The 576,716-nt window shown below is 39.8% G+C and overlaps 3 protein-coding genes, 2 long non-coding RNA genes, 1 other non-coding gene and 4 pseudogenes across 46 annotated transcripts; 2 read left to right on the plus strand and 8 right to left on the minus strand.

Moving 5' to 3' along the window:
* Positions 1-17,506: 17,506 nt before the first annotated feature.
* On the minus strand, positions 17,507-18,681 carry LOC147823457 (protein transport protein Sec61 subunit beta pseudogene; annotated as a pseudogene).
* Positions 18,682-29,059: 10,378 nt separating this feature from the next.
* On the plus strand, positions 29,060-428,206 carry Pcca (propionyl-CoA carboxylase subunit alpha). 19 transcript variants are annotated; one of them, XR_015443859.1, is made up of 26 exons: positions 29,065-29,222; positions 43,423-43,500; positions 53,624-53,671; positions 53,783-53,851; positions 99,741-99,854; positions 101,719-101,772; positions 161,776-161,907; positions 180,017-180,053; positions 199,844-199,922; positions 205,352-205,454; positions 214,577-214,671; positions 218,692-218,842; positions 239,939-240,082; positions 241,363-241,437; positions 245,787-245,855; positions 247,636-247,711; positions 251,636-251,722; positions 268,623-268,733; positions 276,682-276,784; positions 296,072-296,162; positions 306,334-306,436; positions 342,402-342,500; positions 361,629-361,682; positions 413,211-413,351; positions 425,027-425,104; positions 427,924-428,206. XR_015443859.1 is itself a non-coding variant. In XM_021239371.2 (25 exons), exons 1-25 carry the CDS (start codon positions 29,118-29,120, stop codon positions 427,990-427,992), a joined length of 2,274 nt encoding a protein of 757 aa, XP_021095030.1. In that variant the 5' UTR covers positions 29,066-29,117; the 3' UTR covers positions 427,993-428,206. The 19 variants fall into 19 exon arrangements, 17 of the variants coding, with proteins under 17 accessions (XP_087049328.1, XP_021095037.1, XP_021095030.1 ...); XM_021239371.2 differs by lacking the exon at positions 296,072-296,162 and having other exon boundaries at positions 29,066-29,222; XM_021239372.2 differs by lacking the exons at positions 296,072-296,162; positions 425,027-425,104 and having other exon boundaries at positions 29,066-29,222.
* On the minus strand, positions 66,712-66,812 carry LOC147823458 (U6 spliceosomal RNA; annotated as a pseudogene).
* LOC106010573 (uncharacterized) lies at positions 99,853-131,384 on the minus strand. Of its 2 annotated transcripts, XR_015443862.1 has the most exons (4): positions 128,158-131,384; positions 107,734-109,472; positions 102,638-102,716; positions 99,853-100,116 (listed from the first exon to the last, which is right to left on the minus strand). It is a non-coding gene; the product is annotated as an uncharacterized LOC106010573 (long non-coding RNA). The 2 variants fall into 2 exon arrangements; XR_015443863.1 differs by lacking the exon at positions 102,638-102,716.
* On the minus strand, positions 239,002-239,078 carry Trnat-agu (transfer RNA threonine (anticodon AGU)). The gene has a single exon. It is a non-coding gene; the product is annotated as a tRNA-Thr (tRNA).
* Positions 299,854-301,193, minus strand: LOC101711100 (biorientation of chromosomes in cell division protein 1 pseudogene; annotated as a pseudogene).
* LOC147823460 (uncharacterized) lies at positions 306,443-342,281 on the plus strand. The gene is made up of 2 exons (XR_015443864.1): positions 306,443-312,578; positions 316,448-342,281. It is a non-coding gene; the product is annotated as an uncharacterized LOC147823460 (long non-coding RNA).
* Positions 428,096-463,525, minus strand: Ggact (gamma-glutamylamine cyclotransferase). 17 transcript variants are annotated; one of them, XM_087193214.1, is made up of 4 exons: positions 439,534-441,826; positions 436,268-436,323; positions 432,919-433,040; positions 428,096-430,379 (listed from the first exon to the last, which is right to left on the minus strand). In XM_087193214.1, exon 4 carries the CDS (start codon positions 430,366-430,368, stop codon positions 429,919-429,921), a length of 450 nt encoding a protein of 149 aa, XP_087049340.1. In that variant the 5' UTR covers positions 430,369-430,379; positions 432,919-433,040; positions 436,268-436,323; positions 439,534-441,826; the 3' UTR covers positions 428,096-429,918. The 17 variants fall into 17 exon arrangements, with proteins under 17 accessions (XP_087049340.1, XP_087049336.1, XP_021095042.1 ...); XM_087193210.1 differs by lacking the exon at positions 432,919-433,040 and adding an exon at positions 438,370-438,574 and having other exon boundaries at positions 439,534-441,821; XM_021239383.2 differs by lacking the exons at positions 432,919-433,040; positions 439,534-441,826 and adding an exon at positions 463,472-463,525.
* Positions 463,526-468,179: 4,654 nt separating this feature from the next.
* Positions 468,180-472,230, minus strand: LOC101706316 (MICOS complex subunit MIC27 pseudogene; annotated as a pseudogene).
* A 6,575-nt stretch (positions 472,231-478,805) lies between these two features.
* Positions 478,806-531,543, minus strand: Tmtc4 (transmembrane O-mannosyltransferase targeting cadherins 4). 6 transcript variants are annotated; one of them, XM_021239300.2, is made up of 19 exons: positions 531,526-531,543; positions 526,522-526,737; positions 522,525-522,640; positions 521,138-521,354; positions 515,933-516,020; positions 504,218-504,318; positions 501,357-501,449; positions 500,962-501,126; positions 499,810-500,012; positions 498,394-498,565; positions 498,180-498,311; positions 496,432-496,470; positions 493,141-493,220; positions 492,863-492,970; positions 492,609-492,750; positions 487,977-488,091; positions 486,884-486,996; positions 481,511-481,580; positions 478,806-480,181 (listed from the first exon to the last, which is right to left on the minus strand). In XM_021239300.2, exons 2-19 carry the CDS (start codon positions 526,681-526,683, stop codon positions 480,033-480,035), a joined length of 2,265 nt encoding a protein of 754 aa, XP_021094959.1. In that variant the 5' UTR covers positions 526,684-526,737; positions 531,526-531,543; the 3' UTR covers positions 478,806-480,032. The 6 variants fall into 6 exon arrangements, with proteins under 6 accessions (XP_021094959.1, XP_004858648.1, XP_021094957.1 ...); XM_004858591.3 differs by lacking the exon at positions 531,526-531,543 and adding an exon at positions 531,291-531,436; XM_021239298.2 differs by lacking the exon at positions 531,526-531,543 and adding an exon at positions 530,176-530,357.
* Between the last annotated feature and the right edge of the window lie 45,173 nt (positions 531,544-576,716).

Here is a 576,716-nt window from a genome sequence, read left to right on the forward strand (position 1 = left end):
GAAGGAAACAATCTCAAACTTTCTTTCCAGAATAAAAACATTGCTCTCCTCTGGTTGTAGAGAACCAAGTCAGAAAGAGAGGGTAGGATGAAGTGAGCAGCATGAGGGCATAGAGAATGATGCTTCCCCTGGCACTTAAAAAATTATATATGGAGGTATTGTTCCTCAAATATGTTTTAAAAAGTTAAATATTATTATATATTTATTTGTTCTAATATTTATGCAAATATAAGCAGATGTGACTATATAATTTGTGCTTCTCTTTCTCATATAAAAAGTATATACTGTTCAGAATCTTGCCTTTTTGCTTTATTATGGTAATATAATAAATTAATTAAATTATAAATAATAATTACAGTAATATGTACATGACATAAAATTTATCTTCTTTTTTTGTGGTACTGGGGATTGAGCCTTTGCACTGAACTACGTCACTAGCCCTTTTTTATTTTTTATTTTGAGATAGGTTCTCCTAAATTCCTAAGTTGTGCAGGCTGGGCTCCAGCTTGGGCTCCTCCTGCCTCAGTCTCCTAATATGCTGGGATTATAGTCATGTGCCACTATTCCCAGGAAAATTTTGTAATTTAACTGAGGAATGCAATTGTTGGATCATATGGTAATTTTGTTTCTCTTTTTGAGGAACTGCCAGGCTGTTTTTCACACTGGCAGCACTACTGTATATTCCCATGAGCAATGCACCTTTTTCCCAAAACTGTCCATCTTTTTATGTTTTTTAAAATTATATTCTAATGGGTATGAAGTAGTATCTCATTGTGGTTTTGATTTGCAGTTCTCTAATGATGCTGAGCATCATCTTATATTCTTATTGGCCATCTGTATTTCTTCTTTGAAGAAATGTGTACACATGTTCTTTGCTAATTTAACTGAGTAGATTTTTTTTGTTGTAGAGTTGTAAGAATTTTTATAAACTCTAGATACTAACCCCATATCAGATATATGATGTCCAAATATTTTATATTCATTCTGTGGATTGTCTTTTTGCTCTTTTTTTTAAAATGAATTTTATTGGTACATTTTAGGTATACAATATAATGACATTCATCATTGGAAATTGGCACCTTTACATAATCTCTCTTGCTTCTTTTTTTTTTCCCCATTCCCCTGCCCTCCCTTCAACCCTTCCATCCCTCCCTATTTACAAAGACTTTGTTTCCATTTTTTCATTTTCTCATATTGATTCCATTTCCTTCTTTCCTTTCCCCTACCCCTCCCATGTCCCCTTCCCCTTTGCCCCTTTTCTTCCTATTTCACATTGTCTATTATCTATTATACATTGTGATCCTTATTTACACTTCCAGTTTCTCACACTAGAGAAACTATTTGGTATTTACACATGTGTCTTATTTATTTCACTTAAGAGTATCATCTCAGTGTGCATCCATTTAGCTATAAATGTCTCTAATTTCTCATTTTTTATGGCAGAATAATACTCCATTTTATAAAAAAACCCTACATTTTCTTTATCCAGTCTCCAGTTGATGGGCAATTGGGCTGCTTCCAAGTTTTAGCTATTACAGATTGTGCTGTTATGAACATGGGTGCACATATATCACTGTGGTATGATTCTTTTAATTCTTTTAAAAGGATACCCAGCAGGGGAATAGCTGGGTCAAATGGGACTTCCAGTCCTAGTTCTTTGAGGTATCTCCATACTGATTTCCACAGTGCTTGCAGCAGTCTACACTCCCACCAGCAGTGGAGCAGGGTTCCTCTTTCCCCACAGCCCCGCCAGCATTTGTTATTGGTTGATGTCATGATAGCAGCCATTCTTTCTGGGCTGAGGTGGAATCTCAGTGTTATTTTCATTTGCATCTTTTGAATGACCAGTGATGTTGAACATTTTTTCGTATGTTTATTTGCTATTTCTACTTCTTTGTGTGAGAAATGTCTGTTCATTTTAGATGCTAATTTTTGGATTAGGCCTTTAAATTTGGGAGGTCTGATTTTTTTAAGTTCTTTATAGATTCTAGATAGTAGAACTTTATCTGAGGAATAGCAGGTGAAAATTTTTTCCCACATTGTGGGTTGTCTCTTCACACTGTTGGTGGTTTTCGCTCTCTTGATAGTGTATTTTAAAGCACACAAGTTTTAATTATGTAGTCCTGTTTGGTTTTTTTTGTTGTTGTTACCTATACTTTTGGTACCATTTTCAAGAAATCATTGCCATACCTAATGCCATGAAGACTTTTTCTGAAATATGGGCTGCTGCCCTGTGGAGTAGGGAACAATGGCTGTCACATCAAAGACAAAATTTACCTCCCTCTTCCCTGAATGTAGAAAGTATTTGAATAGACTCTAAATTTATAAAGTAATTTCTTCAGGTTGTTTTCGCTGGTTCATTGGTTGTTTAAATGGAAGGATGGACTTTTGGAGCTTCCTGAATGGACGGATTCCTAGAAATGCTTTTTTTTCCTCCCCACTATTAGAGATTAAACCCAGAGGTGCTTTACCTCTGGGCTACATCTCTCCCCTCTTTTTTGAGTCAGAGTCTTGCTAAGTTGCATAGGCAGGACTTGAAACTTGAGAGCCTCCTTTCTCAACCTCCTTCAGGGCTGGCATTACAGGCACGTGCCAACACCCCCAGCTTTATTTATCCTGTATGTATTCTGTCATATGGCTATGCCATGGTTTATTCAACCTATCATGGATTTTATCCAATTTTCAATTGTATCAAACAATGATACAGAGAAGGAAGATGTCATCATAGAATCTGGCAACAACATATCAGTCTCTCCAGGACCTGGACTTTCAATACCTGGAAAACAACAGTTTAGCAAGGGGAGGGGAAGGAAAGCTCCAGGAATTAAAGAGGTGACAGGAAAACTAGAAATCACAGAGAAACTGAAGATAGTGTAGGGAAAAGAAAGAAGCAGTTTGGCTCCTAGGCAGGGGGACCTGTCTCGACAAACACAAGGTAATCCCAGAGAGGGTAGAAACCCAGGGAAAAACAACAGAGGAGGCCAGCACACTAGCCTCAAGAAAAGCTCACAGCTATTGTAAACTGCAAAAACAGTGTGGGGTTTTACTTTGAAAGTAACTCCTTCCACCCAGCAGGCTAGAGATGGGAAAGAAATCCACTTCAGTGCCTGTCATATTTGAGAGTGATTAATCAGGTGTGATTTTGGGAAGGGTTTTAATTGTTTAACACTGAGCTGCCCTGAGAATCAGGAGCCACAGAACACAGACACTTCAGGGTTTCTGGGGTGACCCTCCCACGGTGAGTGGGTGGAAGATAACCACAAGAGACTGCCACAGAGTTGGTGTAGGCTAGATATAGACCCCCTAAGAAGTTTAAGCAGCAGCAAGCTCAGCCCAGGAAGAGCGTGGTATTGCCATCCTGTGTGGTAAGAAGCCAGGCTGATTGCATGTGGTTTTCAGAGGGGCCTGGATCTGAAGTGCTGGCATTAAGTCCATGTCTTTCACTCTGTACTGAAATAAAATAATATCAAAAATAAAATAATATCAAAGACCTAGATATTAAAATAGAAACACTTAATCTGCTGGAAGATAAAATAGGTAAAACTCTTGAGGACAAAGGCATATGTAAGGCCTTTCTTTTTTGGTACCAGGAATTGAACTCGGGTCCTTCTGCTTGTGAGGCAGGCAGTGGAACCACTGAGCTAAATCCCCAGTCCTGGAGGGCCTTTCTGAATAGAACCTCAATTACGTAAGAAATTATACAAAGAACCAACAAATGGGATTATACCAAATTAAAAAGCTGCAGAGCAAAGGAAACAACCCAACAGAGTGAAGAGACAACCTACAGAATGGGAAAAAATTTTTTTCAGCTACTCTGGACAGTAGACAAATATTTAGAATATATAAAGAACTGAAAAAAAAAAAAAATAGACTCGGGCCGGGGATTTAGTTCAGTGGTTCCGGCGCTTGCCTCACAAGCGCAAGATCTTGATCTCAAGATCAATCCCTGGTACCAAAAAAAAAAATAGACTCCCAAATTAAAAGACTCAGTAAAAAAAATGGGCACCTTTAGCCAGGCATGGTGGCACATGCCTATAATCCCAGCACTTGGGAGGCTGAGTCAAGAGGTTCTCCATGGATTTGAGGCCAGCTTGGGTTACATAGTGAGTTCAAGGACAGCTTGAACTACATAGAGAGACCCTGCCTCAAAAAATCAAAAGCAAAAACAAAAACAAAAACAAAAGGGTCATTGAAATGAATAGATACTTCTCAGAAGAAGTAGATATAGTCTATAACTACATGAATAAATATTCAGCATCTCTGGCCATTAAAGAAATAAAAATTAAGACATTGAGATTTCATCTAATTTCAGAAAGAGTAGTCATCATGAAAAAATCAAATAATAGGGCCAGGGATATAACTCAGTGGTACAGTGCCTGCCTGGCGAGTGTGAGGCTCTGAGTTTGATTCCTGGTACAAGAAAGAAAAAAAAGAAAAGAAAAGAAAGGGAAGAGAAGGGAAGGGAAGGACAAATAATAAGAAGTGCTGGTAAGGCAATGGGAAAAAAGGAACCCTTGTACATTGCTGGTGGGAATGTAAACCAGTATAACCAGTATAACCATGGAAGTCATCATGGAGATTCCTCAGAAAACTAAAAATAGAAATTCCATTTGACCTAGCTATTTCCCAAAAAATTAGACATCACATTTCAGTTATACATGCAAAGCCATGTTGATAGCAGCACAACTCATAATAGCTAAATCATGGAATTGGTCTATGTATCCATCAATAGATGAATGGATAAAGAAAATGTGGCATTTATACACAATGGAGTACTACTGTGGCATAAAGGATAGATTTGAGTCATTTGTAGGGAAATAGATGCACCTTCAGACCATAATGTTAAGTGAAATAAATCACACATACAGCTTAAATATCACATGGTTTCTCTTTTTTTTTTTTTTTTTTTTTTTTTTGGTACCGGGGATTGAACTCAGGACCTTGCGCTTGCGAGGCAGGCCACAGAACCACTGAGCTAAATCTCTGGCCCGACATGGTTTCTCTTATATGAGAAACTCAAAGTATAATTTAAAAAGCCAAATAAAAGATAATAGGAAACAGGGAGATAGATCTTTTGCAAATGGGAAGTAGACCAGCTGAAGGGGATGGGGGAAGAAGAGAAGAGGAAGTAAAAAGAATTAAGATGTATTATGTGCTTGTACCAGCTCCACAAAATGAATGTAATGGTTATATGCTAGAAACTAATAAAAACAAAAAATGTTTAAAAGTGATACAATGAGGTTTTGTGTATATATACATTTCTATATCGTGTGTACATGAACATAGTAGTTACATAGTATATCCATAGGACTCAATTCTAAAAGTAGAAGTGCTGTATCAGGGTAAATACATTTGCAGATTTAGTAAATGTTGCTCAAAGACCATCCATAGTAGTTGTACCATGAAAATACCACCAGTGACATATAAAAGTGCCCGTTTTCTCAATGTTTCAATTAAAAAGTTTCAAATTTAAACTCTTCAAATTTTGCCAATTTGGGAGGTGAGAAAAGGCATCTCAGTGTAATTTTAATTTGCATCTTTCTTATAATAAAGTATCATTTCACATGTTGAAGAGAGTTCTTCAAAAAAATTTGAAAGGACACAGTGAACACAAATCAACCGACCTTCTAATTATATCCCTTGATTCTTGCTTGTTCAGTGTAGTGGTTGTAGTGCTAATTGTGGAAACCATCACTGGGAGTGGAAATTTGTTGCTTCATAGTCCAAGACAAAGCAAGAGGTGAGGAAAAAAGAGAACCAATCGACAGGGTGGTGTAAGGGAGACTGTTTTTAAGCTCAGAGTAATATTGCAGAATGTATTTGAGAGTGCTATAGAACTTGAATTGGATGGTGTTTCAGTTTCCCTATTTGAAATTTTCTTTCATAAATTAATTTTAGTTGTATAGTATATACTTTGGGGGTATAAACTGACTTTTCCATTTATGAATACAATATACAATAAATCAGGCTTATGAACACATCACCTCAAAGACTTCCCTTTTTAATTTTTTAATTTAGAAAAATTCTAATTTTTGTATGTTTGATACGTAATAATTGTGATCATCTTGGTGAATTAGTACATATACCTACTGCATCTTGATCAGTTTTACCTCTTTTCCCCACCTTTTCTCTTCTTTCCCAGATCTGCTTTCAAGGCTTACCTTTGGTTGTGGTGTGAATATTTGCAGTTTACTCTCAGCAACTGAAATGTATACTACATTATTATGTACTATATCCACCATGCTGTAAAATATATCTCAAAGAATAAAACCCTTATTCTTCTTGTCTAAATGAGGCTGTGGACTCCAATCCTTTTAGTGGCTTTTAGGGAAGGCTCAGTGTAATTATTCTTGGGTATAAGTTAAAGTACTTTTTTGTGGTACCTGGGACTGAACCCAGGGCCTGAACCCAGGGCCTTGTACATGCTAGACAAGCACTCTACCACTGAGTAATATCCCCAGCCCCAGTTATGGAATTTTTTCATCTTGCAAAACTGAAATTTTATATTCATTAAATGAAAACTCCCTAATTCCGCTTCCTAGACCCTGGCAACCACCATTCTACTTTTCGCTTCTATGAATTTGACTATTTTAGATTCTCTATATAAGTAAGATCATACAGTAATCTTTTTGACTGGCATACTTAACCTAGTACAACATCCTTAAGATATATCTATATTGTGGCATATGACAGGATTTCCTTTTTTTTAAAAAGACCAAATAATTTTCCATTGAATGTGGTGTACCACATTTTGTTTTTCCATGTGTCCACTGATAGACACTTGAATTGCTTCTACCTCTTAGCTATCGTGAATGCTGTTATAAACATGGGTATGCATCTTTGAGATCAGTTCTTTTTGGTATATATCCAGGAGTGGATTGTTAGACCATAGGAGATAATTCTATTTTTAATATTTTGTTTTGCTTTGTTTTTTGATAATGGGGATGGAACTTGGGACCTTGTGCTTTGAGGCAGGTGACAGAACCACTGAGGTAAATCCCTGGCCCTATTTTTAATATTTTGAGGAACTCCCATACTGTTTTCCATATCTGCCTTACCATTGTACATCCTCATCAACAAGACCTTAAGGGTTCTGGTTTCTCCACAGCCTTGCCAGTACTTGCTATTTTCTATTATTTTGATCATAGCAATTCTAATGAATGTGAACTGATATTTCATTGTGGTTCAGATTTGAATTTTTTTTTTTTTTTTTGGTACCGGGGATCGAACTTGGGTCCTTGCGCTTGCGCAGCAGGTGGCAAAACCACTGAGCTAAATCCCCAGCCCAAGATTTGAATTTTTCTAACGATACAAAGAGTATATTTTCATAAACTTGTTGGTCATTTGAATATCATGCTCAGAAAATTGTATATTCCAATTCTTTGCCCATTTTTGTTTTTGAGTTGTAAGAGTAGTTCTTTATATATTCTGGATATTAGCCCCTTCTCAGAAACATGACTGGAAAATATTTTTTCATTCTGTAGGTTGCTGATCACTCTGTTGTGTCCTTTGGCATACAGAAGTTTTAACGTTTGATGCAGTTTTACTTGTCTCATTTTGTTTTTGCTGCTATACTTTTGGTTTTATATCCATGGGGTCATTGCCAACTCCAATGTCAGGAAGCTGTTCTGTGTTTTTCCTAGGAATTTTATAGTTTTAGGTCTTATGTTTTGGTCTTTAAAGCATTTGTGTTGGAAACATCATTTTTTGCCCTTCATTTTTGCTGTCACTGAATTCTTTTTTCTTTCATCAATTTAAAACAGCCATTTCATTGTCTCTGACTTCTCTAATTTCTTTTAAAAAGTTAACTTTCAAACTTATATTACAAACAGTATATAAGTTTTGCCTTCATCTTCTCTCCTTTTCTCCCCTCCTCTCTCCTACCCTGGGGATTGAGTATGGCATATATCTTTCTAAGATTTTTCTCTTCATATTTGGTTTTCTTCAGTCTTATTATCATATGCCTATGTGTCGTTTTCTCTGTCTCTATCTTGTTTGAAATTTGTAGAGCATCTTGAGTGTGGTTTAACAGCCATTCATCAATTTTGGAAAATTTATATCTATTATTTCTTCCTATCTTGCTTTTTTTGGGGCAGGAGGATCAAACCAAGGGCCTTGGACATGCTAAGTTAGTGTTCTACCACTGAGTTAGACTCCCCACCCCCTTATTGCTTCTCTTCCATTCTTTCTTTCTGCTTCTTTAGCTCCAATTGCATAAACATGTTCCAAATATTATTTGTAAAAAATCTATTTTATTTCAGGCCAGGCATGGTGGTGTATGCTTTTTTTGTTTTGTTTTGTTTTTTTGGTACCAGGGATTGAACTCGGGCCCTTGCGCTTGCGAGGCAAGCAGCGGAACCACTGAGCTAAATCCCTGGTCTTGGTGTATTCTTTTAATCAGGATTTGGGAAGCTGAGGTGGGAGGATCACTGTGAGTACCAGGTGAGCCTGGGCTACTTAGTGCTTTCAAAGCCAGCCTGAACCATACATTGAGACCCTGTCTAAAAAAGCTGAAAAAAATTTATTTCAATTAGCACATGTTTGCAATATTCCAGTTTACAGTCATCTTGGGGAGTGGATACATCTACATAATACAGCTCAAGCCTCTTTTCTTTTTTCTTTTTTGTTTTTTTGTGGTACTTTTTGTCAAACTCAGGACCTTGTGAAGCAGGCACGGTGCCAGTGGGTTAAATCCCTGCCCCTCAAGTCTCTTTTCCATAATACTCTTATGTTCTTTTCTGTATTTCTATCCTCTTTGTTTTTTGGGGTTTTTTTTGTACTTTCTGTGCCTTGATTTGGTTGCTTTATTCTGACCTGCTTACCAAGTCATTAATTCTGTGTTCTCTTATGTGTGGTCTAGTATTAAATACATCAATTAAATTATTTCAGATATAATCACTTTCTGTTTTAGAATTTTTATTTGCTTTTATAAAATATATGGATTCTTGCTCTTTGATGCAATACAGCAACTTTTTTATCTGTTCTCTGGAACATGATCCATAGGTGTTTTAAAGTTCTTATCTGGTAATTCAGAATCTAATCTATCCATAGCTCTTTAGTTTCTATTGTCTGTTTTATTCCTCTTGCTCTTTGAGCATTTGGTTTTGTTTTATTAGCTTTTTATTTTTATTTTTTAGTGGTGCTGGGGATCAAGCCCAGGGTCTCACACATGCTATGCAAGTGCTATTCCACTGAGTTCTTAGCATGTTTTATTGGAACTACACACTCTGGATGACAAATCATGCTTTTCTCCTGCCCCAATAGATGGATAAAACATGAGTACATCACTTGGATCCTCTTTTGCTTCCATTCTTTAATTGTTAGGTCGTGCCTATATTTTTTGCTTGTCAGTGCTTTCACACTATTTGTTTTAGGTTTGATTTTTCCAGAAGTAGATCTTGATTTGGGTGAGATGATTAAATAAGAAAGTGCTTCATAGATAAACCAGTGAGAGAGTAGTAGAAGCAGGATTTGGAAGAGGGAGAGCCAAAGATGGGCATAACACAGATGAAGACCCAAACTCAGTCTCATCTCTGGAATCCTCTGGAATATCAGCTACTGCCTTAAGGTTTGTCTCACTTGAGGCAGAGGAGTTAGGGTTTTTTATCCTGACACCAGTACGTTGTCACTGGCTATGGTTTATCCCAGAGAATGTTGAACTTACAGGTACTTCTGGCTCTTCTGCTTAAAGCAAGTACAGTGCCCAAGTGCATCCTCCAAAGCCTTGTCTTCTCAATGTTTTGTTCATTATCATACTCTTGGGAAGACTTCTTAGGCCCACTTATTTTCTCTTCATCCCCTCTAAAATTTTATTACCACAAATATTCTGTATATGTTTTTATGAACTATATTTTATTGTGCTTTAGATAAGAGTAAAATCTTAGCTAAGTGTGGTGGTGCACTCCTGCAGTCTCAGCACTTGTAGAAGCTGAGGTAGGAGGATCATAAATTTGAGCCCAGACTGGGCAATTTGTAACTTAGGCCCTGTTCCAAAACAAAAAAAATTTTTTTTTTGGTACCAGGGATCGAACTCGGGACCTTCCACTTGCAAGGCAGGTGCCAGAACCACTTAGCTAAATACCTGGCCCTAATATAAAATTTTTTTTAAGAGGCTGGAGGTGTAGGTGTAGCTAATGCTGTGGGTTCAATCCCTTATACCACCAAAAACAAAAAACAAAAACCCCCCACAAAACTTATCACCAAGAACCAATTATTGTTCCTCTTAAGAATGTATTTTCTAAAGTTATACATAGATATATTTGTTGTTTTGTGGAAAGGGTTGTCCAGTTAAAGTTATTTGATCATGGCCAGAAGCAGAAGGCTCCCATTTCTCTCTGTTTACAGCCTAGAATGGAGAATATTTCGCAAGTATCAGCAAATAGAGGAAATAGATTCTGAATTCTTAAACTATCTGAAATTATCATGAATAATAAACTTCTTTAAATATCCATTTAAAGGACATTATCTATGCATTTTGATGGCCCACTTCTCATATTGCAGATCTCTGCTTTTCTGTTGGATGACACTCAGCAGCAGCATTCACCATAGATTTTGATCACACCTCCTCCCTCTCCCTCTCTCTCTCTCTCTCTCTCTCTCTCTCTCTCTCTCTCTCTCTCTGTACCAGGGATCGAACTCAGGACCTTGCACTTTGCACTTGCGAGTCAGGCGGCAGAACCACTGAGCTAAATCCCCAGCAACACCTATTTCTTTTTGTTTGTTTGTTTGTTTTTTGGTACCGGGGATTGAACTCAGGTCCTTAGGGGATCGAACTCAGGTCCTTACGCTTGCGCTTGCGTAGCAGGCATTAAAACCACTGAGCTAAATCCCCAGGCCAACACCTATTTCTTATAAATTGGTTTTTTCTTGTAAATTAGATACAAGCTTGATCATATTCAGGTTAAAGGGAGCAAGATTACTTCATAGGCAGTGTAGTATTTTTCCATCAGGAGGCCTATGCTGTTTGGTTGTCTATGATGTTAGCAGTGGTAGTTGATCATTATCTATATTTAATTCATTATAAGTTACAAAATAATGACATCCAATAATTCCTTTCCATGTGTAAGTGGAAGATATCTATCTATCTGTCTGTCTATCTATGGGCTGAGGCAGGAAGATGGCATGTTTGAACCCAGCTCAAACAATTTAATGACTTATGGAGAATAAAAAAATAAAAGAAGGGCTGGGATGTAGCTCAGTGTAAAGGCCCTGGGTTTACATCCCCAGTGTAGGTGCAGGGGATAGGGGTGTGGTTCCCTAGCATGCTTCAATAGTGAGCATTTTGAAAAAGTTGTCACTAATTTTTCAATCCATTGTTATAAGCTTTACTGATGCTCAAGTGATTCCATATTTAATCAGTGAAGTCCTAATCTAGGTGGCTCCTAAATCCTTTTGACACATTCCTAGTGATTTTTGATAGCTTATTTGTTTTCTGGTAGGATAAAATAGTCCAGATTCATTTTGTATGTTTCTTGCTCCAGAGCTGGAGCATTTCTTCAAGGCCCTCTAATTTTTTTTAATTGAAAGTTATAATTAGAGACAACAAGGGTGTATGAGGGAGGCATCACTTTACCCTCTTAGGCTATCTAGCTGGGTTTAAGAATTAATTTGGCATGAGATAGACCAGTAGCTAGGATACATGTTCAGTGTATACAAAATCCTGAGTTTAATCCCTAGAACCACAGAGTGAAAAGGAAAGATAGACTAGTAGGACAAAAGTGTACAAATTTATTTACTATAAGATTTGTGTAATATGAGAGCTCTCCTAAGAAAATGACCTAAGGACCTGTCAAGACCTAAATACTTTTATAATAAGTTGAATAAAGAGAGGTGGTTTATGGAAAAGCAGCTACAATATATGGGGAAGCTAAAGAAGGGTGAGAATTATTTTAATAAGGTGTATTTGTACAGAATGCTCTCAATCTCCTGACCTTGGCAGTAAGAATTTTCTTTTATCCTGCTATAGGCTCCCTTGGCTCTACTGTTCTGCTTACTATCTTGTTAATTTCTTCTTTTTTATTATTATCTGCTTCTTTCATTGCTTTTTCTTTTCTTTTTCTAGCTTTTTGAATTGAATGCTTAAATGAGTATCAAAATTGTGCTTTTATTGATACACTTAATGCTATACATTTTCCTCTAGTATGTGCTTTATGTGGATCCCATAGATTGTGATGTCATTATTTTACTCTTTTCAGGAAATTCCATAGTGTTCTTTTTTTTTTCACTTTCCCTTTGACTAATAAATTCTTTAATAGTGTATTTTCCAATTTTCAAGACATTTATTTTTTCTGACTATTTCTTTTTCCCTCCCAGTACTGGAGCTTGAGCCCAGGGCCTTCACATGGAGCTCCTTCCCAGCCTTTAAAACTTTTTAAAAATTTTGTGACAGGATCTTACTAAGTCACTAAGTTTCCCATGCTGGGTTTGAACTTGTAATTCTCCTGCCTCAGCCTCCCAGATTGCTTGGATTACAGGCATGTGCTACCGCATCTTTGTTTTTTAATTGTTAAATTCTAGTTATATTGCAGATGGTCCAAAAATTCTATGTGTACTATTTCTGTTTGGTAATAGTCATCCTAACAGGTGCAATGTGATATCTCATTGTTATTTTATTTTATTTTTTGGTACCGGGGATAGAACTCGGGACCTTGTGCTTGCAAGGCAGGCACTGGAACCGCTGAGCTAAATCCCCGGCCCCTTTATTGTTATTTAATATGTATTTCCCTGATTATTAAATAGAGAACCTGTTTATGTACTTACTGAATATTTGTGTGTCTTTGGAGAAGTATCTATCCCAGTCACTTGCCTAGATTTCAAATTGAATGATTTAGCTTTTGCCCCCTTTTTGCTATTGAGTTGTATGAGTTCCTTATGCATTTTGGATATTAACTCCTTATCAGATAGATGGTTTGCAATACAGTGGTATCTCAGTTCATGAAACTTTCATTTATAAACAGTTTGGTTCACAAACAGAATCATTTGGCAAAATTTTATTTTTGTTTTCAAACTCTGCATTGGGTGACAAACATGACTACAACCGTCTTTCCCACACAAACACAAATGTGACCATCTTTGCCAAAATAATAGAACAAATGATTTTGTGAACCAAGTTACCACTATACTTCCTACCACTCTGTGAATTGTCTTTTCATTTTATTGATTATCTACTTTGTTGCCTACTGCTCTGTGACCACATTATCTGCAAGCCCCCCTCCTCCCCACCTTGTAGTGCTGGGGATCAAACCCAGGACCTTGTGCATTCTAGGCAATGGCTCTACTGTGGAGCTACACTGGGGACCTCAGTTCTTCTAAGTCTCTTTCCTAATTCACTTTTGGCCTTGAACTTGTGAGCCTCCTGACCATTGTCCCAAATGGCTGGGGTTACAGGCAAGATTTAAAATTTTTTCCCACATGAAAGTAAGCCTGAGTAGTTGTGCCTCACTGCTTCTTCTACTTGCTTCTCACCACCCCCGACCCTCCACAACAAGACAAATTTACTTCACCATGAGGCTTAGAGAGTGTATAAACTTTGCAGCTGACTTGTACTGGGTTAGACTGCAACAGAGGGATCAGTGGCATTGACCCACTTGGACAGCCAGTGATGAGTCAGCAAGACAGCCTGGTCTGTGTGGTAGCATTTCAGGATTTGATGGTGGTAATAGATTTCTTTAGTTTGGGAAGACCAAGGGAAATTTTTGTGCAGCAGTTGCCATCCTTTTATCTTGTTTGCCTTCTTGTTTTTTTGGTCCTGGGGGTCAAACTCAGGACCTCAAGCTTGCCAGGCAGTCGCTGTGTCGTTGAGCTACATCCCTGGCCCTACCATCCTTTCATCTTGAACCTGAAGTTTAGTATTTTCCTGTAAAATCCAGGAATTCATAAGTTAGGTTGTCCCATTCCTAAAGACTTCTTCTTTTTTTTTTTTTTTTTTTTTTTTTGGTACCGGGGATCGAACTCGGGTCCTTGCGCCTGCGCAGCAGGCAGTGAAACCACTGAACTAAATCCCCGGCCCCCTAAAGACTTCTTTTGGGGGTTAAAGAATCTCATTTGGTATCAGATTAGTGTCCTCAGATAACTCTGTCAGGAGATGTTTCTGTACCGCATTCTTTGAATCTCTCACGTTTCGCAGCAGAGATGTTAGGGAAAACATTGATCCAGGAATGAGACTCTCAGTTCAAGTTCATGGGCAGCAGCAGTTAGATCTGCACAGAAAACATGAAACAGCTCCTTCAGGAACCTCTCCTCCTCTGCTTTTCAGGAGAAAGTCTTTGAAAATATGTGTGACCCTGCAAAGGTTCATCTGAATCTCCTGTAGAGATGGTCTCTACATTATTATATATCTTCCAAACATACTTGATTATTAAATACTTGCCTGGAGTATTTAATATTCTGAAATGTGAACTGTTTTGATGTCATCAGCTACCAAGAAAAATATGACCTTATCCAGGGCCCAAATGACTTCCTTGGGATTAAAGAGGACTTCACAGTATCTATTCCTGGTATGATAAGCACATTTGTAATACCTAGCACTTGAGACTGTGTTCCATGCTAAAAGCAAATATCTAGGGAGCTTCCTGCACTTGGTTTCTTTCAGATGCATCAACAAAGTGGCAGCAACCAAACACCGGATAAAAGGTGTTATTAGTCGGTTCTTTTTTTTTGGTACCAGGTATCGAACTCAGGTCCTTGCTCATGTGCAGCAGGCAGCGAAACCACTGAGCTAAATCCCCGGCCCTATTAGTTGGTTCTTAATAGCATCTTCAAAAGAAATGTAGCGGCAAATTCTCATAGTTTCTCTTTTGAAATTGTTTCTCTCCACTGTTACAGAGGGCAACAGAAGTTCATCTCTGCAGTAATGGTGTTTAACCATTTTCACTGATGAAACTTTACCATGTGACTTTAAATCTGAAACTTCACAGTGGGGAAGAAAAGGCCCCACTTTTAAGAAAGGCTTCACAGAGTGCTTCACATTAACAAGACCCTCAGCTTCTGAGCATATGGCCAAAAAATTCATCTTCTGATGTGGTTGTAGACATATTTTGATTCCTATTGCCCAGGAATACTTTCTTACTGACAGTATCCTCCTGACCCATGAACAGATGAATGAATGAATGAATGCACCCATCCAACATACAGATTGCTCAGTTCCTTTGTCATGAAAGTGAATGATAGGGGCTGGGGATTTAGCTCAGAGGTGCTACCACCTACCTTGCAAATTCAAGGTCCCAAGTTCAGTCCCCCATACCAAAAAAAAGGTGAATGACGATCTCATCATGTACTTTGGTTTTGTAATCAAATTCAAAGTGGTGTTACATCTTCTTGTGGCTGTAGATTTCACCACTGTAACAAAGCTGCAAATGAAGATATTTCTTTACTCAGATTGGCTGCATTCCAAGTAGCTGGTCTGCCACCACCAACTAGTGAAATCCAAAGCAGTGGTTGTTGTAGCCATTGACACTCTTAAGACAAAATGCAGCTAGACCCATATCAGCAATTTTCATAGCTCTTGGATACCAGTAGGCAGTTGTCTCTGGCAAAGAAGGCCCAAATGCCACAGAGGGTGCAATGCAGCTACCAGTTCTGTGGGTGTGGAGAGGCAAGTGCTGGGACTGTTGGATTGATTGATTGATTAATTGATTGTGGTACTGGGGATTGAACACAGGGCCTTGTGCATGCTAGGAAAACACTGTACCACTGAGCTACACTGACAAGCCTCACTGTCTATTTTATTTTATTTTGTGGGGATTGAACTCAGGACCTTACACTTGCAAGGCAGGCACAGTGCCACTGAGCTAAATCCCTGGCCCCTCACTGTTTATTTTTAATACAAGCCTCTCTCCCTTTTCTTAGATAAATGATAACAAACTACACATTTTTCTATATCTTGATTATTTTCTTATAACAAAAATGTATTTCCTGGCAATCACTCCACACTTGTATATAGATATTTTCCTCTTTTTTTTTTGCCAATGATACTAAGGATTGAATCCATGGCCTTCGTACTGAGCTATATCCCCAGCTTTTTTATTTTTAGACAGAGTCTTGCTAAGTTGCTAGGTCACCCAGGCTAGCCTGGAACTTGTGATCCTTGCTTAGCCTGCCAGAGTCACAGGCTGGTGGCACCTTCCTTCCTTTTTATAGGTATGTAACAGTGGTGGTGAACCAAGGGCACACATGTCACTGTGTTTTTCTTTTAAGACAAGAGATGTTAATGTATGAGTTCGTTTTTTTCTAAACTAAAACGTCAGTATTTAGGCTTAATTGCAGTGTTCTCACTTTACAATAAATAAGTGGGTTTTGGGTTGTAGTTAGTTTGGTATCTCTAAAAGTTTTGACATCACTGGTATGTAGCTTTCCATGGTGTGTATGTTCTTTAAGAGGGAAGAGGGGAGAAAGAATTTTTACTATGACAAACTTTATTTAGACATTCACCATATATTTTAATCATATCTTAGGTTTTGCAGCAGGATTTTAAAAGGCATTTAACTGTTCAAAGAATATTTTTTCATAAACAGGCTTAACTGTGTAAGAAGGATGTCTTAAAATTGCTTTCTAATTTACATATATCATCATTTTGTGATTTTTGATGGACAATTAGGCACTTCAGAGGTCTCTCACTTTCTCTTCAGGAATTCTGGCTTGGAGTCTCAAGGTCCCAGAGTGTTCTACCTGTGAGCAATTTCTGAAATTTCCTAGGGACTAACAGCAGCTGAATGCTTACACTGGTATAGCAAAATGAGCTAAATGACAGCAAAAACTTTTACTTTGGGTTGGATTATATCAACTGAATGCTAGTACCTCACTGTGATTACAAAGGTCTTTAATTTTCAAACAAAATTTTATTTATTAAATCCAATTTATCAAATGAATTCTTACCAAACAGGTTTGGAAATAAAAGATAAATGGATTGAAAGCCACGGTGTGCACTCAGAGAGTGGGAGAAAGAAGAGGCAAAATATTATCTATGGTTTTAGAGACAAAGAACAGAATGAGCAAATATTTCACCCAAGATGTCTGCTTTCTGACTTCTTTGACTATTCTCCTGTACCACCTGCCTCTGAACAGAGATCTGCCTGATGGGAGTCACAGGCACTCTCCGTAAAAGCCACAAAATACCCAAAATGACAATCACCAGGACAGAAATATCTTGAAGAAAACAAGCCGAGGCCAATTACAGGATCTTGGATCTGAATGACTACATGGTAGGATGAGTAACTGTCAATCCAAAAAAAGAACACAATCTCCACAAGGCAAATTTTCTATGTATTTACTTGCAGGTCTAAAGGCAGAGAGACTAGGGCCCTAATAGGGAAGTACTGGCAATCAGACTCAGTATAAATGAATTAAAAAGTCTATTAGTTATAGAAAAAAACCAGATTCTTCAAAATCAATTCTTGTTAAGTTCCCTGTAAAAAAATAAGCTTACAGAAAATTTCTTTCTCATGAAGAGAAAATTCACTATACTTTTGGTCCAAGATATGTTGGGTTTTTTTCTTCTTCAGATGACGGATGTAGCCAAATCTACGAATGGGTGTACTTGCCCCAAAGGTGCAACATAAATACAGAAGCGATGAACAGAAGACTCATAACCAATACTGGAACAGGGCCAACTTTGAGCCCCGGTGAATCTTCCGTGTAAAATCGCCACATGCCCCCAGTACCTGCTGAGGTTGTGCGGCCCGCGCTTCTTGTTCCACAGCTGCTATTTTTCCTTTGCCGGACAGTGGATCCCGCCACCTGGGCGGCAACTGCTTTGCTGGGAGAACGCCCCGAGGAGCCCACGTTAGTGCCACTGGGAGTTGGACCAGTTATGCTGGAGGACGGAGAATTGTGAAAAAATGAAGCAGAACACTGAAAGGTTGCCGGGCAAGGGAAGGACCGGAGCCTAGGGAGGGGAGAAAGAATCTTTATAATCAGGAAAGATTCAAAGCACGGTAAAACTTCTCGAAGAAGAGATCTTCTATTTTACCTATACTGTGGGTAACTTGGAGGTCCCAGAAGAGGTTGAGATGCAAGTACCAGCATAAATGACTAGATAATATTAACACAAGATGGCCACTGGCCCTACTGAATAAACCTTTGTTCTTTGAGGTGAAGAGGAACTAGAAGGATCTGAGGAAAGAACAAAGTTGTTTTCTTTTCCCTATATTTTCTTGTTTTTCTTTTTTGTTAAACTTTCTTGTTTTCTGTTCTCTCTATTATTCCAAGCCTGGAGTTTCCCAGGGGACAGCTTTCATGCACAGGAGGGGGCTGTAATATGGTATCAGAGAAGACCTGCTTTTTTGCCTTTGTGAGACATCTTTCCTGATGGTGGTTCTTTCTCTGATTCCTTGTGGAATTATCTCATTGAGCAGATCAGGAGTGTCCTTCAGAAATTTCTAAATTGATTAAAAATAAAATAATTTAACTCAGAATTCCTATTATACACAAGATCCTCAAGTTCATCCTCTAGGCTCGTTCTCATCTCAGGTCATGCTCAGCAATATTGCTCTATTAAGCTTACTAAAGACAGTATTTCAATAAATGCCGCATAATAGCATAGTTAGCAATATAAACATATGCAAAAATCTTCAGTATAGTGAGTTAAACAGGAATTAGGGAAAGAAGAATGGAGAAGTTGTCTGTTCTTCTGTTCCTCTCTACCAGTCCCCTTCCTCACTTCTCAAAGAGAAGAATTGTTGGCATGATTGGTTTACTCATTTTACCTAGTCATATAGAAGATGAAACCATATGCTTTAAAAGATTATGCACAGGGCCGGGGATTTAGCTCAGTGGTTCCGCCGCCTGCCTCGCAAGCAGAAGGACCCAAGTTCGATCGCCGGTACCAAAAAAAAAAAAAAAAAGATTATGCACAAAGGCCATATCCACAAAAATTTAAACAGTTCTAAAAAATCACAAAAGTAAGATTGAACAAAAAGAGAAACAAAAAGAGAATCCCCTGTTCTGGAATAGGAAAAATCAACATTATAAATTGCTGCAGGATCTGCACAGTTTAGGGTCTGAAACTTAGGAAAGCAGTGGGAGATGAAGAAAATTGAAGAATAACAAGAAAGAAAGATACATACCAAGATTAAGCTTGAAAGCTGGATCCAGGTAGAACCATAGCCTGATGAGCTCATGGCCACCTGAAGTCCAGTGCTCTTTATTTATAGTGTAGAAAGGTGGGGTAACTCGTGACATGTGGCTCATGTGGCCTAGGCTGAATGCAGCGTGATTGTCTTGTGATTGGGGCATGGTCAGAAAGGGAACAAGGATACACAATGTATGGCTGGGGATTTAGCTCAGTGGTTCTGCTGCCTGCCTTGTAAGCACAAGGTCCTGAGTTCAATCCCCGGTACAAAAAAAAAAAAAAGAACACATGATACACAATGTAACTGTCTTCTGGGGCTGTGGCATCCAGAATCTATAATCTTAGTCAAACAGTCAAACAGACTATCTAGTCTATGGAGGAGAAAGGGAGTAGGGATTAGATGAAAGGCCATCTTAAGGCTCGGTGTGCGGCAATAAATTTATCAAGTCATCAGGTATTTCATGGGTAATATAAAAATTTAATCCCAGTAAAAATGCCAGCATAGTTTTTTTCTGGAACTCAATCTTAGGCTTCACATGGAAAAATAAATAAGCTAGAATACATGTGAACATACTCAAAAGCAAGAACAATAATAAAGGGGGACTGGCTTTGACACATATTAAAGATTATAAAAGATTTAACACAATATGGTATTGGCCTCCTGGGTAGACTGACAAACCAATGGAAAATTCCGTGACATAAGGAAATTTAGCATATAACAAGCCAGGTATTGTAGTACACGTGTATAATCTCAGCACTCTGAGAGGCTGATGCAAGAGGACTGCAAGTTTGAGTCTTGCCTGGGAAATTTAGCAATATTCTCTCAAAAAAATTTAGAAATTTAAGCCAGATATGGTGGTGCATGCCTATAATCCCAGCAATTGGGATGCTGAGGCAGGAGGATTGCCAGGAGTTCAAGGCCAGTCTAGGCTACATAGTGAGTTCAAGATCAACCTGAAATACATAGCAAGACCCTGTCTCAAAAAAAAAAAAAAGAAAAGAAAAGAAAAAGAAATTTAGCATAGGATAAAAGTGATACCTTTAATCGTTAAGAAAAGATTAACTTTTATTTTGAGACAGGTTCTCACTATGTTGTCCAGGTCGGTCTCAAACTCCTGGGCTCAAGTAATCTTTCAGCCTCAGCCTCCTGAGTAGCTGGGATTACTGATGTGTACCACTGTGCCCTGCTAAGATTAACCTTTATTTATTATTTTTTTTGGTACCAGGGATCCAACTTGGGACCTTGTGCACTTATGAGGCAGGCGGTGGTGGAATCACTGAGCTAAATCCCCAGCAGATTAACCTTTAAGAGCTTTCGCATAACTGAAGAGTCATTGAAAAAATATGTTTGGGTTTATATTCCTTACTTTACATTGGCATATACTCTAAGTGGATCAGTTATTGCAATGTAAAAAAAAAATAATAACATAGATTCCTTAAGAAAACTTGTGATATTCTTTATACTTTGGACATAGGGAAAGCCTTCCTAATTATAACTCTAATTCCAGAAGCCATAAAAATCAATAAACTCAAAAAAAAAAAGATCAATAAACTCAAATCTTTCTGTAAATCTATATATGTGCACACACATACACAGTATGTATGTGTATATGTATGAGTGTGTATCTTTTTGCTTGGCAAAGACATAAGTACAAAGGGCAAATGAAAAATTGAGAGAAAATATTTGCAGTTTAAATTACGCAAAATAGCTAATTTCCATTATAGATTTTTAAAAAGCATGTTGATATATGCTACACCATGTGTAGCTTCAAAAACTTCACAAAACTTCAAAAACATGTTGAGTGAAAGAAGTCAGTCATGAAAGACCACATATGATATAGTAATAGTACAGGAAGCACAATGGGAGCTGGAAACCCCTCCCCTCCACCAACTTGAGTTTGGGCAACACCCCAGAGCCAATCCTCCCTCTGTTGTTCTAAGAGAGGTTAAAAAATAAAATAACATAGATCCCCCCCAAATCTCTAAAGCTCTAGGCTGGAACACATGCAAGTTCCATCTCCTGGCCTGACCTTCAATAACCTTTTCCCACTCAAACCTTATTAAAGGTTCATAAATGTAGACTGCATCTCATACATATAATTTAATCAGAGTAAATTCTGGGACACACATGCTGTTAGTGCCATGGAGATGACTCAGTACCCTATCAATCATTCCTGTCGATCTTACCTAGAGACCCAACAAAAAGCACCTGGGCTGGTGTATACTTCCATTAAAATCCTAAAAGCCTGATTTATCTATGTGCTGTGCTTTCTACTTTCCATCTTCCTAGCACCAATTTTCTGTTCATGCTCTTTTTTTTTTTTTTTTGGTACCTGGGATAGAACTTGGGTCCTTATACTTGTGAGGCAGACGGTGGAACCACTGGGCTAAATCCCCAGCCCTTTTTTTTGTTGTTTTGTTTTAAAGATAGGGCCTTGCTGTGCAGTACAGGCTAGTCTTGAACTCATTATGGAGTCCAGGCTGGCCTCAAATTTGTGGCAATCCTCCTGCCTCAGCTTCCTACGCACTGGGATTACAGGCATGCACCACCATCCCTGGATTCATGCTGTATTTTTTCTTTTTCTTTCTTTCTTTCTTTTTTTTTTTTGGTACCAGGGATCCAACTTGGGTCCTTGCATTTGCGCACCAGGTGGCAAAACCACTGAGCTAAATCCCTGGCCTCATGCTGTATTTTTGTTGGCATGAATCTGCTCATTGCACATCTTCCCGTGATCTTCAATAAATGTAGATGCTTTTCTTTTATCATTGGATGTATGTTTGCAATTCTTTGCTTGTGGTACATAAAGGCCTAAAATCTATCTCCTAAATCCATCCCATGATATCAGTACCAGAAAATGTCCAGAATAGACAGTCCTTAGAGCTAGCATTGATTAGTGGTTGCCTATGGTTGAGTAGTATGGAGGTACAAGCCAGGAAGGGGGATGACTGCTCATAGGAATGCGTTTTCTTTTTTCAGGTGTTAAAAAAACTTCTAAAATTAAAAGGATCGTTGCACAACTCTATAATATGTTGAACATCATTGACCTGTATACTTTAAATGGGTGAACTTTAGCATGTACAAATCATATCTTAATAAAGGTACTTAAATGAAAAAAGATAGAAACCCAGTAGGAAAATGGCCCAATGTAAAGACGAAGTTCACAGAAGAGGTGAGGCAAATAAATGCAAAACATTTGGAAAAATACTCAGTATCATTCCGTATAATACTTTGCTGGGTGTGGTGGCTCATGCCTGTAGTCCCAGCACTTGGGGGGCTGAGGCAGGAGAATCACCATGATTTTGAGGCCAGCCTGTGCTGCATAGTGAATTCAAGCCAGCCTGAATTACATAACGAGACCCTGTCTCAAAAAACCAAGAAACAAAACACAAAAAAATTCTTTATAGGGCTGGGGATTTAGCTCAGTGGTTCTGCTGCCTGCCTCGCAAGCACAAGGTCCTGAGTTTGATCCTGGTACTGCAAACAAAACAAAACAAAAACAAAAACAAAGTCCTTATAATACAAATACAAATGAAAATAAATTGAAATACTATTCTTGAATAGGAGACTACTTGAACAAGGCACATCCACAAACATATTTACACACAGACAAACATACTCATGTATATACTATATGCTTATTTTTGTGAATAAGTAGGAGAGCATACAAGTGGTCATGGGAGTGCATGGGAGAATAGGTATAAGAAATACAGGTGGGAACAAGAACTGACAATCTGTTTTATGTAGTTTTTACTTTTAAACACAAAGTATTTCCATATTCAAAATTAAGTCAAATAGGAAAAAATAAAATTGAATACAGAAACAATTGACACAAACAGAAACAACTAAATATAATACCTACCCACACAGAAGAAATAATTAAAATAATTTTGGAACATAGAACATGATAACATTTTCCCAGACATACTTTAAAAGGCTAAATAAAACTGTATAAATATTATGAACTGCATTCAAAAAGTTATTATTAATAATATTGCTGGTCTTGTACTTAATTTTTTTTTTTGCTTTCTGACTATGACATTGCACTTAATTTTTTTTTTTGGTACCGGGGATCGAACTCAGGTCCTTCTGCTTATGAGGCAGGTGGTGGAACCACTGAGCTAAATCCCTGGCCCCTGCACTTAATTTTTTAACCGATAACAAAAACATAAAAGTTAGACATATTAATGGGATAATATGTAATGTCTGAGGTGCCGGAGATTTAGCTCAGTGTCACTGTGCCTGCCTTGCAAGCTCAAGATCATGAGTTTAATCCCTGGTACGAGAAAAAAAAAAAAGTAATGTTTGATACAATAAATTGTGTAATATTGTTGGTCTTGCACTTTTGAAATCATTCTTTGAATATTATGAAATAAATAAGGAAACATTAATGTTATTACCTATGGAACTATCAATATAAACTTGCTTTATATAAATATATACATATTCTAGTTCAGCAAACATTTACTGTGTATGTACTATATTTGTCAAGCATAGGAGACACAACAATGAATAATAAAGATCTAGTAGTCTCTACCATGGGGAAGCTGTTTTCTTCATGTAGTTTCTGCTTCTGGAAGATTCCTAAGAATTCTGTGTTGAAGTTTTTGATGGAAACATTTTTCTGATTCAAGAGTGGCTTGTTTCTCCTTTATTGAGGAAAAAGGATGCAACACTCTAGACCGGTGATGGTGAGTGAGACAAGTGGCCAAACTGTAACCTAGAACCCACTTATTTATTGCAAAATGTGAATACTGCAGTTAAACCTGAATACTGAGGTTTTAGTTTAGAAAAAACAACTCATACATTAACATCTTTTGTCTTAAAAGAAAAATAACATGTGTGCTATGGATTTGCCACCACTGCCCTAGACAGTTTAACTGCTGTGTTGTTAACCATTACCTGTAAGATCCTTTCCATGGTGGGGAGGAGTCTTTTTCTGATGTCCCTTTCAGAAGATGAGTCCCCTGGATTTCAAATCATGAATGGGTTGTTTCTGAAGGATGCTTTAGTCCAGCTACTTATATCTGCTAATAAAACTGAGTATATAATTCTACTTGTGTGAAGTATAGAGTGACATCAAATGCATGGAGACAGAAGATAGCATAGTGGTTGCCAGGGGCTGGAAGGAGGGAGAAAACAGGAAGGTAGGGTCTAATGGGTAGAGTTTCAGTTTTGCAAGATGAGCCCCTCCTAGGGCTGGGGATTTAGCTCAGTGGTTTCACTGCCTGCTGTGCAAGTGCAAGGACCCGAGTTCGATCCCCCGTACCAAAAAAAAAAAAAAAAGATGAGCACCTCCTGGAGATAGATGGTGGTGACAGTGGTGCTGTAGTGTGAATGTATCTAATGTTACAGAACTGTATATTTAAAAATGACTAAACTGGACATGTTGGCACATGCTTGTAATCCCAGCACTTTGGGAAGCTGGGTCAAGAGAATCCAAGTTTGAGTCCTTCCTGGACAACTTAGTGAGACCCTGTCTAAAAAAAGGGAGGGGTAGGGCTATAACTTAGTGCAAAGGCCCTTGGTTCAATCCCCAGTTAAAAAAATAAAAAAAATTAAAATGCCACATTTATGTTATGTATATTTTACCATAAATTTAAAAATTCTCAGTGTATCCTATGAGGTGTTTACATATTTGACTATATCCACCAAAGTCTGTAATTGGAGGCAACATTCCAAGACTAGGTGCCTAGCTATCAGCAACTAGATTGAGAGTCAGTGGTTTAAATATCAGTCTGAAAACCTAAGAACCAGGAGCACTGGTGTCCAAGACAGAGGGCGTAGCTCAAGCAAAGAGAGTGAATTCACTTTTCCTCCACATTTTTGTCCTAGTCAGGCCCTCATTGAATTGGATAATCCTGCCTTCCCTGGTGAGAGTGATCTTAGTTTACTGATTGAAATGCTAACCTCTTCTGGAAACACCCTCACAGACACCTCCAGATTTAATGTTTTACTAGCTATCTGGCCATCCCTTACTTATCCTAGTCAAGTTAACACATAAAATTAATCATCACAGTTTCCACCTGTACTTTTCTAGTGCAAAATCTAATTTAACAAAGTCTTCCTAGATTTGTCAATTGAAAGGAGCACCCAAGTATATAAGTGATCACATTTAGTGCTCAGATCTTGTTTTCTAAATACCATTCATTACTAAGAGGACACAGGACTCTTGAGAAATATCTGATTCCAGCTTCAGAGCACTAAAACATACAAGGTGAGCCTGGTTCAAAAGCTTTCAAAGACTAAGGGAGCAGGGCTGGGGATTTAGCTCAGTGGTTCCGCCTCTGGCCTCGCAAGCGCAAAGACCCGACTTCGATCCCCAGTACCAAAAAAAAAAGAGATTCACCCTGTAGGTTACTTAGCAATCACAACAGGGAAAGCTTATCTTGAAGTAGAGAGATCTAGCAGTTACCACTTTATCTAGTTGGCCAAATGTAGCAGTGGACAAGCTGACATTGTATTTTTCTATATGTGATACAGTGTGCATACACTGTCACACCTGAGACATCCTTGTCACAATAACTAACATGAATTTAAGCAAGCCTTACATGCTTAAATTTCAGTTTATTGCAGGGTTTCTCATCTCAGTATTTTGGGCCAGAGAATTCTATGTTGATGTTCACCGTATTGTGCACTGTAGGAAGTTTATAGGCATCTGTAGGCTCTGTCCACTAGATGCTAGTGGCACCTCCTCTCCTGTTCCATTCTAACAACTTAAAGTGTCTCCAAACCTTTAAGTATCCTCCAGGGGCAAGATCTATTTTGGTTGAGTTCACAGATTTATAGAAAATATAGAGCATAGAATAAAAAGTTAAATAGCACCGTGAAGAAATAATTAGACAAATCTAGAATGTGAGACATTTTACAAGACAACTAGCCAGGGTTGGGACTGTTACAGATTTAAAGAAAATAAAGAGATGTTATAACTTAATGCAATGCAAGAATCCTGTTTAGATCCTGGTTAAGAGCAAAACAGCTATCAAAGACATTCTGGGATAATTGGAGAAAATTGAATGTGGACCAAATATTAGATGGTGTTATGACTTGTATCTAGAATGTCCCCCCAAAGCCTCATGAACTCATGGGTGGGGCTTTTCAGAGTTGGCTGGATCTAGGGTGTGAGATACTGAGATTAAGGATGTGTGGTACTAAATTATCCCACTAATTGGAATTAGCATAGTTCTGAGTGTGGGTAATGGAGACCCCACCCTGGGTGTTAATAAATGTATAGCCTGGATGGACTATAAAGGGAGAGAAGGAAGGCAGGCTTGTTGTTGCTGCTGTCTTCTGCCTGCCTTGTCATGGACTGTTTCTCCTCTGTCATGCCCCTCTGCCATACCACACTGCCTTGGAGCCAGCTGACTATGGACTGAAACCTGTACACACTGTGAACTGAAATAAACCTTTCCTCCTTTAACTTGTGTGTTGGGCATTTTGTCTCAGCAAAGAGAACAGTAACTCAATACAGACTTTGGAACCAGGAAGGTCATTGCTGTGACATTATCTGGTCATGTGGATCAGGAGCCTTTGGAATTGATTTCCAGGAAAAGTTTGGAAAGTTTTGGAGATGCCTACTGAAGAAGGAGCTCTGGAATGCTGTAAACTGAACTTGATGGGAGATTCTGGTTAGAGCTCAGAAAACCAGAATGCTGATAGAAATGCATCCAGTTAGATTTAAATTTTTGGTTTTTTTAGGTTTTTTTGGTACTGGGGATCGAACTCAGGACCTTGCGCTTGCAAGGCAGGTGCCGGAACCACTGAACTAAATCCCTGGCTAAAAATACATCCAGTTAAATACCAGGCTCAGGAGTTTTCAGTTAGGAAGAAGGACTGCATTGGCTTTTGGACTCCAGATCATGTGTGTTATGAAACTGTGCCATGGACTCTTTTCAGAGGACCAAAAAAAGAGGAATTAAAATGGTTGCCTAAAGCATTGACAAGTGCAAAGTTGGAGTCTGACTGATAGGGGGAAGCCAAGTGTATCTGGCTGCCAAATGGGACTGTTAGAAAGCACCTTACAGAGGGGTCAGTGAGAAATAGTTGCCTCATCTAGTGGTGGATCAAGGTTGCAAAACAGAGTGGAGATTGAGGACAAGCTGAGAACTTTCAAGAAACTTTGCTACATATTTTACAGTGGCTTCTAAATCTCTTGTAGATTCCCCCTTTTTTTCCTTATATTCTTTTATTGGTACATTTTAGGTATACAATACATTTACATTTATCATTGGCTGTTTGTACCTGTACGTGTTGTGTCTTGGTTCTAATTTTTTTCCCCATTACCTGTGTGCCCTTCACACCCTCCTCCCTTAGATTCCCTGTTTGGTTAACTGTAGCCTGGAGCCATAAAGGGAAGGTAATGTTTCCCAGCTGAGCACATCTAATCTGCACTTATTTCCACTCAGAGCCACAGGTATGTAGTTCAAAGTTCAGGGTCTCCAGGTGGAACACAGCCTTGGTCTCTGTAGTGGATAATGCTGTTCATGATTCCATAATTCACAATTCCCTCTGCTCTATAACCAATGGAGTATCTTTTTTTTTTTTTGGTACTGGGGATCGAACTTGGGTCCTGAGCTTACACAGCAGGCGGTGAAACCACTGAGCTAAATCCCCAGCCCTATAACCAATGAACAATGGTAGAGTAGAAACAGAATAACTAATAAGATACAAAAGATGAAGAAAGCTGGCATTTGATTTCTCAAGAGCAACCTAGAAGCAGGAACAAGTTGTAACACTCTTTCAAAACACTGAGACACGGCTTCTACTTCTGGCTATTGTAGGGTACCTGGTCCCGGACTACTTCTCCCACTATGAATAAATAGAAAATTGGACAAAGTACATGGAACAATTATTTTAAGACATTGTTAACAGGAAGTAGGCTTTGGAGATAATAATCATCTCAAAACTGAGACACAGCTCAGACAAGGCATAACTTTCTGGTTCAAAGTGTCATTTATATTCCCTTGAAAACACTGTATTAGAATTATAGGCTATGTTAGCAATAGAGACATTAATATTGAAAGTGGTGATTTTATTGTGTTCTTCATGGGGCTCCTATCTTGTGGGTTAACAGGGCTTCTCCAGCACCCACCAACAAATTTTTATTTAGGAAAAAGAGGACACGAAGGTGGGGACACCCCATGCCTTTTAATGGCACAGTCGTCATGTCCCTAGTTACATGGCCAGATCTTGTGGGAAGGGAGGGAGGCTGGGTATCGCACTTTTGGGTGGGTGGCCATTCCCAGTTATAAGTCAGAAGTTCTCTTGTTAAAGGAACAAGTGGAGAATAGAGATTGTGAGACAGGTATCTTTTGTTACAAGCACCTTTCATGAAGGAAACATCAATAAGAAAAATAGGACCAAAAGAGAACCAACCTAAAGAGTAAAAAATGGGGTAGGCGAGAAAGAATGAAAAAGAAAAGCAGTTTTCCTCGATAGGAAATGAATTCAGCCTTAGGTACAAAACTGAGAAATCTGTGAAACTGATAATCCTTTCCATTTGTCATTTGTTTCTACTTATATTTTAAAATTCTATTAAATGTCACTTCTTAGATAACTTCATTTTGTTTATAGCTCTTTTGGCATGTACCATGCTATAACTTCCTCTAGGTCACTTCTGGGTTTGTAATTCAAGTTGACTCTAGGAGAGGCAAATAGTTAAGAGCTTGACTCTGATGTGTTTATTAGGGCTGCAGTTTGGTTGCTAAGTGGTAGCTGGGCTGGTACCGAGTCTTCCTAGGCCGGTAGCCCCAACTCTAGCGGGTCCTGCAGCCTTTCCTCTCCTGGGTCGGCTCGGTACAGTGGCCTCCTAGGCTCCCGGGACTGCGCGCCGCCCGTCTGCTCCTTCCGGGTCCTAGCGCCCTATGCTCCGCAGAGCCTCTGAGGGGCCCACGCGGTTCCACCGGACCACCTCCTTCCCCGCCCGCGTGGCAGGGGGCGGGGGGGGGGGGGTAAGGTCCCTAGCTCTTGATTGGCTGGAGCACAGGCGCTCCCCTTCTCCGCCCCCTTCGGCGAGGTGAGAGGTCAACGCTGCGCCGGTCGACCGGGGCGACAATGGCGGGGCTCTGGGCAGGCATCGTAGCCTTGGTCGCGGCCGGACGCCGCGGGCGGCAGCCTCCGCAACAGCTGATGCGGAGCGCGGCGCTGTGGACCCTGAAGGTGAGGAGCGCCGGGGCTCTCCGGGCCAGGACTTCAGTGGGCTTCCAGCCTCCCCCTCTCCACGGCCGCTGCCAGAGTGCGCCGGCCTGTCCCGCTTCCCAGTGGTTCCAAGAGCGACAGACGCGGCCCCTCTTGCCGGTACCCCTGGCCTGGATTGGGCCCGGGTGCGTTCTGCGCTCACTAATTCTCCATCCGGGAGTCTGCGCCAGAGAGGGCTGGGACCATGTCCCTCCTTGCCACCGGGGTTACTTCCGCGGATCCTGGAGGGCAGTGGCTTAAGGTAGTGAGTGGCCCACGCATGCAAGCACAAGTGGGTTTTCTGCAGTCCTTCAACACCTGATGGTTGTGGCGCAGTACCTGTGCACTGCCCGTGGCTAGATTCTAGTACCTTGCGGTATTGTACTTCCTTTGAGGCATTCCAAGATGTGTTTTAGAATCCTAACAGTTACTGTATTCTTTTGCCCCTTCCCAGCTTTGAAGAGACGCTGTGAATAGCTATTCAAGTAGAGTTAGGGTTATGAGTTTATCTTAAAGTATTATTCAATGTCAGAATCGCTGATAGATTTTACATGTGAGTTGAAAGCCGGCTTAGATTGTATGACTTCATAGTGTACTATGTGTGAAATGCATCCTGTGAGTTTATTTTTCCTTTCTGGGTAGTGGTTAGCCTGATTTGAAACACATTTCACCACTGTTCAGGTCAACATTTTAAGGGGTCCTATTGGCAGCTTGACCTACAGGTTGTTGTGTTTGTACCTCCTCATTCGTTTTCCCATTCATGTGGAATCTTATAAATCTCCCAGCATAGACTACCTGACCTATTTTAATAAGAAATTTAGAATTGGAAGACATTTTGAGATGGTCCTATCTTTAACTTTTTTGGGAGGGTGCTGGGGATGGAAGCCAAGGCCTCATGCATGTCTACCACTGAGCTATACCTGCAGACCCCAGGAGAAGGCAGTTGAGGCCTAAGTGGGCAGTGTGAGAGCTGGAGGTAATCATGCACCTGTATTTGCTTAGTGTCAGCTTCAGAATGCCCGCTCACACTGTTCTTTCTGTTGCCAAGCCAGTTTTTGTTCTTTTATCTTTATAATTCTGTTGTCTTTTAATCATTGTTGACCACATCAGTTGGAGTTGTAAGATAGGTGTTTATACCTGAGGCAGTATGTCCAAAGTCTATATTTTGGAGTCATATTTGTTAGACTTTGTATATTGGGTCACTTTGTTGGGCCTCAGCTTCTTACTAGCTATTATTTCTTAACAAATTTTATTGACTGCATCCTGTGGTCTAGCTATAGAGAATGAACATGATTTCTGGTCTCTTCAATATTTTAGTCTATTAATAGTGAGAGAGAAATAAGTGTAAAAATGCTAATGGGAAGAGATGCTAGTACTGTGGAGGGATTTGAGCAGGTCAAGACTATTTTTTTTTTTTTTCGGTACCAGGGATTGAACTCAGGACTTTGTGCTTGCCAGGCAGGTGCAGTGCCGCTGAGCCACATCCCCGGCCCTGGTCAAAAGTATTTTGAGCTCTGTTCCCTAGGTAACTGTTCTTGTGCTTTACTTAAATTTAATTTATTCAGTCCTCGCAATAGCGATAAGAAATCAAGGCACAAAGTATTATGTGACTTGTTCAAAACTATAGAGCTTTGGCAGACCTAGGATTTAGAACTCAAGAAGTAGTTCTTTTTTTTTTTTGGTTTTTTTTTTTGTACCAGGGATTGAACTCGGGACCTTTCGCTTTCGAGGCAGGCGGTGGAACCACTGAGCTAAATCCCTGGCCCTCAAGCAGTGGTTCTTATTGCTCTTTTTTTTTTGGTAGTACTGGGACTAAAACACTGGGACTGTATGTGCTACGCAAGTGCTCTACTTGAAGTACACCTCCAGACCCTAGAGAACTAGTGGTTTTAATTATACTATACTACCTAAGTTAAGGGAGTATTTCCTTTGGGAGTAAAAATTCCAACAAGATTTGAAGAATTAAGTGACCCTTTCTCTAGGCAAAGAGAAGTGATGGCTGTTATGAGAGAACAGCACATGCAAGAGTCCCATGGCCAGAGGGAAAGCAGGTTAGAAGACGTGAGAAAAGCCTACTGAAGCTCTGGTACAGAGACTATCAGTGGTGACAAACCTATGACATGCATGTTGTTTTTCTTTTTTAAACTAAAACCTTAGTATTCAGGTTTAACTGCAGTGTTGGCACTTTGCCATAAATAAGTGGTTTTTGGGTTGCAGTCTGGTTGCTCGTCTCTAAGAAGTTCGCCATCACCGGACTAGTTGATACTGGAGGTGGGCAGAGATTAGACTGTGGTGGGCTTTACTGATCCTGTTAGGAGGTTTGGTGTTTTCCTTAGAGCACTGGAAGTATTGGTGCTGGAGGTAGGAGGGACGACTCTGACGTTTTAAATTGGAGAGGCTAAGAGAGGAAGTTGTTACTGTTTTTATTGTTGTACACTTGTGCACTTACTGTGTAATATATAAACTTTTATGTTTCTATCTGGTTTCTTCCTTTTAATGTGTTTGGAGAGACTCCATCTTGCCTATTTGACACAATAAGTGCTGAATGTGTGACAGTAGAGTAGTATTATGTTTGTGCCCACAAAGAATTCCTCCTTGAAGTGGGAAGCATCTCTGAAGTTCACTGTCGCTCCTAGGGGAACTTGAGCTGCTTCTTAGCTTCTCTCCATGCTCCCCTTCTATGAGCTTGAAATGTGCTCTGCTGAATCTGTCTGAAGCAGAACCTTTTGAAGATTTTAACCCCTTTCATCCCTTTCTCCACTTTGCAAACCTGTTTGTTAGTTGTTGTGGAAGGCAGACAGCTAACTCTAGACTACTGTAGAGAATTCAGCCTCTTCTTAGTCAGTTGACAGAGTTTGTTTATTTTTAGGATATATGTAGTATTTGCCTTTTAGTCTTTACTTGTTTTATACATCAGCTTTGAAAATATATTTTATTTAAATAGCTAGTTTCTTCTAACTACATTCAGTGGCTAGGGGATGTTGGTTTTATGGTAATTGCTACAATTTATTGAACTTTTATATGCCATATATGGCTTTCACGTTATCTTTTATCCATGTAACAACTAAGGTCAAAATCCCAATTTTACAGAAGAGGAAACAGAGTTCAGCAGTTAAGTAATGTGAGAGCACAATTGCCCGAGGTAGAATGTGAACTTTGGATAGTGTATTTCCAAAGCCTTGTTTTTCCAGTTATACATTGTTTCTGATTTGATTAACAGTCTCATTGTGTGGTGTGTTCACACAGTTTGAAGCCTTAAGCTATAGGTTCCTTAACATTCATGGTTAGCTTGTAATCTGTAAACATGGAAAAGAATGTTTAAGCATGTCTCAGTGCTTTAGAAATGCCCAGATGAAAATCTTTCTAATATGTTGAGAAATTTTTGACAAATCACTTGGAAAAAAACCAAACAGATTTCTAGGGTTATTACATAAATCAGTTTCTGGTGTGGTAAAATATTTATAGATAACTATATATAAATGGAGGTATATCTTAGTAGGAGAGCACCTGTGTTTCTACTTTTCTGGATTTCATTCGGTTCTTTTTTTTATTCGTAAATTCTTTTATTGGTACATTTTAGGTGTACAATATAAAATCAGGACTTTTCTTTTTTTGTGTGTGTGTGTGGTATTGGGGATTGAACTCACGACCTTGTGCTTTCATTTTGTTTTTAAAGAGGTTCAGCATAGGGGTAAAAATTGTAATATCCCTTTTCTGAATAAGGGGTTGGTTGATCAAGAGAGTGAAGGAAATGGAGTTGTTGAAATGATTCCAGAATGTGGCTAAGTGGGAAAACATAGATGCGCATGTGGTATTTGAACAGAAAACTGATTCAGACTAGGATTCCAGACTAAAGGAAGGCCAAGGCAGAAGCTAAGAGATTGGTTGCATTTGGTATAATTAGGAGGGATGTGGCCAGTGTGGTTGGAGTGAAGAGTGTGAGAAGGGTGCTGAGAGATGAGGCAGGACAGAGTCGTGTGGGTACTTGTACCCAGAGCTTATCTAATCGCGGAAGTCCAGTTGTCTGGTTTGAAGCAATTGAGTTTATGTTTTGTGTGTTAAATGTCTTCGTAGAGGTGAAGAGAGTGGAGTCAGGGAGACTGTTCGGGAGGCTGTTGAAGGAGTCCAAGCTATGAATGATGGCACTTCATGATAGGGTGGTAGCATTGGACATAAAAAGAATATATTATATGAGTTCATTTATATGAGATCTCCAGAATAGACAGATACATAGAGACAAAAAGATTAGTGGGTGCTGGAGACTGGGAGGAGAGAGGATGGGTGTCTATTAAGTTATGGGGTTTCTTTCTGGGGTGATTAAAAATGTTCTAGAATCAGTACTGGTGATAGATAGTTCCATACCTTGAGTTGTAGATGTATTTTAAAGGAGTAAATTTTATTAAAAAATGACTCAAGTAATTTTCCTAAGTTCCTGAGTATGGCAGCATCTTAGAGATAGGGAAGAGCTGAGGCTTGGGAGAGGAGATCAAGATAATAGTTACAAAAAGGGACTGTTTTAATTGCATTATGAGACAGAGGGTTGGTTGGTGTTGTTGTTTGTGTGGTCATGTAATGGGTGCAGAGAAGAGAAAATGAGAAACCATCATTCTAAGGTTAATAGAAGATTCTGGAGTTGTTAAAAATGCAGAGGAGGTGAAAAGCTGTCTTCATATGCATTATCTCATTAAATCATCAAACTATCTTCAAATGATTCACATTTTTAGGGCTGCGGTATAGAGCAGTTGAGTAATTTGTCCAAGTTCACATGATTAAGTGGTCCATTTAGGATTCACACTCGTATTTGTCATCAATACCTTTATCACACTTTAATAAACAGAGTAAGAGGGAGAAGGGACACATTTTTTCTTCCTTCTCTTTCTTCCTCCTTTCCTTCCTTTCACTGGGGATTGCATCCAAGGCCTTGGGCATGCTAGGCAAGCATTCTACCTCTGAGCTACATCCCTAGGCATTTTAATTTTTTTTTTTTTTTTTTTTTTGGTACCGGGGATTGAACTCAGGACCTTGCACTTGTGAGGCAGGCGCTGGAACCACTGAGGTAAATCCCCGACCCTCATTTTAATTTTTTTGAGACAGGGTCTCACTAAGTTGCCCAGTCTGATCTTGAATTTATTACCCTCCTGCCTCAGCATTCCAAACAGTTGGGATTACATGAGAATGACATTATACATGGCTAGAAAGGGCATATTTCTATCTTTTGGGCACAAAAAGTAGTTCAGTGTCTGTAGAAGTTATGGAAAAAAGGGAAGCATTAAGCCATATTGCTGTCCCGGTTTAATAGTAAGGAACTTTAGTTCATTAGGATAAACAAATCTTGTGTTAGCACTGTATGGGATAGAATATACTATATAAAGCAACTAGCAGTGTAAGAAATAACTTGTTACTTGTTTTACAAAAAATGTGGAGATAGTCCCCTTATAGTTGGGTGCTATCCACCTGGTACTTTGTGGGAGATAAGGCTGCATAAAAACAGTTCCATGAAGGTGGGTGGTCTGTTCCTTGGATTAAAAGCATCACCAGGGCTTTTGTGCAGGTGGTGGTCAAAAAGAGGGAAGAAAACAGGATAGGGCAGGGGAGAAAGGTAAGCTATTGAGCAGTTCTGGTCCTACCTCCTGGGTGCCTAGAGCAGTGTTCTCAAAGTTCGGCACCCTAGCCAGCAGCAACAGCACTGCCTGGGAGTGTGGGAGAGGCTTGCGCAGCAGCACACCCAGATCTGTCAGGTACAGCAGGTGTGTGTGAGAGGAACTCAGCAGTCTCTTAACGAGTCCTTCGGGTGATCTGATGCAGAGTGAAGTTTGAGACCTACTGCATAGGTCAGTGCCATCCAGTAGAAATAATGTATGAGGTGAGCTCAAAGGTAATATTTTTCAGCATTCATCATATTAACTAACAGTCAAAAGAGATGACATTAATATTAATAATATGTTGTCTTTAACCTAATTCATTCAAAATTTTATTTTAACATGTAAATGTAAACATTTTCTAATGAATCTTTCACATTTTTTTGGTCTGTCAAAGGAAGAAAACAATAATTTAAAGATCTTAATTGATTTTTTGATTTTTAGAACTGGGAAGCATTTTATTCCATAAAATAGAATAAATGTTTCCATTAATAGACAAGACTTTGATTTTAGAGACAGAAAAGGGGTGAGTAAAACACAAGCAAGAAATGAAAAATGAATCAGTCCTTTGAAAGTTGCTTTCCTTGTAAGGTGGAGACAGGGAGACAGATAATGGAAAAATACACAACTGATTGGTTAACCTCAGGTCACATCAGGTTATCTTTCTTGGGGATTAAGTCCAGAGAACGTCATTATTATGCCATTTAAAACTGGCCTATGTGGGCTGGGGATTTAGGTCAGTGGCTCTGTGCAAGGTCCTGAGTTCGATTGCCAGTTCCAAAACAAAACAAAACAAAAAACTGGCCTGTTTGGGAATTGCTGGTTATCTCTTTGATGCTAATTTCCAGGAAGGTTGGATAAACAGCTTAGTTGTAACTTAGATCTTGAACTTGAGCTTGAGTGACTTTAAGCCTTTCCATTGGGGCTTAGTTGAGGAGCTTAGTCTGAAACACTGGCCACTTGTGACTTCTATGTAGCAGGTACTGAGTCTTCAAAATCAGGTGTATCATTTACGCTTAGAGCATATCTGAATTTGGTCTGTTGGGAATTAGGCTGCAGGTGGACAAGCAGTACTGGGAGTATCAACTGTGCTACTGAATCGGCTCTGCCATGACCAGGGAGACTGACCCTCTGAACCTGGTGCTAGTCCTTGGCTCTGGGCCGGTGGGGTCAGCCTCCAGCCCTGAGGAAGATCTTCTGTGTGAGTAAGGGAAGTGGCTTCACCAAGGGGCAGGGGTGATCCATGAATCCTGGATTCTGACCTGGGGAAGCCACACTGCTAGGCGGGGAGGGTCTGTGTGAAGCATGGTGGGAGTGGTGTAGTTTTCCAGCTGGCCTCGTTTCCTTAGTATGGAGGCATGAGCCCAATCCCTCCCAAGTAATAGGTATTCATCTTAGATCTGGGCACAGTGAAGGCTGCTGAGTTCCCAAAGACTAAGCAGTCAAGCCCTGAAAGAAAACCTGTACTCAGATGGCAAGTCCTTGGAAGGTCACTCTCTGGTCTGTTAAAGTGCTGAAATCAAGACTCATCTGATGCTTCTGAGTTGTGGGTCATGAAACATGAATGAGAGGAACTTCCTTTGCCTGCAGATTTATTTGTGTAGTTTGAGAGGCATGAAGAGGCTTCTTAAGCAGAACTTAAAAAGTACAGCAAAAAGAGTGGCAGCCCTTAAGAGAGAGGCACATAGTGGTCTGGAGTTGGGGTTTTTATGTGGTCTTAGGCATATCCTCAAGATGGGGGATCTAAACTAGGTTTACTGGCCCACACCTGTAATCCCAGCACACCGGGAGGCTGAGGCAGGAGCATTGCAAATTCTGGATAGGGTCAGAGGAAGTCCCCCAAAGTGGAGACTCACTCCATCAATGGAGCAGCTTGCAGGTTTGCTGACTTCCATGACAGAAAAAAAATTTTCAGAAGGTGTCAGTAAAAGGCATAAAGAACAAAAAGCACAAACCTGAGAATAGAGTTCCTTGCAAATTTAGAGATGATGCATTAACATATGTTTGTTTATTTTGACAAGATCATTTTATGGTTCCATTAACCCACAGTTTTGAGGCCATTTCTTCTTTGAACCTGTCAGAATTGTTTTAATAATGTTCACCTTCATGCCGCTGTGGATACATTGGGAGTTTTGGTTTTGGTAGAATTAATGTTTAAGTTTTTCGCCAATGGCTTTCCTAGTTTTGTCTGTAGCGAGGCCCCATCTTGAATGTGAAAGTGGAATGTGCTATTTAATCATATAAAAACACATTTGTTTTCCTGCTTGCACTGGCTAGAAGACATGCATTCAGTTTATCTAAAAGCTCTGCTATTTCCTCCCTTTCTTTTTGGCTAATAGTTACTGTATACTGAATAGAATATACGCAAGATTGTGCTAGGGACTTTATAATTCTCACTTAATCTTTATAGCAGCATTATGACCTAGATAAGTACTGTTATTATCCCCAGTTTGCAGATGAGGAAATTTCCCACGTACCTAGGAAATGCCAGGGTCAAGACTGGTCAGATCGGAGTGGAACAGATTAGAAGATGCAGAAACAACTCTAGACACACTCAGTCACCTCATCTTCGACAAAGGAGCCAAACACCCTCACTGGAGGAAAGACAGCCTCTTTAATAAATGGTGCTGGAAAAATTGGGTTTCAACTTGCCAAAGATTAAAACTAGATCTATATCTCTCACCATGCACTAAACTAAAATCAAAATGGATTAAAGACCTAAATATTACAACAGAAATGTTGAACTGGCTGGAACAGAGGTTAGGTGGAACTCTTGAAGACACTGGTGTAGGAAAAGATTTTATGAACAAAACCTCAGTTGCCTGTGAACTAGCACAAACAATCCACAAGTGGGATCTCTTACTAAAAAGCTTCTGCACAGCAAGAGAAACCACCAACAGTGTGAAGAGACAACCCACAATGTGGGAAAAAATTTTTTACCTGCTGTTCCTCAGACAAAAGTCTATCTAGAATCTATAAAGAACTTAAAAAAATCAGACCTCCCAAATTTAAAGACCTAATCCAAAAATGGGCATCTGAAATGAACAGACATTTCTCAAAGAAGTAGAAACAGCAAATAAACATATGAAAAAATGTTCAACATCACTGGTCATTCGAGAGATGCGGATGAAAACAATGCTAAGATTCCACCTCACCCCAGAAAGAATGGCTGCTATCAAGAAATCAACCAATAACAAATGTTGGTGGGTTGTGGGGAGAAAGGAACCCTTCTCCATTGTTGGTGGGAGTGCAGACTGGTGCAACCACTGTGGAAATCAGTATGGAGATACCTCAAAGAACTAGGGCTAGAGGTCCCATTTGACCCAGCTATTCCCCTGCTGGGTATCTTCCCCAAAGAATTAAAAGAATCATACCACAGTGATATATGTGCACCCATGTTTATAGCAGCACAATTCATGATAGCTAAAACTTGGAAGCAACCCGTTTGCCCATCAACTGGAGACTGGATAAAGAAAATGTGTTTTTTTTAGAAAATGGAGTATTACTCAGCCATAAAGAACAAGAAGTTAGAGATATTTATAGCTAAATGGATGCACATTGAGGCGATGCTCTTAAGTGAAATAAATAGGGCACACGTGTAAATACTGAATAGTTTCTCTGGTGTGAGAAACTGAAAATGTAAATAAGGATCACAAGGTAGAATAGATAATGTGAAATAGGAAAAAAAGATGCAAAGGGGAAGTGGAAGTGGAAGGGGTAGGGGAAAAGAAAGAAGGGAATGGAATTAACAAGAGAAAAAAAATGGAAACAAAGTCTTTGTAGGTAGGGAGTGGTGGAGGGGTTGAAGAGAGGGCAGGTAAATGAGGAAAAAATAAGAACCAAGATGGATTATGTGAAGGTGCAAATTCCCAATGATGAATGTCATTATATTGTACACCTAAAATGTACCAAAAAAACCACCTCTGGTCAGTTTGGATCTCTGTCAGTGCCAGGTCTCTTAATGACTGAGTTATTTACTCTGATGATAACTTCTGAAAGTTCTGGTATAATTTTAAGAAAGGAGAAAGCTGAGTGCTTATATTTAGTTTTTGTGTGATACTTTACTTTTTTTCACACTTTATTATTTGTAAAGACTCATTTGATCCTTTTTTTTCCCCCCGGATCCGGAGGGTTTTATTATTTTTCCCATATAAATTACACAAGAACTTTATAAAATGGTACACAGAAAACACCTTATAAGTGTATAATTTAAACCTTCCCCTCATCTGATCCTTTTAACAAGTCTGTTGGAAAGCTGGGAGGTGTCACTACCTACATTTTTTAGATGGAAACTGGGTGGGACCCAGAGAAATGATTTGCTATGAAGTAGTAGAAGTAAGAGTTGGCCCAGGTCTTGTGACTCTTAAGTGTCAAACCATTTCTTATGGGCCATACTATCAGCAGGCAGTTCTTTTAAAAGTGTGGAAAATATCCAAATAGTCTTTCTTCCTGAGTAAGGGAACCTGACGGCAGTACGTTACTGGGAAGTAGTTTTGCATACTTTGACCTTTCTCCTTTTGGCTGTGATAGGCTTAACATTTGTTGTAAATGGAAATGATTATAGTTTTTCCTCAGAACTTTTGAGGCTAGGAAGATTCTTAAAAGCACTTTGGACTCAGCTTATAACCAGTTTGTTAATATGCTTAAAACAACAATGTAAAATTCTGTAAGAGTCCAAATTATTTAACTTGTTCCTTGCATTTAAAAAAGAAGTTTTATCTTGTGGGTTTTCAAAAGTTGTCTTATTTCTGACCTGGATTTTTTGCTTTTAAACTTCCATGCAGGTCTGCCAAAGTAGAGAAATAAGGCTTTATAAGAGGACTGCCTCCAAGCCAGTTAGGACTTACAGTGGTGAGACAGGAGATTAGAGTGTGGCAAAGCTGGCTGGGGAAGGAGGCCTGGCCTGTTAATTACAAGATCTCGGATACATGTGCAGAACAGTTCCCAAAGCCCAGTGGGTTGACTTCTCAAGAGAACTCCAGCAGGTTTTCAAGGGGATGGCCTAGGTCTCACCTCAGACTGAGGCGTGGGATCCCAGCACCCCCTCTCAGCACCCAGAAGTAGAAGTTCTCCTGGGTTTCCTTGAAATTTGGACAGTATAAAAGAAAGTCAGCCATGAGGAGCTGGTGCTGTCCTAATTTTTCACATTTCCCAGATGCAGCGTGTACTTTTATCTATGCTCTTATTACCCTCTTTATCTCTACTCGGCCCAAGCTTGCTCTGCAGAGCCAGTTTCTCCCCCATTCTTCACTTTTGCTTTCTTGAATAAACTGTGCCACTGCTCTTTGCTCATTTCATTCAATTCTTTGTTCGAGATGAGAAGAACCTGGAGTCTAACTCCAGAGGGAGAGGTGAGCGACCCTGAACCCAGTAATGTTTAGTTGGCCAATGACTTTTTAGAAGCAGGCTACCAATAACAGTGGGAAAGATTCAACCTTTTTTTTTTTTTTCCCTTGGCTAGTTGTTCTGCTTTTATGGTTCTGTCTGCTGTAATGATTTCTACTTCTAGTTACTGGCTAACTAGAGACATCTAAACTTTTAAAATCAGATGAGTATTTTTTGTTTTTCTTGCTGTACATGCATGCCAGGCAAGCACTCTGACACTGAGCTCCATCTGCCCGTATACTTTTTTTTTTTCTTTTGGTAATGGTGGCAAAATATAGCATGTTAGATATTCAGAGCCAGATATTTTTAAATAGTAATAAAATAATTAAAAAACCCACATTGCTCAGTTAGACATAGTGGTCCATCATCTATGTTGCCCAGATGTAACTTGAAATGGACATGACTTAGTTTTAACTGTGTGGTGTAGATGTTTTTAGGCTGTTTTTACATTCATAATTTTCTGAAAGTGAATATAGTGTACATTGATTCAGCTAATCTAAACATTCCTCAGAGTGTGGCTACTTAGAAATTTTGGAATCATCTTAGGACTGAGATTCTCTGGGCCAGGTTTGGCTTAGTCCCTTTTTTCATGATCCCAGCTAATGAGCTATAGAACTAACTAATCTATACAACCTGGGATGTTTATTTTGAAAGCTGGATAGAAACCGAATGCCTAATTCATAGTTGTTAAGGTTGATGTTACAACTGTTTCTGCATTTTTTATTTTTTATTTTTTTGTGGTACCAGGGATCGAACCCGGGTCCTTGCGCTTTCGAGGCAGGTGGTGGAACCACTGAGGTAAATCCCTGGCCCTTTTTTTCTTTCTTTTTGTGCATTTTGTTCTTTGTTGAATCTCAGTAGGTCAGCGGTGAGACCAGTGTTGTCATCGTTTTCTTGGACCCCTTATTCAATTCGTATGAACTTCAGTGTTTTTCAGTAAAGCATCCGAGGCTCTCGTGTACATGTACTGAGCTCTTGGATTTTGAACAGTTGTGGTCAAGGCCAGTAAGGGGCTTTAGAGGAAAGTCATCTGAGGTTTCATGTTCCAGCAGGGAGTAGAGGGGTTCAGGGGGGTTGCTCAGGTTATAGTTACACTCTTTATTTGATAGTGATTAAAGGTAGCTTTTTTTTTTTCCTTTTTCAAACAGCACTGGAGTTTGAACCCGAGCCCTGTGTATTGAGCTACATCCCCAGCCCATTTCTTATTTTTTCTTTTGAGACAGGGCCTCCTAAGTCACTTAGTTGCCCAGGTTGGGCTCGAACTTGTGATCCTTTGTCTCAGCATCCCAGAGTGTTGGGATTAAAGTCATGTGCACCTCACCTGGCTATGGTTAAGTCTTGTGATCATTAAAACCTATCCCTAGACAGCATGGGGGCGCACACCTGTAATCCTAGCACTTGGGAGGCTGAGGCAGGAGGATTGTCATGAGTTCAAAGGCCACCCTGAACTACATAGTGAGACCCTGTCTCAAAAAACAAAATACCCCCCCCCCCCAACAAATATCTATCCCTGTGACCTTTGAAAAACTAGGGCCTTGGGACTCAATTTTCTCATATAATTGAGATTAATAGTCTTTTTTTTTTTTTTTTTTTTTTTTGGGGTACTGGGGATCAAACTCGTGTCCATTGCGCTTGCGCAGCAGGTGGCGAAACCACTGAGCTAAATCCCCGGCCCAAGATTAATACTCTCGAACTCACAGAGATGTGAGATATTGAAATATGAGACATGGAATATGTGAGATATTCTTGGTCTTTAATAGGAACACAGTAAAGTTAATTTTCTTCATTAGCTCAGTGGTTCCGCCACCTGCCTCGCAAGCGCAAGGACCCGAGTTTGATCCCTGGTAACAAAAAAAAAAGAAAAAGTTGATTTTCTTCCCATTCTCAGTTTATTGTTTTACTTGCAGTGTAAAGGCTTTATTTTATAAAAGATATCTTTCATGTCTGTTACCTTCATTTTTGTATAGAGATTACATTTTGCAATTTGAGGCTTAATTGCTTACATCTTTTGAATTCATTTTAAAATGTTGTGATAAAAACATTGTTTCTTTTTTTTTGGTGCTGGGGATCAAACTCAGGACCTTGTGCTTTCAAGGCAGGTGGGGTGCCACTGAGCTAAATCCGTGGCTCCTGTCTGTTTCTTGTTTGAGTAATTATCCTCCTAGAAACTTCAAAGGGAGTTCTGTATTTGTTGCTTTTTGCTAGTTTTTAAAAATTTTCCTTCATTCTTGAGTCTAGCTTTACCAGTGACTACTGGATAAATTGTTTTCTTAAACCTTGGTTATAATTTTTATAAACATTTTCTTTCTTTCTTTTGTTCCCTCCATGGTATTGGGGATTGAATCCAGGACCTTGCATTGAGTTATGTCCCTAGCCATTTTCAGTTTTTATTTTGAGACAGGGTCTCACTAAGTTGCTAAGTTGCTCACACTGGGCTTGAACTTGTGGTCCTCCTGACTCAGCCTCCCAGAGTGTTGGGGTTATAGGCATGAATCACTATCCCCTACCGATTAGTCATTTTGTTAATGTTTTGAAGTGTTAAGACATACTTTCTCCACATTTATGATAAATTAGGAATAAACTTGATTATTTTGCATTTTTATCAAGCAAATTACTTTTGTGCCCCCCCAAAAATCATGCTGAAGACATTGCAAATAAAACACATTTTTATTATTTTGTGAACTGAAGCTCCTTCAAGGCAAGATTCTTCTTGTTTTGTATTTGATGAAGTTCTTTGTGGTAGGTGACATTTCTGACCATGCTCTATCAGTCTCATGTTCATAAAGAACTTTCTTTAGGTATGCTTGGGCCATTGGTTGTTTTGTTTTTTTTTTGTATTTTTCCTGGAGATTGTTCTGATGCTGTTGGTATTTCTTATGTGCCAAGAGGGTGAGTCTGCAGTTACAATTTCCCTTCCATAATTATGGTATGTTGCTTAGAACCACATATAGTGACTGATAAAACATTTTACCTGGAAGCAAACTGGAAGAAGTACCCTGAAAAAAATTTTTTATTTTTTTTGGTACCAGTGATCAAACTCAGGACCTTGCATTTGCGAGGCAGGCATGGCTCCACTGAGCTAAATCCCGGGCCTTGAAAAAATATTTTAAATCCACTTAAGCATTTATTTCACTTTCTTTTTCTTTTTTTTTTTATAGCATGGTCCACAATATTCAAGACAGTGCTCAATTGTGTCCCGTACTCTCAGTTCAGTGGGATATAATCCAAATGAAAAAGTAAGTATTTAAAAAAATACTCTCAATGGCTAGGTTATAATGATAAAACTTTCTTGTTTCTACACTGTGTGCAGTGGTCAGATTAAATTTTATTAATGCTGTGTAATTATTACTCTAGCATCGTAACTTTTCATATTCAATCTTTGCTCCATTTTGCATTGTCAGCCACAACCTAGCCTTTTAATTTTGTATTTATATCTATACCAAAAATTGAATACATTTAATGTTTCCCTTTTAGCAGAATAACTAGTATAACATTCATTCTTAAACACTAGGCAGATTCTGGAAGGTTTTGATTAAACTATTGATTTTTTGTTTTATTTAATATTAATCATTTGGATTTAAGGCAATAATGCATGTTGAAAATTTCTGGGCAAAGGAATTTCAGCTAAATCTTGATACATGAGAGTGCTTGTGTGCAGTTATATCACATTTCATCAATCCCAAAAGGGACTAGAAGTGGAGATCAGAAATAAAACATGGTATACTTGTAATGTCAGCATCAGAGAGGTCAGGGAAGAGTTTTGGTTAAGAAGAGACTGTTCAGCATGATTGTTATGAAAGTATAACCGGTAAGAGTTATTATTTGAGAAAGATTCATCTGAGATACCTTCTAAACCATCAGCTGAAGTGCATAAAACATGTTCCAGATTCTTCTGAATATGGAGGTTTAGAGAAAGAAAATCTACATTTATGCAGCCCTACAGAAATAATGTGAGATACAATGGCAGAGCACATATAAATTCAAAATTTTCTAATAGCCGTATTAAAAAAGTAAAAATAAACAGGTAACATTAATTTTTTTTTTTTTTTTGGTACTGGGGATTGAACTTGTCTTCGCACTTGTGCAGCAGGTGGCGAAACCACTAAGCTAAATCCCCAGCCCTCATTAATTTTAATAATATATTTAACTTAACACTTAAAATGTTTTTTTGATATACAACCAGTATAAGTATTGAGACACTTAGATCTTTTTTTTGAGACAGAGTCTCGCTATATAGCCCAGGCTGGCCTTGAACTCACTGTGTAACCCAGGCTGGCCTTGCACTTGCAGCAGTTCTCCTGCCTCAGCTTCCTAAGGGTAGAATTCCACCATGCCTGGGTTAGATTTTGTATTTTTGAATTAAGTCTTCTGAATCCAATGTATCTTTCATATTTTCTGGATCGACTTAGTTTGACTAGCCACAATTGAAATGCTCAGTATCCTCATGTGGTTAGTAGCTACTATCTTGGATAGTGCAGGTTTAGATGGATTAGCTATGAGTGAAATTTGCTGTTATGAAATCTATAATTTATAAACCACCAGAGGCAGTGTACTTTGAAATTCTTTTGTATATATGTTGGTACAGCTTGTATCGTGCTATAATCTAGAGGTAACCAGCGATCCTAATTAGGAACACTCATTTAAAAGAGGCCACAGTCTGTAGGAGGGACTATTACAAGTGGTTCAGTCACCTTTCTCCCTGTAATCACTGGTAGCCTTCCTCATTATAATTTGTGTTACAAAGGGGGTCTCATTGATAAAATTAGTAATATTCAAGATATGTGTATTGTCTGTTTTAGAGAACTTTTCAGATTTTGTGGAACAATACAACAATATTTGACCTTTTGTTCTTATTTTTATTTTTTATGTTTTTGGGGTTTTTTTTTGGTACTGGGGATCGAACTTGGGTCCTTGCTCTTGTGAGGCAGGCGGCGGAACCATTGAACTAAATCCCTGGCCCCTTATTTTTATTTACTTTTTGGTACCGGGGATCGAACTCGGAACCTTGTGCTTGCGAGGCAGGCACCAGAACCACTGAGCTAAATCCCTGCCCTGGAGCAGGTTTTAATATTCTTGTGCTTGCTGACAGAGTTTGGTTTGGGACTTAATTTTTTGCTGTAATCTCATAGTGAGGTTTCAGAAACAGCTGACTCACCTCCCATGTTGATGATCACTGCTGATCATTAAAAACTAAATGAATAAATATGCTTAGCTGCCTTGGTTTGGGACATTTAGAGATAGGAGAACCCTTGGATCCAGTAAGAGGGACTTACTTTGTTGCAAATATCTGAAACCAAACCTGTTTCCAGCTATCTTTGCCATCCGCCTTGTGGTGGACTTGCCTAAGGTAATTGTGGAGAAGTTGGATGGCTTTCCCAGTCAGTGATGGATGTTTTTTCTTACTTATTGATTAGCATGATCAGATCAAGTTGGTGGCCTCACCCTTTCCTTGATGGTGTTTAATTGAACTTTCTCCTTCCAGGGACACATTCTGTCTTGAAGCAAGCTATTCATCAAATACTGATCTGTTTTGTTTATGGTTATAGTCTGAAGTGTGACTTGACCTGCTCTTTGGCAATATGTATTTGGTATATAAATTGCTTCTCACCTGAACTTGTCATTGACCTTTCACATTTTATTAGTAATTTGTATCAAGTCACTGAAACAGGTGAAACTTAATCATTACCAATTTGAATTTAATGGTAATTTAGTTGAAACAATACCAATTTCATTGGACCTGAAGGTAGTGTGAGCCAGTACTACATATACTGCAGTATGGTTTTCATAATAATAATTTTAGGTGGCATTAATCATATACTGTTTGAAATTTACATCATTACTGCTTTGGTTATATTAAGTCATGGTATGCTCTGATGTGACTATCTGGGTGTGAACTTAGGCTTTACCACTAGTTAACTTTGTAAGTGACTTAGGTAAGTGAATGGGCCTCACCAATCCTGTTTGCCCATATGTAAAATGAGATATTATTAGAATTGACTTTTTAGACTATTATGAGTATAAATAAATATTGTCTAATAGATGGGTTAGTGTACAGAAAGGATTTGTTGCAGTGGATAGTATAGAGAAAGCATGTGCCCTAAGTATCAGCTGCTTAATATTATGCTTAACTCATTTTGCGCATTTGGACACTTAGGCTCAAAATCCCTTGATCGTAAGTGTAAGCTGGATGCAGTCTCAAGCCTGACCTTCTCTAGGACTGATGGACTTGCCCATTGTGATGTGCCCCTTCTTTGTTCAGTAAGTGACTCAGAATCTGGAGTTCTGCTGTTACGCCTCTACCAAGTACCCAGTGGATTGTGCCAACTCAGTCCTGTTGGTCTCTGGGTGGACTGAAGTGCCAGCTATGATTTTAGACCCCAGCAGTGAGGATCTAACCCTACACAGTGAAAAGAAGGAAAGAGAGAACATAGAGAATGGATTTTTAAAAAATAACTTAAAAAAATATACTGAGGAAACTTTGTATCCCTGAGACCATCATTAGCATAGTTACAGAGCCCCTGCTTTTGACGCCCCCACCCCCATCTCTTCTCATACCTGAGAGCCCTTCTGTCTTCAAGGATTCAGGCTTCTGATTTATAATTGTGGTTTCATTTTTTATTCCCTTTAGTGTGCCTTACTTACAGTTGTCTACTTATAGCATAAAGTCCTAGTTCCGTGTCATTTAAGTCTTTCCATCATCAGGGCTTTTTGTCCCATAGCTTTGTTTATTATTATAACTGCCATACATATTGGCTGATTGAGCCACATTAAAAATTCCTGGTATTTTTTGGTGCTACCCTTTTCTTTTAATGTTGCTGCCTTTTCACATCCAGTTCACACTTTCCTTTCTCTGTATCCAGCATTCTGGACACAGCTTTAGTACAACCCTTAACACAATTTGTTATGATTATGCTACATTGTCCACTTGATAGTTACCCATAATTGTTGATGCAGATGGGAAGTTTTAAAGTTGGTTTAACTGATCTGTGTTTATATTCTTTGTTATGCTTAGCTTATCTGGAAGAATATGCAAGAGATTGTTAACTGTGGTTGCCTTTTGGGCAGGCACTGAGTGTCATTTTAATACTTTTAAAATTCTTAGCTCTGTATGTCTGTGCTTTATTTAAAAGAAAGTTTTATGTCTAGAAGATTACTTGAGGATTGAGGGTATAGCTCAGTAGTTGGGTGCTGGGCTGGCATGTGTTGCCCTGGGTTCAATCCCAGCACTGCCCACCCCAAAGATTAATTGACATGAGCTTTATTGCCTTTATCCACTAATTAGTACAATATAAATAGCTCTGAACAGAGATCTATTGGGTATAAATATTTGTTTTGATACAGATTTTTTTCTAGTTAAGCAGATAGGGGCATACTCCTACATTCCTGACAGTAGTCTGGCATGTGGCCCAACAGGGTGACAGTAGCTATAGCTAATATATAACTGTATTGCATGCTGGACACTATTTAGAACAATGTAAGAGTGTTAACTCATACCAATCTCACAACCTCTTGTAGCAGATGCTCTTATTACCCTTTTATTATCAGGAAATGAGGGCCAAGAAAGACTCAGAAGAATATGTGGGAGTGTTAGGGTTCCATCCTGAGCAGTTTGGCCTTTGGAACAGAAAGTAGAATGGGATTCTTACTTAATCCTTATAATTTCATCATAATTTGTTATACATATTTTCTCTAACAGTTGCTTAATATATAACTTCTAGCAATGCTGTTTGTGGTGCTTTTATCAGATATAGTTTGTCAAACACTTCATAAAAGCTCAACATTTTACCAGGTGTGGTGGTGCACACCTGTAATCTAGTACTTGGGAGGCTGAGGCAGGAGGATTGCTTCTAGTTTAAGGCCAGCCTGGGCTACATAGTGACTTGAAGCCCAGTCTGGGATACATAGTGGGCCCCTGTCTCAAAAAAGCAGAAAACAGGGCTGGGGATTTAGCTCAGTGGTTCTGGCGCCTGCCTCACAAGCACAAGGTCCCAAGTTCGAACCTCAGTACCAAAAAAAAAACCAGAAACCCAAAACACAACAACAAAAAACTACAATTTTAAATGCAGTTCAAGAAAGTATAAGGACTTTATTATTAGCCTGTTGAGCATGACACTGGGTCCAGTGGACCCATCCCTTACTTTTCTACTGTAAATTCGTACTTTAGTGTAATAGTGGCTGCAGTCTTTTCCCTGAAGGATACAGCAAGCAATCTTTGTGTTTACCCACTTGATATGATGAACGGCAAGGTGTGTACATGTGTGCAAAAGCGGCAAAATGAGATTTTTACCCATGGTATGCTCTAACTGGTTTTGTATAAGAGTACCTGAGCATCATGGAGAGTCCTTTAGAGCAAACCACCCAAGGATATGTTAAAAAAAGTTTTCTTTTGATTTTTCTGGTAGAAGTAGCCCAGTTTAGTACAATGGCATGTGAAAAACCAGATTTGCAAGTTTTGGAGGAGGTCAAAAGTGAATAATCAGATTATTCATGCATGGATGATAAAGATGATCCATTCTGGTAAAATACATGTTTTCATAGCAGAAGAGTGGTGTGGGTGGATGATGATGATGATGATGATGATGATGATGATGATGACTTTGACATTGACCATGTGAGCCATAGTTTCTGTGACAGTGAAATGAAGCATGAATTGACTGATACAGACATGGGAAATGCAGACCTTCTTGATTCAGATGACAAAGCAAACAGCAATGTGAATACATATTTGACTAGTTGAAATGTTGCAAAATGGCCACCAACCAAATGAAATTATCCATTGTTAGAATCAGGTCTGAGAAGACAGTGAGGTCTTGGCAGGGATAAAATGTATTGGACAGAATGCCAGCACTGCCATTCAATGTTAGAAATTGTAACAGATGAAATGCTACAAGATGCTGTGAAATACACAAAGGCTGAAATGCAAAAAAAATCCTGTATCCAACAGTAGCTGTATTAACAAATGTGTTTATTATGACACCTCACTAGCTGAACTGAAAGCATTCGTAGGTCTGCTGTGCTTAGCAAGGATTTCTCATGGTAATTGCAGAAATGTAAAGGACTTATGGAAAAGCAATGGATCAAAATATGGCATAAAAACTTATGCCCTTGTAGATGCAAAGACTTATTATGCTTTCACTTTAGACTTTTATCCTGGAAATCAGCCAGCAGGTCTTTATTCGTATAGTAATAAACCCAATGATGTTGTGAACAGACTTGTTGCTCCCATTTCCTAAACTAATCAGAGTGTGACATTTGACAATTGGTTTACCAGTTTCTAATTGATGTTACATTTGCTAACAGCACAAGTTGACCAGCGCAGGAACTGTATGCACCATCATTTGGCAGAAATTCTAAATGAAATGTTGTAATTTCAAAACAATCTTTGGATTTCAGAAAGGTTTACATTGGCCTCATGTATGGCAAAGAAAAACAAACTGGTACTGCTAATGTCAACATTGCACCATAATGGAAATACTGATAGGCAAACCTTGACAAAATGGAAGCCTGAGATGGAAACTTTCTGCGACAAAACTAAAGGTGGAGTATTTGTTGTTGATGAATTATGCAGCAACTATGATGTCACTCGAAACATAAAGCATTGGCCAATGGTTGTGTTTTACTTGATCCTAAACCTGTGTGGCATAAATAGTTTGATAATAACAAATGCAAATATCATGGGGAAATTTTCTTACATGATTGGTACTGGAACTCATGAGTTCATTTACATCAGAGGAGAAACAAAATGTTTTTCCTTGGGGAACTATGCAAAAGAATTGTGGAGCACACTGGTGATAGGTGAACAGGCATTCACAGCATCACAAAAATTTACTACAACAACAGGAAAACCAGAAAGATGGCAACTGTGCCCTACAAGAAAGGACAGGAGAACAAAACATACATGCTGTCAGTGTAAGTGATACTTGTGTATGGAGCATCCAGTTGTCACATGTGAAGACTGCCTTGGGTGTGACAATTGAAGAAAAGATTATTTCTGTGGTAGACTTTTGTTTGTGTTTAATTGTAGTTCACATAGGTTTTTCTTTCTTTCTTTCTTTTTTTTTTTTTTGGTACTGAGGATTGAATTCAGGACCCTGTGCTTCTGAGGCAGGCACCGGAACCACTGAGCTAAACCCCCGGCCCTATTTCTGATGCTATCTTTTAGGTTTTGTAAGCAAGAAAACAGCTGATGTAAAAATGTTGATATCTATTCTGAGCACTCATTACATATTTGATATTTTATTTTATTGATATCTTATTTCCCTGTTAAGTTCATGTTATACAGTATAGTAGGAAGCTCTTCCAGAACAGAAAGAGAAGAGAGGTGACAAGACCTGCCACATTCAAAAAAAGCTAAGTACATGTGCTGTCAGTATAAGTGAGATATATTCATGGAACATGCAGTTGTCATGTGTGAAGACTGCTTTGGGTGTGACAATTCTTATTTTTGTTGTAGAGTTCCATTGGTATTTTCATTGTAGTTCATATAGGAATTTATTTTTGTAAGCGAGTACACAGCTGATGTGAAAATACAATATCTATTCTAAATGCACAATACATATTAAGAATTTAATACTTTATTTTATTGATATTTTATGTTCCTGTTGCATACACACTGTATAATAAGAAACTTCTGATAAAACAGCAAGACAACTGAGATGTCAAGTATATCCTACAAGGGCCAGGGATTTAGCTCAGTGATTCCACCGCCTGCCTCTCAAGCACAAGGTCCTGAGTTTGATCCCCAGTACCAAACCAAACCAAACCAAACCACAACAAAAAATAAGTATGTCCTACAAAAAGACCAGGAAAGCAAAATACATATGCCGTCAGTGTAAGCAATACATGTGAATGGAACATGCTGTTGTCATGTGTGGAGCCTGCCTTAGGTGTGATAATTGAAGTAAAGATTATTATTATTATTATTATTATTTTATTTTAGTTCTTTTATTGGTACATTTTAGGTATACAATTTGTTTACATTTATCATTGAGTATTTGTACCTATACATGATATATCTTGGTTCTTATTTTTTCCCCATTACCTGTGTGCCCTTCACCCCCTCCACCCTTCCCTATTTACATAGACATCTCCATTTTTTTTCTTTTCTCATAGTTTTTCTTTTCTCTCTTTTCCTTTCCCCTTCCCCTCCCTTCACCCCTTCGTCTTTGGACCTTTTTTTTGTATTTCAAATTATCAATTATTTATTTTAATCATTTTAACCCTTGTTTACACTATCAGTTTCTCACACTAGAGAAACTATTTGTTATTTACACATGTGTGTCCTATTTATTTCACTTAAAAGAGTATGGCCTCGATATGCATCCATTTAGCTATAAATGACTCTAGTTTTACATTCTTTATGGCTGAGTAGTACTCCGTTTTATAAAAAACCCACATTTTCTTTATCCAGTTTCCAGTTGATGGGCACTTGGGCTGCTTCCAAGCTTTAGCTATTACAAACTGTGCTGCTATAAACATGGGTGCACATATATCACTGTGGTATGATTCTTTTAATTCTTTTGGGAAGATCCCCAGCAGGGAAATAGCTGGGTCAAATGAGACTTCCAGTCCTAGTTCTTTGAGGTATCTCCATACTGATTTCCACAATGGTTGTACCAGTCTGCACTTCCACCAGCAATGGAGAAGGGTTCCTTTCTCCCCAAGATTATTTTTTTGTAAAGTGCTGTTGGTATTTTCACTGTAGTTCATATAAGAATTATTTGTGTTGTTCTTTTTTAGACTTTGTATACCAAAAAACAGTTGATGTTGAAAATTTTGATGCTTTTTTATAAACATTGAATAAATATTAAAAATTCAGTACTTTATTTTTATGATTTTTTTCTAAGTACTTATTGTTTAATATAATAAAACTCAAAATTAAAATTAATAATTCATCAACAGAAATATTCTAAAGAATAAACATGGGAATAGACCCATGTTTATGTGCCCTTATGACAAAGTTGGTGTTATGTTCTGTGGGTTAGGATATGCTTTCTGTTTAACAAGTATTTTCCTTGACTATTTGGATACAGAAAGGTAGACGTTTTCAGTCTCAGGGCTGAGGTGCCTGTAGATTATTTTAAGGGCCCATATGATCAAGCCTCTGAATGGATTAGGAGTTCACCAATTTTTAAGGCAGAGGCTGGTCTCAGGTCGGAGGAATAAGCCATGTGTGATGCAAATGTTAAACCAAGACTTGGAAAACCTTTTCCAATTCTGAGATTCTGGAATCTCAGGTGAAACTCTGCCTTGAGTTATATGAGTATTTTCATAAAGATCATACATAATTTTAACTTTTTTTTTAGAAATATAACTAAAACTTTTTTATAGTTAACTATACTTTATAATGCATCACCAATCCAGAAAAATTATGTACTTATATGCATTTCATCCAAATTACTTATAATTGTATAGGTGATGTGTGTGTGTGTATGTGTGTTTGTGGGTATGATTGTATGTTTTATAAAAGGGCTCAGCCTACAAAATTTTAGAATTGGAAAAAACCCCACTAAATCTCTTCCATTAGAAGTGCTGTATCTTTATATGTGGAAATCAAGACTTACAGAGATTGATTTGTTTAAAGTTAAATAAATGGGTCAATAATGGAACAGTTGGGCTTGGGATTTAGATTTCTAGACACACACTGGGTGCAACTACTGTTACTTAACCTCAGATGCTTCAAAATTTGATGGTTATTCAAATTTGACACTGTGGAAATGGGATAACCTGCTTGATCTGGACATCTCTGAATATAAAGGCACAGTTGATGTCTGTTCAGAGGTATGGAAGATTTGTGTAACCCAACAAAGACACATATACATTATACTTATTGGTCTATTTTTAGAAACACTTCAGGACACTTAGGATTTCCCAGAATTTAGAAAATAAGTTGTCAAGCAATTTTGCTTTTCTTTTCTTTCTTTAATGAGACAGGGTCCCACTGTATAACCCAGGCTGGTTCTGAACCCACAAACCTCCTGCCTCAGTCTCCTGAGTGGTGGAATACATGCATGTGCCACCACTCCTGGCCTGTTAAGCATTGTCTGGAGTTTTTTAGTGTTCTGGAATATTATTAGAAAATTTGCTTTTGTCAATAGAATTTATAGATACTCCTTAAATGCACTTATGATTACATTAACCTGGTCAACTGAGGCTTTAATAAAGTAATTGTAGGGCCAGATACTACCAAGAGGGTTTAGTTGCTTCCTGGTTATAATGAAAATATTAATTATAACATTTAATATTACTTTAGGAAGAAAATGTTTTTTAGGATCATATCCATTGTTAATTGTGATAAAACTTGCTGTTTTCTGGTTGCCAAGTAAGAGTAATGATTTCTAATTTTTTTTCTCCATTCAGACTTTTGATAAAATTCTTATTGCTAATAGAGGAGAAATTGCATGTAGGGTAAGTAGAATTTGAATCTTACTGCCAGTTTTACTCTATGAAATTTATTATTATTAAATCTCTTTAGGTATGAAATGGTGTTAACAGATAATGTTAATATATTTTAAATAGATTATTAAAACTTGCAAGAAGATGGGGATTAAGACGGTTGCCATCCACAGTGATGTTGATGCTAGTTCTGTAAGTATGTTTTTATTTAGTCTAAATAAAGACTCAATTTTGGGTCAGACAGAACAAAAATGAAATATTTATTTTTTACTTGGCCTGCAAAAGGCATATTCAATTTTTTAAACTATTTAATTGTTCACTTTTTATTAAGCTAAACAAAAGTATCAGCATGTCTCTATAAGTGTCTTAAGTATTTTTTTTTTCAAAGCTTTAAAAACTTTAGAGTAAACTAAAACATTGCCAGATTGGTTGTTGGTGAGCAAGTAGATTTAAGCAAAGCATGAGAAAATTGAATTCAAAGATTAATGAAATGTTTACACAATGCTCCCTTATGAGAGCTCTTTTCCCCAGCATAACTGCACTATCACTAAGGGAATGCTATAATTGTTTAACCTTTCCTAAATACATTAATGTGTTAAGCTGAAAGTTTGATAAATGAGAGATAGGCTGATGCTAATTGGACATGAACAAAAGAAGGTATAGCATAAAGCAGTGAATGATAAATAATTTTATTTGGCATTTTTAACACAGCAGGTTTTTTTTTTTTTTAGCAAAAATGAACTATGATTGAGTAGAAAAAATCCCTTGGGAAAAGAATGTAAATTATTGGAACCTTATGGAATGAAATATAAGTAGTTGTACTCTAAGTTACTGTTTTTTCATTCTTTCACACTACTTTTGATAGCTGGACATACTGGTAATATCAGCTTTTATGGAATAATAACTTAATATAAAGAGTTTTCAATTTGTGATCTTCAAATTTTGTTTTATTTAGAATTATGTCATTTTTCTGTTATTGTAACTTCCTTTTAAAAATAACAAAATGTAAACAGTTGCAAGCTAATTTTCTGTAAATGTGAAGTATACAATTTATTTGACAAGTGCATTTAAAATATTAGTCTTTTACCAAAAAGCAGTTAAATTTGTTTTGGTATGTACTATTTAATTTTTTTAAACATTGATTCTGGCGTCTTTGATAAAATTTAACTATGATGGTTTTAGTACTAATTTATATTCTTCACAGGGTACTTTTGATTGGTGAACCAAAGCATTTATCAACTTCAAATTCCTCTAGTGAAAAGTTTTTTAAAAGTCACCATGAATCTAATAATAGACTTAAAATTCATGCGTCTCATATATATATATATATATTCTCATTTTCATTGTATTAGCTCATAAAATATTTTTACCCATGAATAAATTGAGAGGGAAAAAATCTGAATTGTGGACAATCATTATTTTTATGTGAAGTCTAATAATAATCTTTCACTTATTTTTTTTTCCATATTTGTAAACTTTTTTTTCCCATATTAAAGTATAGCTCCCTAAGCTGTGTTCTCTTGGAGGTGACTCTTGGTATGGATAGTCAAAAGTCATTTATATTTCTGGTTTTTTTCCCCTGTGTACTTATATATTAGTATTGGTATTATAGAGTAATCCATTTATATAAGGTGTTGCCCTGAATAGTTCGGGTAACTTATCTATTTTTATATGTCTAGCTTTGTAGTCTGTGTTAGGGATAGTCACTTTCTAGATTGCAAAAACTAGTTTCAAAAGAATTACTGTAAGTTTCACATCTTTCTCATTCATACCTTTCCCAAAGCAGATTTGGTAAGTTTATTTTTTAAAGACTTTTAGCCATTTCAGACTGAAAGTTATAGTGAATGTATTAGAGATTATAATGTATAATTTAGAATATGATTAGCCAGGTCTCATAATGGAAGCATTTCATTCTTAGTCAGAACTCAATAGTAGGGCCAAAGTGATGATAGGTATCTGATTTCTGCTTCAGTAACAAGACTTAAAAAATGAATTTCCCTAATAGCATTTTTTGCTTCCTCAACACATGATCACAGAGATTTTTAGGTTATCTAAAGCAGCTTTATAATATCAATATGAAGAAATCATGCTATTCAGATGTATTATTATTGTCTGAATGTTTGTCTTTAAGAGGTGAACATTTTAAATGTAGTTTGAAGTTAAAAAAAAAAACCCTTGCATGCTTTATGTTAATTCTGTGAGTTGAAATGTAAATATTATTATAATTGGAAAATACTGTAATAATTGACTGTGACAGTTATTTATGTTAAAAACAAGTAAATTTTAGTTAATCAGGGAAAATGTTTAACAGTTACTACACAGTAAGTCATACAAACAAGGAAAGCCAGTGGTAAACAATTGAAGTTTAAGGGAAAAGAGTTGGCCGGTAAAGATGATGATGTAGCTCTGTTCTGTCAGTCCCCTTCCCTCAGTATATTCTTCAGAACAGTTGTTAGCATTCTTGGCTCTTCTCTTCTATATGAATTTTAGGATGAACTTGGAAAATTAGCTGTGTACCTCCATCCAACTCCCCCAACTTTTAGTTATTATGAACAAACCTTCCATAAACTTACTATACAAGTCTTTTTGTGAGCATACATTTTCATTTCTCTGGGTAAATACCTAGGAGGGAATTTCTGAGTCATTTTGTAGTTGTGGGGTTGGCACCTTTTTCTGTTTAGATAGTGAATATATTTCTGTCTGGAGTGTAAATATATTTTAGACTTTGCAGGCATTCATGTTGTCTGCTGCTGCTGCTGCTGCTGCTGCTGCTCCTGCTGCTCTTGCCCTTCCTCCTCCTCCTCCTCTTCTTGTTTCTCCACCATCTTCTCAACCCTTTAAAAATGTAAAAACTACTGTTAGCTTGAGGGCTGTACAAAATAGTCCTTGGATCAACTGTGGCCTGATTTGGGTGGGCATTATTATTCTGGACTTTGAAATAAATAAATGCATACCTAACTTTCTAACAAACTCTGTAACAGTTTTGTAGTACCCCATTATACTCCCAGCAAAGTGTTTGAAAGTTTAGGTTGCTGTGTTGTGTGCTTGTCAGCACTTGGTAGTATAGCTTCTTTTGATTTTTGCTATTTTAGTGCCTGTGAAGTGTTATGTCATTGTGATTTGTTTAGATTTTCTTGATGAATATTGATTTTGGATACCTTTTCATATTTTTTTGCCATTCATTTATATCCATTTTGAAGTGTTTATTCAAGTGTTTTTTTGTGAAAAAAATTAGAAGAGTAGTACAATAAATACCAGTATACCTTTCACCAGGATTAATAAGTCATTAACATTTTGGCATGTTTGCTTTTTATATCGGTATCATATATATATATTTATAATATATAAATATACATATTTATATTATAAAAATATATATAACACACATCAATATCATGTCTTTTTTCCTTCCTTTGCTTTTATAAGTTGAAAATAAGTTATAGATATTGTGACATTTCACCCCTAAATACTTCAGTATTGATCTCCCAGGAATAAAGGTGTTTCCTACTTACCTATAATATCTTATAAAACCTAAGGAAATATATACGTATCATATTCAAGTTTCCACAATCGCCCCTAAATAACTCTTACATTATTTTTCTTTTATCAAAGTTCACGAATTGTATCTGGCTATTAGGGTTTACTCTCTTAATCTGAAATGATGTTCTTCTCTCTCCTTTTTAAATTGGATTTTCATCCTCTTGATGTTTTGAGGACTCCAGCATAGTTGTCTTATACATATTCTGGATTATCTGATGATTTCCTCATGAATAGATTTGGGTTAAGTACTTTTTGACTAGGATTCTCCTTACTTCTTCGTGTATCATATCAAGAGGTTCCTATGTTGGGTGTTGGATTGGGTGTGCTAAGTTTTTTTTTCTCTTTCTTTGGTACCAGGAATCGAACTCAGGGCCTTGAGCTTGCTATGCAGTGGCTGCACTGCTGAGCAATGTCTCTGGCCCTGGTTATGCTAGGTTTGATCATTTGGTTTTATCAGATTTTTTCATGATAATGGTGTATTTTTCCTTTTTATTTAGTCATTTCTAAGGTGAATCTTTGAGTCTTACATTTTTGTATTAATGAAAATTGCCTGACTTGATGATTACTTTGGTTGCATTTATCTTCTTTGCTGTCAGTTGAGAAATCTGTTTTCAGCTCCATTTTGAATCTGCCTGTATGTTTTATGTATTTTCTTAAGTATTTTGAATTCTTTCACCTTGTACTCATTTTTAGTATACTTTTTCTTTGAAATTTTTAAAAAATTTTTTGGTACTGAGAATCGAACTTGGGACCTTGCGCTTTTAAGGCAGGTGGCAGAGCCACTGAACTAAATCCTCGGCCCTTAGTATACTTATTTAAAGACTCTAGTACTGTATATCTTTATCTTAGTTTGAGTTCCTAGGTGTCTGGTTCTACTCTTGACTTTTCTGCATGATGGATTGTTTCTTTGTATTTTTAGATTTTGACTAGTGACCTTCTATTTGATATTTCTTGTTGAGTTTCAAGATGGTTAGGTTGCAAAAATGGCTTGATTGCATGAGTGTTGTATTTGCTCTCTCAGGGTTTCCAGGGTATGGCTGATCTGGGACTTAACTTTTATATTTCTTGGTATCCATTGTTTGGTTTTGGTATCAGAGTGATCCTGGCCTCATAAAGTACCTGAATTATGAGGATAATGAGAAGAGCAAAATGAAAATACACATACAGACACCCACTTACCCTTACCTGTTGAATGTACCTGTGGTTTCTGATCTCCAGAGGAGACTTTATTCTTACTTTGGACCACAGAGATACTGGTAAAAATTACTTGTCTTTTCACTGTGTAGTAGGTTGATTCCTTGGGTCCTGTCCTTCACTGAGAATAATGTGATGCCCTTACTTCAAATATCCTGGCCTTGTATAGGAAGTTTTCCTTTAAATTTTCAGCTCACACAGGGTCTGACTCCTTTCTCAGAGTTGGAACTCAGTTCTCTAGGTAATTGAGATTCTCACTCTCCAAGATTAACTGGTATCTGCTCTTGTGGTTGGAATCTGGTTTTTAGCTTTCTCTTTGTTTTCTATCCCTGGACATTGTAGTTTCTTGTCAGCCAAGCTATACATTTAAAGGATGTTTCTTATATTTAGGATTTTAGGTGTTTCTGGGGAGGATTGACAGGTAGTCTAGTTGGCTTATTGTTGAAATATCTTAGAATAGTATGACCTCTTATTCTTTGTTGGGGAAGTTCTCTTACTTTATTTGCAAGATAAAGACTGACCTAGTGCAGCCTTGAAATCAGGCTTTCCCCAGTAAAACTGTTCATAGGCAGTTATGAGAGTAGAGGAACCATATCTAGGGGCTGAGGCCAGAGGCCAGCAGTGTGAAGTCCTCCAGTGGGAAATGGTCAGGGCAGGAAAAAGCAAATGAGAGCTAAGCCTCTTATTAAGTCACAAGTTGTTTTTTATGTTTCATTTTCCAGGCTCTCGGAAAACATACTCATTATTCTTTGAAAAGATTTGTGGATAATGGTTTATGAAGGCAGTCCTAGAGTAACACAGTATTTAACTGAGATTTTGATTAAGATTGCATTGTCTATCGGTCAGTTTGGGGAGTATAGCCATCTCAACATTTAAAAAATTTTCTTATCTGTGAACGTGTGATATCTTTCCTTATTTATATTATTTTAATTTCTTTCAACAGTGTTTTTAGTTTTGAGAATATATTTTCCACTTTGTTTTATTCATTTATAAGTACAGTATTCTTTTTTGATGCTATTATAAGTAATTTTCTTAATTTCCATTTTTGTTAATTGGAAATGTACAGAAATAGTTGTTTTCTGTGTAATGATTTTATATCCTCCTACTTTGCTGAACTTGTTTGCTCTAATAATTTTTAGTAGAGTCTGTATGATTCTCTACAAGATCATGTCCTGTATGAAAAAAGATAGTTTTACTTGTTTCTATTTGTATAATTTTTACTTCATGTTCTTGCCTAATTTTCCTGGCTTTAACTTCCTATGAAGAATCAAAGCGACATGAGCAGACATCCTTGTCTTATTCCTCATTTTAGGGGCCAAGCATTCACTATTTCATTATTAAGTTTGATTTACACCCTAGGATTTTTATTGACAGGTAGAGGAAATTTCTTTCTATTCCCATATTGAGTGGCTTTTATCATCAGCCAGTGGTAGAGTTTTTCAAATACTTTTTTTTTTTTTGGTATCTGCTGAGATCATATGTTTTTTGTCTTTTATTTTTCTGATATAATGTATTATAGTAATTGATTTTTGGGTATTAAATCAATCTTGCATTCTTGGGATATTCTATTTGGTTATGTTGTTTCTGGATTCAGTTTGCTAGTATTTTGTTGAGTTTGTGTCTTTTTTTTTGTATTAGGGTTTAAACTCAGGGCTTTTTCATTGAGCTGTAACTTTGGCCCTTAAAAATGTAAAAAAAAAAATTCTATTTGGACACAGGGTCTTACGAAGTCACTGAGTTGCCAGGCTATGCTTGAACTTGATCCTCCTGCCTCAGTCTCAGAGTGCTGGGATTATAGATCCGTGCCACCATGCCTTGCTTTTGTGTCCATATTTCTGAGACATACTGGTCTGTAGATTTCTATTCTTGTGATATCATTGTTTAGTTTTGGTGTTAGGGTGATCCTGGCCTCATAAGTTGGAAAGTTTTTTCTGCTCTTCTCTTTTGGGAAAGCATTTGTGAACTATTGATCTCCTTTTTAAAAGTTTGGTAGAATTTACCAGTGAAGCCATCTGGGTCTGGGCTTCTCTGCGTATAGTTTTTTGGTTACTAATACTCTCTTCTCGTTATAGATTTACTCAGATTTTTTTCTTTCCTCTGTAGTCAGTGTTTGTAGTTTGCATGTAAGAGTTTATCTGCTTCATCTAATTTATATAGTTTATTGATATAATGGTATTTACAATATTTCTCTGTCTTTTTTTTTTTTTTTTGGTACTGGGGATTGAACTGGGGTACTTGCGCTTCTTGTCATTTTTATTCCCATAAAATAGGTAGTAATGTCTCCTTCTTAGTTCCTGAGTTTAGACATTTGAGTATATTTTTGGTTGTCTTTAGGCTTCTGTAATGTAATACCATACACTGGGCAGCTTATAATCAATAGAAATTTGTTTCTTATTGTTCTGGAGGCTGGGAAGTTAAGATAAGGGCACCATCAGATTTGGTCTCTGGTGAGGGTTCCCTTTCTTGTTCATAGATGAAAATTTCTAGCTGTGTCCTCACAGGGTGGAAGGGGTGAGGACCTGTCTTAGTTACTTTTCTCTTTGCTGAGACAAAATACCTAACACTCAGTTAAAGGAGGAAAAATTCATTTATCTCACAGTTTGTATAAGCTTCAGTTTGTAGTTGGCTGGCTCCAGGGCAGAGTGGGGACATTAAGGAACATGGTAGAGGAGAAACAGTTCATGGAAGGCAGGAAGGAAACAAAGCAGTGAAGTAGCAAGCAGCGAGATGATAGCAGCCCCTCTTTCTGTCCTTTATATTCTATCCAGGCTACCTGCCCTTAGGGTGGGTAGCACTCACATCCAGGGTGGGGCTTCCTATTATTCACACCCAGAGCTAAGCTAAACCAAACAGTGGACTAATTCAGTAATCATACACCCTTAATCCCATCATCACACTCTAGAACCAGCCACCTGTGAAAAGCCCCACCTATGACTACATGAGGCTTTGTATGGACATCTAGACACAAGCCATAACAGGACCTCTCTGGCTTCTCTTTTATATGGTCACTAACATCATTAATGAGAGCTCTTTCACTACTATTTAATAGCATTCTTAGAAGTTCTAGATGGTATACGTAGACAAGAGCTATAAAGTGGTAAACAGCAAAAACAAAATGTATTGTTGAATTTTTAGTTGTACAATGAACTAAATAATTATTTAGAAACAATAAGAAGAATCTCTTTGATGGCTAAAAAATAATAAAGAAATCTGGGCTGGGCATTAGCTCAATGGTAGAGCTCTTGGCTAGCAAGCACAAAGCCCTGGTTTGGATTCCTAGTACCACAAAAGAAACAGAAAACAAAAACAAAAACAACTTATGAAAACAAAGACAAAAACCTTAGCTTTCATATGTATATATCATAACAAGGTAGAAAATAGAACTTAAAAAAATAAACTTAGTGTGGTGGCTTATACTTGTAATCCCAGCATTTTGGGATTACAGCAGGAGGATGAATTGCAAATTAGAGCCTAGCCTAGGCAATTTAATGAGACTTTGTCTCAAAATAAAAATATAAAAGTAGGCTGGAATGTAGTTCAGTGTGATGGCCCTGGATTTAGTTCCTAGTACTGCTCTTCTGTGTACATGCACACACATACACATACACAAATACACGCAAGTACGTACATACCTTATGGAAGCAATGAAAATGATAACACAGTGTGATGTGAATTTTTTTTCTGGATTTTTGTGTTGTTTTTTCTTTTTGAGATATATTCTTGCTATGTAGTTCAGGCTAAGCTTGAATTCACTGTAATCCAGGCTATCTTTGACCTCATAGTGATCCTCATGCCCTAGCCTCCTAAGTGCTGGCATTACACGTATCTTTCACCACACCCAGCAGTGTGATGTGAGTTTAAAATGAAATTTTTAGGATTTACCTGAGGACTTTCTGTTTTATATAGGGAAACTGAGTATCTTAAGTATTAGTTATTCCTAAAATAATCTGTACATTTTTCTATCAAACCCTAATAAATATAATAACATAATTTTTTGAAATTTACATGAGTAAATATCCAAGAGTTGTCTAGAAAATTCTGAGGAAAATTGATGGGAAGTATACTAATGTATTAAAATACATTAAGTGGAAAGAAATTAGGATTCATAGGTTTTAGGCAGAGAATTAATGTGGAGGATTTCTTGGCTTGCTAAAGAGGATCTTAATATGTTGTCTTATGTCTTAGTACTTTTCTTGTTGCTGAGACAAAATACCTGATACCCACAAGTTAAAGGAGGAAAGGTTTATTTTGGCTTACAGTTTGTAGAGGTTTCAGTCCATAGTTGGCTGGGTGCAAGACAGGGTGGCAGGCAGAGAGGAGAGCAGAGGCAAAACAGTACCGTGGCATGGCAGGCAGAAGGCAGCAGCAGCAAGCAGCCTGCCTGCCTTTCTTTTTATCCCATCCAGGCTACCACCTAGAACTATGCTAATTTCAATCAGTGGACTAATTTAGTACCACATACCCTTAATCCTGGTATCACTTGCCCTAGAATTTAGAAGGCAGGCAAGGAGCATTCTAGGGTTGCCTACTTCTATTTTTTTGTGAGTTTAGGTAGCTTTAAAGAAGATAAGAAATAGAAGGAGAGATGTCTAATGGCTTTAGTGACTAGGAGTTTCTAAATGGGCAGGGGAATTCTAATCCATTATTTTGGTAAATAGTAGGAACAAAGAGTGAGAATTTAGAGATTCTTGTACCTGTGCTCCTCAAAATGTACTTAGGTAACATTCATTCACTGATGTATATTTTAACTAAAATGACTAGAATATTTCTCTCCCAAAAAGTAAAATATTACTTAGAGCAAACTGCTAAGGGTTTTTTTTTTTTTAACGAAACTTAATAAAGTTAAATGAAAAGGGTAGGAAGCCTTCATTTCAAATGAGGAAAATCTATACTCCTAAGCTGAATTTACCAATATTTCTTTTTGCTTTGTTTGCATATAGTCATATTGAATTTAAATGAGAAATTTCTGATATTTACCATATTGAAACAACCTAAAATCAGGAAAGCATTTACTGTGATTCAAATCTTACCCGGGCAGCCTGCTATTTAAAGTATGATTCCTGGTGTATACTGGCGTCTCAGCCTTAGGATTCCATAATGAGATTGAGTGGGGTATCCTGTGAGCACTTGGGGATGATTGGCAGTGAGGTGAGGGCAGTCATCACTTTTCATGCCTACCCTTGGTAATGTTTCCCTGCTGTCTGGGGAGGGACTGAGAACAAATAGGACTTCATGGTGTCTTAAGTAATTAGTGTATGTTGGTTCCAGCTGAACAAACTGGAGGGTAATGATCAGGTAAATGGAGATGGAATAAATTAATATGGGCTAAGGTCTAAGAGACCTTAGGGAAAAGTTAACTAAAATTTTATGGGATTATTAGAATATCCTTACATCTTTTCATATTTATTTATGTCTTTGATATGTACATATTTATATCATTATTAGCCCATCTTCAGTTTTATTCTAGATGTACACAGTAATTAAAGCAATTTAAATGTAAAAGCCTCAAACTGTGTTTTCTCTTTTATGTAATTTTAGGAAATTCTTCAACTCTTTTTGGTTGGAAAGGAGTTAAAGAGTTTTCAAAAATTTTAAAAATCTCATAAAATTTGTTAATGGACTTATTTGTAGCTGGTACTATCATTAATCCCCAAGTAGGAACAAATGACTAAGGTCAGGCTTATAAAACTTTTTTTAGCAGTGTTACCTGAGCAATATCAGATGGTCTTTTATTATATATGTGTGTGTATGTGTATTTATAGCAGGGGATTACTCTTTTCTTTTCTTACTCTTTTTTCCCCCTCCCCAATACTGGGGATTTAACCCAGGCTCTTTAGACTGAGCTACATCCCCAGTGCTTTTTATTTTTTGAGACAGGTTCTCACTAAGTTGTCCACACTGTGGTTGAACTTGTGATCCACCTGCCTTAGCCTCCCAGATTGCTAGGATTACAGGCGTATACCACCACGCCTGGCTTAAGAAAGTTAAGTCAACTTTCCTAGTAGAGGATATGTTAAGATTATGGCTGTCAAGGACTGTGTTTTCCAGTGGTCTAAATTAGCTCAGAAAGGGGCTGGGGATTTAGCTCAGTGGTTCTGCCATCTGCCCCGCAAGTGCAAGGACCCGGGTTCGATCACTGGTACCCCCCCCAATTAAAATCAGAAATATTTCTAAACATTTAGATTGCAATAGAAAATTTGTAGGGTTCTTTATTTAGCGAAAAATTTTTATAATTGTCATTTTCAACATGAACTTTTCTTATCAAAAAGTCCCATGGCAAAGCCTCTGAATAGTGACTATATTACTGCATTTAATGGGAAAGAAGAAATTGGTTGCATTAGTGTGGTTTTGGATCTTGAAGTTCTGATGATTAAATAATCAAAGGGTTTTTAAATGGCATGCTTTCTTTAAAACTTGCTATTGCTCACTTTTCTTGTAAAATGTAGCTTTCAGTAACCTTTTTAGATCACAAATACAATGTTTCTATGCAAGTGTGAAACATTAGAAAAAAGAACAGATCAGAAGAGGAAAGCATTTAAGATGTCTGGACATTTTTCTTTTGCTGTTACTGTCTTTGGAAAACCTTTTGCAGAAACATTATACTCTGTCAATTTTAAATGTTTTGATTATCTTTGACTTGGCTAAATTACTTTTCCTGCATTTTTGGGTAAAATAGGATAAGATTCCTGGTAGGAATTTGTTCACATTAATATGGCTCATCAGGGACATTATATTTAATTGGAGATCCTGCAGAATAGTAGCAGGAGGCTGAAGAGAATTATTTAGCATTAGCAATGGCTCGTCTGGGAGTTGTGCACTAATCAAGACACCGGAGTGTTAGTGGTGGGGATGATGGGAATTATGACGATTATGACATGTAAGCATGTCTGCATGTGAACTGGACAGGCAATGAGTTAATCAAGAAGTATATTAAATGGCTCCCATGCTGATTCATTATTATCTACCATAGTGCCTGTCAGGTTGTGTATTTAAAAAATACAATTATTGCTGAATCCAGTATATATATGAGCTGAATTCAGCCATCTTCTTTGCTTCTCAATAAAAATAATCTCAAATTGCCTTATACATATAAAAGTAGAAAATTTTGTCTGTTATGTTCATTCTGTGATTTCTATTTTAAAGTACACTGTCCTTTATTAAATCCTGGTAGAGTAAACCTCTGTTTTTGGATTTATTTAAAAATTTACTTCCTTTGCCCTTTCATATATTTATTGTAAATACTCCCGTGCTTATTTTCTGCTGCATGAGGGATTTGGGTTTAAAAATAAAATTTGTGTATCTTTGTTTTTCAAGTTGAAAAAGTGCAGCATTTCAGAAAGAAATTAATATTTAGCATACAAAGCTACAGAAAAAAAATTACTCTTTTCCACCATCAAAATGCTCTCAAATCAGGTGGGGATGGAAGTCTCCTTTGCTGTAGTGGGTGGTCTCTTTGTGCTAGGTAGACCCATTCTGGGCCCAGCATGGTTAGAGCCATCTGTCATGAAACTATCAGTTAGAAATGCAAGAAATGTACATATTTTGGGGTAAATTGAACTAATAAATTGAGTTCCTTTTGGAAAATAAATTGAAATGCAGCATAAATCCATCAGCAAACTGGGTTACGTCTGTAGACAAATTTATGGAGTTACTGCAGAGATGAACACACACTTTTTAAGAAATTATAAACACTGCCAAATTTAATAAAACTTTCTACTGAACTGTGACCTTCATGTATTAACTTAATTAAAGCAGTATAATGGATAATACTCAAAGTGTTAACCCGTGGGTGGTTGTTATTGAAATCCATTATCTGCGAAGTCAGTATTAGTGGTCAGCAGCAGCAGAAGTAAAACTTGCAACCAAGGCCCTCCCTTGGGAGCTGTGAGCTCAGCAGGTTAAGCTGTCAAAACCCAGCAAAGCTTCTTAAAAGACTGATAGTTTTAAGTCTCTTGGAGTTAAAGGTAAACCAATCATTCCAGTCAGGAAGGACTAGGACTTTATTAGTCAGGCAGAAATGACATTTGGATAGAAAACAGAAAAAGATTTGTATCACTCTTCATGTATGAGTTATTGTTTATTTGTATGTTCATGTACCTTGGTATTTAGTAAAACCACCACCTTCCCCCTCCCATCAAACCCAGGGTTTCCAGGCATACACTATTGCTGAGGCTACACCTCAGGTGTAAATTCTTTTAATCTGTAGAAAGTGATTTGTGAACTTCTTTATAAAATGGATGAGGTTGTCCCAAGATCTGAATATTTTTGTTAATAAGAACTTTGTTCTTTAACTTGGAATACATTTTTTTTCAGTTCTTAAAAAAAACTTAATGAATTTTCATATCATCCTTGCACAGGGCCATACTAATTTCTCTGTATCATTCCAGTTGTTGAAATCAGTCAGCCAGTTAATCTGTCTATGGTACTGGGGATTGAACCCAAGGCCTAGAAAGTGCTAGGCAAGTGTTCTACCATTGAGATCGACCCCATCCTTGTATGTGTCCAATTTTATTAAAATCTTAACCTAAGAATAAAACAAATAAGCATAGTGCTGCATTCCTGTAATATTAACAGTCTAGGAGGCTGAGGTAGGAGGATCATAAGTTCAAGCATAGCCTGGACAACTTAGTGATTTAGCAAGACTCTGTTTCAAAGAAAACAAGCAAAGCAAAACAGTGAAATGTGAATATATTTTTATTTATTTAAAAAATTCTGGTGAACTTAAATGACAGTTTTCAGGGACTTATATATTTCATTGTTGTTAGTAACTGGTGGTATAAAAACTTACCTAATCATGGATTTTTCTCTAAGGATCTCTCTGTCTGTCTGTCTATCTATCTATCTGGTACCAGGAATCAAAAGTCAGGCTCTTCCACCTGCCTTGCAAGCGCAAGTTCCTGAGTTCGATCCCTGGTACCTGCCCCCCCTCAAAAAAGTCAGGCCCTTGCACTTGCCAGGTAGACGCTGCACCATTGCGCTACATCCCTGGCCCTCCAAGCATCTATTTAAAAAGAATTGAAGGTTGGGCCGGGGATTTAGCTCAGAGGTTCCGCCACCTGCCTCACAAGCGCAAGGTCCCGAGTTCAATCCCCAGTACCCAAAACAAAACAAAACAAAATAAAGATTGAAAATATTATTTTATTGAAAAAGTTTATATTTGATGAAATATTTGGAAATACAGCTTAACTTTATTCTGATATTCCTATATTTATATGGCCATAACTCAGCTCATGCCTTTTACAGTCTCTTTAAGACTTCTTAGTGGAGGCAGAGGATGTGATCATTCTAGGTAATATTTGTCATTTATTGAGTGACCACAATAATATCACTTAATTTGAGAATGGGTGTGCACACGAAAGCACATAATTATGTAAGGAGACCATGGTCACAATGCTAAACTGAAAAATTGGGGCTTCTAGATATGAAATGAGTTGTCAAAGATCATTTATTAAATCAGTGGTGGAGCTACTTTGGAATTGCCCTTGAGCTGCATTCTTTCTTTTTAAATTTAATTTTATTGGTATGTTTTAGGTATACAATATAATGACATTCATCATTGGAAATTTGCACCTTTACATAATCTCTCTTGCTTCTTTTTTTTTTTTTTTGGTACTGGGGATCAAACTTGGGACCTTACGCTTTCAAGGCAGGCAGCAGAACCACTGAGCTAAATCCCCGGCCCCTTTCTTGCTTCTTATTTTTTCCCCATTCCCCTGCCCTCCCTTCAACCCCTCCATCCCTCCCTATTTACAAAGATTTTGTTTCCGTTTTTTCATTTTCTCATATTAATTCCATTCCCTCTTTCCTTTTCCCTACCACTTCTACTTTCCCTTCCCCTTTGCCCCTTTTCTTCCTATTTCACATTATCTATTATACCTTTTAGTCCTTATTTACACTTTCAATTTCTCACGCTAGAGAAACTATTTGGTATTTATACATGTGTCCTATTTATTTCACTTAAGAGTATCATCTCAATGTGCATCCACTTAGCTATAAATATCTCTAATTTCTCATTTTTTTAATGGCTGAGTAGTACTGCATTTTATTAAAAAAACACATTTTCTCTCTTTTTTTTTTTTGGTACTGGGGATTGAACTTGGGTCCTTGCGCTTGCAAGGCAGGCGGCGGAACCACTGAGCTAAATCCTCGGCCCTAAAAAACCACATTTTCTTTATGCAGTCTCCAGTTGATGGGCAATTGGGCTGTTTCCAAGTTTTAGCTATTACAAACTGTGCTGGTATGAACATGGGTGCACATATATTGCTGTGGTATCATTCTTTTAATTCTTTGGGGAAGATACCCAGCAGGGCAATAGCTGGGTCAAATGGGACTTCCAGTCCTAGTTCTTTGAGGTATCTCCATACTGATTTCCACAGTGGTTGCACCAGTCTACACTCCTACCAGCAGTGGAGCAGGGTTCCTCTTTCCCCATAGCCCTGCCAGCATTTGTTATTGGTTGATTTCATGATAGCAGCCATTCTTTCTGGAGTGAGGTGGAATCTCAATGTTGTTTTCATCTGCATCTCTCCAATGACAAGTGATGTTGAATATTTTTTCATATGTTTATTTGCTATTTCTACTTCTTTGAGCAATGTCTGTTCATTTCAAATGCCCATTTTTCGATTGGGTCTTTAAATTTGGGAGGTCTGATTTTTTTAAGTTCTTTATAGATTCTAGATAGTAGAACTTTGTCTGAGGAAGAGCAGGTGAAGATTTTTTTCCACATTGTGGGTTGTCTCTTCACACTGCTGGTGGTTTCTCTTGCTGTGCAGAAGCTTTTTAGTAAGAAGAGATCCCACTTGTTGATTGTTTGTGCTAGTTCATGGGCAACTGAGGTTTTGTTCATAAAATCTTTTCCTACATCACTATCTTCAAGAGTTCCACCTAACCTCTGTTCCAGCTGGTTCAGCGTTTCTGTGTTAATATTTAGATCTTTAATCCATTTTGATTTTAGTTTAGTGCATGGTAAGAAATATAGATCTAATTTTAATCTTTGGCAAGTTTAAACCCAATTTTTCCAGCACCATTTATTAAAGAGGCTATCTTTCGTCTAGTGAGGGTGTTTGGCTCCTTTGTCGAAGATGAGGTGGCTGAGTGTCTGGAGTTGTTTCTGCATCTTCTAATCTGTTTCACTGGTCCTCAGGTCTGTTGCTTTTCAAGTACCATGCTGTTTTTATCACAGTAGCTTTGTAGTATAGTTGCAGGTTGGGGCTTGTGATACCCCCTGCCATGTCTCTGTTACCTGGAATTGCTTTTGCTATTCTGGGTCTCTTCTTGTTCCAGGTGAATTTTTGGATTGCTTTTTCAAGGTCTGTTGTGAAGTATGGTAATGGGATTTCAACTGGGATTGCATTGAATCTATATAGCAGTTTTGGAAGTATGGTCATTTTCACTGTGTTGATCCTTCCCGGCCAGGAGCAGGGGATGTCTTTCCATTTTCTGATATCATCTTCAATCTCCCTTTTCAGAGTGCTATAGTTTTCAGAGAAGAGGTCTTTGATTTCTTTTGTTAGGTTAATTCTTAGGTATTTCAGTTTTTTGGATACTATTATGAAAGGAATTTTTTGCCCTATTTCTCTCTCAGTGAGTCTGTTGTTTGTGTAGACGAAAGCTATTGATTTTAGTGTGTTGACCTTATATCCAGCTACTTTTCTGAATTTGGTTCTTAAGTCTAGAAGACTTGGTGGCATTCTTGGGGTCTTCTATATAGAGTATCATGTCATCTGCAAATAATGACAATTTGACTTCTTCATTTCCTATCTTTATTCCTTTTATTTCTTTCTCTTGTCTAATTGCTGTGGCTAATGTTTCCAGAACTATATTGAACAGGAGTGGTGATAGTGTTCTTGATTTTAGTGTGAAGGATTTCAGTTTTTGAACATGTAGTATGATATTGGCTGTTGGTTTTTCATAGATAGCTTTTATCAGATTGAGGTAGAGACCGTCTATTCCAATTTTTTATAGGGTTTGTATCATAAATGTGTGTTGGATTTTGTCAGATGCTTTTTCTGCATCCATTGAGATGATCATATGGTTTTTGTCCTTGGCTCTATTGATATAGTGCATTACATTAATTGATTTCTGTATATTGAACCATTCCTGCATCCCTGGGATGAATCCCACTTGGTCAGGGTATATGATGTTCTTGATGATATTCTGCATTCTATTTGTCAGTATCTTATTAAGGATTTTTGCGTCTATGTTCATTAGTGAGATTGGCCAATAGTTCTCTTTTTCTATTAGGTCTTTCTCTGCTTTGGGGATCAAGGTGATGCTTGCTTCCAGGAATGAATTTGGGAGTATTGCTTCCCTTTCAATTTCATTGAAGAGTTTAAAGAGTAGTGGCAGTAGTTCTTCTCTAAATGTCTTGTTCAATGTAGCAGTGAAGCTGTCAGGACCTAGGCTTTTCTTAGTTGATAAGTTTTTAATTACGTTTTCAATTTCATTGATTGATATTGGGTTGTTTAGAATTTTTAGGTCTTCTTCGTTCAACTTTGGTAATTCATACTTATCTAGGAATCTGTCCAGTTCTTCTGTGTTTTCCATCTTATTGGGGTACAGTTTCTCAAAGTAGGCATTGATGATCCTCTGGATTTCTGCTGGATCTGTTGTTATTTCATCCTTTTCATTCCTAATTGCATGGATTTGGGCCTTTTCTTTCCTTTTCCTGATAAGGTTGGGTAAGTGTTTATCAATTTTGTTTATTCTTTTGAAGAACCAATTCTTGGCTTCATTGATTTTTTTTGTATCGTTCTCTTAGTCTCCATTGCATTGATTTCTGCTCTGATCTTTATAATTTCCTCCCTTATATGAGCTTTGGGTTTGTCCTGGTCTTCTTTTTCCATAAGCTTGAGGTTCAGCATCAGGTTGTTTAATTGAGCTCCCTCTGTTTTCCTAATATGTGTATTCAGTGCTATGACTTTCCCTCGTAAGACTGTTTTCATTGTGACCCATAGATTCTGATATGCTGTATTATCATTTAATTGAAGGAACTGTCTGATTTCTTCTTTAATTTCCTCTGTGACCCATTGGTTCTTCAGAATTGTGTTGTTCAATTTTCATGTGTTGTGTTTATGAAATTTTTGTGGTTTCTTTTGCTATTGATCTCCACTTTCATTGTACTATGGTCTGATAATTTACAGGGGAAAAATTCAATTCCTTTGCATTTGCTTAAGTATGCTCTGTGAGTGAGTATGTGGTCTATTTTGGAGAACTACCTGTGTGCAGCTGAAAAGGATGTGTATTCTGATTTTGTGGGATGGAATACTCTGTAAACATCTGTTAAGTTCATTTGTTTAAGAGTTTGATTGAATTCTAGTATTTTGTTGCTTTTTTTTTTGTCTAGTTGATCTATGTATTTGTGACAGTGGGGTATTGAGGTCCCCCACTAGTATTGTGTTAGTGCTTATATAATTTTTCATGTCTGTTAGTATTTATTTTATATCGTTGGGCACACTATTGTTTGGCGCACATATATTTATGATTGTTTTATCTTCCTCTTGGATTGTTCCCTTTACAAGGATGTAGTGTCTTTTTTTGTCTCTCTTAATCAGTGTTGGTTTGAAATGCACTTGATCTGCAAGAGGATAGCTACTCCTGCTTTTTTTCGGGTTCCTGTTGCATGGAGTATTGTTTTCCACCCCTTAACTTTCAGTCTGAGTTTCTTTTTGAATTAAGTGTATTTCTTGTATGCAGCATATTGTTGGATTTTGCTTCTGGACCCATTCTGCCAGTCTATTTCTTTTGATTGGTGAATTGAGACCATTAACATTGATGGTTATAACTGATACATATTGACTTAGCATTGTCATGACTTTTTCTCTCTGTTGGATTCTCCCCCTTTGTGTTTAATTTCTTGTCCTGCCAATGGGTTCATTCTGCTTGGCTTCCAGGGGTTATGATCCTCGTTGTCTTTTCTTAGGATATTGTGTAAAATTTTTTGGAGTGCTGGTTTGGTATTCATGAAGTTCCTAAGGTGCTCTTTGTCGTGAAAGTACTTAATTTATCCATCAATTTTGAAAGATAATTTTGCAGGGTACGTCAATCTGGGTTGGCGGCTGTTTTCCTTTGGGCTTGAAATATATCATTCTAAGCTCTTCTTGCCTTGATGGTTTGCTTTGAGAAGTCTGCTGTGATTTTGATGGGCTTTCCTTTGTATGTGATATGTTTCTTTTCTCTAAGTGCTTGTAGAATTTTGTTCTTCTGTTGAGTTTCTTGAATCTTAACTAAGTTATTACATGCCTATGTGTAGATTTTTTTTTATCAAGGCTAATTGTTGTCCTGTATGCCTCACTTATCAATATGTCAAGTTCTTTTCCTTTACTTGGGAAGTTTTCTGCCATCACTTCTGTGAACAGTTTTTTTTTTTTTATGTCATCTGCACTCTCTCCTGTTTCTTCATTGACTCTGATCAATCTTATATTATTCTTCTTTGCATCATCTAGCAGCTGCTAGATTGATTTCTCTTGGTCCCTTACTATTTTAAAGAAAGTTTTCTTTTCCTGGTCACTAATTGGAATCTTATCTTCTATATCTGAAATTCTGTCCTCACATTGGTTCATTCTGCTGTGTAAACTTTCAGTGGAGTTTTTAATCTCCTGGAAATCTGTTTGCATCTGTTTTATGGATTCCATTTGTTTCCTATGTTGGGATTCCATCATGTTCCTCAGCTTCTCTATTGTTTTATCTGTGTCCTCTCTAGATTTATTAATCATGTCTTGCACTATGGGCACAATCTCTGATGTTATCTGAGAACTTATTTCTGATTTCTTTTTTTCCAGATCCTCTTTTGTTACCAGTTCAGGGAGTGCCATGTGGTTGAGTATCAGAGTGTTCCATCTTGTTTCCCTTTGGAGTGTTGTAGGTGATCTGGATGTTTGCTTTTGAGGCTTGTTTACATGTCTTCTCGTTTCTGTGGGGGCAGGGGGAGGGGGTGATGCTGCTGACGCCTGTGTAGCTCACCTCCTGGGTGCTGGGAGTGGTGGTATGGCGGCCCAGAAGCCTCTTCCTCTGCGCTGGGAGTGGTGGCCCGGATTGACCTGCATTCTTTGTGTTGTGGCATATTGCCTTCTGTTCTAAAAATAAGGAAAAGTCCTTTTCTCCCCCAAAAGAAGTGAAGTTTATTTGAGTTTTTATTAGTGGTTCTTGTGGGCCAGGTGCTGTGGTAGAAACTGAAATTAGAAATGTGACCAGGATTGATAGTATTTTTGCTCACATGCACTTACAGTCCAGTGGTAGAGCAGATACAGAATAAGAAAACACTTAAGTAATTATAAATTGTGGTAAGTGTTATAAGAGAAACAAGTTGTTAAAAGAGAATCATGGGGTCTCTTTATTAACAAGATGGTCAACCAGATTCTCTCTGAGGGTCTAAAATGTTAGCTGACACTGATGGACAAGAGTCAGCCAACCACTAGGCAGATAGGATAGCATGTGGAAAGGCCCTGAGCCAATTCAATTTGTTTTTATCCTCAATTCTCCACTAAAAGAGTTCATATAAAGATTCCTAGTACCTTTCTCATGCTGAATCCAATGGGGATTTTTCAGTGTTCTTCTATTTGACTTTTCAGGAGTATTTGACATTGTTGATTACCCTTCTTTAAATACTGTTTTAGTTGTTTTTTTTTTTTTTTTTGTACCAGGGATCAAACTCGGATCCTTGTGCTTGTACAGCAGGCAGTGAAACCACTGAGCTAAATCCCTGGCCCCTGTCTTAGTTATTTTATTGTTGCTGAGGCAAAATATCTGACACCCAGAGTTAAAGGAGGGAAGATTTATTGTAGCTCACAGTTTGTAGAGGTTTTAGTTCATAGTTGACTGGGTCCAAGGACTGGTGGCATGGCAGAGTGGCATCGCAGAACAGGCAGGCAGAAGGCAGCAAGCATCAAGGAACAAGCAACAAGCATCTCTTTTTCTGTCTCATATTTTATCCAGGCTATCCACCTTAGGGTGTGTAGCACTCACACCTTTAATCCTAGCATCCTACCACAAATCAATCCCAGCATCACATCCTTGATCCCAGCATCACACACCCTAGATCCAGCCACCTCCGAAACATCCCAGTTATGAGCATATGAGGCTTTTGGGGGTATCTAAATACAAGCCATAACACTGTCATCCTCTGGCTTCTGTGACATCTTAATCTAATGTGTTTTCTGCTTCTTTGTCTCCTCTGTATAGCAGTGATGCAAGGCTTCATCTTTAGCCAGGCATGGTAGTGCACCCCTGTAATCCCAGCACTCGGGAGGCTGAGGCAGGATCATCATGAGTTAGAGGCCAGCCTGGGCTACATAGTGAGTTCAAGGACAGCCTGAAATACACAGCAAGACCCTGTCACCAAAAAAAAAAAAAAAAAAAAAAAAAAAATCAAGGCTTCATCCTTATGGTTTCTCCTTCACTCTCTCCTGGAAAGATCTCATTCTTTTTCATTTGTATTTCTGTGGTTTTAAAAAACTTTAGACTCTAATTTTACTCCCTGCCTCTCTAACATCTCACCCAAACCAAGAAAACAAGACGAAACACCCAAACAAATCAAACCAAATCAAATCATCACCCAAACCAAATAAAAACTATCTCAAACTCAACATGACCCAAACTAAGCTTTCATCCTTTTATGTTCGTTGTGTCTGAGTCCTATGTCAGAAGCAAAAAAAAAAAGGGATTTATCTTTATCACTACTCTTTCTTTGATTTCTCATTTCTAATTCATGAACAAGTACTTATCCTGAATGATTTTAGAATTGTCTCTTTGTTTAGTTATTGCTTCCTTAGTGAGTTCTTTTGTTAAACTACATTTACTAGTGGATCTTTTCTATTAGATCCTAATAGGATTTCTCCCAGGAATGAAGGTATGGCAGCTGAATAAAAGCCTCCCAAATGTATCTGGTTCCTAGTCTCTGAGACCTGTGACTATTACCTTATACCAGTGATGGCAAACGTTTTAGAGCTTTCAGTGATAACAGCTGGCTGCGACATGCATGCCGTAGATTCTCCAGCGCTGCCTTATGCTATAGCATAGAGACTGCAGTGTGATTTAGTTAAGGATCTTGAGATGAGGAGACTGACTTTGATTATCTGATGGTCTGATGTGATCGCAAGCATCCTTCTAAGAAGGAGGTAGGAGATGAGAGTAGGAGGAGGAGGGATGAAGACAGAAACAAGAGGTTGCAGTGATGTGAGGGAGGAGCCATGAGCTGAATGATACAGGCCTTCTAGAAGCTGAAAAGCTCGTCTCATGCCTTTGGAGGGGGCAGCCTTGATTTTGGTGCCATAAAACTCATTTCCTACTTCTCTTGTCTAGAACTGTTAAGTTTGTCTTGTTTTAATCCACTTATTTTGCAGTAATTTGTTACAGCAACAGGAGGAAATAAATACAGGAGCAATGGTTAGACATCAGAAAATCTATCCAAGTTTCAACTATACTAACATATTAAAGGAGAAAATCTATGTGACTTGTCTCAGTATATGCGTAAAAATCTCATGAAGAAAAACTAACTTGCTTGAAAATCTTTTTTTTTTTGTATTAAATTCTTTTATTGGTACATTGTAGGTATACAACACAATTACATTTCTCATTGGGAATTGTACCTTTACATAATGCATCTTGGTTCTTACTTTTTCCCCATTCCTAGCCCTCCCTTCACGCCCTCCACCCTTCCCTATTTACAAAGACTTTATTTCCATCTTTTCCATTTCTCACCATTTTTCCTTTCCCTTCTTTCCTTTCCTCTGCCCCTCCCACTACCCTTACCCCTTTGGACCTTTTCTTCCTATTTTACATTATCGATCATTCATTCTAATCATTGGTACATTTTAGGTATACAATATAATGACATTCATCATTGCAAATTTGCACCTCTACATAGTCTCTCTTGGTTCTTATTTTTCACCCTTCTCCAGCCCTCCCATCAACCCCTCCAGTCTTCCCTATTTACAAAGATTTTGTTCCTATTTTTCCATTTTCTCATATTAATCCCATTCCCTTCTATCCTTTCCCCTAGCCCTCCCACTTCCTTCCCCTTTGCCCCTTTTCTTCCTATTTCACATGACCTATTATACATTTAGTCCTTATTTACACTTTCAGTTTCTCACACCAGAGAAACTATTCGGTATTTACACATGTGTGTCCTATTGATTTCACTTAAGAGTATCGCCTCAATGTGCATCCACTTAGCTATAAATGTCTCTAATTTCTCATTTTTTATGGCTGAGTAGTACTCCATTTTATTAAAAAACTACATTTTCTTTATCCAGTCTCCAGTTGATGGGCATTTGGGCTGTTTCCAAGTTTTAGCTATTATAAACTGTGCTGCTATGAACATGGGTGCACATATATCACTGTGGTATGATTCTTTTAATTCTTTGGGGAAGATCTCCAGCAGTTGAATAGTGGGGTCAAGTGGGACTTCCAGTCCTAGTTCTTTGAGGTATCTCCATACTGATTTCCACGGTGCTTGCACCAGTCTACACTCCCACCAGCAGTGGAGCAGGGTTCCTCTTTCCCCACAGCCCCACCAGCATTTGTTATTGGTTGATTTCATGATAGCAGCCATTCTTTCTGGAGTGAAGTGGAATCTCAGCGTTGTTTTCATTTGCATCTCTCGAGTGACCAGTGATGTTAAACATTTTTTCATGTATTTATTTGTTATTTCTATGTCTTTATCTGAGAAATGTCTATTCATTTCAGCTGCCCATTTTTCGATTGGGTCTTTAGATTTGGGAGGTCTGATCTTTTTAAGTTCTTTATAGATTCGAGATAGTAGACCTTTGTCTGAGGAAGAGCAGGTGAAGATTTTTTTCCACATTGTGGGTTGTCTCTTCACACTGCTGGTGGTTTCTCTTGCTGTGGAGAAGCTTTTTAATAAGAAGAGATTCCATTTGTTGATTGTTTGTGCTAGTTCACGGGCAACTGAGGTTTTGTTCATAAAATCTTTTCCTACACCGATGTCTTCAAGGGTTGTACCTAACCTCTGTTCCAACTGGTTCAGAGTTTCTATTTTAATATTTAGATCTTTAATCCATTTTGATTTTAGTTTAGTGCATGGTGAGAGATACAGGTCTAGTTTGAATCTTTGGCAAGTTGAAGCCCAACTTTTCTAGCACCATTTATTAAAGAGGCTATCTTTCCTCCAGTGAGGGTGTTTGGCTCCTTTATCGAAGATGAGGTGGCTGAGTGTGTCTGGCATTGTTTCTGCATCTTCTAATCTGTTCCACTGGTTCTCAGGTCTGTTTCTTTGCCAGTACCATGCTGTTTTTATCACAGTAGCTTTGTAGTATAGTTGCAGGTTGGGGCTTGTGATACCCCCTGCCATGTCTCTGTTACCTAGAATTGCTTTTGCTATTCTGGGTCTCTTCTTGTTCCAAGTGAATTTTTGGATTGTTTTCTTGAGGTCTATGAAGTATGCTGCTGGGATCTCAATTGGAATTGCATTAAATCTATATAGCAGTTTTGGAAGTATGGCCATTTTCACTATATTAATCCTTCCTACCCAGGAGCAGGGGATGTCTGTCCATTTTCTGATAGCATCTTCAATCTCTCTTGTCAGAGTGCCATAGTTTTCAGAGAAGAGGTCTTTGATATCTTTTGTTAGGATGATTCCTAGGTATTTCAGTTTTTTGGATGCTATTGTGAAAGGAATTATTTGTCCTATTTCTCTCTCAGTGAGTCTGTCATTTGTGTAGAGGAAAGCTATTGATTTTTGTGTGTTGACCTTGTAACGAGCTACTTGACTGAATTTGGTTATTAAGTCTAGAAGACTTTTGGTGGAGTTCTTGGGGTCTTCTATATAGAGTATCATGTCATCTGCAAATAATGACAATTTGACTTCTTCCTTACCTATCTTTATTCCTTTTATTTCTTTCTCTTGTCTAATTGCCATGGCTAATGTTTCCAGAACTATATTGAACAAGAGTGGTGATAGTGGACATCCTTGTCTTGTTCCTGATTTTAGTGTGAAGGATTTCAGTTTTTGACTATTTAGTATGATATTGGCTGTTGGTTTTTCATAGATGGCTTCTATCAGTTTGAGGTAGAGAGCATCTATTCCAGTTTTTTGTAGGGTTTTTATCATAAATGCATGTTGGATTTTGTCAAATGCTTTTTCTGCATCTATGGAGATAATCATATGGTTTTTGTCCTTGGCTCTATCGATATAGTGTCTTACATTGATTGATTTTCGTATATTGAACCATCCCTGCATCCCTGGGATGAATCCCACTTGATCAGGGTGTGTGATCTTCTTGATGATCTTTTGCATTCTGTTTGCCATTATGTTATTAAGGATTTTTGCATCTCTGTTCATTACTGAGATTGGCGTATAGTTCTCTTTTTCGGTTGGGTCTTTCTCTGCTTTGGGGATCAAGGTGATGCTTGGTTCCAGGAATGAATTTGGGAGTATTGCTTCCCTTTCAATTTCACTGAAGAGTTGAAACAGTAGTGGCAGCAGTTCCTCTCTAAATGTCTTGTGGAATTCAGCAGTGAAGCCATCAGGGCCCGGGGTTTTCTTAGTTGATAAGTTTTTAGTTACATTTTCAATTTCATTGGTTGATTTTGGGTTGTTCAGAATTTTTAGGTCTTCTTCGTTCAACTTGGGTAATTCATATGTATCTAGGAATCTGTCCATTTCTTCTGTGTTGTCCATCTTATTGGCGTATAGGTTCTGGAAGTAGGTACTGAAGATCCTCTGGATTTCTGCTGGGTCTGTTGTAATTTCACCCTTTTCATTCCTAATTGCATGGATTTGGGCCTTTTCTTTCCTTTTTCTGACAAGGTTCGCTAAAGGTTTGTCAATTTTGTTGATTCTTTCGAAGAACCAACTCTTGCCTTCATTGATTTTTTTGTATCATTCTCTTAGTCTCCATTGCATTGATTTCTCCTCTGACCTTTATAATTTCCTCCCTTGTATGAGCTTTGGGGTTGTCCTCTTCTTTTTCTAGAAGCTTGAGGTTCAGCATCAGGTTGTTTAATTGGGCTCATTCTAATAATTTCCTAATATGCATATTTGCTGCTCTGAATTTCCCTCGTAAGACTGCTTTTATTGTGTCCCATAGATTCCATTATGTTGTATTGTCATTGTCATTTAATTGAAGGAACTGTCTGATTTCTTCTTTAATTTCCTCTGTGACCCATTGGTTATTCAGAAGTGTGTTGTTCAATTTCCATGTGTTTATGAAATTTTTTGAGTTTCTTTTGCTGTGGATCTCCAATTTCATCGCACTATGGTCTGATAATGTACAGGGAATAACTTCAATTCCTTTGCACTTACTTAACCATGTTCCATGAGCAAGTATGTCGTCTATTTTGGAGAATGATCTGTGTGCAGCTGAAAAGAATGTGTAATTCTGATTTTGTGGGGTGGAAGACTCTGTAAACATCTGTTAAGTTCATTTGTTCAAGAGTTCGATTGAGTTCTAATATTTCTTTACTTATTTTTAGTCTAGTTGATCTATCTATTTGTGACAGTGGGGTGTTGAGGTCCCCCACTACAATTGTATTAGTGCATATATGACTTTTCATGTCCGTTAGTATTTGTTTTCTATAGTTGGGTGCACTGGTGTTTGGTGCATAGATTTTTATGATTGTCATCTCTTCCTGTTACATTCTTCCCTTTACAAGGATGTAGTGTCCTTCTTTGTCTCTCCTCATCAGTGTTGGTTTGAAATCTACTTGATCTGCCAAGAGGATAGCTACTCTTGCTTTTTTTCATGTTCCTGTCGCATGGAGTATTGTTTTCCACCCTTTAACTTTCAGTCTGTGAGTTTCCTTTTGAATTAAGTGTGTTTCTTGTATGCAGCATATTGTTGGATTTTGCTTCTTGACCCATTCTGCCAGTCTATTTCTTTTGATTGGTGAATTGAGACCATTAACGTTGATGGTTATAACTGCAACGTATTGACTTGTCATTGCCATGACTTTTTGTTTTTGTTGGGTTCTCCCCCTTTACATTTAATTTCTTGTCATGCCAGATGAGTTCATTCTGCTTTGCTTCCTGGGCTTGTGATCTTCAATGTCTGTTCCTAGGATATTGTGTAAAATTCTTTGGAGTGCTGGTTTGATATTCACGAAGTTCCTAGGGTGCTCTTTGTCATGAAAGTATCTTATTTCTCCATCCATTTTGAAAGATAGTTTTGCAGGGTACATCAATCTGGGTTGGAGGCTCTTTTAGGGCTTGGAATATGTCACTCCAAGCTCTTCTTGCCTTGATGGTTTGTGTTGAGAAGTCTGCTGTGATTCTGATGGGCTTTCCTTTGTGTGTGATTTGTTTCTTTTCTCTGACTGCTTGGAGAACTTTGTTCTTCTGTTGTGTCTCTGGAGTCTTAACAATTATATGCCTGTGTGTCGATTTTTTTTGATCAAGCCTGTTTGGAGTCCTATATGCCTCATTTATCTGTATGTCAAGCTCTTTTCCCCTGCTTGGGAAGTTTTCTGCCATTATTTCGGTGAAGAGATTTTTTATGTCATCTCCACTCTCTCCTGTTTCTTCATTGAGCCCAATCAGTCTTATGTTATTCTTTTTTGCATCATCTAGCAGCTGCTGGATTGATTTCTCATGTTCCCTTATAATTTCGAAGCAATTTTTCTTTTCCTGGTCACTAATTGCAATCTTATCTTCTATATCTGAAATTCTGTGCTCACATTGGCTCATTCTGGTGTGTAGACTTTCAATGGAGTTTTTCATGTCCTGGTAATCTATTTGCATCTGTTTTATGGATTCCATTTGTTTCTTATATTGGGATTCCATCATGTTCCTGAGTTCCTCTCTAGATTTATTAATCATGTCTTGCACTAGGGGCACAATTTCTCCTGTTATCTGAGAAATTATTTCTGATTTCATTTTTTCCAGATTCCGTTTTGTTGCCAGTTCAGTGGGTCCAGGTGGTTGAGCATCAGAGTGTTCCATCTCATTTCCCTTTGTGGTTGCTGTAGGTGATCTGGAAGTCTGGTTTTGAGACTTATTTACGCGTTTTCTCATTTCGATTGGGCCAGGGGACTGTTAGCGCCTGCATGGATTACCTCCTCTGAGCTGGGTGAGGTGGGCCAGGGGCCGGGAGCAGTGGTAGGGATGGTGACCCAAAATCCCTTTCCTGTGAGCTGGGAGGAGCGGGAGGGATGGTGGCCTGGAAACCCCTTCCTCTGGACCAGGAGCAGTGGGATGGCGGCTCAGAAGCCCCTCCCTCTGGGCCGGGAGCAGTGGGAGGGATGGTGGCCTGGAAGCCCCTTCCTCTGGGCCAGGAGCAGCGGGAAAGAAGGTGACCCAAAAGCCCTTTCCTCTGGGCTGGGAGCAGCGGGATACATGGTGACCGGGAAGCCCCATCCTCTGGACCAGGAGCAGTGGGACAATGGTTCAGAAGCCCCTACCTCTGGGCCGGGAACAGCGGGACTCAGTACCTTGGTCTGGTGGTCTGGTGTCCTCTGTGTCTTTGTAGTGTGGAACCAGGTGGCTGCCTGTCTGCAGGGGGGTGATTCGGTGTCTTCCGCTTGACTCAGGACCTCGGTAGGGCATGCACAGACCTTCCCGTGTGCAGGGGGCTGATTTGGCGTGTTCTGTGCAATTCAGGACCTCGGTAGGGCGTGCACAGACCTGCCTGTCTGCAGCGGGCTGATTCGGTGTGTTCTGTGCAACTCAGGATCTCGGTAGGGCATGGGCAGATCTGCCTGTCTGCAGTGGGGTGATTTGGTGCCTTCTGTGCGACTCAGGACCTCGGTCGCTTGAAAATCTTTGTCAGATCGTTTGATGAAATCAGTCTCACCTGCATTTTATCTGATGTAAAGTACTATTTAAGTTACTGAAATTTTGATGGCTTTCATAGCATTAGATTTTTAAATGTTTTGGAATTTTCTTCTGTTGACTCTTTTTTTATTTTATGTTTTTTTTTGGTTTTTTGGCACCAGGAATCGAACTCCGGTCTTTGTGCTTACGGGGCAGCTGCAGGTGGTGGAACCACTGAGCTAAATCCCCAGCCCTGTAGGCTCTTTTTTAAAGTGAGAGTTTAAAATGTTTATTTCTCTGATTGACTTTCTCTTCATCCTTCACCATTTCCCTACCCCTTGCCTATTCTTCCCCTTCCTCTCTCTTTCCTGAGTTTTGTCTCAACTCTGTCACCTCCGTCACCTCCTACTTCCAAACCAAATCAAACTAATGAAAAAAATCCCACCTAATCCTTTGTGACTAGCACTTTTATGGCTGCCTCTACATGGTGTTTGGATTCCTCATCCATATCCATGTTTTAGCATCATGATGCAGACACATAGCAGATCAGTCCCAAGAAGCTAGTTCAGATTTTGACCCTGAAGCTGTAGGAACCGCAGCCAGATACTGTTTGGTGGCTGCTTCATGACTGGGGCAGCTATACCTATGCCTGATTTTAACCAGTGACCTGAGAATTTTTTGCTAGTCTCCTGCAGAACATTCTTAATGATCTGTTCTTTGCATCTGGCACTTCCTTTTCCTGGGAGAACAAGAATATATTTAACCTTGTTTATGGTTATGTATTTTTTGGCTGTTTTGAGTTCATAGAATATTTATTGTTTATTTCTGCTTGTCAGTCTTCCTGATTTTCTCCTGTGGATTTTATTGTGATTGCTTACATTTGAAGCATAAAGAGCTTTTGAAGTATGCACACATTCTGCCATCCTTTTTTGGGGGGATGGGACTAAATTTAAGTTTACAAAGACCAGAGAAAAATAGTTAGCTCCAAAAATTATATGTTTGCTCAATTTCATACCTCAGTTTCTCTAAGTGACACTCTTGGTATCTGACTTGTTTGTTATGTGATTAGGTCCAAGGTAGGTTGGGATCTAATTTATACACCACCACTCAGCATGTCCAAGGATTGTTTTACCACCTTTGACCTCTGCTATGGCCAGTCATCCACCTGGTTTAGGGCAGCCTCCTCCAAGTTGGAGTAGCAAAGGGAGAAGTCTTTGGAAGATACAAGGCTGTATGAAGAATGGCTTTGGTGGGGTTATGTTTGATTAGTTCATCTGAATTGGACCCTGTACTAAAGAAGAGAAGTTCTACCTCGGATGAATCAGATACCGATTCACTGTGGCCACCTCCAGTTGTTCATTTATTCACTAAGTGAACTGCAGAGCATTCTCTGGATGGTGAGGAGGTGTGGTGTGTCCAGTGGAGAGTTTGTACATTTTCTAACTGCATATAAATAGTATTTGAAAAAGTCTTACTTGTAAACAGCTGAGTATTTAGTTACTTCCAAGTCTTCCCGTGAATTAGTCATAGATTAGTTTCCAAGCCTGTACTATATTTCCCAAATGGATATTAGATATTTTAGTAGAGAGGCCTTTATAATTAAATCTATCCAAGTGTCTTCCGTGTACTATTCTAATTAAGCGTTATAGATCCCAAGGCTGCACTGATGCAGCTCAGCTAGGATGTTCTATGTGTGATAGGGGAGTTCAGTTTTTAAACTACACAAACTTATTTGTGAAGCTTTTATGTGACAATGGCCCCTAGCTTCCATGGTTCAGGTTTCAAGTTTTCGACTCTACAGTGTTGCAAAAGCAATACACATTCAGTAAAAACCATACTTGGAATTTTGAATTTTGATTTTTTTCTCAGCCTAATGATTTGTGGTACAATCTCTTGTTATACTGGACAGTGACAGGAGCTGTAGCGTGCAGTCACAAGGGGAAATAACTGGCACTCTACAGTGTACCGTGTTGCTAAGCTCGGCTGTTTTGTTGGTTATGTGTTCTCTGAAAGCCTGTTTTCAAGGGTTAGACCCTAACTTGGTACTCTTAGAACGTGGTGGAAATTTTAAAAGCTGAGGCCTAGTGAGTGGTTTTCCTGTCACTGGGGATGTGTCCTTGAAGGGGATAATGGGACCCTAGCCCCTTCTCTTTCTTCCTCTTTTGGTTCCAGCTATGAAGTGAACAGTGTGCTCCTGAACAGTCTGCTCCACTACCAGCCCTACCACGATGTACTGTGCTCTCACAGGCCCAGCAAAGGGCCGGTTGGTCATAGACTGAAACCTCAAAAGTGTAAGCCAAAATAAACCTTTTCCTCTTCTTCTTCTGTTTTTCTTGGTACCAGGGATTGAATTTGGGACCTTGTGCTTGTGGGGCAGGTGGTGGAACCACTGAGCTAAATTCCCGGCTCAGCTTTTTCTTCTTATAAGTTGATTTATTGCAAGTATTTGTTACAGTAACTGAAAACTGGCTAGCACAGGTATATTAAAAGTACTTTCTATGACATTCTCAAATTACAGTGGGTTTATTGGAGTAATCCTCTTGTATATATCAGTAATTTTTCCTTTCAATAAGAGATGTTTCCATATATTAATTTGTTTTTCATTAAAAAGGATTAATTTATTTTCAGTTGTGGTAAAATAGACATAACATGAAATTTATCCTTTTAACCATCCTAAATTTTTGTGGCATTAAGTATATTCACATTGTTTTGGAAGATGAAAAAATTTCTGGAGATGATGGTGGTAGTGATTTGACATATCAATTTTAAGATAATATGCTTTATTTTTGTAGTGTTTTAAAGTGTTCAAAAAGTTCTGTCTGTCCATAATGATATTTTATTAGCTTTCATTGTATGGGATTTTACAGTCCCAGATACTCGACTTTTATTGTTTTTTTTTCGTGGTACCAGGGATCGAACTCAGGACCTTGTGCTTGTGAGGCAGGCACAGTGCCACTGAGCTAAATCCCTGGCCCCAATACTCAACTTTTAAAAAACATAAATGAGTGCCTATGATACTCAAGAGTCCTGTGTCTTTTTTTTTTTTTCTCAGAGTGGGGATTGAACTCCAGGGACATTTTACCACTGAGCTACATCCCTAGGCCTTTTAAATTTTTTAAAAATTTGAGTTAAATGCTTGCTAAGTTACTCAGGCATACCTCAAACTTGTGATGAACTTGCAGTCCTCCTGCCTCAGGTTCCCAAGTAGCTGAGATTACAGGCCTTCATTAACATACCTGGCAAGTGTCCTGTATCTTTTGAACTGGGTAAGTATACCCTCATATGACTTTCAGTTCAAAGAGAGAAGCAAATGTTTTAAATTAAGTTGTGATATGTAAAGTAATGGAAAATTATATCATGTACTGTAAATGTGGGACAGGAGAAACTGAGCCTGTCTGGGGTGAGTTCAGGGTCAGGATCAGGGAAAGTTTTCTTGAGGAAGTAGTGTTTAAGCAGAGACCTGAAAGATGTTAGGAGTAGGTGAAAGGTGGGGCTGGGAGAAGAAAGTACTAAGATAGAAGAGAGCTTGATAATTTTGAGAAAATTAAGTAGAATCAATATACTCTTAACCCAGAAGTCCACAGTATTATTTTGGTATCCACCTATGTCTAGATAGTGTTCTTTTTAAAAATTTGGTTTAAGAAATTATCTGACAACAAAATGGACTTTTTTCTTTTGTACACACCTGTGAATTGTAAGACATGGATAGATTGGTGTCATTACTGGCATAGTTGGGATGCAGAACAGTTCCATCAGCCCCCAGAGTCCCTTGTCTGTCCTTTTGTAGTCACCTGTTTCCCCAGCCTATCACTGGCAGCCACCAATGTGTCTCCTTATGTAGTGTTGCCATTCCCACACAGTGTGTAACTTTTTGAGACTGGCTACTATCACTAACTATAACTTTTGTGAGTTACCCTAATTGTTGTTTTAGTACCAATAGTTTGTTCTTTTTTAAAAAAATGATTACTGGGTAGTCTTGCATTGTGTGATTGTACAGTTTGTTTATCACTTTAGCCACTGAAGGACATTTTGCATTGTTTCTAGCTTATGACAGTTATGAATAGAGTTGTGTTAAACATTTATGTATAAGTTTTTGTATAAATTTAGATTTCTATTTGTCTAGGATAAGTAGGGGATTTCTGGGTCATATGATATTTGTTTAATTTTATGAGAAATTGCCAGACTTTTCCAGAGTTGCTGTATGATTCTGCATCCCAACCAGTAATGCATGAGAATTTAGTGGGTTTTGTGTCTCCATCATTTAATATTGTCAGTATTTTAAATTTTAGCCATTTTACTAGGTGTGGAGCAGTCTCTCATTGTATTAAACTTTCATTTCCCTAGTGGCTGATAATGTTGAGCATCTTATATAGGCATTTGCCATCCTTAGATCCCTTTCAGTGAAGTCCCTATTCAAGATTTCCCTGTGTTCTACATTTTTGTCCTGGTATTGACTTTAGAGAGTTCTTTATATATTATGGATGCAAATCCTTTGTTGATATATCATTTGGAAATATTTTCTTCCTGTCAGTGGTTTGTTTTTTTCTTAACAATGTCTACTGCAGCTCAGAAGTTTTGAATTTTGATATAGTCAATTCAGCACCCCTCCCATCTTTTGTACTTTTGGTGGTGTATCTAAGAACTCTGCCTAATTCCATGCCATGAAAATTTTCATCTAAGAATTTTTTCTGAGGACATTTAGATATGTTATCCATTTGAATTAATTTTATGTGAGATTGGAAGTTATTATGGTTTAGCTATAGAATGTTTCCCAGCGTCTTAGGTGTTCAGAGATGGGGCTTTTAGGTGATTGGATTATAGGGTGCTGTAGTCATCAATGGATCAGTCTGTTGATGAGTTTGTAACTAGATATCCATGCTGTCAGGAGGTGGGACTTCCTCCTGGTTGGAAGCAGTGTGTCTTTGCCTTTGGAGGGTGCGTACCCTGCTCTTGCCTTTTCTCTCTGCTTTCTCATGCCATGTGGTGAGCATCTCTCCTCTGCCCTTACACTGCAATGTTTCTGCCTTGGAGCCTGCTGTGATCTTGCTAAACTCATTAGCTCTGGGAATATTTCTATAAATTCATTGAGATTATCTGTGTATACATGCATATTGTCCATGAGCAGGGACAGTTTTGGTTCCTTTACAATCTATAAGCCTTTTATTTCTTTTTCTTTCCTTATTGCTGAGGCTAGGAATTCCAGTATGATGTAGAATAAAAATGGTGATAGTGTATGTTCTTGTCCAATTGCCAATCTTAGTGGAAAGCATTCAGTCATTCAGAATTAAGCACTGTATAGTATTACCTGTAGGATTTTTCATTTTTTGCTTTTTTGTAGATGGCCATTATCAGGTTGAAAAAAATTCTTTCTACTCCTTATTTGCCAAGACTTTTAAATCATGAATGGATGTTGAATTGTGTCTTATGCTTTTTTTTCTGAATAAATTGTATGAACTTGTATTTTTTCTTTTGACTATAACATGTTATTTCATACAGGGCTGAAATTTTTAATATGCAACCAGTTGTGGATTCTGAGGATAACCCTTGCTTGTTTGTATAGAAATGTTTTACCTCTTTAAATGTTTGGCAGACTTCTCAGTGAAAGGACTGGGCCTGGAGATTTCTTCTTCAGAAGGTTTTAAGCTGTGGATTAAATTTCTTTAGAAGTTGTAGGAGTATCAGTTTATCTATTTTTCTTGAGTATAGTCTCTCAAATATGTTTGTTGAAAAGTACAGATCTTAATATTAGTGGAGTTTTTAATGTATGTAGATATCTGAGATCTTAGTTATCTTGCTCTGCTGTACACTTTGTGTCTATATCTGTGCATTGATAGTTCCAAGAGAGAAGGAAAAGCAATGAGAATTTATTCATTGTGTTGAGAAGCTGTACATTACTGTGTCACAATACTGGAGATAATTTATAAGGAGAAAAGGTTTATTTTGACTCACTATTTCTGAGGTTTCAGTCCATGGTTGCTTGACCCTGTCACATTGGGCCCATGGTAGCACAGTATATCATGGCAGGAATGCGTGGCAGAGGAGGTCTGTTTGGGGGTGTCTGGGAAGTGAAAGAGAGAGACAAGAAGGGGTCGGGCCTTTAGTAACTTTTTCAAGGGCCCTAGGCCCTACCTCTTACATTTTCCACAACTTCCCAAATACTGCCAATCTATATTTAACACATGTACATTGGGGGATATTATGGTTTAGATCTACAGTATTCCTCCAAAGCCTCATGTGTTCATAGGTTGGGCTTTTGCAAAATGATTAGCTTATGGGGGCATTATACTTATGGGTGGATTAATCTACTAATCAAACCATAACTGAATGTGCTATTAGTAGATGGGGCCTGGTCAGAAGAGGTGGTTCACTGGGGGAGTGACCATTAAGGGTATATTTCCCTCCCTGCTCCTCCCTTTGTTCTGTGTTTCCTGGCTGCCATGATGTGAGCAGCTTTTTGCCTACCATGCCCCTCTGCCATGCCATTGCTATCTTGGAGCCAGACAGCCATATACTAAAACTGTGAGCAAAAATAAACCTTTCCTTTAAGTTGTGGGTGTTGGGTATTGTGTCTCAGCAATAAGGAAAGTGACTAAGGTAGATTTTGGGGTCAGATAAGCTTTTACTCAGATTTCAAAGGAAGGCCTTACAGGCCAGGCACTGTGCTCTTGAGAGGGCAGTATGTGAAGCTGTGAGAATGAAGCTGATAGTGCATTGGAGACCCCAGGTAGTTGAAGCCAGGAATGTGGAACATCTGAGAAAAGCCACAGACAGTGAGCAAAGTCACCCCAAGAGAAAGGCCATGAGGGCTACAACCAGCAATACCATAGGGGTGAGGCTGCCCAAGCTGTTTGGAACCCATATCTCCCCACAGTTTGCCCATGGTGTTGGACATAGAGCTATAGAATTTACTGTTTGCTGTGCTGGGTTTTGGTCTTGCTTTGGTTCCATTCCTTTTTATCACCCTATTTTTCCCTTTTGGAATAGGAATGTTTACCCTGTGCCATTGTATGTCAGCAGTGTTTTAATTTTCATTTTGATTTTTACAGGTGCTCTAAGCTAAGAGTTTGCCTTGAGGTTCAGAGGAGACTTTTGACTTGGACTTTTCAGCAGTGCTGGAACTGTTAAGACTTGGGTGACTCTTACAGATGGACTAAAGGCATCTCTTAGAGATGGAATGAGTCTTTTGGGGGACAGTGTGAAATATGGCTTAGATCTCTTGTGTCCCCCTCAAAGCCTCATATGTTCAGAGGTTGGGCTTTTAGGAGTTGATTGGATCATGGGGCACTATGCTCATTAGTGGATTAATCCACTGATGAATCCATAGCTGAATGTGCTGTTAGGAGGTGGGGCCTGGTTGGAAGAGGTGATTCACTAGGTGTGTGACCTGGAAGCGTGTATCTGCCTCCCCAGCTCCTCTCTTCACTCTATTTTCTGGCTACTATGATACAAGCAGCTATTTGTTTGTCATTCCCCTCTGCCATGCCACTTCTGCCAGCTGCCTACAGACTGAAACTGTGAGCCAGAATAAACATCTCCTTAAGTTGTGGGTGTCAGGTATGTGTCTCAGTGATGCGGAAAATAACTGTGATGGGACATTTTAAGATCCAAACTCTAGCACTTACCTACTTTGGACTACAGTTTCATTACCTAGAGATGCTTGTTCCTCTGTCATTGTTTTGGCTACTGTAAGAACTTCATTCTTCCACTGCTGCCACAGCCACATAATTACTTGGGCTTCAGGGCATGAAAGAATAGAGTAAAAGAAAGATACAATTTGAGATGAGATATCCATAGTGCTAAAAGCTCCCTGTTTTGCTTCTTGAGTTAAAAATACAGGGCTTCTGGAATTCTCTCTGTCAGTGCCCCAGTATCTACTTTGGGTTTCAGGTTTTGTAGAGTAGGCTGAGGGATTGTGAGTAAAAAGAAAATAGTAAAACTTACCACTGGTTTATAGTAATTTGAATTTTATTTTTTGATTTGCTTACTATTGTTTACTTCTACACACCCACAAATACTTGCTTCATGTATTCTGTTCAGGTTTCATAGCTGGATTCAGTGGGATAATCAGGGTAGTGTTCTTATTCCATCTAAACTGGAATTACCTGGTTTTTTTTTTTTTTTTTTTTTGTGGTACTGGGAATCGAACTCGGGTCCTTCTGCTTTCAAGGCAGGCGGCGGAACCACTGAGCTAAATCTCCAGTCCCCCCAATGGTTTTTTTGGAGACAAGTTCTCACTATCTAGTTCAGTCTGGTCTTGAACTTACTATATAGCCCAGGTTGGCCTTGAACTCCTGGTGACCCTCAGCCTTAGCCTCCTGAGTCCTGGGATTACAGCCATGTACCACCATGTCCAGCCAGTGGTGTTTCTTGAAAGTCACTCAAAAACAAATGTGAAGGGCTGGGGGTTTAGCTCAGTGGCACCACGCCTGACTTGCAAGCACAAGGTCCTGAATTCGATCCCCAGTACTTCCAAAAAAAAAAAAAATGTGAAAAGGAATTGGATGTAGTGATTCCTGTGTATTATGCTATATAACCTATATTATGGCTGTGTTAAGGGGAACATTTAGTTAGATAACAGAGGAAAATAAAAGAGGTTTTCATTATTGATAACATTACTTCTTAAGTTTACTTCACTGACTTCCCAGTTAAAAAGTCTAAACTCTTTATGATGGCATTCTGGATCCTTTCTGATCTAGTCTCTTCTAATCTTTTCTATTTTTTCCTACCATTCTTTTGCTTTAGCTCTGCCTCATATATCTTATTTTTAGGTCATCCCACAGAGCTTTAAATAGATTTGTGTGATGGCTTAGATCTAAAATTTAGTCCACAGGTCTCATGTGTTCAGAGTTGCAGCTTTTGGAAGGTGACTTGATCATGGGGGCATTATACTCAACAGGGGACTAATGCATTAAATGAGTTCATAGCCGAATGCAATGTTAGGAGGTGGAGTCTGGTTGGAGGAGGTGGGTCACTGGGAGCATGATTTGGAAGGAAGCATTCTTCACGCCCACTCCTTTCTCTCGCTCTGATTCTCTTGTTTTCTCTCTGCTTCCTGGCTCTTATGGGTTGAGTAGTTTTCCTCTGCCATACCCTCCTATGGCTCTGATTCTGTCTTGGAGCTTGCTGAACGTGGACTGGAGGCTCTGAAACCTTGAGTCAAAATAAACCTTACCTTAGGTTGTGTGGGTGTCAAGTAGCTTGTCCCAGTGATGGGAAAATGACTAATACAATTGGGACCTTTCATATTTCCCTAATTTTGAATGTACTCTTTCTTTGTTGGTTCTTTTTTTCCATTAAAGTTTTATACTTTAATAACAAATTCTTTGTGAAATTGTTTCCTGTATTAGCCACTTGAGTATTTTCTGTTTATTACTGTTGGTTGCAAGTCTGAATTTCCAGGCTGAATTTCTGGAGGGGAGAAATCAGAGATTTATTATCTTTTTATATCTGCTATACCAGAATATCTGTGATAATTTTTTTCCCCCAATACTGGGGATCAGACTCAAGACCTTGCACTTGCAAGTCAGGCGTGGTGCCACAGAGCTAAATCCCCGGCCCTGTGATAAATTTTTGAATGAATCAGAGAAGGGGGAAAGGGAAAGAAAGTATTTAGGGTAGAATGTAGAATAGTTGAATTAGAAGAGAGAGTGGAAGGCAGAGATAAATACTGTATAAATGGAATTAGAAACTAATGTTTTAGGTAAAATTGTTTGATTTCTTTGAATTTTGAAAATAGTACTTGGATATTTATTTTTCTGATGTTTTCATTATTTATAGTTTTTATTTTGGTGAGGCAGCTTTTTCGTTAGTCTTTTCCTATCTTTTTTTCTTTTTTTTTTTTTGCAGCTAACAGTAGAACTTTATTATCTTAGAGTTCTGTAGTCTAGAAGTCCAAGATTGAGTTATCAGAAAGTTGTTAGCAAGTTGAGAACCCTGAGGAAGAATCTGTTCCACACCTTCCCCATAGCTTGAAGTGGTTTGCTGGCAATCTGTGGCATTCTGTGGATTATAGGTGCATCATCTCAATCTCTACCTTCATCCTAATGTGGCTTCCTTCCTTGCATACACCCCCGTGTCCAGATTTTTCCTTTTTGTAATGACACTGGTTATACGGGATTACAGATCACTCTACTCACCTCATTTTACTTACCTAATTACATCTGTACTGACCCTATTCTTTAACTTTTCATTTTATTAGTACACATTTGCAGTACATGGCATTTACATTTACCTTTGGGAGTAGGTGCATGTACGTAACACAGCTTGATTTCTTTTTAATCCCCTTCCCTCCTCCCTCTCTCCCTCCCTCCTCTAAATCCCCTTTCCCTATTTTCGTGCTTTTCCTTCTCCTCCCCCTCTCCCTTTTCCCCCTTCTTATTTTTAGTTCATGTTCATGATATATAATGTTCACATTCATTGTGTGTATTTGGTACATATAAGTGACACATCTTAAATCTTTTTACTTCCCCTTCACCTCCCCCTCTCCTCCCGCCTTCATTTTTCTGGACTCCTTTTCATTAGGAAAAGATCTAGCTCCTTGTTTCCTTCTATCAATCCTTTATTGTACTCTTCATTTGTACTTTACTATAATCAAATGAGAGGTACCATATGGTATTTAAGCTTGTATGTCTGATTTATTTCATTCAATGAAATTAAACAAACAATACAAAGAACAATACAATGAATCAAAGAGCTGGTTCTTTGAAAAAATAAACAAAATAGACAAACCCTTAGCCAAACCTACCAAAAGAAAGAAAAGACATCAATACAGCATGAAAAAGGGAAAAATCACAACAGACACAGGCAAAATCAAGAAAATAGTAATTGCCATGAAAATTTGTATTCCAATAAATTGGAAAATCTTGAAGAAATGGACAGAGTCCTAGACTCATCTGAATTACCAAAACTAAACCAAGAAGACATAAAGATATTGAACAACCTAATAACAAGCAGTGAAACTGTGGCAGTAATAAAAAATCCTATCAACTAAAAAAAGTCCGGAACCTGATGGATTCACTACTAAATTTTACAAAGGCTTTAAGGACGATGTGTCACCAATATACCTCAAACTAGTCAATGAAATTGAAAGGGGATGAGTGGTTCCAGACTCATTTATGGAAGCTGGTATCACTCTGATCTCCAAACCAGACAAAGATCCAACTAAAAAAAGAAAACTTCACTAGTTTTTTCTAGTCAGAGAGCCAGCTGCCATCTCTAATAAGGTAGGGTTTTTCTACCTTGTGTTGTCCAGATGTTCCTTTTAATTTGAATACAGTTATTTACTCTTTTACACAAAGGAGCATGCTGACAGCTACACCAAGTGTTCTTTCCTAAGCCAGTAGACATTTAGATTTGGAGAAAAGTTAGATTTTGAAATAAGGACAAGCAGCCTGTAGTCCTTTATTAAACAATTTACTTTCTTTCCCTTTGCCCCTTGCTGCTGCCAGATAGGATATCTTTTTACTCCTCTCTTCACTACTCTCTATCACAAATCTGTTTCTAAAAAGTAAAGGACTAATTCCTCCTGAAATCTCTGCAAGGTGGAATGAGCTTTCCTACAGAGGAGAGGATATGCTTTTGTCCTTTGGTAGAGCTGGGAAGTGTCTGTCGTGAAGTCAGTGTGTGCTTGGTCCTTCCTCTGATGCTGGCCAGCTGATGACCAGTGCATCGGTCTCCCTGGAAGAGGCAGTGCCATAGAAGGAAGGTCCTACTCTACTTAGCAAGTAGCTTCATCTCTCCTGGTTCCTGTATGTGTTTTCTCATGTTGGCACTCTTACGCTCCACCTTACATGAGGCTTTTATTCCAAGGAAGGTAAGAAATGAAGCATCTTTCTTTGTCTCAGCCCGGTGCCTTTGCTCTGTTTTTCTGAGTATGTTCTCATTGTTCTCTAGGCCACGTCCCCAAGGAGGACATTGTTCTTGCTAGCTGGGGCAAGTCATGGAGCTGCTGATGAGTTCAATGAATGGCTCATTCACCCAGCACATTGATGGTGAACCTTTTAGAGCTTTCCATGATGCAAACAGCCCACTGTGGCTCACGTGCTGTAGGTTTGCCACCACTGACCTAGTGTCTTTATTGAAGTAATTAATTATTAGGCTTGAGACAGAAATCAAAATTATTTTTGGAGCTCCTTCAAAGTACTCAGCCTGTCCTCGGTTATAGATGAATATTATTTTTTGGGGAGATGGAGAGAAGGAAGAGTATTTTTGAAGAGAAATTAAAAACACTTACAGGTACTTTTGATGTCTTCAGGTTTCACCTCCTTAGTCATTGAGAACGTGCTAAAGGATACTTCTTGGACTCCTTAACTGTGTTTGATGCTTGCCTTCAAAGTCAGGGAGCTATCTGTAGACTGCCAGAAACTTTCAAATTTCAAACTTTCAAATCTTTCAATATTGTCTGAAACTTCCTGGTGAGAAACTAACCAGCCATAGACTGAAAATCCAGGGTTGTCCTTCCTGTCAGGAACTCAGCAGCAGTATTGTGCAATAATGAGCAATGGGATCTGAGGTTATTAAAGCAGCTTTTAGAGTTACTAGGAATGCTGTGGTATCACATACCCATTTTTATGCTGTATGAGTCTCTCACTAAGGATTTATTGATATTTTTCATGATAGTCCTAAAAATTTTAAATTTTTTAAAAAAAATTACATTATTGTTTACAACTCTTGGTTTATAAATGAAAGTAAAAGTCTATATGATGCCTGTCCTGCATTAAGAAATGCAGAATTCGCCCGCCTCACAAGCGCAAGGTCCCAAGTTCGATCTCTGGTACCAGAAAAAGAAATGCAGAATTTTAAAAGGTCCTGACTTCTAATTTATGCTAGTGAGATGAGTCAGGCTTCATCTTTCTATGCCAACTTCCCAGGGAAAATAAAAAGTTAGAAATAAAACAAAACAAAACAACAGGAAAAGAAAGCCAGAATTTCGATGGAAAATGGGAAATTCTCTTGGGATCCTGAAACTACTGTCCTAGAAACAATGACAAATTTCTGAAAGAGACAGCTGGTGGGATCATTCACTGGGAAACTTCAAATCCGCCAAGTTCATTACTTGGGAAGTAATAGGCTGATAGAAGTAATTTTCCTCTAAAGAATAAAAAATTGATATGAATTTGTACATGCTTGAGGAGAAACTAACAATCTGGTTTCAGATCTCTTAGTTTTTTGAGAATGTAAATGTTCATGAAGACTGCTGTACTTGTTATTAATGCTTTAAATTTTTCTTTTTGAAACAGCAAATCCTACTGATTATCTGTTAAAGTTATTACTATTAAAATGTATAAAAAGGAATTTATATTTTTGAAGATGTTGAAAATTTTAAAACATGATAACATCTAGTGAGCTTAGACAATGTTGTCTTTCTTTAGAACACCATTTGTGCTGCTTCTATACAGTGTATTTTGTATAGGCCAAAGAAAGCACTTCATACATTTGGTACAATGATATCAACTGAAAATGAGTTTCAATTCTTTTTTTTTTTTTTTGAGACAGTCCAGGTTGTCAAAAAATTTTTTAAATTGTCCTCTTCAGGTTGCTTCATAAATTTCTCCTTGAGAACTAAGGTGGCTGAGGATTGTGCTTTTCTCTTTGAGGGACCTCTCCCAGCATAGTGAGTTCTGATCTTAGCTAGACTGTGGGCTTGTTCAGATGTGAATACACCGTTCCCTCAAGTAATAATACTGGTTTCTGAACAATGGAAGTAAAGAACAAGTCTTGGACCTGGGATTTAGCTCAGTGGTTTTGCCACCTGCTGTGCAGGCGCAAGGACCCGAGCTTGATCGCTGGTACCAAAAAAGAACAAAGTCCTCTGCAGAAGCAATTTGTGTTTTGCCCTTCTTTGTAAAGTCCTTATGTAGTTTTGGTCTGCTTGTGATATATACTTTGTTTGAATGTTTCTCATAACATTATTAAACATTTGATATGTTAGGCTCTGGGCTAGTTCTTGGTTTATCAAGAGTTTGTGATAATGTAGGAAAAATGTCTATTATGAGAATTAAAAAACTAAACACTGAAAAATTATGTATACAGTATCACTATGAAAGAGTAGACTGGAATTTAAAAATCCAAAATAGGGCCAGGGATGTAGCTGGGCTGGGAATTTAGCTCAGTGGCACCATTTCTGCCTCACAAGCGCAAGGTCCTGAGTTGGATCCCCAGTACAAAAAAACCCAAAAGAGCCAAAATACTATTAGGATTCCTTCTTCTTTTTTCACTTGTTGATGCATGTTCATTATAGAAAATTTGGACCTATAAACACATTCATATGCATATGTGTATGTTTAATTTCTTTCCTTCATACAACTGTCAGTTGCCACATCTCCAAGATTGAGGTCTTCAGTGGGTTATAGATTTTTACTTTAAAGATAAGACTTAATGCTGCAGCCAGGTGTGATGGTCCATGCCTGTAATCCCAGCACTCGGGAGGCTGAGGCAGGAGGATTGCTGTGAGTTCGAGATAAGACTGGGCTACATAGTGAGTTTAAGGCCAGCCTAAACCATATAGTGAGACCCTGCCTCAAAAAAAAAAAGACTTAATGTTGCAACTTTTAAAAAACTTACAGTGGCTTTAGCCTTTAATAATGAATGGTACTATTTCAATTGTCATTCCAATATATCTATGAGTTAATGAGTTTTAGTACATAATACTGTAATGAGATTTAAATGAAAACTAATGTCGAGTTTCTTTGTCCATTAATCTGTTGATGAGCATATAGACTGTTTTCAATATTTAGCTGTTATAAATTGTGCTGCCATAAACATAGGTATGCGTGAATCTCTGAAATATCATGTCTTTCATTCTTCTGGAAAGATACCTAGAAGGAGAATAGCTGTGCCAAATGGGATTTTCTAGTTTTAGTTTTTTGAGGAATCTTCATATGGATTTCCATAGTGGTCGTACTAGTTTACATTCCCACCAACAATGTAAAAAGCTGCCCCACATCTCACCAGTCTTTTTTTTTCAATTCATTAAGTTTATTGGTACATTTTAGGTATACAATACAGTTACATTAATCACTGGGATCTTGTACCTTTACATGATCTATCTTTGTTCTTATTTTTGTCCCCATTCCCCTGCCCTCCCTTCACCCCCTTCCATCCCTCCTTATTTACGAAGATTTCCGTTTTTTCCTTTTCTCATATCTTTTCCTTTCTCTTCTTTCTATCCCCCTACCCCTCTCACTTCCCCTTCCCCTTCCCCTTTGCACCTGTTCTTCCTCTTTCACATTACATATTATACATTTTGATCCTCATTTACACTTTCACACCAGAGAAACTATTGGGTATTTACATGCGTGTCCTATTTATTTCTTAAATTTTTGTTTGTTTGTTTGTTTTGGTACCGGGGATCGAACTCAGGTCCTTGCGTTTGCTGGACAGGCGGTGGAACCACTGAGCTAAATCCCCGGCAATGTGTCCTATTTATTTCACTTAAGAGTATAGCCTCAATGTGCATCCATTTAGCTCACCAGTCTTTTTTTTGGTACTGGGGATCGAACTTGGGACCTTGTACTTGTGAGGCAGGCAGTGGAACCACTGAGCTAAATCCCTGGCCTAGCTCACCAGTCTTTATTATTTGATTTCTTGATGATAGACATTCTTTTTGGGGTAAGATGGAATCTCATTGTTATTTTAATTTGCATTTCTCTAATGACTAGCGATATAACTTGAATCATTTGTGGGAAAATGGATACACCTTGAGACCATAGTGTTAAGTGAAATGAATCAGAAACACAAGCTTAAATATAACATGATTTCTCTTATTTGAGAAACACAAAATATAAATAAAGAGCAAAATAGAAGTAGGGATATGCTCTCAAATGGGAAGTGGATCAAGAGATGAGGGAAGGGAAAGGGGATGAGAAAAGATCTTTTAGTAATAAAATCATTATGTACTGTGAACATGATGTGCTGATAAAAGAAATTTAACACTCTTGTCTTCTGGAACCTTATGACCTGGTGGAGGAGAGTGTATAAATTGTAGCATAGTCTGTAAAGCAGTTAAAATGAAATTGCTGGATAGAATGTGATTAAATGCCAAAATTTGTGCTACATTCCAATGGAGTTCAGCTTAAAGGAGATTAATCCAAATCTGAAATACTTGGGAAAGTCCCACTGGTATAACTTAATCTTAGTAATAGGTAGCATTGAGGCAAATACAATAAATAAAAGTGTGGACTTAAAGACTTTATCCTTATCTAGCAAAGAGTTCTTTTAAAAGAATTATTAAGTATTGAATTTCTTACAGAAAAAAAAAAGCACAACCATAACAGCAACAACAAAATAGAAAATAACAGCATCTGAAATGGGCATCGGGCCCTAGAGGAGGGGCCATTCTGGTCTGAGGGCCGAAGAGAAACTTCAGGTTGAGAATAAGCCAGGCAAAGATAACTAGGAGGAGAGAGCCTTGCTTTAAACAGGAATATTTGAAAGCCCTTTTGCAAGCATGGCTGCCTTTCCTTGCAATTTATATTGTTAAAGGAATTATAGAGTGTTTGTATTTGAGTATTTTATATTAAGATATTGATTTGTAAATCCCTTAGGAAGGTATCTTTTACCTTCAATATACAATGTAGTTTTTTACCTAAATTTGAAAATAATTGAAAAATTTTGAGTTTTCTAAAATACTATTTTTTTAGATCTTGTTTAAAACAAAGTTGTTTTAAAACATTAATCCAGAACTAAAGACTATAATTTAGAAATACTCAAAAGTATTTGGCACCTATGAATTTTTTTTTTTTCTGGTGGAGGATTAGGTCATAAATGTTCAGGTGTATATTTGTGCTTCAGTTTTATACATTTGCCTCATAAAATAATTATCTGATTGTGTGTTCCTTAAATTGGAAAACCGTTAAGAAAAGCCAGTTCAGAAATGCATTATTTTAAAAGAATAGATTTCTTTTAGAATTAAACAATTTACTCTTATCAGTAAAATGCCTATCTAGCCTCTCATTAGCAAAAATAGATTTAAAACATTGTAGAGAAAGTAGTCTTAAAAATAAGGTACACATGACTGAATTCTGAATAGAACTTAATACACGTATCAGTTCTTTTAGGAATAAATGTAAAACAGACAAAGATCAAATGTGAGAATATTTAAATGGTTCTCAAGATTTTCTGGTTCATGTGTTGTGATATTGAACTCTTTAGTCCTAGGCTTTAATTTGTGCCTGGTGCTGACCTGATGCTGTGCAGGGACACTCATTGCATTTCTCCATTCAGTCCCTCTAATTATCCCAACTTCCTGGGGAGCTTGCTTAGAACTGGGCATGAGAGCTTGTTATTAAAATATTGGGCTACCCTGGCTATATGTGACAAGGTAGTTTTTGATATCAGATTTATGCATAGATGAACAGAATAGGAACATAAAATTGTTAGGTCTGATTTTCTTTAAATAGGTAGTGGGTATTATAAAAATATTTGTTTAGGTGAGGATTAGGTTCGTAATAAATGAAATCATGGGTAATATGTTCCTGAGCCTTTTTGTTGTATTGCTAGTTTTTAGTGGATATTCAGAAAGGAATCTGACTCTGCAAGTGATATGTGAAACAATTAGATTTGCAATTTTGTGTATATTTGTGGATGATGGTAATTGTTTTTGTTAAGAGCATCTGTTAATATAGGGATTTGTCTCTTCAGGTTCACGTGAAAATGGCGGATGAGGCTGTCTGTGTTGGCCCAGCTCCCACCAGTAAAAGCTACCTCAACATGGATGCCATCATGGAAGCCATTAAGAAAACCAGGGCCCAAGCTGTGAGTCTGAATGAACCTATCTACGCAGCTGTTTCATATGTAGTGAGCAGGAAGCTAGAGTTTGTATTAAAAAAAAAAATAAGAGAGAACGATTGAAAATGCTGTTGCAGTTAGTTCATGTCACATGAGTTAAATGTGGCCGAATTCGCTACTGGAAATCAAAGGCTTTGTAGCATCTGGCAGTGTTGGTCGCTGATCCTGCAGGTGGCTGCTGGATTCAGCTTTCACACCAGGGAGCAGTTTCAGTTCATTTCCAAATTTGCTAGGAAAAAAGAAATTCCAATTAGTTTTGAGTATTAACCCTTTCAGGGTAATAAGAACATTAAAAACAACAACAATAAAAAAACCCTCAGGATCCAAAAGACCCTGTTTTAATTCCATTTTAAACATTTAAAAATTATATGTACCCAGTTATATTTCCAGAAATAAAAACTATGCATTTAGTAATTATTTGAGTTAATAGTGTCAATAAAATTCCCATAGCTTATATCGATAAATCAATTATTCATTTATTTAAATTTGGTTTGAGTAAAGTAGAATCCAAGGAAAAACGGGTTTCTGATATCAGATATAGCAGAGTTTTAAAAAATACCAGAGAAATAATTACATATAATATTAAAAACTATCCAGAGTTATCTCTGAAACTGAATGGAAGCAACCAGCACTGGCACTTAGTTTGGAATTCTTCAGTTAGTACTCACATTTCTCTGAAAGAAATGGTTTAGATACATGTTTAAATAAAGGTACATGTTTAAATGAATTTGAATTCATGAACCTTTATTATTAGATACTTACAGTTTATTAGCACAGTTAATGAAAGTAGAACTCAACCTTTTAACTATAGCTTGTCAATATAACTTTTAGTTGAATGTTTATATAAAATGAAATTTGTAGAATGAAACTTTTTTTCTGATGCAGCAGTTTAAATTATTCTCTACCATGTGCAGAAAGCTCAGTTCAGCATTAAAAATCTCTGATATGGGGCTGGGGATTTAGCTCAGTGGTTTCACTGCCTGCTGTGCACGTGCAAGGACCCGAGTTCGCTCCCCGGTACAAAAAAAAAAATCTCTGATATGGAGCTGTTTTTAGGTTATGATATTGGCTCCTTCAGAAATTTGATTTTCCTGTTAGCATAATTGCTTTACTAGAAATTTGTTCAGTACTGATATTGGAGTGGATAAATTTTATGTTTGACCCATGTGATGGGTAGAAAAATTACTTGATTAGAATGGGATGGTAGAATTTAGATCGTAGTAATGTGGCTTGTGGGAGAGGGTAGCATAAAGTAGTTGTGAATGGCTAAATTTGGAGTGAGGAGAGGAAAAATAGATATTAGAAAAAAGTTCAAGAGTACAGTACAAGGTAAAACCAAATCTCTGTTTTAGTTTGGATTGATAGAGATCTGAGCTTGTTGGCTAGTGGGACGCCATCAGGAATAAAATGTGTTAGTTCACTTAGTACTTGGATTTGGAAAATAGCAGTTCTAGGTATTTTTAAAAAAGAGGAATTCTGAAGTTTTCACCCATTTTGCCAAATGTTACTGTAAAAATTCTTTTATGTATCAGCCATTGTGAAATTCCCCAAACTTGGCCAAGCCTTAGAAGAAGTAGGGGGATTTTGTATTAAATCATGTAAACAAATGGAACAGGGCAAGCAGATATGTAGATATATGCCCCTGATAGCCAGGACAGAGGAGACATTTTATTCTGCACCCAGAAATATGAGTCAGACCTGTCAGTATGTGAAAGAGAAGTAGATTTATTCAAGGGCACTTGAGGAAAAAAACCACATGAATGCACCCTATATGTTGCTTATTTAGGTTTTTCAATATGTAAAAGAGCTTTTGTTTTTTTTAATTTCTAAGGTACATCCAGGTTATGGATTCCTTTCAGAAAACAAAGAATTTGCCAGGTGTTTGGTAAGTTTGTAATGAACCAGAAAATGTTGATTTATATTTCAGAAAGTAGTATAATGGCATGGCTATTGTAAATGGGGGTACTGTTGAATTATAATGTTCTAATCAAGCCACATATTCTTCGAAAATTGTGAAAAGTGAAGATTTTTTATTCTGGAACCCAAGTCTTGATTTGAAGTATAATTATAAAAATGGAAAATTTATAAAATTGCCATTATGTCTAGTCTATTACATAGTGCATAGTCTTTGATTTTTAAAATTAAAAAACCAGATTTTAAAATATAAATATGTCAGAGAAGTCAGTGACTTACAGTGATTTAGTTATGCCATTAGCATGAAATATGAAGTCAGAAATAAAGATTCTATTTTTTCCCTTGTATCGCAAATTGTGGCATTTAAGATCAAATCTTACTGCCTCCTCTGTTTTAGCAAGAAAAATGTTTTTAATGATCTGGCTGTTCTAATATTACCATCTAATTAGATAAATTAACCTGTATTTGCTATTAAAATGATTTTCTAAGTGTATTTATAACCACATTCAAGGTGATATCTAAACCTTAGTTTTCAGGTATATGATTTTGATTATGAATTTTTTTGTGATTAAATCAATTGTGCCAGATATTATCTTAATTTATTATTTAAATATGTTATATTCCCTCCTTTGGTAACTTGTATTTTGTTCTCTGGATTCAAAATTATTTATAAATGTTTTCTAGATGAGATTTCCACTTAAAAATCTCTAATATAGAATAATTATTAAGATCATAGAGTTCTAGCTTAAAATTGACCATATTAACCAGCTTTATCAATTAAAAAGTAAGGCCTAAAGAGGTATCTGGAGTTGAGAAGTCCAAATATCCAGATTTACCGGTTTGATGAGGTATATTCCAGTTTTTCTTGTGTATACATTGTTCTTTTTTATCTTCCTTGGGATTCTGGCTGAAATTCTGTCATAAAAATGATTCGAATATAATACTTATTTAAATATATTTTAAAAAATATATACTAATGTATAATACCAAAAAAAAAATGTGCTGCAGAAGTGAGCACTATAGCCTACTTTTTTTTTTTTTTTTTTGGTACTGGGGATCAAACTCAGGACCTTGTGCTTGCAAGGCAAGGCGGTTGCACCACTGAGTTAAACCCCTGGCCCTAGTCTACTTTTTGTAAATAAGGTTTTATTGAAACAGAGCCATGTCCATTGATGTGTATGTTGTCTGTGGGAGCTTTTGCCCTGTAACTATGAAATTGAGTAGTTGTGATAGACACTGACGTGCCAAACCTAAAACACGTATGCTACATAGACCTTTATAAAAAAAGTTTGGTAATTCTTGGTATAGATGAGTATCCAAGTCCCAGGAAATTTCAATGACATAGCTAGTATATTCATTCATATATATATTCAATAATTTAAAGAAGCCTCATCGACACTTATGCCCAAGGGATTTGAGGATATAAAAATGAATTGTATATGAGTCTTGCCCTAGAGGAGGGCAGTCATATTGTGGAAAGTAAGGAAGTGATTTCAGTTCAGGGAAGAAAATATTGTCAGAGAAGATCAATTCTTTACAAATTAAGAAAAGGTAAATGATTTCCATTTGGGTTTTTACATTAGAGAATGGAGTGTAGGTTGTATGGCCGCTTTCATTTCTCTCCAGTTTTCTTTCTCTTGTTACCTCCTCCATTCACCTTTTTCAGTGCTGTGCCTCTGCAAGCCTGACTTCATGGGGGCTCTTTCCAGGGACAGGCTTTTCTTCACTTTCCTCCCTGGGTAGGCACACCTGTCTTTTCTTGACTTATTCCCAGCTATCTACCCTTAAAGGCACAGCTCATGTATTAGCTCTGTTGGGGGAGTTTTTCATACCTTTCTTGTGAGATGTAATATTTTTCCTTTGACTTCAAGAGCAATTTAAAAAATTTGTTATTTGGTACAACATAGTCCATATGTTATACCATACTATGTTAAAACTGTCCATATTATGTTACAATTGTTTCTGTAATTTATAAGAGCCTTGGCTTTATCAGTCTTTGTTTCCACATTGTCATTTAGCCAGTGATCTCTACACAGTAAGCTCCATAAGTATTTGTGGAAGATTCAATAAGTGCTAGTAGATTAAGAATTTGAAAGCCTTCAACTTGTAAGAAAACTTTTTTCCTGTTGCAAGACTGAATTATAACTAGAAGCCAGTAGTGCTCTGTTTGCTCGCTATGAAAATACAATACAGCTTCTGATCAAGTAGCCCTCCTCCACTTTTGTGTGTATCAGGGCTAGATTCTTATTTGGGATATAATTTCCCTGGCATTAAATATTTTCCTATCAGAGTATACCATTTATGATGCTGTTTCTAGACTCTCTGGTCCTGGCTGGTCATTTCCACAAAAATAACAAATGAAGTTGCACACAGATTTCATTATGCCTTATAAACATTGTTTGTGTGACTAGTGACCAACTATGATGGTTTCTATTCTAACCTGGGTAGATTGCCATATTGGCTGTAACTTTGGTTGGGGCTCACAAGAGATTTAAAAGTTTTCTCTGTTTTTGTAGTTTGATACTGTTGAGCTCATTTACCGTAATATTATATCTTATGTTTGAAATTTAATCAAATATGGATTTTTTCATTTGTGATTATATTTACTTTATTGTCATACAAAGGTTAGTGTAGTTTTTTTTTTTTTTTTTTGGTACGGGGGATTGAACTCGGGTTCTTGCGCTTGCGAGGCAGGTGGCGGAACCACTGAGCTAAATCCCTGGCCCTGCACATGATTTTTAAAAATCACGTCTTTTGTTATTGGTTAAATAATTTATGGGAAAAGCAAAGCTGCAAATAACTCTCATGAAGAATAGCAATTTTTAATGTGTTGAGCAAACATTGTATTTTCAAACTGTTTCCTCTTTGGACTTCTGTTATTCTGAAGAGCAAAGGACCAACAATGGGAGGATGTAAGGATTGTTAGGATTAAGAAAAAAAATTTTCAGAGCAAAGCACTCTTTCAAAGCAAAACTCCCACCCTCTGGTAAGAATGGATATTGGTTTAGAGAGATTTCATAGTCCTCCTACTGCTCTTGTGTAGTTTTAAAAAAAATCATGTATCATTTTAGCCCAACACAGCATTGCTATATTTATAAACCTTATAAGACTTTTATATATTAGATTTAATAATTGATGTATTTGGTGTATTTAAAGCATACATGTACATGTATATGGATAGTTTTAGGATATTCAGAATTGAAGGTGTAGAAAAGGAAATGTGGCAAGCAGTTGAAGTTTGACTATCGTACTCTTTTCATTGTCTTTTCTCAGAGAGCTTTTAGCTAGATAAAGAATGTAACTATTATAGAAACAATAACGAGGTATAAATTTTTCGATCCAGTGGATTAACTAAAATATGTTTAAATAGTTATGATGACCAGTCTGGGCAAGGGTACAGGCTTTTGTTCTGGGGGGTATAAATTGTTTCCATCCCTGAAATTTGCTAGTACCTGTAAAATTTAAGACATATAAATGTATGTTCAAGTAAAATATATATTATTCGGCTCAGAAATGCCTCTTTTAAGAATATTACTTGAAAAGATATATTTGAATAAAGTTTATTGTAAATTTTTAAAATATATATAATAGCAAAATTTGGAAATGGCTCAAAAGTTTCTCATCTGGAAAATGAGAATGACAGCTACCCTGTGGGGTTGTTGTAAAGATTAGAAATAACATATATGAAGAACCTAGCCGAAAGTCTGGCATTGGTGGGCAAAATTACCTTAATATTCTTTTAATATATGGGGAGGAGCTACCAAATAGTATTTAGGAGAATGAGAGAGTTAAAATTGGTGTTTTTGAGAAATTAATCTGGTAGTTTTCAGATTGTTAATGAAAGTTATCATTAATCTGATAGTTTCCATTTCATGGCACTGAAGTTGTAGACACAAATGATCTCAATTAATTGAGTCAGACAAGGAAGTTGAATAGTATGAACTTTATTTCTGGTGCTGGGAATTGAGCCTGGAGCCTCACACATGCTAGGCAAGTGCTCTGTTACTGAAGTACACTCCTAACTCTTTTTTTTCTTAGTTTTGTTTCAGGGTCTCCCTGAGTTGCCCAGGCTAGACTCAAACTCATGACCCTCCTGAGTAGCTGGGATTATAGGCATGTGCCACCACGCTCAGCTATTATTCTCTCTTAATAGAAATATTTGAACAATATGATTCTTTTTCTGAAACTTGGACTAGGTTCAACTTTTAGAGTGTTTGTTGAGGAATTTGAAGACAGTGTAGAGGATCGTGTGCTCTGAGTTTCTGAGGGAGGAAAATCTTCCTCTATTTTTAAGTCTTTTAAGGATAAGATCAGTCAAATACATTTGGGGCTGTGGAGTTTTTCAGGTGTGTTTTCAATAGGAAAGTTGATGTGATTTTATAGGGCTGGGCTTTCTTTGGTTTCTCTTCAGATTATATAAATTGTTGATCTTTTATAAGGCTGGGTTTGTTCCCCTTTTGGTTGAGGTTAAACAGTTTTCAAGTTACATTCTCTAATCACCATCTTCTGTGTAAAGTTATATGCATTTCCCTGCATATATTATAAAATCCATGAAAAGAATGTCATAATTTTTTCTTTAACCATGTTTGAAAATGAGTTAGGGCATCTCTTTCATGAATGACTTAGATATTCAGTTGATATTGACTCATTCTTGTCTTTTAAAAAAATGTTTTAGCTAGGGATGATGATATATACTTGTAATCCCAGCACTCAGGAGGCTGAGGCAGGAGGATCAATCACCTAAGCTCAAGGCCAGCCTGGGGTACATAGTAAGGCCAGCCTGAATTGCAGAGTGAGACCCTATTTTCAAAAAACAAAACAAAACAAAATATTTTTTGTTATACATGTATTTTTCAAAATGTGGTAAAACCTAAAGAAAAAAAACCTATCCTTTTGCCACCCCCCCATCTATTTATTTAAATTGACAGGTGAAATTGTATGTATACTGTACTACATGATATTTTCAAATATACATATATATGTATATATATTTTGGAATGGTTAAATCTAGGTAATAAACATATGCATTACCTCACAGTTACCTTTTTTTCTTTTTTTGCCATGAGAATACTTAACATCTACTTTTAGCATTTTAAAAGATATATCATTAACTGTAGTCACCATGGTACACAGTAGATCTTTTGAGTTTTCATTATTTCTGAGAGTGTAGCTCAGTGGCACGACTTTTATTCACTCTGTTAAATAACCATCACCATCCTTTATCTTCAGAACTTTTTCAGCACCCCAAACCAAAACTCTGCCTTTTAAACCCTAAACCCCCATTTCCCACCCATCTCCATCACCTGGTGAGGTCTGTTCTACTCACTGTGTGAGAATTTGCCTAGTTGTGGTACCTCCTCTAAATGGAATTACCCAGTATTTGTTTCTTTGTGTCTAGCTTGTTTCACAGGATTTCCTTCCTTTTTAAAGGCTGAATAATAATCTGTATTCTAGCTATAGCACGTTTTGTTTCTCCACCATGTGTTGATGGACCATAAGTTGTTTTCTATTGGCTATTGTGAATGATGCTGCTGTGAACCAGTACTTCTGGCTGCATCAGTTTTTATTCCCACTGTTCTGTGTCTTTATTTGTTTGGTTTTACCACTAAATCATACCTATCTTTAATACAAGGACTAGGTAATTATTAACTCATTGGCTATATAAGTGCAACTTATATAGCGTCAGAGGTTTAATGTAAGAATATCTTCCTAACCAATATATGACTGCTCGTTAATCTAATATTGCTGTTACTGAGACCCACTGCAGACTTGTAGGACCCCTGGCACCGTTGATGATGGACATTCATTACTATTTATCCCCTAACATTTTAAAAATAACATTTCAGATATATAGAAAAACTTGAAGAATTATACTATAAATGCCAGTATACCTACCATTTAGATTCTATGATTAATATTTTGGTATATTTACTTTTAATATATTTGCCTTTTCCTGTGTTCATCTCTCAGTCCACCTCATTTTATACATTAAAGTAAGTTGTAGATAATAGTCCATTTCAGTCCTCTGCACTTCAGTATGGATGAGTTCAATATTTGTGTGCAGTTCATTTTTGATTAAAAACCTTTAATGAAATATAATTGTTATTCAATAACACATGCACAGATAGCAAAAACTTATTGTAGACTTAATGTATACCCCTGAACTCATAGTCATAATCAGGATAAAAACCATACCATCAACTCCAAAGATTTCTAGGTGCTTCTTTGCTGCTCTTTTCCTGGCCTTTTCCCATGCCTTCCTCTTCCTCCCTGGGTAATGCTAGATCTGCTTTATGGTACTGTAAGTTGTTTTGTCTTTATTATAATTGCATATAATTAGAATCATACAGGATGTGCTCTTTTTGGGATGGGCTCTTTTTTACTCAGCAAACTGCTTTGTAAATTTGTTTGTTTTAAAATTGAGCTATGTTGTGTCAGTCCATTCCATTTTATTGCCAAGTAATATGGTATTTCATTGTGTGGACATGTTGTAATTTTATTTATATCCATTTATCCATCAGAGGACAGCTGTGTGGTTTCAACTAAAGGTGTAAGGGAATTCTTTGGAATTTCCCCGGATTTGTTTAACAAATAATCTCTTCTCGTTGACTAGATAATCCAAATATATTTGTCAGTTTTTCCTGTCATCAGCATTTCTCAATGATTTGTCTCAGATAATATATGTAGATTTTGATTGTCACCCAATTTCTATGCAAGTCAAGGCTGAAGTCATGTTTTTTAACTCTTGGGTCTCTCAAGAAGCTTTCAGTGTGTGCTTGTTAATGCTCTGTTTGATGAGAGAAGTTGTTGAAGTAAAATTTGAAATTCTAGAAAGAAATGTAGAAAAACATTTTGAGAAGCATCCCTATGCTTTATGTTAAAATGCTGTGGGTTTTTTGTTTGTTTGTTTGTATTTATTGGTACCAGAGATCAAACTTGAGCTTGAGCTTGCCAGGCAATAAAATGCTGTTGTTGTTTTCTTTAAACTTACAGTAATTTTAAAATTTATTTTTATTTATTTATTTGTATATGACCTCTAAACTTACATTTTTTGTTGTTCTATTGATTAGTTTGAGGATTTTGTTGGATTAAATGAAGTAACATTAATTATTACTGTTACATATGGTTACTGATTCTTATTGCCCCAAAATTCATTCTAAAATTAAACTTTTAAGTGCATGCTTTCTAAAACAGGCAAACATGGGGCTGGGGATTTAGTTCAGTGGTTCCACTGCCTGCCTTGCAAGCACAAGGTCTTGAGTTCAATCCCTGTACCCCCCCCCCCCCCCAAAAACCAGGCAGGAATAATGAGATGACTGCTGGGGCTTTGTTTTTGGACTGGACTTTATCTGAGAATGTTACAGAAGTTCTGAAGCACCCTATTGACACAGTATGACACACACTAATGTGTGGCAAGTGTGTGTGTGGAAGAGAGAGACAGAGAGAGACAGAGAGAACACTTCCCAACATATGAGTATCTGTCTGTAGCCTGCATGTTTACACAGGTGTGTGTTCCTCCCTTTTTTTCCCAGATCTTCACATGCTAGTTAGTTGAATGCAAATGTTAAGAGAAATAACATATCACATGACAAAAATAGGGGCTGGGGATTTAGCTGAGTGGTTCTGCCACCTGCCTCGAAAGCACAAGGACCCAAGTTCAATCCCCGGTACCTAAAAAAAAAAAAAAAAAAAAGTATAAGCATATGACAAAAATAATGTGTTACATTTCTTAACTGTACTGATTTACTTGTAAAACATTAAAACATTTGATTATTATTGACAGCCCTTATATATACCATTGCTGATTAGAATGCCATTGTTTAGAGAAACATTGAATGTGAACACCAGCGTTCATGGGCCGGGGTTGTAGCTCAGTGGCACAGTGCCTACCTAGCAAGCATGAGGTTCTGGATTCGATCCCTGGTACCAAAAAAACAAAAAACAAAAAACCAACCCAGAGTTCATTATGTTTATATAATATGTAAATAAATGACAGTATATTTTACAGTGTAGTATAGGTTAGCTCAATGTTTGATATTATTAATTGCATAATGGCTTATTTAGAAGGCTAAGTTGGTTATGGTTCTAAAATAATTGCTGAACCTGGGTGCTTGATATCTGGAGACCCGTTATACTATTCTCTCCATGGGATGCCAGATTGTCACAGAACACAGGATTTCATGGTAAATTGATTGCTTAAGAGAGTACAGTGAGCCCTTGATTTAAGAACTCGATTGGTTCCTGAGGGCTGGTTGTAACTCAAGTTGGTTATACTGTCAATACAGCTGATATCTGGATGTTTACCTGAGTACATGCTGTAGATAACAAGAGGCAGCTGAATCTTCCATTAACCTAATTAACCCAAGTCGTTTGTATGTCAGGCTGGTTGTAACTTGAGGGTCCACTATATATTAAACCCAGAGACATTCAATCTCTCTTTCACTTACAGTATCAGTGCATTTTAGTCATTGTCTTTGAAATGTTCCCTGTTATCAAAGATGTCTACTTTTACTTTTCTTTTTTCTTTTTCTATTTTCTTGGGCAGGAGAAAGAACAGTGTTTTATCTTTGTTTTATTATTAGTAGAATAGATAACAAAGTTTGTTATCTTAAAATTTCTTCCATGTCTCTTGGTTTATCATATATTGACTCGAGCATTGTCAGTATAAAAAGAGTCAGCAGGCTGGGTGTGGTGGCACATGCCTGTAATCTCAGCACTTGAAGGCTGAGGCAGGAGGATTGCTTCGAGTTTGAGGCTATTTTAGGCAGCATAGTGAGTTCAGAACCAGGCTGGACTACATAATGAGACCCTGTGTCAAAAAAACAAAAACAACCCCAGGTCTGGGGATTTAGCTCAGTGATAGAACTATTATCTAGCAAGCATGAGGAGCCTGGGTTCCAGCCCCAACACCAAAAAATTAAAAAAACAAAAACAAAAACCAACCAACCAAACAAAAAGTCAGTAAAGAGTACTCTTCCCATGTATGTGAGCTGGCTCTTAAGTAGCCAGGAAATATACAAAGGAAACTCCCACCTGGGTGATGTGAGTTACTAGTAACAAACAAACACAAACCCCCAAACACCCTGTTATTTAAAAAATTTAATTTAGAGCAATAAGAGGTAATTTTCATAATCCCAGTATCATATTAAACATTAAAATCTTTATGCTGTTCATCCCTTGATGGTAAACTACTTAAGCTATTTCTCAAAAAGCTTATACCGTGCCATGTTGTTATGATATGTGATTGGATTAAAGGGGAGAAAGAAAATTATAATTATCTCCAAGACGAATTAGTTGCCATAAAAGCAGTCATATTTTGATTCATTTGCTTATTGTTTATAATATAAATTGAGAAATTAGATCTTTATTTTTTCATAGTTCCCTGCCCTCATAGGATAATCTTAACGTCTGACAGAGTTTGGGAAAAATGATGTTATACAATAGAATGAGCAGCTTCCACTGATGGAATCTATCTATGTACGGATTATTTTTTGCCAGGAACCTAAATGAGAGGACTTGAGTTTACTTAACAAAGGGTAAGCATCTATGTAGATTGCTTTCAGAGAGATAACAAAAATTGAACAGAGACCATTATTATTTTTTGTGGTGCTAGGGATTGAACCCAGGGTCTTGTACATTGTAGGCAGGTGTTCTAACACTGAACTACACCCTCAGCCCAGAGACTATTATTTGATTTACCTAAGACTTTCAACATACTTCCTGGTGTGAGTGTGAAGTAGAAAAATACTATGTGTTGATGTCAAACCCTGGGTGGGACTGAGTGTGCACTGGATGCCAAACATCCTGCTAGGCCTAGAAAGGTTTCCAGATCGGGCAAATTTTGAACAAACCTACCCCGTGGACTCTGGATTTGTTGAACTGGAACAGCACATGAGACAAAGCACAGTTATTAATCACACAGCAGAAGGATAAATGAAAGCCTAGGATCCACTGAGAGCTGGTCTTCTGAGGCTCAGGAAAGCTGCTCAGGGAGGATGGAGTCTCCATACAGGAGGAGCCTCAAAATTCCCCACTCTGGGTTATACCCAGGGGTCCAGTTGGTTCCCTGGGCTAAAGTATTGTAGACATCCTGTTCTAGGCAGGACAGGGACAGAGAACAAACTGCTTCAGACAGTGCTTTCTTATTTCAGGGTGTTCTGTTCTTGTTATATTCTTCTAGATGGGCAAGAGGGAGAGGGCTGGGTCAGCCACAGCCACCCAGGGACCTGTCCTAAGGTGAGAAGGTGCCAGGTACTGCTCTAGACACCAAATATATCTAGACACCGAATACATTCAGTGACGAAGAGACAAAGTTTGAATGTTCATGGAGTTCTTTCCTAGTACAGGAAGTCAATAATGAGTTAAAGTCAGACCATGATGGATGCTATAAAGAAAATAGAAGTGAGTAATGCACTAGAGTAGTGGATGGTGTACCTTTTAGAGCTTTCGATGATAATCAGCTGGCTGTGGCAACGGTGCCATAGGTTTGCCACCACTGCACTAGAGCATTGGCTCCCAGTGTATTTTGGGGAACCTGGGGGCCCTTAGGGTCCTTTCAGACTCTGAAATGAAAACTGATTTTCATAACAGCCTCCCATCCTCTCAGGATTGTGCAGCTGAGTTTTCCAGCAGCTACATGATATATATTATCATAACAGACTGAATGCAGAAACCAGTTAGGAGAACCCAGCTATCTTCTATTAAGCTAGATGTTAAAGAGATTTGCAAAAGTGTAAAACATTTCCACTCTTGCTAATGAATGTGTCATAAAAATGTTCTTGTTAACATTACATAGGCTATCCTTTTAAAAGAATTAAATAGTTTTTCTTAATTTTAATAGTATATCAATACAACATACATGGCAATCTGAAGTTCTTTGAGATTGTCAATTTTTAAAACTTAATTGTAAAGTGACTCTGAGGTCCAAAAGTTTGATAAACACTGTCCTAGGGGGTTATTGGGTGGCCACTTCAGACCTTGTGGTGAAGAAAACTTTTTCTGAGAAGTCAACGTGTAAGCCGAGAGCTGATGGGAGAAGAGAACATTCTAGACAGAAGCCAGCTTTCTCTGCCGACTCTTCACCAGCCCCTTCCACATTCTTATCCTTACTGACACATCAAGTCAAGGAACTTGGCTTAGTTCCTCTCTGATAAACTGTTGCTTACCACTTCACTTACTAGCCACCAGTAATTTGTTACCTTTTAATGAAATTGTTTATATACATTTCCAAACATGAGACAAACTTTTGGAAGAAGGTTCAGCTCTTTGCTGTTCACACCAAACTAATTTAAAATGTATTTTAAAACCTTAAATGTTGGTCAAATCTATATTTCCTATTAAATTAATTTCTTCTGCATGAAAAAAAAATCACATTGGATTTTTATACATGACTTTTAGTATTAGGATTTTGTGTTCCCCTCATCATTCTTAAAGGTAAATTTGGGGCCGGAGATTTAGCTCAGTGGTTTCGCCACCTGCTGCGCAAGCGCAAGGACCTGAGTTCGATCCCCGGTACCAAAAAAAAAAAAAAAAAAAGGTAAATTTGTTTCTGCAATCTTTATGCTTTGGGGCTTTAATTTGGGGTATATTTATTAATGTATGTAGACTCTGGTTTTTGTTATCATTCCTGATATTTTTGTCTTTATCATACCTTTTAAAAGCAGTAGCAATTTAAAAAGTGAATTGTGGAGAAAGACAAAAAGGAAACAATGGGTTTATGTAAAGTAAGAGTAGAAGCAAAACAAAAGTGTGTGTGGCCACAATATGAATGGATGAGCAAATTGTTAACTTTTTTTTTTTTTTTGAGCACTCTGTGCCAGCACTATTCCAAGCACTCAGCATGTACTAACTCATTTGCTTCTCATAACAGTCCTGTGGCTGGACCTATTATCTTCTCTTTACAGGTAAAGAAGCTGAAATTACTCAAGGTCACACAGCTGTTAATGCCAACCATCATTCATGGTCATAAACATTAGACTGTACTATAGTTACTTGTGGAGAACAGATTGTACAGCTTGTGTGCCAAAACGAAGCCTTAAAATGTTTCCGGCTTTCTTTTCTCACTTATCATTATCTTTCCCCTATAAGACTGCAATTCATTCAGCCTCTTGCTGTCTTTACCTTGTAGAATACTTCTGAGTCCTGAAGGGACTTACAAAGAGCACTGTATAAAAGTTCCAGTTTCCTCCCCGAAGCTAGAAATGGGAGAAAGAAGCAGAAGAGATAAGAAAACAAGCACATAGAAGAAGAAAGCAATGGTGGAAAACAGGAATGGTGTTCTGTGGCAGTCCTACTGGGAACCAGGACTGCACATATGGGGAAGCTGCATATCTGTAGTGCCTTGGGTGTAGGGAACAGCAGTAACAGAATGCTGGTCATAACAGCACTTGGTGGAGATTAGAAACAGCAGTAAGGGATGATGAGTTGTAGTAGGTCTCTGGGAAATAAGAGGTAGATGATGAAACTGTTTTTGTGGTGCCAGAAAGTAAGCGGTAATGCAGAAATACAGGTCCTAGAGAAAGTAGACAAATGTTGTCCTCTGGGGAAATTACCCGGAGAGGGGTAAAAGAAAGTCAAAGCTCCTGAGCTCCTGATGTATATGTGCTTGTGGAGAAGAGAAGAGGTGGTGTTGAATGGGTCTTTGATAGGGGAAGAGTGAGGTTTTGGGTTTTAGCAAACTAATGATTCTCATTTGCAGGATTGTCAAATACTATATTTAGAGTAGTTTCTCATGTGATTAAAAAATCTGTATGAATAATATGGCATCATCTCTAATTTATAGGTGATGAAATAGTATTTAGAGAGGTTGCTGCGACACCTGCCTCGCAAGTGCAAGGGCCTGAGTTCGATTCCTGGTACCAAAAAAAAAATTTAGAGAGGTAAATTGATTTTTTGTTTTGTTTTGTTTTTTTGGTACCGGGGATCGAACTCGGGTCCTTGCGCTTGTGAGGCAAGCAACGGAACCACTGAGCTAAATCCTCAGCCCAGGTAAATTGATTTTTTAAAAACATGTAGAGGAGGGGGCTGGGGATTTAGCTCAGTGGTTCCCACACCTGCCTTGCAAGCACAAGGTCCCAAGTTTAATCCCCCAGTACGAAACAAAAACATGTAGGGGAGGGCTGGGGATTTAGCTTAGTGGTTCCGGTGCCTGCCTCGAAAGCGCAAGGACCCGAGTTTGATCCCTGGTACAAAAACAAAAAACAAAAAGCAAAAAAAACATGTAGGGGATCAACATGCCAGAATTTTAAAAAATAGGAAATAACCAAGTTTTTAATGTTTTAGTGTATAATATTTGTTGTGATTATGAAAGCTTTAAGAATATAGTATGCTTCTTCACTATGTCATCAGAGATAAAAACAAGCTAATATGATTGCTTGGTTGTATTTCTAGTACTCAAAAAATGACAGTCATATAACAACATAAATGATATCTTTATCCTTTTACTCTTTTGTTACATTTATTTTGAAATCTTTACTAATTTTTTATTATGAAATTTATTTACTTTGATTTTTTTGAGACAGAGCCTCCCTGTGTAGTCCAGGCTGGCCTTGAGCTTGGCGGTGATCCTTCTGGCTCGGCAGGAGTGCTGGGATTATAAGGATGTGCCACCATGCCCAGCATATTAAAATAATTTATTAAAGTTAATACTAAGTATCTGTTCATATTTGATTTTAGATTTTTTCACTGGAAGTTGCAAATTATATTATGGCATAGTTTATCATTTAATATTGTGTGCGCCAATAAATGAGTGTCTGCTTGAGGCTCTATGCTTTATTTTGATATCTGAATCACTGGTTTATATAACTTAGAATTTTTTTGACCAGTCGAAACTTTTCAGAATCTTGCCATGTCCCTGTGGGTGTTAGAACCCTAAAATTAGGGTTTCTTGATTGAGTTAATGAATACACTGGTACAAGAGTAGTTTGTTAATTTTTTTTTACAACTAGAGATCCTGTTTGCACTCTTAGGAAATAATGGCAACTTTCACAAATCTTTTTTTTTTTTTTTGGTACTGGGGATCGAACTCAGGCCCTTGCCCTTGCGAGGCAGGTGCCAGAACCAGAGCTAAATTCCCAGCCCCTACTTTCACAAATCTTAACCAGAGCTGACCATGTATAAGCTAGTATTTCTCTATGGTACTTTTAGTTAATGAAGTGCAAAAATTTCATACTTGTTTTAGCTTTCCATCTATGAGATATTAAGAGTAGTGGCCAGGTTGCTTTGTTACTGTTTTGCAGCTAACTTTAATTGATGTTGAATTGTGGCTTTCCCTGCACACAGGGTAAGTAAAAAGATTGCAGGCATCTAGTGAACATTTTCTCTTTAATGTGCTCATTAGTGTTGGCAAGTCCAGGTTTCAGCACATGTCAGTAATTTACATTTCATTGTGGAGAGGCTACCCTTGTTCCAGAGTTGCTTCTAAGCCTGATGAATATATATTGGGAATAAACAGAGTAGAAGAATTGAAAGCCAAATACCCTGCCAGGCCTTTCAGTTAGTTCTGAAGCTTCCAGTGGATCTCTGATTAGCAATGCATGAAGCCGGATGAAAATGCAAAGATGAGGCCTACAAAAGTTGTCACAGGTAGGCTCTTCCCTTAAATCCTTTTGGAACTACCTTTGCATTTCATTTACCCTACATACTTTTTTCATGGCAAGCTTTCTGTTAAAGTGAAAATACTCTGTTAGACCTAGGAAGTGAATGGCGCAGGATCCACCTTGTTTCTTTCCTCATCTAGCTTTTGAGGCAAATGTGATTGTTAGGCAGTGAGCCTTTGAGCAAAGGACTTGACTCCCAGGGGTCAAATGCTGGTGCTTGGGATCTTGGTTGTGATTCCTTCTGGAGTTCAGTTTTCCCTCTTTCCCTGATTGGTGCCCATTTGTCTGGCTTTGAAAGCTTGCCTAGATCAGTAAGGGGCACTGGTGAGGCTGTGGCCAGTGTTGCTGGACACAGGGAAGGGACTCTTATCAACGTTGTCTTTGAAGCCATGTTTGAGAAATTCCTTTCTTTTTGTAACAAAACTTGATGTGATGAAACTTTTTTTTTTTTTGGGTACCGGAGATCGAACTCAGGTCTTTGTGCTTGCATAGCAGGCGGCAAAACCACTGAGCTAAATCCCTGGCCCGTAATGAAACATTTTTGAAATGGAGGATTTTCTCTCAAGTCACTTCATAGAAGGAGTAGCATTAGAAAACACTAATCTAGATCTCTTTAGAAGAAAATGTTATAATTCTTTATACATGTTGTTTATTTACATTATTTATTTACATGAATGTAAAATACATATTTACATTAATGTAAAAAAGTAAGTTTTAATATTGCCAGCTATGTGTGTATGATTCTTTATGTTTCTGTCTATTGTGTTTGTGATGCTAGCCAAAACATTCAATATAAGTTAAAGTTTTAAAAAGCTGGGCATGGTGACACAATCTCGGAGGCTGAGGCAAGAGGATTACAAATTCAGGACCAGCCTGGGCAGTTCAGTGACTTAGTAAGACCTTGTTTCAAAGTAAAACATTTTTTAAAGTAAGCGCAGGGTTGTAGCTCAGTGTGAAGGCCCTGGGTTCAATCCACAGCATTGCACCCCCCCCAAAAGAATAAAACATTTGTTCCTCATTCATGTTAGGATGCAAAGTGAATGAGCTTATGACTCATGTTCTTGAAAAATGTATGTATTCAAGTCAGATTATTTTTATTTTATGATAAATCCAGTTAGATACTTCGATCATTTAAATATGAAGATGGGAGCACAGTTTATTAGGTTTTTATATTGGCTTTTCAAATATTAGAGTTTTAATAGAGGAGCAATATAGAGCAATTTGGTTTTGCGAAAGTTTTTCTATGTATGAAGATACAAATACAAATATTGAGAGTATTTGTTCAATAATGTTCTGATCAGTGTTCGTGGCCTTTGTGAAACTATTAACGGTAAATTTGACTTCTAGGTGACTATTTGAAACTGTTCCTTTTGGATGATTGCCAGATAAAAGCTCCATGGAATTAAGTTCTGGAAAATCACGTGCAAAGTTGCAGGGATATTGGTGATTTTGAGTATTTAATTGTCCAAACTGTCATCTGTGTATCTTCTGTCTGCATTGGGTTAAAAAAAATTAAAAACTTTTTTAGCCAGTTAGAATTAAAGGTGACATCTGCTTTTAATTGGTGTTTTATTTTCTTCCAAGTCAGTAAAAATTCAGTAAGAGGTGAATTATCAAATTTTGCAATGCTGAGCAACTTGTCAAGTGACAGTAAGCACTACTGTGAGCAGTTGTACAGATGAGAAGTGTTAAAATACTGATTAATCTTCCAGAGCTCTGATTGTAGCTTTAGAAGGGTAAAGCTTACATAACCACTGCCAGCTCTCTAGTGTCAGAATAGTGTTCATTTGTTAATTTTGTAGACTTTTTCCCATTATTGGCAAATTGCCTCTCATATGAGCATTTAACTAATTTTAGTGATACTTGGTCTAGGAGACCTAGGTCACATAAGGCTGTGTATAATTCATTTTTTTTTTTTTGATACTGGGGATCGAACTTGGGTCCTTGTGCTTTCACAGCAGGCGGTGAAACCACTGAGCTAAATCCCTGGCCCCTAGGCTATGTATAATTCTGTTTCTTGCATCTTTTATTTAGTAAATATATTAGCTAAATTCTTTTTTATAAAAAAATTGAAAAAGTCTGAAAAAGAACTTGAAGTTATTCACATATGCATGTTCTTTCTGTGTTGAGAAGAGGGTATTTGAATGTTGGCCAGGGAAGGCTTGTATGGCCCCCTGTTGGACAGGAAAATTGATTATTTCTGTTTTTACCATTTATAAGACATTTTAAGATATAAAACATAAGAATGAAGAAATTAGTTCCTTCAAGCAGAGCATGCAAAAGTGACTCGACTTCAAATAGTCTCAGATCCGAAAAAGACTAACAAAAATATTTGTACTGATCACATTTTAATTTTCTAGCTACTGAAAACTAAAATATGGCACTAAGTAGTCTCCTTATATAGAGTATGTCTTTGAAAATTCACCTGTGCAGGAGGCATAACTATCTCTGTTAATTGTTTATATGAACGTGGAATTCCTTTTTCCTGTTTGAGTGGTTTTGTACATTTGAGGTAGAATTTTGTTTTAAAAGATGGTTAAGATTTATAGCAACATTTCTGAGATTAGTTTTTCTTATTACCAGCCTTCAGTTTAATTCAAGTTTTCTTTTTTGCCTTCCACTTGTGAATACCTGATAAATATGTGATGTAGTAATGTATTTTTGCTACCAGAAGTTATTAGGTTACTTAATTTGATTCGCTAAATCTTGTCCTGAATGGATTTTGTTTTAGTGAAAAAAGTAGAAATGGTGTTTGGGCAAATGAGCTCATGAAATACAGTTGATAAGTTGCATCTTAAAACTGAGGGTCAAGTTTTGCAATTCTTAAACATTTATAGAATATAATTGAAAAATAGAAAATTTAGGTCTTTGTAAACTATACAAAACATTTTTATAGTCATTTTTATGGCTGATAACTTCAAGGTTCATTGCCCTTGTACATTTTTCAAATTATTTGCTTCTCAATACATAAGGCTTTAATTTACCCCCCACTGATAAGCCCCAAATGTGTTTTTAGGAATTTTGAGGGTAGACTGCTGTAGTGCTTCACCTTTCATCGCTGATTCAAAATCTCTTAAGAAGCTCCACTTTTGGAAGCATGGGATGTTCACACAGATTTCCTGAAGCAAATACTAAGATTTAAAAAAAAAAATTTCAGTTATGGAATTACTGTTTACTCTAAATATGTTTATTCTTTGAGTATTAAAAAAAATTTTTTTGGAGGTTTTTTTGTTTTGTTTTGTTTTGTTTTTTTGTGACAGGATCTTGCTGTGTTGTTCAGGCTGGCCTTGAACTCACTATGTAGCCCAGGCTGGCCTCAAATTTGTGGCAATCCTTCTGCCTCAGCCTCCTGAGTGCTGGGATTACAGGTGTGTGCCGCCATCCCCGGACTGAGTTTTGTTTTAATGCTTGTTTATTTAAAAATTGTAGACACAAGATAGCTACTTTTTTGTTAATTTAAATTTGTCTTTATTTAGCTCAGTGGTTTCACCACCTGCTATGCAAGTGCAAGGACCTGAGTTCGATCCCCGGTACCAAAAAAAAAAATAAATAAATAAATAAATTTGTCTTTGTGTGAATGATCTTTTTTTATCTTAAATTTTATGGAATAATAATAAAGTTAAATATTTGTTCCTTGAAGTACCCTAATGCAATCATTATTGCATTGGTAAGTAGTTTTGATCTAATATGTAAATATAATTTATATACTTATATATAATAATAAATATACATTCTCTTAAAGTGCTCAAAGTGCCTTTCATGCCAGCCTTTCATACTCTTGTGTTCCCTCTAGGCCCCCAGTGTTGGAGACTGAGCCCAGGGCCTTTGCACTGAGCTACATCCCAGGTTTTTTAAAAATTTTGAGACAGGATCTCACCGAGTTGATATATTACCAACTTGGAATCAATCCTCCTGCCTCAGCTGCTAGTGTGCTGGGATTACATACATGTGCCACCACCTGACTGTTTTCTGTGTTCTTAAAGCATAAGAAAAACAGATGTTGAAAAATCTGCATTTTGCTAGAAAGAAGACTAAAATGCACATCTAATAGTTTGGGGGTAATATTCTGTCACCTTTTGGGGCTTAGCTGCTCTCATGACCTTTTAGGGAAACGAGGCTACAGCAGACTGGTTTGCTAGTCATTTCTGTGTTTTCAGCTCAGTTTGGTCAGAAATACTTCACTTACTACTTATCCCCCTGCATGTATTTGCCTCTTTGCTGGTGGTGCATTACCATGCCTTCTTTGTATAGGATCCATTACCCTGTTAACAGTAGATTGGATTAGGGGTTCATGCTGGACCCTGGCAGTCATCTTTTGAAGAGTCACTGGCCCACAGGGTGTGTGTGGAGTGGGGAGAGCGAGGGTTATGGATGACACTGGGATGACAGAGAAGGTTGTGATATTTGAGCTAATAACTGATGGATGAGAGGTAGCAGCGACTGTGCAGGCGTAAATGCTCTGAGGCAGGAATGAGAGCAGCATGGTGGAAGAGAGAAAGGAGCTGGTGTTATGAATGAGGAGGCTTTTGGTTTGGGTGAGGTTGGGCAGGAAGGGAGCTCGGGGCAGGCCAGTTAGGTCCTCTGTGAGAAGCTGGGAGTTCAGTTCAGCTGCATCAGGGAGCTGCTGGGGAGTTTGAAGCATGTAGTAATGTATGTGATGATGTACTTCTTTCTTTCTTTTTTTGCTGTGCTAGAGATGGAACCCAGGGCCTTGTACATACTAGGTGTGTGCTCTGCCACCTGGGTAAACTGCCCCCGCCCCCCCATGTGACATAATTCTATGTTACTGTAACAGTACCTATCCAGACTGAAGAATTATGTGATTAAACTACATCGATAAGGAAGAATACTGTAGAAGTTAAACCTTTATTTGCACCTGTCTGTACCTGTCCTCATTCCTTTACTTTTCTATCCTTAGGATTGAATCTTTCTGAAAACAAAGCTATCTTCTAATTTGTACTTTGCAAGCCCTACCCTTGATTGTGAGGGTCAGTTAAATACCATGATCCAAGATTCTTCTTGTCACATTGGTTTATTTTCCCAAGTCTAGATTATTTAGTTTTGAAAAGAAAATACCCCAGGAAAACCTTAGGAACCATGGATCCTTCCAAGTCCTGAGAATAAGGTGTGTGTTACTTTATAGTCATTCTGATGCCTGATAAGTTTGGAGAAACAGGGAAAATGTGGTATTCCAGTGTGAGGTGGCCACTCTGAATCCTATCTCATCTGGTATCTTCCCCCTCCCCCGTGCTAGTTACTGATAGGCATCTCTAACTTCTGTCTGGCAGGTGATGCTTATATCACACAAAGTGCCTAAATGAATTCTTGTTTGCACACTCATATTCCAGTGGACAGTCTGCTTCCCAGCACCCTTTATATCACAGGTGATCTGTTGCAGCCTGTCATGACCATTTTATAATCCCAGATTCAATTATTGAATCGGGATCAATCATACTTAAGCCAGTTTGAGCCAGTGAAACATGCTGAATGACTTGTTTGGGATTCCTGAGAAAGAAACTTCATTATTATTGAGAGAGGTATTGGAAGCCAGGGACCCTTGTTCTCCCTCCTTTTGGGAATGAAAAGGCTCGATTGCTGCTGGCAGTGACATTGTGACTGTGAGGACAGCTGGCCCAAGGATAAGGCCAACAACATACATAATAGCAGTTCTGAGAGAATGGTGGAGAAATCCAGAATTGAGAGATAATTTTTTTTTTTGGTCCTGGGGATCGAACTTGGGTCCTTGCGCTTGCGAGGCAGGTGGCAGAACCACTGAGCTAAATCCTCAGGCCAATTTTTCTTTTTTTTGAGACGGGATCTCACTATGTAGTTCAAGGTGGCCTTGAACTCATTATATTATAGTCCAGGCTGGCCTCGAACTTGTGATCCTCCTGGCTCAGCCTCCCGAGTGCTGAGATTATGGGCATGCACCACCACACCCAGTGGGGAGATAAATTTTTAGAGGAATTTATATTTAAAAATGTTTATGTGTGGAGAGGAGAGGAAAGAAGAGATATTTAATTGGTTAAACAGCATCTTATTTTTTATCAGATGTTTCCTGAACTGTTTTCGTATACCTTTGGACTGGACACTGAGACACTTGGTTAAAAAATAAAGCAGGGGAGTGGGGCCGAGTGGTTGCAGGCTGACCGGGACCTGGTTCTTCCGGCTTGCTCCACCAGCTTGAGACCATGACAGGGTGAGAAGGACCACCCCTCCCCCCAGCACGCCCACCAGCCGACAGCTTGGCCGAGCGGGCACCTCCAACAACAGGTCCCCCCCCCCCCCCCCGCGCCTCTGGCCTTTTGGCTGTGCAGGTACTTGGTTCCACACTGCAGAGGCACAGGGGAACATAAAAGCCATTGTCCTGAGCTGCAGAAGTGAACAACAGAGAGAGGGCCTCTCTCAGGCTCCCTGATGAACACAAGCCCACTGGAAAAATGAAGAGAATCTCTGCAATAAAGGCACACTAGACTACGGTGCTTGTTAAATTGGAGGGATCATCAGCTCCCATCAGAACCTGGACTTTCTTCAGGGGAAAGGCAGCTGAAACCTGCAGTAGAACCTTCCATAGTGCAACCCTGAAGGAGGACAGGGAGTTCAACTTGGGACTTGCAGCCAGAAATCTGCCTGAATCTCATGGGTCTGGGACTAGCTTACTAAGACTAAGACTCATTGACTTATAATTGCACACTGCTGCCCATGTTATCTGCTGTGACAGCAGAGACATACCCTGAAGGAGGCCCTTCATTTTTAAAGGTGATAGATTAGTAACTACCACAAATTGTCATTCTCTAAGATGTATTTGATGCTATGGTGTTGCTGATGTATCAGTTGGGCTAAGGTGTTGTGATTGATCTAAGCAGTTGTCCTCCCTGGTATAATGAAAATGAGATAGCCTCAGAGCCATTGGAGACTCAAAACCTAAAGACCAGCTATATCTGGAAGATAGCTCTGAGAAGCAATCATTCCATAAGGTTTCTAAATACATCAACAAAGATACTTAGAATAAGCAACTTCAAAATATCAACCCAGGAACTAAACCAAGGACAGTACCAAAAACAAAAATGAGAAGACATTTAAGCAAGTCACAAACTCAGACTTCCACCCCTCAAAAGGCAAATTCTGGGGGAAATGAGGTGGAAAAGTCTGATAATCAACCACCACCCTGAACTGTTAGCACCCGAAGTAACAAAACAGATGAATGAGGCTCTAGAAAAATTTAAAGCAGAAATAATCTCCCAGATAACTACAGAGATGGTGAGCAGAGTGAAAGACATGATTAGAGGCTCTAGAACAGAAACTGATAAAAAAATAGATGAGCTCAGAGACATGTTGGGAGCCATGAATGCCCAGGATAAGAAAGAAATGGAAACCATGATCGCCCAGTATAAGAAAGAAATGGAATCCATGAAACAGATTCAAACAGATATTCAGGACATTAAAAACTCCATTGAAAGCATGCAGAGCAGATTAAGAGAATCTGAAGGTAGAATATCAGATATAGAAGACAGGATTGTGGTAAAGGACTATGAAAACAGAGATTTCTTCAAAATAGTAAGGCACCATGAGAAATCAATTCAGCAGCTGTTAGATGATGCAAATAAAAATAACATAAGACTGATAGGAGTCCACCAAAAAACAGGAGAAAGTACAATTGATGTAAAAAAAACTGTTCACAGAAGTAATAGTAGAAAACTTCCCAGACAGAGGTGGAGAATTGGATATACAGATAAGTGAGGCATATAGAACTCCACCTAGCCACGATCAAAAAAACATCTACACCTAGACATATAATAGTCAAGATCCCATAAACCCAACAGAAGAACAAAATCCTACAGGGAGTTAGAGAAAATAAACAAATCACCTATAAAGGAAAGCCCATCAGAATCACAACAGACTTCTCAACACAAACCCTCAAATCAAGGAGAACCTGGAGTCAAGTATTTTGAGCCCTAAAAGAAAATAACTTCCAACCTAGACTGTTGTATCCTGCAAAGTTATCTTTCAAAATCGATGGGGAAAGTAGATACTTCCGTGACAAAGAACACCTGAGAAATTTCATGAACACCAAACCAGCACTCCAAACAATTCTAAGCAATATCCTAGAAAAAGGCAATGAAGGTCACAACTCCATGAAGCTCAACAGAGAGAAGCCACCAGGCAAGGTAAGACACTAAAGGAAAATGGGGAAAAAGAAGTAAGAGCCAACAACAGAAAAACATCATGACAATGATGAGTCAGTATCTATCAATTATAACTCTCAATGTTAATGGCCTCAATTCACCAATCAAAAGAAGTAGACTGACAGAATGGATTAAGAACCAAAATCCAGAAATATGCTGGAGAAACACACCTAACTCAAAAAGAAATTCATAGACTGAAAGTAAAAGGATGGAAAATGGCTCTCCACGTGACAGGAACCCAGAAAAAAGCAGGGGTAGCAATCTTATTTGCAAAGTAGATTTCAAACCAAAGCTAATTAAGAGAGACAAAGATAGTCACTACATCCTTGTGAAGGGAGCAATCCAAGAGGAAGAGATGACAATCCTAAATATATATGCACCAAATATGAATGCCTCCAACTATACAAAACAAATATTAATGGACATGAAAAACCCAATAAGCACTAATACAATTGTAGTGGGGGACCTCGATACCCCACTATCACAAATAGACAGATCATCTAGACAAAAAGTTAAGGAAATTCTAGAACTGAACCAAGCTATTGAACAAATAGACTTAATAGATATTTACAGAGTGTTCCACCCTCAAAAATCAGAATACACATTCTTTTCAGCAGCACACGGGTCATTCTCCAAAATAGACTACATGCTAGCTCATAGGACATGTCTAAGTCAATGTAAAAGAATCGAAATTACCCCCTGTATATTATCAGACCATAGTGCAATAAAATTGGAGATCAATAACATGAGAAACTGCAAAACTCCCACAAACATGTGGAAATTGAATAACACCCTCCTGAACAACCAATGGGTCACAGAGGAAATTAAAGAAGAAATTAAGACAGTTTCTACAAGTAAATGATAATGCCAGTACAACATACAGGAATCTGGGACACAATGAAAGCAGTTCTACGTGGAAAATTCTTAGCAGTGAATGCCCATATTAGGAAAACAGAGAGAACTCAGACAAATAACCTAATGCAGCACCTCAGACTCCTAGAAAAAGAAGAGAATAACAAACCCAAAGCTTGCACAAGACAGCAGATTATAAAGATCAGAGCAGAAATGAATGCAATGGAGACTAAGAGAATGACACAAAAAATTAATGAATCAAAGAGTTGGTTTTTTGAAAGAATAAATAAAATTGATAAACCTTTAGCCAACCTTATCAAAAAAAAGAAAGAAAAGGCTGAAATCCATGCAATTAAGAATGAAAAAGGGAAGTCACAACAGACCCAGCAGAAATCCAGAGGATCATCAATACGTACTTTGCGAACCTGTACTCTAATAAAATGGAAAACACAGAAGAAATGGACAGATTCCTAGATACATACGAATTGCCAAAGTTGAATGAAGAAGATATAGAAATTCCAAACAGCCCAATAACAATGAGTGAAATTGAAAATGTAATAAAAAATTTACCAACAAAAAAAAGCCCAGGTCCTGATGGCTTCACTGCAGAATTCTACAAGACATTTAAAGAAGAACTAACGCCATTACTTTTTAAACTCATCAAGGAAATTGAAAGGGAAGCAAGGCTTCCAAATTCATTCCTGGAAACAAGTGTTACTTTGATTCCAAAACCAAGGAAAGACTCAACCCAAAAAGAGAACTACAGGCCAATCTCCCTAATGAACATAGATGCAAAAATCCTCAACAAGATACTGGCAAACAGAATACAGAGGGTCATCAAAAAGATCATACACCCTGACCAAGTCGGATTTATCCCAGGGATGCAAGGATGGTTCAGTATTTGTAAATCAATAAACATAATACACTATATTAACAGAGTCCAGGACAGAAAAACATGTGATCATCTCAATAGATGCAGAAAAGGCATTTGACAAAATCCAACACCCATTCATGATAAAAACGCTGCAGAAAATTGGAATAAAAGGTCTTTATCTCAACCTGATTAAGGCTATCTATGAAAAGCCAACAGCCAACATCATACTAAATGGTCAAAAACTGAAAACTTTCATGCTAAAATCAGGAACAAGACAAGGATGCCCACTATCACCACTCCTGTTCAATATAGTTCTGGAAACATTAGCCACAGCAATTAGAAAAGAGAAAGAAAAAAAGGAATAAAGATAGGAAAGGAAGAAGTGAAACTGTCATTATTTGCTGATGATATGATACTTTACATAGAAGACCCAAAAACTCTACCAAAAGACTTCTAGACTTAATTGACAGATTCAGTAGAGTAGCTGGATATAAGGTCAACACTCAAAAAACAATAGCCTTCTTATACACAAATAGCAGACTCAGTGGGAGAGAAATTAGGGGAACAATTCCTTTTACAATAACATCCAAAAAAATGAAATATCTAGGAATCAATCTAACAAAGGAAGCAAAAGACCTCTACACTGAAAACTACAGCATTCTGAAAAAGGAGATTGAGGAGTGTAGGGAACAGGGAAAGGGGACATTACTAGAACCTCTGCAGTAAGTCGTAGTCTCCTGTGAGCCACGGCAGCACAAGGCAAATTACAAGAAAGGTAGAAAAATGAGACTTTGAGAAGAAGCTGAGCTTTGGGTCTGATCAGTGCTGCTCTGATCAGTGCTGCTCTGGGTGGCAAAGAGGAAAACCCCCCAGCTTACTGCACCTTTTATTCAGTACATCGGGAGAAACAAATGTAACAAATGACTTGCAGAGAGTTCAGTACATCGGAATAAACAAGATGTAACAATCCAAGACAATGAGGAACTGAGAAGATGAAGATTTTGTTCCTCCCAGGATGTCTTCAACTGGTGGATTCTTGTCCTGGAGAATCACAGCATCACTGGATCATTGAGGTCCCAGTTGTGACTGGAGGCCAAAATGGAATTAGGTCTCAAAATGCCATAGCTGGCCTGTAGGCAGGAGAACTAGGCCTAATCAAATGGTTTTCCCCTAAAATTATGTAGCATTGCTCCCGACATATCTCCCTTTCTTTTTGTTTTATGTGAGGGTGTTTTGTTTTTTTTTGTACCAGGGATTTAACTCGGGTCCTTGCACTTGCAAGGCAGGCAGCGGAACCACTGAGCTAAATCCCCAGCCCTTGTGAGGATGTTTTTAGGAAAAGTGAGCACACCCAACAATGGCTTGTCCTTATATATTGTGAGGATCTATAGTGTGTTTGACTGGCTTAGCTGTCTATAGTAAGCATAATTTCTCTTAATTGGGGCTGTAAAAGGATTAAAAATTAACAATTTTTTAAACATTGTTGGCTAAAATATTTAAAACTTTTGTTGAACTCAAATAAATATTGTCTTCAGTTACACTTTTCTACTGGGTATTTAAGACCAAGTTACGCAGCGACCTATGTTAAATAAAATCAACCTCTTGTTATCTAACAAGGTCAATTGAGTCTCCTTAAGCACTGTCTTGGAACCATGCATAGAGCCTCTTAGCTCCTCTGTCAGTGTCAGCCATCAGGATATGTCACGGCCTTGCTTGACCATGTTGCTTCCTGTGAAAGCATGGGAGATATTTTTCCTCCAGGTGACATTACTTTGGCACACTTTTTGTTGTATCTTTACTGTTTTATAGTTCAGCAACCTCCCTGCTCAGGACGTTGGGTGACTCACCAAAAATGCAGGATCTTGGAGATGGTTCCCTCATGACCCGGATCTTTTTGCTGTTGTTGTTGACCTTGGAGTGTTGTGCCCAGATCGCGAAGTCCCCAAAGACCACCAAGGAGCTGATTCCGATGTAAACACCCGAGGGTCGTTTACTCAAGCTCGAGCAGGGGCACTGAACCATCACTGACGCAGCGGATCAGGATTGAGAGCCCCGAATTCCAAATCAGCAGGGTTTTTATTGTGGCTACCGCAAGGTTTGGGGATGTTCCATTTAGCAGTTACATGATTGGTTGATATTTAGCAAGCATGGGGGGTTGAGGGGTGGCTACATGTAGAGTTTATGGGAAAAAGGAACAATCAGCACATTGACAGAATGTTCTATAGGTAATGGGCCTGGGAGCATCTGTTTTCTGGGCAGACAGAGGATTGAGTTAGGAGCTTTGTCTTTTTTTTATCTGTTGTCCCACAGCAAGGACATTTTATCATTATTTTATGGGCACAAAGGAGACTAGGGGAATAGTTGACTTTAGTGAAGTGGAATTTATGTCAAGGCCACTTCACTGTCTTATTTTAAGATGGAGTCAAACTTTAAAATGGAGTTAGTTAGGTCTCACAGGAGGACCAGGGCCAAAATACTGGCTGCCTTCTTAGCCCAGATACCTGTTCAGTTTTGGTCTCTAAACTTTGGTTGTTGAACACCCAGAAGAGAAGATCAATAACATTAGCATTGTAAGAGGAGTAGTGAACTCAACTATTATAATTTTACCTGGACATTAAGCATTTTGGAATAAAAATATAGTTAAAAACTGTTATAATTGCCAATCATGTTTGCTCTTGTGGTTGAATCCCTAAGTAGCTATCTTTTTACAGGATGTCATCTAAGGAAAATAAATCAGCCTACAAGTGTGCTTATTATCATAGCTGGCTGGAGCGTAAGAGAAGGGCAGATATCTAAATCAAAAGGTTATTACCATAAACAGTATGTTGGAAGACCCATACAATTAGAGGGCATGAATACATTTTGTACACCAGAAAAGGAGCAGTAATAAATATCACAGTTATATAAAACCTTATGTTCTTCAATGTAGTTTGTTACCCAAATCATCTTTCTAATAACTCTTTTGTTTATGCCACAGAAATTAATCTTTTGAAGATGACCAATGTAGACATATCACAATAACATTTTTAGAACTTAACCAATATAAACATTTTATAATAACATATTTAGAACTTAAACTTCAATGATAACCAATGTAATCAATTTATAATAACAGTGAGATAATATTTATTGCAGTGTGTCTCCCATAAGATTATGAAAATTACTAGGGGGTCCCTTTAGTGAATTAAGACCAGAATAATTATTTTCTGGGCGGCCGCTTCTTTATTCACCAAAGGGAGTACCCATGATCTCTATATACTTTGACAAATAAATTTCGATGGCACTTTGATCAGTTAGCAACCTGGGGGAAGAAGGGCATGCCTTTAATTTAATAATATCTGTAAGCCAACCCAATAATAGGTGAATATCTTTTAAGGAAAAAAAATTTTTTTTTTCAAAAGGTGAAAAGGAAAAGAGAAAAAAAAATTGAGCTCAACTGTACAAGCAGAGAGACAACAGACAAACATAAGACAATTTATAAAACTAGAGTGCATTCAAATATATTTGACCAAATTGAATTATAATATCCCTTTTATGATTTTTAGATTTATAATTATATATAAGACTGGTCAAAAACTTTTGTAGTCAATTAACAGATCTCTTGAGATTAGAATCAGAAGGAATGCAAGTGCTTTTATACCTGTAAATGTAAAAAGAACATTTTGAAGTAGTTCCCCCCTCCTTTTTTTTTTTTTTTTTTTTTTTACCATAACTCTATATTTCTTCCTCTGGGGGCATCATCTCAGTCCTGGACCCCACCGTGGATTTGTTAGTCGTCACTGGTGAGGTGTGTCGCTCAGGTGCAGCTGGCTCATCGCTCTCAGCGGGGGTGCTATCCCTGGTCTCTGAGATGTTGGTGGTTCTACCAGCATGACCCATGATTGCACGTTCCAGGAGGGCAGCCACAAGGTTTCATCCTTATCTGTCAGGACACAGGCAAAATCTCTCCCCCAAGTTATTAAGGCAGGAGCAATTTTTTGACATATAGCCTTTTGTAATCTTAAAAACAAGTTTAATAATTTAGGCTCCAGGGCTGGGGATTTAGCTCAGTGGTTCTGCTGACTGCCTTGCAAGCACAAGGACCTGAGTTTGATCCCCAGTACCAAAAAAAAAAAAAAAAAATTTAGGTTCCAAGGTAGGGCAGACCATATAGCTCCTTCCAGTCTTTGAGTCAACCAAATGGCATAAGAGGAATCACTTAAAATATTAAGAGGTTGGAGAGAGAAGTTTTCAATCACAAATATAATTGCTAGCAACTCTAACCTCTGAGCAGAAAGACTGGGTGTAGGCAACACATAGCTAAAGGAAGAGCTCCAAATTGCTGCTTGGCCCTTAGAGGAGCCATCGGTGAAATACGTTGAGGTACCTTGCAATGGCTGAAATTGGGTAATCTTGGGGAGAATAAACTCGTGTCGCGAAAAAAGCTGAAACAGAGGATCACTAGGGTAATGATTATCTATCTGTTCAATGAAATCTGCAAAGGCTACTTGCCAATATAAAGCAGTTTTTAGCAGCATCTGCATTAGATCCTTATCAACTGGGATAATGATGAAATGAGGGTCAGCACCAAATAACTGTCAGGTTTTATTATGTCTCAAGAAAACTATTTTTGCAGTTTTCTCTAGATATAATTGTAGAGATTTCACTAAGTGCTTAGACAAAAACCACCATTCCATGGGAAAGACCTGTTTTTCATACCATTGTCCTATTAAACCTGTAGGTGAATGAGGGGTGCTAAGTACCAACAAATGAACTGGGTAGTTAAAGTTGATAAGAAAAACCTGCCAGTTATATATTCTTTGTTCTATTAATTGTAACTCCTTTTGTGCCTCTGGAGTTAATCTTTGAGGGGAATTAAGATCAGAATCTCCCTGTGATATTTCATATAAATTCAGCAATTGACAAGTTGCTATCCCTATTTTAGGCCTAATCCAATAAAAGGCAAATTGAGGTTGGTCAGTCAGCCCCAAAGAAATGTTGAAAAAGCAGTCTTCTAAATCTGTAAGTGGCCGGGGATTTAGCTCAGTGGTTTCGCCACCTGCTTTGCAGGTGCAAGGACCCGAGTTCGATCCCTGGTACCAAAAAAAGAAAAAGAAAGAAAAACACACTAAATCTACAAGTGGCCACTTCTGGGGAATTGCCACTGGGTTTGGTAAGCCAGGTTGCAATGCCTTCATGGGAATGAGGCTGGCATTAACTGTCCATAAGTCTTGAGACCAATGCCATTTCCCTGACCTTTTTGGAATAATAAAAAGGGGTGTGTTCCAAGGGCTCATGGATGGTTTTAAATGCCCTTTGTTAAGTTGTTCTAAGATAGGTTGCTCTAAAACAGTTAGTTTCTCCTGTGGTAGGGGCTACTGATCAACCCAAATGGGGTCATTCAATTTCCATTGTAAAGGCAGAGCTGCCTTGGGCAGAGAAACTTCAATAGCCCCAACTAAAAATTTTTTACCATATCCAATTCCAAGATGATTATTTTTCTGTTGCTGTTCTATAGACTGCATTCCACTCTGAAGTTGCTTGCCTAATACTATTTCTGGTTCATATCCCATTTTAGACAACATGTGTTGACCCAGTGAGGTTTCAGGGGACAAAGCAGTCACTACGACTCTCCATTCTTCCAATAAATCTCTGCCCCATAAATTTACAGGTATGGGAGCTATGTAAGGACAAATATGTCTCAATTGACCATTAGGCCCTTCATGAGGCAGGGGAATGGAGCTTTGCAAAACTTGGTGGGGGGGGGCCAAGGCCTACCAGAGATGTTTTAGTTGGTTTTTTCCCCCAAGATGATGGCCAGAAACATGTGCCAATTACAGACACATCCGTGCCTGTGTCTACCAATCCTGTAAAGAATTTGCCATTCAGTTTAATTTTGCACATGGGCTGGTTTTTGGAAATCTCTTGAGGAATTTCTGGCTGAGGATCTTCTCAGGAATTTTTAAAGCTAACATTATTTAATTTTGGTTTAGGCAAAAGTAATAATTGTGCAATATAATCTCCTTGTTCTATTACCCAAAGTCCTGTGGAGCTAACAGGAACACACAATTCAGAGGTACAATCAGAATCAACAATAGCCGGAATAACAGTAATGCCTTTCAAAGTTAGAGAGAATTTTCCAAGTATCAAACCAATAGTTCTGGGGGGTAGGGGTCCATGAATTCCTGTGGAGACAGACACTGGAGTCTCACCTCCCAGCAGGTGAACTCTCTGAGCAGCAGGAAGATCTATTGCTGAGCTCCCAAGTGTTCCCCTGACGAGGGAAGAAATGTCCCTCCGGACACCCATGCCATCTGATTTTATACTTGTGCATGGGTCTGAACTAGGTACCGCTGACTTAGGGGGACTGGAGCCCTCTGGGCCTGATCTCCTATAGTTTCCTGGGCCCAATTTCCCGGGAGCAGTGTGCCATACTTACCATATTTGGAGTGGCAGGCTTTAGCCCAGTGAATGCCTTTTCAACAGCGAAGGCAAGGGCCAAGTGATAACTTATTTTCTTTGGATGCCTGACCTAGAGGCTCTGGGTCAGCTTGTAAAGCCACTTTCATTTTGCAGTTTTTTCTGAGATGCCACGATTTTCCTTAATTAAAACATTTTAAATCACTGTGTGTACCGCGTAAATGTGGGAGATGGCTTGAGGTATCACAGCCGAATTGTATAAAGGAGACCCAATATTTTGGCATGCCTTAATATATGCTCCAACATTTTTAGAGGAGCGAACAGGATTTATTGCCTGTTTGCAATCCATATTGGCATTTTCATAGGCTAGATGTAAAATCAGGATGTCTGCTGCCTGGGAATTAGAAATCTGTCTCCTAATAGTTTGTTGTAATCTTGCTACAAATTCTGTGTAAGTTTCCAATGGCCCTTGCATGATTTGAGTAAAAGATTTTGTCGGCGCACCATCAACTGGCACAGAAGCCCAAGCCCTCCGCAGGAGGTCCTCTAGCTGGTGAAAGAGTAACGCTGGGCAACAGGCCTGCCTGCTTAAATCCGAAGTCACCTGTGCCCGATAACATATCAATAGTAACTTCTCTCAACTGAGCATCTCCTTGAGCATTTTTATGAGCCTCTTCCCCGATTAAAGAACGCAGTTCCACCTCAAAGTGGAGATACTGAGCAGGGGACCTGCACGTTTTCGCAAGGTGAAAAATGTCATGTGGAACCAGAGAATAAGTCTGAAGTACATTGTGCAACAAACCCACTGTATAGGGGCTTTGGACGCCATTAGTTAGCACGCTCTGCCTAGGGTCCTTTAGGATGTTAAAATCAAATGAGGCATGAACATACATGTCCACCTCTGAGTTGTCAGGATCAGGCAAAATTGAGATAGGAAAGCACAAAGGGTCTCCCACCACCTTGCTTGATGTCACAGCCTTTTGCAGGGTACAGTGATAGGGAGTGGTCCCAGAAGTGGGCTTCACAAGAGGGGCAGCTAGACCTTTGCAAGATGGCTGAGGGGCTAGAGAGTTAGGGCCTTCCTCAGTGTGCTGTGGTGGTAGAGCAGAAGCCGCAGTAAGATGAAAGCACACAGGGGAAGAAGCCGAACAAGAGGAAGCCTGGACAGAAGGGTCGGTGCGGGGAGGGGTAGCCGAGGTCTCCTGAACTGACTGAATTTGAGAGCAGAGTGGACTAAGGCCCAAGTGGGGAGCGTTTGGCAGGGAGAGACGATCACCCCTTTGTCAGGCCTCACGGAGAACGGTACCTACACATTCCCATGCTATTAAGTTCTCCTTCCTGGGGAAGAGATGGGACATGCATTTGTATGTCTTTTATTTTATTTTATTTTTGGTACCGGGGTTCGAACTCGGGATTTGTATGTCTTTTAACAAATCTATCACAGCATCCTTAGGTACTGAATACATAGCTTGCTTTAACAGCGACTTAAGTAATTTGGCAAAGTTACACTGCTCTGATGACAGAGAATGACCCATATTTGTAACTCAGCAAAGATAGAAAATTACCCCCAGCTGGACACACTTACTGCCAGTGTCCCTCGTCCGAGTCGGGAAATCGTCCTGGGAGATCCGTGTGCTGTGTCTCTTTTACTCCGAGTTTGTCTCACAGGCGAGTTCACCCCTGGATCCAGTTCACATCCAAGTTGGGCGCCAAATGTAGGGAACAGGGAAAGGGGACATTACTAGAACCTCTGCAGTAAGTCCTAGTCTCCTGTAAGCCATGGCAGCACAGGCGAATTACAAGAAAGGTAGAAAAATGAGACTTTGAGAAGAAGCTGAGCTTTGGGTCTGATCAGTGCTGCTCTGGGCGGCAAAGACAAAAACCCCCAGCTTACTGCACCTTTTATTCAGTATATCGGGAGAAACAAATGTAATAAATGACTTGCAGAGAGTTCAGTACATCGGAATAAACAAGATGTAACAATCCAAGAACAAAGAGGAACTGAGAAGATGAAGATTTTGTTCCTCCCAGGATGTCTTCAGCTGGTGTAATCTTGTCCTGGAGAATCACAGCATCACTGGATCATTGAGGTCCCAGTTGTGACTGGAGGCCAAAATGGAATTAGGTCTCAAAATGTCATAGCTGGCCTGTAGGCAGGAGAACTAGGCCTAATCAAATGGTTTTCCCCTAAAATTATGTAGCATTGCTCCCGACAGAGGAGGATATAAGAAAATGGAAAGACATCCCTTGTTCCTGGGTAGGAAGAACCAATATAGTGAAAATGGCCATACTTCCAAAACTACTATATAGATTCAATGCAATGCCGATTGGAATTCCAACAATATACTTCGCAGAACTAAAGAAAACAATTCAAAAATTCATTTGGAACCAGAAGAGACCTAGAATAGCAAAAGCAATTCTGGGTAACAGAGACATGGCTGGGGGTATCACAATACCCAATTTGAAGCTATACTACAAAGCTACTGTTATAAAAACAGCATAGTACTGGCAAAGAAACAGACCTGAGGTTCAGTGGAATAGATTAGAAGACACAGAAACAACTTCAGACATACTCAGCCACCTCATCTTTGACAAAGGAGCCAACCATCCTCATTGGAGGAAAGATAGCCTATTTAATAAATGGTGTTGGAAAAACTGGATTTCAACCTGCCAGAGGTTAAAACTAGACTCATATCTATCACCATGCACTAAACTAAGATTGAAGTGGATTAAAGATCTAAATATTAAGACAGAAACACTAAACTTGCTGGAAGATAAGTTAGGTAGAAATCTTGAAGATATTGGCATAGGAAAAGACTTTATGAACAAAACCTCAATAGCACGGGAACTAGCAGAAAGAATCAACAACTGGGATTTCATCTTATTAAAAAGCTTCTGCACTGCAAGAGAAACCACCAACAGCGCTAAGAGACAACCTACAATGTGGGAAAAAAATTTTGGCAGCTATAACTCAGACAAAGGGCTACTATCTAGAATATATAAAGAACTGAAAAAAATCAGATCCCCCCCAAATTCAAAGACCCAATTCAAAAATGGGCATCTGAAATGAACAGACATTTCTCAGACAAAGAAGTAGAAATAGCAGATAAACATATGAAAAAATGTTCAACATCACTGGTCATTCGAGAGATGCAGATGAAAACAACATTGAGATTCCACTTCACCCCAGAAAGACTGGCTGCTATCAAGAAATCAACCAATAACAAATGCTGGCGGGGGTGTGGAGAGAAAGGAACCCTTCTCCATTGTGGATGGGAGTGCAGACTGGTGCGACCACTGTGGAAATCAATGTGGCGATACCTCAAAGAACTAGGGCTGGAGGTCCCATTTGACCCAGCTATTCCCCTGCTGGTTTTCCCAGAAGAATTAAAAGAATCATACCACAGAGATATATGTGCACCTATGTTTATAGTGGCACAGTTTGTAATAGCTAAAGCTTGGAAACAGCCCAAGTGCCCATCAACTGGAAACTGGATAAAGAAGATGTGGTTTTTTAATAAAATGGGGTATTATGCAGCCATAAAGAACGAGAAACTAGAGTCATTTATAGCTAAATGGATGCATATTGAGGCCATACTCTTAAGTGAAATAAATAGGACATACCGAACAGTTTCTCTAGTGTGAGAAACTGAAAGTGTAAATAAGGATTAAAAAGATCAATAACCAATAATTGATACTTTGAAATAGGAAAAGGTCCAAAGGGGTAGGGATGGTGGGAGGAGATGGGGAAAGGAAAGAATGGAAAGGAAAAATTATGAGAAAAGAAAAAAAAAAAAAAGGAAATGAAGTCTATGTAAGTAGGGAAGGGTGGAGGGGTGAAGGGCCCACAGGTAATGGGGAAAAAAATAAGAACCAAGATACATCATGTACAGGTACAAGCACCCAATGATAAATATAAACGTATTGTATACCTAAAATGTACCAATAAAAGAATTTAAGCAAAAAATAAAATACAGGGATTATCAGAAGTACCCCCAAACTTTGGGACTTAATGCATTAGTAAAGAAAGAAATATCCAGCTATAACATGGATTAAAAAAAAAAAAGCAGGACACAGAATGTACCTTTCTAGGAAACATTTATGGGTATTAGTTTTTGTTTCTTGTGTATTGGCTTCTTTGCATTGAATCTAAAGTGTAAGAGAACACAGAGTTACTAATGTTTAGTTAAAAATTTTAGAAAGACAATGCTTTTACAGCATGTTACCCATTGGTTCTTGTGGAGCCAATGTCAGGACAGTGAGGTAACCTTTAACAGTGTTGCTAGGCAACTAGAATTATCTTTATGTAACAGGAGGGTTTTGAAGAATCCAGTAGCGAGAGAGGATAGGTGGGTTTGAAGTATGTGATAGAGACAGTGGCTAAGCAGCTGTAGGACTCACTTATCTCTGTGTTTATGCCTCGTTCTGTGAGCTCCTTCTGCAACCCTCCCACCTTTCACTTCTGTGGCTTTTGTGGCCCTGTGGAACATGTTGGCTCTGTAGCACTCAAGCGTACTTGTTACAGGCCTGGGATCCTGCAAAGAGGAAGGTGTCCATCTGTCTCTCTGTCCCTGTTCTTCATTTCTAGCAAAGGGACTTGAGTTGCTCTAGTGCGATCACCTGCCTTTTGCTACCATCACCTATGTTCAAGGAGCGAGATCACATCATCCAGAGGGGCTGCATTCAGAGGAGTCTGTGACTGTGTTAGGGGAAAGGATAGCTCAGTAAAGTCTTGAGCTGGCTGCCTCTTCTGCATAATGTCTCTGTGCCACATAACCACCTGTAGGACAGCAATCAAAGGAGTCTAATGTAGGTGCTGCATGAAGTTAGTGGTTAGCTCAACTAGGTTAAGAATTGGGTATAGCCGAAGAGAAAATTGTAAGACTTCAAATAAGAAGTTTGTGTGTTTGAAAGAATTAGTAAGGCAGAATATTTTATATTTAATCAGTGTTGGTTTCCTCCCTAGGAATTTATACTTAAGAAATTCTGTGCCTTTCTGAAGCAAAGTTTCTTTTTTTTTTTTTGTATTAAATTCTTTTATTGGCACATTGTAGCTATACAACACAATTACATTTCTCATTGGGAATTGTACCTTTACATAATGCATCTTGGTTCTTATTTTTTCCCCATTCCTAGCCCTCCCTTCACACCCTCCACCCTTCCCTATTTACAAAGACTTTATTTCCATTTTTTCCATTTCTCACCATTTTTCCTTTCCCTTCTTTCCTTTCCTCTGCCCCTCCCACTACCCCTAGCCCTTTGGACCTTTTCTTCCTATTTTACATTATCGATCATTCATTCTAATCATTGGTACATTTTAGGTATACAATATAATGACATTCATCATTGGAAATTTGCACCTGTACATAGTCTCTCTTGGTTCTTATTTTTCACCCTTGCCCAGCCCTCCCTTCAACCCCTCCAGTCCTCCCTATTTACAAAGATTTTGTTCCTATTTTTCCATTTTCTCATATTAATCCCATTCCCTTCTATCCTTTCCCCTAGCCCTCCCACTTCCTTCTCCTTTGCCCCTTTTCTTCCTATTTCACATGACCTATTATACATTTAGTCCTTATTTACACTTTCAGTTTCTCACATCAGAGAAACTATTCGGTATTTACACATGTGTGTCCTATTGATTTCACTTAAGAGTATCGCCTCAATGTGCATCCACTTAGCTATAAATGTCTCTAATTTCTCATTTTTTATGGCTGAGTAGTACTCCATTTTATTAAAAAACTACATTTTCTTTATCCAGTCTCCAGTTGATGGGCATTTGGGCTGTTTCCAAGTTTTAGCTATCACAAACTGTGTTGCTGTGAACATGGGCTCACATATATCACTGTGGTATGATTCTTTTAATTCTTTGGGGAAGATCCCCAGCAGTGGAATAGCGGGGTCAAATGGAACTTCCAGTCCTAGTTCTTTGAGGTATCTCCATACTGATTTCCACAGTGCTTGCACCAGTCTACACTCCCACCAGCAGTGGAGCAGGGTTCCTCTTTCCCCACAGCCCCACCAGCATTTGTTATTGGTTGATTTCATGATAGCAGCCATTCTTTCTGGAGTGAAGTGGAATCTCAGCATTGTTTTCATTTGCATCTCTCGAGTGACCAGTGATGTTGAACATTTTTTCATGTATTTATTGGCTATTTCTACTTCCTTGTCTGAGAAATGTCTGTTCATTTCAGCTGCCCATCTTTCGACTGTGTCTTTAAATTTGGGAGGTCTGATCTTTTTAAGTTCTTTATAGATTCGAGATAGTAGACCTTTGTCTGAGGAAGAGCAGGTGAAGATTTTTTCCCACATTGTGGGTTGTCTCTTCACACTGCTGGTGGTTTCTCTTGCTGTGCAGAAGCCTTTTAATAAGAAGAGATCCCATTTGTTGATTGTTTGTGCTAGTTCACGGGCAACTGAGGTTTTGTTCATAAAATCTTTTCCTACACCGATGTCTTCGAGGGTTGTACCTAACCTCTGTTCCAACTGGTTCAGAGTTTCTATTTTAATATTTAGATCTTTAATCCATTTTGATTTTAGTTTAGTGCATGGTGAGAGATAGAGGTCTAGTTTGTATCTTTGGCAAGTTGAAGCCCAATTTTTCCAGCACCATTTATTAAAGAGGCTATCTTTCCTCCAGTGAGGGTGTTTGGCTCCTTTATCGAAGATGAGATGGCTGAGTGTGTCTGGCGTTGTTTCTGCATCTTCTAATCTGTTCCACTGGTTCTCAGGTCTGTTTCTTTGCCAGTACCATGCTGTTTTTATCACAGTAGCTTTGTAGTATAGTTGCAGGTTGGGGCTTGTGATACTCCCTGCCATGTCTCTGTTACCTAGAATTGCTTTTGCTATTCTGGGTCTCTTCTTGTTCCAAGTGAATTTTTGGATTGTTTTCTTGAGGTCTATGAAGTATGCTGCTGGGATCTCAATTGGAATTGCATTAAATCTATATAGCAGTTTTGGAAGTATGGCCATTTTCACTATATTAATCCTTCCTACCCAGGAGTAGGGGATGTCTGTCCATTTTCTGATAACATCTTCAATCTCTCTTTTCAGAGTGCCATAGTTTTCAGAGAAGAGGTCTTTGATATCTTTTGTTAGGATGATTCCTAGGTATTTCAGTTTTTTGGTTGCTGTTGTGAAAGGAATTATTTGTCCTATTTCTCTCTCAGTGAGTCTGTCATTTGTGTAGAGGAAAGCTATTGATTTTTGTGTGTTGACCTTGTAAGCAGCTACTTGACTGAATTTGGTTATTAAGTCTAGAAGACTTTTGGTGGAGTTCTTGGTGTCTTCTATATAGAGTATCATGTCATCTGCAAATAATGACAATTTGACTTCTTCCTTACCTATCTTTATTCCTTTTATTTCTTTCTCTTGTCTAATTGCCATGGCTAATGTTTCCAGAACTATATTGAATAAGAGTGGTGATAGTGGACATCCTTGTCTTGTTCCTGATTTTAGTGTGAAGGATTTCAGTTTTTGACCATTTAGTATGATATTGGCTGTTGGTTTTTCATAGATGGCTTCTATCAGTTTGAGGTGGAGACCATCTATTCCAATATTTTGTAGGGTTTTCATCATAAATGCATGTTGGATTTTGTCAAATGCTTTTTCTGCATCTATGGTGATAATCATATGGTTTTTGTCCTTGGCTCTATTGATATAGTGTATTACATTGATTGATTTTTGTATATTGAACCATCCCTGCATCCCTGGGATAAATCCCACTTGATCAGGGTGTATGATCTTCTTGATGATCTTCTGCATTCTGTTTGCCATTATCTTATTAAGGATTTTTGCATCTCTGTTCATTACTGAGATTGGCCTATAGTTCTCTTTTTCAGTTGGGTCTTTCTCTGCTTTGGGGATCAAGGTGATGCTTGGTTCCAGGAATGAATTTGGGAGTATTGCTTCCCTTTCAATTTCATTGAAGAGTTGAAACAGTAGTGGCAGTAGTTCCTCTCTAAATGTCTTGTAGAATTCAGCAGTGAAGCCATCAGGCCCTGGGCTTTTCTTAGTTGATAAGTTTTTAATTAAATTTTCAGTATCATTGGTTGCTGTTGGGTTGTTCAGAATTTTTAGGTCTTCTTCGTTCAACTTTGGTAATTCATATGTATCTAGGAATCTGTCCATTTCTTCTGTGTTGTCCATCTTATTGGCGTATAGGTGCTGGAAGGAGGTATTGATGATCCTCTGGATTTCTGCTGGGTCTGTTGTAATTTCACCCTTTTCATTCCTAATTGCATGGATTTGGGCCTTTTCTTTCCTTTTTCTGACAAGGTTCGCTAAAGGTTTGTCAATTTTGTTGATTCTTTCGAAGAACCAACTCTTGCCTTCATTGATTTTTTTGTATCATTCTCTTAGTCTCCATTGCATTGATTTCTCCTCTGACCTTTATAATTTCCTCCCTTGTATGAGCTTTGGGGTTGTCCTGCTCTTCTTTTTCTAGAAGCTTGAGGTTCAGCATCAGGTTGTTTAATTGGGCTCATTCTAATAATTTCCTAATATGCATATTTGCTGCTCTGAATTTCCCTCGTAAGACTGCTTTTATTGTGTCCCATAGATTCCATTATGTTGTATTGTCATTGTCATTTAATTGAAGGAACTGTCTGATTTCTTCTTTAGTTTCCTCTGTGACCCATTGGTTATTCAGAAGTGTGTTGTTCAATTTCCATGTGTTTATGAAATTTTTTGAGTTTCTTTTGCTATGGATCTCCAATTTCATCGCACTATGGTCTGATAATATACAGGGGCTAACTTCAATTCCTTTGCACTTACTTAAACATGTCCTGTGTGTGAGTATGTGGTCTATTTTGGAGAATGACCCATGTGCAGCTGAGAAGAATGTATATTCTGATTTTGTGGGGTGGAAGACTGTATAAACATCTGTTAAGTTCATTTGTTCAAGAGTTCAATTGAGTTCTATTTCATTATTTATTTTTAGTCTAGTTGATCTATCTGTTTGTGACAGTGGGGTGTTGAGGTCCCCCACTACAATTGTATTAGTGCATATATGACTTTTCATGTCCGTTAGTATTTGTTTTCTATAGTTGGGTGCGCTAGTGTTTGGTGCATAGATATTTATTATTGTCATCTCTTCCTCTTGGATTCTTCCCTTTACAAGGATGTAGTGTTTTTCTTCATCTGTCTTAATCAGTGTTGGTTTGAAATCTACTTGATCTGCCAGGAGGATAGCTACTCCTACTTTTTTTCATGTTCCTGTCACATGGAGTATTGTTTTCCACCCTTTATGAAGCAAAGTTTTTTAATTGCGATGTGCCAGAGTTATAAAATAACAGAGAACAGGAGAGAATCATGGACTTGTTGAGCAGGAAAACCTTGGAAGTTGCTGAATTTGTTACGTGTGTGTGTGTGTGCATACACACACACACACACACACACTCGCACACACACACCCCATAGCAGATCCTGGTGAATACAAAGATGAAAGCTGTTCTTTACCCTGAGGAAGTTTATAGGAGAAAATAAAATAGGGAGGAGTTTGTCTTAAAGCAAGGTCATAGATGGCTGTGTGAGGAAGTCACACAGGGACACAGTGAATAGTTTTAACTGGGAGAAGTAATTAGAAAGTTTTCTTGAAGGAGGGGCATTAGAGCTGTATGAAGTGAAGATAGGTCACATTTAGATAGAGCGGATGTAAATGAGGAGGAAAATGGGCATGGGAAGAAGGAGAGGACATTCGGTGGAGGGTGGGGTGGTTTGAGCAGTGATGTGGGAGTGGCAAAACCAAAACAAAGCCTTTTTTTGAGTAGTGTGGTGGGTTTTGGTGGACCTGCAAGCATGCTGGGAAAATAAAGATGGCACAGGGCTCTATAAAGTGGGCTTAAATGAGATCAGACCCTTCAAGCTTTTCAGAAAACCTATATGAGCGTTGCACTCACTTCATGTGGTCAATGTATTTGAGGTCTGCTTTTCCTGCCATTTTCCTCAATTGAGTAAATGGCAAGAAAGTTGTTATCATCTTTGCCCATTTTTTCCAGGTAGACACATTTAATTAAATTTCTTGGCTCCACTTTCAAAGTGCATTTAGAATCTTACCATTTCTTCCCCCTACCAGTACTAGCAGTCACCAGCTATGTCATGTGTATCATCACATTGGCTTCTTACTTGGTCACCAAGCATCTATCCTCTCAAAGCACGGTCAGAGTGATCTGGCAACATGTAAGTCTGATAGAATATTTCTCTGCTGAAAAACAAAGCTAAAATACTTGCAACAGCTTCCTATTACATTCAAAGAAAGAGCCAAAGTCCTGCAAGGCTCCCTACATTCCCTCCTCTCACCTGCTTTGTTCCTCTACTCATTGTGTTATAGCAGTCTTTTTGGAGGTCAGGCAAGCTTTCAGCCTCAGCACCTGTTTACCTGCTAGTTTCTTTGCCTGGATCAGTGTGTCTCAGATACACACAGCTCATTCTCCTCACCTTCTTTAGGTAGTTATCTATTCATTGTGGTTTTTCAAAAGGGAACCTATCCTGATTATCCTATTTAAAATTACTAGTTGTCATACTTCCATCACCTTACACTCCCAATTTATTTTTCTGTATAGCAATTGTTGCTGCCAAATATGTTTTTTATTTACTTTGTCTTTCTCTTCCTCTGGAGATTTTCTCTTTTTATTAGTGCTGTTGTCTCTTTTGATCAGTGCTGTTTCCTCAGTGTCTGGAATTTCTATTTCCTTAATGAACAAGTAAATGAATAATAGGTAGATTATCTAGCTTTATTTTAGCTCACTCGTGGGACATATTTAATACCCTAAATTATCTCTTAAGCAGGCAGACATTTGTAAATAGAGAAATCACGCCTGAGGCATCTCAGCATGTTGGCTGTCCAACTGTTGCTTATCCTTATAATGACTGGACTCTTAAACCTTTTTTTTTTTGGTACTGGGAATCAAACTTGGGTCCTTGCACTTGTGAAGCAGGTGGCGAAACCACTGAGCTAAATCCCCAGCCCTGGACTCTTAAACTTTTATCATATGGGCCACTGTCTGGAAAACTTTGTAAAGGGCCAGATGAAAAAATATTATAGGTATTGCTAACTATTCATTTCTTTTCTAACTCTGTGGTTGTTACATGAATGCAACCCTAGCCTATTGGTACATGAATAGATGTGGCTGTATCCCAATATAACTTTATTTGTGGAGACCAAAATTGGAACTCAGTATAACTTTCTAGTATGTTATGAAATGTTGTTGTGCTTTTAGCTTTTTTCAACTATGTAAAAATTGAAAATCTTTCTTCACTCACTGACTTCAGAAATGTGAGCTGGGCAGGATATGGGCCAGGGGCCATAATATACTAGTAATATGCTAATAATGTCACATAGGCCATTTGTCTTATTCAGCCTTTATTAACATATTTACCTGTTTTCTGCAGTGAAATAGAACATGTATACAGAAAAACCACAAAATATAAATGTATAGCTTAACAGATTATTGTGAACACCCACATAATATTGCCTACATCAAGAAACAGGATAAGGGGCTGAGGATATAGCTCAATGGTGATGTGCTTGTCCGGCAGGCTCTCAGCTCTGAGGTCAATCTCCAGTCCTGCAAGCAAGCAAGCAAAAAAAACAAACAAAAGCACTCATGCACTCTTTGTATGCTCCTTGGAAATGGTCTCCGCCCTCCTCAACTAGGGAGCCAATATCTGACTTTGATGGGAATCATCTCCTTGCTTCTCTTTTCACTTTTATAGGCTTAATATGCATGCTATAATTCAATACTTTGGTTTTCCTTTTTTTTTTTAATGGGGATTGAACCCAGGGCCTTCACATTAAGGTGCATTTTTTTTTTTGAGATAGAGTCTCACTAAGTTGTCCAAGATGGGCTCAAACTTGTGACCCACCCTTGAGTGGGGTCCCGTTATATTGCCCAAGTTGGTCTCTAGCTCCTGGGGCAATCGGCTTGCCTCAGCCTCCTGAGTAACTGAGACTACAAGTGTGTGTCACTGTGCCTGGTTGCTTATGCTTTGAAATTCATATAAATAATAGTCATATACTTAAATGTTTTTGGCCTTTCACTCAACATTCTGTTAATGAGGTTCATTCAAAGATTTCCATTCATTACACTAATATTGTCTTGTTGAGATACACCACATTAATTTATCTAGTCTACTATTGATGGACATTGGGTTTTCTATTTGTCTGTTATAAACAATGCTTCTATCAACATATTCTTGTTTTTTTCAAATTTCCTGGTGTGCATTTGCACACATTTCTGCTACAGGGTATGTAGAATTTGAACCAATGGTTGTGGGAGTTGTCCTTTGAAGAAGTCTCTTATGTTCAGAATGCAACTCATTATCTTTGTTAGGAAAGCTACTTTTTAATTGAAGTAAGGATTTCAATTAAGTGTTTTGGTCTGAACCTGTTATAAATAATCTTTGACTACTTCCTAATTTATTCATTCTCCCTAAATGTATTGGCAGGTACACTATTTGTAGTGTAGTAGCTTTCCTCTCTTCTCTTTTTACTGAATTCCCATTGTAATTATGTTACTTACACATTTGTTCCCATTCACCTCACCTGGTCTGGTGATCCCTGTGTCTCACCCTCTGCTTGGAGCCACCTCAGTACTGTTGATACTGCTGTCAGACTCATCCTCCTCAAGTACTTCAGAATTTCTAAGGGCTCAGCATTTTCCAGAGAGCCTGCCTCCCCCGTGCAGCGTTTTTGATAATTTGAGTTGTCTATTTTCCAACACCATCTTTCTGCCTCTTCTCCCTATGCTAGGATACTTGGCTTCAGTATTGTGGTAAATATTTTTAATTCTGACTGTGCTTTATCTTTCCGACTCTTCTTCCTCCTCACCGCCCCCCCACTCCCTGCCCCCTGTTTCCACTCTCCCCCTGCTCCCCTTTCCTTCCTCTCCTCCTTCCCTTCTCCCCTTAGCCTTTTACTCTCTTTGCCCCTTCCTCCTCTCACTTCTCTTTGTACTGTGGGTTGAACCCTCACACTGAGATATATCCGTAGCACTTTTTAAAAAACATCTTATTTTGAGACAAGGTCTTGCTAAGTTGCCAAATTGCCTACACTCCTTCAGAATTGCCATCCTCCTTCCTAACCCTCCCAGGATGCTGGGATTGCAGGTGGGCTCCACTCTTCACTATCTTCCTTCTTCTGAGAAGTGTTTTACTCTTTTTAGAAGAAGGGCTTTTACTTCTGCTTTAGCCAAATGGTTGAAGAGAGAGCAAGTATGAAGACAAGCAGGGTTTTATTTAGGCTGAGAGGAAGGTTTACGGCCTTTAGGATTGGTCTGGTTTAGTTGAGGAGGCAGCAGGGTACCAGTCTCAGGAATTAGGCTCCTGGAATGCAGTAAAAGTATACCTAGGAAGGAGAGCAAGGAGTCCTTACCTTTGGTGTGCTAACCACTGTGTAATTGCAACTCCTAAATTCTTTCACAGTTAGGTACCAAGTTACCATAGGTCACTTCTGTCCTATGTGTTAATTCATATAATTCTTGTAGATAAAGCAACAGAGGCATAAAGAAATAAGTATCTTATGGAATTGGAATTCAGGCAGGTTCTACAATCCCTGCTCTTAAACATTAAATTCTACTACCTCTAATCCCTGACTTTCTGGTATATAAGAATGTAATTAAAAATTCTGTCCAAGAATTGTTTTGTAAAATTCCAGTGGCACTTGAGGTGGGCATAACTTCCAAAAGTTAGATAAGAGGTGTTGATGGGGACAGAGATGTAGCTCAGTGGCACCACTCCTGCCTCACAAGCGCAAGGTCTTGAGTTCTATCCCCAGAACCAAAAAAAAAAAAAAAAACCTACTGAGCAAGACCATGTCAAAGTAATTATAAATAATTCATAAATGCTAAAAAAAGAGGTATCAGTGACTTAGATCTTAGATCTTTGAATATTTTGCTAATATTAATCTTTATGCTTACTGGTAGTTGATATAAATGAAGTTTAGCCTATTATATATGATGTGAGTTTCCGTTATCACTTAAAAGCCTGGACTTAAGAAAGGGAGAAGATTGTTATTTTCAAGTCTTATTTAACTAGAAGGTTAGAATGTCACTGGTTGTAATTTTTGAGAAAGACTGAAATCTAAGATAATCTGAGTATGCTAAATTGTAACATCATTTAATGTGAAAGCAAGGGATAAGTAGTCTGACGCAGAGGGGAGGGAATTTGCAGCTTTGTCTTTTGTTATTTATGTAGTTGATTATTGGAATACTGTCACTTGGTACATAAGAGTTATCTTTGCAGTGCACTTCATTTGAGTTGGCTGACAACTGGTATGCAGCTTTGCTGTATTCCAGTTACTATTATTAGTTTCCTAGAATATTTTGTGATTCCCTTGATGCAGTACTAATACTTTATTGTGATTTTAATAGCTTCTTCTACTTTTGTCATCCTGGTCATTTTGTTAATGGAGTGAGGGCAGAGGTGCATCTCTTTCTTGTCTGTCATTGAATTTTTAGGATCAGCACAGTTTGTTGAATGAACAAATGATGATTTCAACTATTAAGTAGACCTTGAAGAAATGCAAAATTTTGATCTGGTTGTTGTAAGGTTTAAGAAAAAGGGGGGAGATTTACAGGTGAGCACTGGTCAGAACCTTTTCCAAATCCTAGTCTGCCCCCCCACCCCCCACCCCCCGGCCAATGCTGCTGCTTCTTTGAGGCCTTCTGTAATTACCCTTTTGGACTCTGTAGACTGTCAGATTTTTGCCTCTCTCATGTATTGACTGCCCTCTGCCATGTGTTATTTTTATTGCTTGGTATGTATGTTAATGTTTGTTCTACTATGCTGTAGACTCTTGTATGCAAATCTGTGTCCAGACCAGCGTACTGCAGAGTGAAAAGGGATGCTAACTAGGAGGGATGTGGGGGAAACAGGTGTGTCCTAGGCTGTGCCTGGACATCAGCTCACTTCCCAGTAATCAGCCTGTGGCCTTTGACTTGTTGCATAAGCACTGACTGCCTGTGCCCCTTTCCAAGCAGGTGAGATGGGCCTGAGAAATGAGATGTGAAGTGTTACACAAAAGTAAGATTTACTGTGTAATTCTAGAATAAATTAATGACTTTCTAGTTTTGAAAATAAACTAGAATCTGATGACTGAAACGTTAATTTATACAAAATGGTTTTTAAGATAAAGTCTTACTATAGTCCCTTATAAATAGTGGTAAATAAATGAGTAAATTTTGTATTACATTCCTTTTTTCTTCCTCTAATTGAGAAAAAAAATGTTTCCTATCTACAGATAAATCTTAACCCGAATCATTCTTCTACATCTTTATGTCACTTACTCCATTGTATCACAGATTTTAGCCAGAGTAAAGAGCGAAGGTATCCAGTAGTGGATTTAGAGTCCTGCTGAGTGTGTGGAATTAGTAAACAGTTGCTTAATCATGATCTCTCCTAGTTTAGAATTCAAATAAAACTTTATAATGCAGGCCTATACTATAGCATAGCAATTAAATATGCTAACAAAATAGAATATTTCAACTGTAGGTAGAACATGCTTTATTCAAATCATATGACTCATATTTTCATCCTGTGGTGGGATCAGAAACTCGATGTATTTCAGAAAGTAGAAAGTTAGCCACTTAACAGTTTTCCCTGAGCGTCACTCGACAGCGGGTTTTTTCACGTACTGACTTTCCCCTGTTGCTCGGGCGGCTGTCATTTCAGCTAGTCGATTCTTGTATTGAGTAACTTTGATAAAATTGTTTTTTATTTCCTGTTATCTTATAAAATTAATGGAAAAAATGCAAATTTTTGGTCATCCTGTATTTAAATAATTGGATTGGTAAGTGGTTTAGCAAAGTATATGGAAGAATACTGGCTTGTAGTAAATTTTAAAGAGATTCACACATATTTTCAAAGGAAAAAGATAAAGCACACAATTCTGAGAATATCCTAGACCAGTTTAAAAGTGGTAAAATTGGCCGGGGATTTAACCCAGTGGTTTCACCGTCTGCTGCGCAAGCTCAAGGACCCGAGTTTGATCCCTGGTACCAAAAAAAAAAAAAAAAGTTGTAAAATTAAATTGGATATCTGATGTCCGGACCACACAGAAGGGCTCTCTCCTGTCCCGAGTGTCACAGTTTCGTGTTCCTCACTGGGAGCAGCTCTGTGAGTGTCGATGTGCTGTGAGGGACGGCAAGACGTCCAGCTGCAGCCCCTCACACTATCAAATCCTCTTTTTTTCCTGCCTAAACTGTAACATTGCTTATCTAAATTCATAGTTATCATAATTTATATCCCAAAATTGAACTGGGAGAATATTGTTTTGCAATGAAAAAGTAAATTAATTTCAGTATTTATGAAGCAATTAAAATAATTGAATTGAGATATGAAAACAGCTCATTTTTAACATTCAAATTTTGGAAATGTAAAATAAGAGTATTTTGTATGAAGTATAAAAGGAATCATCCCTGTGACTAGTTTGCCTATGAGGTCCTTAGCAATACACACCCAAATTAAATGTGAAGCTTCTTACCTTCTTACCTCATTCTCTCAAAAGATACACCTAAGAGAAAAAGTTTAAAGTTTTTATTTTAATTTGAGCATCATCACTGTTACAAAGTAAAAATAAACATAACTTCTTAAAATGTAGTTAGCTGAGTAATATATTTAACAATTTCATTTAAGGAAATTTAGTTTTAATTTAACTCATTAATACTTGAGATGGTATTTTCTGTAATAATCTAATATTAAGACTAGAATCCATATATATATATGAAGGAGGCTAAAATTCACTCCAAAGCCTGATGTTTTTTGCTAACTCCAGTTTTCTCAGTGTCATTGCTAAACAAGTTATTGAGTTTTCTCTGGCTATCTTCTCTATTCCTTTTCTTTGATTATTGCCAGTGCAACCAGTCTAGGATTTTACATGATAAAGGAGATCTGTGGAACTAATCCTAGAAACCTCTTTCTGTTTTCTCACGTAACACCTCCAGGCACAGAGAGGACAAAATGCTTCATTTGCATTTTTAAACATTAGGAACTTAGAATGAGTCTTTCAGCTGGAAATGTTATTGCATCTACATCTTCCGAAGAGAAAAAAGGTTAACAACCCACTCAGGTTTATGTTAACTTATCTCTTTTTAGTATCTCCATCTACACAAAGAATGTAGAATGTTGAAGCTTAACTGCCAGTCTCTTTCTTCTTTATAGTCAGTGAGTCTCTGGAAGTAGATATCAGTGTGGACTACGGGAAATAAAAAAGGGAATCTTATATGCACAAAAGAAATGGTAAACACCAACAAACTTTAATCTTCTAAGAATAGAACATTCCAAAATTAATGGAGTACGCAGTAATTTGAATTTTTACAAGTAAAACATTTCTCTCATAAGTTTGAAAAGTTTACCCACAAAGTACAAAAATACTCAAGACATTTACTGTTTGTTGCAACCCCCCCTTCATTGAACCCAGGGCTTTGAGCGTGATAGACAAGTGCTATAGCACTGAGCTACTACACCTTCAGTCCTAGGTGCATTTTTATTAAAGTAGTAAGTACAAAGAACCTCTTGTTTGCCCTGAGTATCTCTCAGAAAAAAAGAACATTTAATGAAATAAATTGAATAATGTTTTCACCTAATGTTAGATGAAAAATAGAAATGAAAATAGTTCCACTGCCAAATACTACAGTATTCTATTGCTAAAATACTCACTCCTCACTTGTGTGTGGAAACAAGGTTTATTTTTAACTGTATTCCTTAAAATATACTTAGTGAGAAGACCTGACTTCTGTCAGTAAAGTTGGCACTATTCTCTTTCCTTAACTGAATACTATACATGGGTATCATCTGGCAATAACATTATTACTTAAGTACTTTGTGCCAAATAGACATTTAATACAGTATATACATTAGGCTAAATGAAATCCAGATCATTGAAAGAAAAATTGAAAAAAACCCAAGTTCCTTTGGTTAAACTAGGTCACAGAATACACGGTGTACCATAAATTAAGTACACCTTGTGGGTAAGTCATTAGATTTTATTTGAACTTGCACTTAGCATCAGTATCATTAGTATGTATATGTTTTTGTTTAGAATTTTAAAATAGATCTTTGCCCCATTCTGTTCATCTCCCACAACAAATTCTTTTGTTGTTGTTGTTGTTAAATTCTTTTATTGGTACATTTTAGGTATGGAACACAATTACATTTCTCATTGGGAATTGTACCTTTACATAATGCATCTTGGTTCTTATTTTTTCCCCATTAACAAATTCTTTTATGTCCTTATCCTAAATGAATCACATACATTGTGGTTTTGTTTTGTTTTGTGGTATTGGTGGTATTACTACTGAGCTATTTCCCAGCCTATAAATTGGATTCTTAATTTACTGTGAGCTGACTAGCAGTTAAAGAAAATGGCTTTATTGAATGTTGGGGTTTGGAGGCTGAGGGCATCATATTCTAGATTGTTCTCTTTCTGCTTTCATGGATGCCCCACAGTCAGTGTTGGGGAGAATTAGTTGGGATTTATATTTCAGTCTTCTCCAGTCATGCACTTTGTGCAGACTTATGACCTCCAGGACAATATTGTATGGTAGTTGTAGAGTTTGTGCTTCTGTGCTAGACTTGTATTTGCTTATGAGCACAATCACTACACTAGGAATGTTTCTATCTTCTGTGTGATTAAATGTTCTCCTTATCTGTTATTTTTAATGATTACTATTAAAGGTACACTGAGTTCAGTTTAAAAGCCAACAGATTTCAACACATATATCATAAGCCAGGAAGAGGGACCTTCCTTCTTTTACAACATTGACTCTTTGGAGCCCAGGTGTTAATGTGCCTAAAATTCCTCCCTGACACTTAATTAAATTGTACATTTGTTTTTAATTTGAAAAAAATAGGTAAAAGGCCAATTAATATTTGATAGTATCAGAAGTGACCTTTTGGAAACATAAACTATTTACATTCAATAAGAAATCTATTTACAGATTGTCTGCCACATTTACAAGACAGTGCAATACACTGTAACCAAAAATTTAATGAAATACGGTTTCTGGCACTGTGTACAAAGTATGTCAGAGTTTGACTTGTGCAACTAAGTAGAGGTGGTAAGAGGCAAAGGAAGAAAAGGAAGGAGGATGAATTTTGCCCCATTCATTCATCTCTCTGCTCCTGATTGGGCAGCATCCAGCACTTTATAGAATCTGTCTCTGTTATGGCTGTGTCTAGATGTCCCCCAAAAGCCTCATTCGGTCATAGGTGGGGCTTTTTCAGGGGTGGCTAGATCTAGAGTGTGTGATGCTGGGACTGATTCATGGGGCAATGCTAGGCTTAAGGGCACTAGAATTAAGGGTGTGAGCGCTACCTGCTCTAAGTAGCCTGAATAAAGAGCTCTAGTTCCCTTGTTGCTTTGCTGCCTTCTGCCCACCTCTGTGATGCCACCCTGGATTGGAACCAGCTGATTATGAACTGAAACCTGTACAAACTGTGAGGGAAATAGATCTTCCCCATTTAACTTTGGGTGTCAATATTTTGTCTCAGCAATGAGAGAAAAGTAAGTAAGACAGACTCCATGCCGCTGGCACAGGTGGCTTGCTTTCCATTGCTCAGAGAATGCAGCCCCAGCTCAGATGGAATTTCAGCAACACTCATGGCATCAGGACAGTGCTTTCTTTGCAAACACTAGAAAGATGGAATCCCCTGTTTTTATAAAGTATTATAGGGTAAACAAACTTCCTATTGTTATCCAAACAGACATTTGAATTTGATCTTCCTGAGTGAGTGACCCATCTCAGCACCCCCCACCCGCCTTGGGGCTCAAACTCAGGGCCTCACACTTTCTAGGTCAGTGATGGCGAACCTTTTAGAGACTGAGAGCCAAACTGCAACCCTAAACCCACTTGTTTATTGTGAAGTATCAACACTGCAATTAAACCTGAATATTGAGGTTTTAGTTTAGAAAAAACAACTCATACATTAATATCTTTTTCTTAAAAGAAAAACACAGTAACATGTGTGCCATAGGTTTGCCACCACTGTTCTAGATTGTTCTGCTACCTTAGCTAATCCATTTCAGTCTCAACCTTCCCTTTCTCTCTGTGTCTCTATTACTTTAGCTTTTATAGTAAGCATTTCCTTGCATTTAGAAATATCTTTATTGTCTAAATGTACATGCTTAGACACTGATTTGTCTTTTCTATTTCTTTTAAATTTTTTATTTTAACTTTCTCTTTTTAAATTTAAATTTCTCTTAGTCTGTAGGTTCTCTTGCTTACAGTTTATTTGTTGAAGAACAGAGCCCTTTGACCTGTACAGATTTTGCCCAGTCTTGACTAAGCTGATTGTGTAATGATGCAGTCCTTTGCGTCAGTCAGTATGATTTCCATCCATTGAATTTCAAGCAAATTGGCACATAGATTCAGAGATAGGATCTGACTCAGTTTTGAATTCTTTGACTAAGACTATGTAGGAGGCACATAAATGTTTTGTTCTTTTTAAAAGCTAAGCCGTCCTTGGTACTTAATGCCCACATCTAGTAGTTCCTTGGATTGCACAATTTTGATATCTTTTTTTTTATATTAGTTAATTGGGATAGATAGAGTCTTTTCCAGTCATATAGTGTTTGGTTTCCTAGTGGTACAATTTCATATAGGAAAATAAAGATAATGAATGGTTAATTCTTTTTTTTTTTGGTACTGGGAATCGAACTCAGGACCTTGTGCTTTCGAGACAGGCACCAGAACCACTGAGCTAAATCCCCAGCCCGAATGGTTAATTCTTCACATTTATTTAGTAGTTTTGAGGTAATAAATTGGTTTCTTACCTGCAAAGTTAACCAGTTTTTTTTTTAACAATACCATCATGAAATCATAAATTTAAACATACTTTGTAGGCTTAAATCTGTTGGAATTATTCATGAAACTCAAGTTGACTGTCTTTGGGCAGTGTGGCCCATGGTGGCCTATAGGGCTTTTTGACTTGACCTCCCATGCTTTTAGAGCTTCTTTGCTACCTGTCTGACAAGATGTTCTAGACTCATGCTTTACATTTGTTGCTCAGGGCCTTTAATCAGTCAAAGTTGCCTAGGTTTCTTTTCTTTTGTCTTAATTTCTTTTTCTTTTTCTTTTTTTTTTTTGGTACTGGGGATCAAACTCGGGTCCTTGCGCTTGCGGAGCAGGCGGCGAAACAAACCACTGAGCTAAACCCCCTGGCCCTGTCTTAATTTCTTTTAATAATTGGAGACCACCACTGGGGTGCTGAACATGCTCTTTGCCACTTACTAGTTACTCTTTCTAGACCTTTTAAGTTGACAGTGCTAAGAAATGTGCATTAACAGGTTTTTGTGTATTTTATGTAATATAATGTGTTATATTAACTATATTACAGTAATAGAATGTATAGTGTATCTGTGTTTATTTACATATTTATATATGTAGTACTGGGGATTGATTCCAGGGCCTTCACCCTGAGCTGCATCTTCAGTCTTTTTGTTGTTTTGTTTTGTTTTTTGAGACAGGGTCTCAGTAAATTGCTAAGTTGCCCAGCCTAGGTTTGAACTTGAAATCCTCCTGCGTTAGCCTCTGAGAATGCTGGGATTACAAGCATGTGCCATCATATCTGGCTTGATATATTTAATATATAAATGTGTTTAGATATAATCCAACCCCAATATATTGGATATGTATGTGAAACAAATTTAATATGTAATGTGGATATTGTATATTAATAAAACAGACATAACAGTTTTCTAATATGTAGATTTACATAATACAAAAGTATAATTAACTGTGAGATGAAATATATTTTGTGTTAAGTGATACATTCAATTAAAATTCAAGATTGCAAAACTTTACTTATTTTCTAATTTTTTCCATAACTTCATTCAATCATATTTAGAATTCTGACTTTCAAAGATGGGGGAAATGACAAAATTAGAATATCTCAAGGGGGGCTGGGGATTTAGCTCAGTGGTTCCGCTGCCTGTCTTGCAAGCGCAAGGTCCTGAGAGCTATCCTCAGTACCAAAAAAAAAAAGAATATCTCAGGGGCCAGAGGTTTAGCTCAGTGGTGCCAGCACCTGCCTGGCAAGCACAAGGTCCTGAGTTCAATCCCCAGTGCCTCAGAAAAAAAGATGGATCTCTAGAATATCTCATAATTGTCTTACAGTATAGATAGTACAGTCTCAGGAACACAGTATTAATACTACTACCAGTATGGTTTCTAAAAACATTTTTGAAGCTTATGTACATTATCCCTCCCTTCTTTCCCTGCTTAAAAAAAGTAATTGTAATGTATATTGTCAGAAAATTTACCCACTATATGCTATATTTCCTCTTTCACCTTCATTTTCTTTTAGTTCTAAAAGTAGCTACTGGTTCTTTATGTTGATGTCTGTAGTCATTTTTGTTTCCTAATGCTCTTTCTCTACTATAAGAGGGGGAAAACATTTTCTGTGAAGAGCCAGTTAATGAATATTTTTGGTTTTTCAGGCCTTATGTTCTCTGTTGCATATACTCAGTCTTATTTATTATTGTTGTGGGGTTTTGTTTGTTTGTTTTGTTTTTTGAGACACGATGTTGTTATGTAGGTCAGGCTATCTTGAACTCACTATGCAGTCCTGGTTAGCTCGAACTCATGTGCTGGGAGTACAGGCATGTGGCATCACGCCTGGCTTGTTGTTTGGAGTGCTGGGGATCAAAACCAGATGCATAATAGTCAAGTGCTGTACTACTGAATTACACCCACAGCCTTCAGTCTCTTTTTTGTAGTGAGAAAGCAACCAGAGACAATATGTAAAATAATGAGCATGGGTGTGCTGTTTCAATTTCATATAATTTTTATATGTCATGATTTAGTATTCTTTAATTTTCCCACTCAAACAGTAAAAACTCTGAAATTTCTTTTTATATTTTGTGCTGTAGAGAAACAGGAAATGGACAAAATTTGGCCCACAGACTATAGTTTGCAAACTTCTACAGTATTGATTCCTTGGAAAGAACTTATGAACTTTTCCATGTTGGCATATTTTCTCTGCCCTTTGTACTTGGACATTTGTTTTGTTGAATTTAAAGTTTCTTGGTTCCAGGTTTTGTTGTTGTTTGTAAATTTTTTTGGTTCTGGGAATTGAAGCCAGGGGCTTGTGCATGTTAGGCAAATGCTGTACCACAGAGCTTCATTGTCAACTCCATGAGAAATGTAATAATTATGTAGTGCAAACATGTACTAATAGAAAATAAAAATTGAAAAAAAATTCTTGGTGCATATTTTCTTTACTTAAGTATTTTACTCAACAAAGTACAGTGTTCCATTTTCTTTTGACAGAACTTGGGCTATCAGTCTGATGATAATTTAATTATTTGCTCCGTACAAGTTAAATAACTTTTTAATTTTTTTTTCTTCATAATTATTAGATTGTATTTTGGTGTTGGTCATTTTGAGTTGAATTTCTCAGGTATGGTGTAATGTGCTCATTTGATATGAACTTTCTTTTTTTATTTCAAGACAGTTTTCTTGTTATAGTTTTTTGAGTTTTTTTGGCTTTGGTTTTCTTCAAGGACTCCTATTAACCATACGTTGGATGTTCTTTGTTTCTTCTCAATATTTGTCATTTTCTCTTGCATCTTTTAAATTCATTTATTAAATTAAATTAAAAATATTTTCCTTTTACTTTCTTGTTAGGCATGATGTTTTCTTTATTCACTTTAATTTTCCTTATAGTTTAATCTTCACTTCTGAAATGGTTTTCCTTTTCACTTCCAATTGTATTCTGAATTCTGTACCTTGATTTTGAGCTTTTCTAATTCTAGACTTAGACTATTTCTTTTTTTCCTTGTGGTACTGAGGATCGAACCCAGTACCTTCATGTTGAGCTATATCCCCAGCCCTTTTTATTATGAGACAAAGTCTCACTAAGTCTATGAGGCGGCTGGGCTTAAACTTGTAATTCACTTGCCTCAGCCTCCCAGAATGTTGGCATAGAGGTGTGCAATCCCATGCCCAGCTCTGTTTCATATAATTAAAAATGTCTTGGGCCAGGGATTTAGCTCAGTGGTTTCACTGCCTGCTGTGCAAGCACAAGGACCCGAGTTTGATCCCCAGTACCAAAAAAAAAAAACCATGAAAAACTGACAGGGGGCTGGGGATTTAGCTCAGTGGTTTGGCTGCCTGCTGTGCAAGCGCAAGGACTTGAGTTCAATCCCTGGTACCAAAAAAAAAAAAATGTCTTTTAGCTTGCTTTAAAGTAGTAGATAATAGTTTTGATCCTTTGTGTTAGTTTGTCTTTTCTTATGCTTTTTGTCTCCTCCATGGATGTTACTCTGTTTTTAGTTTTTCTTATCATAACTTTGCACTTTTATTTTGATATTTCAATACTTTGAAACTTTGATACTTTTAATTTTATGTGTGAAATTAGTTTTCCTCTACATTGCTTATTAAAGACCTATGGACTTATAGAAAAATCAATGGCATATGCTCAAAAATTCAAATACTAGAACAGAGACAGTAGCAATACTTGAGGTCTTTTTCTAAAAATTTTATATGTATATTTTAGATATAGATAATGATCATGTTCATCATAGGGAATTTGTACCTGTAGATGATGTATCTTGATTCCCCAATCTTCCTGTTCTTCTTTTTTTGTGTGTGTGCCAGTTTCAAACTCAGGACCTTGTGCTTTTGATACAGGCACCGGAACCACTGAGCTAAATCCCCAGTCCCCGTTATTCTTTTTGATGCTCATATTAACATTACAATATTTGGTAGGTATTTCCTTCTATATGCAATACTGTTTCCCCCTTCCCTCCACGTTTTATTTTTAGTGCTAGGAATTGAACAAAGGGCCTTTAGGCAAGCACTCTACCATTGAGCCATACTCCCAGATCTGACTTAAGCCATTTTAAGGTTTTGAAACCTTTCTTGCTCATTCAGTTTATCTCTTGTGCTAACTTCCTGCACCAATTCTGGAAATTGGCATTTTCTACTGGAAAATTTTTTTTTGCTTTTCTTTATTAACAGAGACTAGCGTGGAAAACCAAAAATTTGGTACTTGGGCAGTTTAGCATGGCTGTCTTTGTTGTCTGACCTTGATTTTATAATTATCCAAGTAGTGACTTTTGGTGAGCCTACTATGTTTGCATTTAAAAATATCTGAATTTGTAGTAGAACAATTTTCTAATTTGTAGTATTTCTAAGAATGAAATATGTATCATTCGTTTTAATTTTCACAGATGATAATTTCAATCCTTCATTCCCAACATGAAGTCTGTGATAAAGTAAATTTCATTATTTCCCTAACATAACTGCCCAGACCTCTGATATTTTTCCAATTCATCTTTCAAAAATTTTCCATAAACATTAAAAAAATCACCAAATTTAGGAAATGGATGGATCATGAAGCAGTGATTTGTTTTTTCATAGTTGTTCCTGGAAATCACAATTATTTTCCAGTAATGATGAAAAAAAATCTCTACTTTTTTCCTGACCATAAGACATTTATCTGTATTCATTTATTCCACTCATGATAAATTTAAAAGGACCTTAAAAAGCACATTTTTAGAAATAAATCTTATCACCACAATGCATAACAAAAGATAGTTAACAAAAGAATATCAGAAGGTTACTACTGGTGGATCTGGCCTCAGGTTCTACATCACACCCCTGACTCTGGTCAAGAACTCAGAAGTTTTGAAATATGCTCTGTCACTTTGTGAGTACCATATTGTCTTATCCTTTCCTCCTTTCTTTTTTCTTTTTGGTTACAGAATTATGAGAGTCAAGAGTGTAGGATGCTGCTTTCTCACTTTGCTTTAATTGCATATAAAAGCCAACTTAGGGAGCACTTCCAAACATATTGATAAAAAATTAGTTCACTGGGGTATTTGAGCAGTTATCCAGCATACCACTGGCTGTTTTTCTTTTGTGTTTGATGGGACAAAGAATACTCATTAAGTACTTGATGTGAGCATTTTTCTGGACAATTTTGTTTTTTGGGGTGAGTAATTTTCCTCAAATTAGAATTCATGATAAAAGTCTGGTTGATCAGTGGCCCAGGCTGTTAGGCTCCTATTTAATCAGAAGTTTTACTCTGTAATCATAATGTATTTTGGATGTTCTCATTTATATTATCTCTTCATCTCTTTGTGTAGGTATTCTGATTGCTTGATTATATCCACCTGGCATAGTGGTTTTCAAAAAGAATTTATAATAAAATTCTTCAATCTTAGCAGGTAAAATGAGAATATGGAAAGACAATTGATAATTGAAGCATGATTATTTCCTCTTGCCTTTACATGGTGTTTAGTGATTTGTAGGTTTGGGATAAAGAGAAATGAATATGATTTTTGTCCTGATCTAGAATGGTTTATCCAGCCAGAGACAGATTACAGGGAAGTTTGTTGCTGTTTTCTTCTCACACAATATAGCTCTACTTTTTATGGGTTTTGTGTTTTTGTGGTTTTACATGAGATTTTTTTTCATAAAAATGAGGTTCTGTTAAAAGTAGTTACAAACATTTGATAGAGTGGTACTTTCTGAACATCTGTTATGATTGAAGAGGTTTTTGTATCTGGAATTCTGTAATTTGTAACTGATGATTGTAAGATATATTTAAGTTGTTATAATACATATTGGAGTTCTGTGCACCTAGATGTGTTATTGTTCTCTTTTTATCTGGACTTTTGGATAACAGACAAAACCATAGTTTTGGTAATAAGCTTGGTGCTTTACATTGCTATAGATGGAATTCAGAACATGTTACCCCAAAATATGGCAACTTGGCATATTGACTATTAGAAGCTGAAGCAATTTTATAAAGCAGAAGAAGCAGGAAGATCTCCCTTGACTTTCCACCCACCATTCTACCATGAAACAGGCCATAAAACCTAGGAAGGATCTTCTGACTCTTCTGTGAAACAGGTTATAAGATGCTCATGTGAGAGGTGTCTTCTGTATACCTGGAAGAGAGGGGCATCTTTGTCTCCAAAGACAAAGAGACACAGAGAGCAACCCAAGCAAACAGGCGTTTTAAGGCTTTTCTCAGCTATATTTGTACCTTTGCCCTTTGATTGACCATTCTTCACCACACCTGTATAAAAACCTTCAAGATTAACTGTTTCTTTGGGTCTTCATTTCCTTATGAAGATTTGTGTGTCATGTAAAGATTATAGTAAATAAATCTGTGTGGTTTTCTCTTGTTAATCCTCCTGGCCCCTGCCCCATGAACTCAGGCTCTCCACAGTGAGCTACATCTTCAGCCCTTCTTTTTACTTTGAGACAGGATCTTGCTAAGTCTCTAAATTACATAGGCTGGGATTTTGTGATCCTCCCGGAGTACTGGGATTGCAAGTGAACACCATTTGTGAGCCACAAATTTTCTTTTAACTTTTAAAAATTTTATTGGTACATGTTTACAGTTCATGCAGTTTATAGTCATCTTGGGAAGTGAGTACATGTACATATTATAGCTTGTTTCTTTTTTTAAAATACCCTTCTCTTTCCTGCCCCTTCTCTCCCTCTAATTCCTCTATCCTGATTTTCATTCTTGTTGGTATTATTAAATTTATCTCATGTTATGGCATATAATGTTTACATTCAGTGAGGCTATTAGGTTGAGCCATAAATGTAGAAGAGTGGAAGGAAAGATAGTTTTCCTACTTTACATTATTTATTTAATCCTTTAATCAAACTTGGAAGACAACTGTTATCTTCATGGTGACTCAATGAAACAGACTCAAAATCTACAATTTTTCTTTCCTCTGTCTTGTTTTTGGGCAAGTGTATTCTGGGGTTCAAAGACACTGGCTTTTCTACACATTTTCTTTGAATGATTTCTTTCACAAATTTTAATTCCCTGCTGTATTTTATGACTTTAACAATTCATATCTCAGCCTGGACTTGTTTCACAACCTCTATATCTCCTAAACATGGGTGCTCAACAATCTCGCAGGCATCTCAATACAGCAAGTACAAAGTTGAAGTAATTTAATCTTCCAGATATTGATCTCTTTGCATATGCCTTTTGTTAATCCCTGTTCTACTACTTCGTGCATTGGGTAAGTTTAATTCTGGGAGGGCAGTCCAAACAACACACTCCTGGAGCACAAAGTTCCTTCCTCATTCTAAGGTACTTTACAAACAGTAGTGCCTGCCAATAGAATAGGTGATGTACAGATGTGCAACTTATTGTTTATGCCAAACCTGACTGAAGGTTTTAGGAGAATCAGTAGTTGGGCACCTTACTCTGATGGTGTTCAGCATATACAGGTGCTTTTTTCCTTTTTCTGTTTAGCTTTAGGTCTTTATCTAGTGACCTCATCCTTCCAGCAAACTCCTCCTTACTTTTCCAGACCATGCTCCTGGGTAGAGCTAACTGTAGTGTATTTTGTTGTCCCTAGTCATAATTTCCCTCATTAGCATTTTGGGGTGGAACTGTTTATTGTCAGGGAAGTAAGGGGGCTTGTACAGAATAGCATTTTTTTAAAAATTGAAACCATACTCTATCTGGTTAAGTTCCCACTGTATCCTTGACTCTTTTGTCAGAATGACATGTACAGGATGTTAACATTCTCCTTTTTGTTTGATTCTCCAAGTTATCAAGGATTTGTTCATGTTGCCTTGAATTTGTTGATATCTGGGGGCTTTCATCCATGTCACTTCCATAGCTCAAAGCCTGGCATAAAGTTGACATTCAATAAATGTGGATGTTTGTGCTATACTGCGCATTGTAATGCAAAGTATCAAGGGCACAAAGATATATAAGGCAGTTTAAGGATGAACTTAATGTTTTGATTGGGTGGCAGAATATGGTAAATAAATATAACATAAAGATTGCTTTCCTGAAGAATATTGTCACAATCAAGCAGTAGTTCTTCATTATTTTCAGTTATTTTTCATATGACTATGTGCACATGTACTGTGTGCAATACAGCCTTATGTACATTATTTTAGTGTGTTGGCTCAGGTGCTTACTTCTAAGGCATTTTTGTTACAAAATACAATAATTATCCATATGAAGTTATAAATATGTAATTATATGTAAACGTATGAGTTTTCTTTTTATAAAATCATAACTTCATATTGTGCTATGTAATGCTTTTGTTATAAATTTCAGCTTGTTTTTCTCCACAGGCAGAAGAAGATGTCACCTTCATTGGACCTGACACACATGCTATTCAAGCCATGGGTGACAAGATTGAAAGCAAATTATTGGCCAAGAAAGCGAAGGTTAACACAATCCCTGGCTTTGATGGGGTAGTAAAGGTGAGAACTATTTTACTCTGATCCTTATAGTACAATGTCCTCAAGTCAAACATTTTGTGACAAGTGTAGAGAAAATGTAATTATTGCTTTTTGGAATACACATGAGGCAAAAATGAAAATCGTATTGTTTACACTTGGATTATTTTGAAGGGCATAAACTAAGAAGAGTGTAAAAACCACTTAAGCATTACATTTAATGAATCAGTATTAACTCAGACTTTTCATAGGAAAAAACGTGGCAATTGAAGATGTGCTGTAGTGATTGGGGTTGCGGCTCAGCAGTAGTATACTTGCCTAGCATTTGTGGGGTCCTGGGTTCAATCCCCAGCACTGCAGGGAGCAGGGGGAGTCAAATCTCTGGATTTAACTTAAATATTTTATATATTTTGATGTGCTGCATTTACTCGGGCCTTTCTCCAAATGTATAAAATGTGAATTGTAACCCTATTGCAGAAGTGGCACGGCTACAGGTGACTAGATCCCAAACACTGAATAAGTAGCTTTGTAGCTGGGAACTTCTGAGGAGGAAACACAGAAATTGGAGTGTGTGATCTGCCATGCCCCTAGGAAAAATTACTCATTTTTTTCTAGTGAGAAGCAGGTCCCTGTGTAGGCTTTCACCTTCATGATTTGAGTTGGCCTGCAAGAACTCTTCATCTTTGTGTTTCTTTTTATTCCTTTTGGTATTTTGTGCTGGATAGATTTTAATTGTGGAGGATCATTTGATTCATTACAGGAGAGCTAGAAAGCTCAGCCCCTGTTTAATGAGCATCCTCAGCCGCTTGCCCATATTTACGTGTACACTCAGCTCTCCCTAGCTCCAGATTCTGCATCCATTGATTCAACCAACTGTGGACTAAAAATATTTGGGGGAAAAAAGTGCATCTGTTTGGAACATGTACAGACTTTTTCTTTTATTTCCTAAACAATGCATATAACAACTATTTACATAATATTTAGTTGGTTTGGGTTTTCTTTTTTTTTTTTTTTTTTTGGTACCAGGGATCAAACTCGGGACCTTGCACTTGCCAGGCAGGCACTGGAACCACTGAGCTAAATCCCCGGCATAGTTTGTTTGGGTTTTATAAGTAACCATGAGATGATTTAAAGTGTATGAAGGAGACAGTCTGTATATAAATGCTACTATTTTATACAAGGGACTTGAGCATCCTTGGGTTTTTGTATTGCTGAGGGGTCTAGAACCAATCCTCTGTGGATGCTGAGGGACAGCGATATTTGCCTCAGTCTGTTTTCATCCATTTTGTTTCTTTTCTCTTGTCTCAAGGAAGAGGAGGTGTTCTACATGCTCTATAAAGCCAGTTCCTCCTCTGTGCTCCAGATGTGTTCATTCTAGGCATCACAGGCTGCAGTTTTTCCTGAGTATCTTTTCTTTTTTTCCTCTACCTTAAAATTCTCATCTTTTTGTTCCTTTCTAAGTCCCATCACTATTAAAAATGCTCAGCAGGGCCGGGGATTTAGCTCAGTGGGTTCCGGCACCTGCATTGCAAGTGCAAGGTCCCAAGTTCAATCCCCGGCACCAAAAAAACCAAATAAACCAACAAAAATGCTCAGTCAGCAGATGTATTGATCACTTGGCTGAGTGGGAAGGATGTTGTGATAAGTAAGATACACATGATTAGTGGGAAAGACAACACATTTCTCTGATAAAACTCAACGATGACCCTCATCACTCCACAGCTGCCACCTTCTTTCTCACTTCCCTTTCATAATTAAACATTTTAGAAGGCTTGTTCCTTACTTTCACTTTGTCTTGCCAAAGCTACCAGCAAAATCTTCCTTTTGCTAAATCCAATATGTAATTTTAAGTCTTGATCTTATTTCAATCTCTTACAGGCATTGGAGTTCCTGGTCACTTCCTTCTTGTTAAAATACTATTTCTAATGTATTGCTCAGTTCTATTTAAATTTTTCTTCCTTTCTTGAATGCTCTGTTGTAGTTTTCTTGCTGATTTTCCGTTCTATCTTTGTACCTTAAATCTTAGTTTTGTCTTGGATTCTGAGGAGGATACTTTCTGTTCTTATTTGTACATATTTTCCCTGAGCAATCTTATTTCATGGCATCAGTTTCCCTCATCTTTTCTTTCAATCTCAAATGTGTGTGTGTGTGTGTGTGTGTGTGTGTATATATATGTATATATATATGTATATATGTATATATATGTATATATGTGTGTGTGTATATATATATAATGTATATATGTATATATATGTATATATGTGTGTGTGTGTGTGTGTGTGTATATATATATATATATATATGTATTCATCTGCCTCTCTGTATTCCAGATATCTCTTCTGAACTTCAGAACTGCATATCTAGTTCCTTCTTAAGCAACTCTTAATATTCGATGTTCCAAGGCACCTAAAAGTAAGGTTAAAAGCTGAACTCATCATCTTTGTCTCTAAGCCAGGATTTAGTATTTTGGCCCAGGTGTGCTTGTTTTTACTGGCTTTTTAAAGAATACAATGTGTTCATTCCTTTACATATTGTCTCTAGATATGTTTCTACATAGTGGCTAAGCTGAGTGTGACAAAGACCATATGTCTCACAAAGCCTAAAATTGTTCCTGTTTGGTCCATTAAGAAAAAAAAAATATCCTGACCGTGCTATAAACTTCTTCTTTTTCTATTCTACCTGGGAAAATGGTGGCATTTTCTACACTGTTTCTCAAGCTAGAAACCTGAAGTCATTCTTGATTAATACAATAGAAAACTCACTTTAATAGTTTTCAGATCCATGTAATTTTTTCTTTCTCCAAGTTAACTCCAAATTCCAGGTACAATCACCTAGTCTGGGTTACTTGATCAGGCTTTAATTGGTGTTTTTGTAGCCTTTCTGGCTCCCATCCAATTAATTCTCAACACTTCAGCTTGAGTGATCTTTCAGAAATTCAGAACTGATTGTATGTTTGCCTTTAGTAACTCTTGAATGGCCAGTTATTTAACTCTTTTAAATAGCTGGCCATTGCTTTCACCTCCCAACTGATGTGTGGGCCTCCCGTTTGCATTATATATATCATGTATTATATGTATACTTGACACCTTTCCAGTTCTTGAAACTTCTGTAGTTAACTCTGTCATATATATATATATGTATGTATTTTCATTCTGGGGCCGGGGATTTAGCTCAGTGGTTTCGCCGCCTGCTGCGCAAGCTCAAGGACCCGAGTTCGATCCCTGGTACCAAAAAACAAAACAAAACAAAAACCTAAATATATATATTCATTCTGCTTCTGCATTAATTTCTGAGTGTTTTCTTCTCATGGTTTAGGTCTTAGATTTAACAGAATCTCATCACACAGGCATTCCTTGACTGTGCAGGGTAGATTGCCCTCTGCTGTATTTTCCTTTAGTACCCTAAACTTACCAGTTTTAAATCATTCATTTATCTACTCAATAAATATTTACCAAGTATGCATTATTTGTCTGACAGTACTTGCGGTGCTGAGGGTATTAGTAGTGAGTAAGAGACTGAAACAAGTTTTCCTGCTCTCATGGAGCTTACACTATAGAGGGGGGAAATGACCAATAACCATCTAATAAAACATGTAACAGTTGCTATGGTGGAACATAAAAGACAGGGAATTGCCAAAGGGAATGCTGGAGGTTGGGGCTATGTTCACTTTTAAATAGCTTTAGCAAACTAAGGAGGTTCAGAGTAGGTCATGTGGCTACAAGGGAGAAGAGCAAAGCAGCTTGGCAGTGCGAAGAACAAAGGCAGAGTTGTTGGGCCTGAAACATACCTAATATTGAACAAATGATGAAGAAACTTCTGATGAGAGTGGAGTGATCAAGGGAGAGACAGATTAGAGGGATGAGGTAATAGAGGTAAGAGGAACTGTAGGGAGCGCAGAGTTTGGAGGATTGGATCAGTCATTTTAATGATGTTAAGTATCTCTTCCCATTAGGTTGTAAGCTCCTGGATGGCAGGGATTGTACTCTGTTTATTCTTGTATCACTTGGACACAGTGCCTAGCATGCAGTCAGTGTTCACTAAATATTTGTTGAATGAATGATATTCTAGGAGATGAATTTTATGCACTCATTTTATATATGTTGTCTGTTTAGTACATATTTATTAGGTATGTTTATTAGACACAACAAAAGAAACCAAAAACCAAGAAGAAAAACAAAACAGACAACAGAAACAGATCTACAGATGGAGTTGGTTGTGAAACTCACAGATGGTCTGAAAAAAAAATTGTGATTACTAATTTAAAGAAATTTGAGGAAAATATGGAAAGAATAGATAAATATAATGAATTTCATAAAATTTAGGTCTGTAAAAATTATGTAACTGCAAATACAAAAGATGGACCTTAGATAGGTTTAACAGTAAACTAAGCAGAATATAGGATCCATGGTATAGTATGCATTAATATTTCATTCCTTTTTATGGCTGAGTAATATTCTATTATATGAATTTACTGCTTTAATAAATTCATCAGTTTCTGGACATTTGTGTTATTTCCACTTTTGGCTATTATGATTAGTGCTGCTATGAACATTTGTGTACAAGTATTTATTCATCTGGATACTTGTTTTTAAGTTCTGGTGGATATATGCCTGGGAGTGGAAAGCTAGGTCATATGGTAATTCTGTGTTCAGCTTTCGGAGGACTTAGCAGGCATCCAAACCTTTGTATATCCCTCCTCCTCCTTTGTAATCCCCTGCCTTCAGTTTGAATACTGCCTACAACCGGCTTCCCTAACTAATAGAATGTGATAAAGGTGATGGCCTGCTGCTGAGGTAGGTTACATTCAATGGCAACGGTGAAAGATGTCACTGTATTCAATTACATTACGTGGCAAAGTGATCTGGTGTCCCTCCTGTAATTCTCATTTTGTACGACTCCATGTTGCAGACTAGAGAATAAGATTCTTGTCGCTGACTTGATGAACTGCATGCCAAATTGAGGAAGCCCACGTTGCACTGAACTATGTGTGGCTCCTCCAGACCTCAGGGAGGGTAATTGCCATCTAGGAGCCAGGAAAAAACTGGGGCTGTCAGTCGTAAGCAACCAGGAAATGCGTAAACTTTTCCAGCCACCTAAATGCACTTGGCAGCAGATTTCTCCTCTGATGAGCCTCCCAGGAAAATGCAGTGTGGCCCACTCCCTGAACACATTTGTGCAGAGCTCTGTGCAGTGTGCTGGCTTTGCTTCGCTAGTCCTTTAGCTGTTGGATGTCAGTTCCTTCTTGCTGCCTTTTCCTTGCTTTTTTCATTCAGTACAAGGGGTTGAACCTAGGGCTGCATTCCCAGCTCTTCTTCTAATTTTTAATTTTGAAACAGGGTCTAAGTCACTGAAATTGCCCAGGCTGGGCTTGAACTTGGAATTCTCCTGCCTCCCAGGGTGCTGAGACATAGGGATGTGCCACCACACCTGGCTCCTCACCTTCTTGTTTGGATGTGTTGTAAGTTTGTGTGTAGGTTTGCGTGGGTCATTATGAGCTGTGATCTAGCAGGCCTGACTACCTCTTTCAGTGTATTTGTAATTTCTTTCCGGCAAAGAATTTAGCCTTTTCGAAGTCTCCAGTTTGGGCTTTAGTCACAGGGTACTGATGAGTCAAGATTTGAAATAATTCTGGCTCAAGGATAAGTAGCAGAGACCTCAGAGGTCCAAGGAAGAGACTGTCAGGAGAGCATGTGATGTGGCAACTCTATTTACACAGTAGATTTTTTTTTTTTTTAAGGCATAATGTTTTGTAGTAAGAAGGGATTGTTTCTTCACTAAAGGTCCAAAGGTAACAGTTGTGGGCAGGGACATGGGAATGTGAGAGGTACTATTGACACCTAGAAGTTTGTTGACTCTGAGAAGAAAGTGGCTGTGTATCAATGGAAGGAATTAAGGTTAATATTGTACCATCTTATCAATAAAATTTTACACATTTATTCATTAATAATTAGTGAATAACAGTGTCCGGGATATACCCTGCCTGGCAAGCACAAGGTCCTGAGTTTGATCCCTGGTACTGGGGGTGGAGGGCATTCATAGGAGTTGAAATGTTAAAGAGGAAATAGGTACTTGATTCTCTGTTGAACATTCCTTGCTACAGTTTTTTTCTTTAATTCTTCTAGGTGATACAGAACAATTATTTTTCCAATGTCATTTCTGTTTATAACATCTGCAGGTGTGTTTATCAAAAAAGGTGTTTAATTTCTGAAGTGGAAGTATTCAGTTTTATCTGTAAGGCCACCAGATTATTCTGGGTCTTACTTGACTTTTGTCTTTAGGCTCTTTCAAAATGAATAGTATGGAGTTGAAAATCTGACCATATGGTTCTTTCTCAACTAGTTTTTGCTTGTTTATAAAATTTTCTATTTCTGGCTTGGAGCTGTTCAGAAAGAGTGAGGAGGAAGCTGGAATTACAGTGACTCCAAGGTTCCCTCCTGAGTGCAGCCTGCAGGTGGTGGCAAGCCTATCCTAAAAGACCCATGGGGTTATCCTTGCTTACTGGCACATCTGGATTAGAGTTACCTACTTTTCACAGGAATAATATTTTTTTAAAAATTCTTTTATTGGGGCCAGGGATTTAGCTCAGTGGTTTCGCTGCCTGCTGTGCAAGCGCAAGGACCCAAGTTCTATCCCTGGTACCAAAAAAAAAAAATTCTTTTATTGGTACATTTTAGTTATACAGTACATTTACATTTATCACTGGGTGCTTGTACCTGTACATGATGTATCTTGGTTCTTATTTTTTTCCCCATTACCTGTGCACCCTTCACCTCCTCCACCTTTCCCTATTTACATAGATTTCACTTCCATTTTTTTTCTTTTCTCATAATTTTTCCTTTCCTTTCTTTTCACAGGAATAATATTGATGGTGGCCTCCAAAAGATCTTATCCAACATTTTCAGTTTTTCTGAACCTTTCAGGTTACCTATGTTATTTGGGGTTAATTCACCCTTAGGGTCTTTGTTCCACTTTTCATCTAATATCTTCTCTCTGAGGTTCTTACCAGCAAAAGGAACCAGATAATACAAATCTTGGGACTCTGTTTATCTTATGTAGGCTTTGGAAGTCATTAGCAATGCTTTTCAGTTCAGACTGAGACTTTGGCTTTAATTCAGTCGTAAGGGACTTGCCCTGTTCTTTCAAGGGTTTAATTTTAAAAGGTGAGATTGCATTGCAGGTTTCTGACCAGGTAGAAGGAAAGAGGAGCACATCGGAGAAAGAAAGAGCAAGGCATGGGAAATGGAGAAGAGTAGACCAGAGAAGGATGATAGGATAAATATTATTAGGCTCTAGAAACTTTTAAGTTTTTGAATTTTCATTTTACTTTTCTTACGCTTTTCATGTTCCCTATGAACTTTATATTCTCTGTGAATTTTGTAAGGGAATGATTATTGAATCTGCTTCCTCATTTGAATGAAGGAAATGCAGAACACTGTATATTTGAGATTTGGTTTCCTTTTTTTTTTGCTCTAAAGTTCCTTTTCAAGTGAACCATTCATTTCGAAAGTTTCCAGAAGAATCTACTATAATTTGAAACTATTCGTGGTGAAATGATGCTGTTTAGAAAGATACAAACATGAGTTGGAATTAAAGGTTTAACATATTTAAGGGACAGAAGTCTGGCTTAGACCACCGACCTAGCCTAAGATAAACCCACGAGAATCTCACAATGGCATATCAAATATGTTGTTTGTGTTTCTCCTATTGTGGGCTCTCAACCCAATGGTTGGCTATGTATAATTACAAACCTGACAATATGCCATGTCTTACTAGTTTAAGATTTGGAGAGATCTCTCCCAGATCCAAATTTCCATAAACAAAATAAGTCAAGACAGAGGAAATGCTCAGGGTTCCTGGGTTAGTTTTCTTCTGTTTGGATGTGAGTTTAATGAAACCTGAACTTGTCTCCTGGAAGTAGCATGAAGATGGATTTAAAGGACCTATGCCTGTACTCTTCTGTTTGAACTTTGGCTTATGATTTAGAATAAAAAGTAAATAAAATAAATGCAGAGAGCATTTTGTTAGTAATAAGGAAGGTTTCCTCTAATAATAAGCTTTTTCCAATCTGATCAGAAAATCAAAGGATTTCTCATTCCTGTTGTTCTTGAAAAGTAATTGGAGCTCTATCCTGTGTGAGGCTCACCTTCCCACTGTGGCAGGAAGGACCCTGAGTGGAGGCCTCAGTGGGCATCAGCGGAACATGGATATTGCCCTGGGCCATTAGTGGGCCTTGAACAGCTCAGTGAAAATCACAAGATTTCTTCAGTGTAATGGTGTCTTGTACTGCACTGGGTAATAGACTTGGTATTGTTTGTTCAACAGATTATTTTGATTGTCTTTGTATGGAGGCTAACTTTGAATTTGCAACCTTTGTTCTACTGAATTTGGTGAATACTTTTTCTACTTGAAAAAGTAGAAGAAACGAAATCCCAGCTGGGCATGTAGCTCAGTGGTGCCCTTCCTGCCTGGCAAGCACAAGGTCCTGAGTTCGATCCAGGACCAAAAAGAAAGAAAAAGAAAGGAAGGAAGGAAGGAAGGAAATCCTCATCTTTTCAGTTTATTTCCTTCCTTGTACACATTAGATGTAATGTTCTATTATATTCTCAATTAATGATAGATTATCATTATCTGTGTTAACTGTAACCATGGTACATAGCTTTTAATAGCTGTTGCCTGAATTAATTTGTTAAGCCACAATTGAACCTGCAGGGTCCAGTTTTCAGATAAACATTTAAAAATTATTTTAAAGAAGTATCCTTTTGTATCTATGGGAAATCTCTCTAATATTAGTCTTATTTCTAGTTTGCTTTTACTTGTGATACAAGAGGCTATATATTTTTTTCTTTTAAATTTTGTTATGTAGATTTCTTGTGTAGTAAATCCTCATTCATTTGGAACTACACTACTTTTCACATTTTATAGTTTAGATTTATTGGATAGAAGAATGTGTTTGAGAGTGTCTGTGCAGAATGTCACTCCTGCACCCAGTGCTGAGTATTGAACCCAGGACATCATGCATGTTAGATGAGAGCTTTACCACTGAGCTGTACTCCCTGGCTCACATAGAGGTTTGTCCATGCAGATAAATAGTGCAAATTTTTGGGCTGCTTTATGGTGTTAACAGTTTGCACTGGCAGAACACATGTATTACTTTTTTTTTTTTTTGGTACTGGGGATCGAACTCAGGTCCTTGCGCTTGCGCAGCAGGCGGCATGTATTACTTTTAATATAGATAACTCTTATTTTAATTCATAGAATAGAATTCTTTACAATTAGCCTGCAATATTTTTAAGACTAAATTCTTTGTGTGTGTGTGACTGTATTCTACTTTTTTTCCCCCAAGTGATTTTTACCATCAACCTGAGTAAATTAGTGAGTTTTCAACTTGTTTCATTTCTCTTTAAAACTTTTGGTTCTTTCTTATTTGAGTGCTTAGGATGTTTTATGGAGATGGTTTACACGCACTCTTATTTTTATTTTTTATGGTGCTAGACATTGAACGTAGGACCTCACACTTTCTAGGTAAGCACTCTACCTACATCCCTAGGGCAACCCTACTCTTCAAACATTGTGTGTAGTGCTGAAGTGGTCTTCTGGAACTGTTTCATGGCCTATTTTTCAGTTCTTGGATCATCCTTTTAATCAGAGAGAAACTAACGTTTTAAAATGTAACTCTTAAGTAGTCCTTTTGCATCAAGTATTTAACAAGTTTAGATTTATTCAACATATTAGTGACTTGATCACAAGACCTTAAGAATAGAGTGAAGAGTATGCAGGTGAATGAATATGTTGGAAGACAGAAATTAGAATCCCAGCTTACTTAGCTGAGGATAGCATGCCACAACTTGATTTCAAAGAGCTTAAAGTTCCCTTAGGGAGAGCTGCAAGTCTCAAATAATTTAATACATTTTAATAATGCTAAGCTTAGGGTGCTTGGAGCTCATATAGGAGGCACAGTAAACCTAGCTTTATAATGTCATGGTGGATTTTCCAGTGGACTTGATAGCTAAGTTATATCTGAAGTAATAGTGACTTAGCTAAAAAGCAAGAGTTATGGTGGCATACAGCTGTTTTCAGTGGGAAATATCTAATTCCAAAACCTTGGAGCTAAGAGGCCATTGGAGCTCTAGAAAACCGCATAAAGGGTGACAGTAATAGGACTATAGTAATAGGAAACTAGACAGCTAATTGCAGCTAATTTTGAGGCTGTTATTGCGAGCCTTGGGAGTCCCTGAATAGTTTCATGTGGAAGAGTTAACTTGATAGAATTGTGAAATTAAAAAAGTCATTTTGGTTTGCTGTGTGAAATATGGATTAAAACATAATGAAACTCAAGGTTGGTATATAACATAGGTTCCTCTTTCTTTAGTCCAGGTATGGTATGACAGGAGCCTAAAATAAATTATGAGGATGCAGCAAAATACATGCATTTAGAAAGATGGTGGGTGTTGAATTTACAGAATGATGTGATCCATTTGATGTTAGGTGTGAAGTAGGGGGAGGAATCGCCAATGACTGTATTGCTAAGGTTGTGTCAAAATTCACTTATATTTGCTGTGCTGTTTTTACAACTGAACAAATGTGTACGAAAGTTTAGAAAGTACACTTGGACTTTAATATCCTTGGATTCAGTATCCTCAGATTCAATCAAAATGAAATCGAAAATATTTGGAAAAAATTATGTCTGTACTGAATATAAAGAGATCTTCTTTTTTTCTTGTTATTCTTTAATCAATACAGTATAACAACTATTTGTATAGCATTTACATTGTATTAGGTATTTTAAGAAGTGTAGAGATGGCTTGAAGTATATGAGAAGATGTGCATAGGTTATATGCAAATACTGTGTGATTTTCTATAAGAAACTTGAGCATCCATGGATTTTTGGTATCTGTATGGGGTCTTGGATCCACCTCCATGGATACCAAGGGATAAGTATATTAAAACAGGAAGTATTTTGCTTCTCTTAGAGTACCTGGAAAACTCAATCAGCTGGAAGCCATTTCTGAGCTCAAGATTGTTGATAAGTTTTACGGAGTAGTTGAGAATGACTTTTTGTGTATAGATACAACTCTTACTCATGGTGTCTTGAAAACCTCCCCCCCATACACAAATAATGGCTGATCCTATTCTAGGAACCCATTGAGGAAAGTAAACTCCCGAATGAATGAGAAGCAGGATTCTCATTCAGAGAATAGAGAATTAAAGGTTAGCAATTAGTCTGTAGCAAGCAAGAATGAATCGTAGCCTGGACCATGGGTGAGTTAGTCAGTTTGACACTAACATCTCTGTAAAAATATATTGGATGTCTAACACCTGGGGAGAATGGTTATGTTGGCTGTCCTTCACTGTGGTTGTTTCCTTGCTCACCAGTAAGTCACAGATGATTTGATCCAGTGCATTCTAAGAGATGAAGTGCCTAGTTCTATAGTATTGTAGTTCCAGTATTAGTTCTATGGTATAAAAGTCCAAGGGATGGGTAATGACACAGGTTGTACCAGCTAAGTCCAGGCAAAGAGGGAACAAATTTGTAGCTTGGGATGGCAGACTGTCCATATTATTACAGATCGCTAGCCTTAATTGTATGCACACTGTGGGCCAGGTCCTATTCTGGTGTTTCAACCTTAACTTCTACCTCATCTTCTCAGTAATACATGCTGTAGATACTCTTATTGTGTCCATTTTATGGAGAGGAAACTGAATTCCAGAGAGGCACACTAATCATTTGATGAGAGTCACAGAATGCAAACCTTTTGGCCCCAAAGTATAAATAATATAAAGAACAAATAAAAGAAAGATAATAGGAAACAGGGAGATAGATCTTTTCCCAAAGGAGAGGGGACCAAAAGATGCAGGGAAGGAGGAGGGAGGGGATGAAAAAAGAATGAAGATGTTTATGTACATGTTAACCCATGATGAATGTGATCATTATGTACAGCAAACGTGTACTAACAAAAATAACAGCATGAAATAGTTTAATGTCTGAAAATTTAAATAAATTTGCTTTTTTTGTTCTTTTTTGGGGGGCTATACTAAAGATTGAACCCAAGGCCTTTGCACTGAGCCACAATTCCCAACCCTTTTTTATTTTTTATTTTGGGATGGGGTCTCACTAAGTTTCCCAAGTTGCCCAAGATGGACTTGAACTCTCAATCCTCCTGCCTCAGCCTCCTAGAGTGTTGGGATTTCAGAAGTGCACCACCAAAACCAGCTTTATTACTGTTTAACATAACTTTAACCTATAGCCCTTCCATTTGAAAACTTACTGCCATGTGAAATTTAATTTTTTAAATTTAGTGAAAAACTTTACTTAAAATTACAAATAGGGATGGGTATGTAGCTCAGTGTTAGAATGCTTGCCTAGTGTGTGTGTGTGTGTGTGTGTGTGTGTGTGTGTGTGTGTGTGTATGAAAGGACTTCAAACTATGAAGTTGAAAACTATGTTTCAAACTTTGGAAGTTTTATAATACTTTGAAAAAATGTGCTCGACTAAGAAACCAAGGTAAATAGTGGACTTGGTTTTGCCTAATGTCAGCAATATTTTGTTGAGTGTACTTTGCTTTAAACTCAAACCACATTGCAGCCTGACTTGGAACCACTGCGATACTTTCTTGCTCTCTGTCACTTAGGTCAATTGGTGTAGGCCACCATACACTTTGGATATAAGTTTTCTTGCTTATAAAATTGATGTTCTGGAGATGAGTACTTCTGTTGGCATTTATGAGAGAGTATCTTATCATAGCAGACTTATTTTTATGGAAGCTGATGGATAGATGCTTATTGAACAAATAATGTGTTGATCATATATACCAGTTTGTTTAGCTCTAGGGATCCAGTGTAGAGCAAGACAGAGCTAGTCCTTTCCCTTTCGGAGATGAAGTGTGGCGGGGCTGTCATAATTGAAGGGCGGGGTACAATGTGATCACACAGCAGTGGTGCATAAGCTGGATACGGAGGCCTGGAAAGGCTTTCCCAAAGAAACAGCTTTCAGATGAAACTAAAAGTATGTCCTGTCTGAATCCAATACAAATAGTCATTTCTTTCTCACCTGGATTACTCTTTCCCACCCATACTCCTTAGATCCCTCTCATCATGTCCCTTTCTTCATTTGTTTGCTCCTTCATTTGCCAAATCTACACTGTTCCTTGGATGCTTTCTACATGCCAGATGCTCTTCTATGCATTTGGAACCATCTATCTCACTGAACCACCTATGGACATGGATTTCTGCCCTTAGGGAGCTTACATTTTAATGGGATGGAGAGATGGACAAGGTAGACTGTATCCATAATAAATAAGGAATGATATGCCAAGTTCTTCAAAATGCAGCCAGAGCGAGGCCCTTCATTGCTTTGCTCTTAAGCTGAAGTTCACTCTAATGTGACTTGTTGAGACACCAGCCATTTATTTTTCACCATCGTTTTCATGTATTAGGCCTCTTTTCAAAGTCACTATGCCTGAGAAGATGTCCAGGAAACTCTGAATTTGAGATTCTTTGTTGTCCCATGTTCTCTTTACCACTTCTATGTAACCTGCATTGCTAACATCATTTCTTAGCTGCTCTGTAATAATGTTTGAGGTCTTTCTTTTCCATAACCCTGCACATTACATGACAGCTAGGAGAGTGTCTTCTTACCCCTGCCCCTGCCCCTTGTGTCTTCAGGACCCAGTACATCACCTGTCTTAGTATGAGTTGGTTTGATGAAGGAGAAAGAGTTCCTGACTGAGCTGACCAGGCACTCTTCCATGGAAAGACCAGGAAGGGAGCCTGGGATTTGGGATTTGGGATTAGGTAGAAAGGGACTGGGGCTCAGGATAGTGGAGTAGGCAGGAGGAATTAAAACCAAGTTTGAACTGGAAATCATAAAAAATTTAAATGAATTTCAAGAATATAGTTTTTAAAAATAATCACTTATTAAATTTTGAAAATACCTTCAATAATGGGTGACTTAGTTTTTAAACTATAAAAGTAGTATGAACTATGAAATTATGGTTCTTATGGTATACAACATGTTCCTGAGGATATGCAATGCTAAGTAAAAGTTCCCCTTCTCCAGCTCAACTGAACTCTTCCCTTTGCTTCCCTTCTTCCTTTTCTTTACCTCCCTCCCTTTTTTTGTTACTAGGGATTGAACCATTTTATTTTGAGTCAGAGTCTTGCTACGTTTCCTGGGCTGACTTCAAACTTGCCAGCCTCTTGCCTCAGCCTCCCGATTTATTAGCTGGGATTACAGATGTGCCCTACTATGCCCATCTCTCTTCTCCTCAACTCTTAAATCTTACATTTGAGCAGTAATTTCAGCTTTTTGTATCTGTTCATACATGCATTTATTTAGAAGTATATTGCTATCTTAATACGAATAAGGGTACATTATGTACACTATCACTTGCTTTTTCTTCCCCAAGTTTATTAAATATGTCTTGCATATCTTTTTCTTTTGGTACCGGGGATCGAACTCTGGTCCTTGTGCTTGCGAGGCAGGTGGCGGAACCACTGAGGTAAATCCCCAGCCCAGTCTTGCATATCTTTTGAGTGTAAGAGTTTTACTCTCTTAGAGATGACAGGAAATTAGGAGGTAGATTTGTAGAGATGGAAAAGGGATCAGGAGAATAGGGAGGAAGAGAAGAGTAATGGGATTCAAAATGATCAAGATATATTAAATGTGTATACCATTTTCCCCAAACAGGCCTCAACATTCAGTATTACTAAGGTGCAGGAAGGCAGGCAGGAAGGAAAGAAGGATGGATGAATGGATGGATTATCATTTTAAAATGGAACTCCAGTTCACTCCCCACCCCTTCGATACAACCAAGGCCTTTGGGATTCTGGACCCTTCTGAAAGGCCAGGCTGGAACATGGCCCTGCCCCCTGCTTTTAGTCATCCTGCCCTGTTCTGCCATTTCCTTAGTGTGTTTCAGATTTAGTCTTGAGGACCTTCTTGTTTCTGGAGCATATTATATTCCTTCTTAATTAGGCTTTTTGTACATGTTGTTTTTCCTTCTCCCTAATCTTTGCAGGGTAGTGAGCTACTTTTATCTGCAGGTTTCAAATTTTACTTCAGAAGGGCCCTTTCTTAATAGCCTGTCTAAAATAGTGTCCTCTTATTCTCTGCCGTAGTACTCTTTGTTTCCATTGTAACATTTCTTGTAGTTCTCAACTGATTTGTTTACTTGATTTTTTATTTCTCTTATTAGCCTGTAATAAGCTCCCCAATACCAGAAACTTTATTTCATGTACTGTTACTGGGTAAATATTTTTGGAATTAGTGTAGAAGTGGATGAATAAGAACATAAGGATCATCCTTACAGTTTTAAAGGGCATGTAATATTCCATTTTTATCATTGTACTATTTGTGGTACTAGTCTCCTATCGAAGGCCTATTAAGTTGCTTCTTTTTCTTATCAAGACACCAACATACTGAAAATAATACATTTCTGTATATGTCTCTCTAGTGCATGCGTGTGTGAATATCTGTAGGATAACTTCCTAAGAGGGAAACTGCTGAGTCAGGAGACACACATCCTCAGACTATTTTTGAAACTGTTGTACCATTTTCTATGACACCAAATGTGAGAAGTGCTTATTTACTTTTAAGTCTCCACTCTTGGCCATTATCAAACGTTAATTTGCTAGGTAAAAATGAGCTTTCATTGACTTAATCTACCATTTCTGTAATTATGACTAAGATTGAACATATTTCATATGTTATCCTTTTGGACTTTTTATTTGAACTTAACCATTTGCCCATTTTTCTGGATGATTCAACAATCAACAATCTTTTTTTTTTAGTTCTTTGAAAGTTTTATTAATTTTTTGTAACCTTACTTGGGTTTTATAGTTATCATATGTCATTACCATTGACTTTGGAGCTATATGGGAGTTTTTATCTTTTCAGAAGTAATTTTATGTAGCCCAGTAGTAAAATAAATGTGCTGAAAGACCATATTGCAGCTGAGTGTTTTTAGTAGTTTATTTGTGAAACCAGTAATAGAATTTCTAGTGTTTAGTACATAATAGGTCTTCATTAAAGTTTTGCGGGGGGATAAATGAGTGACAAGTGAAAGTTAATTTTTAAGTTTATTTCAGAATTGATTAATAGAATCAAATAGAATTTGATTTTCATAGTAAGAAAACTTAAGCATACTGATTAGTTAAAAGATAAGATTGTTTTGTGGCAGGTATCTAACAAAAATCCTGGATTTGTGGCAGTTACAAGAGTTTTTAGAAGTTGTGCTATGTTTACATATAATTTTCTTTATATGCACATGACACATCTGTAATATGTATATGTATAAATAAATGGCAAAATCTAGCTAATGAATTTTCCGAATTCTTTAAAACTTGCCCGTTAGTTCTCTCAAAGTAACATTTCTCTGGGATTATCTTTGACAAATATACTCTTGCACGTTTGAAAGAAATGTTAGAAGTTTCCTTCTAGGCTTATTATAATCCAGTCCTGGGCAGCCATCACTCTTCCTGCATTTTGTTCAAGAGGCCCTAATTGTTCGCATTTGGCAGGTTTAACACTTCCTGACAGAGAGGCTATTAAAGGCAAGTATTCTCCAATAACTGTCACTGGCTGGAACAAAGAACCTTCCAACTCAATGTGTGGAAACCACTAACATTCTTAAATGACCCTTTTCATGGATTTTTATCCTTTTAAGCTAAAATTTGGAGAATGTAGGGTCAGTGAAAACAGCAAGGTGTAAAAAAGCAGTAAACCTTGATTTTTGGGGGCTGTTGGCTGGGAGGTATAGATTTATCTCTGACTTGAAAACAATTGTTATTTGGAAAATCTCATTAGCAGATGTGACTGCTTGGAGTAAAAAAAGACTTAAAACTGATGTCGCTTTCAGGACTGCTTTGAACTTAACAAGCACCTATTTGTGGAGCAGACTGGCTAATGAAAGGAAATTAAATTTTTCTGACAACTTCCCCTGCCAACCTCCTTATTCAGGGGATGTTATTAGGTACTGAAGACTTTCAAGGAAGATTTTTTTTTATTAGACATAAACCAACCAGTTATAAACATCTTCTACCTCTGATTTAGGGGAGGATTCTCACATGGTTGCTCTATATTTTAAGTGTATTAACTTAAAAGCTTGAAAATAACAGGCTTCACTTCACTATTTTAAAGTTTTTTAAAAGTCTAGGCATACTTACCAGCTGGTGGTTTCAAAACACTATTGATAGTTTATTTTTTCTGTTACTCAATTAAAAAAAGTAGAATTGAAAAGGAGCTTGGAGCTCAGTATTGTCTTCATTGTTGTATGGGAAATGTGTCGTGAGTATTCTTTGCAGGGTGTTAGGTAAGAGTTAATGATCAATGAATGACCTAGATTCAAGGGAAGTTTTTGCCTCCTCAGCTACTTAGAGATACAAGTGGCTTTAGCTGATAGTTAGCAGTAACTAATCCTTATATCAGTAAACTTTTCCTTTGTACCAAACTGTTTGGGAAGGTATTTTGTTTTCTCCCGTGGAGTTTTGTAGGTTTTTCTTCTCTGGGGAGGAGGGGTATTGAATTTAAGGTCTTTATTTATGTAGCAAGCTACAACTATAAAGATGAACTGGGTACCCGAAAAAGAGATGAAATAAAAAGTAAGACACAAAAGGTAAAGGAAATTATCATAACGAATTTTAAAAATTTGATAATTCCTAAAGATATTGGAAATTTATTTTTTTATTTCTGAAGATTGATCAAGCTCCTCCCAAACAATAGAGAATCAACTCCCCCTGCTGACAGAATCTAGGAAAACATGATCTATAAATATTAGAAACAAGCTGGCTGTAGACAAGCTTTAATGATCTGATTTATGATTCAGTATTGATTGTAAACATTCAAATTCTGCCATTAAATTCCAGCAACTACACCAGATCATTGGCAACTCTGCTAGTGCTTCCTGCCAGCTCATTTCAAACCCCTTTGAGTTTCTTAATATAATAATGATGAGGTAGAATTTACATTCCACTTATGGTATTAATTTTACATTTCTCTGAATGAAAAGGGTTAGAAGGCTGTAAAATTGAACATTAAATGAATCAGAGGAGACAGTAGTGCAATATATGACTGCCCTAAAGACATTGTGCAATGCCTCATGGGATTAATGTTGAGTCTCATTTCCTGCTGTTACAGGATGCTGATGAAGCCGTCAGAATTGCGAGGGAAATTGGTAAGTTCTTAAATTAACTTTGGTAGGGTTTCTGTGTCTTTCAGCAAATTCAGTTAAGTAAAGATATAATAAGGAGGTCCCATACAGCAAGCAATATTTTAGTAGTTTTAGGTTTCTGATTACTTGTTGCTCCAAAGAATTTATCAGTTGAATTACTATATCCTATTACTAAAGTGGACTATAGAGAGTAATTAGACCTCTTTTGTAAGGTGAATTCGCTGGCTAATTAAAAGAAGGAATTGTCTTAAAAATCCTTAAATTGGATTTAATGTAAATTCCTGTGTAAGCAGTTGAATATAGTTTATAAGTTAAATTCATATATGATTAAAGTGACAAGATTCTTCAAATTTTGCCTTGTACAAAAATATTAAATATTAAATATTAAAATGTATCTTGCTAAGAAAAATAGAATGTGGGAAATTAGAAATAAATATTCTAAATGGAGTAAAAGGTAAATTGGAGGCCATTTTAATGACTGTTGTACTTTTTAATTAAAAATATTTGTGGTGCTCATGAGAGCAACTGTATTTTCAGTATCTGCTAATTGAGAAAACATGTATGGGCATTCTATTATCATGGTTAACAAAGCTGTTAAAAACTTTACAGTTTTATTAACTGAATATTTGTTTACGTTTGAAAGAAATGTGTAGACAGGTGAGCGAAATTAGCCAATGTTTATAGGGATTCATAGCCATCTTTAAAACATCCTACAATTCCCATGTCCAAATTTTTCAGCATCCACACTAACATTTCTTGTAGTCTTGTAGTCCTAATTATTTAGAAAAATCATCTGCAGTTGGAGAATAGGTGATTTGACAAAATTTGTGTAGCTGTGATATGTAGAAATATTGGCCTGAAAGTGATCAGTTGCATTAATAAGTACATTCTTTGCAAATTAGAACAGGCTAGTATAACAGTTCTTTAGTGATTTAAAATGTTACTTGGTTGTTGGATTGTTCTTTTTAGTCCGGTTTGGCTAAATTATTTCAACTTTGTTTATTATTACTTTGCAAAAACTCCCTGGGTTTAATACTAGGCCATAGAAAAATCTTACTTTATTTGTCTACAATATGTCTTAGTTAATCATTTCTTCAGAATTGTCAACCTTTTCAAAAAGAATTTCAGTATTTCACAGTAAGATTTGCCAGATTGCTAAATAAATCAAAAGTTTGAAATCTAGCATTTTTCATTGCTAAGAGGTATGTAACATATCTCTTGGCTTTTGAGGAGACTTTCCTAAAATAGTTTAGTTTTATTCTATTATACAAAGTTAAAAACTCCTCATTCTAGTCACCTACCTAATAGGACATAATACTATTTATCATAATAATATCTATATAAAAACAATATTTAGGGGGCCAGGGATTTAGCTCAGTTTTTCCGGTGCCTGCCTCGCACAAGGTCCTGAGTTCAATCCCTGGTACCAAAAAAAACCCCCCAAAAAAACCAAACCAATATTTGGAGGATCTTAGGAAAACAACAAAGGGTTAGAAGAAAATTCTAGAGTTACATTGTTGTGTCAAATTTGAATTATGAATCATCAGCTTGTGAGCATTTCCTTTGAATAAATGATAGTCTGCAGATTGATTTGCTTGCTTTTATGTTTTTCTTCCACCATTTTTAAAACCTGTGACTTTTAAGATAAATAGCTAATCAGGATGGCTTCTCTCTGATCAATTCTCATTACTCTGCTGTCTTTCTTCCACATTTTAATGCTGGGCTTTCCTTCTTTTTCAGTTCTTTTCCTGCTGATGTCCCTTAAATTCAATCTTAATTTATTTTCTTTATACTTGGGTATGTCCTCAAAATTCCGTTTTTCTTTTTTCATATTTTTCCCTTATTAATTCCTTCTCATTTATGAATTAATGATCACAGTCATAACTACTAAGTATAAATGTGCTAATGTTTTGCTTCTACTGAAAGAAAGGGAGGCCATAAAATTTGAGATGAAAGAAAACATAGTAAAGAACCAGGGTCATCAGCTTTTATAAAGCTTTTAGAATTTCCCTGAGAATCCATTCTCAATCACCACAGAAACCTCCCATCAAAGGTACTCTCAATAGTACTTTTCCTTCAAGTACTGGCTTCTAAATGAAATTAATTGCATATTATTAAAGTTTCTTGGTTTTGTGTTGTACGGTCATTGGTCATTCATTAATTATTTTGCTACTTTTATTGGATATATCATATCTTAACTGCATTATGATTATGATGGACCATTTTAAGTTCATCTAAGAGGTAAACCAATATTGATTCTATGGGAAAATATGTTCCTCATTCTAACCAACTGAATTATAATAAAATCTTCAAAGCTATCCATTTGTAAGTATGTGTCATACCTTTCCTAGATTTCTTTTACTTTTTTTTGTGTTACATGGTAAAAATGAAATTGATCCTGTCTTATGTGGGGCCCTCTTTCCAGTCTGTACTTTTCTGGAAACAGAAATCTTTGCTGCTAAAGTTGGAAACTGTTTTTAGCATTGATTTTTTTAGGTGCCTTTTACATAATAGCAGCCCATATTTATAGAATATCTTTTCCATGAGTCAGACACTTTGGCAATATTATTTCTAATGCTCATTCTTGTGTTTAATAATTTTCATTTACATTTATAGGAACTGAAGGATTAGAAATGTTAAGTAATTTGCTCAAGGTCACTGAGCTACTGGTTTAAATTTAGATTTCTTTGGCTCTTAACACCATGGATCTTTCATTATACTTTGGCTAAACTAATGAGATTTCAGGATGAGAGCTAAAATTTGAGTCATTGTTTTGTGTAAAAAACTATAAGGTACTTAGGCATTTTATATGTGGATTTAAAGAAGCAGGCAGCCTCTGATCATTGATGGGGTGAGAGACAGTTAAGACTTAATATGTTACTGGGCTGGGGATTTAGCTCAGTGGTTTCGCTGCTGGCTGCGCAAGCCCAAGGACCCGAGTTCGATCTCCTGTACCAAAAAAAAAAAAAAAGACTTAATATGTTACTTAATGTATTTGTTTTTTGGACTCCCTTGTCTGCCTTGTTTGCACTGCTGAATTTTTTCCTTTGACCTCTAAGTTTAGAGAAATAGGGCTATTGACACCCAGTTTATCTGTACCCCAGTTGAGAACAACAGTAATAGGTGATCTTTTTTTTTTTTTCCAGTACTGGGGATCAACCTCAGGTCTTTGTGCTTGGGGGTGGGGGGCAGGTGGCAGAGCCACTGAGCTAAGTCCCGGGCCCGGGCCCAGTACTAGGTGATCTTTTTAGTGGACCAGAGGTCCTTAATATAATCTTTTACTCTTGAGAGGAAAAAAAATTATAAATGTAAACCTGTCTTTTAACAACTTCCAGGCCATTCTTATTATGTTTCTTTGCCTATCTTTAGCACAATCACAAATCATGCTCAATTAAAAAAATTCTGATCGTGAAGTCTGCCGTCCTGCAAACCCGCTTCTACAGTTTCCACAGTGAATGTTTCCCCAGTTACTTAGGCCAAAATCCAGGATCCATCCTGGAAGCTGTCCCACGTTCATTACTCACTATCTTTGGTACCACCACTCCTCCAAAATACTGTTGTCTTTTGCAAGGACTGTAACAATAGTTTCTTGACCTCTTTGTAAAAGCAAGTCACAGTCATTATTCATATAGCAGTGTGATATTTTAAAATGTAAAAGAGCAAGGAGACAGCTCATCCTATCCCGCCCCATCCCTGTTTTAAATCCTCTAATGACTTTCTGTTGCTCTTAGATAAAACACAATTCCTTGCTCTGACAACAAATCATATGTAATTTTGTGCCTGCTTTTCTCTTCGATCTTATTTTACCCTATTCCTTTTTCTTGCCTACTGTACTTTAGTCATGTTGGTTTAATTGAATACATCGACTTTCAGAGCCTTAGGGCTTTTGAGGGGTTTTGGGGGGAAGAGTCAGGACAGAGGGGAACTGGAAGACTCTTGCTTAGTCCTTGTATCTTTGCTTAAATATTATGTCTTCAGGAGAAGATGCTCTACTCAGTCTGTCGTATAACCATAACTTTCTGAGTGGTACTCATAACTTGCCAATAATTTACTTGTTCATTGATTTTTCCCCCCTCAGTATTTTATTTTGGAAAATTTAAGTCATAATGGCATTTTGAAAGAACTTTATGGTATACACCTATACATGGTCAGCACCAAGGCTCCATTATTAACCTTTTCTAGATTATCACTTATCTATGCATATATTAACTCATCTTATTTTTGCTGTATTTTAAAGTAAATTGCATATACTGATACATATTCCACTAAACACTTAACCTAGGACTGGGCATGCACAAGGCTCTGGCTTCCATCCCCAGCATGGGGGAGGGGGAGGTACTCCAACATACATGTTATTAATTGAATTAAGTATTTGCATACAGTTTTGTTTTAGTACAAACTTTGCATGCAGTAATATGAGCAGAACTTGCCTATATTTGTTGATTTTGATATATGCATTCATCTCTGTAACTCCAAACTCCACTGAGATGCTGGGCATCACTATCACTCCCAAGAGCTCTCTCATGTTCCATCCATTCGCACTCCGTAGTCCTGGAGGCAACCTGTTCTGAATTTTTATTCTAAAGATTAGATTTTTAAAAATTGAGATAAAATTTAAATACTGTGAAATCAGCCTTTCAAAGTACACAGCTCATTGTTTTTTAATTTATTCACAAAGTTATGTAGCTGACACGACTGTCTAACTTAAGAACATCTTCATTACTCCTCAAAGAAACTTGATACCTAGGGCCAGGGATTTAGTTCAGTGGTTCCAGAACCTGCCTCGCAAGCACAAAGTCCCGAGTTCGATCCCTGGTACCAAAAAAAAAAAAGAAAAAAGAAACTTGATACCCAGTAGTATTTAGTCTTCATTTTCCTCCTGGTTCCTAACAGCCACTAATTTACTTTCTGTCCTTATGGATATATTATAGATATTTCATATAAGTGGAATCATGTAATACATGAACTTTGTGTCTGTTTAGTTTACTTAAAAGTGTTTTCAGGATTCATCCATTTTTTACCATATATCAAAATTTCATTCCTTTTTATGGTTGAATAATATTCTATTGTGTTCATATGCCACATTTTGTTATTGTTCATCTGTTGATGAATGTTTGGGTTGTTTCTACCTCCAACTATTGTAAATAGTGTAGCTATGAGCATGTGTGTGTATTTTTATTTGCATATCTGTTTTCAATTATTTTGATTTATATAAGCTAGGGGTAGAATTGCTGGGCTATATGGTAACTTTTTTGAGGAGCTTTTAACTCCTCTCCATGGTCACTATATCATTTAGATTTCTACCAGGAACATATTCAGTTCTCAATTTCTTGCCAACACTTGTTTTTTTTTTTTTAATTCTTTCTCTCCATGTAGTCCAGGCTGTCCTTGAACTCACTATGTAGCCTAGGCTGGCATTGAACTCATGGTGATCCTCCTACCTCAGACTCCTGAGTGCTAGGATTATAGGCATGTGCCACCATGCCTGGCTTTGTTATTTTTTAATTATTGCCATCCTAGTGTATGTGAATATCTTATGGCAGAGATTGGCAGAATGTATTAAGAAACATAGTCCAACTATATGCTATCTATAAGAAACTCATTTCAGTTCTAAAACTTTTTAGAGGATGAAAGTAAAAGGATAGAAAAAGATAGCTCATGAGAACAGTATCCAAAAGAGAGCTGGAATGGTGGTAGTAATATCAGACAAAATAGACTTTGAGTGTGAAACTATTTTTTTTTTTAAAGTCAGGGTCTCACTCTGTAATTCAGGCTGGACTTGAACTCACTGTGTAGCCCAGGCTGGCCTGGAATTTGTGGCAATCCACCTGCCTCAGCCTCCTGAGTGCTGGGATTACAGGCATGTGCCACCATGCTTGGTCAGAAACTATTTTTTAAAAAATTAATTTTATTGTTACATTTTAGATATACAGTATAATGCCATTTGTCACTGGAAATTTGCACCTTTACATAATCTCTCTTGGTTCTTATTTTTTCCCCATTCCCCTGCCCTCCAACCCCTCCATCCCTCCATATTTACAAAGACTTTGTTTCCATTTTTTCATTTTCTCATATTAATTCCATTCCCTTCTTTCCTTTCCCCTACCCCTCCCACTTCCCCTTCCCCTTTGCCCCTTTTCTTCCTATTTCATGTTATCTATTGTACCTTTTAGTCCTTATTTACACTTTCAGTTTCTCACACTAGAGAAACTATTCGGTATTTAAACATGTATGTTCTATTTATTTCACTTAAGAGAATTGCCTCAGTGTGTATCCATTTAGCTATAAATGTCTAATTTCTCATTTTTTATGGCTGAGTAGCCTCTCAGAAAACTATTATAAGAGACTGACAAGGTATTTATATGTTGATTAGCAATTATAAATGTGTACACCAAAATATAGATTCCCCCAAAGATAAAAACAGACACTGACAGAACTGAAGGGAGAGAGAGAGAGTTCTATATTAATAGTTGGAGACTTTAATACTACCTTGTAAGTATAGACAGACTAAACAAAAGCTTGTTAAGGGACTAGAGGACTTGAACAACATTGTAAAGCAACTAGACCTTGATGTGTATAGAATGTTCTAACCAATAACAGTAGAATGCACTTTTTCCTCAAGTAACTATTAAAAAAAGTGAGTGGTGATTGAATTAAAAAGAATTATTGAAAGGAAAACAACCAAATGTGAGCAATTTGTTTTGATGGATGGCTGTTCTCTTAAAATAGTGTGGGAGTCTCTGCAGTAAATGAATTCTATTTATCCCAACCCCCCAATTACTGGGGATTAAACCCAGGACCTTCACACTGAGCTATATCCTCAGTCCTTTAAAATTTAAAAAAAAAATTTTTGAGACAGAATCTTCCTAAGTATAATTATAATTTATAACTTCTTAACAAATGTATACCCTGTTCATTTATTTGCCAATTTGGTCCTTGGTAGAAGATAGAGTTAATATCCAAAGAGATTTAGTAAAAAGTGCCTTAAAAAAAGTTATGTTGAAAATTGTACTAAAAATATTCTCTGTGGAACTCATTATAGAATGAGATGTTGGGGGCTGGAGGTGGAGCTCAGTGGTAGAGCATGTATTTAGCATATGTGAGATTCTGGGTTCAATCCACAGCACCAAAAAAAAAAAATTAAAAAGTGCGATACTTATATTGAAGTAATATGGTCATTTGAGGTTAGAATGATGTTCCCTGGGAGATGGAGACATGTGCCTTGTAGGTTCTTTAATTTTTTCTTTCCCATCAATATATGGTGTTACAGCTTGTATCTGGATGTTCCAGCTCATAGACTTATAGGGGGGATTTTTGGAGGTGGCCAGATTTAGAGTATGTGAATATGGATTAAGGGCACGTGATAACTAAATTAGCCCACTGATTGGTTTATCATAGTTCTGGATGTGGCTAATGGGAAGGCCCACCCTGAGTGTATGTGGCATCAATCAATATGCTTGTAGCTTAGCTGGGATAAAAGGGAAAAGGAGGCTCGCTACTTGCTGCTTACTGCTTTTCTGCCTCCTACCTGTCTTGCCATGGACTGTTTCTCCTCTGCCATGCTACCCTGCCGTGGAGCCAGCTGACTGTGGACTAAAACCTCTTCAAATAAACCTTTCCTCTTTTAACTTTGGGTGTCAGGCATTTTGTTTTAGCAATGAGAAAGTAACTAAGACATATGGGAACTTACAATTTTATTTCCCAATTTACACATTAAGGCTTAAGCATAATTTTACATGATCTCATGTTTTACTGTTGTATTTGCTCCACTGCCTCTCTTTTTGTTTCAGTCCTTCATATTCTTTTCTCTTGTTTTATTGTTGTGCATTCTTGTATATCTTTTCTTTTTTCTATTACTTGATTGAAAAAAACCATGTATACCATCCAAACAATTGGAAACACACTGCAATGTGAAAAAACATTGGTAGGTTTGGAAACTTCCTGTCTGTGAATGCCTTCAGCTCTATCTGTACACTGATTTCTGATACATGGAACAGAGTTGAGGATCTGTTATTTACCTGAGCAGGGGAAAACAGGCCAACAAAGTCATTTACTTCTACCAAAGTGATTTACTTCTACCAAATCATTAGTGTTATGGGTTGGTATATTTTAACTTATAATACATATTTATTATATTTTTATATGTATAATATTGATTTATTCGTATTTAAATTTAATATATTTGTTATATTTACTATTGTCAAATTAATAGATTATAAAATTAAATACATTATATTAAGTAATATATGGTATATTACTAGAACATGTTTATAAATTTGTACTTCATTAGTAATATATATATTTGATAAATGAAACCACAAATATGTAGTTATATATTTATGTACTTAAAAGGTTGGCGGTTGGCTGAGGCAGGACAAAATGCTCTGTGCTCACTTCACACCTTTTCATTCTCCAGTGGGAAAAACTCACTCAGAATTACCTTTTTGGAGGGAGAGTAGTAGTAGAAATGTTGGGCCGGGGATTTAGCTCAGTGGTGCCACACCTTCCTCGTAAGCACAGGGTCCTGAGTTCAATCCCCAATACCAAAAAAAAAAGAGAAGGAAATGTGGATAATTCACAGTTGAACTGCACCATATACATGTTTACTGTTTGTGAGGTAATTAGAAATCCCAATTACTATTGATACAAATGTGCATCACCTCAGTCTGAATTGTGCCAAGCTAAATGATACACTTTATATGTAACTAAACTAACTATATCTAATTTGTAAGACAACAGTAAAATCAGTCAAAAATTATGATTAAATAATACAAAACAAATAAATGCATTAATAATGAAATTCATATCTATAATTTGTTTGAATTTAAATTATTTTCTTGTTTATACCCACAATAGGCACTTTTCAGTGTGGCCACATGGTATGTTGCATCCAAATTTTCCAGTAGATTCTGAGTTAGATTTTTTTGAACAAATCTAGTAATGTGCTAATTCTTATTTGAGTCTGTGCAGTTATCATTAGTTCATCAGAGCTTGGGCCGAGGATGTAGCTCAGTGGCACCACGTCTGCCTGGCAAGTGCAGTCTGGAGTTTGATCTCCAGTACTGAAAAAAAAAAGAACTCAAGGGCACCCCATTTTTATTGCCCTTTCCTTGTGATGTTAAATAACAAAATATTTACTTTAGGATACATTTTCTCTTCCCACTGGATAGTCACAGAGTAAGAGAAGATTTTTCTTTGCTGTACTTATGTTGGGACGAAAGTGATGGATAATTTAACCATCTGCAATGTAACTGATCACAGACAGGAAGTAGAGAAGTTTCAGTTTTGGTAATAAGCAATGAGGCTTGCTTTCATGATTTGCACGTCATTGTATTTCATAATGTGGTTCTGTAGATCATCGTCATCACTTCCTAGAGATTTCTTGAATTCAGCCATTTGCTCTGCTACTGTCTTTGTTTAAACCAACGCCATCTCTTGCTTACACCACTGGAACAGCTTTCCCAATGTGCTCCTCCATTGTAGTTTAGAATGCCTTGAGGACATACAGACTCTGGAGGTTTATTGGCAAAATACTTCCTAACACCTTTGGGGAGTGAGGGAAACTGGACTGAGGGAGAAGTTGAATTGGGGTGAGATTCTTTGTCAACAAAGACCTCAACTAACCCTACAGAGAAATCTTGGATATTGGCTAATCATAATTGCTATCTCCCCTCACCCCAACTACTTAAAGCACACTTTGTCCCATCGTCATCCTTGCCACTTGTTGAGCAGTTCTGGAAGTCCTCTTTTGTGAATGTCTTTAGTTATACTGTCCTGGCTGCCTCAATGTCCTGAATTGATTCAAAACATTTACCTTTCACCGTCATTTTGACTTTGGGGAAGGGCCAGAAGTATTTAAAACATACAGTTATTTTCAGTCATTCTGTATATACCTGTATCAGTTAACTACTGGATATGGCCTGTCCCTAGGATGGGGCAAGACCTTAGTCAGAAAGCTGAGGACAAGTCATCTGTCAGTTGCTAGTACTTCCAGCAGTTTGGGGGGAAGTTCTAAACTAGAGATTTGGGTGGATAACCTTATTTTACAATTTTGATATTTTTTATGAGTTCTCATTTCTGTTTTCAGATTTGCATTATGATTTTTGACTCATTCGGTGAAAGATTGGAAAACAACTGAAAAATTCAAGATTTTGTTATAATATTGATGTCTAACTTAATTGCTTTGTGATCAATGAATATATCTTTTTAGAATTTTTCAGATTTGATGAAAATCTCTTTGGGCCATTCACTCTAAATATATATTCCATATTTCCTGAAAATATTACATATCCTCTAATTACTATATGCCATATTTTATAGGTGATCCAATAAATCAAGCCTACCTGTTAGGATATTCAAATCATCTAGTTGTTTTGGATATTCACTTTTGAAAAAGTAGATTTCCTAATTTTTCTTGCCTATCAGAATTTGCCTTTCTTATATCAATAGGTATATTATAGCATGATGTGTATCTTCTTGGCTAATTTTAATTTATATCAAAATGTTCTAATTTTTTATTTTGCTTTCAAGTCTGACTTTAAGTGATATTAATATGCCTAAACAAGGTTTATTTGGTCTTATCCTTGTATATTTTTCCATCTTTCCCATGTGCTAGTGAACTGCTGTTTTTTTATATGCCTCTTATAGGTATATGGACTGGATTTTTATTTCTTTAGACTAGTAGTGCCTGTCTTTTTAACTGGATAATTGAGTCTATTTACTTACTACATAGTCTACTATAATTTTATTTACTTATATTTTTAATTTTTTGTTTGTCCTATTGTTGGGATTTTATTTTCTCTCTGTTCTTGACTTCTTTCTGATGATGCTTTAAAAAAAAATCTTTCTTGTTCTAATTCCATTCTTCCCTCTATCCTTTTTCACTATGATGGAAATTTTATCTTCTATTTCTATTCTTTCAATGTTTGCTGAAAGATACTCCTTCAGGTGTCTTTCATCCTTGACAGTGTTTGATGCTGCCCATGTTTTACGTTTCGGCCATTCTAATAGACATATGTGTTTTAATTTGCAATTCTCTGATGACATATGATGTACATTCAGTTTTTTGTTATTTGCCATCCATATATCATCTCTTTCTTTTCCTTCTTTCCTTCCTTCCACTAGGTATTGAACCTAGGGCCATGATTATGCTAGCTAGGCAAGTGCTCTACCACTGAACCACATTGTCCCAATTTTTTTTTTGAGATATAGTTTTACTAAATTGCCTGGGGCAGGGTTGAATTTTTAATCCTCCTGCCTCAGTGTCTTGAGAAGCTGGGATTACAGATGTGTGCCACCATGCCTGACTTATCTATCTTCTTTATTTTGAGGTGTGTGTTTACATCTTTTACTTTTAAATTTGGTTGATTGTTTTCTTATTATTGAGTTTTCAGAACTCTGCGTATTTTGGATACAAGTTCTTTATCAGATATATTTTCTGTAAATATTTTCTCCCAATATATGACTGTGTCTTTATTCTCTTGAGAATGTCTTTTGCACCTGAGTGTGGTCTGCCCCCTTGGAATGGCAGGAATATCACAAAATTTGAATCTCTCTCAAAAGAAAAGTCTTTACACAGTAGAAGTTTTTAAGTGTAGGAAAGATTAATTTATCAGTGTTTTTCTTTCTTGGATTGTCCTTTTAGCGTTATATATATTTGGCTTTTTTTCCAAAGTTCATTTGACTATATTTCTGTGGGTCTGTTTCTGGCTTCTCAATTCTGTTGCATTAAGTTGTCTTCTCTTTCACTAATATCATGCTGTTTTGACTGCTATAGCTTTGTGATAGATGTTGAAATTGGTTCATGTCAGTCTTTTAAATTTTTCTCATCCTTTAATATTATTTTAGCTGTTATGGGTCTTCTGCCTTTCCATACAAACTTTATAAAGTGTGTTGATATCTACAAAATAACTTGATGGAATTTTTATTTGTTGATTCTGTAGATTAGGTTGAGGAGAGTTGGTATCTTGACAATACTAGATCTTCCTATCCATGAACATGGACTGTTTCTCAATTTAAACCTTTCTTGATTACTTTCATTAGAGTTTTGTAGGTCTCGTCAGAGATACTGTGCATATTTTATTAGATTTATGCTGATTTCATATTTTGAGCACTGATGTAAATGGTATTGTTTTTAATTTCAGCCAACTGTTCATTGCTGGTTTATAGGAATGCAACCAGCAGTTGGGTGTAGGTTCCAACAACTTATATAAGGTTTTAGGTAGCAAGCATAATAAAATTCATGGAAGCATTTTTTTATAAATATAACGATAAAATCTGAATGTTCACAGTAGAACGGGCAATACAGCAGTATGCTCATGTGGTAAAATATATTACAGCAAGAAAGATAAAAGATATATAGCTACCTAAATGATTAATTAATACATTTATATAGTAACTTACTTTGCATGTTATTCTCTAGGCATTGTTTCAGCCACTGGAGAAAACAGTGAAGACAGGCAAAGATCTTTGTCTTCATTTCTTTAAAAATTATTTTACAGCAAACAATGTAGAACTGGATTAAAGCAAGAGTCATTAAAGTGGGTGAAATTTTGTTTGGGTATGGGATATTCATGATTTCAAAGTGTCAGTCTACAGATGATTTGCTAATTACAAAGAGCAAATGGCATGTTTTCTGTGAGGAAATTTAATATGCACCATCTTCAGTAACCAAACATAACTTTATCAGTAATAAGACAAATGGAGGGTTTTTTTGTTCCTATTTTTTGGCTTGCTAGTGTGAATACAAAAATAAAGATATATCAGCAATGTGGTGTTTAAATGTTTTGTTAATCTGATTTGTTATTAAATAATCAGGTATATTCAAATGGTGGAATTCCTGGGCCTTTTATTTTTATCTCTTCTGAGACTCCTTTATCCATTATTCTGTCTATCTAAAAGTCTGTATTGCTCCCTGAACATCTTTTAATTTGTTTTACTTTGAACTTTTCCTTTAAAGAGCAAAGGTCTTGCAATTCATTATCAATTTTTTTTTTTTTTGGTACTGGGAATCGAACTCGGGTCCTTGCACTTGCGCAGCAGGCAGCGAAACCACTGAGCTAAATCCCCGGCCCAATTCATTATAAATTTCTCAAATGTTGTGTCTGTCTGTCCTTCTCTTTCAGTACTGGGAATCAAACTCAGGGGAGCTATACCACCATTACACCCCCAGGCTTTTTAATTTTGAGACAGGGTCTTGCTAAGTTGTCCATGCTATCCTTGAATTTGTGATCCTCTTGCCTCAGCCTCCCAAGAAGCTGGGATTATAGGCATGCGCCATTACACCTGGCTTCTCAAATGTTTTGAAAAGAAGACCCCCCCCATCAAAGTCATACCTCCTCTGGGAGCCATGAGAGATTTCTGATTAGTACCACCAAATTAGTCATAGGGCATTTTCCAAGAAGTATTTCACTTTTCTTTTTCCATATATCATGTGAAATTATAGTTCAAGGATATGTAGTTAAAACAAGAAAAAAATCGAATGTGGGTCCTTGCGCTTGCAAGGCAGGCATTGAAACCACTGAGCTAAATCCCTGGCCCTGTGACAGATTTGATTTTTTTTAAATAAAGGATCTATAAAATTTATATAGAAGTCTTTATTCTCTGAATTAAGTGTGTTTTATCATTAAGATGTCATTTAATCAGCTTTGAACATTAGCAGGTCCTGCCCTACCATGTGTGGGGTGGGCTTGCTTGAAGAACAAGGTTATTTATTGTATCTAATGTAAATAAACATGGCTCTGTCAGTCAGTCAAAAAAGAGTTCTTTCTGACTTGGAATCCACGACTAAATGGGATGGCACCTAAGGCTCTAGAGTCTTCCTTTATTTCGTATCGTTGTTACATCTAAACTATTGCTGCCTCAAATTCTAAAACACACTTTAAGTCTGATTTTCTTCTCTCTTGTAACCAAGCAGATCCAGGTCACTGCTGTCTGACATGTGGACCAATGCAAAGCCTTGTGCTTAGTCTCCTTGTCTCAACAATTCATTCACTGCATAGCAGTGAATAGCCGAAGTGATCTTAGAAAATACTCTCTGAGACCACTTCCTTCTCCTGTGTAACACTTTCCAGCTTGTCTTTCTTTCAGGAATATTCCTTCCTAGATGTTTTCCAGCTCTATCTTATTCAGATTTAGTTTAAATATCAGTTTCCTTAGAGAAGCTTTTTCAAGGAAAGGTCCTCCAATTACTCTCAATTACATCCCTCGGTGCTGTTTGTATTATAGCACTGATTACTATTTTACATTAGATAGCATGTGTATCAGGTGCATGCATGTTCCTATGTCATTTTCTATTAGGTAGAAGGCTCTGTGAGAACAGGGAACTTTCTGAACTGTTCATCTTTGTGTTCCTCAGAACCACTTCAGTGTTTGGGATGTAGTATATATTCAGTAAACATTTTCGAGCAAATGAATGAAAGTTGGGTGATAGAGTTAGAAGATTTCTTGTTTTGTGGTATACAGTGTGAACCACTGTTTTCTGAGAGGCAAGGAAACCAGAGAAGTCTTGTCCTGCAGTCAAACCTGCCCTTGAAGGTCAAGTCCAAAAAAATGAGGATAGAACCATTTAGTACATTTATAACCTAAGACCCTGTATTATAGATAGGTAAGTTAATTAGATATCTTGTTGGCAGGTAGACAAGACCTCCCTTAAGGCACCAGCCCTCCAGGAGCCAACACAGCAAGGAACCAACATGGAGAACAATTGAGGCACATTCACTAGTTGGCATTATAAAAAGGAAAAGAAGTACTACTTTCCCTAGAGATAGATAGCAGTGATTGATATTCTAAATGGGAAATTCCTTGTATGCGACTTGTCTTCCCATTTGATTCCCATTTAATCAATACTAGCTGGGTGACTATACTTGTAATCTTTTTTAAAAAAATTCTTTTATTGGTAGATTTTAGGTATACAGTATGTTTACATTTATCATTGGGTGCTTGTACCTGTACATGATGTATCTTGGCTCTTATTTTTTCCCCATTGCCTGTGCACCCTTCACCCCCTCCACCCTTCCCTATTTACATAGATTTTGTTTCCATTTTTTTTCTTTTCTTATAATTTTTCCTTTCCCTTCTTTCCTTTCCCCTTTCCCTCCCACCACCCCTACACCTTTGGACCTTTTCCTATTTCAAATTATCAATTATTCATTTTAATCATTTTAATCCTTATTTACACTTTCAGTTTCTCACACTAGAGAAACTATTTGGTATTTACACATGTGTGTCCTATTTATTTCACTTAAGAGGATGGCCTCAATATGCATCCATTTAGCTATAAATGTCTAGTTTCTCGTTCTTTATGGCTGAGTAGTACTCCATTTTATAAAAAATCCACATCTTCTTTATCCAGTTTCCAATTGCTGGGCACTTAGGCTGTTTCCAAGCTTTAGCTATGACAAACTGTGGCGCACATATATCGCTGTGGTATGATTCTTTTAATTCTTTTGGAAAGATACCCAGCAGGGGAATAGCTGGATCAAATAGGACCTCTAGCCCTAGTTCTTTGAGGTATCTCCATACTGATTTCCACAGTGGTTGCACCAGTCTGCACTCCCACCAACAATGGAGAAGGGTTCCTTTCTCCCCACAACTTCTCCAGCATTTGTTATTCGTTGATTTCTTGATAGCAGCCATTCTTTCTGGGGTGAAGTGGAATCTCAGTGTTGTTTTCATCTGCATCTCTCGAATGACCAGTGATGTTGAACATTTTTTCATATGTTTATTTGCTGTTTCTGCTTCTTTGTCTGAGAAATGTCTGTTCATTTCAGATGTCCATTTTTGAATTGGGTCTTTGAATTTGGGGAGGTCTGATTTTTTTCAATTCTTTATATATTCCAGATAGTAGACCTTTGTCTGAGGTACAGCTGCTAAAAATTTTTTCCCACATTGTAGGTTGTCTCTTAGCTCTGTTGGTGGTTTCTCTTGCAGTGCAGAAGCTTTTTAATAAGATGAGATCCCAGTTGTTGATTCTTTGTGCTAATTCCCATGCTACTGAAGTTTTGTTCATAAAGTCTTGTACTTGTAATCTTATTAGTTGGTCATGGTTTTGTCCCACCTCATGCCCACCTTGTAAATTTCCACTGGGTCTTATAGTTTTGTCCCACTTTGTACCCGCCTCACCACATGGCTTTGCTGTGTAAAACATCTTTGCAAAGTGGGTTGAGCGGGCAACCCACTTTCCAGTCCTCCTTCTGTCTCTCTAAGCAGAAGCTTTCTTTCTCCCAATAAATTTTTCCTACTCTTAACCTCCATTGTTCCTAGAATTCATTCTTCGATTTTAGAGAACACGAACTCACGTTTTGGATATCTACTAGGTTTGGGAGTTACATCTCTTCCCCCTGTGTCATCTGTATTTCTTTAGTATTTTTTCTCATATAATATTTGTTGGATTTTTGAGAAAGCATTCATTTCTCTAATTGTGGAGAGGGGAGATAGAGAGTAGACACTCCCTCAATGCTGGAAGTAGAGTTCAGGTAGATGGTTCATATCTATCTGTCTCTGGGTCTAAGGAGTGCAAGAAGGCAGTAGCAGTTGGCAGCTAATGAGAGGGCCATACAGGTAAGGAAGAACTGGAACAGCACTGGGACCTATGTCTTGCTTTTTATTGTTGTTGTTTTTTTAAAGGCATTTCTTCATACCAAGAGATTTGCCTCCTTTTAAAGCCTTGTAGAATTTGTAGATTCCATGTCTAGACTAGTTAAGAAACTATAAGTTGTTGACCTTCAAATTATTGATCATTTCTAATTTCTTCAGGAATGCCAACTTGTTACTGAACCTTTTATTTCCCTCTTCTTTTTTTTTTTGAATCTTGTAACTTACCTTACCCAGCATTTTGTAGACACAATAAGAAAGTAGGGATGAGGGCCTAGCTGTTTGGCAATATCTGACATCATTTGTATGGAATATTATTTTCTCCCCCATTTGTCTAGATCTTGTTTCTTCGTGGCATGATAACAGTATCAAAATATGTACTGTCTGAAATTTAGTGACTTATTTGGTATAAGAAATTGAGTAGAAAACCATACTTTTACATTGTTTCAGTATATAGCTCAAAAATTAGATTAAGAGTTAGCATCAAGTATAAAGGATCAAGACATGATGTACATATGTACTGGAACCAATACCCCACAATGATTATACTCATTATGTATTGCAGAGATTTCCAAAAAAAACAAAACAAAAAGCAAAGTGTGTCAAGCCAGGCCTGGTGACTCATATCTGTAATTGCAGCTACCAAGGAAGCCATGGCAGGAGGGTCATAAATTCAAACCCTGCCTAGGCAATCTTTTGAGATCGTATCTGAAAATTAAAAGGACTGGGGATGCAACTTAGTGCTTCCTCGGTTCAATCCCCAGTACCCACCACCACTACCACCATCGCCAAAAGAGAGAAGAAGGAAAAAAAGATATAGTGTCACTAACTTCAGCCAGTTTCTCCCTCTTCTCCCCACATCACCAACTCTTTTATATTTGGCTTCTTACATTTTTTGTTAGGGAATCTTGCCTTCCTGGTTACATGTATTAACAGGTCTCATATTGCATTGGCTCTTCTTTTTTTTTTTTGCTACCAGGGATCGAACTCTAGACCTTGTGCTTGCGAAGCAGGCTGTGGAACTACTGAGCTAAATCCTGGCCCTTGACTCTTCTTTTTTTGCAGACCATATTGCCTTATTATATAGTACCCTATGCTCTGATGACTTTTCACATTTTCTGAGCACATAAAATAATTTGTCAATAAGAAATTATTATGTGTTTTGTTTCCCCAGCTGCATCCTTGTGAGCAAGGACTATTTCCTTGTCTTATTTTGAAATGCACACATGACTGTATGTATAGTCCAGAGTCCATAGTAAATGATTAAGATGAGATTAGTACTGGAATTTAAAAGCCCTGTAAATTTCCTACTCTTCTGAGGGAACTGAACATGGTAGACATATGGGTTGTGGATATCACACATTTTGTGGTTTCTTGTTGCATGACTAAATAATTTTGCTGGTGAATTAATAACATTTTGGGATGGTGGTGGTGGTTGGATCCATTTGTCTAAAAGAGACTAAATTATTGAATCCACTTTTGTAAAAGAGATCTTAAATTGTTGTAGACAACATTTTGTATCTTGCCAATTTTGAATTTTTGGATAATTTTTCACTCCTCAAAAACAGTTTGTTCTTCAGTGATTTCAGTGTAAGTCCTTTATGTGACATTCATTGTGAGGCTGCTGCAGTGAATGAGACAAATCCCATTCTTCCTGCTGCTCTGCAGAGCAAACTTCAGGCAGTATCTCATGCACAATCCAGAATGAGAGCATACAAAATCTTCTCAACTCTGCCCTCAGTTTGTGTTTTTGATTCACTGCCATCCCACAGATAATCTATACTTTGACTGAATTGTTTCAGTCGTTTCTTAAACTTAGCTCATGCCTCCCTGCCTCTGCTTTGTTTCCTAAAATGCTCAAACCTGCTCATTCTTCATAGCCTCATTTAAGCAAACCTTTTGGCATTGTGCTTTTCTCAACCCTTTATCTCTCTACCCTCCTATGATCCTTTGCTTTTTGAATTGTCAGTGTTAAGAGTTATTTGGGTCCTTTGTCTTCTCTTCCTGGATTATAAGGCTCCAATTTAAGAAAAATATGAAATTTATCTTTTTCCTCTCACTGCACTTAGCATTGTTTTAATGCCATCCCACATAAGCATAACAAACAAAACCACCATTTTAATTATATTAACTATGAAATATTTAGGAAGCAAGTGCTATTTTAACTAAGCTAAAGTTAAGGTGTTTTGTGGTGTAGGGGGTCAAAGGTCTGTGACATTTGACCCCCTCTTCCTTTTTCTTCCAAAGATCGTATAGCTAGAGTTTAGTGCTATTACAGAATCACAGGCTGGGGGAGGGGGTGTTTCTTTAATGGCTCACTGCCTTCTTCTTTCTTAAAGAAAGATCATAAACAAATGGTCTTAAACATATAAGTATTTCTATCCTGTTTCCAGAAAACCTTTAAAGAAGGAAACTACAGCTTTTCTTGATGTAATGTTTTCAGTTTTGTGTTGAAAACTTTACAGTAACCAAATGCTCAATCTCCTAATTAACAACAATTTTATGATTTCATTTTCTTTTATAAACATTAGCTGGAAATGACTTGTTTTCAGCCTTAGTTTGTATTTTCATGATACCCTGTTGAATGTGTGGAGTAATGGAAATTTATCTATTGTTAATTAGGAACCCTGGGTCTTCAGTCCAGCCCATAATATAATAGCTATGTTTGGTTTTTCCCAATACCGTCATGTCAGTTCTTGCTGCTAAAACCTATAGGGATTCCCTGTAATTTTTCAGAAGGAAATACCTAAAGTACCTGGTAATAACTACTGTGGAAAAAAGGGAATTTATGCATGCAAACAGCAGTTTTGGGGAACCAAAGGTGGGGGGAGATATTGATTGATCCCTGGGGTTGTGTAAGTTGCTTCTTCTCTTTGGCTAGTTAATAATATATCTAGTTCCAATTTTAGAATTCACTGTCAAATAATTTATTTATGTTCCCTTAGCTTTTATTTCATTTCTAGGGAAAATGTTATAGTTATTGATATAAGTAGTCTTTGGTCTTTTAAAATGGTCACATTTCCATTTGAAAAATATGCATGAGATCATTACACTGCTGTTATTTTCCTGACTCTGAAGAAAGGAACTTTTAAATAAATTAGTTATTGTCTTCTGCGTTATTGAGCATGTGGTCAGTTGTCATGTTCATACATCCAGATGATCAAAGTCTGAACTTCTGTCTAATTCTTCCCTGCTGTTAGGCTACCCTGTCATGATCAAGGCCTCAGCAGGTGGTGGTGGGAAAGGCATGCGCATCGCTTGGGATGATGAAGAGACCAGGTGAGAGGCTGTCCAAAATACACTTTTGATGAAAACTGCAGTTACCAGAGTTTTATTAAAGTGACAGGTAAACATATCCAAAGCATAATGGGGCAATTATAGTGACCATCTAATTTTTAATTTTTAAATGGGATAAAAATTGAAATTATTCAGAGACCTTCCTTATCTAAATTTTAATGATGACTGTTGTATTATAGAAAAATTTTTGTTTTTTTAAACAGTAACAAAAGATTTTCTTTTTGTTCTTAGTGTATTTTAAAAATAAGAATCTTTTTCTAGGCAAAAATTACTAACATTTGGCTCTTTAATTTGGTGTGGTGTCTAGAGAGTTGAACCAAGTATATTTCATTGAGAGTTTATATGTTACCTCAATATGTATTTGTTTTCCTTTGTGACAAAATTATCTCCGTAGAGGTAGTCCATCACTTTGATAATTTTTTAGTATGAAATTCATTCTCTTCTTTCTGGGTTTGAAATTGCTTCATGTCCCTTATATATATGCCTTTTGTTGTAAATTTGGAACATTTCTTTTTTACTAGTTTCAGAAATCAGAAGTAATGTTTAAACAAAAGAAACCTTTTACTGCAATGCTTTGATAGCATTATAGCTATTAGAAAGTAATTGTTCAACCAATTGCCTGACATAAGCAAGTTTTAAGGCACTCTATCTGGTTTGTATTTTTTATTTTTAGATTTGTTAGTGGGAGAGATTTGTGTCAGTTTTAGGGATTGGGGTTGAAAAATCACAGAGTTATTATTTTATTATTAGTCCTACTCTTCCACTTGGAAGTAATCTGGTCTTCCAAATGGTTAATCCTACTTTCTTTTGTTTTCCTTATTTCCTTCCACATTCAATTCTCTCTTAAATCTCATAGGAACTAAAATCTGGAGTAGTCTGAAAGTCATCTTCTAGTACAGTGATATCCAAGACTTACTTAGAAATTAGCTTCTACAGTGAGAGGGTAAGGTGAAAATCTACTGGAGACAGAATATTCTTCATTCAGACTTATGGAAAGGTACCGCGTTGGGGACTTGCACCGACACTTTTAACTGTATAAGAACACTGGATTACAGAACCATTGTTTCTTTGATTGACATCAGGGAAGGTACTTGGCTTATGTTGTGAGGCAGTGGTCTTTAAACTCTAGCCTCTTTCACACTGGTACTGGTACCAGATACTGACTGAGGTAACAATAGGGTCTCTTCTCCTATCTTAATGCCATGTCAGGAAGAAGAAACACATTGTATGGGCTGGCAGTAATTGTTGAGAGCCTATTTGATAGGCACTGTTTTAGTTAGGTTTTAAGGAAATAGCAATGAACAAAACCAGAAAATAATCCATTTCTTCATATATTTTATGTGCTTAATCAAGGGTTCTTACCTTGAAATTAAGGGAAGGTATTCATGAAGATAGACAGGTTTTTAAAAGCACATATTTGTTTTACTAGACACTACCTGGAATTTAGTGTTCCCTCCAGTGTAGCAATAAGCCAGAGTAATAGAAGCATCTCTGAAACTTTTCACCACAAGGAAATCACATGCATTTTCTTATCCCATTATGGTGTCACAGAGACTGCTTAGTTATAGTGATTTTCAAACCCATTGGTGGAGCTTATTATTTAATAAAGACCTGCATGTGCTATACCCTAAATGTTTAAGAATATTTTGATATGTATATTAGAGTATACTTTGTTTCCTATGCAGTCCTTTGCATTTTAAATTATTATTATTTTAATTATTATTATTAATAGTAGTAGTATTACTACTACTACTACGAGTATTTGTATTGCTAGGAATTGAACTCAGAACTTTGCTCTTGCTCATGCTAGGTAAGTACTCTACCCTCAGCCTGCTTATTATTATTAGGCTTTTAAGAAACAGGATTTCATTTCGTTCCCTAGACTAGCCCTGAACTCCTGGGCTCAATCGATCTTCCTGCCTCAGCCTTCTTTGTAGTTGGGACTGCAGGCAGATGTCACTATGCCTGGTAACACCGTGCATTTTATAACACTTCACACCTTACTTTGATAAGAAGTTCCTTATGCTGTATCATTCTGCAAAAGATATTTATGGCATAAAAAAGATCGCTAAATTCTGTTCTGGTAGCAGGAGCCAAACAGTGAACAACAACAACAAAAATGATATGCTCTTGGCCCGGGATTTAGCTCAGTGGTTTCGCTGCCTGCTGTGCAAGCGCAGGGACTCGAGTTCGATCCCTGGTACCAAAAAAAAGGATATACTCTCATGGAAAGTGAGTAGTATAAGAAAAATAAGAAAGCCGGGGATTTAGCTCAGTGGTTCCGTTGCCTCCCTCGCAAGTGCAAGGACCTGAGTTCGATCCCTGGTACCAAAAAAAAAAAAAAAAAAAAGAAGTTGCTCTATATCCCTGTTTACCTGGAAAATCGAAACTGCAGAAAAGTTGAGATAACAGTCCAGCAAACACTGACTTGTCTGTTAATGTTGTGCCGCGACTCATGCACTCCTTCCATCCTTCCCTCCCTCTCTCCTGGAGGAAGAAAGCAATTTTTGTATAATCCCAAACATCTTAGTATTTTTTGATGCAGTGTAAAATTTAATAGCCATTAATTACTTTGCCTCTTATCCTAGGGGTGTCTGCCTCTTAATAACATTTTCCCCCCTCAGTTTTTTCAGGGAAGTAGCATCTTCAACATGTCTTAAAATCTTTAAAGTGTTGAAAAGATTTTAAACGGATGTCTGATGTTGTATAATAGAGAATAGAACCACCAATGTTATTGAACGTGGAATTTGAAATTTTCTTAATAATCACTGGTTTCTTTTCCATATCGAGTTTCTCATGGAATGTATGACATGAGTGGAATTAATTGTGCCTCCATGTTTGAATATCCCCACCAGAGTTTAGGCACTGTAAGAGCAGTTTCTGTTTTATATTGTATTCCTACTACCTTGGTGATCAGTAATTACTTACTGATTGAATGTAAAATTAAATGCAAAAAAGATGTTCTTTTTATTTTTTGGCATTGGAGATTAAACCCAGGGCCTTGTACATGCTGAACATGTGCTTTACCACTTAACTATGCCCCTGGCCCCAAGGATGTGAATACATTTTTCTTTAGTTCCAAAATATATCCATGATGCCTTCAAAGATGGTACTTATTTTGGTGACTTATTTTTTTTTTTTACTTTGGCTTTCTTGGTTTAAAAACAAAATGAAAGCTCTCAATTGTTACAAGAAGAGACAAACTATAAGGTGCTGTTTTCTCTTTGTGAATTATAGTGTCTCATCTACTATAAAGTTGGTTATGTTGTACTGAAAACAATGATTCATTGTGCTTCTGGTTTCTTTGAAGTGTGCACTCTCCTGAGATCTAAACTCCATTTCCCTAAATCAAAGATGTAAAAGTCATAATAGAAAGACTGAGAAAACCTAATACCTTTTCTCCCACAGAGCAGAAATTGGAAAATTTTAAATCACATTTTGAAATTTGTCTTCTAGTCAGTATTTACCTACAGTCTTATATGTTTAAAGAATGAAAACAAGCATATGAGATAGTTATTTTAATATTCCCAGATGGATTGTTTACAAATGAAATGATTAGAAAAACTTGATTTTAACATTTTATGTTAAATACAAGTATTTAACCTGAAGACAAACTGTCTATTAGAAGTAAAAGGAATTATATTTTATATTCTAAATATATCAATGAGTGGACAGTAATTAGCAGTTTAGGTAAGTTTGAGTTTTTAACAGACTGGCCCAATAAACCCATTTTATTGAAACAGCATATTTTAATACAAATGATTTAAATTATTGTTAATTTAGAAATAAAATATAGAAAGCAGTAATTAAATCTGTATTTCTGTTTGCAAAAATTGTTCTTTGCTCTTTTAATTATTAATTTGAACAATCTTAAAGAAGCTAAAATTGTAATTGCCTGTGTGAGTGTGGGAATTAGTGTATTTCCAAGTATGCATCTAAAATATCAGCCCTGCTTTTCACAGTCTTCCTATTGTTTCCTCAGTCTTGATGACGTCATGTGTTCAGTCACGCAGCTGAATGGCATAGACGATAGTTCTGCACCACTGTGTAGTTGGCCAGACTCTTTGCCCTTTTATTCCTCACTGGGTCTGGGGATCAAACCTTGAGCAAGATGCTCTGCTACTGAGCTACAGCCCCAGCCCTGACCCTGCACACTTTTGTTTATGTCTTCTAACTTCTGGGTCAAATGGATATGTGTTTTCATATTTTCTTTGTTAGTGGAATTAAGGTATAATAAGGCTGAAGAAATAAAATTAGCTGAGGGCCGGGGATTTAGCTCAGGGGTTTCACTGCCTGCTGCACAAGCGCAAGGACCCGAGTTCGATCCCTGGTACGAAAAACAAACAAACAAAAAAGAAATAAAATTAGCCAGATGTGGTAGTATAACACCTGGGAGGCTGAGGCAGGAGGAGCACAACTTCAAGGCTGACCTAGGTAACACACACACACACACACACACACACACACACACACACACACATCTGTATATATATGTGATATGGCCTGGGGATGAAGCTTGGGGGTAGAACACCCACCCCACAGTTCTTTCCCCAGTACCACATACCCACGTGCACACCCACACCCACACCAACAAGTGTTATTAAATGCTCTGTGTAATTGAAGAACATCTTGTGCTTAACAGTTGGTGAAATAAGTGCCAGTATTTGTTTCAACATGTTTAATCCTTGTTTATAGTAGCACAACACATAATAGCTAAATTTTGGAAATGGCATATATTACTATTAACGGATGAATAGATAAAGAAAATAGATATATATACACAGTGGAATACTACTCATTCCTAAAGAAGCATAAGCTTGAGTCATTTGTAGAATAATGGATGGATCTTGAGACCATAATGCTAAGTGAGATAAATCAACACAGAAGGTAAATATCCAGTGGTTTCTGTTGTGTGATAAACCAAAATGTGAATAATTTAAAGAGCAAAATAAAGGAGAAATGGTAGGAAACGGGGGTGGGTAGACTTTTTGGAGATGGGAAGGGGATCTGGAAAGGACAGAAGGAAGGGAAGGGGGAGTAAAAACAACCAAGATGTGATATGCATGTGCACCCATTCTCCAGAACAAGTTAACTATTAGGGACCACACGCATATACTAATAAAAAATAAACCTATTAAAAACACTAAGAAAAAAGAAAAGGGAAGTTAAATAACTCCAGGTCACAGAGCTTAATAAGTGGAAGAGTTGAGGCTTAACCAAAGTTGAGTTAGTTTTCAAGCATTGCATTTTTTACTGCTGTGTTCTGAAGTAATCTGAAATATACTTGATCTTAGCCAAAAGGCTGAGAAGTAATTGAAGTAAGCTGAAATAAATACTTAAGTGTCTTGGTTTTCTTTTTAACGAGGACTGTATTTTGTTAGTCTTTACCACTCTTCCTTTTTACTTTACAGGGATGGTTTTAGGTTTTCATCTCAAGAAGCTGCTTCTAGTTTTGGCGATGACAGACTGCTAATAGAAAAATTTATTGATAACCCTCGTCATATAGAAATTCAGGTCTGTACATTTTAAGATGCTTCTGATTATTATTTTATAGGCTCATACCCTCAGGTTTGTTTGCTTGCTACTGATCAAATCAAAAGAGTCCATTAGTTTTTTTAAAAAAGGAAAAAAGGATTTATTCAAATCTAGCTCCAAGGAGGTGGAGGGGCCTGTCTGCCTCAAATCACCATCTCACCTTGTACAGATGTGTTAGGGTCTTATATAGCAAGGAACAGTGTGAGACAAGACATGAGACTGTAGAAGTGTGCAGGCTGTTCCTTCCTGGACTCAGACCTCTCTCTCCCTTACCTAAGAAAATGAGGCTGTACTTGACCTACTTGTGCCAGCATCTGCATATTCTGTCCACTCCTCTGGACTGACAAGGAGGAAGCTGTTTCTGCCCTAAGCCTGAGGAAGTTTGGAAGTTAAGTGGCCTGAAGCCACTTAGCTCTAAAGGAAAGAAAAATCTATGAAGTTCCATTATGACTTTTAAGCAGTATCATTTATTTACTGTCATTGGAAACATCCCTTCTATTTAGAATGATTTTGAATTATTTCAGTAAGTTTAAATAAGTGTAAAATAAAGTGATCACCTGCTTTTGAAATTTGGTATAATTCTTGTCAAACAGTACTAGGATGATGGTTGGGATGGAAATGATGTAAAAATCAGTCTCCAAAAAGAAACAGTTCCACATTGTCTGTCCAGGTGAAGGATATTTTCGGCCTATAGAATCATTCAGTCTCTTTCTGAGATTGGGCCATTTTGGGGGCATTTTTTACAAGACAAAAGAGTCCTGTATAATTTCAGTTCACCAAAAGTCTGTTGTGACAGGTGTTCTGCTAGGAGGTGGTTATATAGAGTTGGCTAAATAATTTCTTCTGTTCGTATTGATTTAGCTAGTTGTTAAAATAGCTGTGGGATGGGCCGGGGATTTAGGTCAGTGGTTCCGGCGCCTGCCTTGCAAGTGCAAGGTCCCGAGTTCGAACTCCGGTACCAAAACAAAACAAAACAAAAATAGCTGTGGGAGTGTGGATTTCAACCAAACAAAACAAGGAAAAAAACTATACTGAAGTTTCTTTTAGTCAGAAATACCTTTGTGGTAATTTTACACATTGTGACTATGAATTGATAAAAGATGAACATCCAGTTAGTAACCCTTGAGTTTTAAGTATATTTTAAAATCTAACTTGGTGTGGATAGAGAACCAGAGAAGTAAATGAAAAAAACTATTATTTGCTGATATTGTCCCTTCTGTGGGGACATTATTTATGAGTAGAAAATCTTTCTGTATAACCCCAAATTTTTCAGAGTGGAAAAAAATGTTGATAGTTTTAAACATTGAATAAAAGATGCTTCCTTCTAGGGCTAGCAGGTGTTGTTTTATATTTTTTTGTTTTTAGATTTTCTACATTGAGATATTGCATTTATAGTGAAATTTACAAATTGTGTATAATTCAATAAAAACTTTATATGCACATGTGTAAATGTGTAACAACCATCCAAGTGTAGATTTGAAACATTTCTAATAAACCAAAGATTCTTTCATAACACTTTCCAATTAGTCTTTCTCCTTGGCTAGTGTGAATAACAGCTGGTCTGACAGCTAACATCATAGAGTGGTGTTTTCTGGTTGCTTTTTCAGGTGCTAGGTATCAAACCCAGGACTTCTGTGTTTTGGGTAAGTGCTCTACCACTGAGCTGCATCCCCAGCTCCACAGTTAGTTTTTGTCTATTCTTAAACTCCTTACAGGGCTGGGGATATAGCTGAATGGTAGCCTTGCTTAGTATGCACAAGGTTCTGGGCTCAGTCCTCATCACCACACATAAAACAAACCTTATATAAATGGAATCATTCAATATATACTTGTTTGTGTTTTTTTCATGCAACATCATATCACTGAAATTCTTCCATGAAGGTTGGCATTATCATTTGCTTTTAAAAAAATGTTCTGTGTTGTCTCATTGTTTGAATAACCCTTAATTTATTCATTTTGTTGTGTAGGTCATTGGGTTCTTCTCATTATTTTGATATTAGGAATAAATATTTTTAATATATTGAGAGCTATAGTTGGGTTACATGGTAAGATTATGTTTAATTTTAGTAGAGGCTGTGGTTGTAGTAATACATACTTTCAGCAACATATATGAGAGTTTCCATTGCAGCTTTCCTTTTCAATACTTGGTAATCTCAGTTTTTAAAAATGCATAGCCATTTTGTTGAACATGTGACAGCATCTGTTAAACTTAGATTTTCCTGATGAGTATTCATGTTAAAATAGAGTTTTATTGGAGTCTAACTTAAGTACACTTTGTACATCCAGATTAAGAGCTTTGTTTTTTTAGGTATTATATGTAGGTCTGTTACTCTTCTTGAATGAAAATTTTGTTTGGTATGAGATAGGATCAGAGTTTTTCTGTTTAGATATCCAGCTTGCCAGCATCATTTATTGTGGCAGCCATTTGTTATAATTTAAATATGACTTGGTCATTCACTTAATTATTTTGGTTTTAAAAGAAGCCTAGAAATCTGATACTGTGAACGTTCCAAATTCATTGTTTTTTTCCAGATAGTTTTGGCTCTTTTGTGGTTCCTTGATTTTTTCTGTGTGAATTTTAGATGTTACTATCAACCTACTTCCCTTTTTTCCATGTGGGATGTGGATTCAGGTTGATTGAATCTAGAGGCTATTCTGTGGAGAACTGACATTTTAACAAAATTGAATTTCCTAATCCATGGTAGGTCTTCCTTAGTCCTTCTCAGTATTGTTTTGATATAGTTGTTTGAGTACTGTTTTGAGTATAGAGGTTTTTCATTCAGTTTATTCCTAGATTTATTTATGACTGCATGCTGGGGACTGAACTCAAGGGAGTACTGAGCTACATCACTAGCCCTTTATATTTTTTAGATTTTGAGGCAGTTTTGCTTAGGTGCCCAGGTTAGCCTCCAACATGTGGTTCTTCTGCCTCAGTTCCCCAAGTAGCTGGGAATATAGGTGTGTGACACCATGCCTGGCTTAATCCTAGGAATTTGATAATTTTTGATACTATTATAAGTGTTTTCATTTTCTAAATTTCATTTCTCTGTTGTGTATTGTATATGTATAGAAATACAGTTGATTTTTGAGCATTAATCTTGAATCTGGTGTTTCTGCTAAAATTCACTTTTAAATTTTGTGTGCTTTAGTTATCTTTTGATGAGTAAAAAAACCCCTCAAAATGCAGTGATGTAAAGCATTTGTTCAGGCTACAAGGAGACTGCTCATGTTAATGTTTAGATATCTGAGTTTCCTAATAGAGCACGAGGTCCTTGAGGGCATAGACTAAGTCTTACTTCTTTGCTGTTCCCAGCAACCAAGCCTTTGTCTTTCATATTACTCATAGTCAATAAATGCTTGTTAGTTTGTGTAAAGTAATTACTTGTCTACATCAGTCTTTTGGTTTATTTTAATTAGCCGCAGCCTATAGCTTGGATGGTATTTTTAAACATAGGTGAAAATGACTCCCAGGAGTTTGACGGGACAAAACATATGTTTCTCATATCCAATGTATAATTGGAAGTTTATTACTTACTTATTTTTCTTCAGTTTCCACCATTTATATTGAAGAATTTGTGCACATGATAAGGATATTCTGCAAAAAAACAAGCTTTTACCTCTTCTCTGAGTCCCCTGCGTTTTGTCCCTAGATGAATACACTGTTACTGTTTATTGAATGATCATCCAGTGTCTCTTAAGAAAATATGGGTATATCACTTGTTTTTTACATGAGCTGTCACATACTGTGCCCTTTCTCATACTGAAACTGTGCACTGACAGTGTGAATACTACTCTGTTTATATCCTCATGTCCAGTGTTTCTCAACACGGGAACTCCTGGCATTTCCTGGGCTGGGCTTAGGATTGCATTATGTGAACCAGTCTGTTCTGGAGCTTTATTTAAGAAGTAAAATAGCTTGGAATTTTAAAAATATATATGTTTAGCATATATATATGTATATATATATATACATATACATATATATATATATATATATATATATAGCTGTCTTTAAAAAGAAACATTATAGTAAATGGGAAAAAGCTGAAAAAAGGTGAAAGCATTTCCTCTAAAATCAAGAATAAGACAAGATGTCCATACTCACCAGTCCTACTCAATATAGTACTGTACTTGGAATTTTAGCCAGAGCAATTTTAAGCAAGAGAAAGGATAAATGGGAAAGGAAGAAGCCAATTATCTTTATTTGTACACAATATGATTCTATACTTAAAATCCAAAAAAAATTTTAGAGTTCATACGGAAATTCAGCAAAGTAGCAGAATACAAAATCAACATTATAAAAGTCAATAGTTTTTCTAAAAAAACGCAGTAGCTGGGCTGGGGATTTAACCCAGTGGTGCCACCACTGCCTCACATGCGCAAGGTCCTGAGTTCTATCCCAGGTACCAAAAAACCAAACAAACTAGTAGCTGATTTTCTAAAAATCTGCGGTGAGCTAGCTGAGAAAGAAATCAGGAAAACAATTCCATTTATAATTGCTTAAAAAAAAAAACCCTAGGACTTGTTTGGGATAAAAAAAACCCTCTACAATTAAAATTATAGAGCACTGAAGAAAGAAATTAAAGATACTAGAAGATGGAAAGACTTTCCACATTTACTTATTGGCAAATTAATATTGTTAAAATGTCCATATTAGTGAAAGTAATCTGTAGATTCAGTACAATCCCCGATCCAAATCCCAGTGACATTCTTCAAGAACTAGAAAAAACAATCCTAGTTTTCATATGGAAACACAAAAGACCCACAATAGCAAAAGCAATCCTAAAGAAAAAGCAAGGCTGGAGGCATTACAATTTCAAATTATACTGCAAAGCCATAGTTAACGAACCAGCATGTTACTGGCACAAAAACAGACACATAGACCAATGGAATAGAATAGAAGACATGGTAGCTATCTGATTCTTGACAAAGGGATCAAAAACATGTTGGAGAAAAAGCCTCTTTAACAAATGATGCTGGGAAAGCTGGATATCCATATGTAGAAGATTGAAACCAGATCCCTATCTCTCACTCTATAGAAAAAAATCAATTCAAAATAGATCAAAGACCTAGATTTAAGACCCGAAACACTGAAAATGCTAGAAGAAAACAGGGGAAATACTTGAAGTCATATGCACAATCATGAAGACTTCCTGAATAGGACTTCACTAGCACAGAAAATAGTAGCAAGCATCAACAAATGGGACCACATCAAATTGAAAGTTTCTACACAGCAAAGGAAATAACCAAGAGTGGAGAGACAGCCTAGAAAGAAAATATTTGCCAGGTACTCTTCCAACAGAGGATTAATATCTAGAAGGTATAAGGAACTCTTTAACACCAAAAAAAAAAAAAAAAAAAAAAAAAACCAACTAAAAAACAAAACAAAACAAGAAAAATAGCTCTATCAATAAAATGTACATGAAACTCTTTCCCTCAAAAAAAATTTTTTTTGGAAGCTAGTCCCAGCACCCAGAGGGAGGCTCCCCCGCCACCATTCCATGCTCCTGGGGTGGAGAGGTTGGGCCAGTCCCAGCACCCAGAGGGAGGCTCCCCTACCGCCATTCCACACTCCTAGGGCGGAGAAGGTGAGCTGCTCTGGCGCCAGAAGCACCCCCCCCACCCCCGCCCTGTGGAAATGAGAAGACACGTAAACAAGCCTCAAAAACAGACTTCCAGATCACCTGTTAGCAACCCCAAAGGGAAACGAGATGCAACAATGTGATAACCACCTGGACTCTCTGAACTGGCAACAAAAGAGGATCTGGGAAAAATGAAATCAGAAATAATTACTCAAATAACAGCAAAGGTTGTGCTCATAGTGCAAGACATGATTAATAAATCTAGAGAGGACACAGATAAAAAAAATAGAGGATCTGAGGAACATGATGGAATCCCAACAAAGGAAACAGTGGAATCCATAAAGCAGATGCAAACAGATTTCCAGGAGATTAAAAACTCCATTAAAAGTCTGCACAGCAGAATGAACCAATGTGAGGATAGAATTTCACATAGATAAGATGGCAATTAGTGATCAGGAAAAGAAAAATTGCTTTAAAATTGTAAGGGAACATGAGAAATCAATCCAGCAGCTGCTAGATGATGCAAAGAAGAATAACGTAAGACTGATTGGAGTCAGTGAAGAAAGAGGAGAGCGTGCAGATGACATGAAAAAACTGTTCACAGAAGTGATGGCAGAAAACTTCCCAAGCAGGGGAAAAGAACTTGACATACAGATAAGTGAGGCATATAGGACTCCAGCTAGCCTTGATCAAAAAAAATGTACACATAGGCATATAATAGTTAGGATTCCAGAAATCCAACAGAAGAACAAAATTCTACAAGCAGTGAGAGAAAAGAAACAAATCACATACAAAGGAAAGCCCATCAGAATCACAGCAGACTTCTCAGTGCAAACCCTCAAGGCAAGAAGAGCTTGGAGTGATGTATTTCAAGCCCTAAAGGAAAACAGCCTCCAACCCAGATTGATGTACCCTGCAAAAGTATCTTTCAAAATTGATGGAGAAATAAGATACTTTCATGATAAAGAGCACCTCAGGTACTTCATGAATACCAAACCAGCATTCCAAAAATTTTTAGATATTATCCTAGGAAAAGTCAATGAGGATCACAACCCCAGGAAGCCCAGCAGAATGAATCCATTGGGCGTGACAAATTAAACGCAAAGGGGGAGAATCCAACAAAAAGAAAAAGTCATGACAAGGCTTTTAAAACTTTTAACTTCATCTCCCTAATGAGTGTATAATTCAATCTTGTTATTGTATTGATTAGTATTTTTCTGATTCTAGAGCTGCACACCTTTCCTTGTGCTGTACTGGCTATTTATTATCTTCTTATGTCTACTTTTTAATTGGGTTGTCTATTAATGAGCTTTAAGAGTTCTTTATATATTCTGGTCATAGGTTATATGCATTGTAAATATGGTCTGTTTAAGGACTACTTTTCATTTTAATGATGTCATTTAAACTTCTAAATGTTGATGGAATCTCATTTATCAATTTTTTTCTTTTATACATCATGTTTTTTGTATCCAGGGTAGTTCTTGCCTACCCTAAATTCATAAACATTTTCCCATATAATTTCTTCTTAAAGTTTTATACTTTTAGGCTTTCATATTTAGGTTCATAGATCCCTTCAAGTTATTTTTATGTATGGAAATAAAGGGTGGAGGTTAATTTTTTATATATGGATACCAGGTGTTCTAGTGCCATTTGCTGAAAACACTATCTTTTCCTCAGCTCTTGAATTGAGTTTATATTCTATAAAATGTTAATGTTAAATAATCTTTCAAAACTCAGTAGACCATATATGTGTGGTTCTATTTCTAGATTCTCTGTTTTATTCCAATGATCTATATGTCTTTCCTTACACCAACACTGTCTTGATTACTGTAGCTTTAGAAGAAGTCTTAAAATTAGGTACTAAACGTCTTCCCCAACACTGTTTTTTTTTTTTTTTTTAACTTTTCTAGGTCCTTTGTACTCCTACATAACTTTTAAATTTCAATATCCAATTCTTCATTTATAGCAAGTATAATATAGACCTGAATTTTTATATATACCTTGCGTTTTCTAATGCTGCTAAATTCATATACAAGTTCTAGGGGCTCCTAGAGATTTCTTAGTATTTTCTCTGTAGATGATCATTTCATCTACATATAAAGAGTTTGCTTCTACCTTGCCAATCCTATCCTAATTGTGTCATTTTATTGCCAGACTATTTTGGTTTGGGCCTATGTTTCAAAGTTTAATGGACAGATAAAGAGTAAGCATATCTGCCCATGTTCCCCACCTTAAGGAGAAAGCATTGTATCTTCTCCATTCATATAAGGCGTTCTTGCTGGAAGTATAGAGTACATGTCTTTAATCTGTTGAGAAGGTTCTGTTCTGCTTCTAGTCTCCTGATAGCTTTTACCCTGAACAGCTGTGGAAATTAGTCCAATACTTTTTCTCCAGCTAGTGTCAGGATCATATAGCTTTTTCCTTTCCTCTGTTAAAATGATGACTTTTGGGGGTGGATCTTCCGATGCTGAACCAACACTGCCATCCCTATAACAAAACCGCTTTCTACATCCTGCCAGATCTGACTTCTAATAGTTTATTTTGTTAAAGAAATTTCTATCTATGTTCATACTTTTTCTTCTATTATCTTTATCCAATTTTAGGATTAGCACAATGTTGAGTTCCTAAAATGAGGGGAGAAGTTTTCCTTTTTTTTTTCTGCTTTAAATGTTTGATATAATTTATCAGTTAAAATGTATATGATCCTGTTGTTGTCATATAGGTAGGTTTTCAAGCTAGGAATACACTTTCTTTAATAGGTGCTATTCAAATTTTATATTTCCTCCAGAGTTAGTTTCATTAATTTGTCTTCCAAGGTACTTCTTAGAAGTTGTCAAATTTATTTCAAAACAGATTTTTGAAATATGCTTTCTATTCCTTTTAAATTCTGTAAAATCTGTGGTAATGTCTCCTAGGTCTTGATATTTTAATTTTAAAAATGGATAATTGAGGGCCAGGGATTTAGTTCAGTGGTTTTGCCACCTGCTGTACAAGCACAAGGACCCGAGTTCAATCCCTGGTACCAAAAAAAAAAAAAAAAATGGATAATTGATATTGTGTAATAGGAAGTGAAGGTCTAAAGGAGCAGGGGAAGTGGGAGGGATAGGGGAAAGGAAAGAAGGGAAAAGAAAAGATATGAGAAAAGGAAAAAAATGGAAACAAAATCTTTGCAAATAGGGAAGGGTGGAGGGGTTGAAGGGAGGGCAGGGGAAGGGGAAAAAATAAGAAAAAAAATTTGTTTTTGGGTACTGGGGATCAAACTTAGGACCTTGTGCTTTCTAGGCAGGCGGTGGATCCTCAAATATTTTTGATAAAGGTGTTTATTGAATTCTGGGTTGTAAATATCAAGTTTTCCTTTATGAAAATCAATCTAAAAAATGTTTTGAGAGGTGCCTATGTTCAGTGAGGTTTGAATATTAAAAACCAAGAGAGAATGCATTGAGAAAATGTTATCTGGGCATGACTCAGTGGGGGTGGCAGGTTTTTTGGGGTTTTTTCCAAATGGTACTATTTTCTCAGGTTTTAAGTGATAAACATGGAAATGCTTTGTGGCTTAATGAAAGAGAATGCTCAGTTCAGAGAAGAAATCAGAAGGTGGTGGAGGAAGCACCAAGGTAAGAAGAATGATTATAAAATAATGCCTTGCTTTAGCTGGGCGTAGTGCCATACGCCTGTAGTCCCATCACTCTGGGAAACTGAGGCAGAAGGATCACTAGTTCAAGCCCAACCTCAGCGATTTAGTGAGACATTGTCTCAAAAACAAGCAAGACAAAGAAACTTGCTTTTTTATGTGTTATCTAGATTTACTTTTCATTTTATTAACCAAATATTATTTAATATTAATTTTGACTAAGTTTTTACAAATAAGAATTTTTTCTTGATAGTCCTCCTAGTGCATAAAAATGAGAGAATACTTGAAAAAGAAGTGGGTTTTTATTAGAAGAGAAAGTTGTGTAAGCAACTAACTCATACTTTTACAGCCTTCTAGGTGGTATAAATTACTGATGTTTCATGGAATTTTCAAAATTTACACCTTCAGGTTCTCATGTTGGTGAAGGTTTCCTAACATTCTTCCTGAATTTTTCCTTCCATGAAATGACTTCTGGGGCATAGTTCTTAAAAAATTTTTGATTTATTACAGCCTCTTTGGGTTCTTTTCTAGGCCACTTTTCATGTTTTGCGTAGCAGTTTTGTGGAGCCTCATTTCTAAGTTGATGCTGGGTTGGTATTTGTGTATATTCTGATATTCTTAAAAGCCACTAGTTGAGTTTGCATAGTTATTTTGAATTACCAGGCACTAAACAGTATATCCAGTTATAGTTTTAGTCAGATAACCAGCATGCCTTAATATAATGTGTGTATAGTAGGTGTGAATATGAGTGAATTTTTAATCACAGGGCAATAGTAAAAATTAAACTATTTCAGTTATATTAGTGTAAATAATTATGGTATGGTATAGTAGTTTTTAAGACATAGTCCCCAAGTCCTGTGACATTTTTCTCATTGAATGATGAAGGGAAGGATCTGCGTCACCTTCACTCGATTCTTTGTCCTGTCATTACTTGACCAATAAAGTATATAGATGTAGTGCTGTACAAATTTCCAGCCTGAATCTCATAAAAATCCCAGCTTCCCCTCGTCCCTTGGAATGCTCACTCTTAAAAATCAGCCTCCACTGCAGCCTACGTGGGCCTGGCACTGGGACATAGGGAAGGGAGAGGAAAAGGCAAAGGAATGCTCTCCCTGTGCCCTCGCCCCCTTGGGACTTTAGTAAGGGTCCTGGAAGCTGCAGCCTTGATTACTTAGCATCAGTCTTCAGTTAGGCCTTCAGCTAGGGAGGCTTGGAAATGCCTTTTTTCCTTTAGTGACTGATTACAAGCTGAGCTAAAATTCTAGGAGTCTTTTGCAACTTTGTGTTTTCTTGTCTACCTTATCACTTCCAATTCAATTAACTTTCTCTTAAAAAACAAAATGAAACTTATTCAGGTCTTATCAGGGATAGGAATCTTTCGCAGACTGGAAACTTTGATTTATGATTTTTGTTTCTTCTCTTTCTTTAGAAATGGAAGTTTCTCATATGAACATCTCATTTATTAACTTAAAAAAGAGGAAAATTTCAAGCAGTAGGAAGCAAAATTTTTGAAAAAAAATAAACCCAGGGATAATCATTAACAAAAGCTTGATATTTATCTGTGTACTATAAAATGTTCAAAAAAGGGCCTAAGTAGTTTTCAGCTCTGAGAGGAAGAATTTACCACTGTGCTTTGAGGGTAATGCTTAGGTTCCTATTGTCTCTACACCTCACTATTTAGGGTTTATTGTAAGGAAAAGGATAACTTGCTCAACAGCACTGAAATTCTCCAAATTCTATGATATTAATATTTAGTTGGGTTGTTTCTTTTGGTTACATTAGTTCTGCCAGCCAGTTATTGAAATGCCATTGAAATCTATATTCATTAGGTTAATGCAGAACTATGAATTATGAGTCAAATTTAAGGCACCTGAGCCCATTGCTTAATCCTAACATTACCAAAACGAGGACAGCATGAAGTACAGTATATATCCCACTTGTGATAATATTGCCATCTCCACCCCAACTAAATGAATCTATTAAGGCTTTAGATATAACTATCAGTTCATATAAATTGAAATATAATACAAGGTTAAAAGATTAAAAGACATATGGGCAACCAGGAGGCATGGTTGTGCACATCTATAATCCCAGCTACTGGGTAGGCTGAGGAAGGATGATTGAAAGTTCAAGCCTAGCCTGGACAACTTAGTGGCTTAGTGAGACTCTGTCTCAGAATAAAAAATAAAATGGGCTGGGGGATTAAGCTCAGTGAATGGGCCATGGGTTTGCTCCCCACTATGTGTATACACACACACACACGCACACCCCACATGGAGTGGCATGTAGCTGAACCCAGAACGTGAGGAATGAGACAAGAAAATGACCAGGTCCTTAGTCAAAAAGGGGGAGGGAGCATTATAAATTAAAAGAAGCTTAAACTACAAGAAGTCAAAGAGATCTTCTGTATAAAGATATTTATGAGGTAATCAAGGAAATTTGAATACCAGCTGGTTATTAGTTAAATACTGACTGTTAAGGAATGGTTAGTTTTTAAAATGTCATTGTGTTACAAAACAATTCTTATCTCTTAGAAATGGGAGTTTTTATAGATAGAAGGATACGTAATTTGAGATTTGTTTTAAAAAAGAAGTGGGTATGGTAGAGAGCTGGGCATGTAGCGTAGGTAAAACAAGAAAGTTTATATATCAGTAATTATTACATACTGGAGACAGGTACATACATGTTCTTTACACTTTTCCATAGTAAACATTTAGACCTTGTCACCTAAATCTTATTTGAGAATAACATTAATCTATGAATCTTACTTGGAAATAACATTAGTCAGATTTGGAGAAACAAACCTGAAATTGCAGGTTATTTGATAATCATTTTTTCAGGGTTTTAAAAAATCATTTTAGTTTTACTTGCCTGCTGGAAGGTGATTTTGATATTTTGAAACAAAGTTATTAGGGTTTATTAGATGTACAGTCAGTTCATCTTATTTGTAGCAGTTATGTTCTATCAAGACATAATGAACACTGCATTAGCAAATACTGCTCTGTTATTCCTAGGGGAAATACAGGGTTAGGATTCTGCAAGCCTTTGGTCATAACATTTTTATGTAACGTGTGACATTTTACATTTTATGCAACTGATCAGTACATAACCTTGTTTTTGTTTTTGGAACCGGGGATTGAACTCGGGTCCTTGTGCTTGCGCAGCAGGTGGTGAAACCACTGAGCTAAATCCCTGGCCCCAACATGACCTTGTTTTAAGTATGTTTCCATTGAAAGGCACCCCATTTAATATATGTCATTGATTTTAACATTGAGCTCCCAGTCTAGGCTGACAAGACCATAACACCTGGCTTAATGAAGCTTATCTCACACATAGGTTTTCTCTGTGAGGCAGTTCATAGCCTTTCTGCTCTTAGGAACACTGATGGCATATAAGCACAGTACTCAGGGGCCATTTTAAACAGTGGAATCACCAAAATAAGAACAAAAGGGACACTAAATAGACTTTGAAAAGGACACTGGTTGAGTACGAGCAGTGAAATAAGGCAGAGTGTTGTCTTGTTCATCCTTAGCATCCTAATAGCCTCAAAGTTTTCCTCTGTGTGGCTCACAATGACCAATAAGGGCTGAATTTGAGATTAGAAATAAATGTTAGCAATTAGGTAAATTTGCAGATACGGATTCAGGAATAATGAGGGTTCAATGTACATGTCAATTTCTTAGAAATTATTTTCTTTCAGTTTTAGCTTGAAGGAACTCTGTATGTTAAATTTTGCTAGTTGAATAGTAGCAAAATTTCATAAATGGATTAAAGTTGTAGTATAATGTGAAAGGTTCAAATGTTTTATAAAAATTTGACAATTTCTTAAGTGTGTTGTACAGAATGCAATAAGCATACACTAAAATTTATATAATGCATATAACAGTATGGACTCGATATAGATGATCTATAACTTAGGAAAATTTTAAAAATTTATATAAATGCACACAGAAGACAACTTGATGTTTGTTCAAAATGCAGACAATTATTTCTGTATTTGTAGCATTTTTTTAGATACTGAGACGCGAAGAGCTATGGGAGAACAAGCTGTAGCACTTGCCAAAGCAGTAAAGTACTCCTCTGCAGGAACTGTGGAGTTTCTTGTGGACTCCAAAAAGAATTTTTATTTTCTGGAAATGAATACGAGACTCCAGGTAAGACAATTGTTTTTATTCCTCTGTGTGGCTCTATAATTTACCCCTCTTCGTTTACCCTTTTTTGTTTGCAGTTTTTTTTTCTAAAATTTTGTTCTCTAGAACTTAAAAATTGAGCCAGTAAAGATTTAATTTTTACACTTGTCTTAAGAAATCTATTAAGAGGACAGATAAGTGTCTGGTTAACTTAAAGGTCTATGTCTAGCTCCTCAGCTTTGTTACTGTTAATACTTCATTTGGAAATTCCACTTTGGCTTTTTCTTGAACTTTTCAGAATGAACTGTATCTATTAGGGCTCATGTGCTATTAAGGGAAACTACTCTCAAAAAGTTAAATGCTTACAAAAATCTGTGGTAGATAGAGGTGGAAGGAGGAAAGAAGGTAACCTAAAGTGAACTTCCTAGAATGACTCCCATAATGATAGCGCCCCACCAGGCTCCCAGAGGAACTCCTACCTCTGCTGGTTAGGAAGGTGAGAAGTCCAGCAGCTGCCCCTGGATCTGTGGACTTTAGGGACATACTTCCTCAGTTCTAGCCAAAATCTCCAGACATCACTGGGGCTGTAAGAGGTGGCTTTACTTCTTCCTTCCCTTTCCTCTTTCATTCAAATTGTGAACTATACACATACAGTATAGTATATAGAGCACAAATGTATAGTTAAAAAATTATAAAGCAAAAATTCCTATATGTTTAGCTGAGTGTAGAAGTACAAAAGTGCCAGCACTTTTTGCCCTGGCCCCTCATTTTCTTCTTTTTCTTAATTATTCCCTCTCCAGCTTCTCTAGAGCTCTATCTTTTGCAGTCTGTATTCTCAATACCTCACATTTCCGTCTAGTTCTGCTTTTGAATTATGCACACCTAAGCAGCAATATTAGTTTTGTCTGTTTCTCTTTTTAAACTTATGTAAATGTGATCATGTAGAATATATTCCTTTGTGCTTCTTTTTTAAAAAAGATTTTCTTGAATTTTATTATCAAATCTCTACTTCTAGAAACACTGAACTAAAAAGGGGAACACACTGGGCAAACACATCACCGGAGAGACAGGATAACAGTGGTTAAAAACCTGAATTGTGGAACCGCACAATTTCAGCTCTACTGCTAACTCTGGCTTTCTTTCTTAATATTGTATTTTTGAAGTTCAATCAGGTTGTTTTTTTCCCTCCAGTATAATACTCTTTTGAAGAAAACATCACTATTTATTTTTCTAATCAATTTCTATAGATACTTAGTTTCCAGTTTTACGGAATTTTATTAATTTTCCTGGGTTACCACAACAACTGATCATAAACGAGGTGGCTGAACACCACAGAAGTTTATTCTCTAGTGATTGAGGAGGCCAAAGTCTGACAGCAAGGAGGCAGTGATTTGGTTCCTTCTCGAAGGCCCTGAGAGAGACTGTCCTGTGTCTCTCACTTAGCCCACAGTCCTGTGGTTCATGCCAGTATAGCTGCAATCCCTGCCTCACTTTTCACATGACCTTTCCCATGTATCTGTGTTCAGAGTTTCCTCTTTCTATAAGGACACCAGTCATACTGGATTTCAGGACCATACCACTCATCTTAATTTGAGTTCATCTGCCAAGACCTTATTTCCAAATAAGGTCATGTTCACAAGTTCTGAATGGATATGAATTTTGAGGGGATTGTAGTCAATCCAGTACACCATTCATAAAATATATTTGTCTACTGAGCAGGAAACAGATTAGTGATCACCTAGGATCACCTAGGACTGGTGTGGATGGGCTGACAGCCAATGGGAGAGATGGGTAAAGTATATTTACACCTGAAAGGACCAGCTCTTCCTTCATGAGGCCTTTAGTAGGGGTGGAAGTGGGAGGGGTGGCAGTATCACTTCATGCAGAAGCTGAGTAGGGCTAGAGGTGTTTTTGTTTTTTGTCTTTTTGCTATGTTTATTCTTCATATACCCCTGGGTTGCCTAAGGATTTTTCTCAATTCCTATTCTATCCTTAGCTTTATGATTTTGCTCTGAGCCTGTGCTTCACGTAAGGTTTGTCTTTATGCTCGTACTGCTTCCCCAGAGGTAAACTCTTTGTTGTTACTGGACCCCTGTTAGCCTGCTGATGGCTGCGAGACAGGTGTGGGGGGTGTTCAGTTCTCCATTATGCCTTAGTTTTGATCAGTTCTTGTGTCCTTGGATTCATGAAGTAGGTTTCTTCAGTGGTCCTGCCCTTTCTCCAGTGATGGGAATCTAAAGATCTAAGCCCAAGAAGGTTTTCTCTCTTTCTCAGTGGTTATCTTCTTTATGGTATATCTATCTTCATCCTTTTATTCTTGAAATGTCTCTAGAGATTTTACATATGTCTCCATAAACAATGTACACTTTTTTGGACAAGTTTAATAATCTTTTTCTTATACCTGGGCCATTAGTTCTGTAGAAAGTTTATGCAATCTCTGATATTTTAGTCAACCTTTTTGTTTTTTGAGGCAGGGTCCTGGTGGGATATCATGCTGGCCTTGAACTTCTGGTCTCAAGCAGTCCTCCTGCCTCAGACTGCTGAAGAGCTGGGACTTAAGTACTTACCACTAGCCCCAGTTGGATATATTTGGATTTAAATTTAGTCTTGTTAATGCTTTTATCAACCTCTGTGATTGCATTCTTTGCCTGCTTGCCTCTTTTTCTTCCCTCCCTATCCCCATCTCCCTACTTCCCTTGATCTTTCCTCTCTTTTCTTTTTGTGTTTCTTACATTTATGATTTTATCATTCAATTTTATAGCTGTACTAGGTTGGGGGCCTTTGAATCTTTTGATAGACCCTATATATCACAGCCTAAATCATTCAGCAGTTTTTCATTTGCTCTACCACACTACAAGGAATTTAGAACATTTTAATTACATTTACCATCTTCTGAGTTAATTTCCAAGGCATTTTTCTTATTAATTTAAATAGTCACTGATCCTTCCAAACTATCCACATTATTTACCCTTTAGTTACAGCTCAGATTTAAAATGTTCTCCAGAAATCTTGTGTTCAGGGGTGGGGCTTTTGGAAGGTCATGGGGGTGCTACACTCATCAGAGAACTGATCCATTGATGAATTCATAACTAAAGGTGCTATTAGGAGATAGGGTCTGTTCAGAAGAGGTGGGCCACTGGAAGTATGACCTTGAAGATTATATTTTTGTCTTTAGCACCCCCACCCCTCCATTTCCTGGCTACCATGAGTTAAGCACCTTTGTTCTGCCATGCCTTTCTACCATCCCGTTTCTGCCTTGGAGCCAGCCAACCGTGAGCTGAACTCTCTGAAACCATGAGTCAAAATAAATCTCTCCTTTAAATTGCAGGTGTTGGGTATTTGTTCCCAGCAATGGGAAAGTAACTAACATATCTTTTCTCTTAATTTGTTCTTGGAAATTTCTTTTAAAGATTTGCATGTGGTAAACTCTTTTTTAATTAATTTTCAATAAATTTATTTTCAGTCATGAAGGGCATTTTTACTTTTCTTAGAATTCTTAGTTTGGTTAGTATTCATATCAACTTACTAAAAGTACTGTTCTATCTCTGGCTATTTCCAATGTGACTTTTACTTTTGTTCTATCTTCTGCTTATTTGGAAACAATTACTATTTTACTTTTGGAAGTATATAAAGGTCTTTCTTAGCTTTTCTTTAGCTTTTCTCTGACATATATATACTTGCAATTCATCGAATCTCGTAAGTCTGTGTATTAATGTCTTTCAACATGTTTTTTGAAAAATTTCTATCATTTCTGACAACCTCCTCTTTTTCCTTCTGGGTTTTCAAGTTAGACTTTCTTAATATATTTGTTGTTTCTTTTCTTTGATATTTTTCATCTTTTTGATAATTTCTTCTGACCTTTACTTGAGCTCCATTTAATTAATTAATCACTCATTGGGTTTCTGATTTCATTTCATATTTTCAGTTCTAGAAATTCTATTTTAAATTTTATTTTATGCAAAAATAAAATAAATTTCTTAACAAATAAGAAATAATAGTTAATACTATTATTGATACATTGATATATCATCTTCATTTATTATTCTCAGAGACAAAAATGATTCTCTTATAAAGATGAAACAAACGGATAATACAAAACTTTCTTTTCAGTGAATTAAGAGAAAGTAGTGGCATAAATGGAGTTAATTAGCATGTGTATTAAAATACTTCTGACACAGTGGAACAGATAATTTAAGAATTTATTTGAGCTTTTCCCCACTTCCTATTTATCTTTTATCTTGCTCTTCATTTGTGTGTATATATATTTTTTCTCATTATAAGAGAAACTCAGTTCTAGAATTTCAAGTTTTTTTAAATACAGTTCAATGGTTTTTGTCTTTTCTCATCATCTATCCAGATTTTTGACTTTGGTTTTTATTTCTTTGAACGTAATTGGCTTAGTTGTTTTGTAGTATGTGATAATTTACATATGTGAAGTCTTATGACTTTTTTGTATTATCTGTCACTTATGCTGTTTTTTTTTGCTTGAGCTGGTTAATTACTTGTGTGCCTTGTTATCTCTACTATATACTGGTTATTTAAAATTTTGTTTTTAGGGCCAGGGATTTAGCGAGATGGCACTGCAGCTGTCTCACAAGTTGGATCCCCGAGTACTGAAAAAAAATTTGTTTGTTTGTTTTTATTGAAATATGAAAACTTAGTTCTTTCTTATAAAGATTTTTAAATTTTTTTTTTTTTTTTGCTGCATGCCTGTGAACAGTAGTATTTTGTCATTACAGCAGTTCAACTTCAAAGTATGAGGTTCCTTGAACTCTGAAGAGGACATAGAGCCCACCTACAGTTCTCAAGAATGCTTTATTTTATTCCAGTTCACATTTATCTTGAGGTTGCATTCATTCGTGGCCTCCACTTAAAGTAGCAGATAGTTCATTAATTTTCTCAGTTTTGATGATTCTTCATCTTTGTGGTTGTATTTTCAGTTTCTTAATGCCACCAAAGTATAGCTTAGAGGTAAATGCCTTTAGGGCAAAAATGGTGTCCCATGTAGGGTTTACATCTTTTGGATTTTGGCTAATAATTTCTTCCTGTATTCTTACTCTTTGATGTTTTTAAGCCGACACCCCTCTCCCCCAACTGTTACATAGGCCCCAGTAACTGGGAGTGCTGGTCCCAAGCTGATGGCCTTACTGGCACATCATGCCTGTGGATTAAATTTATATCCTGACCCTCAACACCTTCCCCCATACAGTAAGTGGGTGGTAGAATCATGGCCCATGTTTCACTACTGCCTTACTTTTTCCTTCCAAATTTCGTGCATGTATACTTCCTTGACACATCTGGAACCATACCAGCCATAAGGAGAACTTTAACTGCATGAAAGTATGTGAATAGGGTTTTCTGCACCCTAGAAGGAATTTGGTGGGCAAATTGAGTACTGTTCCACTATTTTCACATAAATAAAATCAGCAAAGTTTTAATCTATGTTATGTAAAAAATTAACAATGTAACTGATGCAAATTATAATGTATAACTATCAAATAATAGAGTTGTCATTCATATACCATGGCAAAATTTATGTATCTAGATATATTTTGAGAATAATAATAATAATCTGCAGCATTTATATAGTGGTTAACTTAAAAGTTGCTACTCAAAACTTATAATACTTCTGTTAAAATTACTCTGACTACATTCTATTCTATTAATATCATTAGGGGTGACAGAATTTTGCCTTTTGGAGATTAATTTGATTTTGATTAAATATATCTTTATAACTATTTGTATCTAATGAGACAGTTAGCTGGGAAATCATTAAAAAAATTAAAGTGGAGACTTTAGTGTGTCATGATGAAAATAATACTGGGTAATATGATTCAGAAAGAAATTTGAAGTGATAAACATTTGCATTTTATTCCACATGTGAGATATAATATTGCTTAATGGAGTTACTTAATAGTATTTATGGAATTAAGGACAGTTTGTTATTGTATTCTCATTTTGTTTTGTTTTAAGATGGGGTCTCTCATTTTGGTGCCAAGGCTGGCCTGAACTGTGGGCTTAAGCAACCCTCATGCCTCAGCCTCCCACATAGCTTAGACTACAGGCTTGTGCCACCATTTCCAACTCATACTAATGTGTGTGTATGTTCTGCTGTTTATTTCTGACTTTTTTTCCCTCAGCCTATAAGTTTGTACCACAGTTATTTTTATATAAGATCCAACAGTTGATATTTACATTAAATACTTCTATGCAATTTGTGAAGTCATTAAGGTTCCTGTTGTGTTTTACATCTTGGATAGCTTGCCAGAAATTATATTGTAAACCCTCAAAAAAGATTATAAATAAATTCTGGGGGAAAATCAAATTCAAAAAGTTTTTATCACATTAAATCTGGTAGTCCCCAATTTTATGCTATTTCATTTCACATTTTGATACATTTCTCACCCATTTAATGTTTAATCATATTTCTTTTCCATTTTCCATTTACTTGCTATGACTGTGATCCTTTCAGTTGCCAGGAAGGATTTAATTTTTACTTTAGCATGTGTCTGTGTGTAGGGTTATCTGGTGGGAGAAAGTGTTGCTGCACGGGAGCATGTACATAATGTTGGACTTTATAATTGCAAAAAGTTATTCTTGCATATACTCTATCAGGGGTTGCTTTCTGTTATCGTTTAAACAATTTAGATGTTCTTTTTATAGTAGATTTTTCCCTTTCAGATTTCTTCACTAACCTTAAATTATAAAGCTTGAGGCACATTCACCAAATTCTTCAGCTCCAGAGTTATATCTTGTCTTTAATTAGTGTTTCAATTTGAGCCAGAAGGGCTATAATTTTTTTTTGTTCTTTTATTTATTTATTTTTGCTTGAAATTTCCTAAGTGAACCATCACTTTTTTCAGCTTCAGAACTCACCCCCCCCATCCCGGTAATAGAAATGTGAGTAGCACCTTTACCAATTTCCTTATGAGTGAAATTTGAAATAACAAGTATCATTTCTCCATGTGAAGTTGTGCCACCGATTCCACTGCATGAATACTTGGGTCAGTGAGCTGGTTTTGTTCTTAGACTGACCAGTTTATGTATTAGAATTATCTCTGTTGTCCTTACATATATTTACATTATAAAGTTTTTAAGTCAGTAGTTTGTATTACTGTTATTGGGTAAATATAAAATTAAATACTTTTGCCTCACAGTACAAGTTTCTTTCTGTGGACTTCATCATCTTTCCTCAGAGCCTTGTTTCTAGCCAATGGCCATCTCTCCATTAGAGTTAGATGGAGTCCCTTTTGCATTTTTTTTTCTTGCTTTTTTTTTTTTTTTTTTTTTTTAAGGCCAGGTCTTGCTTTGTTGCCCAGGCTTGCCTCGAACTTGAGAACCTCCTGCCTCACCCTCCCAAGTAACTAGTCTGGGCCTGATTAGAGACTCTTGTCTTTTCCCTGATGAGCCTTTTGGTTCTTGTATCATGTCACTTCTTTTGCTTGGAATGTTCTTCTTTCCCTTCTTATAGGGCCACCCCTGTGTTCACCTGGCTACAGACCTATGCACCCCTTTCCCTGTCTCATCTCTCTTACTCATGTCACCTCTCAGCATCTGAAAAATGGATAGCTAGAACAGTACTTTTTCAAAAAGTATAATTTGAGCCAGGTGTGATGGCACACACCTGTAACACCAGCAGTCTGACACAGGAGGATTGAAAGTTTGATTCTTGCCAAGGCAACTTAGCAAGAACATATCTTGAAAAATGAGCTAGTGATGTAGCTCAGTGTGAAGGCCCTGGGTTCAATTCCCAATATGGGAGTGGAGGAAGATTTGATATGTGTGGGTTCAGACTATTCTAAAGAAATTGTATGACTTTTTATCATTATATAATATCCTGATCTTGCTTAAAGTTTTTAGTACGAAATTCCACTTTATATTGTAGCTCCTCCTTTGTTTTTATTTCTTTGATCAGTGATTACAAAGGTTTCTTTATAATTCTTTTAACTTCTTTGCCTTCCTTTTAATTGTTTTCTGAGCTTAAAAACAAAATTTTAAAAACCCAACCCAATATTCTTGTAGTGTAAAAAATTTTCCTTTTTAGGCTTGAGAATTAAATGGTATTTTAATTTAATGTAGGATTCCTGGGTTCAGATCTTATCTTTCAGTAGTTTATGAATTCCACCATGTTCTAGATTCTAGGATTAAGTCTGCTATAATTCTGATTTATTTTTCATTGTAGGTCATGTATTTTTTTTTTTTCACCTTAAATTCTTTTATTGGTACATTTTAGGTATGTAATACATTTACATTTCTCATTGGGAACTTGTACTTTTACATGATGTATCTTGCTTCTTATTTTTTTCCCCATTCTCCTGCCCTCCCTTCACCTCCTCCACCCCTCCCTATTTACAAGGACTTTGTTTCCATTTTTTCCTTTTCTCATATTTTTTCTTTTCCCTTCTTTCTTTTCCCCTACCCCTCCCACTTACCCTACCCTTTGGACCTTTTCTTCCTATTTCACATTATCAGTTATTCATTTAATCCTTATTTACACTTTCAGTTTCTCACATCAGAGAAACTATTCGGTATTTACACGTGTGTCCTATTTATCTCACTTAAGAGCATGCCCTCAATGTGTGTCCGTTTAGCTATAAATGACTCTAGTTTCTCCTTCTTTATGGCTGAGTAGTACTTTATTTTATAAAACAAAACCCACATCTTCTTTATCCAGTCTCCAGTTGATTGGCAGTTGGGCTGTTGCCAAGCTTTAGCTATTACAAACTGTGCTGCTATAAACATGGATGTGCATATATTGCTGTGGTATGATTCTTTTAATTCTTTTGGGAAGATACCCGCTAGGGGAATAGCTGGGTCAAATGGGACCTCTAATCCTAGGTTTTTGAGGTATCTCCATATTGATTTCCACAGTGGTTGCACCAGTCTGCACTCCCACCAACAATGGAGAAGGGTTCCTTTCTCCCCACAACCCCACCAACATTTGTAATTGGTTGATTTCTTGATAGCAGCCATTCTTTCTGGGGTGAGGTGGAATCTCATTGTTGTTTTCATCTGCATCTCTCGAATGACCAGTGATGTTGAACATTTTTTCTTATGTTTATTTGCTGCTTTTACTTCTTTGTCTGAGAAATGTCTGTTCATTTCAGATGCCCATTTTTGAATTGGGTCTTTGAATTTGGGGGGGGCTCTGATTTTTTTCAATTCTTTACATATTCTAGATAGTAGTCCTTTGTGTGAGGAACAGCTGCTAAAATTTTTTTCCACATTGTAGGTTGTCTCTTAGCTCTGTTGGTGGTTTCTTTTGCAGTGCAGAAGCTTTTTAATAAGATGAGATCCCAGTTGTTGATTCTTTGTGCTAATTCCCATGCTATTGAGGTTTTGTTCATAAAGTCTTTTCCTATGCCAATGTCTCGAAGAGTTCTACCTATCTTCCAGCAAGTTTACTGTTTCTGTTTTAATATTTAGATCTTTAATCTACGTTGATTTTAGTTTAGTGCATGGTGATATATATGGGTCTAGCTTTTTTTGTTTTTTTGTTTTTGTTTTTTTGTTTTTGGTACTGGGGATTGAACTTGGGTCCTTGTGCTTGTGCAGCAGGTGGCGAAACCACTGAGCTAAATCCCCGGCCCTATATGGGTCTAGTTTTAATCTTTGGCAGGTTGAAAACCATTTTTTCCAACACCATTTATTAAATAGGCTGTCTTTCCTCCAGTGAGGGTGGTTGGCTCCTTTGTCAAAGATGAGGTGGCGGAGTGTGTCTGGAGTTGTTTCTGCATCTTCTAATCTATTCTACTGATTCTTGGGTCTCTTTACTTGCCAGTACCATGCTGTTTTTATCACAGGGGCTTTGTAGTGTAGTTTCAAGTTGGGGATTGTGATACCCCCAACCATGACTCTGTTGCCTAGAATTGCTTTTGCTATTCTAGGTCTCTTCTGGATCCAAATGAACTTTTGGATTGTTTTCTGTAGTTTTGTGAAATATACTGTTGGGATTTCAATCAGGATTGCATTCAATCTATACAGCAGTTTTGAAAGTATGGCCATTTTCACTATATTACCTCTTCCTATCCAGAAACAAGGGATGTCATTCCGTTTTCTTATATCCTCTTGCATCTCTTTTTTCCGAGTGCTATAGTTTTCAATGTAGAGGTCTTTTGCTTCCTTCGTTAGATTGATTCCTAGATATTTCATTTTTGGGGTGCTATTGTGAAAGGAATTATTTCCCTATTTCTCTCTCAGTGAATCTCTTATTTGTGTACAACTAGGCTATTGATTTGAGCGTTGACCTTGTATCCAGCTAGTCTACTAAATCTGTCAATTAACTCTAGAAGACTTTTGGAAGAGTTTTTTAGGTCTTCTATGTAGAGTATCATTTCATCAACAAATAATGACAGTTTAACTTCTTCCTTTCCTATCTTTATTTCTTTCTCTTGTCTAATTGCTGTGGCTAATTTTTCCAGAACTATTTTGTAGGTCGTATATTCTTGATATCTGAAAGCTGGCCAGATTTTCTTTTAGTCATTGGAATTCAGAGATTTTTCTTTTGCAATCAGGGTATGTCTAGATGTGTGGGACCCTAACTTTTATTTCATGTCCTCTTTCTATTTTGCAAAAAGTTGGGTGGTCCTCCTACCCCAACTCCTCAGCTGCTCTATTTCACTTGGCCTGTAGTGTCCTAATTCTGAATGGTTGTTCTTTCCCTGGCAGGTAATCCCCTACTGTGTTTTTGCTGTGGTTGATTTTGGATTAGCAGTACTGGATTCTGCTTGTGGTTTTCGAAGTGACAGCAGTCCTTCAAGAGGGTGAAGACATGCCAACCATATCTGTCCCGGGGACTGGGAGAGCATGTCTCCTGGCATTATCCTCATTGCAAGAATAGAATTTAGCTAACTTTTATGACTGTGTGGACTGTAGAAAAGATAGTAGGGACCCTTCTAGAGCCTTTGTTTTTTTCCCCAAGGTCCTATGAATCTCTGCAGGCTGAGCTGTCTGTGTGATCTGGTCCTTTTACATTCTTCCCTGGAGTCCTCCTGAAGGAAACCCCAGGTTTTGTTGAGCCCACAAGGCGGCCAGCATTCTTGTTTCTCATCTTCTCCCAGATCTTCGTGTTTCCTACCTTCGGCTACTCAGTGACCCTGGGGAGCGAGAGGGCATGAAGTTTGGAGGAGAGAGATAGTGAGCCAGGCTGGCTTTGTCATCTACCAGAGCAGGTCTATTCTAATTTCAGAGTAGTTTAAATTTTAAAAATATTCCTTGTCTTTTCAGACTAAAAAACAATTTTTATGGAGAATTATAAAGAAATGGATTTATAACTAAATTGTTTTATTTTTCTAATAAAACAACTTAATTGAACTAAAAACTTGTATACCACACAATCCATAAATTGTAAAAGCAAGATTCAGTAGACTTCAGCACATTAACAGAATTGTACAACTATAACCATAATCAAATTTAGGTTATTTTGTTATCCAAAATGAAAACACTCTACTCCCTAGCCATCATCTCCTAACAACCCCGCCCCCCAATCTAGGCAACCACTGAGTCAGTCTCCATCCCCATAGACTTTCCCACTCTGGGAACTTATTTCCTTTTCTTTTCTTCAGGCCGGGGATTTAGCTCAGTGGTTCCGCTGCCTGCCTTGCAAGCGCAAGGTCCTGAGTTCGATCCCTGGTACAAAAAAAAAACCAACCAAAAAACCCTTTTCTTTTCTTCAAAATAGACCATGCTCATAACAACAACAAAGACCCCAACATATCCAAAGAAATATAAATCCTGCAATGTGAGCTCTCACACTACATTAGAGTGAAACCAGAGGCCGACAACAGAAACATACTTAGAACATACTCTTTTTTCCTTTCTATTTTTTCTCTCTCCTCTTTCTTATTAAATTTTTCATATAAGGGAAACCATATAATGTGCAAGCTTGTGTGTTTGATTTTTACTTCCCTTAACATTATGGTCTCAAGGAGCATACTTTTCCCTACAAAGCCCTCTAGTTTATCTTTCTTAACAGCAGAATAGTACTGCATTGTGTACACGTACTTTCTTTATCCATTCATCTGTTGATGGGCATATAAACTGATTCTAAGATTTAGCTATTGTGAATTTTGCTACTATTAGCACAGGTACACATACATCACTGTGGTATGATGTTTTCACATCTTATGGGAAGATACCCAAAAGGGGAATAGCTGGGTCAAATGGACTCTAATTTTAGTTTTTTGAGAAATCTCCATACTGATTTCCATAGTGGTTGTATCATTTTACACTTACAGCAACAATGAAGAAGGGTTCCTTTCTCCCCACAGTCTTGCCAGCATTTGTTATTGGTTGCTTTCTTTCTAGGGTAAGATGGACTCTTAATGTTGTTTTAATTTGCATTTCTCAAATGGCCAGTGATATTGAACAGTTTTTTCGGTATTTATTGGGTAATTGTATTTCTTCACCTGAGAAGTGTCTCTTCATTTCAGATGCCCATTTTTTGACTGAGTCCTTAAATTTGGGGAGTCTAATTTTTTTTGAGTTCTTAATATATTTTAGATACTACTTCTTTGAGGAATATCTGGCAAAAATTTTTTTCCCATTCTGTAGGTTTTTTCTTACTTTGTTGGTGGTTCTATTTGATGTGCAAAATCTTTTTAATTTAATGAGATCCCATTTGTTGATTGTTGGTATTATTTCTTGTGCAACCAGGGTTTTAGTCAGAAAGTATTTGCCTATAGCTATGTCTTCAATAGTTTTGCCTATTTTGTTTTCCAGCAGATTAAGTATTTTTTGTTCTAATGTTGTGATCTTTGATCCATTTTGATTTTAGTTCAGTGTATAGTGAGAGATACGGGTCTAAGTTCAACCTTCACCACGTGGAGAGCCAGTTTCCTCAGCACCACTTGTTAAAGAGCTAGCTTTCCTCCAGTGAAGAGATTTGTCCCCTTTGTCAAAAATTGTGTAACTGAGTATGCCTGAGGTTGTTTCTGTACCTTCTATTCTGTTACATTGATCCACAAGTCTGTTTTTTTGCCAATAGGATGCTGTTTTCATAACTGTAACATTGTAGTATAACTTGAGGTCTGAGATTGTGAGGCTCTCTGCCTTGCCCTTGTTGCCTAGAACTACTTTTGTTATTCTAGGTCTCTTCTATTCCAAAAGCATTTTAGGATTGCTTTCTCCAGTTCTGTACCAAATGTTATTGGTATTTTGATTGAGATTGCATCAAATCTATATGACAGTTTTGGGAGTATGACCATTTTAAGTATATTGGTTCTGCTAATACAGATTTGTAACTAATCTGTAAAATTCTCTTCTGGGTAGGGAACCATTTTTGGATCTGGGCAAAAGTTGACCTTCTAAAGTTGTACTCATAGGACAGACTGGTTCTTAGAGAGGATAGAGTCAGCCAGAACTGTAATGTTCTGGGACATTTGAAGTCAGTCTCCTGGAAACCAAGGATACAAAGTAGAACTCGTTAATGCCTTCTCATATTATTTACTAAGTTTTATTAGAAAGTTGGAGGAAGCAAGTTTTTGTTTAACAAATGTGGAGGAGGTAAGCTTGTTAGGCACTTAGAGTTAGGCTTTGGTTTTGAAGTTGGTAAACAGTTTTGCTGTCTTTGATTTTTGGACTTTTATTTATATTTAATTTTTCACATTGCTTGTCCTATTGGTTTGCTAGAGCTCCTGTAACAAAGTAGCCTGGATGAGGTGGATTAAACAACAAAATTAACTTTCTCATAGTTTTACAGCCTAGATGTCCAAAATCAAGGTGTCAGCAGGCCTCTCTCCTTGGCTTGAGCGTGGTCTTTCCATTGTGAGGTGTGTGTCTGTGTCCTATACTGTTCTTACAAAGAACGCAGTCATAGTGGATTAGGATCCACTCTAATGACTGCCTTGAAACTTACCTCTCTGATGACCCTGTCTCCAAATAACAGTTACATTCTGGGGCATTGAGGGTTAGAACTTCACTATATGAGCTTGGGGAGGGCGCACTTCCATCTATAACAGTTCCCTTTTCCTTTTTTCATCTGTTTATTCATGTGCGGGTCAACAGGGGAGCCCCATAATAGAATCTGTGCTATTTTCATAGCTCCTCTTGAATATAGCCATTATTTTCAAGGTGAGTTTACAGGAGTGGTCTGTTGGGGCCTATTTCCCAACATGCTTTTTGTCTTTGATTTCTGTGGATCAAAATCTAACAACTTCAGATCTTTATTTTGAAATCTGATATTCTCAGGAGGTATAGCTTCAGAATTTTAATAGGTACATGTTAGATTCTATTCTGGACAAAGAATGTCTCTGAACAGAAAGAGCAGAACCAAAAATAATGGCATCAGTTATCCTTCCAGGCAGGAGTAGCAACAAAATAAAAAGATAGAGACCTATTATTCCAAACACCATTGTGCAACGCAGTTTTCTGTAAGAGGACAATTTCCTCGTATTTCAACAAGTTAAGCTTAAAAAGATAGCTTATACCAGCTACCTCTTTGTAAATCTGCAGTTTAGAGTTTATGTAATAAAGATGTCACTTAAAAGCATATTAATTGAAAATGACATTACATGGATATTAAAAAATCTTACTCAGGCCACAGATTTAGCTCAGGGGCACTGCACCTGCCTCGTAAGCACAAGGTCCTGAGTTTGATTGCTGGTACCAAAAAAAAAATCTACTTGTCTCTCACTGAATATATTATGTGTGTCATGTGCCTTTTCTGAAAAATGGCAATGGAGTTTTGAAAAAGTATGTGAACATGGAGGAATTTTATAAGTTTCAGCATGTCATACAAATCCTAATTACGGTAATGTACATTGGGTTTTATACTTTTGGGAGCAGATTTTGCTTTGAGAAATCAGTTGTGCCACCACTGACTAGCTGCCAAACAAGAAGAACCAAAAATTCCTCCATTCAAGGAATGTTGACTATTTCTCATTACCCTCCATCTCTACAAGGCCAAGTTAACTCTCCTTCATCCATTCTACTTTTGTCCACACTCTTTTTCCTCTCCTGGACTGCCCACCGTGTTACTTTTCATTTCAAGTTAACATAAATTCGTGATTAAAATTTGTCTGAATCTTGCTCCTCTTGAAGAAAACTTGCTTATTATCTGGTTACCTATTTTTAATGTTTTAGGAACTATTAATATCACCATAACATATTTCAAAGTGTAGATCAGAGAAATCATTAAGTGAATTATCTCCTGTTGGACAACTTTTAAAAAAATATTATTTTATTGGTACGTTTCAGGTATACAATACAATGACATTCATCATTGGAAATTTGCACCTTTACATAATCTCTCTTGGTTCATATTTTTCCTCCTTCCCCTGCCCTCCCTTCAACCCCTCCATCCCTTCCTAGTTACAAAGACTTTCTTTCCATTTTTTCATTTTCTCATATTAATTCCATTCCCTTCTTTCCTTTCCCCTACCCCTCCCAATTTCCCTTCCCCTTTGTCCCTTTTCTTCCTATTTCACATTATCTATTACACCTTTTAGTCTTTATTTACACTTTTAGTTTCTCACACTAGAGAAACTATTTGGTATTTACGCATGTGTTGGGCAACTATTTTTAACACAGCAGGAGGATTCTGACTGAAGAAAAGCATGTTGATCAAGTCAGATATCTTTATCTCAATCATATTTTGTAATAGGGAAAGCAAAAATTTATAAATAATGTTGCTTTTATGTTGATTAACTTTTACCTATTTTGAAATGATTTCAAACTTTTTATAGAAACTTTGCAAAACCAAAAAGAAATTTTGAACTCCCTTCACTAATATCGGCCACATTTGTCTCATCTTTCTATCAGTATCTACAGTGTATGCATATCCACGCACAAGTATATTCCTTACTTGCAGCATTTCAGAATAAATTGTAGGCCTGTTGTCTCTTTACTCCTAAATAAAGTATTTCCTAAAAACAGGACAATTTTTTACACCATCTATCATACTATCATCCTATCCAAGATTACAATCATATTTCATGAGTTGTTTCACTAGTGCTTTTTACAATAAAAGAAAAAATTATGATTCAGAATCATTTACATTTAGTTATTACATCTCTTTATTCTCTTGTAATCTGGAACAGTTCCTTAGTCTTTTTGTCAGTTACGGTCCTGACATTGTTAAAGAGCACTTTGGGGCTGGTCTGTTTCCCCACGCTGGATTCCATCTTTGCCTTTTGGACAGGATACTCCGGCAGTGAGGTTCCTCTGTGTCGGTGAGCACCAGGCTAGAGGCACCAATGTTTGTTTATCCTGGTACTGAAAATGTTGGTTTGATTACGACGATGTCTTTGCCATTTCTCTACTGTACAGTTACTATTTTCCCCCTTTTCATTAATAAACCATCCTATAGAGAGATACTTTGAGACTCTAAATATCTCATCAGACTTCCACTCACTAGGTTTGGCATACTTCCTAGTTTGTATTCAGCAAGGCAAAAGGCTAAAGATGACAGTGCAGTGTCAGAATTTATGATCATAATTTTTAAAGTCATGAAGGTAGATAATACCATGCCAGAAAGGTTTACTTTTTCTAGATTCATTACCATGTCAATTAAGCACTCACAAATGAAGCAAAACCTAATTCCCCTCACTGTTGCATTTGACATGCATAGTTATTTTTTGGGAGCTCTATTTCATAGTAAGAGACAAGAGGGAGTGGCAGGGAAGTCTAGAGACAATAATAGTAATGACAGCTTGACAGTGTTAAGACAAAACTGTTCTTCCTGTAAGTGGCCAGAGGTGACCTGTGGAAATGGTTCGATACTTTCTTGACCCAGAAACCCCCACAAAATCATGCAAATCAAGAGGCTCAAATCTTCATGTTCACTTTAAGAACACCCGTGAAACTGCCCAGGCCATCAAGTGTATGCATATCCGAAAGGCCACCAAGTATCTGAAGAATGTCACATTAAAGAAACAATGTGTGCCATTCAGGCATTACAATGGTGGAGTTGGTAGGTGTGCCCAGGCCAAACAGTGGGGCTGGACATAGGGCCGGTGGCCCAAAAAGAGTGCTGAATTTTTGCTGCACATGCTTAAAAATGCAGAGAGTAATGCTGAGCTTAAGGGTTTAGATGTCTATTCTCTGGTCATTGAACATATCCAGGTGAACAAAGCACCCAAGATGCACCGCCGTACTTACAGAGCTCATGGCCAGATTAACCCATACATGAGCTCCCCCTGCCATATTGAGATGATCCTTACTGAAAAAGAACAAATTGTTCCTAAACCAGAGGAGGAAGTTGCACAGAAGAAAAAGATATCTCGGAAGAAACTGAAGAAACAAAAACTTACGGCACGGGAATAAATTAGGCATAAAATAAATGGAAATAAAAGTAAAAAAAAAAAAAAGACAAAACTGAGAGTATTTATTGACAGGCTCTCAACATGTAGCTTAGGCTAGAGTTGAACTTTCGGGCTCAAGGGATCCTCCTGTGCAGCCAGAACTATAGATGTGTGCCACCATGCCAAGCTCAGACAAAATTTCATTTATAAACTTCATTCATTTTTTTTTAAAAAAAGCCATTTGTGACCATCTAATGTGGCTATATAAAACTATACACTGATGATTGTAGTTTTTTCATGATGAGCTGGGGTATTACCAGTACAAACTGATATATTAACTGCTAATAGACCCCAGAGTGTGGCAATTCCTTGGCAAATATATTTCAAACAAAAATTTGTCTTTGAGGATTCAAAATGCTAAGTTGGTAGGACTTACTTCTTCTGTCTTGTCTTGTCTTTTAGCTTTTTTTTTTTTGAGACAGGGCCTCACTATGTATTCCAGACTGGCCTCAAACTCACAGTAATCCTCCTGCCTCAGCCCCTTGAGTGCTGGGATTAAAGGCAAGCATCATCACACCTGATATTGCTCCTTTCTTATATGTATAATTTTTAAAGATTTGATTAGGGCTATTTTTGCTGACTAAACCACAAGATTTGTATACTTGAATATTAATATATTAATCTACAAGGCAAACATACTATCTGGTGAATCGTTTATTCATGTGTTTTTTAGAACAAGTGCATTTCTCTTGGGTAGGGAAAACTTCAAGCCAGGTTCTTAAAAATTTGCTTAATGAGAATGGAGCACAACCAGGGTATAGTTTTTTGTTTGGAAGGTTTAAGGCATTGTTTATAAAAGTATCTTCCAAGAAATTCTGAACCCATAAAGATAACTCTGCAAAGGTAGAAAGAAGTGTGCAAAATCTTCATTTTAGAGAGCCACAAGACACGTGATACGCTGTAATAACTGAGTTTTTCTTACGAAACCTGTTAAACTTAGATTAACTTAATGTTTCCTCCAAAAAGTGACACAGAGACAGCTACTTTCCCCAGCAACACCGTCCTCAGAACAGATGCTGATAGCACCAGACTGCTGCAGTTAACATTTTTCTTAGAGGTGGACCCAGATGAACTTTGGTTTACCTGACATGAGTCTTTGACTTCCTTTTTTTTCTATAACCTTTGTTTTAGTTAACCATCTTCTACCTTCCTTTCCTCCTTTCCTCTCCTCTCTCCCTCTCTTGCTTTTTCTTCCTACCTACTAAAGATGTTTTCAAAACTTCTGTTAAGCTATACTTTGACCTGGGAGCCACTTTCTTCCTTTGTCTTATTTCTGTTTTGATCTCTTAGCTATTGAATTTAACTTGTAAAGAGGAGCTATTGCTAAATTCTTGGGTATATGCGACGATTTAAACAATTTTATCCTTTTAAGATTCCTGATGATGATGATGATGATGATGATGATGGTGAATTCATTCTTAAGGCAGTCTTTCACATATCTTATTGAATACCTTAGGATTCTGTGTCTGTAGAAAGCTTTCTTTCAAAAATGTTTAAAATGACAAGTTTTACCTTAAAGAAGATATATTTCTTTAATCTGAAAAATTTAGATATTTTGAAACTATTTTGTAGACTTTGATAATACCTATATCTGAATAAATTTTAAAAAATTCTGTAAGTATCGATACCTTTAAAAGCTAGTTAGTTTAGTCACCTCTGTTTTGAATTTCTTGGAACTAATTTAGATTGTAAGATGTTGTGTTTTATTTCTGTTATATAACATTAACTTTGGAACAAAGTGGTCCATATTTGGATCCTAGCCAAAGTGGGTCCAATGTACTTGTTTTTCTACACAGCTACTGTATAGTAATGTCTTCTAAGGTAAAATAGATCCTTGTAATAAATTGGGATCTTTCAACTGTCATAGTGACATGTTTTTAAAACAACAGCACGCAATTGTATGTATAGCCATTTCTAGCTACTGTAAGCCTTCGTACATACTTCGTCATGAAGGACAGGAAAGCAATGTCATCTCCAGAAAGACAGAAATTCCAGCCCCACCTCTGCCACTCACCATAGGTGTGGCTGGGTTTGTTGCTCACTCATTCATTTATTTGTTCCATGTATATTTACTTGCTTCACATATAGTACTTACTTTTCTGGGCATTGACCATAGAAAGACAAAATTGAATCATTCAGTTAACTTTTAAAAATGTTTTCTTGCTCGGCAAGGATGTAAAATTGTGTTGTTAGAAGATACTGGATACATAGTAGGTTCACCTCTTGTATAGTATGCTCAGATGTTTTCTTCCAGGAAATTGGTTTGTAACATTAATAGAGGGGCTTTATTCTTGTTCCTTTTAAATTATATTTATCATAGACAGTCTTATTTCTCAAAAAACCATAATTTACTTTCAAAATATGTATTTTAAACTGCCTAATAAGATCTTTGTTTAGTGACACATTTATTTTACAAAGGATAGATGCTTATTTTAGCAATGATTTGTCATTAAAATTATGTCAAAATGTCTTAAAATGTTGCTGAAACTGTAAACAAACTCATAACACACACAGAGCTAATTATGGATGCCATCTGTTTATTTTTACCAAGGTTTTTTTTTTTAAAGACCATGGCATTGTCTACTTATAATAAGCTTCAAGATTATTATAATGACTAAGTCCTGTCCTTCAATTAGTGTAGCTGAAGATGGGAAGATAATTCGTTTGCTCACTGACCTTTTCCTATGTCCATGTGTGAAATATGACATGTCATGTTAAAGAAACTATTGTGATAATGGATTTAGAAGATAATCTTCACAAAGAAAAAAATTAGTATCAAAGTAGCAAATATGACCAAAATTTTTTTTAATTTTAAAAACTGATTCAAGGTTTTAGACCAAACAGAGTCTGTACTTCGTTGGTGCCATAAGTGCCTTTTTTATTTGAAGAAGGGTTGCTGGGAATTGAACCCAGAGCCTCTTGTACACTAGGCAAGTGCTCTACCACTGAGCTACATCTTCATCCCCATAAGTGGCTTTATTTTCACTCAAATTTAGGAATTTGGAAATGATCAGTCATTTTATAATGGAATGTATTCCTGTTCATGTGCCTATGTGTCAGTGCATGTTTTTGTATATTTGTATTCCATGTGTTAGTATGCAAGGCCAAGAACTCCCATGACAGCTTCAGCCAAAATAGTTATCAGCAGTTTGCTGAAAGAGCAGAGTGATTCACATGCTGTTTTGTAATTGTGCATGCTAAGCACTACCCAGGCCAGTCTGGAGGGAAAGCAACCTGCAGGATCCATCTGCTCCTTTCTGCTAAGCTGCATTGATGCAAGAGTACGCTAATCTGGTTGCTTGTCAGGACAAGTTAGTGAAAGCATGCAAGTGGGCAAGACTTAGGCTAGACTAGTGCTCTGGAAAATCATAAGCTGCCCTGGTAGATGCCATGTTAATTGTAGTACAATAGGTTGATAATTGGCCACTTTGAGAATTGTAATAAAATAAATATGTTTTTCTGTTGAGAATCGGTTTCAAATTAAAATTGTTAAACATTTTTGGACCACAAGTAATTTAAAATTGGGAAAAATAATATAAATTCTCCATAAATACTTCCTAGGTGTTAGTTTTTCTTACCGTGATCTGTGGACCACGTTATATATATATTTTTTGGTACGGGGGATCAAACTCGTGACCTTGCGCTTTTGAGGCAGGTGACGAAACCACTGAGCTAAATCCCCAGCCCTCTTGCTGATGGTTTTAAGTATTATTAAATATTTAATGTAATTGACTTCATTTTACCCAGAAACATTTGAAATTTTTCTTGTTTCTGTTTACCTTTTTCTTCACCTACTGACTGTCAGATCTTGGCCTTACAGGTTGAGCATCCTGTCACAGAATGCGTTACTGGCCTGGACCTAGTCCAAGAAATGATCCGTGTTGCTAAGGGTTACCCTCTGAGGCACACACAAGCTGATATTCCCATCAACGGCTGGGCAGTGGAATGTCGGGTTTATGCTGAGGTAAATGAATGATGTTGGGAGGAAGGATGGTTGTTGTGCCCAGAGTCAGGAGACCTGGTGCAGCTAAACAACAGGTAAAGTTAGGGTTTTATATTTGTGTCAAGTATTTGATTATGCAATTTATAATTATACCAGAAAAAAATTTAAATTATTTTAACATAATTAACTCATTTTAAAGAATTGAGTTCAGTTAATTTTCATGTATTTTTGGATAGGGAAACAACTACGAATCCATTAAGAGTCAACAAAGCATTAGATAAATATTCTTGAGTGTGAATGAATCATCGTTTTTGTTTTGTTTGTTTTTTGCTTGTTTCCAGGCTGGCGTCAGCAAGAAGTAATGTTAAAAGAGCCTAACCTGGGTCCATGTTAGTTGTTGGTATTTTTTTTTCTAATTTTGTCCTTCATGATTATATGAAAGTAACAACTGAAATATAAATTATAAAGCTTTTGATAAAACATGTATTCTTAATTGTTTTACTCATAAAGTCAGTTCTATACTTTTATAACTATCTAAATTATACAATAGCACACTCAACATCTGAAAATGCTTTTCTCAAATGATTAAAACAAGAACACAGAATAACATTTGTACTTTTACTTTATGACATACAAAATGTCTGTCAATGTAAATATTAGTAGTATGTGTGATTAAGAACCTGAAAGTTGTTTTGAAATCTTTTTTAAGTAGCTTAAAAATATATTTTGCTGTGCTTATTATTGCTCTTGCTTTTTGTCACATGTTGAGTGGTATGCCTTTCTTAGGATAATGAACTTATTTATTATTATTTGGATGATCTAAGATATTTACAAATGGAATACATATCTAGAAGCACGTGCAGAGTTTCTTTTTAGGTCTTTATTTGAAGAACCCAGATTCTCAAGTTTTACCATATGTGAGCTGTTTTGAGAAGTAAGAAAAACAAATATCTTTAGTGAGCTACATTTGTTGTTCTGAACTTGAGTATGTTTTGATGTAGAACCTAGGTTATTTTATTTTTGCCCTAGGCATTCTAAGAAGTTTTATAAAAAGTTGGAATTTTACCAATTTCAATAAAGTATGATCAAGGTCAGGCTAAACTCTGCTTGCATTTCTGTTTGATTTTTAAATATACTTCTAAGTTGTGTAGAGGATAAGACAGCAGCAATATTCTGAAATTTGTGATTTGGTAAATATTGTATATTAAAACTAGACTTATAAATGCTTCTTCATTGTATTTAACCTTGCTTGTGCTGATTTATACTTCAAAGACTGTGCTTTCTTGCCTTTGAACTTTCAGGACCCCTACAAGTCTTTTGGTTTACCGTCTGTTGGGAGATTGTCTCAATACCAAGAACCTATACATCTACCTGGTGTAAGTCATTAAGTTGTAATATCACTTTAGGGATTAAAGTCTTGATTTGTGTTATACTTTTATGTTAAAGTAAGTCAACCCCAAAGAGTGTATACTGAAGGACAAATGAAATTCATGGGGAATTAAGTTTTTGAGTTAAAAAAATTTGGGGGGGGGGGGGAGATTTAGCTCTGTGACATCATGCCTGCCTTGCAAACACAAGGTCCTGAGTTCAATTCCTGGTACCAAATAAATAAATAAAACTTTTGGGTACTTACAGTGTTCAAGAAAGTTAGAATTCACTTATACAGGGGGAGCTCAGAAACATCTGATTGCATAAATGATAGTTTGCAAGGTTATCAGTCTCTTGAAAATCATCATGAAATAGATCATGGAATCCTAAGAATGGGAAATGACTATTTTTATGTGTCTCAATTTAAACTTTTCAGTAAATCTAACTTAACTTCTCTGTATAGTCAGAGATCAGGAAACTCAAAACAAAAAATCAACTTGTTAATTGAATTGGATTAAGGGAAGCAAAATGTGCCTCATTCTATGAAATATTTAAAAAATACTTGTTATTTGCATCAGTTGAGAAAAAGTGACCACTGTCCATTTTATTTCACAGTTGTCTATATTTAATAATTGCTCTTTAAATAATTTTTGTTGCATAAAAAGAACAAGGACATACCCTTTCTCTTAATCAAGGTAATAAGTACATATATATATGACATTATGTTAGCTGGTGGATGACAAGGCTGTACCATCTGTGAATATGATTATTCCATTTGATTACTGGCAAGAAGATGGTGAAAGATTACAGGAAGAATTCTGAATTTGAAGATGTTATTGGATATGTGATTTATTTCACTTTTTAAATTGTTTTTGTCCATGTGCTTTCTAAAGGGACTTGACCCTTTCTGGGCTTGGAGACTCCATGCTGTGTTCAAAGCCTGAAGGCAGAAAAAAAATTGTAAAGATTTAACAGGCATTATGTGATGTTAAATAGCAGATGAGAAAACAAGTATCATAGGGACATAGCTAAACACTTTTTTAATCAAACAAAAAAGTATTAAATAAGAATTCATAATGATTACTCTAGTTGTTAGAAGTTTTCACCATGTTGTAATAGCTAACAGGATGTCAAACATTTTGCCCTCGCAAGTTTTTGCAATTTGCAATTTTCAAACGTGAGACCTGTTGAAAGTACAAGTGATAATGGACAAACTCTACCCCCTGCAGTCTTTGTCCCACCGAATCTTTCTTCAATTAATGCTGCAGCAGGAGTTTTATGTAATAACATTTGCAGTTGTGAGCCATCCATAGAAAGAAAAAACAATTAAAATGCCTTAAATGTTCTGCTTACTGCTGTTATTTGCTTGTGTGAATGTTGCATGTCAGCTAAATGGACCAAGGAATAGATAAAGTGATTGGGTGCAGGAGAGTGCACACTAAGCTTTGTCTATCATTATTGCTGGGAGCAATCAAATTGATGTCAGCAGGACAGTAGATGCGTTGACAGCTGTAATTATGTATCTCCATGGTGATCACTTTTGGCCTGTCATGGAGGCCCACGAGTCCCCTCCCTTGGAAGCATTTAATCAGATTGGGCTGTCACTTGTCAGGTAGACATGGCGGGCTGGGAGTTGTGCTTAAGGGAGAGGTGAATTGAGAATAAAGAGTGGGAGATGTCTGATAGTTTCCAGGGTCCGCTGTGGTACTGAAGGAAGAAATTTTAATTATGTTAGAGGTTTGTGAGCAGTGGTTTGAGAATCTCATACAGAGGTGCTTGGGTATTTTGTGGTCGTTGTTGCTTGTTGTCCCTCCTTGCCTTATTAAAACTAGATCAGTATGCTTGGATACTTCAGAGTTAAGTATAGTTTATAGTTTTCATAAGCATTTTTAAGCCTGACATGTATTGATATGGCAGACATGAAGATTTTCTTTTTGACTTTTGATCATCATATTTTGTAAGTTTACTTTCAAATCACAATTTTATTGTGTTCAAAGATTTGGTTGGGGTTCCGTTGATTTTATTCTTAAGGTATTTAATGATAATTTATATAGCTTTTGTTTCCCTGGAAAAATGGGCATTGATTTGACTTTTAATTGGTTGATAAGAATAGAAATATAGCTGATTATTTGAAAAACTGGGTAAGCTGTAAATTATAAATTAGGACTTTCATGCTTTGTTACAGTTTTAAATTGGAAATGTTGATTTGCTTACATGTGTTATATATAAAACATTTTTATTTTACCATGTATGTTTTTAAATTAAAATGATATGCTTTCACAATTTTAGTAAGTATCAAAGACATAGCTATATCTAGGAGCCCTCAGTAACTTAACTTTTAGGATAGTAATGTTGAAGGTAATTGAAATTTTAAGTTATGAACTCTAAGAGATGTCATAAATATTCTTTATTGCCTGTGTTACTTTACCAGTAGGCTGAACAGTGAAATTTCTTTCCAGCTTTGTAGCAGTTTATGTAGCAAATGATAGATATATTTAAGGCCAGTATCTTAATTTTAAGCACAGCTTGTAGCAAATATACTTTGATTTTAAAGGTGACATGGTTTTAGAATTAGCTCTTCAACTCTTTGCTACTAAAACTAAGAAAATGAAAATGCACAGGTATCTTTTCTATTATTTTACCTAGTTGCCATTTGCCATTTTGAGGCCATTAAAATGTAAGGAAAAAAAAAAAAGAACCAAGATATATCATGTACAGGTACAAACACCCAATGATAAATGTAAACGAATTGTATACCTAAAATGTACCAATAAAAGAACTAAAAAAAAAAAAATGTAAGGAGAAGTTGGATTGTGATTTTATTGCCCTCAAAGTTGCCTTATTAATTCTTTTTAAGTTTTTATCAACACTGAATTTCATATAACTTAGTTTATGCCTCAAAGTATGTTTTAAGAAAATGGAAGGCCAACTGTATTTTGTAACTATGCTGAATGGTCTTCATTTAAAGTTAACATTTTCATATATGAATGTGAATACAAATATCCATATTTTTGTGTTTGCAGATACAGAAAGAAAAGCCCTCTGGGTATGTTATAATGTTATGTTTTAAAACCTTACTAAGAGAATGATAGTGAATGATTTTTAAAAGAGAATGAGATCATGGCTTATCTTTTGATGTCACCGTGTAATGAAGCCATCATCATACCCTCATGTGGATATGGTAGACAAGAGGTTCTCATGTGGCCCCTTGATAATTGCCTAAATTAAAATATTAAAGGCCTAACAGCCGCTGTGTTGACCTTTGTCTGCCTTGCCACAGACAGATGAGCTGCTGTTTATTAGGAAGGCTTCTTCCCACAGGTGATGGGCTACACACATTTCTGCTCCTCTCTTCCTACCCCTTTACAATGTTGGGCATCAAAGTCCTGCTGTTCTAGCAGCTTCGATTGAATTCCTTTGTCCTCAAGACCCCGAGATGTGCTTGACACTCTTTAAGTATTTTGATTAGCTTTTAAATATTTCAAGTTCCAAAACTTAGTCACAATAATTAATAAATATTCTGTCCTCAGCAAACTGCTCATTTAAAAAGTTTTACATGGCTAACCTCTGTGCCTTACTGCTGATGTCAAGCTGGGAGATGAAAACAAGAATCAGTGATGGCCTAAGTAACTTGTTGGTTGGTTAACAGAAATCAAACTCTTCAAAAGATATTTTGAACTTGTGCTGATTCCCCCCACCCCGTAAAAATCGCCAAATCAGAACTCTGATTGGGGCTGTGTCCTTACAAAGCAAAGGCATGAGAAAAGCTGTGTAAACATTAATGCCTCAGGGAACTAATAGAAACAGAAAAATACCATTTTGTAGTTGAGAGGGTGAGGCAAAAAAGGAAAGTGTTGCAGACTTGAAAGGCTGGGCCTGGTGCCTATGGTGCTTAGGGGTGGGCTTGGCCAGGGCCTGCCTGGCGTCCTCAGAGGTCCAGTGGGAAGGGCCTTCCAGAGGGGCATCATCCCAGCTACTTGTTGGCAGAAAGACCCCAGACGTACCCTGACCTAGCAATATACAGAGACTTTGTTGTCCCTTCCTCCTTCCCTCCCTTTCTTTCTTCATTTCTTTCCCCTTTCTTTCTCTCTTCCCTTCCCACTTTCCTTCCCTCTTCTGTTCCTTGTTCTTCCTTGTTTAGTGTGAGAACAACAATAACAAAAAGTTATAGTGTGTATTAACAGATCAAACTCAATTGATGTATTTTTAGGTTATTTTTCTATTTTCCAAAAGTCTGGAATGTTATTTGAGAGTGAAACTCCATCCCTTTACTCCATGGAAATTAAATTTATGGTTTAAAAAGTCTGTCCAATATGAAGTACTTTTATTTATTTATTTTTTCATTCTCTCTCCCCAGGTCCGTGTTGACAGTGGCATCCAGCCAGGAAGTGACATCAGCATTTATTATGATCCTATGATTTCCAAAGTTAGTTTTAGTTCTTAATGGTTTCTTTTGGTTTTCTTCTGAACAAATAATGCACATATTTGAGCCTTTTTCTGAATCATGTTCTATTATTAAACAAATAATTATGCACTGGTAGAAAAGTGAAAGCAGAATTTTTCTCTTGAGAAACTTTAAGTTCACATTATTTTGTAATACTCTACTCCCCAATCAAATCATACCTCTACCATCACCAGTGTGCTTGAGCACATGCATATGCATAGACCTACACACACACATACACACACCATTACCTTACCAATGGCAACAACTCCATTTATTGCAATGAGAGGAATAAAGTTGCTTTTTTGGCCATTCCTGAAAACTGCTTAAGGTGAAAGTATCAGTGGCAGGTGGTACTACGAAGTTGGGTAGTGTTTGTTAGAATAGTTCTGACCTTCTCAATTTACAAAGTGCTAATTATAAATTCACAAATTACTATTAAATAGATTAGACATAACTAAGTTTTTTTTCCCTGAGGTGTTGGGATCAAACCTAAGGCTTTGTATATGTTAGGCAAGTACTTTACCACTGAGCTGTAACCCCAGTCCAATTAAGTTTCATATAAGAGTATAAGATGTAATTTCCCAACTTTTCCAAGTTTAACTTTCCAGATGAAATAAATAGCTCTATTTAAAATTTTCAATCTTTACAATCTTAAGACTAAATTATTGCAGTAGTTTAAAACTATGGATTTCATTTGAAAATCCTGTGTTCATTGAAATGTTACCTCTATATTGAGGAATGATTTCTTCATTAAACTCTGTTTCTCAAGATGGTTTTTCCCCTAGCTATACTTTTTAATGTAGTTATGGTTGCAGTAAACAAATTATTTTTATATCCTTCCTTTTTCACACTAATATTGTTAAAATAAACCTTAAGTCTTTTTGCTTGTTAGAAAAACACTGTTTAATTTAAAAGCAAAATGCATAAAATATAGTGATTAGGTGTCCATGATTCCATTTTTAGATGAATATATTTCTGTTCACAAAAATAGACTATAAATTAATTTTCAAACTGATTTAATATTGAAGGGATTATAAAATTTGCTAAAAGAATTACAATCTATAGATGGACCAACAAAATACTCGAAAAATTGTTAATGAATAGTTAAGCTGTTATTTGTTAATCTATATGAGATACATATAAATAGGCACAACATTATATACAACAATAAGCCCTTTTTGTTTTTCTAATACTAATACCCTTTACTTCTGAGGTGTATTATGTCTAAAACCTATTCTTAAAATAGCCTTTTATCAGTGGTTCCACTGTCTGCCTCGCAAGCTAAGGACCTGAGTTCGATCCCTGGTACCAAAAAAATAGCCTTTTATTCTGTTCACTTTCATATTTAAATGTTTATCTACTTTTTAGTCAGTTATGAAAATGGTAGCTGTTTGGGGTATAAAACTTGGAAACCACAGAAAATAGGGGAATAAAGTCTTTCCTAATCCTATCACTCTCCCAGACATTTATATCCTATCTCAAAACTTTCTCATGTATCTCCTTAAAACTGTGCTTATTTTTGGTACAATTTTATTTTTTTCAAATAGCTCTTTACTATGATAATGAAATGTAAGAGAAAAGTCTGAAATAGCATGGTTTTAATATTCATTTACCCAAAAATATCACAATTGACATATTTTATATTAAAAACCAAACCAGTATGAAATTTCAGAATTTATCTTGTGGAATCTGTTGTGAAGTATTTAGTTTTTACTATATCATTTAACTGATAGCTGAAATATTTTTTGTTTACTTTTAGTTAATCACATATGGCTCTGATAGAACTGAAGCACTGAAGAGAATGGAAGCTGCACTGGATAATTATGTTATCCGAGGTAAACTCCAAACATTTGTGGTCCTGTTATCGTGTATGGTATTCAGTTCTAGAAAACATTTTTAAATTTTACTACTTACAGAACTGTGTGAAACAGTTGCTTACTATGTATTTAAATAGAAATTAGAAAAGCTTAAACTGATATACTAAGTATAGGTGTTTCATTTTCTTTAGCAGTCCTGTTCTTTGCCTGTATATCTTAAGCTATTTAATTAAACTTACGATGTATAATCTTTCCTAAATGAACATGTAGTATTTTGTAGTTATGTATTATATGTAAAATGAGAGACTTTAGAATAAAGAACCATTAGCTAATGCATTTTGATAACAAGTTTGCTATATTTTTGTCTATGGGGCTTTTTGTTTGTTTAAAGTAGGCAAGTTGTGTGTGGGTATATAAAACATAGTAATGTACATCAACTAAATTGGGGAGTAGAGAGAATGGCTATTTGCTTCTGGTTAGAGTAAGATGTAGGCTATTTTCTAGGAAATGCAATTTTGTTTCCCCATGTACATATCTGACAGTTGTAACGCCTAACAAAATGTGGTCCCACAAGGCTTTAGAGTATGTAGTGATAAGTGAAATAGGAGCAGCCGTTACATTTAAATAATTAAAGAAAAATCATATGTGCCCCCTTTCAGGAGTAGATCATTCTAAATTGTATTAGCAACTTTCCAATAGTAATGCAAAGGTTACTTTCACTCAATATGAATTATCACCAACATCAAATTTAAAGAGTAAAATATAAGTTCACTTTTAATTTTGAATTAATAGTGAGTGTCTAAGAACATTCTGCAGAAAAAGCTGGCTACTTTATGGTTTTTCTCTTTTCTCAAGTTACACTGACTATCGTGGTAGGGCTGGGAACTAGGTTTGGCAGCTGAAAGGTAGAACGGTGAGGGGCTGTGACTGCACCATCTCCCTGAAATCCTTTGAGAGTTTCAAAAGGTCTCCCTTTCAGTTCGGTCCTGAGGCTTGTCCAGTGATCTGAGCTTTGTTGGGTAGAGGGACGGGGTGACTCTGTTCTCAGGGCACATCCCACCTTGAGACAGGAAGCCCTGCTTAGTACTGGAGCGTGCCAGACCCTTGCTTTGGCCCTTTGAGTGCCTTTGTGCAGTGAACAGTTTGTACAACCATACAGCAGCATCCCAGAGGCATTTAGTGGCTTGTTATTTTACACATCTACCTTTTCCTGCTCATTTTCATCTAATGACAATTAAATTATGTGGTGCATACTTTCCCTGATCTTTTCTCTTCCTTATTAGATTAGTAGATATTTCTTCCCTTCTTTCCTTTTTTGCATCAGCCTCTTTTCTTCCCATTTGTTAACTAACAAATGATGATGTGATTCTAATCTCCTGTGCTAGTGTTTCATCCCTTTTAACTAAAGGAAAACAGTCAAGTTTGAAGTGAACCCATACATATTTAAAACAAAGAAGGTAACATTCATATCCAAAACAACTAAAAATGTACAAAGTCTCCTTCAGATTCTTTCCAGTGCATTCTCTATTTCCTTTGTAGCTGTGATTATGGAGTATTTCTTAGCTTTATAACTTTACTCTGTTCTACTATTTTAACTGGAAAATACATGTTTTGTCCATAGATTCAGCTTTGAAAGGATATATTTTTTTTTTGGAGAAATATTACTCCCCGTAATGATAGTAATGCATGTTTGGAACACCTGTGTAATTTGAGTGTGTGTAACTGTGTGCACATAGACATAAATAAGTTGTTTTAGATGTCTGTTACTGGAAAACTTTAATGTATTGTAACAGTATCATACTGGGGTTTCCCTCCTTTTTTTTTGAAATTTTTTTATTGTGGCTGTTGAATTATTAAATCTTGGTTAATTTAGGTTTTACTGCAGTAAGCATCAATGATAAAATCTTGAATTCAGAAGAGTGTATGTAAGAATATTTTGTCAAACCACATCTCCATTAATCTTTTATGTAATACAACATAGTGGAATGGAATTTGGCAGTTTATCAAAATATTAGAGGAGTGTTAATCCCAACTAAAAGTTATTCTCTTTAGTTGGATTCTGAAAGGAATATTCTTTTGTTTTGTTATTTTTGGTTTTGGTACTGGGGATTGAACTCGGGACCTTGCGCTTGCAAGGCTGGCGCTGGAACTACTGAGCTAAATCCCCATCTGAAAGGAATATTCTTTTGCATTTACAGAATACACTATGATACAACATTTTATACTTAAATAAACATATTTTCCATCAATTTACTTATACTACTTACTACACTTTAGGTTCAACAGTCGCATTTTTAAAAAATTGACTTAAATACCAAGAAGGATGCCTTTGTCTTAACTTTACATGTATCACATTTAAAAACGTATTTCCTTAAACAGATAGATCCAGGCTTACTTTGAAATTTCTGCCTTTGAGCCATTGTAAGGTAATAGAAAGAATCAGACAGACCTCGGCCCACATCTTGTCCTGATGCCACTTAGTTCCTTTGTGATTTTTGTCCTATTACTTTGTTTCTGTGAGTCTCATATTCCGCCTTTTAAAATGGAGGGGCCTAATAACTTTAGTCCCCATTTTTTTTTGTTGTTTTTTTTGTTTGTTTTTGGTTCTGGGGATCAAACTCAGGTCCTTGCGCTTGCGAGGCAGGTGGTGGAACCACTGAGCTAAATCCCTGGCCCCAAGTCTCCATTTTTTCTCTTTCTCTCATCACAATTATGAAAGCACATATTTAAAAATCGAATGTCAGAAATCAGTATCAATCAGTTGGTGACGTGAAATGTTTTAAACCGTAAACAGTATTAAAAGCCCATCTTATGTCATTCCCAGTCCCGTGTGCTGGGGTTATGTGCTCTCCTTGCAACCTGTCCCCCACTTCTCCAAAGCATTTACTGTCATGGAAAGTAAAGTGTTGATTGTGTAATTCATGGCTAAATGTTGGATTATTTCATAAGAATATTAGGAGGATGAGGGCACTGATGGTGCTTATCTTGCTTAAGTGCATGTTAGTGGTGCTTAATAGTGTCTGGCACATGGTAGGTGATATATATCTCCATATATATCGGGGCAGAGAGAGTGTTTATTTAGTATAAGTAAGTATTTTTTGAATGAATGAGTGTGCTGTCCCTAATTGCAGGTAGTTTCTACTAGGTGTAAGAAAACATATTAACAGGTAAGTACACTAACTTCAAGAGTGGGAATTTAAGGAGGGGTTGGTATATCTTTCTTTTCTCACATTTCCCTTTGATCCTTTGAAAGTAATGTGAGGACTGCTTTAGGACTCATAGTGACTCTATTCAGAGTATCTCACTTTGTGCTGCTGTCAAATGATATCCCAGAGTGGCAGCATTTTTCAAAAGACTGGTGGCTTACTGCTGAGTAGGTGAAGTAATGGGGATGGGCACATTCAGGCATCTTTGGAGTGTGCTTTGCTATAGTTGGGGAAATGGTCTGGCAGCATAGGTTAAAATAAAGTACGTATATTTTCACCCAGCTGCTCAACATTCAGGACTCTTTCCTATAGCGTTGAAACACTGAATTGTGAGGTGATGATCTAGAGGAGGTTTGCAGCAGCATTGTTTGCAGTAGCCCAAATACCAAGTAGCCCCAATGTGCACTAAGTGCACAGATTTGAGTAAATTACAATACATTTTTATTATAAAGTACTATGCAGCTGTGACTTGAAGGTATGTCCATACATAATGTTTATGTAGAAGAGCAATTTTCAGGGTAATGTTTAGTATATTTTCATACTAGTTAAACTGCCTACTGTCTTAAAACATTTCTCATTATGTTGGGATGAGCACAAAGAAAGGCAGGAATGGGCCGGGGATTTAGCTCAGTGGTTCCACTGCCTGCCTTGCAAGCTAAGGACCCGAGTTCGATCCCCGGTACCAAAAAAAAAAAGGGAGGAATGTATACATGTCATGTTTTTCTTTCTTTTGGAGATATTATGTTGTCCTGGCTGGGCTTTAATTCCTGGGCTGAAGTGATCCTTCTGCTTCAGCCTCACAACAAGATGGGGCTACAGGCAGGTACCATCATTCCCAACCCCGAATTTTGTTTTTAGCTCAAGGTGTTTATCAACAAGTTTTTCTTAAATGTATAATTGATATTGTGTAATGGGAAATAAAGGTCTAAAGGAGCAGGGGAAGTGGGAGGGGTAGGGGAAAGGAAAGAAGGGTAAAGAAAACAATGCAAACAAAGTCTTTGCAAATAGGGAAGGGAGGGCAGGGGAAGGGGAAAAAAATAAGAACCAAGATACTCATGTAATGGTACAAGATCCCAATGATGTATGTAACTGTATTTTATACCTAAAATGTACCAATAAACTTAATAGGGAAGAAAAAAAAGAGTTATTCTTGATATATTTTTCATAGATGTTTTTATTTCAGGTATTTTTAAACCCATAGAAAAGTTGAATGAATAGTGTAGTACTTTATCTGGACTAACCAGTTGTTAAACTCTTTGACATGTGCTTTGTTTCTCCATGATACCTTTTCTTTCCTACTTCTTCTATAACCTTACTCTTCCTCCTTTTTTCCTTCCATTCTTCCTGTTTTTTTTTCTAATCCATTTGAAGAAAGTTGCAAATATCATGACATCTCCTAAATAGTTCACCATATATCTTAAGGTTGAGTATGTTCCCACAAAACCATGATACCATTAGCACACCAAAGACAATTAGCTGTCTAATAATATCACCTGTGGTATTGTTTATATACTAGTCCTCCAGTTGTCCTTTGAAATATCATTTTTATCTGTTTTTTAACCCTATCTGTGGTCCAAAGTTTATGCAGTACTTTTGGCTATTTATTTTCTTGTTCTTTTTTGTATTTTATTTCACTACCATTTTAGGAGAGTCTAGGTAGCTAACTTGTAGAATGAATGTCCCACATGCTAAATTGAAGGTGTCAGTGTTGGCTAGTGAAGGGATGTTGGAAGTGAGCAGAAAGGATGGCGGTTGCGCTGGAATGCATTGTTCTTTGAGCTGATGATTTTGAATGTGGTGCAGCTGAAGAGTAGATTTCAGGATATGACTATAGTGAGGATAATTGCATGGGCCATCCACGTGAACAATCTAAGTTAGGGTTGAAACAGTTGTGAATCAAGTAATGTAAACCCCGTGGTGAATATTGGATTGTGGCAAGGATGTTGGCAGATGAAAAGGCATTGGAGATGACTTTATAGGCAGATAAAATGAGCCTCGGGGTTAATAGAAGTTTTTCCATGGACTGGAAGAAATAATGTTCTAGAAATGGCAGCTGATCATAGGAAGTATGTGAGGGTTGTTGGAGAAGTGATTGTCCACCAGGGCATTGAGGTCTTTTGGTGAGGCAAGGAGGTCGATGGAATGTCACATAAAGATATCAGAATATCAGATGTATGGTAGTTTTTACTGATCATAGAGCAGCAATCTCAGAAGATATTCTGAGGTGGCTTAGAAAATAGGAAAGTAGTATTTAGGGGTAGCAGGGTAGTTGGGTGCAGTTGAAGAAGCATATACTTGTGGGGATAGAGAGTGAGTCCCTGAAGTATCCTGTAGAAAAATAGTCTCAGTGATCTTGGGAGGGGGGTGCCTCTGTGCACTGAATCTCAACAATTCGATACTGTTTACTTCTTTTGATCCTTCTCTACCATGGTGGCACTGCCATTGATCTATGGTCTGGTGCAGTAGCTTCCTAAATGGACTTTGTGTAAATGCTTTTTATCTGTACCAGGCCATACCTTAGTACAGACAGAGTAATTTTTTTAAATACTAAAATGATTAATTATCATGAATGGAAATGCATTTTCTCTTCATTTTCAATACTGACATCGAATGTGTGGAGATTTTCTCCTCACCAAAGGAATTCAGTTCTCTGCAGACACCAACAGAATGTCCCAGCAATTCAGTTCAGTTCTCACACTGTTTACCTGCAGTTGCTGTCAGAGCCTATAGGTTAAAGGCTCAGTCCTATGAGACAGCCCCCTCTTTCCGTGGCAGTCCAGTGTCCCAGGTTGCCACCTGCACTTCTCACTGACCAATTATGCATTTGGAGTTCCCACAAACCCTTTCTCAGGTTTACTAATTTGCAATGCAGGTTGAACACGATGCTCAAAAAGTTTTGAATTTTGGAGCATTTTAATTTTGGATTTTTGGATTAGAGATCTTAAACTGGTAAAGTCTATGCAGGTGTTCCAAAATCTGAAAAAATCCCATATCTGTAACACTTCTTTCCATAATTCATATAGGGCAAACTCACCTGCAGTGGGTTAGAGAACTCGGGAGCACTTTGTTTACTCTTACAGGTTTATTATAAAGGGTGCAACTTGGAAACCACCAGATGGAAGAGATACGAGGGCAAAGTATGGGGAGAGGCGTAGAGTATCTATGACCTCTAAGGTCCCATCACTCTTTCACCACCTCTTTGTATTCATCAGCATGGAATCTCAGCAAATTCTTTGGTGTAGGGTTTTTATGGGGGCTTCATTAGATAGGGTGATTGGATAAATCATCGGCAACTGCTAATCTATGCAGTCCCTAGCCCAAGTTTGCGGTAGCTGGGGTAGGAATGGTGGGTGGTTTCACCCCCCTCGTTGCATGGTTGGTTCTTCTGGCAACCAGCCCCTATCCTCTGAATCACTTTTGCAACCATAAGCTCAGGTATGGCTGACAAGAGCTTGTGTCTCACAGATGATGCTCCTCTTACTCCTTTCATTCAAGAAACTCCAAGGGTGTTATGAGCCCAATACCAGAAACTTGGAACAAAGACGAAATATTACATATGTCTTAATGAGACATACAACAATTACCACACTCACTTTTCTGCCTCAAGCCCTTTCATGGCTTCCCATTGACTCATATGGCCTACATTGGCCACTGCAGTCTCACTTACACAACTGTCTTTCATATACATCTCAATGCCGTAGTTGTTTTTTTTAACTTAGAAAAAAGATTTTAAGAGAAATATGATTAGATACAAAAAGGAATATTTTGTAATCAAAACAACTAATATAATAATTATATCAAGAGTAACAATTATAAACAAATATATATATATAGCAGAGTAGTTTTGCTTAAAGCAAAAGATAGCACAATTGAGAAAAGGAAAGATTTCTATTATAGTTAGAGATTTCACTTGTAGCTAGAAATTTCATTTTTCCACTCTGAACATTTTTTCATATATTTATTTGCTCTTTCTACTTCTTCATCTGAGAAGTGTCTTTTCATTTCAGATGCCCATTTTTGGACTGGGTCTTTAAATTTGGAGGAGGGGTCTGATTGTTTGAGTTTGTATAGTCTAGATATTAGTCCTTTGTCCGATGAATAGGTGGTAAAAATATTTTCCCACTGTGGGTTATCTTTTCACTCTGTTGGTACTTTCTCTTGCTGTACAAAAGCCTTTTACTAGGATGAGGTCCCAGTAGTTGATTCTTTGTAGTATTTCCCGTGCATTCTGGGTTTTGTTCATGAAGTCTTTGACTACTCCTATGTCCTCAATCTTTCTACCTATTCTCTCTTCCAGCAGATTTAGTGTTTCTGTTTTAATATTTCAATTTTAGGTTAGTGCATGGTGAAAGATAATAGCTCTAGTTTTAACGGGCATATGGAAAGCCCGTTTTTCCAGCACCATTTATTTTTATTTTTTGGTTTTTTTTAATTCATTAAGTTTATTGGTACATTTTAGGTATACAATACGATGACATTCATCATTGGAAATTTGTACCTTTACATGATATACCTTGGTTCTTATTTTTTCCCCATTCCCCTGCCCTCCCTTCAACCCTTCCACCCCTCCCTATTCACAAAGACTTTGTTTCCATTTTTTTCTTTTCTCATATTTTTTCCTTTCCCTTCTTTCCTTTCCCCTCCCCCTTCCCCTTTAAACCTTTTCTTCCTATTTCACATTATCTATTATACCTTTTAGTCCTTATTTACACTTTCAGTTTCTCACACCAGAGAAACTATTCTGTATTTACACATGTGCCTCCTATTTATCTCACTTAAGAGTATGTCCTCAATGTGCATCCATTTAGCTATAAATGTCTCTAATTTCTCATTCTTTATGGCTGAGTAGTACTCCATTTTATTTTAAAAAACCACATCTTTATCCAGTCTCCAGTTGATGGACAATTGGGCTGTTTCTAAGTTTTAGCTATTACAAACTGTGCCGCTATAAACATGGGTGCACATATATCACTGTGGTATGATTCTTTTAATTCTTTGGGGAAGATACCCAACAGGGGAATAGCTGGGTCAAATGGGACCTCTAATCCTAGGTGTTTTTTTTTCTTTTTTTTTTTTTTTGTGGTACTGGGGATCGAACTTGGGTCCTTGGGCTTGAGGGACAGGTGGTGGAACCACTGAGCTAAATCCCCAGCCTAATCCTAGTTTTTTGAGGTATCTCCATATTAATTTCCACAGTGGTTGCACTAGTCAGCATTCCCAGCAACAGTGGAGAGGAGTTCCTTTTTCCCCACAGCCCTGCCAGCATTTGTTGTTGATTGATTTCTTGATAGCAGCCATTCTTTCTGGAGTGAAGTAGAATCTCAGTGTTGTTTTCATCTGCATCTCTCGAATAACCAGTGATGTTGAACATGTTTTCATATGTTTATTTGCTTCAGCACCAATTATTAAAGAGATTATCTTTCTTGCACTGAAGGTGTTTGGCTCCTTTGTCAAAGATAAGGTGGTTGAGTGTGTCTGGAGTTGTTTCTGCATCTTCTAATCTGTTCCATTGATCCTCAAGTCTGTTCTTTTGCTAGAACCGTGCGTTTTTATCACAGTAGCTTTGTAGTATAATTTCAGATCAGGAATTGTGATACCCGCCGCCTTGCCTTTGTTGCCCAGAATTGCCTTTGCTCTTCTAGGTCTCTTCTGGTTCCAAATGAATTTTAGGATTTTTTTTTTCTAATTCTGTAAGATATGCTGTTGGAATTTTTTTTTTGTATTAAATTCTTTTATTGGTACATTGTAGGTATACAACACAATTATATTTCTCATTGGGAATTGTACCTTTACATAATGCATCTTGGTTCTTATTTTTTCCCCATTCCTAACCCTCCCTTCACTCCGCCCTTCCCTATGTACAAAGACTTTATTTCCATTTTTTCCATTTCTCATCATTTTTCTTTTCCCTTCTTTCCCCTGCCCCTCCCACTATCCCTACCCCTTTGGACCTTTTCTTCCTATTTTACATTATCGATCATTCATTCTAATCATTGGTACATTTTAGGTATACAATATAATGACATTCATCATTGGAAATTTGCACCTTTACATAGTCTCTCTTGGTTCTTATTTTTCACCCTTGCCCAGCCCTCCCTTCAACCCCTCCATTCCTCCCTATTTACAAAGATTTTGTTCCTATTTTTCCATTTTCTCATGTTAATCCCATTCCCTTCTATCCTTTCCCCTAGCCCTCCCACTTCTTTCCCTTTTGCCCCTTTTCTTCCTATTTCACATGACCTATTATACATTTAGTCCTTATTTACACTTTCAGTTTCTCACACCAGAGAAACAATTCAGTATTTACACATGTGTGTCCTATTGATTTCACTTAAGAGTATTGCCTCCATGTGCATCCACTTAGCTATAAATGTCTCTAATTTCTCATTTTTTATGGCTGAGTAGTACTCCATTTTATTAAAAAAAACCCACATTTTCTTTATCCAGTCTCCAGTTGATGGGCATTTGGGCTGTTTCCAAGTTTTAGCTATCACAAACTGTGCTGCTATGAACATGGGTGCACATATATCACTGTGGTATGATTCTTTTAATTCTTTGGGGAAGATCCCCACCAGTGGAATAGCTGGGTCAAATGGGACTTCCAGTCCTAGTTCTTTGAGGTATCTCCATACTGATTTCTACAGTGCTTGCACCAGTCTACACTCCTACCAGCAGTGGAGCAGGGTTCCTCTTTCCCCACAGCCCCGCCAGCATTTGTTATTGGTTGATTTCATGATAGCAGCCATTCTTTCTGGAGTGAAGTGGAATCTCAGCGTTGCTTTCATTTGCATCTCTCGAGTGACCAGTGATGTTGAACATTTTTTCATGTATTTATTGGCTATTTCTACTTCTTTGTATGAGAAATGTCTGTTCATTTCAGATGCCCATTTCTGGATTGGGTCTTTAAATTTGGGAGGTCTGATCTTTTTAAGTTCTTTACAGATTCTAGATAGTAGACCTTTGTCTGAGGAAGAGCAGGTGAAGATTTTTTCCCACATTGTGGGTTGTCTCTTCACACTGCTGGTGGTTTCTCTTGCTGTGCAGAAGCCTTTTAATAAGAAGAGATCCCATTTGTTGATTGTTTGTGCTAGTTCACGGGCAACTGAGGTTTTGTTCATAAAATCTTTTCCTACACGGATGTCTTCAAGGGTTGTACCTAACCTCTGTTCCAACTGGTTCAGAGTTTCTATTTTAATATTTTAATATTTAGATCTTTAATCCATTTTGATTTTAGTTTAGTGCATGGTGAGAGATAGAGGTCTAGTTTTAATCTTTGGCAAGTTGAAGCCCAATTTTTCCAGCACCATTTAGTAAAGAGGCTATCTTTCCTCCAGTGAGGGTGTTTGGCTCCTTTATCGAAGATGAGATGGCTGAGTGTGTCTGGCGTTGTTTCTGCATCTTCTAATCTGTTCCACTGGTCCTCCAGTCTGTTTCTTTGCCAGTACCATGCTGTTTTTATCACAGTAGCTTTGTAGTATAGTTGCAGGTTGGGGCTTGTGATACCCCCTGCCGTGTCTCTGTTACCTAGAATTGCTTTTGCTATTCTGGGTCTCTTCTTGTTCCAAAATTTTTGGACTGTTTTTTTGAGGTCTATGAAGTATGGTGCTGGGATCTCAATTGGAATTGCATTAAATCTATATAGCAGTTTTGGAAGTATGGCCATTTTCACTATATTAACCCTTCCTACCCAGGAACAGGGGATGTCTGTCCATTTTCTGATAGCATCTTCAATCTCTCTTTTCAGAGTGCCATAGTTTTCAGAGAAGAGGTCTTTGATTTCTTTCGTTGGGATGATTCCTAGGTATCTCAGTTTTTTGGATGCTATTGTGAAAGGAATTATTTGCCCTATTTCTCTCTCAGTGAGTCTGTCATTGGTGTAGAGGAAAGCTATTGATTTTTGTGTGTTGACCTTGTAAGCAGCTACTTGACTGAATTTGGTTATTAAGTCTAGAAGACTTTTGGTGGAGTTCTTGGTGTCTTCTATATAGAGTATCATGTCATCTGCAAATAATGACAATTTGACTTCTTCATTACCTATCTTTATTCCTTTTATTTCTTTCTCTTGTCTAATTGCCGTGGCTAATGTTTCCAGAACTATATTGAACAAGAGTGGTGATAGTGGACATCCTTGTCTTGTTCCTGATTTTAGTGTGAACGATTTCAGTTTTTGACCATTTAATATGATATTGGCTGTTGGTTTTTTATAGATGGGTTCTATCAGTTTGAGGTGGATACCATCTATTCCAATATTTTGTAGGGTTTTTATCATAAATGCATGTTGGATTTTGTCAAATGCTTTTTCTGCATCTATGGAGATAATCATATGGTTTTTGTCCTTGGCTCTATTGATATAGTGTATTACATTGATTGATTTTTGTATATTGAACCATCCCTGCATCTCTGGGATGAATCCCACTTGATCAGGGTGTGTGTTCTTCTTGATGATCTTCTGCATTCTGTTTGCCATTATCTTATTAAGGATTTTTACATCTATGTTCCTTAGTGAGATTGGCCTATAGTTCTCTTTTTCGGTTGGGTCTTTCTCTGCTTTGGGGATCAAGGTGATGCTTGGTTCCAGGAATGAATTTGGGAGTATTGCTTCCCTTTCAATTTCATTGAAGAGTTGAAACAGTAGTGGCAGTAGTTCCTCTCTAAATGTCTTGTAGAATTCAGCAGTGAAGCCATCAGGGCCCAGGCTTTTCTTAGTTGATAAGTTTTTAGTTACATTTTCAATTTCATTGGTTGCTATTGGGTTGTTCAGAATTTTTAGGTCTTCTTCGTTCAACTTTGGTAATTCATACTTATCTAGGAATCTGTCCATTTCTTCTGTTCAGCAATAAGGTAAATAATGTTAGTAATGGATTTTAATCCATGAGATAAGAGTCCATGAGCTAATAAACTGAGAAGACAGTGGTTTTCAATAACGATGTTAAACTAATAAATACAGAAGAATCCCCATCTGGCAAAGCCAAATTGTTTAGGCAAGAGTTATCAGTGGAGATGCTAAAGTTAATGTCATGAAAATTTGAGAAACAGATATTTGCATATTTTCTTAATATTTCTCCATAAGATACAATAATACCTTGGTTTGCCATCTCTTCTGTTTGCAAACAATTCGGTTCACAAACAAAGGTATTCAGCCAAATTTTGCTTTTATTTGCAAACTGCATTGGGTGACAGACACGAGCATGGCCACCTTTCCCACGCAAACGCAGCTGTCTTTCCCAAAATCATAAAATAAGTTAAGTTCATAAACCGAGGCACCACTGTACTACTAATTACACCAGAAAAATCAGTGCCATTACACTCATTTCTTTTCCCTTGGCAACCTAACCAAATGATCAAAATTAATATCATTTGTAATTGGATAAATTAGCATCATGTGCCTCTTGTTATGGTGTTCTAAGAAGAGCATCATTTGTGAGATATTCTTGCTAACAGTGTACAGCCTGAATATAATCATGAGGAAACATCAGACCAACCTAAAAGACATTCTACGAAATAAATCGTTTTTGCTCTTCAAAAATGTCAAGGTCAAGAAACACAAAGAGAAGTCCAGCAACTTATCTAGATCAAAGCAAACTAAAGACACCTGACAACTAAATGGAACATGTGATATTGGATTAGATCCTGAACTAGGAAAAATGTTTTTCTTTTGTAGTGAAGGTCATAAATAGGACAATTGGTGAAATTTGAATAAAGGCTATAGATTAGATGATATTATTATCAGTGTTATGCTTTTCTGATTTTGATAATTTTACTGTGACTACAGAAGAGACTTACGCTCTTTTTAGGCAAAGTATACTGAAGCATTTAGAGGTGGAATGGCATCTTATCTGCAACTTACCTTTAAATGTTTAGAAAAAATAATGTGGGTGGTCTATACATGCAAAGAGAAAATGACAAAGCAGATGAATGTGGTAAGATATTCACAGTTGGAGAACCTTGGTAAGAGGGTATACAATAATTCTCTGTCCTGCTTTTATAAATTTTCTATAATTACAAAATTATTCCATAATAAATTTTTGTAAAAAAATAGGGACTAGGAACCTCTTCCCCCTAGCTAACCTTTAATGAATAAACACAGAGATGCCCTTTTTGGTTACTTACTCATTTGGGTAATTCTAAAGGGTAGATGGGCTTAAAAAATTGTTTTGTGAAGGACAGGAAAAAGAAGTGAAATTTACTGTCTTAATTGGCAAATGCTTAATTGTTTAAGTATGAATTTTTACTAAGCTGATTCAAAGAAACTTTAGGGTAAAAATGTGCTTCGGTTAAAGTTAGTTTCTGAGTCCCCATGAAATGAGCAGTGCCTTTGGCCTCTGTTTGATCCTGGCAGCATGAAGAGCTAATGTCTGGAGAGTGTTTGGGAACCAGCGGGTAGTCAGGAGAAGGCTGCTCTGGGGGCCTTTCTCCATGGCCTGCTCGTGATTTCCCATACAGATGGGATCTGGTGAACTTTGGCAGAGGTCACCCTCAATTCCTGTCTTAAAACTCTGTCATAATTTTTATGAGTATGTGATTAATATCATTGAAGTTGTAACCCAATTCTCAAAGAACACCTCTGCTGTCCACTTACTGTTCAAACAAGGAGCTGTTCAGATGGCATTGTCTTTTCTGGGACATGGGAAGAAGGTCAACTAAGTACAAAATGGTAACTTTCAAATATGTAGGATACTTTTTCACAGTTCAGTGCTTGTTCCCATCTATCTGATGTTATGAGCTATTAAGTATAAAATAATTTACCCAATATTCACCTGTTTTGGCTTTAGAATTAATACATAGTAGTTTTTGAAACAATTATTTATACCATTAGCCTTTATTTCACCAAATAATCCTCAGGAAAGAAAAATAGATTAGAATTTTCCATATATAATATTTTCTTCAGAGATTATTAAAAATGCATTTGTGTTTTTTATTCTCAAAACATTGTGTTTGTTTTCCTATGTCTACTATTCAAGTAGATTTTTTTTTTAGTATTGGGGATCGAACTTGGGACCTTGCGGTTGTGAGGCAGGCGGCAGAACCATTGAGCTAAATCCCTGGCCCTCAAGTAGATTTTTAAAAGCCCATGATTCGTATGTGTGCTTGGACACACACAAGGTTTTGTTCTTTGATGTTCAAAATTGAAATATTTGCTTATAATTCCTTTGAGTCACCTAAAATCAATATTTTTTTCAACTTTGAATATGGAATTTAATTACATATAGCATATCATTTATCCTATAAAATGGCATTCATTTTAAGTTTTTGGATATCATCAGTAGCAAATTGATTACTAGTCATGGTAAATAATCTTTGTTCAAATTATCATTTACTATTTCTGCAAATTATGTCATATTTCACTGAAGACAGAGTCTGGTTCCAGCAGTTTTTTCATTGGCTACACAGGGCTAGAAAATTTATACCAGCACTAGGCTGTAAAAGGAAAGCCAGTAAAGCTCAGTATGAATTACTAAGTATGTAAGTGAACAGTATGCTTTTTATTTAATCGACAGAGGGAAGGACAAACATCCCGAGAGTGACTACCTTGCTAAATTACCTACTGTTTGCAAAAATTGAAATACTCTGAATTGTTAATTTGTGTATAAGAAGAGTCTTTTTCTGAAATTAAATTTAATCAAAGTGCACTACCAGACTTTGATCTTTTTTCACCCTTTTCAGTACTTCGCTTAGAATCTCTTTTTTCCCCAAACTTCTACTCTTATAATACGTATATAAACATATATGGATACATATATGAACAATTTTCATGGTGCTGGTTTCATTCTATACTTCTTCTGGATTCCTCTGTGAGGATGTCTGCCCCATGGATGGAGAACACCTTTCTTCTGGTGGATACATTCTAATCTGCCCACTCTTCTGAACTCTTCCTGCCATCATCCCTTGATCATCTCACAGACCCATAAAATTCAACTTGGTCAAAGTGAACCCCCCCCCCCATCGTTTAGTCAGTTATCTGCACGTGTAATCTTCTGTCATGCTGCAGAGCCTAAAATTTGGGTATTGCACTTAACTTCTTTCTCCATTTTGTTTTTTTTTTTAAACTAGGGATTGGTCTCAGAGCCTTGTGCATTTAGGCAAGCACTTTACCGCTGAGCTATACCCCAGCCATTTAAAAATTTTATTTTGAGGGTCGGGGATCTAGCTCAGTGGTTTCGGTGCCTGCCTCACAAGTACAAGTTCCCAAGTTCGATCCCTGGTACCCAAAAAAAAAAAAATTTATTTTGAGACAGCACAGAAACTAGCTAACTTGTCCAGTCTGGCCTCAAACTTGCCGTACTCTTTGTCTAAGCTTCCCAAGTAGCTGGGATTAAAGGAATAGGCTGGGACCACACAGGTATGTGCCACTTCAAGCAGCTCCCCATTCTTGACATCAGCTAAACCAGTAAGCCCTATCTACCTCTTAAATCTCTCCCTCGTTCAGCTCCTTTTCTTCGTCTATCCCCACCCTACCTATGGACAACCACCTTGCTATTTTTGTTATGTAATTACAAGTTTACACAATGCCCTGTCTTCACCACTGCCCTTCTGCATTCCCTTTTCCAGATAGCAGCCTGAGTGATTTTGGGGCTGCATAACTCTAATCATATGCATCTGCTTCAGCTGTTCTCATTGCTCTAATGGGAAAGTGAAATCTTTTCATGGTCCTTCAGACCCCAAATGCCTCATTGCACCTTTGAACTGCACCTGGCACTGTTCTCTCCTACCCTTTGGCCTAAGTGCCTTCTTTTGGTCCACCCCATAGAAATACCTGGTGGTAATGATCTGCTTGTTACTACAGTGAAAATTCTTAAAATACTTCCAGTTCCTCCCTCATATTATCTGAACCTCAACTACCCTTTTTTGCATCCTGCATCTTTCTTTGTTTTCTTCCCAATCAGGAAAATCTATGTAAGTCCCAATGCAGTTCTCTTCTGGAAGACTGCAGTGCTCATTTCCTGTGCATAGGAACCTCTCTGTCAAATGAGATGCCTGTAATCATTACATTCAGAGAGGCTGAGGCAGAGGGAGTTCCAAGTTCAAACCTATCCTGTGCAGCTTAGGGACTTAGTGAGACCTTGTCTCAAAATGAAAAATACAGAGTCCTGGGGATGTAGCTCAGTCTGAAGGTCCTGGGTTCAATCCTCAGTACTGAGGATGGGGCCAGGGTATGTGTGGGGGTGAAAGAAAAGAAAAGGAAAGAGAAAAAGAAAAAAAGTGCATTGGTTGTATCTACCTATAAAACATGATCAAGGGATTAATTTCCCTTTTACAGCCTTACTTCCAAGAAGTCTTTCAAGTTCTTGCCTACTGAGCTTATTGCCTTCAGTTAAATAAGTAGGTGAAGCAGGTGTTGACAGCATCGCTGTAACTTGCTTTTCCTTTTCCAGGAATTAGTTGTCATGCCCAGCTATAAGTGGGAAAGTGGAGTCTTGTCTGGGTGGTCTTCTGCTCAGGTAAAAGGCTTTCACTAGGGAAAAAGAGAAATCAGGCTTTAGGGAGGGAGTAGTCTGTCACAATATACTCCCAGGCTTTCAAAGTTTTTATGTGTTATAGTTTTTAGAAACTTTATTGCATTGTCCTGAATAGATGATGCATCATAATGCAAATTCAGAAGGCACAAGAAAGTTTCCCTTTCTGCCTCAATCCCCTAGCCATATTTCTTCTCCTTTGAGAAAATCTGTTACTCTTTATTACTCTTATAATTTATAATTATTAAACTTTAGTTAAATTAGTCTCTCTAGATCACAGTTTTCTTATTTTTAAGATCCCTTGGTTTTCTTTATAGTTTTCTTATTCTCTAACTGACTACCAAAAGTTTTCCAAAATCAGGTACCATATTGTGTGCTCTTATTTTCCTTGGTAACTAATTGCCATATAAATAATAGGTAAAGAATAAATGTCGATACAGACTACTTTATTCAGAACATCAACAATGTTAAAACCTAACAGCAAACATTTGTAAACTGTTTTGTAAAGGGTCATACAGTAAAGGTTTTAGACTTTGTGAACCACTTGGTCTCTGTCACAACTCTCCACTCCACTGTTACAGCAGAAAAACAGTTGTCTGTAAACAAATGAGCATGGCTGTGTTCTGATACAAGTTTATTTACAAACATAACTGGTGGGCCACATTTGGCCTATAGGACATGCTTTGCAGGCTCCACCTCGTGGCCTGTACTCCTCTGTGTGGAAATGGGAGTAAACTTAGATTTGTAGAACTCTGTTCTCATGGAGCATGGAAATGGAAGTTAGGTAGGTCAGTGCTGAGGCTTAGGATGCATTACAATTTCTGTCTGATGTTTTATTATATTTTGTCTCATGCTCTGTGTTTATTTTCATATAAAAGGATAATAATGTACCTTTTTGAGTCTGGTGTTACATTGTTATCTCATTTGTATCTCATGACAACATGCAAAATCAATTCTATTATTGTTGCTACAATAGTTTATAAATAAGAAAACTAAAATGTAAGATGTAGACCTGGTCCTTGAATTTGAGTGTTTGATTCGTTGCTTACATTATAATTATTCTTGTAAAAATGAAGATTCTGTGAGACTTGAATAGCAAGATCAGACTTTCTAGGTTTGTTATGCAATGTCATGATACAGATTAGAACCATACTAAGTGGGCAAAGAGATCAGAAGGAATTAACAAGCCTCTCTAATAATGTCAGCCTCAGCTTTGCTATGCTGAGTTCACTGTTTCATGGAATCCTGATAGAATTCCTATTTTTTGGATTTAAAATGCCCTATTCACATTTTCTTTTGTTCTTGTTTACCTTTTTTGTGATGTAAGTGACCAAGATCAAATTCTTTCTTCTCATGAAGCCTTTCTGTATCATAGAACTTTGCTATATCATTTGTTCTTGTGGCAGTTACCGATTTTAACTTTTCTTTAAAATAATAATTGTTGGCAATGCTCATATTTTTTCCTACTAGATCATTTATTTGTATCTTATCCCCCTAATAAGTACTTATTAAGGCATAGTTGATATAAACTTCTTTAAAATTTCATTTTATTGGTATGTTTTAGGCATATAATATAATGACATTCATCATTGGAAATTTGCACCTTTACATAATCTCTCTTGGTTCTTATGTTTTCCCCATTCCCCTGCCCCCCCTTTAACCCCTCCATCCCTTCCTATTTACAAAGACTTTGTTTCCATTTTTTCATTGTCTCATACTAATTCCATTCCCTTCTTTCCTTCCCCCACCCCCACAGTTCCCCTTCCCCTTTGCCCCTTTTCTTCCTATTTCACATTATCTATTGTACCTGTTAGTCCTTATTTACACTTTCAGTTTCTCACACTAGAGAAACTATTTGGTATTTACACATGTGTGTCCTATTTATTTCACTTAAGAGCATCACCTCAATGTGCATCCATATAGCTATAAATGTCTCTAATTTCTTGGTTTTTTATGGGTGAGCACTACTCCATTTTATAAAAAAAACCACACATTTTCTTTATCCAGTCTGCAGTTGATGGGCATTTGGGCTGTTTCCAAGTTTTAGCTATTATAAATTGTGCTGCTATGAACATGGGTACACATATATCACTGTGGTATAATTCTTTTAATTCTTTTGGGAAGATACCCAGCACCCCTGCTGGGTCAAATGGGACTTCCAGTCCTCGTTCTTTGAGGTATCTCCATACTGATTATATAAACTTCTATTATTTATTTAGTTTGATGAATTTTGATGTACCTATATAACTGTGAAACCATCATGACAAGATACTGAAAAAAAATTTTGGGGCCAGTTCTAGGGATTAAACCTTGGGCCTTCACACTGAGCCACATCCCCGCCTTGTTGTTGTTCTTCTTTTAATTTTGAGACACAGTCTTGCTAAATTTGGGCTTGAACTTGTGATCTTTGTGCCTTAGCCTTCTGATGTGCTAGGATTACAGGTGTGTGCCACAGTTTGCCTGGCTAAGATACGGAACATTTGTATCACTGCTAGCAGTTTCCTCATGGTCTGTGTAATCACTTTCCCTCTAACAAATCTCCAGTGTAACCACGTGATCTACCTCCTGTCACTTTAGCTTGATTTGCACTTTCTGAAATTTGATATTAATGGGGTTTTATTGTATCATTACTTTTGGTCTTGCTTCTTTAACTGGGTATAATTATTCTGTTGCCCCTTGTTATTTCGCATGTTTGTGACTCATCTCTTTTTATTGATGCCTATAATTCAGTTGCATGAATAAACCACATTTTGTTGGTCCGTTCACTTGTTGAAGGGCATTTAGGTTGTCTCTAAGTTTTAAAGTTTGCAAATAAGGCTACTGTTATAAGTCTTTGTGTAGACCTACATTTCTGTTTAACTTGGACACACACTTAGGAGTGAATTGTTTGAATCACATTATGAGTATATGCTTCTTTTCCCAGAAACTGTCCAAACTCTTTCAAACTAGACGTACCATTTTATATTACCATTCTAGGTTGTGAGAATTCCATTTATTCCATATTCTTGTCAACACTTGGTATTATCCATCTTTTAATTTTTAGCCAGGTAAATTGGTGTATAGTGGTATCTTAGTATATTTATTTGACAATAATGATGTTGAATATCTTTTCCTATGCTTACTTGACATTTGTGAACTGTTCAGAACTTTTTTCTTTTCTTTTTTGGTGGTGTGGATAATCTAGGCCCTTTTTTAAAAACTTGGTTTGTTTGTTATCTTATAATTGTGTTATAAAAAGTGTCCTTTATATATTCCAGATACAGTTTCTCATCTGATATTTACACTATGGATATTTTCTCTCAGCCTGCACCTTGTCATTTCGGGTGTGTTTTAGGGTGGGGGGAGTACTGGGAATTGAACCCAAGATCTTTGCTACATCCCCAGCCCTTTTTTAGTTTTTGTTTTGAGATAGGATCTCGCAAAGTTGCTAAGCTACCCAGGCTGAGTTTCAGCTTTCCATCCTTTTGGGTGGGCCTCTCAGAGTACTGGAACTACAAGCATGTACCACCATGCCCAGCTCATTCCATTTTAAGTATATCTTTTGAAGAGCATATTTGAAAAATTTTGATTAAGTACAATGTGTTGATAATTTTATGGTTTGTGTCCTTTTTTTTTTTTTGGTACCGGGCATTGAACTTGGGACCTTCTGCTTGCGAGGCAGGGGGCGGAACCACTGAGCTAAATCCCTGGCCCTGGTTTGTGTCTTTTGTTCACTAAGAATCTGTTGTCTACCTCAAAGTAACACAGATTTGTATTTCTTCTATAAGGCTTAAATTCATTTTAGGCTTCACATCTTGAGTTGTAATCAATTTGAGTTAATTTTTTTCTTTTATGAAAAAATAAAGCAAATTTTTATAACCAGATAATAAGAGAATAGCAATAGTTATTGTACTGTTTATTGTTATCTTCAAAGTAGTTACTCAGTATTAAACATTTATTTATGGTATGAGTTGGGGTGAGGTTCATTTCTTCCTGCCCTCTCTCCCTCTGTTCCTTCCAAATGGATATCCAGTAGTTCTAGTGCCATTTATTGAAAAGTCATTTATTTCTCACACTGAATTGACTTGGCAGTAACAAGCTCCTTTGGTTTACAGTTAATGTTTTATTGTTCAGGTATTTGTTGTTACTTAAAATCAAAGAGATAAGAAATCTTGTATAGTTCCTTCTAGATCATCATACACTAATAACAAATTTCTCCAAATTATAAGAATTAGATTTTTATCTGACTTTTTGTTCCTCAGTTCAACCTGATATGATTTTATTTTTAAGGTGTTACGCATAACATTGCATTACTCCGAGAGGTGATAATCAACTCACGTTTTGTAAAAGGAGATTTCAGCACTAAATTTCTCTCTGATGTGTATCCCGATGGCTTTAAAGGTTTGTATGTATTGAAAAATTTTAGTTATTTATATTATTATTTTATATTTTATTAAATGTATAAATTTTTTGTTTTGAAATGAAGGCCTTATATTATCCTTGACTTACACATTTGGAGTACCCTAGACTATAGACAGTCATGATTTTAAGCATTCATGTGTGAGTCATTAATGTAATAATCTGCAGCTCTGTTGAGTAAGGAATTCAACTATGTTGAATGTTCTGAGAGTTTAGTATATGGGCAAAACATGTAGGCAGACATTGGCCTACCTACTCTTCTGGCTTCTGAAAGTCAAATCAGATTTATATTCCCTTCTGATATGAGTATATACAGGATCTCTTCATATATGTAAATGACATTGAAAATTTGAGAAAATCAATTAAAATAAAGATAGCTAAGAGATGATGGTTTTTTAGTTTGACAAAGTTTATAAATAAAGAAATGAGTGGAATGTAAAATTTAGCACTGGGAAGTTATAGAAAAATGGTTGACCAGGTGGACATGGTGGCACATACCTGTAATCCCAGCACTAAGGAGGCTTATGTAGGATTGCCACAAGTTTAAGGCCAGCCTGGGCTATATAGTGAGTTCAAGCCAGCCTGAACTACATAGCAAGACCCTGTCTCAGAGGAAAAAAAAGGTTGGCCACGTGAGAGACAGAGGACACCATTTAGTGAGCATTGAAATGTGGCTAATGTATGTTATCAAGAAACCCATAGGAGGGCTGGGGATTTAGCTCAGTGATTCCGTCTGCCTTGCAAGCACAAGGTCCCGAGTTCAATCCCCAGTACCAAAAAAAAGAAAGACAAACACCACCAACAATTAAAAAAGCCTATAGGACTTGGCTGAGACTCCATGTATATGAGGTGGAAACCAGAAGCCTCTGTATCAAAGTCTAATGAATTTAGGAATGTGTGGAGGTTAGTCAGTCTTCCGTTTATACTATTTTAGTATATTAAGTGACTTACATCGTGATGTTAGGAGCTATGTGTAGTCTCATATAGCTGAGCTGTTGAATGAAGTTTTTAATTCAGAATTTACAGCAGGTTTGTGAGATTAACAGGAAATAAGTGATTTGAATTTTTTTTCACTACTTTAGTTTTAGAATTTTATTATTAGTATAAAGAGAAATGAAGAATTTCTTTCATTTGAGCTCCTAAAACAAAGGCTAATGATTCATTAGGTTCTTTTCCCTGAACCTTGAATGTTTAAAAATGCAGAATAAAATACATTGTTAACATGATTCAATTTTATACTTGTATGATTACTTCGTTAATATCACTTGGTTCCTGAGTTCACAACCATTTAAATCATTGCTTACTATTGTGTCCCTAGCAACAAATCGTAGTAGACACTAAGCAAACATTTGTTGAAGTAATGAAAATATTTTTACCTGTAGTATTGATGAGAAGGGATTACTTTGGATATTTTTAATTATCTGTACATATACCCAATAAGCAGTTCACTCTGTTGTGATTCTAATGTTTTAGCCTCTTGTCTTTTCCAAAGTTTAAGTAAAAGTTACAGCAAGTTTTGAGGTGAACTTGGGACTTCCATATGCTTTTCTGTCTGCCTACCTAGTGTGTCTGTGAGGGTGGTATGATAAGAAATAGTAGGCAAAAGGAGGAAACAGGTAAAATCTTCAAGGAACCTTTAGAATAAGCCTATTATATGGGTATATACACATACATTGAAATATGAGTATTTATGTATATATGGTAAAATATCCCGTAGGAGATGGACATGAGGCATTTAAGACTTCTGATGGGGTTGATGACTGTGTACTATGATTACTGTGTGTTTAGCAACACTAGAAGATGTTCCAGATTCTCTAGAGAAGGAAATCCCCTTCAAACTCAGAATTTATTCAAATGTAATTAAAACCTAAAACCTATATATTGCAGTTTTCCATGACATATGATATACGAAACACATTACATTTCTTTTTTGATAAGGAATTATTAGCATAGACACCATAATTTTATTTCTTATGCTTATCGTAGAAACTTTTTTTTTAAAGAGGTAGTAGGAATTGATCTAGGGCCTTCACACTGAGCTACATACCAGCCCTTTTTATTTTGAAACAGGTTCTTGATAAGTTACTAAATTGCCCAGGTTGCGCTCTAAATAAACTGTGATCCTCCTGCCTCAGCCTCTCAGAGTGCTAGGATTATAGATAGGTATGTACTACAGTGCTGAGCAACATAGTCTTTTTAACTGTCATTAAAGAAAAATTAATTGTCATAAAAGAATTAATAATAAATATATCATTAAATCATTAAAGAACCTTTTGCAGTTATTTAGCCTCAGCTCTCATTTTCCACATGAGGAGGCAAAAACTCAGATTGATAAAGCTAAATGACCTGTGAAATAAGAAAGCTAGGAATTGATCCCAGGATTTCTTTCTTTCCTTCTGTGTTTTTTCTGTGTGTGCAGTGCTAGGAAATTGAACCCAGGGCCGTGCACATGCCAAACAAGTGCTGTACCACTGAGCTTAATCTCCCATCCTTGTCCTAGGATTTTTCATTTCCAGTGTGAGTAATGAGTATGCTTTTAGTTATGCTAGGATTCAAATTCATAAGTCACTAAACCCATCACTGGAGCACGCTTCATGTTGTCGTGTGGCCCTGAGGACTTTCAAAGTGTACACTTATATTTGATATCTGCCTGTTACTTAATTCTTTCATATTATTTTTATGTCAGTTAAGTTTTCTCTGAATGGCTACTCTCTCCTGTTCTTTCTCATTTTTTCCTTCTCCATTTTTTCCCTAGAGCAAATCTCAGATATATTAAACTATCATCTTTGACTGTTTGATACATGTGCCCGAAAGAGACAGCAGGAAGTGGCAACTGAAGTTAATCCAGGATCTTCTCAATATGTTTGAGGCTGAGTCATTTTGCCCCTTTGGGATTACCCATCTGCTTCCCATCTGTCCTGGTCTCCTAGGCACTATTCATAGGCAAGCGCCTGTCTTTATGAATAAAATTTTCTGTTACATGCATTTACTTCCCCAAATCTATTTGTAGATTTAGGACAGTTTTACTAAAGTTTCTTAGATATAAACCCTGAAATCACTATGTCACAAGTTAAAAATTAGAATACACAAAAGATTGTTCTTGTCAACCTTTTAGATTCTAGTTGAAAAACTACTTTCCTTTGATTCTGAAAAATACATGGAAAGTGAGGAAGGAGATATTTTCATTCTAAAAAAAAAGGAAAATGAAGATAATTTAAGGTGGTTAATTTAGTCTGTAATAAGCAGTTTGGAATTGTTTCTTTATTACCTTTCTACACTTCAACTTCAAGCCCCATCAAAAGAAATGACTAGAATTATCTTTTTATTTTGGAAAATTACAGATTTTTGGTAAAATTTGGATCTAACACAAAAAGTGTATAATGAATTTTACTTTCTTTTTTCCCACTGAACTTAATCAAATATTTTTAAACCTTTAAAAGTGGTATTACACTATTTGGACTGTCAATAAAGTAATTCAACAAATAATGAGTATCATCTCTAGAAGGAAATCAAAGAGATAGCACATTTTTCCTGTCATTAAGGAGCTAACATCACAAAAATATGCAGATGAAGAACTAACAGCACTGCAGGATAGAATAAGCGCTGAGTAAAGACAACCAAAATGTTTGGAGAGCAGAAAAAAAAAGAAGCCAGTCTGATGTAAGGACTCACATTTGTCTGAAGCATGAGGTGGCATCTAAGATGACTGCAGCACTTCTCTGAGGCCTCTGATGGCTGCATACTGGGGCTGGTGTCCCGTGTGTGAGAGCCACGTGTGCGTAGCTTCGTCAACCATCCACTTGGATGCATATTGGTGGTTTGAAACCAGCCAGGAATATACTACCTACTCTAAGGAAATTAGCAAATGCTGCATACTGGGGCTTTTCTCTTTCCTCCATACCCTAGTTGATTGGTAAACATTTACCATCAAACCACTGCCTAACCTTTTGACCTGAGTATTGAAAGCAAACAGCCACTAGTGCAAGAAGGAAAAGGATTACCCATCTAGGGAGAAAGATGTAGAATTTGAGGACAGGTGGTGCTCAGTTTTAGAACTGCTGGTGGGGGAGGGAGATGATTAGTGCTTACTGAAAAACAGAGCAGTTAATGGCGTTAAATTAGAGGAGAAAGACTTGAACTAAAATGGAGATATTTAGAAATAAAACATTTCCGCAAAGTGAGAGCTAATTGGTCACTGCTAGGAACCAGATCAGTGACTCAAGATAATAAATGGAAGAGATATCCCAAAACATGTAGCAAAAAAGTAAAGAAAAAAACTATTCACAAAATAAGAGATATAGAAGGAAGGTCCAAGATGTTATATGTAAGTGAATATATAAATAGGAATTTCATGCAAAGAAAAATGGATAAATGAAGGGTAACTTTAAAAGAAAGAATAGGGAAATCTTTTATCATTATTGTTAAGAAAGCCTTGCAAACTCCCTGAGTTTCAGAGAGGATTAATAGAAAAAAGTTACTCCTCTGGATATATCAAGAACAAAAGACTTAAAGCTTCTAGAAAGAAAGAAAAGTCGTATGCAAAGAATGTTAAGAATGTTTAGTGAGATCATCTTCTGATTATATAAATTGGATGAGAACTTAAGATGTGCATAGGAAAGAACTTGACTCAAGAGTGCTATACCTAAGATCCGTCATTTTATCAGTATTTATATATTTTTCTCGGTACCTGGGATCGAACTCAGGACCTTGAGCTTGCCAGGCAGGCATGGCACCACTGAGCTACATCTCTGGCCCTATCAGTATTTTTTTAAAAGTATTTTCAAATGAATAAGGATTTAGATACATTTCACTATATATACTATATTCATTCCAAGGAAACTGCTGAAGAAATTACTTTAGCTAATTTTTTTTTTTTTTTTTGGTACCAGGGATCAAACTCGGGTCCTTACGCTTATGAGGCAGGCAGCGGAACCACTGAGCTAAATCCCTGGCCCCTAATTTTTTTTTTTTCCGGTACCTGGGGATCGAACTCAGGTACTTGCGCTTGTGAGCCAGGCAGCAGAACCACTGAGCTAAATCTCCAGCCCACTTAAGCTAATTTTTAAGTAAAGATGATTGCTTAAATATGCACATTTCCCCCACCCCAATCCCCACTAACTTGAATTTTTTGAAGACACAAGCCCACAAGGAAATAGCCTTTTAGAAAATGAAAAGCTGAAAGATGATTCTTTACTGAGTTTGCAACCTAAGAAAGTTGGCTCTTGAGCTAGGGAACAAAATGAGTAATTCATTATCACTGCAGAGCCCTTCAGAAGTCTCTAGTTTATGTTCACACTTGCAAAAAGGGATAGGAAGAGTCTGAAGGCATCTAAATACACACTATGCCTCAAAGTTCTAGGTGTACAGGTTTGCTCAGTAAGCAGAAGAATTTGCTGCCCTACTGGGACTTCCATTTTTGTGGCTTGGCAGTTGGCACATGTTCTCAACTCCCTTCATGGTACCTCCAAAGGTTATTTATGGATGAGATCCTGTTCTGAAAACCAAACGAAGTGCCTTTGTCTTACCTTGTTAGTCTGGAGCCAAGAATGTAATACAGATGAGTTTAACTGGACACCAGGCTAGCACACTGTCACCATGGGAAGCAGTCCAAGGGCAGACATGCTCTTCTGTTGTGAGGCCACCAGGGGAACGTACAGGAGTTAAAGTCACTCTGGTATGTGATCAGGAATAGCGTTGTGTTAGAACTGTTCTAAGAATGTCAGTTGTGATCAGTTGTCTTATAAATGACCTGTTTGGCCCTGAATACCTTTTGAAGTGGAAACTCAATGAAATGACTTGATAGGCATCATATCAGTTTGCCCAAGAGATATGATTGGATGATGGTCAATTTTATTTGAGAAACCACTTTCTTGGTATTGCTCTCATTCAGTGCATTAGCAATTGATTAGACCAAGTGAAATAGTGGTTGCTTTGCTGTTAGAGTCCTGTAGTATGATGCCTTTTCTCTCACTGATGATGTTTTGTGCATATGTATCTGAAAAAGTACATGTATTTTGACTGTGAATCACCAGAAGAAATACATTTTACATCCTGAATTCAAATGTACCCCCCAACACACACAGTTTTCATGAAACATATTGTATTCAAAGTGCTCTGATAATTTCTCTTCCTGGTTACTTTACACAGCTTAGTAATCATGACTCTGAAACATGAGTTCTTTTTGAGAATGAGACCCTATGACTTGATTGATCTTGATGACTCACTCTGGAGCTTGTTAAAAATGTACATAGCAGGCCCCACTCCATTCCTTCTGCCAGTCTCTTCAAGAGAAATACAGGAATCTGGGCTTTAATCAGGTGATTAGATGCCCAGTGACTTTTGAGAAGCATTGATCTTTAAGCACTGGAAAGCTTTGTGATTAAATTGGATGATATTTGCCACATTGTAAACTATGAAATATTTATTTACTAATTCATTTAAAAAGGAATGACAGTTAATCTGTTATGTGTTGACATGAGAACAGTGATGTACATTGATACATGTGTTCCTGGGATCTGTGAACCTTTGCAGTATTCACCACAGAAAATAGGAGTTTAAAAACAAAACAAAAAAGCTAATAAATCTTACTATTAGGAAAATAGTTTTGATCTTGCTGGCCCATGAAAGGCTCCGAGGGATCCTCAGTCATCCATGGGCCTCACTTAGAGAACTGTAATTTCTGTAGTACTCTAATATAGGGTAGTTAATTATGAAATCATGTGAGATGTCTTCATCGGTGCTCCAGTGTATGGAGAAAGTCAGGAACTTTCAAAGCCTTTAATAGTGTGGTTTATGAGGCCACCCACCTAGAGGACCTGTGATTAAAGTCCCAGAACCAGTTGCGAGATCCCACATTTGTACTAGGGTGTATATAGCTTCTAGGTTTTACTCAGAGGGTTGGATTACTTGGGTTTTCCCTACCCTTGGGTTTCATGAAGCACCTCCCTGTATAGAAACATGTGCTACAGATCTTGAAAATGTTCATATGTTAATTTAAAATATTTATAATTTTATTTTGAGTGATTTTTAGATCTAGTGTCTGATTAATTTATTTCAAATAAGTTTAAATAACTACTTTTTTTCCCTCTTTTTGAATTTTATAAGTAGCATCTTACTGCTGCTGATCCAGCATTCAAATTGCTCTTACTATGCCATTTAATACTGTGCTATCTTTATAGAGTAGTGTGATAAATAGCATTAGAAATTTTGATGTGATTACAGAGTTCTGGAGGGATGTGTTAACCTGCAGACCCTGGACTATCTGAATCCTTCCTTGTTGCACACCCACTTCTCGTGGAACTCTGCAAATGGAGCAGGTTCCCTCTCTGCATGCAGCTGCACCAGGTGGTCTTTGCAGGCCTTCCTAGGCTAGCACGGCACCAGGGCCAGCGGCATTACAGTGGGAAAAGAGAATGAGGGAGAGAAATTAGTTGCTTGACTGATTGGGCTTCAAGTCTTGACTGCATGCACAGAGGCTAGAGAAATGCACCTTTATTTTCTCTGAATCCTTTGCACTAGAAAACATGGCCTTGTTCATGGTCTTGAGTAGCATTACTACTTTTGCAGCTATTGGAGCTTCTGGCCCTTTACTTTCACTTTCCTTAAAAGAAAATTTTGGGTGGGGAAGATAATGTGGGGAACTGAAGTTTTTCCTGGAGATCTCTGTAGGTATGCTTATTATTTATAATTGTTTTATTCCATGTATATATTTAAGATCTTCCTTCCCAATATAGACAACAAACTTTCAGTGAGCAAGATTTATCTTATTGAATAGTCTCGCACTGCTGTTTCCTGTGCCTCGTACAATACCAACTTCATAATAGGAGCTTGACAACATGCTTGTTTGAATGGCTTGTAAATCTATAAGTCAGAAGCCTCAATGTTAGTATTACATATATGGCTGATTGACTGATTCATTGATTTCCTTCAGGACACACGTTAACAGAGAGTGAGAAAAACCAGTTATTGGCAGTAGCGTCATCATTGTTTGTGGCATCCCAGTTACGAGCACAGCATTTCCAAGGACATTCAAGGTATGGTGGATCCTTTAAAACAGAATAAGTGAGGGCTGGGGATTTAGCTCAATGGCACCGCGCGTGCCTTGCAAGTGCAAGGTCCTGAGTTCAGTCTCGGGTACCAAAAACAAAACCAAAAAAATCTCCAACAAAACAGAATAAATGAGCAGAAAATATTTATGGTCTAATCTGCATCTGAAATAAAAGATCTGGTTGATTTCAGTATTAGATCTTTTTGTGGATCTTTGGAGAACTATAATAAAGTTACATTGTTTAAATATGGTATTGCATATATATTGTGTTCAAACAAGTTTTTTAAAATCCAGAAAGGAAAAAAGGATGAAAATCTCTTTAATTCAGATGTGAGAAGGAGTAAGAAGGTATTCTAATATCTGATGGGAAATCCATTTAAGTAGTTTATATTATTTCTGTTTCATTACTTTGTTAGTGTTGAAAAAATTTTTGAGATTTGGTGTGGTATTAAATTAGGAATAAGCCTATGCAGAGATCTATATATCTATATATCTATATTAGAAACTGTAAGTTTCAAGAAGGAATTAACATCAGGTTGAGATAGCTGTTTGCAAACCCTGACTATACCTTTTAGCTCCCAAGTGACCAGGTGAAAGGGGAAACATGGTTTATACCAAGGTAAGTAAAAACAAAATGTCAGTGGCACTCATGGTTCAAAGTTAGCGGATTATTTATTAGTTATGGAGATACACTTGCCAGATTAATCCTTGTAGGAGGGAGTCATACTGTTGATAACATTATGGTACTTCTATTTATTTTCCTTTTGCTTTTCAAAAGAAGATGAACAAAGATTAAAAGAAAAAAATGGAGGAGGTGACCATATAGCTCTGAAAAGCACAAACTAGAAACATTATCCCTGAGGAAGCAAATAGAAGAGAAACCCATTGGATTTAGGTTATATGAGTATCTTCTATGGCTACTATGCTTTATTTGTTCTGTTTCTCAAGAGAAAGTACAAGAATCCTAATGTGCAGTTTTTTTTAAAGTTATGGTTTGGTAGATATCTAGGGAGAAATGAAAGGATACCAAATATTAGTGAATTACTCCGTGACTGGAAGGAGGGGGAAATGGTCAGTATGACCATGAATCTGCTGGTTGTTTTGTTTTGGTTTAAAAAGGTAAAGAATGAAAATTTCCAGGCAACAGATAGCCACTAGCCACAGATGGCTATTAAAAGTAAACTAAAAGCCAGTCAAGTAGCCATATTTCAAGTGCTTAGTAACCACATGTGGTTAGTGGCTATGTTTTGGGGAAACACAAAGAATCTTTTCATCATTATGGCTCTGTTTCCACCAAGGCTATTGAACATGTGTGCTGAAGAGGTCCTAGCTTTGGTTTTGGAACCTGAATTTCATACCTTGCATTATTTTTTGTTATTCTTCTGATGAATGCAATCTCTATATCATGATTGCCTTACTTTCAGTTATTTGAACCTTTCTTATTTAGAAGTTATAAGTGTAGCTAAAGATCAATTGGTTTGATTTTTAAGAAACTGTATGTTATTTTCACGAGGTGCTGACTTATTCCAGGTAAGACTCTGAAAGATAAAGGATAAAAATTATCTGTAATCCCACTGTTCTGCAGTAATCACTTTTAGCATCTTGATATCCTCCCTTTGAAGTATACAAATTTTTGTAGTGTACATACATGTAGTAGATACACTTTACATAACTAGATTCAAACTGGAAATATAATTTGATTTTTTAAAAATTTATGAATATTTCTTCTGTTCATTAAATATTCTTTGGAAACATTTTTTAAGTTTTAATTTTTTTATTATACAGAATTTTAAACTTATGCAAAAAAACCCAGAATTCTGTATGTTCCCTTATACTCATTACCCAGCTTCACAACCATAAAAAAATGCATTTCCCTTTTTTCATCTTTATCTCTACTTAGTCCTTACTTTACTAACTTGTTGATTATTTCAGGTAAAATTTACATACACAAAGAGACAAATGTTACTTGTATAGTTTTAACAAATGGATGGTCTGTAAAAATATTGAATATTTCCTTAATCCCAGAAAGTATGCCTTTCATGTTTGCTTTTGGTGCTACTTTCAGTATATTTCTTATTGACTTCATCTTCCTTTATGTGTCTTTTGCATAATTTCTCTCTAAAATTATAAATTTGATAATTGTTATACTAATAATTTAAAATATATTATTTTTGAATTGTCTTTTGGAAGTTAGAAAATTTCTATTAATGAAATATACAGGTCAAAATTTCAGTTAGACAGATTTTGTGCGTATATTTCCTACAAAACAAAATTTTGTTGAGTTCACTTTTGGTGAGTTTATTTCCTGTTGAGCTTCTGACTTACTGAGTAGGCCAGATTATCGTAAAATTAATACAACCCGTAACAGCAGACATCTACAGTATCCAGCAGAATATATTTGATCTTGTGGACAAAACACAGTTTTCTTTAGCTAGTGTGAATATTGTTATTTTTGCTTGCTTGCTAAAGAGGTCTCTGAACATACTTCATCAAAGCTGATGTATGGTGTTTGAGTCCTCACATTTTGACTTCTGAGTCACGTTTTCATAATTGGATTGGGAATGGAGTGGCTCCACAGTGCTCTGCTGTGGATGTGTTCATGTAATGTTTTTACTTTCAGACCAGTAGCCCACAGCCTTTCCTCTGTTTTGCTTGTTTTGGCTACTGATCTTATTTTCTCAATTTCTCTGTGGGTTTTACTCTTTCATCATTTATGACTTGGAAAAAGACAATAATATGTACCCACAGTATTTGGATAGTAAAGTGATAGTGGAGCATTTTAGGGGGAAAAAAAGTTAATGTAGAAACAATAGCAGTTTTTCTTAGGATGACTATAAAAGAAATTTGGTGAATATAAGTTTTTTACATATATGCTGACTTACTGTGGAGTTATATTTTTCTTTATAATCATTCTTTTCTGTGCTCCCTTAGCACATACACTATAATCATTCTTTTCTTTAGTGTTTTGGGGGCTTGAGGTGTGGCTTGGCTCAGTGATAGAGTGTGTGCTTAGCATGTCCCTCGGGTCCATTCGCCAGCACCAAAAAGAAAACATAGACATACCCCACAAAAAATGACTTTCATCCACAGAAATGAATCATTTAAGGCTGTATTAAACAGTCACTTCATTATTTGAATCTAAGATGGTTTTGTTGGCACTGTGGTTTGGTATAATAATTTATTTCAGTAATTGATAATAGAAAAAATAATAAAGATAATAACATTTTAGATCTTTCAGTAATCTGTATTTTTGTTCAAAATTCGTGTTTTCTTTAAATCCAAGTGTTTATAGATCAAGATTTACCTTTCTGAGAATCAGAATTAATTTCCCCTGGCCTGGCTCAAGGCCATCTCCGCCACTCCAGGCTTCTCATACACTAGTGAGAATGCCATTCTGCCTTCACCAGATTGATTTACTTCTTTCTTTCTTCATGTTTTTTTCTGCAACTATTCCTTTCTTTTGTTAAGTTTTGTAGTTCTTTCCTCCACCCTTTCTTACACTCTGTTTCCCAATCTCCCTAATTCCATGATTATTGATTTTCTGCTAAGCTCTTTAATTTACTATTATGATAATCATTTCTAGTGTTGGGCAGGCCAGTTTTCCTGGTAGTGGAATGGTTGATGAACAAATCTCTCCCCTTAGCGGAGGATATACTTTGAGTGTTTTAAGAATTAGGCAAGGGGTAGGGCTCAGAGTAAGACCCCAGCTCCCTTTGATAGATCAATCCCCAGGGCTGAGCCATGCTGTGGCAGCAAGGAAATGTTACCTGTTTTCATACATTAAATATATTTCAAGGTGTTTGAAAGTAAATGTTGACTATGGGTTTTATGAAAATATTTTATTGTGAATATGTAGTAAATTTATTAAGTTTTCTTCTTTTTCTTCTTTCACCCTTTACACTATTCCTCAGAGATGCATTCAGAATCCTAAACATTTATAAGTGAATAATTAAGAAACTAGCAATATTTTACTCTTTAATCTATTTGAAATACATTTATTATTATTGATGAGTAGAATTAATGGTATTTCTTTTTTATTGTAGTAAAAACTTTATAATTTACCATCATAACCATTTGTAAGTGTGTGTCAGTAGTATTAAGTATATGTGCGGTGTTTTGCAATAGATCTCTGGATCTCTTTAAGCTCTACATCAATTGAACACCCCCTGTGGTAACTACCATTCTACTCCCTGTTTCTGATCTAACTACTGTGATATTTGTATTTCCTTTATAAGAATTCTTACATTTAAAAAAATCAAATATGAGAACTTTTCAGTAGGTTTCTAGAGGAGGAAATAGTATAGCCTCCTGCATTATGTGGTTAGCTTCTGGGTACAGGTTATAAAAATCTTGGTTCGGACTGACACACTTGTCATGTCACATTGAGCAAGAGGTTCAGAGGATGCAAAGGAGGAGGCTGGGTGTGTTAATCTCCACCTCCTACTTATCTGTGGTTCTCCTGACTTGGCTTTCTTCTGAGCCTGCACTTCATTGTAAGCCTATAGCAAGATTGCTATGGACATTGCAGGAGTCAAGTTTAGATAATGTAAGGCTCAGAAGGTTATATCTATCTTTAAGTGAGAAAACCTTGCCTTGCCCAGAAATTACCAGCCTCTTACCTCTTGGTTCTTAGTGACCACAAGTGGACTGCCTGCCTATTCCTAAACCAGTCATTGCAGAGAGAATTAGAATGTCGTGATTGTCTTGGACTAGTTTTTTGGCATTCAATAATCCACTAAAGTAACCATTACATCTTCAGTTAACGACTCCATGTCTTCTTTCTTTGAGTCATATTTATTTTTCTACTGTTTTTCTGTTGGCTAGAACTTCAATATATCTTGTTGTATAAGAGGACAGCCTTTTGTGTCAGAGACTTGGATTTTTCTCTGGTTCTACTAATCCCTAGCTGTTATCTTAAGATAAATTATTTAACCTAGGTTGATCTCAGTTTCTTTATCAGTAATGTGGAAGTCATAATAGTTCATAAAGAGTTTCTGTTAATGTCAGATGAGACACAGAATACTTAACACAGTGCTCTCTAGCTGCCCCTCTCCAATTTTCTCTCCTTCCTTCCTTGCTTCCTTCTTCCTTTCTTCCTTTCTCCCCTTCTTCCCTCCCTCCCTTCTATCTCAGTGCATAATAGAGAAACAGATTTAATGCAAGATATACAAATATATAAGAATTTACAAGATAGGGTTACAATGGCCACCTGCAAGTTGGGTGTGGAAGAGTGCAAAAGATCTGCCTGTGCCCTGGAGATCCGAAGGATCCAAATGAAGGCCTGCAGCTCACTATAGTGTCCCATGTGAGTCTGTATCAGGAAGCTGAAGGGTCTGCACTGGAAGATTGAAGAGTTTGGAAGCTAGGAGACGATGTCCAAGGTGATGGTGAAGACTGACGCTCCTTTGAAGATCAGAAGGTAGCCTTCCTTCTTCATTTCCCTTTTATACCATTCTGGCCACGGTCCTCTTTGGAGTGGGCCTTCCACACCCAAAACTCTGCCGATCCAATTTAGTTGGGTGTTTTAGTTGGGTGTCTCTTACTCAAGTTGACACATCAGTTAACTGTCACCCTGTCTCTATAAAGATTTTGTTTCAAGGGGCAGGGATAGTGATATATTAAAAGTGTGATAAAAATACAATAAATATTTAAATTTTTAAACATTTAGTACAGTAAAAGACACTGTGCTTATTAATCCCTCTCAAAATACTCCTCGGCCCTTTGACAAACTTATCCCATCATTCTTGCCACTTTCCAAAGCAATTCTAGAAGTCCCTTTCTTTCTTTCTTTGGTACTGGAGATCGAACTCGAGACCTTGTGGTTGCAAGGCAGGCAGTGAAACCATTGAGCTAAATTCCAGCCTTAGAAGTCCCTTTCTTGAGTGTTTAGTTGATGCTATCAAGGCTGCCTTAATGTCCTGAATTGATTTAAATCATTTACTTTTCATGGTCCTTTTGCTTTCTTTGAGCCTGCCTTTCTATTCTATGGTAGTACTTGGCAGCAGCATTCACCTTATTCTCATCATGCTTCATAAAGACACTCAGGAAAGAGAACTTCCAGAACTGCTTCAGAAAGTGACAAGAACAATGGGATATGGTGTGTTTGAAATGAGGGGGAGGATTAATGGCAATGTGTCTTTTACTGTATATTTTGATCATACCTCATGTACTAATTTCACTTCTAACTGGAATACCTTGACCTTTTTAATACCAATAGGTATGATAGCTGTTGGTTTAAAATGTTCTTTCTTATAATTAAGAATATATTTTTCCATTTCTTATTTTTAAAAAGTGAATCAGATATAAATATTAAATTTAATCATATGGCTTTCAAAGACTCCTATTGAATATCATAAGAATTTGAGTTAGAAAATCCAAATAATTTACCACAAAATTATTAAAAGAAAGTAAATTAAACTCCTGTCTTCAGGAGCTTACCTTCAAGTTGAGGATGATCAGATAAAACAGGTCGGTAATATCTGTAATATGTCAAGTAACGATCATTGTTGTGGTTATTTTAAGGAAGACCAAAATAGAAATGGGATATAGGACATCATTAGGGTGGAAGGTGGATAGTTAAGATTTTAATTTGAGCAGCAGAGAATGTTTTGATGGGAAGATTAACATTAGAAGATAGGTCTATATGAGGAAAGGAATAACTCTCGTAGATGTCAAGGGGAATACCCTTTGGTCAGGGAAAACAGCAAATGCAAAGGACCTGAGGTTGAAGTATGCTTAGCAGTTAAAATAATTACAAGGAGGCCAGTGCAATTTGGAGTAAGCAAATTTTGTAGTAATAGGAGACACAACTGTGTTAGGCAGGGTGTAGAACTCAAGCTTTTACTCTGAATGAAATGGAGCCAACCACTGCAGGTGGTTTTTTTTGTTTTGTTTTGGTACCGGGGATTGAACTCAGGACCTTGGGCTTGCGAGGCAGTGGCACTACTGAGCTAAATCTGCTAAATCCCTGGCCTGCAGGTTTTGAGTAAAGATATTTGTGACAGATATATTAACAAGATCTTGCCGGGAATTTAGCTCAGTGGTTCTGCTGCCTGCCTCGCAAGCTCAAGGACCGGAGTTCGATCCCTGGTACCAAAAAATAGTATTAAGATCTTGGGGCTGTGGATTTAGCTCCATGGTGCCATGCCTGCCTCACAAGCACAAGGTCCTGAGTTTGATCCCTGGTACTGGAAAAAACCAAAACACAAAAAAACAAGATCTTACTGGCTATACAGTAGTCAATGATTATAAGGAAGTAAAAGCAGAGGCCAGGAAACTGGTAAGAGGTAGCACTAGTCTAGGCCTGAGGCCTGGGACACTTCAACATTCATAAGTCTGGAAGATGAGGAGGATCCACCAAAGGAGAGTGAGAAGGAGCAGCAGAGGAGAGTGAAAACAGTGTGGGTGAGTTCAGGTAGCCAAGTGAGGAAAGGGTAGTAGGGAGGTAGGAGTTCACCTGCACTATAGCAACTGTGATACAAAATTAATGAATTTAATGATGGTCATAGGAGACCTTCCACAAGCAGTTGTTGGTGGCACATGTGATGTGGGGGTTAAAGTTGGATTGGTTGGAGTTCAAGAAAGAATAGAATGAGAGAAACTGGAGAGTACATTTACTGGCAACTCTTTTGAGGATTTATGTTTTACCATCTGTTACACATAAAGCCTTATTTCTTACTTTGATTTTACAGAAAATGGCCATTCCAGTTAAAAGGGTGTCAGTTTTGAAAATATACTATTATACTGTCAACATTTTGCCATATTAAATGCTCCTTAAGAAAGTGATCTTCAAAAATTCTGCATTAGCATGTAGAAAATTACTATATGATAGAAAATCTTATTCTGATGGAATTGATAAATCCAGAGAATTAATATGCAGGAGGCTGTGCTATGGTGATGTTCATTGGCATTGTAGAGTCCAGTTTTGTGCCCCACAGCTCCTAAATGCTGAAAATGCATACACTGAATACTGTATAGCTCATTTTATTTATGGCATTTCCTTTGGTCAGTTATTTGGGGTAAGAAGTTCACAGAGTCACCTTTAGTTCTTTTGGCCCTTCGCCTGGTACCGAGCTGTCTGAGCACTTGCATGGTGCAGTGAGTAGACCCAGCATGGAGTGAGGCATCTGGGGTCAGGAGCTTAGTCCCAGCTACATTGCTGTGTTTCAAGGTCTACAGGCCTTTGGGCTGAAGTGGTGCAACTTGTGACTTCATTTTCCCCCTCTGAAAAACGGTAGTGTTAGATCAGATGACTACTGAAATCTTCTGCTTTGATACTATCTGAATTGCATGAGATCATGGATTTTACTTTATCCTTCTAATTTCTGTCATGATATCTGAGAAGAAGTTAAAGACTCAAACAATGGAATACCTTCACAATAGTCTGTGATATTAACGAAAACAGTTCAGCACAAAAGGTTAAAATGAAGCATTCACTTATGTGGAGGATTTTCTTGGCTATCTGGAGTGCTCAGACTTAGTGGAACATAACAGGTATCTTGACTGGCCACACAGCCTGGGGTCAGTTTAACTCTTTCAACCACAGTTGCAGAAGGGGAAATTACATTCACTTGACTTTTCTTTGTGTGCTATTGCTGTATCTTCATCAGTATTGTATTTTCTTTCCTCATCTGGCTTCCTGATAAAATGGTGAATCAGTGTCTTAGTGATTACTACCTGCAGTTATCTGGGGTTTTTTCTTGCCATTAAAAAAAAACAAAACAGTAACCTTTCCTGGTTTCAGATACATAATTCATTCACCTGTTATAATTTTTCAATTGTACAATAGAATTTCAGGTTTTAAAATATGATCTTAACCACTAAACAGTAACTGGGCAAAGGAATATAGAAAAAAGAAGTAGCCATGTGAAAATAATTCCCAAGGAAAAGCTAATATTTTTTGCACCATAGCATATTGGCTTTTAAATTTAAATGTCTTTTGAATTTAAAAGGATATGCCATTTTATAACTTGTTTATACCACATATAAAAATAAAACAACTTTTATATATTTGTTTCATGTGTATTCTCAGATTTTCAGAATAAGCCACATCAAAAGAATTTGATGTTTTCATAACTATTATATAATACTTGAGTATATATTTACAGATATACATAGGTGTGCTATGTCTTTGGAAATAATGTACTCTAATTTGAGCAAGCAAGTCCCCTAAAAGCAGCAAGAGGAAAGAAAATGTTAATCATATTCCTTTAAGCTTCCCTTACTTTTTACTGTCTCTGTTATGATAGTTTCAGTTACTTAATGATTGTATCTTGGATGATTTAGAACGCTGATGATGTTAAGCACAAAATATTGATTAAGTAGATAAAATAGCAGATTTATAAATTTTTGGCTAAATTAATTTTAAAATATTTTTCTTTAATTTGATTGTAGTATAAGAGCTGAATGGGAGACAGAATAGCCTCGTTATTGTAGGAGAATTTCTCTGTTCCCTGCAATGATTCCAAAAGCTCTTGCACACTTCATCAGTATTATTGTAATTCTCTGGCTGCAGGATATTTGGCAGCTGTTGCACCCCACTGGCAAATCCTATTCATACTTCTTTCCCATTCACCATTGCCATTGGAGAATTGATTTCTCTCTCCTGTACTCTAACCTTTCCCAATTCATTTTGGATTGTTCAATGTGAAACATTTTAATTTCATATCATACAGCTATTCAGCTCACAATCCCTTTTTTAACCTGTCACCAGGGTAACAGCATAGCATGCTTTCTTTAGGCAATCAAGTTTTTATTTCACATGCTTAATGTTGCATTAAATTTTTGCATTTTGTTTAACCCCCCTTAAATACTTTGAACTCTGGATATGTTTTATAGGGTAATGAAATCCTTGATTTTTGAATTGAAACTAAATCAACACCATCAGTGCATTTATAATAAAATGTCAAAAGATTAATTTACATAATACAAAGATTATTATTAAAAATCCAAGTTAGCCGATCTGTGTAAAGCAATTTTCTGTAGGTAATGGAGCAATATTTGTATATATTTATGTTCAGCCTTGTTCCAAAAAAGGATTTAAAATTGACTTAGATTTGTCAGTGAGATAAATAAAAAATTTAAAAGAGTAATGGATTGGTACAAATAGGAAAATACATCTTTTCAAGATATTACTTGATTTTTTATTATAATGTTCTATTTCTCTATTTGACGTATGTATTTGATGACAGATAAAGTAATGATGTATACGAGAGTGAGTATAAAAGTCTATTCTAGGAGACTGTTTTTGCATTATATTCATTAACATGTGTCATCAGTTTATTTTAGTGCTACCTTTCCTTAAAATAAAGAATTTAATAATGATGAAAGCGCATATGTTTAAATCTTGTTTCTTTTTTTTTTTTTTTTTTTTTTGGTACCGGGGATTGAACTTGGGACCTTGCACTTGTGAGGCAGGCGCCGGAACCACTGAGCTAAACCCCCGGCCCCTAAATCTTGATTCTTTTAATTGACTTGGTTTGAATTTTCCTTATAGAGAGAGCTACCTTTTCACCTTTATCCCAAGTAATATTTGCACTGAAATTTATACTATGAATAAGTTCTGTGAAATTTGGAAGATACTGAAGCCTATAAATACATGTTTAAGAAAGCGAGTGGAGAATAGTAAACCACGTTGTTTGTAAGCATTTTTGTTTTGAAAGATAGTATAGTAGCTGTTTAAGTGTCTTATGTTCCATTGTACAATCACTGAAGCTTTCACATTAATCTATAGGATAAACTGTTTCACATTAATTTATAGGAAAAGCTTTCTTTTTAGTATATGTGCTGCCGAAGTGAGTATATTAAGCTTTCTTTTTAACCATCTTTTTTAAGTTTAAAAAATACTTTTTTTCATTCACTTCACCCTTGATTTGATTCTCTTTGGAATTTTTGGTTACTCACAGTGCATCACACTAATTTGATATTTTATTTTACTTTTTTTAATTTTTTCTGGTACCAGGGACTGAACTCAGGACCTTGCACTTGCCAGGTAGGTGCGGGGCCACTGAGCTACATCCCTGGCCTAATTTGATATCTTGAATGCTCATATATATCTAATGACCCTGGATCTAGATAACATTGATCTAGATCACCAGTGTCCAGACCATCTACCAATGACAAAGGTCACTGTTTTTCAGTAAATTTCTCCATATATCTTTTTCTTTTTTTCTTTTTGGTATCGGGGATTGAACTCGGGACCTTGCACTTGTGAGGCAGGCGGCGGAACCACTGAGCTAAATCCCCAGCCCTCTCCATATATCTTTTAATGAGAACAACCCTTTACCTTAGAATGAGTTATTAGATCATTCCAAAAATAACAAATAATGATCCATGTGATAAGATGCTTTGGCCTAGACTGGGTTAAAATAGTTTCTGCCCTTTGGAAACCTTAAAAATCAAATAGGCAGAATTTAAACACTTTAAACATAGACTTTGGCACTCTACTGAGTGCCTGGTAAAAGTCTAGGTTATTGTCCTGGAGAGGACAAGGAGATTTCCAGGTTTGCTACATGATTTTATCTAAAATGTCCACTTTGAACAAAAGTTATGGAAAGAAGCCAATCATAGGATAAAATGAAGTCAATAGAAACTCTCCAAGATGCAGTTTAAATATTGGATTTATTACTTAGAATAAATAACCTGTTACAAATATGTTTAAACAGCTAAGTGAAGTAAGGTATGAAGAATTAAAAGACAGCATGGCAACCATGACTCACAAAATAGAAATATCACTGTGGAGATAGAAATGATAAAACAGCAAATAAAAATTTTGGAAGTGAAAAACACAATGCCTAAAATGAAAAAGAACATTATATGTGCTCAGTAGTAGATTCAAACTGGCAGAATCAATCTTTCACCAGGCATGGTGGTGCACACCTGTAATCCCAGCACTGAAGAGGCTGAGGCAAGAGGATTGCTGACAGTTCAAGGTGACCCTGCCTCAAAAAACCAAAAAATCAGTGTGAACATATCCACTATGTGAACAGAAAGGAAAATGAACAGAGCTTTGGAGAACTAAAAGGATGCATTTAGATTTACTAATAGAGATGTGCTGAGAGTCCCAGAAGATGAAGAAATTATGGTCAAATTTACCCAAATTTGATGAGTAACATTAGTCTACACATTTAAGAATCTTGGTAACGCCAGGTAGAATAAACTCCCTGGCAGGAGCTCACTTCCTAACAGATATAAAGGCGGTCAGAAAAGAATAGAATGACCTACTTAAAATGATTGGGAAAGGGCTGGGGATTTAGCTCCAGTAGTTCTGCCGCCTGCCTCGCAAGTGCAAGGATCAGAGTTCAATCCCCAGTACCAAAATAAAATAAAATGACTGGAAAAAATGTATCCTAAGAACTTTATATTTAGCAAAGCTGTCCTTTAAAAATGAAGGTAGCATGAACACATTTCCAAGTAAACAAAACCTGAGAGAATTAATTGAGGCAGACCTGCTGTACAAGAAATCTAAATGGAAGTTCTTCAGGCTAGAATGAAAGATACTGTACAGTTAAATGTACTTGCAGGTATAGAAACCACTAGTGAAGATAACTACACTTGTAAATATAAAAAATAGTATAAATGTATTTTTAATTTGTAAGAGCTGGTCTCTTTTTTCTGAGTTATAAGGTAACTGTATAATGCATTAATTACAAATCTAACTTGGGTACGAAATATATATGGGTCCAATTTTGTGTGACAGAGGATAAAGGAGAGTAGAGTATATGAAGCTACATTGGAAGAAATTTTCTGTATACTGTTTTAATTAAGCTAGCATCAATCCAAACTATACCGTGTAAAGTGCTAAATATAGTCCCCAGTACAACTACTGAGAAAATAAAATTTTAAAATAGTGAAACAAAAATCAAGGGAATTAAAATGTGATACTGGAAAAATATTTAAAACAAAAAAGGTGAAAATGGAATAAAGAGAAATGATATAACATATGGAACTCATACCCCAAAACAAAGTGACAGGTGTAATCATGGGTAATTATATTAAATGTAAAGATACTAAATCTCTCCACATACTGGTGGAATGGATTAAAAGGGTCAGAGCTGGAGGTATATTTCAGTAGTAGAACACTTCCCTTGTATATATGAGGCCTGGGGTTCAATCCCGATTCCTAGGGAAAAAAGGCGAACTGTCAGTTTTCTACAAGTGACACACTTTATATCTAAAGATACAGTTAAGTTGAAAGTAAAAAGAATGAAAACAGGTGTCAGTAAATATATTTGCCAAAATAATATCAGTGTTTCATAACTTATGATGCTGATGTCAGAAAAAAATATTCTTTAAGACAAAAATTGTTACTTGATAGCAAGAGAGATACTTTATGATGATAAAAGGTTAGTCAACCAGAAAGCCATAAAAGGGATTAATGTTTATATACCTCATAATGTAGCTCCCAAATATTTGAAGTAAAACTGAGACAAAGGGAGAAATAGACAATTAGAAGTAGAAACTCTTACACTCCACCTAATAATGGATAGGACAACTAGACAGAAGACCAGCAAGGAAGTAGTAGTCTTGGACAACATTATAAACAAAATAGACCTCACAGATATCTATAGAGTAATCTGTTCAACAGCAGTAGCATACACACTTCTCAAGTACATGTGTAACATTCTGCAGGATAGATCATATCTACTATACTGTATTATATGTTAGGGCATAAAACATGCTTCAGTAAACTTACTAGGATTGACATAATACTAAGTACATTATCTGACCACAATTCAGTAAAACTATAAATTAACAACAATGGAAATTTGTAAATGTGTGGAATTTAATTGTGCATTCCTAAATAACCAGTAGGTTAAAGAAAAGAACACAAAGGAAACTAGGAATATCTTGAAATGAATTTTAAAAACACAAAATTTAAAAACTAATGGGATACCCGAGTTCGATCCCCAGTACCAAAACAAAACAAGACAAAACAAAACAAAACTAATGGGATGTGGGGCCAGGGATTTAGCTCAGTGGTTCCCCGGCACCTGCCTTGTAAGCGCAAGGTCCTGAGTTCGATCCCCAGTACCAAAAACAAAAACAAAAACAAAAAACTAATGGGATGTACATAAAGCAGTGCATAAGCACGTATGTTGGAAAAAGAAACAAATAAGTCACCTTATCTTCCACTTTAGGAAACTAGAAAAAGTAGAGCGAACTAAGCTCCACACAAGCAGAAGGAAATGCTAAAGATCAAAGTGAAAGTAAATGAAATAGAGAATAGAAAAATAGAGGAAATAACCAAATGCAAAATTTGATGTTTGGAAAGATCATCAGAAATGACATATTTGTAGATGGGTTGGCCAAGAGAAGAAAAGATTCACATTTTAAAAATCAGGAATAAAAGTAGCTATACCTAACTGACCTTACAGAAATTGAAAAGAATTATAAGAGAATACTGTATAAGAGAGCAAGTACATGCCAACAAATTAGACAAATTAAGAAACATGTAGACACACCTAGATAGGCACAGGCTACTGGCACTGACTGAAGAAATAGAAAATCTGGATAGACTTAGGGCTGGGGATTTAGCTCTGGCACCACGCCTGCCTTGCAAGCACAAAGTCCTGAGTTCGATCCCCAGTACCAGGGGGAAAAAAAAAGTCTGGATAGATTTTAAAAAGACTGATTTAGCCACCACAAAACTTCCTAAAAAAAGAAAATCTTACTGGTGATTTCACCGAAACATTTAAAAGAAAGTGAATTATTATCCCTAATCCTTCAGAAACTCTTCTAAAAATAGAAGGGAAAAAATTCCCAACTCTGTAACACCAGTATTACTATGATACCAAAACCAGATAAAGTCATTGCAAGAACAAAAGTAAATGATCCAGGCTTGGTGGTGCATGCCTGTAACCCCAGCACTCAGGAGACTGAGGCAGGAGGATCTCAGTAAGTTGGAGGCCAGCCTGAACTGCATAGTGGGATCCTGTCTCCAAAAAAACAAAAACACAAAAAAGTAAAAGCCAGTATCCCTCATAAATACTAATGCAAAAATCTTCAAAAAATGCTAACAAGTTGAATTCAAGAATGTGTATAAAATGCTTATTTACCATAATCAAATGAGATTTCTCCTAGGTATAGAAGGTTGGTTTAACATTCCTAAATCAATTTCATACATCACACAAAATAAAAGGTAAAATCCACAAGACTGTCCTGTGCAGGCAAAACATTTGACAAAACCCATCATCTTTTCATCATGAAAAAGAAACAACCCTCAACCAATCAGGGGTAGAAGAGAAATTCCTCAGACTGATGAAGACCATCTATTAATAAAACTACGGTAGACATTTAAATTAGTAAAAGATTAAATTGTTCACAGATGATGTGATCTTGCATCTAGAAAATCTTGAGGAATTCACAAAAACATTTATTAGGACTAGTAAATTAAATTTGCAAGGGTGCATGATACAAGAGTGACACAATGTTTTAAAATTGTTTACTGTGGTGGTAGGTTCACAACTCTGAATATATTGAAAATCATTGAATTAAATACTCAAGATGGGTTGGATTTATCATGCAAATTCTCAGTAAAACCATATAAGCTATTTGTAGTTTGTTGCTCATTTCATATTTAGGAATTTGTATTCCAAATGATATAAGAGAAATTCAAATTTCTCAATAAATTCTCTTAAAATAAATGAGACAACATTATATCTTCTGGTTTTAATAAGTCTTCTTTAAGAATAATTCTTCTCATAACTCTAACGTGTGTTTATATGACTGCCCTTTATTGATAAGAACAGTCTTTGGAAGTAGAGCTGTCATGTATTCCTGGGATACAACCTAGAATGTAGAAGTGGTGCTCACACGTGAACCTATACTCTACTACCCTTCCCTCCTCTGACTTGAATGTGAATAATGCAAAGTTAAAACAAAATACAGAAGTCCTAGTTCCTGCAATGACACTGTAGCATGTTTCCAAACATCCACATCCAGATATCATTTATAAACTCTGGACAGAGTAAAAACAGCTATTTAAAGGTTGTGGATAAACAACTAAATCTGACCCTAAAAGAAGGAAGCCACAGTGGGTAAGATGCACATTTACATGGGTTTTACTCTAAAGCCATCTTGTACATCAAGGCAGGGCTACAGCTCACGTAGTTATCCCTAGTCTTACTGGCTTCAGACCTCTGAGAAAAATGTTCAGGATTGTCAGAACTGCTAAAAGTTGAGCAAGGACATCATAGGAAAAAGGGAGCAACAGACTCAGGCATTCCATATCTGAAATTAGCTTTCCTCAGATCATTGGTTGACCTTGAAATGTGTATGTGCAATAAAGATTCCAGGGAGCCCAGAAATATAACACTTTCTGGAATCCTGAATGTACTGAGCTTAAATTTCAGTTGCCTGCATAGGGATGTTAATGTTTAGAATTTTGAATCCAATTTGAGGGACTTGTAAGCACACTGAACTTTCTATTAAAAGACTAGAAGGACCAGGCCTCAGGAGGAAACACCGTGTTTCTGGAATCCTAAGATTGGACTTTTTATTTACTAAAAATAAAATGAAATAGGCGTATCTTACTACAACACAAAGGCTCCACAACTTCAGTTATTAACTAGTAACTTAATTGCCTGTAATAAAAAAATTCAGTACTTTTCAGGTGAAGATAACATGATATGTATAGTCCCTACAACATGCACACATGCCAGCATACAATAAAAATTCACTTGCCGTGTAATTCAAGAATAAAGGTGACCCATAGTTAAGAGAAAAAAGTGGTCAATACCCCGCTATTCCACTGCTGGGGGTCTTCCCCAAGGAATTAAAAGAATCACACCACAGTGATATATGTGAGCCCATGTTCATAGCAGCACAGTTTGTGATAGCTAAAACTTGGAAACAGCCCAAATGCCCATCAACTGGAGACTGGATAAAGAAAATATGGTTTTTTTATAAAATGGAGTACTACTCAGCCATAAAAAATGAGAAATTAGAGACATTTATAGCTAAGTGGATGCACATGGAGGCAATACTCTTAAGTGAAATCAATAGGACACACATGTATAAATACTGAATAGTTTCTCTGGTGTGAGAAACTGAAAGTGTAAATAAGGACTAAAATGTATAATAGGTCATGTGAAATAGGAAGAAAAGGGGCAAAGGGGAAGGAAGTGGGAGGGCTAGGGGAAAGGATAGAAGGGAATGGAATTAATGTGAGAAAATGGAAAAATAGGAACAAAATCTTTGTAAATAGGGAGGACTGGAGGGGTTGAAGGGAGGGCTGGGCAAGGGTGAAAAATAAGAACCAAGAGAGACTATGTAAAGGTGCAAATTTCCAATGATGAATGTCATTATATTGTATACCTAAAATGTACCAATGATTAGAATGAATGATCGATAATGTAAAATAGGAAGAAAAGGTCCAAAGGGGTAGGGGTAGTGGGAGGGGCAGGGGAAAGGAAAGAAGGGAAAGGAAAAAATGGTGAGAAATGGAAAAAATGGAAATAAAGTCTTTGTAAATAGGGAAGGGTGGAGGGGGTGAAGGGAGGCCTAGGAATGGAGAAAAAATAAGAACTAAGATGCATTATGTAAAGGTACAATTCCCAATGAGAAATGTAATTGTGTTGTATAGCTACAATGTACCAATAAAAGAATTTAATAAAAATGAAAAAAAAAAAGTGGTCAATAGAAGCCAAGTGAGAGATTACTAAAATGTTGGAATCATGGACAAGGACTTTACAGCAGCTGTTAAAATTATTTTAAGTATTAAAGATCAAAAGAAGGGAATACAGAATGAATATCAACAGAGAAATGGAAACTATAAGAAGTTACTAAGTAGAAATTCCAGATGTAAATGTACACTATCTGCCATGGATGATTTGCTTGATAAACTGAAAAGCATGTTGGTGATGCAAAAAAAAAAAAAAAACAAGTTGGCTTAAAAATGGAAGACAATGAAAAGAAAATGATATTTTCAAAAATTAAAGAGACACAGAGAGGGCGGAAGAAGACCATAGTTTTTTTCACCTTGATTATGATCATTGGTATGAGTGTACACCTATATCCAAATTCACAAGTTTTATATTTTAAACATGTTTTCTTTTGTATGTCAATTATACCTCAGTAAATCTGTTTTAAAAAATTGGAGAGAGGGGCGGGGGATTTAGCTCAGTGGTTTCACTGCCTGCTGCGCAAGTGCAAGGACCCGAGTTCAATCCCTGGTACCAAAAAAAAAAAAAAAAAAAAAATTGGAGAGAGCCATAGTGACTTGTGGGATAGGATCAGGAAGTATAACTTAAATGTATTGGGAGCCACAAAAAGAAATGATAGAGGAAACCAGGCAAGGAATACTAGAAAAACTGTGGAATGTCATTTTAAGATTGAGAAGAAGAGCAAGTTGTCTGTTTTTATTACTTTCATTCAGATTATCTTGCAGGTCCTAGCTGGTGCAGTTGGAGGGAGGGGATACTTAAAAACTGAAAGGAAAAAGTAAAGTCATTTTTATTCACAGAAGATACAATCATTTGCATAGAAGACCTTATGGAATCTACAAAACAATTGTTTGTTGGATAAAAACACATTTAAATGTAAATTGTATTTCAGTAAAGTGCAGCAGCACTGAAAAAAGTTTCATTTAAGGTAGCATAAAAATACTTAGACAAACACTTTAACAAAATAAATTCTACACTATCACTGGTCAGAGTAATAATGGATGAAAAAATACTGAAGTATAAAGATTGGAAAGGAAATTTTCTAGGATAACTTAATTGGTAATTTAAGAAAACTCTTGGAAATCTGCTATATATCTAAACCAAAAGCAGGGATAAATTTAACAAAAAAAGACTCATGATTGCCACACTTGGTGAGGGAAAATTAAAAGCTTGTTAATGGGTTGGAGGACAAAATATTAAGGTTTCGCTTTTCCTTACATTAATTAATTCATTTCCCTTAGGGCTGTATTTTGAAGAAGAGATAGGAGAAATAGGCATGTTGGTTTTGAAATTTCTATAGAAATGCAAAAGGACCTACAAAAGGTAACAGCTTTACTGTTAAACAAAGTTGTAGGTCTTGGTCTACAAATTTTCTTGGAATGGGCTCCATCCCTATCTCTACCACATAAGAATAAGAAACTTATAATGAATCATAGGTCTAAATGTAAAACCATTAAAAGAAAACACATGAATATACCTTCTGAACCTTGGTACTGTATAATTAAAAACTATACTGAGGAAACACAAAAGGAAAAAAATAAGGTGGATTTTGTTAAGATTAAAAAATTCCATTGAAACAACAACAAAAAATACCATTATATACCTTTTAGAGTGTTGAAAACCCAAACGGACAACACTAATTGCTGCCAAGGATGTGGATCAACAGGAACCTTGATTTGCGACTGGAGGGAATGCAAAAAGGTACAGCCACTTTGGAAGACATTTTGGCAACTTATTGTAAAGCTAAACATTTTTACCATGAGATCAAGCAGTTGTGCTCCTTGGTATTTAACAAAATGAGTTAGAAATATATGTCTACACTACATCCCATGCACAAACGTTTATAGCAGCTTTATTCATAATTGCCCAAACAGAGAAGCAACCAATATGTCCATCAATAGGTGAATGGTAAATAAACATACAATTGGATATTATTCAGCAAAAAAGACAAATGAGCTATCAAGCCACAAAAAGACATGTTGGGCTGGGGATTTAGCTCAGTGGTTCTGCTGCCTGCCTCACAAGCGCAAGGACCCGAGTTTGATCCCAGGCACAAAAAAAAAAAAGGACGTGTTGGGACCTTATGTACATATTGCAAAGTAAAAAAAGCCAATCTGAAAAGGCTGCATTCTATGATTCCAGCTATATGATATTCTGAAATAGGCCAGAAATATGGAGACTGTAAAGCGGTGGTTTGGCATTCCAGATAGGAGGGGTTGGATAAAAAAAGTGGACTGTGGGGGATATTTAGGGTAGAGAAACTTGTCTGATACCATAATGGCAAATTTGTGCCTAATGCGTCAAAATCCATAGACTATAACAAAGTTACGTGTGGACGTGAATTAATAATAATGTGCCAATACTGGCTCATCAGTTGTAACAAACATGCTGTACTAATGATGGCAAAAAGAGAAAAACCACCTGAGGGTAGAGTGGGTGAGGGTAATAATCCCTGTAGTTCTTTATAAAAAGCATAATAGGGTCGGGGATTTAGCTCAGTGGTTCTGCCGCCTGCTGCACAAGCGCAAGGACCCGAGTTCGATCCCCGGTACCCCCCCCCCGCCAAAAAGCAATAAATTATTGTAAACTGTAGTCATCCTACTGTGATGTGAAACATAAGAACTTATTCTCCCTTTGTAACTTTAATTTGGTACCATTATCCAACTGCCCACCCCCTTTCTTTCTAGTGATCCTAAACTCTGGTGACCACTTTTCTACTTCTACTTCTGTGGAACCAACTCTTTTAGCCTCCACACATGAATGCTTTCGGACAGTATTTGTCTTTTCTGTGTCTGGCTTATTTCACTTAACATTAATGGTCTTTCATTTTAGCTTTGCACAGTAGCAGTATTATAGCCAATAAGGTTTATCCAAGGTGCGATTATTTCTAATTGAAAGATCTTTCATTTTATCCATGTTGCTATAAATGACAGATTTCTTTTTGTTGTTGCTAAATGGTGAATATACACCACATATTCTTTATCTTTTCATCTGCTGATGGACACTTTGGTTGATTCCATATTTTAGCTGTGGTTTTATTTCCTTTGGATTGTATATTGTCATTCAAAAAAATTGAATAGCATTGCAGAGACAGTAGAGTCACATATTTCTGCAGCAAACAAATTATAATTTCATTTCTTCTATCTTTTTTGGTCAGCCTATAGGCTAGGTATTCTATCTTTGTTTTACTGCTAAGGAAACAGGAATGAAGTGACTAGGTGACTTGTGAAGCACACAGCTTTCGAAGACTTGCACTCTGTGAGTCAGACACTGAGTAACACCCAGTGATGATAGCGACAGCTGGACTGCACTGCCTGACCTGACTAATATGCCCCAAATCTAAATTGAGAACCTTATGCCCATATTGGTAGAAGAAAATGAGACACACACAGCATTAAAATATGTAAGATAAGTGAATTATGTATTAAATCCTAAGTTCACATGTGATGTGTCTAATTATCTGTCACGCTAAAACACCCTGCTACTCAGCACAGTTTTGAGGTAGACTCATTTGCACAATCTCATGTGTTTATAGACCTACATATAGGCAAAATTGTCATCCTTTTCTGTGTCAATTTCTAGCATTTGAAGGGGTTCCCTGAAAATTCTGCTTTTGTCTTTCTTCTGCAGTGATGAACTTTAATGTTGAACTGTTGTAAATTCCCACATATTAAGGTGTAGATTTTTGTTTGGTTTGGCGGTAGACTTCTGCATAAAATTTCTTCAATCTGTTCATTCCATGCTTTTTATATTCATTTTGATACCTGATGGTTCTGTCAAGAATTTTACATGAATTCATTGTACTATTAAAACAAGCATTTGTGACTTCTCCTCTAAACTTGCTGAAAGTGAGTTTTTTAGCAAATTGCTGAATTTTTGTCTTCCTTGGAGTTGTTTATTTTATTGTTTTCCTTGGAGTTGAAATAAGAAACAATTCATATACTAGATCTAAAGTTTCATTAAAATTGCTTATGCCTTGTCTCAGGCATTTTAAGTGGGCCATCTGTCTAAACATCTTTCTTCCTTTTTTTCCCTGATCATTTCCTCGACTTATTCATGAGCCATGGGAGGGCTCCTTTGTAGTCTCCACTAGCTCATTCTGACTACCCCACTGAATACATCTCTGTGCTTGCATAACATAGTGCTGGAGATTCTCTGAACTTGGTTTAGGTGAATGGGCCACTTTCTGAAGGCCTTTTTCTTCCTGCAAAGATTTGTATGCAGGAACTGACCTTAGTGGCTATGGAATGCAGCATGTTATGCTGGCTCAGTTTTCAGCCCACCCACTGTGAAAGTTATGATGAAGTGATACTTAATTATTCTTTGACCATTAGCATTGTTTTAACTCAGTATTTTACTCCTATATAGATCGTGCCACAATTGAAAACCAGCTTTTCTGAGTGTCTGATAATATGGCTTTGAGATGATCATGGTCCTTGCTAACTGAAGATAAAACTCTACTGGAATAGCAATGTTCCAGTAAGTTAAATGCATTAGTATTAAAATTGATGACAAGGGTCGGGGATTTAGCTCAGTGGTTCTGGTGCCTGCCTCGTAAGCACAAGGTCCCGAGTTTGATCCCTGGTACCAAAAAAACAAAACAAACAAGCAAGGGGCTAAAATTAATGATAATCAGTTGACAGTTTTTCATCATAAAATCAAGAAAAATTGGGTTTTACTGAGCGTATTCATTCTGGCTGGGTGATAATAAAGTGGTCAGGCTTGGGTAACAGCTATTATTTGATTTCCTTATGGGTTGGTGTTTGTGTGAATTCTTTACTGGGTTATTTTGGATTTTGTTTGTTTATGAAGTTGTGGCTTCAGATAAGCTTTGCAAGAGTTGGGGATGTAGCTCAGTGGCGCCTCACCTGTCTGGCAAGTACAAGCTCTTGAGTTTGATCCCCGGTACCACAAAAAACAGATAAGTTTTGCAGGTTGCACATTGAAGTTGTAGAGTCTGAACTCTTGGTCTGATGGCAGCCTTAGGTAGGAGCTCAGTAGAGGAAACTGCGTTCTGTGTATTGTTACTGTACCCAGTTGAAGTTCTGGGACCTCCTGTTCTCCCTTTCAGAGAATTAGTCATAAAAATTTTACTTTGGACTACTTTGTGCTTCATGGATATGTACAGTTATTTTCTAAAATTTAAAATATAACTAAGTTTGTTACCAACAACTTTAGGAAATAATTACCATTATAAACATCTTTATGCTTATTGTTTCAAAGTACTTATTATTAATGTACTTCAATTATTTTTTCAGAAATAGAGTATATGTACTTTCAGGTTTGTATGTATTACTATCATTATACTTTTTTTTTTTTTTGGGTACTGGGGATCGAACTCGGGACCTTGTGCTTTCGAGGCAGGCACCGGAACCACTGAGCTAAATCCCTGGCCCCTATCTTTACACTTTATTTATTTTTTATTTTTTTATTATAAAACACTTTATTGATCATTCACTTTTCTAAAAATTCAACCGTGAGAACAGAAAACTTCTAAGACTCACTAGCCCTTGCAGGACAGAAAGATGCCTGGACAAAGAGCCTGAAAGTGGTTTTCTTTATATCTAATGTCTGGCTTCCTCATCACTCCACGGCTGTATGTTTTGTCACCCCTGACAAGGGAAAGGAAACTGGCTAGAAGAGTCATATACAAGAAAGTCATAACAATTTTAAGGCTATCAATGTTATCAGCTTGTACATTCTAATTTTTAACTCTGAGACACAATATCAAGTAAGCACTGTCAAATACCTACTCCCACCTAAATGTACTATTATTCTTTGAAGTTACCTTTGGGACTGACTATGTTCTTTCATTATAGTTTCTGTTTATCTGAGAGTGCAAACTCTAAAGCCCATGTGTAGTCTCCATGTTCAAGTATAAAAGTTCATTTCAGGACCACATTAGGTTACTGTAGTGTTTATAATTCTGTAGTGTCTACTGAATGTAACACCATTGGACAGGCTGGTCAGGTGGCGGCACAAGGCAGGGGCACATGAACAACTTTCTCACTGCCAGACTTTATGGCTGTTCAATTTGGACACAGCGCCCTGGTCAAAGCAGAGATCTTGAAATCAGTGGTGACCCTGGCCGACTGAAGTGGTACTCTTAAATAACAGGAATCCATTTCTTCACCATTAATTAAACGGAGCTTTCAAAAGGTTTCAGGCCTGTTCTTAGGAGGTATCTTGGGACAGAGCTGGAGGGTCCTAGCTTTCAGGCTCTGGAGGCAGTGCCAGCACAGCTTCTTTTTTCTTGGCTGCCGGGAACTCATGAATTGCTCGTTCTATCTGTGGCCTGAAGATGGGGTTTAGTTTGGATCCACCACCTGAGATATAATCCTGTCCACTCCTGCTTCCAACATCCCTAGAGTGAACCACACTCTGTCTTAGACCATTTCACAGTTAGTTCTTGTTCATTGTAGGATTCCATTCCTGCTTGTCTAGATGTGTTGACACAAAATTATCCACTTTCTGCCTCAGGTTTTGGTAAGCTGGCTTGGTGTCTACGTCGGCCAGGCAGTCCCGGCGGAAGCTGTCGAACAGGCCCCGGCTCTTGAGCGGCTCCACGATGAGAGCGATGAGCTGGGGGTCGCCGGGAGGAAGCGAGGCGGGATTAATAGGGCCGCCGCCCCTACTAGGCCCAGTCCTGCCTGTCGCTGTCCCCGCCGAGGCCTGGCCCGCTCCTCCACCACCCGATGTGCCCGTTCCCCCGCTGCTACCGCCATCTGCCATGTCTGTGCCCTGGGCCCGTGAGATAAACTCTGTTCAGCTTTTTCTCCGAGGCTGAGGGCCTAGATTATGCAAAGGAGACAGAGGCCCCCGCGGAGGCAGCGGAGGCAGCGATGGAGGTGCCGGTGAGGGCGGTGGCAGAGGAGGCCAAAGCAGCGGAGTCCACGGAGGCGGCGAGGCCGGCCCTATCTTTGTACTTTATTATAATCTATTTCTACTTAAAAACATATTATATTTTGCACATCACCTGCCATATATGTTCAACCCACCCATTTTATTTAAAAACCAAAACAAAACTACTTTCAAACCTATATAAAGCCAGAAGTAATCCTAGCAAATTTTGTTTGTAAAAGACAATTCATAAAGGGATTCCATGCTTTTGACTCTTAGAATCTTTTTTAAAATTTATATATTTATTGATACATTTTAGGTATAAAATACATTTACATTTATCATTGGGTGCTTGTACCAGGACATGATGTATCTTGGTTCTTATTTTTTCTCCCATTACCTGTGCACCCTTCACCCCCACCACCCTTCCCTGTTTACACAGAGTTTGATTCCATTTTTTTTTCTCATAATTTTTCCTTTCCCTTCTTCCCTTTCCCCTTCCCCTCTCACCATCCCCACACCCTTGGACCTTTTCTTATTTCAAATTATCACTTATTCATTTTAATCATTTTCATCCTTATTTACACTTTCAATTTCTCACACTAGAGAAACTATTCGGTATTTATTCATGTGTGTCCTATTTCACTTAAGAGTATCACCTCAGTATGCATCCATTTAGCTATAAATGTCTCTAGTTTCTCATTCTTTATGGCTGAATAGTACTCCATTTTATAAAAAAACACATCTTCTTTATCCAGTTTCCAGTCGATGGGCACTTGGGCTGTTTCCAAGCTTGAGCTATTACAAACTGTGCTGCTATAAACATAGATGCACATATATCACTGTGGCATGATTCTTTTAATTCTTTGGGGAAGATTCCCAGTAGGGGAATAGCTGGGTCAGATGGGACCTGTAGTCCTAGTTCTTTGAGGTATCTCCATACTGATTTCCACAGTGGTTGCACCAATCTACATTCCCACCAACAATGGAAAAGGGTTCCTTTCTCTCCACACCCCTGCCAGCATTTGTTATTGGTTGATTTCTTGATAGCAGCCAGTGTTTCTGGGGTGAGGTGGAATGTCAGTGTTGTTTTCATCTGCATCTCTCGAATGACCAGTGATATTGAACATTTTTTCATATATTTATTTGCTATTTTTACTTCTTTGTCTGAGAAATGTCTATTCATTTCAGATGCCCATTTTTGAATTGGGTCTTTGAATTTGGGGGGGATCTGATTTTTTTCAGTTCTTTATATATTCTCGATAGTAGACCTTTGTCTGAGCTATAGCTGCTAAATATTTCTTCCCACATTGTAGGTTGTCTGTTAGCTCTGTTGGTAGTTTCTCTTGCGGTGCAGAAGCTTTTTAATAAGATGAGATCCCAGTTGTTGATTCTTTGTGCTAGCTCCCATGCTACTGAAGATTTGTTCATAAAGTCTTTTCCTATGCCAATGTCATCAAGAGTTCCACCTAACTTATCTTCCAGCAAGTTTAGTGTTTCTGACTTAATATTTAGATCTCTAATCCACTTCAATCTTAGTTTAGTGCATGGTGATAGGTATGGGTCTAGCTTTGACTCTTAGAATCTTGAGGTCTTGTTTCACAGTGAAGTTTCTTTCGTACATGCTCTTCATATACCACCTTAAAAGAAATTGTTAGCAAAGTACAGGTTGATCAGGAGCTGTGTGCCCAGAAGAAGCAACAGCTTCTCCTAGCCTGGCCAGTTCTGCTCCGATTCCTCTGTAGGTGTAATGTTGGTTCCAAGGGACGTCTCAAGTACATTGCTGGGAAGAGAACTGGCTTCGACTTAGACCTCAGGTCTTTCACTCAGAAGTGTGTGCTCTTTTCATAAGGTCCCTCCTGGGGCAAGCTGTAACATATATGAAACAGATGTGGATCAAAATAAAACAATGGAAAAATAAATAGTAGCTCGGTCCTGAAGATAGGCCACTACGTTCCGCCACCATCTGCGAGACTGCTTTCTGTGGGAAAATGCCTTCTGGGTTGGAACAGGATGTCAGAATCAGCAGCTTCCCACCTCTGGAAGCAGAGAATGATTACATCACTGAAAAGACTCAACATTCACTTGAAAGAGTTGCCTCCTTCAAGCCACTTTGAAAAATAGTAGAGCATATAGTGTAGGTTAAATGGGAGAGAGATCACTGAATTTATGCTCTAATTAAAAAGGAGGTAATTTCCTAAAGAATCTGTTGGAGGAGAGGGGAGAGCGTATCCAAAGTTTCTGTAAAGAGAGTTGTTTCTGATATGGATGGAGGGAAGAGTGTAAGCCTTGACTTGACTAATCAGCACAATACAAGTTAGCCCTTACATGCCTTAAATTAATCCTTAATACAGCCCTGCTAATGCAGATGTTAATTATCCTAATTCGATATGTAAAAGAACTGAGATTAAATAGTTTGCTCAAGGTCAGAAGTAACGGCAGAGCTGGGTTTTGTACCAACTTCTGTGATTCATCAGAGCCCGAGTCCTTAGTCCTCTGCCTCCTGTTAGTTTGGCTTGCGAGTCTGCCCAACCAGATGTTCAAGTCAGAGAACAGGCAGAAATAAAACTGGATACAAAGAGTGAGACATGACTTTTAAGTGACGTTAATGGTAGGTAGCTTAATTAAGATGTAACTTGGTGTGAAGCAGAAAACAATAGAATGATCATGAGAAGGGCAGCCACATATTTATCATGGTAAGCAAAGATCTGAGAAAGCCGGGCCCCACCATAATCCCAGCTATGTCTGTTTCCATCATCACAGTACTCCCGAATGGGCAGGTATTTTTGCCACTTGTAGGTGACTAAGAGTGATGTCTGGTGAGGTGATACATGACATTCCTGGACCTTGGGATATGACCAGGCGCTCAAGGTTTGTCTCTGCCTGGGAGGTCAGCCTCTCCTGCCCAGGCCTGGCACAGAGCAGATGCTCCTCAGTCTGTGCAGGGAGATGAGATATAAAAATAAGGAAAGCCCTGGGGGTGTAGCTCAGTGGCAGAGCACTAACCTAGCATGTGCAAGGCCCTGTGTTCCATCTTCACCATACACACATGTGTGCACGCGAATAAATTTTTAAAAAACAACAGTGGTCTTATAGGGGTTCACAGGTTAGTAGGGGAGACAAATATATGAACACGTAAATGCTCTGTGGAATATAGGTGCTAGGAGAAGATTGGAGCATGAAGCATTTTCTTGCTTTTGTTTGCCGTACCTCATCTTATTCCTCCCCACCTCTTCTCTCTCCTGTGTTGCTCTCAGAAGCCCTCATTCATTCAGACTCTCCTGTGTGAAGCTCTGGCCTCTGAAACAATCCTTTTTAGATTGCCAAGAAAGGATCTTCCAAGCTTATGTGTACAGTGTGTTATTCTTCATGCTTTTTTTTTTAACTCTTCTATTATTTTTTTCTATCCATAATGTTTAAAATATTTCTTCATCTTCAGGAAACAGGTCAAACACAAATATTTACTTAAATTATTAATCATTGTGCATTAGCTAATGACTAGAGGTAATTTGAAAATCACAGTTTTTAAGACTATTTTTATACTGAAGAACAGAATTCTTTTGAAATTTTATGCCATAAATGAAAACATAACCTGTAACCTTTATTAGAATTGTGGCTTAAACTCCAGCCTGGATACTTCAAAGTAATAATGTTTAGTGCTTAGTAAATAATACTTCACAAGGCTAGGCATGGTGGCGCACACCTGAGATCCCAGCACTCGGGAGGCTGATACAGGAGGATCACTGGGAGTTTAAGGCCTGCCTGGCCTACATAGTGAGTTCAAGGCCAACCTGAACTACATAATGAGACCCTGTTTCAAAAAAAAAAACAAACCTTCACAAATATAAGTAATGTAAATACATAGTATTTAAGTTAGATCAATTGTGAAATCATTACATTTTTATTACTCTAAAAAATATTTTGGGAAATATATTTTTATTCTAGAGTTTTTGGTTTGGTTGCTGGCTGTTTGACTTAGGTTCTCTGAACAACATAATCCTGACCTTACACCAGAAAAGACCCGTGTCAGATGAGCATCAATCAGAGATATGATTTTAAGCCTTGTTTGGATTTTAAGTGTTGAGGAAAATCAAGGTTAGAAAAGACATAGACCCTATATAAGTTCCCCAGATAAAAACCACATCTTGGGCCGGGGATTTAGCTCAGTGGTTTCACCACCTGCTGCGCAAGCGCAAGGACCCAAGTTTGATCCCTGGTTCCAGAAAAAAACCAAACAAAACCCATATCTTACTCCTTTTTTGATACCCTAAAATTTAGCATCAACCACTTTGTATTAATTGAACTTGTAAGTCATTTAATTTTGATTTGCTTTTTCCTTGTGCTTATATTTCAGCTAATATACTAAGGTGATTTTTTTTTTGGTGCTGGGTATCGAACTCGGGACCTTGCGCTTGCAAGGCAGGCACCAGAAACACTGATCTAAATCCCTGGCCCTAAGGTGATTTTTTTATCTGAATTCATGAAGGAACATTCTATTCTATAAATAGAAAAATGCATGGAGATCATTTTTAAATATGATTTTATTCTCACCAACTATGAATAACAAAAACAAAACCAAAAACAATTCTATGGCAACAATTCTATGGTAACTCTGCGATTCATTTGATGTCTCTGTAGTTTAAGGAGTGTGACATAATGGTTTATTTTACTGTAATTTAAAAACTGCCTTGAGCAGTAGACAAATATTGAAAAGTTAATATTGCTTAAGGAAGTTTAATTTGTTGTAAGCTGTCACAGTTAAGCAACTCAAACGTGGAGTAGATGACATTACTTAGAAGAGGTGATGGTACCATGGTTACCCCAGAATGACTGCTGCTTTCTTTGGCTTAGCTGTTTCTAAACCTTTCTAGTTTAAATCTGAAACCTTTTCTCCAAGGGTAGAGCCTTTTAAAATAAAATGTTCTGAAATACATTCTTAGGCAGTTTTACTCCACACACATAATGACAAAGGAAAGTTAGTTTCTTAAGAGATAATGTAGATTTATTAATTCCTCTTTTTTTTCCGTTTCAGAGTTCCTGTTATTAAACCTGACATGGGTAAGTGGGAGCTCTCAATAAAGTTGCATGATGAAGAGCATTCTGTCGTAACATCACACCACGGGCCAGCATTCTCTGTGAGTTTAATTTCTTCATTTGGTAATCTTGAAATTATCTATGAATATTTAAAACCATTTTTAAGTGACTATTCAGTGACTCACTTCTTTTGAATTTATACCATAGCTATGTATTTGTTTCACTTTCTGTAGGAAGCTGAATGTAAAGGGAACTTCGTTCTTTAATATTAACTACGAAACACATTCTTAGATTCAGCCACATTCTAAACTCACTGCCTGATACTTCATTTGTTTTTCTTTAGTGTTTACTGAAAAGTAATATTTTTGCCTGTGTTATAAAGAACATCTTTATTTATAATTCCAAACACAGGATTGCTATGGTAGGTAACCATTCCTTTCAAACAAGTAATCTGGAGCTGTTTTATTACATTATCTTCACATTTTATGTTGTGTAACATTCTTGAGGCTAAGTTTACTTTTATGGAGATACTCTTTTTGTTCTGGAGAAGTTGGATAATGTCCATAACAGAACCGCAATAATTTGAATTCTGGTCTGTCATGAACAAAGTAAGATTATAGTGTTTATGTCCCATTATGAATGATATGTTTAAAGTCTGTGATTGGACATTGCCAGATAAATACCGAAAAGTGTTGCCATTTTAATTTGTATGATTTTGTATTTTCAGCCTGAACTCAGGGAAGCTATTATACATTTAGTGTAATGAATATTATGTTCACACATATTTCTCATAGCTAAGTAGCATTGAGATGTCATTTTATTTTGAGGAATCAAATGACTTTATTAGAAGATTGAAACAGGATATGAAAGTCAAAATAATACAATTTCACTGAAATTGAGGGACATAGCAGTTTCTTGGTCTCAGTGAGGAAAATACTATAAATTGAGGGTTCATGTGAATTTATTTATTTAACAAATATGTATTGCATGCCTACTATGTGCTAGATAAGTGCATGGCTGTTGCCCTGAAGAAGCCAATATTCTTTTGTAGTAGTCAGACTCACAAATGAATGAGATTAATTCATGAATTAAGGGTAGACACTGTAGTTTTCTTTACATTTTGTGATTCATTCTCTTTGCCAAAATGCTAAAGTTTTGGCTTTGAAACATATTTCACTCAGCTCTCTTAAAATGGAAATCAGGATGGAGTTAAACAATTATTTTATGATGTCTTTACTGATAAACTTTTGTCATTCTTTACATTTCTCCTAGCAATATGATTATTTTTAAACAGTATTTCTGTAAGTGGACACAGCCATACACATCTGGTTGAGTAGCAAATTATATGAATAAGTAGAAAAGCATCAGTGCTATTCTTATAATGTCTTCCTCAGGAAAGGTTAACGTTACAAAAATGTAGACTTTCAGCTCTGTGTGAAGTCACCACTCAACCATGTTGCCGTCTGCTCATCTTATGCAGTGTTTTTCTAAGCAGTGCCTTGCCTGAGTAAGAACACTGCCCAGCTTACTTCCTAGAACTGTTACTTTTATGTGCTTGTTTCAGGTTCCATGTTGTAAACATACTATAAAATTGTATTGTAACCAAGACAGTGTAATACTTGCATAGAGATGGACATGTTGAGCTCCAGAATAGAATTAAAAATCCAAGAGTAAATTTATACAGTGAACCCTCAAGTTATGACCGGCCTTACACATGGACAATTTGGGTTAATTAGGCTAATGGAAGATTCATCTGCCTCTTGTTATCTATAACTTCTACCCAGGTAAACATCCAGATCTCAGCTGTGTTGACTTACAACAACTTGAGTTCCAGCCAGCCCTCGGAAACTGATCAAGTTCATAAGTCAAGGGTTCACTGTATATGTATGGTGAAGTTATCAGAATGATAGGTCTTAGGGAAATTCTTTCCACATTCTTGATGTCTTAAATAATTGGACAAGACACACAGAAAAAGGTAGCGGGAATGCATATTTATTGAAGTTAGAATGGAAATATGCTCTGCATAGTGACAGCAGGCTGGTGAACCACTGGGATGGGGGAAGAAGTAAGAGTGGCCACAGGGATGGGGGAAAAAGTCTTTTGTATCTGCAGTTCTTGGTCGGGCATCCCCCCTCTTGTAAATAAGGCATTGGTTCATCTGTCCTATCAAAAACTCACTGGTCCTGGAGCCAGATTTAAACTGTCCTACTGAAGACTTGGTTGGTTTCATGCTAGATGTAAAAGAAGAATTGAAAATAGCGTCTTCTGATTGGTTCTGTGTACAGGACTTTCAGAGTCATCTTAGATTCTGTGTTCTGAGCATGAACCATAGCCTGGGTCTCAGGACTTTGACAGATTACACCCCATTGTTTGACTGGTTTTGCCCCAGCCCTAAACTCCTCCCTCAGCAGTTGGGTGCTTGCCTGCCATGCCCAAGGGCCCAGTGGTGGCAAACCTATGGCACGTGTGCTGCAGTGAGCTGTTAATCATTGAAAGCTCTGGTAGGTTCACCATCACTGTGATAGTTTCTGTCTTTCTAATTACATTATTGTTTATAATACTTATTTTAGCTTATGCAGGGGTATTTTGATGAAGCAGTATAACTTTTGTCTACATGTATTGAACTTTTATCTTGTCTCAGCCTCTGTGGTCAGCATTTTACATGCATTATCCCATTGAGTCCTAGCAGTAAACTTGGTCAGTAGATGTTAATAGTCCCAGTTTACAGATCTGGAAACTGAGGCTCAGAGAGATAATCACATAATCGTGGAAATTTAGCTCTTCTCGACTGTGGGTGGATAAATCACTGTTAATGTCAGGAATAGTGCACAAAATATTTCTCTTCCAATTAGAGATACTAGATAAGAGCTGTTAGTATTTTTTAAAATCCTATTACCTTTTGTAGATCAAATTTAAAATAGTGACTTTTAGCAATGATTTTACTCCTTTATCCAAGTAAATGTGATTTTTTTCAGAGCAGTATGAAGTTTGAGATAGGTAAGATTTTGTGTCTGAAAAAGTTTGTACTTTCATTTTGTTTTCTTAATAACATTTGTTTTGGTTGATACAAAATTATCTCTAGATGCCTGTGGCGGAGGGAGGGAAATGTTTTGTAGTATTCATATCATTGCAATTACCACCCTGTATTTTTCTTCTCAAAGAATGGATATGGTGATAAACATAAGAATAAAAAATAATAATTACATATGGATGCATAATAAGAAATAATTATATACACATTCTTTGAAGTTTTTCTTCTCTGATACAACCAATCCTTTCCCCTTTGTTCTTCCACCATGTCTTTTGTTCTAGATTTCCTAACTAAAAAAATATTCCACCACTGTTTCTTTTGGTATTTAAGCAGTACTTTGGAAATTTGGTTTTCGGTAATCTGTCCAAGCATTTTTGTATAACATTTTCATAAAAAACAGTAATTGAGTGAATTTAGAATATATCAATAAATAATCTTATACAAAAAATAACTATATTATCAAATTATTAAAGAATCTTAAATGTGTCTTTTTTTTTTTTTTTTTTTTTGGTACTGGGGATCGAACTCGGGTCCTTGCGCTTGCAAGGCAGGCGACAGGACCACTGGGCTAAATCCCCGGCCCCTTAAATGTGTCTTTATGTGGATTTTATATGTGTATCTCTATTCCTTTTGTAGTATTGACAGAAAGTAATGATAAATCATGCAATTAGTGAAATCTTTTAGGAATGTAAGACTTGTGATTATTCTTCTAAATAATTTTTGAACACTATTCCTAGAAAAAAACTAGAGTATTATTTATCCTTTTGCTTGTATTGTCAGTTTTTAGAATAAGCTCTTGTTTTTGATCATGAAAAGAATATCAGCAGCTGGGGATTTAGCTCAGTGGTTTCGCCACCTTGCTGTGCAAGCGCAAGGACCCGAGTTCGATCCCCGTACCAAAAAAAAAAAAAAAAGAACATTAGCAAATGAATTCAAGTAACTATTACATTCATACCTAGTCTAGGCTTTTTATTTAAAAAATTATCTTTAGCTAAAGAGCACAGTCGGCAATTAGAAGAGAACATGCTTGTAGCATTTCAAATGAGTATTACAGTACTATTAAGAACTTATAATAAAGGCCTATAATCCTATTTAGAAAATTGACTTTTAATATGTGGTAAATGATGGAAAATTGAGGTCAGTTTTTTATGGTTGTGTGATATATTGTACTTAAAATTTTTCTTCTTACTTTTTTTCTTTTGACAGCAGTTGAATGTTATGATCATGTAAACTGGTTCTTCTCAGATACTTCTTTCACTTAGACTTTCCTCTCTACCAGCTTTACAAAGTGTCCTTAAACAAAGCAGGGCAAAAAGGTTGTATTTAAGGAAAATATTTTATTTTCTATCAGTGGAGTTTTACAAAGAAAAACATGTAAACATGAATTTCCTTCATTTTGGGAAGAACATTTATATTCTTGATAAAATTATTTTTCTCCCATCCAAGTACTAACCAGGCCCTACCCTGCTTAACTTCCGAGATCAGACAAGATCGAGCGTGTTCAGGGTGGTATGGTCATAGACAAAAATTATTTTTCTATTTGAGAAAAAATTACTAGGAAAATAAATCAAGAGAGTACTAAGAAAATGGTGTAAAATTGTTCTAGAAAGAATACAAAACCATCATAAGTAAAGCCAACAAAGAGAAGCCAACAAATCAGAGGGAAATTTTGTAATTCATTTTATTCACAAAGGAGTAAATCTTTTGCCTATAAAGAACTCTTACAAATAAGTATTAAAATAAACAACAATTCAGATGAAAGCATTCAAAGATGATTTTATAACAAAAGAAATATAAATAGCACCTGCCTATATGAAAAAGTGCCAAAATAGAGAAATTCTTGTTAAAATTACGATGAAATAACTGTTTTCCACCTACATTTTTCTTCTTTAAATGTATAAACTACCCGGTGATTACTATAGAGAAGAGTTAGAAAGTGCATGTTTTACTAGTATCAAAATGTGAGCTCGGGGCTGAGGATTTAGCTCAGTGGTTTCTCCGTCTGCTGCGCAAGCGCAAGGACCTGAGTTCGATCCCCAGTACCAAAAAAAAAAAATGTGAGCTCACTCAAAAAATTTTATTCAGGTTCTGAGAATTCATAGTAACTTTCCTGAAATATCATGGGGACGTTTCAGAGAATGGGATAATTCTCCCTACTTGTGACTTAAGGAAGGCGGCTCAGAAGTAACCTGCTATACCAATGTGACTTCCCCATCTCATGCTGAAGAATATCTTTTCACAGCAAACATATCTAAAATCAACTCGACATCTGGTGGGAGTGGGTCTGATAAACAAGGCTGTAGAAAAATCAAGTCTGAAGAGTCACCTTGCACAGCTTGATCTGTTTACTTTCTAAATGCAACCTTTTTAGGGGGTGTCATACTCTGCTTTTGAACCATAGGACTGAATTTTCATAAAGAAGTGAGGATCCTGCCCATGTAATCTGGAAAATTGCCTGTCTAATTGGATGTGCAGCTGCACCTGTACCCTCTTAAATGGCTCAGTCATGTTGTGCTTAAGAGGCAAGTGCATAACTTGTTATTGCCCTAAGTGAAGAACAAAAATAAGTTATAAAATTCGCTTACTTTGGAAATGAAAAACTAAATGGGATTGGTTGTTATCATATTAGAGTTGGCAAATACTGTAATTAAGACTTCAAGTGATTTTTAGTATTATCCACTGGTTTCTGTCACTTTCTGAAGAATTTTACTTAGGATAAAACATTTAATGTTGACACCAGGTATTCAGCTTTAGTTTGTTTCAACTTTATAATCCTTTGTGTACTACTATGTAGTAGTCTATAACCTGTTACAGGCCCTGGTCAAATTTCTACAATAAAATAGATATTAAAAATATGAATTTTGGGGCCGGGGATTTAGCTCAGCGGTTTTGCTGCTTGCTGCGCAAGCGCAAGGACCAGAGTTCGATCCCCGGTACCAAAAAAAAAATATGAATTTTGATGTGATGTTATTGGCCCCTCAAACTTATTTATAATTAAAATGAACAGTGAAGCCATCTGTTAAAATGTCTCTGATGAGTGACTCACACATTAGATGGGTTTTTATTTATTTGTTGTCACCATGCATTTATCATTTTAGTTGTAAAATAATTTAACAGCTGTTTATTTAGTCTCTCCACAGTTCTGGAGAAACAGTGGTAATCAGGAGAGATGATACATCTGACTCTTCATGGAGGAGGGTCCTCTATTAAGGGTGAGAGTAAAGTAGAACAAATGAATGATGACAGAGTGGGTGCCATGAAGAACAAATGGAGGGAACCTCAGACCTGGACTTGTGGTTGGCAGAGGAGGCTTCGGGAAGATGGCCAAATCGAGATCCAATGAAAGTAGGCGGGAAGGGGTCAAGGCAAAGGATCAGAGTTTCCAAGGTGTAGTGTGACGTACAAAGAAGACTAAAGGGTGTGTGGCGTGTCTGAGGAAATAGAAAAGTTGCACATGGCTGGGCCATAGGGGGCTTGGAGTCAGGGAGCTGGTGGCTGGCAGGGAGTGGGTGACGAGAGATGAACTGTGAGGAAACAGGCAGAGCCCAGGCTGGAGGCTGGCAGCCATGTTTTCGTGGTTGGGACTTATCTGGAGGGTGTGGAGAGCCACAGAAGGCCTTCCTGCAGCAGCGTGACTGAGTGGTCTACTAGAAAGACCACTTCCCAGTTTCCTGCACAACAGATTGAAAGAGGCAAGACTAGAATGAGGGAGTCTGTCAGAACCAGGAGTATGCCTAGGAGATGGAGCCCTGACATGAGAGGTTTAAAATGTGGAACTAGCTACAGACACAGCCTGATGACAAAACAGCATCTATTGAGTGGTAATAACATCACCTAGTATCATGTGTCAGGCACTATGCTCAGTTGTCCAAATGAAGTATGTCATGTGACAGCAGTTACAACCAACACTGATTATCTACTTTAATCTTTACACCAACCCTAGAAAGCATAAATAGTATTATTAATAATTTCTGTTTTACATGTAAGAAAACTGAAATACAGAGAGGTTAGCTATTGTTCCCAAAGTCACACAGCCAGTGAAAAAGCAGAGATTCAGACCTAGGAATCCAACTCTGGTTCCTGAGCTCACACCTCCACACTGCAAGCTGTCTCACCATAATCATGTGTTTTAATATGAAAATAAAGATGAAGAGGAGGCAGGGGTATGCTCACACCAATAGGGCAGCTGATTAGATTATAGTGCTGTTTGCTAAAATGTGGTATGTAGAGAAAACTAAGAAATACCCAATTCTACACATGTTATTGAAGGAATCTGGAGATATTTACTGGGTCATTGCATGCAGTGTTCTGTGGCTCTGGAAAGAGATTGGGTAGAGATTTGATCCCTGATAATATAAATGGTACTTGAAGGAGAGACCAAGTTGAGAAAGGACAGGAAGAAGGGAAGAAAGCTACGAAAGATGAAACCTTGAGGTGTATTAAAGATTTCAAGAATGAGCAGAGGGTGCTGAAAAGGAGCAACCTTCAAAAAAAAAAAATAGAGAAAGAAACACCAGAAGGGCTGGGAATGTAGCCAGTGGTAGGGTACTTGTCTTGAATGCACAAGGTTCATGGATTCCATCTGAGCACTGCACGCAAACACAAAAAACACCAACCCAAGAAACTGTGTTGTTTCAGACTTTAAAAAGACTGTTTTAAGATAAAGAAGTCAGGGGCAGGGGATGTAACTCAATGGTGCCATGCCTGCTTGGCAAGCACAAGGTCCTGAGTTCGATCCCCTGTACCAAAAAAAAAGGGGGGCAGGGATTTAGCTCAGTGGTTTCGCCACCTGCTGCGCAAGCACAAGGACCCGAGTTCGATCTCTGGTACCAAAAAAAAAAAAAAAGTCAGTGGTGCCAGAGAATATTGAGATATCATGTTAAAAAAAAAAAAAAGACTGACACATGTCCATTAGATTAACCAAAAATAATTGAAATAATTGAGAGCAATTTCAGTGATGTAATGGGCACATGAAATGACAATGAGTTGATATATGTGGACCGGTGACATGAGAGACTCTGCTAAGGGCCAGGAGGTGAGCCTGCTGAATGTGGTTGGAGTAGGCCATAGTATTGAGGAAGGATTTATCTTGTAAAAGTAGGACAAATTTGAGCGTTCCTAAATGCTGATAGCACTGTAGGTGCCAGAAAGAGGAAGTGTTTGAAGATTAGAGATAAGGGGAAAAAGAGTGGAACCTAGGGCAGCCATGGCAAATCTTTTAGAGACCAGCTGCCCAAACTGCAACCCCGAAACCCACTCATTTATCGCAAAGTGCCAACACTGGAACTAAACCTGAACACTTAGGTTTTAGTTTAGGAAAAAAAAAACATTATCCGACACTTCGCTGCTGGGGTGACTTGGCTCGTGTGCCAACAGAGAAGGCTGTGTGCCCACTATGGCATGTGTGCCGACAAAGGCTCACCACCACTGGCGTAGGGGACAAGGCTCCATCGTGTTCTTCTCTGAGGGAAGGAGGAGAGGAGGTGCTGGAAAGGGGATGGGATGGGGTAAGATGTAACTAGACTGTGGGCTAGGTTGTGACATTAGGAGTTGGAGGTATGTGGAATTGACTTGAGATGGATGTTGACATCGGGAGGTAGAAGTGACTGAAACACAGAGAAGAGAGAGCTCTATTTGAAATATATGAGGAATTGATCAGAGCATTGATCCCTGTGGTCAGACAGCTCCAGGTGACCCTGTGTGCCTGCAGCTGGGTGGCAGAGGACAGGGGATGTATCCCCAGTGATCAAATGGCCTGTCCTGACCTTTCCAACCATGGGTTTTGGTTTTATTTTGGGTTGTTATTCTAGCCATATCTCACAGAAGCAATGTGTAAAGTATGTTCTGGCGAATACTCTCGGTCAACAGATTTTTTTCAAAAGCCTGAACTGTGTTCAACTTTATGCATTGTGAAAATCGAATATGTTTTTATCACTGTCATGCAATAATAAATGTGTCATATTTTTAATAAATTCATTTAATATGTGATAAAAACTACTTTTGTGATACTGGAGATAAAACCCAAAGCCTTGCACCTACTAGGCAAGCACTTTACCACTGAACTACATCCCCAGCTGCTAATACTAGTTGTGCTAAGTTGAGAAGTTATTTTGGTGGTCATGTTATGTCTTCATTGTTTAGCTCTTAACTGACTCTTTAGTTATTTGCTCTCATATCAGTGTTTCTTTCCTTCATTGCCCTTACCATAGATTTGAGTTGTTTTGTTTATTTCATTGTTCATTTGTTTAATTTCAATTTTTTCACACTAAGATATAGGCTTTGTAAGATATAGGACCTGGACTGGTTCACTGACATACTCCTTAAGCTTTTTAGGAAATAGTTGTTGAATTGTAGAGAAGGGTGTAAGAGAAGGAAGACTTCAAAAGATACTTTCTCATAGTTATAGAAAGTCTTAAATTAATTAGAGTGTTGCATACAAAAATAGTGAGATATGCGTTAACAATTGCCTTTCATACATGTTTTACAAGCTAGTTACATAATGGGATACCAAAAAATCAGCCAGTGTGTTTACCAGATTAATTTGTTAGATTAAAGAAGATAGTGATTGTATTTATCACAAATTCAGCCCCTAGGAAATGTAATTCCAAATATCAAACTGTAAGAATTCTTTGCTCATTTCAAAATTGTGATGTAATCCAAATTGAATTTAGTGTGTATGTATAAGCATAATAAAACTCTATGATCTTTGTATCATTAAAAATAAAATAATTCAGGCTGGGGATTTAGCTCAATGGCACCGTGCCTGCCTTGCAAGCACAAGGTCGAGAGTTCAATCCCCATTACCACAAAAAATAAAAATAAAAATAATTCTTGCTTTTTATTCATTAGTATAACATCCCAGGATATAAAACTTAAAGAAGTTTTAGTTGCCATCAAATATAGTTTTTTAGTTACTGGATCAAAACTTAACGAAAATTTTTTCTGGGCTCTTTTGTGATGATGTATAGTTTTAGCTGTTTGCAAAGAGACACCTCTGAAATGGGATAGACCTAGAATAAGTAATTGCCTCTGGGAGGAAAAATGTATAATATACAGCTTTTTTTTTTTTTTTTGGTACCAGGGATCGAACTTGGGTCCTTGTGCGCTTGCGTAGCAGGAGGTGAAACCACTGAGCTAAATCCCCGGCCAATATTCAGCTTTTACTGGGGTAAAACAAGTTCAGAATCTTTGGGCTGTGTGCAGTTAGATGAGAGTTGGCTGTGGTGCCACTGTTGTTGCGCTGGCTTGAGTGAGGCTTGAATGGGGCCCAGCTGGTCCTGGCTCTGGTTTAAAGGTCAGGGCTGGGTTTCCTCTGACAGCTTCTCCTGGGAACCAGGCTGGGAGACAGCCACCCTCTGAAGCACGCTGTTTTCATAACAGGAGGGAGAAGAACTGGAGGGTGAGGCAGTCCATGCAAGCACATTTAACATGTTCATGACAGGGCTGTAATTCATAGGTGTTGCTGCTGGGTGGTGTAGGACAGTCCCATTGGTGGCACAGGCCACCCGGTAGGGCAGTTAGGCATGCAGCACCCGTGGTTCAAAATGGCGGGGCGTGGTAAGCCCTGTCTCATATTTGCCCATTTTTCATTGACCAAAGCAAAATGTATGGCCAAGCCCAGCACTATCTGGAGGTACATATTTCCCATGGTGGGAGAGACAATAGAATGAGCTGAATGCTTGTCTAGTCTACTGTGGAAACTTTGTTGTGATGAATGTAATGTCCCCTAAACTCTGGAACACAGTGAAGAAATTTCAGATTGAACTTTTCTTAAGTCCAATTTTGTATTTTGTTTTTCTCTAAACACTCATCTGTATGATAAATAGACTGAGGAATATCTTCAGTTCTTTGCACACTATTAGCAAAAAAAAAAAAAAATTTTTTTGCTTTGCAAACTAAGTTTTAGTAGGGGCTGGGGATTTAGCTCAGTGGTTCTGCCGCCTGCCTCACAAGCACAAGGTCCCGAGTTCAATCCCTGGTACCAAAAAAACAAACAAACAAAAAAACCAAACAAACTAAGTTTTAATTATCAAGCTTCAATCTTCCAATAGAGCCAGGAATGATTCTTTCAGATATTTTGCTAAAAGATCCTTTTCTAAAGGATCTTTTTAATGTTACTGATACTAAGTACAGATTCAAAGGAGTCTTATTATGTTATTAAGTTTTTGGTTCAGGTAAGTCTTTGATGGAAAGAAAGTTTCACATTCTTGTTGTAACATAACTCAAACATAGTTTAATGTATTGGTCAAGATCCATTAGAATATCCTACAATAACAACCATCCCAAAATCAGAAGAACATAAAATGCCAAAGGTTTGTTTCTTACACATTACTTGCCCATTGTGTCTGATGGGAGCCATCTTTATTTAGTAGGAGGCTCAAGCTGACCATGTTACTAGTTACTATGTCAAAGGAAAAAAAGAGTGTGAAGGGTTTTTCACTGGTTCTTAGGATTCAGCCTGCAAGATTTTCCAGTAACTTCTGGGCATCCTTTGGTTCACATCCCTTTAGAGAAGCAGCTAAGTACTTACTGCCCCCTGCCTGGGGGGCATGCGCAGGAAGGTGGCATCCTCCCACTGTCCACATGGGAGAGAGCAGCCCTAACCACTACCCTGGAAGATACCTGGGGTGGCAAAGAAAATTGCTTAGTTTTGTTTAAAAGAAAATTGCTTACAATACCAGTGGTGTGCTTTTGAAATAACAAAAGACTACTCTGTGTGGATTGGAAGCAGAATAAATATATACTGCATTATTTAAATAGTTTAAAGTTTCTGTTGTTGTTTTTGTTTTTTTATTTTGTGGTTTGTGATGCTGGGGATCGACTCAGGCCCTCGCTCATGATAGGCAAGCAATGGACTACACCACTGGTCCCTGAAAAATTTGAAAATCTTTACATTAAAAAAGTATATTTATTTGTATTTTATATTTTGTTAAATTTTCAATGACATTTTTAGTAAAGTTTAGTTGAATTTAGTTGGTTAGCTGTTTTGATAAGTGCTGTATTAACTTTTTCATGGTGAAATGCATTTTTACTTTTATTTAATCACAACATTTTTGAGGACAATTTAAAAAATGAAATACATTTAAATTTCTAAAATATTTACTTGCTAAAATAACCTTAAGATATAAAAAGTCTTGATTAACATAGTGTTTCAAATTTCTTCGTACCCTTAGGAAAAGACATTAAAATGTTAATATACAGAAGGTTTTTAAATTTTTAAGCAATAGAAAAAGAACTTTAAAGGCATTTATGATTACATTTGTTCTGGGAAGTTTGTACATGTACATAACACATCTTAATTCTTTTTTGTCCCCTCCCTCCCCTCCCTTTGTTCCCTCCAACTCTTCTTCCCCTTCTCATTTGCAAAAGCTCTATTTCCATTTTTCTTCCTTCAACTTTAAAACACATTTTTGCCCTCCACTGAGAATATCATTTCCATCTCTTAAAAATAAAAATTGGGGAACATTATATTCAAGCTCATTAGCTTCATTTATGTGATTTAAAAAGTTAACCAGTAAAACAAACACAAATTAATATTACATTTGGACATAGATGAAAATCAACACCTTGAAAGATGTCAACAAGTTAATCAACAGTGGAAACTGCAGCGCATAGGTATAAGGGCTTTATGTGAGAAAAGTGAAACAGGGTTAATATGGTATATTTTTGCAACAGCACGGCAACTGGCCCATCAAGGTGTATCACCTGCCTATCTAAATTCTTTCGTACAGCTGGTTGTTTTTTTGGTACCAGGGATCGAACTCGGGACCTTGTGCTTGTGAGCCAGGCAGAGGAACCACTGAGCTAAACCCCTGGCCTTGCACAGCCTGTTTTAGAAGAAGAAAAGCATCTTTTCTTTCTAGCCTTCTCGGTTCTCAGCTTAGATCCCTGTAAGAAAAGGCAGACTAACAAGGGAAAGGCATGCACATTTATCTAGTATAGGTTTTACCTGACCCAGGAGCATTCATAAGGAAATAAAGAACCAAAGGAATGATTAAACCTATGCTTTTAGATTAGGTTTGGTGAGGAGTAGAGAACCATGGGAAATGTGATAGGATAAAGGGCTGTGATCGAACTGTGCAAAGTGATTCCTCTAGGTTCCCTCCATTTTTGGATGTAAAAGTGCTCCTTCCTCTTGGTGTAAGCAGGTTACCTCTCATTTGAGGTTTCAGGACTGGAGTTAGCGGAAGGTCAGAGAGTCTTTCTAGCACCTGCCATTTCTTGAATTCTTGCAACTTAAAATATTCCATATGCCAAGGTGCATATTTTAGGGTAGCTTATCCTGAACCCCATCACTGTAGTGGGATATTCCTAAGGTTCTAATAGCTTTTCCAGCAGCTTCTGTTTATATGTGTTGCGTATTTCATTCATTTAGTTATAAATGATTAATAACATGGACATTGAATACATTTTAAAACTGTAACCCACATATTGCTAGAGTCCATTAAGCTTTACAGTTTTGAATTTACTAAGGCATTTAAAATTTGATCTTCATTGAGGTACTCAATGAAAAGTATATATATATAGTATAGGTATATATACATATGCGTATGTGTATAAATACATATGTTTATATCCCTTTTATTTATATATCTAATAACTTTATTATGTTATTTTATATTTTATATTTTGCAATGCTGGAGTTTGACCCAGGGCCTCATACATACTTGTCAGGTACTCTACTACTGTGCTCCATTCCCAGCCCCTGCATTTCATTGTTAATAGGTCTCAAGTTGTAACTGGTACCCATATGAATTGAATGCATACTTTTCTTGCAACTGTCATTTTTAAAATACTGAGATTAGCCCTTTTTGTTGCTAATTTCTGTTACTAAATATGAATTATTAAGTGTACAGTTCCAGGCAATATTTTAAAATAATAATGTCAATATTTTGAAAAAAAAGTTTAACTATTCACAGTTCTTTCTCCAATATATCCAGTATTTGCTTCCAGGAATTTATCTTTTGCTGTAAAATTTCTTCTGACTCAGAACCTTCTGGTTAATTTATTAAACTGTCATGGAATGCCTGAAATTTTCTTGGGGGAAGGAGGTGGCAAATAAGTGGGCAGTTAAGTTAGCGTATTTCCATTATGTGAATAAATAATAAGTTGGATTTCAAACAAATCTGTTAAATGTTCTCATGAATTCACATTTGAAGAAAAAATAACACAGAATTTTAAAATTTGTAGGAATTTGGCTCATTGGAGCAAACTTTTTAATTAACAGGAGAGAACACACTGAAGTTGAGTAATTCATCTAGGATTACATGGTGAATAAAGTGAGAAGTCAGAGATTCTTGTGTCTAGTAATTCTCTTTTTATTGAAGTTGTCTGAAATGGAAAGAAAGTTTTTTGTTTCTGAGGTTTTCTGTTTTTTTTTTTTTGAGGAGGGCAGTACTGAGGCTCGAACCCAAGGCCTGCCTGTCACATGCCAGGCAAGGGCTCTACTGCTGAGCTACACCCCCAGCCCAGAAACTACATGTGAAGTTTTATCTCTATGTATTTTGAAAAAAACAGTTGAAGAATTTCACTTCTTTAGGGAGCTTGTCACCCACTCTTACACCTGATAGCATTCCTCAAGAAAAAAATGTAGTTGCTCCATTTAATTATATATATTCACTGTAACCAATGACAAAAAGTTAGAGAACTTTAGGAAAATAGACCCTAAGACAACTTTATTCTTTTGGGACAGTATTGCAAGTTTTCAATGCAGTTTTCTTCTATCACTTCATAGCATAGCTAATAGCTGGTTTGTTTTGTTTGTTTTTTTTTGGGGGGGGGGTACCGGGGATTGAACTCGGGACCTTGTGCTTGCAAGGCAGGCAGCGGAACCACTGAGCTAAATCCCTGGCCTGCTAATAGCTGATAAATGGAATATTTTTGTCAAACCAAAGCTTTTAAACCCTCACTTCTGCTAGTTTTTATTAGCTGCTGAAGAGTCTTAAGATCAGAATGCTGGCTTTACATATCAGAAAAACAAAGTTAACTGCAACCATGGCTAATTCTTTTATTAGTTCTTTAACCACTTCTACATAATGAATGTATGAAACATTCATTTTCAATTTTCAATAATCATGTGTCTCTTTTTATTTTTTGAGGTCTTTTAAGATACCGACAAAACTAGGAGCCGAGAGAAATTTCACATAGTGATGCATACAAATATTCAGCCTTAACTCTGAATTTTCCCATAGTGAAACAGTGTAAACTCTTGACATGACTTTTATGGAGCTTTGTAGTCCATAAAAATAACATTGTTGTAGAGCCTTCATGTGCGTCAGCTACAACTGAATGTTTTGAAGTCTTCGCAAAATGCGGACAAGCCCTTTCCTTTGAAATGTGTGGGGCAGTTTGAGATGCAGCTTCTCAGATGGATTTAATTAGTTCTTCATAGGACTGGATGTTCGTTTGTTGCAGCTGAATTCTCATTTCATTCACCCATAACTAGAAACACCTCGCTTCAAACGGGTTTCTTCAAAGAAAGAGAGGTTTAGGGTTCTATGTTTTACTGCTTTTTGATGTTGGCTTCCCTTTAACTGAGAAGACCTTATGTTTATACAACTGTTATTATTAAGAAAACATAGCCTGCCTCACCAAGGTTCCTTTTGTATCAGTGCTGTCTGTTGGTTGCAGTCAGAGATCTGTGGAATGGACCTGGCTGTGTCAGACCATTACAGCAGCTGTGTATTTGCATATTTTGCTTGTGAGAAGCGTTAACCAAAAATACGGCATAAACTTGTGGATCAATTCCCTATACCCCAAATCTGAATGCCTATATAAGGTAAAAACCAATAACAAAACGTAATAGGGTGGTTGATTGTTTCAGAAGCCTGTAATAACCCCCAAAACAAAGCTAATCAACCAGCAAGGCTTGCCATAACTCAAATAGTAATTGTGTTCTGATTCTCTATGCCTACAATGCAGGGGTGATAGTATGCTTTTCAATAAATATGTTGAAAGTGTGAGGATATATTCTTCATAGTAAAATAATGTCTTATAAAATATACCCATCTGTTATTTTAAAATTATCCCCAATGCTTCACATGTCATCAGAATAGCTGCTTGAATTTACCCTAAAAATAATGTTCTTTCTTCTCCTTTCCAGTTAGTGTGTCTAGGGTCTGGCATGTGCATCATCAAGGCAGCTTTTATCTTCTGTGCCCCCAATTCTAATTACATTTCAAGGGGTTGTGATCTCTCCCAGAATCCTACTCATTCATTGTGTGTAGGATGAAACGCTTCAGGGGTTTTGGGGGCCGTTCAGTCATGGGCACAGGTTTGCATCTTTAAAAGTTTCTTTTTTCTTTAACATCCTGATTTGTGTAAAAATCCTAAAGGCTACTCTTAAACTTATTAGTCTTTGCCTTTAAGGAAAGACAAAGTTAAACTGCTGAAGCCTAAAATTTTTCCAGAGCCACAGCTTACTCTGAAAAAGATGCAGTAACAGATCCCACAAATTCTTCTGGTGTCTTGTTTCAGTATTCCACCCAAGAATCTGTAGAATCTCAGGCTTATGTTTCTGACTTGTATCTTAGTCACAACTGATCTTTTGCATCTTATTCAATAGTCTCAGTCTTATGTAAGTGTGGTAATTTCTAAAACACTTGGGCATTGATCTTGGTTCTTGATTATATGTTTTGTGACTTTTGAATATTTTGTGGAACTCCTGGTGTTAAGAGAATTACAGATGTAGTATAGGAATATATTATTGCATTTATGTAGATTTAATAATTTTTTAAAATCATGGGTGTCATTTAAAGTATTCTCTAAATGGTTCTACTTTTAGTATTGTGCTATATAGTTTTCTGTTTTTATTTACTGAAAATGCTCTCAAAATCTTAGTAGAAATATAAATCACAAAAGAACCCTTGTGAATTATCTTTCATATCAATCTACAAGACAACTTGTTAGGGAATCCTATTTCTAGTAGTTGATGTTAATAACTAGCAGATTACAGTGATCACACTTTCTATTATGCAAACTGGGCAGTCTTATAAACAAGAAACATCAATCACATCAGGTACAGGGACGTAGGCAGTCATATTCTTCCATTATCTTCACATTAATCTGCCCGCCATTGGTATTTATTAATCAGGTTTAGTTTGGGGCTATATAAGGGGGTGGTAGAGAAATAATAATGTAACTTTGTATTGAAAACAATAAGTCTTTGAAGACAGAAAAACTTCCTCTGTCCTTTACTAGTCAGATAACCCATTAGAAACTGTTGCTTAACCCCTCTGAACCACTGTCTTGTTAGTGTTTTATTTAATTGCTGGTATGAAGGAAAACATGAGAGCCAGGCGGCAGATGGATTTGAGTTTAAATACCAATACTGGAACTGCTGGCTGTGGAATCCAGTAGGAGTTAGTTGTCTTTTTCTCCTCTATAAAATGGGAATACTGTTCTCTAGGGCTCTTGTAAAAGTCAAACGAGATTGCCCAAAACGACACTAGTTCAGTGGTTGGTGTGTAGCAGGCACTCAAAGTATTTTTCTTTCTCCTTAAAAGTAATGTTAAAGGTAGTGTACATAAACATATTGCATTTTGGTTTTTAAAAAAAATCTAATGTAGCTTTTTATAAGCAGACTTTTTTCCATTGTATGAAAATTTTGTGAGATGTTTTAAAGATAAAATTACATACAAACATTGGCAAGACTTGTCAGAACCAATTAACATTCCTTATGTTCATTTACTTTATGAATCCCCTTTTTTTTTTTTTTTTTTGGTACTGGGGATCGAACTTGGGTCCTTGCGCTTGCAGGACAGGCGGCAGAACCACTGAGCTAAATCCCAGGCCCATGAATCCCTTTTTGAGGCTGTAACAGACTATCTGGAGAGTAGTGATAGTGGCAATCTTTATATCTTGGTGATTGGTTTGGAGAAATTTTGTCAGGTGAGCTTGGTGAGCCACTGTGAATGTTTCCTCCTCCTCTCTCTTCCTGCCCCAGGACCCCTCTGTGGTTTGAAAGGCTGTAAGAGCCTGCAGTTCCTTCTCCTCCCACTATGGGGCACACCTATACTGTTAAGGTGTAAGGCTGACCAGATCCTGCTCTTTGGGAGATTTGTCCCTTCTTTTTTTTAGAGCTTTTTCTTGTCCATGGACACTCTACTGAATGTCTCTTGTAAATGCCAGATATCATGGATTTACCATAGCAATTATTACAGTAACCATTCTTCACAATACAATATTGACCCTTGCTATTGTGTTTTTCCTTCTAAATGCATTTACCAACAAATATCTGAATGGGCTAAGTTGAGGTGTGATCATCAGATCAACCTTTTCTAGCTCTGGAATATTGAGCAATTGTTTACCTTCCCTTGAGCCTCAAATTTGTCCTCTGTAAAATGTGGTTAACAACTCTCTACTGTACGATTATTCTGAGAATTCAGTGTATGTAATATGTATTAAAATATCTGGTTGATGTCAAGCCCTAGTACTTGTTCCCTTTCTTTGGTTTAAACTCATTTCTCAGAACAAGTGACAAAATTTAAACAGTGGAAATAAAATCAAAGGACGTTCATAATCTGAATATTTCCAGTATTGAAATTTCTGTTTTGATTCAATAGTGTTTTGTAAAAAAATATTTTTATTTTTAAGAGGTGAAGTTATAAAATAAAAGATACTATTTTTCTTTCTTGATGCTTAAGTCTCAATAAAACTACACATTGTTCAAAATTTTAAAGTTTAGCCAAATGACTGAGCATGGCTTCATGTGACTTTTTTTCTTCCTCATATTTGTCATGGCAGCATGGTGATGGATTTTCTCTACTGTTGCTTCATTTTATCACTTTGTTTTTACAAAAACTGGTTGAGTTTAAATGTGCGATATGTGGCTATTACACAGAATAAGATTGAGAAAACCAGGTGGAGATTAAACATAGCACAGTCTCCTCTTGTAAATAACTGTAGACAAACTTGATGGACTTCACTCAGTTGGGCAAAAGTATTTGTTTTGTTTTGAAAATCTAATGATAATGATCAAGAATTGGCTAGCTGTATCTCTTTAATCATTCAAGTTAAGAATGACTAATAGGAGAGCTGTTCTTACTACGTTTGTGGTCAAGTTCGAAAGAAGCCCTAGAATTTATGATCTCATTTATAGCTCACTACCAAAAACACCAAGGAAGTGTGAGAGCTGGCAGTAATTGGTGAAGTTGATGGTAGTGGATGTTGTTTCTGTTAGTTTAAGTTGTCAAAGATTGAAGAAACCTCTGTTCTGTTTCATTCCACCCCACTGGTTTCAGCGCATTAGTTGATGTTGTAACCAAAAGTTTAAACATTTTAGTTTAGCCTGTTCCAGAGTGTTTTAAATGATCCTGTAGGCATACTACCCCACACCACACATTGAGAACTTGGCGTCAATGAGGTCTTTCATTCTTGGTTGAGTCTAACATTTCAGCTTGTAATTAAGCTGCAATGCAAGAAATATACTAACTTACAAGGAGGATATCTTTGCTAGCATTCTGTATATGTCATTTGCTTATTCAAGCATGTAAAATTTCAACAAGAGGAGGTAATTTTGCTTAGATTTCTTGATTTGAATTGTTCTACTATTTGGCACTGGCTGGAAAAAGAAAAAAAATCATATTGAAAGCATTGTTTTGTTAATGAAGTTGCTTGTCCTTTTTTGTGCCAAATTTGGCAGGTAAAATTACCATTTATTCTGTTTGCTAGAGCCAGAGAATAGATTGTTGAGGAAAAGTAGCAATTTAAGTAATGACACTAGATAGAATGTGCTACATTATATACATCTCCCATACTTTTAGATATTGACATGCAATTTTTATTTCTCTTTAGTATTGCACTTTATTTTTAACCACTTTATTACTTCCGTAGCTTTCATCAGCTACATGCAATTTGCTTCAATTGTAAAAGATTTAAAAAACTATTCCTATTAATTATAATAAACCAAAGTGAAGCATTTTGATCCAAGAATAAACTAAAGATTGTTTCATTTGTCCTGGACATTTCAAAAGGATTGCATTATTTTAAAATGTGAGCAGTTATATAAAATAACAATAGATAAAATAGATACAGAATCTGAAGAAATATCAAATTCCAGGTGTTTGTGATTTCTTCCACATTAAATACAGTTTGCTATTTATATGCACTTTAATTTTTGGATTGCAAATTATAAAAGAAATTTTAATTAAAATTCTTGTTCTAAAATGGGAAAGCATCTCAAAATATGAATAGGTACTTTTGTTGGATTAGTCATTTGTCTAAATGAAATAACGTTTACTTAATTGGAAATATTTTATTTCAGTTCATTTATAGGTACATATATATTTGAAATAAACATAGCTCACTGTTTCTCATAGATTAGATATATCTCAGTTATAAAACTTCAAGTTTAAAAAAATTATTACTACTAGAGTTTACATTATAATGGCTTAACTTGTTCCCCCTGCCCCAGAAGAAATAGGAACTAATTTGGGCATATATGTTTTTAAAAAGCCAATGCGTGAATTTGTAGGCTTACAAATGTTAACTCAGAATCAGTTAGGGTTGAGTATTTCTGAGACTTGTAACCATCACTCACTTCTTTCTGTAGGCTAAACTAACTGGTAGGCAGGTGCAGATGTTACAAAATCTAACATTGCAATTGACACTAATTGGCATAGTTGTTGGCAGTCTTATCAGAAAGCAAAGGGCTGAATGGTTGAATGGGTTTAGAGAACTTGAATGATAATAAGCATTTTTATATGCATCTTGAATTACTTTTGTGACCCAGACTAACAAGAACACTTTATTCTGACCTCATCCTTCCATGAATAGAAATTGGAGAGAGCATAATATGCAGTGTATGTGATTACTGATTGTTTTTCAGGTAACCTTTTACAGCTATCTGTTTTCTTGCCCCCTCCCACCACCATTCCCAGCACTCAGATAAGTTCATGTGTCAAGTAAAATGAAGGTAACTATTACTGAGTATTAAATTATTTGATTAATTTGATGCCAAAAGCTTGTTGCATTATTGTAGTGTAAACTAAAATTTAAAAAGCATTCATTGGGCTGGGCATGGTGGTGCACGCCTGTAATCCCAGCACATGGGAGGCTGAGAAGTTCAAGGCCAGCCTGGGCTACATGTGGAGACCCTGTTTCAAAAAACAAAAACAAACAAACAAAATTCATTGAATTTATGGATGCAACAAGAAGTCTGGGATTTGCTTAGCAAGTGGACGAATCAGTGAAGTATAGATAAAACAAGATTGGCTTTGAGTGGATAAATTTTGAACACCAAAGGATGACTATATTAGGGCTTATTAATCCTCTCTCTCTCTCTCCTTCCCTCTCCTGCTCTCTCTCTTTTTGTAGTTTTCCAGAATAGATAGGTGGCTGTTTGTTTAATTTGAATGCCAACCTCCCCCTTGGCTGTTGGAAGGTTTTTATACTTGCCAGATCCTTCTCGGGACATGCCCACCCTTCCCCTTCCTCACTTTTATCAAAAATTACCCATCTAAAGTGAGAGCTGCTGCATAACTTGATAATTTTTTTTTGTTTATGTGTAAATAAATTAATTTTTTGACAGTGTGGATTTTAATAGGAGCTTTCTAAACACTCTGCCTTGATCAAAAGGAATGACTCCTAGGATGGAAATTATAGTCACTGGGGTGGCTTTTATGTCTGTCCTGTCCATACACCGCCCTTCATCCTAACATGAGTGTTCAGTGATGATTTACATCGTGTGCAATGATGGATCTGAGTTCTTGCTAGGGGTAGAAATACTTTTCAAAATAAAGTACTTTTCCTTAGTTGAGTTAGGAAAAACTTAGCTTATATTTGCTTATATAGGTGTTTCAGTTTTGGGTTCCTCTTCCTTCAATCATTTAGAGTAACCTGCCTTGTTTCCTTCCATCAGTGGCCCCTGTTCACAGAGGAAGCAGAGGAGAGATGCTTGCTGGGGGCTTTAGCTTGGAAATGATGGTCTTAACACAGTCACTAGAACACTGCTTTTTCAGTTAACATGGCTTAACTTAATTGTTGTGATTTTGTCCGTTGACATGATCTAGATGAGTAGTTGGTGCCCACTTTATACTCTGCTGTTTATGTAAGTTCTTTTGGGCTTGATTACCAGCAAATAATAGTATACTTTTTAGAATGTGTACGGAATACTAATTTTTGATTAACAAGAGGAAGAAAAACTAAGATAATTTTTCAGACTGTTGTTTTATTTTCCATCTGTCTTGAGAATTGACTTGAATTGACTCTTGGAGTTTCAAAGTAGCATTGCTTGAAATATTTTTGAATTTTTTAATAGCTTTCTGAGGGATTGAACTATAAAATTATTTCACACAACCCCCCCCCCCCCCCAGTTTCTGGCAGCCTTCAAGAATGAATGTAGTTTGTTCATTAATTTCTTGTACTATTCCTAATTGTTTTCCACTCATTTCTTTCCTCCCTAGCTTTGAATTTGGCCATGATCTGTGTATTATTTCTGGTAACTGCTACCAAAACTGATATATATTAACCACACTCTTTTTCAAGACTCCTGGAAAAGTGCCAGGCTTATTCTCCTTTGAGTTTGAGAACACAGTTTTACAAATAATAGAGTAGTTTTACTTTGTTCTCAGTCATCAGAATTAAAAGGATTTATCTAACAACTTGAATAGATATTTTTATTTCTGTGGACATGAAAGTGAAACCCTAGAAATGGGGTAGAATTTTAAGTAGCATTTTAAAATTGTTTTAAACTTCTTTCTTATTCCCTTCCTTTCTTTAAATGAGTTATGTTAAATATTCTGGGCTATATACACATTGAGTGGGCAATGAGGTGTTTGTCTGTATAGATTCTGTGTGTAGATTTTGTATTATAAAAAGGCTTAATGGAGTCTTTTATGTAGTTGGAATAATTGCTATTGTAAGTATTTACAGATTTTTAAATACAAGTATTACCGACACTTTATAGGACATTACAATTAAAAGTATTTTGACATAAAAGTTCCTTTATTAGTATTAGTTTTACTAAAATTGTCTTGAAAAGTTTCAAAAGAGAATCATGTTGTCAGTGGTCAACAGTCTAAGGTAAAACACACTTATCTGAAAAACTTAAAGCATATGAAAGTGCGTCATTATGCTTATGTCAGTTTTATGATATTTTAGTTTAAAACAGCTTTTGTAGCATTCCAACCTGTCTGTAATGATAAAGATAAAAGATTTTCTATTTTACATAATTAGATAATTTTTACTTTAATATAATATATTTTGCCAAAAATGTACTGGTCTTCAAGATCTGGGCACTGTGCAACTTAAGAATAAACCACTAATCTGCTCTTATGAGCTTCCAATTTGGAGTGGTTGAGGTGATGACAGTAATGATTGTCATATAAGGCACAATTTGATAAGTACATAGAGATATAAAGTGTTACAGAAATTTAAAACAGGAAGACCTCATCCAGTTTAGCAGAAGACAAGAGGTGGTGTAGTTGGATCAGGGGCTATGAAACAGAAGGTCACAAGCAAACTTAGCAAAATAAAGAGCAGTGTGAGGCAGGTAATAAAGGATGGGTGGGTGAGGTTGCCTATTCTAAGTATAAGAAATAGTGGGAATAAAGTAAAGGAAATAGTGCCTGTGCATATTTGCTAAAGAAGAAATAAAAATCAGAATAATAGTTTGACAGATCGAGAACATATAATACAGAAGATCTAGAGGGTCTTATGGAGAAGTTAGATAGATAGATAGATAGATAGAGAGATAGATTTTTAAAAATTCATTAATTTATTGGTACATTTTAGGTATACAATATGCTGACATTCACTATTGGGAATTTATACCTTTACATAATGTATCTTGGTTTTATTCATTAAGCAACCTGTCATGGTTAGATCTAAAATATCCCCCCAGTGCCTCATGTATTCAAAGATAGGGCTTTGACAGATGATTAGATTGTGGGGACACTATGCTCACAGTGGATTAATCCACTGAAGAATTCAGAGTTGAATGTGATGTTAGAAGGTGGGGTCTGATTGGAAATGGGTTGCTGGTGTGTGACTTAGAAGTATTTATTTTTCTAAAAAAAAAAAAGAAGTATTTATTTTCCTCCCCAGCTCCTCCATTCCTTGTCTGCTTCCTGGCTGCCATGGGTTGAATAGCTGTCCTCTGCCATGTTCCTTGGCCATGCCATTTCTGCCGTGGTGCCAGTTGACCATGGACTGAACCCACTGGAAACTGAGCCAAATAACCTCTCTGCTTTTAAGATGTGGGTGTTGAGTATTATGTCTCAGTGATGAGAAAGCTGACTAATACACAACCAAAGCCATGATTTTAAGCTTTGAAAACTCATGACACAATAAAACCACAGGTTTAACTTGTCAATGGAATTGAATGGAACTGTAGGTGATTGACAGTAGAGCCTTGGGAAGATTTTCTAGTTTGGGGTAGGGATGTTGGTGGTAGTGGTTAGTGGTTACCAGTAGGAAAAGTGTTTGTATTTGGCTTAGTGTCTGATAGCAAAATTCAGTAAGATAGACTAGAATTATCAGCAGTAGTGTTTCAGAGGCAGAGGATCAAGCAAGAAATACTTGGCAAATGGACTTTCTTTTGGAATTCTTTTTGTCACTCTTACTTGTTGTACAACTCATTAATCCCATTTCTCTCTGGCCAAATTGGCTTGATAATTAATTTACAACATGGACTGGAATTCTTTAATATCCATCATGACTATCCAAATTGCCCTGGCCTAATAATCAATTTTCTTTAACTTTTACCTGGGAATTTTAAAGTTTTCACAAAATTGAGAGGCATAGAGTGAGCACCATGAGTGGTTCTGATCTACCTATTCTTATTCACCACCTCTTTTTCCCCTGAAATATTTTACAGGAGACAATACAATTATATAAATTTATGATAACTGAATTGCAGATCTCAGTGTCCTAAATTTCCACACCTGTGCCTGTTAATCATCTAGTATACTGTTTTTTTCCCAAAGAGAAGCCACTCTTTTTTAGATTTTATTTTACATTAGTGTAAAAGCAGTCAACCTTCTTTGCTCTTTTCATTTTGACTAAAGCATTGTAATATTCATTTTCTGTAATATATACTCTTTCATTTACTATGGAAAAAATATAGGTTGACGATTTGTGTATATGTTGGACATCTTGAGGGGGGACAATGTAGCAAGTTGTTAACCAGCTAAGGGGAGGGAGTTTCTCACCTTGAAGGGAGTTACGAATATGGAAGGGGAAGGTCAGTGTCAACTTGTGGGCAGCGGTTGTCTGTTTATTTAGGTTGTTGTTTTATAGGTAGATACAGAAACAGATTTAGTGTGTTTCCTTAATGTTTAACATTGCAGTAAACAAATTTGGCAGAAGCCATCTTAGGCGCTGGGAAAGCAGCCTCACATTTTGACACTGTGTGCTTCTTGCACATCACCTCTGTGGTTTTCTTGCTAAAGTGTGTAAATCCTGAGGGAACATTCTCCCAAACTGATGGACATTTTACTAGGTAACTGGTCTGTATTCTTCAAATTACCATAGACTGAGTCCTTAAGTTAATTTTTCCAGTTTTAAGCTGGGAAACCAAGGTGAAGGTGCTAGCAGATGACTGTCCACCGAGGGCTACTTCCTGTTTTGCAAGTGGCCCTATTCCTTCCATGTCCTCGCATGACAGAGCAGAGAGAAAGGAAGCAAACTCTATGTCTCCTCCTCCTCCTTCTACAGTCTCCTCTACTTGGTATTGAGGATTGACCTGTATCCCTAACTATTTTAAATTTTCAGGCAGGGTCTCACTGGCTCACTAAATTGGCCAGGCTGAGCTCACACTTGCATTTTTCCCGCTCCAGTCTTCCAAAGTGCTGAGATTACAGGTGTGTGCCATCATGTCCAGCTTGTGTCTCTTTTTGTAAGACACTAATGTTTTTATGAGGGCTCCACCCTTATGACCTAATTACCTTCCAAAGGTGCCATCCCCTAATGGCATCACATTGGGGTTACACTTTCAGCATAAAATGCACAAGGTTGTGAAAAACAATTCAATTAAAGAACTAACTGGATCAGACTGACAGAGACCAAAGAGACATGAAAACGAATATGTGTGAGCTTAAATTGGATCCCAGACATAAAAGGCCATTATTGGGCCAGTTAGTGAAATTTCACCAGGGATTGTGGATTAGAGGTAATATTGGGTAAATATTAACATTCTGATTTTATTGTCCACTTATATAAAGAGAACGTCCTTTTACTTGGGAATATATGCTGAGGTATTAGGGAGAATCTACAACTGTTCTTTACTGCCTGTGAAATTATAACAACTGGGAAGTCTGGAAGGAAGGTAACAGGAACTCCATGTACTAGTGTTACAACTTTTACATATGTTTGAAGTTGTTTTATAAAAAAAGGAACAATAAAAAGAAATACTTCCCTAGTATAGTTTTCCCTAGGATGGTTTACCTAGAATGGTTCATTAGAAAGCTAGAAGTTAATTACATCATTTTTCTATTTCCTGTTACAAATAATAAAAAGAAACTAGTAACTGTTTATCTTATTTACCTGTAAGATTATGCTGATGGTCTATAGAGCTGATAAGCTGCCCTATTCTCTTTGCAAGTACATGATTTCATATAATCAACCTAATGAGTAGTTAGAGTTTTATCAGGTCTTGCCTGAGATTTAATTATACAGAGCAAATAGCTCATTGTTAGCTTATCCACTAGGTGGATATGATGAGTAGATCTTTGGGCATCGGATGCATCAGTTCCTGCATCTCACTTTTATGTGGCAAAGAATCTGGGGCTATGATAACAAATAAAAAGAAAAAAGAGAGAAGTTTTATCAATCATGCTTTTAAAATATTCTATTAGTTGACTAATAATCCATGAAAAATTTTAAGAACATAAAACTAATTCTTTTGGGAGTAAATTTGTTACGATTTGAAGATATAAATTTAAAGCTATCAAATATATTATAGAATTATAATGTAAAAAAGATAAATATTTTAGTATGTATATCAAAAATAATGTCATTGATAGTCATAAAGGCTGAAAAAAAAGGAGTACAAATCTGCCAGAAAATCTTTTGTAGGTAGGAGGATAGAAGACAGAATATCAAATATATTTATTGCTGGGCTGGGGATTTAGCTTGGTGGCACCGTGCCTGCAAGGTCCTGAGTTCAATCCCTGGTACAAAAAAAAGAAAAAATATATTTATAGTTGAGTGGGAGAAATGGGCCATTAGCTGCAACCAGTACTAGAATGCTAAACTGTCAGAGAGACATAATATAAAGTAGGTAAGATTAGTAGGAAATAGCATCTCAGTGTTGCAACATGTGGGAATTTGGGAAGAGTAATTACTTAGACATTCTTGTGAAAGCCCTATATTATTTCAATAATGTATGTGTTGTGAGGTGCTGAACTACCACCTTAGGTAGTGGGATTTTATTTAGGATATCTTTGATAGTAAAAAGCAAAAGAGATGCTAATAGAAATCAGATGAAATTAAGAGGATCAATAATGGAGGTAGTATTAATGAGGGAATAAGAAAAGTAGAAGGTCAAGCTGCCATTGAGCTGCACTCCCAGTCCTAAAAGTAGGTGTGTTTAAAATAGTGGTAAGGGCCGGGGATTTAGCTCAGTGGTTTCACCGCCTGCTGCACAAGCGCAAGGACCCGAGTTCGATCCCCAGTACCAAAAAAAACCCAAACAAATAAAATAGTGGTAAAACAAAGTGAGCATAATCATTCTTTTAGGAAGAGTACCTAGCATCCCTGGAACTAGCTTTTATTGGGGGTTATTACATAGTAATACTGTTCTGAGTTCCCAACTTGGTGTCTCATAAGCACGTTATGAACATGCATTTTACATATAAGGAAATGGAGTCACAAGTAGGTGTCTGTGGAGCTTAGGTTCAAACACAAGCCTTCTGTTGACAATACTAAATGGAAATGCAGGATTTCAAACATGATCCAGTAGCAGAGCATCAGTTGTTCCTTATGTAAAACTCATCTACCTGGAGTTATTCATTAGGTTGATAATAATTTACAGTATGATCTGCAGAGAATGACCTTATCACACCAATCCAAAAGAAACTACCACCATAATTAATCTGTGGGCAAAATAATGTAGGATATCCTTTTCAACCGTAAAACTGAAATTAAAGTTGTTACTGATCAATTAATGAGGCGATAATTAAACAGAAATTAGACAACCTGATTGTAGATCAGTACCTAAAATTTGTTTTTGCAATTCACATCATTTGAGATATATTTAATTACATTTATAACACATGCATTTTTTTTTTTTTTTTTTTGGTACTGGGGATTGAACTCTGGTCCTTGTGCTTGCGAGGCAGGCAGCGGAACCATTGAGCTAAATCCCCAGCCCCAACACATGCATATTTAACATAATCTTTTGTGATGGATTGATGGATTTTTACTGTCATTATGTCTGATTCTTCTTGATGTTTTTGTCATTGTTACATACATTTTGGGTAGAGAAACAGAATTGTTTTCAAGATGATAGTGACAATGAACAAACATGAGAAATGATTAGTCCTTTTTATTTTTATAAAATAGCCATTTTATTTCCCTGTGGAAGGTTATGAGGTATAATTACTATATTTCAGAATAATAGTCTAATAGATACAAGAACAAGAAAAACTCACATTTTCATGTTGTATTAAAATAATAAGACTATTATAATTCACATTGAATTGTTAAGAATCATTATAATAGCACAAACTGGTTTGTCATATTTTATCTAGTAAATAAATGAAGCAAATACCTTAGCAACTCATTAGATTTAGTAAAGGAAAGTAAAATCATGTATTTATTATTGTTAATATCTTGAAGTACATTTGTGTTTTCCATATCTAGTAGCATGTTATGTACAATTCAGTGAACTACAGAATGTTAGATGGGGGTAATGTCCCATGTTATTAATAGCATGTCATACAAATTCCTTTGTTAATGGGAAGTATGGATATGCCTCTAATTTATTATTATAATAATAATAACATCATGAATAATCATGTTTTTCTTAGTATTTAAGAGATAAGGATCAAAAGAACCAGTAACTATGTCGATCTCTAGAACAGTCTTCTCTTAGAGTGTGAATATACAATGAACACCTATTAAATGCTAGCACTGTATCTTTTCATTTAGAGTCCATGTGTTACTTTTGCTTTTAACATGTAGGTGTAAGTGAAATAGTCTGAAGAGTATTACAAAGTAGTTGCTCCTATAAATTGTATAATATATATGGCTCTTTTATTTCCTCATATGTAAAACGGGGAGGAGAGGGTCAAGTTGGAGTATATTTCTTTCTTTTTTTTTTTTTTAAGTTGGAATATATTTCAAGGACACTTTTCAGCCTGTGTCAAATCTGAAAACTGCACCACTTTTTGTGCATTGCAGTCATTTTCAAGATATACTATATCAACAGCAACAACAAAAAAGATATACTGTAACAGCCTGTTAAAGAGGCAGGAACTAGTTACTCCTTTCTGAAAAGAGTTATAGCTTGATCAACAAATCTGTTTCTTATCCTTCATTTTGTTTTCAGAAATAGAAGCAAAATATATGGTCACAATCTTTCTAAAAGAGTGAAGTACCTGGATTTTTATCAGTTAACTGTGTACAATGCTAATTTCCTTAACATTTCATGACAAAAAAGAGACTAGAACTTGTGTATGACAAAAAAAAGATCTGGTGAATCAAAAACACTTCTTAACAGCCTGTATCTTCCCAGAGTTTTATTATTTTTGGAAAATACTTTTGGCAAATATTTTGTTTCCTGTGTTTTGCACCCCTAATATTGAATAAAATTTTTAAAAATATTTAGCAGGTGCCTACTGCAATAAAAGTTATAATATTTTTACTCTGTCAGGAGGTATCTCTGAGGAAGTACTTTTTGGTTTTTTAATGGTAAAGGATGTAAGTAATCTCTCTCATGTCAAATTAATTCAGAGTGAATACTTTTTTTCCCTTATGATGACGTAGATAGGAAAATTGAATGTTCCAAACAATGCATGGAAAATATTCCACAGCAGCATCATTTATACTACAAATGCAGTTAAATGATTTTAATGGAATACAAAATTCCAGGTAGGTTATTAAATGTGGAAAAATACCTTCTTGAAATAGGAAAGAAAGCATGGTTTTGAATTGTTGTTTTAAATAGCATAAATATTCTTATTTTGAATAACTTTCAACCAAATCTATCTCTTTGATTATGCTGGGAGAAAGTGTTTAGAAAATACAGAATATGGAGATTAATTTCATGAGGTCTGTCCACCAGAGCCTTGCTCTGATTCATTCAATTTATAATGCCAATACTTGAAATTAGAATACAGAATGATGAGACAACAGATGTCCTTATGCTGGAGAGGTATGTGGCACATCCCTTTTTTTTTCCTTCTTTTTTGGAGTTTACATTTTTCAAAAGCCAGCAGCACATCCCTTTGCTCATTCTCACATTGGTTTCATTTCCCCTTTATCTCTGGTTTTTTTCTTTCTTTCTTTTTTTGGTACTGGGGATCAAACTCGGGACCTTGAGCTTGCGAGACAGGTGGCTGAACCACTAAGCTAAATCCCCAGCCCTATCTCTGGTTTTGTAAATGATCACTTTCCTGTTTATAAAATTGTCCCGGCTCCCATGAGGCGTTTGGATGGACACGTGGGAGGCCCTGTGTGGGCAGTGAGTGCACTGTAGCAGTCTGGGTGAGAGATGGGTATGTTGTCCGGGTTTGGGCTGTGCTGGCAGCAGTGAGATAGACAGAAGTCCTCTGGGTGTTTGAGAGCCTCCCCAGACCTTTATTATTCCCTGCATTACTATCCTCTACCCTGCTATACATAATCTCTCCTCTTCCTCCCCACCCTTTTCCATTGTACTATCTGCATTGCCTGCTTTGTGACCAGCAGACTCTCTGGTATCTAACTTACCTGGAATATTCTACCACTTTCTTGCCTTAACTGAAACCTTCTGTAGTTTCTCTACTAGTACCTCCTCCTCAGAAATGGAAGGTGGGATTGTTTTCTTCCTTCGTGTCATGCTAGACGATGATTCTTTCTTGTAAAGTCCTTTGTCTTTGAAACTCCTGTCATCAGTCTATCTCATCACTTCACCTTCCTCTTGGTGACCTCCAGATTCCCTTCCTCTCTGCCTTCATGCAACTCTTAGTCCCGGCGTATTCTTTCCATCCACAGACACCTTTCCTGTTTACCTGCTTACCAGCCTAAATTCCTTCGCCTGTACTTACATTCTCTTACAGATGTCTTTGACTTCTTCAGTCTGTCCCCATTTTAGGTGAACTCAGCCTTTCAGTCTCTCATCCAATTCCAAGTAGCTGAGGACTGTGGATCCCATCATATACCAAGGGCAGAGCCACATCAGCTATGTGCCACAGCAACAGCTGTGCATCTAGCCCAGGTGGCAGCTGGCAGTTTCTCTGACAAGCTTACTCCTCTCCGTTTTCCTCAGTGACTCCCATCCTTACTGCTGTAGTTAGGATTCTCACTTTCCTTATCCAACTGATAGTACTTCTGAATGTCCTCCTCCTCCACACTGTTTCATCTAATTCATTCTCCAACCTGTAGTCAGATTGATCTTTAAAAAATACGGTGGATGGTGTCACTCTTCAACTGGCACCTTCTTTGTTCCCATTGCTCTCTGCACTCTCCAGGTGCCATTATCCCCTTTGTTTTCTGTCTTCCAGGCACACTGGTTTCAAAGCAGCTCAGCCTTTTCTTGCTTCACAGTTTTTGTTTTGTTTTGCTTTGGATTTGTCTAATATGTTATTTCTTCTGGAATGTTCTTCAGTCCTACCCACTCTCTATCGCTAGCAGTCTGAACCAATTTCTTACCCCTCTTTTTAATCTTAGGTAAAGGTCACCTTCTCAGAGAGACTTCCCTTTCCTCTGAGAACTAAAGAATACTGAGAATTAAAAAGAAAGTATAAGATTGCTGAAGAAACTGGGCATGGTGGTGTGCACATGTAATCCTAGCACTTTGGGAGGCTGAGGCAGAAGGATTGCAAATTTGAGCCCAGTCTAGGCAATGTAATAAGATCCTATCTCAAAATAAAAATAGTTTTAGAAGAGCTGGGAATGTGGTCCAGTGGCCCTGGGTTCAATTCCCCGGCAACCCCGCCCCCCATCCTGAAGAAGATGATGACATATCAGAATACACTTAGTAGCCACACTGTAGAAGGTTGTGGGAAAGATTTGTATGCAAGTAAAGAGCACTTGTTCTAAAACTGTTGGAGGAAAGAGGAGATGTGTGTGTGTAGTTAGGGAGTTCAGTCCAGACTTGAAAGCAGAGGGCATGCAGCCAGTGTAGACTGCAGGTGGGGAAAATTGATTCAAAGGGATAGACTAGGAAGGAGGACATGTGTGTGTAGGGGTAAAGGAAAGGATGTGACTGATGATGCAAGAAAATAAGAGGTTATGTCCATGGCTTCAATTTTGGTAAATAAAGAGAGGTAGTCATAATAAGAGCATGGCTCAATATTAATATTATAATTAATGTAAATTTCTTGGACTTGAATTCTAGGTCTATTTAAACAAAGAACATAACATCTTTAGGTTAATGTTCTAAATAGAGGTGTTGTATCTTTGGATTGTCTTTAAAATACAAGAGTTTTATATAATTTTAAACATTCTAGTATTTTCAGTGTGTTAAGACACTTTAATAATAGTATCTGCCTTGAAAAGTGTGAGACTTTGAGCCCCAGAGTATTGTGTCATTTGGCACTTTGCTGTTGGTGTGTTTTTCTTTTTATCTCCACTGAATTTGACTTAATTTGTTAGCTTTTATTGTCTATTAAAAATAGATTGTAAAAACTTCTATCATGGAGGTTCTTGAACAGAACAAAAATTTCTTTATAATACTGGTAATCACCATATCAGGAATTCACTGTTGAAGTATACCTGAAATAAAAGAGCTTTACAACCACAAAACCACACAGTGTTAGACCTAGCAGAGAGTTTTGTTGTCAGGTACCTCCTTTTCAGATGAAGAAGAGAAATTGTCTGAAACACATTATAAAATTAGGTGTACAGGATGAAATCAGTGAATTTACAGTCAGAAAAATTGAAATGAGTGTCAATCTGTGAGCCAAAATGCAATTTTAAGGAAACAGCTACCAGGTATTACGTGACCACTAGTGAAAGATCTGGAATAGCTATTGTTTACATATTATAATGACAGAGGAAATTTGCACACTTATATTTCTGACTTTAAAGAAACCTTAAAATATATATAGTACACTTAAACAAGACAAAACTTTTAAAAGTACCAGTGGTAAAAAGCAGCCCTTCCTTCTAAACCCCTGTTTCTCAGCCACTCTCCTCCACTTACACAATTGTCTAGAGCTATTTGATGCATTTTTAAAAATCATAGTTGTTTTTTTTCCCTTAACAAATGATAGCATATTGTATACCCAACTCTGCGTTTTCTTGGAGATCATTTGTATCAATGCTTTATTTTTAAAGAAGGGGCCCCCTAAGTTCTTATATGCTGCAGAATATATATTTATTTGATATATTTTAAGGAAGCCTTGGCTGGGTATAAAATTAGGAAACATTATTTTCTTTTATCAGTATTTGGACCATAGTACTATCTGGTCTTCTGTATCCATTTTGCTCTTGGAAAATGAGAGTAACTTGAGTTTTTTCCTTTCTTGTACATGATTTTTTTTTTTGGTACCAGGGATCAAACTCAGGACCTTGCACTTATGAGGCAGGCATGGTGCCACTGAGCTAAATCCCCACCCCCAGTACATGATTTTTAAATTTCTGCCTACACATTCACATAATTGTCTCTTTAGTTTTAAAATTTCATAAACAATACCAGCCTACAAATTCAAGGTATTATTTATTTTGAAAGGTTTTATCTGATCATAACTGACTTTGTTTATTCTTTTTGCTTTATATACTTTTTCAACAAAAACATTTGTATATTCTTTCTTTCCCTTTTCTCCTTCTTTCATTTCTGTTGTCTTCACTGTAACTTGCTCTTATATTATTGGCCTGATTTTGTTTTATGTGACTTCTTAATGTCCTGATATTTCTTTTTAGTCACATTCTATTTTTTAGTTGTTTCTTCTTCTTTTTTTATTTTTTTTTGGCACCGGGGATTGAACTCCGGTCCTTGATCTTACGAGGCAGGCAGCGGAACCCCTGAGCTAAATCCCTGGCCCTTTTAGTTGTTTCTTAATGTGGCTTTTATCTCTATAATGTTATTTTTTTCTTCATTTTTTCCTGAGTTTTAACAGGTTGCTTTTCATTTCCTTCTGTTGTTGCATAATCTCTTCTTTGAACCTTGTTTTTCTTCTTTGAGCTTTTTTTTTTTTAAGAGGGGGTCATGTTTCCTATGCTTGGTTGCCTTTGAGACTGTGGAGAATTATTTATCTGAACTCTTCCTGTGTTTCTTTGAGTTCTTCTTGTGTTATAATGCTCTTAATTTACTTTTTTTCTCTTTACAATGTTCCTTTCAAAATTATACGTGAAGATGCAGTAGTAGTTATTTTCTGGTTGTCATTTGTGTTGTACTCGAGGTGGCTGCACTAAGCATGGGCTAGCTGTAGCTTTTCCTTGGGTTCCTTATCGTTATCTCTCACCAAATTTGCTGTTTGCTTCTTTTGCTGCAGGGCTTATTTTCCATGGGTTGTTGGTATTGAAGAGTTAAGGTGGTAGTTCTTTAAGCAAAGTTTGTAATAATGAAGTGCCATCTCCACTCTGCAGCTACATTTTTGGTCACACTTGCCTGGAGGATTGGGTGTGAGCAGTATATATGGCACAGTAACAATTCTTTCCTTCAGTCTGCCCCCACCTTTTCATGGTATTAAACTCTGGTTGGTCCAAAGAGATAGTTTCTACTGCCCCTGTGACTTATCCTCACAATTAGATTCTACTCATAATAGTATCAATAGAATCATTGCATCTATTGGTCAGAATTATGTATCTTGGAGAAATCCACTTAGTGCTGGAACCCTGAGAAGGCATGTGATGGCTTTCAGCACATTCCCTTCCCACACCTTACAGTTTATGATTTGGAGCTATGATAGTGTCCTTGCTTCAGTTATATGGTGATATTACTAATTTGTACTCATCACTTATCAATCATACTGGGAAATATAGTTGTTGTTTTTTTATCACAATGTATATTCTTTCTCCTAGGTCCTCTACCTTTAGTAGGGATGGAGGAAAAGAAAACATGCCTAACTTTAAAGAGTATCTTTTAAAAAAATTAGTAGTGGGGAACTTGTTAGGGATACATTTTGGTTCTGCTATAAGTTTATTTTGAAACTTGAGCTAATGTTAGTATCCCTTTATTAGGCTGTCTACTATAGACTTCATGTTTTCTTGCCTCTCATACTAAAGAAAGTATAATCATCAGTGAATGAAAATGAAAAACTTTTAGAACTTGTTATTTTAAATTAACTTTGATTTTTTTCTTTTCAGTTACTTTCATATTATTTATTTGGAAATTAATTTTTTAAGAGTATCTCTGCTTTGAAAGACTATAGGGTTTTTTGCTTTTGCATCTTGAATGGTGACTTGATGGAATTAGTCATTTATGATTGACAAAGTATGATGGAACTTTGCAGAGTTCGAATGGTCTTTGGGTATTCAATGCCAAAGAATTTTGTCTAATTAAAGCTTCTGTTTAATTAAGATAACAATGCATAGTCCTTCATTAAAATTAACACAGAAAAAGTTCTTCCTTGGTCCTTGGAGAGGATATTATATGCAAGGCTTGTTACGTGGGTTGCAAAATGTCACTGGAATTTATATGCATTACTTGTCTAATTGCAGTAAATGTAGCATGTCCAGATAGGTTCTGAGTTAGAAGGCTGTTTGTTACTTACAGAAAATGCTTGAAGCCTCAGTACCTGGAGGCAGCTGTTCACAGGTCCCTCACCTCTCCCCAGAGATGGCTGGGGAGACTGTTGTTGGACCCTGTCTTTCATGGCGGGAGCAGTAAACATGACAGGTTGTTTGGGAGCCATCTGTTTAAAGTGGCTGCTGCTTTGTATGCAGCAATGAACTTGAGATGAGTTTTCTGTCTTTCTTCATGGTAACAGTCTTATTTGGTGTCACAACAGGTGGACGTTGATGGCTCAAAACTAAATGTGACCAGTACGTGGAACCTGGCTTTGCCCTTACTGTCTGTCAACATTGATGGCACTCAGAGGACTGTGCAGGTAAAGATTCTGATGATTTACTTAGAAGGCTTCCTCAAGATCAAAACCCTTATCAATACCTGTATCATCAGTACTTACAGACATTCACCTTCTACTTTTTATAGTTGAAAACACTTTTTCTTATTATAGAGGATCTTAAGTTACATCTCAGTGTGAGTACTTAATATTTTCTTTTTTTCAGGCAATCTCAGAAAGTTATTGTACTATATTTTGTTACAAATAATGAGTTCTGCAACTATTTTAAAACAATTTTAGATCAGCTTTTTAGTAGTAAAATGTGACTTACATGCAGTTATCTTCCATAGCTATACAGTTGAAGTTGTGTAGTATTAGATTAATAGAAACATGAGCTAGATGGGTTGCCTTTCCACGACACATAACTTTTTAAAAACAAATAATTTTTAACCTTTATTTTTCTCCTAGTTTAAAATGTCTTACATTGATGAGAGGCCTTAAGACCCAGAGACGTTTGGATATTCTTTGTAACTGATGACCTCTGTTTTTAAGTAGAAACCAATGAAAAGAGACTTTACAAAAATTCCTTCATTTCACCTCACACTGAGGTTTAGAGTTTGGGACATGGGAGAAGGGTAAAACAACAACAGCAAAACAAATACAAAAACAAAAGAAAAAAAAACATGGAAAATGTGGCTGTCACATGTAAATAAAAAAGCCATAAATCCCTTATATTATTACATGCTTATTCTTTAAGTTGATTTTTCACAGAAAGCTATTTTTTAAAACTTAGCTAATTAAGAGAATCACAAATAAAGACTAATCTGTACCTGACTCAAATGGACCTCCAGTAGATGCTGTTGGGAAGGGAATTCAGAATCCATAGTAAGTATTGGATGACCAAACACTTTCCAAGCCAAGTTCAATTAGTACATTGTCTCTATTTATAGTTCTAAGAACTTTGAACTCTCGGTTCTCAGCCTGGTATTTTGACTTGGGATTTGTGACTTGTCCCTGTATAGTATTTTTTTTTCTTGTACTTTCTTCCATAGTCTAAATCCCTGTTTTATTTCATTTTCTAACTTTCCAACTATATAACTATAAATTAGGAGATAGAACTCTTTGAGACCCTTAAAAGAACTATTACTAGATAATTTCACACCACTTACATCCACTTATTATTGTGTCTTCAAAAAGTACACTTTTGTTAACACTTGTTTGTGTTCAGTAGAATATTCCCCATTCCAAAGTTCAGTCTTGTGTTGTGATACTTAGTGTGAAGAGGCAAGGATACAAAGGCCTCCTGTCCAAATTTGGGTTTCATGATACTTTTAGCATCTTTATCCATGACTTTGGAGATAGTTTTCTCGAGGGGATTTTAACATGGAGAATTTTTAGCTGGATATGTATTTAGAATAATCAGCAGCAGTATTTTCTCTGCTACAGGGATAATATTCAGTAACTCGTTTTCAGTCTGATAAATTCTTTGTTACAAAGAACATTAATGTACCTGAAATAAATAACCGCTTGGAGGCAGACTCCTTAACTCCTAGGAAAAGGTCACTGGATGGATCAAGGTCTCTAACTGGAAGGAAATAAACTCGTGCATGTGGGTAAATGATGTAGTGGGAAAAAAATCATTTACCTAAAAAAAATGAGGAAAGTTTTTCCATATCAGAACAAATGTATTTTTCTACTTTCTGTGGGCATTAACATTCAGTGCTGACTCTCCAAAATATAATGTGGGCCTTGTGCAATGAATGTCAGTTACAGCAGTCATAAATAACACATAGCGGCTTACTGTGCATCAGCTACAGTTTGAAGCATAATACATGTATTAACTCTTTTAATGTTCACAGCTGTGTGAAACAGATATTATTATACTGTTATAAATGAGGCCACTAAGAATCAGAGAATGTCAGTGACTACTTGTTCAGGGTTACACAGCTGATAAGAGGTAGAGCCAGAATATAAATCCAAGCAATCTTGCTGTAGGATCCCTGCTATTAGGCACTACGCTGTGCCAATACAAGCTAAGTAACTGTCCTGTGATCACACAGCTAGGCAGAAGCTGAGCAAATTGAGCCTTGCCAGTGTGACCTCAGAGAGTGGGCTTGCATTTTGGTGTTTTTTGTTTTTTTTTTTGCAGTGCTAGGGATCAAACTCAGACCTAGCAAATGCTGGATAAGTGCTCTACCACTGAGCTATACCCTGGCCCAAACGTGTAGTTTTACTTCTGTACTCTAATGCTTTCTGACTATCCCTATCAGACTTCTTCAAATAATTATTTGCCTCTCATTCCGGTTTTAAAGCAGTGAAGTGATCCTCAAACTTGATGTGCTGCAGAGTCAAGTAGAAGAGTCGCTAAAATTAAGATTGTTGAACCCCACACATAGAGTTTATTTGGATTTAGAAGGTGTGGGCTTGGCCTGATTTATAACAGGTTCCTAGGTTGCTGGTCTCAAGGGCCACAATTGAGAACCCTTGCCTTAAACCTGTGCAATCAGGGAATGACATGGAGAGGAATGAGCTGGTGAGGCAGGTAGAAGCCAGATCATACAAAGCCTTGCTAATTATATAGTGGAGACTCTGTTGTTACGCCAGTGGGGATCCGTGGAAGAGTGTTCAGTGAGGAAGTGATGGTAGTTTACAGGGAACTGGTTGGTTTGGGGTGCATTGTGAAGAGTGTATTGAAGAAGAATGAGGTTGAGATTAGAGGCAAAGGGAGAAGTTAACAGGTATTAGAGAAATAGAGGTAGGAAATTATTCTTAGAGCAGTCAGGATGACAAAGAGATTTGGAAATACAACAGGAGGAAAGAACTCGTGGCTGTACAGTCTTGTTGATTTCTTTTGTGCCTGTGCCTGAGAATGGTCACATCTCAAAGGCTTGTTCCTAACTCCTGTCTTCCTGGGCTGCATTGAGTTTTAGCTCAACGTTCCCAAGTAAATAGCTAGGAAAATGCACTGCTATTATGTGTTTATGTTTCTCTCTCCACTGTTTATGGTAAATTCTGAGACCTATGGGATGGATATTACCTAAGGTGTTTTTCGACTGATTTTAAAAAATAACTGTTACTCTTTTTTCCTGCATTTTTGTGCATACATAGAAACTTTTCATTAAAAATTTTACATGCACAAAATAATATATATTGTATCTATATAAAAGCTAAGAAATGCCAGTATAAAAATCTGTTACCATCTACATAAGAAACAAATATTACCCATATTATTGGTAATGTATTGTTCCTCTTTTGTTTGTTTATTTTATTTTATCTTATTTATTTATTTTTTTTGGTACTGGGGATCGAACTCATGTCCTTGCGCTTGCGCAGCAGGCAGCGAAACCACTGAGCTAAATCCCTGGCCTGTTTGTTTATTTTGCAGTGCTAGGGATCAAACTCAGAACCTTGTGTATACTAGGCAAATGCTCTACCACTGAACTACATTCCCAGTTTCTCTTTGATCAAATGCTTAGTCCTCATTGCCCTAATGTGACTACTATTATGATTGGGGACATTTACATACACAGTAAAACTGTGAACAGTTATTCAGTTTTCTACTTTATGTAATCAGACCCATATCACTGTATTCTTCCTTGAGTTGCTTTCCCCACTCTAGTGAGACTGGTCCATGTTGATGCATTTAGTTCCAATTTATTTATTTCCATGCTATATATTTGTGTTAGTTTTCTGTCACTATAACAAAATACTGGAGATAATTATCAAGAGAAAAGGTTTATTTTGGCTCACAGTTTTGGATGTTCTAGTCCATGGTCTGGCAGACCTACAGACCCTTTGCTTTGGGCCACTGGTGGGAGTATGTAATGGTCATGGAAAGGAGTGTGTGGTGGAGTGAACTACTTACCTCCCACCAGGAAGCAAAAGAAGAGGAGGAAGAAAGACAGTGTTTCATACACCTTTCAAAGGCAGCCCCAGTGACCTAAGAACCTTGCACTAGGTCTGTCACCTCCCAGTAGCACCAACCTGGGGACAAGCCTTTGACACATGGATTTTGGGGGAACATTCAGTATCTAAGCTATAGCAATGTTATTACAGCATATCAATGTGCCATAAACCATTTATTGTCCTCTATATAGCCTTTTGTGTTATTTTTGTTACTTTTCACAAACGCTGCACCAATGAAACAGTATTCTAATATGTTTCCTCATGAAATAGAGTTTCTCCAGGCAATATGGGAGTAGAATGTCTTAGTCTTACATTTCAGTGCCAAATGATTTTCCCCAGGTGGAGGTACCATTGTAAATGCCCATCAGTAGTAATGGTGATGGTTTTAATGGCACGAATAATGAGCTAACCTTATTCTGTACTTTCTATGTCAGGCTCTGATTTTTCTAAACACTTCATACTTACTAGTTTATTTTATTTTCACAACAACCTGATAAAATGTACACTAGTATTATCCTTCATTTTATATTTAGGAGAGGAGAGGCATGTGGAGGTGAAATTGCTTGACCAAGGCTTTCATCTAGTAAATCGAAGAACCAGAATTTAAACCCAGAAATTTGTACCCTTAATAATTTTACTTCATATCCTAGTGAACTCTTGGTATTCCAAGAGAAAAACTAAAGTTTTTTTCTAATTAATGGATTTAAATAGAATCTTTGTCATGTGAATGTATATTTCCCAGATTGTTAATGGCAACAGGTAATTTAAAATTTGTTAGCAGTCCTGCTTTGCTCTTCTGCAAAATGCTTGTTCATGGCTTTTGCCCACACTTTTTAAAAAATTACTTGCCTTATTGATTGATAAAAGTTCTTCTATGTTATGAGTCCTTATGCTGTGTTAGTTTTGTTCCAAATAGCTTCTGGCAGTTTATAGGTTGTGTTTTTACTGTTTTAAGTTATCCAAGGGGAGTTTTAAACAGAGATTTAATGTCAGGGTTTTTATTCTTTTTCTTGATAGTTCATGTATTTTGTGTTTGCTTCAATAATCCTTTTCTACTCTCAAGTTCATAAAGATATGCATCTATACATTCTCCTACACCTTTTGAAATTGTCTTTCTCATTAAAATCTTCAATCTCCTGTGATTGAATGTTGTATATGCTGTGAGTCAGAGATCCTATTTTACTTGGTAAAATATGGAGAAGAATTCATGCCAGCACTGCCTGTTGGAGTCAAGTTTGTGTCCCCCTTACTAGTTTGCCCCCCTCTTACTTTCCTAGCCCCCCAAATTCTTTAGAAGACTTACTGTCACCGTGATGAGTTTCTCAATTAACTGTAACTGAAAGGCAAGTTTTTCCTTAATATTAAACTCTGGTTTCATATTTGCTTTCATAAGCTCTCAGCCAGTAGCTTCTTTTCATTTTTCATTTATTTTTAGGAAACCCCTTAGCCACTTAGAGTGTGTGTGTGTGTGTGTGTGTGTGTGTGTGTCTGTGTCTGTATGTCTGTGTATGTGTTGTGGGCCAATGCTATCACATGATATTTGAGATACATCTTGGACAAGTAGGTCTATGAAATGAGAGGTGCATTGGGAAGCATTCTTGTAGGGAAATAACTGGAACTAAGCATGGAAAAATAGGTTGAAGGAGCTAGACTGTGAATGGGAGGTTAAATTTTTTACACTGTGCTTTTTGATAAACCGTGGAGATATATCCCTGAAACATTTTGCAGAGCACCCATCAAAATGCTGTTGTGGAAGGTCAGTGTGTCTTCATGACAGAGGAAGCACTAAGGGGATGAAGGGAGAGGTTGACGAAAAATTCTTTGAAAAGCAGTCATATTACTTACGACATGAATGGATTTTAAGAAAGGGTCTGGCAGAATGAGAAAAAAGAAAGTTGACTGGTGATGGAGACTTGGTGGTGTGTGAAGTACTCTTTATGTGTAATGGTTACCATAAGAAATCCAGAATCCTGCCAGGCTTGGTGCACACATAATCCCAGCTGCCCAGGAAGCTGGGGAAGAAGGGCTTGTGGGCAGCCTGGGCAATGTAATGAGACCCTCTTGCAAAATAAAAGGGCGTGGGGGGTGTTGCTCAGTGACAGAGTGTATGGCTCAGGCTATGGTTCAATATCCAGTGCAAACAAACAAAATTCATTCTTCTCAAGAAAAACTAATCCCCTGTTTTGACTATCTTGCTTTTTTAGTCTTTTATCAGTCCTCGCTTGCCAGTCTTATGCAGTTATTCCCTTAAGGCAAGTTTTAAGAAATGCATCTCATATTCTTTGTTTTTATCGACCACGCCACAAACCATCTACCAATTTCATCAGAATTCTATGCCAACCTGAGATTAAATCCAGTGCTCTTTTGTCAGATTTTCTCTGCCATTATTTTGTACTCTTAGTGGGATTTTTTAAAGAATTATGGTAAAATGTGTGTGAAATATGATTTATTATTTTGATTACTTTTAGGTATTTAGTTCAGTGGCACTAAGTATATTCACATTCAACCATCTCCAGAACCTTTTCTTCTCAAACTGAAACTCTGTCCCATTAAATAATAACTTCTGTCCTCCTCTTCCTCCTCCTTTCCTCTTAGTAATCACCATTCTGTTTTCTATCTCTGTGATTTGGCCTCCTATGGGTGCCCTGTATGAATGGAATCATGCAGCACTTGTATATTTGTGATTGGTTTATTTCACTTAGCCTAATGACTTCAAAGCTCATCATGTACCTTGCGACAGGATTTCCGTCCTTTATATGAATATACCACATTTTGCTTTTCTGCTTCTGTTCTGTTACTACTCTTTAAAAAGAATAAAGCTGCTATTAACATTGGTGTACAAATAACCATTGGATTCCCTACCCTCAGTTCTTTTGCAGGAATACTCAGAAGTGGAGCAGCTAGATCAGGTGGTAATTCTGTTTAATTTGTTAAGGAACCTCCATACTGTTTTCTATAGTGGTCGCATCATTTTATATTTTCCCTCACAAAGCACAAGAATTCCAAGTGCTCTACATCTTCAACAATACTTGTTTTTCTGTCCTTTTTTTTTTTTAATGTCCACTCTAATGGGTAGAAAGTGGTGTTTCTTGTGGAATAGGATTTAGATCTAGTCAGACACCACTCAAGAGCACTGAGGAGAGACACTGTTCAGTGTGAGTAGGAAGCAACCTTCTTTGTTTTTTCAAACCCAGTCTCTTAACTTGCTCTTTCCTCCTCCTGCATAAAACCACACAGAGTTCTCAGTCTGTGCTGTTGTATTCAGGTAATACATAGGCACTGTTCTATTTGGAGAGGATGGGTTTGGAAGTCTGGTTCATTGTAATATCAAGACCAGTAGAACCTCTCCTCTCTGTTTTCTGTCTCTAGGAATTTGCTTGCTGTGGGTACCTTATATAACCCCTTTCAACCTTAGATGAGAGATTCTTATTAGGGAAGAGGAGAGAGTTGCTTTCTTCTGCTTTTATCTCCTCTTCAGAGCTGCTGTGGGTTCTCTCAAAACTTGCAGTATAGGATGAAGATGAGAGATACACAGTGGGAAGAACTAAGTTGATTGGGGCAGATGTCGTCTGGTTGTCCTTTTTTTTTTTAAATCTTATTAATGCATGTTTGCAGTTTACACTCATTTTGAGGAATGGGGACATGTACATACTACAGCTTGTTTCTTTTCTTTTTTTAATCCCCTCCCTCTCCCCTCCCCTCCAGTCATTCTTTTGGACATGGCAGATCCCCAAAGCTGGCTGGTGGCTTCTGGGGCACTCTTGTGGTTTTGAGGGACTTCTTCACCTTGCAGAACCCCCAGTGCATGCTAAGACTTTCCCACTTGCCTCCTGAGTGCCCACTGTGTCCATTTCAGATGTTCTTCTTAAACAGAGTTCCTCACAGTAACCCAGCCTGGCTCTCCTCTGCTTAAAGCACTTCTCTTCCTCCTCCTCTTCTGTCACCAAGAACAGGATCCAGCAGCATCTTTCTTAAGATGCTCACTCATTTTATTGCTAAATCCCTGTGAGTACATGAAAAGTAGCACTTAATTTCTTTAGATAATGGGATAGTTGAGGAGGCAATGTGCTTTTCCTTTCGTAATTGACTTTCTGTTCATCCAGTTAGATCACACTGTCCCTTCACTCTCCTGGTTTTCAGTGATAATCCTTATGAACTTAATATTACTTACTCAGTTCTTTAAAAACCAATGTGTTTTTCCATGTATAATCGTTTGAATAATGAATTTCATAGATTACTAGCTTCCTTTAATTGGCATAAATTAATTGCTTTGATTTCACTCTGAATCCCTATTGTCTTGCTGAGTTCTTAGCATTTGTAAAAGTTCGGTAACTGGATGGGTAGCTGAATGGATGGATAGGTAGTTATCTTACATTTTGTAATTTTAGAAATCTGTCTTGTTTTTATCTTCATTTTAAGACTTAGGCCTTATTTCTTGTAAGCCTGCATCAAATTAAGCCATGTTCCTAAAATACCTGTCTTGGGTGGTTTATCAGTTGTGTTTAGTTCTGGACCTTCCAACATTGGGACAGTCGTCATATTGGTTATTAGAGTGCTGTGGATTCAAAATCTCCATAGTTTCTATGAGAACAAAGACAAGCAGGAGGGCTCCTGAGGACCTGCCCACAGATGTTCTTTGATTATCCAGCAACCATTTGGCTCCATTTGCTTCAGGCAGCACCTGAGCTGTTTTAGGCCAATAGTACCACCTACTGAGAGGTGGCCCTAAGCTGTCCATAGCTATGGAAGAGGGTCTACCGTCCCCTGTTCTACTTCCTGTTCCTCAGAGATTGTGCGCGTTTCTGCTATCACCTGGCATCACTCATTATTCTTCACACAGTGAAGTTAGCTTCACTATACCCACCTTCTGCTTTAAGTTGGTTTTTTTCTTCTGACTTAAGGAAAACTATGTACTTGGAAAAACCTCTAATTGATGCTGATAACCACCAGTGTACAGCCAGTGATATATCTGAAAAGAGGAAGAGGAGGGCTGGGGAGAGAAGGGAGAGGTCATAGAGTTTGAAATGAAATAATTTATAATAAAGAACAAAGGACATAAACATTGACAACTCTTGAACATAAAGGTCCTTGTTAATTGTTTTAATTTTTCTATTACTTGATCTAATAATTAAGCCAATATTTCTGCAAATACCGTCATTCATAGAAGATAAAATAATAGTTATTTCATGTTATTTGCTTTTGTGTTGTGTTTTTGCCAGTTGTAGAGGGTGTCAGTAATGATGTTCCTTAAGTATGTTTTAATGGTCTGAGAGTCTAATAATCACTTGTCATGTTTCTTTTGTGGAAAGATATATTCATATTTCCAAATTACCTTATTAAACATTGGTGAATAAAATGACTTTTTCTAATAGATAAATGACCCATATGTACAACTGCCAATTTCCTTGTGTTTTATTTATTTTTTTATTAGTGTTTTAAAGAGACAAATAAAATTAACTTTACTAATAGATTCTGTTTAACCTAAAACAGAATGGTGTTGTGGTGTTGTTTCACCACGAACAATGTAAAAAAATGCAATACCAGAAAAAACAGAAGACTGGCATAGTGCAATAGTATCTCTTTTCTTCCTTTTCCTTCCTTCCTTTCCTCCCTCCTTCCTTCCTCTTCCCTTCTTACCCCCCTTCCTTTCTTCCTTCTTTCCCTTCTTTCTTCTTTCCCTCCCTCCTTCCTTCTTTTTAACAGTACTGGGGATGAACCCAGGGCATCTCACATTTTGTTTGGGGCTGGTAGTATAGCTCAGTGGCAGAGAAATTGCTTAGCAAGCATGAGGCTCTGGATTTGATCAGCAGCACTGCAAATTTTTTATTTTGTTTATTTAGTTAGTTACATTTTGGGACACAGCCTTGCTAAATTGCCTAGGCTGGTCTTAAATTTGACTGTTCCCGTATCTCAACCTGCTGAGTAGGTGGGATTATAGATGTGTGTCACCACACTTGACAATACAACAATGTCTTAGACAATGGAACACTTAATGGAATGCAGTCCTACTAAAGCAATGAAGTTGTGTTTAATAGAAAAATTTATTACTTTGCTTCAGTATTTAAGGTAAAGCCAGATGGGGTGGCACATGGTGTAATCCCAGAACTCTAGGAGGCTGAGACTGGAGGATTGCAAGTTCAATCTCAGCCTGGGCAATATAATGAGACCTTGTCGCCAAAAATTTTTTTTGAAAAAGAGAGGGAGGGGGCTGGGGCTATAGTGCAAAGGCCCCAGATTCCCTCCTCAGTACCGCTAAGCAAACAAACATTCACTGAAATTAAAACAGAGTTTAATTCCCCAATCACACTAGTCATATTTCAGTTCCCAGTAGCCACAGCTTGCTGGTGTGGTTTCTGTTTAAACAACTCACAAACTAGAAGTGGCTTTGGTAAATGAGAGAGTATTTTAGGTGGAAAAAGCATAATGATTTTTTAAAGTAGCCTCCCAAATGTCATCACAGTTTTTATATTTATCATTTAAGAATGGGTTGGATTCATGAAATTAGTGAATTGAGGAATAATACCCAAATAAATTGATTTCATTCTTTTTTTTTTTTTTTTTTTTTTTTGGTACTGGGGATTGAACTTGGGACCTTGTGCTTGTGAGGCAAGTGGCTGCACCACTGAGCCAAATCTCCAGCTTGATTTCATTTTTATTTATTTTTTATTTTTTATTTTTTTATTTTTGTACCGGGGATCGAACTCAGGTTCTTGCACTTGCGAGGCAGGTGGTGGAACCACTGAACTAAATCCCTGGCATTGATATCATTTTTAAACAGATGAATTTATCAAACAGAAGATGCATTTATCATCTAATTAACAAACTTTACTAATTTTAATTTAGAAACTTAAAAATTTGAGCTATTTTTTTTAAAGTGAACTAATTTCAGAGCTATTTTTAAAAAGTGAAATAATTTTCTGCCAGTAGTATGTAATTAAAGTGATTTTTAAAAAAAGAGATTTGTTGGTACCATGTGTGGAGCTCACTCTGTTTTCTTGTAGTGAGGAACAGGCAGGTTTAATAGAACTTTTCATTATTACTATTACTATAGCTCAGCTCTAGTCCTGTGAAGTAATTTCTTTTTTTTTTTTTAATTTTTTTTTTTTCCGGTACTGGAGATCAAAAGGAATTTCTTTTTTAACCTTGAAAGAGGCTCTTCAATTTTACTTTGAACAGCAGATAGTTTTCCATTTCTTACAATGTAACTTTTCTGGTGGGATTTAATATATTGTTTCTTGTGAGCATTTTGCAGACTACATTTTCATTCTGCATAGTCACGTTGTGGGAACATTTGCAAGCAGAGCCCACTAACTGCTGCTGGCCTGTTTCTTTGTGTGGCATGATTTCTTCTATCCACCTGCTCACAGCAGGTTGTCTTCAGGCCTGAAGACTAGCTAAATACTTTTGGAAATATCTGGAGTTCCTGCTAAGGTCTAACAATTTCCTCATTTGTCTGATGTGGAGCTATTCACAGTGTACCTTTGAACGCTTTTTTTCCTTTTCCTTTCTCATATTCTTGCTTAAATATTTTCAAGAGAAGATAAATTTATTATAAATAATGGTACACAGCTGACTGCAGCATACTACACTCTCTGTTGAATAGGTCATTGATACTCAACTAAGTGGAACTAATTTTCTATGTTAAAGCAGACAAATTTGGAATAGTGTCACATGAATCTCATGCTATTTACTGCAGAATACCAGATTAAATGGATTACTTGTAAATTATTGGAGTATTAAATAGATGATATAACATGATAACTTAAAATGCTGAGTGTGCCTAAGCAATGTAGAATGTTGCCCACACACATGAATATGGTAGAAGAAAAGTTATTGTATTTACAGATTGAGTAAACTCTAAATTTACAAATGCTTGTACACAGATTTGAGTAGATTTTTGAAACTTAATGTTAGCTTTCTGTTGTTGAAGAAAATGAATTATTGATTTTCATTTTCACTGAAAATAGAAAATTAGAAATAGGTTGGTTTTTTCAGTATTTTAGATTAAAATAGCTCCTTCAGTGCCTAAAAATAAACTTTAATTTTAATCCTAATAACTGAGTATTAATGCCTTTTTGGGGGAGGTGCTAGAGATTGAACCCAGGTCCTTCACACAGGCTAAGCACTCAGTCAACCACTGAGCTACCCCTAGCCCTTACAGTTAATATTTTATTTTATTATTATTATTTTACAGTTAATATTCTAATTAGAAATTTAAATGAAGCTTGCATTTTCACTTCTTGCCAGTACATTCACACACATGGTCATCATACACACACACACACACACACACTCACACACACACGCACACACACAGACACTGGATTTGGAGATAGTCGGTGTATGTTTTTAGTCCTAAAATCAATGTTCTCTATGTTTTTAAGGTGGTTCCCCGCCTTTTAGAAATAATTAGTTATTATTTTGTGCTATATGTGTGTGATTTCTCTAGAATCATCGAATGTAATATGAAACCATCTATTTAGGTTGTGTAGGATATATAAATATATAACTTAGAATAAGTAGAGGTTAGTATTTTTTTCTAAAGAAGTAGGAATGAAAGTAATTATTAACCATCTCCTTTTCACTTTCCTGAAAATATCAATTACGGTTATACATCTTAGAAACAAGCTGACTAGTAGGACAGAAATAACTCCTTTCACTATACTTCAAAAAATTTAATCACAATTTAACAGTTGGGATGTATTTATAACTGTAATTTAAAATATTAATTTTGATGCAAGTCTACTTGCTTTTGGACTGTATCCTGGGAGCTTTGCTGTTGTCTCGACCTCCAGCAGCATGTTTTATGATTTGGAGTGCTGGTAAAATTTAACATAATGGGAAGCATCTTTTTCAATTTTAGTTTCTCCTCCTCCACACATACACACTTTTTTCTCCTCCACTATCTGTTAACTAGAAAATTATGTTTTAGTGACTGCTAGAGGAAGAGAATTTTGAATGGTATAAATACTGATTGTTGTAAATGTGGAAAATAATACTAGCAGCTGCACTGGAGACCAATAAGACAAATCCCATAGTAATGGCCTTTAAAGAATATTATCAAGTTGGAAATCAGAGAGGGAAAAAAGAAAATGACCACTATTTCTTCCTTTTAATGTTTCTTGACATTACTTTTAAAGGGGAAACTCTGATTTTATTATCTTAGATATTTTTGGAACATTTGATTTATTGTTTTGTGAATGTTTTTTGTTTTTTCAAGTGAGTACCCTTTTAATTTCATATGAATTTTTTTTTTTTGGGTACCGGGGATCGAACTCGGGTTCTTAGCTTGCGAGGCAGGTGGTGGAACCACTGAGCTAAATCCCCGGCCCTAATTTTGTTTTTAATGTGAAAAATGTAAGGTTTTAAAACTATTTCCATTCTACATATTACAAACTTATTTTCAGTGCCTGGGAAGAGTCTATTACAGATAGACAGAGAAGGAAACTTGAGGATAGTGAGTTTAGCACTTTTTGTGGATGCAAGCACCTGCTGTGGCCTAGCAAGTGCTTGAGATGCTGCAGATAGAGCAGAAAACAAGACTGAGACACGAAACATACAAGTACATATATGATTTTAATACTAAGAAGCCAAATGAAGACTGTAAGATAGGATAATTGGTAGAAAATGGCTCATATTTTAGATGGAGCAGAAAAATGGCAGATGTAGTAGATACTGGATGTGAAGGAAGTTCACTAGGGTGAGAAATCAAATGAATGATGGTTGTATTTACTTTACACATGGAAGCCTAGAAGAGAGCAGGTTTGGGAAGGCAAATTAAGGATTTTGTTTGGGGGCTGGGGATTTAGCTCAGTGGTTTTGCTGCCTGCTGCGCAAGCACAAGGACCTGGGTTCGATCCCCGGTACCAAAAAAAAAAGACAAGTGCCCAAACTGCAACCCAAAATCTACTTATGTATTTATCACAGAGTGCCAAAACTGTAATTAAACCTGAATATTGAGATTTTAGTTTAGAAAAAAAGGACTCATACATTAACACCTTTCGTCTTAAAAGAGAAACAAAATGACATATGTGCTGTAGGTTCGCCATCACTGATCTAGTCTGTCTGTTGCCCCTGACTTTTTCAATTTGGGTTCCCTTACCAATGCTTTTGAAGTTTCCACTGTGGGACTCTGGCATTTGGAAGGGAATTTTGGTGAGTTGCTGAGAGCCCAGAGGGCTCAGTCTGCTCCTACACTGCTCCTAGGACCTTACTACAAACCCATGTGTCCCTCTGAGACTGGATTTATCAGACCTTACCTAGTTTCAGTTACTATCCTGAGATGGGCCCTCACTCAAATCCAGTGTGCATCTATCTCATTGGCTATTTGAGATTCGCAGCCCCACTCAGTGCCCTGGTGCACTCACATGCTTTCTCCTGCATAGGCCTTGTAGTCATTGTAGAGTTGTTCCCATGCGTTTATGTTTTGGACTTCATTAGAGTAGCTGCCACAGTCTAGATAGCATCTGTGGGTTTTTGTTTTTGTTCTTCTAGTTCTTTCTTTTTATTCGAGGCTCACCATGGATTTGGAAACTGTGCCACCACTGCCACTTCCCAGAACCTGGGAACCCCACTTTTAAAGCATAGGTTTTATCATTATGATCAATAGCTAAGATTGCATGTGTTGCTGTATTACAGAGTTAATTCCCTGAGCTATATTAGTAAATATGGCTGTGCCCTGTGGCTCTTCTTTCTGACACAGGGTAGTAAAGAAGGCAAATTTGACTACTTCTGTGAAAAGTTCTTTTCTGGTAGTCATAGGGATTCTTTAGGCTTTTCCTCACTACTCTTAAAATTCAGCAGTATAGATATTAGCATGTTTATGAATCACCTATCTACAGTCTAAATTGTTTTGTACCACTCCTTTCCCTAATTTGAAAGGTATGCCTGCACCTCTTATTTGCCCCAGCCAAAATGTCTACTGTTAGAGAATCGATGCGTGAGAGATATGTAGCTTACTCTTAACTTTCGTAGTATAGAAAAATGAAAGAATTCTTGGTGAAGATTGACTTTATGTTCCCATTCCTGCAGCACTGACTTGTATGTTATTGGCACTAAGGAGAAAGTACAAGAAATGCTTCTTAAAGAATTCGCCATCTAATTGGTGACTGTAAGGTATAGAGATGTCACATCCTGCAGTTAGGACACTGGAGTTGTGCTTCTTGCTTTCCATCTACAGTGTGGGCAAGTTATTTTTTATATTCCTGGGCTTTCATTCCCTAATCTGTGAAACCAAATTAATGCCATTTTCAGGTTTATGTGTTTTTCAAATTCTAAATAAAACATAGTTTTGCTGTGGTGTCTGCTTACCTGTCAGGTCTTTTACCTGAATGCTGTGGTGACATTTTACTTGGTCTCCTACCCTGGTCATTCTCTATTCCTATAGTATTTTCAACCTTACCACAGACAATAAATCTTTCTAAAACATAGAGCTGTCATATTCCAGTTCTTAAGTAGAAGAACTATGTGAAGTACCAACCCTCCTGTACAGGACCTCACCTGGCCTGTAAGTCCTTCCCAGTTTCTTCCTTGCCATTTTCATCCTTCATCCCACTCGGTCTTTGGCTACACTGAACTGCACACCTTTCCTTAAACTCACTGTGTTTACTCTTAATGTGAAGTTTGCATAAAGTGTCCCAGAGTTTCGCATTTACACAATTCCTGATAGTTTAGTTATTTTTTTGTCTTTTTTGGCTTATTTTTGCTATATAGTCCAGGCTGACCTTGAATTTGCCTTTCTTGTGCCTTGGCCTCTAAGGTGCTGGAGTTATAGATGTGCCACTGTGCCCCACCTTCATTTATTTTTTTAATTGATGAAAATTCTATATTTTTAGCAGTTATAAAATATTGTTTTCAAATACATACATTATGGAATGGCTAAATCAAGCTAATTAAGACAAGTGTTACTTCACATACTTTGTATGCATGAATGTTTGTGGTAAAAGCACTTAAAGTCTACTCTCTTAGCAATACTCAATAATATCATTAACTGTAGTCACCATATTATAAAATGGGTGCTTGACCTCACTCTAACTGAAATTTTGTACCCTTTGCCCAGTAACTCTCACCATCACCCCTACCACCACAACCTCCCGGAAGCCCCTACTAACTTTCTACTATTCTACTCACTTGCTTCTTTGAGTTTCTACATGTGAGTGAGATCATGAAGTATTTGTCTTTCTGCTCCTCAGTCATTTAACATGCTATCCTCCAAGTTTGTCTATATTGTTACAGATGACAGGATTTCCTTCTTTTTTAAAGCTGGATAGTACTATGTTGAGTGTATAATGATTTTCTTTATTCATCCATTGATGAATACTTAGATCAGTTCTGTGTCCTAGTTGTCATGAATAGTGCTTCAGTGAACATGGGGTGTACAGATATCTCTTCAACACACCAATTTCATTTTTTTTGGGTTAATACCCAGTAGCAGGATTACTGGCTCGTATGGAAGTTCTGTTTTTAATTGTTTGAGAATCCTCTATAATGTGTTCCTTAATGGCTGTATCCTGTTCTTTTTTTTTTGAGTCCAGGTATCGTACTCAGGACCTTGCACTTGCGAGGCAGGCAGCAGCACCGCTGAGCTAAATCCCCGACCCTCCCGTTCATTTTTAATGCCTAATTTTTATGTTTATTCATAAGTCCTCTTTAACCTTTCCTGGCATTAGTTGGTTTTTCCTCTTATCCCATGATACATTGTACATTTTTTTCCCCAGAGCTTTCACATGGGGCTACATACAAGCTCTTATTTTTTCAGACAGTGTCCTACGAAGTTGCCCATGCTGGCCTACTCCTGCCCCAGACTCCAGAGTAGCTGGATTACAGGCATGTGCCACCAAGCCCACCTGGCACTTTGTACATTTTATAGTATGGATTTATCATATTGAATTATAGTTATATATTTTATAATTCTGCTTTCTGTTAGTCTCCTGGAAGGTGGTTCTTAGTGTAGTTAGCAATGTTCAATATAGTAGTCCATAGGTGGGTAAATGGTTGGCTGCAGTGGCAGACGCCGGACTGAACACTCAATTCTTTTCTTTCTGTGATGCTGGGCCCCATGCATGCTAGGCAAGCACGCTCCCTCCTGAGCTACACCCCAGCTCCCTCAAAGTTCAATTCATCATTGAACCTCCCTTAGCATAGTAAAGAAAAGAATCTTATTTTATTCCAGTCTGTATTGTTTCTCTCTTCTCGCCTTTACTAAGTTATACATGTACATATTAAAGAATAGGAAAAACAGATATGCATAAAAAAAAAGGCCAACTAATATTTCTCACTCAGGGCCAGGGATTTAGTTCAGTGGTTCCGCCACCTGCCTTGCAAGCACAAGGTCCCGAGTTCGATCCCCAGTACAAAAAAAAAAAAAAAAAATATATATATATATTTAGAGCTTTTCTGTAACATACAGAATGTCTTTACAAAACATTTTGAACATACTGTTTTCTTTCTTTTTGTACTTAGAAATGTACTACAGGTTTGGGAGGGGATCAGAAGGGGAAGTAAAAAGAATTAAGTATATTATGTACCTGTACTGACTATACATAATGTACTCATGATGTACTAATAAAAATAAAATACTTAAAAGAAACATATTACAGGTTGAGCATCCCTATTCCAAAAATCTGAAATTCAAACTAATCCTAAATTTTTGGGGGGGAGGTGTCTTGGATTTTCACATTGGCCATGCTCAAACAGCATAATCCATGACAATACTCTAAAATATAAAAAAGACCTCTGAAATCTGAAATACTTCTGGTGCCAAGGATTTTATATAAGGGATACTCAATCTGTATGAACATTGTTTGTGTCTAAAATGTTTAAAAAGCACCCTAGATATACCATAATTTAGGTGAACAACTACTTTCGATTGTTTTTTGGATTGCTTAGCATTTTTCAGTTCTTTTAATGACACTGTGGTGACATTTTTATAGCTCCGTTTTTCTGCCTACCCATAATATTTTTAGTATAAATTCTTACAAGTGAAATTAATGGGCCAAAATGATGATGTACAGATTTCGAATTTTCTATTCTACACCACACTGCCTTGTGCAGTTAGATCACCCTTGTGTCAAGTCACTTTGAAATATTTACAGATAGCAGGACCGTTTTGCATTAAACCACTTTTTTCATTACTGCTCTAACCTCCCTCAGTCAAGGGACCAAGGGCTCAGCTTGAACTATAGAGTCCCTCTGGCTTCCATTGCTGAGGGATCTTGGAGACTGAAATTGGTTGGTAAACCTCTACTAATGGAAAGGAATACAGTTAGGAAACATTTGTAATCGTTGATGGGATGCAATTGAGTGAAAGCCAATGTTCTCCTTCCAGGACTGCAGCTGGGAATGTAAAAAACTAAGTTACTTAGTGAGAGCTGCTCCATTTATGTGTATTGTCTTTTGAGCCACTGGGCTTCTCTGATTAGCACGGAAAAGGAAGATTTTTGAGGAACAGGTTAAGATTAAATAGAGCAGTTTTACAGGTGAGAATGCCCTGAAAAAAATATAATTTACTTCCAGTGTACTATTTAGTCCTCCATTTTTTAGCAGCATTATTGACTTTTACCTAAAGTTCAAACAAGTAAGATGTGCATAAGTAGTACTGTTGCATTTGTTTTGAACATACTTGATTTATAGATAAATACATGACATAGAAGCAAATTCTTTTTTTCCACTATTCTCTGGACACAAAAGAATTGAGGTGTTTCTCATTGCTATTTTAAACAAATGCTGATATCTTTTAAAATAAGTTCTAATTCATATATCACATTATTCACGTATTTAAAGTTACAATTCAGTGGTTTGTTTTTGGGGGTTTTTTTGGTACTGGGGCTCAAACTCGGGACCTTGCAAACACTTGCAAGGCAGGTGGCGGAACCACTGAGCTAAATCTCAAGCCCTCAGTGGTTTTTATTCTGTTCACAGAGTAGACAATAATCAGCAATCATGTCAATTTTATAACATTTTCACACACCCTAAAATAAACTGCACCCCAGTTAGCAGTTATTCCTCATTTCCTCCCAGCACTCCTCCCTGAGGGCACAGTTTACTTTGTCTCTGTGGAATGACTTGTTCCAGATGGTCCTTATAAATGGAACCATGCAATACACATTGCTCTGGGACTGACTCTATTGTAAAGTATTGGTACTTCATTCCTTTTTGTGGCCAGATATGTATTTTATCATTCATCAGTTGATGTCCTTTTGGAGTTTTGGCTGCAAGGCCCAGGTTTTGTGTGGACACATACTCATTTTATACTTTTTTTTTTTTTAGTGTCTTTCTCGAGAAGCAGGTGGAAATATGAGCATTCAGTTTCTTGGTACAGTGGTAAGTACAAAGAATAATTTGTATATCCTCTTAATTGGCAGAGAAAAGAAATGTTTAGCTAGTAAAAACCCATGTGTTCCATATTGTATAAAGATGCATTTGAAAACACTGAGCTTAATTTTTTTGTATTTTCTTTCTAGCTTTCTGTGTTAGGTCTAATGAAATTGAATCATCATTTTGTATCTTAATTTTTTCACCTAAATCCTATTAATTATTTTATATATTGCTATAAAATATTTATAAATATAATATTAATGGAGCTATAGTTAAATTCTAATAGGTAGATATGACATTTTATTTATCCTTGATTTCTGACTGTTAAGTATTTAAGTTACTTCTACTTTTTTGCCATTACTAGTGATATTCCAGTGAACAATTACACGTGTTTTATTTTTTTGACATTTTGAATTATTTTCAATATGTGTAAGATGTTTTAAATGCACAAAATATATTTCCTTCTAAATAGACTCAAAGCTATGAATAATTTTATGGCTTATTACATATGTTGCCAGTTATTTCATATCTTTTTAGAACACTACACATCTTATATTAGGATCCTTTATATTCTCACTAGTATTAGTTATGATTTTCTAAATTATTAACTGTTGAAAAGACGTTTATGTGACTAGCTATTGCTATGAAGTTAGTTTTCAAAATAATTTATGTAAAAGGCACATTTTAGTTTTAATTTTTGTCTGTTGCTGTTGTCTTGAATATTTCTCCATGTATTCATTTACTAAGTATTATTTATAATATGTGAGATGTCTCTTTGTGTGGGATACATTGTTCAAAATGGATTCATTTTGGGTGTTTCTGATGGTTTATTGAGACTATCAGAGGCCTGTGGCTTGGATAAAAATATAACAATTTTATAGCCATTGAAGTAAGAAGGATATTAATGAAAAATGTTTGCTCAGTGTTTTATCACATATATTTATAGAGACATATGTATGGCTTATGTATATAAGCTATATGTATAGTAGTGTATGTATAGTCACTTGACCATTGTAACCTAAAGTTTAGATATCAAGCTTAAGGCTATGGTTATTCTTGTTTTTCTGATTAATAAAGTAATACATGCTCATTGTAAACAGAAGTTTTAGATATTGTTGAAATTCATGTCATAGGAAGTTGTATTAGAGTTTTCCAGAGGACGTAGACCCAATAGAGTATGCATGTGTACAAATCAATGTACTGTAAATGTGGATTAATTTTGAGGAATTGGCTCATGCAGTTATGGAGGATTGACAAATCTCAGATCTTCAAGGTAGGCCAGTAGGCTAGAGACTTGAAAAGTTTCAGTTCAAGTTCGGAGGCAGTCTTCTGACTGAATTCTTCCTTGTTCTCCTCACTGGTCAACTTGTTTTCCATTAAGGCCTTAGCTGATTGGATAAGGCCTACCTACGTTGTGGAATATGATCTGCCTCACTCACAGTCCATTTATTTAAATGTAAGATCCTGTCTCAAACAAAAAGACACCTGAAAAAAATGGAAAAGAATTCCATGTATCTGCCATTACCCTCTGGTCCTGCTAAAAGACAGATTGTTTGCTAATGATGCCTAAAAAGAGAATGAATGCCAATTTCTAGCACAATTTCCAGATTAATTTCTAATTACCCTAAAATTCCACAACACAGGGTTTTGGGTGGCCCATTTGTTACATTTGATTTTTCTGTGTGTATTATTAGCAATAATGGATCGTTGTAGAAGAGGGAAAGTGGTTGGAAGATAGTTGGACTGTTACAGTGATACAGATTAATATCTAGCTTGCCTGTGCCACTTCAGTGGAAGAATCTAAAGCAGACATACTCTCCAGGACACAGGCCAGGGACAGCAGCAGCGTGTCACATGTAAAGATGGTGCCTACAAACTATGCATTTGTCTTTGTGAGAATTCTTATAGAATTGTCTGATCAAGACGGGGTTCTTCTGAATATTGTTAAACTTAACCTTCAGTGTTCAAAGAAGAGTTTAATTTTAAACTAAGAGAAATACTTTTTTATCATCAAGTTTCAAAAATAATGTTAGTATTTCAACTTAGAGAACGTACAGATTTAAAAATAATTTAGTTCGCTGGACATGGTAGTACGCACTTGTGATTCCAGCTATGTAGGAGGCTGAGGCAGAAGAAACTCAACTTCTAGCCCACAGTAGTGAGACCCTGTCTTGAAATAAAATAATAAAAAAGACTGGGCTGAAGATGTAGCACAGTGATCCCTGAGTTCAATCCCCAGCAAACAGACACACAACACACACACACACACACACACACACACACACATCTCACTCATTATTTAATCACTCTGAACTTTAAAAAGTACCAGTTTAGGGTTTTTAAAAAGTAGTTTTTATTTTAAAAATTTATTTAAGTACACAATTGCAGTATATAGTGATTATAATTATCGTGGGGAGTTGGTACATGTACATAATACATCTTAATTCTTTTTTTGTTTTTCATCCTCTATCTTTCCTTCCCTCCCCCTTCATCTCTTGTTCCCCAGTTCATTTGAAAAAGATCTCCCTACTTCCTCTTTATCTTCTAAATTTTACTCTTTATTTCCAGTAAATCTTATTGCTTTTTTTTTTTTTTTTTTTGGTACCGGGGATTGAACTCGGGTCCTTGTGCCTTCAAGGCAGGTGGCGGAACCACTGAGCTAAATCCCCATCTCATTGCTTTTTGAAAACTAGATTATAGTATATATAATATAAATATTACACAAAGTATTATAAATATACCTTATATAATTGCGCAGGTACATTTAAAAGGTCATTTATAAGTTTTAAAGAATAATAATAAACAAATACCTGTATATTTATTATAGAGTTTTGCTGTGTGCTTCTTCCAAATCCTGTCACCTTTTCTCCTCCCCCCCATGTCCCATGGAAAACTTCTTCCTAGTTTTTTTTTTTTTTTTTTTTTTTTGGTACCAGGGATCAAACTCGGGACCTTGCACTTGCGAGGCAGGTAGCAGAACCACTGAGCTAAATCCCCGGCTCCTTCCTAGTTTTGTATTTATCATGTCTTCCTTTCTCTTTATATTTTTCCACATATTTGCATCCCTAAATAATACATGGTTTAGTTTTGCTTGCTTTTAAATTTGATATATATAGAATTATGTTCTATAATCATCTATGACTTATTTCGTCCTGCACTGTTTGTAAGACTCCCTGCATTGCATGTAGCTATAATTTGTTTATGCTTGCAGCTACATAGCATGTTGTTGTGTTGATAAACTGGTCTGCTATTGGTGAGTGATTGGGCAGTTTCTGGATTTTTTTTGTTGTGATTTTGTTTTTGTTTTTATTTTGTTGTTGTTGTTGTTTTGCTATCACTTATAGTATTACTGTGTTTCTGTACATGGGTACATGTGTCCTGATACCACCCATGGGTGAAGGCTGCATAACTATATGAATTTAGTCCATTTAGATGGTACTTGGACTTTTGCTAACAAGGCAGGAAGAGTGAGGGTGGGACCATATGACTAGTTCTGACTCTGAGCTCCAGTTCACAGCGATTCTCAAGAACTACAAAATGTCTGAGACTTACTCTTCTTGCAAGATGACAAATCAGACTGCTACAGTTTTGTGGCTACTGCTGGAAGACATGAGACTCCAGGGTCAGAGGCATCGTGCAGTTGGTTACATTGAGCATCGTTTTTGTACCATTTCCCTATAGTTTCCCCCAGAGTGCTTCAGAGAGGGGAAAATGAGGGCAGCGCCTACCATGGTTATAACAGAGCAACTTTGAGCGTGGGGACCCAGAGTCTTTATCACAGGCAGTCATTGTGCCTGCCCTTTGTCCCAGTGTGCAGATGTCCTCCAGAGGGAAGGATACTCAGTCTCTCACTCACAAGAAGTGAGATGGGGAAGAGCCAGAGGTGAGCTCTCTAGATCCCTTTGTGTCCCCCTTAGGAGCTGGGCATCACATGATGAGCCTCTGTTGTCACTTGTCCCTGGGTGAAGAGTGGTACTGAGCGCTGCCAACCTGACCCTCCAATGGACTGAGTTTTGGAGCTTACCTAAATATACAACCTCCGAACACAAAGACCATTGTCTGTTTCTTGAGCCTCATACCCCTTATGTAGATTTCAGATTCATATAAAAGGTATAGATATGAGATTCAGAAGATCTGTTCTAAAGCCTAAAGCCTTTGGCTCATGACTTTCAAGTCTACATACAAGATCTCCTTTCTGTTACACTGCTTGAACTGTACTTAAAAATTGTTAGGTCATGTTTTTTGTATAATGAAGGCAGGATCTTCCAAATTAATGGGATGGGGCATTCAGATATCAAATTTGTGCCAAATTTGACCCAAACAGGAATATATTTGAGATTTGTGTGTGTGTGTTATGTGTGTGTATGTGTGTGTGTTCAGAGGATCCACCACATTTTAACCCTTAGTGTCTATCAATTTCTTTACTCTCCCACTCCCAAAGTGTAGGTAATGGGACTCTGTATTAGTTTCCTGGGGTTGTTGCATCAAATTACCACACAGTAGGTAGATTAAAACAGCAGAAACAGGGAGCCGGGGATTTAGCTCAGTGGTGCCGCCACCTGCCTCACAACTGCAAGGACCTGAGTTTGATCCTTGGTAGCCCCCCCCCCCCAAAAGCAGAAATTTATTCTCTCACGGTTCTAGGGGACAGAAGTCTAAAATCAAAGTGTAGGTGAGCTGGTTTTGTTGAGAGGCTCTCGGGGAGGATCAGTCTATGCCTGTCTCTGGCTTCTCTGGTAGTTGCCGGCGGTCCCTGGTGTTCCTTGGCTTGTAGCCATGTCATTCCAATTTCCTTTTCTCTCAGTGTCTGTGCATTCATTCGTGTGAATTGAAAGACTTATCACATTTAGGGCTCACCCTCATCCAATAAAACCTCATCCTACTTACAGCCTCAAAGTCCCTATTTCCAAATAAGGTCACATTTACGAAGTTCTGGTGGACATGATTTCTTAGATGATTCTCCTGCCCAGTGCATACTTCACATAGACATGAAAGTGTGTTTGATATATATATGAAAAGTTAAGAAATGACTCAGCAATTTACCTAAAAATATATTTTAGCAACAGACCATTACCTTTTAGGTCTGTATTTTGCTCATACCTCCTTTGAGCACTGACCTTTATTCTCCACAGTATTTCCTTGCCTGTTAACATCACCCAGATAACTAGAGTTGCCTTCTCATTCTCAGATGAGCTGAAATACTGGTGATGAGTGTGCCTGATTTCCAGTGAGTGTGATCCCCAACACTGTGTACCAAAAGAACTATTCTGTGCTGGTTACTGGTAGGACCTTGGGTGTTTTGTTTCGTTTTGTTTAAAGTTAAGTTGTCAACCATCAGACTGCCTTAAAAACATATTGCTTGACTAAATAATCCACAGAGACATTTGTAGTAACTGCTAAGTGCACCTGTGTAAGTCAGTTTGGGCTGCCATAATCAAGTACCATGGACTAGGAGGCTTAAACAACATGGTTCTGGAAGCTGAAGTCCAAGAGCAAGGAGCCAGCAGATTCATTTCCTGGTGAGGGCTCTCCTACTGGCTTGTGGATGACCATCTTCTTGCTATGTCTTCACATGGGATGGGAGTTGGACACTTACTCTGGTCTCTCTTCCTCATCCTCCTTTAGTGTGTGTGTGGAGTGGGGTGGGGGTAGTACTGGGGATTGAACCCAGGGCTTTTGTTCTGAGCTATATCCCCAGACCTTCTTATATTTTATTTTGAGACAGGCTCTTTCTAAATCACTGAGTTACCCAGGCTGGGCTTGACCTTGCCATCCTCCTGCCTCAGTCTTCCAGAATGCTGGGATACAGGTGTGCCACATCCAGCTTCTCTTTCTCTTCTGCTGAAGGCATGAATCCCATATGGGGTACCACACTTGTGACATCATTTAAGCCCATCACTTCCTAAAGGCTCCATCTCCAAATATTGGGGATCAGTGTTGAAATTTAGGGAGCAGGGTTTCACATACAATCTATAACATGCACTTTGTTGCTAAGCTATGTGTTCTAGTGTTTTAGGATATTTGTATCTATTCACATATTGAGTTTTTATGTTGTTTGTGTTTCTGGTTAACTGTGAGACAGTGTACATCAGATGGTTATAAGCTCACAAAGGAATGAAAGAGGTAATGTTTTATTGAACCACAATTTCTGCTTGAACTATACTGAACATTAAGGATGAATATTTTTTATTACCTTAAGAATGTAGAAGTTATCATTTTTTCAAAACTTTTATATCATAATCATTGTTTATATTTAATTTTTAAAGCACAGTAACAGAGCAAACATATCTCAGTGATATGTCCCCCCTGGAAAAAATATTTCAAATTGTCTGAAAGGGAAAAGAAGCTTAGATTCTCTTGAATGTCTTCTCTATGGCTGTGGCATTGGCATTCAACCAAAGACTCTTGAGTAACTATCAAATTCTGTGTCTTTGAAGCTTAGCCAGAGATCTTAATGAAACCAAATGATGCTAAAGTTCTTAAAGCTAATTTAAATCTCAAATTGTACATTTTAAATTGTTTTTATTAATAATAAATATACTTTATTTCTTATTAGCTTTGAAAGCTTAAGTGATGAGTAGAATAAACATGTTTTACAAAGATTTACCATTAAGAATGCTATTAATATGACCCTTGATACACCAGCACAATTAGATTGCAAAGTAAGCATTTACGAAGTAACAGCGATTAATGACAACCATCGAAAACAATTTTGAACTCCATCAGTTTAACTCAGGAGGGTAAACTTAATATGATAATCCATCTCATTGAGTTGTATCAGCTTAGCAGGAAAGTATGTAAATACGCGACCCTTACCTGGCTTCTAAATGGGTGCTGTGCTGATAGATTTATCAGTTCCATTAAAGGACTTTGGGGAACTTCGGAATTTCAGATTGTTCCCTTGGAGGCTGAAAACCCAACCTGATCTCATACTGGGACCATTCTGGTCTGCATATTTTCATAATTTGCCTTTGCAACTAATATGACAGCAAGACACAAATAACTGTTTCTAATAATATCAGATGGAGTTGTGGAGGACAGCATTTTAATGTAGTGAAAGACCTCCCCGTGGGGTTGTTATTGCTACCGTAGAACAGCAGCTACACAGTTGCCACTGCAGTCTCTTAATTGATTTGTTTAATTAGCAAGAGCTGAAGCTTGGGCTGTATCTTGTCATCTGATATCTCAGGGCCTAAAATTTGCATCATTCATATTTATAGATATAGAAATATCATCAGAAAGTTCTACTTCTTCTGAAAATTCACTTATGGACATTGAATTTTAATAGAGCAAACTGCCATTTGTTTGAAATCCATATAATTGGAAAATAAAAGAACTAGATTAGTTACCATCATTTTTCTTTATAGTGACCCTTTAGAGTAGTAAATGATGTCTTGCATTTTTGGTTATGTATCATCTTCCAAAAATAAACTTCAAAAGTGAGGCATGGTGGTGCACACCTATAATCTCAGCAGTCAGGAGGCTGAGGGAAGAGGATTGCTGCAAGTTCAAGGCCAGCCTGAACCACATATCGAGTGAGACCCTATTGCAAAAAACAGAAACCTCAAGAAAATTTTGTCAGTGTTCTATGCCTTACAAATGATAAGGAGTCTCTCAACATATGTGACTACCTTAGGTCAGTCTCTCACTATCCCCTTTTCTCTGTATCAGTGGCATTTCTGGAGTGACGAGTTTGGATTTATGTTTGGGATTTCCTCCGCATTGGGCCCTGACTGTCCAGCTGTCCCCAACTGCCTTCTTCACAGCCATTTCACAGCCCTCGGTCCTGCCAAGGGCTTTCTACTTCTGCTCCCTCTCTGGTAGGATCTCTGACCCAATTGCTGCATAGGACTCGCCCACCTCTCCCAGGCTAACCTGGACCCCACTTTCCTTGGATGGAAAGAGGGGGATGGGAAGCATGTGCCACAGAAACCAGAGCCTTCCTCAGGCACAGAGCCTCATCATCCACACTGGGCCAAGCTTCTCCTCCTGACCCTTGCCAATCAGCAGCAGGAAGCAGGCAGTGGGCACGAACTGGCATTTTGTTGAAGGGTTGATGACACTTTCAGACATTTAGATGCATTTTATAATGCTCAGAGAAGGGTAAATCTGTAGCATCCCATACTGCATTTTCCCTTTTATGTGGAAAATTTCAGTCAAAATATGGGTAGAGTAAGATTTTATGAAATTGGCTATAAATGCAGTCTTACCCTTTTTTTCCCTCAAGAGTTTAGATTTAATGAAATTAATAGCTCTTGCTGCTTTACCAAGGACATTTAAAAAAAATTTTATTTTATTGGTACACTTTAGGTATACAATATAATGACATTCATCATTGGAAATTTGTACCTTTACATAGTCTCTCTTGGTTCTTATTTTTTCCCCTTTCCCCTGCCCTCCTTTCAACCCCCTCCATTCCTCCCTATTTACAAAGACTTTGTTTCCATTTTTTCATTTTCTCATATTAATTCCATTCCCTTCTTTCCTTTCTCCTACCCCTCCCACTTCCCCTTCCCCTTTGCCCCTTTTCTTCCTATTTCACACATGTGTAAATACCGAATAGTTTCTCTAGTGTGAGAAACTGAAAGTATAAATAAGGACTAAAAGGTATAATGATAATGCAGTCTTACTCTTGAACATTGTTTTTGTGGTAATGTGCATTCCATTCTCACAGGGAACTCAGAAAGTGCTGAATGGGTTGTGTGTACAGCGATGTGACAGCAGAGAGAATTGTAGACCAGTTTACTTTAAAAACAAAATAAAAAAAACAAGATAAAAATTGATGCAAACCCTAATACAAAAGTCCAGGCTGTAGAGCAGAGCTCCCTGATTAAGAGTCTACATTTCATTTGTCAACTATTATGTCAATAAAACTGGGAAGAAAAGAATCTACATTTTATATCTTACAAAGACATCATTTTGATAATAAGCATAAAACCCAGGATTTAATGCTATGATAATAGAATTAGTGATTATCTTATATTGACTGATCATCGATTATGTGACAGACATTGATTTTGGCAAATCAAAAGTAAAAGATATACCTGACATAAATGAGCCCACTGTCCCCTAAAGATTCAGAAATGGAAACAGCTGGTTACAGTCTAATGCGATAGGAATGGTAACACAAGTATGTGTGAAGTAGAGGTGCCTTACTTAGAACTTGGATAAAGGAAGAGGAGGAATCACAACCAGCTCCCCAGTTAGAGATCTCTAGCTCAGGCTGCAGTTTTAAGGATGAATCAAGTTTGCAAGAGGGGAAAACATTTCAGAGAGAAGGGATCCACACCTGCAAATGGTGGAAATACTGTAGGATCAAAAGCTGATGGGAGAGGAGGAGAAGGAATAAAATAAACAAAGGCACAAAGGCCTAAGGCTGGCCTGAGTGTTTAAGGAAGAGTGGGCTTGGCTAGTGAGGTTGCAGGTAGGGGACAAAAGTCTGTTTGGGGGTGAAACTAGACCAGCAGGGGTTAGAAGATGCAGGACCATGCCACGCAGATTGGGCTGTCTCCTCTAAGTTTTGAGAGTCATTGGAGGATTGGAAAGAAGAGGGTCACAGTGTCACCAGAGACTCTGAATATCTTCTTCCTGTTGGTTCATAAACAGAAGAGAAGGGTTACACCAGAAAACAGAATAGCTGATGAGTTAGATTTTGACCGGTTTTAGTTTGAAAGGACAGAGAGACACTCATGATGTGAGGAATATTTCCAATGTGGAGATCAGGAGAGTATTAGGGAAGAGCATCAAAGTTGGTGCTTTGTCAGCAGGAGAGGTGAGATGGAGCAGAAACCATGCTGGAAATGAGGTTGCCCAAGAAGACAGGAGGAAGCAGAGGACAGGCTCAGAATGGGACTCTGCAAAATGCCCACCTTTTGTAGGGGGAGGTGTCCTGTATTCTCCAATAGAGTCACTTGCAGAGATACGACATCACCCAGTGTCTGAATCATTTACATTACATGTGGCTACCCATGATCTGCAGTGTATCAATCCTAGGCTGTCACTGATGATTGCCGAGTATCTCAATATTCTTCTGACATCTGTCAGAGCCTCAACATTGATTTTAGTAAATAATCCCTTACATTTGTATGATGGTTTAGGATTTTAGAATACTTCTCTTTGTATTTGCTCACTTAGTTCCATTCCATTTCTATGATCAGTAAGCCATAGAGCACCTGAGAGTTATGGTAAAAATCAGACATGTAGTGCTCTTTGGAATGTTTTCAATTTGAAATCTGTGGGATTACTGAGTTATGTGCTCATGAGAAACTCCCATGAACCACTATCACGGTGTTAGTGAGTACTGAGTTTGTCAGGAGTTGGGGGAGGAATAATAGATGGAGCTTGATGCCCTGTATTTGAATCTAACATCTCCCATCTACTAGCTCTGTGAACTTGAACAAGTTACTTAACCTCTCTGGTCCTCAATGTTCTCGTCAGCAAGATAGACATTATGTACTTTAATGGAAGGGGCAAGGGTTGAACAAGAAAATGTTTGTAAAATACATGAAAATAATAGGCACTTGACATATAATGGTTCTGTTTTTGTGGTAGCCTTCTGGTCTCCCCTTGCTTCACTGGACTCAAATCTTTTTCCTTCTTTTCCTTGCTTGCTTGAAGACATATTATCTGAAATTGTTATCTCAATTAAGTTCACAATTGGGTGCTTAGTCTGTTGATAAATGTAGAAGGAAAAAAAAAACCTGTATTTTTTTGAAAAGCCAACTTTTTATTCATCCTGTGGCTATGCCCTCTTAACTCAGTGAACCTTTTATTTGTCATGGAATGCTAAGTATAAATGGAATGTACTTCATGTCTGCAGGATGCTTATGAACATCTGTTTATATTAGAATGTAAGAAAATCTTAGCTAGGTGTTTCAGATGATTATGGTGTGTCATACCTGTTTAAATGTATTATGAGAAATTAATTGTTCTTATTTAAGTCTTTAGCCCATTTCCCTGTTCTCTCCTACTTTACTTAACCAAATGTTGAACTTTCTTAAAGCATTTTAGGAATAACAGGGTGTTTTTGATGTGTAAGTGTCTGGCAGTATACTTCAGTATTACAAGTCTGAACCTATGACTCTCAATCAGGAGTGATTCTCCCTTCAGGGACATCCGGTAACGTCTGGAGACATCTGGACTGTTACCAGTGGTGGGCTACTACCAGAATCTAGTGGGGACTGCTCACCACTGTGTAATGCAGGGACAACCCTACACTGAAAGACTTGGTCAACCTAAAATATCAGTCATGCCAAAGTGGAGAGTCCCTGGTCTAGACAGTAATTGTACAGGGGCACATGCAGATTATTTATGACAGGCTTATGTTCCAATAAAACCATCATAAATTGAAAATATTGTAAGCCAAAAATGCATTTAATACATCACACTTCTGGCATCAGATCTTAGCAATGCCACACACTGTAAGGGTATCAGTCATTTCCCCTGGTGATTGTGTGGTTGACTGGGAGCTGCCCTCAAAGCTACTGCCCAGCATCAAAAGAAATGATCATGGGCCAGGGATTTAGCTCAGTGGCTTCGCCACCTGCTGTGCAAGCGCAAGGACCTGAGTTTGATCCCCGGTACCAAACAAAAAGAAATGATCATACTGCATATCTCTAGCTGGGGAGAAGATCCAAATGGAAAATTTGAAGTCCTTTTTCTACTGGATGTGTATTGCTTTCACACCGTCATAGAGTTAAAAAAATTGTAGGTCAAACCACCAAAGTCATGTACATGGAAATATCTGTGAGTATATCCCCAACCCTTCGTGAAGCTAAGAGTCTGAAAACTTACTCTTAATTGGCCCCTGGATAATAGTTCACAGCTATTCTTCCCACATTGTCTCTAGATTATCTCACTCTGGCTTTAATTCATGAACTGAAAGAACTTCCAACACCTTGATCAGATGGGAAAAAGAACTGGGCCCCACAAATAGATGTCACATGTATTGTTTCACTGTTTTGTCCTAATGTTTATTATTGGCTGTCTATGTGTACCCTTACATCTGCACAGAATTATGACAAATATCTTTCTGTACATGAGGTTTGTCTCTATTATTGTCTGAAGTTAGGATTCAAAGGTCGTCATTTTTTCTTGATTGTATCTAGGTTACATTTCGCAAAGACACTTTTTATAGTTCAAGCTTGCTCATCTGTAGACTTTTCTTATTGGGTCATTTCTGTTAATACCCGTTACTGAGAGTAAAAGATCAGTTTAATACAGTTGTATCAGTTTACTGATTTGTTGAAGATAAGCCTGCATGAACATGATCATGTGCTGAGTGCTCTGTGGGTGCTCAGCGTGGAGAGCTTTCCCTGAATCCTGGCTTTGCCAAGTAGCCGCTCTTGCAGTGTACAGGCAGCTTGTGAGGCGGCAAGAGAGGTGCCAGGCAGGAGCGTGTGGCCCTTGTCATGCCGCAATTCCGGACTGTCTAGTCTGCAGTCTTGTGTCAACTTTGCAGGATATCGGGAAGTGTACCTGTGGATTTGGATTTATGAAGGTGACTGAGGCCAATATAGAGATGAATCCCCTTAAAGAAATTGTTCCTTACCTTTTCTGAGAGAAGGGGGCCTGCCATGACATGCAGGCCCATGGGGTGGGGGGAGACAGTCTCTCTCTGGATCTGTGAGTCCCCCAAAAATGTTAAACTGAAAGATACATAGGTGTGGTATTATAATTCTATATTCCCAGCACTCAGGGAGGCTGAGGCAAAAAGAGTACAAATCTGAGCCCAGCCTGTGACATAGTGACATAGCAAGACCCTTTTACAAAATACAAAAAGGCATGGGAATGTAGCTGAGTGCAAAAGCCCTGGGTTCAATCCCCAGTACCAGGGGGAAAAAAGGCACAGAAAATTAAAACAACATAAATTATACACAGGGAACCCAGAAGTAATCAGATCTAAGGAAATGACCTATGGTAACTAATCTCACACAGACTGGTGCCTAAACCAGAATGTGCAATTATTAATTTGTGCCTAAATCTTTAAGTCTGCTTATCAGAATAATGAGGAAGCTCATTAGCAGAATTTCAGAACTGCTTTATGTGGTACTTAAAGTCTGCTTTATGTGGTGCTTGGAACAAAGGTTGACGCAGTGTACCTGTGCCATGCAGGAAGCTGATAAATCCCTTCTGACCCTCCCATGTCTACTCTGTGCCTTTGCATTGCTTTTCATCTTCTTCTCACAAAGGACTCTTGCAGTTGATGAGACTTCAGCAACCTAACCCGAAGCTGCAGACCCAAATGGTACATAGCTTTGTTCTGCCCTCTCTAGGCTGATGCTCAGGTCACTGCAGCTGGGATTCTGAATGTTCCCCAGCCCCGTGGCCCTGCACCTTCACAGACGACTTACACAGCTTGTGTATGCAGAGTGTTGCCAGCTTAGTTCCCATGAGCTCCTCATTTCCCATTTCCAGGTAGACCCTCGAGGTGCCTGGACTCAGAGCAAGGAAAGTCTCATGAAGGGCCCCTGAAGAGCTCATTTCAAGTCCTGTAATGCCTTAAACTGGTTGTGTGACCTTCCTGAACCTCAGTGTTCTTTGTTGTAAAATGAAAGGTTGAGGTTAGTGACCTCTGAGGTCCCCCCAGCACCATCCTGCCTGAGAGAGACTGCATTCCACACAATCTGTGGTTTGCTTGTGACAATAGCGAACATCACACGTGCAACTTATTATCATCGTCTCTTTTGATATTCTTGAGCTTTTCCATCTCATTAGGGGAGACAGCACTGACTTATTGCACAGTGACATCATGTCCTGTAACTTAATTTCTGAAGACAACACATTGTGCTGCTACAGGCTCAGTGCTGATAATCAAGACTATATGTTCTGCTTACTGTGACTTTTTTGTGGTTTCTGGGGGAAAAATGCAGATGCTTTTCAATTATTCTAAGGGAATTTTGATTAACCCCCTGGGTAGAGTTCTCTGTACCACCTGCCATGGAGATGCTAGTTTTATTGAACAGAAGGTATAGAATTGAATTGCTCTTATTTGTTTTCTTCCTAGTGCCTATAGTATTATTTCAAGTTTAAGCATTTTAATAAATATTTAATAAATATTTGTCAAGAGCAGGTCAAAACTATTATAAATTAAGCCTCTTTTCTTCATTTTCAAATGCAGATAAGTTAATTTGACTTTTAAGTGAAATTCCAAGTTAAAGGCTTATGTTTTTCCTTTATGAGTGTAAAATAATGGGTTTTTTGTTATTTGTTTGTGGCACTGGGGATGGAAGCCAGGGCCTTGCGTATGCTAATCATGTTCCCTGCCACTGAGCTACATCTCCAACCCCAGTAGTTACTTTTGCCTTACATCCTGCTTTAAGTATGTATTCTAAGTATTAGCCCTCAGAAGCAATTTTCTTAAATTTATTGTAGCCCTGTTTTGTTGCCATTCTTGCAGGTATTTTGCATGTTTACTATTTTTTTCTCTTGTGTGACCACTTTTACCTTTTACCTATGTGCCTGACCTGTAGAGAAGTTTCAAGTAGCTGTTTCATGGACTTTTTAAAAACAGTTTTATTGAGAAGTGTGCAAATCAGTAGTTTTTAGTCTATTCCCAGAGCTGTGAAACCACCACCATAGTCAATTTTAGAGCATTTTTATCATTTCAAAAAATTCCATACCCCATACCAGTCACACCCCATTTTCTGTGTCTGGAAGCCACTATTTTTTTTTGGTATGTGTATCTGCTCATTCTATACATTTCAGAGACCTGGAATCCTACAATATCTGTTTTGAGTGACTTTTACTTAGAATACCATTTTCTTTTTCTTTTTCTTTTTTTTGGTACTGGGGATCGAACTTGGGTCCTTGTGCTTGCGCAGCAGGCGATGAAACCACTGAGCTAAATCCCCGGCCCTAGAATACCATTTTCAAAGGTTTGTCCGTGTTGTAACACATGTCAGTCCTTCATACTCTTTTATAGGTGAATACCATAAAAACATGAATGTGAATAGTATCATTGTATGGATGTGCCACATTTTGTATATTTATTCTTAAATTGATGGCCATTTGGGTTGTTTTCATCCTTTTTTTGTCTGATTTGAATAATACTGCTGTGAATCAATACAAGTTTTGTGTGGACACATGTTTTCATTCTTCCTGGGTGATACCTAGGAATGGGATTCTGGGATCACTGTTATCTCTATCCATAACTTTTTAAGGAATGCCAGACTGTTTTCCAAAGCAGCTGTTCCATTTTCCATCCTCACCCAACAATGTATGAGTGACTCTTCCTCCACATCCTCACCAGCACTTGTTATTGTCTGTCTCTTTTATGATAACATCTTAGTGGATGTGAAGACAGAACTTGCTTCTAAATAGTCTCTGTAGGCTTCTTCCTTGTTCCCTGGAAGTCATAATTAATGCAGAAGTAGCCCAAACTGTATATTAATTATTTTGTTTTTTAAACCAAACCTAATTCTCACAGAACAACAAAGAACATACATTTTTATTTGTTTGTTTTTTTGGTACCAGGGATCGAACTCAGGACCTTGGCTTTTGTGGCAGGCTCTGGAACCACTGAGCTAAATCCCCGGCCCAAGAACGTACATTTTTGATTAATATGTATTTCTAATACATTGTTTCTCTTCATTTCTCAAAATGATATTAACTGATTCCTTTCATTTTCATAGGCTCTTTTTTCCCTGATAGTACCACATATTGTGCAGGAAGGTCATTAGATAAAGAGAGGCAAAAGAAATAAACAGCATAAAAGAGAAAGTTTAGGGGCCGGGGATTTAGCTCAGTGGTTCTGGTGCCAGCCTCACAAGTGCAAGGTCCTGAGTTCGATCCTGGGTACCAAAAAAAAAAAGAGAGAGAGAGAGAAAGTTTATGCTGTTATATATTTTAAAAATGGGAGTCTTATAACATTTTGAGGTTTAAACCAACAATAGTATTTCTTGCTCATTAGTAGGGAGCTTCTTCTTATTGCCTGTGAGCTGGTGTTTTGCCTTGAAAAGTCAAATAGTGAAAACACTCGTCAGTGCTCGAAATCCCAGGGCCTTAATTCCTTAGTCATTGAGGTATTAATCCTGCTTGGTAGTCTACCTTACAAGCCTTTGTAAGGGGTATAATAACCGACACTGTATTTAATAAATACTGATATTGTGAAGAAGGAAAAACATAGCATCTTTTAAAGTCACTAGTTCAAAATTAGCAGAAGTAGAGAAGAAAAAAATCTTGTCTTCCCACCACTGTTTTGTTTTGTTTTGCATAGCCATGGGATTTGAGATCATTAGTCTGTCAGTCATTCAGAGGATTTGTTGGGTACCTGTTATATGCTAAACATATAGGTAATTGTAGGTAATGGGGAAATGGATCAATTTCAGTAAGTCAGAAATCTGAATCACGAATAACTATCCGGGGGAATCCAGCTGGTGTATATGCCATGCAGCTAACCACACAGTCATATGTACACAAAATTACCTTTCTTTATTTCTCTTTGCAAAACTGAAGGATTCAGAGGTCGGTCCTCAGAGTACCAGTTGAGAGGTGTGGCAAGGAAGTTGAAAACTGGAGACTTTGGATTCTGAAGTTGGTCACTTTTATTCTGCTGCTTTGAAGTCTTAAATCTCTTACATAATTGTAAATATTTTGCTTCCTTTCTTTAATTCTGTTTGGAATTGTCTAGTTATTGCTTCAATAATGCAGTCCATATATTGTATCCCATAATATATCCCATCTGTTTGTGTATAAAGGGCAATTTACAGGGTAGTGATGGAGGGTACCAGCTTTAGAGTCAGGCAGATACTGATTTATTGACTATTTGATTTAGCCTCATTTACTCTTTGTCAGCACTGTTTCCTGGTCTGTAAAATACCATCTACCTTGTTGGCTAGGGTGAGAATCAAGTGGGGTAATGCATGCATAACACCTAAGTAGAGTTCTTGGCACCACGTAATCACTCAGTAGCTCTAACTAGCATTGTGGAAAGAGTACACCCAAGAGTAAAGTCTTATTTCCCTTTTTGAGACAGGGTCCTAGGAACTTTCTAGTTGCCATAGCTGTTTCCTGCAGGTAACTAATTTAGATCTAGAGTATCTTTAGTTCCTATCTGAAACTCAGTAAGCAAGAAAATACCACAAAATGTTATTTTATTTTTTGCATGCTTATGATTTGATATACTTTGTACAACTTCTGTTTTCAGTGATAAGTATAATTTCTGCTGCATCGAAACTGAGTGTTAAATATCCATGGCCTGGGCCTGGGATTGTAGCTCTGTGGTAGAGCCCTTGTCTGGCATGTGTGAGACTCTTCGTTGGATCCCCAGCACCACCTTTTAAGTACCTGGGACTGACTGAACGCAGGGCCTTCACACTGAGTTAAATCTCTAGCCCATTTTTTGAGTCAGATAAGTCGCCAAATAGCCCAGGCTGGGATCAAACTTTTGATCCTCCTACTATAGCCTCTGAGTGCTAAGATTAAAAGAAACCTTGAAAATGGCTATGAGGCTGTTCTATTAGTGCATGTGAGAGAAGGCTGGGTTTTAGAGTGAGATGGTGATCATACAAATGAAGAGAAGGGAACTGTTGAGCAAATGATTTTTTTAACCATCCAGAGATATGATAGCAAAGATGGTTCCTAAAAGAACTGTGGCATTCCTTGCTGAGTGACAACTTTGGTCTTAGGGGAATCTCATGAGTACTAAAACAAAGGCAAGGAAAAAATGGAAATGAAGTCTTTGTAAATAGGGAAAGGTGGAGGGGATGAAGGGAGGGCTAGGAATGGGGAAAAAATAAGAACCAAGATGCATCATGTAAAGGTACAAGTTCCCAATGAGAAATGTAAATGTGTTGTATACCTACAATGTACCAATAAAAGAATTTCAAAAAATAAATAAATAAAACAAAGGCAAAATGAGTGGGTGTGCCCTGTAAAGCATACACTCCTTTGGAAGCTACCTTCAGCTGTGTGGTCCTCCTTTGGCCCCTAATCCTGATGAGTCCTCATCCAACAGGTCATCCTCCTTTATTCTTGGTACATAGAAGGGCAGGTAGCTTCTCTCCTCCCTTCACTGCGGTGGCCCATCTTGTCAGCCGTGCAGAGATACACAGAGCAGTAGCCCCTCTCGTGCTGCAGCAAACTCAGTGGGCCAAAGCCCCTGAGGTAGTTAGCAGCTGGAAATGGCAAGGGAGAGGTTGTCAGCGCATGAAGGCCTTGCCTCTGAACAAATTATTAAGTGTGACCCAGCCTTTGTCCAACATACCCTTATTAGCTCAGAAGCCTGCTGTTCATTGCTCTTTACCCTGAAGAAGTAGAGGAGCTTTAAGGGTTCATATTTATTTCCCTGTATATTTTTTTTCTTTGACCCAGGAAATTGTTCATCTTCAACAGCCTAGTTCTATCTTATTCTCTAGAGAACAGTTTTGAGTTGCCCCATGGACCAGTCTGCCATAGCAGTATCCCAGGCTACCAGGCACAGGGGCACAAGCAGCTGACTACATTCCCAGGCTGAAATGGGAAAAGTTTGGGGGTTTAGGCTCAGTGGGCTCTAGCTAGGAGTGGCCCCCTCCCCAACTGTGGCTTCTTGGGTGGCTCCTGGCTGGTGTCTGGGAGGGCTGTACCCTGTCCCTTCCTGCCCAGGAGGAGGAGGTCCCTGCCTCGGTTGGGAAGACCTGTTCCCCTCCCCCATCACAGTTGTGCCTCTGACCTAGTTCTCATCAGAGGAGGGAGCAGCTCCCTTGAGCCACCTTTATTAGGAATAAATTGCCTGGATTAAGCGGACTCTTGTGCCTCTTCCCAGCCCAAGTGGGGGCTCTGAGTGAAATCACCACAGGTATGTCCCCTCTCCCCTCACTTTCTTAGCCAGCCTTTGGGCAGCTATTTTCCACTTTGGAAATTCTCCTAGGCAGGCTTTAGATGATTACTTGTAACACCTACAAGCCCTTCTTCGGACAAGCCAAGTTTATTTTCCTGCTATGAAAGGGGATGGACAAGACCATTCATATCCTAGTAGCAGAACTCCTGGAACTGGAATTGGCAGGTATGGAGGAATTGGCACTACCTGACTTTTCCCTTTCAGAGGGTTCAGGAGGATAGAAACAGCCATATACACTCTGGCCCTCCAGTTAACAGAATTCTCACTCAGGGTAGTGAACAGCCACAGTGTCTGGGCCATTACGTAAACGCAGGTGACACTTGTCTTACTCCCTGGAAGAGAATCAGTCATGACTGCATTTTACTGAGGAAATATCTGGACTCTTTTAGGTAAAGCCCTTTATATACAGTACTTGGGGAGAAAGAGTATTCATATTATCCTTTTGTCAGACCTCAAATAAACTTTTACACATTGCTCAAAATTAAACCAAAACAAAAAGCCCACTCGCCACAGGGGTATCAAGGGGTGTTCAAGGACTCTCTGTAAATATGTCTCAGCTACTCTTACAGGGTACATGTCTTCTGACTGAGATGCAAATTACACCAAACTGAAAGATGAATCTGTTAAGGGTTCCATAAATCGAAAAAAGCTTCATAAATTGAAAAAGCTTCCATAAATTGAAAACGTAAGTCAGGAATGCATCGACTATATCTGTATATTGAGCACATGAAACCTCCCCAACACCTGGCTTGGCAGTTCAGGACACTGGAGCATTACTTGTTTCCCTTTGTTACTGGGGGTTGGGGGCTGCACTCTCTGGCAGCATCATGAGAGTATCTACTGCATTGCACTAGTCTAGGAAGAGGTCCAGATTCAAAATTTGAAGTTGTTCGCTGAGTGTGTATTGCTTTTGTACCATCTCTTAGCTCCTTGACATTTTGCTTGAGCCCAAGCAGATGAGACAGAACTCCAGTGCATGATTTACTCATAGCCTTCCTGTTCGTGAGGCTCCATGACAGTGCCAGAAATTTAACTTACCAAAGTTGCAATACTAGATTCCTTGCAGAATATTGTGTTTGTTTCAAAGGCCTCAATCAAGACAACTTCTTGAAAAGTCTTTGGGACCAGGCCCCTGGAAGTAATGATATCTCCTTCTTACAGTGAGGGGTACACAGTGATTATTCAGGCATAGAGACCCTTCCTCATGTAGAAGAAAGCCCCAAATTGTTAATTGTTAATTCATTAGAACCAAAGGCAAGCATCTCATATGGGTTTTTTTGTTTTGGTTTGGTGTGGTTTTTTTGGTATTGGGGATCAAACTCGGGACCTTGCGCTTGTGAGGCAGGCGGAGGAACCACTGAACTAAATCTCTGGCCCTATGTTTTTTGATTCAATAAAAATATATCTAGACCAAGGGGCTTTCTGTATCAGAATGTGGTCCACTTTATTAGCTCACAAAAGCCACCCAACTTAAACCCTTCCATAATGATTGACAGCTCCTGAATTAAAGCTTTACATTTCTGAGAAGACAGTGGGACAGCAGGCATCGGAAACCATTCAGCTACAACCTGGTTTTTCAACAAACTGGAAGTTGGCTGAGGCAAGCATGGTGGTGAGGGGTGTTGGGGGGTGGAGATGGCATCTAGAGGACCTTTTTGTTCCCAGAGGAACCACAAACTGACCACTCTGCAGAACAGCAGAACCAAGTGCTCTAAAAAGCATGCTTAGCTTTATCAGATTTGGAGATAAAAAACCCCTCTTCCAACTGAACATTCTCATCCACAGGAGCTCAGTTTCTAAGTTTTGGAAAGTCAAGTTTCTGAGTCTAGAAAGTGAAATTTTCCTTGGCTTATATCTGTTTTCTTTACTACCTACAGAACACTCATAAAGTAGAATGTCAAACACTGAGAAAACTCTACGATGTGGCTTCCTGAGTAAAGTGTTATACATCTTAAAGGTCTTAGGGTGAAAGCTCAGGCAGATCTTATCTATAAATTATTACAGTATACTATCACTTTTATAGTAGGCGGGGACTTGAACTTGTAGTCCTCCTGCCTCAGCCTCCCAGGGTGCTGGGATTACAGGTGCATGCCACTGCACCTGGCTTGAAGGCTTGAAAGTACTTTTGTTTTCGCACATTGAGCTAAGGGCCTCTACACTGGGCTACATCTCCAGCCCTTTTTAATTTAAGTGGGGTTTTTTTGTTTGTGTTTTTGTTTTTTTGAAGCAGGGTCTTCATTAGTTACCCAGGCTGGGTTTGAACTTATGATCTTCCTGCCTCAGCCTTCCAGGGAGCTGGGATTACATGGGTGGGCCACCATGCCTCTGGGCTTTGAAAGTACCTTTTAAATAAATATGTCTTATTCTCTGTCTCTTCATTCCAATGTGAACATTTCTGTGTAGTCTTTTTCCCGAACAGTGTGACATGAGTGCCTCAGATAGATTGTCAGTTGGGGAGAATGGGGGTGGCAGCCACTCAGGGGTGGTCTGATCATGAGTGGGTGTGTGAGAGTGGTAAGCAGAGCAGAGGACTGTGGGAAACAGTAGCCACCAGGCTGCAGGGACCTTGAAGAACTGGGTTACTGGAACAACTCTGAAGCTTGGGGTTAGGCTGAAGTGAAGGAACTCTAGAAAAAACACAGGAGAGTCGATGTAGCAGTCCCCAGGGAAGATAAGGTCCCAGGGAAGAACAAGGGTTCAAGTGGAATGGCCAAGGGCGAGCCGCATGAGCACTGTTTCTGGGCTTTGGAAAGGAACTAAGGAGCACTGCAAATCTAGAAATCTAGGAAGGTTCCGTAGGCTGCTCAGGGAGCTCGGTGGATGGTTGTCTTTCTTTGTGGAAGTGTTGATCCACATAAAAATAGTTATTCTAATGAAAAGATTTTATATTTCAGGGCCAGGGATTTAGCTTGTGGTTCCACCACCTGCCTCACAAGTGCAAGGACCTGAGTTTGATCCCGATACCAAAAAAAAAAGATTTATATTTCAGAAGTCTGGTTGTAAGCACAGATTTATTTTGCCTTTTACTCTTGACAGGGAAGATGCATACAATTGTCTTTCCTTTTCCATCGTTCCAAAATTCTAGGTACCTGTGGCCAACCTTGGCCTGCAAATATAAAATTGAAAACTTGAGTCAATCTTGTCTTTTCCAGCTTATCCATACCATATACACCATCTTTGGGCGCTGTCTGGGTTGTCACATTGACTGTTGAGCCACGGCCATGTTTGTGTTTGAGTAACCTTTATTTTACTTGATTGCTCTGAAGAGCAAAAGAATAGTGATGCTAGCAATTCAGATATGCCAGAGAGAAGCATTAAGTGCTTCCTTTTGGTGAAGAAATGAATGTTCTTAATAAAGAAGGAAAAAAATCGTACGCTGAGGTTGTTAAGATCGGAGGTAAGAATGAATCTTTCGGTGAAATTGTGAGAAAGGAAAAAATCTGTGCTAGTTTTGCCGTCACAAAATTTGTTCTTTAAATTTATCATCATAGGTGTATGTGTAGGGAAAACAGTATGTGTTGAGTTTGATACTATCTCTGGCTTCAGACACCCACTGGAAGTCTCAGAATGTATTTCCCATGGATATGGGGGGCTTCTATACTACTTTGAAAACTATATATCTCAGATATTATTATATGCTATACTGTTTGTAATAATGGGACTAAAATGACTAGATCATCCATCCATTACTTTGTGCTAACATCACACTTGACTTACTCCATAACTTAAAGAGATAAATTTGGCCTAGACTGATCTTTTCCTGAATTCATCACTTTAAAAAAAGAAAAAAAAAAAAAAAAGAACAGGATGGAAGAGCAAGTGTCTTTTACTTTTATAATTTTTAATCCATCATTAAAAGTACAACTTGCTTCATGATCTGAAGAAATACCATCTAAGTCTTTATATTAGGAACAAAAGTGAATCAGAAGGGGGGGGCGCCTTAATCTGCATTAGGGCTTTGATGTATTTCTAGGTTTTAAAAAGCTTCCTGCCGTTCCCAGCCACGGTGAATCAGGCCTCAAGATGTGTCTGAGCCGGGCTGTCTCCCTTTGGCGCATTCGTGGCTGGGGACACCTTTCACAGGGGCAGGTTCCGCCCGGCCTGGTGATGTGACGCGTGCATTAGCTCCATCGGACTCGCTTCTCATTACTCTCTCTCCAGGCAGAGACTCTCAAGTTAAGGACTGGTCTGGGAGAATAAACTATGTTGTCTTTTTGGCCTTCTTTTGAACATGTCTTTAAGATGAGACTTCTTGGTCTATCTAGAATACTTCACTAATTGAGAAGTATAAAACTGCTAGCTGAGGGGCCAGGGAGTGGTTTCGCCGCCTGCTGCTCAAGCTCAAGGACCCAAGTTCGATCCCCGGTACCAAAACAACAACAACAACAAAAACCAAATAAAACTGCTAGCTGAAACAGGTGTTTTAGCCTAGTATTATAAAATAGGAAAGGCGATACATGAATTTTGCTTTTAAATTAAGAAAATAATGTCTTTTTTATTTTTTATTTTTATTTTCTTGGTACCGAGGATCTAACTCAGGACCTTGCGCTTTCGAGGCAGGTGGTGGAACCACTAAGCTAAATCCCTGGCCCTAGGAAAATGAAGTCTTATTGTTTAGATTCTTGTCATTTTCTTTCCTTTTAAGGAGGAGAAATTTAATTTAGTTCATATTTTAAGGAAATTCAATCCATAGTCAGCTGCCTGCAAGGCAAACATTATAGTGGAAGGGCATAGTAGAGCAAATCTTAGTTCATGATGTCAGTTTAAAGGAGGAGAGGTTCACAATTTCAGTCCATTGTCAGCTGGATCCAAGGCAGGAACATCATAGCAGATGGGTGTGGCAGAGCAAAGGTGGTGTCTGCTAGATGTCCAAAATGCCGAGTTTGTGTTCTCTAAAATTTAAGAATGAATTCTAGAAACAGCGGAGGTTAAAGGTAGGAAGAATTTATAGAGAGAAAGATAGCTTCTGTCTAAAAGAGACAGAAGGGGTCTGGAAAGTGGGTTGCCCATCTTGTCTGTCTATCTATCTATCTATCTATCTATTTATTTATTTTCATTTTTGGAGAAGCTACTTAATTTTTCCCAGCAGCTTCTGATGCACACGTGGTCTCATGTTGTGGTGTTGAGGAACTGCCGGGGTAGTGTGGGTTCCTATGGCTCTTTCTGTGGATCGACACTAATGCCAGAATTAGCTTTTGTGCCAGCTAGTTTCATAGATGGAAGAAAAACAATCTGGGTTTCAGTTTCACAAATGGAAAAACAAAACCTAAGAGGAAAAGGAAGTAATTCGTTAGCAGTGCCCTGTATGCCGGGTAGGATAACCTCCCTTCAAAGATTTTTGTTTTTGGCGCCGTAATATGATGTTTAATAAATAGTTTACTTCAAAGGACCTCAGTACAAGAAAATGGGCTGCTTTCCTGCTATTCTTGTTCACTGGTTCAGTATTACTATAAGTAGCTCATATCCGGTCTTCTGTGGTCTCAGGTGGTCATTTGTGTTTATGATCCTAAGCTGAACCTGTAAGAACTGTGTCCCTATTTTAAGTCATTAGCAAACCCACAGTGTTCCTCAGGAATTGACTGAGGTTCCCGTGAAACCCCTGACACTTTGACCCATTTTAAGGAAGATGTTTAGATGCTATAGGGATTATGTCCTCCAAAAATAGAAAACTAAATTTATCAAGCAAAGGATAGGAAAACTCATCAGAATGCACCTAAAGTTTTTGATGTATTGTGATCACTTTTCTAAACAATATGTTGAGTGTCTTTGAGATAAATAGGGAGAAACTGTCCACTCATTGCTTTAATGACCCCAGTGAGGCTGGGAGGATTGGGTCTCTGTATTAGTCACTTTGTTCTTTAAAGCACTAGCTGGTAAAGCCACTTCTTTTGCTCCCATTTTGCTTCCTTCAGTATCTTCCCAGAACCAACTTACTGTGGCAGTGCACAGTGGTGAAGCAGGATTCTCTGTAGGGTTCTAGTTAGGGCTTCGCACTCCCATGCTGGACTTGAATGCAGCTAAAACCATATTCTCACAGCCACTTAGGAACCAGTCAGCATGTGTGCGTGAGCATCGCCAGGTTCAGATCTCACACGAGTCAGTGCCTTCAGGGGGACTCCCCAACGTGCTCGGCATGGGTGACCTGTGATAGGAGTTTCTCTGGAAGTTACACTCTTCTTTCATCTGCAATCTCAGCTCCAGGAATTCTTCTTGAGGAAATGTTTAAGTTATGTTCTTTTACTTACAAGAGATTCATTCAAGTTTCCTAAACTTTTCTCAAGATGCATATCCTGAGGTCATTAAGAAAGAAAGGCCAGGGCCAGGAATGTAGCTCAGTGGCACCACTCATGTCTGGCAAGCGCAAGGTCCTGAGTTCGATCCCTGCCTCCAAGAAAGTATTAACTGGAGTTTCTGTGACTCCGAGATAGCTCAGGTCATAATAATGTGATTATAGTTGTATTAATCAGGAGCGCTCAGTAATATGAGGCCCTTCAGAGTTTCTTATTGAATCCTCTTCAAAGAGGTAAACCCCCTAGACTTACAGAGTTTTCTCTGGGTCACGTAAATTGGTACTGGAACCAGGGCTTGATTCAGTCTTCTCTGGGATAGAAGCTGTGGGCCCAGGAGCATCCTAGTCATCCTTCCTCTGTGCTCCCAGGTAACCTGCCTAACGACTCCATGTGCGTCTGTCTTTACTCGGCTTCCTCTCTGACTTTTAATTCCTGGGGACAGCAGATCGATGCTCATCCCATCCCAGCCTCGATGGCCAATATCTGAGCCACACTGTTTCTCCGTGTACATAGCCTCATCCTCTGTCTTTCCTGAGAGGAGTCTGCCTGGCCCTCCCTGTCGTGCCTCACCTTGTGTCTTAACACACCACTGGGCAGTCCCTGGTTGCTGCGCTGTGGTCCAGTCAGCAACCCCAGAGGTAGAAGGTGGGGCTTAATATAGTGCTGTGTATTCCACCACCCAGTTAGGCTTCTCAGCTAGAGTAAGTTAAATCATATATTGGATGTCTAGAAGTAGGAATTACATAATACATTTTTAAAAGGCACCTCCCCTACCTTAGTCCAAATGTTTCAAATACATAGATACTTAAAAAATATATTAACTTTAGCTAGTCCTGGGGTGCACACCTATAATCCCAGCACTCTGTGAGGCTGAGGAAATTTAGCAATTTAGTGATTTGTCTTTGTCACTTTCTTGTCTCTGGTACACAATACCCTACAACTTGAAGGAAAGAGGTTTACTTTGGCTCACATTTTCAGTCCATAGTCAGCTGGCTTCCAGGTGGGAAGGGCATGATGGTGTACCCTGGCAGAGGAAAGCTGTTCTCATCATGCTGGTCAGGGGACAGAGAGAGAAGGGAGGAGCCAGGGAAAGAAATAGACCCTTTTAGGCCACGCCCCCAATGACCCACATCTAACCAGGCCCCACCTTTGAACAGCCAGTTGCCCATAATCAGATCACCTTCCACCAGCACCACCTCTGAGCTCCTGAGGCTTTGGGGGGAAATCCATATATTTAAAAAGTTTATATCTAAAATGATTATGATTTATGGCTTAGATCTAAAAATGGTCTCCAAAGCCTCATGTTTTTGGAAGGTGATTGGACTATGGGAGCAGTATAGCTGACCACCTGTTAGGAGGTAGAGTCTGGTTGGGAGAGGCAGGTCACTTGGGTGTGATCTGGAAGGTACTTCTCCCTCCTCAGCTCCTCCTTCCTTCTCTCTGTGCTTTCTGGCCACCGTGTTGTGAGCAGCTTTCCTCTTCCCAAGCCCTTCCCATGCTCTTTCTCTCTTGGAGCCACAGACCATGCATGAACTAAAACTTCTGAAACTGTGAGCCAAAATAAACTCTCCTCCGTTAATTTGTGGGTGTTGGGCATTGTGTCTCATCTGTAAGAAAAGTGACTATGGCATATACATATATAGGCTGAAAAGGACAGGTATGTATTGGATTATCAAAAATTCTGTATATTTTTAGAAGCTTTTTTAAGAAACACAGTATTCTCTGATTTGTGGTTTTGAAAAATATTGCAAGGAATATTCCTTGGAGCGTCACTGTGTAAATAGTGTATTTTATTTTATTTTTTTGGTTCCAGGGATCGAACTTGGGTCCTTGTACTTGTGAGGCAGGCAGCGGAACCACTGAGCTAAATCCCCAGCCCTAAATAGTGTATTTTAAAGTACCAAAAGAAAAAAAAAAGTTTTGAGAAGTGCTCTGTTTGAGAAACCTTGGTCCCAATTTTCTTCAGATTTCTTTTAACATGAGCCGCCCCTTCACACTTTTATTTTTTCACGTTACCTATCAACATGCTCTGAAGGCAGCATTCCTTGGAGTTCCCTTAAGAAACATTGCTCTTGATCAGGGGGTGCAAAAGTCCATCACCTGTGTTTGCAAATAAAGTTTTATTGGAACATGATTTAGCCATGCTCATTTATTTATGCATTATCAGTGGCTCCTTTCAGACAACTGTGGCAGAATTTAGTAATTGCAACAAAGTTAGTATGACATGCAGAACCTAAAATATTTACTATCTGGCCCTTTATAGAAAGTTTAACCCACTCCTGGTCAGTTGGAGGTTGACATATGTGAAGATTAATTTTACCATTTCCTTTTTATATGCTGTCTCTGGCACATGGAATTAAAAAGCTAATATAGGTATGTATATCTCTGTATATATTCTAAAATAATGTAAAATGTTGTATTTTAAATAATATTATTAACCAAAAGTGGCCAGCCAAACTTATTCATTATGTTTGTGTCAGAACACAATGCACTAGACAACTAAGAAGATAATTTTATTCAGCTATTGCAATAGAGAATGTTTATTAATAACATCTGAAAGGACTAGGGTTTATGGAAGCAGGTAAACAAGAGAGGCATTGTAGAGTTATGGGTTTCATGAGGAGAAGTGCATAGTGAATCTTGTCTAAGTTTATGGGAGTGTAGTTCTTAGCTACCTTCTGTCAACAAAAAGCTATATACGTAAAACATTCATTTACAAGAATAATTTATTCTGGAAACATGCTTGTAATCCAAAGTACTTGTATTTCAAAGTGAATTTCCCCATAAGAAATAATGGAAACACAGATGATCTGTTCCGCAACCCAAAAATATTCATATAAAAATGATTAGAGGCAGGCCGGGGATTTAGCTCAGTGGCACTGTGCCTGCCTTGCAAGAGCAAGGTCCTGAGTTTGATCCCCAGTAGGGTGCGAGGGGGATGATTACAGGGCTGGGGATTTAGATCAGAGGCACCACACTTGCCTTGCAAGCTCAAAGTCCTGAGTTTGATCCCTGGTATCACACACACACACAAAAATGATTATAGCCAGGCATGGTGGCACACCCTTGTAATTCCAGCACTTGGGAGGCTGTGACAGAAGGATCACCCTGAGTTTGAGGCCAGCCTGGGCTCCATAGTGAGTTCAAGGCCACCTTGAACTATATAGCGAGACCCCGTCTCACAAAACAAAACAAACAAACAAAAGATTACAATACTGTAATATGATACAAAACAATAAAGAAAATAAACAAATTAATCTTCACTTACCTTTGAAAACCTTCATGGCTGGTGTGAGGGAGACAAGAGAGAGGAGGGTTACTGTGTATGATTACTGACCATCATTAATGGAATCACTGCTATTGGCTCTAGGGAATCTTTTTCTTTTTGTGCACCTTTAACAAGGAACCTATCCAATGACACTTGCTTTTGCCTTTGAGGATTTTGTGGAAATGTGACATTGCATTGTCATTAAACAGATTCATTGCTTGCACTGTCACAGTCTTATTTGGCTGGTCCTTTTCTATAGAATTTTGCACTGTCACAGAATAGATCCTGCTCAGGACATCAAAGCAGGAGGAGACCACTACATTTTGGAATGAGATTAGTTCCTTTTTTTTTTTTGGTACCGGGGATTGAACTCGGGTCCTTGCACTTGTGCAGCAGGTGGTGAAACCACTGAGCTAAACCCCCAGCCCCGAGATTAGTTCCTTTTTAGAACAACATGTACGGTCTGATAAATCTTATTATCAGTTGTCTTTAGAGCCAACAACTGATTGCTATGAACTGGGTGCTCTTCCAAACATTTTTAATATCTTGAAAACACAATGGAGGTAGACTTTGCAGGTATAACTCAGTGAGTTGAACAGCCATCATGTTGCAGCTTTAGAGTGCTTCCATGAGCATTTCCTGTTCTACCCCCAAGCTCCTTCCTGCCTATTTGCATTGAGTCCCTGCTCCCACTGCCAGCCCTGGAAACCACTGCCAACATATTAATTTTAAAAAATTTATTGATTTTGTGGTGCTGAGTATGGAATCCAGGGCCTGGCACACATTAGGTGAGTACTCTGCCTCTGAGCTACACCCCCAGCCCTGCCAGCATTGTAAATGCATTAACTAAGGTACTTCTCCAACAGTCCTATGCTGTAGATGACTATCATTATCTCGGTTTTACAAGGTGAAGGAAGTGAGTTCTAAGAGCTCTAAGAGCTCTCTGTGAGTGGCTTCAAATGACCAAGCCCATATTGTCAGGATCCAGAGTCCTCTTAGTAAAAATGTAAGTGTGCTTCAAAAATAGCAGTAGAGCTTGCAAGGTCTCAGAATTCCTGACTCAATAGATAAGGGATGGGACCCCAAAATTTGAATTTTATTTTTGGTACTGGGGATCAAACTCGGGTCCATGCACTTGCACAGCAGGCGGGGAAACCACTGAGCTAAATCCCCGCCCCCTAAAATTTGAATTTTTTTTTTTTGTACTGGGGATCAAACTTGGGTCCTTGCGCTTGCGAGGCAGGCCACGGAACCACTGAGCTAAATCCCCGGCCCTAAAATTTGAATTTCTAACAAGCTCTAGGCTGATGCCTTCTGCTGCTGATTACTAAACCCTGGATTTAGAGCTGTTGGGCTATACTGTTTCAAGCATTTGCCAAGATGTTCATTCTTGTGATTGGTCTGTTTTGTGTGTCTGTACCATATAATTTTGAAAAGCAAATACTGACATGCACTGCTTAATGACAGGGTCAGGTTCTGAGAATAATGGGTCCTTAGGTGATTGGATTGTTGTGCACACACTATAGAGTGTACTTAATCAAATTGAGACAACTGTAATGTCATACATGGAATGATCTTGTGGGACTGCTGTCCAGAATGCAGTCCATCATTGAGGGAGACATCCTTATGTGGCACATGACTGTATTGTTAATCTAAGGGAAGGGAATGTGTTATGAAACTAAATGATAAGCATAACACTGACTACTATCTGAAAGGCAATGTTTTCAAGGAGAGAAGTGGCACTGCTGTCATTCATACATACATATATATATATATATATATATGCCAAAGATAGATAGATATGCATATTTGAAGACCATCACGTGACTCTGCTATTTTATTTTATTCTTTATTTTTGGTACCGGGGATTGAACTTGGGACCTTGCACTTGTGAGGCAGGCACCGGAATCACTGAGCTAAATCCCTGTCCCCACCATCATTTTTTAATTTTTACAAAGCAAAAAGGTATTTGCAATAGCAAGAACCAGCCCAAACTTTGTTCTTATGCTCCTAGTTACAGGCAAAAAACCAAAAAGAATAATTTACAAAAAAAAAAGGGGAGAAAAAAAGGAAAGAATGAAAAGAAAGTACTCACTCATAGAAAACAGCTGCAGAATGCTACCCTTGGGATAGAGGTTAACTCAATTGTGAAATAATGGCCAGAGCTCACACTCTTAATAACTTTTTCTTAGCCCTGGAGAAAGAGCCTCCATTTAATGAAGATGCTTGGCAGAAGGTGCTGCAATTTAGTGGCTGCTCTGCAGGAGGCCACCGATTGAAAGCTCTCCGTTTGTGCAAGCTCATTTGCATTTGTAACGCTGTTATTTTAAATCTCCTCTCAATGTAAATATTTGGGGCTCTTTTCCCTATTTTTAAAATAAAAATATTTTAAGGAATCTGTCTAAATAAAGAAGGCTGAAGTGGCATCTGATTGTCCCTGAGAGATAGAGTGGGCTCATTAGATGGCTCGAATAGTGATGCTGAGTTGTAACCCATGGAGAACCTGGGCCAAGGTCAACTGGAGGTCCCATGGCAGACATTTGTGTAATGCAGGGGGAAGAATTTCTTAGAAAAGCTTTGTTTACTTGGAGAGGAGATGGTTGGAGATGCCTTACAAAAAAGCCAGGAGTTTCCTGCTCAACTGCCACTGAGCTGAGTAGCGACAGTGGAGAAAGCAGAACCAGAGAGTGCTTGCAGTCCCCCGAGGTCAACTGCATGCACCCACATCCCTGAAACTTCAGACCAGACAGACTTGCCCAGCATTCCCTGACCCACAGGGGCCTGTTAGGTGCACAGCGGGTATGAGCAGCCCTGCTCAGCCACCCTGCTGGCCAATGCCTGGCCAAAGGCCACCACATCCCTTTCCCAGCCTCCATGATTCCAGCAGACCCTCTGCTGGTGAGCCCTTCTGCCTACATCTCACCACACACTGAAAGGAGAACTAATGCTCTTGAAGGCAGCTTGGTTCAGGGACACTGTAGACCTAAATGAAACCCTGCCCCCCACAGATGCTACCACCCCAGGTTTTTTGGTTTTTTTTTTGGTACCGGGGATCGAACTTGGGCCCTTGCTCTTGGGAGGCAGGCGCTGGAACCACTGAGCTAAATCCCCGGCCCCATACCACCCCAGTTTAATCAAATCTCCATCAAGACTTGAATCATCCTTCTTACGGCCCACATTGGGATAATGTAGAACCAAACAAAACAACTCATGGCTCATGAGTGTTGCTTAAATATAGCAGGATGTTGATGCTCTACCATCTTTCCCATGGCACGATACAGTTCAGCCCATGTTGTCATGCTGTGCTTCATCTCCTCAGTGTGCTTGCTTTCCGGAAACTTCAAAGTATGACTGCATGATTAGTCAGACCTGTGTCATTCAGAGTAGAAAGCAAGTAAGAAAGCACACATTTAAAAATTTATCTCTTAGGGGCCAGGGATTTAGCTGCTTGCCTTGCAAGTGCAAGGACCTGAGTTCGATCCCCAGTGCTAATTAAAAAAAAAAAAGTTACCTCTTGGAGGTCACCCTGGACTACTTAGTAGTGCATTCAAAGCCAGCCTGGAATATAGAAGACACTGTCTCCAAAGAAATTTATGAAGGAAAAAGAAAGCCAGGAATAGTGGTCCAGCCTGTAATCCTAGCACCTGGGAGTCTGAGGCAGGAGGATAGGTATGAGTTTGAGGTCAGCTTGGGCTGTGTAATAAGCTCAAGACCAGTCTGGAACCAGCAGTTAGATTGCAACCAGAATCATGGAATGAATTCTGTGACCAGAATCCTGAAAAGAATTAATTTTGTGAACCAAGGTACCACTGCAGTGAGACCCTGTCTCTAAAGAAAGTTATCCTTTAAGACAGTGATGTTTTAAATGGAGTAGTAGGTGATAGGGAGTGTCTCCTGATTTTCTAGCACAGAGCATTGTAAGGGCTGCGTTTGACATTAACTTCCCTATGACATACATAGGTCAACATGCCAGGCTAGGTAATCCTGCCTGACTTCAGATCTGAAATTCTGTCAACACATTACAATGTATTAAAGACCTCCAGCCTTATCTCCTGCTTGGTCACCTGGTTTCCTATGGTCCTGAGAGTGTTTCCTACCACCACATCTTGACTTGTACAATCCCTATTCCTAGAAAGCTCACTGTTTCTTCTATTTCTTTTCTTTTTTTCCTACTGGCATTGAGGATCAAACCAGGGGCTTGTGTATGCATCCAAGTGGTAGGCAAGCACCCTACCACTGAGCTATACCTCTACTCTTTTCAGAATTATTTTACCCCAAGATCTACTGCATATCCTTCTCACTACCATAGCCCTTTCCTCTGAAATGCTATAGCACTTCATTTTCTCAACACACTGACTCAGAGAAAATCGCTTTTAGAAGTCATTTTAAAGCAGTGATTCTCAGAAGAGGCATTGTGCCTTTCCCCAGGGATCTCTGGCACTGTCTGAAGACCTTTTCGGTTGTCACCACTTGGGAAGGGATGCTGTGTCATATAGTGGAAAGTAGACTGGGATGCTTCTAACCATCGTAGCAAGGGCAGGATGGCCCTGCAACAGAGATTTATCAAGGTACATCATGTAAAGGTACAAGATCCCAATGATGAATGTAACTGCACTGTATACCTAAACTGTACCAATAAATTTAATGAAAAAAACCCCCAAAATAAACATTTATCCTGTCTTTGTGCCTTGGTGAAGAAACTTGTCTGGTTAGGCATGGTGTGCACCGGTAGCCCCAGCATTTGGGAGGCTGACAGGAGGATCTCAAGTTTGATGCCAGCCTGGGCTACATAGAGAGACCTTGTGTCAAATTAAAAGCTGTCATGTTGGCATTGAGAATCTTGGGCTTGGAGGTTTCTAAATGGAACCTAGGTAATGTAAGAGTCTTACATCCTTGTAAACTTGAAGAGTATATCTTACTAGCCTCCTACTTCACAGACCTACATTCTGTTGTTGGAGAACTTGGTTAGAAATTGCTTCCCTGGAACAGGGTGTAGCTCAGCAGCAGAGCACTTGTCTAGCATGTGTTCAGTCCCCAGCACCTGAAAAAAATTGTCTTCCTAGAAATCTGCATTCCTGTAAGTGATTAGGCATTAGGAATCTATTCCTTCTCCCACACAGAGGCCCTTCAGGTATGTATAGAACCAGCTGCCTGTCATTCCTGGTAATCCTCACAATAGACCCCACCTGTATTCCTAGTTCCATGATTTCTCTCTGCATGTGTGTGTTCCCAAATGTGATCATACACCTCCTGATGGCAGAGACCAAGTCGAGCCATCTTCTTCACGTCATGTTAGCCACTGCAGGTAATTTCTTCTTGTCATGGAAAAGGCCAGCCCTCTGAAATGGCCAGCAACATGGAGGAGATACTGCAGCTGGCAGGTGGTTTCAGTGGACTCCAAATTGTAGTACTACATATTGCTTCTGATACTTCTGTTAACTTGTAAGTACAGTATGAGTACTGCCTTTAAGGTGGAGATGGGGTCTCATAGTTTATATAGCCTGTAAGAAAAATCTTCATGTGTAGAGCAAGTGGATTGCCCAGTATTATTTGGAGTGTTTCTCATTTATGACTGCACAAAAGAGAAAATACCTCTTACTGCTCTGCTGTCCAGTTTGTTGGGTTAATTTGGGGGAGATAGTGTCAGTGACCTGGCGCTGTGCCAACTTCCAATTAGCACTCTGTGTAACCACTGATTTCACTTTAAAAGTAATTACTGCAGATTTTCTCAGCTCCCCTGAACATAGCATACACACTTTTAGTGCTACATTTTTCTTGTCTAAAAGAAAAACCTTTTCTAGGTTTTTTTTATTACTTTAACATTTTTAATTATCTTGAAATAATTTCAGAATTAACTGGAAAAATTGCAAAAACAGTAGGACTATCCATAGAATTTCACCCAGAGTCCCCAGATGTTAATGTTTTATCATGGTTGCTTTATTCTCTCTCTTCTCCCATTTATATATATATATATATATATATATATATATAATTGCTTTCCTCTGTATCATTTTAGCAAATTGCTAACAATACATATATTTTCTTAAGACAAGACAACAGCATTCCTTTATATACACACAGGGCAGTACTGTTATCAAAACCAGGAAATTTTTTTTTTTTGGTACTGGGGATCGAACTCGGCTCCTTGTGTTTGTGGGGCAGGCAGCAGAACCACTGAGCTAAATCTGCGGCCCCAAAACAAGGAAATTAACAATATCGATACAGTACTATTATAGTACTATTGTCTAATCTACAAACCTTTTAAATTTTGCCAGTTTTCCTACTATAAAACTACTGACTTTTATAGCAGAAGAAACAAAATGACTTTTTCTGGTCAGGCCCTATTCAGACTCACATATTGCATTCAGTTTTCATTGCCTTTCTGTCTTCGTTAGTCTAGAATAGTTCCTGTCTTTCTTTGTGATTTTGACGTTTCTGAAGACAAGCCATATTTTATCAAAAGTCCCACCATGTGAATGGTGTTTTCTCATAGTCAGCTGGTTATACATTTTTGGTAGGAATGCAGCAGAAGCAATGTTGTGTCCTCAGTGCTTCCTGTCAGGAGGCAGGTGTTTCTCTTCGTCCCATTCCTAGTGACAGTACTTAGATTACTTGATTAAGCTGTTATTTGTCATATTCTCTCCCATGAAGTTACTCCTTCCCTTTTTTCACTTGGTTGGTGAGGGAAATAGATACTTGAGCTGATAATTTGAACGTAATTTGGTGAGTGGTAAAAGAGCACACAGGTTACCCTGAGAGACAGCCAGTGGATGTCCCCACACCACACATTCGGGAGAGCCTTCCAGAGTCATGACACCAAGCAAAGAAAGGGGGGAAGATATTCAAAAATACGAAACCAAACATAGTTGGAGCTCCAGGCCTGAGCTTGCAAATCTCATGGAATCCAAGATGGAAGTCTGAGAGCTCTACGGGGACCTGGAGAGGAGACTCTGCTGTTGTGTCTCAGCTCTGGGGTCTCCTTCATCTCTCAGATTCGTAGTGCATTCTCCCATAATTAACATAGAGCCAAAAACAGCAGAAAAATGGAGGATTAGGGAGGGAATCACAGTATCTGTCAGTTATACAAGTTACATCATCAGGGTGTTCAGTTTGATGGCATTAGAAATTGGTTTCCTTCTCATAAAACCTAAAAATCATCTTTGCAAAAAAAAATTATATTGCTGTTTTTCTCTCACTTTGTGAGTATGAAAATTAGGGTAGAGCTGAGTGTGGTGGCACAGGCGTCTAATCCCAGCACTTGGGAGGCTGAACCAAAAGGATCATGGGTTCAAGGCCAGCCTGGGTTACAGAGCAAGACCTTGCTACAGGCAAGCTAGCGAGCGAGCAAGCGATTGAGACAGTAAAAGGAAGGGAGGGAGGAAAGAAGGCAAGGATGGGGCGTGAGGCTCAATGGTAGAGAGCATGCCTAGCATGTGCCAGGCCTTGGGTTTAATCCCTAGTGTGTGTGTGTTGGGGGGAGGGGTGTGCAAAGAAAAATAGGAAAAAAATTGTGCATATAAAATAAAAGTTAACCTGACTTTAGCTCTGAAGTACATATCTGAGAAGCCCATTGTTTTATGGCTTAAGAACTGTAAATTTTGTAATAGTAAAGCAAAGTCATCTCTCTATTCTCTTTGATGACCAGCAATTTAAAATGTTTTGTTTTAGTAGCAGCAAGTACTTACTCACCAAGGTCTGTGGTAGTGGAGATAATCAGAGCTGCCAAGACTTTTTCCAGGCTTCTGTCAAGAAGCTCCTGTCATTCTCCAAAAGTCTTCAGTTAAATTCTTGCTAAGTCATTTTCCTCTGTTCTTCTACCCACGAGGTCATCCATACGAGGTAAATGGGTGAAAACTATTAGCAAGAAAAGGATTATAGACGATGTCTAAATTCCAGTGATGTCTAGCCAAAAATGAATTTCCCAAAGAATTCAGTAAGCTTTCTGAGACCTGCTAAATTTCTCCCTAAGAGAAAACACCCAGGGGCAGGAACCCTTAATTCTGTTCCATGGAATTCTGTGCTTCAACATTTGGAGTTTTCAGAGCTGTCTGCCATTTGCCTCCACTTGCTGAGGTGGAGATGTGTAGGTTGGCCCAAAAAATTACAGGTTTTTTTCTCTTTTCATTCACAAATATTGAGTATTTTCTATGTACCAGGCACTATAAATCCTACCCTTCTGGGGGTGATTACTGTCTAATGGGGGGGGCGGGGGGGAATGAGAATCAACCAGAAATAGCCATATTAGCGACTGAAGAGCCTTAAAATGAAAGCTTCACCATGTGGACAAATGACATTCCTTTTTATTCAAATTCATGTACTCTACCACTCTTTTAAACATAGTCAGTGGCATTTAGTGTATTCACATTGTTGTGCCACTATGGCCTCTACTAGTTCCCTAACAACTTCATTACCCAAAAAGGGAACTCCCTACCCATAAGCGGGACTTCTCTCCCACTCTGGAAGCCACCAGCAGCCTGCTTCTGTCTCTGGATTTCCTGTTCTAGATCTGTTATATAAATGGAATCACATCCTAGGTGACTTTTGTGCCTGGATTCTTTCACTTAAAATAATATTTTTCAGAACAATGTGGCATGCCTCAATACTCCATTCCTTTTTGTGGCTGAATACTATTCTAGTTATTTAAAAAAAATTTTTTTTTTTTTGGTACTGGGGATCGAACTCAGGTCCTTGTGCTTGCAAGGCAGGCAGTGGAACCACTGAGCTAAATCCCCAGCCCTGAATACTATTCTAGTTTAGACTACACATTCTTTAAGTTATACTTAAGAATTAACTCCTCCCTCTTGAGCTGTCTCAGTGCTATTTCCTGGGGTGAGTTCAGTTTAATGATGAAACTCTGCTATGTTAGTATTTCTCCCTACAATGCTGGAAATACTGCATTCTGTCTGCCCTTGTGTCTTGTCAAACCTTTTAACAAGGGATTGACTCTGTTTTCTGGTTCCAAGAACTTGGCAATGGCTACTGACAGGAATTCTTCAGCATTGCTGGTGAAATTGTGGATGTCAGATCCTGCTGTTGTGAAATACTGAGTTGTGGTAACATGGCAACATATGGAGGCTTTTCACCAAGTCATAAAATCACAGATGTGCAGCCAGTGCAAAGAAAGCTAAGAGTTTTCTTCCACTGCTCAGTATAGAAGTGCTTCACCAGGTTTCAGTATCTTCAGCCTGTGCTCTTCCCAAAAGAGGCTTAGTAAAGCACCTTTCTCCTTTGTCAGCAGCTGTGTGCTTATTGCCCTGGGAGGGAGTGGTTGTCCATCGGGGGTTTGGCAGGGAGAAATGGCTGCTCTGCCCACTCCCGGGCTGAGACATCAGTCTCAGTGAAGTATGGGCAGGGCTAACATGGATAACTTAATATTCTGCAGAGAACCCTTCCACCCACTCTCTTCTGGTCCACACCCTACTTGTTCTTGGACACGGCTTCATTCAAATCTTCCCAGTACTAGCCAAGCTCTGTTATTTGGCAGGGTAATGGGCGAGCTATAGGAGACTTCCATGTAGACTTTCATGTCGGGACAGATGGTACCCTAGCGAAGTTAGCTCTGCTTTCCTCTCATCCTCCTCGTGCCCAGGAGCCTATATTTCTAGCTGTTCCAAGGTAAGCTGGTGCATACTGCACCCACATTTCTACCACAAAACACGTTTGTCCCATCCTATCTGGTGATGAAAACAAGACAAAGCATGTGTGGACTTTGTCACCGTTCCCAATGTAAACAGAACTAGTAAGACTGCCTTGAAAAGTTGGTTTTTCCTTTCACAAAAGGGTTTTCAGAATACCACAGAAGAAGCAAAGGGAAAACTATGTCATTTGTTTCTGATTTACATTGCTTGAGACTTTCCCAGGGAGTAGGAAATTTATTGTCCCCACATTAAGAGCCTCTAATACAGAGTTTGGAAAGAAAATTTAATTAAATCAGCCCAGCATGGTGGCGCTCACCTGTAATCTCAGCACTTGGAAGGCTGAGACAGGAGGATCACCAAGTTCAAGGCCAGCCTGGGTTACCTAGTGAGCTCAAGGACAACCTGAACTCTATAGCAAGACCCTATCTCAAAAAGTAAAAATGCTGGGGCTGGGGATGTAGCTCAGTTCAAAAGCCCTGGGTTCAATCTCCAGTACCGCAAGAAAAAAAAAAGAAAGAAAAGGGATGGCATCTCCTCATCCAGGAAAAGAGCTAAATACTAGTTCTGGTCAGTCCATTCTCTTCAGACTGAGGTGACTGGTTCCGAAATGGTAGGGTTATTAGAGGTGCCATGTTTTGGTCACATGGTAGTAAGGTTAAATGTGAGGTGAAAGTCAGGCTTATTAAGGGTGTAATATTCTGTTGCAGACATCAGACCAAGGGCAGTGTGATCTAGCACTTACATTTGTTATCACTTGTTGAGACTAGAATTTTCTCTTGGGGTATATTTATAATTTTTTTAATATTAAAGTTTTTCGAGGGATTAATATTTAATACATTTGTATAATAACATATACATTCCATTTGTCATCTTTTCTAGGACTTTTAACTTCCTTTTAGTTTTTATTAAATCAAGAGATCAAATTGCCTAGATTCGGGGCAGTTATGGCTGGTTTCAAGAATCTGTAAACATAAAAAGAAAAGAATCTGTAAACATTTAAAGAGAACCTCTCTCCCAGAAGACACTTAGAGCTCTGTGGTCTTTTCCACTCTAAGGTTTTCTTATGGAGTGGGGAGGCCTTCATTTATATAACTGTTTTCCATACTATCACCTTCTAATAATCCATATGCTCAAACACAGGGCAGCAGCACTGAGGTCAAAGAAAAGTTAAGGAGATAGTGACTGTAGACACCAGAACACACCAGAAGCTTCCACACATCAAATGGTTAAGACTGGATACAGACAAAAGATAACGTCAAAGATGTACTTTCTGTGGGCAGGGTTGGCGGTCTTAGCTCAGGCTGCCATAGCAAAATACCATAGACTACATGGCCCAAACAACAGAAGAAGTTTCTTTTCCTGCAGTGATGGATGCTTCTCAGATCAAGGTGCCAGCAGGGTTGGTTTCTCCCGAGGCCTCCTTGGCTTACAGAGGACCCTCTTCTCTCTGTGTCCTCTCACAGCCGTCCCCCTGGACGTGCACTCCTGATATCTCTTCCTATTTTCATGAGGGCACCAGTCTTACTGGATAGGGCCCCAGCCTTATAACCCTGTTAACCCTAATTACCTCCTTATGGGTCCTGTCTCTGAATACAGTTCCATGGGGGTTAGGGCTCCAGCATGTGAGTTTGGGGGTAACACAGTTCAGATGATAGCAAGGGTTATGATCATGGCCATTCACTAGGTATACGTGTACTGTGCATTGTACCAGACAATTTACATTATTATCTCATTCAAGTTTTTCTTTTTTTCTTTTTTTTTTTTTTTTGGTGCTGGGCCTTGCACATGCTAGGCACCGCCCTATGACTGAGCTACTCTCCAAACCCCTCATCAAATCTGAAAGTAATTTTACATATTTTTTAACTGCAATTAAAAGTTGTACAAGACAAGTAGTATTGTTCTCCATTTAACAGGTGAGAGAATTGAGGCTTAGAAAGTGAAGTAACATACTGCAGGGTTGTCTTTCTTACTTTTCTTGTTGCTGAGACAAAATACCCGATGGCCAGAGTTAAAGGAGGAAAGGTTCATTTGGCTCACAGGGAAAGTGATTAGCAATTCTCCCAGGAGAAGTCCCCAAGCAGACAACTCTCTGGCTTTTATTTTAGAGTATCAGTGTAAGGGAAAAAGGCAGAAGAAAAACGGTTTGGGCAATGAGCTGTCTCAGGGCTGGGCAGTTTTTCTTGTGGAAAGGGGAAGGACAATGGCCAGACACAACAAGCCTCAGTAATCTAAACCCCTTGTTGTTTAACCTTTCATTTCTCTAGAGCCCGTGTGCTTTTGCCCTGCAGTTTAACCATTCACTCCTGGGCCAAGTCCCCCACAAGCCAGGGCCTTGAATTTGTGTTTACACCTGGGCCCCTTGTTCTGAGGGAGGAGGGAGCTGATGAGGGAAGAGAGCCCCACAGGGCCAGGGGACTCTATTCTGCAGCACTGGGATGGTTGGGCAGAGGGAGGTTGGAACAACACTAGATGCCTGGGGACTTCCTCTGTTTAAAATGAACTTGTGCAAGCTGGGGTGGTAGAGCACACTGTAATCCCAGGTGCTTGGGAAGCAGGAAGATGGTAAAGTTGAGGCCAGCATAGGAAATTTAGCAAGATCCTGTATGAAGGCAGGAGGAAGGAGAGAGAAAGGAAAGAAAGACAGACGCGCAAAACCTCTTTCATAAGCATCCTTGTGTTCAAATTTTCACTGATTTTCCCACTTTAGGCATGTACTAACAAATACAGAGACAGTTGTTATAATACATGTAATGGCTGTTAAATACTGTGTTCTGACCCTTCTTCATAAAGAATTCACTTTTAAAAAAGAATTCACGGGGGCCGGAGATTTAGCTCAGTGGTTTTGCTGCTGCCTGCCTTGCAAGCGCAAGGTCCCGAGTTCAATCCCTGGTACCAAAAAAAAAAAAAAAAAAAAAGAATTCACTTAATCCTCAGGATAACCTTGTAAAATAGGCATTCTTAAGATCTATAATTTACAAATAAAAAACCCGAGACACAGAGAATTTAAGTAATGTTCTCAAGCCTCTGAGTAGGGGAGTTAGATGTCAATTATAAATACTCTCACTCCAGATCCTAAACATTAAATCACCACTGTCTACCAACCTAGGAGTTTTCTTTGAAAGGGGCTAAAAACCTACGTCACACCAATCGCATTCTTAGTAATAGTCATATCTTTTACTCTGTGGCACCCATGAATGTCTTTTTTCCTCTGGCCAAGTTGTGGTGTTTGTAGCCAGGAGCCATGTTTTGCTATTTATTTTGCATTCTTACAATACCCAGATATGTCTGTTAAGTAGTTGTTGAATAAATGAATGAATGAATGAGCTCAACTATTTCCCTGATTCACTGTGTGCCTCTTTAAGTGTCTAAGGAAAGGACAAGCACAAAGTCTGATCTAGAAGTTCTCTTAGTATCAGAACAATAGTCCTTTCTTTGATCTTGGAGCCAAATATGCTTTTTGAAGAATTAATCTTTTTGCTCAGAAATGTGAAGTTACAGAGACAGAAGTACAATTAGAAATTAGAAATTGCTAATCCATGATGTTCTGCTATCTCATTCTGCACAGTCAGATGTATGGAAAGGAAACTGGAAATAATATTTGTGTAGTTACTGTCAGTGGTTTGCTAGGTGCTGTGCAAATTTTTGTAAATTTAATCCCCAGTACAATTATTTAGAACATATGTTAAGAGATGATTTTGTTTGTTTGTTTTTTGAGACAGGGCCTCACTGTGTAGGCCCACGATAGCCTCAAACTCCTGGCAATCCTTCTGCCTTGGCTTCCCAAGTAGTGGGATGACAGGTGTGTGCCACCATGCCCAGCCTAAGAGATGAAACTTGTTCTGAAAAGATAGGTCACTGGATCAAAAGGTGACATCTTGTTGGGATGTCAAATTCACACTGTTTGGGCTTCAAGAATTTGGCTTTCACTTGCTACTGCTTCCCATTTGGAGGGCACATCTATGTTTTCCAGACTGCCTGCCTGTCTTTGCAGACCTCATCCACTGTCAGCACTGTAGTTGTGTCCTGTGCAGCGCACAATCTGCACAGGACCTGAAGTCCAGCTGGGAGCCTGGATGAGGTGGAATTACAAGCTGAAGAATTTGCCCAGCCGTCCCACTGCTTTTGGCCAGAGTATGAAGGCCTGTTGGGTGGTTTTCTTATTTGCTGCCTAGTATCACAGTCATCTCTAGTCTTGTTTCCTTTGCCTTTATGTATTTTGGCTTCTGAATTTCTGTCCAATACAAGCCAACATTTTGGCATATTCAATTCTGAGTTTCTTCAGTAAATTCATAATAGTAAAACTATTTTATCATTTAAAAACTCCACATAGCTGAATCCTAGCTACTTGAGGGCCGAGGCAGGCAGATCACAAATTTGAGGCCAGTGGGATAACTTAGCAAGACCCTATCCCAGAATAAAATAAAAAGGGCTGGGGATGTAGCTCAGTGGTAGAGTGGTCACCTAGCATGCATGAGGCTCTGAGTTCCCCACCTGGTATGAGAAAACAAAAACAAAAACAAAAATCCTGCAGGTAGAGGCCAGAGCATTGTTGTGTTGAAGAGGCTGTGGCATTGACACACTTTCCAGGCCTCTGGTGTTCCAGCTCAGAGCTGAAAAACCAGGAGGGGAAGCCAAGCTCCCCACTCCCCCTATCCCGTAGTTCATTTACTCCGTGTCCTGGGACAGAATAAACTTGAGATGAGCAAAACAGAATGCAAGTAGAAGAGAAAGGAAAAGAGAGGTGGGGACCAGAGCAAAATGGTACACTCCCTACCTATGTGGCTATTTACATAATTGTGTTGTTATAACATTTCCTGTACTTTTCTGTAAGCTGATGCTGCCCTAATTATAGATTCTCAAGAGAACACTTCATTGTACCCCAAATTACATAGTGCTTTTAAAAAGTACCTTCTTACTGGTTCACCAAATACCTTATAAACTTGTAATTACATAAAACAATTCAGGATCCAGAATAAAAACAGTCTGTACTGTTAACAGATGTTGGTATTGTTACATAATTGAGTACAAGGCTTTGAAAGATCTATAATATTTTTCTCGTGTAAAAAGAAAAAAATTACTCATTATAGTCATAATGTGTCACTTAGAGTCCTGATCAAACAGAATGCATGTGTTCTATTCTGTGAGTTCCGTACAGTGCATTGTAGAAGGACTTGCCTTTGTGGAGGTGAAAGTACCACTTGCTTAGCAAATTGCTCTTGCGGCACATGTGCCTACTCGTTAGACAGCCTGGGCACCTGGGCACCTGGGCCAGGCAGGGGCCGGGCCCCCTTTATCTTCGAGCACCTGGACACCTCAGCACCCCAGCACTCCAAAACCCTCAAGACTTCGAAGTGCTCCCTTTCCCATCAGAGCCCCCTCCTCCTTCTCAGAAGCCTGGCCAAGGGTTCGCCTTCCTGTGTGAAGCTCTCGTCCTGCTCCCATAGGCCTGGGTCTAAGATGCAAGTGGTTCCGGTGACAAGGAAAGTAGCCTTGGTAGAGCACAACAGAGGAAATAAACCCTCCTGTTAGTGAGGACTGGGCTTTATGTTTCAATGTCAATTTAATTTTCTGCACAGTTGTTAAGGGAGAAAAAGTTGCTTACTTGAGCCATAGAACTGGACCGAGGCTTGTGTTTCTGATTACAAAAACCAAACAGAAAAAGACATTTAGTTTTGTATTGACAGATATCCCCGTATTTTTCTCTTCAGAGAAGAACTGTCATTCTGGAACAACCCAGAGATGTGCACAAGTTTACTAACTCACTCGTTCCTCAGAGTTCTTGATATTCACCTTAAGATAGTTCTTTTCTCTAAGAAAACCATCCCTTTTTTAGCAAGAATTTTGAAAAGCGAGTTGCTGAAATGGGTTTTGTGTATTTTTGTTCTTTTTTTGGAATTTTTAAAATCTCACTTCTGTTTATATACTTTTCCCCTCAAAAATCAAGATGGTTGCTCACTTCTGTTGTGCCTCCTGTGGTACTGATTGGTCCGGAGGTGCAGGGGTGGGACCCCAGGCGAGGTGTGGAATGCATGCTCCATGCCCTGCCCTCCGTCCCTAGCAGTGCAGAACAAAACAGAACAACTTAAGTTCAACAACCAAATTTGCAGTTACAAAATAAAACCCTGAATACAGATTGATTTGTAGGTGTCAGTGGGTGTTGAAAGTGACAAATCATGGTGACACTACAACATTGACGTTAATAGTTTTATGTCAGTAAACAGCTAGGTTAACTGATCTTTTTTGTGTGTGTGGTGGGGGAATTGAACTCAGGACCTTGCATTTGTGAAACAGGCACAGTGCCACTGAGCTAAATCTTTACTCCCAGGTTAACTGATTTACTTTAAATGTTTACCAGCCTTTTTCAGTTAGAGGGAGCAGATATTGGGGAACAGAGATACAGTATCATAAACCACATATTTTCTCCTGAAAACACTAGCATCGCTGGTGCCTGAGTCCTGCCCTAGTTTGTTTATTGATTTTTTATTAGTTTATGTTTGCTGTGCACGATAATCACATTCTGCTTGAGGGATCTGCACAGGCGCACCTCCCATCTTGAGCCTTCTTAATCCCGCTTCTCCCATGTCTCCCCAGCCCCTTCCATCTTCTGCCTCTAGTCGAGATGCTCTAACAAGCAGGTAAGGATTGGGCATAGCCCTTAACCCTGCTTCCAGATCCTTTCCCCAGTGCATTTCCATTTATGTCACCTCGCTGCACACTTGGGAGGACTTGTTGCAGAGTAGTTCATACTGTTTATTTTGGTGACGCCTAAGATTTTTTTCCCCCAAAGTACTGGGAATCTCACTTGGAGCCTCACTGCATCTTCTTTGTAGTTTTAAAAAATACTGTTTCTCATAATGAGCCAAACCTGAAGCTGTTGAGTTTGAAGTTACAATACAGGTACCCTAGGTTCAGCAATGAGATATATAAGGGCCATTCCATAAGGTAAAAGGTAATGACTGTCCATCTGTGCCCCCCTCCCCCCAGCTCTCTGGCCCTTCTCCCCCAAGTTCTGATTGTGATAACTTAAACCAGACATTCTGGTTTCTTGGCACATTGTTTTATTTTCTTGCAAATCAATATGGTACTTGTAGTTCACAAGGCTAAACTGTACACAGTGTTTCTGAATGGTGCACTTGGGAGAAGCAGATATATTAACTGTTACTCTGAAGTTGAGAATTTGAACTATTAATTGCTCTACTGCATTTGTTCTGTGTGTAAAATTTTGTTATAACAGTGCTAATTACTAAGCAGCTGAATTTGTGAAAAAGTGCACAGCAGTAATTTGCACCTTACTGTTGTCTTGCTATTAAAAAATCGTGAACACATACACGGGGCACATGCACTTGATTTAGGGACCTCCCAAGGGCACGTTTGTCTTTGGGACATGCTCATGCTTTGACTTGTGTTCAGCATTTGGTTTCTATATTTGTGCTTCTGAGACCCTCATTTTACCCTAATAAGAGCTGTTGAGTTGCTCTTATTAGGACATTTTTAAAAGGACGAGGAGCACTTGGAGATAAAAGACTGGAGTTGTTAAATTACTGTGAGCTTTTATTTATTTTGCTAGTTTTAGAACAACAAGAAAAATCCCCTTTGAAGTTTTTTCTTACTGCGTGAAATCATGAACTAAAATAGTCAGATTTTAGGATTTGGGTTATAGTGTTACAGTCAGTGTATCAGTCACTAAAAAATTGTGTTCTGTTGATTCACACTCCAAATAAGTGTTTCTATGAACTCTATAACAGTTGTAAACTAGTGTAGATTTTTGTTTTGTTTTGTTTTCATTTCTAGAAAGAACAACTTCAAATCTTGGGAAAGGTTTTATTTTTGCCCTGCGGATGGGTCAAAACCATGTGTTCCTCGTAGTTTACAAGTGTTACTTATTAACCTGTGAGTCAAAAGCATGGTTGAGTGTATGTTCAGACGAATTCCACATACCTGTTGTTTGGATTTCTGGCTGTCAAAACTTTTATTTTATTTACAAGAAATTTGTATTTGTAAAAAGTGATTTCTTTTTCTTTCCCAGTGTGGAGTTTTGCTGTACTTAAAGAAATCCCGCTTGTGGGCAGAAAACAGAGGTTTCAAAGGAACCTCATCTCCATATGGTTTTACTCGATAATCCCTTATCCTCCATCTTCAGCTCTCATTCCTTTGCTTTCTTGCCTGTGGCTACATTTCTATCTCTGCATCAATTAGCACAGTGATTTATACAACAAGCAAGCAGTTTAGAGGTAATGGTACACAATTAACATCTCATTCCACCATAAAGGGTATGCTAAATACCCCAGTCATTGCTTTCTCTGCCCGGAATTGAAATAAGTGTTTGTCCTAATTCATATGCTATCTGATGTGAAGTGGGCCTGCTTTGTACTGCACTACACCATTAATCTAATTATAGATAGCTGCAAATGAAGTGCTGTCAGAGCCGGGAGATTGAAGAAAATAGCCTTTTGTCATTTAGCATGACTCTGTGAAGCAAGATCACACTTTACAGGGCACTACTGCAAAATGGAAATCTCAATAATATTGCTGCCTGTTGCATCTCTTCTAATTACTACGGCATTGTAAACACAACTGGGCGCTGATATAAATAGAGCTGTAGATACGCTGTCATGTGGGTTGTAGGAGAAAGTCCTCCGAGTGCTGTTGGATTAAATGATGCGTCCTGATTGACAGCTACCTTGAGACTGTGCTGATGGAGTCGTCACAGCATTATGCTAACAGACTGCTCTGCACTGCAGCTGTACGGGGCTGGGGCTCCCGGCCGTGCTTTCACTGCTCTCTGTTCCTTTCACCTTTGCCTGGGCTGTAACTGCTTGAGGACCAGAGGACAGCCGCAGGCTTCTATTCTATGTGTTTCTGTGTTTAGAATCGTTTCTTGGAGATTGTTGTTGCTAGGAATCAGCTGTTAGGCCCTGTGGCAGGTAGACGGGAGTGTATTGTGTATGGCTTTGGACTTTGGTATGTTTTTCCTCAAGTGTTAACTGTATCCCACAAAGAATTTGGGACAGGCCGGGGATTTAGCTCAGAGGTTCTGCAGCCTGCCTCACAAGCGCAAGGTCCCGAGTTCAATTCCTGGTATCAAAAAAAAAAATTGGGACAAATCAATTCTAATTCCACCTAAATGTTTTCATTTACGTTTAGTGTTTTTCTTTGCTTTTCTGACATGATGTTTTTAACAACGTGTCATTGTCTAGCTCATCATTTCTGTTACTTTAAAAACTGATGGTTTTTCCCACCTCAGAGTTAGGAAAGTAGACCTTTAGGGAACTGCTCGAGCATTAGCTTTCATACCACGGAAAGGAAGATGCAGCTTAATGCTTGAGCCTTGTGGGGCCAGAAGGTGTAAAATCTTGAAAAGGAAGAGAGCCTTTGATAAAAATGTATTTGCCACCATACTTAGGAAGGGGTAAATGTAGTTTTTGGCCAGTGCTGCAGGATGTGAAGATAATTGATGTAAAGGTTCATCATTGGCCCTTGACTCTTTGATATAGCTGAGATGGTCAATAATTGAAATGGAAAAAAAAAAAAAACCTTAGTGGACCGGGGATTTAGCTCAGTGGTTTCGCCACCAGCTGTGCAAGCACAAGGACCCAAGTTTGACCCCCGGTACCAAAAAAAAAAAAAAAAACCAAAAAACTTAGTAATTGATCGACCATAGCTGTCCTGGTTGTCACTGGAAGAATGACTTGAAAGTGGAAATAGAGCTGAGAACACTTTAAGAGATTCTGAAATTTCAGCTGAAACCAACATATATAAAGCAAACCAGAAATACTTTGTGAACAGCCACAGACCCATGAACCACACCAGCACAGTAATGCGTGGGGTCTGTACAATCCTTAGTCCATTTAGAGGCCTTGGAAAGGAAAACACACATGGATTCAAACTCCATAGAGGGCGGGTCCTAAATGAACCTAGGACCCAGCAGGAAGGCGTTCTACGTGCCCACCTGAGCACAGCGGGTCTCACAGGAGTGGCGCTGAGTTCTGGGCCTGCTCCGGTATAGGTGGGCGGATGGCTTGGTTAACTAAGGGCCACTAAAAAGCATCAATCTCTCCTAAACCATGACCAGCTCCCCTTCTCACCTTCCTGAGGCCCTCAGGGGAGGGGCTGTGTGTTAAAGACCTCCTGTCGTGTCCCTTTTAATTGTCCATCTCTTACGGTTTTCTGCAGGTGCCTTTCATGTCTGCTGTGATTCTTTATCTTTCTTTCTTTGAAACTTTTGGGAGAAATTTTCTTGTTAGATATGGTTTCACATTGTAGATACCATAAAATTAATTGCTAGGAGACCCAGGTTGGGGGTGATTTTACATAACTGGCTTATTAGCTAACCCATTGTTGTTGAGTTGTGGATTGAGGAGCTGATGCAGGGCAAGCCCAGAGAGCACCTGTTCTCTGCTCAAATTAACACGGTGTTTTCAAGAACTTTCTATTCATGTGACGGTGGTTTGGAGACCAACTCCTTGAAGTGAGCACAGCGAAGTCCGAGCCTGGGCCTGATCAGCTTCCAGCTCCATGGCAGCCCAGCCCCACCAACAAGCAGCATCTTATCCTTTAGCCGCGTCTGCTGACCTAAGCAAGGCAAAACCCTGCCATCTTTGGCAGCTTGCCTCTCCATCCTGCCTGCCTTCCAGGCCTTGGTCTCACATACTGAAAACATCAATCGTGCGGTTTTTTGGTTTGGTTTTTTTTTTTTTTTTTGGTACCGGGGATCGAATTTAGGACCTTGCACTTGCCAGGCAGGCACGGTGCCACTGAGCTGAGTCCCTGGCCCAATCATGTGGTTTTTCTGCCTGAAAACAGAAAATCAAAATTTTACTCAGGGGAATTTTGCACACCCCTGAGGGATATTTCAGTGCCCATCCAAAAAACTGAACTTGGACCCTGAAGTCACCATAGGGCATTTTTCTGAACTCTCTTACCTAGTTGACTACTCTGGGTTCCCAAAGAATCCAGAGGAACCAAAAACTAGCAGTTTTCTCATAAGTTCTGAGAGCCCTGTGTCTGTTCTTAAATGACTTCTTTTGGGGGACATTAGTGGCATCCAGTTCTCAGCAGACGTTCACATGGATGGCCCATATGCTGTACCATGCTGGGCCACAGCCAGCCACGTGCCCCATGCCCTGCACAGGGCCACCGTGAGGCTGCTTTGAGGAGGTGTTTGTGTGGGCACCTGACATGGGCAGGGTCGGGACAATAGCAAAGGTAATCTTAAGAAGAGAACCTTCTCTCTGCCTCCACTTTTTATATTCAGAAATGTCACTTCTAAGGCAACTGTGCAGCAAGCCTTCTCCTGAGGAGTCTACTCTACTGTTATTTTTTACTTGCGATTACAATAGGTCACTTATCCCCCCAAATAGATTTAAGAACAATAAACAAATACAAAAGAAAAAGAACATCTCATCAGTAACAAAGACTGCATCTAAAGGCATTGAGTTTGATGACTCTTTTACATCTTTTTCCAAGCAAAGCAGGAGCCCTACAGGGAAAGGAATCCAGAAGATATGAAAATTATAAAAATAGTAAAAGGATCCAGTTTTAGTCTGGATCTGGTAATTTCTGGGCAGAAGTCTTAGGACTTTATTCAGGCTTATTTGTGATATAGCTAAAATTAGTTCTTAAATGTATCTGCTGTGGTGAAAGACTATACATTATATTCTCTTCAGTTTACAGATGACTTTCTTGCAATCAGAGTATACATTTTGAAGTCAAATTGTACAAAAAACAAGGGGAAAAAAATCTGTATGTTGGGCCGTGCCAGCCTGGCAAGCTCAAGGTCCTGAGTTCAATCCATGATACCGGGGCGGGGAGGATGTCGGTCTGTGTGTTACACTGAAAACTAACAAAGAGGCTCAGTGCTGACCACACCTATGGAAGGAGCTCCCCAGGGTGATGCCCCCCCAAAAGTAACTTTCCATTAACTCTCATGCCTGTAGTGATCCTGGATTTTCCTTTCCAAGGCAGACAGAGCACAGATACTAAAATGGCAATTTGGCCCAATTATATCCCCCCCCCCTCTACCCCCCCATAGATTTAATGAAGGACTTGGAGGTACAATTCATCGTTGATAAATAGTCCCTTTGCCCAGAATGTTTATTAGACTGACAGCAGCATGCACTCTCCTTGCTTTTTCCTGTGCCACTTATGACTCAGATGAATTTTAATAGGAGCAAAAAGCTTTTATTTGCACTGTAATTTCACTTAAGGATCATATCCTTCAGAAACTGGCAGATGCTTGTATGTCTTGATTGCAAAACACACACTCAGGAGTAAAGAAACACGCAAAAGATGTTATTATTCAACCTGCCATGGTGTCACAAATCTACTTGGAACCTAGGCCTCCAGAGCTGTTCATCAGGCCCTCCCCCATCCCTTCCAAACAGGCCCTGCAAAGACCCCACTTCAAGGTTTCCTTGTCCCTGTACTGAATCAAAGGGTGACCTAGGCTTGTCTGTGGCTCCCTGCCGGCATGGTGCCCACAGGAGGCTCTAGGATACAGCAGCTTACTGCAGCAAACCAGAGCTGCCCCGTGCTTCCATCTCACCCGTGAGACTGGATCCGGGGGGATTCCAGAGATCTTTAAGTGGTGGCTCTGATTTCCCAGGGAACTCTTTTTCAAACCATTTTATCTGATAGAACAAATTGTGGCTCATCTGTTTATTCACAGAGATCTGGGATTTTCCCTGTCCAGTAGGAATTCTCTTTATTACAAATGTTCTATTTGATCAGACTTGCCTTAATGTACCCCTAAGTGTTTGAGAGCCACCTACAATAGGTACCATGGAAATACCTGGTTGTGTGTATGATTTTTCTCTCCGTTTTCAAAATCTCTGAGTCTAGAAGGTATTTTCTATCTTATCTTTATCTTGTTACACCAGAAAGATTACATGATACTGTGCCTAAAAGGAAGAGTACACTTTTTCTGTTGTGAATGTAAAACTTTCTGTCACTGAAAAATATTTGAATTTCAAAGATTGTTTTGCCCCAAATGAACACTGAAACCCTTTGTTTTAACTTATGGATACAACAAGGAGAGAGCCACTCTCTGGAGGGTGCAGGTGGTTTGAGACAGCAATCTGCTGCCATCTACTGGCATGTGTTCACAGTGTCCCCGCACCTACCCGGTTGGCCAACCCAGCTCACAGGCAGGGTTCACCTTTTTGCAGCATAGGTTTGAAAACAGTATAGGGAATGGGAGCACAATTTTCACTGTTTTCTATTTATTTATAAAGTTTTGTGTTTTTTTTTTCTTAAGGACCCAGGATGATTACTCTGTATCACTGATTAATAACTACAGTAGTTCTTGTTTCAAGAAATTTTAAGAATATAACTGGCTCACAATGTATGCCAGAAACAAATATATTTTGATGTTGGGTACAAGGATTTTACAACATTTGACTTATTGTATATTATTGTAATTTTAGTTTAAAACCAAAACTGATTTTGAATGGGCAGTACTTTGGAAGAAAAATTCATCATTTAAATAACTTCATGGTTTGATTTTGTTTTATTTCCCTCCAGTACAAGGTGCGTATCTTAACCAGACTCGCTGCAGAACTGAACAAATTCATGCTGGATAAAGGGGCTGAAGACACAAGCAGCACTCTGTGCTCCCCGATGCCCGGAGTGGTGGTGGCCATCTCTGTCAAGCCTGGAGACATGGTAGGGCCCTGACTGCCTCGAGGGACACGCCGATCTGGTCCCAGACTCCCCTTAGATAATAATGGCTAACAGTACAATCCTGCCCTCTGCAGTTCTTTTCTGACTCATAGGATCCTTTCAGAATAGCCAAGTAGATTGTGTGCATTCTTTTGTCTACCTATTTCGAATCTGAATTATGTCAGTGACAGTACCTCTGAACACCTACCCTCCCAAATGATCTGGGAGTGAAACTGAAAGAAGGCCCCATGCATTCTCTTATTGCTTAAATTCAGTGTTTTGGGGAGTACTTAAATTCATGTTTACTCCCTAGCACTCTATATGTGAAGCCTCCTTATAAGATCTCATGCTAACAAATAGCCTTCTGATGGGGAACTTTTTACATGATTTCTAGACTAAATGGCTAATTGGGAAGGAGGGTGAAAGAAAGGTTAATTCCATAATCTGTACAGTAGTAGCACACTTCCAGAACTTGGGAAATAAAATGTAGGATCCCACTTTGAAGTTTTTCATCTTGACCTTGTGACATTAACGCACAAATCAAAACCATGTTAAAATTTCCTCATATGTTCAGTTTCAAGATAACTTGCAATGGATGAGTTGGTAAGGTACATGCCTTTTCTTAGGACACAGATCAAAATCTCTATTGATTAGCAGCAAAAGTGAAAAGAAAACAATTTAAGATGTAACCAGGTTTCTAGAGGTACTTAGGTACTTGCATTTTTGTTTATGTGTAGGAAGATAGAAGCCCAACACCATAGGCTTTCATGGACGTTAGGGTGATTAAGTTTTGTATCTCAGCAAAATCACTGAGGGTTTCATCTTTTCCTGGAAAGATTGTAATAAAATGCTTCCTGGTTTCTTTATTAATGCAGATAAGATACCCTCTTAACATTCAGGAAGACTCATAGTTCGCACTGGCTTCTAGAAAAGTATTTACAACAAAAGAATATTAAATAAAAATGATCAGGTTCATTTGTTTTATATGGTCAGCCCTGAAATATGAAGTTGGAAAACTGACTTAACCATGGCATTACCTGGTGATAAGGAAATAGAACTACCAGCTTTTCCGGACATTCAGAAGAGGCTAAGTAGTCTTGCATCCTCACGTTTACTTTAGGGAAGGTCTGGGCATTGGTAGAAAAAAGCATTCACTAAAATTGTCTAATTCTGGATGCTAGGATGTGGGAAAGATGATCCGTGACAGTGATACACACACGTGTCTGCCTTGTTTGTGTGTCTTCCTCTGTAGGGTTAGGGACATCAGAGGAGCACTGATGAACAGTCACACCTCATTATCAGAGCAGCTCGTGGAATCTTCTAGTGACTAGATGGCAAGCTGGTTTGTTCTCTTCTTTCATTTTCCTACTTAAGATTTTTCTGGAAGCTATATAGTCCAGATATTGCCAGCCTGAGCTTGTCAGTACTAATTACATGCCTTTAATTAGAAAATCACATTTGTGCTTTTTTGTCTTGATAATAATAAGTGTTTACCTTAAACCCTCCCTTTTCTAACACCTGGGTCTGAGAACCTATGCAGGAGGAGGCAGGGCTGGGAGGAGGGCTGGTTCCTGCCCCCAGCACCGAGGTGCTGTCCTGCCCTCTCTGAGCCTGCCCTATGGGCCGCCCAGTGGTGTGTAGGATGAAAAGCTGCTGAGCTTCCAAGGCCAGACGAGGGTAGTGTCCTGGATTCTTAACTGCCATCTTGTGGCCCTGCTTTCCCACATACCAAAAGGGTCTGTCTGGACTTCATACTTTCCATTTTCTGCCTAATAGCTTAATGTGGGAAAGCAGGACATTTAGGAAAAGTGATATCCATGGTGGTTTCATTGGTGTTGCTCAGATATTGAGAACACCCATTAATAATTAAGTATGGTTGCTCAAGAATGGTTTGAGAATCCACTGATAAAATTATATTACCACAGAGAAATAGGGCCTATATTTTATGTGTTCCTTAAAGTTAGAGCTCCTGCAGGACTGGCTGGCAAAGTGGCCGTCATCTCAATGGCCTTCATCTTTGTACTCCTGTGCCTGGGCTGGGCAGGTGGAGGCCTATGCGTGCTTTTATGCCTGCCTTTGGGGCCTTGCAGAACTTCCTTTCATATTCTGTGCTATTGTGTTGTGATAAAATGGCGTTTTCTCTTGCATTACTATTATTTGTGAAAAAATGTCCCGAATTGCTGATGCTGAAACCAGGGTAAGAAGTTTAAACATTGGCTCCTACAAGAACTTTTATAGTCCAGTTGTTCCTTATGTAGTAATTAAAACACAAGAACCTTTCCTTGGATCAAGGGCACAGTATTCATTTGAGCCCATTAGAGGAAAATATCCTTTGAAACTTTTTTTTTTTTTGGTACCGGGGATCACTTGAAACTTTTAACGTTGTGTGGTTTTACATTTTTTTTTTTTTGGTACCAGGGAGCGAACTTGGGACCTTGCGCTTGCGAGGCAGACAGCGGAACCACTGAGCTAAATCCCCGCCCAGGTTTTAGATTATTTTAACACTGCAGGGCATGTTGTGTTTTTCTCAGCAATAACAATAGCTGAGTGAAGTTCTGCTTTTATCAGCAGAAAGATAAAGGAATCAATCATCTGTGTGTATTTTCAAGGAAAACAGGGGCCTGAAAACAACTAAGGATCTATAAGCATTCTGTTTTACTTTGAAACAGTATTTAGAGCTTAAAATCGAGAAATCTGTAATTTTTATGTTGAACATAAGTAAAATTTGACAAATTTTAGGATGGCCGGTCTGACAATAAAAGCTCTACAAATGTGTCACAGTAAGTCATAACTAACTAATCTGTTTGTGAAGTAAACAATTTGACCAGAATTTAAAAGCCTCAGAGATTTGGGGTGGCTGCTTAGATATCATAAATGCACACTTGGAGGGCTTGCTGTGTGGAGATCTGAGAAGTGATCACTTGAAACATTTCCCCTGCCCTACACACTGAAGTTGTGTGTTGTTCTAAATACTTTTAGGCTTCCCACACAAAAGTTCCTGATGATTTTCAATCTCTGTGACGTACTACTTGACATTAAATGTGGCGGCAAATCATTTTTTCACATGATTATATGTGTAATAGTTATTTTTAATATGTTGGGAGATAGTATGAAGTAATGCATATAAGCAAATAAATCATAAAGTAGGAGTGAAGTACTAAAGACACAAATCACAAACTATTTCTGTTTTTGTTTTTTGAGACAGGGTCTTGCTGTGTAGTTCAGACTGGCCTTGAACTCAAAGCAATCCTCCTGCCTCAGCCTCCTGAGTGCTAGGATTACAGGCCTTTGCCAACACACCTGGCACAAGTCACAAACTTAATTCAGAAAAAAAATAGAATGATTTTCATGTCTTTTGTATATATCTACCAAAATGTTTTTATAGTGACTGTCATTTTAATTCAGAAAATACACACACACACACACACACATGATACTGTTATAAACTGGAAACACTTCTTCTGTAATCAAAGCTAGCACTTTTATGACTCATTTAATTTGCTAAACTTCTATCTTTATGATATTCTTGAATGAAAATATTTAAAAATATATATATATTTTTTTCAGAATAACGGGAATACATTTTGTCCATGTGTTAACATTAAACTTTCAGCTGCTACATTTATTGTATGATATTTATTTTGACTTGGAGTAAAAGGAAACCATAATAAGGACATCTGTTTTGTTAGTCTTTTGATATCAGAAACAAAACAAAAAAGAGTCAATCCAAGGAGATATTTTAACATTGCATTTAGTTGACTCTTTTGAGCTGTTTGGATTCTGCAGTCATCTCAGATGCATCTTAATTTAATGCATCAGAAGATTAAATAGGATACAACACGTCAGGCTGTATACCCATTTCCATCTTTCTTATTAGTTTGTGACTTCTTTGTGAAACCAACAGTGGCCCTAGGTACCTATTCTTGTTCTTGCCACCTCAGCCCATTCCTATCAGTACAAGTTCTGAAGTATTTTTGTGGGGCTAAACTAGGGAAGATCCACTTTGAATCCAGACTGACCTTTAGCAGAAGGGAAATTAGGTGTTTGGGTTTATTGCTTTTGAGAACAACGCCTTAGGCAAGAAATGAATACCGGTGAAAACCCGGTGTTTTAGTCATTAAATAGCACCACTCGGATTTCACCCTGGCTTCTCCTCCTGGCCTGGACTCCTTAGGGGGAGGGCTCCTAGCAGTTGGGTGACCATGGCCGGGAGACTGAGATGCGGGTGCCCCATTGTGGAGCCTGACATTCACGCTTCCTCTTTGTTTTCAAAGCTTTTGCAACTGAACTTATAGCCAGTCTTGGAGACTGGCAAGTGAACTTGGCAAGAAACCTTTATTTTTCATTCTTGAAGAAATAAGACTTTTTGTAAGAAATAGGCTTTAAAAACTTCTTAGCTCTTAGGTACCCTAGATGAGAAGGGTTGGATTGGGTATTTGGCTTTGCACTTGGGGGCCTCATTGCAGCCCGGCTGCAGTAATTGCATCTTTCTCTGGCAGAGGAGATAGCCTGGCTATCTGATAGATTTTCCAGCTTCTGCTTGCCTTGATTTAGTCATAAAATGATGGCAATAATTAGATCTACATATTTTATAGCAGGGGGTATTGAAGCAGCTCGTTTGACAATAAGCTGGTTTCATACCCAAACCTCAGATTATATTCCATAACATGTATATATAGATTCATGCCATCATTAACGTTAAATCATGAAATGTTGCAAATGTATAGAAAGTTATGGAGAATAATTTCATAAGTACCCATATGCTCTCTGTTCATCTTTACCATATTTGTCAGATTTCTGTTTAGCAGTAGAACCTTGCATATCACGACTCGCCCAGTGGCCTATCCCCCATTGAATTCTCTACCCCATCTTCTTCAGAGGTGATGACTCCAGAGCCGGGCCTTTTTTGTTTATTTGTTTCAGTCCTAGGTGGTTGAACCCAGGGCCATCGAACTGAGCTGCATCCCAAGCCCTTTTTTATTTTAAATTTTGAGACAGACTCTCACCAGATTGCCTAGGCAGGACACAAGCTTGCAGTCCTCCTGCCTCAGCCTCCCAAGTCCTGGGACTAAGACATGCACCACCATGCCTGGCTTTGAACCTGGCACTTTATTCTTTTCCAGATTAACATTTATTTTTAAATTGTAGAGATAGCTTTTGTTGTTGGAAAAAATTTGCCAATTTTTATAATTTTAACTTAATGGTAATCAATAAAAATATTTTGATGGACCAATAAATTTAAAATTGTAGGCGAGTCTTGTGTAAGCTTAGCACTGATTCTGTTTTCCAAGAAATGATCTCCTTTGAGAGGAGAGGGCATGTTATCTTTGTTTTAAACATAGTTGAAGATGACCATTCTCAACCTCACCAACATTCAAAATATCTTTTTTCTTTTATTAAAAAAAAAAAGTTAAAGAAGAATTATCTTTTTTTTTTTTTTTTTTGTACCAGGGATCGAACTGGGGTCCTTCCGCTTGCAAGGCAGGCAGCGGAACCACTGACCTAAATCCCTGGCAAAAAATTATCATTTTACTGAGTCCTTTAAAACAACCTACTGGGGCCAGGGATTTAGCTCAGTGGTTCCACCGCCTGCCTTGTAAGTGCAAGGTCCTGGGTTTGATCCCTGGTAGCTAAAAAAATAAATAAAACAACCTACTTCACAAAGGTAGAGAATTGAGACTCATTTCATAGAAGAATTATAAAAAGTATCCATTTTAATTAGTTCTCTTTCTAACTACAGGCTTTGGCTCCATTTTTCAGCTAAGCGGACAATGAGTAGTAATGATTTTTCTTCCTTTTAAGAAAAACTGAACTTGTTTTGCCCTAACCATGATCTCCGTTCCCCAGAGTTCCAGGGAGTCCCAGATGAGGAGGATGGAGGACAGCCCCAAAGTCCCAGAGCCAGCAGCCGCATTAAACATGTGGCCCCTTCTTTCGCTGTCCCAAGTGAGGGTGCGGGGACAGGCCACCCCAAGGCGGTGGTGCCCAGAGGAGGGCTCCTAAGGCATCTCTGGAAAGGACGCAGCCTTCTCTCTGTGATTGGATGACGGTTCCACCTCACCTAACTATTACAGTCTCCTGGGTTTCCTTCTCTCTCCCGCTTTACATGAAGATGTTGGAAGAAACACATTTCTTCTCCAGGAAATACCAGGGCATATGTAGCAGCTGTCTTAGCAGCTCAGAAAGAGGAAGTTGGGATAATCAGATTCCAGCCTGCCTTTCAACCAAATCGGAACTGCCTTCTTAGATCTCGGGCCTCTAGACGCGCTGCGTTGGAGCCTGTGCTAAGTGGCACAGTCTTTAAAAGTATAATTGAAGGATTTTCACTTGTGTGGAGTCGTCAGCAGGGCTGACATTGATCCCTGGTTTTCGGGGGCCCGGCAGCAGAAGGGGAGACCGCAGCAGGCCGGTAAGCCCTTCGAGCCTTCTGTCTCATTTGGCAGAAAAACACAGAATGTAGGACAACAAAGGAAGGCTCCTTTTTCTATCAAAATTCGTGCACGCCCTGCTCCTCTCCCCCAAAAAGAGGGCTGAGTTTTTTAGTTGCACACGGCGATTTGGTGCTCACTCTTGCAGGGAAACAGTTGCTGTCGGAACAGGCAGGAAACAGTTTTCTTTTAATTGCCGAAATCATTCGGAAGTGCTTCATGCCCTGCTTCTATACAGCAGATGCTGTGCATTAATTGGCCTTCGTAGAAGTGACCCAGGGTTCCTTGCAGCGGGCCCAATTTTAGGCAGAGGGCTTAAATAGCTTATTTATTATTTTGTATAATCTGGTGTGCATTATGTGCTCCTGCACGTGTCGTGTTTCATGGTCTGCAGTTTCTAATGTCGTGTGGGTTTCAAAACCTGTGTTTCTCTGGTAATGTACTAGCAGCAGGTAAGCTCAAAATACCATCCATCAGGAGCTAATTTTTTATCCAGATACTCCAATGACTGATGAACCTGTCTTTTGTATGAATGTTTAGCACAGTAGAAAGCCATATGCCACTGGCACCGTTTCCTCTGCATTCTTTACAGTTGCTAGAGGGCTTCCGAGGGGGGATCCAGCCCGACGCCATTTGTGTCCTCTTGCCTATATTTAAGCTCGAGCACCTTTAAAATGGCCCTGCTTTCGGTCGACAAAAGAGGGTGGGAGCTGTCTTAAAGGAAACCTGACTCCCATAATGATTTTCTTTATCAGAAATATGACTGCACACTCTTAATAGGGAACCTTGTTTTGTTCCTCCCCGTCTGTTGCCAACAGACCTCAGCCCATTAGAAGGGCCTCCCTTGTGTGGGAAGACCACAGCTGTTACTGTAAATCTCATCCAGTCACTGTATCACCCCCATTTTGTGGCTCTGAAGGATGAAATTGAGAAATGGAATACTGTGCAGTCATCCTTTACATCTCCAATTTTAGGGCTCTGCCATCATTTTCATGCTTTTATTCCAAATCAAATAACATTAGTGGGCTACACCACCTTCTGATGAGTATCTGGTCCCAAGTGCAGCTTTCAAGTCTCTACTTTTGGGGTCTTCCTTTTGTGTATGGCGGCAATCTTCTCCCTCCCTGCCCTCCTTTCTTTCCCCACTTTCTGTGGGCTTTCTTTGCAGTTTGCATGATACATGTTGCCAAATGTGTCCCAGCCATGGCTTTTTCCGAGAGGTGCATGTGCAGGAGAAGGTTCTGTGTCTTTTATTTTTTTTATTTATGTATTTTTTTTTGGTACCAGGGATTGAACTCGGGTCCTTGTGCCTGCAAAGCAGGCGGCGAAACCACTGAGCTAAATCCCTGGCCAGGTTCTGTGTCTTTTAATCTTTGCAGAAGGAGTGAAGAGAGTGAAGAGGACTTGGTAGAAGGAGATTGGGGGCTTTAATCAGAAACAAGATGTGGCTTAAATCATTAGCACAACAAAGCGTACTATAAGCTTCAAGATAACAGTCTCTGGGGAAAGAGTCCTCTGAAAATAAATGGAACTTGATAGATTTCCATATCATTTATAACTTCCCTTAATTACACTTGGAAGACTTGCCAGTAAAACTGGAAAATTGGCAGCCTCTATCCATTAGAGTCATTTTGCCGACCATGGCAAGCAGCTGGCTTTACTGGATTTTATTTCCCATCACTCACAATTAATCATCAGCTGGAGATGTCTGAAACTCTTCAGCACAGAGCAATGGCGGGTGACATTCAGACCCCCTAAACATGAGAAAATCTGCTGAGTAAATGGGCCGAGTTCTCTCTCAAGCTTACTCATTTGGGGGCAAGGCTGACTCCCGCTTAATGAGTGCTGCTCTGATAATCGGATGTGAATGTGAACCTTGACCCCATGTCAGAGGAGAGGACGCAATAAGCCGGATGAAAGATACAGGATTCAGGCCTCCAAACTTTGCACCAATTAGACAGAGAAATACATCAGCCCGAGTAGGCTCATCAGAAAGACTTGCCAGGCTTGTGACCATTTAGTAAGCCCAACATTGGAGACATCTGTCACAACCATTAAGTCCTTATCAAATGATTCACAAAAGTGTTAGAGAAGTGTGTGCGCATGTGGCAGAGGCGGGCCCTGCCAGCCCTGAGGGGCTGCTTCATGTACCCGATTAATGCCTGGCTTCCCGAACACCCAGGCAGGCAGAAGGTGCTGCCTTGGTGGGGCCCCTGCCCAGCTCTACAGCCCCTGGGTGCAGCATATCCTGCAGGGGCATTGGCAGCCAGAGAAAGCAGGTCTCACCGGAGCCCAGAGGGGCCTTGGTGAGAGCCCCAGTTCTGGAGCACACTCCCGTGAAGCCGCTGCCCAGCACCTGGCACATGTGCTCTGTGTCCACTGCATTCTCGGCACACAGTTTGTGTTAAAGGTATTTGCTTCCTTGACTTGATTTTTTTTCAGGGATGAATATGTTAGAATTAGATGAAGCTTGTCTATACAGGTGTGTGTTTGTGTACATGGATATATTGGACAAAAGGTAGCTCACTGTGGGTAGGGTATCAAGGATATCAGCTTTTGGGGCTGAATGAAAGAAAACTCTACGAAAGAGACTGCTTATAGTGAACAGAGGAGAAATGCATGACTGAGGTTCCCCTTTCTGGCTAACTAGTACAAGCAGAGCAGCAGACACAGTGAGAGGAAGGGAGGGAGAAGGCAGGTGGAACTGGGGTCTGCTTCTGTGACTCCGTGCTGTGCTGGGCGTCACGTAGAAGCTGGGGTCCCTTTGGATTGGGATGTACTTTCTTTGATGTCCTTTTAGTCACATGGCCAGCGGAAGGGACTGTGTTACCTTTGGAACCTCCTACTTCTGAGAGTCTCTGGCTAACCCACAGGTTTCACTTGTCTGATTAATGACTGGGACATAGCACTTATAGACACTGGTAGGTCAGCTCTTTGCAAGTCACCCATGTTACAAGCACCCAGAGCCAGACAGGGAGGGGGTCGGGGCAGCCAGGAGCTTGTTGTTGTCCCTCCCTTGGTTCCTAGGTTGTAGCAGGACTTGGAGGGGGCTGTGGCCTGTCCCAGCTGTCCGTTAGCATCTTTGTTAGGCATCACCGTCAGCTGGCCTTTGTCTCTGTGCATGAGCACTGGCGATCTGCAGGCTTGCTCTCTTCTCCATGCTTGGAGAAGACCCACGTGAGAAGCAGGGCGCTGTCTGGCCAGAAGGTCCAAGAATGGGAGGAGAGGGGTAGGCAGTGGCAGGGCACAGCTGCTGGCAGAAGGGTGAGGCTGTGCCACCCACAAGGAACTGATGGGTAGGGGTGAAGGTGCGAAGATGGGGCCCTCAGATGCTCGCAGAAGATGGGCTGGGTGGGCTGTAGGAGGCCAGCACACATGTACCTGTGTGCACAGTGGGGGCTCATCGTCTGTGAAGGGAACAGGGACCAGAGCCCAGAATCGGGGAATTGATTCCTGCTTTGGATAGAATTTCCTCACGTGCATTCCCCAAAGGGCCACCCTGCCCTGTTGTCTGGGTGCCCAGCTCACAGGTGAGGGCGGCTGGGGTCCAGCAGCTGGACCCTCAGCTCTGTCTAAGGAGCCACAGGTTGGGCCCACGGGGCCCTCCTATGCCGAGCTCAGTGGCAGGGACCACTTTGGAGGGTTTGGCCTTCTCCTGTCCTTCCTGGTCCCTCCCTTCCTCTGCAGAGAGAAAAAAGGTCGAAAATGAGGACATGGAGCAGTTGCCCTGACACCTTGCCCCTACCGAGTCCTTACCTTGTGAAGAGCAGGCCTTGAAGGTTGCCACCCTGTCTGTGGAATGCAGACGCCTGGTGACAAGAATCAAAAGTGGCAGTGAGCACAGTGCCTCGGAGCCCTGCTCGCCAGCACAGTGCCTTCTCTGTGCCAGCTCTGAAGCTTTGGCATCCCCTCTCTTCCTATATTTCTGTGCCAGGAAAAAGCAGCCTACCACCTGAACAGCAGAGGAAAAGAATGCACGGGGCTCAGGCACTGTGCGCTGCCAGAAAGACAGCTTGGCCACAGGCGGGGCGGGCAGGGACTTGGGGATCACGGGACTGCAGGAAGAACATTCTGCATGCACTGCTGCGGCAATGGCAGAGTATAGCCCCAGGGGTGCGACTGTCCTCGAGGCCTGTGCAGCGCGGCCCCCAAGCCCCACACCCCACAGGGCCTAGTCCTACAGTCCCAGGGACCAGGAGGCCCGTTTCCACAAAGCTCGGGGAAATCTGGCCCAGCTCATCGATACTTAGCCATCGAGGCCAGAGAAAAGTGAATAAATAAGAGTGGCTTTTTAGTCACAGCCGATTCCTGGACGGCCGCCTCCGGTTTAATGCCCGGGGGGTTTGCACCCGGCTCAGCCCGGATTTCCCTCTGAATAAAAGGCAAACAGCAGAACACACAGCCTGTGTGAGTTCCTGCCTGAGCTGCCGTCTCCCTGCAAGGCGGGACTCTGAAAGTCATTCCCGGCAAGGCAGGGGAAGGTGCTTCTCGGGGCAGGGCCGCCTTGTGTCAGCACTGCATGCCTTGCAGAGGCGGGGACAGTGGTCCTCGGGGTCCTGCCCTGAGCTGTCCTCCCAGCTCCCCAGGGCAACAGCCTCACTGAGGTATAACTCACATACAGTGGCTTTTGTCTATGCAGAGACTTGTGCAGTGACCATCATGATATATATATATTTTTGAGGTAGGGTCTCACTGTGCAGTTCAGGCTGGCCTTGAACTCACTACATAGCCGAGGCTGGCCTTGAATTGGCAGTGATCCTTTTGTCTCAGCCTAAGTGCTAGGAGTATAAGCATGGGCCACCATGCCTGGCAATCACCACAATTTTAGAACAAGTCTACCACCTGAGAGGAAACCCTGTGCCGATCCGCAGTCCTTCCTCTATGCCTGATCCCAGGCAGCTGTCAGTCTTTCTGTCTGTAGAGATGTGCTATTCCGGACATTTTAGGTATTCAGGACATTCCAGTTTCGCATCACCTGTTTCAGATTCAGAGTCACTATGGAAACCCTCGAGCTGAGTGGCACTCCCATCCTCCACTGTCAGGTTTTCTAATGAGGGCTCTGTGAGTGAAGGAATGGCCTTTCTCTGTCTCTTCAAGATGAACTTGGAAAGAGAAGGCCCAGAGGTGGTTGCTGCTGTTTCAATGAATGTGCATTTTTGACAAAGAATTCCTTAATGGTTTCATTCTTGGGTGTTACTAGAAAGTTAGAATGACTTTAAAACTTCAGTCCATTTTTAATTCATTTTCCAGGTAGCAGAAGGTCAGGAAATTTGTGTGATTGAAGCCATGAAAATGCAGAACAGTATGACAGCTGGGAAGACAGGCAAGGTATGTCCCCAAGTTCCCCCCAGCCCATGCCAGCAGAACTTCTGACTGTGAATCCCGCGTGGTCTGGCCTGGAAGTGACCATGGGTGGAAGTGACCCTGCCAGCTCTCCTTTCCTAGAGGGCTTCCTCCTTCATCCATGCATCCTTGCCTCACAGAGTCTCTCTGCTCACGGAGTCAAAGAACAATCGTTCTTAACCTTAATGTCTTTCAAATTAAGGGGTCTTTAATTTTTAATGTTTACATCTGTCTTCGAGGCAGTTAGTTATCTGAGACTTAGGTGACACAGCAGGAAACGGTTTTACAGATTGCAAAAATTAATGTAACTCTTCAAGATAATTTCTCCACAAGAGAACAATTCAATTGTAGATCAAGAGGAACTGAAACCCCTTGTACACATGTGGGGCTTAATGATTCAGGGAGAAAAAAGAGGAGAAAGATGTATCAGTCCTAAATTTGGTGAAGAGTGAAACTTTTTGAATGTATTTTTTTTTTCTTGAGGAAAATGGGAAAGCCCTGTGAAGCATCACCTCACTGTTGTGCCTGTGCCTGAAGAGATGCCCTTAGTGGGCAGCAGCCCTCTCCTGAAGGACATTTGGTGGAGCGTGATCTGGCAGTGTGAGGACAGTAGCAGAGGCTGGCTGGGTCCTGTGCCATGGCCTCACCCTGGGTACACCGGTATAGAGAGAGATCTGTTAGCTTACCTCAGGAAAGATGCAGAACTCTGTCTGTCTTGTGTCACTCCAAAAGACAGTGAGTGAGACCAGTTCTCAGGGAAAGGCCCATGCACCCATCTGTCCCCACCCAGGGAAACAGGTCCCTGTGCACGTGGGACACCCAGGCTGGCTGCTCTGTGGGGTTGGCACAATTTTCGGAGTGTTCAGGAATCCTTCCTAAATTTGACATTTAAAAATGGACAAGAGAATGCAGGTTCCTGTTCATATGGAAACTGTTTTGTTCTTTGAGATTATTTATGTCAGATAGTGTCATGGAATGTGGGGGGCCCAGAGCAGTAAGGAGCCTGGCCTTGGTTCTCCAAGCAGCAGGAGCGCATCCCCCAGGCATCCTGTGTTTGCGGCTGGGCTGGGTCTCGCAGGGGAGGTGTAGCCGCTCCCACAGCGACCCAGAGCTGCTCCTCGGGTGTTACTGGGTGCGGGCTGGCAAATCCCACTTTAAGCTGTTCCTCTGGCCTGAGCCCTGGAGCCCGAATCCCTCCTCTCCATTCCATTCCACTCCCCATCCCTAGGCCTTGAGCCAGTGGCACCAAGGCAGAGCCAGAGTGGTCTGGCTGAGTCTAAGGCTGATGGTTCTTACCTGGGAAGTTCATTTTTCCTCCCAGAGAAAAGGTTTACAATGGATACAGACCCTCTAGTAATTGTACCATCATTAAGAACATTTATGTAACTTTCAAAGGCGTCAAGATCATGAAAAAACAGCCACCTAGCTGGGTAAGATGGGACATCCCTGTAATCCCAGCTACTCAGGAGGCAGAGGCAGGAGGACAGCAAGTTCAAGGCCACCATGAGCCTTGGAGAGACCTTGTTTCAAAAACAAAAAAATTGAAAAAAATAAAGGGATAAGGATGCCACCCAGAGATACAGCACTTGCCTGGTAAGTGTGAGGCTCAGTTCAGTCTCCAGTGCTGCCAAAGAAACAAGAAACAAAATGACGCCTATGAAGTGAGCCCCATGAAGCATTCACCAAACAGCTTCACAGTGTTAAAGAAGCTGGACTCAAGTTTAAGAGAAAAGGGTCCGTGCAGTCCGCCTGGTGTGGAGGGGTAGGGCACATCCCAGACACACTGGCCTCGCTGCTGTTCGCCTGTCAGCCATGCGGTCAGTTAGTCCACTGTTCATGTTCACACCCAGGCAGCCACCTCTGAGGAGATGACTGTCTCTTAGGCACTTCGGCCCCCGCCTAATTCTCAACCTGAATACAAATCTGGGCAAGCAAAACTTGATTTCTGGGGGGAGTCATCAGTAGAATGAGAATGTACAGTTCTACATTCCCTGTCATGCCAAGGGCAAATATATGGCCATGGGGCTCCTCGGTGTTTTATTTCTTTTCAAAAGGAGGGCTGTGACCAGTCAAGGGAGTCTCTCCTTTTAATTAGTACTTGTTTGGACTATTGTTTAGTTTTTAAAAATTATTTTTAACATGAAACTATGTCATTAACTCTGTGAACATTCCTACAAACTAAAACCATAGGAAGGGCGGGGAGCTGGCTGTTGAGTCAGCAGCACGACACATAAGGCTTTAAGATGGGGCCTGAGCCAGATGTGGTGGTACACTTCTGTAGTCCCAGCTGCTCAGGAGGCTGAGGCAGAAGGGCTGTAAGTGCAGGCCTGGTCTGTGGAACTTAGCGAGAAGCTGTCTCTGAATAAAATATTAAAAGGTGTGAGGGGCTGGGGATTTAGCTCAGTGGCTCCACTGCCTGCCTTGAAAGTGCAAGGTCCCAAGTTCGATCCCTGGTACCAAAAAAAAAAAAAAAGGTGTGAGGATGCAGCCTAATGGTCAAACACATGCCTAATATCCATAAGGCCCTGGATTCAATTTTCAGTACTGGAAAAAAAAAAAATGTAGCCTGGACCCAAGTTTGGCAGCTGGCAAACTATGTCTGAAATTCTCAAGGACATTCTTCCTCGGGCTGATGAGAGGAAGAAAGGAGTGAGTCACAGCCTCCCATCGGACGTCACTGGTCCCTGCAGTGGGGCTGAGACCTGAGCTGCAGGCTTGAGCCCACCCCATCCAGAAGCAGAGTTGGGCTTCTCCCTGCTCGTCCAGTTAATGACGTTCACTCTCCCCCATTTTTAAAATTTAAGGTGAAATCTGTGCACTGTAAAGCTGGGGACACAGTTGGAGAAGGCGATCTGCTGGTGGAACTGGAGTGAAGTATTTGCATCCTCTCCGCCCAGCCAGACCGGAGCCCACACTCCTATGAATGGCCCTGCATCATATTTATTCCACAAGTCAGTCCCAACACTGCCAAAAAAATCACCAACAGAAATTTTTATTGATATAAATACTTGTACATGTGATTTGTACTTCTGCTGTGAGATTTCCCAGTGTCAAAATTAAATCAATAAAGCCAAAAATTTGTCTAAATATTAGTTTGCCCCTTTTTCTGAAGACAGTATACACATAGGCGACAGGCTGGGACAGGCTGTCCCAGTTGACTATTAATACCAGGATTTCATTGTGGTCCTTTTAGAAAACATATAAATTCACTTCTTTGCCTCTGATGTTATTAAGTCAGCATTTGCCATTTTATAGTCTGATTACCCTCCTCTCTCTGGTAACTGAGGACTAGCTCTTGGGGCTCCTTAAAGACGAGGTGGTGCCGCCAGTGATTCTGGAAGTGCCTTCCTCCAGGGCTCCACACAGGTGTCACAGTGGACAGCCGCCTGGTCAGGAGGTCACTTAGGGCCTGCTGCCTGAGCTGGAGGACAGGACATTGCCTGTCCCTTCCCCAAGGCTGCAGGCTGGGTCCCTAGGGGCCGCCTCACCTGCAGCCCCAGTGGGAAGAGCTGCCACCAGATTGGCAGCTGATACCCATCCTCGCCTTTTTGTGTTGTGCAAAGCAACTTTCCAATTAAGGAAAAGAGGCTAAAAATAATGATCATGTTTTTGTGCCAGATGTAGTTAGGATCACAGTCTACCATTAAGTTGAAGTGTAAGAGAGCTTTCCCGATGGAGAACGAGGTTACTAACGACCAGCAGCTGCATCTTCAATTGGTTCTGAAATTCTTGGAATCCATTTCATCCTTTGCTGGTAAGTAGAAGCAGAGTCGTGCACCAACTTGAATCTCTGCTGACAGATTATCAGATGGAGGTGGGTAGTAATTGGTACTTCTTGCGTTGCTAACATTATTTTAAGTGCTGTTTGTATTTGGAAGCTAAGCCTTCTGTCAGCCCTGAAGAACAAATTACTAGCATGTTGGTTCTTCTCTGAAAGGCCTACCCCCAGGCGCTGCGCCTCTGGAAGCAGTGACGGCCTGGTGCTGGGATCTGGCATGGAGCGGCTTCCCGGGAAGTCCGGGTGCTCAGCTGTGTCTCCCAGCAAGTGGGTGTGCATGCCTTTGCTCAGTTAGAATAAAAAGAACCTTCCATCAGAAAAGTACACTGAAAAGAGGACGACCGCAGGTAGCACCGCACATGGGGGCTGCTCTCAAAACACGGAGTTTAATTTCAAATGGACATCATTAACAGTTTCTGTGTGGTCTGAAAATTATGAAAAATGTGCTACATGTACTCGATAGGACAGCATGTTTTTCATGAGGATTTTTTAATTATATTGAGTCATTCAAAAATCAGCTTTTATTAAATCTTCTCACTAGGTGCTGCAGGCCAGAATCAGTAAAGTCATCTGCAAACCCCAGTCTTTACAGTCCCTGATCTTCGGAGGAAAATGAAACAAAAAGAAGAAAGAAAAGTGTATCATATGAGTCCTTTAAATGCCGTTTAGGGGAATTAGCAATGGAGGTTTTTCTTCTGATACACCCAAGCCCACGGGTGCCCTTTAAGCAGCAAGTCTTTTTTTTTTTTTGGTACTGGGGATCGAACTCAGGTCCTTGCGCTTGCGCAGCAGGCAGTGAAACCACTGAGCTAAATCCCTGGCCCTAAGCAGCAAGTCTTGCTACAGAATCCGACAGAATGGTTTAAGGGCCCAGTCTCGCCGCAGTGTCACCACTGAGAGTTCTGCTATACAGACTGAGACTGATGGCTGATGCGCTGGTCTGCTCCTGCCCTGGGGTCCGCACTGAGCCGAGGTGACGACGCTATGCAGCCCCCTCTGTCCTTGCCACCGCCAGCCCTTCTCACCTGTTTTCCCGGGGGTTGTAGCGCAGCCCATGTGGCCCCTCCGAGTCATAGCTGTTGTGGTAGGGGAGGTGGACCCACTCGGGCGCATAGGTGGCCGTGCTGTACACGAAGCACTGCATGCAGTCCCCGGGGCCATCTCTGCCCTCCCACTCTAGCACTGCCACCTGCAGGGCTGTGCGCTGGTACATGTCAGGACAGCCCTCGAAGTTATCGAGGAAGTGCAGCATCTGCTCGTCCACTGTGTAGATCTCGCCTGCCACACGGTGGCCCCTGCCCGGGAGGTGGAGCAGCCAGGGGATGTTGTGCTCGCCAGCGATCACCAGCGGGTAGGGCTCGGCCGTGTGGCCGCGGCCCCGGAAAGCTGCAGAGCCATTGGCACTGTCCAGCAGGACCTCGTGGTTGGGCTGGCCTCGCTTCAGGGTGCCGTACACGAAGACCAGTGCCATCTGCCTGGGGGCTGCGGGGAGAGACAGGAGCATGTCACGAGTGGGGTGGAGCTGCCGGACTGGGCCAGAGGGAACACCTGCTAGGCCTGCAGGGCTGGGGCTCCCCTCTCGCACCCTTCTGCTGGCTGTAGACAAGTAAACAAGTGTGATAGTGTCTCACTCAAACTTGCTTTATGGACACAAATTTAGAAATTCATACAATTTTCACATGTCATGAAATACTTTGATTTTTTTCAGCCATTTAAAAATGTACAAGTCAGACAGGCATGGTGGAGCACACCTGCAATCCCAGCACTCTGGGAGGCTGAGGCAGGAGGATCACAAGTTCTAGCCCAGCTTGGGCAATTTAGTAATTTAGCAAGACTCAAAAAAAAGGGCTGGGGCTGTAGCTCAGTGCACAGGTTCAATCCCCCAGTACAAAAAAAAGGAGGAAGGGAAGGGATTTTGAAGCCATTCTTAGCTTGTGGGCTGTTAGAAAATAGACACCAGGCCAGACTAACCTGTACCTGCCAATCCTTGGTCTAAAGAAAGTGCAAATATTTGTGACTGTAAAAATCTTCCATGTGTTTGAGGGGACTTGGCAGTGGCTCTGCTTTGTACTTTGGGGCCTGTGCCCTATGACACCTGTCTGGTTTGGCAGAAGAAAGGGCATGTCAGCCACCCCGTGCCATCTGGCCAGGCAGACCCTTCGCAGAAGTGCTACTTCCGGTGGCCAATGGCCTGGCTCACAGAGCCCTCTGATCGCAGCCTTTCCTGGCTCAGGCAGGAGCTGCAGGGGGCTTTCTCAGCTGCCCACTGCATTCAGATGGCCTCACTTAGGCCTCCCCAGGCTTCTGTCCCCTCCTCTCAGGAGCAAAGGCCCCCAAGCTGAGACCACCAGACTCATACCTGACACCTCCCTCCCCTGACCATCCCAAGTGGAGCAGCTTCGAGGCCAGGCCCCAGTGGGGACCTCCTGGCCACACCTGTCTGGTGAACAGCTGCTCCTGGGACCACCTCTCAGCACTGGTGTGGGGGGGGCGCCGAGGGTCCAGGAGCTCCAGCACCCTTAACAGCAGTGTATTGGGAAAAGGCACTCATTTCAAGAATACAGTCACTTGCACATGGGGACAGCCTGGCCTGGGCTGCCCCACACAACTTCCAGCTTCTCAGGAAGTTTTCAATCTTTTTAAAAGGATTTTGAAATTTGTACAGTAAACATCAGAGAAAAGTGAGGGATAGCAATGAGCAAAGAGACATGAAAAATAATCACCTGCAATCCAGCTACCAGAGAGAAAGCTCTGCATTTCCATTTTGGCCTTGGCAGTCTGGCCCAGCAGAATTCTAACAGTGGCACCTGTCGTATTTCCTTTCTCAAGGTCTTAGAGGGTAATGATGCTCATGATGACTCACTGTGACTCACAGCAGCAACCCTGGCTCCACGTGAAGGTAAATACCTACACTCGCCCAGGTCTGGGCCATGGACTGTTACATAAGGACACAAGTGACTCAAACACAAATGGAAAGGGAGTAGGGGCCCCCCTGCAAAGCCCTGTGTTTCACTGCCCTCTGCCCGGTGCCATTTAATGACAGCTGCTGGCAGTTGTCCGGGGGACAGACTTCAGAGAGGGGACTACAGTGCAGGAGAACTGCACAGGGCTTGGGCTGGGGTGCAGGTCAGTGGTGAGCGCCTGCCGACACGTGTGGCCCTGGGTTCCACCCCCAGCCCTGCAAAAGACAAAAACCAAGAAGAGATGTCCCAGGAAATCTGTGAACAGCTGTACAAGAAAAAAAAAAAGCCCTACCCTTTCTCATTCCTCAGAGGCAACTCTGTCAAGCTCCTCGACTGTTAACCTTAGGTATCTCTCTCCATGCTGTTAATCCCACTGCTGATTCTTGATGTTTTAAATTATGTCTTGCCTCCCTGCACCAAAGACAGGCAGGCACGGTGGTTTAAAGTTCAGACTTTAGAACCACCCTGCCTGTTGAAATCCTGGCCCTAACACTTTATACTGGGTAACTTTAGGCCAATCGTTGACCCTCTCTGAGCCGCAACTCCAACTAGAAACTGAATGCAGGGACTGCAGCCGCCGCCTGCCTCAGGGCTGTGGCGAGGGCTGCGTGGCTGTGTGCGCCTGCAGCGTCCTGTCACCACCACAGCCAGCAGTTGTTCTCCACCTGCCCCACCACCTCCCAAGAGCCCACACCAGTCTGGGCCAAATCCACATTCATCTCCGTGTTCAAACTATGTAAACACTGCTCTCAGCGAAGACACACAGTATACTGTGATTAAATCCCTTCCTGCGGCACTTTCTTCTTTTTCTTGGAGTAGAAACGGCCTTGGGCTTGTTTTGCTTTGGTGTCCGCTCAGATTGCCCAGGCTGTCATCCAGCACTTTTCCTGGTGCTGGTCCCTCCAGTCTCGCTCGCTCTGGCTGGGTCCCGGATGGCCCTTCCGCTGCCCATGCTAGAGCCTGTCCCTTTCATGGCTGAGTCCCTCATTTTGCTGAAGCTTATTTCCCACTCGGTTAGTAACTTGGCCAGGTGAATGATCTTAGAAAGTGTTTCTCACCGTCTTCCAGTCTCCTGGGTTCCTGCTGAGAAGTCCAGGGCTGTCACGGAGACTGCTTCGGTGTGACTTTAACTTCTTCCTCAGGAGGCCTGAGCTCTCGTCCCATCCCAGATTCTGAAAGGCTATGATGATGAGGACACATGTTTGTTTTCTTTTTCATTCTTTATGCTGGGAATTTCGGCCCAGACACTCACCTTGGGTCATGGGGGAATGTCTTCCCTCTTCCTCCCTTCCTTCTGGGTCTCCTGATATTTATGGCATGAGAGGGATGGATAGCAGGTTAGGGTCAGGCACATGTCAGTATGAGGCATTTCTCTCCATCCCATGCCCCTCACAGCTGCCCGCAGCACAGTCCGCTGCAATCCAGCTACCAGGGGCTTCTCACAGCACAGGAACTGACTTCAGGTTTTGAGGTCACCAAGCTGCCAAGTCAAATACTGCTCGCTGTTTTCCAGTTTTCATACTTCTGTGGCCTTCTCTCCTCTCCTGTCTCGGTAGGATTTTTGAGTGGTGCTTTAGTCTGTTTTGTGTTACTGTAATGGTAACTTTATGGAAAAGAGGCTGATTTAGCTCACAGTCTTGGAGGTTCAGGGTTCGCACCTGGATGGCCTTGCTGAAGGTTCCAAGTGCACCATGCTGGGGAGAGAAAATGCGTGTGTACCTGTCCTGGTTTCTTCCCTCTTATACAGCCAGCAGGACTCAGTCACGGAGGCCACCCTGATGACCTTCAGTGACTGCTGGATATGATAATAAAATTCTTTTTTTTGGTACCAGGGATCAAACTCGGGTCCTTGAGCTTGCGGGGTAGGTGGCGGAACCACTGAGCTAAATCCCTGGCTGATATGACAATAAAATTAAAAATAATTTGGACTGCAACAAATTTTAAAACTTCTGCATACTAAGGAATTCAATCTACCGTGAAAAACACAACCTATGGGATAGGAGAAAGTAAGTGCAAATCATATACTGTATCTGATAGCGATTATTACTGAGAATACGTAAATTAAAAAAACACAACAAAAAACTCAGTTATGATATTGGGCAAAGGACTTGATGCTCAAGGTCACTATCAGGGATATGCAAATCAAAACCACAGTGAAATCCCGCCTCACCTGTGTGAGGATGAGTACTTCCAAAAACAAAACCACGTTAACACATGGTGGTGAGGATGTGCAGAAATTGGAGCCCTGTGCACTGGTGGTGGGAGTAACGGTGGAGTAACTATAGAAAACTGGAAGCCCTTCATAAAAATAATAAAGTTTACTGATCCAGTTGCTGTGAGCTTTTATATATGGCCTTTACTCTGTTGAAGCAATTTCTTTCTGTTCCTATTTTGAGTGTTCTTACCATGAAATAGAGATGACTGTATGTTTTTTATTGTTAGCCTAATGTATCACAGTGATTTTTTTTTTCTATGTCCTATCTTTGCAGTCCAGGAATAAATCTCACTTGATTGTAATGTATTGCTGAATTCTGTTTGCTGGTATTCTGTTTAGAATTTTTATCCATCCAGTCTTCATCGAGGGATATTCATCCCGGGATAGTCTCCCATTTCGTTTCAGATAATTGTTCACAGCATTCCCTCAGAATCCTTTTCATTTCTATCAAATGGCTTCTAATGTCCTCTCATTTCAGATTTTGCTCATCCTCCCACTCCCTGTCCCATTCCCCATCCCCATTAAAGATTCATCAATTTGTCACTCTCTCCAAACAGCAAATTCTTAGTGCCACTGATGTTACGGTTTGGATCTAAACTGTCCCCCAGCACAGGCATGGTTGCCAGCAGATGGCATTACGAGGAGATAGTGGCCCTTGCTGGAGGAGTAGGTTGCCTGGGGTGTACCCCTGGCGGGTCTGCCTTGTTCCCAGCCCCTGCTCTGCCTTATTCTCTGTCTCTGGCTTCTGCCACACTCCCCCACCTGCTTCTGCCATGATGCTCTGACTCCCCAAGGCCAGAAGCCATAGAGCCAGCTGACCATGAACTGCAACCTCTGAAACATAAGCCAGAATAAACCTTTCCCATTTAAGTTGTTTTTCCTCAGGTATTTTGTCACAATGAAAGAAAGCTAACACAGTTGATTTTTCTCTGTTGTTTTTCTGTTCTTTATTTTATCTTTGCTCTAATCTCGACTACTCCTTTTCTTCTACTGGCTTTGGCTTTACTTTGTTCTGTTCTGAGTTCTCAGTTCTCTGTCTTTCTATACTCTTGTTCCTTATCTGTCAGCTTCAGCCCATTCCCAAGGGCTGCTGGGAAGGTCACAGCCAGCAGGACACATGAAAAGCACATTACAACAGCCGGGGTAACCTAACCTGTGCCTGTGATTCATTCTGGCTAAAACAGACTCAGGGCCCTGCCATGACACACCCAGCCCATGGGCCACACCTGGGAGGAGGGCACTGCCACTGCAGCAGGGGGTGCTGCTGTGTCTTCCCTCTCCCCTTCCCACCATACTAGCTCTTTTCCTGGTGGAGTCTTGGATGAAATGGGAGAGTTTGGCATAGTAGGAAAGAACTATAGGTAAGCATTTGGGCTTTTCCACAGCAAAACAAAGCCTTCTGTTACTCTCCTTGGACAGAGGGTGGATGTCCCAGGTAGGCCTGAACACAGGCCTAGACAGTGTGGGCCCAGGCCCCATGTGGAATGTGAGGCAGGGTAGCCTCCGTGTTTTGCAGGTGGATATTAAGGACACAGTGCACAGTAAGTATGAGAAGTTCAGTGTGGCATAATGACAGGTCCTGCCTCCACCCCTCAGCTGCTGTACTGAAGTCTGAGAGTTTGTTTTATCCATTATAAAACAGGGCCTGCCGTATTTCCCTGTGGGCTAATCTCTACTGCCTGACAGCTGTGTGCCCGGCACTAGCGCCTGATGGATGCTGATGCCCTGGTCCCCCTGACCCTTCCTTACTCTGTTCCTCCCAAGGTCTCTATCCTTTACAATCTTTTATCCCAATGCCATCCTTTACAAACATCTGTTAGCTATATTTTTCTTGATTAAGCGCCTAAAAATGAAAGTGAGTATAAGGCAATCAAGCCATATCAAATAGTGGTAGTGGTCTTAAGTATTTCTCAGAACCAATATGAATGCTTAGGAAGGTGATATCATTGATTTAGACCACAGGATGTTAATTCCAACTGTGTGGAAAATCAGTTCAGTAACTTTCCTCTGCAGATGACGGCTGACTTCCACAACAGAAAACCAGGCAAAAGAAGTTAACTTTTTTTTCTTTCTAAGTAATAGTTCAACAAATGTATCCTTTGTAATGTAAAATTAGTTTGAGAACATTACTTATGCAATGAAATATTTTATGTTCTGCATTTTGGCTTCTTTCATAAGAAAAACATCATTACCTTTTCTGATTGCGTTTTGAACAACAAACTCCAGTCCTTCAGGAAGCAACTTGTCCCTGTGGGAATTGGGAAAGGATCAGAGTTAAGCACTTGAAACAAGCAATTAATTCCCATTAGAGGATTAAGGCACTCATGTTCACTTTGAATCCAAAAGCAAGTTTGAATAAAATGGTGTACAACCGAGAGGTTACTTGTCAGAGTGAGTAAGTGACAGGCCCAAAGAGCGACCCTGAACTCACACGAGAGGCTGGGTGGCCACGTGACACAGCGCCAGGAAACAGGCAGGGTTTCAGGTCTGGGGCACCGTCCACGCTGTGGGGCACTGTCCCTACCCTTAACAGATGTTGTCCATGAACATAAGTCTGACAGTGTATGTCCCCATCCCTAATGGACAGAATTGAAGACAGGCACGCAGGAGATAGTAACGTGCAGTGCGGAGAAGCTTCCTCTCAGGCTCCAGAGCCTGTTCCACGTGACTTAAGCAGCGTCTCTCCAAATGCCAGCCACACCGTGAGATCAGTGTGAGGCCGGCCACAGGGCCAGGCCTGAGGTGCCTCTGCTCGGGACCCAGAAGTTCAGCCTCTGTCCCCAACCTGGCAGGCTGGGAGCAATGTGGACATCCAGGGCCCAGCTGGAGGGGGACAGGCCCAGAGTCTCCACAAGTGTCAGGTCAGCAAAGTCTGACTAGTTTAACATTGCCCGTCTTTAAAAAAAAAACAAAAACACTGATGCAAATGTCCCCAGGGCCAGTGCTGCTAGAAATGCCTGTTGCATATTCAGCAGTTTCTTTCCTGAAGCACCATCCATCTATAGTTTCATATTTCATCACTGAAGCAGAAATTGAAAGTGATTACAAGTCTTTTGCATAATTCTCGCATTTGACCTGTTTAATTTTTTCCTAGCCACCTGGTGGCAAGAGTGTAAAAGGCAGGATTTAAGAGTTTATTATGATAGTGTACAAATTACAGCTATTTTGCGTATGCTCCGTCTACGCTTCATACATAAACACACACAGCAAGTGAACAAAAAAAAATGGAGTAATGATTAATTCTTAGGTCAGTTTCCAAAGAGATCACTGTGCAACATAAAAACAACCTTTAAAAAAGGGTTAACCCTTTTTTAGAACGGTTTAATGTTTGTATTAAAATTTAACGGCACATGGAAATGTTAGTACAATCTGTACATCATTGCGGCAACCTTCTCCGTGTGAGAAATTGGCCACTAACATGACCAGGTGGCAGATGAAGACTGTGGTAAGAAAAAGTAAAATGAAGGGCTGTGGGATGTGGGAGGTGTGAAGCCCAGGACCCCGCCTGAGCCAGCTCTGCCCTTCACTTCTGGCTGGAGGAGAAATTTCCAGAACCAGAACCACGCAGCCCAAAGAACTGCCTGGCAGAGAACTTCCCTTCTCTTCCTGGACTGCTTCTCAGCTTTCAGCGCTCACCGTCTTGGGTCAAAGGTGGCACGAGCAGGGCCTTTCCTGCTACCCCTCCCCAAGTGAGGAAGGGCACGGTGATCACTGTTAGGCCGTCAGGTCACAGTGACAAAGTGCCACCTGCCGCCCCGGTCCTCGGCTGGGCAGTGCCTGGAGCAAGCACAGACCTGGCCCAGGGGGTGGAGATGCGGGCGCACTGACCCCAAAGACGGCTTTCTGTATTTTACAGAAACTTCGCACGGCAGCTAAGTAGCAGCTTCCCGCCTCCCCCACCGTAACACTTTTCCCTGCAGAAAAGGCTGAGTGTCCGATATAGTTACACATTAATTCTTCAGAAGTTTCTTAGAACTGTAGGAAACAGGTGAAAAAACAAAATGCCGTGAACTTTGAACTCGGGCCCCGCCTGCGAGCGCGGGCAGCTCAGGAGTCAGCGTTCCCGTGCAGCTCTGGCTCGGTGCCGGCCAGGGCCGCGTGCATCCTGTGGGCGCTTTGATGCTCTCGTTCTGTGGCTCAGTAGTTTCTTTACAGCCAGCCCCAGGGCTTCCTGCTGAAGCCGGCCTCGCCAGCCCCTCTCGACCCCCCGGAAAGTGGCCGCCGAAGCCCCTTCCTCACGTGGCCCGGGGAAAGCCGGCACCTTTCAAATCAGAGGCCAGGGGCCCCACCTCACCTGCCCCCAGCTTAGACTCCCCCAGGCTGGGAAAACAATGGCACTCTATGGTCCCGACGCCACACCAGCCTGAGGAACGCGGCCTCGTCAAGCTTTCGTGGGTTTCTACTCTTTGGCCACAGCAAAAAATCATTTTTTCAGGCCGGGCATTTAGCTCAGTGGTTCCGCCGCCTGCCTCGCAAGCGCAATTTCCTGAGTTCAATCCCTGGTACCAAAAAACAAATAAACAAACAAAAATCACTTTTTCATATGACATCACTTTAAAGGCAACTATGTTGCCATCTTCAAAACACAGCAACCAACAATGCAGCCCAAGCCTTCACAGCTGCCCTTCCCGCTTGCAGGGGACAGGAAGCTGAAGCTGCAGCTGGAAAATCCCAGTGACCCGGGCTGGGACAGGAGCCCTGTGTGCCAGGCAGGTTGGAAAAGTAGCCAGGGTGCCAAGGCCAGGCACAGATGCCACGGAAGGTGCCAAGGCGGTATGGGTGCCACCTAGGAGCCTCGATGCCACCTGCAGCTTGGAGGTAAAGACCATGGGTGACCGCCAGGAGTGCAAGGCCTCACAGCGACATGGCCTCAGCCCAAGAGCACTCAAAGCCTCTCGGTCCCACATGGCTGGTGCAGATCCACAGGCTTCTCAGAGCCACACCTTGAGGGGAGGCCAGGTCCGGAGAGAACCAAGGGCCTCCAGGAGCAGGGCCGAGGGCGCAGGGGGCCACAGAGGGCCGTAACTGTGACATGTGACCTAGGACCGCAAAGATCAGTGGGGCAGGAGGCCATTGCCCTTCGGGGTGGCGTAAGGACACTACCCACCTCGATCCAGGTGGCTCGGGCGGGGGGAGGGAGCCATTAGTCAAAACCACCATCCCGTGCATTTAATCTATGGATTTGTTGTGTGTAAATTATAATTCAAAGAAATCTGACCTAGAGAAACCCTAAATGAGTTCAGGGAGAAGGTGGTCTGCAGGCCCCTCACCAGTCTGCAATGGAGTTCAACAAGCTTCCCAGCCCCTGATCAGAAACAGAAGCGCATCATCGTATATTCATGATGTCCCCAGGCATCTGGGTATTTCTGGAGCACTTCTAAAAACAGACTTGTGACCTCCTAAACTCAGTCACTTACTGGAATCCAACATGCAATAAAACAAAACAAGTCAGACTTGCCTGCAGCTGCTACCTGAGTTCCTGGAGAGGAGGCCAGTGTAGGTTAGCCCCGAAGAGGTGTGGACGGGCGGTACAGCCACCAGACACGGACAGCCTTTGGATCCACCCAGGGGCCTGTCACACTGGCTGCTGACTAGTCAGGTGGCTACTAAGACATGCAGCGAATGATCTGTAATCTAAAACACCTTTCCGGGCCTGCTGGAGAAGGCAGCTCTTCACTCATAGGCTGGCCTCAGCTCAAAATGTTTCTTGGTGCCCCTGGTCAAGGAGAGAAGGGCCAAGAATCTGGGCCTGCTCTTCACTTACCCTGCGCCTAGGCATGACACCGGGTCTGGCTGAAGGCAGGTAACTTCCAGCCTACCTCATGGCCCCACAGGGCTTCACTGTTTTACCTGTTGGGCCCTTTCTTATGTTCACTTTCTACACAATGTCTTCTTTTTATTTGAAAATTGTCGGTTAGAAATACCTTGATTAACTGGGTTTGGAACAGGAATGACAATGCACTACTTAAAAAGTTTTGCTTCCCAGAGACATTTTAAAGTCATATTAACACATTTTTTATATGTTTTGCTTTCATAGGTGAGAAATGGAGAGTTTGGAATGCAAACTTAAAGTTACAAGAAACCCAGAACAATTATAAAATAGTGCACAAAGCCATCTTCTTTTCTTCTAGTTAGCAGAATATTCTAGAAAGACGAGAACACATATCCACCTAAACAACTTGTAGATAACCATTTAGAAAAGCAAAACTACAGCTGAGGCCCCTGGCTAGGCATGGCCATTGTGACCTGTACCTAGCAGCTTGCCTGCTGGTTGCTTTGGGAGGAACAAATCTAGGAGGAAGAGCACTCCACAGAGTGCTCAGAGGTTAGAGGTCACAGCCAAGCTCCTGCTGGCAATCGGGGAGGCAAGGCCACCACAGGGCATGGGAGCCTGCAGGTGTGTCTTGGGCTCAGCTGCCTGGGAGGGGACACAGGACAGCCAACCAGGGAAGCCGCCACCCAACACAGGACAATATATTAGCAAGAATACTTCGGAAAATGACCACCGAACACAAACACAAACATAAACACAAAATGTCAAGATACCTGGGATCACCTACACAGGAACCCAGCACACTGTAGAGATCAGCCCTCGTGCCAGTCCTGACCTGCCAGTCCATCAAGTGCACCGAGCACGTGTCACCCTGACCCAGGGCCTGCTGCTGGGGCACTGCCAGCCCAGGGCCACAGGGCCCACTGCCTAGCACCATGACATCAGGGAGTAAAGAGAACGCCAAACCCAACAGGAAAGCAGCAAGTGAGTGGCACCATGGTCCCCTGGCCACTGTGCTGCCAGCAATCAGTGGTTGGGCTTTGGAAATCAGGACGCAATTCTCTTGGTAGCAAGGACAGATTTACCTTCTGCTAGGAATATTATTAAAACTGGTTTAACTTCTCTGAAGAGACACAGACTACCTGGAAGGAACCAGGTAGGCAGGAGGCAGCAGATGAAAGAAAGCAAACCTGGCAAAGTTAACTGCCCACATCGAGGCACCAGAAGTCGAGACATCACCCCAACACGCACACGTGCATACATACGACTCCATTTTTAAGCAATATGGAAATAAGCCCTTTAAAAATAAAAGCACAGAACTCAAAATTAAATCTTATGGGGTTTTTGACTAATTACCATCCCTAAGGCATTTGGGTTTCTTTTCAGTGCTTGTATAATTACCCAAGTTAAATTCAATGAAAACAGCTGAGAGATGAGTTAGAACTCTGAATTACAATAAGAAGGGAGCAGGGGAAGAAAAGGCCCATTGCAGAACAGGCTCCTCAGTAGCGCATGGAGGGGGGGGTCCGTTCCCACGCGCTCCTGCGCTCCAGCCCACGCTGCTCACTGCTGCCTCACCGAAGCCTGAAGCCTGAGTCTGAAACTTCCAGAGAAGCCACTGAGCTGCACTGGACACACAGAACTCACTGCATCTGACCCTGCTACGTACCACACCCCCACTGCACACATGCACGCAAACAGGCATGCTCGCACACGCATGCACACACACACACACACACAGCCCACTTCTGAAAGCTCATAGCAAATGGCAACACTGACAAAAGCCAAGGCAGGACCAGGAGGCTGCAGCTAACACACCTGGTCCCATTCCTTGGCATTTGGAATCCTCTGGCCCCTCTGGTGTTGGGGGTGGGTCCCAGGACTCTATCAAAGTTCTACTAACAAGCACATTTTGTGTATACTGGGCTTTAAAAGAACACTTAGAAGCCAATGCACCCTCCAATCCTGGGCTACAAAATCCCTTGTTAACCCCCCCCCCCCGCACATTCACCTTATAGTTATCTGGGAGGGTATGCGTAACACCTTCAATTTAGGCACTTTTTCAAGTAAACTTTTTTCAAAACAACAGAACAAGACTCTTGTTTTTCATCACGGAGGGGATTTTGTTGTTTTGGGGTGCAGGAGATTGAACCCAGGGTCTTTTCAATAAGAGTATCTCCAGACCGCCCCCTTTTAAATTTGAAATAAGGTTTCACTAAGTTGCTAAGCTGCCCAAGCTGGGTTCAAATTTGAGATTTTCCTACCCTCAGCCTCCCAGGGACTATAGGCATGTGCCAGCACACCTGGCTCTTTTTGTTTGTTGACAGTATTCTTTCCATTATGCTAAAGAAAACTGAGTTTAGCCAAGCATTTTCTTAATTTCAGTAACTCAAACATATCAGGCACTTTTGATTTCTCTTTGTCTCTAGAAGCTAGAAGCCCTGTCATTTCCCTTGTCCCAAACTACTTTTTAAATTAACAAGGAAAAATGTGTATGAAAACAGTAGGGAAAAACCCTGAGGATTCTCCCCACTCTGTCCCTCAGCTTTCCAAGCCAAAGGAATCTCTTTTCCCCAGGGCGGGAACAGCCGGGGCCTCCCAGGAGGAGCCTGCTGTCCCCTTCCCACGCCTGGCTGGCCACGCAGACACGGCCTCTGTCAGTAATTCCCCCAGAAGGGCACTGATGGCACCGAGGCCTGAGGCAGGAGAGAACAATACAGATAGGTAGAAAGGAGACAGGAAAAACTCATTTTAAAATTGGGTTTTGGGACATGAACTTTACCCAAGATTACAATGCCCTTTTTCCTTCCAGGAAACTCACTCCAAAAAAGAAAAAAAATCTCAGCCTGCAAACTGGGGCCCGTGCTCTTCACCTGCCAACTGAGGAAGTTCCCCCTCGCCTGCATCCTCCAGGAAGCAGCTTCTCTCTCAACGTCAGACACAGTAAACAGTTTGGTTCTAACCTAGCCCAGCAGACAGGAGGCCGACAGAGGGAGGAACACAACCCAGACCGCCTTTTTTTTTTTTTTTCAGCACTGGGGATCGAACTCGGGACCTGTCACTTGCGAGGCAGGTGGCGGAACCACTGAGCTAAATCCCCGGCCCCTGGAGCGCCTATCTTGATGATGCCTCCAAGGCCACACAGAACCCCCAGCCCCAGCCCATGACGCCCCCCCCCCCAGCCTGCGCCTCCCTGAGTGCGTGCTTCCCCTGCCTCACAAGCCTCTGTACCCCTCTGACTGTCGGTCTTACCAGTTCCTTTCCTGTGACGGAAGCCAGAGAGCCTACAATGTGCCCTGGGTGGGCCGGGTGGAGAACACTTGCTCTCTTCAGGGGACCTCCTTGGGCCCTGTCTGGTGACACCCTATGTGTCACACACCACGCCATGTCTGAGGGCTCACTAGAGTCCTAGCTGGAGCCTCTTACAATGTTCCGCTCCTTATGAGTCCTCTGCCTGGGTCCCCAGAAGCTGAGGATGCACTGGTGAGAGGGGGCGGAGGAGGGACGGGGCGCAGGTGGCCCGGTCTGATCTTTTGGAAGTCTGGCGTTTTTCCTTCCAAATTCAGGCAGAGCCCCCCCCCCCCCCCAAGGACTCTCACGATGCAGCCCAGGCTGGTCCTAACTCGAGATGCTCCTGCTGAAACCTCCCCAGGGCTGGGGTCACAGGCGTGCGTCTCCACGCTTGGCCTGCCAGTGGTTAGCAGAGTCCTGGCTTCACATATTCTCAAGAGAAGCAGTTTCTCTCTGCCTTCCTCCTGCTGCCCTGTCTGAAGCAGAGGCAGCTCTCCAAGGAGCAGGGCCCTGTTTCCGGCAGGTAAGGCAGACAGGGAGTCTGCTCCCCCCAGCCCCCGAACCCGAGGAGTAGAAGGGGCATCCTCCCACCCAGCCTGCTGGCCTCCGCTCTGACCCTGCCGGCCCACAGGGCAGACCCTTCCGCACAGGCAGAGCAGCCCGACCCGGGTCTTTCCTGCAGACTGGAGGCGGAGTCTGAGCCTGCGTGTGCCCCAGGAGACGGGAAAGCGCTGCCCGGGGCTGTGGGCAGCCGCCAATTGGTGCTGCGACCCCTGATGGTTCTTTCCAGTCCACTAACCAGCACGGTGAGTGCGAGTGCGTGCAGTGGCCTGGACTGAGGTCAGAGCCTAATCACATCCACACGCCTTGCCCACGCGTGCTCAATGAGGGGAAAATGCAGAGGCGCTAGGTGGAGGCTGCTGCTGTTCTCGGAGCAAACACTACCACTCCGAAACGGGAAAGTGCCGCTAGGTAAGAAACCTGTCACCAACCCCACGCAGCACTGCTGTGAGCAGAGCCCTCCTCTCCTCGACTTTAAATCCAGCCCGGACTTAGTTTTCACGGGGCAAGGAGTGGCCTCCATTGGGATCCTCTGCCGCCTGTCCAGTTGCTGCCAGGCTGCAATGGCACAAGTTAAACATTACCATTCCAAAGGCACAAACAGCCGGATAGAAAGGAACAGGACCAAAGCAAGTCCAAAATCCAGCAGGGCAAACATTACGTCCCATAGTGGAAACCATAGCAGAATTAAACAAACCTTTTCAGGAACCAGAAGAGAAAGAGCACTCTCAATCCCACTTATGAGGCCAATATTATCCTGATACCAAAACAAATAATCACACTGGTAGAAAACTACAGACCCCTATTGATAATAAATATAAATGCAAAATCTTGAACAAATATTAGCAAAGCAAATTCATCGATATATAAAAAAGATAATGTATTGGTACCAAGAAATGGTTCCTCCGAGAAATGCAAGACAGTTAATATTTAAAATCAATCAATGACTCACCATAGAAACAGATTCAAAATGGAAGAACACAAAGGTGATCTCCATAGATGGAAAACAAGGGTTTGACAAAATTCGACAAATTCATGATAAAAATTCTCAGCAAACTAGAACTAGAAGAGGACTTCCTCAACCTGATAAGGGGCACTTATGAAAAACCAACAGCTAATGACAGTGTTAACAGTGAGCAAACAAACATTTTCCCAAAACAAATGTAATTACAGTATTATGTATCACAAACATATACTAATAGAATTTTTTTAATGGGCAAACGATTTAACCAGATACTTAACCAAAGATATATGAATCCCAGTAAGCACATAAAAAGATGTTCACCATCATTAGTCATCAGGGGAATGCATCTGGGAAAGGCCACAGTGGGATACCATTATATCTTCACTAGAACTGATAAAACTGAAAAGACTATTAGCATCAAGTGTTGGCAAGGACACGGTGTTAACTGAGACTCTCATATGCTGCCTGTGGGAATGTAAGAGGGTACACCACTTTGGGAAATGCTTTGACAGTGTCTTACAGAATTAAACAGACATTTACCGTACAAACCATAAGCTCACTCTTGGGAAAGTACCCACGATAACAAGCTGATGACATGCACAGAGAGAGCGAAGCCTGAATATTTACAGCAGTTCTGTCCCTAAGAGCTGACAGCTGTAATCAGCCCAAATGTCCACTAACTGGAGAACGCATAAACACACGGAGGCACGCAGACACAGTAATGATGGGCAGAGGACCGAAGACGGCAGGGACCGCAGGGCTGGGCGAAGAGAGAAGACTGGCTGTAAAGGGGTCAGGGGAAGGTTGGGCTGACGGAGCTGTCCTGTCCCTTGACTGTGGTAGTCACTGCTTGAGATCTACATCTGACAGATTCGCTGAATTTAAAAGAGAACACTGAACTTTACAAAGTCAGTGAGTGAGTGCTCGCTTTGGCAGCACATATACCAAGTCAGTGAGTGAGTGGTACTGCGTGTTGATTTATAGAGCTGACATTTCCCAAGGAGGGAAACTGCCTACCAACACCAGGATTTGGACAAAGCCCCTTTCTCCACCACCTACGGATGCCATGGTGCTCTGTAAGGAAAGGCAGTCCTCCTGGCCAAACCATTTCCCCCGCTGCTCTTTTCTCCAACATGAACACCACAGCTTTCAGTGTTCTTAGGGTTTTACCTAGTGGGCTTAACTGCACTGTTTCCAGAAACGATGTGGACCAAAAGCTCTGGGCCCGGGCCCTGCCGACACCCAAGCTGCCCTTCCTCCCTGCTCCTTGCTGCTCAGGACCTGAGGAGCGGGGCACTGGGTGGGCGGCTTGGGCTCGGCGCACACAGCTGGCCGGGCGACACTGCTATTGGCACTGATCCCTTGGGCTGGGCACTCACATCGCCTGACCCAGAGGTCCCTGGGGTCGCCCGGGGCTGTGCTAGACATTCTGTGTCTTCTTCACACAATCTATCTTTGTCTTCCCAGACTCTTGGCCAAGGTTTGTGAGTGTGTCCCTGGGACACAGTGTCCTAACGCACAATGGAGCCAGGAACCAGGGCATGTGATCTAAGGAGACTGATCACGTGGAGCCAGGACTGATCTTGGAACCAGGGCATGTGGTCTAAGGAGACTGATGTATGTGTGGCAAAATGGGTCAGAATCTTTGCTAGCCTGGGCAGCTCCCCTCTCCTGCAGGGCCGGGGGTGTGGGCTGTCCTTCCATGCCAGTGCCTGTACCCCAGGAGATTCCCTTTCCCCTCTCTGAGGACCTCTGCTTCTGCGCCCAGCATTAAGCTCCGGCCACACTTGCTAGGTCTCGTTACACATCAGTACTCTGGACACCTCCACTTCAGTTCTGCTGTTTCCTGTTGTGTCACTTGTTATCTACAAAACCCTAAACACCTATGAACACCCTTGAGCTTTGTTTTATAATGCCCGTCGGGTTAGTGTTCTGGTATGAGCGAAGTCTCCACCTGCCGTGGTCAGGGGGGTCCTGCTTGCCCTGTGACCCGCCCGTGCTGGGTTGTGCCATGAAGGGCTGCTCAGAGCCACGTGGGCCTTCTCTCGGCTGGTGCTATTCTTAATGCAATGGTGAGACTTGGAAACGGGCGGCGCAGGCAAAGGGCTGTCTGCAGCCCGGTGAACACCACCCTCAGAAGAGAAGATTTCCGGGGAGCAAATGCTCCCAGCTCAGAAGATGCCCACGTGGGCTTGTGACGTCTCCTTCTGACCACTTCCCAGAGGAGGGCCAGGCACCCTGAGGACACACTAGGGCCTGGCATACACAAGAGTTGTTTTGAATGAAAGAAGCCAGGAGAGAAACATGAGTTCTGCTCACTACCCAGAGAAGGCAGTGGACACAGCTGCGGGACCTCAGCTTCGCAGGCCACGTGCAGAGAGGGAGTCACAAGGACTGGACTCACAGTGCCCCTGCCACCCTCGCTTAGCCTCCCTGGGCTTTCCGTGGCTCTGAGACGGGGACAGAAACCCTCATCTTGCCAGCCCCCAGCTCAGAGGACTGGAGGGAGGCAGCAGTCACTGGAAGAGCACCGGGCACTCCCTGCATGGGCCTCCACGAGAGCCCCAAGGGGCCCTGTCCAGCTCAGTCCAGCACCACCACGTCTCCATTTCCACGCTCGTGAATACACTTCAGTTCTGCACAGGAAAACATTGCTTTCCTGGCAGGGCGCCACCCTCTCCGAACCTGATGTGAGTAACAATCCTGACCAGCTCCCATGCAGCTCCCACCATGCGCCAAATGAACCTCCAGTGGCCACCCGGAGTTCCACCCAGGAGCACACAGGGCTCAGCACACCTGCCCGAGTCAGGCGGTGGTGCTGGCACCCGCACTCAGGGCTCTGCACATGGCCGCAGGTGGCAATGCCAAGATGACTCTGGCCAGAGTGTGATGCCCAGCTCACTGCTGGCGGCACTCACCAGCTCCGGCCCGGAGCTCAAGGTCTCCTACAGTGGACCCAGTTATCCTCCAAGGGGAGCAGTCTGAAACCTGGGGGTGCCTGAAACTGCAGATGGTACCAATCCTACATATGAATTCTGCACAGTAGGGGATGGCAAAAGTAACTAAAAACAGAATATTAGCAATACACTACAAGAAAAGTTATGCTGACGTGGTCTCTTGAAATACCTTATTGGATTTTAACCTTTCCACTTAAAGGAAACTCTTTACAGTGTCTCACTGGCACATCTGGAGTGCCAACATCACAACTCTTCCCTCCGGAGCCGTTACCGGTAAACTAAGGGTTACCTGAGCACAGCCCTATGACACCCCAACAGTGATCTGGTCGCTACAGCAGCTGCTCACTGAGTAACAAGCGTGGATATCCCGGACAAAGGGCAGAGTTCATCACACTACTTATAACCATGTACACTCAAAACTCAGTGTTCATTTCTGGAATTTCCCGTTTAATATTTTACGACCTAGGTTGACCATTGGTAACTGAAGCCCAGAAAGTACAAGGATAGATAAGGAGGATTTGCTGTAAGGTGCCTAGGACAAATATTCCATGGTGGAAAATGGTAGATCATGGAGTTCTACAACATGACACACTATTATGGGCTCAACTTGGTTCCCCCAGAATTCACAGGTTGAAGTTCTAATTCCAGTACCTCCGAATGTACGTGTGTTTGGAGATAGGGTATTTTAAAAGGCAATTAAATTGAGGTCTTCAGGATGGGCCTCAATCCAATGTGACCCGGGAGTGTCCTTGCATGTGGAGGAAATCTGGACATCAAGCCCACGGGAAAGACCACACAGACAGGGAAGATGACAGCCACCTATACACCAAGGACAGAGGCCTCAGAAGAAAGCAACCTTGCCAACACTGATGACCTTGGGACTCTCAGCCTCTAGACAGGAAGCAATTCTGCTGTTCCCACCATTCAGTCTGTGGGACTTGTTATGGCAGCTCTAGGAGACTAACATGCTGACCGTGCAGCGCTGCAATGGCCTGGAAGACATTACCCCACGTAGGAGAAGGCAGACAGCTCACCTGTCATGGAGTTCCAGCCACATACCCAGAACAGCTAAAGCCACAGAACAAAGAGGGGACTGGCGGTGCCAGGGTCGGAGAGGTGGGACGAAATGGGTTCTCTTTTGGCATGAAAGTATATTCTGGATCTAGACAGGAAGCAGGGGCCAAACAACACTGTGAATGTACTAAATATAACCGAGTTCATCTTTAAATGAGTTTCACCTCAGTAACAGAATTCTAAAAATAAATAAATCTTTAAAAAGATACAGATAAAATGTATTATTAGAAAATGCCTCATTGACTGCCAAAGGGAAGGTATCTGTCCAGTGTGTCATAGAGAACAGGAAAGGGAGCAGAAATTTTGCTTACCCAGACCAGGACCTTATGATCTGACCCCAGCAGGGTCAGAATGGTGGGAAGGGCAGCCTTTTAGGCCCCCAGCTACTGGGAACCAGGGCTCGGCCTTTGGGGACTAGGGCAGGCAGAGGCTAGCCTGGGGCTTCACTCAGGAGTTTAGAATTCAAGAACTAATCCAGAAAAGGCGTCCTGTGTGTGTATGTGTGTGTGCACATGCATGTATAACTAGGCACTGAAGCAGGGCCTTTGCCCTGAGCTACATTGCCAGCCCTTTTAAATTTTATTTTGAGATGGAGTCTTGCTAAGTCACCAAGTTGCCCAGGCTGGAGTCAAACTTTCGACCCTGCTGCCTCAGGCCCGCAGAGTGCTAGAATCACCTGGCTTTAGACTTCCTCTATGTGCAAAGTTCACTTAACCAGAAAAGCAAATTTTATGCAAGCGCAAGGACCGGAGTTCGATCCCTGGTACCAAAAAAAAAGAAATGCAAATTTTTCAAGTATTACATTTGTACAAACTTATATCTTTAAAAGAAAAAAAAGTGCTTTAAGTGTCCTCAGTTATACAAAACACAGGAAAATAAATGCAAAAAAAAAAAACAAACCTCAAACTAAAAGGTAGCCATTTCCAAGATTAGTACATATTAGTTGTTTACATTTGCTGTCATTTTGTGTAACAAGGCAATAAGGCTGAGGACACACTCTAAGAACATTATGTTTTTTACTCTTCTGATTAAAGGTCAACTGCCGAAGTATACATATTAAGCCACAGAATGACCATTTAAAAACATGGAATATAGTACATTTTTTACTTTCCACAGCTGGGGTCACCAAGACAGGGCTCTAAGCACCTGAGCTGGTGTCCAGTGACAGCTGGGCCATCTGGACAGGGTGCAGGGTCCAGACCACACCCAGGTGGCGGCTGTGCTTGGGACCACACATTTGCTAAGTTTGTCTTTAATTCTGAACATAATCCTGCAAGGAGAAAACAGGAGTGAGAGAAATCTGAAATATTTTCTCTCTCTGTACAATATTTCACAGGTGGTGGCCTGTTGGCCTCTGCGTCCCCAGTTTTGTGACTCTGTTGCCCACTGTATGCATTGTTCTCCTTCCCAAATTCACTTACTCTTGTTCATGATGGCTTGATTACAGGCCTAAAATTAAAAATCCAAAATCCTAATGCAAGCTTCACTCTTTAAAGTAATTTGTGTTCAAATTGGAGTTCAAAAAAGGAGATTTGAGAAGAAAAGAAATACTGTAGTCCTTTAGACATTATGATGAAGAACAGGGCATAGACTTGCAAAAGGGATTAGTCAGGATTTTAAAGGCTGGTCCAGTTAACCTACCTGCCAATGTTCACAGTTTTCATTTGTGTATTTAACTACTGGCAGTCAAGGCAAACCCTATAAAGATGACAGCCCTGCTGTTTCGCAACTGGGCAATGCATTCTGAAACACAGCTACAGGTATCCAGGCAGCAAAGGGATCCTCAAAACCCTCTCTGCAGAAGGTGGCTTCTCAGCACTGACTTCCATGAACTAGTTCTCAAAATACCTGGGAATAATAAAGGAGCCAGTGGTCATGCTTCTGCCATAAGAAGACTGAGGATGGCACTTACCTGTGGCTGAGCACCCCGAGGGGCGTGCACGCCCTGGTGCCCTCGTACCCTCCAACCTTGCTGACTGCTCTGACAGCCTGTTACACAGACACGCTGAATGCCATCTCGGTGGCCATCTCCCCTGTGTGCTTGCCGCTGCTCCTCACATGGCCAGGGGCCTCTCCAAGATGCATGTAAGACTGTGCTGCTGCCTATTCCCGGCTGTGGAGTTCTGGTGGGCAGACACTCAGAAGACCCTGACCTCATACAGTTCCTGCCCATGGGGAGCTTAGGCTAGGTTTAGTGACTCTCTTCAAACACACAGAATACACAGGAAGTGACAGGATGTTACTTCTGAGGTTAGGTTATAAAAAGTCCGCGGCTTCTCTTGGGGGAGCTCCTTTGCTTTCTCTCTGAGATTCCTGGCTTTGAGGGAGCCTGCTGCCATCTGGTGGCCTCTCTATGGAGATACCCATGTGCAGAGAAACTGAGGTCTCTACCCATAGCTGGAATGGACCCCAGGCCTGCCAACTGTCAGGTGGGTCCACACCACCCAGAGTCAAGCCTGGATATGACTACACTTTGGTACTGTACTCAGTACCCTGAGTACACCTGTGAGAGACTTCAGGCCAGAGTCATCAGCTAAGAAGCTCTTGAATCCTGACCCACAGAATTGTGGGTAATGGTTGTTCACAGCCACTAATCCTGTGAGAAATTTGTTGCTTAGCAGTAGTCAACAAATTCAGGAAGGCTGAGTCTAAATTTTCCATGCAAGTCACAAAGGACAGTCACAGGTCAGCCTACACTCTCTGGTCACATCTGAGCCATGCCACACACTGCTCTGTGGCATAGTCTGTCTATTTTGCTCACAAGGTTGCTGCTTTCTTCAGAACCCTCTACATCCTGCTTGGTAAAATCCTCCTAGTCTTGCAAGGTTTCCAGCTTGCTTCAAGCATCATTTCCCTGAATCCAGGGCACCCTTGTGCCCCTTACCGGGTCCCTGGGGTCTGTCTCCCCAGGTGGCGGAGGGCCCAGGCCCCAGCCAGTTGTGTTCAACTTTCAACTCCATGATCTGAGGTGTGGTGGGTATGGAGTAAATGTCTGCCCAGAAAGAAGCTGTTTGCAAGCTGCCAGCCCAAAAGACTCCACTTTGAACATGTTAATGTCTATTTTCATCAAGGACATTGCTCATCTAACCATACCATGACCCTAACATCAGGGCAGCAAGCTGCATTGCTGCACCTTTGCACAGGCTTCTCTCACGTTCTGTCAACTGTTCTAATAGTATCTTCACAGCACAGGGACCTAGGGCAGAACTCCATTTGCAGTTGGCTGTTGCATCCTTAGTCTGCTTAAGTCTGGAACAATTCCTTAGTCTTTCTTTGATTCACGATCTTTTTAAAGATTTTTCAGGCCATTTCTTTCACTGAATGTCTCTCAGTTTGGTTTTGTCTGATGTTGCCTCCTGGTTAGGTTCAGGCTGTGCATTCTTACCCCGTCACATGGCACATTGTTTCCATCTGTCCCATTACTGATGTGCACTCTGATCACTCTACGGTGGCCCAGCAATGATGGTACAGTGTCTTTCCCCTCCTTACAACTGATAATACTTTGTGAGGAGGTCCTTAAAAATTATGCAAATACCTCATTCATCAAACTTGTCTCTTATTCATTTCCTCATTTCTATCTGTAAGGACCTACGGTTTCCTATTCTATCCAATGCTATCATTTCTTTCAATGCTCAGACTGTTTAATTCTGACAGACAGACCTCATTCTGGGACTTCTCTCGCTTTTTGCCTCCAGATGCTCTAGCTTACCTTAGACTTTTGTGGCCTAGCCCTGGGATCAGCCACTTTCCCAGGAAACTTAGTTCCTCTTAGTGGAAAATGGTACTTAGAAGCCAAGATCTGGTGTGAGCTGTGGTCACTGCTATTGAGGTATGTCTAATCTTCCTCCTACCTCAGAGAAATACACAATTGTACTCATACGTGTTTACACCTATAATTACATCTGTAACTGTAGTACTGAAAACTAGGAGTTTATACCAATATACTAAACCTAATCCACATTGCAGGACCCCTTCATTTTCTACATTTCTCTGTCCACCTCCCTCCTTCGGCAGTAGGAAGCCCGGCTCCCATTAGCCTTACTGCGGCTAACTCATCTGACTGATCTTTCTATGTGCAACTTGTTTCCCATCCCAGCCACCTCTAAGTCCCCTGCTCAGGCTCTGAGTCTCCACAAAAGGATGACTGTCCTGCACAGAGGGCTTACTCACCCGCCCAGGCTCAACTCTCCAGGTCAGGCTCCAGAGAAGAGTTAGCGATTTCCTGCCTTTATGGGAGGAGCTACAAAACCACCTGCCTGGGCACATGTGTAAGGGGTGGGGGCATCTGTGGTCACTCATGCACACACACCAGGGTCCTTCTGTCTCACTGCTAGCCTGAGACTTCTGTTCTCAAGGTTCCCTCATGAGGAGAATGGCTCCTGAAGTTCCAGTCATACTGTCACATCCAAAGGAGCAAGGAAGGGCAGGGTGAGGAATCAGGCCCTGCTTTCAGTCAAAGTAGGCTCCTTCCCGCACCTCTCTGGATAGCCCATATGTCTCTGTCCCCATGTCAGGCTCCACTTACACACGAGAAAAAACTGGGTGGGAAGTAAGAGGGAACAGATACTTAGCGGCAACTACCACTGTTTGCCACTCCTACCTCTTACACTAACCGACCAGTGCTCTATGCCCACAGGAGCTGAAGACCTCTAGAGACACTCTAGAGACTCTGAAGACCCTCTAGAAGCGGTTGGCATCCTCACCTGTTTCTAGGTTTCTGAAGCCCCAAGGGTTGTGACCCTGAGGTCCTAGAAACTCTTCAGAGGCTTAACTGGATCTCCGACAACATATCACTACTGCTTTGTTCAACTATGGCTGTTAGAAAATGCTACAACCCCCTCCTCCCCCACGCTGAGTCTCCAAGGACCCCACCTCATCCCTGCTGGGCCTTCACCTTGTGAAAATCCAGTGCCAGCACAACTTCAAGCGCCAGCCCCAAACACCGTGTGGTTAAAGTGAGAAGGTGCAAAGTGCAACGACAGCAGTCCCGGCTCCCTGCCAATCCAAAGGGAAGGGAGGAAAAGGGAAAAATTAACTGTGGGAGGTGAGCTCAGAGATCAGCAAACAAAAACCACCCTGTGGAAGTGGGAAGATGCATTCTGCACGATCCCCCAGCCGCAAGCCTTAGCCATACAGCCCAGGTGAATTCATATGAATCAACCCTATTTGAGGCAAGAACAGTGGAAAGGGCTGCTACTTAACACACAGATATCACCAAAGTTTTTCTATTTATAAACTGTTACTGCAGTGCAATTTCATGATACTCCAATAGCTTCAGGTCACAGCTGTCTGGTGTGATTCCTGCTAGCAGAACCACTGTGGTGCACGCACAAGGACACTTTTAAGGCAGATGCATCTCACTTCACAGGCAGGAAGCCTTGGACCCTTTCAGCTGTGTGCCTGCGTTTGAGGCATTCTATCACTCTGAATCTTGATCACAGCACTGAAAAATGGGGCAAATAAAGCCTTCCTCAAGCTCTGCTAACACATTCCAGACCACAGGTGAGATAAATGACTGTTAGTAGCCTTCTGGGAGAAGGGAAATCATACAGTGACAGGACTAAATAATACAATGTACGACAGACCTAATAGTGCCTGGCATACAACTATGCCCAATAAATGTTAACCCCTTTTACCTTATTCACCCATATACAAATGCAAATGCTAGTTATCTGGCATGGTTCTTTCAAAGAAATTTCACTTTTTATGCCCAGGAAAACATTTTGTGTAAGCCTTTCTCCGCACTAATAAACATGGTATACCAGAAGTGACACAGCATCCTCATGGTCCGAGCAGCATTATCCGCAGTAGCCGAGATGGCAGCCACCCAAGGAACTCCTGCTACAACATGATGAACCTCGAGAACATTCTGCCAAGTGAAATAAGCCAGTTACAAAAGGGCAAATACTGTGCGATTCTACCTAATGAGAATCTAGAAGGGTCAGATTCACAGGGACAGAAAAAGAATGGTAGTCAGCAGGGGCTGGGAGAGAGGGGAATGAGGAGGTACTGCACAGAGTTCCCGTTCTGCGATAAGAAACAGTTCTGGAAATGGATAATGGTGATACTGGTACAATGACTTTTAAAAATGGTTAACTGGTAAGTTTTATGTTGTATATATTTTTCCACAACTAGAAATTTAAAAAGCTTTAAAAATAATATAACCTTTAAGCTTTTCATAAAAATGCAAGGTCATCGTACTGATTCATATGGACTGTTGTGATGGATTTATGTAGTTTGGTGCTCACAGGTGAAGCCATAGGACACTTCAGGACATATTCTAGAACTTGTTTCTTGGACAAATATCTGGGATTTATTAGAGTACGGCTGCCAAGGGAAAAAATGGAACTTGATTGTGGGGGGCAGTAATGGGAATTGAACCCATGCTAAGTACTGTTCTACCACACAGGCCAGGCAAGTGTTCTACCACTGAGCTACAGCCCCACCCCTTTTTATTTACGTATGTATGTATGTATGCAAATTTTGAGACAGGGTCTTGCTAAGTTGCCCAGGCTGGCCCCAGCTGGAACTACAGGTGTGTGCCACTATGCCCAGTGAATCTGATATCTTTTACCATTTAATATCTGCTAACATCATCAGCTAACCACAGGATGTTACAACTGGAAGAAACTAGAAATTACATGTGAAAGTTGAAGACAGTGAAAACTTGAAATGATTTTCCTGAGCTCACACAGATAGCAATCACAAGAAGAGTGGGGAAGATAAATCCGACTGATTAGCTGGCTCTAGGATCCTGGGACAGGGCAGCACAATGGGCTGAGCGCTTCAGAAGTTCTAGCCTCTGACCCGCATTATCTAATATGTCGCCACCAGGGGGCAGCAGGTGTATTATTCTGGCATTTTAAAACTCCGATAACAAAGGCCCAATGCATTTCCACCATCCTTTCTCCCAACCCTCAAATATAAATGTGCACATAAATGACTTTATGAAAATAATTTCAATTAGCATAAAGCTGAAAGAAGATCCATAAATAACTTTTTAAACAAAACGAAGCCTTGGGTGTTATGGTGATCAACCTGAATAATCTTTCACTATTTCTTTTTTCTAACCCTACGCGATGTAATTAATTTAAACCGAAAATGACTCGGGCGTAGAAACCCATCCTATTTCTTAACTCTTTGAACCAGATCCTCCCAGCTTTTGGCTTCTGAAGTTTCAAGCCATAACCACCTCAGATGCCCATCTGGCCATATGTTCAATCTTCCTTCATCAGCTCAGTTTTTTCCTTCCAACATCCGTCCCTGTGTTAGAAAGGAAGATCTATCCATAGAACTAACCCTCCAGCAACCTTTCAGATGTGAAAGAGGGAAAATCAAGTCACAGGGCAAACTTCCATGCCACCGTTCTTCCTAGCAGACCATAGAGCTTTCTACTCTCTGGCTTTTAAATGGTGCCAGCGATGGGAAGCTCCACCCACAGCAGCTAACAGGAGGCGTGAAGTACAGACAGGGCCTCCCTCAGCAATGACCTTGTACACCAGGGGAGTCTACAGTTTCACCTCACAGGAGGAGTGAGCAAGGACAAACATTAACAGTGCACTTTGGTAACAATCCCAGATCGACTCCATGACTTGAATCAACAGTGACCAGAGCCCACAGTTCCTAGGTCACCCTAGGAGAGAGGCTCTGGACCTTCATTTTACAAGGGAAATATCAGGGCCGGGGATTTAGCTCAGTGGTTCTGGCACCTGCTGAGCAAGCACAAGGTCCTGAGTTCGATCCCCGGTACCAACAAACAAGCAAACAAAAACAAGGGAAATGTCAAACAGTCTCCTTCCTCACCATGCCTTTATAAGGAGAAAGGCAGTTAGACAAAAGCTCTGACTTCTATTTCAGAAATACAGAGATTTTTTTCAAACTACAAGTGTTCACTATAGTTTAAAGGTGTTCAAAGAAATTACTCTCCACTTGCACCCAACTCGCTCACAGGTAATTAATTACACATTCATCAACCTAACCTAGCATAAAACCAACAGCAAAAGCAAACATGCACTATTGGTTAATAATGGTAAAATGGGAATGAGACACAAGATGCATATTATGAATATAAACAGGTCACTGCAAAAGCTATCTTGTATCCAGGTATTATCATTCTGTAATCCTTAGCCAAATATAATCTCTCAATGAGATTTTGAAAAACTCCTAACATTCTGGTTTTATTTTCCAGTACAGAATATTTGCCATATCTCACTGTAGAAAATCATCAGAAAACCAGGAATATTTAACTTTATAGCAAGTATATAAAATAAATTTAATTAGTAGCTTATTCAGAAGTTATTGAAAATAATTTTTTATAATATCAAAAACCTGAAATCAGATAACTTAAAAAAAACAAAAATACTCACAAAACCCACGTGTATCTATTAGGATGGCTTTGAGGGGAAAATCTGATAATATGAAGTGCTAACAAGGATGTGGAGCCACTGGAACTTTCCTACACTGCAGTGGGAATAGAAAGCTGTGGAGCCACTCTGGAAAGTTTTCTATAAAATTAAGTCCAGTATTGTCTTATAAAAGCACACAGGCATTTACACTATGACCTGGTAACTGTGCTCCTAGAGACCCACTGAGAAAGTTGAAACTCTTCTTCACACAAAAGCCCATGGACAAATTTTTACAGCAGCTCTATTCATAATTACCCAAAACATTAAACAACCCAAATGTCCTTCCACTGTGAGTGGACACACACTGTGGTATGTCCAATAATGGCAATGAGAGAGGACGCATACACAGAGGGATCTCAACGGCAATAACCAACAGGAACCAGTCTCGATGGTCACATGCAATATCATTCCATCTATATGACATTCTGGAAAAAGCAAGACTTACAAGGATGGAGGGCAAATCAATGGTTGCCAGGGAGGGTTTGATCACAGGGCAGAATGAGAGTTTTTTGGTCTGGTTTTCTGGGTTTTGGTGATAGAACTGCTGTCTGAATTTTGATGATGGATACAAGAATCTACACATTGTAAAACTCACATACCTGTATAAAAAGTCAATTTTACTATATATGAATGTAAATAATTAATAAAACCATGAGAACATGCAACTACTCTAAAATAGAAATAAAGATGGAAGAATAAGAGCCTTCTGAGTTAAATTAAATTAATGCCTGGCATACATTATTAAGAGACTTAAGGGTGTATAAAGCAAGTACAATGAAAGGGTTTTTAAAAATTCCAAATGGAATAAACCAGCTGCACAGAGAAAACTGAGGAAATGTGAATATAGTATTAGACGATGTATGGAATTTTGTTCATTAATGTTAGAAGGATTTCAGTTACGTAAGAAAATAAACTTTCAAACAAAAATTTATACTATAGATTGGGAGGTGAAATGACATGACTTCAAAATTCTGCAGAAGCAAACAAAACCCCAAAATATAGCAGCAGGAGAGCAAATGGAGGAGTGGGCAAAGCTCGCGTGCTGCACTGGTTTCCGATGCTGGGGGCTGCACATGAAGGTTTGGCAAGGTTCTTAATAAATTCTGAAAGAGGGGCTTGAGATCACCCTAGATTACCTGGAAGGGGCCCAAATCCAATGGCTAATGTCCTTATGGAGAGGAGGTGCCATGTGAAGACAGCAAGCTGCACTGTTGCAGCCATAAGCCAAGGACCATCAGGAGCCAGGGGAGGCCAGGAAGGTGAGGAAGGATTTCCCCATCAGCTGCCAGAGGGAGCACAGCCCTGCTGCCACTGGATGTCTCATTCTGAGCCCCTGTGAACTGTGAGAGAATACGTTTCTGGTGTTTTAACCCTCCTGGTTCATGGTAATTTGTGATGGAAGCCCTATAAAACCAGTACAGTACCAAGTAACTGTCCTCTGTACCAGGTCAGGGTAGCCACGGTCTCACATTCCACATGTTATCATGCCAAGGTTACTTAAGAGACAGAGATGTGCTATGGAAAGCCATGGGCTCTCTACCTACATGCCTGACAGGTAAAATGCTCTCAACGTAGGAAAACGTCTTTTCATCCTGCCTAAAAAATTTCACCTGTTGACCCAGACAGTTTCAGGACTAAAGGAAATACCTATAAGGACTGGACTCTAGTGGACTGAGCTGGCTCCCGAGGGCTTATGGGCTGACAATTCTGGTGCTGCCATGCACACACACGTGTACAGGTTCACGAGTGGCAGAGAGCAGGAGCCAGGCTCCTCATGGATGGACTGCAAGGCGACAGACAAGCTGGCCAGCACTGGCTTGTGGCCCCTAACACCATCCCAACAAAAGCCAGGGCCCTTTAGGAAATGACTGATTTTAAGACCAATGCTGAGATTGTACCAGGTGAATCCAGAGCACTGTGGTAGCGCCAGAAAGGAAGAGAATGTTCAAAACCGACTACATAAGCGACCTGTCCAGTACTTGGCATGGCACAGGGCCATGGGAGCCACATGAAAGAGCTCCAGTGGCCAAGGTAGGAGCAATGTAAGGGACAAAATAAGTAAGGTAGCACTAAATTATAACTAAAGCACTCAATAAACAGTCCTGAACCCATAATTAAATAAATGTGAGGGATTAGAGAAACCTCCTGCACAGGAGAATTCCAAATAATTTGTGAGGATACTTCACCCTCAAGGCAGGGCGGCATAACTCCTCCCTGAAGTTATCCAACTTATTAGTGAATAACTAATTGTGCCAGTCTGCTGGGAACTTGGATTTTTGGAGAGGGAGAGGTATGGATATAAGAAATAGAATAAGCCTGGCATGGTGGCACACACCTGAAATCCTAACACTTGGGAGGCTGAGGCAGGAGGATCACAAGTTTAGGGCCAGCCCTGACTACACTGCAAGACCATGTCTCAAAAAAAGAAACATAATGCCAGGGATTTAGCTCAGTGCCACTACACTTGCCTCGCAAGTGCAATGTCCTGAGTTAGATCCCTGGTACCACACACACACAAAAAAAAAAAAAAAAGGAAAAGAAAAGAAACCAAATAGACAAATAGACTTGGAAGTTATTGATATGAATGATCTAACCCTGAACACTGTTTCTCCCTATCTCTGACTACTGAAATGGTTTGAAACAACCATTAACCCAATAGCAATGAGCACCACTAAGATCCAGGTTGTGGTCTCTAAGTATCGCTTTCCATTTTAAACCAACCAACCAATCAACCAACCAACCAAGGCTCTTTGGAAAAATGGCTGATTCCAGGTCTGGGGAAGTAAATCTGACCAAGACTTCTTCTTGCAGTTGGAATAAACTAACACTTACCATGACCAGAGGAACCTTTCTGCTTCCCTCCCTCCCCAGGCCCGTCTCCTCCCTGTAATTCTTCTACCCTACTCTTCAAATCTGTGGTAGGCAGAATGGGCCCCAAAGATCTCCATGTCCTACTTTGCAAAATTCATGAATATGTTACCTTACACGGCAAAAGGGCTGCAGATGTGACTGAAATTAATGACCTTGAGATGTGGGGTTTATCCTAGGTTATCCAAGCCAGCCTGATCTAATCACATGAATCCTGGGAACTAGAACTTTTCCTAGCTTCTAACAGGGTCAGAGAGAGGCTATGTTGCTACCTTTGAAAGTGGAGAACGAAGAGGCCAATGAGTCTGGGGCAGTCTTTAGGAGATGGGTAAGGCAAGAAAACAGATTCTGCCTAGAGAAATATCCTCAATTTTTGAAACAAAAAGATCAAAATCACCCACCTAGTAAGGGGCGAAGCCAGCACTAGACACCAGGCATCTGACTCAGGTGCTGGTGACCTTAACCATGACACTAGGGTCCGTCTCCTACCTAAAAAATGGGACATCCAGACCTTGGCTTTATTAACACCATACTCCTAGTGTTCAGCACAGAACTGCTTAAGAAATAGGTAGTAAGTATGAGCAAGTGAGACAAAGATGGCCCCTCTTCCTCATTCTTTCTTTTGTAAACTTTTTTTAATTATGAAAAGCAGAACACACATAAAACCAAAGTAATGATATAATAAATGATTCCTCAAATATCCGACTCCCAACTTTGACACATCAGCATCGACCTCATGTTAATGTCAACATTAATTAATTTGGTATTATATTATCTGGTTGAAATAGTCCTCCTTCAATAGTCTTTTTCCCCCCCCCAGATTCACATGTTCCCAGCTGCTACCGTCTGGATGTCCTATGTCCCCAAAGTTTCAGGTGTTAAAGAGTCGGCCCTCAGGGTGGCGTTACTCCTCAGGGGGTGGGAGATGACGGAACCCATAGACAAGATGGGACCTTACAGGAGACCCTCAGTTCCCTGGAAGAATGTCCTCGAAGGGGATTGCGGGACTCTGGCCTCTTCCCCTCTACTCCATGGCCCCTGCCACTGCCATCAGAACACGGAACAGAGGTGCAGAGCAATGGGTCCATCTCGTCTTGGACTGGAAGCTCCGGAACTGGGAGCCCAAATGATTTTTCTTTTATAAGTAAATTATCTCAGGCATTTCACTACAGTGACATGAAACTGAGTATCACATACTTCTAACAACATGTTCATTTACCTGTGTTAACACATTTTTTAAAATACTGAAATGGGCAGTTCTTTCAAAGCAAAATACAAAACAAACCATCAAAGGGAGACTGATATTTTTTACTACACACATCTTAAAGTTTCTATAGAGCACAAAAACTAAAAGTACATACCAAAAAATAGGGGGAAAATAGCTGCAATGTATCTGACTGAAGATTAGTATTCTTAATGTATTCTTATAAATAAGACCACAGACCAATAGAAAAATGGGTGAAGGGATGTGAACATAATTTCTCCCTACTGTTTTTACATGACAAAAAGACACTTCCATTTGTCTCTGTCAGCATACTTACTGGCTCTGGGCTCTAGAATTTAGGAGTCTCAAACATTTTAGAAAAGAGGAAAACTATTCTCACCTGTAAATCTGTTCAAGAACATGTTGCCCTGGAATCCAGCAGCATAGTGAGGCTGAGAGTCTTAAAAGCGTTTAGCTTCAGAATCCTTGCACAGGACACAGGTGATATGTATGTCGACTTCAGCCAGAGACCAGAAAAACCAAATGCCCAGCTCTCAGTTCTGCTGGGGAGTGCGATGAGAAGTGAAAAATGAAACTGAGTGTTTAAGAGGGGCTTAAAACTAAAATCAAATGACCCAGTCCCTCTTGGAAGGCAATCTCAAACCCTGGGTTTTGAACCATGGAAAGAAACTATTTCCATTCTGTGTAAATGTGGCCCTCCAGCCCAAGGGACCACGAATGCCTCTACTAGACTTTCCCACTGACCTAGAGGGAGGGTTCAAAGTTCTCTACCTCCTTGAAAAGTAAGTTATATTCTCTCCTACAAATAAGGAAAGAGAAGAAGAGAACGAATAAAGTGTATTTTCAGTCATCAGGCAAAGTATATTGTAGCAAAGTTGAACTTCCTAGATGACGATCTCTGTTTTTTCAAGTTGATACATTTAAATTCTTAAAAATTCAAGCCACTTTGGGAGTAGACTTGCCAAATACTGTGATCATGAACCTAATTAAGCCTTTAGATCTAATCTCCAAGATCTAATCTCTAATCTCTCTTTATAAGAAACATAGGGGATGACAACAGAGCAACCTAAATCATACTACACAGAAAGCACCAAATGAATCAGAATGTGAGGCTTCTCCAGCTAAAGTCCCTTACCATTTTCTCTTTAATTAAAGCTTTTTCTTGCAGATTTGTGCTTTAGTTTTACTTTCCATTTCAACTAAAGGACCCACACTACCCAGAGACACTAGTGCAAAACATTTCTGTACAGAAGTCCACCAACTAGGAATTAATCTAACTTTGTAAACAGCTTTTAAAAGGCAAATTGCCTGCCTTGGAGCAGAGCGGTCTGCTTATTCAGAACTTCGGCTTCTTCTGAGCGCACTTTCTTCGAAAGGAGGCCACGGCGCAGGACAGCGCTCTTCATATTAGCGCTTCAGTTCGCTGAATGGGGCCAGGCAGGTCTTCAGTTACAGAAAAATGTGCATAAGCACCTGTGTGTTTAGATCTACCCTTTATATAGGTCAGTACTTAGAAATGTCTAGTTTTTAATTCATGATTTCTCCACGGGACACTTGGAAGTGAATAACCTGCTCCTTAGAAGATTTGGCTGCAAGTTTGTTAAATTCTGTTTTCACTTCAATACTAATAAACTAAGCTTAGAGTCAAGAAGCTGTGTTCAGCAAATATCTCTGTCGGGTTTTGAGTGCGACCCTGGCGTCGTCCTACGACAGTGGGGTAAAGCGGCAATGATAACCATACTGCAATCGAGGCAGTTGGAGAAATGGCTCCAAAAATTCACGTTTCCTAAGGGCGCCAAAGAACTCTAACACCAGAAACTCACTAATGCAGGAGTTTTTCGATTGCCTTTGCAGGTTTTGGTTTCCTCACAGATAAAATTAAAATGAAATAAAATTAAAAGCAGAAGCTCCTTCTAGTTAGGCTCCTTTTACCGCTACCTTCTGAGGGGTCTTCCTTTTTCACTAGGAGCCCAGGTGGGCGCCAGCCACTTTCAATGGCCTTGACGGTCCTGCGCGGCCTTCCGGGATCAAACGCGTCCTCTGACCGAGGCTTCCGGGGTCGAATGTGCCCTCCCGCCGGGGGTTTCGGGGATCAAACGCGTCCTCCCACCGAGGGTTCCGGGTCGGCCGCGTCCTCCTGTAGGGGGTCCCCGCCCTCCTGCCAGGAGTTCCCCGTCCCCAGGAACGCCCAAAGATTCCTACCCCGCTGCCCAGCTCAGGCGGCAGGGGCGGAGCGCAGCGCCAGGATCCTAGTGCCCGCCCGCGCCCAGCGCCTCACCTGCTGCAGTCAGGGCTAGCGGGAGCGGCCGTGGAGCGGAAATGCCCCGCAGGGCCGGCGCCGCACCCAGGCCGCCCCGGGCGGCGCCCCCTGCAGGCGGGACGCGGTAATGCATGGACCGCTCAGGGCGCGGGTCCCCGGCACCTGCGCGTGCACCTGACCCGCGCGGAGAGGGCGGAATCACGCGGATTCTTCGCCCGGGCCCCCGCTGAGGGCGTTGGGCCCAAGCAGGTCCGCGTCCCGCCGCAGACACGCACTCCACACCCCCGGCACGCGTGCTCGGCCGTGAGCCCGTGTTAGACCCGGGAGACTGGCCGCATCAAGCAGACTGACCGACGCCTCCGCAAACTCGGGACATGCCAAGCGCCACCGCTCAGGAAGCCCTGCGAGGATTCCCGTGTCACGGCACACGCATCACCAGGGCCTCACACCTGCACCCCACGTGCATACCGGGCACAACCAGTCATGTGGTCACGCTCCACCCTCACCGATTCTCCCCTTTAAATGGGAAGGGGAACCCGAGATGGGGAAGGGGAGGGAAGGAAAGGAAAAAGAATTTAAAGAAGAAAAAAAAAAGAATTGAAGGAAAAAAAAATGGAAATCAAGCTTTTATAAGTGGGGAGGGGAAGAAGAATTGGAGGGGGAAGGGGACAAAAAATAAGATGTGTTATGTACATGTAGAAATCCTGCACGATGAATGTGGTCATTGTGTACTGCAAACATGTACTAATGAAGAAAAAGAAAACTTGTTTGGAGCAATGTAGGGGATGATTTTCAACTGTCCCCTGGCTCCGGGACTAAATCGGAGCTCCAGAAGTCTCATGTACATGGACTGCCGGAATTTTTTTTATGATCTAGTTTTTAATTCAGACATTTCCATGTTGACTTGGTTATGTTTCGAACAGATGTGCAATTCCTGAAGAAATCGAAAAGATCAGATTCATCAACCACCAGCTTTGATAGAGTTCTTTCTTGTCTTGGGCTTGTGATTAAATTAAAATGTACAGCAAGCTTGTCTAGCACATATTTTTATCATTAATATTTTAAAGGGTAGCAGTAATTAGCCTTTCAAAGGAAAAAAGTGCTTCTATTTTTATTGCAATTTTTCTTTTCTGAGGAAAGATGATCATGTCAGCACAGAAGTCGAACAGATGAGTCAGTAATTCTTCTGGGCTTGGTAGTGCACCCCTGTAACTCCAGCACTTCTACATAGTGAGTTCAAGGCCAGCCTGAACTACACAGACCCTGTCTCAAAACAAACAAAATTTCTTCTGATAAAGGAAAATGAAAGGCAGTGGTCAGGTGAGTCTGGGAAAGTTCACTCCAGCTCTGTGAGATGAAGTCTTCAGTTTAACTGTCAAAAAAGAAAATAGCTCAGTTTTAAGTACAGTGATAACCTCGGTTTATGAACTTAATATGTTCCATGATTCTGAGGAAGATGACCAAGGTCATATTTGTCAACTAATACGGAGTTGATGGAAGGAAGCAATTTTGCCAAAAGCTTTTGTTTGCAAACCTAATTGTTTGTGAACCGAGGCATTGCTCAGTCATTTGGGGAATGTGCTCTCAATCCAGCACCATCTGGGTATTGAAGAAAGAAAGCACTCTCGGGCCGTGCACAGGCCTAAGTCAGTGACTATCTGGGTGGGACACAGTATGGAGCGCTGTAACAAATGTGAGCTCTGGCTCCAGATTGAGAACCAGGGTCTGCTGAGGATTTACTTCTGTTTCTTACACATGAATGCACGTGTGAGTCAACGGAGGATCTCGTTTCACAATGCAGGTTCTGGTTTGACTAGCCAAGAAGAGGGTCTAAGATTTTACAGGTTCGGAGCACTTGGTGAAGATTTACTTACCTATGGACCCAGTGTGAAGACAGCTGCTTAGCAAGGGCAAGCATGGGGAACACCTGATAAAAAAAGCACGGGCTGGAGCTGGTGGCTCAGTACCTGTAATTTCAGGTACCCCAGGAGGCTGAGGCAGGAATGTCAGAAGTCTGAGCCCCTCCAGGGCAACTTAGTGAGAAGACCCTGTCCCGAGCGGAAGATGTAGCTTGTAGTATTGCCATTGCATAGTGTGTGGGAGGGCCTGGTTTCAAGCCCCAGTATGGGTGGGGGGACCACGGAATTTCTCAAGGAAATAGTCAGTCTAGGTAAATCCTTGGCTTTCCAGTTTGGGGTTGGAGGGCTGCCCCTGGCAAGCCATCTGCCCTGGAGGATTCTGGGAACTGGGCTGACTCTCCAAGTCTGTTAGGTTGTGTACGGGACAGCTGAGTCATTCCCTGCAAAGAATTCTCACCGTTGAGCTGTTTTCTTGCTTATTCTGGTCCATTTTATAACCTGCCACTCCCTTCAGGCCACCATCAAAGCGCCATACAAAGAAAGCACCACAAACAGTTTGCTTTTCAACGCCAACGATTAAAATGAGCAAATTGGGACTGGCTGTGTGGCTCAGCATAGAGCACTTGCTTAGCACTCAAAAAACAAAGAACACTATCCCGTGTCTTTATCTAGAATTACCCTGTTTGACTATTTTGTTACCTAACTTCTGGCAAGCTCTACTGTCTTAGACCGTTTCTTGCTGTTTAACTGAAGACCTGAGACTGGGTAATTTATGAGAAACAGAAATTTCTTTCTCAAAGTCCTGGAGCCTGGGGGCTCTGAGAGGGCACCGTGGCAGGTTTTGGTGTCTGGTGAGGTGGCACTTTGGATGCTGTCTCCTGTGGCAGAATAGAGAATGAACAAAGAGGACACAGGCTCACAAGAGCCTCTGTAAGCATCAAACCTGCCGGTGAGGATGGAGCCCTGACCCCTGCCGGCCTAATCACTTGGGGGTGGGGATTGGGGATTGAACCTAGGGCCTCCACACTGAGCAACATGCCTACTCCCCCCCCTTTTGTTTTACATTTTGAGACAGGGTCTTGCTAAGTCACTAAGTTCTCTGGGCTGGATGCCCACTTTCTCAATCCTCCTGCCTCAGCCTCCCAGAGTGATGGGATTCCAGTCACATGACCCCTTGCCCAGCTGACCTAATCACTTCTTAATGCCCCATCTCCCAACACCACTACCCTGGCAGTTGATCTTCAGTGTGAGTTTTGTCAGCGAAAAGCATTCAGACCACAGCATCAGTTTTCCAAACCTGGGTGTGAGAAAGTAGATGCCTAATTTACATTTATATTTGATTAAATACGCAGCTCCTTAATACCAAGCAGAAGAGGCGGGTTCATCTCCTTGTTACCCCTCGTGCTTGCCTCCAGCACTGCACATATCACACAGTGGATGGCAAATTCTTCTGCACCTCAGGGAACCGTGGCTACCACATGAAACAAACAGAAAGGAAAGGCCATGTAAGGAGCGTGGAGCTGGAGCTGAACTGGACAACACTGTCAAATCTACTGAGATACCAAATGCTTCTTGTAAATCATGAAAAAAATCATTTGTGACCCTAACTAGCCTGCAGCCTACTTCCAACCTATTTGTATTTGTATTTGTAGTCCTCGCAAAAGAAAATTAATAATTGACAAAATTCAAAATGTAGGGCTGTAAATAAAGTTTTCTGGAAACACAGCCACATCTATTTGTTTCTAGATTCTTTGCAGTTTCCCTCTCCCAATAGCAACAGACATGAGTATCTGCCACCAAGATTGTATGGCCTAAAAGTCAAAAGCATTTATTATGTGCCATTTTGCTCACACTGAAAACATTGTCTATAACTCCGGGTCTGTCTATCTGTCTGTCTTCCTCTCTTTTTTGGGACAAGGTCTCACTATGTAGTTCAGGCTGATCTTGAACTCACTGTGTACCCCAGGCTGGCCTTGCAGTGATCCTCCTGCCTCAGCCTCCTGATCGCTGCACCATGATGCCTGGCTCCAGCTTCTTTTTAATGGCTGTCTCTCCTTTCTGTAAGGAGTGAATTTGTAGTATAGTCCCCTATGATCCGAGTGTCATAAGCCCAAGTCTTTGTCCTTGTTATGTTTTGGGCACCTCATGCCACAGTACAAAGAGTCCTTATTTAATAATATTTATTTAATTGGAGTTTACTTTTTGATCTTTTTTCCCATGTAAATCAACAATGAACTCAACAAAAAGTCTTCATAGTTGCTACATAGTTTTCACCAATTAGGTTAATTTAGAAAATACAGCCGGGGATTTAGCTCAGTGGTTCCATTGCCTGCCTCGAAAGCACAAGGTCCCAAGTTTGATCCCCGATAACAAAAACAAAAACAAACAAACAAAAAAGAAAATATGTGTGTAGAAAATAGACAATAGTATATAATCTGTGCATCCTGGGATTCCTTACTTCTATTTCTAATGCTGGCTCTAAAAATTTGTGTTAAATTTGAAAGCAGGAGGATCGTTTTCTCTTTCTTTTCCTTCTGTCAAGTTATTCTTCTTGGTACAGCAGTCTCACTTTTAAGCAATTTCTATGGAAGAGAAATTAACAAGCAGAGAAACCAGTTTCATAAAGTTAAATTCACTTACATTAAATTTAACCTTGCTATTTCAGGAATTAATGTTTAAAAGATGATGTGAGCTGCTGGGACTTTAAAAAAACAAACAAACATTGACCTTTTCTCCACAAAAGATATGCAGTATTTTTTTTAAAAAGTATATGAAATTTTCTAAGCAGTTGTAGTTGCAATGGTTTATTCTTGCCTGACATTTATAATTTCAGGAATAATAAAGAGTAAAGCACTACATGGGATTATTTCATTACCTTTGGTCAATAAATCTGTTTTGTGTAAAGGAGAATAATTGTAAGAATAAGCAGAAGTAACATGACTTGTCAAATATGTCACCCACCACAATCAAAGCTAATTATACCATTGGGCTGGGGATTTAGCTCAGTGGTTCCGGTGCCTGGCATGCAAGTGCAAGGTCCTGAGTTCAATCCCCAGTACCAAAAAAAAAAAAAGCTAATTATACCACAAAATTATCACCATGCACAGCTGTCTTAGTTACTTTTCTTGTAACTGACCCAAAATCCTGGACACTCAAAGTTTAAGGAGGAAAGGTTATTGTAGCTCACAATTTGTAGAAGTTTGAGTTCATAGTTGGCTAGTTCCAAGGCAGGGTGGCATGGCAGAGGAGCATCAAAGAGGAGAAAACAGTCCACGGCAGAGCAGACAGGAGGCAGCAGCAGCAGCAGCAGCAGCAGCAACGTAGCAGAGGCAAGCCTCCAGGCTACAAGCCTTTTAGGTGGCGACACCCACATCCAGGGTGGGCCTTCCCACTCTCAACACCCAGAACTATGCTAAGCCCACTAGTGGATTAATTTAGTTATTACACCATTAGTCCATATTCTCACACCCTTAATCCACATTCACACACCCTAGATTAGTGAGGGTGAACCTCTGAGAGATGAGTGCCCAAATTGCAACCCAAAACCCATTTATTGCAAAGTGCCAACACTGCAATTAAACCTGAATAGTGAAATTTTAGTTTAGAAAAAACAACTCGTACATTAACTTCTTTTATCTTAAAAACAAATAACACATGTCATAGGTTCACCACCACTGCCCTAGAGACAGCCACCTTCAAAAAGCCCCACCTATGAGCCCATGAAGTTTTATTTATTTATTTATTTATTTTTGGTACCGGGGATCCAACTTGGGTCCTTGTGCTTGTGCAGCAGGTGGTGAAACCACTGAGCTAAATCCCCAGCCCTGAAGTTTTACTTAAAAAAAATTTTTTTCATAACACTTGGATATTTTATTCCAGCTCAGAGAAATGGAAAAGAATGAACATATCCTTCCACACACCATTCTAAATTAATTGGCATTAAGTTTGAAAATTTAAGACACATATAAATATATATATGGAATCATATACATGTATATACATTCAGATTTTAATCTCATTGGTATTTATCATTGTTTTTATTTTTTTGCTTTCTAATAAATCACTAAAACTCATCAAATGTGAACTAATACTTCAGCTTGTATCACTTAATCATTTAATATTGTTTGGCTTGCATTCAGACTTTGTGTGTTAATCACTTACATGATTGGTCAAACTGTATATTGGAAGATGTCAAGGAAAAACTTGATTTAAGTTATATTATATATGTCAGTTACCCATTGCATGATTTTTTTCATCATCATTTGCAACTTCCCACATTTTGTAGTTCTTTATGCAGTCAATTTCAGCTTCTAGTGCTGTACACATCTTCATCTTCTGGATAGAACTGCCCATGATCCATGAGTTTGGGGTCAGGCATAAACATGGTAGCACCTGAGGTGGGTTCTGATTTTATCACTGTTCCAGAACTGAATTCTGTTGGCAAAGGCACTGAATGTTTCAGGATGTGAGTTGTTTCTGCAGGTATTTCTGTTTCATCAGAGATTCCTAGCTTAGTTTTTTCCATTAGGCTCAGGGAGTGATTCTTTTTTGGTGCTTTTGTCCACAATGATTTAACTGCTTCATAAATTTGCTGGCTTGCAGCATATGCTTTTTTTCTGGTTACCTTTGCAATAATTACTGACTGAACTGGGTATCAAACAGCTGCTCCTAAAGTAGACAGTCCTAATGGTTAAGCAATTTTCTTAAACTTAGAACCTTTTCTTGCTGAAACCAGACCTGCCAATCCTGAAACTGTAATCACTCCCAATTTTTGAAGAAAATCTCAAGGAAGATTCTTCAGATAGACACATGCATCCTTTCCAAATTGTACTGTATCCATTACCCCATTTTTCACAAAGACATAAGTACTCTTGCATCAGCCAATATAACAAGCAGTTGTAGTGCAGATGGATGCAAAGCCCATTTGTAAATAACAAGGCTGCTCTTCAACATATTTAGACTAAAGAGGTGGCACAATATATATGGGGAGCTGCTCTGGTCTCACTAGCTACTTTTTGGATTCCTCTTCTTTGGCCATATGTACACTTACAGATGCATGTACCACAGCCACGGGCATGGTGGTCAGCTTTCCTGTTCTAAAGGGTGCCATCTCTTTGATCCTCTCTGACCAACTTTTCTCCTCCATGAAGTTTTAAAGGTACATCTAGATACAAGATATAACATTCTACCCCGGCCCACACAGCACTCATGAACATCCCTTTGTGCAAAAAGCATTTAGGCTAAGAGTTGCCAGAGTCCTAACAATTTCAGCACTGCTTAAAAGTTCAAGTCCAAACTCTTCTCTGAGATTTAAGGCAAACTTTTAGCTGTGAGCCCCTTTACACATGAAAAGAAAATTAAACACTTCCGGGGGCTGGGGATTTAGTTCAGTGGTTCTGCCACCTGCCTCAAAAGCACAAGGACCCGAGTTCAATCCCTAGTACCAAAAAAAAAAAAAGAAAAAGAAAAACAAAATTAAACACTTTCGAAATACAATGGCACAAGATAAACATTACCATTCCAAAGGTACAAACAGCAGGATAGAAAGGAATAGGACCAAAGCAAGTCCAAAGTCCAGCAGGGCAAACATTACGTCCCATAGTTCTATGTCTAACAACCAAGGCAATCTGTGGCAAGATATAAACTCCAAAGGGCTTGGGTGGCTCTGCTCCTACTGCACTGCCAGTAGTTGTAGCTCTCACAGCCTCTCTTTTGGACCGGCTTTGCTCACTCCTTGCAGTTTTCCTCAGATGATCCACACTCCTGGTTTCTCCAAACTTCTGGAGTCTCCACTGCACCTTTGGCTTCACACTCAGAGCTTTACAGGCTGCTCTCCCCGGGGCACACTGCCTAGCCTCCCAGGCTTCTTCTGAAATCTGGGTGGAAGCCTTCCTGACCTCACCACTCTTGCATTTTGCCTGCACCTAAAACCAGCACCACATGGATGATGCCAGGGTCTCCCGCCAGCTGCAGCTGTAGCCAGGCTTCCTTCTCTCTTTGTAGGGGTTGAATGCCTGGATTGCTGAGCACTATGAACCTAATTCAAAGGAAGGAATTCTCCAGGCTACTGCCGTTCTGGAACATGGTGCTCTGGGGCTATCTTCTCAAAGCAGTCTTTTACCTTTACAATTCTGAGGCTGCAAAGGCTGGAGTCCTCTGGTTCTTGTGATGCCCTCAGACCATCTATTCTATTGTCCTGTTCCTTCTCAGCAACCAAGTTCTCTTCTCAATCTTTGCAGTCTGCAACTTTACTGGAGCTTCCATTCTGGCCAAACCCAACATTTTTAAAGTCATTCTGTTGGGCTGTTTGCTCTTGATTCTTAAGGTGGAGTTGGCTAAAAGCCCCCAGTGCCTCAACATTAGATTGCTTTGAAATTTCTTCCACCAGATTTATTAGTCCACTGTACTTAATCTCAGTCTCCTGCAAAGTCTCTGGACATGAGCAAAATGCAGACAAATTTTCTGTCAAAGTATAGCATACGTGGTCTGGAGTCCAACAGCCAATGCCATCTTTGTTCCTGAGTCTTCCTGAGCCTGGTCTTTCCTGGCTGTGTTTCCATCAGCACTCTTCTCTTCTGAGCTCTGACCAGAATCTGCCATCAAGTTCAGGTTACAGCATTCCAGGGGGGCTTCTTCAGCCCAAGGCTCCTAAACTGTGTGGCCAGGTAGGGTCATAGCAACGACCCCACTTTTCTGGTACCCAAATCTGTCTTACTTACTTTTCTCTTTGCTGAGACAACATACCCAACACTCAGAGTTAAAGGAGGAAAGGTTTATTTGGCTCACAGTCCGTAGAGGTTGCAGTCCATAGTTGGCTGGGTGCAAGACAGGGTGGCATGGCAGAGGAGCATAGCAGGAGACACAGTTCATGGCATGGCATGGCAGGCAGGAGATGATAGCAGTAGCAAAGCAGCAGCAGCAGCAGCAAGCTTGCTTCTCTCTTTTATCCCATCCAGGCTATATGCCTTTTGGGTAGTGCCACCCACATCCAGGGTGGGGCTTCCCATTCTCCACACCCGGAACTATGCCAAACTAATCAGTGAACTAATTTAGTTATCACACCCTCAATCCATATTCACACACCCTTAATGGAATAAATCTCTAATCATGTATAGGAGAAAACTTACAAGAATTCACAGAGGTAACGTGACCTGCCAAATATGCCACCCACCCTGATCGAAGCTAATTACATCACAGAGTTTTTGCCATGCCAAACTCTGTAATTTTGAACCTGGACTGAAGTAATTTTGCCTTGCTATCCAAACAGTACCTTTTTAAAGGAAATGAAGGTACCTCAGTGCCAGGAAATGTAGAGATGACAAAATGCACTAGGGGCACAATTTCTCCTGTTATCTGAGAAATTATTTCTGATTTCACTTTTTCCAGATCCCCTTTTGTTGCCAGTTCAGTGGGTCCAGGTGGTTGAGTATCAGAGTGTTCCATCTCATTTCCCTTTGTGGTTGCTGTAGGTGATCTGGAAGACTGGTTTTGAGACTTATTTACTTGTTTTCTCATTTTGACTGGGGCGGGGGCCTGTTAGCGCCTGCACGGATTACCTCCTCTGAGCTGGGAGAGGTGGGCAGGGGCTGAGAGCAGCGGTAGGGATGGTGACCCAAAAGCCCTTTACTGTGGGCTGGGAGCAGCGGGAGGGATGGTGACTGGGAAGCTCCTTCCTCTGCACCAGGAGCAGTGGGACAGCAGCTCAGAAGCCTCTACCTCTGGGATGGGAGCAGTGGGACTCAGTACCTTGGTCTGGTGATCTGGTGTCCTCTGCATCTTTGTAGTGTGGAACCAGGTGGCTGTCTGTCTGCAGCGGGGTGATTCGGCGTGTTCTGTGAGACTCAGGACCTCGGTAGGGCATGCACAGACCTGCCTGTCTGCAGCCGAGATAACAAAATGAAATGTACCTTGGTCCCTTCCATGGAGGAAAGGAATACCTATCAAGTGCCTCATGTGCCAGGCCCAATAGAAATGACTCTTCAGGGCTGGGGATTTAGCTCAGTGGTTTCACAGCCTGCTGTGCAAGCGCAAGGACCCGAGTTTGATCCCCAGTACCAAAAATAAAAAATTAAAAAAAAAAAAACCAACAACAAGGCAGGTGCGGTGCCACTGAGCTACATCCCCAGCCCTCTGAAACTCTTTTTCTTTTCTTTCTTTTTTTTGGGGGGGTACCGAGGATCAAACTTGGCTTCTTGTGCTTGGGGGGCAGGCAGTGAAACCACTGAGCTAAATCCCCGGCCCTGAATCTCCTTTTCTAAAGCACTAGTTCCACTACATAGCCTTGTACACATAGGTCTCTCCACACACGTAATCAGTCTGATTCCTCCTTCTGAGTTACATGATGTGGTAAAGGTGAGGGTGAATTCTTCCCTCTTTTCAGATGAGCTCAGGAGTTTAAGGTAGCCTGGCCAAGTCTTTCCATCGCTGTGCAACCTGTCTCAGCCTACCAGGTACAAAACCGTAGTCGGACAAAGTCAGACTTGTTGGCTGACTGCTATAAGAGGAAACTGAGTCCAGGGAAAACTCAGCAAGCAAGACAGTTTCCAGGGTGAGGGCATGGGTAGGGTTTCAGGAGAACTGAAGGGAAACTGACGATGTCTTGGCAGCCAGCTGTGTACACCAGGTCGGGGTACGCAGCAGTGGTGCCAATACAGGGGGAGAGATGCAACTCCCAAACCTGCTAGATATCTGAAACTCGAGTTCGTGTTCTCTAAAATTGAACAATGAATTCCAGGAACAACAGAAGTCAGGAGTAGGAAAAGTTTATTGAAAGAAAGCTTCTGTCTAAGAGAGAGAAAGAGGACCAGAAAGTGGGTTGCCCGCCACCCCACTTTTCAAAGGTGTTTTATACAGCAGAGCCATGTGGTGAAGCAGGTACAAAGTGGGACAGAACTATAAGACCCAGTGGAAATTTACAAGGTGGGACAAACCCTGACCAACCAATAAGACTGCAAGTACAGTCACCCAGGTAACGATGGCTGCTTGCTTGTTCCAAAGTGACCTCCATCTTCCAGACAAGCTGGGAAGTTTCCTGTTGATGATTTCAGACAGCCACGTTTCTGATAGTATGTTGTAATCGACCAAATCGAAACTATAGAGAGGGACCACACTCCGAGTCAGATTTGGCTCCGTTTATTTAAAGCCGGCGACCGAGAGGGGCTAGTGGCCCTCTCTTGGCCCCCGAGAAGCAGTTTGATTTCTCCTTCTCAATCATGCTTTCAGTCGGGGAGGATTCAGGGGAGAGCAAGCAGAATTTTACAGAAGCAGAACCAAGCCAGGTTAGTAGGGGACACAAGGAAGTTTCACACACACTAGGTGAGCTACAAAACATCTTGCAGCTGCAGAAAGTTTTCTGCTAAACAGGATGTGGCTTTTGAGTACTTTGTCCAGCACAAGCACATAATGGTGGTGAGGCTCAAGATGGAGTCGGGTTGGCTATCACAAGTACATGCTGCTGAAGAAAAGCTTCTCAGTCAACAGAAAGCAGCAGTCAGCTGGGCACAGTAGCACACGCCTGTAATCTTGGCGCTCTGGGAGGTCCAGGCAGAAGGATGGTGAGTTTAAGGCCAGCCTGGGCAACTTAGCAACTTAATGGGTCCCTGTCTCAAAAATAGGACAAAATAAAAAAGGACAAAGGCCATGGGTCCAATCCCCAGAAACTCCCTTCCCTTCAGCCGCCTGCTCCCCAAGCAGCCGTTACACAAGGAAGGGGTTTATGTGAGCGGCGACAGGTTATGACTGTGTGTCCTCGGAAAACGTTGTTCCTGTGGTTTGCAGCCGCCAAGCCTGGGCAGTCATGGCCTGACACATGACAGAGCTGAAGTCCCTTCACTTCTTCAGTCCGAGGTATTTTTACCCTATCAGGCCACATCAGGATTAGAAACTTTCAAAATATTTTATTTCCACAAGGGTGTTGGAATTTCAAACATTCATACATTTCACCAGAGTTCGATGAGGATTTATATAAACATGCAGAGTGGCTCACTTTTATAACTTTTTCCAAAGGATTTCTGTATAAGATTTCCTGATTTAATAAACGTGTGAGCATCTAAGTATATCCGGAGACCAGTGATTTAGTTCAACCTTGTCATTTCACAGAGGAGAAATTAACAAAACCATTAGTTTTATTGAAAGCCGCTGAGGCATGAAGTAATTAAGCAACTCATATCAGGTTCCAGGTAACTAATGGTAGGATTGGAATCGTGTGTTTCTGATAGAATTATTGATGTTAAAAAAAATGAATAAGTGATAATTTGAAATAGGAAAAAAGGTCCAAAGACGAAGGAGTGAAGGGAGAGGAAGGGGAAAGGAAAAGAGGGAAAGGAAAAACTATGAGAAAAGAAAAAAAATGGAAATGAAATCTATGTAACTAGGGAAGGGAGGAGGGGGTGAAGGGTGTACAGGTAATGGGGGAAAAAAAAATAAGAACCAAGACATATCGTGTACAGGTACAAACACCCAATGATAAAGGTAAACGAACTGTATACCTAAAATGTACCAATAAAAGAACTGAAAAAAAAAAAATGAAGTTGGAAAAAAAAGTTTAAAAATGAAGTTGGGTGTGGTGGTACATACCTGTAGTTCCAGCAGTCTGGGAGGGTGACACAGGAGGGTCACAAGTTTGAAGCCGCCCCAGGCAATTGAGTGATTTAACAAAATCCTGTCTCAAAATAAAAACTTAGCCAGGTGTGGTGGTACGCACCTATGACCCTAGCACTTGGAAGGCTGAAGCAGGATGATTGCCAGGAGTTGGAGGCCAGCCTGGGCTACACAGTGAGTTCAAGGACAGTCTGAACTACATAGTGAGACCCTGCCTCAACAAACACAGAAACTTTAAAAAGAGATGGAGGGCCGGGGATTTAGCTCAGTGGTTCCACCGCCTGCCTCGCAAGCGCTAGGACCTGAGTTTGATCCCCAGTACCAAAAGTAAATAAATAAATAAAATAAAGAGATGGAAATGAGCTCAATGAGAAGGTCCTGAGTTCAATGCCGTGTTTTGGAGAGTTGTGGCAGTATAAGGAAAGATTTCCTAGTCCGGTCGCCATGCTCTTCCAATGCTATCACCTTATTCTCTGGGGTCTACAGCTTTCTAGGCCAGAAATGTAAAAGCTATCATCCAAATACTTTATCAGGAAATTCTAGAAATAAGCAGTTCTGATATTCCAAGTGCAGCCATCAAAATGAATGCTATCAAAATTTAATTGCTGAGGCAAAATTGTTTTTTAAAGATGATGAAAGTGCCATTTAAATATAGAGGGAAAATATTCTCAATCACCAAAGTTGGGAAGCTGAAAACTTTATTGGTCCTTGAGAAATGTCACAGATTTAAAACAAAAGCAGTTAGAATGTAGGGTGCTCAGGGGAGACTTGTTGAATAATGGAACATTAAAAGTACTTAAACTAAACAGACTTGGAAAATAAGTGGCCAAAATATAAACCCGAGATTATTTCTGGGAGATTTAATTGCAGAACTAAAAATAAAAGAAAGTTTCCCACCCTTGTCATTTCTTGCCTATGCCAAACTTTGGTCCAAGACTTTGTATACTTTTTTCATTTCAACTTCCCAAAATTTTTGTGAAGAAGGAAGTGTTCTTCTCCACTTTACCATGAGAAAGCTGAGCTGCTGAAAGATTTAAGTTACCTGCTGCCTCAGTTTCCTACGGCTCCTGTAATGAAGTACAGTACCACACACTGGTTGGCTTAAAAGCAACAGAAGCAGTATGCTTGCTCGGTCCATGAAGCCACAGGCAAGAAACTGAGGTTTTGGCAGGGTTACACTCTCTTGGGAGGCCCTAAGGGCGTATTCTTATCTCTTTTGCCTTCTGGTAGCTCCTGGTGCTCTTGGCTTGGAGCAGCATCCCTCCAATCTCCTCCTCTGGTTTCACCATTCCCAAGTAGGGTAGAATGGGAGTCGAGATGTACTTTGGCTGTGGAAAGCTTTACCCTATTTAAAAGAGACCTCGGAGGCACCCAATGATAAATGTAAACGTATTGTATACCTAAAATATACCAATAAAATAATTTAAGCAAAAAAAAAAAAAAAAGAGAGAGAGAGACCTGAGGGAGGAAGTGCCACAAGTCAAAAAGGCAGACACCTGTGTGGAAGTTCTGGACTCTAGAAATGGAAGCTAATCAGAGAAAGATAAAAAAGAGAGAAGTCGACCTATGGTATTGCAGGAGTTCATTACCTTCTAGTCAAGAAAATGATGTGTCTCAAAATATAACATAGCAGAGAATGAAGAGTGCCCCAGTGGGGGACACCTGGTGGACAGCTACTTTGGCAGAGGCTTTGTGGAGATTCTGATTTGTCTCACTGACAGTTTCAATCCTCAAAGACTAGTCTAGGAGTAGAAAAATCAGAACATTAAAGCGATAGCAGGTACAGTGGACCCTTGACTTATGAACTCAATTCATTAGCAAGAGCTGGTTGTAACTCAAGTTGATCAATTGAGGGCTCAGGCTCCTCTACACAGCCTTCAAAGTCTTTCTCCTGTGTACAGGCAGCTCTCAGTGTCCCCAGAGACACACTGGCCCAGGATTTCTCAATGAACTCCACACAGGAAAAGATGCTGTAATGTTCTTTCCAGAACTCTTTAAGGGTTAGATCTATATCTGAGACCATCTGGAAGCACAAGCAGCTGGCAGTCGGGTTGTAACTCAAGACTTTATAAATTAAAACTAAGATGCCAGTCGTAACCCAAGTTGTTCGTATGTCAGGCCAGTTGTAACTTGAGGGTATGTGGAGAGCTGGGGACAGTATCCCACTTTAGTCTCTTTGGGTGGGCAGGAAACTCAAGAAACAAACAAAGAAGCTGGCTGCCTTCAGATGGGAAGAGAAGCAAAGAGAGCTAGCATGCACACTTCTAAAATCTGCAGCGATAACAAGGCTTTCTGAAGTATGGATCACACAAAGGCCCGTTTCCTCTGGAAAGCGTTGGGGACCCTGAGAGCTGAAGCAGTGCAGTGGAGGAATTTGCGTGGCAGGCAGGGGTCCAGGTCTGCACATCTTGATTTGACACTCAAGTTTTACTGATAGTAGGGGGGGAAAAGACCCTCAAGGGGCTTTTAGAAGAAAACAATGAACTCTCCAAAGGATACCATTTCGTAAACAAAGAAATTTCCTTAACACAAATCAACAGAGCACACAGTGCATCTATTATCTGCCATGCTAAGCCCATAGGAACATAAGTAAGAAGACAGCCCCAGCTCCTCAGGGACCTATACTTTGTCACTCTAGTGTAGGGACCACTGAAGCGATGTCTGAATGTGACACTTTCTTTTCTGATGTATCTCCGCAAATGGCAATGGTTGGTTTACAACTCCGCACAGATCTAGCCCCCAAATTACAATTCATCTCTACACTGATCTGTGCATGCTGTTCTCTGAACGTGGATAACTCCCTAAGACCCTTCTATGAAACGGGCCCCCAAACTGGTAAGAAGCCATAAACTAGGAAATATGAGTTGGTCGGGCAAGATGACATTTCACATCAGTTTGTGTAATAATTTTATTGCATAAGAAATGACAGATTGCATAAATCATTAGGTCAACAGTGTACAGAGAGAAACAAACCACATACACATGATTATTGTGATCAAATCAAACAGGAAAAAACACCTAGTTCCTACAAATTCCACTAAGTCCCCAAATATGACTCTTTTGGAGAGAAAATTACCCCTTGCATTTTCTGGTCAGTGATGTCTGTAGTTCCATTGAGCAAAATGGGAAACTGCTTCACAGATAAAAACATTGACATAACGTACATAGACGTGTAGCCCTCTTAACCCTGGATACAACAGAAACAAGATGTCAGCCGGCCTGCCTTGGCCTAGAGCACGGCTGGGATTTCCTACCAATTCTAACAGTTTGTATAGAACATGATATAACCTCCTGCATACGGAAACTGCACAGGTTGGGAATACCAACAAATATCACAGGAGTCAGTTTCTTCCTATAGAGGACAAAGTATATAAACAGACTGGATGTTAAAATGTTCCGTTCATTATGTGCCCTGCCCAACACACAAAAATACAAATAAATATTTCCTTACAAACCAAGTTCATAGTTATACTGTAAAAAGATTAAAAAAACCCAAAATCTTAATTTACCCTCTCTTGTCATTAAATAAAAAGGCAAATATACAGACACCTTTGATGCTTATATAAATCGTAGGGGACTGTCATTTCCTGGCCCAGTTGGTTTTCTCTTCCTTTTCAGTACCAAGGATCAAATCCAGGGGTGCTCAGCACTGAGCTCCATCCCCAGCCCTTATTTTTTTGAGCAAGGGCTCCCTAAGTTGCTCAGGGACAACTTGATCTTGTGACCCTCTGGCCTCAGCCTCCCCTGTGCTAGTCTCCAGGTACACACCACTGCACCCCGCTCACAGCTGAGGTTCAATAATGCTCGTGCTCCACACACAAGACTCATCCCAAGCGCAAGCTTAATGCTAGTGAAAGTCACCCAAGAGAATTTCTTCTATTTAGGTAAAAAAGCTTTCATTTTGGAGATTTTAGAATTATATTTGAGTTGTTTGAAAAAATACAATTTTGATGCAAAAACGCTATCAAGAATTCAAGACTATATCGCTGGTGCTATAATCTTTCTGCATGTCTTTGTTTTCCTAGAAAGAATCACCATACGCCTGAAAAGAATTTAAAACGGTTGAACACAAGTGCATGATACGGCCGCTCGATGCCCCCAACTCAGAAGGTGGACAAGGATCAGACGTTGCTCTTGCGCATCTGCTCCAGCTTTCTTCTTAGCAGACCGTAATTCTCCTTGGTGCCTGCTGCCGCGGGGTCGAGCTGCAGGGAGATTTCGTAGTGTTTCTTGGCCAAGTCGAGATGTCCCCAGCGATGATAGAGCACCGCTGAAACAGCAGGAGGTGGATTTCATTGGCAATGCGTTCTCAACCACTGGTACCAAGAACCAGAATGGGACCTTTGCAAACAGTTTTCAAAAAGCTATGCTTAAAAAATATTGTTTGTGCTATAAGCTTTATTGCCTGTCACTGCACTCCTCGGGGATTGTGTGAGGAAGCCCTGCCAGGTGTTCCTGGGGCTCCTGGTGTCACTACGTGGGACGCATCAGCCGATGGCAACATTATTACACAAAGAGGTTAAAAGAACAATGCAGTAAGTGTCTCATGGCTGCCATGAAATTTCCAGGGAGTCAGGCTGGGTAAGGTGGGGCTCAGGCACCGCCTAGAGCTCTGGCTATGGACAAGTCCAGCCTTTCATAAAGAAAAGACTGCTGCTCATTTCTTTATTTATTTGAGGTTCTGGGAAACTGAACTCGGAGCCTTCACACTGAGCTACATTCCCAGCCTTTAAAATTTTTCTGAGACAAGGTCCCGGCTGGGCTTGAACTTGCAATCCTCCTGCCTCAGCCTCCCAGATTACTTGGTTTATAGTTGTGCGCCACCATGCCTGGCAGTCGTTTATTTTGAATGAAGATTTCCCCATGCCATTCAGCAAAGTATTAGCTGTGCACTGCTAGTTGAAAATAAGAGTTCTAACATGAAGACCTGACTATCACATGATAGTTACAATAAGCCTAATTATTACTATGAAAAGCCTGATGGTTAACGATGATTTTGTAAGAAAACTAACTTTCTGCAGGGGCAGGAAAACAACTCAATGTTTTGTGACTTTTGTGATGAGCAGTTTTGGGGTGGCAGGGAATTGGTGAAGAGAAACGTTCACATGCCCGCACACTCCAAATACCTGCAAGTTACGCTCTAAAAGTCCTCACTATGGAGCTGGAAGAGTGGAAGAAGGGACTTCTGGGAATAAACAGTTGGGAGTGCAGTTTTGGCTGAGGCACAAGGGAACGTCGCACACACAAAGGACCAGGCTGAAGAGGGAGGCCCTGGGCAGGGGAGGAAGAGGGCACAGGAGGTACCTTAATGGGAAGCTTAATGTCATAGGACCTGCCACTCACAGGAGCAAGACCTGAGTTCTAATCCTAACAAGTGACAACCTCAGCCACAATTCTGAGGGTGGTCCTGGCGATGCAATTACAATCTGTAGCTGTCCTTGAAATGTCATAATAAAACTGCATTTTAGCGCCAGATTATGAAGGATAGGCTAGCTTTGAGGAAAACACCATGACTCTCCCAATACTGATGTCTCAGAAAGATGCCTATTTCCTTGTAAGTACAAAGAATTTCAAGATTCATACTGGAAACTTTCCTTACCTAAATTCCCATGGTAACTTGCAACATTTGGATTTGCTTTAATTGCCTTGAGGAATAAAGCTTCAGATTCCTAAAAAAATGAAACACATAGAAAAGAAAGCATTGTATGTGAAGCGAAAATGACTCACAGCTTCACTGCCCATGGTTTTCAAACTTTTAACAGCCCTGGTTTGTACCACTGCACGATTCCAGAAACACGCTCTGAAGAGCCAGCGAGGACCCTTCAGGGCCGCAACAGTGACCACAGGACTTGGGCGAGTTTGCTGTGAGCTCTGCCACTGTCCCCCGGAAACGGCTGCAGTCCTGCGACTTCCGGCAGCGGCGGCGGAGGAGGTGGAAAACACAGGAAAGTGACAGTGCCACTTTCAGCCTGCACGGTGACCTCACTGCCCGGATGCTGAAGGCAGGAGTGGGGCCCCTTTCATCTCCCCAGAACCCACACTGCCCTGGCAACCCAGAAGCAGCTCCTTCACTGGACGGAATGAGCAGAGAGAATGAGGAAGAAATGGCTGTGACTGCGGCTGTCACAGCACTGTGTATGACTGCGACCAAACGCCCCCAGCGTGCATGAACTGCATTTCCTCCCAATCATCCTCACTTCCAAATTGGTCACTCGACACCGGGCAAGTTTACCACAGATACGGATGCCGATCTGTCCTCCCCGACACGTGCCGGGGCCACTGTCCACTTCCCCCACATTCCTGTCTCAACGGGCCACACAAGCTGGAACGGGGGTCGCGATGAGCTTAAACCCCCAAGCCCGCTGGTGTGGGGACAATTACTTTTGCTTCTCATATCCTATGTGCATTTTTCTGGGTGGAAAACCAGAAAATTCAGATTTGCTACCGCGCAAGGCCGGAAGCGCCTCTGCTCTGTGGTGACCTGGGAGAGTCCGGGGACACAGGGCAGGATGTGCGCCCCGTGGCCTTGCAGGCAGAGCTGGCCAAGAAACTGCATTTTAGAACCATCACTCCAGAGGGACTGAACATCAGGCTAACCCGTCAGGGCCTGCAGTCCAAGTGTCGGCCGCTGCAGCGCCCTTGTGGCGGCCTGAGATTTTCCAAGGAAACAGGAAAAAATGAAATGAAACCCCCAAATCAAATGGACTGTGGAATGGTGATGTTCCCGATGATTTTCAAACATTTCCATTTAAAACCGAAAACTTGAGAACACAAGGCGGCCAAGTAACCTAAATCTACTTAAAAATGCTCCCCTGCCTGCAAAAAGCGTGGCGCTCACCGGCAGGAGCCGCTTTCTGGGTGAGAAGCAGGTCAGCTCTCTAGGGCCCGAGGAGGCCAGCTATGCCGGGGGCGGGAGGGACATGGGTTCAGGCCTCTGGAGGGGCTGCTGCTCCTGCAGGGGGATGAGGAGGCCAGGGAGGGAGGAAAGCATCTAAGGAAGAACAGGCGGAAGGGCTGGACTTGGAGACAAGGGCAGCGGGGCAAGGGCCAGCTCCTGAGCCTGGAGATGGAAACACGGAGCTGCAGGCAGGGGCGGCGGGGAGAGCAGGCCTGGGGCAGGTGGGTGTGCAGTGACCCAGTGGTGGGGTGGCCTCTCAGGTGACAGCGGGACCCCTGGACACATGGCTCAGCAGCCCTCCTGTGTCCAGGAGGAGAGGGGCACAACCCGAGCTTCTGTGCCACACTCATGTCTGTGGGAACCCCACGCCCTCAAAATGCTCAGCTATTGGATTGGACATTTAAAGCGCCTGTTCAGGAAAGCAGCAAACTATTTAAAAACGGACCCAAAGCTGGGCATGGTGGCACACGCCTGTAATCCCAGCACTCCTGATGGCTGAGGCAGGAGGGTCACTAATTCAAGCCCAGCCTGGGAAACTTAGTGATTAGCAAGACCCTGTTTCAGAACTGAAAAAGAAAAAAAAGGGCTGGGGATGTAGCTCTGAGTGAAGGCCCTGGGTTCCACCCCCATTATATCAATCAACCAATTAACCAACCAATCAATCAATCCATCAGTCAATCCATCCAGCCAATTAAAAAGAAGAAAAAAAAAGAAAACAGATTTGTAGAAGGGTCTGAAGGTTTCAAACCTAGACAGTGAGCCAATTTATGTCCCCCAAAAGTCACATTTAAAATCAACAGAAAGGAAAAGGTTGTATTACTCCCCGGAGTGTTTTAGACAAAATGTTTCTGGCAAATGTCTCAGGCTGAGAAAAGCTTTGCTAACTGTGTCTCTAAGAAGGGACCGCAGCGGGTCATTGTGTCTGGGCAGAGGACTGACCAGGTCACTTCAGCCACTGCAGATGAGGGAGTAAACACAGCAGCAGAACCCTTACCCAGAATCTGTGCCCGCCGATGGCATACTGCCAGGGCTACCCAGGATCCTGCTTCAATCGGGGAAGGTGAGCGAGGTGGTCTGGTGTGAAGCTGAAACCGAGCCACACAGCACGACTGTCATCTCTACGAGGCTCCCTTTCCCCTCCCTCCCTCTGCACTAGGCAGTGGCTTGCGGGTCACACCTGTTGATCCCTGCCAGTCTCCCTCTGAAGCTAAGACAGCGCCCTCAGGACTAGAGCCTCACAGCCAGCAACAGTACGTAGCTGAGGCTGAGTGAAACTGCTGCGTTTTCAGTTACCCTGCATTTACAGGAATGACCTGATGTTTACACTGTAAACAGTTACCTACATTGGAAATCTATTTAAAGAAATGTATCAAGTAAAAAGATGTGGAAAAAACAGAGATTCATAAAGATGTGACACAAATGTTGAGTTTGGAAATGGCTTTATTAGTGTAACCTGCTTTTAAACTACAGGCCCAGTGAACTGGGCAACACGGAAAGAAATCAGCAGGGAAGTGTCACGTTAAGCACTGAAAACATTCCGTTTGCAGTTCTGCTTGATCACATTAGCCCCAAATTGGAAATTAAATGGCACAATAACATGTTGAAATGATCTTTAGAGATCCATTTAATGATTAAAATTTTATAACTATATAAAAAATATTTCATAGTTACAAATTATGGTGCATTTTTCCCTATCACTCAACTCAGGATGTTGTGCAGATCAGCGTCCACTTTACACGTGAGCAAACGGAGGCCAGAAGCAGGTAAGTGACTGATGGTAGGTAAAAAGGGCTGCTAGTCATAATCACATGAGAGCACTCGCTCTGCCCTCACAGCTTCAGAACAGGGTGAGGAAGCCTGCAGGTTAGAGTTCAACAAGCGCGCTTAACAACTGGCTGTCAGCACTCCGGACAGCAACGGAGATGTTAAAAATAGCAGACAGCTGGCTCCAGTGTCCCCATCAAAGAAACCAAGCAGGCAAATGATAATATGAGACAGCTAGTGGCTAGGCGAGGCGTGGGCATCCCGAAAGCAGCGCCCTCTCTGGCGGGTGTGTCCCTGCAAGCCGCCACCACAGCCCCTCCTCAGCACCCACCAGGGTCCCACAGGGAGACATCCTGGGACTGAAAACCGCACAGAGCTGAGCAACCCCAACTAGCACTCCAAATTCTTAATTTAAAATAAAAGGCGTTAAAATGCTGGCTTGGTGGGTGACCGTGGCTTGAGGAGTTACCGCTGCTCCCCACTTGGTAGCTGTCCAAAGGCTCATAGTGAACTTGGTACCTGATTTTATTGTTTCCCCATCTTAGGCTCAGCACTCTGACCTTGGCAATTAGGATGAAAAAATGTGTAGAGAAATGGGAAACTAATTTCTCCATCTTGCTTCATGGGGTATTTTCTACTTTATCTGGAACAATAAGGGACAATGTGAACAGGAAGCCAATGAACTCTGGGTTCGGTCCCCTTAAGGGATGTTCCAAATTGCAGACTGCAGGGTGATAGGAAAATCAATACGATGAGTGTACAGGCTGCATCCCAAAGACTCACGAGCTAGTTAGAGAACCCAGACTCCTGACCCGGCCCAAGAGGGCAGTGGCCCGAAAGTCATCAGGAGGGAAAGTGTAAACCTCCTCCACACTCCCCAAGCAGGTCCATAAAAAATAAAACTAAACCTAAAAAGCAATCTTTGAAGCCAAATCTGGAAATGCTAAATAAAGATGCATAATGAAGCTACTAAACTCCCTGACATTCAGAAGGAGGGCTGTGCATGCAGCTCAATGTGAAGGCCCTAGTATTGAAAAGAGACAAGAGATGAGAGACAGAGAGACAGAGACAGAGAAAGACAGAGAGAAGAAAGACAGAGAGAGAGAAAGAGAAAATTATATCAACAATGAGATCTAATCAACAGAAATGGAGAAGTAAATAACTCAGGGCAAATGTTAATATTAATGACTCACTACCTTTAGGCCTTGGGTCTCATATGTAGGCTCGGAGTGGTGAAAATAACATATAGCTCCTGATTCTGAAACAAGATACTTCCCCCTCACAAAGACAAGGCACTGCTTCTGAGGGTGTCCCCTGAACATGTGTGTCGGGAGCCAGGCATGCTGGATAGAACTGCAGGCTCCCTGGCCTGACCAATCCTGGCCACGGTCCCCACGGGGCCTCCCTCGCCAACTGTGACAGTGACACACGACACCAGAGTCTGAGAGCACCGGTATTAGCACCTAAGTCCCCTCCATTACAGAAGCGCCCAGGCTACTCCTCACCAAGCCTGGGAGGCCCAGCGAACCACATTTGATGTGTGTGGCTTCTGGTGTTTAGGAATTTCCAAGGCCTTGCCATGGCCCATAACTCTGAGGAGGAAAGACCCTGGAAGTGGCAGAGCCACTCACGTGTCCTCCACGGGCTGATCTCTCTTTCTTGAACCTCTCCACACCTTCCCTCTCCCTCCCTTCTTTCTTTCTCTTTCTCTTTTTTTTGGCACCGGGGATCGAGCTCAGGACCTTGCACTTTTGGGACAGGCAGTGGCACCACTGAGCTAAATCCCCGGCCCTCTTTTTCTTTCTTTGAGACAGGGTCTCACTGCGGAGCCCAGGCTGGCCTTGAACTTGCAGTGATCCACCTGTCTCAGGCTCTCCAATGCTGGGATTATAGGCATGCACCACCACACCCAGGCTGGTTTCTCTTTTGTGCAGAACACAAGCCCCACACACAAACCCAGGGCTTCAGCCCACTATCAAAGGCAATGTCTCACCCCTTCCTTTGGGGTGGGGCCAGGCACGTGGGAGGAGCTGTCCCTGCACTGAGGGGCCCTGTGTGAGGGCTCCCTGCCCCTCTTCCCCTCCCGAGTGTGAATGACAGCTGAGCTCTGTTGAGATGACACTGGGTTTGACTCCACATGCCCACCTTTTGGGCAGTTTCTCCTGGAAACAAACTGACCAGGCCACCCGGTGCTCTGCTGCCACCATCCCGGCCTAATTCTGCATGAGACGGCGGTGCAGAAGTAACACCGATACCTTTTGTCAGCTGCTGGCAATCAGTGCAAGAAATCACGGCCTGTGGTTTACACACCTTGTATTTCTGGGATTTCCCCAGCACGTTTGCCAAGGAGAACATAAGAGAGTGATCATTTGGTATTAATTCCAGTGCCTCTCTTCCAACTGCTTCAGCTTGGGCTAAATTACCTTGAAAGAAAAGGAAAAATAAAAACCATGCTAGCGTTGTACTTGTGTTTTTGTCTCTCTCTGATCAACAGGGCTTGCATGCATTGTATACAATCATTATAAAATCCACGTGGAAGCTGTAACACACACACACAAAAGCACATGGTCAGAGCAACTCAGCACAGTTCAGACGTAACACAAACAGCTTTCGATTCAATTCTGTAAAGTCACATAATACCTAGTTTTAATTTCCCCCAGATACCAGCTATACCCAGACCAGAGAAAAGAAGTCTGCGAAATGAGAATATCACAATAACACTTCTAATTTCTGAGTATTTCTCCTATGGAGGTACATGCGCTGTGTTTTTCTTAGGAGCAAGAGCCTGCTGCTTCCTCACACTGGTTAGATGGGTTGTTACCTTTAAATTATGACAAATCGGCACCAAGATTTCTGAAAGGATTGTTGGTTTTTTAGAAATAAGGGTCGCAAAAATAACTTCTGATTGGTTGGATCTAGTCTGTTCTGGGCTAGGGAAGCAAATCACCAACTCATTAGCACTGTATCTCAAATAAGAATCCATACCTTTAGGTGCAGAGCAGAGGCCAACTCCTGGGTGTGTGCAGTCCACGAACTTGGGATGCTGGCCTGCACCTTCCAAACCCTAAGCCTGGAGGCATTTCTGCTTATATTTGGGTGCCCCTAGCATTATGGGTGAGGCTGTGGCTGGCAGACAGGCCTTGGATTAAAGGAGACATTTCACATAATGTCTCTCATGCCACCACACCAATTTTAATTCAGTATCATTTTCCATAATGTCCGGATCCCAATATACTCAAGGATGCCTCACTTTCTAGAGGAACAGACGCCACAGTGCCTAAGACTTAGCCCATACTTACTTATTTTTTAAACTTGGGGAGAGGAAACTTAATCTCGGTGTCCTAAATTTTTAACAGAACTGTGCTGGGCCCCATTTCCCGATTCCTGATCTGCCCTTCTGTACCTGTGTTGTCCAGGAGGATGATCATGTTGTTCCAAGCCAGGCTGTGCTCGGGCTTCAGCATGGTAGCATTTCTCCATGCGTTCAAAGCGTCCACATGGCGATTCAGATCTGCATACTGAAAACAAACACCCCCCAAAAATCAATATTCCAATTTTTATGCTTTTTTGCTCTTAAGGTATTATGACCAAAACCCCACAAAAATGAACAAAAAGACAACCTAACCTTTCTTTACAGATCTTCTAATTTTTCATATCAACCCATTCAATTTTCAAAACAATCCCAAGGAAGTGGGTATTACTATTATTACCCCCATTTTACAGATGAAGGAACTAAGGTACAAGGAAATGAGCAATCTGCCCTAAGCCACACAGGAGAAATGGAGAATCAGGCATGACAGCCTAGGGAGTAGGGTCTCAAGCCTGAGGTATTTTAACTAGATAACCTATTATTTGGCAATTCCAGATATCAAATCGTATTTCAGGCTGAAAAAGAATTGTTCATTATGCTTTTTCTAGAAAGTTTCCATATATTCCATCGCCAATAACATATTTAGGATAGCGAACAAATATTTTATGTGAATAAATGCCACACATGTCCAGTTTACCATGTGAAGAATGATCTAGGATCCCCTTCTCATCTACCTCAAAACCCAGTACTATGAAAATACGTGTATATCAGACCTGCTTTATAAACTCTGTGAAAATTCTCCTATGGTCACGTAAAATCTCTTGACAACTTGGAGGCTGGTTTGCCTCATTCAGCAAAGAGATTACTCACTGCTTTCTTTGGAGAGGAGATTTTGTTTAACACAGTAACAATACAAAGTGTCTGGCTTTCCATCTGCATGGTTAATAAAAGCCACAGAGGCCGAAGTAGGGGACTCTTTAACAAGTGACCCTCCAGCCCCCTGAACTCAGTTCAAACACACATTTCATCCCTTTAACTCTGCAAAACGGACAAGTGATGGCAATTTATCAGTTTAAGGCTGGTTTCTTCTTTCCTGTCATTTTTATACATTTTTTAACAGAACAGAATCGTTCTGACTTGTTCCATGTCCCACACAGCAAACAGATGGCATAGTATGCAAAAAAGGGGTAATGAATTCTGGAAGCATTTATGAATATCCACTGCTACAATGTCCAAATTTCCCATCAGACTCAGAAAATCAGCTTACAATATTTTATCTTTTAGTACCAATAATGATAGAAAAAGTTCAAAAAAATTAAAATAATTTGAATGCTTAATTATAGTAACATTTAATTGTGTCTCTTTACTGGATATCTCAGTGATTCTTCAAGTAGTTCTTGCCAGAAAGGCAAAGACAAAATCTGTGGTGACATTCTAACACACTTGGACAAAATCTGTGGTGACATTCTAACACACTCATGGCAACCAGTGTAAGTTCATTTATACAACACAGTAAAATTCTTCATGTATTTTTCATTTTACTACTATTACTTTGATGTTATTATTTATTGCAGAATAACAACAGGTCTAGTCAAGTAACAGACTTTCATTCTTTTATACGAAATGAATAAACACTTTATAGGAAACAGAGAAAAATGGTGATTTAACGAGAACTACCCAGCACAAAGCAGACGGATAGTGGACAAATTATTTGCCTATTAGTCCTTCTCCCACCCTCCATACCCTGCTCTGGGGTGTTGGGCTGGGAGTCTTCGAACTACAATTCCCAGGCTCCTTTGCCACTTGGTTCCCTGTTAAGTTTCTGATACTAAGTGTCACAGGTTCAGGTGTGCCTGAGAGGAGCAGTACCCTGGCCCAACCTCATTGTCTCCTCCTTCCTCTGGCGGTCTCTGAAGGAACTCTGTCCCCTCCTCCACAGTCCTGGGGCTAGAGCAGTGGTCCCTCACCATGACCTCAGCTCTCAGGGTGTGGCAACTCTTTTGAAGGCCACCCGTTCAGTTCTGGTACCAGTCCTTCCTCCATTTGCTCCCCCGAGCTTATGGGGTTTCCTTTAGTTATTAATCTCTGTGTTACTATTCCCTTTCCATTTTATTCTTACAATTGCATGACCAGTTCTTCTCTGCATTAAACCTTCTCTATTTAAAATACTCACCATGGTTTTTCTTCGCTTGAACACATCCTGACTGACACAATCAGCTCCTGCATAATGAGCTGTCTCCAGTAATACCACCAAACATTCTTACCATAACTCTCTAGGACCACCAACACGGCCCCAGTAATCCAGCTCTTCCTAATTTCCTGTTTCTCAAGAGAACTGCATCATATTACCTTCTTATCAGGGGTCCAGAAATCAAAACAAATTTTTATCTCCTATTACAACAATGTGACTTCTTTTAAAAAAGACACCTTGAAGTCATTAAGTTCCTCTTATTTGCCAATATATAAGTGGGTTGGTTGAGCTGTTAAAGATTAAGCTTTTAATGCTTTTAAGCTGTCCAGTGGGCAAATGCTAGATAATTAAACCACAAAGGAGAGCAAAAGCCTTAAATGGGCAGGAAGGACGGGTGGAAAGGGCCATCAGAGCATTAATTCAGGGTGGCAAAATTAGTAAACACCACCAAGGTCCCAATCTGTTCAGTGCTATAAACTGAGCTTCCAAGTGAAAGTGTAATGAATCCCAGGACTAGGGTGCACAATAAAAGCCAGTATTTTACATTTGAGTCCCTTTCTTTGCATATAACTCTCACAGAAGTTTCATTTAGCATCAATTCTATTTTCCCAATCCCAAGGAACTGTCTGAGGTTTTACTGCCCCCTCCTCCAAGAGCTTATCGTGAGAACAGCTTTAGCTCTTTGCTAGTCTCCTAGCTTCACAGAGAAAGCTGTTTCTGCATCAAAGTATGTAACTAGATCTTAAAGCACAGAATTTTGAAATGCAAATGAAAAGAGAAACGCATGCAAGGCCCAGTGATTCTGGAGAAAGTTGATGTGGGACAACAGGAATCTTGTGCTGCTGGCCCTTCCTTGCTCTAACGGCTTGCTGTTCTACAGGGCTGGTCACATGGCTGCTTGCTGCCCTGGTCAGTGCCAGGGAAGAAAGAACTCTGCTTTCCACACTGGAGCAGCCCAAAGAGATGGTGTCTTCAAACGGCATCTCTTAACTAAAACATGCTTTGTATTTTTCAAATAAACACACAAATCACTTCATTTTAATTTTATAACACAAGCATCACCCATACACTTAAAAGTGACTTACGTGGCATGGGAAAGGTCAGTCTTCATCATTCGATAACCACGTGTCCCACCATCTTGTTCCCTCCATTCATAAAATTCTATCTCCACAGCTCACAAAACCATGGCTACCCATTACAGAAAAGATGTTAAGACCAAAGGCATCCACACCATGGTAAGGACAGAAGCTGTGTGTTCCAATAAATTTAAAGCAGTTAGGGTTTCCTGGGTTGCTCTCTCCAAACAGGGCTTTCTGCTCTGGTGTGACTGACCTTCAGGTCGAAGTTCAGGCAGAGCTGCTTCCCAGATGCAAGGCCAGTGACAGTGGACTGGAGTCTCGGGGGGAAGTTGTTATTATTTTTAAAATACAGGTTCTCTGTGGAGCTTTTGACTCCCCGAATCTGTGAGGGGTGGGGTTATTTGGATGTACAATTAGGTATGGAAAACTATTGGTTTTGATTCACAAGGACCCCATAAAACGAACTGTAGGAGGTTAAAATAAGGTAAACAGGCATTTCTTTAGAACATATGAATTCCCCTTGTGAGGCTAAGGTTGGTAAAATATGGAAAAATTATATATAAAGTTCTTTTTTAAAAGCCACATTACTATGTACAGTACTTTCCAGTTTTGCTTAGAGGAACCAAATTTTTTTCCCTCTAACAATTTCATGAAATAAATTTAAATATATTTGGTTTTTTGAATCCAAATTAAAGAGCTCACAGAGGGGAGGATTGTACTATTTGTGTCTCATTTTCTTTGCCAAGGAAACCAAGAACAAGCAGATCTTCATGAACATTCTACTAACAACTAAAAATACAAAGCTATTAAGGAGCACACTGTTTTCTACTTCCATCAAATAATGTCAAATCCCTTTCAAAGAAATGCCTTGACTCCTGGAGCTGACTTTTTTGGGGAGGATGCCCCCTGTAGATGAGAGATCTGGTCCCTTGAGGAAGGTGGACAAGGAAGCCCAGAAATCACACTACAGGTTTGCTTTGAAATCTCAGTTTCTATTCAATTCATGTTTTACTTTTTTTTGGTACTGGGGATTGAACTCAGGACCTTGCACTTGCGAGGCAAGCAGTGGCACCATCTGAGCTAAATCCTGGCCCTCAATTCATGTTTTAAAATCTGAGAGAGTGATGTTTATCAGGAAGTTACCCCTGAAGTATTGATTTTCAGGGCAGAAGAGATTTTAAAAGTTTTAATTTATTGTACTTTTTAGTTTATTGCCTTGGTGAACTCTTAAACTCAACTAACTCAAGTTAAGAATGAGACTAATTCAAGTTAGAATAATTTGAGCTTTCACGTTACATATAAGGAAATGAAACAGCTACTTTAAAATGAGATGTGTGTATGTAAAAACACTTTATAAAGCAGGTAGTGCTGGATAGGTATTACCATTGTCCTTTTATTCTCATTAAAGGGAAAACCCTGTCTTTTCTCCCAAGTGGCTGGGGAACCTGGCCTTACCAGTCGCCCAAGGTTGTAGTAGCAGTCTGGGTACTTCCTTCTGTGTTTGATGGCTGTCCGGTAACTCTGCTCTGCTGCCTCGAACTGTTTCAGGCTGTTCTGCACTATGCCCAGGTTCATCCATGCAGCAGCAAAGTCTGGCCTGGAAGAGCATTTTTTAAAAAGACAAGAAAAAGAAAGAAAGGCTTATTAGAACAACAGAAGGCAGGGGCTTGTTTCTTTGTCCCTGGAATAATTATAAAAATAATGCTTACTGTATTTGAACAGCTAAAGACAGCAGCTCTTCTGCTTCTTGGAGCTCATTCCTTTCTTTTAAGATATTTCCAAGATTATTCATGGCATGAACATACTTGGGATTTAATCTGGAAGTTGAGACACAAACCAATCCGACTTGTTATTAATTCAGTAATTTCCCTAAACTTTCAGGAACTGATATCTCAAAGTTGGGGTCTTAAGGGCACAGGCTTATAATCTTAAAGAGCGAAAACTGTATGTGCATATACATGATAGTTTTTCTATAAGACTGTGGTACCTTACTGCTTCCCGGTAATATTGGATGGCTGCTGTTTGGTTGCCTTTATCAGCCAGGTTTTTGCCAATGTTGTAGTGAACCTGAAAATACAGATGACAGCTTGATCACCAGCATATAGACATCTTTGTTCAGAGCCTGGACACCTATCCTGTTTTCCAACTGAAGATGGAAGGGAAAGGGATTAAAAAAATTGCCCACCAGAACTTTTGCTACAGGGGACTTTGTGTCTTAATTCCCTATCCCGTAAGAAAAGACTAGAAGAATGGGAGGTAATAAGCAGACATATCGTTAAAATACCACAAAGGAAAAATAATTAAAGAGCTCATCAGAGAAAAGTGGAAGATCACAAAGCTGGCTGTTTTTATTACTAACACTCAAATACCTGGCCTGTCCCCCACATCCCATTAAAGTTGAGATAATTAAGTACACGTGGGCAGAAAAGAAGAAAAGGACACTCTGCTCATTTTGTCCAAATGCAGCCCTTTCTAGTGCGACATCTTTTTTTGGGTGGCATTACAAGCATTTAGCTTTATACCTATCAGGGGAGGGATGTTTACTGAAATCCCACCTCCTAATGTAAAGGCAGTGGGAGGTGACTAGGGCACGAGGCTGGAGCCCTCACGAGTGGACTCTGAGAGCCCTCTCGCTCTGTCCTCTGCATACGGGGACAGTGGGGCGGTGTCATCCCTGAGCCCAGAAGAGGCCCCTACCCCTGCCAAGATACCACATCTGCCGGGGCCTTCACCTCGGAATACCCAGGCTCTGGAACCCAGAGAAACCCTTGCCCCCTCATTCCGCACCGGGTCACCATGGAGGAGCAGAAGCCTGACAGGCAGCAGGCTCCGGCCGAGGGCATCCGATGTGGGCTCTCATCCCACGGCAGCGCTCTGACTGTCTGAGCTGCTCTCCTTTCTGAGCTTCTAAACCACTCACTGAGCGTCCTGCCTAAGGCCACGACGCTGGACCAGAGCGCATTCTCTTCTTAGCACAGCCCGCTGGTTATCAGGTTAGAGGGGAAGGAGGATGGGCTGACCGCACCGTGGTTTGTAGATTCCTTCATTCGCACTGCTTTTCTCCTTAAAGTGCAGCTGTGTTCCTTGTTATGTGTTACGGACATAACAGTGACCCCCCAAATTCATACAGTGAGCCCCAGTACGTCACCATGTGACTCTGGAGACAGCATCTTTCGAAGGTAGGTAAAGTAAAATGAGGTCGCGTGGGTGTGCCGCAACCTGAGTGGTGTTTTTATAACAAAAAGAAATGTGGACATGCAGAGAGAGGCCATAGGGGAAAGGCCAAGAGAGGTCACAGGGAGAAGACGGCATCTACACACTAAGGTGGGAGGTGTCTGACGAAAGCAGCCCTGCACACACAGCCTCCGGATCCTTTAGGAAATAAAGTCATGTTGTTCAAGCCACAGAGTTTGCAGCATTTTGTTAGAGCAGTCGAAGCACAGCCGCCATCTTGAACTATAGCAATGGTTTAAACATATTCAAAGAATGTTACATATGAACACAGCTTCAAAACCGCCTCTGCAGCTAGAGCCACATCTTGACCTACAGTGACAGCATGTGCCCAAATACACTTGTGTTTTTGGAAGGGGAGAGAGCAGTGACATCCTGGAGCACACACGTAACAGAGATTCCTGTACATGGACGGCCAATTTTAAAGCAGCGACATTTCATGTTTGCCTGATTTGGTGAAAGGAATGACAAGTAGAAAAGTCGCAGATGAGAGACGTGTGGACTCCTATGCAGCACACAGCACAATGTAAACTTTCTGGACCAGAGCACTGTCCATTCACAGGCATTTTCACCCTAAACGATAGCCTGGAGGTGGCTGGAGGACGCCATCACCAGAGCTTGTGCTGTGAAATGTGTGCTGAAGATGGCTCATCCCGCGCCTCCCCCAACTCCAGCCTGGACGTGTGACTCCTCCTCCCATCCCATGCACACAAGACCCCAAGGCCGGAGCATGGAGCAGCCAGGGGTGTCCTCCTGGGGCCCAGGACACAGACACAGCTTCTACTTAGGTTTCAGCAGGAGCTTCCACCTCCACCCCCAGGCTCCCCCTCTGCTTCCCTTTGTTCCGGGCAGATTGTGCTGTTCAAGGCTCAGACAAAGGAGCCCAGCTGCCCTCTGTGGTAAGGACAGTGTTCTGTTAGACAGCAGAATCCAGGGAGACCAAAGGAAAGGAGGGCGCTCCGGGTTCGACAGAGTCACTGACATGGATCGAGGGAAAAGTCTGCCTGAGCCGAGAAGGAAGTCCCTAATTAAGACCCGGAGAAGGGCTCTCCCCACCATTTATACCAAGGCAGTTCTATAAAGAGGACACAGCTGCCGTGACTGTAAAGCAAAACAAAACAAAACACAAACCTGACAACCAGGTTACCTGAAATAGTGTTTAGAGAGTGAGTGTTTTTTGTTCCGTGGTGTATGAAAGACAGAAAAGACCTATTCATTCAACTTTCCTTCCAGTCTTAGTGCTTCATGCATCCAGGCAATGAACCAGTAGAGAAGCCAGATGAAAACAAGTATCACAGCTGAACAGCACGGAAATGCAAACAGGTAAAAGCACCAGTAAGGAAGGGTGCTATGCATACCAGGGCTACACCAGTTTGTTTCAAATATTCTGCCAACATTAGATGTTAAACTTGAAATGTTCTCAACACATAAAAATCCTCTAAGCATCCTGGGCCTCTCCTTAAGGAAATGCCTCATAGTGGGATATGATTCTTTTCACTGTTAAAAAGAATTGGAATTGTATCAGAGTTGATAGTGGAACATATGTTTAAGCCTTAAAAGCTAAAAATGACCACAAATAAATGAAGACACTTGGACTCTCTGCCCCAGTAGGCTAGTGGATTCAGTTTCCATTTGGCTCAATTTAATAACCAATATTAAATACTGACCACATACAAGGCACCACGGGTAACTTAAATGCAGGCCAGACCTCAGCGCTACCTACTCTGATACTGCAGTCCTTCAATAAAGATGAGTCATACTTTATATATCGGGCCTAAACTCGAGGCAGGTGTCCCCTGCTCACTTAATATCAATGACAGTCATGCGAAGCAGTGTCTCCTGCCTAATGGGGAAGTAGGGACACGTTTTCCTAAATGAGATCTTGTCCCTGAAATAGACCTAGCTTTTTTTTTTTAAAGGCAATTTTATGACACTTTGATTTGTAATAGAAAGAAAAAAAAAAGGCACCAAACCAACACAAAATCCAACTCTATCTTGCTTATATTGAATAGTTTCACTGAAAAAGTTCAAGGAAAAGGACTCTTACCAGCAGGTCTGTTTTGAAAATGAGGTCCTGTATGTATACCTTAAATTAAAAAGAGAAACGTATACTCACATCCTCAAAAAGTGTGCAAGCCCTGAGCTTTTGAGCCCTGTTACATTTGAAATCACACACAGGCATCACTGGTTCCCCCTCGCCCTTTCCAACAGCCACCTGGGCACAGCAAGGTAGAGCTAGGTCTCTAGCCACTTAAATCACATAAATAATGTCATTTTAACCTATTATCCCTCAGTTTCTCCCATCTGGAAAAAAAAAAAAACAATATCCTGTCTCTGAAATCCTCAGCAGGAGAATGGAGATTTAATTACAGAGCCTCTATATAGAGGCTCAAGTTCCTTACAGTAAAGAAGGATATAAATAGAACAGGTAATGACTGTCATTAACACGGAAAAGTAAAAATAAGGCAAATCTAGTAACATCCACAAAATTAAATTACAGGCAATTTATTTTTAGTAGCATGAAATGAATTGATCAGTCAGCCAATCAAAGATAAAAGCTCCAAGTAATTCACTCTCATCTATACTTCTGAAGTATAAAACACAAACAAGATGCTTTAATTGCAGAAAAGATGACAAGGAGTCAGCACCTTTTATATACTATTCTTTGCTTCAGGGTAACAATAAGATGTCAACTTGTCATTGGTTTTATTTACATAATTTTGCCTGAAATGATTGTGTTCCCGTAAATACAGAAAGTGGAAATGAGACAAACTCCAGAGATCTCCCCCCAGAAGAGATTACATGGAAGTATCCTAGGCAGCTCCAACTAGATGGCCTAAGAGAGAAGGTAACCTTGTCTATCGATGACAATCTATACTAACAGAAGAGTCTTCTAATCCAAGGCCTTGATCCCCATTTTAAGCACACAGAATTCCCTTCCTGCCACTTAACATGAAACCAAAACTAAAATGAACTTATGCAAGCTAATATTTCTTAAGCACCTACTATGTACTGAACATAGTAAGGTGTCTGAGTTCTTTCAGCCCTCACAACCAACCTGGTGGACAGGTATTCCCCCGTTCTTAGAAAAAAGGGCACTTGGAAGTTCAAAAAAGCTTAGTTCTGCCCAAAGAGACATAGCTTGGCTAAGTAAAAAGCTTGGACTCGGCAAAAATACAAGAGTCGTCTCAAAAACAAATAGGCAAAACACACGTGAATTATTCCTCCCCAATATCTTTAACAAAAAACACTGCAAACTTTAAAGTCTATATGTTTTTGTTTACCTAATCTGACAAAAGGAGTAACCAGCAGCGGATGCAAAGTAACAGAAATGTACACTACTGTGCAGCGTGCAACATAATTAAGCTTCTGGGGTCAAATGATGGCCACTGGTAGGTATAACCACCTTTCCATCACAGCCCGGAGGAGGCTCAGGCCTCTAGTGCCACAGTGTGTGCCACAGGGTTAGGGTTTGTGGCTTGCCAGAAGCTAGCTTGCCTGCTGCATGGGTGATCATAGCAACTACAAGATGGGCGATGCTTCCTTTGAGTAATCTCTGCTGATACTGTCAGGTTTTCATGATTTCTTTTGAATCATTCTGGCTAAGTTGAATTCTAACGACTCATAAAAATCATTAAAAAATGACAATGACAACAAAGGAAAACCCCACTACTGTATCTGGTCAGGGTCTTACGGTGCCTGCTGTTCACCACCAATCATTCCTCCTTCCCAGCTGGGAGACTTCAAACATTTTCTGGCAACATCTTTGGGAAAGAAATCTAGCAGCCAAGGTACCTTAGCATTGAGGGGACACACAGACAGGGCGCTTCTAAAAAGCTGGTCTTCACTCCTCCACTCGCCGCTGCGAATCACACACCTCAGCGCGTTGATGAGTAAGATGCCCAGGACGCAGGCGGAGATGAGTTTCTTAAGAAGAGAGAGACACGGCAAACGTCACGAGTGACCCGCGTGAGGCCCTGCTGCTGGCATGGCGCTGCTGGGTAGATACCTTTTTCTTAGTTTGTCTGCTGAGGGCCCCGAAGCCAAAAGTCAGCAGGACACAGTAGCCGGCACTGGGGAGGTAGAGGACGCGTTCCGCCACCACGAAGCCCACTCGGAAGAACAGGTTACTCGCAGGAAGAAACGGGATCACGAGAAATCCCAGGCCCAGAGTAAGGATTCTGGAAGGCGAAAAGTACTTAAAGGAATGGCTGTCTTCAGACTTCTCAGGAAGGGTGTCCTACTAATATTAAATTAATGCTAAAGACCTTTCTTTTTTTCATGCCATCAATTGAGAAAAGGTACCACTGTCAGGGAAAAACAATCACCAGGAGAGAGTTTAGCTGGCAGTATAGGATAAAATACTACATAAAACACTTCTAAGGCACTTACTATGGAGCATAAGGGTAAACTCACAAATCACACAACTCACATCAATAAAGTCAGAATGACTGCACTTGCGAGGCCTGAGAATTCACCTATTTCTCTCTATGTTTCAAACCATTTAGGTTCCGAATTGGTCCCAATTCTTTCATGAGAAAATTTCCCCTAAACTGAGGAATACTATTACTGAGGTGGTTTAAACTTCATAAAATCTGAAAGAGAAACTAATGTCATTTTTTGATGTTCCATCATCACCAGTCAAGCACAAAGAAAGCTGAACATGAAGTACTTCTTGAGCCAGCAGATGATTCCCGACGTCCTCGGTAATATGACAGGTGAAGAAGCGGTCATTTTGGCAGCTCCCTCCTGCATTCTGTGCTATGGTGTGTGTGTTTCTTAAAAATCCCACTTCACACGTACGTAAATTGACTGAGACAGAAATTTTTTGATCTTTAGAATCACCAACCAAATTAAGATGCAGGTGAACTTAAAACTTAAGAGTAATCACTAATCTAATTCCATGAACACTGATGTTAAAGGGGAATTACCTTAAACGGTTTTCATTCTCACGAAACATTTGTTTTTCCCAATTATTCTCTCAATAACCTTTTAGAATTTTTTTGCAGTGGAGAAATAGTCTATTTGGGCCAGCAGCTTGTTTTGTACCCAACAACAAAAGAGGAATCACCATAGCATTCACAAGTTTTTCTTTTTAAGAACTATAAAATAACGGACACAACACACACCAATTATACTCTCTGTTCTGACTATAAATTATTCTTTACCCCCTACGGGGAAAAGGGTCTCCAGGTGCTTCTTGGCAGAAGGGCGGGGGATGGAGCAGTCACCCCTCCTCCGCCAACTCGCCTTCCACTAGTTGAAGGCAGACTCAGATTTCAAGTGCGTGGAGCCCATCTTCACCACTAAGACGCATCTGAAACAACGTCCTTATCATCATAGCCACAGAACTGTTAAAAACATCAGTGCTTCGTTTAGCTGAATGCTTCTGCGATGGAAGTTAAAATTCAGCATCACCTCTTACCTTCTCTTGCGACTGTCCTCAGAGCACAGGGCTTGGCATATTAGGCCAATTAGACAGAGCCAGAGTGCTGCCAGGGCAATTACCCTCCAGTCACCAACTGACTTAATGAGGGGGATGCAGCCCATTGACCAATCAAAACACAGCCACCAGGGACACAGCAGCAGCCAGGCATTCAGTGAATAGTAGTAATTATAGTTTATGGCCTGTCAGTCAGAAGGAAAACAAACACTTATTTGATACTGAACTTGAGAGAACACATATATATCCGAACTTCACTTTGGAGGGCTCTGTTCAAGGACAGCATAGAAACCGCGTAGAAATAAAATATCACCAGCTTGTAGTTAAAGAGTATGGGACTGTCTGTAACTCATTAAATGAAATCGGATTTTAATACATTAAAAACACAGCCATGCCACCAGACCAGGCAGTGTGTATCTGCTACATTTCTGGCCATGCTATGATGCATTTACTTATCTATGCCTGGAGCCTGTGATCTGGGAAGTCTGAGGCTCTGGGGTCACTGTTCGCCTAACAACCCGAGAACATGGCTTCCGAGGCTGTCCTCTTGGCTCCTGTCTCTAGGATGTGCACAGCCAAGAATGTGCGCCTTGGTACAACTGCCTTCAGAAAGATGTGCAAGCTACTACTGTCCAATTGTGCCTGTGTCACAATCCAGCTGCCCAGGGCTCAGGGGCATTTCTGTAAGACTGGCAAGGGAACTTGAAGTCAGCAGGGACCAGCTTCGCTTCCTTCTCATCACAAAGGGAATACAGGTGCATCTATCTGTGTATTTGCAGTTTCTGCACCTGTAGAGTCAATTAAGCATGGAGTAAAAAATATCTGGGGGAACAATTCCAGGAAGTTGCAAAAGGCAAAAGTTGAATTTGGTGCCCACTGGGTACTTCCACGAATGCCCATGAGTGAGGTGATGTGCAGGCATCGGATCAGGCGTTCCACATAGGCTAGGGGTGATTTAGAGTGCACCGAGGATGCGTGTGGTGTGCAAACACGCTGCCACTTGACACAAAGGACTTGGATCTGTGGATCGGGTCCTAGAACCAGCTCCCCGCAGATGCCAAGATTGATCGAGTGTCCAAGTGCGAATCCCACCCTTCCAATAACCCAGGCCAAGGGCTGTGGGCGTGGACTCACCCTCACCAACACGCTGTCGGCAAAGGAGGCCGGGTTGTCCACCTCCGTGAATGCTGGCGGGCCGGTCCCCATGATTTTCCAGCGCGCGTAGAGCATGCCGGCCCCGCCTGAGGTGAGGAGGGTCATTCGGAAGAGGAGGCCCCTGCTCCTGAGTGCTCCCAAATTCTGAAAGGACACAACAAAGGCCCCACTGTCACCTTCGATTTTCAAGTCAAGGTGTGACCAGGCCAGGCACCAGTGTGAACAATTCTGCCTGAATGACTTTGACACTGTGCATTAAAGGGCTGGCGACATCAGAATTTGAAATCACAAGAACTACTTGGAAAATGACATTTGAAACCAGCAGGTACTTGACATTTTCCATGTCTGGGCTGGAGACAAAAGTACATGCTCACCTCTAATGACTTGTCCTTACGTAGTACCTTCTGGACGACTTCCAGAACATTGAATTTGCCTATCACCAAGATGTCAAATACCGCATTCAAACCCTAAGGAAGCAAAGCCACACAGTCAGGGGCAGGAGAGCCTGGCTCTCCCAAGGTAGAGATTACAAGTTGATAACTGAATCTAGACAGGGAATGCAAAGTGTTAGATAATCGCAGAAGACTACTTCAGTGTCTAAAAAAGGTCACCTTGTGTCTGGGTAAAATTAGCTCAAGGCAATATGTTACATCACAATTATTAGCATATCCCTGTTAGTAATGATTTCATGTTCTGCATTTTTCAGGGGCCGAGGATTTAGCTCAGTGGTGTCGCCGCCTGCCTCGAAAGTGCAAGGTCCCGGAAAAAAAAAGTATTACATGATTCAGAATAGCTAAAAATTGGTTTCCAATGAAAAGCTCCCAGAGGTCCCGCTTATTTCTCTCTTCCTTTTCCTAACCATGAAACAGTCCCTTAGTTCACGTCACAGGGTGGTCACTTACCCGCGTAGTGACTGTGCCTAAGAAGGTAAAGGCAGCGTCAATTCGCCTGCCCAGCCATGAGCGAGCCCGTGCTGGCCACTCTGGGCACCGTGAATGGGGCGGAGCCCGTGGAGTCCCGGAAGGGGCTCAGGAGATCTCTCCAGCCCAGGCGCCAAGGCCAGAGTCCTCTTCTCCCTGGACACACACCTGGACCCCACCTCCCGGCTCCGCCGCAGTCAGGGAAGCCTGCGCCCTGAGCTTAGCCTGTGGAGCGCGGGGAGAAGTGGCCTGCACCACTGGAGGCTTGGTTAGGAGCTGGCTGCTGTCCTGCTATCGGTTTCCCTTTCTAGCTTGCTGCGATGGTGAGGCCGGGACGAATTGGAAGCTACACACTGAAGCTGCCGTAGCCTCTGCTGGCAGGGCCTGCTGTGTGCAGATGGCCACCTCTGCCCCCGAAGAGCTGCCCACAGCTGTTAGGTGAACGGCAAATCGCTTCAGCTGTGTGAAGCCACCGGGAGTGCTGCAAGGTGGCCCTGCTTACGCTCATAGCTTCCGTCGGCCCCGTACGTCTTCCTAGCGGATAAGGTCTGCTTTGGCAGCTACTAAATCTACCGTTACAGGCTGAGGAAGGGAGGAGTCTGTGGTAGCTTCTCTACATTTGTTGCTGTACAGGGAATGTCACCCGGCTGAACTTCCTGCCCAATCTAGATAAAGTGGTCTGAATATACCTGATGTTTATGATCAAAGCTGCCCCTACATGGCTGGGTCTTTTTAGTATGGGGCTTTGTGGAAAAGAAGATCATAAATCATCTGAAGTCAGCAGTAATTTGTGGTTTTCGGAGCAAGCATGACATCCCTACTTAACCCTGTCCATAAACACTGTCCCCACTAATTATCCAATACATGGGCCAGTGCCGGGTTAAACATTTCAAAGAATCCTGATTTTATTCACTCATGTGATATGTGATCATAGCGGGTCACAGAAGGCTGCCTCGGCCTGGTTGTAAAACCATTTTCTAGAAGGGAGGAGCTCCCTGTTTAGCTGCCTCCAACTTCTTTCACTGTTTTTCTGCCTGGGAGCTGAGGGACAGTCAGCAAGAGGTGACAAGAGTCCTGTGGTCACCAACACTGAGCCAAGCACAAGGCTAGTATTCCTTCTTCCGTCCCACTTAACGGGAGCACCAAAATCTCCACACTTTATTTACATAAATTCAACTTAATCTTTAGTGCACCTAAAATAAAACTCTAATGTGTACAGGACTTGCCTGAGGACCTGGTGAAGTGGGGATTCTGACTCAGCAGAGCTGGGGTGGGGACTGAGATCCTGAATCCCTAACTAGTTCCTGGATGCTATGACGCTCTTGGTCCTCAAACCGTCCTTTAGATGAGAGCAAGATTCTGGAGTAGTGGGCCTCAAGAGGGTCACTCGGCCCAGGGGTGCCTAGCGAGGTTTGGAGGCATTTATGTTGTCACAACTCAGGGAGTCCTATTGGAATCCAGGGGGCAGAGGCCAGAGATGCTGCTAGATGCCCTATCATACATAGGACGGACCCCACAAGGATGAGTTATTTGGTCAAAAATGTCATAATGCCAAAGTTAAGAAACCCTGATGCAAAGTAAACTCAATAAAAAAGTAACTCAGGAGACCTGAGTACCTTTCCACAGTAATTCTTTCACGGCCATTTCCTGGCTAACCTTACTCTTACAGATAAAGCATGACATGACCACCAATTCTTGCCTTGACTTGCATCAACTCCCAAAAAGCTCTGATGGCTCTTCCTCTCCCAAGCTAGTCCTATATGGTCACTCAAATTCCAATTTTTTGCTTCCATTTCTTTTCCTCTGCTCACATCCTTCACTTCACTTTCTAAAGTTTCCTCTAATCATGAAAAGCCATGTGCCTGTGGAAGCTGAGCGTGATGGGCGACGCTCAGTACTTCTTTAAACTCACTGGTGTCGATGTGGGGTGGCCACTGTCTGTTCTTTCAGGGACTGAGTCTCCTATTCAATGAAGACTACTGGGAATCTATTCTGTGAATACTGGTTTACTCCTTGGAATCCCCAGAAGGCACAGTTCCTGCCTCCCATTAAACTTAAGTCTAGTGGAAGAGGCAGAAGACAAAGGAACAAACAGAAGATTCCTGCAGAATGATCCCATCACTCTTCCCCAAGAACTTCTCATCATCACTGCCTGCCTGGGGCTAATGATGGTCAACAGCGACAGTCAGCTCCCCATCTGAATTGTGACAGATTCCTGACCCCAGTCCACACGGGGATGCGGAAGTAGAGGCCGGGCTGGCCCACAATGTCAGGATGGAGAGGAACAGCTGGGCCAGGCTGTGTGCAGCTCTTACCAGCACTGTGATCCCTTGCTCTTTGCACAGCATGGCCACTGCTCCCAGAAAGATGCTCAGCAACACCCAGCAGGTAGAAGACTGCGTTCCCTCCTTGTTACCTGGCAAGAAGGGATATGATAATTGCAGAAGTCATGCAACACACTCTATTCTGTTAGCAGCAGGAATCAAAATTCTAAGCACACACCCTAAACAGACACAACTTGAGACAGTTAGGTCCCCAGCCAGCACTTCTCCATGGGTGAGTGTGGCTTTTAGCACTTCTGGCTGAACACTACATGGGACACATGTCCTGCCTCAAGGCTCCTGAGCACACGCCCTGGGACAAAGCCTTGACTACAAAGATGGCACAGCCCCAAATTCCCATGGTGTAAGTTCCTTTTCCCCAACCTTCCAGTTGTGTTGAGGATGCTCCCAGAGACTGCAGCAACCCACTGCATCCAGGATGCCCTCGACAGTCACAGCTGCTCTCACGAGGAGCTGGCATGCATGAGCAGCTGTGGATCCCCACTACTACTGCTGGCAATGGGCAATGGGAAGGGTCTGCTGTGCTTCCTGTGTGCAATGGCTTCCATCTCTATCAAAGGGTGTGTGACATCAGCGGGGGGCTGGCAGCTACCTAGCACCTGGGACAGTAAAGCCATGGGTCACACTGGGATGCCAACCCGCATGGTGCTCAGCATCAACAGGAAGTCAAAATAGGCAGCTCCAGTGCCGGAGCTAGGGACAAACTCTTGTCCCCACAGTGCCTCTGGAGGAGGCAGGGTCTGGCCATACACTCTGGAGCCAGAGGTTAACTGGGAGTGAGGACACAGGAAGGACTCCTCTGTGCCCTTCCTCTGAAGCCTTTGTCCTTATCTACATCAGTGACCCAACACTGACTCCCTGAGGACCAATCATCAGCCTGTCCTGGTCTCTGGGTCAGTTCTGCTCAGAACCAGAATTCTGGGTCTATGTCCTGGTGCTGCCACCTACTCCATGTACCACTCGTGGGCTCCTCTATAAAACCAGGGCAAGAGGACCTACTTGAGGACAGATTTGAGAGGGGAAAAGGATAGGAGAATACTTGTCCATATGTGTTGCGTCCATATGAATTACATGAAGGCAAAACATCTCCTTGGAAAATATACAAGAAACTGATTATAGTAGTTTCTGAGATGTTCTAAGAAGAAAAAATGAGGTTAAGGAAGAAAGTCTTCCTTTTCATTGTATAACCTTTAGTGCCTTTTACATGTTCTTAGCTGTGTATATATATTAAAACAGGCATTGAAACTAAAAACTTTTCAAAAATGGAATATCTAGTGCTGGGACCACAGGGAGTATTTAATAAATGCTTATCACACATGAGCCAGCAAAACTCCCTCAGTTTAGAGGGAGATGGTTTCCAATGAGGCTCTGATGTGAAGTCAGCGGATGGCTCATGAGTCATCCTGTCACCAAACATGCCAGGTGTGTTGTGCAGTGTACAAGGCACATCTTGCTTCTCGTGGAACTGCTGTGTGTGCGCAACATGCAGACCCTGGGTGGAGGGATAGAAAAGTCTTGTGAACCCTGAAGAACTAATCAGCAAAGCCCCAGGCTTTCAGGTTTTCAGGTCCCACCAACAGCCATCGGGGCCTGGCCCAGGAGGAGGGGCTGTCGACCTCACGTCCTGTACGTGTGGGTTGGGACCCGTCAAGATGATGAAGCTGTACCCGCCGAATCCCCCCAGATGCCCAACAAAACACGAGCAGGCCTAATTCCTGACGGTCCTGACACAGCCGCTCCCTCAGGGTGAAGATCACCCTTCTGAGAGTGGTTTTCATTAGTGGCCCTGCAAACGTGACCACCCCACTTCTCCAGGTCTGCATCCTATTCCAGGCACGTGGGCCAACTCAGCAGTTCTCTCTTCACTCTGCCTACTTGGTTCCCTTGGGCTAGGATGCCCCAGGCAAAATCCTACCCATCTTATAAAGCTATCAAGTGTCACTTAAGCTGTGAAACTGCACCCGGCCCTCTCGGGCAGTCTCCTTGCAGAATCCACCTGCTGTACGGCAGACAGAACAGCAAATAGTCCTGCTGCTGCACGTCAGACTGCCCTGAGATTACGTCAGGACTGGTGCAGCCTCTCACTTGCCCTTCTCATAGTCACGGACAACATTCTCCACAGCGCATCAGAAACGCTTGCCTTTCTATGGCTCCCAAGATGGGAGTCTGCCAGTGCCAGCATGCGCGGCCGATTCTTCGTCCTAGGTCTGTCCCTGTACATCACAGGTCATTTCGTGGTATCCCTGGCTTCTCCCATTAGGTGCCAATAGCAAACCCCTTCCCAGCTGTGTCACAGGCCAAGTGTCTTTGAGGGGGGAACACCTCCACCCGGAACCCCTGCCTTAAACCAGGGCTATGCAGAGAACAAAGCCTCAGAACCTGCGGCTGGATCTGGGTAGAAATGCAGACTCCTGGCCCACCCAGAATCCGTGCTCCAGCAGGCATTCTGAGGATGGCAACCAGCCCCTGGGTCCTTTTAACAAGCTTTCTGGACCATTTTGATGCCCCTTAAGATGCAAAGTGTCGCCTTCGGTAGTAAGCTGGCACACAGCTGCACTGCTGGCATCGTGCCTGGCTTGGAGGAGCAACTGAAAGCTGCTCTGAGCAAAGCAGCAGCAGGACCAGACCGCCACAGTGGTGAAGGAAACAGAATCCTTTCCAAGCTGCTTCCAGCAGGGGGCCACCTGACCTTGACTTGAGTGACTTCAGCGATGGGGCCAAATGGTTCAGAACACAGTCCATTCGGTGTTTAAGCCCAGGGTCCTCAGAATATCCATCCTCGTGCTGAGCTCTCGCCTGTCCCTCTCTGTTTCAGGTCTAGCATCAGCTGGCTTATACAGCTCAGAGGCCGGAAGTCAGGTTCTCTCACCTGCAAACTATTCTGCATCGGTGTGTTTAGTTCCGTCAAGCAAACGAAGGATGGTTTTATTGGCAGAAATTAATTACATGATATGCATGTAATACGAAAAGGCCACAGTTATAACCACAATATTTTTCAAAAACCCTATCACATGAAGCAACTTTAGTGTTTATGGGACCTTCTGATTCTGTTTGGCCATTTGTTATCACTCATTAGCAGACAAGCAGGCCCAGGCCTCCTGCCACACGGCAGAGAGGGACATCCTTGTTGAGTGTCACCTTCCTCCCAAACACCTTCCCAGGTCCATGTCAAACCTCCGAGGGCTTCTGTTATATCACAGCTCATATGGAGACAGACATGGGGGCACTCCCTCAGCCCCTCCCATGTCAACCTGTTACTGAGTTTCATGTTTTAGCCCTTTAACCTCTACAATTTGTGTTTGTACTTTTCACCTAAACATGATATAATTTCCCCAAATAATACTCCCAGGTCTTAATTTCAAAAACAAATTCCCTGATCGTTTTACATTTCTTCCTAGAAAAACCGAATTTGCTTGTATTTTACTTGACTGTGACACTGTATTAACTTCCCTCCCCATGGACCCAGGCCTTTGATGGGAAACACATTCCCAGTAGCCCCACCTACAAGCCCGACGACTGCTCTTGAAGGCACCCTGTTAACACTAACTTAAATTACTGACAGGCTCCTGTTCACTCTTCTTGTCTAGAATTTAAAATGGCTTTCTCCTTGGATGGCTGACTCAGGCTTAATTGAACACAGAAAAATAATACACAGAAAACACAGTCTTGGGATTTACTGGCAGTCTTTTCCCTCATCGCACCCATTAATTTCACCACACCTCTCAAACTTTCAACTCGCTCCCTCTTAAATCTATACTGCAATTCTGAAGAATCCTGTAAAACAGGGGAGATGAAGGCCCCATTTCTTTGCTGAAGAAGGGTCTTCAGTTTCAGTGATCACTGACTATTAGACATCGCTTCTCACAATGGTGGCAATTTCAAGTCAGGAGGGAAATTTCAAGGTTGGTTATTAAGCCAGCGGCAGTTTCCTATTCAGAGAACCACATTCCAACTTTGCTGCCATCCAGGGCAAGTGTCATTATAGCCAAGGACCACCGGACATTTTTCTAGTCCGAACTGAGACATGTTTAAAGCGTCATATACACACCTGATTCGGAGGACTTTGCATGGAAAAATGATGTAAAATATTTCATATTTTTATATCAACTACAGGTTGAAGTTTTTAAGATACTGGGCTAAGAAAAATATATTATTAGAATTCACCTCATCTATTTCTTCTTATAATGTAGCTCTAGAAAATTTAAAATTACGCGAATGGCTCCTATTATATTTCTGTTGTCCCAAAGCATCTCCAGACCAATAAGGAAAATCCCAGCTCATAGACAAAAGGGTTTGCACACTGCTATGTTTCTATTCCAACTCTACTGTTGAAAGGAAAATAAGAAAGGAGTTTGTCTATTTAATCCAACCTTTCCTGCTCTAATCTCTGCTAGATTATTCACTCAACATTTTTTCTGGAGTTACAAGACAAAGCATGCACACACATTTTTCAAGTTTTCCAGAATCCAAACTAGAAATCTTCATTGACGTTTTTAAACAATATTATAAGGCAAAGGGGTACTCTTTACAAATGTACAGTATGCATGATAAACAAAGGCCAACCTATGTAGTGCTGACAAAATGCTTTCAGTATTGGAGTAAATAAAAAAGGCCTTGTAAAAATTAAACTGGGAGCTGGTTCTGAGTTCTGGGATAGCCCAGCCTAGAGGACTTCCAGTGAAAACCTGTTCTGGCACAGTTCTACCATGTAATTCCCAGAGTTAAGATTTACCTTGAGTCTTGGGTTGTCAAGGTGAATCATGCTAATAATCATTAACATGCAAAAATCCAGATAAATTCAGACTTTGTGTTTCTGTAGCTGTTCTCACTTAGTAACTACTGCTAGCTATTCTTTTTTTTTCCAAGTCTGAACATTTCATAAGATGAGTAAGACATATGAGTAGGCCACCTTGCATACAGTGGATATTATATCTGTTGAATCAACAGCTTCCTTTATTTCCACATCTCTCAGAAATCTTCTTATATTGCCACATTTCTTACATAGCTAGAAGTAATTTAATACCAAAAAGTTAATATAATTTCTCAGTGTAAATATATTCAGCTCAAAGTCACTCAAGTTTTTCCACTTTTAATTTAGTCTTTGAACCCATCACACTGGAAGAATCTCCACCACATAAGAGACTCTTTAAAAAAAAAAAAAGTTCAGGGGCTGGGGATTCAGCTCAGTGGTTCCGCACCTGCCTCGCAAGTGCAAGGTCCTGAGTTTGATCCCTGATACCAAGCCAAACCAAACCAAACAAAAAGTTCAGCCAGGTGTAGTGGTGCATGCCTGTGACCCTAGAACTCTAGGAGGCTGAGGCAGGAGGACTACAAGTTGGAGCCCAGCCTGGGCAACTTAGGGAGACTCTGCTTCAAAGCAAAAAATTAAAAAGGGGCTGTGGATATACAAAAATCCTGGGTTTAATCAAACAACAAATGAACAAACAAACAAACATTCAAAAGCATGGGGAAAAGTGATTAATTTTAAACTCAGAAGTAACTGTCAAAACAGTAAAAACAAATCGTGAGAGGTGGATGCTGTCTCCAGTGTAGCTGTATTCACGAATATCTTTGTTCAGAAAAATATTCCCAACATGGGGGATTCTACCTTGTGCATAACTCTGTATGAGCACCTCAGGATCTCACTGCTACCCAGAGTGGTTTGCCTGATCGTCCAGACTGCTAAATTTCAAGTTCCAACCAATGGCCCAGAAGGGGCTGGGGGCGAGGGACCATTCTTACACCCAGCCTTGCCTCTCATCCCTTGGACAATTACACAGCACTCGCAAACACCAACAGTTTAGGATCCAGAACGCAGCAGACTTTGCCTCGACGGTGTCCTCCTTGTTTCTGTGGATGTCTCGATCATCCAAGAGAATTCATCCCTGTGGGTAAACGCAGCAAAGGCTGACACAGGGAAGGCAGCACGGGAAAACAGCTGCACCAGCAGAAAGACACTTGTCAGTACTCACACCCACAAGTGCCAACAGATGTGACCAATTTAATGAAGCATGTGCCTCAGACTTGGCACTCCTTCTGGAGGGATGCTCTCCCTGCAGCACAAGCAGCACATTGTACAAGCTGGCCCTCTCCGCCACCCTCAGCCTGGCATCGCTGCCGAGCGAAGCTGGCACGTCATGGTGCGTGTGGGACCTGAGCCATCCCGACAGGTGGCCACGACTCTGTAGCTGCCAGAGCCACACAATGAGCATCAGATTCATGTTCCAAACTTGGAACCAACCAAGCCTGCTTCCCTGGGCAGAACGGGAGCCAGACTCACCATCTTCACAACAGGGACCAATTTTGAGAAAAATCAAGCAATGGAGGCAGCAGAGGAACAAGAAGGCAGAGAAAAGAAGATGCACACGAACACCACGGGCAGCACTGGGTCAGCGATGGCCCCAAGCCCTTGACCAGGCTCCCGTGCGATGGGAGCACAGCGATCGCCCTGCTTTTTAAGCTGCACGACTTGAAGTCAAAGAAAAACAGATGCCTTCAATTAGGATGAAAACACGAGGGAATGAGACGTCAGGAGCAAGAGCTACTCTGCTGTAGTGCCTGAACTAGGGAGAGTCACTCAGCAAGGAAGGTTTAAGAACAACCGAGACTTGAGATCCTGTCTTTGATATCATGAATAACAGTTCAGAACTTTAAATGGTTGCTCTACCTATGTAGCAAATCTGTTCCTCAATGGGAGAGAGTCTTCTCCCCATTATTATTTTTTTTGGTACTGGGGACTGAACTCGGGACCCTGCGCTTGTGAGGCAGGGGCTGGAACCACTGAGCTAAATCCCCAGGCCTCCTCTCCACTATTAATGAGACTTACCATACCTCCCACTGAGGTATCAGTTTAAAAACAAAACTGTTTTCACTATTCTAACAAACTTATTGGGCAGGGTTTACCTGTCCCCACTCAGAAATACCAGGCTAGAAATATTGGGCAAACATTTCATCATAAGAATAGCACTTTTTATTTTGGGCACTCAGAAAAGAATACCCAGGGTACCATCAACTTTATCTGAAATAATGACTTTCTTTTAAAAAGATCTTGCTTGGAAACATTATATGACCAGGATTTTCATTTTCTGCAAATGCCAGGATTCCAGAGGTTAGCACAGAGTTGCTTGCTCATAAACTGAGGCAGTTAAAAACTGTCTTGAGCTTTATACTACAGACACTGCATCTATAAAGAAAGCTAAGGAGGTCACAAAAAAGAGATACAGCCTCTGAAAGAGATTTTTAACTAGTTACATAATTAATTTCAGGGTACTTAATTTTTTGTTCCCTTACAAAATAGTATTAAATCTGTTCTTCTTTTTTAAAAAACCTTTCTTTAGCTTCAAGATCATGTGTAACTAATGTTGGATTTATTTCTTCCCTGTATGTTAAGAAGTACAAAGAGCAGGTCTTTCAATAAGCACTTTAAACATTAAATTTAAACATTCAACAACATTATTATTTGCATCCCAATAAATACTGGACTTAACTTCAGTCACAGAAGCCTTTGGCTTCTCTGCAAAACACTTAGGAACCTGGGCAACTGGGACAAGAAACTGTCATAGCTATGGCATAAACACTTGTGCCTATTGCTTGGCTTTCGTACACCTGCACTGACCAGCAAGGGGAAACAAAATCGTGATGAATGCTTAAGCTCTTTCAAACTCCAAACGAAAACAGACGCCCGAATGCCCACTGTTATTAACAATGCTGATCTTCTGGACCAAGGGGAATTTAAGAGAGAATGTCAAAAGAAATTAGTGGTATGAAGGCCACAGCCGTCCATTCTGCAAATGCCATGAAAAGAAGGTGACACTTGCTGAGCACATGGGAAGAAGGCAGCAGGAGGACAGAATTCACAGGAAGTCTGGAGATGGAGTGGTCTTTCCATCAAAATCGACTGCACTGGGGCTGCGTGTGCAGCTCATGGCAGAGTGCAGGCCCAGCAGGTGCAAAGGTCTGGGTTTGATCCCAGCACCCCAAAATAACACCCCAAACAAGCATCCCACACACCCATGAGCCTCAAGGGCATGGACTCTGGGTTTCTAGTTCTTGCATTCTCAACACCAGACACAAAGCCTGGCTCAAGGATCACACTTCCAGCTTGATTCATCATTGGGGATGGGACCCACGGCCTAACTTGTGAGTCTCTGGGCTATTTTAGGACAGAATGGAGACCGAGTACTTTTCATGACCACCTGGAGCAGAGCAATCTTTGCACACAGGGCTCTTACTGCTTCTCCTCTGTGAAGGTACCCTCAGTGTGTGGACACTACGCTGTGTGTGTGTGTGTGTGTGTGTGTGTGTGCGCGTGCGTGCGTGTGTGTGTGTGTAGGGGAGTACTAGGGATTGAATGCAGGGCTTTTGCACTGAGCTACATCTCCAGCATTTTAAAAACATTTTATTTCTGAGACAGTGTCTCTTTAGGCTGGCCAGGCTAAGACTGAACTTGGGATCCTCCTGCCACAGCCTTCTAGCGTGCGTGCCAGGGTTACAGGACTATGCCACCACACGTGGCTGTGCTCCTCTTAGGAGACTCCCAGTCGCCATATGTGTGAAGCTGCACTTTAAGGTGAGGCTTAAGGACTAGTGAGAAGAGCCATTGTCTACAAAGAACCCACTACATTTAGCGTGTTCGACAGGGTGCAGAACATCAGAAACACGGAACAATGGCTGGAAACATGGTGACCACGTGGAGGTGAAGAGTGGCGTCCTCCCACTCCTCAGCTCTGTTTCGGGTTAGTCAGATGGGGTGGGCTGGGAGCTGTGATGAGGAAGAGATGCAGAGCGAAGGGCTGTTCTGGCGCCTACTGGGCCTAGGAGCAAGGCGGTCCCGAGGTCCTGAGGTGACAGGCGGGTCACGAGTGGGACTCAGGGGAGACCCCCAAGGAAGCGAATCCCCAGGTGGCCGCCATCCTCTCTCCAGGACCCAGGCTGCTCTGCGCCTCCGCATCTCTGGCAGCATCTGGAAGCAGAATCTGATCAATCTGTCAGTAACAGTGGCCGGGATCAGAAAACCACAGTAAAAACCAATTCACAGTGTCCTGGACAGCGGCCTGAGAAATGGGTGTTTTAATCTGCGCTTTAAATGGATGATGTGGAATGTCAAGCCTGCCCAGGCAAGTAGACCGTGAGGGACAGAAAGGACGCCAAAACCCAGGGCCAATAATCCCTTTAGGGTCAAGGCAGAGGCCTGGATGGGCCAGCAGAGCAAACTGCTACAGACCTGTCCTCTCCACACTGGCAGTCAGCTGTCGGGGACTGCAGAGGACCAGAGAGTGGGATGGAGGCCACTCTGGGCTGCAGGGATCGGCTCTTTCCTCTTCCTAAGGGGGTTCAAGCTCACAGAACTGATTCGGGAAGATGATGGCGCTGCAGATCTGGGGCAACAGAAAGGCTTCTGCACAGGTTCCCTTATCCGCCCACTGTCTTCTAAATGTTCCAGGAAACTAATTTCCACCAAAAGAACATTTATCCACAACCTTTTCCTTTAACTTTGTGGTACTGAGAATGAACTCAGGGCCTTCGCACTGAGCTACACTCCCTGACCCTTTATACATTTATTTATTTATTTATTTTTGTTTGTTTGTTTTTGGTACCGGGGATCGAACTCAGGTCCTTACGCTTGCACAGCCTGCCTCAGCCCCCCAGATTGCTGGCATTCTAGATGTGTGCCGCACACAGGGTTCTATGTCCATAATCTTACAAGGGTCTCTGCATTAGCCTCATCCATCACTGCTGTGCATCTGCAAACATGAGATATTTCCAGGTTAACTTCTTCAAAAACATTTACAAATTTCACCTTAAAGCTTCAACTATTTCTAACCCTAAATTAAACATGTTAGAAATGCCAAAAGAAAATTACTGAACCAAAAAAGGAAGGTCATGTGGCTACTTAGGGTTAATAAATCTGTTACTACTGAAGAATACTCTGCCAAGGGCCCATGAATCAAAGCACTAATTAACTGAAAAATCATCCCACAGGTAAGTACCTTTATGCACATTATCAGTTTCCAAAGGCTTTATTAAAATTATCTTTTGTATGGATGGCTCTTGAAAATAATTTTATAACATACAAATTAGTTAAGAAGAGGTACATATATAAATATTAAGGCACAAATTTGTGAACTGGGGTACAGAAAAATAGTAAAGAATCCAGGAAAAGAATGTAAAATGTCTTTAGGTTTCAGCATTCTGAGAGAACATTACATTAAAAGAGGTTACTAAAAATATCAGTTCACTCAGGAGAATTTTTAGTTTTGTGACAGTTTCTCACAAGAGCAGTCTCTAAAAATAAAAGATGAAAGATTTATATGATCTTAGGGGCCAGGGATTTAGCTCAGTGGTTCCGCCACCTGCCTCACAAGCGCAAGGTCCCGAGTTCGATTCCCGGTACCAAAAAAACAAAAAACAAAACAAAACAAAAAGATTTATATGATCTGAAAAGAAACCAAAGTATAGTAATCTTTAAAGGTAGAGAGAGGTTCTAGTATACTTCCTAATGATGCATCCACATTATCAAATCTACTGACATTTGGTACTTTCTTCAGAAAGCACTTCTGATGTCTTTGCAACTCACAATAGTGAGTAGCCACTTTAATGGAAGCTATGTTAAAAGTCATTAAATGAAATTTCATGAAACTTTAGATTTGTCTTTGAGAAAAGCCACACGTCTTATTTTTTAATGTTCTTTGGAAAAATATGTCTGCTGATAAATTCTTATTCTGCGTATCTCCAAATTCAGACTTAACTGCCAAGTTCAGAACAGGTGGCGACATTACTTGTAACAAACATATCTGTGAGGTAGTAACTAATGTTCCCTCCTCTTCCCATTCTCATTTTCAGTTCCTGATTCTGGGCTTATGGAAAAGCCACACAAGGATACCAGCAACACTGAGCTCACTAATGGCGGGCAGGTGCCACCTCCCACACCCCTGGGGAGTGGCTCCATCACCATGGATGGGGAGATCCCACCCCGGGAAGGGTGGACGTGTCTTCCTGCTAAGCTACCCTGCAGCCTGAGGGAGAACTGTTACTCCTGCTCTTCTCTCTTCTACCCCCATCCCCAACCCTCTGACGTGTCAGGAAACACGAGTCCCAGGAAGAAATGATGGTTTTGTCTAGGCACAATGAAGCAGTAATGAGCAAGGAGGGTGGGGGGTGCCGTGAGTGAGCGTCAGTACAGTCTCAGGGTGTGGGGGCTCCTCCCACTGCGTGAGTGGAGTTGCTGGCGTGAGAAAACAGGTGCTCCCAGACACAGCCTGGGCCCCGTTTGGCCCGCACAGGAGGGAGGAGGAGGAAGAGCTGGGTGGAAACTCTCAGGGCCACTCCAATCCACCCAGAGAAGCTACGGAGGGGCCGCAGGCTAAATACAACAGCAAAAACCGATCCCAAGTGCTTCATTAGTTCTGCTGCTGCTTCGCTGGTAGTTTCACAACCCTACAGGATATTCTCATATGAATGTTGGCATCAGAATTTTGGATTATTGACCTAAGACTCTGCATTATTGATCTAAAACTTTGCATTGGGGGAAAGGCAATGGAGTAAACAGATGTATCCAAAGAGTTTACACCTCTGAACCTCAAAGTGATAACTTTATATAAACAGGTAATTTCCCATCTGTTCAAACACTGCTCAACAGGACAAAACCACAAGAAGGCGGAAAATGAAGAAGGCAAACACAATGCTTACTTTCTCGAAATGCTTTACAGTAGCCAAGGAAAGATAACGAAAAGAACAGGGCACAGAGGAGGTCTGCGCGGCCGACAACACCAGCAACCTTAAAAGGGGGAAAAAAAAGATTTACATAAACACACTTAAACATTCTTAAACTCTGAAAATATAAAACATTCCTTAGACATAGAAAACAGGAAACTTATAGACTCTGTCACCTGTAACAATAACCTGCATGACAGTGCAAAGACCCTGTGGTCTTATCTTCCGCTCGGCTCTCTTCTCCCAGGTGGGAGAAGGCTTGGTTTGGTTTAGGATTGTGTGTCACTAGTTCCAGGAGAAGCCCAGGCTGGTCAGAACACAGTGACAGTGGTGCCGTACACCAGACACAGGCAGTGACAATGCGCCCAGTGACAGCCTTGTTACTTAATACACTGCACCCCACAGCTCAAGGGACTTGGGCTTCCGATGTCCCCACAGTGGATTTTCCATTAGGAAATGTTATCAACTCCAGAGGGTATGATACTGAATAAATAAAACTTGATGGCATGAAGCACCCCAGGTGAGAAGTATGTGTTGGAAGCTGTAAGGGAGATGGACAAGGGCATAGGTATCATCCTCCCGAGCTGCCTCTCCCATCTTTTCTTCCCTTCAGACCAAAACTGCTCATGTGGGTTAACCTGAAAGCAGACTGTGTCAAAAGTGGTTACCAAGTAAGATGAAACGGGAATGACATGTCTTTTATTTTTCTCTTCCCTTTTCCTGTATGTCGATTCTGCCTTTTCCTTAATGATAATGAAGTGATATACAATTTGTGTTGATTTCTTTCAGGCTGATTATTCCAACAGTTGTTCTCCAAAGGTTTCACCGCAGTAAAGATGTAACTCATGGGTGCTGGTCTAATTTGTGTGAGGTCCTTTACTAACTAAACTAGCACCAGAATGTGACACATATCAAAGCTCTTTTGTGACTCTGTAGGAGTCTAACGTCTGGTAGGTTAACCAGGTCCTAAAGGACAGACATGTGGTATGTGAGATACACAATAAAGGACTACTGAATGCAGATAAGTGGATACTCAATAATTGTGAAAATCACTGTATATACATGCAACTCCCAAGTGCACGCATAACCAACAGCTAAGAAAGCACCTTGGCGAGGTGATCGCATGTGTAATGCTGACGTCTACTCTGGACCCTGATCATGACCTCCCGTTGGAGGGGTAGGGAGAAGCCATGCATGGGCCAAGAGGATGAACCAGATGATGAATCCAAATCCCACTGAGAAGCAGCCTGGGACAAAGGCTCAGCAGGTTGGGAGGAGTGTGGCAGCATGCTGGAGGTTAAGCCACGTAGTGACTGTGTGGGTGGAACGGCTACAGAGTGACCGCCCCGGAGTGCTCAGGGCAGTGAGCTCACTCAATCGGGCACAGTAAAGTAAGGACAGGGGAGCAACACAGAACAACACCTGGCATGCGCGGTAGGTGTGGCTCCTGGTGTGTTCCCCTCCTAAATCCTACAGGGTGCGTCTAGAAACAGGAAAAAGGACCAAAGACAGAAGGGCTCTGGAGGAGGCAGGGCTCGCCTCCATGAGGAAGTGGCTGGAGCATCCAGCTCCGTGGTCTTCCCCTCAGGATAGGGGGAGAGGGGAGCTTCTCAGAGCTGCAGCCACCTAGGCTGAGGACGGACAGGACTCCCAAGCCCTCCGAGGGGAGAGTAAAGCTGATCCAGAGAAGCTAGTCCAAGGGCACCTCAAGCAATAGGGTCGGAGGAAGCTGCCAGAGGGCGAAAGAACAGGGGAAGAGGCTTCTTGAAATGAGAGGAGGGGCAGAAACAGCTTGGACAAACACTAGGGATGGGGCTGAAAGGATGAGTCTGCAGAAACACCTTGCTCTCTGGGTGGCTGAGGAAGGGACCAAGAATTGCATGGAGATGCGCTTTAAATCTCATAAACTTATTTCCAAGGAAACGTTTTCCTCTTTTTAAGTTATTGAAGACATTTCTGGGTATTTAAGCAATGTACATTCTACTGACCTAAAGAAAAACAAATTTTTACAAAGTATGGCTACGTGTCTTTAAGTGAAGAAGCATTAAGCATTCACAGTGGATTTCTGGCACAAGATTAAAAAGAGATCTCACAGGAAAAAAATGGCAAAAGGCTACCAAGGAGGGACTGCTTGGAGAATGGGCATAAACAAAATGAGGCTTTATTTTTTTTTCCCTGACACTAGCAGAAAATATGTCTTCAGGCAAATTTCCTTACAAAGAGTAATTATTTTTCTTCCAAATAACCTGCAAGAGTCCTATCAGGGTTTTCTAGATAAACCGCTACACCTCTGAATTCATAAAGCAGATGGTGTCGTTTCTTCAGGGGGAACAATCTGCATAGGAGCCCTAAAAAGGAACTGCGGAGGGGCAGGGAAGCACACCCCCAAATTTCTTCCTTATGGAGTCTGGGTTCAGTGCGGGCAGGAGGCCTTCCTGGCTCTCTGACAGCAGAACTCAGGCCCCTTGAAATCTGCACCAATGCTTTGGAGAAAAAGAAAAGCAAAATCCATGAGTGATCTGGGGCAATATACACAATAGAGACAGAGAAAGGGGTGGAGCAAATGACAGGGACTGCAAGATTTCCCTGCCAATCAGAGCCTGGGAGGGGCTCAGACTCAAGTGACCCACTCAAATGGGCCACCTCGCTCTAGTCTCAGGCACATGGGAAGGTGGGTCACCCGAGGAGACTAGAAAGTGCAGGTGATTATGTGCAATGGGTGAAGAAGCCACTGTTGGTGTTAATGTCGAGGAGAAGTACAGACACAAAACACACAGACACCAACACACAGAGAGCTCGGTCACTGAAGCCTGGTCTGTACTGACACTATCTTCCCTGGTAAGTGTGGTCAGAGCCACACTCATTCCCCAAGTCCCCACTGTCCTCACCCTACCGGGACCCGCATGTGGAGTAGGGACGCTGCGGACGGCCTGCAGTGGGAGCCCTGCAGGGCGTGGGCACAGGACAGCACGCAGCTCAGGGTCTCCTGTTCCTTGCACATTTGTAAAGCTGGAATTGTAAAAACTCAGAATGGGAGCTAATACAGGGTGTAGATAAGAGGAAACTGAACACTATTTGCAGAAATAACAAAAAGCAGACATGCCACACACCTGTCTTAGAAGACTATCCGCAAGTACTTCCTGAAAACTCAGTCCGAATGGCAGTCATGGAATGAAGGTGGAAGAGATGAAGAGATTTTTCAGTCTCTTCTCCTTGTGGCTAGACCTGCCTCAGCTCCTCTGAAAAATCTGGAATATGGCCTTTAAGGATGAACATGTTTTGAGTCCCTTTAGCTGGGTGTGTGTGTGTGTGTGTGTGTGTGTGTGTACATGCACACGCGTGCGAGTGCACGTGTAAGCATATTCTGTCATCTGTGCTGGCACTTGAAATGTTTAGTTTTTTATTTTTTTGTTTTGAGATAGGGTCTTGCTAAGTCGTTACAATTTTCCAGGCCGGGCTTTAACTTATGATATTCCTGCCTCAGTCTCCCAGAGTGCTGGGTTTACAGGCATATGTCACCACAGCTGGCTTAAAAGCCTTTTATAAATCAATTTCTCAACATTTAAAACCAGAAGTTTAGAAAATTTTCTTGGGCTAATAATTCAAATATTTCATTTTACTTTTAAGATCATGCTAAATTAGTCAAGAAGCAAAACTGTGATGCAGGACTGTTTCAGAGATTCCCTTGTTTATTTTATGATCAATTTCTGGGTCTGATAAACATTTAGACCATTGAGAATTCAGACTGAAACCAATTTCAACTTGGCAGAGTTATGGACAAATAGTCTATGGCTAAATTCTTACAACACCAATCCCTTCCCTATCAAGGCCTTAAATCCTCTGCATTTCCTGAGGTAAAAAAGTGACATTCAGAAAGATACTAGAAGGTTGTGATACCAATTCCACAATACTCTTGATGTCAAAGGACAGATATTTTAATAAAATTGGATGCCACAAAGAGAAATTCTGCTCAACATTTTGAACTTCCAGCTGCTCACTGGGGCAACTGGTTAGATGTAGGTATTTAAGGCCTATTAAATACAGAAGCTCATTGTGAGAAGTGATAAATTACACATGCAGTATTTTATAGCGGCACTTCAGGCTTGCAGAACGAATGATTAAAATCAAATCCTTTCCCCCAGCCAACATGGTGCCTTTCGGGCAAGGGCTTGTTGCAGGGAGTGTTCCCGACAACCTCACCAAAGTCTAGTTAACTCCAAACACGGCTGGTCCCAAACCTCTTCAGGAGCAGCTCAGTGGCAAAGATGTGACCATGTAGAGCAGGGTGGACTCCCGTCAAGAGCTGCCCCATCTCCCGGCCTGAGAATATGCTCCTAACGTCAGCATCTCTTTGGTGCACCAAGGCCTCCTCGGAGAACAGGAGTCAGGTCCTAGCCTATGTTCACCTGCTACCAACCTAGGCAGGTCTTTTATGTACCCTCCCATGCCACAGCCTCCCCTGTGAAGTGGGGACTGCTAGACTAGCCTGTGAGAAATCACAGTGTTGTTATGACCGTGATGGTGAGAAAGTATTTTATAAACCATGAAGCTGTCAGCTACCACAGACAAACTCCCTTAGAACCTTTGCTGAAGAATGGGTCTTAACCGTTGACCCCAGAGCTAGGCAATACTGACATTCACACCTTTATGGCTGCTGTCACCACACAAGCTGAGTAGGCAGCCTCATTGGAGAACATACCTTAGCTTTAGCATAGAGTCACCCTAGCGGGGTAGCCCACTTTTGTTTTTAAGTCTCTTGCTGGGTACAAAGGTGCACACCTGTCCCCCAAAATTCTGGGAGGCTGAGGCAGAAGGATCACACATTCAAGCCCAGCGTGGAGACCCTGTCTCAAAATAAAAAATATAAAAGGGGCTAGGGATGTAGTCCAGTGCAAGGCCACAGGTTCAATCTCCAACACTACACACACACAAACAGACACACACACAAACAAACACACACAAAAAGAGAGACGTCTCTGACCTAGAAACAGGCTAGCCAGTGTCTGACAGGGCATACGTAGGGTGTGCTTTCCATTCCTAGAGCATATGCACCGTGTACTTCCTGCAGCTCGGGAACGCAGAATGGCCCGAAGGGAGTCTGTCTTAGGGAATGAACTGGCTGGCACGGGACACCTCCTTGTGTCTTACAGGTGTGCAGTGTCACAGGCAGGCGGTACTTACACACTCGGTGTGCACAGGATGGACAGCAAACAGCAGAGCCGCCAGCAGGGATGCTCTGGGGGCCAGGTGCACCCTCCGGCCTTTGCTGGTGAACTGCAGGCCTCCGAAGAGCACGGAGAAGACATCCACCATGAGCACGGAGATGCCGCCGTGCAGAAGGATGTTGACCACGTGGAAGCCCACAGGGTGGAAGCCTCCTGACAAGTAGTAGTTAATCCTGCAGCAAACGAGAGTGTTCACAACAGATGCAGAGAGGCGTGTCAGGTGCAAGGGCGACAGTGTGCACGGAGATGTGGAAAGCAGGTGAGCAAGGCCCTGTGCCTCTTTGGTAAAAATAGCACCACACTGTTAATGCCCGTCAAGCTAAGCAGGCTGGAGAAACAGTGTGAACACAATTAATCGCAGAGAGGGAATCAGAAGCGAGGGACATATCCCAGGGGGTGGGGAGAGGAAAATCAAGCTAGGCAAGTTTTCAAGTGCAAAAAAGGAAGGACTGCATTCGAAGAGGACATAACATAGCAGAGATGACTACCTCAGGGACCGGGTTTTGAGAGAGTCAAGTAACCGATTATCTACAACAAAATGCTCTTAACGTATGACAATCAGCCTTTGCCAACAGCAATCCTTTTTTTTTTTTTTTTCAGTACTGGGGATTGAACTCGGGACCTCATGCTTGCAAGGCAGGTGCTGGAACCACTGAGCTAAATCCCCAGCCAGCCATCAGCAATTCTTACTTTTTTTTCCCCCTGGTACCAGGGATCGAACTCAGGACCTTGTGCTTGCAAGGCAGGCGAGGTGCCACTGATGGCACATCCCCAGCCCTGGCAATTCTTACTTTTGATGGTTCCAATTCCTCACTCTGAGACTCTCTGAGATCTATATATGGATTTAAATGCACTGGAGAAACAGCACAGATGAGAACTTTTGTGAGGTGACTGGATCTAGTTAAGGGAACAGCTCCCTGATGAATGGGGACAAAGAGGCTGCTTGTGAGCTTCACTTTTGTTTGGCATACGGGTTACAGTCGGAAGATTTATATCTTGTTCATTTTTTGGTCAAGGAAACAAATCACACACCCCATATTGCTCTGATACGCATCAGCTCGTTCCCTTGGTGCTAACCACCCCGCAGAGGGTGGACTCTGAGAAAGGCCAAGACAGTGACCCGCACTGCCTGGTGCAGCGCCTATGTGGCGTCTGAGGTCCCCTGTGTGTCCCAGCCTCGGTCCCTGTAGCTCCCTCAGGTCCTCTCCCCATCTGCCCACCTCCCAGGGGCCACATTCCGAGAGCTGGAGTCAGCGTGGACTTCGTCCAGGGCACCAGTGGCCTCTCCCTCCCTGGGAAGCACCCCCGGGACTTCCTGAAGCTGGGAACCTGTGACAGCTCACCTGAAAGTCAGGACAGTGAGCGGCCGGTAGGACTTGTGGCTGGTATTGCTGCTCAGTCTACTGCCCCAGAAGTCGTGATGCCACAGGTCTCCCAGGGGAGTGTCGGCGTGGAGGTCCTGTGGGGACACAGCAGGGGGCATTCTGGACAGCCTGAGAGCCAAGCCTTCCCCAAGCCCCTCTGAGCTCCCAAGCCTGCCCACTACCCTCTAGCGCCTTACCTGTCCTGGGCCAAGCCCTGCTGTCTCCCACTCAGACACAGCCAGGCTCCTAGTGGGGCCTCCGCTCTCTCCAATGCCTTCTCTACGTCAAGTGATCCAAGATGTACCATGGCACACCCCACGAGCCAGCTTAAAATGCTGCAATAGTTCCCCACAGCGCCGGAACAAAGCTGATGTCCCGGCGGGGCCACAGCCCGAGGTGCTCCGGCTCCCTCTGACCTCTGCAGCCCCATGTGGCCAGCTCTGTGGCCCTAACCCGCTCCTGTGAGCTCCCACCCAAAGGCTCTGCATGCACAGGGCTACCCTGGATCAGCGCCCTGAGCTTTCCACAACCCGAGTCCCCTGCACAGAGCCCTGAGAGGCCTGAGGGAGCCCATCGCCCTTCAGCGGGTCTCGGGGTGTCTCCCACCTGTCTCCCGCCTATCCCTGCAGTGCTTGGCACTCTGGCAGCTTCCAACCCCCGCACTATCTGTTCGGAGCACTAGACTGGAGCTGCACAGGACCTGGACCACATCTGATCCTACCAGGAGAACACAGAAAGGACTTAAAATATGTTGGACAGATAGAATATTTAGCTAAATAAAGTCACTGCTATCCTTCCATAGCCAAGAAAAAAAAGGCAATTTAGAAAAACTATCCCAACTCAAACGTAATTGTGGATAAACATTCTTCTTAGTGTTCCATTTTTGATGATTTAAGCTGACTGTGAAATTAGAAAAAAATTCTTCCATATAATTTTTTTTTTTTTGGTACCGGGGATCGAACTCGGATCCTTGTGCTTGTGAGGCAGGTGGCTGAACCACTGAGCTAAATCCTCGGCTAAGATAAAAATCATTATCTAAAAAAACCGTGCCTATTTTTTAGCTGAAGTAATTTCATTTGGCACTATACTAAATATACTTCGAATGCATCTTTTACCTTTAAAATATGAAACTACATGGTGTGAAAGGCAAACATGGCAATGCGAAATGAGTTGCAAATCTGGTTATTACTTTTATCTTTAAAGCGGAATTAAACAGGGATGTTTTAGGCAGGAGAAATTAGAATGCAGCTTGATGTGGTGGCACATGCCTGTGATTCCAGCACTCTGGGAGGCTGAGGCCGGAGATGGTAAGTTTGAACCCAGCCTGGGCAACTTAGTGACTTAGTGAGACCTCGTCTCACAATAGAAAATTAAAAAAAAAAAAAAAAAAGCCTGGGGATGTAGCTCAGTACAAAGGCCCTGGGTTCAATCCCCAGTACTGACAAATAGAAGAGAGGAGATGCTAAGCATCGCCAGAGTATCTGTTAGGATCCCTCCTCTCGGGAATGGAAGGAACTGATGGACCGAGGCACAGGGCACTGCTTTAACGGGGCGTGGAAGCTCACAGGCTCACCAGGGCACTGGAAATCCAGGCTGGGGCTCTGCAGCAGCAGCACGAGAGCACGTGCCATGCTGCTGGACACTCGTCACACGGCCAGCCACCTCCTGTCCCACCTCTTCACATGACTGGCTCTGGGTCCAGCAGGTGGGTGTGCCTGGTTCCTGCATGGACACCAGCACCAGCTTCCGGATCAGCAGTCTTTAGAGCCCAGGATGCTCCTTGAGGAAGGACAAGCTGCCCTCAGGTGACAGCTGCCCCAAGAGCATCGGATGGCATGCTGTACTGCAGTGTAGGGTTTAGTACTTAAGTGTTTGGTGGCTCAAAGGGGAAGCCTGGAGAGGAGGGGACAGATGCAGTTTGTCACCATTATCCACTGTCAGGGCCCCTTTCCCTTCCATTGAGATCAGCTTCAGAAGCTGTGAGCGTACCAACCACTCCATCACAGGGGCCTTAGACATTGGTGAAAGTCCTGCACTCCCCCTGCTAACTTAGTGGACTCGGAAGAATGGGAGACTCGCTTCTTTTGCAGTATCACAAAAGTGCTTGTTCAGTTGCAAAGGCACTGGGTGGAGGAGCTCCCTCTCCCTCTGACGGGGAAATGAACACTAGAGAGCTCTAAATATTTGATTAGGCAGAAACTACCCTGTGCAGCAAGGTGTGCGACTACAAGAAAGGTCAATTTTTCCTCATAATGGTTTATGGAAATGACAGATTGTATCTGAGATTCCTCCCACTTCCGTGGTCTCAAAGGAGATCACTGTCTCAAGGAACAAAAAAAGGCAACTCAACACTGCATGGAAACTTTGAGAAAAGCCTCTAACACTACCGGGCCCCAGTTCGCATCCTGCAGGCACAAGCGGCCTTCCAGGAAACAGGAGAGGAGGAAGGCGGGGCTGGCAGGGTCACACAAGGGCACGGGGCTGTCAATACGAACATTGCCCAGACCACAGGGAGCGGAGGTACAAGATGCAGAAGACACATCCAGGCACATGGCACTCGCACTGACCAAGCTCCCACTCTCCCTGCCAGCTAATGAGAATTCCGAACTTCTGTTCTGAACTCACATTATATATCCAAGTGGAAGAGCTGAGAAAGTCACATCAAAATGATGAACAGAATTTTAAAAATAAAATCACATTCTCATTACCAAAGCAATTCTGTGGCTAGTAAGCCGTCGATTTGCCAATGTTGCTTTAGACCTGTGTATTTTTTAAAGCATGGTTTAAAAAAGAACTGAAATAGAATCATCTATTCTCACTACTGGGTGAACTTGAAGGAAACGACAAATGGAAGTAAACATCAGCCATGCTCTAGTTAATGCCATTAAAATGTAAAAATTAATCACAGTGTTATGTTTTAAACAAAATGCCTGCAAATCAACCTCCCCTCCCATAGCATAACTGCTTCTTACACAGACAGTTTTCCTCAACACTTTCAAAGTAAACATGACTCTGTCCTCCTCTGGTGGAATCCACAACTCTTGTCTTTTTCTTTGGTACTGGGGATTGAACTTGGGACCTTGCGCTTTTGAGGCAGGCAGCGGAACCACTGAGCTAAATCCTGAGCCCTCACAACTCTTGTCTTTAAGAGCATCCAACAGTAGTGCTGCTGAGTTGTTACCGCTACCTTTCCTGGAGAAAAAGATGGGTGAATTCCTTTATGTCCTTGTCACTAATTAAGCAACACACACAAACTGTCTACTGAGTGACAGATTGTCACAAAGGCCTGTCCTCATCATTTCCAAGTTCTTTCTTCTCTGGGGCTTCCCTGCCTCTGAGCTTGTTATTCTGATTTCCCTTTGGTTTATCTGAATCTTCTTCTTCCCTTCCCCAAAATTGCTTTCTTCTCCCTGAACTGGTTAGCTAGTGAAAAACAGCAATTTCCCTGTACTGACAGCCGGAAGTGGTGAGCAAGGCTGACTGAGATTTTGCAAGTTCAGCAAACCTGCATCTTCAAGCACAAAATGTGCAAGAACCACAGCTTCCCCAGGCAGCATGGTGCATGGCCCTGGCAGCTGTCAGGAGGGTGTCTTCAGTCTCAGCAAGGACAGACAAAGCCAGCCCACTGCTGGGGATGTACCCTGCATCCCATGCATCACTGCACGTCGCATGATTTTTCTTTTTGACCAGCTCTGGAAATTGTTCACAAACCCTGAAACACTCAGTCTGGAATGCCCTGTAACACCTTGGACGTGGCCTCATGAGGTTAAGAGGGGGTTGGAGACCCTGCTGCTGGTGACCAAAGAGGTATGGAATTGAGATGATAGTGAAAGAGACGGGAAGGCTACAGCACCGCTGGGGCACATGCTTAACTCAACACCACGCTTAATTCACTCATGCTTAATTCGACAACAACTGAGATGATCCCTGGGACAGAGGTGCATGGGTAACATAAGAAAAGAGTTAAGATACAAACCTTATTGTTAACAATAGCTTCAGAGTCATCAAAGACAAAATCGCCATCATAGCTCCGTGCGAAACACAGGAGGGAAACAAATCCCACTACTAACTTAGCCCAGAAGGGGGGAAGGAAAGAAGATGGGATGATGGCATCCAAATCGGCATCCAGCTCGGCCATCGTGAAAACTGCGTGCTGCCAGCCTCTTGCTCCAGCATTATGCTGGTTAGAGCCCTGTAAGAAAAATAACATCGTATAAATATTCATCAGTGCACTGTGAGGACTGCTTCTGCAGTAGACATACTTACTTTCAGCGCAGTTAGTCACTTGTACTGCAGTTTTTTAGGTTGTGATCATTAACAATGTTAACTTGTGGATTTCAAACTCTGATGTGCTAAAATGTCACCCGGGACAGGTGGATTCCTGGGCCTTACCATGGCCTGTGCAGTCAGAAGCCCTTTGGTTTCTATGGTGGATGGGCTAGGCGGAACCCTTAGAAACTGATTCAGTGGGATGCTGTATGCATCAGGATCTGCCCACAGCAGCGTCTTCAACCCCTTCTAACTGCATTCAATGCCAGAAGGCAAATCACTTTTAAGAAACCCTGTCAGTTTACAAAGCTTAAAAAAAGTTACCATCCATTTCATCAAGTTAAGGAAAATACTGATTGCTGGATCTAGACACATGGTGTGTTTGTTGTGGGGAGAGGGGTACAGCGTATCACACACAATTCTGACTGGGGAAAAGCTCACAATTGGTGTACACTCAGGTACGCTCGCCAGTTAGATGAAAATATGAGAGGGAAATCGGGAGGCAGAACAAACGACCGAAGTGTTAGGGGCCCACAGAGAGAGAGAGAGACAGGCAGAGGGACCGACTGCTTTGGGACAATACCTTCCCCAGAAAGGGCTGAGCTACGTCCCAAAGAAGAGGGGAGGCAATTCTGCTGACTTTCAGTACTGGCAAGAGTTGTTAAAAATACACATATTTTGGATTTTCCTCTCAAACAGGCAAATTGCGCCTCGGCCTTCCCATTATTAGTCGTATGTCCCTGTCCTTTATTGTAGCATTCCGCGAAGCCTAAGAACTTTCCAACAGCGAGAGCTGCCAAACAGCTTCTGGCCTTGGAATTGGCCCAAACATCACACTCTCTCACAAATCACATGTATGTGGCCCATTCTCCCCACATCTCCAGTAGATGCTTATTTTCTTAAGATTTGTGGGGACCATGCCTGCGTCAGACTGACTGATTCCAATCTTGTGTAATTTTGGTGAAGTTACTTAACCTCTCTGGGCCTGATTCCTCACCTCTAAACCAGGGGTGAGCGTATTTACCTTACATGGTTGTTGTGTTTTAATGAATGCTCGGGGGAGGTGACCTATTACCATACTTGCTTTCATGAGCTTTAACAGAATTTTCTTCAGGAACCTCCTGTGGTACTAGCTTATTGGCCCAGGGCTCTCATCTTCCCCACTCTGAACCTGGCCTCCATACCTTTCATACTGAGATGGAAGGGCATCCCAGCTCTCTATCTGGGTGGGCAGCTTGGAGAGCTTTGTTTCTAGGTCTCCAAGGGAATGTTCTAGATCATGCAATCAACAAGAAGCCAGCCGAATAGAAATCTGAGGCCACATCCATCTGTGATGATGCAGCCAGATCAACAGGCAGCAGGACACACTGCTCCATGGCAACGCTGGGCCTTTCCAAGGGTGGAAGGAGGTCCAGATTTACAGTCCAGAGATGAAAGATGCTCGTCCCTTGGGGCCCACCAGCTGATGTAAGGTAAGCTCTCAGCAAGTGCCAGGGGAATAGTCCAGCCACTCTCTGCCGCCTTCCTTTCTTTTCCAACAAAAGGATAAACCACTGCTCAGATCAAGACAGTTACAAACACAATTCAGGTGACTATGCAGGACCCAGTCACTGTGTTTACACTTCAGCTAAAAATATTACTCCTGCTACTTAAAAAAAAAAAAATCAAAAGACTAAATAGGTGGGAAGACACCACAACTTAACATGTTCTTTGATTTATAAACTTAAATCTGGAGGGAAATAAAACACTTATACTGATTTTAAATCCACAGTAGAGTTGTGAGCTGATAAACAATCATATAATTGGTTTTGATGCTGTTTTAGCCCCAAATATTTGAATTATTACTTCACATAAGTTTGTTATGGGATTCAAATGGCCTCAGAGGAAGACAAGTAAGGAAATACTGGCTGCTAAATTAGCTACCTTGTCTCACTTTCATCTGATTGCTCATGACATACTCATTTTGGTACCCACATGAGCCCAGGTTTCAGTAGGGCGGACTGTGGGTTCCAACACCCGAGGAGACCTGGTGGGCCTGCCCCACCCCTTGGGAACTCTGAAGCTCACTGGGCCAATCTCAGAATCGTCTCTTTTGCAGCAGGGACAGCATGGAACCTGGGGTCTGTGCTGTTCCGCTCCACCCCGTCTGCATTTTCATGCCCTTCTCAGAGGGAGTCCTCCCCCTTAGTCTCTAAGACCTCCACTACTTCTCTGCCACCATGAAAATAAAATATCCCTTTCATTTAAAGATGGTCAGTCATCTAGTGGAGTGGTTCAGAAAATGTCTTTCATTAGCAAATGGAAAAGAACCCCCAAAAGCTACACCCACGCAAAGTCCTGACTCCAGTCCAGGGGCTGAGAGTGAAGGCTCTCCACCAGGCTCATCTGCACTGTTTGTCTTCCCAAGGGTCAATTTCCTCACCAGCAAGAGAGGTGCCACTACTTTCTTTGGAGGTGGTGGTAAAGATCAAAGAAGATAGTGTAAGCAGCGTTAGCTTCCATTACTGCTCTGATTTTGGAGAACTTAGCTCCTGGTGCCTAGTCCCTGTCTGCCTTCATGGGGTTACCTATGTTGCTGCCAACTGTTATTCCTACACATGGGCGCACCAGCCAGGGCCAGCAGCGGCCCCTCCAGGGTCTGGGTGCAATTGAGAAAGGGGGACCTTTCTTTTGGGCAGATCCATGGCTCACAGCTTCTCTGGGTAGCCGCCTTCATGTCCTGCATAAAGTGCACAGCCATTCACAGTGATCCTGACTCCAACCCTCCTTCCTCCAGCAGGAAATGACGTTTGTTCCAGTGAGTTTTGGGGTTCAGGTAAAAGAAGCGATGCCCACATGAGATGGGAGATCTGGGTACCAACTCTCCCCACCCTGTTGTATACCTATGTCATGAGCTTTCCTCTCGATGGGTGCTAGCTGTGCTGCCCTATCATCTCCAGGTGATGACCTGCCTGGCACCCTTGCTACCTGGTCAGTTCTCCTCATGGAGGACCAGATGGGAGCTGCACAGTGACCCGAGGCCAGGTAGTGCTCCACCCAGCTGTAGAGGTGCTCCGAGGGCCATCTGTCTCCTGTGTCCCATTTAACTGGCCCCTAAACTGCAGGTCAATCTGTATCACATCAGAAGTCTCTTTAGCTCCAATTCCTCAACCTTCTAATATCATCCTCTATTTTTAGGGGGTTAAGACTAATCAATCATCAATAAAAAGATAAAAAAGACCTCAAATAAAGACTCCTCCCTAAATGTCACCCAGCTGTGAACCACAGGGACCCAGTGACAGCTGAAAAAGCAGCCCGGATTGCAGTAAACAGGTCAAGACTGAACCTAAATGGTTCACTTTGGAAAATTAGCAGCAGTCACCTTCTTTAGAACACACTTCTGCAGGTACAGGCGGGCCTGCTGGCCTCTCTACCGCACCCGGAACAATTTGTCCACACAGCCAGCTGCCTTCTGGAAATCAGGTTAAAGAACACGAGGGCTTCTGACCCAGCATCCAGGGGCCTGGACTGGGGAGCTGGTGCTCCTGTCCCGGGGCGACTTTCCTTAGGTGGCGCTGGGCCAGATGCTACTGAAGCTATTTGTCCAGGTGTGGCCGCCTCTGGATTTTTAATTCAGTCCTGCACGAGAAGGTCTGTGTGTGGTTCCACATGCTCGGGTCCCTTAAGAGAAAGTTTCCAGCCTGCTATCCTGTAGCCATTTTCCCATCAATCAGCCGGCGTGGCTTTGCCCCACCTCCACCTGGGCCGTGCCAGCTGGGTGGCAGAATGCAAAGAGAGGGGCCAAGCAGAAGATCCTGTCAGTCCTTACGATAAACTGTTTCCCAAGGATTTCTCCCCACCCATCTGCTCCCGGGAAGTAGCGGAGTGGGGATGACTCACATCGGGTAGATCGTGGCTCTAACTCCTCCCTTCTTTTATGTGCGGTTAAAAAAGGAAAGAAAACACACAAGCAGCCCACAGTCACAACATCAACACAATCAGGCACCCCGCGGATCAGGAGTTCGCGAGAGGTGAGGTTGGGGTGCACCACCTGCTCTGCTTCCCCAACTCCTCGCCCATGCTGGGAAGTGGCAGCGCCCCGGCCCCGGCGCCCCGGCGCCCCGGCGTGGTGGCACCGCAGCCGGGCACGGAGGCACTGGCACCCCCGGCGCTGCGGGGAGCCGCCTAGCTTTACTCGCGCTGCACCAGGGGGCGGCCAGGCGTGGGGTCCCCCAGCCAGGTGGCGGCTCCCGCGCGCTCGGGGCTGAGGGCTGGGCGGCGGGGTCACGCTCCGCACCGCGCCCTTTGTCCCGGGCTGCTTCCGGGGGGCGCAGGCACCGGGGCCCTCGTGCCGGGCCGCTCCTCGGCTGCGCCGTCCCCGCCCGGGCCGCCCCACGGGGCTCGCGGCTGAGCTGCGGCGGGGACCCAGCGCCGGCTCCGCGCCCAACTCCGCTCGGCCCGCGGCGCGCTTGGCCTTGCAGGGGCCGCCCGCGTTACCTGCAAGGAGCCCGAGCCGCGGCCGCATCTCCCTCCCGCGCGCGGAAACTCCGGCGGCTCCGGCGCCCGCCCGCCCGCAGCGCGCAGGGGACGGGCCGCCCACGCGCCGCCCCCCGCCGCGCCCCCTGAGCCCCGCACCGCGCCGCCCGCGGTTCCCCACGCGCCCCGGCCTCGCGCTCGGACCCCGCCCCAGCCCGCCCCCTCACTCCCATTGGCTCCCTCTCCCTTCACTCACACGCTGCAGCCGGGCCCTCTTCAGCTCATTGGTGGATAGGCGGGTGACGTCACGCCAGGGGGCGCTAGTCGTCGGCTAAGGAGGCGCAGGGCCGGACGGACTCTGTTGGAGAGGAGGAAGCGTGTGGCGGGGCGCGGGCCTGCGGCGGGGCCGGCGGGGCCGGCGGGGCTGGCGGGGCGGGAAGGGAGTACGGGCGCGGCTCGGAGTCGGGCTGTGGGAGCTGCCCGCCTGCTCCCCTGGTCCGGGGCGCTGGAGTCTTATTTCTGGCTTGTCCCCCGCGCTCCGCGGAGCCCCAGCAGAACAACCCAACTCCAGACTTCTTCCTGCGTCGTGGAGTTGTTGGAAATGTGCGAGACTCCACTTTCTGCCTTCCGCACGGCTACGGAGACGGCGTTCTTCCTGCGCAGGCCCTGCTCCGCCACGCGCCCTCCTGCGGCGCCTCACCCGGGCCGGAAACACCCCACATGCGCCCTTCCCGCTTGGTCCTGTGTCCCATCCTCGGCGCAGTGCCACGCCAAACCGCACCCCATTCTCAGGGATTGCCTCGCCAGCTTGAAGAAAAGAGGCCGGGGGTGGTGGCACGCCTGTAATCTGCGCACGCTGGAGGCTGAGGCAGGGGGATGGCAGCAAAAAATTCACCGTCAAACCTACATATCACCTCTCAGCACTGGCACTTTCCTCTTGGCCTTTCTAACAGCCTCACAGATCGCAGTTCTCTGGCCTGGGGTCCGTATGCTCAGCATTTAATGAGTCCCATGGCTCCTGTCCTCCCCGACAAGTGCCCTTAAAACTGCCACCCTGCCCCTCCCATCCTCCCTGTCGCTGACGTTGAAAGCGCTGCCAGACCTCACTTTTGCAGTCTCTGTTTCTTGCACAATTAGCACCCTCGTCACTAAACCCAAGGACACGTTGCTTCCTCGTGTTACCCATCTCTGCACAGTTCCTCCTGCCTGCTGAAAACATGTGCTTCCTGTGGCTGAATGGCATTCAGTCCCCTTTCCTGTTCTCCCAGTCTCCTTCCCTTGCTTGTCTGCCCTATATGACCTCTAAGTAAGAGTTGTAAAGGTCTCAGGGTTTCCTCTTACTCCACAAAATTTCCGTGCCTGATTTAGTCGCTGCCAACATTTCAATCAATAGACCCCAAATTTACAACTCTGGTCCTTGCATTCCCTGAGCTCAAAACCTATTTATCTAGTTTCCTATTCAGCTTCTTCACCTGAATATGTCACAGGGTGCCCCAAACAGAACTCATCCAAAGGCAGTGCATGCGAACACCTCTCCTGTCTCCTCTCCCATGACACCCAGGGTACTCCCATCTGCTGTTTCCGAATACTGCCTTCACCCATGCATCCACAGACCTCCCTAAGTCTCTTTCCAGTTTGTCCATTTTCTTCAGGTTCAACTGTTACACGGACAAATTGAGTATCCCTAATCTGAAAACCAAAATCTGAAATACTCCAAAATCCAAAATGTTTTGAGTGATCGGTTTTGGATTTTGGAGACTTTAGGACTTCGTATTTTTCAGATGAGGGATGCTCAACCATTAGTCTATGAAATATTCCCAGATCCAACAAGCTTTGAAACTGGAGACACTTCTAGTACCAATTATTTCAATGTTCCTGTGCCTTCATCTTCATGTCAAATTGCAAAAGGCCATGGTGACAATATTTAAACTGTGGACATAGGCAAACATTACAAATCCAGGTTTGAGTTGTTATTTTGCTAATTATCTGTATCCTTAAGAAAGTTTAACAATGTAGACTAGATTTTAAAATATAATTGTCCTTTGGATAAAAGGTCAGCACTCAAAAATCAACAGCCTTCCTGTACATGAACAACACACTCATTGAGAGAGGAACTGGAGAAACAACTCCTTTCACAATAGTGTCCAAAAAAATGAAATATCTAGGAATCAATCCAATGAAAGAAGTAAAAGATTTCTACTTTGAAAACTACAGCACTCTGAAAAAAGAGATCTAAGAAGATATTAGAAAATGGGTCGACATTCCTTGTTCCTGGGTAGGAAGAACCAATACAGTAAAAATGGCCATACTTCCAAAACTGCTATATAGATTCAATGTAATCCCAGTTGAAATCCCAACAGTGTATTTCACAGAACACAATAGAGAAAACAATCCAAAAATTCATTTGGAACAAGAAGAGACCCAGAAGAGCAAAAGCAAGTCTAGGCAACAAAGACAAGTCAGGGAGTATCATAATTCCCAACTTGAAACTATACTGCAAAGCCACTGGGATAAAAACAGCATGGTACTGGCAAAGAAACAGACCCAAGGATCAATGGAACAGATTAGAAGATGCAGAAACAACTCCAGACATACTCAGCCACCTCATCTTTGACAAAGGAGCCAAACACCCTCACTGGAGGAAAGATAGCTTCTTTAATAAATGGTGCTGGAAAAACTGGGCTTCAACTTGCCAAAGATTAAAATCAGACCTATATCTCTCATCGTGCACTAAATTGAAGTCAAAATGGATCAAAGATGTAAATATTAAAACAGAAACACTTGGGCCGGGGATTTAGCTCAGTGGTTCCGCTGCCTGCCTTGCAAGCATAAAGTCCCAAGTTTGATTCTCGGTACCAGAAACAAAAAAACCAACCCCCCACCCCCAAATAAACAGAAACACTAAACCTGCTGGAAGAGAGGTTAGGGAGAATTCTTGAAGACATTGGTGCGGGAAAAGACTTAAGGAACAAAACCTCAGTTGCACATGAACTAGCACAAAGAATCAACAAGTGGGATCTCATCTTATTAAAAAGCTTCTGCACAGAAGGAGAAACCACCAACAGAGTGAAGACACAATGTGGGAAAAAAATTTTCACCTGCCATTCCTCAGACAAAGGTCTACTATCTAGAATCTGTAAAGAACTTAAAAAAATCAGACCCAATCCAAAAATGGGCTTCTGAAATGAACAGACATTTCTCAGACAAAGAAGTAGAAGCAGCAAAAAACATGAAAAAATGTTCAACATCACTGGTCATTTGAGAGATGCAAATGAAAACAATGCTGAGATTCCACCTCACCCCAGAAAGAATGGTTGCTATCAAGAAATCAACCAACAACAAATGTTGGCAGGGTTTTGGGGAAAAAGGAACCCTTCTCCACTGTGGGTGGAAGTGTAGACTGGTACAGCCACTGTGGAAATCAATGTGGAGATTCCTCAAAGAACTGGGATTGGAGGTCCCATTTGACCCAGCTATTCCCCTGTTGGATATTTTCCCAAATGAATTAAAAGCATCCTACCACAGTGATATATGCATACCCATGTATATAGTGGCCCAGTTTGTAATTGCTAAATCTTGAAAACAGCCCAAATACTCATCAACTGGTGATTGGATAAGGATGTGGTTTTTAAAAAATATAAAATGGAGTACTACTTAGCCATAAAGAATGATAAATTACAGACAGTTATAGCTATATGGATGCACATTTAGGCCATACTCCTAAGTGAAATAATTAGGACACACATGTGTAAATACAGAATAGTTTCTCTGGTGTGAGAAACTTCTAGAGTAAATAAGGACCAAAATGTATAATAGATAATGTAAAATAGGAAGAAAAGGTCCAAAAATGAAGGGAAAGTAGGGAGAGGGGGTGGGGGAAAGGAAAGTAGGGAAGGAAAAAATATGAGAAAAGAAGGAAAATGGAAACAAAAGTTTTTGTAAATAGGAAGGGGTGGAGGGGAAGGAAGGGGAATGGGGAAAAAATAACCAAGATACATCATGTACAGGTACAAATTCCCAACAATGAATGTGATCATAATGTATACCTAAAATGTACCAATAAACTTAAAAAAAAACTATGCTTGGTGCTGAAAGTAAGAGTTCAGTTTAATTTGAGCAAAGGTGAGAAATAATTTAAGAAGTCACATGTATTGGCTTTAACGATGATAAGTTTACTGGAAAACAGTGGACTAGGATTCAGTTCCATTTGTTAAATCATAGCTGAGTTGCAAGCATTGATTGGACTCAGATACAAGTCTTTGACAAAAATCAACGGAAGTATTCTATGAGAATCAGAAATATGAAATATACAGTAAAGTATTTTTATTATCATTTGTAAACTGTTGCTGCACATTGTATCGGTAACATTTATAACTTACACAGGGATGCATATATAGGTATCCATCTCTATTTTCTCCAGCAAGCTGGTTGTTAAGCATTTACCAGCACACTAGCAACTAACATAGAATTGCTAGTGCATAATGAAAATAAAAGTAGACAAAATTTTAGCCAGATTTATTATCTTTCAATTCTCTATAGACAGCGCTGACTCCTCTCCCTAGGATGGTTTGCTCCCACTGTGGCCACTCTTGGTGGCCTGCACTTCATATTGCCCCTGGCTGAAGACCCACATCCTTCATTATCCTCAGCCTATGGTGAGGAAGGAAGCGCAAGGCCTGGAGAGTCACAGCTGGTGCGCCACACAGGGAAGCCAAGATTGGAGAAACTACCAAGGACGTCCACCAGAGATTTAAAGAACTCCCAAATGCCTCCTAAGGTTGATATTTCAGACTGGAAAGAACTGGAACAGAGAAAGCAGGAGTATCTTCTTGTCTTCCAAACCTTCTCCCCTTAGGACCGGATGTCAAAAGCGTTTGGAGGGAGATGAGCCATTTAGCCTCTTGTGGGAGAACTACTTCCAGCTGGTTTGATTGCAGATTTGGGGGGCGGTTGAAATGTTTCAGCATCTGGGAAGTCTCTGGGTTGTGTCAGGCACATTGCAATTTGTATGACTAGCGCTCTGGAGTCGTGCAGGGCAGCTCTCCTGGGTGTGCACGGTTGTGAGATCCCTCTGGCCCTGGGGAGAGTGTATGGAACTCTCAGGTTCCCCAGTTCCATGAGGGAACAGCGTGTGCCCTGGGTGGCAGCAACTCTCACAGTCCACCTATCAGAGGCTAAAGTGAGGCAGCAGGCAAGGAACCCCCACACCTGTCCTCAGGAAATACAATCCAGAAGGGAGACAGAACTCATAACTTGTATCCGATAAGCCCAAATAAAACTAAATGACCAATTTCATAAGCAGAGTGCTGGAGAAAAAAGTGCAGGTAACAGAGGGTCTCCCCCCCCCCCAGGTATGATATAGGAAGATGTAAAATTGGAGCTCAATCTGGGTTAACTGTGTTATAAGCAATGCCAGCTCACACTAACTGCCCAATAAAAAAGCTTTCATTGGGGCTGGGGATTTAGCTCAGTGGCTTCGCTGCCTGCTGTGCAGGCGCAAAGACCTGAGTTCGATCTCCGGCACCAAAAAAAAAAAAAAAAAAAGCTTTCCTTCTCACTCACCTTTCAGACTTGTATTCTGCTCCATTCAGTCATTCAGGGATCCAGGTACCACCTGTGCTGTGGCTCTCGTCTTCCATCTTTAATTTGTAGCTTCCCAGGTCTTTGGTGTTATCCAGTGGGGAATGGGAGAAGAGAGTGAATAAACTGAGAAGAAGCAACTGCCTTAGCCTGGTAGGGACACACATTTCCACTCCATGGGGGAAGACTCACTTATAGATGCAAGAGGGCTGTAGAGCATCATTAAGTTGTGTGGCCAGAAAGAGAAAATGAACGTGGTGTCAGGGGCACATGAGGTCGGCAGAAGACTTGGGGGACCAGCATCCTAGCAGGAAGGGGACGAGCTCTGTGGCCAGGTTTGGAGAAAGCCAGATTGCTGGCAGAGTCCGTGGGGAGGGATCAGGCTGGAGAGGCTGGATGTTTCTAACCTTCGGAAGGCCGGAATAAGATGATTAAGAAATTTGGACTTTGTTGTATAGGCAGTAAGAGGTCCCTCAAATTTTTCGTGGGGGAATAAGTTAATCAAGACACTTAAAGGAGATTAACCAGCAGAGACTAAGTGGAAGGAGACGGGTAAGGCCGAGGCTGGGGCACCCCCTCCCACCCCGTGAGAAGAGTGATTACTGGAAAAGACAAGAGTGAAGCAGAAGTTTAGAACGAATTTGTACCCAGAGACCAGGTAACATGAGATCACAAAAGGTCCCTTGAAATATGAGGAATAGCCGCACTTTGTAAAAATGCCTTCTTGGAGTAACTAACCCATGGCTCATTCTCCTCTTAGACCTCCCAGCACCACTGCAGTGGTAATGAAATTTTAGCATAGAGGGGACAGCCAAATTCAAACCATAGTGCCCTCATTTCCTCCAGTGGATTTCTCCCTTTTTTACTAAACTACCTTAAATAGCTTCTCTCTCTCTCTCTCTCTCTCTCTCTCTCTCTCTCTCTCTCTCTTTGATAAAGGAGCCTTGACTAAGATAAATGTGATTAGAATGAACGTTTAAGAATCTTATCTGTACCAGGCAAGCAAAAACACCTGTGGGATCAAATTTACCTCCACCCACTTCCTCTTGCTCTATTTCTAATCCTACCTGTCTGAGCAGAATCAGAAAAGGGGACATAGTCAGGGAGGCCCAGCCTGAGGATGGGCACTGTGGCCTCTGCCTTAGCTCATGAGCCCTGTGGTTGATGTCAGGAGAGCAGGAAGGATCCCAGGGCCCAGCAGGTCATGTAGAGGGAGGCGTGTGCCATGGGGTAGAAGATTCTAGACACAATAAAGTTCTTAAAAAGTTAAACATAACTTTACCACATGACCCAGCAATTCTATTCCTAGATATATAGCCCAAATCATTGAAAATAGGTATTCAGCTACTTGTACATAAATATTTGTAGCAACACTTCCCAATAGCCAAAAGGAAGAAACAACTCAAATGTCCATTGACAGAGAATGGATAGACAGCATACTGTATAGCCATATAGTGAACATTATTCAGTTAAAAAAGGGAAGGACTGATGCATACATAGCATACGAGAACCTCAGAGGTTCCTATTAAGAGGCCATTCACAAAAGGGCACATCTTATTTGTATGAAATATCCAGTCGAGACAAATACATAGAGAAAGAAAGGTGATTGGTTACAGGGGTTGGGGGGTGGGGATAGAATGGGGAGTGACAACTTCATGGACAAAGGCTTCTGTTTATGATAATATATATATTTTGGACCTAGATAGGGGAGGTGGTTGCATGATGTTGGGAATGTACCAATTGCAACTGGATTATGTACTTTAAAATGGTTAAAGTGCGGAATTGTGTTATGTGAACTTGACCTCAATTTAAAAAATTGCAATAGAGAAGGGGAAACAATAGGGCGGGGCTGAGTCCTGGAACAATAGGGTGGGCCGTTCACATGACAAGTAGGAGACCCAACTCCACTTGACAAATAATGAGGACTGAATTGTGCCCTCCAATGTTGGACTCCTAATCCTCAGAATGATTGTATTGGGGCGTGAGGCCTTTAGGAGGTAATTAAGGGTAAATGAGATCATAGGGGTGAGACCCTTCGATCTCATAGACTTTAGTTCTTTTTTTGGTACCGGGGGTTGAACTTGGGACCTTGCGCTTGTGAGGCAGGCGCTGGAACCACTGAGCTAAATCCCTGGCCCAAGACTTGAGTTCTTATGTGAAGAAACACCAAAAAGCTTATACTCTCTCCCTTCCATTTTCTCTCCCTCTCCTCACCTGGGAACAGCCATGTAAAGACACAGCAAGCAAGTGGCCACCTGCCAGGCAGGACCAGGGGCCTTGCCAAGAGCTAACTCAGCCAGAGCCTTGATCTTGGACTTCCAGCCTCCAGAACTGTGAAAAATAAATTGCTATTGCTTAAACTACCCAGCCTATGGGAGCCCTGGCTGATTAACACAAGGGCAGTAGGAACTGAGGAGTAGAAGAATTTTTAAGGTCAGGGAGCACTAAAGTCCCACAGATATTGAATGATAAAGATAGGGCTGGAGTCCGGTGTGCCTGACCCCCAAAATCCTCACAGAACCAGTGTGTGGAGCACCTCCACGTGCTGGGTATGGACTGCAGATGCCCTGGTGGGGCGGGATTCTGGCAGAAAAAAAGAAAAAGTGCTAATGATTTTCTTCTCCTAGGAAGTCAGAGGATGTGGTGATTGCTACATGGGGTTTGAGCAGATAGTAACAACTCAGATGAAATGAAGGAAGCTGAAAGGGAGGAGATCTGAGCTGGGAAAAGTCAGCAGTCATGAGGTGAAGATTGGAGAAGGGCATTGCTCACAGAGAGAGCAGTGCATAAATTTTTTTTGTTCCCAATAATCCATGTTCTGACTGTTTCCTGGCCATTAACATGGGCATCTAGCTCTCCTTCTGAGCTCCCAACATGTCCATCCATGTCATTCCTGGAAGTTTACTTTTCCTAGAATACAGACTCCTCTTATTTTCTTTGTTATCCTGTTCAGCCTGTTACCAACCCCCGGAGGTGGCATCCATGCTTTTAACAATGACTGTGATGGCCAAGCAAAGTGCCACCAAAGATGGGGACTTTAAGGCAAATAGGACAGAGGCCTGTGGCAAGGGGGTAGGGAAGGTATTTGTGGGCAGGCAGGACCTTCTCCCATGCCAGGCAATCATGGTCTTTACTCTTGGGCATCACAGCTTGCAGCTTCCAGGTACCCAGATATTGTGGATGCTAACTCTTCCTTCTTCTCATTTGCAACAACATTATATTTTGTGTGTGTGATGCCCTTTCTACACTCTTCAGTAAAAGGTAATAAGCACAACCATCTTTTCTTACAAATAAACTGCAATTTCGGCTGCACTTGTGACAAATTGCATTTCCTTGGTATTTAAAGCAGGTGTGTTCTTTAATGGCTCATTTTTATTTAAAAATTTTAAGCTCAAATTAAACATCTAGTTTACAGTCTCAAAAATAGTAATGCACTTGCCTATAAGAAATGGGATTTACCTAAATGGTGGGCTAATTATTTATTTCCTTACCTCTTGTTATTTCAACAAAAACATCTCCTGAATGTCAGGAGTTGCTCTCCTGCTTGCTGGCTTCAGAGCTGAATGGTTCACACCCTCAGGGAAGTAACAGAGTTTAACTGACTGAAGGGTAGAAGACAGGGAATCCAGAAGAAGGGGTCCAGCCAGGGAATATGGACAGGTTGTCAGCTCAGCTCAGTTTGCAAACCCTGTGAGACATCAGGGAGCTGTACAAGGGTTGGCTAATTCTGGTCTAGAGCTCAGGAGGAAAGTCTGGGTTGCTGCTGCAGATTAGAGAGCACCAGTAGACAAGGATAGCTGCAATCCCGTGTGAGCTTCGTCCATGGAGGGTTTGTGCAGGGGAACACAGGTTTCCCGGACCTCAGAGAAGTGTTCTGGACACTACCTGTCTTAGTCAGCTCTCTCATTGCTGAGACCCAATATCCAACACCAACATCTAAATGGCAGAGAGGTTTAATTTGCTCATGGTTTTAGTCCATCACTGGGTGGCTCCAAGACAGAGACATCATGGTGGAAGGGCATAGTGGAGCAAAGCTGCTTAGTTCCCAGCACCTGGGAATCAGAGCAGGGGAAGAGTGCCAGGGGAGGAGGGTGAGGAATGAGACATAGATCCCAAGGCGACGTCTCCATGACCCACCCAGGCACACGTAGAAGTGTGCTCCAGTTTGCTCCATCTGGGGTGGATCCCAAAGCCAATCAAGGTGACACTCCACTCTACTCCCACCTCACCAATACCTTGAAGTTCCTTGATTTGCTAGAAGGACTCACAGACGTAAGCAGAGCTATTTCTTATTACAGCCATGGATGCACATAAAAATTAGCAAAGAACACAGTGCACAGGGCAAGTGACAGATGATGCCAGGAGAAGCCAGGCATAAATGTTGAGTTGTCCTCTCTGTGTGGAATTATGTGGACAGCACCTGATTCTCCCAGTAATAGTGTGGCAACACTCATGAAGTACTGCCAACCAGGGACGCTCCCCCAAGCCTTGGTGTCTGAGTTTGGTGTAAAAGATGGTACACGTAGACAAGTCTGACAGCCATCTTACTGACCTGATTTTCCAGTCTCTCCAGAGGTCAAGCCGATATAGCTTGAGGGCCCAGCCATAAATGACACTGTTAGTATAATCCCCGGCATGAACCAACAACCCAGGAAGACAAAGATGCTCTTGTTAGACAGGGTATTCCATAGACTAAGCAAGATGGTACCTCCAGAAGTGGAAGAGGGCCAAATCCTTCTTTGGAATGTCTAATTAATCACTTACTACACAGGATGCCAACATTTGAGGGTCAGTGAGAAAAAGACTCCACAATAGAGAATAATGTTCTTTGAAAACTGAGCTTAATCTAAGAGAATATGTGACTATGGAATCCAAGAGCAAAGAAGGATAGATAGAAATGCCAAACTGATCAATAGGGTGGGTGCTTAGGAATGTCCTTCAAGATCGTCTACCAATAGGTTATTGCTGAAACCTGAGACAGTTTAATAGGCCTTTTAGGATAAGAAAAAAGCAGATTGCCTGGATGGAGGGATGTAGGATTAGTATCTCAGTCTATCTGAATTTTTTTTTTGGTTCCAGGGATTGAATTTGGGTCCTTGCACTTGCGCAGCAGGTGGCGAAACCACTGAGCTACATCCTGGCCCTATCTCACTCTGTTTGGATTACTATAACAAAGTGCCACAAACTGTACCTTGAAAACAACAGAAATGTATTTCTTACAATTCTGGAGCCTGAGGAGTCTAAAAGTAAGGTGGTGGCAGATCAGGGTCTGGTGTGGTATAAAGGAGCAGCCAGGCCATGCTCCCCTTCAGCTCTCAGGGGAAAAGGATGACATTTTTGTATCTGCAAGGACCAATGATATATACAGTCAATGTTCCTAGCTAGCAATAATTGGAGACATTTAACTAAATGCCAATTGACTCACATCAGATAGCTCCAGAGAAAAGATGAGGGGAAAGAAAATGCCAGTGAGCAATGAGTACTTCAGACACTAGCTACACTAGAGGGACAATGGTAGTATGTCAGGAAAATTATAATATCAATAGTGGAGAAAAATACTTCAAACAGAAGAGATATACTTAATGCAAATGCAAAGACAGCTTTTGCAAAATATGATAAAAGAAGACTTTAATAAACTTCAGAATTTGACAAATCAAGTAGAGTAAAATCAATAATAAGAGGATTTGAATAATGTAATGGACAAAGGCCAATTAATAAGTATGGAGGACTGTTTCCTAAAGGAGAAAATGTAACTTTTCTTTTGTATCTATGCTACATAAATTGACCGTAAAGAAAACTTTACCATAAAGGAAACTTACTAAAGTAGAAATCTTACTATTCTTAGTTCACAGTCTAATAAAATGAGAAATAAGCAAAGAAAAGATGGTTCTAAAACTTACATTATTAGCAATAAGAAACCCTTTCTAAATTAGCCCCTTCATCAAAAACATATGGGGGGCCCGGGGATTTAGCTCAGTGGTTTCGCCACCTGCTGCGCAAGTGCAAGGACCCAAGTTCGATCCTCGGTTCCAACAACAAAAAAACAAAAACATATGGGAAGAGGACCGAGAGATGGAGGGACAGTGGAAGGGAAGAGAAGGGGAGGGGATGTAAAATAATTAAGATGCATTATGTACGTAGTACGCCACCCCACAATGAATAGAATCATTATGTACAGCAAGTATGTACTAATTTACATTAAAATGTGAAAATAAGTTTGGAAATGCACCCAAAAACTAAGATGGATTGATGGATGGACAGAGAGATGGGTAGTTGAAAGTATATGTGATTCGATATATACAAGATATTCATTGTAAAATTTGGTGCTATTCACTATATGATTCTCTCAACTTTTCCTTACATTTGAAAATTTTATAATAAAATATTGGAAGATACGCATCACAAACTAAAATAAACGCTCATTTAGTAACTACTGAAAGAAAAGTCCTACGTGTCTATATTTGTTGTTCAAGCATTATGAGAGTGGTGAAAGGTTATAAACAAGTTACTAGTGTTGTTCATTTTAAGACTATGAAAATTGAGAGGGGAGAGGTTAGAATGGGCTTTTAGGTCAGTCAAGCCCAAATTTTGGGTCAGCCATGCCGTCTACTCCTTGAGTGACCTTGGACATCTTAGCATCTATAAGCCTCAGTTACTCATCTTCAAAGCAGGGCCACGGTAATTTAGCAACATGGTGCTTGTACAGTGCGCTGGCTGTACCTGGTAAAGAAGCTGAGACTCTCACTACTAGGATTATTGCCTTCCTCTCCAATGTGCTCTTTGTCCCAATAAGCACTGAATGTCTGCATGTCACCCAGGCTCACTTCTGTAAATGTCAACTGGACCCTGGAATTAATATTCTGTACCTTTCAAGCAATTTAGATGCTAACAGTTCCTCAATGGTGTCAATAATTTGCACATTTCCAAATGATGTCATAGGAGCTAAAGATAAAATCTGGTGTTTTTGTCGCCAGATCTAAATGGGACTTTTAAAAGGGGGAGGTGGCCATCAAACAGAGTGCTGTGGTTTGGATGGGTGTCCCCCAAAGGTCCGTATATAAAGGGATGCTCCCCAGGATGACAGTATTGGAAGGCAGCTATGCTGAGTACTGTATCACTAATGTCAGCATATGAATGGGACTGTTGGAAGGTGCTATGAACCTTTAGAAGGTGGAGCCTTCTGACAAGTTCTTAGGTCATTGAGGGCATGTCCTTGAGAGGAATTGTGGGACACCCCACCCACTCATTCTCTCTGCTTCTTGGCCCATGATGTGAGCTGTTGCTCCTGCACATGTTTCTGTCATGATTTGCTATACTTCCCTGAAGCCCTAAGCAATGCACTCACCAGATCTTGGGCTTCAACCTCCAAGACTGTGAGCTAAATAAACCTCCTCTCTTTGTAAGTGAATTGCCTCAGGTATTCTGACTAATACACGAATATGTCTGTGTCCAGATCTGCAAAATGTAAGTATCATTCTTACATTTACGAAGAGATAAAATCTAGTCAATTGCCCCTTCCCACCTGAGGTGATTAATTGACTTGTAAGAACCACCTAGCAGATTAGTAAAGCTCTAGGTATGTCTGCGGATGATTGACATATAGACTGCAAACTGAGGAGGGAAGACCCACCCCAGATATGGGTAGCATCAACCAATAGGCTTGTAGCATGAGTAGAATAAAAAGGGAAAGAAGAAAGAAGTCTTCTGTTCTTCACAGGAGCTCCATTCTTCACCATTGCCTTTGAGCAATGATGTCCAGTTTCTTCAGGCTTTAGCACAGACTCTTAGGCCTTCCCACAGAGACCCTTCAGCTTTCTGAAATGAAATTGTACCACACTCTGCAGTGAGCTTCAGGCTGTCAGCCTTCAACTGGATCCTCCAGTTCTCCAGCACACCAACAGCCAACTTGCATTCTTTTACCCCTAATTCCATAGGCAGCCATTGTAAGCCTAACTTGTAAATGTTTTATATAATCATGTACATATTTTAAATATTAAATCCATTCCTCTAGTGAAGCCTAACTAATATATCACTATTTTTAGAGATGTCCAAACCTTGGCTGCCAGACACAATAATTCACTGATGCTGAGACACATCCATACAGGAGTCAAGAGATTGTGACAAGGTGTCTTGTGGTGGTTGCCACTGAGCTTGACCATCTCCCAGAAAGGACTGTCATGCAGTGCAAAATTCACCTGTAGAACTGTCCTCTGTGAAGTCCCATCACATGCACCTCTATCCAAGTTGTCATGAAATTGTTAAAGCACTGTGCACCTAATGGTAGCACACTCAGCTGACAGCATCCCAGACTGATGTAGAAAGGCTTGAGAAGCCCAGACATACTTCATAAACACACACACTTTGGGTCATTCAGTTCCTCTTCCTCTTACAGAAAAAAATTCATCTGGTCTGATATGTGCTATTCCATATGTAGCCAACCTGATTGTTCTACAACGCCTTTTGCCTTTCCAGGTAATTACAAGTTGAGTGTGGGTTGATGCATTCCAGTCACTTCCAGCTACAGCAGGTAAAGTGCTCTGTAATGATTAAACTTGTCTTTGGTCCTTTGGAGAGAGAGCAGAACAACTATTGTACATGTAAGAAAGTTTGCACTATTCCATGGATTCTCACAGTTAGCAGCTTTTGCAATAAAATCCATCCACTCCTCTAGATGAATTCTTTCATTCTTGGAAGAACAGAGCCCTGATCATGCTGGTCAAAGGTGCTGGAAATCAGAACACACACAATAATAGATTACAAAAGCACATGAAAAATAAATGCACTGTGTAAATGCAGGCGCCTGTGATGCATATTTGTGTTCAGTCTGATCCAGCACATTGATTGAGGGTTTACAATGTCCCTGGCATATTACCACAAAGAAAATCATCCTCCTGACAGAGCATTCTCTGAACTTGGATACCCAAGCTAGCCACAAACACTGGTCCTAACAGTAGCGGTAAAATTGTGAAATGCACCAAAAAGGCAGGTGGCTTGAGGACCGACAAGGTGGTACAGGGACAGCCATCTAATTCATGGGGCAACCAGGGGAATAGAAAGAAAAATCTGCAGTTGCTGATCCCATCTTTAGGGAAGGGAAGAGATGGGGAAATAATTCCAAGTTTTTCATTCTTGTGTGTAACTGCAGATTTAAAGCAACTCCATTTCCAACCCAGTAATATGCCTACAAGTCTACTGAGATAAAATGCTTTATCTGCTAAAGACCATGCTTACATTGTCTACAGTCCAATCCCAGAGGTCAGCAAGAAGACTTTGCAAATCTCTCTCACAATTGGCACTGAAAATGAGCAAATGTGAAGCATGATTTATGTGTGGACAAAACACACACAGCTCCCATGCATCCATATTTCCAGCACATGATATACAGGAATCTAGACATGTAAATGAACTGAACTGAGGAGGGGATGAGATAAGCCATGTCTTTGAAAGGAAGTCCCTCTGGAGAGTTTTCTTCTGAGAATGTGGGCTGTGTCTCCAAATATCAAGTGATATGTTGATGCCACCCACTTTGCAGTGTGGGAATTCACTGAGGCTTCTGGTAGACTGGCAATGTCATGATTGTCTTCTTTACATACCAATCAGTTCCAAATTCCCCATTACTATCTCTTCCAGTGCTGCAGGGAGTCCTGCAGGGCTGGAAAACAGCCAGCAGCTGTCACAACCCACCAGTGGCTTTCAGTTTTCAGGTGAATGCATGTTTCACATGCCCCTAGCTTTGGGGTCTTGCCATTCACACCAGCACCAGCTGGAACACGGACATCCATTCTGTTGGCAGGGTTTTGGCTGACAGGATTCGGCAGTTTCTCATATTTTACTTCAAACTACGTCGTCCTGCTAAATGAAGAAGCCAGACACCCTTTGGGGTTCCTCCACGACAAAGGAACACATGTATCCTCACCTTACGTGGCTGTGCCTAGCTTTCTTGACAGCTGCTGCCCAACTGTGGGACCAACTTGAATTTCCAGGCAACTCATGGTACCAGCGGGCAGCAGATCTTGCTACCTTCCCCCAAGTCCACTGAAAGGTTTTGAGACCTCTGCAGCTTGGGACCACCAGCAAAGGCAGCTAAGAGAGCCAGGAGGCAAAGGGCAGAGCATTGGCAGAGAGCCCTGCCAGGGAAAATGAGAAACGATGTTTCTCTGACCTTAGCCCAGCTTCCGGCAGTCATCTTGGAGAAGTTCCAAGCTTTCAGCCTTCAGAGAAACCTCCAGTGGGACTCAAGGATACTCTGTGTGCTTCAGAAGTTCATCAAAGTCTTTCTCCGCTCAAAGCTCCCAGGCTCCCTGGAAGAGGGCTGGGGCACGGAGCTGGGGCTGCAGGGTGATGGATGGAGAGCTAGGGAGGGAGGGAGAGGAGAAAGAAGACACTGAACTCAGGCTGAGGAGACAGAGCAGTCACCAGAGAAACCTTCAAGCTGGCTGTAAATGAAGTTTTTTCAATGTGGGGTCGAAGGACATGCAGGATGATGGGACGTCAAAGGAGAGTAATATGATTAATGTCCCTTGTTTTCACCCAAGTTCCACCTGAGTAACATCCAGGAAGCCCACAAAGGACATTGTTCCTCTGCATCAAACACTTCAATTTACAATTGAAAAAAGGAATTTTCTTTTTTACTTTTGTTTTTTAAAAAGGTTCCCTAAATCTCTGTTCAAAACAAAAAGCTGAGGCAGTGAATACATTTCTGTGAAATCAACATACCACAATTGACATCTGTGTGGCGGCTCTGTGTGAGTATACGTGTATTTGTGTGTATGCATATGTGTGTGCATGTATGTGTGTGTGTGTGCATATGTGTGTGTGTGTGTGTGTGTGTGTACCTATAATGGTTGCCTACATGCAGAAGATGTCTGGTTGCAAGAGACAGAAAGTAAGTAGAGAACAGGATATTACTTGTGTTAAATAAGATGATTTTCAAATATTATTTGCAAGAGTGAGAGGGAATCTTTGATTCATATTTAGGTGATTTTCTTGCTTTCATAATTGTGAAATGCCAGCAGCTTGCTACCTAGATCTCAGAAATTTAAATATGCCTCACCAACATGACCTACGAGGCTGCTGCTGTCCTGGGCTTCTACCTCAACAAATCCAGTCACCACAGTCCTGTGTTCAGAGTAACAAGCATAGATAGGCTTAAGCAACAACACAATTTCTTCTTATATTACAACACCATACCTCCCAAAAGACCCTATGTTCAAATATATCACATCAGGAAGTTAGGGCAACTTAGTCCATAGGTAGAATGCAGGAATCTGTCTTTTCTCATTAAAAACTCTCTGCTATCTTTTGGATACAAAATGTTCCCCAAAGTTGCATGTGTTAAAGGCCTGGTACCAGGCGCTGGTGCTATTTGCAGATGGTGGAACCTTTAAGAGGTGGTGTTCAGTGGGAGGAAGTGAGGTCACTGGGGGCATGACCTTGAAGAGGATCCTGGGATCCTGGCTCTCGCTCGCTCTCACTCTCTCTCTCTGCTTCCAGGCAACCCTGAAGGAAGAGGTGTGTTCCACCCTGTGCTTTCCACCATGATGTTCTGCCTTGCCACTGGCCCAGAAGCCATGGACTGAAACCTCTGAAACCATGAGCCAAAATAAACCTTTCTTCTTTTTAGGTTACATTATCTCAGCTAGGTATTATGGTGATGGAGAGATGACTCATTTCTCAGCTGACTCTGGTATTCATCCAGTGTCTGCCTCTCATGGCCCTGGGGTGGAAAATTCTGGAAGCCACACCTTCCTCCCCAGGATGAGGACTATTGTCTTCTCAGATGCTCTGCCTAGTATTTTGTCTTGCTGGCTCAGCATGTGCTATCCATGCCACGCAGTGTGGCTTCAGGCTCTGCTCACCAGCCAGGGAACCTGGGCAAGTCACTTTCCCTCTCCTGGCCTCAGTTTCCTCATCTGAACAGTGAGGGGATTACGCAGAAGAGTCTTGGTAAGGTTCCAGTCACTATAAGTTCTGATCCTGGACAGTAATTTCTAAGGGCTTCCATTAGGTCCAATTCGGGGTTTTAACATGACTTTTTTAAAGTATTAGAAGCCCAAGACCTTCCATGCAAAATTCCCAACAAAAAGAGTCCTTGGCATATTACTACCCTCTGAAGTCCAGGAGTCAGGGAAACTAAAACAGCGTCTTTCCTTTTGTTTTGGAGTCTCACATGTCACTGGCCTTATTGGAAGTCAAACCCCTTCCCTGCACTCAGCTCACGTTTCTCTCTGGCTGCCCAGCTTACATGAATTTGCTGCCCTGAACACAGAGAGGTGCTTCTCCACCACCTCCTAGAGGCTACTGTGAGAGTGACGAGAGTTTGGGAAGGATATGTGACCACTGTAGTAAGTATGGGTTGATAGGTAAGACACGAGCCAAGGGTCAGGATGCCAACTAGGGTTGAGGAGGAGCCGGGTACAGTGGCTCACACCTGTAATCCCAGTACTCTAGGAGGCTGAGACAGGAGGACTTCATGTTGAAGCCCAGCCTGGAAAATTAAGAAGAAAGGAGGGTGGTGGAAGAGGAGAAGGGGGAAGGGGGAAGAAAAGGAAAAGCTGAGGAGGGAGAGGTTTGGGTCTCTGCTTCTGCCACCTATGTAGTGTTTTCCAGCTTCAGCACTCTGCCAAGGAAGCCTTCAGGGACTCACCCTGGTCAACCTATGCGATCTCCCCCTCTGTGAATTACTGTAGCACTCATGGTCCCTGATCATCATCCATGCCCTCTTCTACCAGGCAAGCAAAGGCTGTGTGGGTTTTAAATAGCACTGAATCCCTACTGTTTCAAAGATCACCCAGTCCAGAGAGAATGCTCAGTAACTATTGGTGAGATCAGGGAATAAATGTGGCCCTACAAGTCATTATTCCCGTATAGACTGTGCCTCCTATTGTGGTCTGTTTCAGGAGGCATGTCACGTCATGTTTTCAAAGATAGAGCCAGTCCCTTCCCTTCTCTCTTTTTATCCTACAACCCACAAAGAGCCTGGTCCATTGAAAGCAAGTAATGAATACTGGAATGAATCAAATGAATGAATGAATGAGGAGCTATGACTGAAGGGAAAAACTCGGGGGAAGGTTTAAGGTAGAAATGAGCAGAGGACTACAGGGAGGGAAGGCACAAATCCACGCTGAGCCACCAGATGGGCACAAAGGAAGGGCTGAGGTGCCTCCTTCTTCCAGGAGGTTTATCGGTGTCACAGCAGGCACTTCTTGCAGCCGTCATGCTCAGACTCCTGCTGTGGAGGGCAGCTGCATGTGACTTTCACTTCAGTTACTACGGCCTTGCTTTCATCTCGGTGCCTTTGCCTTCAACCTGCACCCTTCTAATCCTGAGCCAGGGCATCTGGAAAGGACCCTGCCTGGAAACCTCTGCACAGCTTGGGAGTTCTGGGAAAAATCTTCTGCCCAGCACAGGTGCTGCCCCAAGGCCATTCTGAAGGCCAGTGCTTCCACTGCTCTTGGAAGGGCAGAGCAAATCGAATCCCCCTGCTGACTGCAGCAAACCTTCTTTGGACTCTTCCTCTGATCCCCTCTCATTCTCCCTGTTCCCTCACTTCTACCTGTTAGACTTTGAAAGGTGAGCACATTTCAGCCAACAGAGCAAGGAGCAACATAGTAAGCAGAAAGAAAAGCAGAGAGGAGGCAAAAGGGAGGAGCCTAGGAAGACAAAGGACAAGCAATCACTGTGAGTTGTGCAGTTCAGGGTGGAGCTTGGCATCCTAGTGCTCACAGACCACAGAGCAAATCGGTGTAGCCATCCAACCACACTGGTTATCAAACGCTGTGAGTACAACAGGAGAGTCAGGGCAGGGAAATGGAACAAAATCGCCTGGACACACGTGTGTGCGGCAGCAACCCCCACCGAGCAGTCACCTCCGAGGGTTCTCTTGTGCCTAATGACAGCGAGCTGCATTGCCAAAGCCACTCACTCCAGTGCCATCGCTCACGGTTTTCTAATCAGTTTTAAGTTGGCTTGATCGGTCCTGGATAAGTGGACTGCTGTGCCATCTTCATAATGCACACACTGAGGCATAAATATGTGAGCAGTTCCATATTAACATTAATTAGCAGCAGCAGCCTGGAAATGCTCAGCATAACACTGGGAATCACAAAGGGAAGTGTGTGTAGTTCTCCTCCAGTGTGAGCAGTCGAGAATCATGCATAATGTAAAAGTGTAGACTGCAGCTGGTAGCCGCAGGCTGGATCACAGGAGGTGACTTTGACTTGTTTTTATGATAGTGAGGAACTACCTTTCAATCAGGCCATCAAAGCAAACACTACCCTCAAAATCATACTGCATAACACTAAATAAGGAGCCTGCTCAGGGACCCCGAAGCTGGGCTCCTTATTTACGTTCAGGGCATATTTTGTAGCGTCTAGAAGGAGTGCAGCCAGTGGCAGTGACATAAAGCACGTGCCACCTGACCAGCTGAGCAGCTCACTGAGACTCAGGAGATGAGCTCAAGCCAAGAACATAGCCATGTTGACTGGGGCAGTAACTGGCCACCCCAGGGAACCGGTCCTGAGCAGTCGCCTCCTCGTTCCTAATAGATCAGACTCAGGTTAGAAGGGCTGCTCACAAGCAAAGCCTGCTAATGGCCCATCTGGGAGCAAAGCCCCACTGGTGGGTTAGAGGGAGCACAAGTGGTGAACATCCCAGTGCTGCCCAGGCTAGCCGGTTCGCCATTGCCTGCCTTCCCTCAAGGAGACTGGGACAGAATTCAGCAGCCATACAATCCATCCAGCTACAGTGTATCACCCAGTTATTTTTGGTATACAGCATTATTTTTCAGTTGTCATCTATATATGCCATATGCCATATCTATATGACATTTTTGGTAGAATGATTTTTTATTGTTGTAAAACATACATAACATAAAATTTACCATTCTAATCATGTTCAGGTGTACACCTCAGTGACATCAAGCACAGTCACATGGGTATGTGGCCATCACACCATCCATCCCCAGAACTTCATCTCCACAGACTCAAACTCTGTGCCTGTTAAGCAGGTCCCCACCTTCCCTCCAGCTGCTGCTAAGTTCTAATCTGCTTCCAGTATCTATGAATTTTTCTACTCTAGATATTTCATGTAAGTGGAATTACTTGTTCACCTTTTGTGTGGCTTAGTTCACTCAACGTAACATCTTCAAGGTTCAGCTGTGTTGTAGCACATATTGGAATTTTGGTTTTGTGGCTGAATTAGAGTCTATTTTATGCATACAGCACACTTTTCCAACCATTTGTCTGTTGATGAACACAAATTGTTCCCACCTTTTGGCTATTGTCAATAATGTGATGAACGTCAGCCTTTATGCATCTATTTGAGTTCCTCTGTTCAGGTTTTGGGTAGACACAGGGGCGGATTTACTGGCTCATATGGAAGTTCTATGTTTAGCTTTTCTGAGGAACTATCAAACTGTTTCCCACAGCAGCAGCAAAATGTACCATTTTATATTTCTACCAGCAAAGTATGAGCATTCTAATTTCTCAACATCCTCGCCTACGATTATTTTCCCTTCTTTGTCTCATTAACTCTGGGTAGCCACGATAGAAGGTGTGAAGTGGGACCTCACTGTGGTTTTGACTTGCGTTTCCCTGATGAAGACTAGTGTTACCCATCTTTCCCTGTGCTTATTGGGCATTTGTATCTCTTCTTTGAAGAAATATTGTATTCATTTTCTAGGGTTGCCATAACAAAGTGCCACAGCCTAGGGGGCTTGAACAATGTAAATGTGTTTTCTCACGGTACTACAGGCTACCAGTCGTAGATCAGAAGGGCTGGTTTCTTATAAGGTTTGCATATAGATAGTGTCTTGTCCCTATGTCTTCATATGGTCTTTCCTCTGTGATGGCATCCAAATCTCTTTCTCACTCCTTTTTCTTTTGTGGGGTTGAACCTAGGTCTTGTTCATGCTGGACAAGTGTTCTACTACGGAGCTACAGCCCAATTTTCTTCCTATGAAAACACCACTCATTTTGTATTAGTGCTTCTTTAACCTTAATTCCCTCTTTAAAGACTCTTATCTTCAAATACATAGGAGCTCTGAGAACACACATCCAGTCTACAGCAAATGTCAATTCAAGTCCTTTGCCTATTCTTTCAATTGGGTTGTAATCATTACAAGCTTGGAGACTAAGTATGTAGTTTTAGTCTTTATTTTGCAGAGGTAAAGGTGTAGACAGAGCAAAGAAGGAATGTTGTTCATAAGTTTTTAAACTTGGAATGTTCCATTTGATCAGCTGTAACTATACTCACTGTCACAAAGAATTTATCCCCTCCTTCTACTCCCCACAGAACCCCAACCATGCTGTCTTCTAGTAAAATAGCACAGTAGTAGTCATCAAAGATAAACACGAAATCACATTACACCTAAGCCACAGTGAACCAGTTTTCAAATATCTACCAGGTTGTAAATTACCGGGAAGGTGAGCATCAATTCTTATTCAACTTTGAGCTGGACTGTGCCCCAGTCATAATGCTATTTTGTTATGTTAATAAACACAATAACCCATGTTATAGGCAATATACTCCCCATTCCAGACATGAGGAAATAGGGTATCAGGGGAGTCAAGTGGGTTGCCCAAGTTTATGCACGAAGTACATAAAAGAAAAGGGGAACCTGAATCTGTCCAACTCTTCTTTCCTCTATTTTTTCTCCTTAAATGTGAAAATGAGGTAAACTCCATAAACCAAAAGAAACATTCTTTCCAATAAGATCTGTAGGTGAACTCAGTTTATCAACAATAGCTACATGTTTACCATTCAGAAAGTATCATTGTTTATCTCCACAAAATAATTTTCTCCCTTTTCCTACTTGCTAATTTTTTTAGATCTTGCTAAAATCAAGGGAGATCAAATTTTGGGCCTAGTCCTTGCCTACGAAAAACTTAAAAAATAAATGGGGCCTAAATAAGGTCAGGCTGTGTAGTAAATAACAATCTACTGTCTTCAGTGATAGGGAAAACAAGCAACTGTAATCAGGACAAATCTCTCCAGACTTGTCAGGTTAAGATCTAAAATGTCCCTCCAAAATCTCATATGTTCTGAGGTGAGGCTTTGGGAGGGTGATTGGATCATGAGAGCTCTAACTTCATCAATGGATTAATCCACGGATGAGATCATTTGATGGTATTATTGGAAATAATGGAAACTTAGGAAGTGAGGTCTACCTGAAGAAATTGTGTCATGAAGGTATGATTTTGTAGTCTATATCTTGTTCCTGGTGCCTTTCTCTCTGGTTCTTTCAATCTTTCTCTGCTATCCAGCTGCCCTAGGACAAAGCTCTTCTCCATCACTTTGTTTTGCCATGTTTCTGCCTCACCACAGGCCTAGAAGCAATGGATCTGAATGAGTATGGACTGACATCTCTGAAACCATGAGCCAAAATATACCTTTCCTCCTTGAAGTGTTATTCTTAGGTTCTTTGGCATAGCAACAAAAAACTAAGAGAATAATGATGCATTTTTACATTCAGTAATAAAAATCCTCTTAGTATTGATGGTGTAGGCCAAGATCATTGTCTTAACTAAGGTTTTCTAATGTGAGTCAAAAAGGGGTAATTGTTGTAATTTTTATGTACACATGAATTAAATATATATTACATGAATAGACAAGAACTCTAATTCAATGAATATGTTCCGTTCATGATAATTGTGATTAAAAAAACCCATGAGATTTCTTTAAAAGGCAATGAGATTAGGGGAGCCAGGGTAAAGAGATGTAAGTTTCAACATTCCAAGAACCTGAAAACAGTTAATGGTTGTTCTACTCTTTTGTTAATTCTCTATCCAAGACAGTGATAAAGTATTGACAAATTATCCACATTGGTTTCAGCCCTCTGCTGGTGAGACAATTTTTTTCTTTTTGCAAACATCTAAAGAGATCACGGGTTTCCTTGGTGTTGGACAAAGAAGCTTTTACAAGCAAATCACAGCCAGTGGCATAGTCACTATCAGAAGCTACTGCACAAAGGGAAGGTAGCTGGACCCTGTATTTCTACCATAGCAGAAACATGGGCACTGGGGAATTCAGTTTTAGATCTCTTGCCACATTTAATGAGGTTTAATGGGCAATCTTTCTCCACTAACCATTAAAATTCACCATCAGGCACCAAAATTGTCAAAGAATAAATTCTTTTTTAAAAATCTAGGAAGCCAGCCATGGTGGTGCAGGACTATAACACCAGAACTCCTGGAGGCTGAGGTAAGAGGATCCTAAGTTCAAGCACAGCCTGGAAAATGTAGTAACTTAGTGAGATCTTGTCTCAAAATAAAAAATAACAATACTAAAAAAGGACTGAGAATGTGAGCTTAGTCCCAAGGCTTTGGGTTCAATCCCTAGCACTAAAAAAAGAAACCACTAAAGACTTCCACAAGTATTATATATACTTCCCTTGATAAGATAATTATCTTTTGAGGAAGGACATACAGAACCATGTGGTAACTTGTCCAACAATCAGCATTTGTGCATTCCACCTATTTAATGGGAAAGAAAATAATTGCATATGGTAGCACCACTCCCAGCCCAGAGGAGGAGGCTTCAGGGCCACCATACCACCACTCCCAGCGCAGAAGAGGTGAGCTGCACGGGTGACAGCTGCACTGCCCCCCCCCATTGAAATGAGAAGACACGTAAAGAAGTCTCAAAACCAGACTTTCAGATCACCTACAGCAACCCCAAAGGGAAACAAGATGGAACACTCTGATACTCAACAACCTGGACTCACTGAACTGGCAACAAAAGAGGATCTGGAAAAAATGAAATCAGAAATAATTTCTCAGATGACAGCAGAGATTGCTCATAGTGCAAAACATGATTAAAAAATCTAGAGATGAGCTGAGGAACAAGATGGAATCTCAGCATAGGAAACAAATGGAATCCATAAAACTGATGCAAACAGATTTACCGGAGACTTTAAAACACCATTGAAAGTCTATGCAGCAGAATGAGCCAATGTCAGGACAGAATTTCAGATATAGAAAATAAGAGTGCAATTAGTGACCAGAAAAAAAAATTGCTTTAAAATTGTAAGGGACCACAAGAAATCAATCCAGCACCTGCTAGACGATGTGAAGAAGAATAACATAAGATTCTTCTTATGTTGACTCTGATTGGAGTCAATGAAGAAACGGGAGAGAGGGCAGATGACATAAAAAAACTGTTCACAGAAGTGATGGCAGAAAACTTCCCAAGGAGGGGAAAAGAACTTGACATACACATAAGTGAGGCATATAGGACTCCAACTAGCCTTGATTGAAAAAAATCTATACATAGGCATATAATAGTTAAGATTCCGGAAACCCAACAGAACAACAAAGTTCTACAAGCAGAGAAAAGAAACAAATCACATACAAAGGAAAGCCCATGAGAATCAGATTGGAGTGATATATTTCAAGCCCTAAGGAAAACAGCCTCCAACCCAGATTGATGTACCCTACAAAACTATCTTTCAAAATTGACAGAGAAATAAATGTCATTATATTGTATACCTAAAATGTACCAACAAAATAAAATTTTGAAAATAATTGCATATATTGAAGGCCAGTAAAGTCCTTGGTTCATAAAGGCAATTTGACCCAGGGTGTTCTGGAACTCCCTTTTGTATCTGACTATATTTCATTTTGTGCTTTCACTTTGTTCTCAGCATACTAGCTGCTCCATGGATTATAGCCCCTGCAGCACATAATAGACATCTTATAAAGGTACATTACACTCTGAGCACCTGAAATCAGGCTCACATACTCTGCAGACACTTTTTTTTTTTTTTGGTACTGGGGATCGAACTCAGGATCTCATGCTTGGCAGCCTGGTGCTGTGCCACTGAGCTACATCCCCAGCCCCACAGACACTCATATAGCCCAGATCACATATACTTGTTATTTCTGTTGTTCCTGGGGGGACTTTTTGTGCCAATGCAGTGACCAGTGGGGTTGGATGGATGATGTCTCTGACTCGCTTGAGTACTTTCTCACAGCGTATGATTCTAAACCTGTGTTTATGTGTGGACTTCTAAGAACACAGATTCTAGACCAAGCCTACAAAATGGTTTGGGTTGAGCAGTAGGGCAGTGCCTCTTGCTTTTATTCATTTTCTTACCCCTGAATCCCTCTTGAGCCCACCCAAGCAGTGGTGTGCTGGTAAATATTCAACAACCAGCTCTGCAAATGATGCTTGAAGTATATACATTCATAAGTTTATTCCCAGGTTTCCTGAAATACAATAGTGTGTCACACAACCTACACATGATAGTAAAGTACACAGTAATCTTCATTGTAAATCCATACAGCCATATGATTCTCACGGAATGTGCTCCTTGATTTTATCAAGCTCTACAGCCAACCTGTGGTCACAGCAGTCGTGAATATACATTTCACAAGGATTTTGGTTGATGTTTTTATTTACCTTGATGAGTCAGGTGAAGTTGAAACAGTGAAGAATGTGTCAGAACATCTTGTGATCACCAGTGATGTGAACAGTTGCTTTGCTGATTTAGATGATAGTTCATTAATGCTAAAGAACTTCTCCTTGCATTTTTGTGCTACTGACAATAGGATGGCTACAGACACAGCAATGTTTTAAATTTAATCCAGATTACTAACATTTTGTCCACTTTGTTCTTAAGTCTAGACAGTCACTGGAACAATAAGCCCTGATTTGTAGCAGTTGTCACTTTCCATGGCACGCACCATGGCTTCTTCAGACTTCCAGAGTGATGTCACTGAACACAGACTTGGGAAGAGATGCATGGAAGCATCCCACTATGTATAATACCATCTGTATCATATGAGCACAATGAACGTGAATAACTTCAAAAGGTTAGGTGATAAAATAAGTAGGAAATGGTAAGTTCAATGACTTTACTATAATTTAGTTATAATTACTTAGTTAATTTAAAAATCTGTTTTTTAAAATTCCTGAAAATTTAACAATCATTTTTGCAAGCTGATAGGAACCTGGTCCAGTAGACCACTGCACCCAACCCATAAAAGTTTAGGTTACCTCATGGACAATTGGGAATCCTTTAGTAGCTAGTACATACCTCTGTGAAACCAAGGATCTTTGCTCAGTAATATTTTTAATGTACTTAGAACAGCGGATTAGGTGCCTGATAAGCATCTATTGAATTGAATTTGTGGAGATAGAGGCACTTAGTTATCACACATAGAACAAATACAGAGGGTTCCAGAGCAGATCTACCCAAGACTGTGGGTCAGCCACTCTGTGAGATGCATGGCCTTTTTCCTGTAGCTGCAGAGTGGCTGCCACCACCACAAACATGAGACTATCACAGCTTGACATCTAAGGAATGAAGAAGGAAATGATAACCAGGGTAATAAATGATGTATTCTTGCATGCTTTCCTGTTTTCTTTCTTTCTTTTTTTTGATACCCAGGGATCGAACTTAGGACCTTGCACTTGTGAGGCAGGCGGTGGAACCACTGAGCTGAACCCCGGCCCTAGTTTTCTTAAGTAACAAGAACAGAATCACTTATAAAGAGTCTGGGAAACACATGAACTCTCTTTTCTAGACCGTGGGATTGGAGATGGACAAAGAAAAATATCCCAGTCAGTTTCCCTGGTTTCCTATCAGGGCAGCTCAGCGATAGGAATCAAATAGTACAAATATTTGTTTTGGTTCAAGTGCTTTTTCTGACTAAAGTAAAATCATTGTTCTGGGATTTTCTGTTCATTAATCTCCTTGAAGTATTTTTTTTTAAATAAAACCTATGATGGTTTTTCCTATATCTAGTTACCTTAGATGAAATCTGGAAAGACTAAGTATTCATGTACTACTCACTGAACAAGATCTGTATCAGGTTATTTCAGTTAGATTTAGTGTAATAAACATAAATTACAAAAAGAAAACAAATCCCTTGTTTAAAAAGAAATCCCTTGGTTCATAGAAAATTCAAAAACGTATGGTACTACGAGAAATTCTACCAGCGCTCAGAAGTGTGTTTTCCCAAGTTTTGATCCACGGTAATGGTTAATAACAGAGAGAACAGTGGAAAGCTTTTCACACACAGAAAGCGTGCACACAGGTGACCTTCAAATACCCTGACAAGCCCCCTTCCGCCCAATCGTCACCCAGCCCAAAGAAATAAATGCCGCTTACTTAGGGCTCCCAGGCTGTCAGCACAGATTCTGGTCACTGGAGAAGATTCTTTTCCATTTGTGGCAGAAAGAATCCCTCAGATCAGAAAAGTCCCAAAAATAAATATCAGAAGAAAACAATGTCTAGGTTTGACTCTTTAGATTCTGAAAGAATCATACGACTTAGAACCACAGTGAACCCCAGAGATTATCTTCTTCACTTGTGGCCAAAACCCCAAGGTTAAATCATTCTGGGAAGTAATTTTATAGAGAGGTGATTAAATGTTTTATTTACGTATTTGGGGTTTTTTTAGTCATACAGTGTATGAGTCACTTTCCTGTCACTGAAACAAAATACTTGACACCTGCAAGGTAAAGAACAAATTTATCTTGGCTCACAGTTTCAGAGGTCTCAATCCATGCATGGTCAGTTGGATCCAAGGCAGAAACAGCAGGCCAGAAAGGCACAGTGGAGGAAAGATGCTGACCTCATGGCAGCCCAGAAGTATGGAAGACAAGGAGAAGCTGGGGACAAGAAAACTTCCTTCCAGCCCACACCCCCAGTGACCCATCTCCAACTAACCCCACCTCCTAGCAGCACTTTTAGCTACTGAACTCTGCGAGGATGAACCCACTGATGAGTATGGCACCCCTGTGATCCAATCACCTCCCAGATACGTGGGACTCTTGGGGACATTTTAGACCTAAACTATAGCATGTGTTATTTACCTTTTCCAAACCTAAAGTAACTGTGAGACTCCATGGTTCCTTTTATTTTTCCCCAAAAAAGCAGTTCTTTTTTTTCAAATGGAAAACCAAAAAAAATGTTTTTGTCTTTAATTGTTGTACATTATATTTAACATAAAATTTACTACCTCATCACGTTTAAGTCTACACTTATGTTTGGTGTTAAGTGTATTCACAATGCTGTGCAACTAATCTCCAGAACTTTTTCATATTGCAAAACTGAAATTCACTTCCTATTAGACACTAACTTCATTTCTCCTTTCCCCAGCCCCTGGCAACCACAATCTTACTCTCTATGTCTATGAATTTGACTACCCTAGATATCTCAGAAGTACAATCACATAGTATTTATCTTTTTGTGATCTGATTGTCTCGTGCAGTTTAATGTCCTCAAACTGCATGAAGATGTAGTATGTGTAATACAGTGGTACCTCAGCTCACAATTTGTTCTGCAATTCTGGAAAAGATGGCCCCATTTGTGTTTGCCATGTTCGTCACCTGATGCAGTTTGTGAACGAAAACAAACTTTTGCCAAACGCTTCTGTTTGCAAACCAAATTGTTTGCAAACAAAAGCATTCATAAACCAAGGTACCGCTGTAATTTCCTTTCTTTTTAAGGCTGAATAATATCCCATTTCAGAGAGATCACATGTTGCTTACCCATTCATTTCTTGGTGGACATGTGAGTTTTTCTACCCCTGGACTAGTATGAATAATGTTGCTATGAACGTGGTATACAAATATCTCTTGAAGACCCTGCTTTCGATTCTTTTGGATATATACTTGAAAATGGAATTCTAGATCTGAAGAATTCTATTTTTAATCTTTTTTTCTTTTTTTGGTTCTGGGGATTGAACTCAGGACCTTGCGCTTGCGAGGCAGGCTGTGGAACCACTGAGCTAAATCCCCGGCCCTATTTTTAATCTTTTGACGAACTACCATAGTCTTTTCCATGGTAGCTGCATGGATCTGTATTCCCACCAGTAGCACACAAAGATGAAACTTCTCTTTAATAAGCACTTACTAGCATGGAACAAAGTTTGACAAACACCAACCTAGTTCAAATCCGTCATTTTGCAAACAAAGAAACAAAAGTCCAAGAGGTGAGGGCCTGTGCAGTGTCACACAGCTCCTCCCTGGTGAGTCAGGCAGCAGCTCAGCAGGAATCTGACCGCTCTGCTGAAGTTGTGGAGAGAATTTGGGGCAGGAATTCTGTGCAGAGGTACGGGCAGCATTCAGAGAAATGGGGACTCTTAGGGAGGGCAGCAGTGACATCAGCTACTACCCTTTATGCTAAAATAGGAAGGAGATGAAATGGTGTGATTGGACCAATAATCCTAGACTCATGAGAGTAGGCTCCCCAGACAGAACTGGCTTGTAGGATGTAACCACCACCAAAGCCATAGCCTGGAAGGAACAGGGAGAGAAATACCCTACTCCTCTCTCCTTCTGCCCATGTCTCCATTGGCCAAGACCAACCGGAAACAAAAGCACTGGAGAACAGAGTAGTTAGGGATAAGTCCTCAGGGCCCAGAGGAGAGCACAAATGGGTGAAGAAGAAAGAGAAGAGAGGGGAAGAAGGGGGGATTGGTACTGGAGAGGTGTCACCAGCCACTTAGGCTCATGTATAAAGGTTGCTTTGCTTGGCACTGTCCAAGTCAAAGAAAGGCATTTATTTTGGTAAAAAAGAAAAAAAGGATTTGTTCAAAGCTAGCTCCCAGGTTATGGAGGGGCCCATCTGCCTCAAGTCAGCATCTCACCTCGTACAGGTGTTAGGGTCTTTCGCAGAAAGGAACAGTATGGGAGAGAACACAGTGAAACAGTAGACATGTCCAGGCTGCTCCATCCCTTCCTGAACATAGGCCTCTCCCCCCCTTGCCTACAGAAATGAGGCTGGACTTGAACTCCTGGTGTCAGCATCTGCATATTCCATCCACTCCTCTGGACTGAAGAGAGGAGGACATCATTTATGCCCTAGGCCTGAGAAGTTTGGAGAAGCCGTTTGACTCTAAAGGGGAAAAAGATCTAACTTAACATTCCATTTTGCAGCCAGTTAAATAAACAATGCATGGTGCCTGACATGGAGGGTGTCCCTAAGTGGTTTTCTATATTATACATCATAGAAAACTAAAAGTTAAGAATGCTTATGGCATTAGAAAAAAAAAGAAAACAAAAGAAATTACCAAGAATCTTGTTACCAGTTAGAGGGTCCCATAGGCTTTTTTCCGGGGCCTTAATGGTCCAAAGAATCCAACAGGACACACAAAAAAGGCAGAAATTTATTGAGAAAGCCATGCATTTATTGAAGGTGAAAGACAGGTGGCTCCAGGGTGAGAGTGGGCTGGTGAAAAGGTTCACAGCAACCCCAAGGATAAGGGAAGACCGGCCTTTTCTATTCAAAATTCCCAGGCTGGTTTCCCCCTCTTGGAAATAAGACTGGGACATTTGTTCTATCAAAAACTCAGTTGGCCTTGCCAGATTTAAACTGTTCAATGGAAAAACTCGCTTAGTTCCCTGCCAGATGTAAATGAAGGATCGAAAACACCATCTTCTGATTGGTCCTGCAAACAGCGACAGATTCAAAGGAAGGACTGAGAATATCGCTTTCTGATTGGTTCTGTGTATCGTGCACAGGAACTGGAGTCTTTTCGTCCTGTGTTCTGCACATGTCCTTTCTTGAGGAAACATCTTGCTCAACCTGTTAGCCCTGAGTGAGTTTTTGTGACCTTTAACACGCTCCACCCAGTTTGTTGTCTGGTTGCCCCACCTTTAATCTCCTACTTCAATCTCACCACTAGCAGATACCCAAGTGAACATGCTTGTTTCCAGGGTATAATTTGTGGCAAGATGACTTGAGATGAGAAGTTTGGTTTGTTTTCGCTGTTCTATAGGAGCACCTCCAGAATGTCCATGCAAGAGGAACAAAGGGCTTAAAGGAAGGCTAGAGATGGATCTTGAAGCCACATTTATACAGCAAACACAATGGTTCCATCAGGTGGCTTGTGTAATTTGGGGACTTTTCTGTGCCTGCTGATGGAGACGAGAGACTTGTCTTGAAGTTGACAAATGCAGATTTGTGCGTGTTTATTCTGATAAATCTCATTTATGTGGAACATCATTTATGTGGCAGGTAAAGCTCTCTATTCAAGCTGTCCCTTGACAAAGCTGTAGAACTGATGTGAGAGTTCTTGGGAAGGGAGAAAATGTACCGTACAGGTGGAAGGAATATGTCTGAATTTTTTTTTTTTTTTTTTGGTACCAGGGATCGAACTTGAGTCCTTGTGCTTGCGCAGCAGGTGGTGAAACCACTGAACTAAATCCCTGGCCCCTTGGAAGGACTATGAATTGCTGTGGACAAAGGGCAGCCTTTGCCAGATTGTGTCTTCCAGACTTAGCCACCACCACATGTCCCACCCCATTGATCTTCAGATAGCATCACCTTGACACCCTTCCATGGAGGTGGGACAGCAGCCCTTCCTTCTTGCATCCGAGCAAACTTGGACTGCCATCAACAAGAGAGTAAGTAGAGATTTTATGCAGATCTTAGAGAGGCACACCCTCCTGCCTTGACCTTTAGGAAGCTGGTGGAGTGAGAAAGCCCAGAGTGGAGACAGGGGATCAGCCTTGGGAAAGGACACATAGAGTTGTAACCAAGCTGACAGTGAAAGTCATTTGTGTTGGTCTAGATTTTGCCTTGTCTATTCCAAGAAAGCCTTTGTGTTTCCTTTCCTCAGAAGTCAACTCAGTAAACCCTTCTGGAACCCTGTCACTCATATCCTGAGGATGGAAAGAAGAAAAATCAGCACTTGGAAAAGAGAGGAGACTGTAGAAGGAAGCAAAATAAATAAACAAGGGACAGTACTTTAAACTAGAAAACAAGAACAGAGGTAGATGAGGGAGCTTTCAACCCACATCTCTCATAATGGTCAAGGAAAGTGGCCATTCCTAGGCACTGCTTCTTGTGGATACAGAGACTAGACTGAGCCCAGAGCACAGCAGTGGCCAAGATTTCTGTGTCCCTGGTGGTACACAGAAAGGGTACACAGCAGGACCAGCAGTGGGTTTGGCAGTAGGCTTCTCAGGGGTGAATCACAGATCCACTCTATCCCTGCATACGATGCCCCAGGACCTTCCTTTGTAATGGGGTACCTGAAAATGATAGATTTTTTTTCCAACCTGATAGGATGACAGCTTGGGGTTTAATTTCATTTGGTATAAAGAAAAATGTACCATGACAGATTGCCAATCCTTCCTATATAAAATTCACAGAAATCATTAGAAAGATATTTTCTGTTGTTGTTGTTTTGGTACCGGGGATCAAACTCGGGTCCTTGTGCTTGCGCAGCAGGCAGCAAAACCACTGAGCTAAAACCCCAGCCCCTAGAAAGATATATTTTAAAGTGAAAATATCAATATCGATTCATGATTGAAAAGAAAGGAAACTTGGGCCAATCCAGAAACTGCCCAGAATCTCTTAAAGTGAGAAAGTCAGCAAGAATAGATGAAAGAGGGAAAGCCTCAGTTCAGGGTAAGATTGGGTGGGCTCTGCAATCCTCAGGGGTACACAACCCCACAAGGGCTGGAATCACAGAGAGAGAGAGAGAGAGAGAGATCTGAGCAGCCAAGGTGAGGGCAACCCTGCTTCCTCCTCGCTGCAAGGAGCATTGGCCAGGGATGCAAGCGATACAGGACAGCATCCTGGATTCGCCTTAAAGACCAGCTGTGAGACAACAAATCCTGACATACCACACACCTTTGTCATACTCTCAAAAGCCGGTGTGCAGTGGCTGCCCCCTCCCCCTCCACAATCTGTCCCCATACACCGGTAACAGAGTGTCCAGCAGGGCACCTTAACACTCACACACAACATTGCACTCCAATACTTAAGGACAGCCAGCAGCTTAAGTCAGAAAAAAATATTTAAAAATAAGTGAAAAAGAAAAATTTTAGTGGAAGAAACAGATTGGAGCATAGAAGTATCCTTTTTTAAATGCATGATAAATATCTCTAAAGATTTAAGAAAATAATATGGGCAATAACAAGAACAGGCAGAAAGAACCAATCAAAACCAGAGGGCACGGGCAGGGATTTAGTTCAGTGGTTCTGCCACCTCCCTTGCAAGCAAAAAGTCCTGAATTCAATCCCCAGTACCAAAAAAAAAAAAAAGAAAGAAGGAAGGAAGGAAAGAAAGGAAGGAAAGGAAGGAAGGAAGGAAGGGGAAGGAAGAAAGAAAGAAAACCAGAGGGTAGTAAAATTTTAATTATTGAAGTTGAAAATTTAATATGTAGGTGGAAGAACCTTCTCTGCTGAGGAACAAATGAAGCCATGGAACTTGCTCAAAATGAAAAACTTTGTAGAATAAATCTAGTTACAGCAGAGAAAATGAAAAGTAAACAAAACCTAAAGAAATAATTTATTAGAAGTGATAGAACTGAAGACATTGGGTTTCTGAAAGAAGCCATCAGCACTCAGCAAGATAAAAAAATTAATTATTCAGACACAACTGGGAATAGAGAACATTTGTTTCCATGTGGCTTAATTATTAAAGCCAAGAATGAAGACCACCTATTTCAACACAACTTCATTCTTTGCTCTTGGAAATCCTTGCCCAGAAAGATAAGGCTGTAAATCAACAAATTAATTCTGTTTATTTTATGAAATTCAACCAACTGCTTTGTCTGGGTAAATAGTCTGTGCACCTGAACAAACAGCTTTGCTCACAGGACTGGAAGTGTTTTCATTTGGGCAAAAAGTTCATTTATTAGCCAATTTTTGTATCAATATTTGTTTAATGTCCCTAGCTTCACTTTGTCTACCAGTCCTAAACTACTAGTTGCAAATTTGCCCCTACCTTGAAATACCCACCTTAGTTCTATCCCCAGAACCCTATAAATATCCTCCCCCAAGACCTGGGTAAGCTCTTCTCAAAGTGATGGTATCCCCCACTATAAGAAATGGAATAGACTTGGCATCGCTTTATCAAAAGATTATTTCTGGTAGACATTTTAAGGAGAGGATAGTTGGAAATCTGGGAAGAAATTCTATCATTAAAGTAAAAAGAAAACCCTAGGGGCGGGGAATTAGCTCAGTGGTTTCGCCACCTGCTGCGCAAGCGCAAGGACCCAAGTTTGATCCCCGGTACCAAAAAAAAAAAAGAAAACTTTAAAACATTCTAGAGAAGAATATACTGGTTATCTACAAAGGAAAAAGAATCAGATTGACCTTAGTCCTCCTGACAACAGCAGTGGACATAGGAAGACCTTGGAGCAGTTATCATCCATCTCTAAAGGAAAATAACTTTGAACCCAAACTTTTATATGCAGGCACAAACTACTCATTAAAAAGGAGGTCAGCACGTAATAGCCTGTGGACAGTCCCCTGTTTTCACAAATCACATTGTGTTAGAATAGTCTCTTCCATTCATTCATCTACTGTCTGCAGCTGCTTTTGTGTTTCATCGGCAGAGTTGAATACTTACAACAGAAACCATGTGGCCACAGCCCAAAATACTCTTTGGACCATTTTTAAAAAGCATGCTCTTTACTTATATTTTGGGGATCAAGAGATAGGGGAAAGGGGAGAAAGATGTAGCCAGGAGAAAAGAGACTGTAAGGAGATGTAAAAAGAATTAAGATGTGCTATGCACATGTACCAACTCCCTACAATGAATGTAATCATTGCAAATGTGTCACAATAAAGGAATAAAATAAAACTTGATCTTATGATTTTTCTAATAAATAAAATACTGAGAAACAAAAAAAGCTTGCTGACATCTGTCTTAAAATAAGGACATTTACATATACATGTAATATATATCTCTATATTTACTATCCTAAAATTCATTATCCAGTGACTCAACTTGGAAGAATTGTTATGAGGATTACAGGAGAGAAAGAGAGGGAGAGGAGCCAGAAGGAAGGTGTGAGATGTATAAGGTAATAAGTTGCAGACATATTAGTAAGATTTATTGTTGCATTAAAATAAGGATAAAATACTTAAATGCTGAATTAAAAAATTCACAGAGGCAAGGGAGATTGCAAGTCAGAGGAACTAAAGGGGCAATAAAGTTCTTATCTTCTCAGGAAGACAGAGAATAAAACTTATTCCAGACAAAGTGTATTAGTCTAGATAATTTCAGATAATCATTAATGCCAGATGTTAAGTATTTGAAGTTAAGCATTAGAAGGTTAGACATAAAAATGTATACATGCCAAACTTACAAAAGATAAAAATGGAAAAATGAAATGCTGAGTAGCCCAATTAAAGGCAACTAGAAGGCATAATAAGAGAATACAAACTAAGATGAGGGAATAACTCGCATCAGTGAATTCAAAAGATGTGATTAAGGTACATTATTTAGTTCAACATCATTTTTATTATGTGTGTATTTTGTGGCTGGCATTAGTAAAGGCAGTAGAGATGACAATTAATAGTTCTGGCAAACCTTACACTTCAGTAAAGAAACAGACCACATACCAACAGGTATAAAATATAGCCTCAAATAGGTGTCATTCTAAAGAGAAAAAAAGGCAAAATAAAGGATGGGAGAGTGATGCAGATTGGTCACTTGGAGGATACTGTGTCAGTCCAGGCAATAGGTGATAGGAGCTTGGATTAGGAAGTTATTTGTGGGAGCAAGTGGCAAATACCAGAATTGGAAAAGATTCTTACGAGAAAGATGACAGGATTTGCTGGTGGAATCTATGAGAGATGGAGGAGGAGCCAGGTTAAACTGATGTTGAAGGAGATCGGGATATGGCACGCCGAAGCATGCCACATTGGCATACAATTATTTTGAGATAAAGGCACTTCACTATTAACAGATGCAGGAAGAGTTTTCCACCTTCCCTTATCCATCAAAAAGCAGCACATGAAGGTCCCGTACCAGGTACAGGGCAGCAATTCTGTTGTGAAGAGCTGGCACCAAGATGAGTCAGCATGAACACAAAATGTCCCTTCTCTTCTGTTAATTCTTTGGCATTTCCCCACACTTTGTCATCTCTCAAGGCACGAATCTCCTTACCTTTGTGAGATTGAAAAATGGTAGATAGGCCCTGCTGTGTAACCACTTCGTTGAATTTTACTGCTTTTTTTTGCACATAAATGTTGTTCAGAATGGTATAGCTTTTCTCCTGCTAATCCAGCTTTTGCTAGTTTAATTCACACCCCCACCCCAGCCACCAACCCTCAGATGGCAGGGAAAAAGATTGCCCTCCCCATAGTGTATTAAAAGGAATATTCAAATATGGAGTACAGCACATATTCAAACAAGGACGAAATCAACCATATCCTGTTTATAATGAACAAACATATTTGGGACCCCACCTAGACCTCTCTGCAGCCTGATGCATGCACTCCCCAGATGTTGTGGGCACTGGCTCTCACAGGCCCATGAGCTGCCTCCCTTCTCAGGAGAACTGCTGGCTATAGCTGCCTCCCCTGGGTGAGAACCCAATCAGAATCCTTCTAGGTGGCAAACAAAAGACCTCAACATTAATCACACCATAGGGCATCCCACAGGCCTCCTTGGCTTTCTTGCATTACACATATTTCTATTAACTATGGTCTTGTAAGAAAGTAAGAATTTTGATGTTCTGATTTCACACAGATCTAGAAGGCAGTGAAATGATAAGAGTAAAAATTTGTCTTTTATCTGTATTTCCACTATCATTCCTGACCATTGTCAAGGATGCTTCAGTTTTAAGGAAGAGTTATCAAAAGGATGAAGAAAGGGAAGCTTTTATGAATATTGGATTAAAAAAAAAGAGCTTCTTCCATATTTTTAAAAGTACATGATTTTTTTTAGTACCTCTCAATTCAAATGCCTAGGATATTTTAGCAGATAGGGAGAAAAAAGCATTCCAGTAGCAAACTCAGTAAGAACAAATAATGTGATTTTTCAAAATGAACTAGAATTATTCTGGAAATACTACATTTTTAAAGATATTTCTGAGTCAGGCTTGGTAGTGCATGCCTGTAACCTCAAAACTCTGAGAGGCTAAAGCAGGAGGATCACAAATTCAAGCCCATCCTGAGTAAGTATCTCAGTCACTTTCCCATCACTGGGACAAAATACCTGACACCAGAAACTTAAAGGAAGAGTGGTTTATTTTGCCTTATAGTTTCAGTGGGTACAGTCCATGGTAGCTTAGTTCCAAAGCAGAAATGGCATGGTAGGAGGACTTGATGGCTCCCATCATGGTGGCCAGAAGCAGAGAGAGAAAAGAAGAGCTGGAGATGAGAATATATCCTTCCAAGGTGCACCTGCAGTGACTCAAACCTTCCAACCAGGCCCTGGTAGACTTGGGGGGGGGGAAATTTTAGATCTAAGCTACAACAGCAACTTAATGAGACCCTGTCTCAAAATAAAAAATAAAAAAAGGGACTGGGAATGTAACCCAGTGCAAAGGCCTTGGTTTCAATCTATAGGACTACCAAAAAATATTTCTGACAAAACCCACAGATAATGTGGTTTGTTGCAGCATGAGACAATTTCAAAATTATTTCAACAAATCAATATTTTTATTCTAATCACTCATACTAAGTTATCTCATAAAATAATGTTTTCTATTACCTATTTTTAAAATTAAAAGTAAAATTGATGCCATATCCTGTCTCATTTTAGCAGTAGGCCACACTGAACTATTGAATTACATTCCTATTGCTGCTATAGCAATAGGACTGGGGACTTAAAACAATGCAGATTTATCATGTTATGTTTCTGGAGTTCAGAAGTCTGAACTGAGTCTTACTGGAGCAAAATCTAGGTGTCTGCAGAGCTATGCTCCTTCTAGAGGTTTGAGGGGAGAATCTGTTTTCTTTGCTTTTCCAGCTTCTAGGGCTGCCCACGTTCCTTGATCCATGGCCCCGTTGCTTCATCGTCAAAGCCAGTGGCATCAGGCCTAGTTCTTCCTGTATTGTCATCTTCCTGGTTCTCCCTTTTCCACTTGCCAAGACCATTATGATTATATCAGACTGACCTGGTGTTATGGTTTACATCTAGATGCTCCTCCAAAGCCTCATGTGCTCATAGGTGGGGCTTCTGGGGAGGTGACTGCATCATGAGGGCATGATACTCGTCAGTAAACTAAATGTGATGTTGGGAGACTGGGTTTGGTTGGAGGATCTGGTTTAGTGGCCGTGGCCTGGACAGATTTACCTTCCTCCCTAGTTCTTCCCTTCACACGCTCTCTGCTTCCCAACTAGCCATGCGCTGCTTCCCCGCCATTATTCCACCTTGCCTTGGAGCCACCTGACTATGCACAAACTGTGAGGCAAAATAACCGTTTCCTCCTTAAGTTGTGGGCGTCCCATACTGTGTCTCAGGATGAGAAACTAACTAAGACATCTGGGTAATCCTCACTAATCCCTCTATCTCAAGATCAATTAACAACTTTAATTCTTCCTAAAACCTTAATTCCCTTTTGCCATATAATCTAACAAATGTGCACTCTTAATCAGTAAAACAGGGCATCACAACTATTAAGAAATAATTCTGATAAAATGTAGTTGTAAGTTTAATAATTATTTATGGAAATGTGTGATATAGTTACTTTGATCAATTATATTCTAAGTGAAATTATAACTAAATACAGAGTGAACTTCTTGTCAGCAAGAGCCTGGTATTCAAAAGAAAGAAAGCAAGATGTCCAATCAACAGTCATAATTTTATTACAAACAAATACAGTTAGAATGAGTAATAAAGACTTTCAAGCATAAAATTGTATTTATAGGGTAAAATTCTATGGGAGAGATGGAGTGGAAATTCAAGCCAAGGAGAAAGCAAAATATAAAGTTTCCTAATGTTTAGGAGAGATTTGTTTGTGTACACACTTGTAAAGGATGATGGCATTTGTTAAATCACTATATTTAGATAAATTTAAGAGTTTAGTTGGCAGATGTACTTTAAAATGCTAAAACAGTGGAATCTGACCCATGTCGAGCAGAAGCCAGGCTGTGTGACCCATGCACATATGCAAGACAGTGCTTCAGGAAGCCTTGGACTGACCTGGTTCTTCCCCCTTCTTTCTAATAAGGCAGGTCTCAAGAATAACTGTCCAGTGTGCTGAAAATCCTGAGATAGTGAGCTGGCCAGAAGAGCCCAGATCTGCTCCAGTTTCACCACCCTGGAAACAGAATGTCCTCCAACCCTTCAGCCCAGAAGGTTGCATTGGCCTGGGAGATAAACCCCAGAATGGCCGATTTCCAGGGACCCTCAGCCGTGGCATAGGTGGGACACAGTCAGGACCCCATGCATCCTGGGTGGCTGTCCGGAGCCTTGGGGGCACCTCACACTGAATCTGAGGCTTCTGCCTTCTTTGTTGCCTATCTATAAGTAACAGAAGCGCTCTATATAATTTGTTGTGTGTTCTAAAACAAGAAAACCAATTAATGATGGTGGAGTCCAGTTGATGGTTATCCCTGGATGGCACAGAGGGTGAATGGAAAGGGAGAGGGGAGGCTTCTGGGGGCCTGCTCATGCTCTGTTCCTCAATCTGGATGCCGCTATGCAGATGTGTTACTTTGTAGAAATTCACGGGGGCCGGGGATTTAGCTCAGTGGTTTTGCCGCCTGCTGTGCAAGCCCAAGGAACCAAGTTCAATCCCTGGTATCAAAAAAAAAAAAAAAAAAAATTCACGGGCTGTATACGTATTCTTTATTCACCTGTCTACAAGTGGGTTGTAATTTAACAGCACCGTTATTAACATGTCAGGGTAGCCTTTGCACATTAAGGATATCTTACTGTTATTTATCTTTCAAATATTTTTCTCCCTCTATCATTTGCACTTTGCTTTCCAGAACTGGGCAAAATTTACAACCAGGCATCTTGCAAAGGACACCATACAAATAACAAAAGTGAAACACGTGATTTCCACTACTAACCAGGGGAATGCAAATGAACACAACATATAAATCTTTTGCTCTTCGAAGTGGGAATTTTTCTAAAGATTAACAATATATATTGTTGACAGCGGTGTGCAGAAAGAGGCACTCCTGTGTATCTGGTGGGGTGATTCGTGCAAAGCTGCAGAGAGGCAGTTTGGCAATATCTAACCAAATTCTTCATACAGGAACCAGCATCCTCAGGATATCCTTAAGCCACCTATGTCCAGATTTCTTGGGAAGAAATTCAACTCCTATTTTTTTTTTGTTCAATATAGAGACCCCCCATTCAAATTCATACAATTTGAACTGAGGAACCAAATGGATTCAGAGTTTGGATAAGACCCTCCCTGACCGAACTCTCTCTACTGCATACCCAAAACTGAAGATTTTAACATATTTACTACATATTTACTATAGTCAGAAATCACATTCTTTAGGACCATATAAACTGACACTTTTTTAAACACCAGCTTTAAAAATGTGAAGTGGTATGGGGGGCAAACTTGTGGAAAAAAATATTTTAGAGCAAAATTTTGGAAGATAACAGCCTTGATAACTCTTTTGAAATAAACACTTCAACCAGGCCAAAAATAATAAAAGCAGGAGAACAAGGATTTTGTTTTATTTACACAATTAATCAAACTAAACAATTGTAGCTTTGTAGGTATTGACAAAGGAAAAATTATGCATTCTTCTAAATACTTCATATTTTGAAAAATTAACAGTAACAGGCCACAAAAACTCCATATATATTTTTTAAATGATGGCATACTGTCACCAAAATATCTAGCCCCTAGATATTTTTGTGTGGAAAGTTAAAAACACATCTGAATAGCCCTTGAATTAAATAGCACATCAAACAGAGAAAAAGAAAAAAATTACTTGACATTTTTTACACTTCCCATGTGAGTTGAAGATTCCCCCTCGGCCTCCCAAAGGTGACCCCCCCACTGCCACAGCTGCCGTGTTCCCACCCCTGAGGCTGCCTTCCCTGTGCCCAGGGCTCTTCTGTGACCCCAGCAAGCAGAACTAGCAGGCAAAGGTGGCCAAAGGGAGGCCACAGCAAACCCCACAGCCCTCTGTGTCCTCCCTTATAACCTTCTTAAAAGATTCTGCTGGCAGAAGTTCTTGCCTTTTTGCAACAAATTGGTACTCTCTTCTTGTTTCCCCCTTAGAAGTTGTGACCCATCCTATTTTCTGCTTTGTTTTATTTTGAATGTTTTTTTTTTCCTTTGCCCTAGGAAAGCTCAAAGTTCATTTTGTTGTTGGTTTTCCTGTTTTCCCTCAGCCAGAATTTTCTAATTTAAAAAATATCTTTTTTTTTCTTACGTTACAAGGCTTTTTGGTTTTTGTTTAAATGGTTCTGTTGTAAATAACCTCTTCAAGCCCTTTTGGAAGTAGGTAGGAATGAATACAAATGAAACTATACATGCACGCATATGAAATATGTTGGAAAAATACAGTAAGCATTTCAATTTTTTTAACTGTTACAGTAAAAGACACATTACCATTAATAACCCCCAAAATTCTTCCCCTAGTTTTGAGCACACTTATCCCATTTGTCTTAGTTACTTTCTCGTTGCTGGGACAAAAATATCCAACACCTAGAGTTAAAGGAGGAAAAGTTTGTAGAGGTTTCAGTCTATAGTCAGCTGGCTCCGAGGCAAGGTGGCATGGAGAGGGGGATGGCAGAGGAGGCTTATTCATGGCATGGCAGGCAGGATGTGGAGACAGGGATCAAGGGAGGAGGAGGGAGACAGACCCTTCCAGGCCACACCCCCAGCGACCGCAACCACCTCCTCCAACCGGGCCTCACCTCCCAACATCACATTTAGCTATAAACTCATCCGTAGACTAATTCACTGCTGAGTATCATACTCTGTGATCCAGTCACCTCCCAAAAGCTGCACCTATAATTGCATGAGGCTTCGGGGGACATGTAGACGTAAACTACAACACTATCATCCTTGTCACTTTCTGAGGCAGCTTTGGAAGTCTTCTTTCCTGTCTTTAGTTGCGCTCTGTGGCTGCCTCAATATCCTGAATCAATTCAAAACATTTATCTTTCATAATTATTTTGACTTTGGGGAAGAGCCAGAAGTCACACAGTGCCAGATCTCGTGGGTCGGGTGGATGTGGACACACCATAATGTTTTCACCAGCCTGCCTTTCCATTGGACGGCACTCAGCAGCAACATTCACTGTATTTGTGATCACACAAAGACCTTCCAGAACCTCATCAGAAAATGACAAGAACGACTAGATACATGTGTTAAAAGCAAGAGGAAGTATTATGGGGGGGGCAGTAATGGCAATGTGTTTTTTACTGTAATTTTTAAATTTAAGCATGTACCATATATTTCAATCACCTTCTGTGTGCATATATAAGCATATAAATAACTAAAGTGTAAAGGCCAGAAATTTCAGCATAGGCTGAAGATCATCAGAGGTGACATTTTTAGGCAAGTAAATCTTGACACACCATAGAATTATACCAGGAAGGTGGCCACCCAGTGCATAAAATTTCAGGTACTACAGGAAACTGTCCTTTCCCTAACTCCCAAGCCATCCTGAGACAACCTAGATGGAACAACACCAAGAAAACATTGAATACAGCATCTCAGTGTCCTGAGGTGGCTCAAGCTTGCTGAGGAAGGGATGCTCCTTCTGGATCACAAGAAGGAAAGCCTCCTAAGGACAGCCCCTGTGGGGACTCCACTGCAATTTCCTGCGCTGATGAAAAGATTCGCTTTGGGGAGTAACAATCTTCATTCTGTGCAGGTGAGGAAGCCACTCATTGATTCAATCTTTGAGATAGAAGAAGCCCGGATCCTGGCTGTGCTTTAAACAGTCACCAGGGCAGTGCAGGCCGGCTACACCAAGAGCCAGGTTTAGTGCAGATATTTTTGGTACATTGCACCCACCAGCCATCCTTAGATGCTTTCAACAGCTTTCAAGCAGCTGCTACAGAAACACACAGAACCTTTGAATCTTAAGGATTTCAAAGTCCTATGGCAAGAAAGAAATGAAAGTTGGCTTGAGGCTTTATCTTCTTTTTCTTAACTCACAACTTTCAGTAAAAGCAATATAAACCTTAATACTATACTTCTGCCTTTGGGAAAATTGGTTTTCCTGACAATTCTCCCATATCACTTTCCCATGAAATATAGAGGGGACAGCTCTCATTTTTCTGAAGTGCTGTATCAAAGCAAGTGGAGATGGTTGAAATGAACTCTTCCCTTCTTCATCGGATGTTTTGTTTCACAGGCTTGTTTCCTGGATGGACGTTAACCAATTGCAAGAGAATTAGACACAGGATAAGTTGGCTGAAAAATGAGAAGTGGCCAAAAGTAGAACTGACTCCTTTGTCAGTAAGGACAAATGCTATTTCCATAGAGTGCTGATGTTAGGATGCTGCCATCCACCGGAATCAAGGCAGGGAGTCAGAGAAAGCCCTAAACTGGCAAAGAATCAGCCACTGGAGTTGCTGTCCTCTCCTGCCTCTTTCTGGTGCCTCTCCCTTTGGGCGCTGGGTATACTGATGTCCCTGGCTACAAATTCAGTCCCACACCCCAGTATCTCCCACCTCAGCTCACCATCAAGCAAGTCTTGGGATTCAGTATGGTCTGTCCTGTTTCCATCACCCCATTATCTCTAACTCTGTGTGTACTCCAGCTACCGTTATAGCAAGTACTACACACTTAGTGGCCTAAAATAGAGTTATGAGATTCCATGTCTGTAGGTCAAAATTCTGGGTAGGCTCAGCTATTTCTCTGCTCTGGGTCACACTAGACCAAAGTCAAGGTGTTGCCCCACCTGGCTCTTACCTGGAGGCTTAGGGAGAATCTGCTTCCCATTCATAGATGTTGCAGCCAGGATCCTTCAGCTATAGGGTTGAAATCTCCATTTCCTGGAACCTATCAAGCTACCTAAGGCCACCTGCATTTCTTGTCATGTTCCCTCCTCCATGTTCAAGCCAATAATGGCATGTGGGAGTCCTCCTCACACTTTGCATCTCTCCGACTTCCCCTTCTACCTTGTCCTCAGATTCCAACCAGAGAAAGTTCTCTGCTTTAAGGATTCGTATGACCACATTGGTATCTCCTGCCCTCCACCCCCTTGACCCTGAGTGATCTTCCTATTATCACATCAATTGATGATTAACTAGTACTCAATCACATATCCAAAATCTCTTTTGCCATGTCATAAAACATATTCACAGGCTCCAAGAAATAGGAAATGCTCATCTTCAGGGGACTATTCAATCTACTACCATGCCCAAGTTTCTTTAGTTGACAAGAAGATCTGTAAAGCAGTGCCCAGGGACAGCACTCTGTGCCCAGCCAGGCTTAGTCCTGTGCTGGACTAAGCCATGGAATTGCCCTTCTACCTGCCCTGGTGTTGTGCAGCAATTGTACAGTGCTCCAGGCACTGCCACCATCAAAATCCCCCATGCAGGGGAACTGGACTCCCTATGCCCTATCCCCAAGATCCGGCAATAAGAATTGCCAGGATCATTCCCCCACCTCTCTCTCCTCAACTTTCCCTTACTCCCTCAAAAGGCTCTCTGCACTACACCAGCAGCAGAAGAGTAGGAACAATAAGAGGCTGCAAAGTTGCTGGTCACCTATTTAAGCTGTAAATCAGGACCAGTTAGTTTTTCTCCTGGAGATCCAGTAAGTACTTCTAATCAAGTCACATTTTGTCATTTGTAGATGTCAGCAATGTGTTCTCAGAAATCTAGGTTGTTATGAATCATTTCTCTCTGGAAAGAAATACGTTCTAGCTCTCTTTTCTCTAAGGCTAGAAACATAAACAGCACAAGGAATTTATATAATAAAGATTTAATATTTCACCATTATTTCAACTCCCACTCAATGAGTGTCCCTAAGGGAATCTAACTTCATAGCCAATTGACAAGCATAGCATCAAAGAACAGCTGAGATCTATAATAAGGAAAAGCGACAGGAAAAGCAAAGAAATCTGCCCCCAAAGGTAAAGTCGCTCGCTCCTTGACATCATCTAATGGGTGCCTAGATAACTGATCTCATCCCCCTTTGTGGCCTTCCATCCCCCCAAATCACAAGTGCTCCCGTGCATACAGCCCACCCTGAAATTAGGCATACACAGTATGAAGCCATT

The sequence above is a fragment of the Heterocephalus glaber genome, unplaced genomic scaffold (genome assembly GCF_053883595.1).
Source record: "Heterocephalus glaber isolate CG9 unplaced genomic scaffold, H.glaber_assembly_v1.0 deba00001579, whole genome shotgun sequence".
Classification (NCBI taxonomy): domain Eukaryota; kingdom Metazoa; phylum Chordata; class Mammalia; order Rodentia; family Bathyergidae; genus Heterocephalus; species Heterocephalus glaber.

Coding starts and splice junctions, on each gene's coding strand:
- Pcca (XM_021239371.2), top strand. CDS start 29,118: ATGGCGGGGCTCTGGGCAGGCATCGTAGCCTTGGTCGCGGCCGGACGC. Junction 53,672..53,782: donor GAGGAGAAATTGCATGTAGG/GTAAGTAGAATT, acceptor TATTTTAAATAG/ATTATTAAAACTTGCAAGAA. Junction 101,773..161,775: donor AAGAATTTGCCAGGTGTTTG/GTAAGTTTGTAA, acceptor TTTTCTCCACAG/GCAGAAGAAGATGTCACCTT.
- Ggact (XM_087193206.1), bottom strand. CDS start 450,359: ATGAAAACTGTGAACATTGGCAG. Junction 436,324..450,336: donor AAAACTGTGAACATTGGCAG/GTAGGTTAACTG, acceptor CAATTCCCACAG/GGACAAGTTGCTTCCTGAAG. Junction 430,380..436,267: donor TCAAAACGCAATCAGAAAAG/GTAATGATGTTT, acceptor CTCTCCCCGCAG/CCCCCAGGCAGATGGCACTG.
- Tmtc4 (XM_021239300.2), bottom strand. CDS start 526,683: ATGGCCGAGCTGGATGCCGATTTGGATGCCATCATCCCATCTTCTTTC. Junction 522,641..526,521: donor AAGCTATTGTTAACAATAAG/GTTTGTATCTTA, acceptor GTGTCCCCACAG/GACCTCCACGCCGACACTCC. Junction 521,355..522,524: donor CTCACTGTCCTGACTTTCAG/GTGAGCTGTCAC, acceptor CGTTTGCTGCAG/GATTAACTACTACTTGTCAG.